Genomic DNA, 576,716 nt, shown 5'->3' on the forward strand with positions numbered 1-576,716 from the left:
TGTTAAAATACGTTTTAATTTAATTTGTTTATATATTTTCTTAATACTATACGTATGTCTCACGTTCCAATTAAAAAAAGTTAAATTTCCAAAGATTTGAAGACATTGTTAGCTTAAATAATATGTAACGTTAGCAGTGATTTTTTATTTAAAATAAAATTGTTCCTTTCCGTTCTCTTACACAGGAGAGGAAAGCTCAGCAAAATAAAAAATATAAAGAAAACCTGAAGAACTTGCCTCAATATGGGGACTACAAAAAAAAAGCAAGCGGCATTAATGAAGACATATAGGGAAAAAAAGAGAGCAGATGTGAAAAAATTACCACTGAAAGCCATGAATGAAATTCAAAAAGCAAATCGAGAAGCTGTTCGTGAGAGGGTAAGAAAGTGTCGGGCAAGAATGAGATTGGCTAAAGTCAATCATGAAAATGTAGCTGTTAGCGACGATGATAATAGAGTGAACGGCACACGGCCTACAAATCTGTCCAGTCGCTGGGAAAGGCTGTCTCTAAAGCAGTTCAAGCTCTTCCACGTTCCCCAACGAAAAAAACAGAAGTTCTTTCGAGAATAATTTAAAGTTTGGAAAACTGGGAAAAAATAAATTGTCGAGTGAGCTGATTCCTCAAAGAAAACCTATTCTCCAAACGTGGAAATCATATAGAAGCCGTTACAACTTTATGTAAAAAAGTTCAAAACATACCTAATTATAACAATGATTTTGTTTACCACTTTCTGTGCAAAGAGTCCTCGATAGCGTGCTGGTATGGTAATTGTGAAAAATGCTCTGGAAAATTCGTATCTAAGATGGAGGAATTTGTACTAAAAACTCCGTCTACTTCAACGCTTAAATGGTCGGCATGGGAAAAAGATGTTTCAACGAAGCGTGAGAAGAGTGGAACTATGGATGAGTTAATTAATTATGTAAATAAGTTATGGCCACAGTTTTTAAAACATAGCTTTAACAAATGTGAGCAGGCGTTAACATTCAATGAATTTGATCGGCCGAGAGCTTTAAGCACGGCGTTAGTTGGCGAAGGTCTTTTTCAAATAGATTTCGCCGAAAATTATATTTGTGAAGCACAGGACGAAGTACAAAACGCTCATTGGAATCAGCGTCAACTTACTTTATTTACAAGTGGTTTTTACTATAACAACGCCTTTCAGGCAAAATTTTACGTTTCTGATAACCTAAGTCGTACCAAAGATACTATAATTACTTATCTAGGGAAATTATTTTCAAGTCTACCACCATCGCTTAAAATTTTAAAAATTTGGAATGATGGCCCCTCTTCTCAGTTCAAAAACAAGTTCATTCCGTACTTGGAAATAAAATTTGGAATAAAAATATTTTGGAATTATTTTGCTACCTCGCATGGCAAAGGCTGTGTGGATGGAATAGGGGCTACAGTAAAAACCATTGTAAGAAAACATGTCATAGCCCGAAATATAATCGTTAACTGTGCAATAGATTTTAAAAACGTTTTTTACTTGACGACATCCAAAATCGTGGTTGAAGCAGTAAAGAACGGCGAATTTGTTAGTTAATATAAATAATGATATCGAAGAAGCTCAGTTGTTTTCAAAAGCCAAAAATGTACAAAATATTTCAAACGCCCACCAAATTCAAGCAATAAATCGCAAAGTTCGTACTTTTCCTACATCCAAACAAGGGTATATATAAAAAGAATTATAACTATTTCATACACTTTTATTTATATTCAAATAATATATATAATCAGCAATAAAATTAAATTTCCAAAAGCTATAAAATTATTTCTTTATTTTTTTTTTACTCAATTTTCGTAACTGTAAGGTTCCATGCTTTGTGTAAAGTAAAATTAGGATGGAGGTCTCAATGAATCTTCCAAACATTATCCATTTCCCTCTAGTATTTAAAGAGATATCTCCGAAACCATTCGAGATATTGAATTTAATAGAATTACTTATTGCAGCACTCTTCAGCACCTTTTATTTAATACCGATATTGTACTACACATTTTGGATCACCCTTGGTCCACATATTGGTCGATAACTCCAAAACTGTCTATCGAAATAAGGGATATCTTAAATCTTAAAGTAGACATCTAGTAATGCAATGGTGGAACTTTCATTAAATTCCATCATTCCAATTTGTAGTGACCCGCGCACAAACATAAGGACAAACAGACAGTCAGACCGACAGAAATTTTAAAAACTGTTCATTTGGATCCCACTGGGTTTTTTTTTATTTTCTGTATATCTGCAATGTACAGAGATCAACGGTTACAATTTTATTATGTGTAGAGATACTCAGTTTTCGCACGTGTAACGTTAGCAGTGCTTTGTGTAACGTAGGCAGTGCCTTATTTTATGCTAAATTACGTTAAAAAATCCTAAAGATTTTTATAAAGCGGTATGCCATGACCTTGTGGCATCCTTGCTATATAACATTAAATAAAATTGGGATGATTGTCTCAGCAAGTTCGCAGAAATTAAACCAAACATGATCTGTATCTTGATCTCACTTCCAAATGATGTAACGTTAGCAGTGCGTTTCACGCGCTTATAACTTTTACGGTAAGGTAGCCATCAAACTAATTTTACTCTTAAAATGAAGGTTTAGGTCTACCTGATAGCATAAGTAGCAGAACCTTGGACGTTTCTAACATTTGTGTTATTATTTAGTATAAACTAAATAAAAACTTCATGCGAATGTAACGTTAGCAGCCGGAAAATTGGCCATATGATTAACATTGTAATGTAATATGTGATTAGACGTAATTTCATACGATGTGATTTCGAATGCAGTCTTGCGAAGTTACTTTCTGAGATATGATGTTATATGATCATTTGTTGTGACATTCTGAAATGTTATGTGGTATAATCTCTTACAAAATGATGTGTTATTTTACGAAATTTTGTTATATGATTGAACTGCACGTTCTAAATTATGATGTGAAGTGCTATTTAAAATGTTTGTGTGATATGATCTGTTGTTATAAGGTGTATCGATCTAAGATATTATGCGATATGACCTAATAACAAATGATACGGCCTTCTAAAATATAACGTGGTTTTCTCCGCTGTCATATGATGTACATTTCGAGATGTGATGTTATATGATCCGGTGTCGTTCGATGTGACGTTCTGTTACGTGCTATGATCTGTCACCATATGATGTGTCATTTTAAGATATTATGCCATATATTCTAATTTAATATGATGTGACGTTATAACATATGATGTGATTTGCTCTACTGTCACATGATGTACGATTGTTAAAGGCAAAGTTATATGACATGATGTGATGTGATCTGCTGTCAAATGAAGTTTTACTATGAGATGCAGTTTGGTGTGCTTTTATATGAAGTTAGTTATATGAAGTGGGACGTCGTTTGTTAACATATAGTGTATCGTTTAACGATATCATGCGATATGATTTAATTTTATATAATGTGGTGGTGTAAAATATGATTTGTCTGTTGGTATACGATGTTCCACTCTGAGCTGTCTTGCTGACTAAATGGTGCTTAACTGCTTAATGGTTAGGCCGTGCAAAAAGGCGCTAAAGTCGCTTTTTCACTCTGCCAACAGGCGTCAATTGGTCAAACCAACGGAATTCAAATCGTTTTCCAACTGGTCCTTCCAAGGGAATGGAGCCTCCTCTGCCTCCATAGCTGGGTTCCGATAAAAATAGTGTCTTAGCTGGGGAATCATCTTTCATTCGCATAACATGGCCTAGACAGCGTAGCCGCTGTGTTTTAATTCGATGAACTATGTTGCTGTCCCAAAGCCTCCTCATTTGATGTTGTCACGGTTCATGCTTCTGACCCAAAATTAAGGTTGGGTACGATAAGTGACTTGTAGAGCATGATTTTCGTTGGCGGGAGAGGACTTTACTTTGAATTGTCTACATCGTCCGAAGCCCATATCGAAATTATGGCTGCCAACAGTGGCGAGGTTATCAGTTATTCACCACCAAACTCATCTTTTCTGGCCTGTGATGCAGCGATACAAGATTTCGTATGTTCTGACGTTCTTATGATCAATTCCGATGTGATGTTGTAATGTGATGAAGTGAGATTTGGTGTAAACATGGATGGTGAAACACTTTTTTTTGTCCATCAGGTGAAACTAACGCTATATGATGTCACTTCAAAAATTTTCTTTTTCATATATCTGCTACACCCTGTATAAATTGATTGAAAAGTCATTCACATTCGTTCACTTATTATGTCAGTTCACATCATATATTTTGTATTGAGCAGAATTCATTAATGTATGTTGGAATGATTTGCGTTTGCTCTGTCTATGTTTTTTTTTTTATCTGTAAAGAAACGTCATTATGTTGCATCAGCTTTGCCGTTAGCATAAAAACATCAAATGCACAGAAACACTATATATGTATTTCCTACATACAAATACGAGGAGCGTTTTATATATCACTGATTTTGAACCCTTTTTTTTACATCATAACAGATCATAAGTAGATCAGATCAGATACTAAAAAGTATAGATAAAATTTTTATTAAATATAGTATGAGTTTTTAATACAAATATATATATAATATGAAAATAATCGTTATCTGGTTTCCTTAATAAATGGATTCATAAAGCTCTATGTTATTTTTTCATCAAAAATTACTTTTGTCGGCAGAATACAGTCTTTTTTCTTATTTGGTAGATGCTTTCCTCTTCAATTTGTTCGATCCGGCGAAATCTGAAATAAGAAAACTTGTCTTATTCAAGACAATGAAAAAATCGATACTTTTTTAAATTTTCAAACGGAATCGACGCTCCTTTTTAAAAATAAAACTGGCTTGCATTGCAGAAGATTGTGTTAATATAGAATCAGTATATACAGTTCGATACGCATCACAACGGCCTCAACAGAGCAGTAAAGTCACAGCTGATTCTACTTTCTCCCAACCACCAATGTTGCCACCCGCCCATATTCTTAATGCCAAAATCCCTGCTATATAAGTTTCCAGATTTCCTCTGTGCGCTCTGTCACCGCTCGGCTTCAAATTGGAATAAATCTTGGAATAAGTACAGGTTTGGAACTGTTGAGTAACTCTAAGTTTTCTGAGAGGGCTACCTTTACTTTTTCACCCCTTTCACTTATTTGAAGCATGTTCTTTACGTCATCAAAAGTAACTCAATGTATCCCAATATGATGTCTGTAAAGTGTCAAAGTACTTTTTACTTCCTTTCTTTGCACTTAAAGTACAGAATCTTGGCGTATGAAGGATGCTTAAGAGAGATCGAAATTCTGTCTCGACTATTTATCTAGCTAAGCTAGAAAAGGCGGCCACCGTGGTGTGATGGGTAGCGTGCTCCGCCTATCACACCGTATGCCCTGGGTTCAACTCCCGGGCAAAGCAACATCAAAATTTTAGAAATAAGATTTTTCAATTAGAGGAAAATTTTTCTAAGCGGGGTCGCCCCTCGGCAGTGTTTGGCAAGCACTCCGGGTGTATTTCTGCCATGAAAAGCTCTCAGTGAAAACTCATCTGCTTTGCAGATGCCGTTCGGAGTCGGCATAAAACATGTAGGTCCCGTCCGGCCAATTTGTAGGGAAAATCAAGAGGAGCACGACGCAAATTGGAAGAGAAGCTCGGCCTTAGATCTCTTCGGAGGTTATCGCGCCTTACATTTATTTATTTTATTTTTTTAAGCTAGAAAAGGTACATAATAACCACTACTTTCGAAAAATTTCCAAATATCTAAAGCTCCTACCTACAAACCAGCTTGCCAAAGACAAAATGAATATACCGATTTTTTCAAAGGGCGAGCAAATCGGCAGCGCTAACGGCAACGCCTTCTACATAGATATTTTCCATCAGTAGCATACAAAAAAACAAAGCAGCTTTGGCACTGATGAAGGCCATGCTGTTGACTGACTGACAGTAGTCGAGCTGAGCTGTCTGTCTGCTAACATGAATTGTTGAATTGTTGAAGATGAGGGCATGCGACGTGGCAGGTTCATGCAACATAATGAAAATGCAATTAATTTTTCCAGCAATTTCTTTTACATCCTTCGCCATTACCATTGCCTTTACCGTTATGTTTCTGATTCAGACTTATATAGCAATTGTGCTCTTTGCCACTGTTTTACTTTTTTTCAGCTAGCCAAATGCTGGTGTTGCTGATGTTGCTGTTAATGTTACGGCCACACTATACTTTTTTCCGAATCATAGCCGCAGCTGTTTTTGTTGGAAAACAGCTGGTTTTATTGCTGTTGTTGTTGCTTTAACTATGTAACGCTCTTAATTTTCATGGGCTGCAATATTATGACTGCCTGTCGCAATATTTTTTCACCAGCATCACTTTTTTCGTTGTTGCTGCAATACGCAGACAAAGCTTCTTTGTATATTTTTTGGCTGGGTGCTCTCGTATATATTCACTGCTGTACCCCTCTTCATCCTCCTACTATTTATTTATGTCAAGTAGCATGATCGGTGTGAAGCTCAGCGTCGTGGCAGTGGTGGTGAGTTTTAGCGCTAGCAGCAGTCATCGCAAGCGAAAGAACACTCACATTAAATGAGGAAACCAATTATTCGCGCTTATAAAGATTTGTAGTAGCAAAAATAATAGCATCAAGCACATGCTATGCCTTTTGCAATAACAACAACACTTAGAAAATATATATTACACGTTAGCAAATAAATATGTTTGTATTAAAGTATTTATTTAATTTTTTCGCTTTGTCTGTGATTTCATTTCTCCCCATCGTCTTTTGGTATCCTTTGCTACTATTGCTCTTTGCTGATTAATGCCAGTGATTCGCGTATCTTTGCGGAATAACCAAAAATAAAAGCAGCAGTAAGAGCTGAAATAGGCGGTGAAACTAGCAAAGCGATGAAATAGAAAACACAAACAGAAAAACAAATGCGAATAAAACCATCGTCTGAAAATCAGTTGCTATTTTAGTTATATGTAATGCAAAATCCTTTTTTATCTCCAACTCTCACTGAAATTACCACCAAGCACGGCAAGCTCGTCCATCGTTAGATTTGTGATACATCGCTGTTGTTCGGTCAGCACCACCACCCACTTTGTGGTTGTCTGTCAATACCCCAGTGACAGGGCCATCATTTATTTTGCTTTGACTTTGCTGTTACTCTTTTGTGTCTTTTCACTTGTTTTATGCAATCACTTGTACATGAATTAAATTGCCGGAAAATTTAAGTGCAACAAAAATCACTTGTCGATAGGTTTTTTATGGCATTTTCTACTTTAAATTTACGATAGACTGCTGCGGCGAATCGAACTAGAGAATCACCACAGTTTAATACCTTTAGATGGCCTTTTAACTCTTAAAAGTAGTTCACAAATTTTTATTATGCGGATAATTATGCTCTGTTTTCAATTACTTTAAAGCTTTGTCTCTCAAAAAAGTTATAAAAGTAGTCAGTAGAAGTGGGCTAATGGGTTTCTTAAGTAGTCACTTAAATAAAGTTCCAATTTTCCTAGTACAAAACCAGCACCTACTCTGTTGCTACCTAATTGAATACAAGGTCATCCTAGATATATTTTGCTTCGGTTTTTTCTAGTTCTAAGAACAATAGACTTTTATGTAGTTTTAATTGCTGCAAATGAAAGAAAGCAATAACATCAAATTATGAGCATGATACACCTGGGCCCACATCGTGTGTTGAGAATGGTATCGGAATCCATTCTTCATTCGATTTATAAATATGAAACTGGTTTATACAAATTATGATAAATTATAAATGCAACTAGTACGCGAAGTTATTCGGACTCACGATTTCAGAGCTATTTTGATTTAATGTTTGAGTGAAAACTTGATTTCAATACGAAGAGTGACACACAATATGGGCCCTGATCAATTAATATCACATCACACAAATTTGCATCACCTTTAGTGAAATAATTACTCAGTTGCTTTTATCACATGACATCACTTTCGTCTTTGTATGTTTCTGAGATCATGTGACTACATGTGATTACATGTGACAAATGGAAATTCAACATAGCAGATCGCATATCAAATCTCTTACCTGACATCTCATCACATAGTGACTTTCGTTTCACCTACAGGCTATTAAGTGAGTGAAATCAGCCAATGACTTATCATCAAATTATCATCACGGTCAATTTCAGCAAAACACATATTTGTGAAACAATAAATCACCCTCTTCCATCACATGATCTTTTATGGACAGTTTGTTGCCATTTTCGTAAGCATCTGATTTCTTTATGAGAAATGTCACGTGACATCATATTAAACAATATCATACTGCTTTAAATTATGTTGCTGTCCGATATCAGAAAAGCTAATAACTGATTTATATCGCATAATCACATGACATAAAATTTTATAATTAGCAACAATTTTTTTTTTTTTCAAAATTTTTAGATAGACTGAGCGAGACTGTCTCTATGACATAAAAGCACGAAAGTACTTTTTGAAAGGTGAATCATCTTGATCGGAAGTTTTCGCAAGCGTTTCAGCTTCTTCGGGGAAGAATTAAATCTTCATAAGTTTAAACCGACTACTCAAGCACAATGTATGCCATAAAACTATCTTGTCAAATTTCAATTCGATGGCCATACTAAAATAAGTATGTCAGGATAAAAAACAACAACAATACCGCACTCATAATGGCAGGCCATATTAAAGCACTTTCATTTACATATACTACTTAATAACATCACATCGTATAATACACCGCATTAGAAGCAGCATTCCATCGAATCACGTCACGTAATATTATATCTGTCTTCATTTGCATTTTCCCCATTGTATAGGCTGATCAGGCTAGGATTAGGAATGACGACAAGATTAATTTCGACAGCGAAAGAAGAAAAAAGTGCACTATAAACAAGATTAAGATTAAAAAATCCTTAAAATTCATTTCATCAAAGGTGCATCGTGAAAACGTGAAAATTATCCTCTTCAGGCGACCTGAAGTCTAGTAGGATAAAATATTATGAGTGCTTAAAACAGTGTATTGATTTATGATACCCGTCCGAGACGGATGTCCCCAAAACTTTGAAATAAACTACATCCCATCATATTCAAAATATATTTATGACTCCGACAACGTCTGCTAATATGGGTCTCACTCGATGGATCTGTATGAAGTATTTGACAATCAACAAATAACGTGCTCTTGGCCATACCCAGTACATTGAGGGGAAAAAGAGTGGGGCTAACTAAACGAATAGTGGGTATGTTAGTATCAATCACGTAGCGATCCTGTATCTATATATCTGGAAAAGAACTATCAACATACATTACGCTTCCTTAAGGTTAAAGGTGATTTATTTATCGTAACGGCTGTAACCTGTTGTAGTGATAAAGACACTCCCGAAGGTGTTTGAGAGTGGTATCGATGTTCGTGGTCTTTGGCGGATATAGATCCGGTACATTCCGGTAACGAGCACCATTAAGAGAACGATTTAATATCGCAACATAGAATTTCGAGGCCATCCTGGTCCCACCACCTTGTTCCATGGAAATTAGGGTTGGTTAGAGCCTCGGCTGCCAAAGAAACAGGATTCGCTTCGGGTAGGTGAGGTTGACATATGGGTTGTAGAAGCTAGAAATTGCGCTGGCAACCCTTTGAAAGGGTTGCGCTACACAACCCTAGAATAGTTTGGGTGTTTAAGTGCCTCCTTCGACAGGCATACAAGCAACGGGTATATTCTAATACATTGGGAGTATAACAACAACCTCCCTTTTGTTAGTTTTAATTTTTCTCGTTGTATACAGACTTTCACAAAGCTATGGTACTCTACATTAAATTGCCTAATTCACTTCTAACATCCTTCTAATAAAAATTACATTAAAATTAAGCACAGCATTGCATTACTATATCACATCACAGCCCTCACATCACATGATCATATCACTCGCACTTGGCGCTTCCCAAGGCAGCCGGTTCAATGTACCGGAGCTACTCGGTATTTTTCCCGACCAAGTGCTGTTGTTTCTGTGTAATCCCATTTAATTTATTGCGTCCCTCCCACTCGCACATGGCAGATCCGATGCGTCACGGGCGATATCAATTCAAATCAAATGAACAATATCATGCTAGAGCTCCCATATCACATCATTATATTTCACGAACTCATATAGCAAGTCTATATATATTTTTTTTTTGTTTTTTCAATTTTCGTATATACATCACAGACACAATATCATATGATTTTAAGTCACTTGAAAATGTGAAAATATTCAAAAAATCCCAACCTTAACTGCTTGTGGTGCATAGAATTCCAAAAAATTTAAGTCTAATAAAAATAATATTAAAAATAAGAAACTCAAACGGAAATTGTAAATCTCAGCTGCGGCTTGAGAGTAATAGGAGCGGAAATTATTATTTCATTGTATAGAATAAACGAGCAAATTTTAAAAAATAAGCAAACAAATATGGAATTTTCTTTTTAACTGCAGTTTGTAGAAGTGCACGAAAGTAAACAAGAAAAAGGCAGAACAATACGTCTGCATTTAACCGCATTTACTACTGTATGGATATGTATCGTCGTACGTATGTGTATGTGAAGCCATGTGTGTTAAAGTTCACACTAGAAGCAGTGGCATGGATTGACAGCTAACATCCGTTTCCGTTTTTAAAGCAATACACAATACATATGCAAAGACACACCAACATACACACACGAACTAACATATTTGGCTTAGCATCTTCGTGTGTGTGCGTGCGTGAACAAATATAGCCTGCATTGTTGTGAATATCACACAATAGCGCAAATTATAAATGCAGAGCAATTACAACAAGCACAAAAACTTCGATTATAACAAGGGAAACCACAATAGCAAAGAAAATGCCATGCTTCAGCCATCCAAAAAAATAACGTCTCAGCTGTGCAGACATACAAAGATTGTTTTCTGTTTTTTTTTTTTTTTTTGGAGGCGTTTATTAAGTAGAGGCTGGCTTGACACTTCGGCATCTCTACAATTGCTTTTCTCATCCTTTTGGTCATTTCTTCGCTCACATTCAACTCTGCCACACTTCAGGTGATTATAAAATCAAAACACGTCGTTTAATCAACGCTACGTGCAACATCTTCGCTTAGCTTTGATTGGCCAAAATGCGATTTTAAGCATTGTACAGAAGCACGCTTGTATTTGTGGGTAGGTGCGTATGTGTATACGAAATTAAATACACATGTAGCTACGTTTGGTGTGACACGTCAGCCCACAACAGTAAGCGATTTGGGTGTGGCAAGCCATTTTGTTACGTGCTTTGCTATGTTGTTGTTGTAGTTGCTATTGCTAACCATTGTTAGGTCTGCACAGCTATGCACTGACCTGTCCACATTGATCATAGCATTGATTCTCTATCGCATCTATGCACACAATCAACAAAATGTAAAAACACTTGTATGTATGTAAACAAGTATATTCTTGCAGTCAATACCAAACTATGCATAGCAATGGATAGTTAGATACTAGTACGAAAAAGAAAGAATTTGCATCATCTGCAATTTTAAGGCTTTGGGAAATGATGCAGTGTATAGAGTTGGGAAAAACTGAGTGGTAAATTTTGATGCCTAGACCTCTTTGCTCAATGTATGGTGGAACAGCCCGAGTTTCAGGTGACTTGCGTTAGGAGTTGGGAAAATTACGATAGTGAAATGGTTGAGTTAATACGAACGCATTTACATATCAAAATAAGACTCAGATAATGTCAACTAAATCAAATACAGTAAGGGAAAAGGAAAGGAAGTCCAAAAATAAAAGAAGAAAAAAGGTAGGGAAAGGGATACGGAAAGGCGATATGAAGAGATGATAAGCAATAGGGAGGGGAGAAGGAAAGTTTAAGGGTCCATCCCTACTTCCTTGATGATGCCATTTTTTGGAACGTACTGGACCAATATCCATCAAGAAATTAACAACATCGATAAAACTCCACAAGGCAAATGGCAAGGTTATGAGGAAAGGGAAAGTTATAAGGAAAGGGAAAAGAGAAAGTTAAGGAGAAATGCAAGACATGTACCCATCAGAAATGCAACTAAAATTCCGCCTGCCTTATTCGAATTCCGGTCGAATACTCAACTAGCAGGATATTTCGTATTTTTACTGTACTTCTTGTTGAGCATTTTTAATTGACCTGTCCCTCCTTCGATTCAACTTCAAATACCCTTCAAAGCGTGAGCAGAATTACACGAATTTTCTTTGCTTTTAAGATACGAATAACTGAATTTTTTTACGTCCATCCTCCCTCCTACATTTATTTGTTAGTCGAGTTGGTCAAACAAAAAAATTCAAAGTAGGGAAGAGAAAGGCAAAGGTAAAGGGAAAAAGTATTGGAAAGAGAAATAAAAAAGGAAAGGTACAACATGACAGTCGTAAATACGACAAAAATTCCGACTATCTGGTCTGGAAGCCTCCTCATAATTTTCTGTGGAACTTTCCTTATTTGATTGGACTACGCACGAGTCGTATGCGTGTTATCTGCATTGAAGTGCGTATCCTGGCCTAAGAAGGATTACACGAATTTGCTTTGCTTTTACGACAGACACGTTAAGAGACGAATACCTGAACTTTTTGAACCCCATGTATCCACTTTCATTCACTCGTGATTTTGGTAGTATTTTTAATCAGTTACAACTAAAAAAACCTCTGTGATTATGTAATAATGAGAATGGGAGGAAGTTGAACTGAAAGATGAAGGTCAATCTAAAAGGCGAGAGTGAAGACTTATTCAAAAATGAAGAAGTTTACGGTTAAGATTCCTTAAGGTTGTCATCACGGTTACATTTACTGTTTCGAAAATGGTACTGTTATGACTACGAGATCCACGAAATAGGATCACGGGCGCGCTCAAGCACACGTTTACAGTTATGGCTGTGCTATTTATGGCTTATGCTTTGGTTAAGCTTACGTTTCGGCTCCATTAAACCAGCAGTAGCCTGTATGACTACGAATATGTTAACAGTTATATTTCTATTATAAAGACAAAGAATATAATTATGGTTGCGGCTACGCTTGGGTTACGGTCAAAAGAATAACTACTATGATGATTACGCTGTCAGTTTGAGTTCCGAAAACTGTATGAGTTAAAGTCACGGCTATTGTTACATTTTCGACCTCCGCTGCAGTTGTGATCATGGGTACGATACTTCAGCGAGTTGAGGGGCTTAATAGGTTCATTAAGAAGTGCCAGTCAAAATATGCTATTAAAATCAACACGTAGATAGTACCGAAAAGGACAGCCCATATCCGCGGCATTCCACTTATCTTTCGTAGACTAGTCTTACTTGCAATAACGACAACATAACGGTGTTGCCTAGTATCATAGTAAGGAAATAAGTTATTCTAAAGGTATCGTTCCTCGCAAATATTATACGGAGTCGACATGATAGGCCTGAGTGCCACAATTCGGAGGAGAGCCTTTGGGGTTAACTTATTTCTACATGAAATCTGAGATATCATAGAACATTGCACTGTTAAGAATATCAACTGCTTCTATTACACAAAAGTTGACCTTGGTATCCATACTAGTTTTGACGTCGCTGGGTACTTGTTGATTTGCCTGCAGCGTTCTTTCTGTACATACATGAATGTATGTGTCTACATTTTGTGGTAAAATTAATTAATTCTTCATATACGAACACGTCAGTTGGTGTGTTGCAGACCAAATGGTCAGCCATCACTGCTTACCTTTATTACATACAGACACTAACATAGTTTAGATAAATTTGTTTGTATTGCATGTACGCTCTCAGCACGTTTACTCATTTCAATTGGCCATTTGAATAAAATTATTAATTCCATAACAACAAATTGACAGTTGAAAGAAAATCTGTGCATACATATTTACTTTGCTATATATGCTGACAGCTGCTCTGGGTATTAGATCTAAGAGATTTGCTTAAATAATTCCTAAAATTTTTAAAATTCGATTTAACTAAAAGAAGAAAATGTATTGAATATTTTATTTGAAAATTATTACTTCGGTAAAATATGTTAAATGGGAATGACAATAACAAATTTATCGATGAATTTGTAAGAAAATTTAATCGCATAGGGTATTGTTAACTTTAGCAGGCATGCGTTTGCCAAGGCGTATGAGTAATTTATTCATAGTAATTAGTGATAGAACTTTTAGAAAAAGTCGATACCGCTACTCATATAAAATACGCAGATCTTGTTTATTCAGTTTTCATTCGAATTTTTTTATACTCAGTTGAGCAGAGCTCACAGAGTATATTAACTTTGATTGGATAACGGTTGGTTGTACAGGTATAAAGGAATCGAGATAGATATAGACTTCCATATATCAAAATCATCAGTATCGAAAAAAAATTCGATTGAGCCATGTCCGTCCGTCCGTCTGTCCGTTAACATGATAACTTGAGTAAATTTTGAGGTATATTGATGAAATTTGGTATGTAGGTTCCTGGGCACTCATCACACTATTTAAAATGAACGATATCGGACTATAACCATGCCCACTTTTTCGATATCGAAAATTTCGAAAAACCGAAAAAATACGATAATTCATTGCCAAAGACGGATTAAGCGATGAAACTTGGTAGGCGGATTGACCTTATGACGCAGAATAGAAAATTAGTAAAATTATGGACAACGGGCGTGGCACCGCCCACTTTTAAAAGAAGGTAATTTAAAAGTTTTGCAAGCTGTAATTTGGCAGCCATTGAAGATATCATGATGAAATTTGGCAGGAGCGTTACTACTGTTACTATATATGTGCTAAATAAAAATTAGAAAAATCTGATGAAGAACACGCCCACTTTAAACAAAAACTTTTTTTAAGTCAAATTTAAACAAAAAATTTAATATTTTTACTGTATATAAGTAAATGATGCCAACATTCAACTCCAGTAATGATATGGTGCAACAAAATACAAAAACAAAATAAAATTTCAAAATGGGCGTGGTGCCGCCCTTTTTCATTTAGTTTGTCTAGAATACTTTTAATGCCATAAGTAGAACAAACATTTACAATTCCTTCTGAAATTTGGTAGGGGCATAGATTCTTTGACGGTAACTGTTTTCTGTGAAAATGGGCGAAATCGGTTGAAGCCACGCCCAGTTTTTATACACAGTCGTCCGTCTGTCCTTCCCCATGGCCGTTAACACGATAACTTGAGCAAAAACTGATATATCTTTACTAAACTCAGTTCGCGTACTTATCTGAACTCACCTTATCTTGGTACAAAAATGGCTGAAATCCGACTATAACCGCGCCCACTTTTTCGAAATCGAAAATTACGAAAAATGAAAAAAATGCCATAATTCTATACCAAATATGAAAAAAGGGATGAAACATGGTAATTTGATTGGTTATTGACGCAGAAAATAACTTTCGAAAAAACTTTGTAAAATGGGTGTGAGACCCACCATATTAAGTAGAAAAAAATGAAAAAGTTCTGCAGGGCGCAATCAAAAGCACTTGGAATCTTGGCAAGTATTACATATATAAATAAATTAGCGGTATCCAACAGATGATGTTCTGGGTCACCCTGGTCCACATTTTGGTCGATATCTCGAAAACGCCTTCACATATACAACTAAGGGCCACTTCCTTTTAAAACCCTCATTAATACCTTTAATTTGATACCCATATTGTACAAACACATTATAGAGTCACCCCCGGTCCACCTATATGGCGATATCTGGAAAAAGTGTCCACATATAGAACTAAGGCCCACTCCCTTTTAAAATACCCTTTAATACCTTCCATTTGATACCCATGTCATACAAACACATTCCAGGGTAACCCTAGGTTCATTTTCCTACATGGTGATTTTCCTTTATTTTGTCTCCAAAGCTCTCAGCTGAGTATGTTATGTTCGGTTACACCCGAACTTAGCCTTCGTTACTTGTTTTTTTATTTATAAAAATCTTTTCCATTTGCACTTCTTTATAGCACCTCTGTGAACCTTTGGTTTCTTTAATTTTAGCCACACCATCAACAAGCGCCACGACCATCATCAAGCAAACAACAAATTGCGTTTTTCAATTCATGAATAAATAATGAGATAATACACAGAACATAAGAACTGTCAATAGAGTGACGTATGCCCAACAACAATAACTAAAAATCATTTGCAAAGCTATGTAAACTTATAAAGTGAACCCAGGCAATTTAAACGCCCCATATACCATGAGATCAAACGCATTAGGGAAGCAGCTTCTAAAGAGAGGAGCAAAATAGGTTAAAGTGTAATTAGAATTAACTTGCTTACTGTCACGCAAGCAAATTTGTTAAAGCAGCCAAATGAGAGCGCGGAAGTAAGCAGAACAAATAAATGTGTGGGCAGTCGGACCTCCATTTGACCTCCGAACTTCATTTATCCTGCAGCTACTGCTGTTGATGTCACTTCTTAACGATGCTACTTTGCGCTGACGTTTGGTTGGCGTTGCAACAAAATTTACGTGCTTGCATGTCACACAGGTATACGGGCATCTGTATGTGAGTGTATGTTAATGTATTGCAATGAAATTTTGTGTCAATTTGCATATTTAATCAAAATTAACATGGCCGATAAAATCAATTACACCAATAAAGCACGTATGCATTCAACAAAACGCTAGGGAATCGACTGGTATGTACGTTTAAATGTAGCAACTAATGTGTGCAGAGCTGTTCAAAAACCGATTTACATATATCATTGCCATTATGTAAACATACATACCCTCACTAAATGTCACACATTCAAATATATCAATTTATCGTGTACATACGAGCAACACTTGACGCCCGATAATATGGGCCTTGTTCAATTTACGCTTCTATTGATTAAGTCCACGCGGAATTCATAGATGGCTAAGGAACATAGTCGAAGGTAGTTTTTGTTGTATTGCCTCACATTATCTAAACAGGGATTACTATTTACAAGCCTTAAATCACAGACGACATCGCTGGTTTAGAGTTCATTGAACATTATCACTGGTGATTCAATTATGAAATGAGTACTTTTTGATTCATTTTTTTTTTTTCTTGGGTGTCTAGTTAAATTTTATAATTGTGCCAAATATATTGGCTTCTGAATATTGACATCATTTCATGCTCAAATCGGGCATGCTAACTTATCAGATCAGTTTAATAATAGTGGCTCATAGCAGCATCACTGTGGCTCTCAATGGTTCGTTACTCCTTAAAACTGTGTTACTCTTGGTATTTATTCAGCATTCGGTCGTAGTTTCTATGATCAAGTGAGGTCCACAAAATGAATTTAAGAGCACAAATAATGATTTCACTAGATATTTAAATGCCTCCATCCAAGTATTTTAGAGAGGTGTTGAATGAATATGACGCACCCTGTGTTGGCTTTTCGGAATGCCACGCATTTACTACTCAAGGGTTCAATTCAATAAATACCTGAGAAACTCATTGCAAGTGCTTGTTCGGAATTTGGGTAGTAGTTAGCTCTTCCCCTTGCTCTTGGGAGAGGTGGGCAATCGCTACTTAGTCAAGTGAGCGTTGATCGGATGTTTTAAAGGGTACGATGTACTATCTCATTATCTGATGATGATACTTGCTTTCAATTAAGTAAGCGAAAAGCTGCGTGACGAAGTGAAAAGCGAGCATCGAACTTGGACCTTTTGCTAAATATTTTATATGGAAATGGTAAACAGTATCGAGACCTATTTGTCCAGAAACAAGGAAGAAGTGGCCATCACAATACAAAAGCCTGTACAAAAAACCCCGTCTAGTTCGTTAGAGCCCGCTCGTGCCAAGAATTCGGCATGGTGTTTGCCAGGGATATCCTTAATCTCTGGAACACAGGTCGTTTTTATCGTAAAGTAGTTTGGTATCACTTCGTATGAGGTCAACCAATACTTAATTACCTCCAACCTCACAGTGAGCTTATCGCTCTGATAGCTGCATGAAAATTTGAATAAAGCAAGTAGCATCCCGAGATCTTTAGTTGCATGCAGCATCCTGCAAAATCCAAATTTTTGGCCGACACCGAGCTTCTGTCAAAACATGTATCCCACCCACCCCATTTCCTCACTATATGCTCCACGAAAAACCGGATCAAGTCCTCCATGTAAATTTCCTTCCTCATCACCCCCACCACCCCCCCCCCCCCCCCCCCTTGAGAAAATATGAGTGGTGAATCTAGCAACATAGGCAAAAGTCATCGTTCTCTTCATTTCTTAATTTAACAGAAAATTTACGTTCGGCTGTTTTGTTGGTTAATATGGCAGGACTCCCCGAGCTATTTATCCCTCTATAAGTACAAATTTAACAACAAAATATATGAAGACTGAAAAGCATACTTTTATTTTCGGAAGCATTATTTTTCAGAAACATTCCAGACTTAAAGAATTCATAGATCCCTTTGCAGGTGGATTTTTCTAAGGGAATTCCTTTTACTTCTTCGGCAGTGCTCTTGTCAGTTGCACTTTTTTCTTCAATGTTTCACTCGCCAATCCCTCCCACCCCATATGCTAATTGGGTACGGATAAATTACTAATAGTGGAAGAGAATGCCGAGAATGAACGTTACTTAAATTGATCTACTTAGGCTTTCGTTCCCCTTTTGAGCCGAGAGCCCTACATTAAATTGCTTTATAGGGCTAATACATCCCATAAGTGTGAGTTAGTGTGCATGCAGGAGATCCCAGTCGCTGTTAACTTTGGCAAAAAGAGGAAGGTCTTAAATTGTACACTGCAGCTTCTAGCGCAGAGGTCCTAGGTCAGTTGTTTTTTTTTTACGAAATCTAACGAAAACAACACAATAAAAAATTAACAGAGTTGCTGCATTATACATATATGTAATCAATTTTTACATATTATTCGCTATAGTCCATATGTTATCATGGCAATCCAGCCTCTGAGCTTCTCCACTCCACTAGCTCAAGTGTAAGTTAACTGTAAACGTATAAATATCGACAAAAGGATTTACCGGCTAAATGTTGCATCAGCGATGCGCTGAAAATTATATGCGGAAAAAAATCAATTCAGCGCTAAAATTTATGGGAGTTTGCTTGAGCGGAAAAGGGATAGCCTTGCACTTAAGCTACTTAATGCCACGCATTTTATGGGCTGCACTAAACAAAATGAATTGTTTTCAAAAGGAATTTATAGATATAATTTATTTCGTATAAAATGTGTAGCATTTAATATGTTTGGATATCACGATATATTTCGCTAAACGGAGCGGGGGCCCAGTTTAATAATATATGTATGTAGTATACACGGGCAGCAACAATGCTGTTTTTAAGTTCAAGATCTCTTGAATATTTGGTTAAAGTCCGCGGACTATTTTGCTTCGATCGCTAGATAAACCTAGTCTAACACACAGAGCTGGAAGAAATGAGCCCAAATCTTACAATGGGGACTAAGTATTAGCTTAGTTGGATTGTTGTACAATAAATACATCATTCAATCACAACAACGAGCCAGAACTTTCACGGTTACCGGAAGATTGCGGCAGAAAACGATTTCTAAGCACCTTTGATGGCATTTAAAAAACTTCGATCTCGCCACTTTCGCGAGAAGTTTTTAGCAAATACTCATTTTGGTTAATGGCGTGACAGCAACATTGTTACGTCGGTGATATTGAAGCGATCAGAGCGTCGGCGATATCGGTGTGTAAGTGACTTTGGCCCGACAGCGACACCGCACCTCTCTCGGTGTAGCAAGAGAACAATATCGGCGCATCATCGGCACAGCAACTTGGGGACAATATATATTTGTACGTTCTTTCGCGGTGCCTCCAGATACGAACCTTATTTAGGGGCTTCCGGGATATAGAAAATAATAATTTTCTATATAACTTTTAATAATTTATTTAAACTTTATTTACTTTAAAAGATACATATATTTGATGACTCAGATATTTCAATTTTTTGATAATAAAAAAATAACTAATGTAATAAGTATATTTGTTATAAGTAGATAACTCTACATATACTCCCCCTCCAGTGAAATGAAAAAATTTTTTTTAATGTTAATAATTTTGTGTAGATTGCGTAAAAAGTTTATGTTGGTATTGATGTAAGTACTCAATCTTTTGATGATTCGATGTACTTGATAGCTTATTTTAGTTGTTATGTTTAGTTATTGTATTAATATTTTATGTATATTAATATTTGGTTGTGTTATTGTTATGTTGTTGAGGTTAAAAATAACTTAATAGCTGTTTGTTAAATATTGTCAATTATAATTATATTTTTCATGAACCTAGAATGAGGTAGAATTATAGTAGATGGCTACTTTGTGTGCACAATTACTCAAAAATTAAAAACTTGTATTATGCATAATGTATGTCCAAGTTGTTGATAAGGAATGAAAAGTTGATTCCTTAATTCGTTTGAGGGTGATATGACATTGTCATATGATTTTAATTTCAATATGAAAGAATTGATATATGTCAATAAAAATTATTTTAAGTAATCTTTTGAGATTTTTTAAAATTGATTTTAAAAATTTGAAGTTGTTTCTTTTTTAATTTTTTGTGTTGTTTTCGAATTGAAAATGAGGTATTTTGGGTTTGAACATTTGTTGTTAAAGTTCTTGTATACATAACTGATAATTGTATTTACTTATATACTGAAGAAGAAGCTAAGAAATCAAAATATATGTAAAACATATAGAAGATATTCACTAATAAGAGTAATTAATTTAAAAAAATATATATTTGTTTAGGTAAAAATTGTTTGAATAAAAGTAAAAGTATGTTTTAATAATAATAACGTTGGAATAGTGAATTTAAAATTATTCACACACATAAATATGTATGTAAGTATAGAATTAATCTATTATAATTGTTAGTTAATATATATAGAGTTAGAGTTGTTGTTGTTGTTTTAGATTTTGAGACTACATATGTCTGTATGAGTATGTTGGTGATCAATTAAATGATCAATAATACAAAATTTTTACATTAGAAATTTGTTTGTTTGATTTTTACTATTTTAAGTATTCGTTGTTGAACCTTTTGTTTTGTTTGTTTCTCTTCTGTTTTTAATTGATTTGATTTTTCGTCTGTTACTTTTGTATCAGTTTCTTATTCGAACTTTTTTTGATGATCTGTCTCTTTAAGACTGGTACTGGTTGATTGATTATTCACTGTTTTGTTTTATTTATTCTTAATCGTATTGCAGTTGATTCGATTTTAATGCAACATAAAGAGTTATAGCTTAGATGTTGAATTTGGAGAAAGTGACACGTAAATGATTCGATTCTGAAAGTTGATGATTGTGTATTTTGATAAGCGCAAAAAGGCTTCTTCCACCGATGAAAGTTGAAGTAGCGTCATTTTACGGTCTTTTGGGGAAAAATTTGAATGCTTTAACTTCGAAGTTATTAGAGGTGAACGTTTTTTAATGTTTTCATCAGTATACGATGATGGAATCTTACTTAAATGCAAAATATCTGATGATGGATAAATGTTCGTTGGAATTTGTTCAGTAATTGTTTTTGTTCTCGTGTACTTATTTCTTCACACACTAAATTTTTTTACAATTTGGATTCTTTTTGCTGATGCCGCTATTACATATGCATTGCAATGCACTTGTAGTATTTTATGGATTAGTGAAAACATTTTGTTAAATTTGAGTTAAATCTATGTAAGGACATCTGTATGTAAGTAGAAATGTGTGAGCTAATCTTCAATGATGGTGTAATATTTATATTGCTTGTAGATCGTTCGATTTGTTGAAATGAAAATTCGACTTTTCTTTTACATTTAGCTATCACTTTCAAAATTATGCACTCTTTAAATAATTGTTATCTATATGCACAAAAACAGCGAAATTTCATCAGGGATTTTCGTAATTTTGTTATCGCGTAAATCGAGAATAGGTCAGAAGGTCAGAAGGATCGCCAGATATAGAAAATGATAATTTTCTATATAACTTTTAATAATTTATTTAAACTTTATTTACTTTAAAAGATATATTTGATGACTCAGATATTTCAATTTTTTGATAATAAAAAAATAACTAATGTAATAAGTATATTTGTTATAAGTAGATAACTTTACACGGGATTACATTTTACAATCCTTCTCGTACTTTTGTTATATCCTCCTTATTCACCCTGCAAATCGATAACTTTTCGATACAAAAATTTACGATAACAAATTAATAACTCGTCTATACCTTGCCCATATCCCGTCGACAACAAACCGATTACTCATCGATAACAAACCGTTAGCACTTGGATAATGAATTAACTAGTTTAGTTTCCTAACCGAAGCAGGAAACCTTTGATTTGCCCTCCCATCCTTATATTTTTATTTTTTTGAGTATGCAGTTTTGCAGCCACATCTATTTAACAAACTACAAGTCCTAAGTTAATCGAAATTTGTTCTAATTTTTGACAATATTTTTCTGCAAGGTATTTTAAAGTTTCCTCCATTTAAAGTGTAAAATGAAAAAAAATTTTCAAAAAACAATGCGAATTTCGAAAGCCTATAACTTGCAGATTGTTAAACAAAAATTGATTGGGCAAAAAAACCACATAATTAAACAGATTCAGAGAACTCCTAAAAACAAATTTCAAAATTAATAAAATTTTCTCGAATTTTCTAACTTTTTCGAAAACGTGTTTGAGACTGGTTGAGTAACAAAATTTTTATTAGCTTTTTCTCAAATATCAAAAATTAAAAAAAGAAGATCTTCATTGACGACATTTTGAAAAAAAAAAATTGCCACTGCTATTTTTCTGTGTGCATGTACATTAGCTGGGTCGATTTATTAACCTATATCGCGCCATCGATTTATCGATAGGTTTTGGGCTCAGGAAAAAAAAGTTCCACTAAGCATACCCAAAAAAATAATTTTCGTGCATGCAAAATTTGAGTTTTTTGACTTTTTTCTTTTATTTTTAAGGGTTTTTTCAAGACCTACTTAAAAAATTTTCGTTTGATTTTAAAATGTCCATGTATACCCTGTCTAACTCAAAATTGTCCGCTAAAAACCTTGGTGATAACAGTTTTTTGAAAAGAAAAATATATTTTGGGTTTTGAGTAGTGTTTTTTTGGAAAAATTTATTTTTTCGCCATTTTTTTTTAAGGGTTTCTTCAGAAACGCGCAAAAGTGTTGCCGATGAAAACGAATTTGTCTCATACATAGTTCCTATCCCACTTAAAATTATGCGATAAAACCGTTGGCATTAACAGTTTTTTAAACAAAAAAATTTTTTTTTTTTTGTTTTTGGGACTTGTTTTGGCTAAATCGATTTTTTTTCATTTTCAAGGCTCCAAATCATTTTTTATGTATATGTTTCCGTAAGACCTACCAATAAGTATACCAAAATGATCAGGGTATGAGCTAAGTTGATTTAGCCATGTCCGTCTGTCCGTCCGTCCGTCTGTCCGTTTGTTTGAACGCAAACTAGTCCCTCAATTTTTGAGATATCTTGATGAAATTTGGTAACCAGGCATATTTTGATGGGGGACTTGACATTTGTCGGAATCGACCGGATCGGACCACTATAGCCTATACCTCACATACAATCGATTGTTCAATAAGAGGGTGTTCGCCATTTCTGCCCCATTTCTGCCTCATTTTAATAGCTAGCAATATCAAATTTTACCACAAGCTTTCGTATTGGGCATGGCTGGTTGTTTGAAAAAATCGGCAAATCAGCCCAGCTTAATGTACATGCATATCTCTTAATTATTTTTCTGTAAATTTCCTACAAAATTTTGAAGTTGTCGTAATAAATTTTCCAGTCATAAATTCGTTTAACCACAACAACTGTCACACAATTACATGCCAAACAAGAGCAATGAAAAATAGCAACATAACCAAAATATATTCCGCAATAACTGTAAATAAGTAACATAAAATTTAACTGAAAATTATTATAAAATATTTATATTCAAGCAAAATTCTGCATTTTTCTTGTTTCATTTCACTACAAATATTGCCAGATTAAATAAATTCAATAAAAAGCCCTTAGGCAGTGGCAATCAGTTGCTAGTCCCGCCCCATACCAACACTATACCATTCTTACCTCTGTCCGTACATTTGAGTATTCATCTTTCGTTTGAATTTGCTGAGCGTGTGAAAATTAATTAAAATATTCCACTTCATTCCCTTACTGTATAGCAATCCTTTACGCTGCCATTAGACTTTCAATAAACGAAAGGAAGCATGCAAGCGAAAAGAGTTCGCATCGAATAGCAGCAGGCGTGCAGTCTGTCAGCTAACCAATTGGAACAAATATTTTTTTTTTTTTTTGTTTTATATAATTTCATAAAACGGCAATAGTTCTGCAACATAACTGAATTTTAATTGAACGCAATCAATTCGTTTTATTTCATTGCATTACATTTTTTTTATTACAGTGAGGTTACAAAAATAAAAGAATGAAAATGAAAAAGTTTTTGGCGCACGAAGAGAAGCCTTTGAGCAGCTTTCATAAAGATATCTAAGCATAACTTCCAGGCATTATCTACAGATGAACTACAATTTTCTCAAATTTTCATACTTAGTTTCTGATAATCAATGACCGTCTTCCAAATGCAAGTCGTCACTAAGGAATTTTATAAATTTCGCTATTCGCATTGTGCGCGCAAACAAAAAGATCAATGAATGCGAAATTCCAAAATAATTTAAGTTATTACAAAAAGTGATTAAGACTTAAGTTCTTAAACAGAGATATTTATATTTCACTTCATTCAGCTAAGCCCTCACTATTTAGTTCAGATGTAAAGTATGTGTGTATTTAAGTTTGAAAAGCTATAACGTTGAAATGTAATAACTGCTTTTGAAATGTAAATGGAACTCTTTCAAAGTATCTTAGCTGATCACAAAGTATCCAGTGAACAATTCCATGCATAATGAACCCTTTAGGACTACAAAGCGTTGGTCCACCATAAAAGCTTTGTCTTACTCGGCAAAACGAAGGTATAGGTAAGGGTGAGTAGTAGCCACACCGACACGAAATGCACACTTGAACAACAAAAAGGTCCATTTCGATGCCACATAAGATAACGGTGATGTAAGTTATATATATGTGTATATAATGTACATGCATACATTACTATTGATGATTGTGTAGAATTGGATGCTCTTTCAGCCTAGTTTACTTCTGCATCCCATTTTTTAGCAGTCTAAATGCCGTCTGAACCGCCATTTACGCATCAAAAAACCTTTATTTCGCTAAACATTGTTTCGAATTGGGTTTGTTTTGCCATAAACCGATTTTTATACTCAGTTGAGCAGAGCTCACAGAGTATATTAACTTTGATTGGATAACGGTTGGTTGTACAGGTATAAAGGAATCGAGATAGATATAGACTTCCATATATCAAAACCATCAGTATCGAAAAAAAATGTGATTGAGCCATGTCCGTCCGTCCGTCCGTCTGTCCGTTAACACGATAACTTGAGTAAATTTTGAGGTATCTTGATGAAATTTGGTATGTAGATTCCTGGGCACTCATCTCAGATCGCAATTTAAAATGAATGATATCGGACTATAACCACGCCCACTTTTTCGATATCGAAAATTTCGAAAAACCGAAAAAATGCGATAATTCATTGCAAAAGGCGGATAAAGCGATGAAACTTGGTAGTTGGGTTGACGTTATGACGCAGAATAGAAAATTAGTAAGATTTTGGACAATGGGCGTGGCACCGTCCACTTTTACAAGAAGGTAATTTAAAAGTTTTGCAAGCTGTAATTTGGCATTGGTTGAAGATATCATGATGAAATTTGGCAGGAACGTTACTACTAATACTATATATGTGCTAAATAAAAATTAGCAAAATTGGATGAAGAACACGCCCCCTTTTAAAAAAAAAAATTTTTTAAATTAAAATTTTAACAAAAAATTTAATATCTGTACTGTATATAAGTAAATTAAGTCAAAATTCAACTCCAGTAATGATATGATGCAACAAAATACAAAAATAAAAGAAAATTTCAAAATGGGCGTGGCTCCGCCCATTTTCATTTAGTTTGTCTAGAATACTTTTAATGCCATAAGTCGAACAAAAATTTACCAAACCTTCTCAAATTTGGTAGGGGCATAGACTCTATGACGGTAACTGTTCTCTGTGAAAATGGGCAAAATCGGTGGAATCCACGCCCAGTTTTTATACACAGTCCACCAGTCCACCGTCTGTCCTTCCGCTCGGCCGTTAACACGATAACTTGAGCAAAAACCGATATATCTGAACTAAACTTAGTCCAAGTACTTATCTGGACTTACTTTATCTTGGTATAAAATGGCCGAAATCCGACCATAACCACGCCCACTTTATCGATATCGAAAATTACGAAAAATGAAACAAATGCCATAATTCTATACCAAATACGAAAAAACGGAAAATGAAAAAGTTCTACAAAGTGAAATCAACAACCCTTAGAATCTTGGCAGGAATACTGTTAGTGGTATTGCATATATAAATAAATTAACAGTACCCGACAGATGATTTTCTGGATCACCTGGTCCACATTTTGGTCGATATCGCGAGAACGCCTTCACATATACATCTAAGGGCCAATCGCTTTTAAAACCCTCATTAATACCTTTAATTTGATATCCATATCGTACAAACACATTCTAGAGTCACCCCTGGCCCACCCTAATGGCGATATCTCGAAAAGGCGTCCACCTATAGACCTAATGCCCACTCCCTCTTAAAATGCTCAGTAACACCTTTCGTTTGATACCCATATCGTACAAACATTCTAGAGTCACCCCTGGCCCACCCTAATGGCGATATCTCGAAAATGCGTCCACCTATAGACCTAATGTCCACTCCCTCTTAAAATGCTCAGTAACACCTTTCGTTTGATACCCATATCGTACAAACATTCTAGAGTCACCCCTGGCCCACCCTAATGGCGATATCTCAAAAAGGCGCCCACTTATAGACCTAATGCCCACTCCCTCTTAAAATGCTCAGTAACACCTTTCGTTTGATACCCATATCGTACAAACATTCTAGAGTCACCCCTGGCCCACCCTAATGCCGATATCTCGAAAAGGCGTCCACCTATAGACCTAATGCCCACTCCCTCTTAAAATGCTCAGTAACACCTTTCGTTTGATACCCATATCGTACAAACATTCTAGAGTCACCCTTGGTCCACCTTTATGGCGATATCACGAAAAGGCGTCCACCTATAGAACTAAGGATTACTCCCTTTTAAAATAATCATTACCACCTTTTATTTGATACCCATATCGTACAAACACATTCTAGAGTCACCCTGGCCCACCCTAATGGCGATATCTCGAAAAGGGGTCCACCTATAGACCTAATGCCCACTCCCTCTTAAAATTCTCAGTAACACCTTTCGTTTGATACCCATATCGTACAAACATTCTAGAGTCACCCCTGGCCCACACTAATGGCGATATCTCGAAAAGGCGTCCACCTATAGACCTAATGTCCACTCCCTCTTAAAATTCTAAGTAACGCCTTTCGTTTGATACCCATATCTTACAAACACATTCTAGAGTCACCCCTGGCCCACCCTAATGACGATATCTCGAAAAGGCGTCCACCTATAGACCTCATGCCCACTCCCTCTTAAAATGCTCAGTAACACCTTTCGTTTGATACCCATATCGTACAAACATTCTAGAGTCACCCTGGGTCCACCTTTATGGCGATATCTCGAAAAGGCGTCCACCTATAGACCTAATGCCCACTCCCTCTTAAAATGCTCAGTAACACCTTTCGTTTGATACCCATATCGTACAAACATTCTAGAGTCACCCTTGGTCCACCTTTATGGCGATATCACGAAAAGGCGTCCACCTATAGAACTAAGGATTACTCCCTTTTAAAATAATCATTACCACCTTTTATTTGATACCCATATCGTACAAGCACATGCTAGAGTCACCATGGCCCACCCTAATGGCGATATCTCGAAAAGGCGTCCACCTATACACCTAATGCCCACTCCCTCTTAAAATTCTCAGTAACACCTTTCGTTTGATACCCATATCGTACAAACATTCTAGAGTCACCCCTGGCCAACCCTAATGGCGATATCTCGAAAAGGCGTCCACCTATAGACCTAATGCCCACTCCCTCTTAAAATGCTCAGTAACACCTTTCGTTTGATACCCATATCGTACAAACACATTCTAGAGTCACCCCTGGCCCACCCTAATGGCGACATTTCGAAAAGGCGTCCACCTATAGACCTCATGCCCACTCCCTCTTAAAATGCTCAGTAACACCTTTCGTTTGATACCCATATCGTACAAACATTCTAGAGTCACCCTTGGTCCACCTTTATGGCGATATCTCGAAAAGGCGTCCACCTATAGAACTAAGGATTACTCCCTTTTAAAATACTCATTACCATCTTTCATTTGATACCCATATCATACAAACACATTCTAGAGTCACCCCTGGCCCACCCTAATGGCGACATTTCGAAAAGGCGTCCACCTATAGACCTAATACCCACTCCCTCTTAAAATGCTCAGTAACACTTTTCGTTTGATACCCATATCGTACAAACATTCTAGAGTCACCCCTGGCCCACCCTAATGGCGATATCTCGAAAAGGCGTCCACCTATAGACCTAATGCCCACTCCCTCTTAAAATGCTCAGTAACACCTTTCATTTGATTCCCATATCGTACAAACACATTCTAGAGACACCCCTGGTCCACCTTTATGGCGATATCTCGAAACGGCGTTCACCTATGGAACTAAGGACCACTCCTTTTCAAAATACTCATTAACAGCTTTCATTTGATACCCATATCGTACAAACATATTCTAGAGTCACCCCTGGTCCACCTTAATGGCGATATCTCGAAAAGGCGTCCACCGATAGACCTAAGGCCCACTTCCTCTTAAAATGCTCAGTAACACCTTTCATTTGATTCTCATATCGTAAAACACATTCCAGAGACACCCCTGGTCCACCTTTATGGCGATATCTCGAAACGGCGTCCACCTATGGAACTAAGGATCACTCCTTTTCAAAATACTCATTAACAGCTTTCATTTGATACCCATATCGTACAAACAAAATCTAGAGTCAGCCCTGGTCCACCTTTATGGCGATATCCCTAAATGGCGTCCATCCATAGAACTATAGCCTACTCTCTCTTAAAATACTCTTTAATACCTTCCATTTGATACACATGTCATACAACCACATTCCAGGGTTACCCTAGGTTCATTTTCCTACATGGTGATTTTCCTTATTTTGTCTCCATAGCTCTCAACTGTTTTTTTTTTTTTTGCTAAATACTTATATAAAATAACACAAGATCTGACTGATATAGCGGAGGTTAATACACGACGCTTAGTTAACTTCACAAACTTAAAGAAGTGGTTTGATTAGGAAAGTAGGAAAAAATCCGATTGGTTTCACAATGGGCCTATAAAGGCCTAGGTGTGCCACTACGACGCGGACGGCAGCCACATTAACTTAACCTAACCTAAGCTAACCTATATATAATAAGACTTCATTTTCTTTAGCCATAAATATTGGCAAACAAAATTGCTTAGTAGCAGGTTGAGATTTTTCGGCATATAGTCCAAAAATGATCCCGCGGCGGGGTTAAGGATCATCGCTAGATTATAACAAAAACGAAATCGTTTCCTATTATTTGGGGGATAGTAGTTTCGAAAGTAATCTAGAAATTATAACTAAAACAACATTAGTCCTGAAAGCTTCAAAAGCGATCCCAAAAAACCGTCACGAAATGATTCCGTAATTATCCGCAGTGATAATGAATAGAATCTCAAAATCAGCCGCATACATTCAGAAGATGTTCTAAGGATAGTCCCAAAATTGTCCAAATATGGTAAAGAAAGGAAATCGAAATAGGCCCAAATGATCTCAAAAACAATTTCCAACTATGTGGAAAGACACTGCTTAAATAATATGGACATACTCCCCATAAAGTCCCGAGAACTTGATACGAAATATTCCCGTAATTATCGAAGAGAATTCGGAAATTATCGTAGAATGGGTTTTTGGGGAAAGTGTCACTGCTCAGTTTTCCAAAATTGTTGAGACCTCGATCTTGGCCTATATAACAAATATTATCGTCCTTGGTCAATTAGGCTCAGAGTTATAACGACTTGAAAAAATGTTCTCCAGGAAGAGGGAAGAGAGTCAAAAATTTTAATTTTACAAAACTACTTACACTTCGATTTATATAACCCATATACCAAAACTCATTGCTCTAAGTCAAATAGGTTGCACCGAAAGAGAAGGAGTGGAGGAACGTCGGCACTGCCCCACTAACCTAGATATCAAATGTCCAAAAAAAAAAAGTTCCAAACAGGAAAGGGTGGTACTTTCATCTTTTTCGAGACTGCTTAGACCCCAACCCATGTGATCTTCATGAATGATTTATAACTATTTAAAAATATTCAAAATGTTGCCATTCCGAAAGTGGATGGAACCCCTCTTTCAAAAAAAACAAGTCAGTATATCCTTCCTGATCTGATGGCTACCTTGGTAAAAAATCTCGCCCAAATCTGTAGAGCCCCTCTGGCGCGGCTTGGGAGTGTTTTGGGGAGTTGTATCTATATTGATGCTACTTTGCGCTACACAACCCATTGAATTATTTCGGTATTTTAGTCACCTTTTACGACAGGCATACCTGCCGCGGGTATGTTCTAAACCCCCTAACACTCTGAGGTATGTTTGATCGACTGAAAAGAGTGATCAATTTTGCTTATGAATTCACTTGATATCATATGACGACTTTAAATTTGTTGGACAGTCGGGAAAAGTGCATCCGGTTCCGTAGTATCAAGTCAGTAAATTAACAGTATATTACTTTCAAGCCGGAACGTGACGGTGCTCTAGTCAGAACTCGGCCAGAGTTCCGCCTTCAGGTCTCCATTAAGCTTTTTGAGCAAAAACTCTATATATAAAAAAAGAACGCAAACAAGGGTTTTTAGTCACTCAATTCTCCAAAATCTGCTAACATTTCACTGAAAAACCATAAAGTTTTCCGCCTCTAACAAGAAAATCCAATTTATTGCCTGCTAGCAACTTGAAACCAGTCAAATTAAACACTCAACTCAGTTGAGCTGACAAATGGAAGATCAATGTTTTCTACAGCCGCTGCTCAAGTCATACACACAACACTTTAAAATAATCTTTAAGCTGTACTTGAAAAAGCTTTGCAACTTAACACTCACAAACTTAAAATACTTAAAAACACAATTCAGTTCAGATAAAGCAGCGAAGGGAAGTTCAGGGTTTGTTGAGGCAGTACACTGAAAGAAAGGGACTGGTAAAATCAACCGAAATACGGGTCAATTCAACCCAAATATCTGTCAATTTTTATCCATCGCAACAAGATGTTGAATCAACTGTGCACAAATCGTTGATTCGTAATTGACCGTTTTAGTAGTCAAATGAACAAAAAAAGTTGTTGTGACAGTTTTGTACGAAAGCACCTATATTGCGGCAACGCAGATGATTTTTCACTGAGATATTTTCATGGCAGAAATACACTCGGAGTGCTTGCCGAACAGTGCCGAGGGGCGACCCCCGCTTCTTCTAATTGAAAAACCTTATTTCTAAAATTTTTATGTTGCTTTTCCCGGGGTGTGAACCAAGGGTCTTCGGTGTGGTAGGCGGAGCATGCTACCGTCACACCACGGCGGCCGCCATATACATACATACGTAAATATGTGCATACATATAGTACGCAGCATACATAAGTACAAATTAGAGAGCGGAGAGAGCGTAAAATTCTCTTTGAAATTTGTTCATGTATTGACTGTTGATCGCTGTTGGAATGACCAGTGAGATCAGTTGCGTTAACAAAAAAATCAGTTAGATTGATTAGGAATCTGTCAATTTTACAGAATTTCGTTAACTTAAGAGCGTCAATGTCTCTTCTGTTGAAATGACTAAACTTGTTCGCTTGACAAAGAACTCGGTCGAATTAACCATAATTCGATCAATTTCACCGAATCTCCGTTGTTGATTTTCTAACACCATTTCTTTCAGTGTAGATAAATAACGCATGGTCTCGGTGCTGTCTATTGCAGTGAGTGTGAGTGATTTCCTCATACGAATGGATGAGTATATTCATTTGTGTTTACTTTACTTTGCCGCCACAATAATATTTTGTATCGTTGTGTTGTGCTGCTGCTGTAAATCGTCTATTTCAAGGCAAATACCGCAATAACAACAAATAATCCGAATATCGCATAAAAAACAACAAAATTCACTACAAGGATGGTTAAGTGTAAATGCTCTGTGACGGATTTTATGTAGATACAATCAAGCGTACATAGCGCCTTGACTTTGTCGAGTCTCATTCAGCAATTCAATTGGTAAACACTTTTGATGTGAAGATGCAAGCGGCCTTGGCAGCACTGGAGAGAAAGGTGCACATAAATGATGTGTGTATATGTGCAAGCGTAGGTGTCAAGTTATTGAAAAAAGAAATTTGGTAGCAAATATCAATAACAACACAATTTCAAATCGTCATCATCATCACCGCCTTTAGAGCAACACATCATCATTTTAAAACCTTTACACTTACGCACAGTAACGGTGCGAAATAAAAACGAAGTCGTTTGATACAACAGGCACGGCACGTAAGTATAAAAACTAAATTTTTTGCATGAAAATCCTCAACCTTTCTTATTTGAACTAAAGAATTTTTTTGGTTCTTTCCAGTTTTGCCTTGGTGAATACTGAGCGATACGTTTACACATCGAACTTCCTCAAGAAAACAATTATTTGTGTGTCATGTACATAGAGAAGAGGAAACAAAGGTAACATTACCAGAAACAATTAGTTTTGGTCTTTTATGGAAGACCTTCGCCGATTTCTTATCGCTAAAAACCGATACCGACAAGTTATTGTTCTTTTATGGGATGGTTATCGACAGTAAGTTATTTTTCTAGTTATCGGTTTGTTATCGATTTAATATTGAAGTTTTGTCGGTATCTGTTTCATAACTAACCGATGAGTCGTTGCTAGCAAATCGGTAAAGCGCCGATAGCAAACTGGTAACATCCCGATGAGAAATCGATAACAAATCAATATCTGTTTGATAAAAAATCAATCAAAAACGCGCCAATAGAAATTAACTACGAGTGTTACCAAAACTGCGTTAACAAATCGATATCCAATCGTTAGTAAATCGATAACTTTTTGATAAAGTAATGATAACTTTCTTTATATAATATATCGATAAGAAATTGATAACACACCAATAAAAAATTGACAACACTCCAATAACGACAACATGCCGATAACCAAAATTGTAACTCTCCAATAAAAAATTCATAACTGTATGACAAGTTATAGACACATTTTCGAAATATAACACATAACATATTAACAAAAAATGTGTTAATGTATAAGATGGCTTCGGTATTTCTTTTGCACTAAATACTCGTCCCCAAAATACCAGATGGAATTTTTGAAAGATTTTAAAAGAAAGAAAATAAAAGACAGTTGCTTGGAAAAATATTAGAATCAAAAATGAACTACTCATTTGAATAAATAAATCCACCTCCTCTTGAATTCATGCCTCCCACGTTTGTAATTTTGCTAAAAATCAAGCTTCATTTTTTCTAACAATTTTATTTATTTTATAACCACTTCACTTACATTCTTGCATACATATATATTTTTCAATCGCTATCTCGATTAAAGTGACTGCACACATTTTCTTATAAAGAAGCAGCTTTAACAACCTTTTTTCTAAATTTGTACATTTATTTACACTTTTTTTTACTGCACTTAAACACTTTCATATATACACAGGTATGTATGTAGGCATTGAATAGAAAAAAAAAATAAAATAAATGTAAGGCGCAATAACCTCCGAAGAGATCTAAGGCCGAGCTTCTCTTCCAATTTGCGTTGTGCTCCTCTTGATTTTCCCTACAAATCGGCCGGACGGGACCTACATGTTTTATGCCGACTCCGAACGGCATCTGCAAGGCAGATGAGTTTTCACTGAGAGCTTTTCATGGCAGAAATACACCCGGAGTGCTTGCCAAACACTGCCGAGGGGCGACCCCGCTTAGAAAAATTTTCTTCTAATTGAGAAATCTTATTTCTAAAATTTTGGTGTTGCTTTGCCCGGGAGTTGAACCCAGGGCATACGGTGTGATAGGCGGAGCACGCTACCATCACACCACGGTGGCCGCCGATTGCCGGTCCGGCATTGAATAGAGGCATACAATTTTTTTTTTTTTTTTTTTTTTTTTTAAGACAACCTTACCAACAGATTCCCATTGATGCAAAATTTGATTTGATTTGCCAAGCTATTCACCTTGCGATATTTTAAAAAATTACGACCAAGAAGAAAAATAATAGAATTTACCAACACCCCAATGTAAATACATACCTACATACATATATACATATATGTATGTATACTTGCCCACACGCGCTTATTTTTTCAACACTTTATTCAGCGAGCATTTGTTGCACTATCACGGATTTAACTCTAAAGTTTTCTTACAGAACTAACATACACACACACTTTTTACATACTGAAATACATTTATTCATCTTAATTTACATTTTATTATGATTATTTCATATTATTTCACACACTTTTCACTTTTAACTTTTTTTATTTAATTTTAGTAATCACTCGCGTTTGACCGGACGTGTTTAAGCTTTCGCGGCGGAAAGGTAACTAACTAGCAACCAGCGGATATCAGCATCACGAATCCTGCTCGGACTTGTTGTTGTGCCTTGGTCGCTGGATAAAGAGCCCTATAATCTCTATGGATCCTATAAAATATGTTTATAACCTAAATAGTTTTCTTTCACGTGTAGTTTTAAATTGCATACTTTTAGGCTAAAAGCAGTATTGTCGCATTGTTCGGCATCTCACCACGATAGTGGTTTATCGGTTATTTTTCCAACCTCTACCATGCATACAAATCTACAACCTCTCCTTAGAAATGTTTGAAGTAATGGAAGGTAAAAGTTACGACGCCGCCGCGTCGATAAATGTGACATTCGACGATGCTGCAGACCTCTACTTCAGAAAACTTCTACAAAAAGTTGTATAAATATCCCAAATATCGTTGCCGCGCGGTCGTGCAAGGGATTTAGTATGCAACCGTGACAGACCTGCCGGTGTTAAAAGGCGGACCAAAATCTCGGGTATCAAATATGGAGTAAGTTGCATGGCTTAAAGTTGACAAGCTGTGACACGCTTACCTCTTGCGATCTGCCCAAAAATTTTGTTAATTAGAAAAGGTCGAGAGAAAGCTAATATATGCAGTTTATTTTTCAACCAAACATTATAAGACATTTGTGATAAAGTCCTTTGTGTATACGTTGCTGTCGTCTTAGGGCAAAGGAACATCAAAATTTAAGCCACACGTTTTTTTTTTTTCAATTAGAAGAAAATTTGTTTAAGCGGGGTTGCCCCTCGGCATTGTTTGGTAAGCACTCCAGCTTTCTACCATGAACAGCTTCCATCTGCCTGCATAAAACAGGTAGGTCCCGTCCCGCCAATTTTTAGGAAACACTAAAAGGAGCATGACCCAAATTGGAAGAGATGCTTGGCCTAAAATCTCTTCGGATGCTATAGCGCGTTACATTTTTTTTTTTATGTAAGAATAATACCAAAAATATTTCAATTTCAATTTGGTCCCATTCGCATAGTTTAGCGATTTTGTGAAGATATTCGAACGCAGATGAAATACTGCGTGAGGCAATAAGAACTTTTCTAAATATTTTGTCGAATTTTTAATAAATAAATCAGGTTATACAAGAACTGAGAATCTACAGAATGTTGAAATATCACCACAAAATCCAATATGTAGTTGCCAAATTTTTACAAATTGAAATACTTTTGAAATAGCTTTTAAAGATGGTTTCGTTACCTGTTTAGAAATAAAATACTTATCACATAAAAATATGGTGCACCAAATGAATTTGAGTAGCATTTTTTTTTTTTCAAGAAAATAAAAGATAGTTGCTTGGAAAACTATTTAAATCAAAAATGAACTACTCACTTGAATAAATAAATTCACCTTCTCTTGAATTCATGGCTCCCATGTTTATAATTTTTCTAAAAATCAAGCTTCACCCTTTCTAACGATTTTAGTTATTTTATAACCACCTCACTTACATTCTTGCATTAACATACATTTTTCACTCGATATCTCGATTAAAGTGACTGCACTATTGCTTCATATTTTCTTATAAAGAAGCATCTTTAACAACCTTTTTTTCTAACTTTGCACTTAATTTCACTTTTTTACTGCACTTAAACAAGTTGATATATACACAAGTATATATGTAGGCATGTGCATTAAATCGAGACATACAATTTTATTTTAAACTTAAAACATCCTTAACAGATTCCCAATGATGCAAAATTGGACTGATATGAAAAAGTTATTTGCAAAGCTATCCACCTTGTGGTATTATAAAAATTTACTACCAAGAAGGAAAGTCATAGAATTGACCACAGCCTAATGTACATACCTACATATATGCATACTTGCCCACACGCGTATATTTTTTCAACACTTTATTCAACGAACACTTGTTGCACTATCGCGGATTTAACTCTAAAGTTTTCTTACAGAACTAACATACAAGCATATTTTTTACATACTGAAATACATTTATTCATCTTAATTTACATTTTATTATGATTATTTTATATTATTTCACACACTTTTAACTTTTTTTATTTAATTTTAGTAATCACTCGCGTTTGATCGGACGTGTTTAAGCTTTCGCGGCGGAAAGGTAACTAACTAGCAACCAGCGGATACCAACATCACGAATACTGAGTGGACTTGTTGTTGTGCCTTGGTCGCTGGATAAAGAGCCCTATAATCTCTATGTATCCTATAAAATATGTTTGTAACTTAAGTATTAAGTTTTCGATTGCATACTTTTAGGCAAAAAGCAGTAGGCATTGTTCGGTCTCTCAAACGATAGTGGCTTTTCGTTTTTTTTTTCAACCTCTACCATGCATACTAAACTACAATCTTTCTTTAGAAATTTTTAAAGTAATGGCAGTTACGCCGCCGCCGGGCCGATAAATGTAACATTCGACGGCGCTGCAGACCTCTACTTCAGGAAACTTCTACAAAAATTTTATAAAATCCCAATATCCCGGTCGTGCAAGGGATTTAGGACCAAAATCTCGGGTACCCAATGCAAAGTAAGTGACGCGTTTACCTCTTGCGCTTTGTTCAAAAATTTTGTTATTTTTAAATCAACCAAATATTATAAGGGATTTGTGATGAGGTCGTTTGTATATACATATGTTGCTGTTGTCTTAATAACAGTACCTGGCTTCAGTGAATACGCACCCAAACCCAAAATTGTCATCGGAATAATCTTCCCAAGGAAACTAGTAGTTTAAAATTGGGTTTGAAAGTTAATTTGTGTCACATAAGAACGCACCACATGTAGGACATGAAAGCTCCAGCCCAATACGTTCAGAAGTGTTCGAGTTGGCACATTCAAAATTTAAGACTTTGATTTACAATATGTATAGAAGATATACATAGATGCGATTTGTCTTCTTCTCGAAGCAACTGTATTTATACGCACAAATGAATTTTCTTGAACGTCGATAAGATGAGCAGCAATAAAAACACCAAAGTACTTCTTACACACTTGCAACAAAGAGCGCTCTTTTTTTCGAAAATAGCAAAGTGTATTTAAAACTGACTTTCATCAAAAGATATCGAACAAACACCATTACATCATTCCCCGCCACCATAATCACAGCTTTCATCGAATCAATTTGTATCACCACAGTGTCGCATTTAACCCCAATTGAAATCCGAAAGCAAACTCAGTTTCAGTGTCAGACTGATTTACACAACAACAATAAAGTGCGTTTAAGCTGCAACTGAATCCACAAAAACCAACAATTGACAGACATTTTACAAGGCATATTGACAAACGAGTTACGGTGCAGACAAAGATGATTGTAGAAGTGTAAAGTGATTGGAGCGGATGAAAGTGAGATGAGCAAGGTAGACCTTTGATTGAGCTAAACTATCTGATGCACTGATGTGTTGGGCCAGGATATTTCCCGCTAAACGATCACTTGCTTTTTCACATTCACATTCTTGCTGACACAAATATTTGTTTTTCAAATTATTTACTATCTAATGTTTGCGAGTGCTGATGATGATGACAACAACAAGGTAAGCAACAACATTTAAGTACAAATAATATGTAGGTATTAAATAGAAAATTCATGTTTGTATAAATTTTTGGTGTCGATGACGTTGATGATGATGTTGTTGCTTTATGTTAAATGGTATTCGTGCATGATGTTGTTCCTTGAATGTAAAATCTGTTCGAGTTGCTCCAACGGATTTGGCAGATATTCGCCTTGCTTTTTGTGGGCCTGTATGGAATGGCGATGATGTGTTTAAGAGGCGATTACTTGATTTGCGGCGGTGTTGAAATGCATTTGGGATTTAGAGGTTGACTTTGTTTGATCAAAAAAATATTTTGAATAGAATTTTGAAAAAAGTATTTATTAGAAGTATGTTGGCTAATCTATAAGAACGCCAAAAAACGGGCTGGTTCTATCTAGTTAGACCGTAAAATTATTTTTAATTTAGTCAGAAACTGTCGTTGGAATAATCTCGCCCAAGGAATCGGTGGCTTCCATATTGGGTTTGAAAGATGATTAGTATCAAGTAAGAACGCATCGATAACATGACATAAGAGGTTAACTCTGGCGACGTAGTTGTTACGGGCGACATATTTATCAGAGACAACGAGCTTTTCTTATTCAACTAAAATAAAATAAATGTAAGGTGCGATAACCTCCTAGAAGATTTTAGGACGAGCTTCTCTTCCAATTTGCATCGTGCTCCTTTTAATTTTTCCCAAAAATTGGCGGGACAGGACCCACTTGTTTTATGCAGGCAAATGAAAGCTTTTCATGGCAGAAATACACTCGGAGCGCTTTCCAAACACTGCCGAGGGGCGGCTCCCTCCCCTATTTCAAAATTTTTTATGTTGCTTTGTTCGGGGTGTGAACCCCGGACATACGGTGTGGTAGGCGGAGCACGTTGCCATCACACAACTAAGCAAACTATTATTCAGCTTACGTTCTGGCATTTGTAGTAGGCTCGCTGTAGCTAATTCAATGTACAAAAGTGATTGAGAACTTTCTCCTGGCATTTCAGTTTAACGCGGATAAAGAAAATTGGGAGCAATTGTGAAAGGGAGTGTGGCAACTGCCATACAAGTTTGATTTCATATCGCACCTGCACCGATTAATTCACATTTCTGAAACTTGTTAATGTCAAAGTTTTAACGGAAGTAGAGGTGGATATTGGAAAGAGGCAAATAGCAACTCATATGTCCTTAACCAATGAATCTACATCACCGGTATTTGCTAGTTATTGCAAATATGGGAAGTTATGCCAAAGAAAATTTGAACAAATAGAATTCGTTTATCATATTTATTAGTGCGTAAGTAGTGCGGCCACCGTGGTGTGATGGTAGCGTGCTCTGCCTACCACACCGAAGATACTGTGTTCACGCCCCGGCAAAGGAACATCAAAAGTTATGACACACGTTTTTTTCAATTAGAAGAAATTTTTTCTAATCGGGTCCCCCCTCGCCAGTGTTTGGCAAGCACTCCGAGTGTGTTTCTGTCATGAAAAGCTTTCATCTGCCTGCATAAAACAAGTAGGTCCTGTCCCGCCAATTTTTGGGAAAAATTAAAAGAAGCACGAAGCAAATTGGAAGAGATGCTCGGCCTAAAACCTCTTCGGAGGTTACCGCGCTTTACATTTTTTTATTTATGAGTATTACCAAAAATATTTCAACTTCAATTTGGTCCCATTAGCATGATGTAGCGATTTTATGAAAGATGAAATTCTACGTGATGCAATAAGAATTTCGCTAAATATTTTTTTGAATTTTCAATAAATAAATCAGGTTATCCAAGAGCTGTGAATCTACGGAAAGTCGAAATAACACCACAAAATCCAATACTTGCCAAATTTTTATAAATTGAAATATTTTGAGGTTTCTATTTAAGAAGCTTTCGGTACTTGTTTAGTACTAAATGCTTATCACATAAAAATATGGTGCCCCAAATGAATTCGAGTTGCATTTGTTTAAAGAAAATAAAAGATAGTTGCTCGGAAAACTATTAGAATCAAAAATGAACTACTCGCTTGAAAAAAGAAATCCACCTTCTCTTGAATTCGTGGCTCCCAAACTTATAATTTTTCTAAAAATCAAGCTTCATTCTTTTTAACGACTTTAATTATTTTATAACCACTTTACTTACATTCTTGCATACATATACATTTTTCACTCGATATCTCGATTAAAGCGACTGCACTATTGCTTCATATTTTCTTATAAAGAAGCATCTTTAACAACCTTTTTTTCTAACTTTGCACTTAATTACACTTTTTAACTGCATTTAAACGCTTTCATATATATACAAGTATGTACGTAGTTATGTGCATTGAATCGAGATGTACAATTTTATTTTAAACTTAAGAGAGCCTCTACAGATTGCCATTCATCTAAAATTGGACTAAAATGAAAAAGCGATTTGCAAAGCTATCCACCTCGTGGTATTATAAAAAATTACTACCAAGAAGGAAAGTCATAGAATTTACCAACAGCCTAATGTACATACCTACATATATGTATACTTGCCCACACGCGTATATTTTTTCAACACTTTATTCAGCGAGCACTTGTTGCACTATCGCGGATTTAAGTTTAAAGTTTTCTTCCAGAAATAACATATACACACATTTTTTACATACTGAAATACATTTATTCATCTTAATTCATATTTTATTATGATTATTTCATATTATTTCACACACTTTTCACTTTTAGCTTTTTTTATTTAATTTTAATCACTCGCGTTTGACCGGACGTGTGGAAGCGTTCGCGGCCTAAAGCTAACTAACTCCAACCAGCGGAAACAGCATCACGAGGAATTGTTGTTGTGCCTTGGTCGCTGGATAAAGAGCCCTATAATGTCTATGGATCCTATAAAATAGGTTTGTAACTTAAATAGTTTTCTTTCACGTTTCACGTGTATATATGTATTGAGTTTTAAATTGCATACTTTCAGGCAAAAAACAGTATTGTCGCATTGTTTGCCTCTCACCACGATAGTGGTTTACCTTTTTTTTCTTCAACCTCTACAATCTTTCTTTAGAAATTTCTAAAGTAATGGCAGGTAAAGGTTACGCCGCCGCCGCGCCGATAAATGTGACATTCCCAAATAGGGAAGGGAAAAAGGTTTTCTTTGCATAATGTATTCATTCTAATACTGATTTCACACAGACGGCTTATTGAATAATAAAGGCAGTTTTCTACATTAAGACGCTTAGTGAGCTCAATCTTCCCTACAAAATTCGAATCTACAATTATTTCATTATTAGCTAATCGAATGCCAAATGAAGTCAAAAGCACAATGCAACTCTGTTGGCAGCGTTCCACTTCTTAGTTTTTGGTGTGTTCAGTGCTTAAAAATATCATTTGTCAAAGTAAATGTCATTGTCTGCATGGCGGAACGATACAAGGTGGCCTATCGAACAGCTGATTATAACCTTTCTTATTTGATTTGATACATCAACTACCGGCGCAGTACGATTTTGACATTTGTCCATCGAATTTACAAGTACATGGAATTTTTTTTTATGTTTGTAGGTATGTCACCATGCTGCCACCTTGTATCGTTCCGCCATGATTGTCTGTCATATAGCATTGTCATTTATTTTGACATTTCATCCTTCATACTAATCGAGCACTTACTTCTGTGTGAAAGCAAAAAATTTACGATTTCATTAGAAGGTGAAATGAGATCATTAAGTTTCTGTGTGAAAACAGTATAATACCATTATTAAGCCATAACCACAAACCCTACCCACCGCATTAAAGGCAATCAATTTAGAGCCAATTAAACTAAATACAAATTTGTTAAACAACTAAGCTACGTAGATTCTTAAACGAACCCAAAAAGTGCATCATAAGTGAGTTGCTTAGAGCAACAGACAAATAGACTCACACCTTCACGCACGCATATTTGCTAGTGATTCATTGAAACTTTAAACGTGTTGATGAGGAAGTTATAAGCAATTTAATAAACTATTTTCAAAGTATTTGTTTGCAAATTCTTTGCGAAACCAAATAGTTAACAATTTGGCGGTAAAATGGTAAATTTCCATACAAAACGACAAGAAAATGTCACAGACGTACCATCTCGTCTAAACTAATATTTGCGTCTGTAGACGAGTTCGTTGAAGTGGTAAAAGCAGCTACAAATATTTTGTTTATAACTAAATCAGCTTAGTTATTGACTGACGGCAATAGTTTGTTGTTTTTAGTAGAGTTTGTAAGCAAACTCATTAGCAGCGCCCATATGGAACTTTGAAAAGGCTGAAAAAAAATTTGAAAATCCAGCAAGCATCCTCTTATACGTTAGTTTATAGAGAACGAAAAAATAAAGTAAATAAATTATTTATTGGGTAATTAATAAGCTGTGCACTAATTCCACTTAATGTATTTGCACTTACACTTGATTGCCAGCCCAATCAGTGGGTTCAATTACTTAATTGGCTACCAAAAAAAGATCCAAAATTGGCTAAGTGCAGCGCACAATTAACAAATAAAATATTTTCAAGATAAAAGAATACACCAAACATCTTTAGAAATTTTGTTTGAAAAGGAGTAATATTTTCTTGAAAATTAGACAAAAAATGCCAAAGAAAATACTTCTTGCCATACAAGTAAGGCTTCCATTGAAAAGTTTGTAACATGCCTTACAACAAGCTCACAGCAAAAAGGACTCGTACTTATGCACTTTCGAGTATCAGTTTATTACATAAAAAGCTAAACTTACACATGTGTATGTATGAGAGAGTGTGGAATAACTGTTGTTAGAGGCATTCAATAAAAAGCCACAAACTTAACTAATACAACAAACATTTTGCGACCGCCGACGTCTAATGTAGCGAGAAAAAAGCACACAGCCGCTGAAGTGTAGCTTTGGGCGTAAAATTGTGCAGCCCTTTAAAGATCCCTCTACACTTAGTCAAAGTCGACTGCCAGAATGGATTTCCGATACAAAATTTTTAGTGTGAAAAGGTTTCTGGTAGAGGAAAACTGCATAAGTACCAAATTTTTCTTAATTTTTTATGACAAAAATTTCTAAAGCAATTTTAAATATGAGCAAAAATTCGGGAGCTCCTCTTTGGGGTGGAAGTGAAAAGGCAAGATGCGAGTAATGTTGGCGTAGACGACTCTAGAAATATTAAGGGTCAAACTAAAGCGGCATCAAAGCGAATAAATTGTATCCAAAATGGAGATGATTTTTAGCCACAGACATTATTTCCCAAGTCGATGACGTAACGATTTTCAAATAAATACTTGGCACAATTTAACTCTGAAGAAATGCAGGCCGAGCTTTTCTTCAATTTGCGTGGTGCACTTAGCATAGTTTTTCCCTACAAATTGGCAGATACAGCTTATCATAACATACACGCACTCGAAGTGTTTGTCAAACCACTGTCGAGGGCAACCCCGCTTAGGAAAACTTTTTTTCTAACTGAAAAAAACTTTTTGCTAAGCGTTTGAAGGTAGCTTATCCTGGAACTTGACCCCGGCACGCCGATGTGGTGGGCGGAGGACGCTACAATCACACCACGACAGCTACTTCAAATTTATAGTTCAAAGTAAACTCTGTCCTACATAAATGAGAAATCTTCTGATGCACTGCAGAACCTAGTAAACAAATAAGACGCTTCACCAAATTTCGTAACCTTTACAAAGAAAGTGGTATTGTTGGTATTAATTATTTCTGTCGCCAAAAAAGAAAATTTCTCATTTATGTCAAAAGTAATGCTCTTAGAATATTGTTAGAAAACGGTTGATATTTTACAGTTTCCCTTATTTTCCTGTTTTGACAGCCTAGGGTGGTCACTAAAAAACCGCCAGAAGGAATTGAGCCTACAACCCCTTTTTACAATGATAAGAGGACGCCCAGTACTTGCACCCAAAATCTCTCAGCAAGAGATATCTTTTTTTAAGGGAGGAACTCTTTCTTTAAAGCCCAATTCCCAAAAAAATTTATAAAATTACTAGAAGACCCGGCAGACGTTGTCCTGCCCTAAATTTGGCCTATCTGCATACATTTTAATAAGCTTTTTCCGTCTGACTCTGCCCTCCCCCCCCCCTCTTCACTTTTTCCCAATCCTTTTATTCACTCCTCCCTCCGTCTTTTTCGCTTCATCTATCTCCATCTTCGTCTCATTCTATCTATTTTCTCTTCTCTCAATTCCTTCTCGTTCTTCTGCATCCCTTATTGCCTGTCCCAAAGGGAGGTATGTATTTTATTCCAGTCCCAGTCCCACTCCGAGTCTCAGTCCCAGTTCTGATCCTAATCCCAGTCCCAATCCGTATCTGGATAATATATTACTCTGTACCAAAGCACTCATCAATAGCTTTCATTTGATATCCATATTGTATAAACACTGTCTAGGCATTCAGTGGCCCACGTTTTGGCCTATATCTCGAGACCTTGTACCTGTAGTAACCACCGCGTGAGGTTTACGCAACTTGTGTGAAAGTTTGAACAAAATGGACCGACGCATCTCTTCAAACACCGGCGATCAACTAACACACATTTTAGCCTATCTTTTTATATATATAGATTTTTATTTTTCACACTTCACTATAATATTAAAACGAAATGCAGATTTTCGTTGCTTTTGAAATACGGCTTAAAAATTGCACATGGAACAACTAAAGACTCTGCTGTATTAAAAAAAATTTCATAGTACCGCTAAATCGCGGGCCCCCTCAGAAACACCCCCTCCCCCCCCCCCCCCCGGTCTCGGAGGGCCTGGTGATGTGCTATACTTGATATCATTCGCTATAATATTTTTTATTGATAAGCAGGTTGTTTAATTAAAAACCAAGCAATTACACGGAAGTATATCCGCACCACCTGAAAATATGAGTGCCAGTGCGTACACAAACAAATAAAAAAAATTGCAATAAAATAATATTGCGACTATAAACTGAGATATAACCTATCCTATATTTCAAGATAGACCAAACTACACACGGGGTGCAAAACAAATTCAAAGTCGGTGCAGTAGTTTGGGAGTCCATTAGCCTCAAGCCTGTGACACGTGTTTTTTATATATTAAGATTTCCCTCATATGAGCGAACATTTCTACTCTGAAAAGCTCCTCAACAAACTAAAGCGATGTTAAAGCCTACTTCACGCACAATTGACGGTCACCTTCTGGCTAGTTTTTGAAATCCTCAGATCCGACACCGAGGGAAAGAAGTTTCCATCCTTCTGCCTTTACCAGCTAAGTTCAGATATCCACATTCTTATGAAGACAAATACGGATTTTGGTAAATCTATGAGGAAACAAGCACCCGCCTGAAGCCAAGTATGGGGTTTGGCAGACTATGAGACAAAACAAGTCACTTTCTTTATTTGATAAAACAAAAACAAAGTGATACGAAACTTATTGCCTAAGCCACAATTGTAAGGTCTGTGAAATATTTAGTATTGCAGCTACTATGATACTCGTTATTTTGAACTCGCTGATTTCGCCGCCAAGGAAGCGTATTATGGTAATTTTTTCGCTCGTGACACCCGATTTAATTCCAGCGTCTACCCCCTTTACATAATAATTTTAATAGAGTTTGATAAATTTTCCACCTTGTCTACCAGCTTGCCTATATGCAAACTCATGGTCAGCTGAAGATTAATCTTGCATTGCATAGTCCTGCAAAGCAAAGTCGCAACCACCAAAAATACGTAACGGGGGGCTCCAGAACGCACTCGAAGACCTAACGCATATCCAGAGCATAAGCTCAGTGAGAGCCTAACCTTGGTCATGATTGCTGCCTAACTATCTCATTAAAAGCAAGTGAGGGACTGCTGTGCCGAAGGCCTCTTACCTCTCATGAATGGATAATAATCTGAACCAATTTCGGTTGTATGGAAGATATATGATATAATTATTCGATCCGGACGGTCCCGGTAAATAACTAATCGGGCAACAAAGTATATTTGACCACCTGTTTTCCTCAAGTTATCTCAAAAATATAGGGCATGCAAACAGATAGATGGACATGGCCAAATTAAGTGGTGTCAGGCACCCAGGCAGCTTGAGTTCTAAGCTTTTGAGAAATATCTTTTCAGTGATTATTGTGTTTGGCTAGTTAATTAAAAATTCTTACAAACAAGGTTTCACAAAAAATGTGCATAACTAATACAGCCAGTCAAATTCTTTGTAGCGTCCCCAATAAGAGTCACTTTACTGTCAGTTGCCTAATGAAACGGACAAGTTTTTAAGAAAAGCAAAAGTATTACATTGAAGCAAAAATATACTTACGTTTGTCTGAAGACGGCAGCCACCCACACTAAAGAACTAACGCAAATACGCTTTATGTAGAGATACGAAATAAAACAACAACAACTTAAGCAAGTTCAAAAAACGCTATCGCAATGAAGTAACTGACCCACTCATACTAAGCAACTGCTAACTAAAATAAAATCATAGCCAATTCCTTTGACTTTTAAATCCTCTGCACGCCCTCAGTTTCTTGTTGGCGTCGGCTGTTTGTCGTTGCGGCGATATTCAATTTGCTCAGTCTGCTGCGTTTTGCAATCAGTGTTGCAGTGGCATTAGGTATTCACACAAGGACATACATAGGTATACAGTGACAAATATCCTGATATATGACTGGACATGCATGACAATCCTCAAATGCTACGTGACCAGTTGCCCACACTAACGGCTGCATTTGAGCTTCTTTGTTTTTGCTTTTTTTTCAATGTGGTCAACTTGGGCTGGGAATATCGTACTTTGGAAACTTTTTTTAGAAGAAAAGTCGGCTTTTTTGTTTCGTTACTTAACTGATTTTTACTTTGGTCGCATAAAAATTCTTAAGTCGCCAGTTGAAGGACATTAAGTCTTGACCACTCGACCAATAAGATGTGCGTTTTTTTTTTTCTTTGCAGCGTTAGCGTTGATGTGCAAGGCCTGAGGTCTGAGTATGTGAAATTTTATCTGCTGCTGCATGCATTTCCTTGATTACAAAAGTAAAAAGAAAAAAACTATTTTTTTCTTTGGAAGAAGAACAACTAGGAATCGCATCAGTCGGATAAAAGTTTCACTGTTCACATTTATGTAGGTTTTCAGCAGAGACGCCTATTCAGCAATTTCTCAGGTTAAGATAATTTTGTTGCCATAAATATTTGTGCATTCAAGCGTCGTGGAATTTAATCAAAAAGTTTGGCATGCATTTTTATGAGACAAAATTTTTATTAATATAGATGCAAAAAAATATGAAGCAAATATTTTTGAAACTCATTTATGCGTATCAAATATAAAATTTTCTTTATTTAGTTAGAATTTCATCAAGAGTGTTGCTTAAGTGATTACTCGGAATTTCCTTAACTAAATTTATGGAAAAAGTTAATAATACCAGCAAAACTAATATAAATATATAATAAGTGAAATAAAGCTCCACAAAATTTTCCTTCCAAAAAAATCTTTCTCCTTTCGTTCACATGCATTTAATTTAAACTTAAATCAATTCATTAAGATACTGTTAAAATTAGCTAATTTTTTTCACCATCTCAATTCCACGTTCTTGACTTTGTTTTTATTTTATTTTGTCCACAACTGCTCCTCACTTATAAACTTTATTGCATGGGAATAAGTCATAACTCCTCTTAAGCAGCCGCTTTACTTGTAATTTAATATTGCCCTGAAGAGGCAGCCGGCAGTCAGCGAAACCCACGTTGTTATAATTAAAAGCATCATCCTCAAAGTATGCAACATTTATCGTACTTAATTATGTTTAATATAATGAAGTGCGGTCGACTTGGCATTAGTGACTTAGATAGGGCGCTACATTTTTTAGACGAGAGGAATAAATATGCAAAGTATAAAAATATGCTTAGAAGAAAAATGTTTTAAAAAGAAGTGAGGAAGTTTTAAGATATTGAATACTGGAAATTTATTAAATTATTTCTGACAAGGAAATAAGACCAACAGCCGAAGTCCAGTATAAGCTAACGCTTTAAATAATAAATAAGCTGCAACTCTAAAGCAACGGCTACTACTTCTGTCTGAAAAATTCTACAGTCATCTGTAGGATCTGTTTATTTTCGGATCAGCACAGTTACAGTTACACCTTACTCCTTCCGCTACTTTGGAACCATCTGCGTGTATCGCCTTTTCCGCCATTTGGTCTCCTTTGTTCCGACTCTCCACCTCTATTGTGGCTCTAAGAGCCCCTTCGAAGCACTAATACGGTATCATGTAGTCTGTTCGTCGCGAAATTGACGACGCTATACTACTATGGCCGGGCTGTGCCCCGAGGCACTTAGCCACGTTGCAGTTGTTAACGCTATGTTTTTTGCCATCCTCAAATTTTATGAGGTAGCTTCTTTTTTGTGTGGCTGTCCACCAAACAATGACTCCATAGTATAGGATAGGCTTCACATCGCTATAAATACCCAAAGAGAGAGAGATAGAGCAAGAAACCCCTACTCAATCCCAGGATTCTTGTACATGTATAAATGCCTACAAATCTCCTACACGTTAAGCTTTACCGAAAACTTAATGACCAATGATTCCTAGATATTTTGTGCAAGGTTTCTCCTGCAGGGTCACCCCTCCTGGTGACCAAGAGGTCCAGTTTGGGACCTTGAACATCTTAGTAAACAAGACCATCTTCTCCACGTTGGCTGTCAACCCTACATTTGATGCTCAAGTATGTATTTCCAAAGCGATTGATCCATGAAAGAGCTAATAGTTGGAAGGCTTTTTCCACTTGTGACAATTGCAACGTCATCTGCGTAAGCCGTAAGTTTGAAGGGTCTCTCGTCGAACAGTCTGAGCAGTTGATTTGTGACCAGCGTCTACAAAAGAGGTGATAACACGTCGCCCTGCGTCATGGCCCTGTCCACTGCTTTCGTGGCCTCATACAATCGCTATTTAGCAGTGATCTTCTGCAATTTAACATGAAGGCGATCCATCTGGTTATGGCTGGATGTACTTCAATGTAGTTAAGACTATCGTGAAAGAACTCTGTACAGTATGTTTTCTAAAGAAGAATATTTCTAATAAAAGTGGGTAGAATGATTTTATCAGCCTTGCATTGGAATATACTTAGGGTCAAAAAACTTAAACTAAATGAGATGTACGGTAGAAGCTTTCAGCTAAATGGAAGCCCAAACCGGTATTTTTTAGTTTATAAAACAAGCGGCGAAAGCGCAAACAAAATTTGTTGCATAATGCCAAGATGCTGCGTCCGAATCAACGGATCGTTAAGGTCGAACATTGGGGAACAGTCTTTAAAGCTCAAGGGAGGTGGTTCGGGGGTAATTTAAAAATCACTTGTATTAGTTAAAAACTTGTTTTAAATTTTTCTGCCTCTGGTTCACAGGGGAAGACAGAGCCTCATTTATAACCATTTTAATCACAGTTTAAATTCAAACAAAAGTATTGCAAATTAATTTAGCTTAAAAAGTAAGCTTTGGGAAAAACTAAACGGAAGCTAATGAAAATGTAAATAAATTGGCTGCGAACTTTTATTTGCCATGCAAAACTAGAAGTAGTTTTGCGATTTAATTTAACTTTTCTTTTTGTTTTTAAACCAATACCAATTAAAGTGTAACATGCCCGTATATACTTCAATGCAACTTATTCACACAAAATTTTCAAATGCAATTAAATATAAAAAAAGTTAAGTCGCTGCATTAGGTGTGATAGCCTCTTCGATTTTTGAGAATATTTTTTAAAAATTTGTTCTGCCTGCCATAGTTTGTAAAGTGGTATAGTGACAATGGAAACAGTGTCAATTGACATAATTGACTTTTGAAAGAGAATTAATGTCAATCACTTTAATTCCAAACTAGAAAGAGAAATCATTTCACAATCATGTTGGATTCAACGTCATTGACATTTATTCTCTTTACAAAAGCGAATTAATGTCAAAAACAATTTTTCTCGCCATTGATATTAATTCTAAAATATTTTGGTTTGCGAAGCTTTTAACGAAGATTGGAGCGAATAAAAATATAAATTTGACCGACTCAACGCCAGATTTGGACGGTTCACAACCGCAATGCAATTCACAGTCCACTCTTTGCCAGCTAATTTTTGTGTGGGCGGCGGTAAATAGCCCCAAAGCGAATTTAAGTCATGACATTAGTTCTCTTTCGGATTTGGGACTAACGTCATTGACATTGACGAAAACTAACTAATGCCAATTGACGTTAGTTTCATTGACACTATTACAGTCACCCCATTGTTTAGTTCATAGTGAGGATTCTCAGAATAGAGAGCGATAGCCATTCATTTATTACTTATCACATATACAGATTGAACAGACTAGACGTGCATTGTATTTAAAAATATTCAGAATACATATTCGTACATATGAAAATACAGAGAAGTCTAGAGAACTTGTAGATTACGTTTTAAGACACAACGCAGTTCAAACAGTTTTAGAATTGTATTATAAATAATGTCGAGATGGACCTACTCCAAGCACCACAGTGGAAGATTTTGATAGCTTCGAAACCATTCGCTTTCAAAATATCATCTCTTTTTAGTAGTTAAAAAGCAAGAATTGCATTATTGATGATGTCGGGATAGACGGGATTTCATGCACCACAGTCAGACATTGTTAATAGGTTCAAAGTAATTAGTTTTCAATCTATCAAAGCGAAGATCATGTTTTGAAAAACAAGAATCATCGTATCATACTTTTCTGGTAGTTCAAAATTCTCAGTATGGAGGCAATAACAACACCCAATTGATTCATAGTGCGGTCGAAATGGACGTAATTTTAAATTTTAATTTTTAGGGTTGCATATCGTGGGAGGTTTGAAAGGGCCCATATCCAAGCCAACATCCCGAGTTATTAATTAATTATTCCATTATCTTTTAATTATCTCTAATTATTTAGGGTAACAACTGTACGCATTTTAATTATGAAAAGCGACTCAGAGCTATCAAAATGAATACTATTATTGTCGAAATAATGACACAAATAGCAAAAAGGCTCATGCATTGCAAAATATTATATACAATGGTCAAATTTGCGAGGCAGGTCGAGCTTTTCTTTCGACTTTATGCTACTTTCATTATTTCCTTTTTTCCTGGACCTTAATGCTTTATATCGATTTCCCAAGCAAACGAGCACAGTTACTCTACATCCACAGTGTCAAGAAAATTGTGTTGCACCAAAAATACAGCTACCTTAGAGGTTCTCGTTCACACTCGACCCAAAAACTACTCTTCTAAGAAATATATCCATCCAACGCTCCTCCGAGTTAAATAAAATATTAATATCTGTGTTTTTTTTTTTTTTCTCATCTATATACGTTTACGCTTAAACTTTATATGGACTGCTAAGCGACAAACTTTAAATACACATCTGAAATTGCTACGCATAAAATTAGTACTACTAACTTTAAATACGCATTATACTCAGATGTAACTGAAATATGTGTCCATGTTTCACCCTCTGCACTAATTCCATGCATTTTATGCGCGTACATTATTTATCACAACTGATTCAGCTATATGTTATACACAGAAATACAACAGAGAGTTGTGTCTCCGCTTTTCGGCACACCCTGTTGCTGTAGCTAGTTGTTTAACTACTGCCGATGGATGGGTCTCCTAAGCATTATATAAGCGAGGACAGGCGTTTTTTTTTTTCACGCGCAAACGAAACGTATACGCGTTTAAAAAAAACACGGCTAATATTATCATCAGTTTCGTTGTACAATAGCCGTGTTTTTTTACACGCGTATACGTTTCGTTTGCGCGTGAAAAAAAAAAACGCCTGTCCTCGCTTATATAATGCTTAGGAGACCCATCCATCGGCAGTGGTTAAACAACTAGCTACAGCAACAGGGTGTGCCGAAAAGCGGAGACACAACTCTCTGTTGTATTTCTGTGTATAACATATAGCTGAATCAGTTGTGATAAATAATGTACGCGCATAGAATGCATGGAATTAGTGCAGAGGGTGAAACATGGACACATATTTCAGTTACATCTGAGTATAATGCGTATTTAAATTTAATAGTACTAATTTTATGCGTAGCAATTTCAGGGGTGTATTTAAAGTTTGTCGCTTAGCAGTCCATATAAAGTTTAAGCGTAAACGTATATAGACGTGAAAAAAACACAGCTATTATTTCATCAATTTCAACCGTACATACCCCAATGTGTATTTAGATAAAACAAATTTATAAATTCATTCGTATGAACTCTCAAACTGCACTTTTTCGGCTTGAAGTTCATTCATAATTTGCACAGTACAAATGTTGGCCAACAGTTTTTTTTTTTTTCTTAGCATTTTTTGTGGTTTATTCCTTTTCTTTGCTTTTTTTTGTTACTTTTCACTTCATTTTTTTGCTGTTAGCGGTTATCAACGATTTTATGCGGTTTCATTAAATCGGCTTAGACACTTTTGCTTATGCCAACTGTACAGCTGCTAACCAGGAGTATGGCAAACGCATATTCTCACACATTCAAACACAGAAATATGAGCACACACACACAAAGTACTACGAGGCAATAAAGGTTCATCCTATGAGCTTTTTTGTGCTCTACAGTTTTTTGCTTAGCTTGGCAAATATTCATAATTTTCGTAGGCAAACGCGTGGCATACTACCAACAAATTAAAGTCACACAAAATTTGCATATTTGTTGAAAAAAAAAGTATGCAGAAAGCTTCGCACACAAAAACTCACCCACTACCACATTGAAATGATATATCGTTTGCGGACAATATTTAGCGGTTGGAGAAAACGACAAATTAATTATAATGCGACCGCAGATTTGCTGCTCACTTCACACACACAAATTTTGCAGCAATTGCACTTGTTAATAGAGTCAGATAAACACCCACAATAACAAAACAACAAGTAAAGCAATGTGGTGGCAAGCAATAAAACAATGTATATGAATGAAAGAGTAGTTAGTAACCGTCCCCGACCGCATCAGCCTTACAATTTTTACGCCACACTGGATGGTGGTCAAAAAGTAATTTAATTTGTACTAATAACAACTAGTGGAGAGAGGGTGGATACACAAAGTGCAGGAACAAGCGGTTACCTTGTGATTGCGTATGTGTGTGTGCATTTGTGTATGTGACTAAGGCAATCACATATACACAAAAACTCATTTCATGGGTCAAAAAGCACAATCTTTCAGTTTTATACGAATGACTTTTTTTATTCAGCAGCTACTATCATCTGCTCATCTGCTTTAGCCACCCAAGCTTTAGGTGGTAGCATACAAATTCCAATACTCGTATGTTCTTTTTATAGTTCTGTATAGTTAGGGTGGTATACAGCTAGTCAACAAGACAGGTGTTCTATGCTAACCATTTACTCCTCAAACTTCATGCCCGAAAGCAAGCTTTAAATCCTATTAGTGGCGATTTCAACTCGATTTTGGCTACATATTTGTAGTTTCTTTTTGTTTTGTTGGTTTTCTTGTCATGTTCGTTTATTTGTGTGTCTTTTTTGTAAGCACATTTATTTGCCAAATTAATACTCAAAAAGGTAAATCAAATCCGATTTAAAACAATAAGCGCAATAAGCAACAGTGGTTATAAGGCTTTGGGTATGTGATAAAGATAGCTTGCAGGGTAAAAGGGTGAATTGACAAGCCGAAATGAAAGAAGAAAATTATTTTCTATTTGAAGTATATTGACAAATTACACTGAACAAAAGCATGGTATAAATATTACAAGGTAAAATCGGTGAGAGCCGAGAAGACGTTTAAAAAAATTTTAAAATTAAAAAAAATTAACAAACTGTAATATGTTTGGTAATTCCATACGACAGCATGACACTCTTAATACACGTCCAAAAATATCAAGAGGGGTATCAAAAGACGCGTTTTGCAGGACCGCGAATCCGAAAGCGGGGGTAAACAATTTTGGGTCTGTCAAGAGATATTTGCAAAAGAAATTTTGAAAATTTTCATGTGGTTGTTGTAATTTTGATGATTTTGTAGTACCCACAAAAAAAATTGTGAACATAAGTGTTTTCCTCGAATATAGTTTTGGTCTCCAAACCGGTGTTGGGCCCACCCAAGGTAATTTTTTATAAGCGCGGCAACAGGCCGCCAATGCGGAAAGGTGTTCTGCGCAAAAGTACTATGGATCCCACCCTCGATTTCTGAGCACTTCGGGGTCATTTTTTGGGTTTTCGTTAATATCTTTTGAACGATCTAAAAACCGTATTTTTTGTTGGTGGAAATAACCAGAAAATAAGAAATCTCAGCGGTCAATCACATTCCAGAATTTTCAATTCAAGAATTGTATTGTGGTTTTCCGCAAAAGGAATCATCAGGCCACGATCCTCTTCTGAGGAATTTTCTTCAAAAAATGAAATGTATCAGCGTCTGCGCGACGAGAAGAAAACTCCGACTTACCGCCAAGGTGTAAGGAAGAGATACATATCTACTAATAATAACAATTTGGTGTATATATCTGAGGAGATTAAGGTCTAGCCCACCATCCAATTCGAAGACTACTTATCGTGTATTCGTTTTATTACGAACTGGCTCACCAAATACATGTTTTGTGCCGACCCAAAAATTTATCTGCTAATTCGGACGAACTTTTGGTGCCAAGGTAATGCCGAGGGACAATCAATACCATTTATACAAATTTGTTTAAATAGACCAACACACTAGCTCTACACCATGGCTGCAGACTTTGACCATTCAGCCGGTAAATTCAGCCTCCACGAACTATCATACTCCAACTCGACGATGATGTTTAGCTAAGCGGCGAAGAGCTACAGCGTTTTTGCTGGCGTGGGCAAGTTATGGAAAGATCTCCACTTGGTGTTCCCTGTTTGCATCAGTTATCGCGAAACAGGGTTAGCTGGAGTGACTTGTTACGCAACGACCAGCATCTCCTAAACGGTTAAGCGCCAATTAAAAAATGCATGTTCCAACCGCGAGGAAAAGGACCAAAACAAACCAAAGAATATCTCCAAGATCATATTTTCCGCAGTAGCGAGGACACTTGAAACTGGTGATCTCTTATAAAGTGAAGTTTCAGCATATTTAAGGGTTAAAGACATATTGACCAAGTGAAGAAGGATTAATGAAAAATCAATAGGGGTGGTCTCCAACATTCGCTTCTTAATAAGAAGAGTTTAAGAAGTAAGGCCTTTTCTTTTGTCACTTTGCAAAAATAGCACGTGTTGAGGCATCTATTATATTAGTAACTAATTTTTTTGCCATATACATAAACACCGATTTCAAATCTTTTCGAAATATTTGTTCGCTTATTTCATAAGCATTTTATTTTTTTGGCATTAAAAAAATGAAAATGTCAAACCAATAATTTTTTGTGTTTACTTTGGTATTTTCACAAAGTATAAGAGAGTGATTTTAAAATTATTTTAATAATCAGATAACCATTATGGCCGCCAAGAAGAGTAAATGGTTTTACCTGGTAATATTTATACCATGGATCAAAAGTAAGCCATACGAATCACAACCACTGACAAGCAGTGACTTAAGAAGGGGCTGTTTTTGGGAAGCTCGAAAAGGCTTCAAACTGCTTTCAGTAAATTTTGGGAATAAAATTTTTAATTGTGTTTTTTAGATGAAGAAACATCGAAAACTGCAAAGACAGTATGGAACTCTAACTGTACTTAGCCTCCTACTATTCTAATACCGATTCCTCGACACTAACGTCAGAGATTCTATTGGAATCGGTGGCTTCATAAAGTCTATTCCACGTTGCTATACTTTCAAAGAGGGACAGCGTTGGACTCGGTATGTTGAGCTTTCCCCTAATAACATTACAAATAATGTTATAGAAAGTGACCACCCCAAATATCATAGCAAAGATTGTCGTCCGTTATAGCTAAAATGTGGCATTAGATTCCAATATGTGAATGTATGACCGTCCACCAGCACTCCCCTAAGAGCCTCAATAAAAAATATGCCAAAAGTTATCCATGGGCTGTCTGTTAACCTCAGATTGAAAAAGTGGTAAAAGTTAGTTCGGGTAAAGAGTGGCACTTGATATCGTTCATACTTCCACTTGAAGCAAAGTCTGACACGGAACTCTAACTGTAATTCTGGAAATCGACAAAGTAAGTGGTACATCAATTGATTGTGAAGCATGGCGAAGAGGGAACGCTGAGCACGAGTCGTCTTAACCCATTTAAACTGCGTTTCTTAATCTAAGTTTAAGTTAGATTAGGGTGCTCAACACTGGGGAGAGCAGAAAGACACAATAACCTCCGAAGAGATTTCAGGCCGACCTTTTCTTCCAATTTCCGTCTTGCTCCTTTTATTTTTTCCTACTTGTTTCATGCCGATTCCGAACGGCATCTGCAAGACAGATGAGTTTTCACTGAGAGGTTTTCATGGCGGAAATATACTCCAAGTACTTGTCAAACTTAAAAATTTTTATGTTGCGTTTCCCGGGGCGTGAATCCATTATCTCCGGTATGGATGGCGGAGCACGCTTCCATCACACCACGGCGGCCGCCAAAATGCCGGGAGAAAATGCTTTGAAGGGATTTGCAAGTTAAAAGGAAACACCTGTAGCCTTGTGCGTCCTGATGTCGCGTTGTTTAAACTTTTCTCACATCCGACACAAATATTTGGGTGTATAATTGTTGTGATTTTGAATAACTGCAACCAAGAAAAACAATATTACTTGCATAATTTGTTGTTGTCGCTGCGCTAACTTTTTTCGGTTCTAATCTAAGGTTACTACAGGTCGTTTTTAGGCTTTCCTATAAGACATCTGCACTAAACAAATTTCCTAAAAACTAGGAAAATAGTTGTTGAAATATCAAAGATATGCACGTATTGTCTGCAAGGTGCTTACATTTGAAAGCTGGGGTCCAACACAGGCAATCGCATAAGCCAGAGTCTAAAAGCCCATTACAACCTGCGGTGAAAAGTTTGTAGGCAATTGTGTTGATGGGGAGATAAGCAGCAACTAACAGGGGTTGTTGGTAGGGGAAAGCGACGAAAAATCGGCGGACAGTCTACGAACTGCCGGTGGAATCGGTGGACGAGCCGATAATAAAGGAAAACAATGACTTCGTTGACGGTTACCCAAATATTCCCGGTAAATGGTGACACGAAGAGTGGTTTACTGGCGTAGAACCAATTGGTAGTTTTTATGACGGTGGAACTGGTAATCGGTGGATGCCAATAGAAGTCCAATACACAACTGGAATTGGTGAACGAAAGGGTAGTAAGCAAGCTGTGATGACAAAAAATATGGGCACTAGGTATGGCACTAATTATCATTGTTAACACCATGGACTCTTCAGACTATATAAGGTCTTCACGGACCAGCCAGTTCAACCCCAGTATGGTAGTTCAAAAATAGCTGGTATGTTTCCTCGCACCCTTAATTAGCTTGTATGGTTCATTAAATGATTTGCCGTGTTTGTGATCACTGACTCAAGTTCTTGCTATTCTCTGTTCCTTGCAGCTCTTCTACTAAAGGGTTACAGCTACGATATGACAAAGGGCTGAGTGTTTGATATAACCAACACAAGTTTCCCAATCATCAGAATTACATAACATTAGAAGCAAACGAATTTTGCGGCTAGGCAGTTTTAATCTATGCTAGTGCTGCTCTCAAAAGCTTCGCAGAGCTTCGGAGAACTATTCGACGTTCACCTAAATATCGTATGAGCGCAGCGACGGAAATTAAGCAAAGTAAGCAGTCAGTCAGTAAACGCGTGCACTTGAAGCACTTAACATCTCATACGTGAATTCTATGCTCAAACATTATTTTGTACACATATACTTCTACAAAAAAAGTTGCATTTGGATTCGAATCTCCGCCGACGTTGTGCACCTCTGGTCTAATCCCCTATCTACGATTAAATAAGTTTAAACATGTTTTTTTTTTCGTAATAAAGCAATCGGGCCTGTTCTGGATTTCGATTCCGACCAATTTATTCGGAATCGAAATGGATTGGTGTTCTGAATACCGATTCCGATCAGACTTGGTCGATTTGAAAAGTTTTGCCTCTGAGCAGTCGGAATCGAAAGTAATTAGCCTATTAAGCACAGATAATTTCATTATTTTTTCCACAAATAAGTTTTATTAAATTATTCATTTTATTATGGACTATTTGTTTATTTAGTATAACAAATCTTAGTCTGAAAATTCCTATCAAAAATTTTCCAAGCTAAACAAGGCGATTCTGGTCGAAAGGAAACCGACGTGTTCTCAATTTCGATCCATCGATTTTTGCGATTTGTATGCACAATTGCACGTCTTCTTGCCTCTGCATTTCCGAAAACCATTGGTGCTGGCATTTTGTTCAAATTTTTGCACAATTTTAATTTAACTAAAACCAAAATAAAAAAAAACAGCTGTTTCGTTTGATTATCGACTCGAAATAAAAACGATTCGAAATCGACTTCGAATCAATTTGTTTCAATCGGAATTGAGAACACCAAAAAGAAATCGACTCGGAATCAGCCGCGTTTTACTTTTCAAAACGAGTCAGAATTCAAAACAGGCCTGAATATAAAACTTATTTTACCTTAAGCAATTTTTTTAATAAGTTTGCCAAAATCTTCCATTTGCTCAAAAATCCCATGACCGAAGTTAAATAAATTTTTGTATTCTTACCACACCAGCTAAAGGTCAACAACTTCCACAAATTTATGACAAAATTTAGCTTAAAATTTTGCAATCTAAAAAACTGTCAAAATATCTATTACAATTCATGAATTCAATATATTTGTAAATATTAATTTATGCACGTTTACAATTTGGGGCACAAATAAGATATCCTACTACATACAAACTTGCTGTCATACTGCAACCATATCAAAACATCGGACAACAAACCACCAACCGTAAGTGTGTGTGTGTGTATGCAACTGGTCGTGAAATCAAACAAATATTGCATTAGACACTCAAACCGATCGGCAATCGAGCGTAGAATAAGTGAATAGAGAGAAAAAAAAAATCGAAAGTAGACGCTCATAAATCAAATTAAAAAACTTACAAAGCACCAGCACAAGAACGGGTTGTTTGTAATCGCTCACAATAGCACGTTACGCTACAGCAACAACTTCAAAATACAAATTGGGCACACATGCACCAAGAGCAAGATCAATACTTTGGCTATGGCGAGCGGCAATGCCAAGATTGCGACAGCACAACTGAAAAAAAAAACTACCAACTGCAATATTACACCAGCAATAATTGCACGCACGCTTACTATTTACTAGATTTTGTTGCAATTGCCGCAAGAGCAGCGAAAAACTTGTTGCAAGTGACGAAAGTAAGCGCGCCAGATCATTGCATTGTGCTTCGCTTGATCAAATAGCTTAGCTGTGACATATAAACAATTGAAACGTTGATAGCTCAGCATATTGAACCAGCAATAAACACAGACTCAAATCACTCCCATCACGTCTCGGTTTATCTACCCGTCTTGGCACTGTCTACATCTGAAAAAAGTCATTCTGGTTAAAACGTGCGTCTAGCTTTTGCTTTGCGCTTTGGCACACTTCTTGTCTAGCAGCAATTACTTCCTTTATTTTGATTTCCTTTGCGATTGCTTTTATTAGTGATCGCAGACGCGAACGGCATTGCTTGCGCACCGTATTTACGTCGCTGCCTATATCGATCTAGCGCTAACGCTAGCAGCGCACAGTGGGGTGTTTATGAAAAAACTGGACCCAAATTAGAGAATGAAATAGAGGATGAACTAGCAAGCATCAGTGCTGTGTAAGAGATCACTGAAACAATATAATGAGACACTTGTAAGATCACTAAAAACGACACCTTGGCCTGAATTTAAGCAGAAAAGAAAGGGGAATTTACAAAATAGCTCGTCGAATAAAATATAATTAGAATCGCAGCCTCAATTACAGGATACTGGTTCTTTGTCTACCTGCGAAAATAGTTAGAGTCGTGCTCCGACTACCACATAGAAAGTTCCCGGGCTGAAGTGGCGAGCAAAGAAGCACACGACCGAAGTATGTGCTGTACAAAGAATAAAATTTACAAAAGGGACAATTGGGATAAGTTTACAACAACTAAGACATGACGGAGCTTCAACCATCCTAGGAGTGCGGCTTCGAACCCCACTCCTGGGATAAAAAGCTTTGAAGAGATTTTCAAGGTATAATCGAAACAGCTGTCACCTTGTCCGTCCTGATGTAACGTTGTTTAAATGTTTCCCAAATTGTTAAAAATAAATAAAAAAAAGTTTTTTTCAATTGGAAAGAAGTTTTTCAAAGCGGGTCCTGGCAGAGTGTGTGTTTTGCCAATGAAAAGATTATCAGTGAGTTGCCATAAAGTATGTTGGACTCATCTCACCAGATTGTGGGAATAACTTAAAGCGAACACGACGCCAATTGGAAGGGAAACTCGACCTGGATCGTTTAAAATGTTTAATTGGTCCCAAAACTGTAATGATCAGAAAGACAGACCCAACTCGAAATTATCTTGAAATCATTCTGAAAACAACCAAACAAAAGTCCAGAATTGAAGAGTCCTGCATTGATTACAAATCAGTATTGAATTGAATAGAAATAGATCCCGAAATCATCACGAATGCAATAAAGTCAAAATTCCCGAAATAGTGTTGGAATTATTTTGAATATAATTTCAAAATGATACCGCAGTAGTCTCGAAATGAACACGAAACAATTGGAGTAAGATCCTAACTCAATGCGGAAACTGCAACGAAATATGACGATTAAAACTATTGTGGAAATCCCATACTTTTCCCGAAAAAAAATCTCCAAAAGGTTCCGCAATCAGCCCGAAATACTCTTGAAATTATCGAGACAATTCATCATATCATAGAACCAGCCTTTTCATTTGCTGCTGTGTTATATATTTATATTTAAGCAAAATTGTTGCAGTGCAACCCACTGTAGGCCGCTATAGTCAGCGCCGCTGCCATCGGCTTTATCGCTGTCGTTTGCAGCTGTGTAAATTTCGATTGCGAAATCGTTTTTCGTCAACATACCAACCAATCGCGTCAAACGGACTTTGTGCATCGACTATGCAATCGACTAAACCAACAACTCGTGCGTAGGTTTGTTGGTTGGCAATGTTTATCAACAGGTGTAACAATAACAACAATAGCCAGTTATGACTGCAGTTGGAAAAACTTTTGAACATAAATGGCAAATAAAAAGCAATTTCATTTAATTTTTGAAAAACTGCATTTCTGCGCTCACAACTGCAATGTGAATTTTGATCCATTAGCATAACATAACGATCAGTCGGTGTTGAGCAGCACATTGTAACGGTTTGAAAAGTTCTAAAGAGCCGGAAAACATTGAGAAAAGGGATTCACGAATAAGTAACACTCTAAGTATCAGAGAGTGATAAAAGGCATACTGTAACCAAAAATGAAAAAAATTAATCAGTGATACGTTTTTGCGAAAAAGTGTTAATCCAAACAAGTATATAAAATAAAACAGTTAAATCGAGAAAATTGAATAAGTTTAAAATAAACAAATATTTCAAGCAACCATTAAAAATGTCGCAAGCTCTAAGCTTCTATTTTCTTATGCTTTCCTGCATCAGTTCGGTTTTGACAGAAGAGGACAAGTTTCTCACAGACCCGCGTAAGTTATTACAGACAAAATGCTTCGAAAGCATATTTCAACAAGTAAGGAAGGCTAAGTTCGGGTGTCACCGAACATTACATACTCAGCTGCCAAATTGCAGCTTGCAAAACTTATAAATTACCTTCTTTTAAAAGTGGGCGGTGCCACGCCCATTGTCCAAAATTTTACTCATTTTCTATTCTGCGTTATAAGGCCAAGTTTTATCGCTTTATCCGTCTTTGGTAATGAATTACCGCACTTTTTTTGGATTTCGAATTCGTCATTTTAATTAGCCATCTGAGATGAGCGCCCAGGAACTTAAATACCAAATTTCATTAAGATACCTTAAAATTTACTCAAGTTATCGTTTTTACGGACAGACGGACGGGCGGCTAAAGGAATTTCTTTTTCGCCCAGATCATTTTGATATATAGAAGTCTATATCTATCTCAATTAGTTTATGCCGTTACGGGGTACCGTTATGCCAACAAAATTAATATAATCTGTTGTGAGCTCTGCTCCGCTGAGTATAAAAGCAATGAAAATGAAAACCAAAAAAAATCACTGGTGCCAAGACATTCAAAAAACAATACAAACTAAATATTTTAAAGTGCATCGCTACGAGCTAAAAAATTTAAGAAATGTCGCAACTAATTTGGAAGTCGCATAGAGATTTCCTATTTCAAAATATTAATCAGATACTTGCATTGAGATATCTTTTAAGTAATAAGTTTTTATTAGATTTATATTGAAAACATTAAAAGAAGAAAAACAAAGCTCACTTAGATTCGATGGACTGGATGTGTTCACAGTATAATAAGGAGTTTTTACTGCGAAACAAAAGCGGACTACCCCCAATCCTTAAGGTCAAAGCGGCTTGGTAACCGCTGCCGTGATCGGGCAGCCTAAATTGCCTCGCACTGAGCTCCTTCAAGGGGAAAATTATGAATTATGATTACATTGAATCTCGCAGCAGAGGTAGAAGCCGGCACACAGTAGTATGTTTTCCAGGTTTGAATGCGGATCTGTGCAGAATGCTGGAGTAACCGTGACTTAGAAGTTTATATCACGCATCTCGATACATTAATGCCACCCGAGCTACAGTCATTTTTCGCACCAACCGGACACAAACTCAGTGATGCCTTTAGTCCCAGTAAAGGTGTGGTTCTCAGAGCCCATATGTTTCTGTCAGCCTAAATCGCAGCACTACTGTCATACTCTGGAGCGTGTCAGAAGTGCTGTCATCGATATGAAATCTTCATAAAAGAGAATCTGTTTGACCTCCATTTGAAACAGCCAATATACCGCACTTAATGAAAAAAATCAGCATTTGCCAGTTGCCGGTCGACAGCAGTACAAGGCAACCGAAGCCTTCTGGCCCTGTCCTTCACATTAACCAAATAAACACCGAAGTTATATAAAGATTAGAAAATTACTCGAATTCTCGAACTTCTAATGTTGTGGAAGGAAGACTTGAAAACCACTGGAGAACATAGTACTCTCAAGCAAAGTGGGCTCTAGTTAACAAATTTAAGAATAAAAGATGGTTCTCTAATTCAAGCCAAATGTGATGATAGTTTTTCATCATTCTGAACTCGATTACTAGTTTTTCTTACAAAGTTTTTCAAATCTAGATAAGATGAAATATCTTAAGTTCCTACAAAAAGATTATCTAACGTTAGATACTGTGTTTTCTAGGAGGCTTTTATGGCAGCTTGGGCTGTGCTCTCGATAAGATCAAGCTTCTGTGCGAACTAGAGTATGTTATCGCTCTCTGCCAGCTAGCAGCTTATTATTGCACCGTGCTGAAATTAGGCCCAAATATCATCGGTTCCACTTCCTTTCTCAGTTGCATAGATTTCATATTCGAACGGCAGCCAAAAAACGATGGTTCAAGTGCGGTCCTCCAGCCACCATTTTGGAGCAGTCTGTGTTGATTGTAATACCCCTGCCACTGTCCAGGCCTTCTTCCCATTCCTCCCTCGAAGAATATCTTTTTTTCTGCACCGAAAAGTGAATAACAGCCATTATACGGTCGATTTCGGAGGTATTTTCTTTTGCAACTAAACCCTGCTTGACCACAAAAATGAGATTTAACTCTTCGTGATGTGCCCCTCTCACACCTAATCTTCCCATGTATGCTACCCTTTGCACCTCGCACACCTTCTTTTGATTGCTCTTTTTGCCTAGCGGCTTTAACCAGGATGAGCTCTCTACACTAGTATCGGTAGTTCATGTCATGTATTATATGCAATGAGAGTCTTCGGTTTAATATGCTGCCTAAGCGTTCTTTCATTTCATCGCATCGTTCCATTTCCATCTTAATTTGAAGTCGTGAACCATGCAAAGAGATATTTGGCTTCAAACCAGTGATTATTGTTGGAATATCGGTTTTTATTGAGAGCATGGCAAGTTCAATTTTTTTTTTTTTTTGGATTTACCCGAAGCCGACTTTTCCCTGCCCATCGCGAAATGCCGCAAAGTGTCGCTTCCATGAGCTCGCTAATCGTTGACTGAATCCAAACTGTCATACGAATCACTAAGGCGTCAGCGTATGCGAGTCCCTCAGCCCTTCTGCCCTGAAGATTTAGAGAATTTCGTTAACTATCAGTATCGTGAGTTATCGGTATGTAGGAGTAATGGGCAGCCCTACTTTATGCCATAATAAACTTATCCAATTTGTCTCTGCTAGCAGTAGAAGAAACTTTAAATCAAATCTTGCCAGTTTGTTAAGGCTCTCATCGAAAGAGCTTGGCTATTTCTTTTTACAAGCCGAATTTAAAAAAATTTTAACTTTTCCGCTTTCAGATTTCGTCTGCAACTTAAAAATATTCTAGGTCATTAAGAATGGAGAAATTCCTCAATCATAAGAGAAATTACTAAATGGCTTTAGTGCTTACCTAAATCAATTTATAAAACGCCATTTAATTGTGAAATTACCCAAACTAACTTCAATAACCTACAGAATTTTCTCAAAACTACCCAAATTCAATTATTTAAGAGTTCGCCAAATTAACCCAGATCTTTCAATCTTCCACAGCTGATTACATCAAAGAATGTCAAATGGCTGACAAAAATTTTATTAACTGCTCCACGGAAAGTATACAACAATTATTCGATAAATTAAATGACGGTAAGTTGAATCAAAATTGACGTAATGCATGCAACATGCAACTGTATTATGTGCATATGTATGTGTGTATAAATATCAATAGCTTGAGTTGTTTGATTTATTGATTAATCTTTTGGTCTTACAACATATTTACCTACATATTACAGGCATACCTGGCTTAAATAGTATTAAGAGCTTCGATCCATTCTACCTAAACCGGATACGCATTACGCAAGGCAACAGCAATGCGATCAACTTGAAAGTCGAGTTGGCTAATGTGAAAATCAACGGATTTGGGCATACAAATGTAATAGAGAGCGTGTAAGTGTGATGATAAATTAACCAAAAACAAACTTGTTATCATTTTTAAATGTATAAATTAATTTTTTTTAATTTTATCTGTCGCAGTGTTTATCCTAAGGACTACAGTTGGAAGACTACTTTTATGCTGCCCGTAATGAAGTTACAGGGTGACTATAAATTGGTTGGACGTATTTTATTGATACCATTAAATGGACATGGTGAGGTATTTCTGGAAGCGGGTGAGTCGGAATGATGGCGAAGTAGATTATAGATAAAAATTGTGTAGAAGATAAAAATGAAACTGAAGATGGCTCCACTCTGAAACCGGTTTATCTCCACAGTAAACTTAACAGGGTGACGGAAAATCGTTCCAATGTACATCAAAAAAAACTGTCCTTATTAAATTTGTGTTTGGGCCATTCCACCGACCACAGTCTTTTTGGATCTAATATTTTGCATTATACTAAGAAGTTAAGCGCTTTTTGTGAATTTATTCATCATTTTTTAATACTGTTCTTTCTGGCTTTCCTTCTAAGTATCTTACTTACTTACTTAATTGGCGCTTAACCGTCTAAACGGTTATGGCCGTCCAACAAGGCGCGGCAGTCGCTCGTTCGCTCCGCCAACCGGCGCCAATTGGTCACAACAAGGGAGTTTAAATCGTTTTCCACCTGGTCCTTCCAACGGAGTGGGGGCCGCCCTCTACCTCTGCTTCCATAGGCGGGTTCCGATAGAAACACTTTCTTGGCCGGAGCATCATATTTCATTCGCATAACATGGCCTAGCCAGCACAGCCGCTGCGTTTAAATTCGCTGGACTATGTGGATGTCTGCGTATAGCTCGTACAGCTCATCATTATATCTTCTTCGGTACTCGCCATCGCCAACGCGTACAGGTCCATAAATTTTCCGAAGAACTTTTCTCTCGAACACTCCCAAAGCCTCTTCATCTGCTATTGTCATGGTCCATGCTTCTGCCCCACATAGCAGGACGGATACGATAAGTGACTTGTAGAGTGTGATTTTCGTTCGCCGAGAGAGGACTTTACTTTTCAATTGCCTACCTAGTCCAAAGTAGCATTTATTGGCAAGACTGATTCTTTGCTGGATTTCAGTGCTGATTTTGTTGCTAGTGTTGATGCTGGTTCCCAAATAAACGAAGTCTTTTACTATTTCGAAATTATGGCTATCAACAGTAGCGCGGTTGCCAAGGCGCATATGCGCTGACTCTTTGCTCGATGACAGCAGGTACTTCATTTTGTCCTCATTCACCATCAAACCCATCTTTACCGCTTCTTTTTCCAGTTTAGAGTAAGCAGAACTAACAGCGCGGGTGTTTAGGCCGATGATATCAATGTCATTAGCATATGCCAGTAATTGCACGCTTTTATAGTATATTGTTCCAGTGCGGTTAAGTTCTGCAGCTAGTATAATTTTCTCCAGCATCAAATTAAAGAAATCGCACGATAGGGGGTCACCCTGTCTGAAACCTCGTTTAGTTTCGAACGGCTCGGAGAAGTCCTTCCCAATTCTGACTGAGCTGATGGTGTTGCTCAACGTCATTTTGCACAGCCGTATAAGTTTTGCGGGGAAACCAAATTCAGACATAGCGGCATATAGGCAGCTCCTTTTCGTGCTGTCGAAGGCGGCTTTAAAGTCGACGAAGAGGTGATGTGTGTCGATTCTCCATATTCTCCGATACCTAGGTCTGAAGCCGCACTGATAAGGTCAAATCAGCCGGTTCACGGTGGGCTTCAATCTTTCGCACAATACAATTGAAAGGACCTTATATTCGATATTAAGAAGGCTGATTCCACGATAGTTGGTGCATTTTGCAGTATCCCCCTTCTATTGGACTGGGCGAAGAACACTTAGATTCCAATCGTCGGGCATGCACTCGTCCGCCCATGTTTTGCTAAGAAGCTGCTGCATGCGCCTTACCAACTCCTCGCCGCCGTACTTGAATAGCTCCGCTGGTAATCCATTAGCGCCCACGGCCTTGTTGTTTTTCAATCTAGTTATTGCTATTCTAACTTCATCATAATCGTGCGGAGGGACATATATTGCGTCATCATCGATTACGGTATCGGGCTCGTCACCCCTGCGCGGTGAATCGGTGTCTCCATTTAGGAGAGCAGAGAAGTGTTCCCTCCATAATCTAAGCACTCTCTGGACATCACTTACAAGGTCGCCGTTTTCGTTCCTACAGGAGTTTATCCCGGTCTTAAAATTTTCCGTCTGTCGCCGTATTTTTGGTAAAATTTTCTGGCGTTATTCCTGGTGGCTAGCAGCTCAAGCTCCTCGCACTCACGCCTTTCTGCTTCTGTTTTTTTCTTCCTGAAAAGGCGTCTCGCTTCCCTTTTCACGACAGGCTTCGTGTTTATCCCTGAGCGAGCTAACCGGTTAATCGTTTATAAAAAAAAAAAATAATTGTAAGGCGTGATAGCCTCCCAAGAGATTTTAGGCAGAGGTTTTCTTCCAATTTGCGTCATGCTCCTTTTAATTTTCCCTACAAATTAGCAGGACGGGACCTACTTGTATTATTCCGACTACGAAAGACATATGCAAGGCAGATGAGTTTTCACTGAGAGCTTTTCATGGCAGAAATACACTCGGACTCCTTTCCAAACACTTCCGGGGGGCGATGCCGTCTAGAAAAATTTTCTTCTCACTGAAAAACTTTGTTTATAAAATTTTGATGTTGTTTTGCCCGGGGCGTGAACCCAGTATCTTCAGTGTGGTAGGCGGAGCATGTTTCCATCACACCACGGCGGCCGTCCGGTTATAGTTTCTAAATGCACATAGTGATAATTGTCTGTTGGATTCAATAAGATTGCTCTCTTTGAAAGAATGGGTCTTATCTTCGAAACATTTTATCCTTTTGAGCCCATGCCTCTTTTGGAGTAGTAATAGCCTTATAATATTGAGCTTCAAATTAAGTTCCAGCTCTTTTCAACGCCGAAGTATCTTATCTTCGTGGATTGAGAGCAGGTAGCCGGAGATATTGAATTCGTTATTGAAAAGAAGCACTGCTGTTTGGCTCGATTCTTTTCTGCGAAACATTCGTACCAACTTTTTCATCATTGGTTACCATTTTTTCTAAACATTTTTATGACATAATAAAAAATCTTAATTTTCCAATTTTTATAGAAAATATGACTGTTATTATGCACTCCAAAACACGTCTGTATGAAAAGGGAGGATTCACATTCTATAACGTGACAAATTGTCGAGTGGATTTCAAAATTGACGGACTGAGATCGTATTTCTCAAACCTCTTCAACGGAAATAAACAATTGGGTAAGTAATAGTATTCGTTCTGAAATCTCAGCCTGTCCAGAACCTTTCATTCTCTGTCTGATGGAAAATCGTTTCCATATTTCTTAGCTAAAATTAGAAAAAAAAAGCTGGCATAGCCACTAACCTCTGTTATAAATTAAATTTTTGTTTTTAAAAATTGATTTCTAGTTCTGCATTTCTGAAACTTCAAGCTAAGCTTATTTTTTCTCATAAAAACCAATTAAAACAAAACAAAAAATTATAACACTTTGGTGCAACAATTTTTTAACAATTTTTTATTATAACAAAAACAATTGTATAAAGCAATATGAACATGTCTCGCTAATTAAATACAGATAAATTAAATTTATTTTTTTTTTTGTTTTTGCAGAGGACAGCACAAACAAATTCTTCAATGACAACTGGCGTATGCTGGCCGATGCACTTTATGGTGTTATTACACAAACAATTGAAGACATCTTATTGGATGTTTTGAAGAAAATTTTCCATTACATACCAGCAAACTTTTTCATTGGTGACATACCAACACCAAAGCAATTGTACGGTAGTAAAGCAGCAGCCGCTGAAACAAAACGACCAAAGTAATAAAACAAGTTAAATTCGATTTAGTTATTAAACAATAAAAATAAATAGTAAAATATTTGTAAATATACTAAATAAGTTATTTTGGTTAATTTTATGGATATTATAATATATTTTAGCATGACTTTCTTTTATTAGTGTCTAGCATATGGCCTAGGCTAACTACATAGGTGGCTGGAGTTTTTATAGATTACAGTGTTAAAATCTGTATTTGTGTTCTTCAATTAATATAAGGGTAGAGCTAAGGCCCTAATTATTTAAAAAACCATACAAAGTGTCACTTTTTTGACAGTTCATGTCACTACCGCACTTGGAGAGTGGAACAGAAGACATATCACGCATTTACGCACCAACTAAAAGACCTTACAAACTGCTAAATGACTGCTACTACAGCAACAACGACAAAGTAGGCACAAGATAACGAAAGCTGCATTCGCATCTCCATGCTTGAACTAAGTCGACAGATTCAATGAATACAAGGTAGAGAAAAGAATAACCTAGACTGTTGTAAAAGCCAACAAATAAATAAAATAACAAAACAACAAGTATATGGCGAAGTTAGGTTTATTGAAGATCCTGTAGCTTAGAACGAAGTTAGGGTAAAGTGAATTAAATACAACCGACAATAAAAATGAACCTCAAACAAGACTACGAGAGGTTATGGAAGCGGAGATATTAACGTGGAACCGTATGTGCTTTATCCTGACGAATAGATGGTTCAGCTGCTTTTCCAAAGTTTGCGTTCACTAAATTTCTACGACAAAGTTGAAGTTGATTGGCCAACTGCCCAGTATGTTCCCAGTGATAGTTCATTGTATCTGACACAGGTCATCCTTATCATATGATTGATAGATATTTCTTTCTGCGATTCTTTTATACATTTTCCCCTTCCAGTTTGGAACTTCTACAAGCAGTAAATGAGATAAGATCTGTTACACTACCAGTAAATGAGATAAGATCTGTTTTGGCGGTCAAACCGACGTCATTATCCCTGGCTTGTATATACATCCTGGTGGGCCCGCTTCATCAGAGAGCTAATTATTTGCGTGTTTGACTATCGCTTGTCGTATCGATTGAGAAGTGACTTGACAGCCAGCATCCACAGCAGAGGCCCCTATCTACTAATTTTGTGTCCTCATTTAAACCATATAGCAAAGTAATTGTCCTGTATTTAAATCCAATCCAATTTTCTGGATTTACGCTTTATTACCTGTTTTGATACATTTTTGATAGCCCGAAAATGTCCAGGAAAACACGTAGGCCATATACATGTGATTTCAGGACTCTCTCTACGCTCACGACCACTCTATCCTGTAAGATGCATATAAACTTACGTTCGGTGTAAGCATAATGTTTTGATGATTGTAATTTTTTATTCACATCTTTTAACCTATTTTTAGTAAAAACTTATTAGGATTGCAGTCATCTGATCGCAAATAAGTGATTCCTCCCGCCTTTGATATGAATACGACCCGATCCGTTGTTGTTGTTGTTGTATTAACAGTGCTTCGCCTCATTCAATGGACATAACCACTCACAAATTGTCATCAAAGTCCTCTAACGGGAGTGCAAGGAAACTGGCTGTTTCAACAGGGGCGGACCATAGGGAGATAAGTGTTAGAGGCGTAGGTTCCACATTACAATTGAATAGATGTTTGATGCCATCTAGAGGCACATCGCATGCAGGATATACATTACGTATGTCGGGGTTGATTCTGGACAAGTAAGAGTTTAACCTGTTGCAGTATCCAGAACGAAGTTGGGATTTTCGTGTCGCCCTTGGTAATGTGCTTTCTTCTTCTGCAAGGGTGGGATATTGCGTATTAATAATGGGGTTCACCGGGCGCGTCCTGACAAAGGCGTTTACCGATTCTGTGTGGATTTGGCTAAGGGTATGCTTATGCTTGCCTGGATCAAACGGCTGTGTTGGCAGGTGCCGCATCTCGTCCAGTTGTTCACTGCTTGTTCAGTATTTCGTTGTGCTCTTTAATATTGAGCTCTTTGGCCTCACTATGTAGGTGTGTTCGGGGGTTATAAGGAGACATCCGGTGGCAGTTCGGATTACAGCATTTTGACAGGTCTGTAGCATTTTCCAGTATGTATTTTTAAGACTAGGCGGCCAAACTGATGACGCGTAGCTCATGAGTGACCGGCCAATTGATGTGTACGTGGTTAGCAAAGTTTCTTTATATTTTTCCCGTGTGCTGCCACCAAACGACTTGAGGATTTTGTTGCGACTTTGTACTTTAGAAACAATCTCGGTGGCATGAGCCTTGAAGGTTAGAGTATTATCGAACGTTACCCCTAAGATCTTTAGGTGACTGACAGTCGGTAGTGTGATACCATCGCTGCGTTCTTCAGGCTATCGGAGCTTGGGTCAATTGTGTGCAGTACTCAAATCTCACAAAATTTTTGAACCATTATACAATCGTTTCACATACCATTTATGACGTAGGCGGGAATATTCCAGCAGGGATCGGCGATTTAAACTAGCTGAAAGTTCGCCCATTCAATTTTCACCAATTCTTCTACTTTCGCTCCGTATTTGGAGTGCAGATGTTGTTTCTTAGCCCTATCGCACAAGTTTCAAATGGAAAATATATGTCGAGAAGTGATTGAAGGAACTATTCACTCACTATTCCTATATTAATACATTTTTTTTATTTCACTAAACAGGACCATTTATAAAATGTTCACCATTTATACATTCAACTACTTAACAATTTTCAACATCATAAAACTAACACTAAAGTTTATGAGAACACTCATTGAAATGGCATAAATGCTGCACAAATTAAGCCTAAAAGTATGCTAAGTAGCTCTACATAAAAATGATCCACTTTACTTATCTATTGAGTCTACAGTAGTGAGCAATAAAATTCAATTACAGCTAACTAACTACTTGCTATACTCCCACTCCACCCGCATACATACACAGCCTTATCAAATTTACATATAAATGTACGCTATTTATGCATATTAACATCTAAAATTGTCGAATTCCCATTTTGTTCAACATTCAGATAATCCGCTATGCATAACAATTTTCTATATATTTGCACCAACAACGCTCAACCGCATACACAATTAATTTGTATTTATCTCACACATTTAACAATGTGATAATAATAAATTTTTACAACCAACACGATGTAATAAAAATAAAATGCCTGTAGCACATACACATAGACACAAATAAATAAATACAGAAGCAACAACAAAAGCGTGGCAAGCAAAGCCGCAACACAAATTTGTTTATATTTGTATGTACAAGCAATGGAGCCTACACCAATACATTGGAAAAGTTGTTGGTGTTATAGCAAAAATTTACTTCGTACACCTGCAATTTGGTTCTTCCGCTGTTATATAAAGTTGTAGAGTGCATTGCCTCCAAACAACAACAATAGAGCAATTTATTTATATAAAATCCATTCAACTTGTATTACGCCTATGTATTTGTGTATATTTACAATTTTTTGTAAAACCCATGTCAGTAGTGATTACCAACAACGACAAACAAATAACAAGTAAGGACGGCACTGCCTTCGGCTGTGCCGAAGACTTCATACCTTTCATGAATCGGAGTGAACAATAATCTTATCCCGTTCGTAATCTCCAAATAATCGGATGTATAAGATAAGAAATATATAGTGAACAGATGTATATACCTAAACGATTTTTAAGATAAATATAAAATAAAAAATGGCGAAAAACCCCCTTATCTGAACGATCGGTTGTATGGGATATATATTATATATAGCTCCGATCAAAATGATTTTCTTATGAAATCTTCTATGATATATTAGAATATATATCACCAAGTTTAACATTTTTATATTGGAAACTAAGGGATAAATTGTCAAAAATCTTTCTATCTGAACGATCGGTGTTATGGAATATATATTAAATATAGCTCCGATCGAAATGATTTTTTCAGAAAATTTTCTATGATATATTAGAATATATATCACCAAGTTTCACGTTTTTATATTGGAAACTAAGGGAGAATTGGCCAAAAATCTTTCTATCTGAACAATCGGTTGTATGGGATAGGTGTATACTATATACATATAGCTCCAAACAAAGTGATTTTTTCAGGAAATCTTCTATGATATATTAAAATATATATAACCGAGTTTCACGTTTATACTTTCTAAATTAAGAGAGAAATGGCCAAAAATCGTTCTATCTGAACGATCGGTTGTATGGGATATAACTATATATAGCTCCGATCAAAGTTATTTTTCAGGATATCTTCTATGATATATTAGAATATATATCACCGAGTTCCACGTTTATACTTTCTAAATTGCGGCAGAAATGACCAAAATCTTCTTATCTGAACGATCGGTTGTATGGGAGATATATGTTATAGTGGTCCGATCCTACCGGATCCAGCAAATGTTTAATATAATACAAAAATACATCCTTGTGTCAAATTTCATTGAGATATCTCAAAATTTGAGGACTAGTTTGCGTTAAAACAGACAGACGGACGGACATAGCTATTCAACTGAGTTCGTCGCCCTGATCAATACGGTATACTTAATGGTGAGTCTATCTTCTATATTTCTCAACGGTACAAACATCGGACCAAAGTTAATATACCATTTCATGTTCATGAAAGATATAAAAATAATTGCATTTAACCCCTTAGTGACCCGTTCACCTGCCACTGTTATTGCCGCTACGCTATATCAGTGAATTTAAATGTCTGGATTACCTGCCTGGCGTAGCTATGCACAGCTATTACAACAATTACAAGGTCTTCAAATATACAAAAGATTGTACACATTTACTCACATACACATTTTGCACTGATAGTGTCAATACACGAGTGTATAGTAGCGTAGCGATTAAACAGACTGTCAATGATGCAAAAACCACATACCGCAAAAAAAAATATTCTACATTCAGGTTTTAATGTTTACAACGCGGTTTTATCGTAAAATAAATGAAATTCAAATACATCGTCGAAAAAGTGAAGGAACGATGCAATGAGTGTTTGCAATTCTTTAGGAAAGCCTAATATATCGATGTGAGATTATCTTGCGAAGCACTTTTAATAGCTTTCCACTTAGGCGGCGTTTAGAAGTTGCACAAAAACGTGAACTAATGGCATATTCTTTGCTGAAAATAATGTCGTACTGTTGTTTCTCCCCAGCTCTCCTGTGAGTTTGTAAGCACTTTTCACAAAATATTTTCCACAAAATGAGAAAAGAGGCCCATTTTCGTATAAATAGCACCACTTTGCATAGCTCCAGGTTGTCTAGTTAAAAAATTAGAAATTAAGAATGCAACCCTACAAAATGTTACCCTCATTTTTTTAGAAAAGGAAACGGCATAGAACATATAAAAAAGCAATGATTACCAAGTACTCATGAAGTCAAGTTAGAGTCATCATCGTCTCGTTGGTTTCCTGTTACCAGTTATGTCATAGATTCAATGTTGAAGTTTTCTCGGCATCTGTTTGATATTGATGGTAATAATCCGATAACAAATCGTTTGCTTCGCGATAACAAATCGACATAAAATGGCGAACACTTTTCTGTAACACGCCGATAATAAATTGATAAAACTGCGATAACAAATCGATAATTTATCAATTAAAATCGTTATGAAACTGATAACACGACGATAACAAATTGGTAACACCCCGATTGCAAATCGATCATCTTTTTAAAACATACCGATTACTTTTTTATAGATAATCTGTAATTTTTTGATAGTAAATCGATAATTTTTCGATTACAAACCACTAACTACTCGCTAAAAAAATTTACAACTGATCGGCAACCTTTGCTACTGACAGTTAGTTTAAATTACTTCGATAACACACCGATAACAAAACAATAACTCGTCCTTAATTCGAATCTTAATTGTTTTCATATCCCCGCATCAAAACTGTATCCTCTATTTAAAATATTACTTATCGAAATCCATATCTACGGTACCGAAAATATAGGAAGTATGATAATATAAGTAGTCAGCGGAATTATTCCTCGGAAAATTTTACAATTTTTTTCCTTTATTAACAACTTTGACCTACAATTGTACGTGTGAAAATCAAAAAATTCACTCAAACATAAGGCACTCTTTCAATTTAGAATTAATCGGAGAAAAGTTCAGCACCATATTAAATAAAAAATATAGTTTAATTATTTATTTATTAAATTTATAGATTTACTTAATCTTTTAGAACAGGCATAAGCATATTCAAACTTAAACATACATTATATCGGTAATGATGATGGAAAGACAGTGTTTCTGAGCACCAATAGGAAATTTCATTGGGAAATGGTTGTGTTTTCTATCCCCTAGACCAACCAATGCTGAGCAGTTCGGCTGTACCTCTCTCAGTTGATGCTGGAGAATAAGGCGTTTCAAAAACACCCCCGTATTCAACAATTGACTAATGAAAATAGGAAGCAAATAAGTTTTCTATAAGTAAAAAGGCTAAAAAGAGTATCAAACTTTCTTCTCTTGAGATCAAAAAGTTTTTAAAAATATGCTGCAAATGTTTTGAGTGCCCAATAGGGATATTCAACACAATATCGCTGAGCAAATGAAGCAGTTATATTACAAGTCTATAAAGAAAAAAAACATTACCTCATGAGGATATCCTCAAAACTGCTAACTAGCAATAATGTATTCTCACTTCTTCACATCTATTGGCTTAGCGAGAGCTTACCAAAACATTTTTTTAATCAAATTTTATTCATGTCGTCTATTGCAACTAAAAATAGTGCAGTATAAGTCCGCGCGATCCTATTCCTTCATTTTTTTCTATCTATGAAAGTGTTTTAGATTATTATTAACCTTGAATGTGTTTGCGGAAAGCCAATGCAAACATGATAAACCAATAAAAAGCGATTACATAGTTTTTGGTTAATGGTTTTACTTACTACACAGAAGAATTTTATATGAGGCATACGTATTTACCCTGAATCGCAGATTTAGGCGTTTATTATGTATAACGTAACGAGTCACATTTTCTCGTGTGAACCAGAACTTGTATCATATAAGAGCATTCATACACCTAAGTAAGTGACAATAAACCTGATTTTCTTTGTGAAATTTGTGGTATTATATAGTGGTGAATGTGAATGCTAATGACTGCGACGCAAAGTGTCACGGCGTCATACATCATCTGGCCCTTAATATCATAAGCATTCACCAATCAGAGTCTTGCGAAAATACTTTTCATTATCCGCAAACTATCAATAACAATCGAAGGCTTGACTACGAAGAAATCGGCATTGGCTCTACGTAAATTATAAATTTTTGGAAAGGCATTTAATTTTCGATTATTTCCTTATTGTCTTTTTTCATTTTATTCGTTATGGCAACCCTCCCATCAGCGATCTTTTTCACTAAGGTGGCTTTAAAGTTTTAATACCTTTTCAGTAACTTAATCATGTCTGTTTTATTACCAACAATGCCAAATTGGCTAAATTCAAATTACAAATTGATTGCATTAAATATAACAATAATTTGCTTTAGAAAAAACATCAACAACTACGCAAAATGCCATCATTAATGGCAGTGGTAACCATTCATTAATAATGGCAACACATTTTAATTTGCCAATTATCCTGCTTGCCATAGATTTTCATGTCGACGGTAACAAATTGAGGCTGCAAGTATTTATTTAGCGTTAAAACTGCATATATTTTTCGGGGTGTGTATGTTTGTATGTACATGGCAAACGTACCCTGCTGGGAAAATAATTATTAAATAACATAATAACTGGAACAGACTTAAGCTGCAGCGACGAAGAATATAATCGATTATATATACTACTTCAGCTAGATCTAAATATAGAATTTTAAACAAATAAGGAGCAATTGAAAATATAATGCATCGTGGTATAATATCCACTCTCTAGGATATGCTACCTTTCTAAAATCTCTTGTGAAATAGAAACATGAGAGTACAGGCTCTTAATGCACTAAAAGCGGGCTAGCTCAATACTTGAAATTTTCCCTACAGGGTCTTATTATGTTTAAAACATTGCAGCAGTGTGTATGCTTGTTATGGTTAAATGTAATTTCAAGTATTTTACCGTTAAACAATTTAGTTGTTGTTTTGCTTTTTTGTGCATTTTTTTCACGTTTCCGTTGCATATTTTTTGGCGTCTAACGTAATTTAACGCATTTACCAGCTTTCGTTGAGCCACTACTCGTTGGTTATCCTCAAACAAAATAGCAAACGATCAATTAAGGTTGATCCACCGCCAAACCAAATGAAATACCGTTACAAAAACAATACCGAATAATGAAAGTATACGAACACCCACACACTCTCATACACAAACAGCCTAAAATCAGGCTAACGATTGTTTTAACAATTTGAACACATTATACGCTGAAATGCACACAATAAAGTTGTAAAGGAGTGTGAGCCAATAGGGGCAAAGGGAAGGCACTAAGAGTGTATATGTTAGAGGGTCGTCGCTGCTAAAATGGTTGAATCCAAATGGAAAATCTGTTACTGTTATTGCATGTTGGTGGTATTGCAGCGGTTTGATTGTGCGCTAAATTAATTGCACGCGTTTTACATTTTAGGTTTTTCGGTCCGGTGATGCAATGATGTGGAGGCGTTATATTGCTAGAGCTGTGTGAGACAGAGGAAAGGCATCAAATTAATGTTATCGACCGAGTTGTGGCCGCTTCTATCATTTATATACACATGCTTTGTATATCACAGCAACTAAATTTCCGCTAGCTAGGATAAATTAGCGGTAGATATTAAATTTATTGGTAACTGCAATAGAAAATTGGTGAGTGTGACAACAGTTTACCACAATGCATGGGGTGGCTGTTTAGTATAAGTTTAGCTGCGAGCATTTAAATATAAAAACTGATAATGTTTGAAATTCAAAGGATTTTGTATTAAAATATTAAAAAAAGAAGTTCCTCCCTACGCAATGGCAGCATAAATTTTATTTTTCTTTGCTACTACATCCGTCCTTAAACGCTTCCAAAATTCCAATCACCAATTGCTTGCTAGTTGCGTGTAAAGAGCCCACATATGCAAATTTTCATCGATGAAAATAAAAAATGCATTGCTGAATAGATGACATGGGCTTGCTAGAAGCTGTTTCCCGTATTTTCAATATGCACATAGGAGGAGTCTCATCGCATTACCATTCAGCAGTATGATTTGACAAGGTTTGCAGAGTGCAACCACACATCACAAAATTGTTGCTTAGAGTGGGTAATGGCGCAATATTTTATTTTATTTTATTTTTTGTAGCGCAAATGCGTTTAGAAAGTGCGCACAGCGCATGCGTATTTCTGGGATGTTGATGAGATGATGGCCAGTATTATCATGCAGGCCCCTTGGATAGCCTATACTTCGAATGGGCGTGATCCGGAGTTTTGAACTCTATCCAGAGACCACTTTTAATACGTATGTTGCAATGTTTAGTCTCGATGTCTTTTTGAACATTACTTAGCATCTTTCTAATGTAGCTGACACTACAAGCTTTTAGCCACATCCTCGATCCGTAGTTTAAAGTGGTCAAATCATGAAACCCATAACTACTTACTGGTATCAGAAACAACGTTTTTCTCAAGACTGTTTTGCTGATAAACTGACTTCCACATATTACGCAAATGACTTTGTCCTAGACCATTAAGAAAGATCACGTTGAAGTTTGGGATTGTAGTGAGTTGACGTAATATTGATACCGCAAAAAGATAACATTACTCACCATCTTTGTGGTATTCACGCGGTAGAATTTTAGTGCAGGCTAAAGTCCCACACTGGCTTTCAATGCTTTCGTATCTGCAGAAAACGTCTCATCTGCAAATTATTTCATGGGTTAGCATGAAAGGGAGCTCCCAGGGAGTGCTGTCTGATACCATTTAACTCCGAGCAGTGGCACATGACGTGATCCACCTCTTCCTTCTCTTCGTCATTTTTACAACTTCTACAGCATCTACGATAGGGCACTTCAAGCCTCTCTACATTCATACCAAAAGGCAGTACCCATTTAGTATTTCTAGAAGTACTCTTTAGGGTGTAAACGTGACGGAATCTCCTAAAATTCCAATTTGGCCAAGTTTGTTTAGATGGCCGGCAACCTGGGGTTTTAGCCATCTATGGTTGAATTGACGGTAAATAAACTCTTAGTATTAGGAATAGAAATAAGAATAGGAATAATAACAGCAATAGGAATAGCAATAAGAATACGAATATTAATAGGAATAAGAATAGGAATAGGAATATGAATAGGAATAGGAATAGGGATAGGAATAGGGATAGGAATAGGAATAGGAATAGGAATAGGAATCGGAATAGGAATATGAATAAGAATAGGGATAGGAATAGGAATGAGAAAAGGAATAGGAATATGAATACGAATAGGAATGGGAATAGGAGAAGTAATGGGACTAGATATAGGTACAGGAATAACAATAGGCAAAGGAAAGAGAAGAGGAATCAGAATAGAAATAGGAATACGAATAGAAAAAGGAAGATACATAGGTAGAGAACGATGAATAAGTGAAGGAAGAAAAACTTTTTTCTAATTGAAATAAACTTGTTTCTACCTTTGGACATTCGGTGTGATAGACGAAGCACGCCACCCCACGCCGTTTTTTTTTTCAATTTTCCACATAAATTTACAGCCAAAATTTATAAAAGATTACAAACAAAAATTATTAGCAAAAATAAATAAAAACAAAAAAATTTTGTATTTTTAATAAAATGTATTTTATTGCACTTTCAACTTACAACACCTAAGAATGTATTTATTGTTAATTAAAAAATATTACAATAATATTATGCATAACAATATTTTCTATTATTTATAAAAGTAAAAAAATATATATTTATTATTAATAACATTTTTTTCTAAAATGGAATGCATCGACAACAATCGTTTGTTTTTTCTTAAATATATTTAATTTTTTATTTTTTTTTGCTTTTTTTATTTACATTTTAATAAAAACAGTTTTTTGTTTCAGTGACAGCTGTACAAAAACATAAAATATTTCAAGTATATGTTTTACCTATTTTTTTTAAGTTTAAGTTTATATAGAATCTAAAGAACACATTTTTATTGCACCTATAATATTTTTGCTATAAAATGGAATATTTACCCAAGTTTTGTAGTTAGTATATTAAAATATAACAATTTTGCACTTAAATTATTAAAAATGTATATTTTAATCAAAATAATTTCTTTTTTCTTTTCAGAAGTTTAATTCAGTAATAACAAGAATTTTACTTTTAAATGTTCCGTACACATTTTGAATTATCCTTACACTACTGAACAATTCAATAAGAACATGTTGAACAATATTTAGTATTTTATACTCAATATATTTTCTATATTATTCTTAACTTAAACTATTTCAGGTCGATATCATATATTCATATAGTAACAATTTATTATTAAAAAAAATGTTATTCGCTGATATTAAAATAGTAATATCATGCGACCAACTGCACTTTTCAACAAATCATTAGGCAGTTGGCTTTACGAAACGTAAAAGGAATGTTTATACACATGTTCTAACATGTCTATTTTGTAGGTAGATACAAAGGAATGTAATGTTAGCTAATTATTGCACAGCTCCCAATTATGGTGAGCATACACACGGAATGCAAAAAATTATAGATATACTTTTACTATACTATATCAAATCCCTAACACGTTGTTAAAAACAAGGCCACACATTTTTTGAGTTGTTCGTTAAAGATATAAGGCCGGTTCTTTATGATATGTGAAACTTTATGCGAATACTAATTATTTAGTAGATAAAAAATGGTGCTTTAGGCTTCAGATATAGATATTAAACGTGTTCATTATAATATTATGTTTATGAAAGTGCATTTTCACACAAGGAACATTTTGAATATATATTATACGTACTACGTGTCGAAGACTGAAGAAACTTAGCAAATATTCACTTTGCTTCTTTAGTCTGCTACATTTCTTTTTTAGAAAACATAGATGAGAAATACTCACATTGTGTACGACTCGTGATTTAAGAATTACTGATCCCAACTGTGTGGAGTAATAGAATATAACTCATACGTGTACAAAAGATTGTGGTACAGATTTAGGGTATGTATGTCTAGAATAACTTAAGCGTGAACTAAGATCGAACAAAACTTGAAAGGCGCATATGCGAAATAGATCCTAAACGTTTACTTAAAACGTGGTGCTCAAGTTTTCCAAAAAGTAGAGACAATTCATTGTTGAATAAACATATCATAAAACGCAGATTGGTTCAATATAAATATTATATATATATATATATATATATATATATATATATTTTTTTTTTTTTTTTTTTGATAAAGATGGCCTGAAGTACAAGCATAATGTTGTAGTACTACAGTATACGATCATATTCAGGCAATTATTAGAACTTCAAACTCAAACGTGTACCACAGAACAAAAATTATATAACAAGAAAAAAAAAACAGAAGCATAAATTAGGAATCAGGCAAAAGGAGACAGTAGATTTGAGAAAATAAATTATAGCCAACATATAATTAATATATGTTTGTTAAAACGAAATAAAATAAATGAAAACAAAACAAGATCAATAGAAAATACAGGCCGACAAATTTTAGACCCAGAAATAACTCTACTTTAGTTCATAAAATTTGAGCGTTCTTCGCGCGCTTAATATAAATTTAGCTTCAGCTTTTGTAAATTTGTTTCTTAGTTATCGAGATATCCAAGCTACATTCTTCGTTTTCTTTTTTTTTTTTTGTGTTTTCCACAAAAATCCTTTATAGATCAATCATTTAAGCACAAATATCTCGAGTGTTAAAAAGTCTGACTAATTTGGTTCCAAATAAGTGTTAAAAAACATATAGCTTGATCTCTGGGTGTAATTTTTTCCATATTTTGTCGGCCTGTATTACTTCGCAATAAATTCCAAAATTTGATACTGCTGCTGCAGGCTACACAACAGCAGATAGGCTCAAGTTACTTCTGAATTTGTTGTCAGTCTTAATATTGTCCATATATTTCTTTATGAACTCTATAATCAGGTTTAAATTTTCAAGCAAACGTGTACGGTATATAATACACTATTAAATTGAGTTCAAAGTTGTAAGCTGTTAGGAACAGTAGGAATAGTGTACTTTTTTATTAAAAATTTATTCATTTAAATCATATAAGATCATAAATGTATAAAAATATTTTTTAAAGCAAGTTAAAACCTATGGTCGCAACTTATCGCTATGCCTATGTAATTTATTATAGCATATATTACATTTAGTAATAATACAGCATACCATTGCTGCGCCAACAAAAATAATTATATGCTCTTTTTTCAATACTTTATTTAATACATGTACCATTAAAACAATTTATTACCCGCATATTTTGTCAACTTTTTTGGTTTCTAATCAAAGCTTGCTTGCTGTATGCCACAACTACTGTGGGCGTTCTGAAACAAAGTTTTGCTCTCTTAAAAGTGTACTAAAAAATGTACTCAAGGTGATTTATTTGTTAGGAGATTAACTACTTTAAAAAAATATAAAACTATTATTTTATTAAACGTGTCTTACTAGATTCATATAAATTGATCTCATACTGAGCGGAAAATTTTTAAAAGCATTAATATAGGATAAAAGTAGTAGGGCAACACAAATTAAGCGTCTTAGCGCTTAAAATATTCCATGAAATTCCATATATATATTTTCACAAATAATGCTCCAATAAACGTTTTAACATAACATAAAATAATAATTAATATTAAGAAGTGTATGACTTTTCAAATCGTGTCTTAGACAACTGGTCCCTAATTCTTGAAGCATTATTTTAAGTCCTTATATGTATCAAGAATTACATAAAATCTTATTACCATATTTTGTGTTGCCCTGAAAATAAGTTCATTTGAATGAATCATTTACAAAAAAAAAACGTTATGTTACCCGATTCAAGAACATATAGTATGATTAATGAAAACTAATCCAAATTTTTTTTGGGCGATTATTAATAATAGTTGATAACAATGCAGAAAATATACGTGTAAAAAATTGAGAAAACTTTTAAAACAAGATTACACAGAAACATATAACATAAAATAGTTTTGGGCTAATTAGAGCATCACGTGGTATACGTCGCTTGGTAGTATTTACAAAACAGTATTAAGCATAAAACCCCAGTCGATAATTAATGAAACGTCGAGTTAAGTCAAAGTTTATATGATTTAATCAAAAGTTTACAAAGTATCTGATAACATCAAGCGTTAAAGAAAGATTAAGTTGCTAAGCATATAGATATGAAACACTATTTTCAAAACGTCTACCTATAGTCGCGTTTTATTATGCGTGTTCTATGCTCACAGAAAAGTTAAACAAATTGTACCTACACGCTTGAAATTTCAGCAAAAACTTAAATTAACTAATACTACATACTTTAAGGTATCTATCATTCAAAGGAAAATATGCATCGGCTCAAGAAATAGTCTACAAAAGCCTTAAACAACATATTGTTACATGCTGTATAACAAAAATAAATAATAAAATTATAACAACCATTAAACATATCAAAATTGTTAACACGTGCTCTAATGTATGTATTAACGCTCACCTTAGGTTTGAGACATGACCTTAATCGTGCTCTACTTTTCGAATAACACAAAACAAAAAGAACATTACTCCAAGTATTTGAGCGTGTTCTTTTAGGAAGCTCATGGCAACTTGCTTCTCAACGATAAACACTAAATCGAACATTACAGGAACGACCGTTTTTAGTACAAACTCGGTTGTAACATCAACGGTTGAAATGGTTAGTAAAGTTTAACTAACAAAAAAAATCGCATATATTATAATATTTGTCTATATTGTTTAACTAAAACAACTGTAATTTAAAAGAAAATATTGCGGTTACTAAACACACTAAATTTAATTTTTTTTCTAGTTCCTAAAGGAGGTAACTTAAACAGTTGGCTGATCAACAGGAAGCGTGTCAAAATATGAAACCGTAGCTAGTCTCAATTAGGCTTGAGTGTTTGAAATGTTATGGCATAACTTCGTATAGCTGTAAATTAAACTGAAGACTTGGTTTTATAAAAGAGAAAAAATATTTATTTTTCCTTTTACTTAAGTAAAGTAGTTGTGAAAAATAGGAAATTCAACAGATTTATCGATCATCGCTAAACAATCAATAAAACCATGCTACAGAATCATTCATATGCCTTTAGACATAATTGATCCCATATTGGAACAGTGCAAAAGTAAAAGTGTCATATAGGATCCGATATTAGCAGGGTGTACTTATAATACTTTATAGTGAAAAAAACAACAAATATGAACGCCAAATTAAAAAAAAAACTGTGTTAGGATAGATTTGTGTTATGCAACAAATATCATAGCACGTGCTTAGACAATAAACACACCAACCAGCATTAGCTATGAAATTTATGTTGTTGTTGTTTTGAAATGTATGTGTCCTTATCGCTACAAAAACAACAACAGCTATGAAATTTATCATAGTTATCAATGGTTTAAAATTCAATAATCCCAATATACAGGCTATGCACGGGTCATGTAATCAAACGGGTTCTCAACTCTTAAGGGGGTTCATAAACGTCGGGAAAAAAGTCATTATATAAATTCTATATAACAAGTTAATTATTATTATTAAATGAGATAAAATAAAATAATATGCATTAGCTGTGCACTATGGTGCTGGGCTTAGTTCTTAAGCGCGTACTTGAGTTAATTTCGGTAGTATTCATAAAGACACCATTGAAAAAGTAGCTTTTTGTTCAATCGATGAAAAGTATAATTCTTTCTCGGGTGTAAATTTTGATTTGATACGGGTCTTCCATATGAACTATATTTCTACAAAGAAAATTAGTCAAATAAAAATTGTACTTAGCACATTTGTGGTGAGGCTTAAGACGAAATATTGATGGCTAAAAGCAGTGAGCTGGACACAGTTCTTAAGCGTGTGCTACTTTATATGCAATTGCGTTTGAAGCGACTTCCAACGAATTTTAATAACAAATAAATGATATCAAAAGTTAAGTACAAAATATTAATATTTAATGATGTTATAGCGGTGGTAAATTAATTGTTGTTTCGCATGTGATATTAAACGTGTACTATTACACATTAAAAAAAAGAAAAAAACAGGCAATATATGATACGTGTTAAAATATTTGAAAGTACTTGCATTTCGAGCGTGTTTAGATAACCAAAACTTTTGAGCTGCAATATTTAAAGCAAAGCATCTTAAATATAGTACTTTGTTGATTTTATTTGGATTAGACAAGGTAGAAATATTTAACAAAATTAGGCATTAAAAAGTCTAAATCAGAAATAAACAACTTAATAATCAAGTATAAAAAGGTCTTAAACGGTTATGTCCGCTTATGGTTTGAAAAAACATTCTGGAACAAAGTTATTATAACTTTAGTAATAGTGAAGGAGCATTGATAACAAAATGCAATGGTTTAAGAAATGACTTGACTTAATACAAATGAATATTCAATTGTCAAGATCTTGGATGCAATATTTGCGAGGTTCTGTTATTAAACGGGTTCAAAACATTATGTATGTTTTCTTAAGCCGCTTATTATATAATAATCTGTGTTGGATCTTAAAAAATGTATTTACATATGTATATTTAAAAGTTTAAAATAACATATAATGTTGGTCGGGCATTTAAGCGTGCTCTGTAGTTAAGGAGAATAAAAGTCTAGACCATGCCTGAAGTATCAACCGGAGACGAAAAGTAATATCTTTGGAAAGCCATTTTTATTCGATGGACTATAGAAATCGTATCCTCCAACGAAATTTAAAATTTGACATAAGAACTAAAAGTTAATTCAGGCATAGATAAACAACGATGTATTGATCTCTTAGATAAATATGAATCCTCTTTAAAACAATTTGTTATAGAAAATGTGTTCTCCAGAAAAATTTATAGTTCAAAAATAATAATATATATATATAGTTATATAAAGTTTGTTAATTTTGACATAGATACAAACAAGATGTTAAACTTCCCGCTAAATATAAATCCGCTATTAAATGATTGGTTATGGAAAACGTGTTCTCCATAAAATTTACAATTCAGGCATAGACAAACAACGATGTATTGATCTCTTCGATAAATATTAAGTGTGCGATCAGGAATGAAGGCTTTTATACGTGTCTTCCATATAAAAAAAGTTTCTTATTTGAACTTTTGCCTTTAAAAAGTAAGCATTGATTAGGGATTTCGAGGTGTTTGTGAAATACTTTACAAAGTGATGAAGCATCAAACGTGTTCTCAAACCTAAGAGTAGGTGTTTTAAGAAAAAAACTAAGGTTTGCAAAAACTGTTTAAAAAATAAGAAATTAGTTAGAGTCATTTTTAAGGAAAAAATATTCAAATATTCTTAAAGAACAATGTATGAATATAAAGGGTTTACAAAAATTGCCGAATTTTATACGGGTTCTTCATTTAAAGGCATGTCTTTTAGTGTCAAAAAAAATAAATAATAATTAAAAAAAAAATATTCAAATATTCTTAAGGAACGATGCATGAATATAAAAGGTTTAAAAAAATTCCGAATTTTATACGTGTTCCTCGTTTGCAGCCATATCTTTTAAAGTAAAAATTAATAAATAAAATTAAAAAACAAAAACTATCATCTCTTTGTAGATAAAGTTTGGAAAAAGCATTTTAAAACAAACTTTTAATAAAAAAAAGTTTGGGAATAATAACAATTTAATGTCATAATTACAATTGAAAAGATTCTTCATATTGGTCTTTATAATAAAAGGGTTCTCCGCTATAAAAAATTCCGCAAAATGTTTGCGTGATTAACATTTTCAAAAATACCAAAGCAGTCCAGAAAGAATAGATGAAATAAATTTTATATAAAAAAAATTACAGATATATAGTATATAGCTATAATTAAAGTTGTATAGTATATATTAGGCTTTCTAATAAAAGGATTCTCTTTCAAAAGTACTAAATTAGTTCAGAATACATAAATACCTTGGTAATTTTTAAAACTTTACAAAAAAACAAATAGGTCTTATAAGTCTGGTACTGAAACGTGTACGACCTTTATATGGCTGAATGTTTCTATGTCTCTATAAAATTTTTACAAACAAAAAAAACTTTAAAAATTTACGAAACATAGTTTATATGTGACTTATCTAACCGTGACTTAGCATAACATATATTAGTGTTATCAGAAAAAAAAAAACGGAAGTTTTTTTTCGCAATGGGGAATGTATTCGTAAAGTAAAGGAAGAGTCACAAAAGTCTCCTTGGTATAAAGTGGGATTTATGTCTTTAGTGATGATAGACGAGAACGCACGTTAATGAAAAAACTATAACTCGTGACATTACTGCAGTTAAAGTAAAATTTTTAGATTCTTAGATAGATACAAAAAATGTTTAAACTTAGGTAAAAAAGCTATTATATAAGAATATACTTAATATTACAAGCATAGATATAGGTAGCAAGTGGAAAAGTTTTCCTCAAGGTAGTGAAATCTTTAAGGTAAGATAATATCTGGATAACTCAAAAATTGGAATAAGCCGCATAAGCGCTGCAAAATTATTTAAAAGTTTTAAAGTTGCGCGTTTGATGAATTTAGATTAATTATATAAATGTCTTTTTTGCTATGTACATATGTATATACATATATAAATTGTTATAACAAATATATTTAACTTATATTTTAAGCAATTTGCGCTTTATCTTATACTCCATTTCAAATCTTTTTAATAAGAGAAAATAGGTATTAAATATTGCTATCTTTTAAGATCCATTCTTAAAACATATAGTATTTGTTTCAAAAAAAACCTTTGAAAAGTATTGCGCCCGGCAGCGAACAATTTCGATGTATAAAAAAACCATATACCATGGCCCGTAGTTGCCGAAATGTTCATAAGCGCTGTTCTTTGATTGTTGCAGTTGTATTATTCAGTGTTTAGAACATTTTTTGAAAATTGAAGGATATTACCACAAACTGCATAGTTTCCTTTGTTGTGAAACAGGGGCCTCGATTACAATAACCCCAGGTTTTAGTTATAATTCCTCAGTACAATATTTTGCTGTCAGATCTTTTTAGCGGCACTTCCAGAACTTTGTATAGATAACATGTTTTTGTATTTATTTATATTGTCTTTTAAAAATGTAGTTGTTTTGTTGGAACTCAAAAACTCTTTTTTTGCAGTGTTATCATTGTTATAGTTCTCCTCCGGTAATAAATTTAGATCACGCCATCCATTTCTTTAATTCAAAGTTTATGAGAACGCCTTTCGAGATCTTACTTTTAGGCATATTGAATCATCAGAATCACTGAAACAAAAAAAAAAGTATAAGTAAATACAAATTTATTTACACGAAATTTTATAATTATAAAATTTTATAGTTAAGCAAATAAACAAAGTCGCTTTGAATCCCGAAAAAATGTTTATTTCATTCCAAGTGATATATGATAAATAAAACAGCTAAAAAATAAAATCCGGTTATTTTTGTACCTAATTTCCTAGACGAATTAAGGCAGCTATTGAACGAAATTGGTCTCTTAATTAATAATATCGCGAAAGTGCTTTTAGTGTATTAATCACATGAAAAATCCCGATGGCCTAATCCCACAACCACTACCTTTCCCTACTTATCTCACAAAATTTCCAACACTTTATTGAAAAGTCAAATTGTGCACATATGATTCCTATTGCTTATTAAGGTGAGAAGAGGTCGTTGTCCTTTTGGCTGCAAGGCCCCTACTCCTATTCTCATGCTCCGACTTAAGATCGGTATGTGAGCATTAGGAACTACCACTGTATTTATTTATGGACTCGCTTAGCCCATGGATCAATCTAGGCAGACCCAGCTGGTACAATCATATCTTTCATTAGCGGGAGTGTCCAGAGTTCGATTCACACATGTCGCTTTAGATAATCACCCTTCCAAATGCACCATCTAACTACGACTTCCATGGAAGATCAGTCGTTGCAAAAAGGTAGTACAGCAACCTCCATTCATTGGTCACCCCACTCCCCAACTAGTTCTGTCCGCTATAAATTCGGTTTTTTTCTTTTAACAATAAAGGCGCTCCTTGAAGGTTTTGAGGAGCGCTATGGGTATTGCTGGTCTTTTACCGTATATAGATCCGATAAGTTTCGGTAACTAATAATATTAAGGTGCTAGCCCGACCATTTCGTAAACGATCTTATACGACCGCATTGCCACCATCTAGGTCATCACATCCTCACCGCTAGTACAGTCATGAGCTTGATATCACTATTGCCTCGCCTGCTAAATATGTGTAGGATACATTTAAATTTGATGTTGACGTCGCAATACTCGCCGTTACTATCACAATCCTTGGCCGCCCACAATCATACCATCTCGCACATACTCAGATGCCACGTACAGTTGCCATGCTGATCCTCCCAGCCACATATTGACTACTCCCGCGCTCTTTTCCGCAATTGTCGGCGACTATCTCAGGGCGTGTGTGCGTATGCGATCTTAATGTTGTGTTGTTATTCAGTAGAGTTTTGTGGGATCTGTACTTATCTCTGGCTCGACTGACTGCTATCTTAGCCGTCCTACTACATACGCTTTTCGTTTTAATATCTCTCACTTCTGTTCCCTTTATTTTTTATTTTAACTCTCCGTTCCCTTTTCCGTTCCCTTTTCCGTTTTTTTTCTCTTCCCTTTTGCTTTCCTCTTCCCTTTCACCTTTCTTATCTTTTTCTCATTATTTTTTTTTTTCCTGTCTTTTCCTTTCCTCTCCGCTCCGAATTGCTCTTTCCTATATTTTTTTTGCTTTTCTCTTTTTTCTCTGCTCTCGTTAGTTTTATCTCTCTCTCTCTTTCTCCCCTATAGCACTAACTAACTTATATCTAAAAGGTAATGCAAACAAGTTGCCCACTTCTGCAATACATTATCTTGCTAGACAATGGTCGGACGTACCATAAAGCTGAGGTCAAATACTGAAAGATTTGTAGGTCGTTATCGCCATGGAAAAGAGATTAAGCTTCTTTCATTTAACAACTGATTGCTTCGGAAGAAGTTTTCGCCATGTGAATACCGAGTCCTATTTCAACTTCCTTCTCACATAACCACGCCGAATAAAAATGCGATAGAGTTTTTCTGGTCAGTCATCACTTTTGAAAGCAAACACAGTAACACAGGCCTAGCCAACCTTATCTTGCTTCATTATCTCGTAAAGCTCTATCCTCAAATGTACTAAGAAAAATCTCCTACCCAAACCATTAAGCTACAAAAAATAACATGCCTTCAAGCTTTAAAGTTTAGCAAACTTACTAAGCTTAATTTAAGGCAATCACAAACATTTTCAAACTGCCTGCAGTAAAACACATCCACAACTGAATTCATCACACTCATCACAACATGCAAATAAACGCAACGACACGTACAATCACCAAAAAAACTAAAAAAATTTTAAAAACGCCCATTGCAGATTTTGCTGTACGTGCGCTTCTCGCAGCATCAACACCAAAATAAGAAATAATTGAAATTATTGACCAAAAAATGGGCGTAGAATAACTAACGCTTATGCAAATCTGTTGCTTATAAAATATTTAAAAGCAACAACAAATAAAAAATCATGCCTAGAGCGGTTATAGAGCGAGTTGTTCGGAACACGAACTTAAAACGTAAAGTGAGAAAATTTCAAAATATTTGGAAAAGAAAAATTCTGCAAAAAAAGATTTACGTTTTGTTGCAAGATATTGTTGCATAAATTTAGTTGCAACTCAGAATAATTTTGTGCCAACAATAATTTTATTAGGAAAGTTTTCCAGCAGCTACTTTACACTAACAAACACACTAACAACAATTATCGGCCATAAAGTTGCACCAGAACAAAATACCAGCCATCAACGGAAGTCAAATGGTCTAATGACTCAAGAGGAAGCATGAAGTGGTATGAAAAAAACAACAAATAGTTAGTAGCGTAAGTTGTACGTATTACTTGTATTGTCTTGTGACCACAGCACTCATCAGTTAACGCCCTTCTTGGTAACACAGTAGCTCAGCACAATGAAAACCAAAATAAAATTGTACTAAGAGTAAAACTTCCTCTAATACAAATGGTTATATTTGTCTTTGTTTTGGTGGCATGTACGTATATCATAAAAGGTGAGAAACAAAGGTAGCAAACAAAAAACTCTTAATAGATTTAACCTACTGAGATCTCGTTAGATCACGGCTGAGTTGTTGGTTAACGACTTGTGATGCTGTGACCTTTCTGTGTGTTATTGTTATTATAGCTATCAACATGAGTGTTTTTGACCCTCATAAAATTAAAAAATAACAAGTAAGGAAGGCTAAGTTCGGGTGTAACCGAACCTTACATACTCAGCTGAGAGCTTTGGAGACAAAATAAGGGAAAATCACCATTTAGCAAAATGAACCTAAGGTAACCCTGGAATGTGTTTATATGACATGTGTATCAAATGAAAGGTGTTAATGATTATTTAAAACGTATTGGGCCTTAGTTCTATAGGTGGATGCCTTTTCGAGATATCGCAATAAGGGTGGACCAGGGTGACTCTAGAATGTGGTTGTACGATATGGGTATCAAATTAAAAGTATTAATGAGGGTTTTAAAAGGGAGTAGCCCTTATTTGTATATGTGAAGGCGTTTTCGAGATATCGACCAAAATGTGGACCAGGGTGACCCAGACCATCTTCTGTCGGGTACCGCTAATTTATTTATATATTTCATACCACGAACAGAATTCCTGCCAAGATTCCAAGGGCTTTTGATTTCGCCCTGCAGAACTTTTTCATTTTCTTCTATTTAATATGGTACGTGTCACACCCATTTTACAAAGTTTTTTCTAAAGTTATATTTTGCGTCAATAAACCAATCCAGTTACCATGTTTCATCTCTTTTTTCATATTTGGTACAGAATTATGGCATTTTTTCATTTTTGGTAATTCTCGATATCGGAAAAGTGGACGTGGTCATAGTCGGATTTCGGTCATATTTTATACCAAGAGAAAGTGACCTCAGATTAGTACGTGAACTAAGTTTAGTTAACATATATCGTTTTTTGCGCAAGTTATCGTGTTAATGGCCGAGCAGTAGGACAGACGGTCGACTGTAAATAAAACTGGGCGTGCCTTCAACCGATTTCGCCCATTTTCACAGAAAACAGTTATCGTCATAGAATCTATGTCCCTACCAAAAAAAGGATTGGTAAATTTTTGTTCGACTTATGGCATTAAAAGTACTCTAGACAAATTAAATGAAAGAGGGCAGAGCTACGCCGCGTATTTTGTTGCACCATATCATTACTGGAGTCGAATGTTGACATAAGTTACTTTTATACTGTAAAGATATTAAATTTTTTGTTAAACACTGACTCTAAAAAAAAATTTTTTTTTAAGTGGGCGTGTTCGTCATTCGCTAATTTTTATTTAGCACACATATAGTAATAGGAGTAACGTCCCTACCAAATTTCATCATGATATCTTCAACGACTGCCAAATTACAGCTTGCAAAACTTTTAAATTACCTTCTTTTAAAAGTGGGCGGTGCCACGTTTGTCTAAAATTTTTCTAGTTTTCTATTTTGCGTCATAAGGTCAAAGGTAATGAATTATCGAACTTTTTCAGTTTTTCGAAATTTTCGATATCGAAAAAATGGGCGTGGTTGTAGTCCGATTTCGTTCATTTTAAATAGCGATCTGAGATGAGCGCCCAGGAACCTACATACCAAATTTCATCAAGATACCTCAAAATTTACTCAAGTTATCGTGTTTACAGACGGACGGACATGGCTAAATGAATTTCTTTTTCCACCCAGATCATTTTGATATATAGAAGTCTATATCTATCTCGATTAGTTTATGCCGTTACGGATTACCGTTATGCGAACAAAGTTAATATACTCTGTGAGCTCTGCTCAGCTGAGTATAAAAAGGAGTAAAAAAAATTATGAGAGGCATGCAGTGCAATGTTTTAACGGCGTTGGGCTTTGTTTGCTTAATTGTTTTTCGTTGAATTTTTTAAAATAAGTAGCAGCTAATTAAAAAATTAAAAATATCGTACTTAAATTTTTTCCACAAAGCGGAAGTTGAAAGAAGATGGGTTTACATAAAATTCATTCAAAACTGAGGTATGTTTCTATTGAATTATACTTAACTTCAGGTTCAGGTCATTAGATGGCGCTGCCAGAAGGAATTGGCCTAATTTTTTTTTTTTTTTTTTTTTTTTTTTTGAAAAATCTTCAATGGGAGATTGGGAAAATCAAAATAATCACTTAAAAATCGCGCCCAACGTGGTGTATACTCATTGAGGCTTTCATCATCAACTGCGCTTTCTAACAGAAAACGTATTAAATAAATATTTATTCATCATAAAAGATAGCCCAAAACATGTTCGATATTCTAAAGGAGTAATAATAATATAACGTTTCGTAGAATTGTAACTGATTGACGAGAATCAAACTTCATGAGGTGTTCTTTCGACGAATTTTTGTGTTGGATATTACACTGTATTAACGACATATTCCTTTAGATAGTAAAAGTTTGGTTGTTTTAATGAAAACTTTGAAAAAAAATAATAAACCTGCACAAATGGCAACGCTGGGGAGCACCACTGGCACTGTCGTAGGAGTGGAAGCTGTCAAAAAGCATAGGTGCTATGAATGCCTCCGTTGCTTTGCCTAAGCGGGAAGTTTGGGCTCAGCAATCGACTGACAGCAGCCACTGACAGCATGGCTTGCGCAAAGGCCTTTTCACAACAGACGCCATAGCTGAGGTTACAAATGCTGTCAGAAAAGCTAAAATTGCATGCTACCAAGCTAGGTCGATTGTGTTGTTGGTCGTGCTGAACGTGAAAAATTGAGTCAACTCTGTCAGGTGGAACGGCATGTTCGACACGATTAACACTCTTTCAAGGTACTACAAGATCTACTTGCCATATTAAAAGTCTACTTAAAAGACCGCACGCTCGCGTAAGTAACAAATCAAGGCCAAAGAAAGGTGGAGATAAGTTGCTACAGCAAGAAACTGTGAGCTGTCTCAACTTTAATTAAATCAAGTTTTGTATATAGATGGATGAATCACCATGAACTTCAGCTCACGACAGCAAAAATTTAAGAAGGATCGTCAGAAAGAGACGAGCTCGCACCATAATCAATATGATGGTTGCGGAGCAGCAAGTAGAAACACGCAACTCCACGAAATACATTAGGGTGAGATTAGTTAGCCTTCTCAGTGCACTTTCAAGAGGCTTGAGAAACGACTATGGCAGGTTATAGGGTACCTCTGTAGATTAGTGGTACACACAGGCGGGCAAAGGACATGTATTAGAATATTGCTTAGATTCTGTACTTTCATACGGTGCAGGAATTGGTGCAAATGCAACTAAACTCCGATAAAACCAAACATCTTATACCTCGGTCCAGCACAAAGAGGTGCCACGCCTCAGCTTGCCGCACACTACCCGCAGATGCAGTTCTTTTTGTTGCGGAAACCATAACTTCTCCCTAAGAAAGGGAAATTATCACTTCCTTAAAATAAAGCATCCGACACTGGTAACATCAAAAGAGCTGCATTGCAGTGCAGGGAGCTGATCCCTGTGCTAAAGGCATAACTGGAGCGGCTTTCCAAACAATAGACAAGTTTGAAAATGTGGATGGGCTTATAGACGATGCACGCCACACCCTTTTTAATACGATTATTTCGCGCAGCAACGAAGAAGGGGGAATTGTGCTAATCCAGCTATCCCTGGGCAGTTTGATCCATGACCTGCGGGAGTGACAGATGGGATATGGAGTTACGTGAGGAAATTCATATTGCGACACGGGAAAATGGTTACTTAGGCCAATAGCATGAGAGTAGCCAATAAGCTCAAGTAGCATACTTCTCTAACTAAAGTGATGCAAAACACGGTTCCTAGCGCGGAATATGAGCTGGCCGTGGAAGGTTAGGTATTAGCGAATAGCCCATCAGTAGAGAAAGATAGTCCTACAGTACGAAGCCTTAATTCCGTAATTCACTCATTCATTTATTATTCGAAAATTTTTGCCCAACTCTGGTTTAGTGGTATTTTTAAAATAATGATTTTCTGTTAAATAATATATCAGCTTTTTTTAATGCATTTTTCGTAATCCTTACAAATTTCTTAAAAGCAAACTACATTTAAGCCAACGATGCATTCTAAGTAATCTCCATACATACATACATATGTATGCCCATCCGTTTTCGAAAGCAATCGTTTGCATAAAAAAACATCATCAAATAAATTTATATAAACGCTAATTGAGTATTCCCATTATATGTATGCATGTATGTAGAAATGCGAAATTGCAACAAAACAGCAAAAAAAAAAGAGAACAGCTGCAACTCCATAAGTTGAAATTAATACCATCAACATTGCAATGCACTTCAAAAGGATATGCGAAAGGACAATAGCACAGAAAAGTACCAAAAAAAAACCAAACCAACAACAACAACGTACAATGACATTAACATTAACGCAAATGCAACAAGGATGCGCTGCTGTCCCAACTGCTGCTCTCTATCTCTCTCTCCTGATACTCCTGCTCCTGCATATGTGTGCGGTTTCTGTTTAATTGCGATTGTCCAATGCATCCGTTTGTCTGTTTGACCTACGACCCGCAATTAACCCATGAATGCTTGAATGTAATGCAATTAAAGGCTGTTGGAGGCATAAACTGAGGTCACATACACATACACAGTCATACAAATGCAAAAGTTCATGCGTGTCACGCACACTTCGCTGCTACGGTGCGCTATCGCATTTGGCGTCGCATTTTCACGCTCAATTATTATTAAATATTTTAAATTTTACATTTACATAATGAGCACGATTTCACACGCTCACACACTAGTGCATCATCATCACCACGAATGAAGCACGTGTGCGGTATGTGTTTGTGTGTGTGTGTGTGTGCATGTGACATCGTATAAAAAATAAACTTAATTGGCGCATTGCTACAGCAGCTTTTCGTTCTGCCCTAATGGGATTGCAATTATTTGCCAATAAAATAAAATTATATCACATTTTTGCAATATTTGCCATTTAAACTTAATATTCTCATACTCCGCTTTTTGCATTGCTTGCAAATTTAATTTTTTTTTTTTTTGCCTATTGTTTGGTTAAATGAATGCCGATAAAAGAATACATTTAATTTTTTAATTATTCGGCATTAAAAATGTATTAATACTGTTTGCTTTAATGATTATATATTGTTTTATGTTTCATTTATTTGATTATGAGTTAATGACTAAATTTGAACGGTTGATATGGAAAACTATCAAATACCGTGTAGGAATTTTGTTTAATGTCTGATTGGTATTGCACTTCGATGTGCTGACGCCAATGTGAGTAGATGCAGATATCGGTAACCGATCAAACGACTAAATCTTATTTTCAATACTTTTCTTTGAAATCTGAAAATGATTTCGCCTCTTCTTCACTTTCGGCCGCTTCCCGCCAAATATCTATCACCGGACATTTCTTAACTACACTCTTTAATGTTACCCAGTGAGTACTTGTAAACACAAGTATTATAACTTTAATTGGATAACGTTTGTTCGTTAGCGTTGGCGGTCACCGTGGTGTGATGGTAGCGTGCTCCGCCTACCACACCGTATGCCCTGGGTTCACACCCCGGGCAAAGCAACATCAAAATTTTAAAAATAAGGTTTTTCAATTAGAAGAAAATTTTTCTAAGCGGGGTCGCCCCTCGGCAGTGTTTGGCAAGCGCTCCGGGTGTATTTCTGCCATGAAAAGCTCTCAGTGAAAACTCATCTGCCTTGCAGATGCCGTTCGGAGCCGGCATAATACATGTAGATCCCGTCCGACCGATTTGTAGGGAAAATCAATAGGAGCACGACGCAAATTGGAAGAGAAGCTCGGCCTTAGATCTCTTCGGAGGTTATCACGCCTTACATTTATTTTTTTTTTTTTTTTTGTTTTTATGATAGATATAGACTTTCTTATATCCAAATGATCAGCATCGAAAAAAGTTTTGCTTAGGCCATGTTAGTCCACTAACACGATAAAACTGCGATATATTTACGCAATTTACTGGCTCATCCGAATCCAGACTAGAATAGTGTTGAAAATGTTCAAAGTCAAACAATAACCACGCCCACTTTTTCGATATCGAATGTTGCGAATAATGAAAAAATGTGATAACTCACTATCAAACACCAACTTAGTGATGGAACTTACTCTGTTGTTTGACTTTAGGACGGGAAATAGAAAATTTGAAATAGAAATTTGATAAAACCTTGAAAAAATGGGCATGCCAGCGCCCATTGTATTTAAGTGCATCTCAGCCTTTTTACTCCATATTACGTGGGAATTAAGAGTCACGCCTTCTAGATGGAACAGTCTCTGCCTTGCCAAAGCAGCGTATTCTCAGAGAATCTGCAATAGATTTCTCTATCGCAGACTACAGTATAGTACCCAATGAGAGTTTATGGGTTCTTTGATGAAAGTATGAACAATTTGGCGGGTATTTGCCCTGGGTATTCAATCCAGTGTTATCAGAACTGCTTGCAGTCCCAGTTTCTTATGGTTTCCCTAGGTCGAGCCTTTATGAGTCCACAGAAGACCTCTTGACCATAGAAAGCTGCCATAACATCCTGCTTGGCTAGGTAGTCTGCCTGTTCCTTACCCTCATGTCCCTGATGCCAGGGAAAACATCCTTACAAAATCTATTTTTTGACTCCTAGATCATGTATGACGCCCATACATGTTTCAACTAGCTTAGAAGTAGTTTTTTAAGAATGCAAAGCACGCAAGGCTGTTTGATATAATGAGGATACCCCTCGAGGATAAGCTTCTATTGCATGGATTTCTGCCTCATAAGTAATAGGGTACCATCCCAATGGTATCGATTTCTTGAGGTGGGCCATAGATATCAGCTCCCGCTTCCCGTCATCAAGTTTTGATGTATACGTGAATCCGACCTCTGAGCTAGGGTTAGTATATGAATTATCTGTTTCCCACAATGGAAACCTTACAATTTCGTACGATTCTGCGCGTAGGGACTTTAAAGTATTTTCAATTTTCCTGCGAAGCTATGAATATCTGGCTCCGTGGCTTTTCCTGACTGATAGGCAAATTTATTCCTACATAGAGGGAGTTTGTTTATGTTGACCTCACTAATGTGCTGATCCAAAATTTTCTCCATATCGTTTAGTAGAATCGAACTAGGCCGAATAGGTCGATACCACTATTGCAGTTGCTCGGAACAGCCTGACTTTGGTATACTACTTTGGTGGTACGTAACATTACCATATATCATTAATATCGTAGAGCAAAGTACGAAAATGTAAAAAAAAACATTAAATGTGATGGTCTTGCACCTTTCCGTTTTTAATGCAATAGATCGAACAAAAATCTACCTATTTTAATAAAATTTAGTTGTTTAAAATTTCATGACATCAGATATAACTATGGTGAAGTACATGGTATATCATTACTAATCTAACCTTAAATTCTACCGAATCTCTATAACTTGAATGCACAAACTATACACAGAAATTTAAGATATTTTATTTTTCAAAACGGGAGACAGAAAACAATTAGAAATCTTTTTTTATTTGAATTGGCGCTTCAAACAAAGAAGACCTTCATTGTTAGCTTTAGCATAGCGCGCAGTCTGCCGCTTGCTTAAAAAAAAAGCCAAACAAGAACTCTTCAAATTTCATTTAAAGGCAAGCTACCCCTTGCGCTCTTCAGCAGCTTTCGTTGCTTTATGTTTTCATTATTTAACATCAACCAATAATGTTGAAAAGGATAACAAAAGCACTCCTTTTTTTGAAAGTAATAAAATTCGGCGAACCTCAGCTTCGTTTTATGAGCTTGCACATAACTCGACAAATTCTCGCTCTCTCCCTTTTTATTAAGCATTGAAGTGTTTATTCTTGAGCATTAATAAAATTTAATTTGTTTACAAATGCTAAGAATAGAGAATGAGTTATAAAAAGTGTAGGAAAAAAGAAAATGAACCGAAGAAACCAAAGCCATAAAAGCTAAGCCAAAAAAGCCACCCTAAAAGATATGATGCCAAATAAACAAAAAAAGTAGAATGCAAGGATGTTAAGAATAAAAGAAATTATACAAACAAAACAAATAAATATAAAATGAATTGAAGCAAAAGAATGCGAATAAAGAAAAAAAATTGACAACAACTTCATTTGAGAAATTGAAACATTTACACCGCAGTGAAGTCTCTGAAGGAAAAAGACCAGCAAAAACTTAAGAGATACCAAACCATCATCGACGCGTTAGTACAACAGCGCAATCTACAAGATTTTATTTACACCTTTTGTGAAAATATTTACACTTCAGAAAGCTGTAGGCGGCATTGAAGCAGCGCATAGAAAAATGAGCAACACCTACCTAGGTGATTGGGGTGAGAAAGCATGAAGGGGTGTGGTTGCCACCAAAGGTACACATTGCCTGCAAGCTTTAAGGAGCAAATCGGCAGCGTGCTTAAGCAAACAATTGAAAGTAGATTTCCGGCTAAAAATTGAAAAATTCCCAAAGGGAAGCTAAAAACTCATAATAAGCCTGGGGCGGTCGTTCCGATAAAAGAAAAATGCAAAAATAGCAACAAAATTAAAGGAATGGGTATGCAAATGTTGTAGGAAATATAAATGTTATAGTTTAGTTACACAGTACTGCTTAATCTCAATTAAGTAATATGACACGGCGCTTATCGTTCATGATTCAGTTTCCCATTCGTTGTTCAGTGCTCAATCACTTGTTGAATTAACTCAAATACCGTAAGTAATTTCGAGATTGAACAATCACATTCGCCTGTAATCCACTATGAATCGATTTGAGAAAAATAAGTAATATAGCTATGATACACAGCACTTTTTAATCCCAATTAAGGAAAACGTCACCGTTTTTCCTTCATTCACCCTCTCACTCGATATTCAGTATTTCACTTCACATTCGCAGGTAATTCGCTTTGAGTTTTGTCGTGAAATACGCTAAAATCGGTTTGAATAAAATAAGTACTATAGCTGTGATACACAGCACTATTTAATCTCAATTAATTAATACAGCACCGCGATATTTAGCGCTCATTTCACTTTCCGAACTAAATCATAAAAATAAGTGTATTAGCTGTGATAACCCGCATTGCTTAACCTCAATAAACTAATATGATGTCCACACGGTACATATCATTCATGATTCACACTGCCATCCGTTGTTCAGCGCTCAATCACTTGCTGAGCTAAATCAAATTTCGTAAGCAATTTCGATAGTGAACAGCGAAATTAATGGCTAACGAATTGCGATTGCGGTCTCTGGCCAGGGCCATTCGGGAACTATGCCCTCTGATCGATTTGGTCCAGCTAGCGACGGTAAATTAACAGCTTTCCAACTAAATTGGAAATTATTATTGTATTTTTTTAGACCAAGGGAATTGTTGAATTTATTTATTTGTAAGAGCTTTTTGGTCGTTCAATTTAAAGCAAAAACATTAGTTTTTCTCTTTGGAAATTTTCAAACATTTGTTTGACATTCATTAAAGTCTTAAAATCTAATTATTATTTTTTTCTATTTTCTTAATTGAAATCTTTTTTTTTCATTGAAGTTTTTTATTTAGTTTTTTCCAAAAATAAATTTAGTATATAAATTCATTTGAACTGTATACAAAAAATAAATATCGACATCTCCTTATACAGGAGTCGTAACTTAAAAATTATACTCAAAAAGTTGCTTCCTCAAAATTTTGTTAAAAAGTCGAATCTCAGTAAAATCAGTAAATTGGTTGTTCAGGGGGTTAAAATTGCTCACAAGGCCTTTACAATATTTGTTGTTATATCGGCCTAGTGATTTGTAAGATCGCGGGTTCGAATCGAGCTCAATGCCTAACAATAATTTTTTATCAAATTATCAAAAATTGCTAATACATCCCAGAGCACGGGAAATAAGTGTCAATAAAATATGACACTATGGCAGCATTGCCATCAAACAAGTCCAATTTTCACATCCATTCTGCAACAGATGTCGCAGTGTTGTGAATATCAATTGGCACGAACCAGAATAGAAGTAGGATTAATGAAGACAAACAAAAAACCGCTGTGATGGCTGAATGGTTATAGCAGCGGCGCCTAAACGTTGCCGATGAAGGAATTTAGCAGTTCCTGCAATGGATCTATACAACGAGCTTTGGCAGTTGTCTAAATTTTTTCTTTCTTCTATTCTAATTTAAAAAGTTTTTCAATTAAAAAAAAATGTATCATAACAATAATAATGATAAAAAATTTTTGTTAGGCCTTGAGCTCGATTCGAACCCGCGGCCTTTAAAATATTTTTTTTTGTCGTTAATATTGTTACAATATTTTTTCTTAATTGAAGATTTGTTAAATTAAAATAAAAGAAAAATCCTTAATTCGTTTCTCAGACTGCCAGCTAAAACTATTATAGCTCGAACCCTATAATGTGTGGTGGATTACTTCGAACCTGAATTGGATACGGTGAGGACACCATGTAAGAGAAAGGAGAAAACAATCCTAAAATAACTTAAAAATGATGTTAATCTGAAGTTTACCGCATTAAGTAACTAAATTAGAAAATAAAATAATGAGCAGGAGATTTTATCAAAATCTCCCAGAATCCACTTAAATCTAGCAAAATATTCATGCAGATTATCTACCCTGAATTAACGCGTTTATTCCTCATAAGCGAGATAAATCCGTATAAGGGTGTAGTGTGCCAACCCCATAAGGCATGTACATGTGAGGTACATGTGCTTTAGATTTAGGCGTTGCATGCTGCACAGAGTCTTGGAGAGGCTGAGGAATAACATTTGAATTACCGGTGTGCTGCTGCTAGTTGTTACCTTCGGCTCAATTCTTTGCTCGATTCTTAACTGCAGCCGAACCGCTTTGGCACAACGCCGCATAGGCAAATTTATATGAAAAGAATCATTTTTCTTTCAAGTGCAGCAAAAAAACATTATCCCTTTATACATCAAATACGCAAAAGGTATGGCAAAATGCCAACCGACAAACCAATACACCCACTCAACTGTGTAATGATTCAGCTACAAGCACTGGGCAGGCAGGCAGCCTCCAATACGCTCAAACTCATTTCATACAATTTGAAGGATATCTGCAAGTGAGTTAGCTCTTGGTAATTTGCATGCGTGCACACCTTTGGATGTGTGTTTGTGTGTGTGGCGCAAATAAATTTTTGTGCATTTCTACGCCAATTGCGACTTTTTTTCTGCCTCGTTGCTTGCTTGAGCATCTCATTATCTACCTTAGCTATATTTATTTAAATTTATTTTCTAGTTGAAGATGTATTGAAAAAAAGTGAAATTGCCAGACATATTTAGTGAGTAAAAGAATTTGCATTTCATATTATTTTTTTTTTTAGAAAATTTATTTCAATATCGCATTCAAAGCTTAGACACATTTTGAAAGCGTTGCTGCGCATTTGCCCATCATGTGGTATAATTAATTGTAGGCTGCCGTTGGAAAATAGTAATTTATTATTCTGAGCTATAACAAACTCATAATTTGTTGCAATAAAAATGTCTACAATGTAGCGCTTAAGTACTGAGAAATATTTATAGTGTTATAAAATGAATAAAAGAATATTGAAGAAATAAATAAAAGTGATATCACTACCCCAATTAAGGCGGCTTCAGAGTCCGTTATCAATAATACTTAGTAATTTCTTTCAAACACCTGCTGCTGATCAGTCAGGCAGCGGGCGCCGCACCAGGAAAATGACGTTTGTTTTTATTAAGCCGACTTTAGAATAGAATAGCAATATATAGAATAGAATAGCAATATATCTAAAACAACGTAAATAATGAAATAAACAAACAAGTAAGGAAGGCTAAGTTCGGGTGTAACCGAACATTACATACTGAGCTGCCAAATTACAGCTTGCAAAACTTTTAAATTATATATTTAAAGTATAAGGTCAAACCACCATCGCTTTATCCGCCTTTGGAAATGAATTATCGCACTTTTTCGGCTTTTCAAAATTTTCGATATCGAAAAAGTGGGCGTGGTTTTAGTCCGATTTCGTTCTTTTTAAATGGCGACCTGAGATGTGTGCCCAGGAACTGAAAGGTATCATTAAGATACCTCAATATTTACTCAAGTTATTGTGTTATGGAGAGACGGACGGACGGACGGACGAACATGGCAAAATGAATTTCTTTTTTCGCCCAGATCATTTTGATATATAGAAGTCTATACCTATCTCGATTAGTTTATGCCGTTACGGGGTACCGTTACGCGAACAAAATTAATATAATCTGTGAGTTCTGCTGAGCTGAGTATAAAAATTATTCATCGCGACAAGAAGCTGTCGTATTTTTAAAAAGTGATTGCTTATGTAATAAATGACAAACAAGTGAAATATTTTTATGTAATCTATGTATGTATGTTGAGTTATTTTTAACCAAGAAAGATTGCGGTCACCCGAAAATACATCTGGAAAAGTAATATGAAAACTAATCTCACGTGCTACATTTGCATGTGCACAAATCAATGCTGTGGAAGTCTGCGCCGCATTGAGTCATTGCTTTGATACGGCGGGTAGCGCCATTGGCGCTAATGCACCATTTCACTATGGTGAGGCACAAGGACACCAGTCACAACAGACTAGTACTTAACTTCGACCAACACTTAAACTCTATTTCGCACAGATTTCACTTACAACTGGTAAGGTAATTACGAAGAGAGTGCCATCTGTTGACAGATAGATTCGGCTTCAAAAATCTACTTCGCAATAGCTGTATATACCAGGAAATTAATATTTTGTAACTTCTTTATGTCTTGCAGTCTTAACATTAAAGGTCCTGAAACAATATCTTAACAACCATGAAAAAAATGTAATCGAGGGCATGCCTTCTTCCCATCAAACCACGTATATTCACTTCTACAAAGTGAGCAGCGTTCCGTCTACCTAGTAAAAAAAGGTGTCCTAGTATGCACCGTGTGAGGATGTTTACAGATTACTATGTGCCTAATATATATTGTAAAACAATGAAAAGGAGAGTTCTTATTGATATTCTGAGAAAGAGTTTGGAGCCCATTTGGAACCTGCTTAGCAAGGTGATTGTTTCGAGCAGGGAATTCTAATGAACCTTCTTGGGTACACCTCTGGTTGGATATATTGTAAAGTACCGTCTTAGTCCATCTTTCTTCAGACCACTCCTCCTACCCACGCCGCAGGGCATTTTAATCTATCACAAGTATGGGCATAAACACAACCAAGGTCGACCTCTTTTAGAATGAATGAAATTTCTTATTTTATATTGTGCCTTTGCACCTGTTTATCCTTTTTAATCTTCACAAATAAGCTGGCTGAACCGACGAATAGTTCGCACATGCTAGTACCCGATCGTAGCGGATTCACATACAGCAAAGGACTTTCACACTCACTGTACTCCCTGAAAACATTTGGCTATGTTTTAGCTTTTATTGCAATAAACGAAGGCAGATTTTTGGGTGGCGAAGATCTCAGGTGCTCGTCTCTTAACACATCCATTAGAAACACCTTATGCTAGTGAAGGCGGGTACCCAGAAAATACTCAGCGGTTTCATTCTCAAGCATTCAAGCAAGAAAGGCAGGTTAAATTTTCGTGTATCACAATTCCAGTCATGTATTTATATGAGATAATGGACACCTAGGCATACCCTCTGAGATTGATTTCAGCGAAAATGAAAAACTGTGGTTTAATATCCAACAATCATTGCAGTACGAATATGAAGAGTGGAATATAACGCGGTACTGATTATAAAAAAAAAATTTTAAATTGCTTATAACTTATTCTCTTTTTATTAAATTTAAAATGTTTTATACAGCTCTAAAATAAAGCACTTCCAAATCTTAAAAACTCCTTCAAGTACATCTCATTTTCATGAGCTCCTTGCATTAACTACACTTTGCCCAAAAACTCTTCATAATTATTTAACTCACTTAAATGCAACTTCTTAATGTTAAACTCTTAGTCGTCGAGTAAAATTACATTAAAACGAATTACATTAAGAACTTAAAGTATTTGCGCTACACTTGACTTCAGCAACTCAGTTGGGTTGAAATTGAGTACAGGATATAAAGCACGTGAGCGCGAGGAATGCTAACGAATTAGTGAGTACTCAAACCAAATAGTACAGTTAAGAAAATGTTAAAACTTAAAATGTTGGAAAAACACTCAACCATTGCCCTTCAAAAATGGTAAACACCTCAATGAAGAGTGGTTGCTGCTCAAAGCTTCGCAAAACTAAAATTATAGGCAAAATATTTCTTAATATTTACTACAAGATTGAAATCAAGAAGTAAGTGTGCGGAAGTGGAGTTTAGGCTGACAACACACTGTATAGGAAATATTAGAGAATTTTTTTTGTCGAAAAATATAAATGTGTTGGTTTTTCAATTAAGGTTTTCTCGCAAAAGTTTCCACCAAAGAGAGTATTACTTTTTTTTTACCGTCTTATTTGAAAGCCCGATCCATAGGTTTTGTTTTTCAACTAAATACAAGTTAAAACCAGGACTGATCCTATTCAGAAAATAATTATAATATATCAATATCCCCTTAAAACGGCATCACACTTTCTTTAAAATATTTTCCTCAAACGCATGTGTGCAGACAGCCTAATACCAAATAAGAAAATCTGCGCTTTAGTTGTAGCTGCCAAGTTGTCTAGTGGGAAATATGCATAATCATATCATCTACAATACGAATTTCTTAACTTTGAAAACTGCACTCTTTCTACCTCCCTCTCTCTCCCTCTTTCCCTCCTTCCCTTCCTCCCCATCTTAATACATTTTGTTGATTTGTAAAATTTAAAATTTGCATTGTTTGTCGATTGTCTGTGATTGCTTTAGCGCGCGTGGCAGGCTCAAGCGCCAAGTTGTATGCTATAATTTTTTAATATTTAAATATAATTTCATTAAGCAAATGCCTTTTTAGATCCTTTAGCCTGTCCTTTTTACAACTACATACATAATTGTACTTGTCGTTTTCTTCAATTCGTTTGTTCGCCGTCTCAGTCGCCTTAGTCAAATTAACATAATTTATAAGCTGATTTTGTAGTTGAGTTATTTTTGATTATGATTCCTTAGACTTTTTGTTGAGTTTATTGTCTTAAGTGTAGATATCTTTCTCCAAACTATTGTCGATGTATTTATTTTTTGAATATTTTGTTGTTTATTTGCATATAATTTATATTTTGCTTGTAATTGAATCAGCAAAGAATTTCAGAAATTAAATGAAATTTAAGTCTGAATGTTTGACACACTTTACAAAAATTGCGGATTGCTGGTATCAGTCAAAGTGTTGATTCTTTGTGGACTAAGCTAATATCGTTCGTTTAGGAGAACTGTCTTCTTAAGATTTCAGTGCAGTAAAATACGTAACTCTGCCTAAGCGTACCAAAAAGTTAACTCAGCCACCAAACCTTAGCCTTCAGAGAGATCAGTAATTTCATACCTGTCACACTTTTGGTCTTTATCTCTATGCTAACTTTTCTTTAGCCAGACGTTCCAACAATAATTCGTGGAAATCCCCACAACTTTTTAGGAAGCACATGATTTGTGACTGTACTTTCTCAGTCGCAGCATTTTTTACGTAGCAGTGATTTGCTGTAATATTTTAGTCACTGTGACAAAAGTTTCAATATGTTGCCTTAAGATTACCTATAAGTCAGTTTTTACGTCCAGAAAGGGCCCAAAAAGATCGTACAAAGACTGAATGTGTCTAATTTTATTTATAGTGAGTGCTAACGAGAGCAACAATTTGTGCAAAGTTGATTCATCAGCTATTTGCGTTGAATTAAAATTGAAAGAATTTTTGATTGAATAGACCCGTAATTCGGTTGATTTTACCAGCTTATTTCTTCCTTTGTATACCAAATTTTGAGATTTGGTATGCTGTTCGCTACCTGTAAGCTCATTATGAAAGGGATTTTCCTTGAGGATGCGGATGTGAAATGGAGGAAACTTGAATTCTGCTATCACTCTAAGCTCGTGTGACCTGAATGATCTGGCTAATTTGGAACCTAAGAAATTCCTGAGATTTTCTAAATAGACCTGTTGGTTTGAGTAGGGGATCCACGTGGTATCACAACGGGAGCTTTATGGACCTAAGTGCATTGGTGCTGACACTGGTGGCCACTCTAGCCTAACATAACCATACCATATTTCATTCAAACACGTAGTAATATTTGGCCGAAGTGCTTGGGCAAATGAACTTTGTCTATCACTTGTTGAGAGATAACGAACGACATCTAACAAAACCGCCGTTCAGCATTGAATGAAGTTTTAGTAGGTTCTCGCAGTGGGACCCCGATTTGTCGGCAGCTATTATTTTACTAATCTGGACCAATCGGTGATATTTGTTAAAATATTTTCAAAAAAATTGAATTCGTACTTAGCTCCATTTTCATTTAGCTATTATGAATTCACTGCTAGGATAAAAACAAAAACAATAAGAGTTTTTGGAAATTTCGATATGGGTTAACCACATAGTTTACGTGATCAAAATTTTTTATATAATTCTGGGTGTAACCGGACTTGACATGACTCACACAAACAAAGTCCAAAAGACTGCTTTCAAATTGTTAAATTTTCGTTGGAAAAAAATAGACTATGTTTAGTTATTCCAGTCTTAAAAAGACTTTTTACCTTAATATAATAAAAGCTTTAGCTGGAATTGCAAAATAAGCGAAAAAAAAATTTATAAAAAATAATAATTAAAAATCAGGAAGCGTATTCAGAGTGAAAACTAGAATTTGTTAAAAAAAAAAAAATCAAAGGTAAATAAAGAAGCCCAAAAGAGGCCACCATATGAATTTCAAACGAAACTACGCCAGAATTTTAATTACATATACACAAAGAAAGAGCATAAATTTCATAAGCAATAAAAATAAAAAAAAAGAGGAAATGATAAGAAAAACAAAACCATAAGATCGTTAAAAAAATATGAAGCGTATGTGAAAAGCAAAAATAACAAAAACATATTTCAACAAGCGCATGCGCTGCTATCGGTTTTTCATACAACCACATGCAGCACACGCTTGAAATTATCAGCGCTATCAGTTTGCCCGGACGTAATGATAACCCCATGAGACCCTCACTTAAAAATGCTCTATGTCCATGTTTCTGTGCGCATTAAAGGAAAGTGCATATAAAAAACTTACAAAAATTTCACAAGCAAGGTTCAACGGAAGCGTGATTTGAGTTTTTTCACAAACCACTCAAAAAAACACACAAAAAATACCGAAAAAATTAAAACCTTTAAACAAAACCTTAAATTATGTGCATAAAATTCTCTATGCGCTTACATTTTATGTCTGTCACGTAATTGCTTAAGATCAGTAGATATGTATGTATGTCTGTTTTTAGAAAATTTTGATTAGTGTAGCTTAAAAAATATGTTGAGCAACAACCACTTTCAACTCTATGATCTCTTGCTGATATGTACATAAGTCGACAATAAAAAAAGAAAAAATAAACAACAAATGCCCACACCGGATGACTGTCACTTTTTTCGGTTAACTATCTAACGATCTACCGAATGAATCTATGTACCGTACCCACTTACAATGAATACCACTGTATATACATACATAACACTATATATGGAAATATATGCACTTGTGTGTATGTCTGTTCGTTTATTTGTACATATCTATATATAAGTTCAGCAAAAAAAATTGACTGTCACTTATTGCCTGTCAATGACCTCTTCTTACACAGCAGTAGTTCTATACCATTTCACTGTGAAACAACTCAATTTTAAATTACATCAATCATTTCGTTTCATTTCAGTTCTTTTCATCATTTGTCCTACCATAACGCATTAAATATTTATTTTTCACACTGTAACGGCACGCACCCCTGTAGGAATGTCATAAGCTATTAGCATAATCACTAATAATGAGCTTATAACTGTGGGTAATTTTGCCACCTGTTAATGTCATATGCGCAACAGGTGGTTTTAGACATTTGTTTGGAAAATGTTATATTAACTTTTTCCACATATCGCTCATTTGCTGCAACGTCGTCATAACTCAAAAAATACAATTTTCCAGGAGAGCCATTCAAAGATTTTAACGGCCTTATGTTGCGCATATAAACGTATATTTTCATTTTTATACCACGTGCTAAATTTTTAACTGATCACGAAGATTTTTTTATACAACATAGATCATGATATTGGGTACGTTTATATATTATTAACTCAAAAGTCATGTTTTTTGAATTATGACGACGTTGCAGCAAATGAGCGATATATTGTACTGTTACAAAAAAAAAGAGTTTTTATTATATCAAATTAATATCGGAATTCGTTTATAATTGTTGCCGGATGTCCGTATCTGATTTGCATTTTTATAATGGCAAATTGGTTTTGTGCATCCAACGATGAATTTCAGAATGCAGGACACAATTATCTGCTTATTTGTCAATTCCGACCACATAATTTTAAATGATATTTTTAATTTGAAATGTCTACTATTATTATAATTTTAATATAATATTATATTTATTTATTATTATATTATTTATTATCATTTATTTATATTTATATATAATATTATTAATAATATTTGAAATTTGCTTAAGAGCGAAGTGGTATATTAAATTTCTCAGCTGTAGTTATAAGTTAACCCGGCATGGAAATTACCTCCAAAAATAGCCGCATAAGTAAGCATTTTACAGTATTTGCCATTTTCAACATCGTTTATAAAGTTAGCATTTAACTGGACAATGGCAATCCTTCAGATAGCTTCATTCGACATTTTCGTTTTCACCAACACAGGGTGACTTACCCCCTGAATCGATTAGTGTGAATATTTTGCAGAAAAAATTACAAGAATCTACAGCGAATACACAAAAAGCCACACACCAGCTAACTTTTGTTTACACTTTCTTTACATCTTGTACTTAGCTGACAGCCGATACTTCTATTAATATGGAGAAGACGAGAATTTCGATAACTTATACATTAGTGGCTAATTTAATATCGCGAAAACATCCCTAAATCGTTTGCGCTCAATCTAAATTTTATAAGCATTTGAATTCTCGAATTTTTAAACAAACAAGCATAGAAAACAATATTTCACCAATCTTAGAGAAATTTATAGTTCTCAGATTGACATTCAATAACATTCCCCAAACATAGTCCAAACTTTGAGAAAGTTTGTGAAATGTATAGTCCTCTTCCAAGATAATTTTCTAATTATTCTCCAAGTTTTGATAAATTTTGAGAAACTTATAGTTCCCGTGTTAATGGAATTTTGAGAAATGAGCTCGAATCAAACCTTTAATCATTGAAAAATCTATAGTTCTCGAATCTATATCCAGCATATTCCTCCAGATGAGATTCTCACATTAAACATCGAGTTAAGGTGAAGTTAAAAGTAACATTATTGTGATTGAAATTAACAAGTGGTTGGAAAAATTGATGAAGCGTTATAAATTAAGCCATTTATACATTTGTATTTTATTTTCATGAAAATACTGCAGTATTGAAATTTTAACTTTGAGTCCAATTATAGAATCGCACTTGAGTACAACTTGTAAACTACCTTCTACTCAACTTGAGAAACAGCATTTTGTTGAGAACATTTTGATTCGCAAGGTGAGAAACAACCCTTGAGATTTGAGAAAGATATGAGAAAGATAGTTTTGAACTTGCGCTGAAAGAGTTACCTATTGTATTGGTTGCTATTCCGAATGCTTTAGGGAGCATTCTTTGGAAGCTTAAACATTAAAGGTCGAGCAATTAAAAGACTTTTTGCATTAAAGTTGCTCATTCTGTGGGCTCAAGCTAAGACTGATCAAACGGTATACGAATGGAGAACGAATAAGCAGGGTGATTAGCATTGGAAGAAAAGGCGTTTTCTGTTAATTGCCTGTAGTAATATCTAAAAGCTAAAATTACTTTGAAATTTAGTAACAAAAACTAAGAATGAATTATGAACTCAAGACAAGCAAAGTTTAAAAGGATACTGAAACAAAGAAGAGCACAGAGAGAAAGTTCAATACAGCATATCACTTTAAATTTTTGAAAACCCGGGTTATAAGTACTGATGAGACCCCAAGTCTGCTTAACTATGTAGTTAAAGGCTACCACACTACGACCGATAAGAAAACAGCTAAACAAATGAAAAACACAGAGATTCTGAAAACATTTCTTTTTTCTACAGGGTCTCTTAGCCGTATCGCTTTCACATGCATACATTATTAAAGAACATTTTCGACACCAGCATATTAAGAATTCAACAATATGCACTAAATTAATATCAATTGAAACTTTGGTTTATTCAAGTGTTAATTTCAATTGAGGAAAGAAATTGTATTTTTATGTGATGCCACTTTAATTGATTTGAATACGAAATTTATGCGAACTTTTGTAGCTGCATAAATTAGACTTTGATGTATTCGACGCAAACATGAAGGGGGACCTTTTTCTGCTTTTCAGCGATTTCCTGTTGCTAAAAGTTCACTAAGTAGAGACCTTTAGAGTTTGACAATTTAAATAGATCGTGACTTCTACGATGAAGTTGATGCAAATAATACTGTCCCCAAATTTAAATATTTGACCCTTATGTTTCATATTCAATAGCGTGAGGGAAAAATTTAATGATTTACATAAGTACATATCTGAATACGACCCTATTGCCTACCACTCCAATAAATCTCAGATCAACTTTTTTTTCAAAATTGCTATGTATGCTATCTTTGGCCAAATTTACTGTTGTATAATGAAATGTTATTGTAATGCATATGAACAAAACGTCCAACTTTGAAGCGAACCGAGTTGAATCAACGGCCTCAACAAAATGTATGATTAACAATTTCCTTAGTTATTGTTGTCAAACCCAGAGGAAGTAAAAATCGTTAAGCAGTTTATGGAATTTCAAACATTCTCGAATTGCTGAGAATGATCAATTTTCACATTTGTGAGTAAACAAAAACTTTTGCAATTTAGAAGTTAGCTGGACAACAAATACCCGAGCTATGGAAAAAAATTAACTATCTCTCACACACCGAAAGATAACAAAGGCTTTAAATTTCATGAATTAAGCGCAAATTATTTCACAGTCGCACGAAAATTTTTAATAGCATGTGAGTTAAAGAAATACAATACATAGGTATATGATAAGTATTCTTATATTTACAAAAGCTTACATATATACACTTTTGATCATACAGTCGCACATACACAAAAAGGAACCGTCAATTTGAGGTCTTTGGTGAAAAAAAATTTTATTGAAATGAAGCTCCAACTAAAAACTAGCCCTACCATGGAAGCCTAACACAAATCACTATTCACGTGGAAGACTAGCACACTTCGTTTGTTTGCGTTGAAGACTAGCGCATTTCAGATGGGTGAGTTCTCGATGCAAACAAGCGAAATGTGTCGCTCTTCGACGCGAATTATGAAACGAGGTAGCCATTTATGAGGCCAAAAAAAGAATGTAAAATTTGCTCTTTAAAGTAATCGGAAAATGCGAATCTAAAATGTATTTTCAATGTTTAATTTATCAGTTTTCTTTGAATATATAAAAAAAATTCTTTCGGAATCTATGGCATATGGAAGAAATAAAATAAAATTGGCTAGTTTTAATGAGATAGGAGTAGTAAAATGTCATTGAAATATTGTTTAGTTGAAAAATCCCAAAATTTCAATAATATTCAAAATTCTGCTCTTTTTCCTACTCTTATCTTTTCGATTGAAATCCAAACCAACAATATAGTGAAATCTGTCCGTTTTTTCATCGTTCAAATTTTTTATTTATTATTTTATTTAATTTTTTTCAATTGAAATTTTTACGAGCATAGAATGTTCCTCACATCTACGTATTAGCAGTGACTCCACGCCTCACTGTACGGTTAAAACTATGCTGCGGCGGCTGTGGAACCTATCTCATTAAGTATTAACAGCGTTTGGGAATTTACGATCAAAATTACATATTTAAGGTAAAGCAAATAAACTCCGGGAACACTAACAAAATATTTGATTTTCGAAATTGTATATTCGAATTTTCTAAACTTTATGTTCGAATACTCATTTTGGCGGCTTTGTAACTGTAGTTTTTTTTGTAGTATTTTTGCAAAAACATTCAATATCAACACATTTACTTAAAGCTTTCCACATCGCTAGAATTGAAAAATTCAATACAAAAAGAAACCTCAAGAAATGTTCAATGCGTTTGTCAAGTAGTATCCACCTTTCAAAAAAACTCACACACCCTCTGCTACCTCTTTTCAAAGATTTTTTACCGAACGTGCACAGGGGAGGGAGCCCTGGTTTCGCCAAGAAATATAAGTGCCTCTCATTACTTCATGTGCAATGGTCCTTTAAGAATACAATCGGTTAGTTACCAGGTGACTGTATTTATGAGGTTTGTGAATGGAATTTGCAATTCTGTTTTGGCACAAATGTCCTTTTTCTGAAAATTAGATTTTCGATATTGTATATTCGAATTTTCTAAACTTTATGTTCGAATACTGATTTTGGCGGCTTTGTAACTGTAACTTTTTTGTAGTATTTTTGCAAAAACACTAGAATTGAAAAATTCAATACAAAAAAAAACAACTCAAGAAATGTTCAATGCGTTTGTCAAGTAGTATCCACTTTTCAAGAAAACTCAAAGCAATCGAATCTATTTTCTTTTCAAAAGGTGTTAATATCTAGCAAAACCGTATCTTGGTAGAGAAAACTAAAAAAATTTCTAATTTCAAATTCTTATCAAATGGAGCGCCATGTATATTTCCGCGGAAGTATAAATACGTTACAATCATTTATGTATACTACATACAAATAGTGCTGAAAAGACTTTGGCAAACCGTCATTAAAAAAGTAATGACCTAATCTACCCAGTAGGAAAAATTATCATATTTTGCAAACTATGAATAAAAATTCCTTAAATTTTGAATATGGAATGTGTTCTCTGAGTTCTGTGACTAACGATCTAAACTGTAAAAAATAGTCATCTTTTCCACCAAGTAAACGGAATCTTGCTGTGAATCAAAGGTGCGATATTTTGTTTTTTGTTTTTTTAAAACACTAATAAACAAAGCTAAAGCAAAGAACTAAACTGGCAACTCGACTGTTGAAATTGCAGTAACAAAAAATTTTATTTCGAAATTGCATGTTCGAATTTTCGAGGTTTAATGCTCGAATTTCCGAGGTTTAATATTGGAATACGGAGCTAGATGTCTTTATAACTCGTATATTAGTGATTTTCCAAAAATTGTGAAAATTATTTTTTTTGGAGTAATGAAAACCTTTAATTTGTCCCACCCTGTTTATGGGCGACTGTATGTATGAGCTGATCTATGACTACGTACGTATTTGCTTTAACACACGAGGTAAGAAAATGTACATCGTAAGCTTGATAAGCGCAAAGTCAGGTTAGAAACCAGATTTCTAAAAATAAGTGCATTTCTTACAACAACAAAACTAGGAGACGAATCTGCAACTGATGCCACTGAACTTTTGCATGCACATGCAATGTAGATGGCTAGGTTTTGTGGTTAGATGTAGAACATACACATACATATTTGACTGGGTCGATTTATTAACCTATATCGCATTTCGATAGGATTTGGGCTCAGGAAAAAAAATGCCGAAAAATGCAATTTTTCGACCGAAACACTCCCCAAAACCCAAAAAATAGTTTGTTTTTTTTTTTTCAAAAAACCGTTGTAAAAACGTTGGCGATAACAGTTTTTTGGAAAAAAAAAAAATATTGTTTGGGCTTTGGGGAGTGTTTTCGTCGAAAAATTGCATTTTTTTGGCAGGCTCGTAGTGGAACTTTTTTCCCTGAGCCCAAATCCTATCGAAAAATCGATGGCGCGATATAGGTTAACTTTCGTCCATACAAATCTACCCAGGTTAATACATATGTATGTATGTTTTTAATGTAGCAAAATATCATATAACTGCAAATTATTGCACAATTGGACTTTTTCAGAGTTTCTATCACACAAATATTTTGAAATTGGGTATAACAAAAAAAAATTGTTAAATGATATAATTATTTTGGATTTTATCACGTTTACACTCATATGCTGGCACTGACTTGCAATTGTTATAATAATATTTCAACTAGGTCTCTCAATTGTCAGTAGTCACACTCCAGTCCTTTTCAGTTTTTCGTTTTCTTGCTCAATTCCCTTAATTTCATAAACCACTTAGCCGCTAAAGCAAACACTTTCGAGCTAATCCAAAAAAACACTTTCTTCCATTTGCTAAACTAAAAATAAATTTAAGAAAAACACGCACTAATCAATCATGACATAGTGTCACGTCTTGATGGAGAAAATGTACAAAGAAAAAAAAACAAAAAAAAATTTTTTTTTTCATTTTTTTGGTATATACAATTGTTGAAAAATCTTTAAAAAAAATCACTTTTGTATTTTCAACACGAAAAAAGCAAAAACACTTACCCAATTCCTGTTGTCTTTTGTATGTACGTGCGCTGTATGTTTATTTAAACAAATCTTCTCCAAGCCTTGCCACATCACAGCCTTGCACACCACATGACGAACGTCTATCGCCTCAGCCTTTGCCCCTTGTTGCGGCGCGCCTTGGGCAGTGTGGCAAATGCTTCTACCCATTGAAATGATCGCGCCTAGCTTGCCGGGCATATAAGAACATAAATAGTACATACTTGTTTGTATATATGTAAGTAAGATTGTCGTTTTTACAATTTCAACGGCTGAATGAATGCAAAAGTGGTGTTTTTGCTTTTTCGCTGTATGTTGTTGTTGGCGTAAATATACATACATACATACATCTGACGCGATCATTGTGGGTTTCTTGATTTGTTGGCTCTGCTATTACGTGCTTGTTGATGTTGTTGCTTTTACAACTTGTTGTTGTTTCACGTCGGGTTAATTTTTTTTTCAGTATTCACGACTTATCAGCACCTGACCTTTCAACACTGCATAGCAACAAAAACAACAACACTGCGGTGTTTGCTTTTTGCTGTTCCTTTTTTTGCTTGATCATTCTCCTTTTTTATGCCACATGATGAGGCAAATTGTTGGTTAGGTTTTCTGCTGTTTTTCTTCTTGGATTTTAATAAATATTTACATTACTTGAACGAATAGCTAGTGCCATGCAGCGGCATTGGGCTTGGTTGGAGGAGCGCAAGTGATCCGACTGGGCTGAAGTTTCAACAGCAACTGGCGTTTCGAGGCGGTAAAAGTCTGCATAAAAATTGTTTTGTACATGCTTGTAGAAATGTACATCATATATAAAATGACATACATATACATTGCCTTTATATGTGCATACATACACCGTTATATATTAAATGAGGAATTCTTATCGGTAGGCTGACAAAGCATATGAAAATGATCGTACATTGTGTACGGCCGTATTTGCGGTTAACAAATTTATTCATATGCTACATATTTAATCTACTTCGACGTCCATACATTCATACATTCATGCATATATGTATAAGCACATATAAATATATTTATTTAAGAAAACTACATAAAAACATTAGACCGTACCGATGAGTTCTGCGTGAACTCGCCCATATGAAGCATTTATGCATGGCAGTTCGAAAGACAAAAAGTTACTTCTTCTCGCTTTCCTGCATCACTATGTCTCCCTTTCCTGGCGCAATTTATAGCTTCTCCAATCTCATCTACTCGTGATATATTCTGTTTTTAGCAGCCGAGGATCGCGCGACCGTAAAATCTCTACGGATGGATGAGGTATGCTAACCTCAAAGGTTTACGTGGTCATATCAAATAGTTCCCGAAATAGTCGGGCTAATATCTGATGCTATGTGGTGCTATTTCCGGAAAGTACATGATCAATAAATATCAAAAGGTCATCAACATCGATGAAGCTCGCAAAAACTTCGAGGATTGTCTTCATCGCTGCAGAAAAAAATAAGATACACCTTTTTCCCACTTCCGGGCTGTCAAACAAATTCTGATAACACTTTGGACACACTCAGTGTCTTTGTGAGGTCTTTATTGACAGATCAGTTCAACCTAACCTAACCTCTCGGCTAAAAGTATCATCCTTAATGGTCATATAAACCAGGCATGCTTAACGAACGAAACGATATCATTTCGTTACGATAATCAACGCTAATAAACGAAACGAAGTCGCTTTGTTTCGTTTATTAACGTTAAGATCGTCAAATTAACGTTAATTTGACGTTCTTAACGTTAATAAACGAAACGAAGTGACTTCGTTTCGTTTATTAGCGTTGATTATCGTAACGAAATGATATCGTTTCGTTCGTTAAGCATGCCTGATATAAACAAAGGAATACTCAAGTACCAAATTTTTCAAGCAGCTTGAATTATAACTATTGGCATTAGAAAACTGTCGTTATTCGTACTGTCAATTGTTTTCGATACTTGAGAAAAGCCTATCAATATTATCGATTATATTTTCGAATTCTTATTATAAACGAACACATTAAATAAATTTATTGTTCGCTTTGGGATTATAATACCAATTTCACACAGAAACATGATGGAAAATAATTTCGTTTAATAAACTAATTAATTTTTCCTTTTCACACAGGCTCACTTCATTAACGCACATATGTAAGCGGTCCCAAAACATAGTATGCTATTTTCTGGGGGAAAAAATTGAGGCTATAAGAATCGACTTCAAGTCATCTTATTTCCATAAACATTTTGTGTAGATTTGAAAGTTAACATTGGGTTAACCGCTAAACTTTCCAGCAATGCTTTTTCTCAGGAAAGCATTAGTTCGCGTTGAGCACGTTCGAGTATAACGTAGGAGCTTTGCGGTTACACAATTATATCGATGCGTAATGATGAATATCTCACCAAGAAGTAAGGAGTCAAAACCTATATGGAATATAAAATGGGTTCTGGGGTACTCGAAAGATTCCTTTTTATCGAATAAATTGACTTTGAGAACTTTTTGCGTACATTCATTGATCTCACAATACCAAATTACGACACTACATACTTATACGTACGGATCGTATAACACGATACGGGCCCAGATTATTTTTTAAAAAACCTCCGCTTATGAGCTGAAAGCCCAAGATATTTAGTTCTGTGTAAAAAGACTGCAGACGTTTCGCTCTGAGCAATATGTCGTGCTCTGACACATCGTTTAATCATGAAGCAAATTGTAGCGATAAGTGTTTCACAATTGAAAGGGTTGATACTTTCCAATATCTGGGTGTTTCTGTGGACCAATCCTTAAGTTGGTCAACACATATGTCCCGCTTGAAGGCATACATGCGATCTACTGTGCGCTATTTTTTATAGTCTAAGAATATATGTTCAAACACAACGCTTAAGACGCTTTATTACGCTTTGGTTCACTCTAAGCTTCAATGTGGCATATGCTGCTGGGGTGGTGCGTCTTACAGTAAAATCCAGCAATTTCTTACTATTCAAAAATGTGTCATAAGGAAAATATGTAATGTAAATCGTTTCCACCAGTTGAAAATTCTTCCAGTAAAAAACATGTACTATTACAAAACTTTAAAAATATTTTTTATTCGTTTTGGGTACTTACACAGCCTAGTTACGGATAATTATAATTTGAGGCAAAACTCACTCGGACTTGTTGTTGTTCCTACATCTCGTACTACACATTATAATAACTTTTTTGCTATCGTATCTTGTAAAGCTTTCAATACGCCACCTGTGTCTATACGTGTCATTAGAAATATGCGTGAATTTTTAAAAAATATCAAATCATTTTTATTACAGCGGTCACACGACGACATCAAAACTTTGCTGAAACCTGCCACTTAGTAATTTAAAATCAACATTGTTATTTTCTATTGTTTATACATTTTATTTTGCATTTGGTACTTTAACTTCCACTTAGGTTATAAATTATTAACTATTTTCACCCTACACACATTTGTATATATTCATTAATTTATTTTGAAATGGCATTCAAAACTAAAGTTTTAGATAACTTTGCAGAATGCCTTACTTTTCTTTCAGTTTCAATGTATTAATTTATGTGTCAATTTTATATATGTAAACATGTATAAAATATTGTGATTTGAAAGAAAATGAATAAATCTAATCTAATCTAATCTAATCTAATAAAGTAAATATTTCAAACTTTGTGCCGTCTCTGAACCGCGTATCTTAACTAAAATATTTTTTCTTAGAACTACCACAGGTGCGTGAAATTTTTTCCTACCATTTTTCAATTTGTTTACTTTCAAATATCGAACTCGCATGCTAACACTGGCACGTTACAGTTTAAATAAAGAGCGCCAGCTGAAATATATTTTTATACATATAGTTCAAATATGTACAGAGATAATTTTGGAACAAGTGCAATACTTCTAAAATACTTTATATACCCAGCAGTTATTGCAATAAAATTCTTAAGATATTAATACTTCGAGAAATATATTCAGTATTGAGTTGAGGCATCATTCTTGCAACTCGCACGTAACGTTATACGTGATTCATATTTGAAATAAATGTTTGCGGGTCTGTCGGAACTTCAGACTATTGACCCCTACCCCGACCAAATAATTGACCTATAACTTTTGGGAGAAACTTTTCATTGTTACAACGACAGAAACAAATGAGTTTTTTCCGAACAGCTTAATCTTGGACAAATAACTGTAACTAAGTAGTAATAATTCTGTTTCATTGGAGCCTTCTTTTTAAAAGCAAAATATCAATATCATAGCTTACATGCGTTTTTAAACATAAACGAAGTGAATACTTGAAAAATCACTTCTGGTAATCTACTTCAATACAACGGTGTTGATTGATCTTTGATCCTTACAATCTAAGAATATTTCTTTGCAATATCTCCCCTATTACTAGCTAAGCGTTGATAAAGAGGGACTTATCGATAAGAAAGAGACCTTTTCACTTGACGCCAATTATTAGTACAGCATCAAAAACTATGACAAGTGTTTGATTCCACAGATCGAGATATTTATTATGACTAAGTACATATTAGAGATATGTTTATAATTGATGGCATTTCTTATCTGTCGAGTAACCAAGACAAAGGAAATTGGAGTCATGTTTCGTTTTATTAATGCAACGTTTTTATACTCAGCGTGCTTTGTACACAGAGTATATTAACTTTGATTGGATAACGGTTGGTTGTACAGGTATAAAGGAATCGAGATAGATATAGACTTCCACATATCAAAATCATCAGTGTCGAAATAAAATTGGATTGAGCCATGTCCGTCCGTCCGTCCGTTAACACGATAACTTGAGTAAATATTGAGATATCTTCACCAAATTTGGTACACGAGCTTACCTAGACCCAGAATAGATTGTTATAGAAAATGAGCGAGATCGGATGATAACCACACCCACTTTTTATATGTATAACATTTTGGAAAACACAAAAAACCTGATTATCTAGTAAATAATACACCTAGAATGTTGAAATTTGACGTGTGGACTGATATTGAGGCTCTTGATCAAAATTTGAAAAAAAAAAATTTAAAATGGGCGTGGCACCTCCCACTTGTGATAAAATCAATTTTACAAATATTATTAATCATAAATCAAAAATGGTTAAACCTATCGTAACAAAATTCGGCCGAGAGGTTACCTTTACTCTAAGGAATGCTTTGAAGACAAATTAACGAAATCGGTTAAGGACCACGCCCACTTTTATATAAAAGATTTTTAAAAGGGTCGTGGACGAATAAAATAAGATATATCTTTGCAAAAAAGAGTTTTATATCAATGGTATTTCATTTCCCAAGTTGATTTATAACAACAAATATGGAAAACACTAAAATTTTGGAAAATGGGAGTGGCACCGCCCGTTTTATGACTAAGCAATTATCTATGTTTCGCGAGCCATAACTCGAAGAAAAATTAACGTTTCGTAATAAAATTGTGTACACATATTTTCCTTATAGCAGAAAATATTTCTAGAAAAAATGGACGGGATCGGTTAAAGACAACGGCAACTTAGATATAAAACAAGTTTAAAAGGGTAGTAGATTAGAATAATAAGCTATAACTTAGCAAAAAATAGTTTTGAATCAATGATATTTCACTTATCAAGTTTTATTGTAAGAGGAAATGGGGAGAAATTTTTCTTAAACGGGAGGTGCCAGGTGTTATGTAAAATAAAAAAATAAATGTAAGGCGCGATAACCTCCGAAGAGATCTAAGGCCGAGCTTCTCTTCCAATTTGCGTCGTGCTCCTCTTGATTTTCCCTACAAATTAGCCGGACGGGACCTACATATTTTATGCAGACTCCGAACGGCATCTGCAAGGCAGATCAGTTTTCACTGAGAGCTTTTCATGACAGAAATACACCCGGAGCGCTTGCCAAACACAGCCGAGGGGCGACCCCGCTTAGAAAAATTTTCTTCTAATTTTAAAACCTTACTTCTAAAATTTTTGATGTTGCTTTGCCCGGGGTGCGAACCCAGGGCATACGGTGTGGTAGGCGGAGCACGCTATCATCACACCACGGTGGCCGCCACGTGTTATGTAGAAAAGTAATTTATCTGAAATGAAATATACAATTGCAGCTCACGTTGAGTATATAATGTTCGGTTACACCCGCACTTAGATACCTTTACTTGTTTTGATACTGTTATCGTTGGAAGCTGAGATTCTGTGTTTCTGGAATTTTACAGAGTATGGCTTGACAAATGCAATGTGATATAAGGAAAATCAAAGTCTATATCTCAAAAATTATTTACATTTTGAATGGAAAAGTTTCTATAATTCTGAAAATTTACTTTAGGCGACCCAGGACTGCGCTGATTAAAATTGGTTCCTCGACCTTAAGTCTCCAAGAAAAAAAAACAAACAGATCCTTGTCTTAAGTTTCACTTAACTTCATACCTTTAAATATCAGTAAAAAAAATTGGTAAAAGCGAAAATCGAATATTAAGTTCTTGTATAAGTTTTTCAAAATTGTAACGAAATCAAAAAAGGTATATACAGCTGGTCGAAGATCCTTTTGGAAAAACGGGCAAAAACCTTTTCAAGGTTGTCGGTGTAATATGGTCAAAAAACTTCTTCTGAGAGAATAATTGTTACTTGTCACGGATTTCTACATCTTTCCCAACTGCAATTGAGAAGCGGACAAGTTTGTTTCAGAAAATTTGTATAAAATGAACAAGCAAATTATGCCGAAGTGAAATATAAGTGTACAATTTTATACGACGCACCCTTATAAACTCTACCGCTTAGGCGATTTTAATGCTTTCGTAGCAAAGTACGCCAATCACTTCTTCGTCAAGTTAGCTTGAGGCAATTGGGAGATGACAAAGGATATCAAGTCTTACTTTCCCTTTCTTCAAAACCAGTACATATACCTTCTTTCTTTCTTAACTTACAAATTGTGGTACCGACAGGAATGCTTTCTTGGTTTCTGACCAAAAATTTTATTTTATCTGGGTCAAGACAAATCGATTTGATATTGAGGTGGGGTGACAGTAGGTCAACGGACAAAAGATGTATTGACGTTATGATCACTTCAAATGGCCATAGGATCAAATGGTTATAAGCACAATTAATTGTATGACTTTTCTTATCAGAAAATTTCCGTTTGACCTTATGACGATTTTGGGTAAAAGAGCTGAACCATGTATAGCAATTTAAAATTAGCAAAAAGCAGAAGACTTTTTCAGTATAGGTTAGACGTGTAGACTGAATCAGATTTTTCACTTAAATGAGACCGGAATATAGAATAATTGCTGAACCTTTCGTTGAAAAGGTTCTTCTTATCTCAGAGAGGGTCACAATGAGCCAGCTTCGATTTTTTACTAGAATGGGACCAAAACATGGGTATACAAAAATTTGAAAAAAAAATCTCTCTTCATTTTACTGATAAAGCGTATAGCGAAAACAATAAAACGTAGCTGTAATACAACATTTTAATATGTGGAGGTGCGAAACAAAATAATTGGCCCTATGGCCACTTTATAAAATGAGTTGACTTTATGACCGTTTCGGAAAGACAGGATGGTCGTAATGTCAATGTCATTGATATGTTAACCCTTTGAAATTTGACGTTATTTGTTTATGTGGTCATACATAACTTGAAGTGACAGTGTGGCTATTTGAAATGGTCATATAATCAATTGACTTAAGGCCGTTGAACTTATGTAAGTATATCTGCTTTTCAAAATAAACAGATTTTTTTGATACTTGATCACTAAAAATATTGTTAGTTTTGTAAATAATGATATCGATTGATAAAAGTATGCATCAACTCGATTTAAAATAGTTTGGTCCAGTGAGGTTAACTCAATTAGGTATTGTTGTTTTACAAACACTTCAATATTCTACCAAGTAATCTTTTTTAACTCAATTGCAAAAAGGACTAGTCTAAAATTGTCAGGATTCAGGCTATTCAAAAATAAATATTTCGCTTATTATGCGCTGGGTACATTATAAAGACCATCAGCAAATAAAAAATATTTAAGTTTAAATTTCGATATATCTTGTTGTAGAAAAGCTAATCTTTGTACGCTTGGACAGAGTGTGAAAATATGAGAATCGGTATATATTTAAATCGAAAAAAAGTATATTTGTTCAATATATTTACTGCGTCTGTCTGTACATAAGCACTTACAAACATATGCGCATACATTCACATGCCGCAAATTATTAAAAACAATTGACATACTTCAAACTTGATTCACGGGTTCGAAGCTGATTAAATAGATACAAGTACCAACTATGTAAACATGCGATCGTACTGAACCACTTGCATTAGGGTTGTTCTTCCCTGGAATACAATGCGATTACGGAATATATTCAGATATTAAACTTTTCAGTATCAGCACAAAATATTCAATTCAATTAGTACCCCTAATGCTTCGATAATTTTTTAATGTCAAAAAAAACTCTAAACGTAAATATTTATACAAAGTTATGTAATTCTTGGTACAACATACAATATAATAGAATTCTATGAATGAGATTAACTGGCAGTATGGTTGAGCCATTAGAAACTATACGTAGATGGTATATGTATGTATGCATATACATGTATACACAAATGGTCACGCTAATAGGCGTAAGTAAAATGGGGCCGTCCATGTGTGACTTTAGTATCTACGTACATTTGTATATACACTAACCCTCCAGGGAAAACATACAATATATGCAAAAGCTCACAATTTTAACCAAGTATATATGTACCTACATCGTTCTATTGGCAGATCACAGCCAGTCCGTCACATATGTATGTTATTGATCGAACACAGTGTTTTCACTGAAACAGCTGTGAAATGATGAATCGCATTCTTGCCATATGTGAACTATTTATTGCAGCTCAAAAATTGTCGATCTTTTTTGAATTGCTGTGTTACCAATAGCCATCATCCAGTGAGTTGTCTAGCTCTGTAACACGTTCAATTCTCACGGTAATGCTCTGGATCATTGGGAGACTTAAGAAGCAGATTTCGTGATATTTTTGTACACATAAGTTGTGATAGGCAGATGTCCCTGTTGTGTTTCATGTAACAAACATATAATGCTAAAGGCCAAGCAGCGACATCTTTTTTTGAAAAAGTAGGTTTATTTAAGGCAGTATGGCCAAACTTACTTACTTAGTTAATTGGCGCTTAACCGTTTAAACGGTTATGGCCGTCCAACAAGGCGCGCTCTATCTCTCTGCCAACCGGCGCTTTCGTTCTCTTCTTCGCTCGTTTTCCACCTGGCCGTTCCAGCGGAGGGGAGGCCGCCCTCTACCACTGCTTCCATAGGCGGGTTCCGATAGAAACACTTTCTTGGCCGGAGCGTCAAGTAGCACAAATTGAATCAGACTTCTATCTGGATTTATCTGGCTCAAATCGTTTTTGTTGCACTTACCTGCAAAATTGTTTATCTGGCTCCAGATCATTATGACGGGATGATGGCTAATCTCTAAAAAATTGCGTACCTTTTTGTAGTGATATGGATAATGCTTCAAGATCAGTTAGGATATCTTGTGAGTCATCTGGTCTCTATTTCGGGAACTTTTCGGGATAATTTTGGAATTAATTTGGGGCTACTTAGGGACCATTTCGGGATATTTTAGGAATCATACCAGGAACATTTCGGAATTACTATGGGATGGTTTTGCTTTATTTCGAGACCATTTGGAATTATTACGCATTCATTTAGTTTTATTTTAGAAGCATTTCGGAGCAACATTGGAACTTAGGGAATATTCTATGGCCATATAGGTTCTGCGCTATTTAAAAAAGTATCATCGTTTCTTTATACTGACGAGTTATTTGTTGAAAACGCAGTGTTCATTCCAAAACTTCTCAAATTAAAACTTCAAAATTTCGATGGGCAGAAAGCATAATCTTCAGATTTTTGAATGAAAAAAATACAAAACAAGTTTTATTAAATAGGAACAAGTAAGGAAAGCTAAGTTCGGGTGTAACCGAACATTACATACTCAGTTGAGAGCTATAGAGACAAAGTAAGGGAAAATCACCATGTAGGAAAATGAATCTAGGGTAACCCTGGAATGTGTTTGTATGACATGTGTATCAAATGGATGGTATTAAAGAGTATTTTAAGAGGGCCATGGTTCTATAAGTGGACACCATTTAAGGATATCGCCATAAAGGTGGACCAGTGCTGACTCTAGAATTTGTTTGTACGATATGGGTATCAAATGAAAGATGTTAATGAGCATTTTAAAAGGGAGTGGGCCTTAGTTTTATAGGTGGACGCCTTTTCGAGATATCGCCATTAAGGTGGACCAGGGATGACTCTAGAATTTGTTTGTACGATATGGGTATCAAATAAAAGGTGTTTATGAGTATTTTAAAAGGGAGTGGGCCTTAGTTCTATAGGTGGACGCCTTTTCGAGATATCGCCATAAAGGTGGACCAGGGGTGACTCTAGAATGCGTTTGTACAATATGGGTATCAAACGAAAGGCGTTAATGAGTATCTTAAAAGGGAGCGGGCCTTAGTTCTATGGGTGGGCGCCTTTTCGAGATATCGCCATAAAGGTGGACCAGGGGTGACTCTAGAATGCGTTTGTACAATATGGGTATCAAACGAAAGGCGTTAATGCGTATTTTAAAAGGGAGCGGGCCTTGGTGTCATGGGTGGACGCCTTTTCGAGATATCGCCATTAAGGTGGAACAGGGGTGACTCTAGAATTTGTTTGTACGATATGGGTATAAAATGAAAGGTGTTGATGAGTGTTTTAAAAGGGAGTGGGCCCTAGTTCTATAGGTGGACGCCTTTTCGAGATATCGCCATAAAGGTGGACCAGGGGTGATTCTAGAATGCGTTTGTACAATATGGGTATCAAATGAAAGGTGTTAATGAGAATTTTAAAAGGGAGTGAGGCTTAGTTCTATAGGTGGACGCCTTTTCGAGATATCGCCATAAAGGTGGACCAGGGGTGACTCTAGAATGCGTTTGTCCAATATGGGTATCAAACGAAAGGCGTTAATGAGTATCTTAAAAGGGAGCGGGCCTTAGTTCTATGGGTGGGCGCCTTTTCGAGATATCGCCATAAAGGTGGACCAGGGCTGACTCTAGAATGCGTTTGTATAATATGGGTATCAAATGAAAGGTGTTGATGAGTGTTTTAAAAGGGAGTGGGCCTTAGTTCTATAGGTGGACGCCTTTTCGAGATATCGCCATAAAGGTGGACCAGGGGTGATTCTAGAATGCGTTTGTACAATATGGTTATCAAATGAAAGGTGTTAATGAGAATTTTAAAAGGGAGTGGGCCTTTGTTCTATAGGTGGATGCCTTTTCGGGTTATCGTTATAAAGGTGGACCAGGGTTGACTCTAGAATGCGTTGGTACAATATGGGTATCAAACGAAAGGTGATAATGAGTATTTTAAAAGGGAGTGGGCCTTAGTTCTATAGGTGGACGCTTTTTCGAGATATCGCCATAAATGTGGGCCAAGGGTGACTCTATAATGTGTTTGTACGATATGGGTATCAAATTAAAGGTATTAATGATGGTTTTAAAAGGGAGTGGTGGTAGTTGTATATGTGAAGGCGTTTTCGAGATATCGATCAAAATGTGACCCAGGGTACCGCTAATTTATTTATATATGTAATACCACGAACAGTATTCCTGCCAATATTCCAAGGGCTTTTGATCTCGCCCTGCAGAACTTTTTCATTTTATTTTACTTAATATGGAAGGTACCACACCCATTTTACAGTTTTTTTCTAAAGTTATATTTTGCGTCAATAAACCAATCCAATTTCCAAGTTTCATCCCTTTTTTCGTATTTGGTATAGAATTATGGCATTTTTTTCATTTTTCGTAATTTTCGATATCGCAAAAGTGGGCGTGGTCATAGGCATATTTCGTCCATTTTTTATACCAATACAAAGTGTGTTTAAATAATTACGTGAACTGAGTTTAGTAAAGATATATCGATTTTTGCTCAAGTTATCGTGTTAACGGCCGAACGGAAGGACAGACGGTCGACTGTGTATAAAAACTTGGCGTGGTCGATTTCGCCCTTTTTCATCCTAGAATCTAACCTCCTACCAAATTTCACAAGGATTGGTAAATTTTTGTTCGACTTATGGCACTAAAAGTATCCTAGACAAATTAAATGAAAAAGGGCGGAGCCACGCCCATTTTGAAAATTTCTTTTATTTTTGTATTTTATTGCACCATATCATTACTGGAGTTGAATGTTGACATAATTTACTTATATACTGTAAAGATATTAACTTTTTTTTTTAATTTGACTTTAAAAATGGTTTTTTTTTAAGTGGGTGTGGTCGTTCTCTGATTTTGCTATTTTTTATTAATCATACTTACAGAAATAGCAGTAACGTTCCTACCAAATTTCATCATGATACCTTCAACGACTGGCAAATTACAGCTTGCAAAACTTCTAAATTACCTTCTTTTAAAAGTGGGCGGTGCCACGCCCATTGTCCAAAATTTTACTAGTTTTCTATTCTGCGTCATAAGTTTAACTCACCTACCAAGTTTCATCGCTTTATCCGTCTTTCGTAATGAATTATCGCTTTTTTTCGATTTTTCGAAATATTCGATAACGAAAAAGTGGGCGTGGTTATAGTCCGATATCGTTCATTTTAAATAGCGATCTGAGATGAGTGCCCAGGAACCTACATACCAAATTTCATCAAGATACCTCAAAATTTACTCAAGTTATCGTGTTAACGGACGGACGGACTGACATGGTTTAATCAAATTTTTTTTCGATACTGATGATTTTGATATATGGAAGTCTACATATATCTATCTCGATTCCTTTATACCTGTACAACCAACCGTTATCCAATCAAAGTTAATATACTCTGTGAGCTCTGCTCAACTGAGTATAAAAAACTGTTATCTTCGGCTGAAATTATGTTTGACTTGAAGAAGCTACTTTTGATTCTGAATCAACGACCACGAAGTCTACAACATACTAAATTTCAATTTAACTGCAGTTTTGAATTTAGAAAAAAAAGTTTTCGAATTCGTAAGTTTCGAAAGTACGTTTACTACACGCCTAAACCTTTGAACACTTTACCTACAGGGAATGTATCGCATGCACACATACATACAATAGAAATTACTGAATATGCTGATATAGCATTATATATGTGCATACATTGATTTTATGTCTTTTTAAAAGTAAAGTTCACTTTTTAATTAAGAGCATTTATTCAGTAATCATGTTTCGTGATTACATTTTTTCATTCTAATCAAATTTCAATATAAACTATGTAGAAATGTTTGTTATATCTTTAAATAATTTATAGAACTGCAATAGCACAAATGACTGCATTTATCGCCCTCTAATGCATGAACTTTACCAATGCTTCGTGTTAAAGTTTAGGCATGGCATTTTGGTCTTAAGTACCCGGCAGTCCTTCTTACGATGCGTATCGCAGGAGTGTTCTAAGCCCCTCGACTCATCTTCTAAATTGACAACCATAGGGTAAACTTTTGGTTTTCAATAATATTTGCTATAAGCGGAAAAAGTTTGTTCGGACCTCCTGGGTCTATGGCAAGCCCTTAAAATTTCTGCCATCAACCCAGTTGGCTATATGCGTAAAGCTGTAAACCAGGCAAATTCCAAGATCTCGCTCACCTAACACTTCTCAGTATATGGTGATTATGTCAGATAAACAAATTTAATGTATGTCGGCCACCCTGTTGTGGTGGTAGCGTGCTCCGCCTACCACACCGAGGGACCGTGTTCAACTCCCTTGCAAAGTAACATCAAACATTTAGAAACAATATTTTTCAATCAAGTGATTTTGGCAAACACTCCGAGTGTATTTCTTCCATAAAAAGTTTCTCAGTGAAAATTCATCTGACTTGCAAATACCTATGGATGTCGCCATAAAACATGTACATCCCGCCCCGCCAATTCGTTATCCTTGCACGGCGGAAATCGACCGAAATTTTCTCTTTATTTGCTTTTTTAATACGTTTAGACTTGCTAACAATATCCTGCGAGCGCATCCAGCTAGACTTTCATGCGGGAATTGTAGATAGAACTGTGTGCTAACTCCCTCCAAGTCACCCACTGCACGTTTCAATAATTATACCTTCCTATCTAGTATTAACCAACTATACTAAACTCAGAATTCAAAAAGGCCTAGTCGGAGCGGAGCCTTCCAGCCGATGTGTCGTGGATCAATATTTCAGAAAATAAATTCATAGACATAATTTGATTCGTGTTCAAAACTAAAGCCCTGAAGCTTCAGAACTGTGTTCATCTAAAACTGGGAGATCCTATCGGAGAGGTCCATGAAGCTGTAGTATATAGAGATTCCTCTCATCTTGAATAGTTTATTTTTCTATATAAAAAATATTGCCAATTTCCTAATACGTATTTTCTAAGAATCCTTACAAAAGCATGTAGTATTGTTAAATTCGAACAATCAATTGGCAATTGCTTTCCAATTAATTTTTGAAAAGTATTCGAGAATTAACAAAAAAAAAATATGAATGCAAATAAAAGTATATATTTGAATGGCATTGTAAATAATCGAAAAAGGACAACGATTTATTTATTGGCAACTATTCATTCAAAAGCAAGCCAAAAAGGGAATCTAGATTTAAAATGGTAACATTTTACATTTTTTCAGAACGAAGAAGTAACGAAAGAATCAAAGCAAGGGTTTGAAAGGATCTAGGACGAGAAAAGGTATTACAATCATTTTGACTTTTTTCTAATTGACACAAGACAAGCGAACAACACAATGAGGCGACCAATGTCGATATTATTGGTAAAATGAAAACTTGGTGTATATGTATACATATACAGGGTGCTTTGGATAGTGATTTCGTTTTATAATTATAGGCTTTTGACAGCTTCACAGAAAAATATAAAATACTTTCTTTGCACTTAACCAAGGTAGTGTCTTGCATTCAAAACAGGCATGAGCTAGTGATATGGGTGTATTATTTTTCTCATGAGAACTTAACTACGAATAACAGGAACATTCCTTCCTTTATTTTTATCGAGATATGCCTATAGAAGCAGGGGAAGCGAGAGGCCGCCACTCTGTTGGCAGGCAAAGTCAAAAACGACTTAATAACAATAATAATACCCAACGGATTAATACCATCCTAAGCCCGCTGAGGGCGCATCCGCATGATGCACAGATTTGTTTTTGCCGAGTTGTTGATAGGCGGAAGTTTGTTGTGCGTCGGGATCTAAAATTACTCAGCTACAGAATAAAAATCACCAGCTGAGTACTATATATAACAGTTAAAAATTATACATATACAAATACATTAGACTGGATCGATTTATTAACCGATATCGCTAATGTTCGAGCCTGTGGCATTACATTTTTTTGACTTTTTTCGACTTTGATTTTTAAGGTTTTTTTCGTGACTTACTAAAAAAATTTTCATTTGATTGTAAAATTTTCATTCCTACCCTGTCCTAACCAAAAATGTCCGCAAAAACGTTTTCGATAACAGTTTTTTGGAAAAAAAACAGGGTATTAATATTCAAATTTTTTTAGTAAGTCATGAAAAAAACCTAAAAAATCTAAGTCGAAAAAAGTCAAAAAAATTAAATTTCGCAGGCTCGAAAATTATTTTTTTGGGTATGCGTAGTGGAACTTTTTTTCCTGAGCCCAAATGCTATCGAAATCTCGATGGCGCGATATCGGTTAACTTTCGTCCATACAAATCGACCCACCCTAATGCACATTATTAAATAAGTGAACATTTTTAATTTATTTGATTTTTGTTTTTTTTTTTTTTTTTGTTAAGAGTTCAGATAGGATAAGACAGTTTCTTTATGGTAAAAAGTGAATCCGTTATATCAAATGAATTAAAATGAGTATTAATATCATGACACAAACACCGAAAAGGTTCATTTAACTCGAAATTAGTTCTACACTGCTTCAAAAGAAGAGGTTTGTAATGTCTTGACACCCGTGATGGGACGTTAAAGTTTACTTCGTTCAAAAGAATTGGACTAGAAATCAATTCATTGAGGAGTTTAGCCATAAATATAACGCCTAGCATTTCTCTACGACTTGCAAGAGTTGGAAGATTGATAAGCTTCGAACGAGTACTATTAGGGGGAAGATTATACGCAGAGTCCCATTGAAAATTCCTTAAAGAGAAAAGTAGAAATTGCTTTTGTATTGTTTCAAGTCTATCTGCATGAGCTCGATATTGTGGATTCGAGACTATTGATCTGTATTCTAGTATCGGTCTAACTAAAGTATGAAAAGAGCTTTAGTTACATTGATTTCTTTCTTGGTGTTTCGATTGGTGCCAGGTAGTACAGCGAATAAGCGTCTGGTAACATTTTATCAGCGGTAGATACTATTGATACGGCTAAGCACCAATTAAAGCAACCAAGATCACTGAAGTGAACTACAGTAAACCTGAGCTGCCTCCGTGAACTATTTTGTATTGTAAAATGATGGAAAGTCTCATGCCATCATATAAAATCGGGCCCGGTTCTGTGTGTTTAAAGGGGCGTGACTGGACTCCCAGCCTGCAGAGCAGACAATCTCAATCCCGACTCTTATATCGTTGTTCGTGCATTTTGGACAACACTAGTCTCCCATGATTGCGGCATCAGTTACCCTTAAAATACGTCTGAAAGCGTGCGTCTTCTTGATCAAGCTGATTGCCACATAAATGTTTAGCCCTTCAGACTGAAATAAATGTAAGAGTGTCTTTCCTTATATAAAAGATCCAGAAAATCGCTCCAACTACCGCGAAATCCGCCTGCTTAATATCGCGTTTAAGTGTCTATCCAGCGTACCGTGTGAAAGATTGAAGTCTGAAGTGAGCAAACCGATTAGGCATTATCGGTTGGTTTCGGACATGGTAATTCTATTTTTTTTTATTTTCAGTATATGCCAAGTTTTAAGGAAGTCCCACAAAACGCTGAAGCAGTTTGTTAAGCTAAGATGCCGCATTAACAGGAAAATCCATGTATGTCTATGAATACAACAGAGAACCATTCTTGGTTTAAGTGCTTTTTTGGACAAGGTACTAGGAAAGTAAGAGTAAAGTCCTCTCTCTGCCAACAAAAATCATGCTCAATAAATCGCTCATCACCCCAGTTCTGATAAAGGAACGAAAGCGAAAAAAATGGAATTGAAAAACGCTAAATGGATCGCCCTTTAAACTCGAAATACAAAAATGAATAGATCAGCAAACATGCTTTTTCGAACAATGCCAATTCAAAGTCCAACACAAGTAGTCGAAATTTTTGTGGACAAAGTGCATAGAGAACAATTTAAGAATGAATAGGAAAAAAATAGAATAATAAATTTAAATTTACAAATGGCTGTATGTATGTGTGTGTGTGTAGCGGAGTGGGCATTTAACGAAATACTCTGCCATATTGGGTGTTATATTTATTTATTATCCTCAAGATACAATTTAAGATAAAATAGTTGAATTCAATTGTGTGTACGCTGTAAGCCACAAAACAAAACAAAAACAAAATCACAGCAAGACAAGTATTAAGTTGAGAGAATGAAATGAAAATAAAAATGTTTTATTGATTTTGAAATCGCAAGAAAATTGTTTGTAAATCCCGCATACCAAAGTGAAATCATAGCTCATGCATTGGGGTTTGAAAAGTTCATAAAAGCGAAAAAATAGAAAATTGGCAGTGCTTGCCAAAAATTAAAAAAAAAAAATCTACTTGCCCTGCTGCCCGCAGCGTTACCGACCCATATGCAACATTTTATTTTCACTTTGCTAACTTTTGGCCTCTGCAATTGTAGGGAAACAATTTTTTCAGATATTTTTTTTTTAAGTTGAATTTGGCAACTTTCATTCAACATTTCTTTTCAGTTAGTTTTGCTTATAAATACACTTGCGCGCTTGCTCTTACATATGAAGGTAGCCAACTGCTTTGGCTCGTGCACCGGTGTGTAGTGCTGCTGCTCGTTCAACACACAAAAGGCCAACGGCCATTTCAGCCCATTACACTCGCTATCTCGACAAATTCATTGTTCTGATGGCGTATGCCATGCCACATGTCCTTTTGCTATTTTTTATACTCAGCTGAGCAGAGCTCACAGAGTATATTAATTTTGTTCGCATACTGGTCGCAGAGAGCCGAGCCGGGCCCCTGGAACAGTTCGCGTTAACGGGCCCCCCTAAAAAATAAACTCAACCCAATAAAAAAATAACATATCATAGATTATTAGATTTCATTGTTTTACTTGCTTACATTAACTTTATCTAAATATGTACATTTTAAGAGCTTGAACCAGCCAAGGAAAACCTTCCGTGCTTTTTTGCAAATATGGAAATTACCGATTCAAAACTAATGCTGGGAGCAAGGCTGGACTTCAACGCCAATGTTCCAAGGCTTGTCAAGCGATTTTGGCTCATAGTAGAACGTAAACAATTTTTCACTCGAGACAATAGACTAAAAGAACGCTCCCCTTCATCCACACTGACTGTAAGTGTGCAAAATATTTAAAGTTTATCTAAATTAAAATCACATTTTATTTCGACTATGACTATGCCCCATAGTATTTGATTGAATGCTTATGATTTTAGTTTAGTGATTTTCAATTTTAAAACAACTTTTTGTGGCAACAAAATATGTATGTATCTATGAAATCCTAGTTAGAGTACTGTCAATACTGCTTTGCCTTGCCGGGCCCCCAAAAACCTTCTTGGCCCCAGGCAATTGCCCTGGCGCCCCCCTCTCCACGGCCCTGTTCGCATAACGGTAATCCGTAACGGCATAAAGTAATCGAGATAGATATATAGACTTCTATATATCAAAATGATCTGGGCGAAAAAAGAAATTCATTTAGCCATGTCCGTCCGTCTGTCCGTCCGTCCGTAAACAAGATAACTTGAGTAAATTTTGAGGTATCTTAATGAAATTTGGTATGTAAGTTTAAAATGAACGAAATCGGACTATAACCACGCCCACTTTTTCGATATCGAAAATTTCGAAAAACAGAAAAAGTGCGATAATTCATTACCAAAGATGGATAAAGCGATGAAACTTGGTAGGTGCGTTGACCTTATGACGCAGAATAGAAAATTTGTAAAATTTTGGACAATGGGCATGGCACCGCCCACTTTTAAAAGAAGGTAATTTAAAAGTTTTGCAAGCTGTAATTTGGCAGTCGTTGAAGATATCATGATGAAATTTGGCAGGAACGTTACTCCTATTACTATATATGTGCTAAATAAAAATTAGCAAAATCGGATGAAGAACAACTTTAAAAAAAAAAAATTTAAGTCAAATTTAAAAAAAATTTAATATCTTTACAGTATATAAATTAAAATGTAAATTATGTCAACATTCAACTCCAGTAATGATATGGAGCAACAAAATACAAAAATATAGGAAAATTTCAAAATGAGCATGGCTCCGCCCTTTTTCATTTAAGTTGTCTAGAATACTTTTAATGTCATAAGTCGAACAAAAATTTACCAATCTTTGTGAAATTTGGTATAGTCATAGATTCTATGACGATAACTGTTATACTTACCTTTAATTTGATCATATCGTACAAACACATTACAAAGTCACCCCTGGTCCACCTTTATGGGGATATCTCGAAAAGGCGTCCACCATTCTAAAATACCCTTTAATACCTTCCATTTGATACCCATGTCATACAAACACATTCCAGGGTTACCCTAGGTTCATTTCCCTACATTGTTATTTTCCCTTATTTTGCCTCCAAAGCTCTCAGCTGAGTATGTAATGTTCGGTTACACCCGAACTTAGCCTTCCTTACTTGTTTTATATTTATTTGTAACTCATAGACGAAGATTGTATGTGCTCGGCACTCATATGAAGTTTTTAATGTGTTCATAGTGGCATCCGATTTTCTATTTTTTTTTCAATTTTATTATTTTTTTTTCTCCTATTCCTTACTACATTTAGTTTTTTCTGAATAAGTTCAAGCTACACATTTGCGTTGGGTTAAGTTGTAAATCTTGAAAAATTGCTATTCAATGCAAACATTCAAACATTCATCAATTGGTCGTCCATGCGGCTTTTGCAGCAAAGTACACTGTGAAAAAACATGTTTTTTGTATGGCTTTCAGGTTACAAAATATGCACCCGGCTTCTTGACCTCACACATAGCCAACTTTTGTAAATCTATAAAATCTTACCAGTTGCGCCTTAAAGTATGCAGCCTTTACTACCAACACTGCCACATGGTAGCTATACTGACAGAATCTGCGACTTAATTCTCGCTAACCGATAGATTGCTATCAATTAAAATGCCGGCCAATGCTAACCGGAGATGGTGAAAACGACCTTAACATGCTAATGTAATTTCATTCCGCATACTTTTGGGAGCACGTTATTTTCTTTTACAGTTCGTTTAGCGGTAGTTTTATTGACAGCGACTTCAAGAATATCACGGGTAATCTTCCTGATGGTACCAGATGTCACAGCTCGTCGACTAAAGGAATAGTGTAGGGAATTGGGACACGAGTTGCAGCTGCGATCTAGACAATGTTTACGTGCCAAACCTGAACTGATTCTGTTTTCAGCAGCCTCACAAGTTATCACACTCCTAGTCGCTAGACTGCTTCATTAGCGGAACAAACACTCATACCACTACGCACGCCCTCAATATGAAGCGATCAACAAGAAAATTAAACATGTAAGTAGATCGCTTAATCGGGATATAGTACTTACTTACTTAATTGGCGCTTTACCGTCTAACGGTTATGGCCGTCCAACAAGGCGCGCCAGTCGCTCCTTCGCTCCGCCAACCGGCATCAATTTATAACACCAATTTATCCGAGGCTTGTTCGTATATTTCATTGGAGTATGGTTTTACGTGGCGGGTGCCAAGACCAGCGCATAACCCGCTCAGCGGTGGTGACAATATTACTTGCACGTTTATATAGAGAGCCGCTTGCTGCAAGACAGACGCCCGCTTGCAGCCGCACCTAGAGGTACACAGGCGCTGCCGATGAGATCTCACCGGCTAGCCCTTAAACCGATTATGTCAGAGTGGCCTAGCCAGGGTGTTTAGCGGCTACCCAGAGGATACTTGGCAGCATGCGACCGGCAGTAGTGAGCTGCTTGAACCGCATGCAGAAGAATCTCTCTGGCCATTCCCAGGTGAATGACGGTCAGAAGCTTTCCCCACTTTCGTGGACTTCTACACACGGATCCACCCTCCAATAGATAAATTCTTAAAGTGTAACTTTCTGGGACTTTCCCCTCTTCATCTTGTTATTTTAAAATTATAACCTCCAGTTTTTATGCACTTCTCAGTTTTCGCATCTAGCCCTATACGACTTTAATTGCCGCTCGTTGTTAAACTAACGGAAGTTTTAAGTATGCCAAACGTGATGGCTTCCAGAGCTTGGAAAACCTTCTGCTGGATTTTTAGTAGCCCAAGCTTTACACCAACTAATCTCTCGGAAGAAAAAAATGCCCAAATAGTGGACTCAACAAAAAGTACTTAAGCAGTTAAAGATCTACTGCCTTACACCGCAAAAGGTCAGTTTAATTTACTTCTAAAAAATTTTACCGATTTTTGAAAAGTTTACTTTACTCAAATCGCTTTGGGAAATTGTTTCTCCTTTGAACATGAAATTTTGCTCACTGCATGAATGCATTATTATCGTAAAAATAGTTTGCCCAATGCATTGTCATACGACATATTGCCAGCATTCTCAGGGATAACATACATAGTCAAATCTGTCCATTTAGCCAATAAATCCTTGAAGCAGCTTATTTTAGTCGTCTGCGCATAAATATTATACCAACACTGCCCGGGGTATGGTAGGTAGGCTGACAGAGTAGAATGAACTGATTTCACACGAGCAGCCAAACGGAGACAATTGGCTTTAGTAGTCATTGATGTTGGAGCGAAGTGCAATGAAGAGGGGACGCATTAGCTGTGATACGTAAGAGTAATGGGCTTTAAAGCGGTGTTCGGTATGTATATAGCTCTGATTTGCTATTCTGCATATCTTACAAGTTTGGCTATTATTTTACGCTAACATTCGTTTTGGATTACTTAAAACATTCGTTTTTCACTTTTCTTCAACTGATTTAGTGTGTATTTTTTAGTTCAATATTTTTGTGTGCTTTTCCTGGAGATACATATATATTCCGTAAGCGAATGCCACCAAGATTACCTACAGGGTCGAAGCATCTTCTTTTTTTAGCATAATTTGGTCCGGCCAACAGTTTGCTTGTCGCTGTAGATGAAGTGGTATGCTCCTAAAAGGCTGTGCACATAGCTTCGAACTCGGATTTTAGCGCGATACAGTGTCTGATCTCAAAAAGTTAACATAAGTCAAACCATTTCTATTCCCTTTAGTGTAGATTTACAAGAATCGATGGGTCCAGTGGTCGTATGCTTAAGGCAGGAGGAACGAAGTACACAGTATCTACCACTGCCATTGGTTGTTGATTCAAATGCAAAAAATCTCAGCCCGTGGGAGTGCTGCTGAAGCTGTAGAAAACCCGAATGGTTTCTTTTTCATCCCCCTTTAAAAATTTTGGAAATTTGGATCCAAAATTTAGTTTGTTGAGTCCCCTAAGAAATATTTTGCTTAATCATATTTTCCATAATGGGAGACGGCCCAGGGTAATCCTCTTTCCAAAGATCAACAAAAGGGGCTATGAAAATCCCAAGGACTTCAGATCCAATAGCCTTTCGTCGTTTGCTTTAAATACTTTCGAAAGACTACATGACGTCCAAACTCACAGTCAACGGTTGCATATGCCTACTTAAATTACCGCTCAATAGAGACTGTCCCTCAAAAAGTTGTCCACAGTTGGTATTGACGTTCCTGGGCAGTGTCGATTCCACCGTCTAGAATGATCCCAACAGACATCTGATTGATGAGTCAACACCGCCCAAGGGCTTAAGGAGTCACCTCCGTAAGCATTATGAGGAAATACGGCACCTGAGAACACATCCGTATGAAGCCAAAAACACAAGCAGGTACTCAGTGAACTCCACAAACAGGCGTATTGATGACAATTTCTGATCGGTCACACCTATTGGATGGGGCGAAGCACTGCTACAACAACAACAACAACATTAGCTCTAAACTGGAAGCTGTGAAGTCACAGCACACCCGTGGAGATGGACTCCTCAGGACGGTGTCCTGTCGCCACTCCTTTGTCCTTTCGTCATATGTAATATACTACGTCAACAGAAACAGGGTTAATGTGGTAGCCTACGAGGATGACGTAGTAATACTTGTATCGAGCTACAAAAAAATGCAAAGTCAAACCAATCGATCTCTTTATCAAGAAAACAGCACCTTAAGGCTACTTCAAACTTCGAGAGCTGGACAACTGCAAAAAAGCATACATAAGTGGACGGCCGTATCCTGCTTAATGTAAGTTACTCCAATATCAGAACAAAACCGGAATACGTGTGTCCCATGACCATCTTCAATACAAACAATACAATCTTATTTCTTAAGTGGGGGCGACACGACCTAAAATGTTCACCATAGACACATCAAGCCATTTCCGACATGGTCAGGCTAGTGCCTTTATGGTGCTAGAAAACGCTCATCAAAACCTTCAAGGAGTATATTTATCGCTACAAAGAAAATAAGAAGGGGCCGAACATATCTTTTCAACGAAAGTCAGGCTATTAACGCGCCTTGGCCTGCTCATATGGTTGGTAAAACGGACAACTTCGGTAAAGATACTGGAAAATTTTAATGGACGATTTTTTTTTTGTTTATACGACAACAAAACGGGTTTCCTTAGATGAAAGGTTTCTTTTATAGATTCAAACAGTGCTGTCCAAAATCTTTTACTTTTCTTGCTTTTTTCCTTAATTTCATATTCTAAGCTTGCTACATATTTTCGATGTGTCAACTAAGACATTCCAGGACATATCAGCAATAAAGCCTGGGTGCGTGTGTCTGTTGTTAAGTCGTATGCAAAACAATGACCATAAGTACGACGAATCTGGTGCGTGCTTCTAACAAGGCATTCCAACAACATACCATCCTTTCAATGGCATGACTTGACTTTGTCCTCCAAACTTTATATCTCTATCATCCAAAGTTTACATACATATATCTCTTATCCTGCTTGTGTCAATTGCTAGCGTGACGCTACTTATGTTCGCTTGTCATTGTTTGCTGTTAAATACACATCGATAACTTGTGCAAATTCTTAAGCTGACATTGGATTTGGTTTCAGCTGCCCATTCAGTCTGAAGTGTTGTTCTATGTTTGTTGGTATTGTTACTGAGAATATTGCTTGCATAATATTTACTACTCGAGTATTGTTATTGAAGCTATTGGTGCAATTTGAGTGTGTGTGTTGTTGACATTTTTCCTTTTACCAACGATGGCCTAACATTTACCGCTTTCTCTGAGCCTCGTAGACTTTTTTTTATTTTTCTTTATTGTGAGTTTTTCTCATTCTAAGCTTCTTTGTTGGGTCACACTTTGCCGCGCCACCAGAGAGCATATGCAAATTGTTTGAATTTCGTCTGACCAACATGTTTGTATGTACTCTCTCCCAATGCTCCACGTACATCCTATTGAGAGCAGTAACGGAAATGTACGACAAGTATGTTTGGTTGTTGATTTTCGTTGAGCTTCGCGGAGTGCTGCACTGTGCAGCAAGATCTTATACGTTTGGGATAAAATGGTAAGCAGGTGAGCAAGGCCTCAGAGTTTCGTTTGTGAAGTTTTTTGCCAACCTAAATATGATTTTTAGTATGGATATCAAATAAGATGTATTTCAGCTATTTCTCTTTTAAAGGGTTGCCACCCTACTTTAATTATATAAAAATATAGATGTATATAATCTAGCTAAGGGTTTCTGATGGCACTGCAATTAGAAAATGAAAAAATAGGACCTCATCGGATATGTTTACCAAACTAGATACAATAAAAGTCGTCGTTAGGTAGCTCTAAAGTTTATAGCGTCACTAGAGCAAAATATAACTAGGCTAATTTTTCGTCATATGCTACTACTGAAATCGATTTGCTTGTTGTTGATAGGCAAACGGAGCCAAAGTTATGTTGTTGTGAGCCCTAAAGAGCTACAAGAACCATTGGGTGACGATTGATGCAAGCTTTATTTATTTGGCATTTGACCACTAGGCAGTACGTGGCAAGCCCTACGTACTAGTTAATTTCTGCTTCGGAGAACTTTTAAGCCAAAGAAAATATATCCTTGGTAGGAGGAACGCGCAGGCGGCATACAACTTAGTTATTGAATACTGAATTTTTTGCCAATTTTCATCAAAACATCCCACTGTGCGCCACCAGAGAATACGAGGGATTTTGCCTTTGTAACTTTTTCAAAATATTTTTTTTTTTTTTTGTATTTTCTACATTCTTCTACCATAATTTTTTTTTTTTTTTGTTGTTGCTTTTGCTGTTATTTTAAACTTGAATTGCCAGCAAGGATAACATGTCCCCTGAGGGCTTACGAAAAGTGTTAGTAAACGCGACAGATTTCCATATGTTTACTGGTTTTCTCGGTACACCAAAACAACAACAACAAAAAATACAAAAAACAACAAAAAAAAACATTTAATAGCCATTTTACTTGTTGGTTGTAAATAGAAAAATAAATTTACTATCCGCTTGTTGGACTATCAGCCTATCTGCGGCGCATAAATCACTGAACGAGACATAATCAAGAATTTGCGTTATTGCTTAGCACAACAACAAGGATATGGCGATTTAGTACTCGTATGCTTTTATTTAGTGGGTCCTACATACGAACATACAAATGTACATACATATAAACACGATACAATTTCAAAATTTTGAGTTGGGGAACTTTCATGTTGTCCTTGTATTGTCTCTGTTTAGTAAATTAAATTAGTTTATTAAGGCAGACGAATTGCTTTAGTGCACCGATATAAATCTTGATTATAATTTAAAACAGTTCAGCAAAAGCTTTGTAATTGTAACATATGAAAAGCTTGTTTATCATAAGAAAAAAAATAAATAAATATATTTTATCCTTTATTTTTACGAAATTTTCCGTGTACAACTCAATTTACATGGATTCTCTTCAAAATATGTAGTTACCTATAATCGCATGCTTCTGTTCTACTTGTATGGACAGGGTGCCACTAACGATACATTATGTTTTTTCTAAGATGCAGAACCCTTACGGGAAGCAACTGGACGATGATTTAAAGAAGAATACTAACATATCTCGAGCTACGGGGCATGATATGATCTTTCTTGGCATACGCTTACAAAAATGGTCCTCGGGCCATGAAAAATATTATTAATATTATTTTAAAATTTTTTTTTTTTATTTACCATAGAAAGTTTGTTCAACTCAAATCGAAATTTTTTCAATTCAAACTTCCTCAATAGCAACAATCTCAGTTAGAATGCTTAGAATATAGCATATAAGCTTTATACTAATTTCCTCCTGGTTGTTTCAACCGTTTTCGAGGTAGCAGCGCATATACGTCATAAATTGAGGAGTTAGACAGAGATGGCAACCCTATTTGGGAAGTGTTTTGTTGTTATACTAACTAAAATATCTTTCGTTTCGTTTAATGCTCTATTGACATATTTCAAAATGTTTGTATATCAAAAAGGTTATTGTTGTTGTTGTTGTTGTTGTTGTTGTTGTAGCGATAAGGACACTCCCCGAAGGTTTTGAGAAGTGCTATCGATGCCGATGTTCCTTTGCCGGATGCAGATCCGGGACATTTGGGTAACAAGCACTATTAAGGTACTAGCCCGACCATCTCGGGAACGATTTTGCATGACCACATGAAACCTTCTACGCCATACCGCCCCCCACCTCTAGATTCATGCAGAAATTGGGATTCGCAAAGGGGTAGGTGAGAATGACAATTGGGTTGGGGAAGCTATAAATTGCGCTGAACGGGTTGCGCTACACAACCTCTTGAATCAATTCGGTATTTAAGCCGCCTCTTACGACAGGCATACCTGCCGCGGGCATTTTCTAAGCCCCCTAACCCGCTGGTGGCAACCTTGTGTAAACATCATCAACGCCTTGATCCAAATCATTCGAGCTTCTTTTGATATAGTAGAGCATCCGGGAGCGGTAGACAACAGATTACTACTCAGTAAAAGCTTCTACGAGAGTTATCCTCAAAGCCGATTTTCTTTGTGTCAGAAAATATAACTACGCAGCATTTCGAGTTAATTATGAATCTGGGCAATTGACTAGTTATCCACTCGACACCATAATTAGCTCTTAATTAGCCTGATATACTTCGGCGTTGTAATCATGGATTTTATGCTCCAACCATCGTTCGGCCGAGACATAACAATAGCATGGGGCATCTTCGTCGACGGGCGCGTTGTAAGCGGTTTTACAATCGATACACTGCACCATATTAAATTCGGGCCATGAGTAATGCGGAGTGGACAGATGAACTCCTAGGTTGCACGCCTATCCCCTAGAACAGGAATAGGTCTAACTCAGTCAACGCACTGTTTATAATTTGTTCCGCTTCCACCTATCCATGTTCAATATTTCTGTAGTCAGGATCCCAGCTGAGCGTGGAAAATGGCACACTGCTCCTACACCGCAGTCAATTTTGGATTAATCAGTGTAGAGTAAGATTAACTCCTTCACATGTACTCTGTTAAGCTTTCATTGCTCTCTTGAGGAGATACTACTATTGCAAAACAATGATGAGGACGAGTTGGCCCCACCACTGGTCCAGCTCGGTTAGCTTCTATTTATGCTAATTCTCTAATTGCATTTACACACAACGAGCTTTATAATCGACATTCGTTAGACTCTATTTCATTCAAAAGAACCTAGATTGATTGCACAGCATCTAGCTTTCTTTGTAAAACACAATATTCGAGATGTTTACTAGTCACAAGGGTTATTGATTAATTCATTAAGTATAATTTTGATTAACTCAATTAATTAATTTATTCTTTTTATCGATTAGTCAAATAAGAATTTACCTCGATAAATAAATTTTCCGACAAATAAGTAGCAAACTAAATTTGTTATCTTAGGTAAAATAAATTTTGTAATCACATTTCTACTACCTTCCGTATTTTACCCGTTTGCGATCGGCCTTCATTTTGATTAATGAAAATCTTACGCCTAATAGTATAATTGATTATTCAACTAACGCGATTAATCCAATAAAGTTACCAAGTTTCATTGCCTTCAAATGGGCGAGTATTATTTGTTTCACCTTGTAGATTTAGCTTATACTTGTATGCACTCACCTATGCTCACCTCATTTTGGGGCTTAACTCTTGCACTCTTTTCCCGTGAATACACTCCCTCTCCTTACGCTCAAGCACCATACTCCCTTGCTCGTTGTACATATCCTTACATTTGCAATTTCGTGTAGTAATTTCATGTTCCTCTATCGCATCAGTTGGCCGCTTATAAGGGGACTCGTTTGTCATTCTCGCTGCTGCTGCAGCTGCTGGTGCTGTTACTGAACTGTTGCAACTGCTTGTTTTCATTTTCATGTTTTCTTTGAGTTTTGTCGCATGTTGTGTTTATTTTCAATTAGGGATTAAAATATTTTCTATGCTCTCCGAATACTCGTTACATTTTAGTTTAGATTTTGCATGTAGCCTCTCATGTTTGCCCAAAATGAATCTCAATCCTTTTATCTGACAAACTGATTGTGTTAAATGTGTGCAACCAACTACTCTCTCATGTCGATGTTCAGAGGCATAACTTTAAAAATTCAGTATTTTTCCACCAAAACTACCAAGTTCTGCGGTATTGCAAAATAAATTCAAATTTCATATAGCCGACACATGTCCTTGTTAAAATTCATTTGAATTGACAATCATAAAATTTGATTTATTCAGTGGCAATAACATTTCACCTCAGGCTAAACGTGCTTAGTTTTGAATGCGAATTTTATGCGAAAAAAATTATTAATTCAAGAATAATTTGGCAAAATTTTATGATAGTGGAATTTGTTGTTGCAAACTGAATTTTAGTTAGCGCAAGTATTACCAATGAAAAATACTTTAACAGCACACACATAGCTATCCGCTTAAATTCTCAACTAAATGTATCAAAGGAGAGTGGGTTGTAAAGTAGACGAGGGTGATTGAGAATAAGGAATTGTATGGTCTGTCATAAAGGTCTTGAATATATAGATATGATCTAGTTAAAAACATGCATCTCATACATTTTTGCGCAAATATCCAGCGGCCAAAAGTCATGTTCTAATGTCATTAACTTTTTTACCGGTTGGTTGAACTGGCCGGTCATTAAAAACCTCATATAGACTGAATGTGTCCATAGTGCTACTATAATTTCTTTGACAGCCAACCGAGAAACCCCATAAACTTCGTCCTCTTTGCAAATAATAGAAATTTTTGGGACCTAGCTTAATTGTTGCTTCAAGACCTGGCAACTCTGCAGTTCCTATTATCTGAAGCCTTGAACCCGCGACTGCAGGATACTAATACAAAACATGATAAACCGCTTCTTCCTGTAACTCGCATTATCTACATCTGCTGTTACTGATGAGGTCTAACTTATAACCACGTGGTTGCTATACTAAAAAAATTAAATCAAACATGGACCACTTATTTTTACAAAAATGCCCAAATACTCTTAGGAAAAGTACAAAATATTTTTGTAAATCGGTAATTCAAAATTTGTTTCGAAATATTGCCAAGTATTTTTTGAAATATTGCCAAATATTTAATTTATAGCCACGTGGTTGCTATACCAAAAAAAAAATTAATAAAATCAAACATGGATCATCTATTTTTAAAAAACCACCCAAATACTTTGAGGAAAAGTACAAAATATTTTTGTAAAAAATTCTAAATATTTTTCGAAATATTTCCAAGTATTTTTGGAAATATTGCCAATATAGGACAAAGAAAATTAAAGATAGCTTAATATTATTAAAAAAAGGATCAAACAATTTTGGTTCAAGTACCAACAATATTTAAATAAATCTTAAAAACTATTTAGAAAAAGGGCCAAAAACTTTGGGACAGTAGACAAAATATTTTTAGAAGAATATTCAACAATTTGTAGAAAAAATGCCAAACCTGTTTACAAAAACGACCCAATATTTTTAGAAAAAAATATATATATTTAAAGAAATTTTTTTTCGAAGAATTGCAAAAATATTTTAAAAAATTATCAAAGATTTTTAGAAAAAGATCAAGAATTTTAGAAAAAAATTTAACAACGATTAGATAAAGGATCAAAAATATAAAAAAAAAACCATTTTTAGAAGCAATGAACAATCGACAACAATTTTAAAAAGAAGCCCGAAAAACAGTTAGATATTGGACGAAAATTTTTAGAAAAAGACAACAATTTAAAAAAAACATGACCTTTTTTAAAAAATGTTCCAAACAATTTCAAAAAACTAATCAAAACTTTTTAGAAAAAATACCAACCACGCTTAAATAAAGGACCAAACATTTTAATAAACAAAATGTCTTAAAGTGAAAACTATTGAGAAATTTTTGATTTTTGAAGGTACAAAGTAAGTCGTTTCCTCTAAATAATCAAAATAGAATATATGATAGAAAGAGACAACTTTCCTATTCGATGCTCTAACTTAGCGGTTTTAGTAAGTAATTATTTATTCCCAACTATAATCAAATATTAAACTTAATCCATTTAGAATCCAATATCTACTTGCAATTATCATTTAACATAAAGTGTGACTGCTGTCATTGACACGCTGTCAACGAGTGCATTCACTAAGCTGTTCTTCACTGTCACTTTATGACAGCTGACTTTATCAAAGTCATTTCAAATTAATTTCGCATCGCTTGAACAGACTGAGTTTCCTTGCGAATTGGAATAGAGAAATTGCAAACATGGAAAAGTGATAAGTATTGCAAATTTGCACACAATAATATATCTTAAAAACGCAACTTACTACATTTTCGTCAGATTTAGGCATAGTCTTGAATTTTTTTTAAAGTTTTTTTGTCAAACGCAATCCCAATATGGCGGCCACCGTGGTGTGATGGTAGCGTGCTCCGCCTATCACACCGTATGCCCTGGGTTCAACTCCCGGACAAAGCAACATCAAAAATTTTAGAAGTAAGGTTTTTCAATTAGAAGAAAATTTTTCTAAGCGGGGTCGCCCCTCGGCAGTGTTTGGCAAGCGCTCCGGGTGTATTTTCTGCCATGAAAAGCTCTCAGTGAAAACTCATCTGCCTTGCAGATGCCGTTCGGAGTCGGCATAAAACATGTAGGTCCCGTCCGGCCAATTTGTAGGGAAAATCAAGAGGAGCACGACGCAAATTGGAAGAGAAGCTCGGCCTTAGATCTCTTCGGAGGTTATCGCGCCTTACATTTATTTTAATCCCAATTTATTTTATTTTTTTTTTTTTTTTAATGTATGTATATAGGCTTGTGCCTGAATTAATATTCAATTGACACTTTAACAAATTACAACTTGCAAATTTTGATATTTTCAGCCCGTCATTTGAATTGTTAATGCCTCTTTCTTCAATACATCAAATGGTAAACGTCAAATTTTGTTTTGTCTTTTTTTTTATGTCGTAGAACTTGATTTATTATGACTCGCGTTTGAAGTAACTGTTGCGCTACTTGTCAATGTGAACTGCCATAAAAGTATTGAAGCATATTGAGATCCGCTAGTCCATACCAATTAATCCAATGCAACTTAATTCGTTTTGTATTATCATTATCCACACCCTGAGCGTTAAAATTCAATCAACATGCCGATACTTAAATATACTTATGTATGTAAATATTTTTTAAATCAGTAATTCGTTTAATTTGAATTACAATTTTCAACAAAACAGACAAATCATCAATTTTCTAAAAAAAATAAAAAATAAAATATGTATTTACATGCAAATTTTATTAAATCAAGTTTTTTGCAAAAAGTTCATATGCTTAAATCTTGTAAGAAAATGTTAATTAGTAATTCAATTTTAATGACGATGTTACAAATCGTTTTATTATTCTTTTCTGTTCTTTCGTCATTGAACTTATCGTGTTTTCGGTAGCATTGCCAAAATTCCAGGCCTCGTATTGCTTACATCTTTTACCACTGTTTCGCCTTTTATATGATCTTCCAAGATCTTCTCACGTTTCATGCTTGCATCTAAATGATAGCCGATGATATGAACTTCGAAATCAATTTCAGGTGAGTTGGCAAAAGTTAGGTCTTCGGGATACCAGAATTTATGTACAAAATATTCACCCTAGAAATAATTATAGAGGTTCTTATTAGAGGAAATGTTTTGATCAAGGACTGAAATTAGCTGCTATTGTTCAAAATTTAAATCAAAAAACCATACTGAAAGAATAAAATCACCTAAACTAGATGTACACAAATATATTACTTACTACACAGACTATCGACACCGCCGTGCTTGACAGATGGCACTCGCGGAAGATATCCCCCTAAAGTACTAAAATCTAAGTGCAAATACGGGAAATCCCATGCACGTCCTCTAAAATTAAATAGTCTTTCGTACGACTGCAAAACCCGTTAATAGAATCAAAACAACGTTACTGGCGTTGACGGATAACGCCACGCCTACACGACTAACTTGATGACTGACTGGAGTGATCTGATCAGCCCTAAAATTAGCGGATCAGCTTGCAAGTACAGCGCTAGATGCCCCTCCACCGTGAGTGTGACAAATACTTCTGTGGCCATCTCATTTTGGCCCTAAAATAACATTGTAATAATTCAGCCATAACTGGTGTACGTACAGAAACTACGAGTCATCTTAATAATATCAGCTCGCAGCCGATCGCTCGAAAAAACCTTAAGCGCAAGTAAGGGCGAAACCGTTGCTACTTGATTTCTCGATCACTGTAGATGCTCCTTTGGAAGTATGGTGAGTCAAGTGTTTTCTAAAGTCAGGATAGTCATGAAAAGTAGAATTGAGCTGAAGTCAATTAAAATAAACACTTAAGAATGATTGAAGCCAACTCTAATAGAGTAAGTGGATTAATTTGTCGTCAGCCTTCCCGAACAATTATTTAGTTTTTTGTATGATACTGGCTGGTTCCGGAGTCGCCTAAACCTTATTTTGCTCAATACCGTCTTACATTTCCTGAAATATAATACGCATTTAGGATACTTGACTCCAAATAAGATATCATTGGCCCATGAAACTTAGACAAACAACTCTAAGGTATCTAGATTGGGAGCTACTATTTATCACTGCATCGTGATTCAATACGCAGACAAAGTAAGAGTCTGTATTGTGCCTAGATTTGAATTTATCATTGTTACAAATTCCTTCTATTATTTGCTGGACTTGTGAGATTCTGCTTTGAACAGCTTTAGGTGCAAGAAAATCTTACGAGGCTCCCCATATTCAAAACAAAATGCTCCAACACCCCAGTGGTTGAATGTGTTGCAAATAGACTAGATCCGTATTCACTCATCAGTGGTATGCAGCTAGATATTGAACGGCTTAACCGTACCTTAACTAGTTTTAACGATAATGCATACCTTTACAATTGGGCACTTCCCAATCAACTTTCCATAACTCTTTAAATAATTAAATAGCAGAGTGCCAATTGGTGAATTATGACTCCAACTAATAAAGCGACAAAAATTTATTGTGGAATTTGTTGTTGTTATGTAAGTGGGATCATTTTTTTGCACGAACTTGGTTTCAATATGTAGGTCGAGGTCATGTAGATCCTGGTAGAAAAAGTGACAAAAAATTATTAGAATAAAAAGTGTTTTGTGATAGAAAGCTATGAAACCGATAATACCTTTAGCACATTAAAGGTAATGTTTATATGTGGATCATTCGCATCGTAGGTAACCTCATGGGAAATAAATTCATCGTCACTCCAAAATTTTGATTCTCCGAACGTTGGGCGCATTAATTTCTGTGAAAGAATTTAAGTATTAATATCATACAAAAATACTAATAAATAATATAGTATTTTGTTTTTGGTTCATCGATTTGAATCTACTCTTTACTTTGATGGAGCTTTACGTCCTAGAATTGAGAAGCAAAGTTAAATTTTCCTTTTGCTTCCTACGCGTTTCAACGCTTTTACGTCTTCTTCAGGGAGACTGATAATTTTGTCTCAACATTTCATTGTATTTATGTTTCTTGTTAATAATTGTTTTTTTTTTTTATTAAATTATCAAACTCCTTGAGCAAGACGTGAAAGCGTCGAAACGCGTAGGAGGGTAAATGAAAATTGTACCTTGCCTTCACATTTCCGGTCGTAAAGCTTCACCAAAGCAAAAAATACTAAACAATATTTAGCATCAAGAAAAACAAACCTCTGCGGCTGCCCAACCACAACATATAACGAATATAAAATTCAAACAAATTAACTTCGTTGGATACTCCATTTTACTTTAATGGATTAGATACGGGCTTTGAAATGAAACAAATTCCAGTTTATGAAACGAAAACACTACCAAGAGATGGACAAACTCTATTTAAATATGCAATGAAAGTTGCAAATAATTTTAAAGCATGCAGAAAAAAAAAATGTCGATTTGCCAACAAATTAAAAAGTCATTTAAAATCGTTAAAAGCTTTTAACTGCCAACAAACAATACAAACTAACGAAGTAACAATTTAATAGAGTCGCGTTATCGCCAAACTGTTATCGCTAGCTTTGACGCGTAACGCCCAAATTTAGAGTATTCCTCCAACTCTTTTAACGGAGGCGCAAATGACTTTATCGCTCTAGCGTTTGTTTCTATTTGCATTAGGCCGTTCGCACCAACGAAACATCTAAGAAGCCGTCATATTTTAAATACTTGGCTCTCGGATTTATTTCGAATTTTTGGGAATATTTTTGTGTAAATGATTTGAGTGAGTTTGGGACGATATATAATAAAAAATATACAAGGCGCGATATCTTATGAAGAGCTTTTAGACCGAGCTTGTCTTCCAATTTGCATCGTGCGCCTTTTAATTTTTCCTACAAACTAGCAGTACGGAACCTTAAAAGCTCATGGCAGAAAAACACTCGGATTTCTTGCAAAATAGCTGCCGAGAGGCGACCCTGTTTAGACATTTTTTGTATTGAAAAAACTTGTTTCTAAATTTGGATGTTGCTTTGTCCGTGACTTGAAGCCAAGATCCTCACGGCAGCCGAGATATAGTTTAGTAAAAGAAAGCGTGGGCACCAAGCTCTCCTGAAGTTCGATGTGTAAAAATACAAATTATATTTGTAAACTAGCTAGAACAGAGGAAACGGAAGTAACTCTAGGAGAAAGAAATAATTTCGAGCTTTTGAGAAGGCCTTCGTCAACTTCTTATTGCTAACAACCGATATCGACGATTGGGATTCAGAGGGTTGATAAGCGCAATAAAAAGCTGTATATATTTGGATCTTCCGCAACCCAATTGTTAACCTCACCTAATTGTGAGGAATCCTGTTCACGAACAGATCGCGAACTTTTTGATAACAAATCGATATCACCATGATTCAAAATTAGTAGCACTTCAAAAATAAATAGATACCTTTTCAGTGGCATATATGTATTTTTTTATATACATAGTCAATGCGTTATCGATATGAAACAATTCGATACTATTTTTATAAAAATCGATAACTTTTTGATAACAAATCGATAACTATTTTACAACACATCGACAACAAACAAACTTGACGATAAAAAGTCGTTAACTCATCTACAAACTTTGTTATCGATATCAAATTTATTACAAGTCTATAACTCGTATATACACCAATAACAAACGCTTCATTTCCTTTCCTTTCCTTTCTTTCCTTTCCATTCCACGTACATTGTTCCCACATTATGCTAAGGTGTAGTGATTACACTTACGCTTCCATTTTGTATTCCCCCATATCCCATATAGCATACCACTCCCACTTGCCCTATACAACGAGGAAAGATGTTTACAAATCAAAAATGTAAAGGTCTCCTCGTTTTTTCTTAGTCGGTCTAGTGTGCATATAAAATTTCATAGTCATTTCATAATCAAATTGCAGTTTGAATGATTTTTGATTGTTTTTTAGATTTTCTGCTTCAATGAAGCTTGAAAATTGCAATAAATAATTTTTGTTTTCGGTGCTTTCCAAAAGCTGTGCGACATGTGGGGTTATAATGTACGTAAAATGATCACCATCGAAAGAGAAATAAAAAAAAAGTATAACAAAAAACAATTTTTTTAATAACAATAACACTGGTTGACAAATTCCAGTTTTTTCTGCACCAGAGACGCCATTATGAAATTCCTGTGTAAAATCACCCTCTCATTTCGAAAATGAAGGTTATTTTTAATTCTATGGTAACATTTTTGAGATATTTACGAATTACCGTTTTTCAAAAAAAAAAAAAAATTGGGTCCACTTAATCATATATATCTCAAGAAAAAAATTCAGCAATTCCAAAACGGTTTGAAGCTTTTAAAAGGTAGTAAAATTTGCTATAAACTGTGCATACAACACTTTTGTTAGGCCCTGCAGATTCACAGATAACGAACAATCATTACGGATTTTTTCAATTTTTTTTGTAAACATATAAAAAAAATTGTACTTTGCGAGGAAGGATCTCGAAAACATTTTATTTTTGTGCAGATTTTTTTTCTCTCTAAGCTCTGTTTTATTACAAAAAAATAAGCTTTCACTCAAAAAAAATCGATGGACTAATACAAAAGTTATAAGCATTCAAGTAAATATATCCATTCAATACTTAAGTACCCTACTGGTATATATCTGTTAGTATTCGCTAACTAACTGATATACGAATACTAACACATATGTACCAGTAGGGTACTTAAGTATTAAATGGATATATTTACTTGAATGCTTATAACTTTTGTATAAGCTAACTAACTGATATACGAATACTAACACATATGTACCAGTAGGGTACTTAAGTATTAAATGGATATATTTACTTGAATGCTTATAACTTTTGTATTAGTCCATCGAATTTGTTGAATGAAAGCTTATTTTTTTGTAATAAAACAGAGCTTAGAGATAAAAAAAACTGCAAAAACTAACTAACTGATATACGAATACTAACACATATGTACCAGTAGGGTTCTTAAATATTAAATGGATATATTTACTTGAATGCTTATAACTTTTGTATTAGTCCATCGATTTTGTTGAATGAAAGCTTTTTTTTTTTTTTTGTAATAAAACAGAGCTTAGAGAGAAAAAAAAGCTGCACAAAAATAAAAATGTTTTCGAGATCCTTCCTCGCAAAGTGCAAATTTTTTTTATATTTTTACAAAATAAATTGAAAAAATCCGTAATGATTGTTCGTTATCTTTGAATTTGCAGGGCCTAGCAAAACGTGTTGTATGCACAGTTTTTAGCAAATTTTACTACCTTTTAAAGGCTTCAAACCGTTTTGGAATTACTCAATTCGTGCTTGAGATATATATGATTAAGTGGACCCAATTTTTTTTTTTTTTTTTTTATTATGTTATTCGTAAATATCTCAAAAACGTTACCATAGATTAAAAATAACCTTGATTTTCGGAATCAGGGGGTGATTTTACATGGGAATTTCATAATGGCGTCTCTGGTGCACTTTGGCTGTAAACCAGTGTAATTTAAGCCAAATTATACATAATCAAATATCTTCTTTTACATTTTATATTTGAATTTTAAGCAATAAAAACGAAATTTTTTCATTCCTGCAATATTCGCAAAAATTTTTTATTTCGGATACATTTTATTAAAATTTTTTTCTTAATTTTTTTCGCGCTTCCTCTTGTTTGCTTTGTGGCCGCCAGTAAAATTATAGTTTTTCGCCAAAAGTTGTTTCAGTTAAAATTTGTATACTTAGCTATGAAGTTGCAAGCTAAAACGTCGCAATTTTCACTATTCTCATTTAGCCCCTTTTTTGTTGTTGTGGCTTTAGTTGCATTCGCCCCAATAGCCAGCGGCTGGGTAAGTTTTTGTGGGTAAAATTTTTAGTGGAAATTTGTGAAATTTGCATTTCCCTGAGCTTTTTAGCTTTTATTAATTTGCTGGTTGTTTAAATTTAATTATTTTAATTGTTAGAAAGTTTTTACATAATTTACTAAATAGTTCGAAACAAAATGATAACTATCAAAAAAAAAGATAAAAAATTAAAGGGTTTTTAATTAAGTTTTGCTAATTAAACAAATATAAAGTAGGAGGAAAATGAGATATAGTATAGAGGACAAAAAAAATAAATTATTTTAAAAATATATATGTAATTATTTTTCCTGGACGGAGCAGTTTTTGAAATAATAAAGGGAGCCGAATGCATTAGCATCAGAATAGAGGATGAACACTCTACACACTGAATTTGGAACCACAAATTTAAGACTTTAGTTATACGCAGTGGCGATCCGTGCATCTAACAGACTTCTGGAAACTCGCTGACCTTCAGAGCCCATGTATGACTAGGGTGCCTAGCTTGGTAAGGCAGTGGTTTACGCATCACTCTTCAGTTATATGGATAGATCAACAAAAGTTGTTAAGCCCTGCAAGCTATGAACATACAAACAAAAAATTTGGAGATTAGACAATTTTGTCAGAGATTGGGAAGCTCCACAATCTCCTCGTTTTGCAGAAGTGCCCTATAGTCCAAGAAAAAATAGTACTGGTAATGAGTCACTACCATAGAAAGTATGCCTTGCCCACATGAAGACTAAGTATTACGGGTTTTTAGGGCACCAAAATAAATTCACGGCTCAAATTAAGTAGTCTTTAATAAAGCCCAACTGGCCGACCACCTTTCTAGGTGTCTTCCTACAATACACATTTTTATTATTACGTAATAAGGCTCTAAGAGCGATTTTTCAGTCTCGTAACGAAACGGCATAACCTTTATCAATATATCCTGTAGGCAGATATTTCAACTTAAACCGCACTGAACTAAAAATACGAACAGATGCAGCTTTATGGCAGAATGTGCAAGATAATTGTCTAAATATGCAGTCTTAACTACAAACAAACAGCTCTAAAGCCATTACCGTAACCATGACCAATATTTTCATTATAACACGTAGTCACCGTTTATGCCGCAACTAACTGTGCCAAGATCACACTTAGATGGATGCCTGGTCACAGCAACGTCAGACGAACTTACAAAGGCAGAGACACTTCTGGATGGTGCGGAAGCATCTTACACTTACATCAATCGAAAAAAACATAAATATCACATTCAAGTAGTTAGCGGTGTCCAACTGGTACTCCTCGGACACCTACAATATTAGCACGCGAACCTGGCCGAATTACGATAGTAGGAGAATAGAGGAGGGATTCAAGAAAGTGATAAGCGCATTACAAAGCTGTATAGCTTCAAAGCTTCCGCAAACCAAGTGACAACCTCACCTACGCGAGAGGAGATTTGATATTGTAACGAATTTACTTGCAATTTCCCTTATTTGCAAACTTCTACTAAGGTTCGAATCACTAAACTTTTGAATAAATAACTCCAATATTGAATAATGGAAAAATGGCCTTTATTAAGGTACTTCACAATAACACTTACAGCTTGCTTAATTAAATCAAACTGATGAATAGCTTAAATGAAACTGATCCTCGCCTCTACTGTTGTCACCTTTTTATACTGTCTGATTTCCTCGTTGCATATTTCTAGACTTTTCTAATTCCAGAACTTACTAGTTGGTTATAAATTTCTCAGCTACAACTACAGATGTATAATTTTTATAGCTTCTCTCATACCCCATGCACTTATATGTGTGAGCGACACTTCCCCAATTATAATTGCATACCTTTAGGAGCATCTCAGATAAGATATCTGCATGTGTTTGTGCATCTCTTCTCCGCTGCGTGTACGTACATAGGTGTAGACAAAATGATTAAATTATTGATGTGCATTCACGTCACTGCTTAGCATCGGCATAGAGATGGCATTATCCCTTAGTGTTGCTAACATTCGTAACAATATGAATATGTTGAACCTTCTAACCCCCATACTCCTAATTAGTTCCTCAGCGTCTCCAGAGCCTCGCCTATGCGCATTATGGATTCTCATTTGTGGGGTGAGAAGAGATTGACAATTGAGTTTGGAGAAGCTGTGAAGCAATCAAGATTTGCCTTGCACTTAACAGCCCCTTGAATAACTCGACAATATCTTTTTCAAATAACTCAAAAGATAATTATTAAAAAAAAGAGATAAAAACTTATAACTATACTGATCAAAAATGTTTTTAAAAATTCAATAGCTTTTTTATAACTTTTACTTTTTTTTTTTAAATATGCTAAACTTTTTTATACTTTCTCATTTTTTTACTTACAGCGCTCCTTTAAAATCATCTTCACCTCATTTCCCTATCAAAAAAGCCCAGAATTGATGGACATCACCGTTCAAATTGTAAACAACACTGTTGGTGGCACATATTTGACCATTGTGACGCAAGTTAACGAAGATTTGGATGATGTGCATTTCACATATGCCGTTGCTTTGGAAACAAATGTGGGCAACTATACGACTTTAGTTAATAGAACTGTAAATTGGTGCAAATTCCTTAAACAACGTTCAATTGATCCGGTACTACGCGTCATTTATGAAGATATACAGAAACATGGAAATTTATTCAAAAACTGCCCTATGAAGAAGGGCATCTACATGGTGCGGGAATATCAAGTGGATGAGGAGATGCTACCGAATCATTTGCCTGAAGCAAACTTTTTTGTATATATAAATTTTGCCAAGACCAAAGAACAAATGATCTTCGATGGGAAACTGTATGGTAAAATTGATAAATCCAAGGGATTTAATAATTTGAAAATGTTCAGCTTGGGCTGATGTGATTTTAATAAAATATCTGGTACTTGAGTTATACTTAAATTAAAGGAGGCCACACAGTCTCACATCTTTGATAGTCATATTCACTCATATTATTTTCTTATTGTATACTACTGAATCATAGTGGACTGCATGGCTGCCAAAACCCGACCATCTCAACATCATTCATTACATCGCGTTAATATGCAAAGCAGCCTGCACTCGTGCAATACCAAGTTTCCTTGTTCTACTCTGTTCGGCGCATCGTTGTTCGCTTGTCACGTGACGACATTGTTCGTCATCTGTGAAATTGTTTGAAATGCGTGCACTGTCGGCCTGACGATGCGGCTTTCCGCGTTCCGCATACATTTTACAACTATTTGCTTTTCTTACAGAAGTTTTAGAACTTTTTTCTTGTCCTCTTTTTTTGTTATTGTTTGTAGAAAACGCGGCACTGGTGTCACGCTGTCTGCCGTTTACGATTAATTATGACAATTGTACAAAGCTGATAATGATGATAGGTTTAAGGAATTCTGTATACCTAATTTAAAAAATGAATGCAGCCTAACTTATGTGTGACAAGAATGCTAGAATGCGTTTATTGTAAATTAATGCACGCGTTGGAATCTGGAAGGTAAAAAAATAAGTCTAAAATTTGTAGGATATCTTATCATTGGAGAGAAGGGGACTCCTAACAATTGTTTCGGTTGATTTGATGGATTCCGAGCTTGCCTTCTCTGCCTTTGCACTGGCGTTAGATTCGCCCTGGTTTTTTCTGCTGTGTGGGGCCTAGGCTGTCCAGAATCTGGATTTTACTTGTTGCTATTTAAAGACTGATCCTAAAGAGGTTCATGCCACAACCAATTCTGCTTCCTAATATTTTAGTTTATCAATATTTTATTGTAATGTAACAGCTTCTTTTCGGCGTTCTGAGGCTATCGATCAATGGAGAAGAGTACGGATAGATGACCAAATTAGGACCATATAAAATGTTAATATCAGGCGTGAAGAACCTAGCCGACAACAGACTTTCTGTAGCAGCTTCAACGTATTCATTCTTCTACATCAGAATAAATGGAGGGACTGAGCTGGAGCAGTGGACTTTCGAACTGTTACGCAGATAGTTTTCTGCCAGGAACTCGATTTAAGCCGCAAGCTCAAGCAGTTAAATTTGGGATATAGACTGGTGAACTGGTTGAAAAAATATTGGTCGCCGTTTTAGGAAAAATGGGTGAGGATTTTCTGTAAGGAAATCAATGTAAGCCGAAGTTCAAGCGGCCCGATTACTGCAATGTCATTCGAGCAAAATTCAGCGCAGTTAAGGATTTGCTTTGTGCTACCCAGCCATTACGGTTCGAGATTTTAACTTATTGTTATTTTTGTAATAGCAAAATCTCATTCTGAAGAATAGAGAAGTGCAGCGTATGTTGGAAGTCCTTTGCCCGATTTGAATCCAGTACGATCAGACATGTCTTTCGTGGAAATATTCCAAGCCGCTTCGCTGCGGTTCTTAAAACCATATTACGCCCTTCCAACCCCTAGTTTCATGAGGAACTTGGGGATGCCAGAGCCACACCTGCTAGATATTTATATGATATGTATATTTAATTTTATAACAAAACTTCACTCAGGTAGGTGAGATTGACAATTGGGATGCGGAAGCTTTGAAGCTATAAAGCTTTGTATTGCACTTATCAACCCCTTGAATACCCATAACATCTAAATGGACAGCCAAGCGGCAAATAAGGCCCTGTACTCAATGGCGATGCGGGCTAGGATGGCCCGGTTGTGTACAATTGAATCAGATGAGGTGACGTGTATGCTATTTGGTTTTCCGCTGGTCACCTGTTGTCTGCACTGCTATAAATGAGCCTCGAGTCAGCAAACGCTAGGCAGATACCTCCTCTTGAACGATAGCTACATCTTTTTGGCAGGAAGTGGATGGCAGGCTGACCGCTGATGTCGCTGAGCTCACTAATTGTCGTTTAGTTTTGGTGTCTGGCATTATGGTGGGTCTCCAATCAGGCTCGATATACTGGAAAATCATTTCGGTTGTAGCTATAGAGGGGTTGACGAGATGGAATCATAGAGTGCCTTCTCTTACTAACCTCATACTTGCTTTAATGGGGTATGACAATGGGCCAGGCAACTGACCTTTTTATGTCTGATGCTTCACTTTATGCCTGATTTACTTGCTCAGTTACTTATTAAACAATTTCGGCCATCCAACGCTGATTTGACAAATAACAAATTTATGGTTTGGTATATCGCAATGTGGCCGCCGTGGTGTGATGGTAGCGTGCTCCGCCTACCACACCGAGGATCCTGGGTTCACGCCCCGGGAAAAGCAATAGCAAAAGTTTAGACATACGGTTTTTTAATTCGAATAAAATTTTTATTGTATTTCTGCCATGAAAAGCTCTCAGTGAAAACATATTGGAAGAGAAGCTCGGCCTAAAATATTTTCGGAGGTTATCGCGCCTTACCTCTATTGCAATATACTTCTTCGTATTTCGTCTAACCTAAATAAAGGGGACCGTTTAAGGTTCCAAGAAATAGATTCTCTTCCGTTCCTTTAATTTCTTCAACCACAGTCCCTTTAATTTCTTCTACGCTTAAAAGCTTTCAACACTTCCGATTTAAAAATTTCCCAGGACAAAATATAATTTGCACCTTAAAAATTTAAGCAACTGGGGTTAGAGGTTTTAATAAAATAAACTAATTGTTATTGTTTAAAAATGCAATTACCATAGCGCAAGCCAATTTACGTTACGATTGCAATTAATGGCATAATTTAAAAGTTAATTGGTAAATATATGTGTAATCGAGCAAGCATACTATTAACGCCTAAAGAGTTCATTTATGTGCCAAATCGTCACAATCAATAGCAATTTGTTAGAACAAAAACAAAATGAACCAGAACGTTGGCAGTCATGCATTCCACCGTAAGGCATTTGCAAAAAGTAGGCTGGTCACTTACGTAAAATGCCGCGTATATTTGCCGTGGGTTATAAATTCATATGCCAGTGATTGGGTGGGTGGTGCATTGTCCTAGGAGCATTCGCCCTCACTCAATTGTTGGACATTGCATGTCGCTTTCGTCAAATGTGGCATAATTTATGACACTTTCATTAAGGTTGACGACAAGAGCTGGCGACAAATGTCAGGCAAACAAAAAGCAGCATGAAAAGCGGTAGGATTGAACTGTACATGGGGCTGGTATGTTCTCGTATTCGCATAGGAAAAACACAAAGGGGTTAAAATGTTTAAATTGGTGTACAATGTGGGCATAACAGTAAATGGACTTGATTTGACACGTGTTACTACAAAATGATTACCCGCCCACACATGCTCTCATAGTTAAAGTGTAAAAAATCGCATACGCGAAATAACACGACAAGCATAACGGTAAAATGTACCTTTCCGATGGTGTGAGAATTATTCATTTGAATTGCCCTGTGTTGTGTTACAAAACGTTTTTCGAATGTGTGCTTTAGAAATTTATTTGCCAATATTTTGTATTTGATGGTGAGCTGGTGTGCCTTCTAGGAAAATCTTAGAGTGGAAACAAATTTTTGTAAGAGGTCACCTTATTGGAAGTTCTCAAGAGTTAAGAGTAAGAGAACCCTTTCTGCCTTGTCTAAAAGACTTGCTGGGTCTTCTTTTACTCCAAGGTGTGCTCAAAAGCTTTTGAATTCCCCGGAGAGGACGAGGTCTATATAAGTGTAAACAAAACTCCGCACATAGCTTTTCACTCTTCGTTACAGGGCTTCTGCTGGCCGAGCTTTGATAAGGCTTCGTGACATGGGCTATCGAATTTCAGCCACTCCTGCATTCGTACCAATTTTTACATTATCCGTTATAGAACAGACTATGCCAACTGGTGCCCCCAGTACAGGATGAGCATCCCAACAGTAACAGTTGACCAGTTAATTGACTCACGAATTGGCCGAAGTTAAATAGAAATTTGGTGGCGCGTTTTTTTAGTGTTAACCGAAAACTCAAGCTCTCCGATAACTGTAGTGTCTTATGAAAGGAAAGTACACTTCTATTTAGTGTATCCATATCCCACTGGATGGAAGAGGATGGCAGGCGGTATGCCCAAATGATTGGGTTTAGTAATACTTATTTATCTTTGATGCTTGGGGTTCTGACGGGTCACTGTCTAGTGGATGTCCATGCAATACGTACTGCCGCAGTTGCATGGCGAAAGATGTGGAGTCACCGAGTTACATCTTGCTATACTGTTAAGCTTTTGCAGAACTAGGCGAAATTAGATCAGACTTGGTTTACTCAGATATCCGGAGAATTTATTTGGGCACAAGATCAAAAAATTAGAACCAACGGCAACTAAGGCTTATGTAGTATCACAATGAACCTCGATGTTATCTAAATAAACTTTTAAGCTTACGCGTATACTTGGTTAGATTTTTTTTATTTTCATGTTACTATTTCCTACAGGCCATTACAATATTCGCACATTTGTATTTGTCTACCTGCATTTACGTTTGACCAAATGTCGCGTTGACATTTTTACCCTAACGGTGTCAATTTTTTAATGTCAATCGCAACAGGACTTTGAGGAGTATTGGAGTTTGAGTTAAAGGGAAGTACATTGAGAGAGAGTGATTAGTAAGCAGGTGGAGATGTGAATGTTGTTGCACAAAAGCTGACCAAGTAAGCAATATGCTCGCGAGCTCAGTTTATATAACTCGTAAAACTTTTATAAAGATTCAATTGACTTGCAGGTAAAAAAGTTACCAAAATCTTCGAACATTTTTCTGATGATGTAACGTAACGCAAGTAACAATCTTGGCAATGAATTAAACTCAATCAATAATGGTCACCATTTTTGCTATTCCGATTCTGCAGAAAATAGCGCAACTTAGGTACTACCCCGACGATCTGGGAAGCAATTTGATATTAACTCATTAAACTTTCTATGTCATGTAACTTTCTCCTTCCATTAGGAACTTGGATCCTGTCAATTAAAAATGATTCGCCGTGCGTAGATGAGGTCGACGGTTGTTTTTGAGAAGCTAAGTATGTATTAATTATGTGGACAACCATTTGCGGGAGTTGAGCTACATACGCCCTTGAATCTTTAAGCGTCAGTGACTACGTCCAGTAAAATTTCTTGGGACATAGTTAGCTCCATCCATGCTCTCATTGCTAGATTCGTTTCAAAAATTGGGTGGTTATGGTCATCGCCACCTGAAGGAGATTAGTCCTAAAGACTATCATGCAAAAGGAAACGTGTTCAAGAGTATTAAAAAGAACTAAAGCCACTGTCTGAAGTGAACTGAATTACGCTAGTTTTTAGCTTCCATTATGAAGAGGGAATAGAGGGTGGTACAAACATTATGTTCAAACATACGGACTGCTTGGAAATGTCAAAAGATACTAAGGCTGGGCTAGAGTAAAAACTATCAATTTCTTAGCTGATGCAATGTCTTCAGGCTTATGAGAATTTCAGGAGAAAAGCAGCTTTATTGATTCAGAATAATACAGTCCAAGGCGAATTCAGTACCAGGAGTTGTTATCCCAACTGTTGATTGCTTCTTCTTGATTATTTTTCATACAACGCAGTTAATCGAAATCAATCAAAGTTTTCTTTTGACTTGACATTTTTCTGCACAGCGAATTGGTTGAGTTCGCCTTTTTCATCACCTTGTATGGATTCGCCTTGGTACAGTCCCAGCAACCAATATGATGATATCTGTAACCGATAAAATTGAAAGCGTCGAGCTCCGATGGCTTTAATTCGGAATGTTAGTGCCTCCCTTCGTTGGCTCTCCTTGCATAAAGGCTGGCATAATGAGGAGAAGCGGTATTTTCGAATACTATCTGCCGAAATTCAAGACTGCACACAAGACTACTCAAATTTCTTAGCGTATACTTTCTCGATAGTCTGATGGAGGTAAGTAAGGAAGGCTTTACACTCCCACTTTCATATGGGTTACGAATATTGCCAATTCTTTGCCGAATTAAATCCGGTACGTTTCTGAGCTGTCACCTTTTGGGAATAGCCGACCACCTCGGGCACGATATTTTTGAATCCTCGAACCACTAAACCGTGGGTCTATAGAATTTAGTCGTCTCTTACAACGGGCGTACTGACTGCAAGAATATTCTATATCCCTATATAACACGGGGGGTGGACGAATGTACATCTACTGATAGCATTTAAAACGAGCAAAAGTATAAACGAACGGAAGTGTGGAAAAATACCATTTTTGCTTTCTCAACGTGATCTTACCTTCTCAGTCCTACCAATATTCCAAAAGGCAGTTGATGTCAGCTAGGGCTTTTTGAAACCTGCTGATATATTCGGGGAGGTCGGGTATATTCTTAACTTCCGTAGAACGAGTAGCAATGCTTAGCTCATCAATCGTATTTAACACGAAGTTTTTAGAATTATTTGCGTAAGATTTCTAAAAGATTATATTGTGATCGTACGGCCGGTCGAAATTCTCTTTCTAATATAATGTTTTATTGCTTACTGAACTTAACAGCCAAAGTCGTGCCAAGCAGGATACCACATTGCTGTTGTTTTTTTGCTTTTTTTCTCATACTGTATGGAATTTTTTTTTTTTTTGGATGTGTTTGCGACAATTTTTTGTGCAACCATTTGACATAATTAAAGACCATTAATCACGCTCTTGATTCAATGCGTTAAATGTCCGACTAAAACGGCTGTCCAGGACGACGACCTCCTGCCACTGCGCCATTTGTAGGCGTATCGTTGGTTTGTATGGCTTTGCTTTATAAGGTTAATAATAATAATAATAAAGGTGTAAAAAAATGTGCACAACTTCAAACATGCAAATACGAACGTATCTATAAGGGCGCTGTAGTATAAACTTCAAATTATGGTTGTAGCTTTAAATTTTTAAATGATTTTATGTAGCTATTTTTGAGCACAGCTCCATAACTTTCTTTCATACTCCACGCTCATATCTATTCAATACAAACCTCTAGGAGACACTTCATATCACTCTCCTGGGTATTTTACCGTAATAAAATGCTTCAATGATATCAAAGGCAGGTCGACATTCGAAAGCTATGACTGTCGCTGGTGATTCGGTGCATGAAAAAAATTTGTTCGTAGATGTATATACAATTTGGGTCATTCCAGCTTTAATTGACTAATATTTGAAAAAAATAATATTTGAAAGTTCAATATAGTTTAAAAGATCCTACTCGCTGTAACATATTCTCTCTGATTGACCTTGTTAGATGGTTATCATTACCAGAAACTGAGCCCATTAGGCGCCTTTAAATGTGGAGTGCGATGCTACAAGGTTGTACATCGCACCTTGATAAATCCCAACTCTTGATGCCTTGACAACTTTAAAAACAGAGCGACATTCAATTAGTCCGCTCCGGCAAACAGAGGTTATTGCTTCAGTGAAGTAGCAATATCGGTTCACCACAAATTTGGGATTCAAGCGAAAGTCTGACTTTTCATATTTATAAGTGTGCAAATACATTTTCCAATCCAGTGACCTGGAATTTGCTCTGTGCTTTGGACTTGCCGCGTGAGAATAACGTTTGAAATTGATGCCTCAGTCAATAAAAACACTGAAATAAAGCATGTGTCAAGGCGTGAAAAGAGTAGAACAACTGCAAATGGTGAAGATCTTTGTAATGGAAAAGCTATGCAGCATGAGGAATATTCGGTCCGAAAGTCGGAAGATCAATAACGGCAAGTAACATGCCCTAAATAAAACAAGCTGTTGTACTTCGCCACTCACGAAATATATAGTCATCTGAAGTAACATGTTATTTCAAATACAATATATAAACTATACGCTTTTATGAAGATGAGTATATTCAAGGTGAAATTAGCCGATATAAAATATAAAAATAAATTTGAAAATAATCCCGCACTTGTTCCAAAATAACATCGCAGTGATTCCAAAAGCAGTCACGATTATCTCAAAAATGATCCAAAGTGATCTGCACAGAGTCCTGTAATGGCTTAAAAACATTCACGAAAAGTTCCCGAAAAGGTTCCGGCAATGGTCTCTTTATGATCCTGAACCTACACGATCTTTACGCAAAATAAACTTGGCAGTGTCTTAAACGATTCTATGTAGAACCGAGAGCTTCAACCACGTTTTTCAATTTGCTAAGACCGTAATTTATATCACTCTCTATATCATCGCATAGACGCCTGCTTCATTATTTTGTCTACTATTTCGCCTGCTTATTTCTCTCGTTTCCTTATTACCTGCATCTCTATTCCCTTCTCATTCTTCTTCTCGCGCCCACTCCCACTCTCATTACGACTCCCCATCCCACTTCGACTTCCTCTACCTATCCCATCTAAATTACAACATTTGGGGATATCTATATGTGAAATATTCCCACCTCCGATTCCACTCTCACTCCCATACCCACTCCCACTTCACCTCTTTTCCACTTCTACTCGCCCTCCCTCAATCACATAAATTAACTCATATATGGAAGATATATTCCTAATATTAGATACCCTTTCAAATGATTGCGGAAATATTGCGAGCTAAGGGACGAATTATGTGTAACGCAGGGAGTCATTTTTTATCGTTTGAAACAAAATTTGTATAATATAAGAGCATTAATTAACTTCAGTGAGTGACAGTAAACCTTAGTGCCTTTGAGAAATTTTTAGCATTATGTAGTGCTGAATGGGAATGTGAGTGACATCGACGCAAAGTGCGACGGCGTCATACAAAATCTGGTCATAAGTCTTGTTTCTCTCCCACTCCCTCTAACTCTCCCACCTAAGTAAATGTTGCAGCCAGAAAAATACTGCGTGATCGCGGGGATTTTGTCAATATCGGTTGAGTACTTTGGATGCACTTTAGACCGCCTTGTGAATATTTTGTGAAGATCGATTGAGCACTTCGAAATCCCTATAGAATACACATACACATTAATTTTTATTTATAAGATATGCCAAACAACTTTGGTCTTGGTCAAAGCGATGCAAGAACATTCTATAGGGGAAGGAGGGTTTGAGAAGGAGGTCCACTTTTTCTTGTTTTAACACAATTAGCTAAGATGCTCCTTAAACTAAGTAAGTAGTTTGTAGAACTATAAGTAATAAATCAACTTTTGCTTAAGCGGTTTAGGTTTAGCAGGAAAACTCTGCAGGTTTTACCTTATTTATGCAAAATTTACATTAAATTGATGCTCAATTCGCATGAAAAATAAAGCTAATTTTACATTTTTTGTCGACGTAAGTTCAATACTTAAATGCTTTGAATTAAAAATTAAATTTATTTTGGAAATTTTTTGAAATATAAATTTCACACTATGGTTTTTGCTGTGTATATATGTATGTAGTTTGTTTTCGCATGCGTATTTAGAAACCCGTTAAATTCTGCAATTCCAATTAAAAATATGCCCAATTTAACATGAAATTACCCATACATACAAACTAACTGTTTCATTTGCATATTCGGGTTTTTTAATTTTTCTATTGTTTTTTTTGCTTTGGTTGAATAAAACTTTTTCTGTGCAAAAGTCTGCCGTTTATATCCCCATGCCCCCCGACACATGTTCGCCTGTCTAGCTATGTCGTTAGGTAAGCGTATGTGTGTCTCTTTTGCGGCGCGTCAATTAACGTTACTTTGTTGTGGCGTTTATGTTGGACACTTTACACCATACCCCACATATTCATGGCATTGGTATAGCTCACTGTCAGCTAACAGTTCCGTACAGCCTTCCCCAGCTCTCATGTATGAATATATACCCTAACTACTGGTGTTTGATATTTAACAATTTTTTTGTTCTCCAATTTTTTGTTCATGCCTGATATACCTCCACTCCATTGCGCAGCAATTTATACACCAACTATATGACAAAATATGTCCAACAACAATTCATGTCATGCCATGCCATGCAATGTTGCTATTCGTGATATGCTGATATGAATATGCGCGTTTTGTTGCATTATGCCTGACTAAATTTCGGTACACTCATTGACTTTCATGTTTTCTCATTGGTGGTTTCGTTGGTTGGTTACCATCGTTTGATTTTTTAGTAATCATTTGTTGTAATTTTTTAGTTTTTTTGCTGGCAAATATTAAAATGAATTGCTGAAATATCAAAAAATATTGCTTCTCAATGAGCTTTGCCATTTATTTTTTTTAAACTTGAAAATTAATGAAAAACTAGATTTTCTTAATCTTTTCGATGGTAGGTGCCCTTACAGGCTTATAAGAATTACTCGCATTTATTTTTATTCTCTTATGTATGTATGTACGAATTACATCTTCATATCAAAACTAAAGTAGCTGAATTATATTGTTTGTTTTTGTTTGAATCAGCTGATAATGGGGCTTATAATCTGCCTACGATAAGAGGTGGCAGTCACCGTGGTACGGTGAATGCAAGCTCGCCTGACATACCGAAGGTCCTGTGTTCAAGGCCCGGGAAAAGCAACATAAAAGTCTTTAAAAAAGAAAGTTTCTAGGCAGGGTCGCAGCTGGGAAGTGGTTTGCAAATACTCCGAGCGTATTTCTGCCATTGAAATCGTATCAGCGAAAACTAGTCGCTTGCAGATGCCGTTCGGAGTAGGCATAAAATATGTAGATATCCAATTTGTAGGAAAATTTTAAAAGTAATACGATGGAAGTTGAAGGATAAGCACGGTCTAAATATACTCAGTGGTCTATCGCGTCCTTTTATAAATTTTTTAAACACATGCCTGTCGTAAGAGGCTTCTAAAATCCTAGTGCTGTGCTTGGAATCCACGACATTGATGGTTCATATTCTCAAAAGAGCAAAGGCTGATACAGGAACCTCTAACGGGTCAAGACAGGAGGGCAATAAAACTTTCCGACATCTGCTACAATGGTCACAAGCAGAGAGGAGCAACATGGGAGCGCCGATGTTAATTTTGTTTCGGAGAACAGACTTCGCCGCCACGTTATCACTGTCAACGATCTTTCCTCCGGGATCTACATCAAGGCTAGTGGTTTCAATAAAGCATGTGTAGGATATGCGCAACTCCGACTGATAATCCAACATGTAGGCCAACATGTAGAAGTGCTCTTTTTATGGGAAAGGGGAAAGACATACCATCACTTTCTACACCATCACATCGAAATCATATTTGGTAACATTAACATCAGAGTTTTAAAGTGACAAACTTAGCATCTAACAACAGGCTAGGGGTGATTTACTTCGTAGAGTTTTGTCTTGCACAGTACTAGGTTAAGGGGGCATAGCACTAGTGGCCTGGATGTGCTCATTCTACGAGGTCCAAATATCGATTAGGACCATTATATTGTGGTAGGCAAGGTACGAAATAAAGTACACAAATTAGCCTAAGGAAAGTTTTGTCATCGAGAAGCTGCTTCCGAAACAAACAGCTAGTGAACCTGCACTCGGCTTTCACAACTATTTGCTGAGAGCACTCCTCGGTCTGATTATGTAACTGAGCGTTGAGAGCACATTTCTCACTCACTACGTACTTCCCCGAAGTGATATCATGACGCGAGTGTGATACAGATACTGATTCAGATACTGATTGATGAGATTCGTGTTAAAATTTTCTTCCACCAAATGATTGAGGGTTTCAAAAATGGGTTAGATTCATTCAGGAATAATAATAGTGACCTAGTGGCAAACCTATAGGGCTTTGTTAAGCTATTTGTGAACAACACACTTGATTGCTATATAAAGATGGAGAGTTCATACGTGATGAAAGATGATGCTCCGGCCAAGAAAGTGTTTCTATCGGAACCCGCCTATGGAAGCAGAGGTAGAGGGCGGCCCCCACTCCGTTGGAAGGACCAGGTGGAAAACGATTTAAACTCCCTTGGTGTGACCAATTGGCGCCGGTTGGCGGAGCGAAGGAGCGACTGGCGCGCCTTGTTGGACGGCCATAACCGTTTAGACGGTTAAGCGCCAATTAAGTAAGTAAGTTCATACGTGAACCCAAATTCTGAACAACGCTCGAGATAAGAAAATCGACGCTCACCATCATTTCGTCGACTTCAAAGCAGCGATTGACAGCGCATCTTCGAGTCATCTAAACACAAATCAGAAAAACGATCTTCTATTGTGTAATTGAGCTAACACGAAGCAGAAATGACTGGCATTACTTGACACATAACGGTTAAAGTCACTTAGGCGGCAAAGCGACAAGTAATTAACAAGTAAAAACTCTAAAGATATTTTATAACACTTTTTCAAAGTCAGGGTTTGAAAGTAATAAACTCCCAAAGACACGATACTCGACTATACTTAAAAAATGTTGCTATGAAATAAGAGAGGACTACTACGCCTCGGAACAAAATGGCCTGTGATCCAATAAAATCGGATAATCTTTTTTTAATTTTTGTTCCTTTATGGACACTTCCACACCATTTTTTTTTTTTTTTTTTTAATTTATTTCCATCATCGAGGCCCGAATGGAGTTATTGAATTATGCGAAATCGAAAAGCCAGTTTGCCGCTTAATTGACACACGATCACATGAATATCTACATACATCTCTATTCTAATTTTTTATTTAGCAACAAACTACGATATTTATTTTTTTGCACTGTTAATTGAATCCCTTTTAAAAATATTGATGAAATGAAAAAAAAATATAGGCTTTTTATTAAATTCAATTAAAAAAAAAAATAAATGTAAGGCGCGATAACCTCCGAAGAGATCTAAGGCCGAGCTTCTCTTCCAATTTGCGTCGTGCTCCTCTTGATTTTCCCTACAAATTGGCCGGACGGGACCTACATGTTTTATGCCGACTCCGAACGGCATCTGCAAAGCAGATGAGTTTTCACTGAGAGCTTTTCATGGCAGAAATACACCCGGAGTGCTTGCCAAACACTGCCGAGGGGCGACCCCGCTTAGAAAAATTTTCTTCTAATTGAAAAATCTTATTTCTAAAATTTTGATGTTGCTTTGCCCGGGAGTTGAACCCAGCGCATACGGTGTGATAGGCGGAGCACGCTACCCATCACACCACGGTGGCCACCAATTGGTGTACAAAAATAGCTGCAACTCACCCAATCACCTCAAAAAAATCGTTATGAACAGTATTGAATTATTGGTGTCACACTTTGGGGACAACTTTTCAATGCTAAATAGAGGGTTAAACCAATAAATAGACAAAACAAATATACAAATAATATGTTTTCATATGGGGCTGCAGCTATCACCCTCTCAGCAGTGTACAACACCCTGAAGGAATTCGAGCCGAAGGTGCATCAACAGACTGCCCAGTTGCGGCTTTTGGTAGAGGGCGTCTCTCAAAGATTAGATGAAGTGGAGAAACAAATAAATAAACGTATCGAAGAGGAGATCTCGTTACTTACCAACACTCTGTCTGCCTCATCCACGCAGATTTCTTTGTTGACGGAGAGATTAGAAAAGTCTGAGTCCGAAATAGAAAATCTCAAAAAAGAGTTGGCAAAAGGACTTCAGCAAAAACTGACTGCTGATGTCGCTGCTGATGCTGTCGCTTTTGGTGTCCCGTATAAGGAGGGCGAAAACCTAAAAAGTATTTTTAACGTGGTGTGCATGTCCATTGATTTTCAGTCACCGCAAATAAGGGATATTTTCCGCACGAGACCCTCACGTGCAGGCAACAACGGTGCGATTGTGATCAAGTTCCATTCGCCGCTGGATCGCAATAGTACAATCCGTGCGTTTGGGGAGCACCGTAGGCGTATAAAGCGCTATTTCTCTGGAACCCCTTGGTATCCAGGGAAACTTCCACCTATACGAGAGCCTTACCAAGGAAAATAGGCTTTTGCTACAAGCGTACAGTGTTTGGAGATAGTAGAAATGCGAATGGCATTGCGAATAATAGCCTAGCTTTGCTTAATGTCCTATGCAGGCACCATAAAGGTTTCAACGTTGTGCACTTTAATGCTCGTAGTTTAAATGGTGAAAAGATGGATGTAGTCAGAGCGATATTTGAACAATCTAGTGTTGATATCATTTGTGTTTCCGAGACTTGGTTTAAAGCTGAAATACTTGATGACCATTTTGGCATAAAGGGATACGTACTCTATAGGATGGATAGAAAGGTAAAGAAAGGTGGTGGTGTTGCTATGTATTGTAAAAAACATCTCAAGTCGAGAATCATATCAAGTATAGCTGTTGGCGTCACTGAGAACTTGCTAGTTGAAGTGTCTAGTTCAATGTCCAAAGTCCTTTTTTCGTGCGTCTATAACCCTAATAAATTGTGCAACGTGAAGGAATATTTTACAATGTTGTCCTCGGTCGCAGTTGATTACACTGATATAATTATCTGCGGAGATTTTAATGTTAATCTCTTATGTAGTGACCCGTATACCTGCCGTTTGTTAGACGATATTTCAAGTTTTGGTCTTGAAGTGGTTAATGTGTGCGTACCAACAAGGTATGGACAGAACTGCTGCCCCAGCCTTCTTGACTATTTCATTGTGTCCGATACGTCTAAAGTCTTAAAGTTTGATCAATTATCCTTTATCTCAGACCATGATCTAATTTTCTGTTCATTTTATGTAGGGCTCGATAACCACAGTGCAGTAGCTAGACCATTTCACCAGATTATCGACGACTGGACGTAAATAACCTTCTTGGAGACATCTCCAGCATAAATTGGTCTACTTGTTGGAGTTTGAGTTCGGTGCATGAAAAGCTGAGATTTTTAAATGAAATTATTTTATACCTCTATACAACTCACGTTCCATCTCGTGTATATAGCAACAGATCTTCCTCTTGCCCTTGGTTTAATAGATCCGTCCGTGCTATGATTATCAAGCGCAATAAGCTTTATTCCCTTTGGAAGAAAAACCGAAGCGACGCAAATTGGCGTGCATACAAACTTACACGAAATGAGACCACAGCCTATATTAGGAGAGAAAAATGCAGATACTACAGTAAAATGTTGAATATATCGTTGCCTAATCATGTTTTGTGGCGTAATCTGAAAAAACTTCGTGTACATGTGAGTGAGAGTTCTGACTGTTCCTTAAACCTGAAGATCTTAATGCAGCTTTTGGGAGCCAAGCTAACCCGTCTTGTCTTAATACCAGTTTCTCAACCCCTCCCTTATATGTGGTTCCTGTTTGTCAAGTATTTGAGTTTACAGCTGTTTCGGAACTTGATGTGGCGAGATGCATAAATAAAATAAGGTCCAACGCAATCGGTCAGGACAATATACCGCTCAAATTTGTTAAAATAATTGCCCCGTACATTCTTCCTACATTGACGCATATTATCAACCACAGTATTACTACCTCCTGCTTCCCTGATATGTGGAAGATTGCCACGGTTATACCTATTGCAAAAACTAAGTTTGCAGATTGTCCTAGTGACTTTCGGCCTAACAGCATTTTGCCAGCACTCTCGAAAGTCTTTGAGATATTGTTGTCGGAACAAATTCAAGACCATGTTTGCAAACATAGTCTACTATCACCATTCCAGTCAGGCTTCCGATCAAAGCACAGTTGCTCCACGGCTATCATAAAAATTTTAGACGACGTCAGGGCACCCTTTGACAAAAACCAGTTGACTTTATTATGCCTGCTTGACTTCTCAAAAGCCTTCGACTCTGTGAACCATGACCTGCTGTGCTCAAAATTAAAAAACTATTTTGGTTTTGATGACACGGCAGTGCGGCTCATGCGAAGTTATCTGACGGGTAGATCCCAGCTTGTCAAAGTCGGCTCCGAAACTTCAGGTCTAAAACCACTATTGGCAGGGGTACCCCAAGGCTCTATCTTGGGTCCACTACTTTTTAGTATTTTTATTAATGACATATTTAATGCATGCCAGCATACTCATATGCATGCATATGCTGATGATGTCCAACTATATTTGTCGGGAAATCATGAGGGGACAAACGATTTATGCACAAGATTGAATAATGACAGCAATATTTGGGCTAGGAAAAATGACTTTTGCATGAACAGTGAGAAATCATACGTGTTGCCTATATCTAAAAAACGAATAAGTTTCTCAAGTATTCCGCCTTTGCGCGTTGCCAGTAAATGTCTCAAACTCGTTTCAAAAGTGACTAATCTTGGTTTTGTTATTAACACGACGTTGTCCTGTGATGATCATATAAATTCGGTGGTTAAAAAAGTATACTATATCTTAAGAAACTTACGAATGTCTGCTATTTATACTCCGGTCAATGTTAGAAGAAAACTTGCAATTCAATTGATTATGCCGATCATTTCCTACCCTGAGCTAGTTTACAGTAAACTGAGCTCCCAGTCTGCTCATTAAATTGATGTAGCATTTAATCATGTTACTCGTTATGTATTCGGCTTAGCCAGATTTGATCATATATCCAGCTGGAGAGCGCGTCTACTGGGTTGCGAAATCTTCGAATATCTGAAAGCTAGGAACAGCATTTTCCTTTGTCAACTTATCATGTATAAGGAGCCTAGTTACCTATATGATAAGCTAATATTCCCCAGGTCTGCTCGAATCAACGACCTAATAGTACCAACTTATAACTATCTAACATCAGGACGACTATTCTTTGTCAATGCCATTCGCCTATGGAACTCTATTCCAGTATCCGTACGTAGTAGTCTAAATAAAAGCAACTTTAAAAATGTTCTTTATGCTCATTTCAGTTGAAACCATTATACTTCTTGAGTTTTCGCCATCAATATGTATGAGTGTATACAATGTTTTGTTATTGAATTTAATTATTTGTTTATTTTAGATACTAGTAAATTACGATAATTCTCTATGTTTGATGTGATTATTTAACCTACATAACCTTCTGTTATGACTTTTGTTCTTTTTTACATTGCGATTTATTTTTTTGTTGTACTATAAAAGATCCTAGATCTTATTGTACTAATACTATTTTTGCAATAAATGATGATAAATGAAATGATACATGCATAGAGACTATCAGGAAATTTATTAAATTCTTATCACCAAAATTGCATATCTCATTCTTTTTAATAAGGAAATTAATTAAATAAACGCTAAGTCGATTATGAATAACCCTAAGTACAGCCGATAAAGCCTTGACAAGTGACTGGTGAAAACCACGTCTTCAATACATGAAACTTACCTTAATCTGAGTAGCATTCAACATGTTGCTCAGAAAACGTGGACGCCAAACTGCCTCTTCCATATGCGCTCAAGAACCAAGTTAAGGAAATGAAAGTAAATAAGTTATCGGTTTGTGATCGAATTATTTATATATATGTGAATTTATTTGTTTAATTTAGAAATATTTTTGAGTATTCATAGATAATTTTTCGATTTGTTATCAAAAGTTATCGACTCGTTATCGTCGTGCTATCGAAAAGCTATCGGATTGTCATCAAAAACGTATCGATTGGCTACTAAAAATTTATCAATTTGTTTCACATAGATTACCGATTTATTCTGGCAGGTTATCTATATTATTTATCGAAAAGTTACCAATGTGTAATCAAAAGTTATCGGTTATCGATTTTTTATAGAAAATTTATCAGTTTGGTTATCGAAAAGTTTTCCATTTCTTATAAATTTTCAATCGAATTCTTATCGAGTGTAAGCAATTTATTGTCGATGTTTTATCGATTTTTTATCTTCTATTCATAGGTTTAACATGAAACAGACACCGATAAGATTTCAATTTAAAATCGATGACCCGTCGACAACAAGGTGATAAGAAACCAATAAGAACCCATTTATTCGGCAAAAACGCCGATTACAAACTGATAACTTGACGATAATAGTTGGCTATCGATAATAAGGAGATAAAAAAGCTTGTAGGTGTATGTTGTTGCCAGTAAGGCACCGACAAAGCTCTTCTGAAAAAGCCAAAAACTATTTATAAATGGTAAAGTTATGTAACTCTGTTCTGGTTTAACTTCAAAGCCTAGGCGAGCTGTAGTTAATTTTCAAATATGACTTTCCCAAACGTACACTTATATATTTTCATATCGAACTTCACGAGTATTTGGTACTCACGCCATATTTTTATACTCAGCGTGCTTTACACACAGAGTATATTAATTTTGATTGGATAACGGTTGGTTGTGCAGGTATAAAGGAATCGAGATAGATATAGACTTCCTTCCATATATCAAAATCATCAGTATCCAAAAAAAAATTGATTGAGACATGTCCGTCTGCCCGTTAACACGATAACTTGAGTAAGTATTGAGATATCTTCACCAAATTTGGTACACGAGCTTATCTGGACCCAGAATAGATTGGTATTGAAAATGAGCGAAATCGGATGATAACCACTCCCACTTTTTATATATATAACATTTTGGAAAACACAAAAAACCTGATTATTTAGTAAATAATACACCTAGGATGTTGAAATGTGACGTGTGGACTGTTATTGGACTTTTGATAAATATTAAAAAAAAAAGATTTTTAAATGGGCGTGGTACCGCCCACTTGTGATAAAATCAATTTTACAAATATTATTAATCAGAAATCAAAAATCGTTAAACTTATCGTAACAAAATTCGGCAGAGAGGTTGCCTTTACTATAAGGAATACTTTGAAGAAGAATTAACGAAACCGGATAAGGACCACGCCCACTTTTATATAAAAGATTTTTAAAAGGGTCGTGGACAAATAAAATAAGTTATATCTTTGCAAAAAAAGAGCTTATATCAATGGTATTTCATTTCCCAAGTGGATTTATAACAATAAATATGGAAAACTTCAAATTTTAAAAAATGGGCGTGTCACCGCCCGTTTTATGACTAAGCAATTATCTATGTTTCGTGAGCGATAACTGGAAGAAAAATTAACGGATCGTAATAAAATTGGGTACACAAATTTTCCCTATAGGAGGAAATATTCGTAGAAAAAATGGACGAGATAAAAATAGTTTTGAATCAATGATATTTCACTTATCAAGTTACTGTAAGAGGAAATGGGGAGGCGGGCGGTACCACGCGTTATGTAGAAAAGTAATCAACATGGAATGAAATGTACAATTAAAGCTCACACTGAGTATATAATGCGCGGTTACACCCGAGCTTAGATACCTTTACTTGTTAGTTTTATTTTTCCCTCAGAAAATAATCCTTATGTTAGTTCTGCTTACTCCAAACTGGAAAAAGTAGCGGTAAAGATGGGTTTGATGGTGAATGAGGACAAAACGAAGTATGTCATCGAGCAAAGATTCAGCGCATACGCGCCTTGGCAACCACGCTACTGTTGGAAGCCATAATTTCAAAATAGTAAAAGTCTTCGTTTATTTGGGAACCAGCATCAACACTAGCAACAACATCAGCACTGAAATCCAGCGAAGAATCAATCTTGCCAATAAATGCTACTTTGGACTAGGTAGGCAATTGAAAAGTAAAGTCCTCACTCGGCGAACGAAAATCATACTCTACAAGTCACTTATCGTACCCGTCCTGATATATGGGGCAGAAGCATGGACCATGACAACAGCAGATGAAGCGGCTTTGGGAGTGTTCGAGAGAAAAGTTCTTCGAAAGATTTATGGACCTCTACGCATTGGCGATGGCGAGTATCGAAGAAGATTTAATGATGAACTGTACGAGCTATACGCAGACATCGACATAGTCCAGCGAATTAAAACGCAGCGGCTGCGCTGGCTAGGCCATGTTATGCGAATGAAAGATGATGCTCCGGTCAAGAAAGTGTTTCTATCGGAACCCGCTTATCGAAGCAGAGGTAGAGGGCGGCCCCCACTCCGTTGCAAGGATCAGGTGGAAAACGATTTAAACTCCCTTGGTGTGACCAATTGGCGCCGGTTGGCGGAGCGAAGGAGCGACTGGCGCGCCTTGTTGGACGGCCATAACCGTTTAGACAGTTAAGCGCCAATTAAGTAAGTAAGGAATATCTTTATTCTAGAAATGGTCTGACAATAATTAACTTCGCTTATATCAAAGCGATCTTACACGTTTCAGTTCAACCTATTTCGTACCACGTCCGCACTCGCATTAACATATCAAAGGCAGTCGGCCGATGAGCCACGCACCTTTTACTGTTCTTTTTATTACTCTAAACAATTTTTTTTAGTTTTGGTAGTCACAGCAAGTTTTTTATTTTGACCAACTTTTCCGCATTAATGCTGCGATTTTGTTTTATATTTTGCTCACCAGTTGCGTAAATAAATTTCACCGCCTTTGAAGCCTTAATGCTTGAGATATTTTTAATTTTTATTTTCTTTGCGTGAATAATTTTTGCGTTAACTTTCCAGTCATTCTCACTGTGTCAATTCAATCGTTATTCAAAGCGATCACGAAATGTGTGTTGCATCTTTAATCGAGGCAATTGAATATGCGACAATTCCCGGTCTGTGCTGTGAGAAAGTTTTGGCGAATGAAAGGAGACAATGAATTAATTTTTGAAATGTTTTATTGTTATTTAATTTCGCTTGATGTTAATAGGCAAAAATGGGAACAAAAGTACTTTATAGCGGTGTTGATCTTTTTAGTTGAACCAAGGAGATGTGAATTGAATTTATGAATTTAATTTGTCGTGATTCCTTTTTTCTTGGATTCAAAGTATTTTGATGTACAAAATTTCGAGGTTAGGAAGACAAGCAAGTACGTCAGTTATTATTAACACTTTTTAAATAATTTTGGACGTTCTGAAGTTTTGATCTTTTAACTACAAAAACCGCTGTTTAGTATAAAAAAAAGAGAAAAACAAATTTACTAAAATTATTGCTTTATTTTAAATAAGAAATATTAAGTAATTCAAAAATTCTCGAAGCAAATTTCACTTGCCACATTAAATATATTTGAATAGCAAAGAAGTAGTGAAAGGCACTCAAATAAATTCTTGTGAATACGTATAACTCATCAGATCATCGCTGCTTGACAACCACAGCTGCAAAAAATTAATCGCTGCTGAGTACACCGAATGTAGTCACATCTTTATCACTACATTATTGGCAAGTTTATATTACTAAAACGCATAAACCACCGAATACCCCGTAGGAAGAGGAGGCGTATAATGACAGTCTAGACTGGTCATGCTTTCGGGAGCAATAACGGGTGCTGCGATGCTCATGTTGTTCCTTTTTTACCGCAAAGAACACTTACCGAAAGTTTAGGAGAGTATTTCGGATGTGAGCTGGATGTGAGTTCGTGACATCTCGGTATTAACACTTTCTGGTACTAACCACACTACCTCGAAAATTAAGCTTTTAAAATTTCAACCCTCCAGTCTAGCACGCTTACCGAGGGATTGTTCTAATATCCTTAACCCCTCAACCCCTATCTGCCTTAACTCTGCGACTCTCATCTAGAGATCGCGTGTAACATGCTATTGTTTGAAAATCCGTTTTTCTTGCAGGTATCAAACGTGCGTATTTTTTCAAAAGAGCTATAACTGTCTATGTTGGAACACAGGTCAACGATGGAATGGATCGGAAGTTACCGTGTATAAGAATCTAGAATGACTCATTCCGGTGGAGAAAGGAGTTATGTGGAAAATTATTTTATAAGAACAATTAGGACTGTGATATAAACTGAAAGATTTAATAATTTAGGTGTAAAGTTTTAATGTTAAAAATATATAATTATGTACAATATGGAATTTTTTTGTCGCAGACGAAAAAGCCTAATTATCGTTAAAGGTTACAATGAACTTACAAAGTGTTATATTTCTTTACAGTAAATTTATTTGTTACTTTTTAGTTAATTTTATTAACCAATAATAAAAGCTTATTTTTAAAAAAGTTTTTTTTTCTTTAATTTTATTTTGTACTTTTTAGTTCGTTTTATTAACAAGTAATAGAAGCTTGTTCTTAAAAAAGCTTTTTTGTTAAATTTAAATTAAATAATTTTTTTTTAATTTTTAGTAGGGTAAAATATTTTTTGAATTAGTTATGTAATCTTTACTTAGTTATTTGTATTGTTTCTCTCCCTATCCATTTCTTTTAATGCATCAACATTACAAGGTTTCTTCGAAGTCAACTTTGAACACTCAAGTTCTTCTCTTCGAGTGATAACTAACTTAAAATCATATTTTATTGTGACTTTGCCTATGTCGCGTTCACTTTACAATTACTCATCGCAGATCTCTGCTCTGTTTCATCGCCAAAAATCTGTAAAGCAAAATCAAGTGCGCAGAAAAGTATGCAACTTCCTCCTATATATATATCTATTTGATTACTTCCCCAGCAACCGGTTCCAAAATGACTGAGGGTTTTTCTCTAACACTCTGTGGAAGGCAGCCACTTCAATCTATTCCCGTTTTATTTGCTCCAGCAACCAGTTCTTCGACGGGAAAATTGGCTATATCTTTATTTTCGCATCCAAATACGAAACTTTGTAATATACTGGTTTTAACGGTCAATAGCGAATTTATAGTACAACTATGGCCTCGCAAAAAAATTAATTTAGCTAATCACCCGCAAATTTCAATAGAATTGTACCCGCCCCTTGCTTCGAACATCAACCAGTCCGCGTAAGCATGTACATTAGACTGGGTCGATTTATTAACCGATATCGCGCCATCGATTTTTCGATAGGATTTGGGCTCAGTAAAAAAAGTTCCACTACGCATACCCAAAAAAAAAATTTTCGAGCCTGCGAAAGGGTAAATTTTTTGACCAAAACACTCCCCAAAACTCAAAAAATATTTTTTTTTTTCAAAAAACTGTTATAAGAACGTTGACGATAACAGTTTTCTGAAAAAAAAATATTTTTTGGTTTTTGGGGATTGATTTGGTCGAAAAATTTACCCTTTCGCAGTTTTTTTCGCAGGCTCGAAAATTATTTTTTTGGGTATGCGTAGTGGAACTTTTTTTCCTGAGCCCAAATGCTATCGAAAAATCGATGGCGCGATATCGGTTAACTTTTGTCCATACAAATCGATCCGACCCAATGTACATACCTTCCTTGGCCGGCTAGGAAGTAGTGGGGTGGTATCCGTTTTCTTCTATTTTCTTTTTCAATGTAAGATCTTTTACTAAGTTATTAAAAAGGTTTGCCTTGTCATGGTGAATTTCAGAAGCGAGTCTAATTCGAGCATCTTTGTTAATCTTCATTGGAGTTTTTTTCTTTTTGATATAAATTTCCATTAAAAACAGTCGGAATGGTTACCGCTCTGAACTAAAAATTTATTAAGTTTCCTTATATCTTCGCCGTGCCATCTCAGTCATATTTCTTACAGTGAGCAACGAGCAACCAATAACTCAGAAGCACAACCAGATCCTATTATATATACTACCTATTCACATAAGTATCGCCGGCGCAATAACTAAGCCCAAAGGGAGCTAATTTCCAAATCCCCAATTTGTGCGGCACCATGTAATTATTTGTATTTCTTACAGGGATTCGGTTCACTCACTCGTACACTACGAGGTGTGCACGTGCATCACCAAAGAAATAAATCAAAAATCTCTAAGGACATACGATTATCCTTACAATTTCATTGCTAAAATACTTTTCTTGTAAAATCAAATAAAATATTCATTTTGATCTTTGATCTATGCATAAATACACATTTCCGTCAACCATCACATCACCACCATGTCTCACAACGAAACCAGCCAAGCAAGCAGCCACCCAAGCAGGCAGCCAAGGAGACAGTTAGCCTCCGGTACTCGTTACAGACGTTGATAAGTGAAGGTGAAGTAAGAGGTTGGAGAGGAGCAACGTCTTCCCGCAAGCTTCGCCTTTCTCTGCAAGCGCTCACTTCTTCGACTATTTGCGCACATCCATACAAATATATTTTCTGAAGATTGAGTCTTTACTTTTGACTATAATCACGCCCGCAAAGAGTGAGGCGCTGTTGTTAGCCTTATGGTATTTTTTCATTATATCCAATTTTTTTGCTTTCAATAGTTTCGAATGATATTGGGAGGGAAAAATTCAGAAATTGTTTCCTTTTTGCCATTCGAACAATTGAAAAATTGATATGGATGGGTTTTCAATGACAATCTAACAACAACAACAACAAATATTTCATACCTACAGGATATGCAATAAAAATTAAAGAAATAAGAATATAAGTAAAGAAACAACAACAATATTGTTAAGAAAAAGTGAATAAAAATCTTTGGCTCTTCATTTTGTTCATTGCAGAGTAAATTTTGTGACAAACGAGGGAAAAGAATGCAAACTACTTACATACAATGCATTCATATATGTATAAATGGCATGAGTAGATAAGCGGGAATGGATGAAAGCGCCAGAAAGCGCCGCCAGCCACTGGCACCGCATTTATTTGCACAATTTTGTAAAATCGCGAAAAAATAAAGAAATGTGATAAATTCAGAAAAATATGTTCATATTGTGGTTATCCTTTTGGGAGGATATTACTTGCCGTTTGCGTTCCTTTCTTTTTTAAATTTACCGTTATGTATTGACAATGTCTTACAGGATTTATTAAGTGCTAAAAATGTGCAACAACAGATAAATGATTGCGCCAAATTTGTGCAATTTATGCAACATTGTCTGAATATAAATAAAAGAGGGCTTATACAATAAAGAGGCGCGAAACTACAATGTGAAGCAATAGGGTAGGAGAATTTAAAAAGGAGCGATAGCGTTTTAAAAAATTTAAAAGGCACATGGGGCTCGGAACCGTATTCAGAAGCGAGAGAAGGGGAGAGGGTTAGGGAACGGGAGCGGGCGGGAGTGAGGAAGAAGGAGTGGGAGTGGGAGAGTGAGAGAGAGAGTAAGAAGTATCAGCAATACTTATTTGCATTCCAAGAAACTTCTTTATGAAGTACTGTGTGTGATTTTTGCCTTAATGGCCTATCGATATAAATATTGATGCGACTGCAGCTGAAGCACGCTTCCTCCAGAATTTCTGCTGCTTTCTGCACGCTCACAATTTCCACCTGAAAGACACAACAGTAGCTGCTGCTGTGCTTGTAGCGATAAAGACACGCCCCGAAGGTTTTGGAGAGTATTGCCAGTGTTGCTGGTCCTTTGTCGGTTATAGATCCAGTACGTTCCGGTAACAAGCACCATTAAAGTACAAGCACGACCAATTCGGTAAAGATTTAGCATGAACCCTCTAGGCCAACTCGCGCTCACCCCTTGAGTCTATGAGGAACTTGTGGTCGGCCAAGCATCGCTTGCTTAAGACACAAGATTCACCACGGATAGGTGAAGATGAAACTTGTGTGTGGAGAAGAAATATTGCGCTGCCAGCCCCTTAAAAGGGTTGCGTTACACAGCCCCTTTAATAATTTGGGTATTTTAGTTGCTTCTTACGTCCGGCACACCTGACGCGGGTGTACTCTAAACACGCAACCCGCTGGGGAAACACACTTCAGTGATCTGGCAGCTTGCAGAATCTACTTATTTATGGTACGATATAGTAAAGAGCATACCCAACCTTTTCGTTAATTTGGAAACATCGTTTGTAGTATGTTCTGCCATTTCCGCACCCTTGAGGCAAATCTTGTTGTCTGTTCGCACTATGTTTAAGTGACTCTCTCTCTCTAAAATAACACACAGTCCACTTAAATAACAAATAATATAATTATAACAAAAAAACTATTCGCCTGCCGAATCACCAAAGCTTAGACACCCTATATTATGTGGTGTTATATTCAATGGCCATACCTCTTGTACTCTTGAATGAAGTAATACTACATTCATTGGAGGCTAACAGCAATAAGCTAGGATGCACTAAATACATTAAGGAGAGATTCAGACAGCCAATAACTGCCATACAACTCTAATAAAAGCATGGCTTTCAAAAGCGCTCGAAAGAAGAAGCACTGTTTGCCATAAGCTCCACCCATTAAACGGTCAACCGCAACGCCTTCAAGAAGGAAATTGCCCTTTCAACTCACAGTCATCCCAAATGAAATCATTGCTTGGGGCGTCATCAGAACTGCCTTTTTTCTTAAGCCCATACCTGGCATCACTTCAATCTATACAAATAGTTATTCATAAGAAATTGAGCGTGGAGGGAATGAAAGAGCGCTATGGAGCAGCGGCCTGTAGTCAAATTTCTTGGGTCTGATGTCACTGAGAAATCGTATACCAGATGGGCGATATAACCTACTGATTGGGTGATTATCAAACCTTTCTTGCATCGGTCAGGGCTTGCATATCAAAATAAAAGAAGAGCTCTAGCTCAAATTAATGGTAAATGCTCGCTCTTTACTATGCTAAAAAGTGACTGCTTTACACTAACGTCATCCCAAACGATTCATGAAGAGAATGTTTGGTTGCTAGACACATTTGTTAAATGAATTAAATTTTGTCTGATCTTTAATCTTGAATGCGAAATACAGGTTTTCAGCTCAAAATTTTCTGGCATAACATTTTCTTTAAATTTTCCTCATATATTTAAACTTGCATTCCTTCATATATGTTCTCATTTAATCCACATACATGCTTATAAAAAAAATTTACCAAATTTTTTTTTGCTTTCATAGATGAATTGTCAGGCTTTCAAAGGATTTCTTCACATCAAATTCAAATAATTGCAAAACTTCTGCTGCAAAATACAAACGACGCCGGAGAAAAGGCAAAATGCGGTAAACTTTTAAAGGGTGTGGGAAAACTTGCCGTTCAAAAGAAAGTTCCAAAGCGACGCGACGCATCGAACAGACATAGAGGACCTCGGCTTATAAGAAAAAAAGGTAATAGCAAGTATGAGTTGGAAAAGTTTTGTGCAAACTTACAAATTCATTTAAGCATTTAACAGTAGTTAGCAGGCTATGAAAGCATAAGCATAGGCGCGTAGCCAATACAAACGCAGATGAACACATATGCACATGTGCGAGCATAATAAGGAAAAGGATGTATATGTATAAACGTGAATCCCACATATTGCAGCCTTGCATAACGCCTAGGTATATGCACCAAATTTAATATACAAATTGATATTGCTTATGCGCCTAAAAGTGCACTAAACAAAAATGAAACTTGAAAATGAAACTTGTATTAGATCGGTGAGATTTAAAAAAATTGCACCAACTCAAATTTCGCTAAAAATACTTTAAAACAACAACAACAACAATAACACTTTAAGCAACAATCGGAAAACTTTCTTCTTAATAGGAAAACTTAAGCAAGTAGCGATAATAGTTTTGCGTGATTCCAATAAAATTATTTTTAGAAAAATTATTTCCAACCACTTTAGCGCAAAGTTCACAACAAAAAAGAAACACAAAAATAAAAAACAATGTTGCACCTATAACGGCAACTTATCAAATTCCAACCACTTTAACTATTGCATGTTGCAATTGTTGTTCGAAAAAACTGATTTGCTCAAAAACTTTTAAAATGCTCAACTTATAAAATAAAAAAAAAAAATGCTCAACTTAACATCTGAAATTTTAGACAAATTTGTGCTGCATCAGCGGCGTGAAAGTTTTCGTCTCCGGCGTCAACTGCGTTACTAATAAAAAAAAATTTAAACGCGCTAGTGCGCTATAGCCAACGGCAAGGCGCCGCAAAATGTAAATAATCACACAAACAAAAAGCATAACACCAACAATAGAGCTTGAACGCCACGCCACCATTCATATGCTTAACCGCGCATTACTTTCCCTCTACGCGGATTACTTCCCCCTTATTTTGACTAAACTTTCTTCTGCTTTGCTCTCCCATCTGCCGACACTTGAGCAATGCTTGCGCCTTTAGGCTTCACTGCTTGAGCTTCCCTTGCTAGCATAACATTTCCGCTTAGCCCCTTTTCGGCTACTGTGCTTCTCTGACTTTACATTCGTTAGTACGCCTACTAGCTAGGCGTAGGAAGCTCATTGCATTCACTGTCGAATGAAGTTTAAAACTCAAGCGGAGCGTGTAAAATATGCTTTTCGCTTTGACTAACATAAAAATATGCATCCATGGCTCTTTTGTTGCTTTGTCTTGTAGCGCCTTAGATAATTTTTCTTTTCATGGCTTTTGCCATTGGTTTTGGCCTCATTTTTTTATATTATTTCAGTTTATATTTCAATATTATTTAAGGTGTTTATGAATTTTATACGACATCTCATATGAAAGTAATGTTTCCAAATTTAAGCACTTGTTATGGAAAACGCGGCCCAACACTATCAGTAAATTTTTTGGTGTAAAGCAAGACTTACACTCAATACAGTGACGGACAATAAATGTGGGTACCAATGTTGATCTTTTTAATGGGTTGTTGTTGTTGTTGTTATAATAAGGATACTCGCCGAAGGCCTTGGGGAGTGTTATCGATATTGATGGTCCTTTGCTGTATGCAGATCCGGTACGTTCCGGTAACAAGCACCATAAACGTACTAGCCCGATCATCTCGGGAACGATTTGGTATTATGGTGTGGTGAATATGAATGTGACATACATCGAAGCAAAAAGACCCGGCCTTTTACATAACTAGAGCCTTAATATTTCAATTCTTTTGTTTGCCAACCAGCAGCAATTTGTAAAATTTTCTCCACATTTCTCGAATATTATTGATTCCAAATAGTCAGCTCTGAGCACTGAATTGAAGCGAATTTATATTCATCAATGTATCTAAATAAAGGTCGCAGTGCATCAAGGCCTAACAAATAATATTCGACAAGGACTGTCATTCCAATAGCCCTCTTGAATGGTGAAATGATACGATAACTACACATCGTCATGTTCTAAGTAACTAGCACAGCTGGTATTGCACAGAATACTGAGGCGCATCACATGAACTCCCATCGGACAATGCCCAGACTGAATTCACCATTGAGAGGTAGGCTTTACTCAAGCGTAGTAGTCCTGCTGAGCGACAACTGGCCGTAGGCATATGAACACATGGCAAGAGCTGCTGTCAGCACTGCAAAGCCTAGTTTACCCGATGCCCATCTATCGAGAGCGGACTGAAAATTGTTTTCCAGGGTTGGTATCGTACGGGGTGCCTCGATGATTACAGTCAGGTTGTTTAGTGCATTCCTCCAGACAAACACTAAATAGACAAGGATCGGCCTTACCAAATAATGCCATGGTATCTAATGCTGCCCGATAGTATTAGCGATACTCCGCCAATGGAGTAAATACAGAGATGTCTATCTTCACGTGAATAGAACGCGTTGAATTTTTTTTGCTTTTTTTTTTGGTGGACCACCTACCAACTGTAACCAGGCATCCCTACAAAATAGTTCCAGATGATATCTGGGAACACCTCCGTGACAAAGATAAACACTTATTTAGTATATGTATGAACTGCCTTCGGGGTCTTAGAACGCGACCCAGAAGCGGGAATCAGAATGCCTTCCTGCAGCGTACCTCTTCCACCACTAAGTAGAACACATTTTACTAACAAACCTTAGATCAAAGCAATAGCTTAACTAATTGATTACAAAAAATATTGTTTTCAACGTTGTCTGATATAAGAAAGAAATGGAAACGGTATCTGGAACTAAGACGGGCCACTTTTCGCCTAGAATGCGAGCTCATAAATAATTGAGATGAGTGATGTATGTAAATTGAAACGATTTTTGAGAAGGGTTTTTATAATATATAGAAATCCTTGTCATCCATTTGAGCTCAGTTTGGACTCTCAAGTTAATTGTATATTTAAATAATTACAAGCTTTTGGGTTTCAAATACAGAAGTTAACAGGAACGTAATTTCAGGCTGAGAACTATTGCCGCCAAAAGAACTATGTCAGTGACAACTAAGCACTTTAAGGCAGAGCACTGTGCCCTAAAAATATTTTTCAGGCCCCAGCCAAATAATGAAACATTTCCGGGAAAGCAACTGTGCCATAAAGTTTTTCCAATTTTTCACACAAAAAATTATTCCAACTAACAAAAACTTCTCAACTTTCAATTCACTTTCTGTTCCGTTCTACTTTAAATACTTAATAGGGAGAGATGCTTGTTTTATGCTCGACACGTAAGATGCCCACAATCATAAGCCACTCATTGACCGCAATATTCGCACTCCCATGAAAATTCTATGAACTTTCTATTTTACTGCTAAAACTCGAGTGTTTTTATTATTTTAGTTTTTGTTGTTTTTTTTTTAATTTTATTAGACATATTTTATAGACTTTGCATTTGTTGCATACAAATTGTGGAAAATTCACAGGATGCAAAAAGCAAAAAATTAAAGGAAAAACGAATGAGAATTCAAAAACTCCAGCAGCTTATGAAAATGACATCAAAATGAACAATAAGAAAAGTTAAACAAATGCAATGAAGGAAAACAGCAAATAACAGTAAAAGTCAACATTTGAAATTCCCGCGCGTGCTACAGAAACTAAAAATACAAGAAACAAAACTAACAAACGAATGCAACACTGAACAAACCAAAAAAGCGTGTACGATGATTGAATGTGACGGTGCTGGTGGTGATGATGATGAAGGCTCGCTAAATACAATAATAAATCGGAGATGTGTAGAAGGTAGAGTTGCACTGAAAGCAGGCTCATAAAAGTTTTGGGTGCGAGAACAAAAGCTATAAATTCCAAAGTGTTACGGATTAGCAAAAGTCAAACCACAAAATGACTAGTAAGAGGAGCTAAACAAACGAATGCAATTGGCACTCGACGAGTGTGCAGAAGAGTCCGATTGCTGATTTTCAAGTATTTGAATAGACAAACAGATATACCAAATACGAGAACGAATACGAGGCACATACAAACATACCCTAACTGACCCAACAATTTGTGGGCGCGCGCTTAACACGCTGTGGTTGAATTTTCGGTGTGAATACCGGTACATTTTTACATGTTTAAGGAATGAAGAAAAAACACAAAAAAAGAATTGAAAAAGTAAAATTCTTACAAGCAGGAAATGGTCTAACACTTACGTACATAAAATGTTGGGTTAAGCGTCAATGAAATGCGCATTTACAAGCCATAATGAATCGCATGAACATAAAAGGATGGCATAGATCGGGTTCATAGCCATACAAGAAAAACAGAAATTTTCACAAAAATCTATAGCACAACGAATACAATGCGCCAGGAGACGGAAGTAGCTGCTGATTCTGTTGTTGAAGCTGATGCAGATGCAACTTGTACTGTGCTTGATTGACAATGGATGATGAGTATGAAGCTACGATATGATTGTGTCTATATGCCAATAAAGTTTGACTGGTATTTGTGTAGGTATATATGTATGTACATATGCATCGCCATGTGGTCTAAGCGTTGGTGCAAAGATGAACAAATAGTGATGGTGATGATGACGATGTTGAAATAGTGATAAAATAAATTTGCATATGAATTGAGGAATTAAGCACACGTTAACGTATGTGATTGATGGTTGTAGACGGGTTAAAGGAATATGCGGGAGATACTTGCGTTAAAACTTCGAGCTGATTTAGCTGGATCTAACAAGCAGAAAGGTGGTGGATTAAAATGTTGAGGAGAATTTTAGTGGCAAAAGAAAGTGAAGCGAGTGCTTGCAATCAAATGGCTACAAATATTTTTAATATTTAGGTGGATCATGTGCAATATTAGAATTTCATAAATAATTCAAAGGTCAAGTGAAACTGATGGTTTTGTGATAAATTAGTTTTAAAGTTTGGATGACTTAGGCTTTAATTTTAAAGTTTTCAAATTTAGTCGTTTAAAGGAGTACGAAGTAATAGTAAGACCAATTAATATGTACGGAGTAATGATCTACTCACCCAAAAAAAAAAATTGTTTTTGGGTTTTCCCTTGTACCAAATTATAAAGAAAATTATATTTGAACTTTTTTGACAGCTTGATATATGCATTATATAACTAAGAATTTCTATAGATTTTTACTCAAAACATTGTGAAATAAAAGGTTAGGTTAAGTTGTCTTAAAAGAACTGGGACGAGTAGTTGCATCCCAGCCCGATACTTAGGCCACAAATCGGCCTTAAACGGTGAGTAACCTTTACTGCCTTACCCTACCTTACAGCTGCAGATTGAAAACCTCCACGATATCATTTAAAAACGGTTTACCGAGAGCAGGGAGGCTCCTTCTACTACTTAGTGCCGGACAACGGTACAGAAGATGCTTCCTGCTCCTCAATAAATCTGCAGCTGTGTCAGTAATCGTATGAACCGATGCCCATCCTTGCATACCTATCAAACAGTTTTCAGTAAGAACCCTTACAAGGAACAAAAGCCCTGACTTATTCAGGGTCAAAGGGTTTGTTATTGCGTTCTTTATCATGGCAGGGTCTAACCAATCTTGATGACCCACAAGTTGGAAGCGCTGACCAGAGTATATTTGCTTATTATATGCGCACACGGTATTTAATGGAGGTCATAGGTATACATGTCGAATCATTATGAGGAAGGATGTAAGCGGTCGGGCCCCGTCCTGGCCAGCCTATTAGCTATAGAGTTTCCTGCAATATCCCCATGTCCAGATGCCCATATAAGACCAAGAATAAAGTGCGGGGCCATCTCATTGAGAGATCTGCGACATTCAGCAATCGACTTTATGTTGGCGACACAAGACAACAAGGCCTTTAGAGAGGCACTACAGTTCCAATGTATGAGTTGGCAGAAAAACACTAAGAGACGAAAATTGCTCTTCTACAGGAGAGCAAAACAGTCTTTGTTTTTTTTACCCGATCTCCTCTATTGACTTTATCGCCTTCAAACTTTGGTGGCATAAGATTCGGCGTTTTGTACCTTCTTGTGAAGAGGACAAGCTTATTTTTTTTTCGAGTGGACCCTGAGCTATCAGCTTCTTGCTCATTTAAATACTATTAATAATGCAGCCTCGTTTACACTGCAGAGATTTTGAGGGAATTTCGATCTCATAATAACACAAATGTCGCCCGCGTAGGTAATCACTTTATGACGCCCCACCTCCATAAGTCTCCATAAGTTGTAGTATTCGGTTGCCGGAACCAACATATCAGCAGTTAAATTCTGAGTTATTTATTTCTCCCTGAGGAAAACATTCATTTTTTTGACATTTTTGAATTCAGTCGGAACATGACGATTATTTTTCGAGTTTTTTATTTCGTTTGGAACAGTTTCTTCAGGAATTCATAATTACAGTCATAAAATATTAGTTTTCTTTTGAGTTATTTAGCGCTCGAACAATAAAACCCCCCAAAAATAACCGTTAAAGAACAATTTTAATGATAATATATGTATATACAGCCATCGTCAGAGCTTTAGCCCACTTTCTCACAGTGAAGAAGAATAATCAGAGAAAGAGAAAACTTCACTCAACTCACCCAGCTCAGTGAACGCCTCCCACTTTCTCTGCCTCTAAATAAAGGTGCCCATAGGAACATTTTTAGGCAGAGTTTCTTTCACTTAGCATGAACGTACCAACAAAGCCTTGTGGCTTTCATTCCTTGCACTGGGCTTATAGCTTGCGTAAAGCTCATATAGCTCATCTTCTAACCTCTTTCGATACACACCATTTTCCTCGCGAGCAGAACCATAAGTCTTTGGTCAAACTTTTCTCTCGAAAACTCCAACAGCCATCCCATCTTCTCTCGACATCATTCATGATTCCAAGCCAAATTTAAAGAGGGTGATTTTACCTCTTCGAGTGAGTAGTCTCCATTAAATTTGTACGAACATAGTCGCTTCTACTTTAATAATGTATGATCTTATGCAAAAAAATTCTCATATGCCCTCAAAACTTGTTTTATTTTTGTTTGTGTATTTGTTGTTAACCCTTTAATTGCTCTATTTGACTCCACATAAATGTAGTGTAAAAAACACCTCAAGGCATTCATTGTTGTGTGCATGACTCGTTTGAAACAACAAATTGTCGCTTAACTCATTTAAATGTTTTGCGAGTTCATTTGTTGGACCGATTTTTTTTTTTTTTTTTTGTCGTTTTCATACATGAAGTTTTTCTTGCACACCAAATTTATTTGCATAAATATATATATTTTTACTGTGTTTTTATACTACAGATATGTACATATTTGTTTGTGCAAATTTTTGCAAAACAAAATCATCAAAAAATTCAAAGTTAAGCACCGATTGGAAGCGAGCGTACAGAGAAAGCAATAACTAGCAACAATGAAAATAATTCAATTAAAAATACTTTCGCATGCTAACTCGCAATTATACGAAAACCATTTAACATTCAACGTTATAAACATACTCAGAACAAAATTAAAAAAACACTGTCATACATATGCGTATAGTGTGGATCAAGTAATGTAACCCTCTAGGAATATTTTGTATATATGACAGTTGGCAAATAGAAGAGAAGCTGTGACTCCGTAAACGGTAGAAACAGATTGTTCTCAGTAGTCTTACACACTATATTACAGAACTTACAATATAGCATATGTCTGTGGCTCTTAAGGGTACAGGATTAGTGTATAATGAGTATATCCCACACTGGCGGTGTATAATGCGGCAGTTACTCACGAACGTACGAACCAAAAACGTGTCAGCTGACACGACCTATCTTATGAGTGTGCAATGTAAACGAAAACTCACCGACGTGCAACGCCCGTACGTACGTAGCCCGGAACGTAGAAATCAAAACAATTTCGATTTTTTCCGTAAGAACGTGTCAGCTGATCGCTCTCTCACTAGACAGAGGTGCCTAGTAAACTTTTGTGCGCTAATTTTTGACCGTTTGCAGTTTCATGCAAAAACACCTAATTAAAGTTTGAAAAATTGTGAAAATAATTCGAAATAATTATGTAAAAGTGCAGATTATAAATATGTAATCTATTTATATTTATTTAATATTAATTCCAGCCTTTTACAACATCAAAAATTAAATTGGAAAAAGTTGATGTTTGCATAAGCATGCATGTAAAATGGTCTATGGCAACAGTGCTTATCTGTAAACAATACACACACAAATATGTTATGTACATGTACACAGATGCACACATTGATTCCTACGGGCTTGAGGGTTCGGTCAAACGTGTTTCGTACTACAAACGTCCTTACGTACGGCACACGTCGGTGGGTAACTACCGCATAACTCTTCTGGAAATATACTCGCAAAAACGTCTTAGGTGTAAATATGCTACAACATACCGCATTCTTAGGCCTACCGGCATTTCGACCATCACCATTTTTATTAACTGGCGCTTAACCTCCTACGCGACTTTGCCCATTACGTTATACATAAGTCGTGCCAGCTATCCCTATTCTGCGGTCTATTGTGAGCATTACGATAGTCCGAGTCTACCTCTACCTGTTCTCCCAACTCAATGGAGATCTTGCTCTTACCCTGCTCCCAAATACGGATACCGAGCAGTATTGTATATTTTTACTCTCATAATATGAGCCAACCATCGAAGCTCAATATTAATCTTACGACACATTTGTTAGGGTCAATAATATCAATAACATCCGGCGCCAGTAATTGAATTATCTCACAATAAATTGTACTCTTTCCGTTTAAATCTGCTGCTAAATCTATCTTCTTCTATCATTAAGTTTGGGAAATCCTACGATAGGGAAGCGACTTGTCTCAATTCTTGACACACTGGGAGAGTGGGTGTTTGTCTCTCAGCCTCTCCGAAATCATGTGACCCTCTGACTTCCCTAAGCTTTCCTTGCCAATTTTTGACAAGACACCCTTAGCAGTTCTGTTGTCATGTATGGTAAATATTGGAAACATTTTTCGTTATAGTTCGTAAAGTTGCTATAACGTCGAAACCGTGAATAATAGTTTGTAGTCGAAGCTAATCCAACATCCATCTAGGGTTATGGGTATATACATATCCGCTGTGGTTACTCCTTCTTAAAGAGAGACAAGATGTATGATTCTTAGACCAGCACTCGCACAACACTCGTTCGTCCGCAGTAAGTCTTCAGTATATAAAAAGGACAAATTTTATTCAAAGCTTTAACTGCGAGTACTGAAAGGCTCTGGTCTTAATAAAAGCTAATGGAGCTATCAATAACCTATCTAAGGCAACCGTAAATTTATTTAAGTTTAAGGGCCAAACTTTATATCAAGCCTTGATACTTCGAGTCGCAGTAGCACTTTCAACATTCTTTACAAAGAAATTAATTAGATGTAGAATATTTGGAAAATGCTACTTTTCGTAGGGCTCGGCATTATGATTCCGAATAATTCGCAAGGGCACTCATATGCTCTCCCTCACTGAAGTAAATTGTATAATAGGAATCATAAATAATTGATCCTTAAATATATTCAATACCAGTTGCGTACTCTTAAATGAAGGACTCAGGATGCCACATTCTATGAATTCCATATCTAAATCACTATGATCCCACTAAAATCTTTGCTGAAATGTGCGTCTGAAAATCAAAAACAATCGAATGTTGTAAAGTGAAGTTCTTATGGACTGGGATATGTTATCTCCAAGGTAAAAACTTTTATATAATCCGTTTTTACTTTAAGTTGAGTATAAAGTCTAGATATCAGCTAGATGTGGAGAAAAGAACAGCAAGATAAGGTGACCTATAAGATGATTAGATGGAATGTCTATGTAGCCAGAACATGTGGGTTCATGAAATTTAGCTACAAATTTCAGAGCTAATTCATAGTACAATTACGTGAAACTATCAGTAGCTAGTTGTATTTGTTTCCAATATTTTCCAATACGAAGGCGCAGGCTTTCTATAACTAGGCTTTGACTGCAAGCTACTTTGTTGTAGTACTACAAAAACTATTTAAGAAAATTTTCCTCTCGAATCGAAAAAATTAAAATAGGTTTCATTTTTCCTGCAGGGTGCTTAATAGTATGCCTTCGGCGCTCTTCGTGAAACACTCACTTTAACGCTTTCACACATGAAGTTCGCTGTCTGCCAGCAGCATATAGCAAATTTTGTAAAGTTTTGCCGCACAACCACACACATGCACACACACATACACAAATGCATTTCAAAATTTTTACTCCTTTCAAATTATCAGCCAATACTTTAAAACATGCATACACGTATTTAACTCGCACACAAAGTGTCGCATTGCCAACTGGACTTGTGTATGCATTGTATATATTGTTGCTTTTGCTCACGTTGACTAAAAACCACAAAGTCGCCCTACGGCTAACTACTCAACTTCTCAACAACAACCATAACACCCTCACACTGCTCATTTTACTTGATTTTCATTTAGTTTGTTGTTGCTGCTGTTTAGCTACCTTTTGGTTGATAATGCAAAAACCCGCCAATGGTCATGTTTATATTAACAAAACTTTGTGGAATGGGTATGTATGTGTGTGTATGTGTTGGTGTGAATTTGTGTATGTGAGGATATGCAATTGCATATTTACATGCTGATTGGCTTTGTTGTCTTAAGTGATTAGCATAAAATCAGCTTCGTACACGCCTGGACACCTTTATTGTTTGTACAAACATATATATTCTTGATAATGTCCTTTTGAAAGTGATTAAATTCAAAAGTGAAATAATGCTTAGGGTGCATACTTAATGTGTGCTGTATAGATAAATGATAAGCTTAAGAAAAGTGGTAATTAATTTAAGAATTTTGCTGGGATGCGAAAGGAAACATGGTCAAATCATTGAAATGGAGAGAATATTAGTTCGCTACGATATCCAGATATTTAAGCTGCTTAGGTTTCTCAGATGTGTTAAGTAAATAAATTATCTGATGATAAAATCAATGTGTAGAAAACACTAAAATCTGAAGTAAGAAAAAAGGTATTTTACACACGCTTACGCGATTTGGGCCGTTTCCTAACATGACAGGCAGCTATCCCTTTTTCGCTATAACTTACGCCAATTGGAAGCACCAAGCGGGATAAGGTATTAGAATATACCCAAGGTAGGTATGCCTGTCATAAGAGGTGACTAAAATACCAAGTAGATTCAAGGGGTTGTGCCAACGCAATATTTACCTTCTCCAAACCCTATAGTTAACCTCACCTATCCGTGACGAATGCTGGTTCATTAACAGCCGAGGATCTGGCGATCCCGAACTCCTCATGGATCTAGGGGGTGGGAGGGCGGTATGGCCTAGAAGGTCGCATGTGGCCATAAAAAATCGTTCCCGGGATGGTCGGACTTGGTACCGGAACCTACCGGATCTGCATACGGCAAAGGACCATCAACATCGATAATACTCCCCAAGGCCTTCGGGCAGTGTCATTATCGCTACAACAACAACCAAGAGAGATCAAGTGTTCCTCCTCCTGCCTCCCCCATTTCAGAGGAAGGATCCCCCACCCTCTGTCTCCGAACTGTTGTGTTGACTAAAATACTTTTTTGGCCGGGGCATCTTCGTCCATTCACATGGCATGACCTAGCCACCGTAGCCTTTGAGCTTTTATTCGCTGCACTATCATCGTATAAAAAATCAAAATCAAAACCTTCGGGGAGTGTCTTTATCGCTACAACAACAACAACGAGCTCGTACACACTGCTCCCGGCCGGTATGCAAAGAACCGTCCATATCAGTAACACATCGCGGAGGTTTTTAAATTATGAACAAGTAATACTCGTGCGCACTTACAGCACATTCACGTAGAAGGACATAACAAAGTCGCTCTATTCTCACCATTTCTTAGACGTTGTGATACAAACAGCATACTTCGTCAACTCCAAGGCATTCTGGCATCTAATCAATGCCTCAACGTGATCCCAAAGTCAGAACTAGATATATTCACTTCTGTATTGCTTTTAAATTTAGTTCCACTGGGGCTAAATAAAGAGAAAGGTTTAGAATTTGCTAGGAATTTTAGCACATCGGTATGCGAGTATGGGACCAAATCGGTCTATGGAGTAGGAGGGTTCGTTTTTGGAAGACTTTTCGGTCAGTTCCATATATGTATACACGACTTCCGGATTCAATGAACTGATTCCATTCAGTAGCTTGTACCACCCAGGAGAATAATGCTGAGTCGGATTTGCCGGCCGAGGGTTGTTATTGCTTTAAAACCATGTTTAATCTGTGGAGTAGTCCTATTACATGAATGAATCTATAGCCCAAACAGGCGACGACACACTCATTGTTACAACAACAACACAATTTGGCCTAGAAATGTCTGTAACAAGATAGCCATCTTTTCAGGTAACCAAGTGACTTTTCAGTCTCTAGGGTGCAACAGTTCTTAATAGAGTATATGGATACTCGACAATTACGTTTGAAATTACGGGGAACATATAAGCAATTATAGCATACTTTTTGGAGCACCTGATCTTGTGATTCTAAGGAATCACTGCTGGGCTTATGTAAACATTTTCATACCCTGCTCATGCACGTTTGCGATTTTATTTACATTGAAAGTTATTTTATTACAAACTCTTACGTAATAATTACTGCATTGCGTTTGAAATTTAATATGCGCTACGCCAAGCGAGTAAATATGAAAATCCACTAAGCATAGTAGCATAAACCTAGGCGCAAATTACACATTTTCTACTTATTGCCGGCTGATGAAGTGCACAGTACAACAAAAAACTAAATAATTACTATGGACAGAAGCTATGTAGTGGCTAATAGCAGGGTTACCATTGCAAGTTACAAAGTGGCAATTAGCCAGAAAAATGCCTTTACAACAGACACAGATTTTTTTCTATAAAAACAAAAACGAGCAAAAAACCGTAATTTTTCTGAGCAAAATAACTAAAATGCTTGCTTACCACTAAATACATACATACATACGCACAAATCCTAATACAAAAGCTTACATTTAAAAATGCTAACAACTTCCCGTAATTTTCAGCAAAACACAAATTGTCAAGAATTTCGCCCAAACAAAGCGGAAAGAATGAGAAGTGAAACATAAAAGGCAACATTTCACAAAGAAAGAAAAAAATAAAGCAATCGAGCACTTAAATGCATGAATTCTTGTGTGTGATGTACGAGGAGTTCCTATCTATATATGTATGCACGAATGGCGCCTTTTCTTGATTGTCATACAAAGGACACATTTCCTGTAAGTGCTCAGTAGTAAATAGTTAAAGAAATAGACGACGTACAACAACAAATTGATAAAAAGAAATTGTCCTCTTAACTGCATCATTGAATTTAAAATATCATCATTTGCAGCATTCAGGAGTGTTGGCAAGCTAAGGCAGACCAAGCCAAATTCAACCGAACCCAACTAAGTGACATACGAGAACCGGGAGTGAGTGAGTGGCATCAGGACGTTTATTGAAATAAAATAGACATTTCCATTGGTCGGGAGTTGAATGAGTGAACGAACGAAATGACCACTTCAATTAAAAGACTTTCACCCAAAAACACTTCCGGTTCAGTTTGTTCGCTCCGCTTCGTGTGAACTTTTTATTTTCTTGTCATTTTATTTGTTGGCAAAATACTTACAAAGTTTTTTTTAAATTGCTACGAAATGTCAAATTGGGCTAAGGAAATGCGCTGCCAAAATGAAGCCCATCAAGAAAATGTTTATTGAGTGACCTGCGGAGAGTTACATCCACAAATAGTTTATATCTCTTGACCTCAGTAGCCAGAATCCCTACAGCGTGACCACTAGTTGCGTAATCAACCCTCCACCACGAGCTCTGAAGGACAAATGCAAAAAGATAACTAAACGAAGGCTGAATACGAAGCGAGTGCGAGTTAAGATTTCCTAATACAAATTTCCGAAATATTGAGCTTGATTCGCTTCTCTTAGCCAAAAAAACGTGACGAAAGTCTTTATTGGTTTCATTGCAAAAGATTAAATGGACTTAATATACAAACTGCCGTCTGTGAAAAGCCTCAGTCTCAATCTTTTACTTTGCCTCCTTTAGATTGCCTCTCTTCCTAAGGTGTGTATCCAGTTCAACCCTATTCCTCCAAAGAAAAACCGCCGCTGTCCAAGATACAAAGGTCCTTTGTTGTTTATTTCATCCTGATCTCTTATGCTCACGGACCTTAAGGCGATGATCCGGCACAAACCTACACGTTCGATTTTGATAATTTTGATTTATCATAAGAAATTTTTGAGCATTATTCCCGGAAATGTTACGAAATAGCCATGAAATTATCTCGAAGTAGTCCCAATATAACCAGGGTAATCTTAAAATCATCCCGAAATAGTCCCGAAATGATCCCTGAAGTAATCCTAACATGGTCCCTAAGTAATTCCAAAAACAATCTGGAAATTAACCCGAAATAGTCCGAAAAGGAACCCGAAGAAATCCAAAGTTAGTTCTAAAATAATCGTGATCATAGATACCGCCGAGCTAGAACTGAAAACAGTCCCGAAATGATCCTGTAATGGAGAGAAATAGTCCCGAAATAGTCCTGATAAGGTTTAAAAATTTGATTTGCAGTCTATTTCATCCTAATCCCTTAAGCTCACGAACCTTATGGCGATAATCCGGCACAACACGTTCGATTTTGATTATTTTGATCTGTCACAAGGAAATTGGAGAGCATTAATCCCGGAAATGTCCCGAAATAGCCCTAAAATTATCTCGAAAGTAGTCCCAGTATAGTCAGAGTAATCTTGAAATCATCCCGAAATAGTCCCAAAATGATCCCTGAAGTAATCCTAACATTGTCCCTAAGTTATTCAAAAAACAATCCGGGAATTACCCCGAAATAGTCCTAAAAGGATCTCCAAGAGATCCAAAGTTAGTTTTAAAATAATCCCGATCCATAGATACCACCGGGCTAGAACTGAAAACAGTCCCGAAATTATCCTGTAATGGATAGAAATAGTCCCGAAATAATCCGGAGAAGCTTTCAAAATTATCCGTAGGCAGCCCCAAACTGATTCGGAAAATAGTCCTTTAATTATGAGGAGATAGTTCCAAACTGACCTTTTTTTTGATCCGAAGTAGTCTCAAAATGATCTATACAGTAATATAGGCTGGAAGAGGGAAGGGAAAGGCACGAACTGTATGACACAGAACCAAATAGACGTAGAATTATGACGATTTAAAGATACTGTTACGATGAAGGAGAACAGTGGCACACAACATCTTGCGAAAACTATTTGACTTCGATTTATATGGCCTATACCCATAATACCACTGGTCAAGGGCAATATATGTAATTAAAAATGAAAAAGTTGAAATTATTAAAATTAAACTCTTCAGACGGATCATTGGACATCCCCCCACCACCTTTCCAAAAAAAATTTACCCAGAATGTAGAATAAGGTCACCCCTAAATTCTTAATTTCTAGCCATCTTCAGCTAAGATTTCTCTTTGGGTCTTTGGCAAAAAATACAAAATCAATTCATTGCCATCCAAACTTTTTCCGCAATTACTCTGCTGTCAAGTGCGAACTTACTATGCATCTGAATCAAAAAGCAAGACGGTGTCAAAATGGATAGCAGAAAAAAACAGAAATTTGCAAGAAAAGTTGCAATGGCCACAGGGCGTTGTAACATTTAACGCCTACCCAAAAAATTCAATAAGCGTCGTAAAGGTAAGTACATAAAAAATATACGGAAATGTAGACGGTGAATATAATCAAAGGCATTCGGTGCACACAAATGTTGGCTTGGAAAAGGCAATGTACTTGGTTTTTTTCTTCACCTTTGATAGCACCAAATGTCGCCTGTGTATCACCACAGACAAATGATGGCTGCTGTCTAGCCGTAGCACAGCTGATCGATAGTCGTTACTTATACGCCGTGGTAGACGGTTCTTAGGTGCGTCTGTATGAGTGTGAATATATTAAATATAGTTTTAGGCATTTTTCTAACACTCAACTTTTTTTTTTTGCTCATGGTTTAGTAAATTTTTTCTGCTTTTTTCTCTCTTTTTGTTTATCTCATTTGTTGCCACACTTGCTTTGAAGGTCTTTTTTACAGCTGTTGCTTTTGTCCAATATATTCACTTGAGCGACTTTCTATTTCCTACTAATTATTTCATAGCTTGCTTTTGAAAAGATTTAAAGTGTTTTATGCTCACAGCAGGCATTTTAATGAGCTTTCATTGTCTGCTTGGCGCCCACCGTGATGTGATGGTAGCGTGCTCCGCCTACCACACCGAAGATCCTGGGTTCGCGCCCCGGGCAAAGCAACATCAAAATTTTAGAAATAAGGTATTTCAATTAGAAGAAGATTTTTCTAAGCGAAGTCGCCCCGCGGCAGAGTTTGGAAAGCACTCCGAGTGTATTTCTGCCAGGAAAAGTTCTGAGTGAAAACTCATCTGCCTTGCAGATGTCGTTCGTAGTCGGCATAAAACAAGTAGGTCCCGTCCCGCCAATTTGTAGGATAAATTAAAAAGGAGCACGACGCAAATTGGAATAGAAGCTCGGCCTAAAATCTCTTCGGAGGTTATCGCGCCTTACATTTATTTATTATTTTTATCATTGCCTGCTTTAAACAGCTTTAGTTCGCCAGAAATGGGTTGAAAAGAAATTTGTTAAAATTTAAAATTTTCACGCCATTTTAAACAAGAAGTAATTGGGAGAGAATTTTCAAATTAAGTATGTATGTAGAAGTAAAGGCATATTGGGATTCGCTCAGTTTGGCTTTTCCTAAAAGTATGCAATGTTTTCACCTGCAGGAAGTCGGCTTGGATAAGAAAAATTTGTTTGTGTGTTCTACTTCCTAGGGTATATTAAATACCTTATAAAGCATCTCGATAGTGAATTCTGAGGGGACATTTAAATTTCTTATTTCTCGACGTTTCATTTAACCAGGAATCTTTTCATTCACTAGCGGTGGATGTTGGATCTGATTATATCAGACATCTGCTTTGAAGAAGCTCCCTTGTGCTTCCTATTAGCTCATTTATGCCCTATAAGAATAGGTCACCGAGTTGGCTTGTGTTTTTAATGACAATTGCCTGGACAAAACTTGTATTCTTAAGTCATGAAATCTGCTCAAGCTTATCTTAATTTCTAAAGCAGTAAAATCGCTCACGCTTCTCCAAAGACCAAGCCACAGCAGTTTCGAGGATTTCGTTCCTGATTCCTATCTCTTAACGTGAGCGATACTTATAGCACAGTTTAGGTCTAGTCTCAGAGCTACTGTTCGAAAAAAACCTATCACAGTGGGGGTTCAAAGAGTCACAGGCTTTATGACGGTGAGACATTCGTAGTTGCTCTACCTGAGATTATCACGTGTAAATGTCTTTAATTCATGTGATAAGTTTCACGAACAGAAGTTGAATATGAGTCGAGACACCGTTCCAAATGGTAGATGGCACTAACGGTGCATACAAAATGAATTTATGTTTTCACTGCCTTGGTTCCTCATTCATTACTTTACGCTCAACAACTTAGGTGATTTGAGATGTTTCGTAGCAAAGTACCGCAGCAGTCATTCCTGATTCGCAATAACTGACGCAAATAGGAAGCAACAAGGGAGAATCAGGCTTCTGCAGCTCAATGGAGTTGTATCGCTTCCGCTGCTCTCAATTTTGGGTACAAACTTTTTTTTCTGACAGAAAGTACTTCATCATGTCCTCACCGCACAGCCCACATTTATTGCCCCTTTATCCAAGCCATAGCATAGAATGCAGTACTTACGACGCGCTCGCTAAGATCAATGATATCAATATTTTCAACATACACCAGTAATTTTTACACGACTGCCGCTTAGATCTGCCTTTCCTTCCTTACAGAGCCGGGAGCTCTTTTTGTTCATCAAGTTTAACGCGCTGGACTGCGTCGAATTCTGCGTGAAGCTCAGAATTCTCTTTTGGCACTTGTCGTCGCCAACGTATGGAAATTTATACATTTCCGCAAAAGCGAATACTTCCACAGGCAGTACGTTAATCTTTCATTCTCGGAATTACTTGGACAACCTTCTTTCATTTCACCGAATCTTAAGTGCAGAGGATCAAAAAGCATGATGCTTTGGCGATAGAATTTTTATGACCACTTGGCGCACTTAAGTTAGTTAACAACGTACACCCTCAGTTAAAACATACTGCCTACCTTGTCTTATTTATCGAAGATCCTCTAGTCTCCACTCCCATCCATTAACCTTTGTAGTTTATCTGTCAGCTACCATTTGACAATGCAATTTGGTTGAACGACCTATGCACTTTGTTTCAGCTGACCTGCGTTCGATATTGCTGTTGGTTGCATGACATTTCGAAATTTCATTGTGTTCTTGTGTGGTTGCACATTAGTGGCTTAAATGCGGTTTCCAAAACTTACTTGCTCACAATGTCATTGTTCTTGGAATTTTTATTGGTTTTCTAAAATAGTTGCAGTTGTTTGTTTGTTATTAGTTTTTAGCCCACACAACTTTATTGTTATTCATTGCTTGAGTTTGCTTTAATGTGTACAGCCCATGTCCAATTCAAATTATAGCCGGAAAATTGCCACACAACAAAAAAGGAGGGCAGCTAACAAGTAAAGTGAAGCAAATCACCGCAACAAAAAGGACAATAACACAACACAAAATATTTATGTGTTTATGCAAACAAATATAGGGAAGAGGGCACTCACTTGCATACCCATATTACAAGAAAACCCCTGTTTACCCACAATTGGCGTTCCAACTTCTCGATGCCCAATTACTTTGTTTGTCTACTCAGCGACCTCTACCTTTGTTGGTCAGGTGAGGTTTGAAATTTATTTGATTGGCTTTTCGCTTTGTTTTTTGAACTTTGAAACTTTTGTCTTTTTCTACTCATAGAGCATAATGAGCTCTTTGATGTTAAGACTTTTGATGGTTAGAAGAGTTGGACGGTGTTAAGTGATTGTTCTTGTTGTCGTGTACCTGGAAATCGTACATTGATTGGCATTTAGCATATTCTAACAGTCAATTTGACTTTGAAGCCAATTTATTTGTTATTTTGGTGATTGTGGCTGGATTATAAAAAGAGAAAATAAATTAGGTATGAAACTCTGTGTGTAATTTTCTACTCGATCTGTTTTGTGGTCATCAACTTCATGTGTGACATTTTATTGTGCAGTGTTTAATAGCGCCCAAAAAACTATATCTGTATCTGTTAAGTAGTACCAGCTGATCCAGTAGAATTTACCGAACATTAGTTCGTCCATTATTAGCAGCTCTACAAGGGATTAAAGATTTCGCGGAAAATTAGCAACGCTTTAGCTTCTGCTTAGCCTTATAGTAAAAAGCCGGTGTTAGCAGTTTACAAAACGAGAACATACTTTTAGGCTGCCCTTAATTTGATATATTGCACAGCGGAACACTTTTAATATATTTTCAATGTAATACTGTTTTCACACAGAAACTTAATGATCTCATTTCACCTGCTAATGAAATCGTAAATTTTTTGCTTTCACACAGAAGTAACTGCTCGATTAGTATGAAGGATGAGACAGACAATCATGGCGGAACGATACAAGGTGGGAGCATGGTAACATACCTACAAACAAAATACTTGTAAATTCGATGGACAAATGTCAAAATCGTACTGCGCGGGTAGTTGATGTATCAAATCAAATAAAAAAGGTTATAATCAGCTGTTCGATGCGGCCACCTTATATCGTTCCGCCATGCAGACAATGACATTTGCTTTGAAAACTAAGAAGCGGAAACGGAAGCGGAAAGCTGCCAACAGCGTTGCATTGTGCTTTTGACTTCATTAGGCATTCGATTAGCTACTAATGAAATAATAATAGATTCGAATTTTGTAGGGAAGATTGAGCTCAATAAGCGTTTTAATGTAGAAAACTGCCTTTATTATTCAATAAGCCGTCTGTGTGAAAACAGTATAAGCGAATGCATGATTATAATAGAAAAATCAGAATATATCTGCATAGGAGATATCACTACTCTAATCCATGAGTACGCTGCCTTCAGGAGTACTCCGAAACTTATGGGGAATATGGTAAATCGTATATATTCAGAAGATTTTTCACTGCCTTTAAGTAAATGACTGCCGGGCGATTGCAACATGTTTCTGGCAGAACTGTAACTGGTATTTAAGAGCCGTCGTCATATGGTTCTCTCTTTATGTCAATTGACTGAAATATTAACGGGACAATATCTGATGGGTAAAGATAGCGGACTAAATGGAATTCTTACGAATGATTTATGTCGGGGCTGTATGATGATAGAAAAATATCTAAGTATCAAACGAAAGTATCGATCCGTTCCAGATGCTTTAATTTGCTTAGCGAAGCTTGATTTTTCCCAATCGAGAACTTTCTGCGATATATTATAATCGAAAACTGTATAATATTAAGATAAGGAATATAAAAATGGGCCTGACGACTTAAGTGAGCCTCTCTTCTGTGCTTTGGGTTAGCCACTATCGCCTAACCTAACCTACTTATATAATATCTTTTGGGGAATTTTGCAAACTTGGGCTGTGTTTCTTCAAACTCCGTAATAAAACTTAAATCTCCTAGCTTTCACTCGAAGTGTTTTCCATTTATTCGTTTAGATAAATTGTGAAACACTTCGAGTTGGACGGAATGGCCTAGAAGGATTGATGTGGTCATATTTGTCGTTCGCGAGATGATCGAACTAATTATATTGGATTCTAATAATTGCAATCATGCGCGCCAAAAAATATGCAACATATACCAACAAATCCCTCCCAAAGCTGATAATGGACTCAGCTGGCGATGCAAAGAATGTTGCATACTTTCAGGCGCAACTGATGCTAATCTTAGAGATTTTGGTGTTAAGTTCAGCTCGCTCAATTAACTTTATTATATTTTTTAAAGCATTTTTGTGTTTTTAAATTCCATCCGTTTTGCTGCTTCCATTACTCACTTTGGCACTAAATTAACATCATCCACTTTTAATGATATTAAATTCTCGCAATGAGTACTCCAACAATTGAAGTGCAAAGCAAACAATTTCTAATCAATTTTCATATTGATTTCTCTTACGACTAGCGAAACCTATAAGCAAAGCAACACTTTTTAACCCCTTCAATGCCACTTGCTCACACACGCACACACATACATACTGCCCGGGTGTAGAAGAGTGACGAACACATAAGTGAAGAAGAATTCAATTTAAGATTGAAGTATGCGAATGAACCCAGTCATAGTGCAAAGGCAGCATAAAAGCTGCCAATGCATTTTGTAAATGTAAAATGCAAATCTATGGTTAAATGGCTGGGACGGAAACAATTAGGGATGGCGAAGTAAAGTGTGTATGTGTGAGAGTGAGCAGTGTTTGTTGGGTAAGGGCAACTGCAGTAATTAGCAAATGAATGTGCAGTTCGCCGCAACGCCATTAGGTCCCTGTACGATGCGCTGTGGGGGCTGTGCATTTGGCGGTACGACGAGTCGTATACGCAACTTGACTCTGAAGTATCATATATTGGTGTTGCAATCGTCATTATTATCATATAAGGACACACCATTATTGGGCTACTTTGCTGCATTAAAGCGTCAGTGTGTCGATCATTCAGACGTTTAGTCAGTTCGTCTGCTATTCATTGATTCACTTCAAACGCCTTGTTGTTGGAAAGGTTAACTGTGCATTCCTCTGCAACGAAAGCGCCACTTCTTATGTTCAAAATATGCAAATGCATTTGCGCCGGCGTAAAAGATGTACAAATTGTTTGGCCTTTTTAATATGCCATTATCATTAAAGGGCTTTCGATGAAAATTTTTTAAAGATATAAAGCTATTTTGTATAAAACCAAATTACTGTTTTCAAAGAAAATTACGAAATGAACTTTAATTTACCTAAAAATAAATATAATTTTTTCATATACACCTATTATAGTGATATGCATTTCTGTTAGTAATTACATACTTTTAAGTAACTTAGTACACACATAAACAAAAACCAAAGAAACCTCTAAATTCTTTAACTTTTAATAAACTCAAGTGCATGTAAACTTACTTTGGTTTGCCTTGCTTTGGTTTGCTTGAGTTGACAAAGTTTTCATACAAGTTGTTCCTTATGAGTCTAAGTAGTGTAGCTTGGCTCCCCTCGGAGATTTATGCGAACCAAAATTGTAGCCAAAATTACATTTTAATGGAGTTAGTAAATGTAATGGGCATACAGTGACGCGGAAGACAAATGAAATGTTTATCTTCACCTTCAACTAATTAAATTACAAGAAATTAAAGGAAATAGGAGGGAAGTAAAGGAAATACAGAAATGGAACGAAATCACAACTGAAACCAAGCTTAAACTTAAACCGAAGAGAAACCGCAACCAAAACCGAACCGAGACCGGAACCGAATTCGGAATCACAACCAAAATCGGGCATGAACTAGAAGCGATGAGAAAGCGCAACCAAAATCGAAGCGAAACCGGAGCAGACACCGGAACCAAATTCAAAATCGTACTGAAAGCAGAGAGAATCCAGCACCACACTGAATCGAAACCGGAACTGGAACTGGAACCAGAACCAAAACCATAACCGAAATTGCAATTGGGTCGAAGCCGAATCCAAAACTCCGTCGGATAGGCAACTTAAATCTTGATCGAAACTGTTTATAAATAAATATTTGTAAGAACATTCGCCTCGAGTGAGTGAAAACCAAAATAGTGTTAGAAAAAGCTCTCCATTGCGCTGAGCAACCCTTTGAACCCATGGATAACAGGTTGATTAGCCATTTTGATGCCACAACACATAACGAAACCAATGAAAGTATTCCTATGGACACACAACTTTGTCATTAAGGTAAGGCTACTTCATAAAATGACAAACACGTGCTTTGCTGCCCTTAATGATGATGGAGAAGGCTGGGTTAGAAACCCGTAATGCATTTTAACTCAACGCAATGGATGTAGAGGAATACAAGTCATCAAAACCTGTGCGAAGGAAACAGAGGGCGTTACAGAGTGGTGGCCTATTCCTACGTCTGTTTAATCTCTATATAACAAAGCTCCCTTCTCCACTATAAAGAGTGAGTATTCTTTCCTAAACCGAAGACTGCCCAATAATGGCTACAGGCTCTTAATAGCTGAATCGATTTTCATAATAAACTATCGCCTCGCACAATCTGGCATTTTCAACGGCCAACTCCTTACGCTGGCGACTGTTAATCACCCAAAAATTTTACAAGTAACATTCGACTGCAGTCTCATCTTTAAGAGACATGTCACAGATCTAAATTTCAAAGCCGCAATACAATTCTCAAGTTGCTTGCAACTTAGAAAGCACTTGGCACACACACACACACATACACTGCAACCTGAACTGTCATGGAATGTCTCTTCATGGCCCCTAAACATCACCTACATAGTGGGCCGGAAAAGTTCAATATAAAGGAGCATAATTAAATAATGAACGACAGCCTTTGCTTAATCGTCAGAAACCGAGACATCCCAGCAAACATCTGCTTGATCTAGTCCTCCCTTCCAGGTGGATAGGAAAACATGATAAGATCAGCTAATCTGAAAATGAAAGGGCTGTCGACAGGGAGAGAAAACTATGGCAAAAGTGTTTTAGAACTATCTCCTACATTCATAAAGCATGTGACTAAGAAATATGAAACTTTACGCATTTCGAGTCAAATGATTATTAGCAGAAAAAACTGGGAGCACTTTTAATTTCAAAACAAAATAATGCACTTTTATTTTACAGTACTGTAGCATGCTGCAATCGCAACGGGATTGCAACTTACACTTTAAACTAAAATTTTAAACACAAACACGCATTTTGTGTGCTTTGAAAACAAAGGCTAACCAGCATAAGTATACTAAACATTGAGAGCAGGAAGGAGAAGAGAACTAAAGCACAATGACAAGGACAAGCACCAGCAAAGGAAAATAATGAACTTACTAATTTCAAACGAAATATGAACCCATAAAAGTGCAGTCCAAGGCGAAAACTATGTATGTGGTACGTGTGTATAAGCTAGATGCTCCTAACCACTCATGAATTCAATGCTCATTAGAGCAGTGCAGGGACTTAAGACCAAAAATTATTTAAGGTACGAGATGCAGAAATGTGGAAAATGTGACTTTCTGCTGATGCTTGAAGAAATTAAAATAGTGTAGCGGTTGAAAGGCAGGAGAGGTGCTGCAAGAATAGTTGTATTGTGTGAGGTGTTGTTATTTTTATTTTTGTTTAAGTTTTTCACACAGCTTTCTTTTGTCCAACACTGGTGTGAAAATAAATTTTGTGTAGCGCGAAAACGCAAACAGCTGGTTGGCATGTTGTACAGAAAAAAGTTAAGTGTAACGGAACAGTTTAGATGTGTACGGCGGTGGGGAAACATGTTAGCAAGATAAATGCCGGAAATGTATGCAGTGAATGAAGAAACCGTAAAGTGAGTAAAGAAAAAAAAACAGAATGGCCAACTGTCGCTTGTACTTTTGGAAAATATAAAACTATATAAAGACGAAGTTTTTCTGTAAGAAAAAAAAATAGATATATAAATAAAATAGACAATTACTTGCGCAAACACAACACATAAACGAAATAAAACAATTTGTTTGCAACATTTAAACAATATGCAACAAAATGGAAAACCAACTAACAACTGTTGCCACCAAAAACATAGAAAAGTTGCAACAAACGGAAGGCTGCTGGAAAAAATAAATCTTAGAACAAAAAACGTTTAGAAAAATTTTTGGAAATGAATACCCTCATGTCGGGCCTAAAGCGATAGAGTATACCCAGCTGCGGTTTTTTATTAAATAACAATTTTTGTGATCAACATTTCTCCTAAAAGTTGTCAGTGGAACTTCTCAAATTCACTGTTGGATAGATATAATGTTTTAAGTGAGCTATCAGCAAAATATAGCCAGAGTGTGCATCCAAACAAAACGAAACATTTCATTATGTACTGTTCAGTGCATTCCAGTGCACAAAATTTAAAGCATTATACTAAATATATGTATATTGCTTTATACATTGTACGGAATCGTACAAGAAGGAACAACACCTAATACGGAAAACAGTACAATAACACACCGAAAATGCAAGGTATTAAAGAGTATTTTAAAAGGAAGCGATCCTTAGTTCTATAGGTAAACGCCTTTTCGAGATATCGCCATAAAGGTGGACAAGAGGTGACCCAGAGGCTTCAACCGATTTCGCCCATTTTCACACAAAGCAGTTATCGCCATAGAGTCTATGCCCCTACCAAATTTCACAAGGATTTTTGTTCGACTTATGGCGTTAAAAGTATTCTAGACAAATTAAATAAAAAAGGGCGGAGCCACGCCCATTTTGAAATTTTCTTTTATTTTTGTATTTTCTTGCACCATATCATTACTGGAGTTGAATGCTGACATAATTTACTTATATACTGTAAAGATATTCAATTTTTTGTTAAAATTTGACTTTAAGAAAATTTTTTTTTTAAAAGTCGGCGTGTTCTTCATACGATTTTGCTAATTTTTATTTAGCACACATATAGTAATATGGGTAACGTTCCTGCCAAATTTCATCATGATATCTTCAACGACTGCCAAATTTCAGCTTGCAAAACTTTTAAATTACCTTATTTTAAAAGTGGGTGGTGCCACACCCATTGTCCAAACTGTTACTAATTTTCTATTTTGCGTCATAAGGTCAACCCACCTACCAAGTTTCATCGCTTTGTCCGGCTTTGGTAATGAATTATCGCACTTTTTCGGTTTATCGAAATTTTCATATCAAAAAAGTGGGCGTGGTTTTAGTCCGATTTCGTTCGTTTTAAATAGCGATCTGAGATGAGCACCAAGGAATCTACATACCGAATTTCATCAAGATACCTCAAAATTTACTCAAGTTATCGTGTTTACGGACGGGCGGATGGACGGGCATGGCCAAATGATTTTCTTTTTTCGCCCACATCATTTTGATATATAGAAGTCTATATCTATCTCGATTAGTTTATGCCGTTACGAATTACCGTTGTGCGGTGAGCTCTGCTCACCTGAGCATAAAAATATAACAAACCTATAACAATCTGGTAACTCGGCGATAACAAACCAAAAAATTGTCAAAAGGAAGCGTTTATCGGTTTTTATCGGCAACTATCCGTGAATAAGTCAGTAAAAAAACCAATCACCCAGTATATCGATTGTTATCGATGATCAAACTATAATACAACGATAACAAACAGATAGCAGGTAAATATCGGTTGTTATCAAAAACTAGCCGATAACAAGCCGATGATTATTTTCTCAAATTATCGAAAAATTGTCTTCAAATAATTCCAGCATCGGTATCGAAAAAGTCCCAAATTTCTTCTGAAATGTTTTTGAAATAGTTCTGAAATGGTCCCGAAACCACACCCGATAAAGTTCCAAAATAGTTCCGAAACAATACCGGAATGATCCTAAAATGGCTCCTACATAGTTTCCCGAATGTCTTAACCCAGGTGTGCCAATTTTATTAAAAAATTCAATAATAGTCCGAAAATTGGACCTTAAAAACGTTATTATCAAAATTATTTTTTAGTGTTTCTGACGTGGTTCCGGAAAAGTCCTAAAGTAGTTCCGAAATGGCGCGGTGATAATTCCTAAATATCTACGAAACATACACGAAATAGTCCCCAAACCTATTCCAAAATATTATCGAAAAGTTGTTTAACTATTTTTTTTTTATTTTTCTATTTTTTCGGAACGTTATAAGAAGGCAATTGGGATAATATTTACAACAACTAAGGCATGACGTGGCTGAATGCGTTTGTAACACTTCAACCATCGTAGGAGTGCGGGTTCAAATCCCACTCCCGGAAGAAAAGGCCTTGAAGAGATTTACAAGGTATAATCGAAACAGATGTCGCCGTGTCCGTCCTGATGTCACGTTGTTTAAATTTTTCCCAAACTATTAAATACAAAAAAAAATACAAAAACGATTATGTTCCACCAAACTCTTGGGAGGGACTAAAGGCGGGCTGCTATCAGAGTATATCTATTTTTTCCTTTTGTTGCAGCAATCTACTTTTTGATGAACAAAGTTGTGATATTCTACCATAAGAATATGTAAAAGGCCAGCTTGGTATATGAATAAATATAAAAAAAACAAAAAGAAATCAAAAAATTTTGTAACTGCAACTCAAAACTTCACAACAAAGTGACCAACACTACTCGCCCCTGCATACAAATGCTCATGAACTCAGAAGCGAACGTTTACATGCAGTCACATTTAGTAGCATCAAGTGTAGGTGTCACATGTCCTTGCTGGCGAACTCGACACGAACGTACACTTAATCATTGCCGCTTGATGCGGTCCCGCACAGCCATTTGAGGCTGCCAAGTGCACTTGTGTTATATGTGGCACCCACTTTATGCTCCCCTCTGCTTATGCACTCTCTATAGACCTTAGTTTGAATGCAGCATTCTCTAGCAGCAGCTCACCACTGTCCACGCTTTGCAATTATGAAAGTCAAGCAAACGGACAAGAAGAGCTATAGCTATGGTGGCTAACTGTAACTGGCAAAAGCAGCTGGCTGCATGATTTACGCGCCTTGAAATATGCAACACATGTTTTAAATATTGTTACTAATACCAAAAAAATATTTTGTTTTTACAATTGAAATATTAAATTTAATATATAAACGCGTTGATGAAAAGGGGAAAATATAGAAAAAAATTTTAACATACTAAGTAATGTTTCAAAAAATTTAGTTTACCTTTTAACATGGAAAAAATTTATAAATTTAAATAAGCAAATGTTGGCAAAAGCTTTTACGTTTTGAAATTGCTCAGCCAAATTTTTGTCATTTACACACTAATGAACTGTTTGCCATATTTGGATACATATGGGGTATTCCATCCCATTTCGACCAATTTTGAACCCGACCCCTTTAGAATTGGCTGAAAGTTTTTCTTCTTTTTCTAGCTTACAAAAGACGTTTTTCAGAATGTTTTCAAATTTTTTCATCCAACTCAAAAAAAGTTATGAATTTTTAAAAAACATCGTTTTTGTTTTCAAAATGCTATAACTTTTTCAAAAATTGACCGTTTGGGATTTTTTTTTTAATTTGTTTTTAAATGTACTTTTCGGAAAAAATACAAAAAAATTTTAAAGTTTTTTTTTTTGTAATTTTTCAGTTTTTCGAGATTTTTCGAATTTCGCCATTTTTTTTTTTTCTCATAATAAACTTCAATCAATTCTGCAATCATCCCCACTAATCCCGGAGTGGGGCGATAATTTTTTTTTTTTTTTTGTTTTTAATTAAAAAAAATTTTTTTTTAATTTTTTTGTATTTTTTCCCAAAAGTACATTTAAAAACAAATTAAAAAAAAAAAGATCCTAAACGGTCAATTTTTGAAAAAGTTATAGCATTTTGAAAAAACGCCGTTTTTTTTTTAATTCATAACTTATTTTGAGTTGGACACCGTTTTTGTTTTCAAAATGCTATAACTTTTTCAAAAATTTACCGTTTGGGATCTTTTTTCTTTAATTTGTTTTTAAATGTACTTTTCGGAAAAAATACAAAAAAATGTTTAAAGCTTTTTTTTCAATTAAATAAAAAAAAAATTATCGGCTTACTCCGGGATTAGTGGGGATGATTGCAGAATTGATTGAAGTTTTTTATGAGAAAAAAAAATGGCGAAATTCGAAAAATCTCGAAAACTGAAAAATTACAAAAAAAAAACTTCAAAATTTTTTTGTATTTTTTCCGAAAAGTACATTTAAAAACAAATTTAAAAAAAAAACAAGATCCCAAACGGCAAATTTTTGAAAAAGTTATAGCATTTTGAAAACAAAAACGGTGTTTTTTTTAAATTCATAACATTTTTTGAGTTGGATGAAAAAATTTGAAAAAATTCTGAAAAACGTCTTTCGTAAGCTAGAAAAAGAATAAAAACTTTCAGCCAATTCTAAAGGGGTCGGGTTCAAAATTGGTCGAAATGGGATGGAATACCCCATATGCATTCACTTACGCACATATTCATAGTATGTACATAGATACATACATATATTCGCAGATCCTTGTGGTAATTTTTCACTGCAACAGTTGCGCTACAATTAATGCGGTTAACCATTCTCCTACCATTGGCTTGTTACATTTATTTAAATTTTTCAATTAAATTTATTGTTTCATGTAACTTATGGTGGCCGTGGGTGTGATATCGCTCATGCAAAGAGTATGTTTTGGTATTTTGAAAATGACTGTTATCACATCATTTTAAATTTTGCTGTCACAGCAACAACGAACCATGTCGATAGAGTTGAAATGACATTTTAAAAATTGAATTTGAGCATAAAAGAAAATATTCGATATCTCATTTTAACAAAGGAGTAGTAAAAATAAGAACTCAGGTGGGTTGTTGGAAAAATGGACAAAAACTTTTTAAAGAGCTACCAGTCAAGAAGTCAAATAATTGTTTGTTTACCAAAAAAATGTGAAGTTATTTTGGAAAAAGCTGTGCCAGGTTTCCATTTCCCAGTTAAAAATAAAACATTTTAGAATTGTTAAACGTCTATTTTCCTAGTTGGCAACCCTACTTTTAATTTATTGCTCAACAGCAGTCTTTGAAAATTGTCTTTCTTTCATAAGAGTAATAATATTTCCTCTCATTCGTAGCACACTCTTCCTTCTCCCCTCTATCTGCCATTTCTCTTTCCAATTTCTGTCCTTCTCCCTTTACCTCTATCTCCCTCTCCATCTTAATCTCGTTGTACCTTAGCACATCACTGCCCTACTTACACTCCTACTCCCATTCCATTTCTAACTCCCAAACCCACTCAAACTCTCACTCCCAGTCTAACCCTATACCCACTGCAACTCGCACTCCAACTTTCACTCCCATCCCTACTCCCACTCCTACTCCCAATCTCAGCCCCATTTCCGTTCCCGAAAGAGGTAGATTTCACTTCCACGTTCATTTACTCTTCAAATCGCTTTCCGAGTCCCATTTCCTCTTCCAGTCTCACTACCTCTTCCATCCTAACTTTTTTATATAAGACTTTTGCAATTTTTATGCTGCGAATGGTTATCGGCCCACTCTAGTTTACATACTCATATACATATATATGCATGTAAGTACCATTTTAATTAACGAAAATTAAGTTAATTTCGTTGATTAATTGCAATGTCAACGTGGAAGAAAGTTAACACACAACATAAAAGCGTCACTTCGCTAAACCGCAACAACATTTGTATGTAGATATACCACCACGCGTTTGACTTCAGTGTAAATTATTTTAGGTCCGTCTTTATCAATAAGCCAATGTTCACGAAACTTCATTAAGGTAATTTTCGAATGATAATTTTCATTTCTTTATTTTGCATGCACTTATGCAGAAACACAAGCGTACAGTAGCGAGGGGTGAAATAGCATTGAGAATTTTTATAACATTTTAAAATGTTAACACCCTTAGGACAAAAAAGTGTTATTAGTCAATGCGAATTTAGAGAAACCTATAACGTATACTTTGTTAGACCAAAATTGATTGGACTACAAAACTGCATACTCAAAAATATTCAAGAACTCCAAAAAAAACTTTCGAAATTTTCATAAAACTTTCTCCAATTTTTGAGAACCTTTTCGTGATTGGTTTCACAGTTACGATATTTATTGAAATTAATCGAAAATAAAAAAGATAAAAAGTTAATTGACCAAATTCGTCAAAAGTTGTCACTGCTATTTTTCTGCTCGCAGCTGTATGTATGTGTTTCAGGTCCTGATGAGCATGAGGTATGCGGCTTTGGGTATACAAGGTAAGTTCTAGCTATACTGCCCTTTCTATGATAGTTTCGCTAAGACCAATTATGTGACTTTGAGAACATCTCCTCTAGAAAACAAACACCTCAGAGTTTAGATATCGAAAAATCTACTTTCACTTAGTAACAAACTGTGTAAATTGAAAACAGACTAAAAAGAAAACGAAAATAATCCAACGGACAGTAAGTTTTCATAGAGCTGTTGTATGAACCTTTGTTGTGTAGTCTCTACAAAAATTAAACAAAACAAGTAAAGGTGTCTAAGTTCGGGTTTAACCGAATATTATATACTCAGCGTGAGCTTCAATTGTACATTTCAATTCATGTTCTCCCCATTCCTCTTACAATAAAACTTGATAAGTGAAACATCATTGATTCAAAACTATTTTTTGCTAAGTTTAAGCTTATTATTCTAGTCTACGGCCCTTTTAAATTTATTTTATATCTAAGTTGACGTGGTCTTAAACCGATTCCGTCCATTTTTACTAGAAATATTTTCTGCTATAAGGAAAATATGTGTACACAATTTCATTACGATATGTTAATTCTACTTCGAGTTATGGCTCCCGAAACATAGAAAATTGCTTAGTCATAAAAGGGCGGTGCCACACCCATTTGCGAAAATTTTAGAGTTTTCCAATTTAGTGTTATAATTAAATTTAGAAAGTAAAATTCTATTGATAAAAAGCTCTTTTTCCCTAAGATATAGCCTATTATTTTCGTCTACGACCCTTTAAAGATCTTTTATATGAAAGTGGGCGCGGTCTTTAACCGATCTCGTCCATTTTTTCTAGAAATATTTCCTGCTATAGGGAAAATTTGTGTACCCAATTTTATTACGATCCGTTAATTTTTCTTCGAGTTATGGCTCCCGAAACATAGAAAATTGCTTAGTCATAAAAGAGGCGGTGCCATGCCCATTTTTTAATGCTTATAGCTCCTTATAGTAAAGATAACCAATGTGCCGAATTTTGTTACGATAGGTTTAACGACTTTTGATTTATGATTAATAATATTTGTAAAATTGATTTTATCGCAAGTGGGCGGTGCCACGCCCATTTTAAAAAATTTTTCAAATTTTTATCAGTAGTCTCAATATCAGTCTACATGTGAAATTTCAACATCCTAGGTGTATTATTTACTAAATAATCATGTTTTTTGTGTTTTCCAAAATGTTATATATATAAAAGGTGGGTGTGGTTATCATCCGATTTCGCTCATTTTCAATACCAATCTATTCTGGGTCCAGATAAGCTCATGTGCCACATTTGGTGAAGATATCTCAATATTTACTCAAGTTATCGTGTTAACGGACAGACGGACGGACGGACATGGCTCAATCAAATTTTTTTTCGACACTGATGATTTTGATATATGGAAGTCAATATCTATCTCGATTCCTTTATACCTGTACAGCCAACCGTTATCCAATCAAAGTTGGTATACTCTGTGTGCAAAGCACGCTGAGTATAAAAAGTAGAGGTTTAAAACTTATGAGAGCATTCAACTTATTTGGAATAAGACTGCTGTTCTTTTGCATACTTATTTCTCTAACTTTATTTCATTAGCAACAAAACTTAAGCAAAACCTGAAGTAGCTTACAACCCTACCGCCGAAAGAGGCTATCCCAGTTGTTGTAAACAAATAATTGTAATTCAGCTCAAATAATAAAGTCGATCATAGAGTTATCATAGTATGAATAGAACAAACAGCGTTTATTGAAGTCGAGCACTCAACAACGCAGTATTGAAATAGTAAATGAAAAAAAATTAAAGCTGGCATGTGAAAATATTTTAACAACAAATTTTAGTATTCTAGTCATATCAAAGATTTTCGGTGTCGAACTTGCAAACAGACAAAGTAATGATAAAGCAAAACCTATAAATATATCATCCGGGTATAGAAATATTGACACTTGAATGCTTACTAAAATAGAAAGAAATATACATATGTACTAGGGTGAGCCAAACAAAAATATTTGCATGCCAACAACAAGGCTTTTCAAATGTTGACTTTTCATAGTGAATACCCTCAACGCACTTGCAATAAAGAGCAATATAAAGAAGTTTTTTTTTTATTACTTGTATGTATGTATCTGTATCTATGTATTCGGACAATTTTATAGTTTAGGAAACTGTGTCATAACTTTTGATTGGATTACTTAATCCATACGAAATTTTGACAGTACCCTAATTCTGAACAGAGTGTCATTAAAAGTCGTAAAATCGCATATATTGCAAAATTTTTGTTGAGAGTTGAATCTATCCAGCATTTTTAATACGATAGTAAAAGATAATTTTGAAACTATCGAAAATATATAGTGACGTCATCACTCTATTAGAGAGCCCACCAGGCTTTGTTGTAGCTTGGTACCAAATTACCGGAAGGGGTCGGCTGATTACTGTGGTGATCCAAAAATAAGCAGATGCCACAGGCTGCGAGATCACAGCAATGTCTTTCAGGCTAAAATTATAGCCGTGAAGAAAGCAGTAGAAATTCTGGAGAAAGCGTTCTTAAGCTGCAGTCGAGTCAATATATAAATTGATAGTCAGGCGGCAATCAAGGCAAGAACTTCAAATAGTACTGCATCAAGAAGTGTGCTGTAATGCAAAGGAGCATCGGAGAGACTTCGCTCAGGCTGGGGTTTGCAGTTATAGGGGGATAGAAGGTAGCTAGAAGTCAAAGGATGGTGCGGCACTTGATGAATCGATGGTAGACCTCCCAACCCGTTTGGGAGAAATGCAAAGGAGACAGGAGTTGCATATGATCCAATAAGCAGGAAAGGCGTGGACAAAAGCGCGGGGCTGTAAAATTTCTAAGATCATGTGCAAATCCGACGACGCTAGACTCACAAAGTTGCTCAAATCTCTAAAGAGACAAGACTTAAGAATTACGGTTAGGATACTAACTGGGCACTACCTTGTGGCGTCACATTTTTATAAGTAAGGATTCGTCAATTCTGTAACAGCAGCTGTAGGAAGTGCGAGCTGTATGAAGAAACGGTTGAGTACGCTCTGTGTTCGTGTACTGGGCTAGCAAGGTCAAGGCTCCACCTAAAATAAGTTCCAGAAAACTTCTAGTTTATGCCAAGAGGACGGAGTTATTCTATGACATAAATCCCGGTGCCTAATTTGGGTTTTTTCGTTTGGTCGCCAAACAAATTCTGGTAACACTATGCACATATTCAGTCTATGCTACGTCTTTATTAACCGACCAGTTCAACCAAACCTAACCTGGGTAATAAACTGCCGAAGTTCTTATTAGAATTTGCAGAAATGAAAAAGCAAGTGACAGTTTATAGCGTCAGATAGCGTAATTTTGGGTTGGTCAAACATGTTCGCCAGAAAAAAAATTAATAGATAACAATTTTGGCTTATAATTTTATGATTCGGTTGTAGTATAGCCAAAAGTACTTTTTATAAAAATGTTTGCAATTAAGCTATAAAAAATTTGCATAAATAGTGCGAAAAAATTTATTATTCATATCCGTATATTGCTTTTGATAAAAAAAATTATATTTGCAGAAGTTCGGATGTATGAATGTTCCCCGTTATGACCCAAAAATAAATTTTGTATAAAGCGCTGTCAATTAAGTAATGAATGGGCTCCTAGAAATACCTGAAAAATATTTAATAAACAGAAGCGAACACGAAAATAGCAGTTGCAATATTTATCAAATACCATCAATAAAATTTTTCTCTTTTTTTTATTTTTGACAATTTAAGAAAAAACTTCTCAAATATCAGTGCGAATTTGTAGAGACCTTTACTTGTTGATTGAAAGACTTAAATTGATTGGGTTACAAAAGTGCATACTCAAATAAAGTTCAGAAAACTCTGAATAAAAAAAAAGTTCAAAATGTTGGTAATATTTTCACGAATTTTCGAATTTTTCAAAAACTTTTTTGAGTTTGTATATTTTCAGTTACGAAAATTATAGAAATATTTTCTGAAATTATCGAATTATTATAGAAAAAGCAAGAGTTTAATTGCCGAAATTTGATCAAAATTTCTACGGCTATTTTTGTGTTCGCTACTGTACCCGTTTTATACCAAAAAATATTAACAGAATTATGCGTACAAAATAGAAAGATTATGAGCATATTTTGCATGCAAAAATCATAACCACAAAGTTTATTACCTCGAAAGGTCGTATGGAATAACAAATAGGCGGCACCCGTGAGAAAGAAAACTATTAAGTTTCTTCAGTGGACACACATACATATGCACTGCTAATATACAGAGATATGTACATAGATTATAATAGCTAAGAAGTATGAGATCTTAAAATTCTCGATTATGGTATATTACCCTCTCTGCACACCGAAGTCAAGCTTGGGCAAGTTGCAATAAAAATTCAGGGCGCATACCATTTCATTCAGATTATACCAGGGACGAAGGAAGTATTCGAAACTCTCTATCGCAACCTCATACCTGCAGATCTTGAAAGTCCCAAAAGCTCTTCATATATCCCCCAGTTCAACCAGCCAACTGAGAAATATTCGACCTGACCAATTTAAAGACGCATTGATTTTAATGACTTTAATCACTAGACTTTGAATGTCCGTGGACTAGCTTCGATTGATCTTTCTCTTAAAGAAATTCTCTACCTCCCAACGAAATACTTTCTGGCATGGAACTAAGCTTCAGCACCGTTGATTTTTGGCAGCTACCGCACGATTGCTGAACAAATTTACATAGTTTACCGAACAAAAATTCAATGGCTGCCCCTCTAGCTAAAACTTTCAACAGAACAAGATTTTGGCAGCCAGCGAAAATTGACGCCCTAACAGATCTCGAACAATCTGGAGAAAATTTCTTCGCGAGGAAGAAGTGACTGTCTCGCCTTTTTGAGCTGTATCAATATTGTAACGAATTTACTTGCAAATCCTCTTATTTGCAACCTTCTGCTAAGTTCGAATCACTAAACTGTTGAATAAATAACTCCAATATTGAATAATGGAAAAATGGCCTTTATTAAAGTACTTCACAATAAATAATACTGCTATTGCTCGCCAGATAGCGTCTTAATCAAAACTGCTTCTAGCGCCTCTATCTGTCGCTGCCTTTTATATTCTTTGATTTCCTCGTTCGCATCTTCTAGGCGGTTCCATTTCCAGAATCTACTAGGTGGCCATCAATTATCAAATTTCTCAGTTGTAACTACAATTGCACGATTTTATAGCTTCTCTCATTGCATACTTTCGGGAGTATCTCAGATATATGCATGTCGTTGTGCTTTGCTTCTCAGCTGCGTATACGTAAATATGTGTAGACATAACGATTGATTCGTTTATGTAGATACAAGTGACTGTCTGCTTTATTGTTGTTGTGGCTTCATTTATTTTAGCGCCAAATACACGGCACGAACATTTCCGCGAACATTCCGCAATCTTGTTCGCAGCTTTGGCCATACACCATACGAACTTTTGGCCGAACATTAGTTCTCTTTCAGACAGCGATTAATACGGACAACAATTGTGCTGCGATTAAGGTCGCATAATCATTATTCTTTTTAATTCTATTACAATAATCTTTGCTTTTTACTTGCCACAATGATGGCAAAGATTTATACATTTCAATAAATTCACTCAGAAATTTTTTATTGTCCATTTTACTTTTCCGCGCACGTCTGTTCCGTTCAGAAATTACTATGATTATGAGCTATTTCGCCATACACGTACGAACAGTTCGCGCAAATGTTCGCCAAAAATAAAAATATTTTGATTTTTGGCGAACATTTGCGCGAACTGGCAAACACTACCATACACGACAGAAAAGGTCGCAGAAACATGACATAACGGGAATGTTCGCGGAAATGTTCGTGTCGTGTATTTGGTCACTCATATTCGTCACAATATCATTTTTAAGCCGCTATTGCTTAGACGTGCAGATGATTCGGTCACAAAAACCATACGTAGCTCTTGCTTGCAATGCAAAAGGCAAAAAATTGAGAGTCCGTGGGAGAACTGACACACATGATCCATAAGACAAAGATAACGCTATCTGTGGGCACTCATTTTTAGGATCTATGTCACATTATCAAGCTATCTTGAAAACTCAAAATTATTCTCGGTAGCTGTAAAAAAAATTAAAGAATATATATATCTCCGTAGCACAGAGAATCAAATGCACGCTCTGTATTGTGCTGTGTGTTTTGATAATGTGACGTCACACGCAGAGTATGCAGCAATCCAAATATTAACGGCCCTGCACAAAGCTTGCTCAGCCCGCTAGGAAAGAATCTCGGATTCAAGAAGGAAGTCTTGCAGTAGTGAGATCAAGCATTTTTGGTACTCTTTCTTCCTTGTGACACTAGAATGGTAAATTCTTAGGGAGCCCGCAATCAGAGCTCAGTTCAACTTCTGTGTCACAGCTGCTTAAAAACTAAACGCCAGTTGAGAAAAACAAGAGATAATAATAATAATTAAAAAACCATCGACAGCATATCGCAGATCAGACAAGTGATTATGCATTTTTTTCTTTTAACAAATTGAGACATTTAAAACCCAACGCAGACTTCCGTCTGACACTGACCGGCACAATAACCACCCATTGCCATCAAAAATATGAAATGCAAAGCGCCATCGCTGACTATTAAAATGCAGTAAATGCTACAAGGCACGTCTATATTGTCATTCGAAGATGCAAATTGTGTAGTTACATTTGTAAAACGATCGCGATCAGCACTCACAGCTGACATTTAAAGACACTGGTGGACACCAACAACAATTGCATGTATAGTACATGACTTTGTCGCACGATTAAAGAGATGCATTGCTGCAACTGCCCGCAATAATTCAACCAACCAACAATTAATCACTTTCGGTTGGATTTGTTGTTGTCATTCACGATCAGCTGCAAGCAAAGGGGAAATATTTAATACAAAAATGCAATTGGATTAAAATTAATAAACGGCAAGCGCAATAAAACGTAGTTTTGATGACAATGCATCGGAATTATTAAAGCGCATGATTGGGTGACAACAACTCAATAAAAATTATCTTTGAATGCGTCGTTCTTAATTAGCATGCTGCGCACGCGCGCACGCACAAATAATTTTTGGTTGTTGTTAAGTTTAGCAATAATGCGAGAGCAACAAGTGTCATGACGGATCCCATGATGATTATGATAGTGATCTTTATCAAAATAATAAAGATCATTATAACAATGATGGTCATTATTATCTCTATAGCTATTCATCCAAGTCACGCATTGCGTAAGACGCAGACGCTTTTATTAATTGATTTTTAAAATCCATCGGTAACAACCAACCATTCACAGGAGGCCTATCAAACTGCGAACCGTATAAGGAAGATATCAACAGCACGTTTAGTGTTTGCTAAAGATGACGCATACAAGACGCAGTCGTAGTGACATATGCACACGATTTTAGAAAATTTGTTTGACTGGGTATTCTAAAAATAGCATATCGCGCAGGTGAAGCGATCCAAAATTCCTTTTTAGTGACGCACTATTATCGATCGTATACGGATACTGAGTATAAGGAATAGAAAAAGTCACACAAAAGAAAAGTCAAGGCAATACTTATGAGCTATGGTCTATGGGAAAAGTTGCTTGGCAATTGACGCAATTGTATTACTCAATGGTAGATCCTTTTTTGTATGCATAATTTATGAAAGTGAGATCATCAATCGTGCACTGAAGCTAGCATTTATTTAAAGATATGACTAATAGTATGGTTTTGTGACGTACATTCATATAAAGATAGGTAAAATTGGTTGTATGACAGCAAGGCAGAGAGGCACACTTGCCGGTGGCCCATTTTGATACCACTGGATGAGCCCTTCACAGATTGAATAATAGAAAATTGTATTTCTGATTAGGGCAGGATATCTTTGAAGAAGCAGACCCAAGCTACGCTAAACAATGGATAAAGTGCCTGTTCAATCATTCCATACGTGTTCTGACCAAAGTGCTCAACATATTCAATTTCCTTTTCTTCCTAACCTCTCCACCGGTAGCCATTCGTCGAGTACTCATATCAGAAAACAGGACGTTAATATCTCTATTAACCGTCGTAAAGACATACGATTGAGATTAAAAATGCACCTTGTTCGCTTTCCATTTATGTTGGTTTTAGGGCATATCTTGCATTCGTTTTCTTGGTTTCACGCAGCTTCTTTAACTCGGCCTTTTCAGCAGCCTTCCTCGCTATTTCGGCGGCAGCATAGTTCGAAAATGCAACACTGTGATCTAACAAACCGAGTGGCGAGTTTTTTTGCGACTGTCTATAGTCTATTTGTTCGCTGCTGGACTGCCAAAGTAAATTGCTACTAATGTTGGACTCTTAAAGAGTAGCCGCTGAGCTACCTTTATGACTGCTAACTCCGCCACAGATTAGCGACCGCCTCACTTATTATTAATGTTTGTGGACCCATCTGTCATGACGGCCGTGGAGTCATAGTCTAAAGTAGAAATATCCTCCGACTCGTGACTCTCTGGGATGCTCATGGAGAACTTGTTGTTGAGAGAGAAGAGCAGTGTAATATTTTCTAGTTGCGAATGGCTACCCAGAATACAGGCATGGTCAGATCTGATGCCGCTCCATAGCAAGACTGCATACAGTCCAACTGCATTACAACTTGTCTGAAAGTTACCATACAGGTATCCCCTGGAGAGAGCATAACTAACATAGCCTTTGAGACAAATTCCCCTTTAAGGCTGGTAAAAAAGGAAGGGTATTACAAGCACTGTATACAGTCATGGCATTATGCTTTGCCACGGCGGCTTATTTTGGCCACGGTTGCTTAGGAGCGAAGAGTGTACTTCCTGCCTTCTGGTTCTGTCCTCGCAAACGTTCTTGAATATGGAATTCCTTTTCGAGTTCCTACGATATCAAAGAAGCAAAGCTCAAAATATGAAAACAACAGATAACTTTGTACAACAACTCCACAATAACTTTACGAATCGTAGAGCTTAGTAAGAATTACAAAAAAAAAAAACTATTCAAAACGTTGATTAATAGAATGCAAACTACAAGACGATAAGTGACAGAGTTGTTAAGAAATGCATTCCAATTCGAATAATAATTCCTTTGCTTGCAGCCCCAGAGGATAGCAATACTTCTTTTTTAATCCTGAATAATGAATAAAAAATTTTAGTTATTATTCCTTTTTTGCATTCCGGACTAATCATTCCTTTTTTATTCCATGAAATACATTCATTGAATTGCAGTACTCGGAGCACGGCAAACCCTTATCCTTTGCATTCCTTTTTGGTTTTCAATTTTATTATTGATCTGCGGAATCTTTTTGAAATGTGTTATTCCATAAAAGGAATGCTTTTCAAATTTTTTATTCCACATGAGGAATGCAAAAAGGAAAAATTAGCCCGGACTAAATAAAAAAAGGAATAATGACTAAAAAAGTTTGTTCATTATTTCAAAAAAAGGAATAAAAGCTGAAATCCAAAACCGTTAGTCCAGGAATAGTAATGCATGGTTTGTATTCCAGACTGATTGCATTCCTTAACAACTCTGATAAGTGGAAATCGATTATGTTGCTAAATAACTTTTGCTAATCGATCAATCGATCGATGGCTACAAATTCACTGAACTCAGATTTTTACGGAATCCTAATCCTCCTAACGACTCCTATACAAGTCTTTTTGGCTCCTCTGGTTACGTGGGATCCATTGATTTACATAAGGTTGGTTTTATGACCTGTTTTACATGGATATGGATTTTTCAGGATTTAAGATGACATATGCATATTTAAGGAAACATATAAAGCAATCATTCTCCTCTACATCCGCCGCCCATAGCTTAAGGTTACCGTTTTGTAGATCTAATTTATAGATTTTTCGAAATAAAATATTTGGGAGACCACACATCTAAGCTTGAACTACAAAAATATCGCTATTTTATTAAAAATTGATTTTAATATGAAACTCACTACGCAAACTAGAAAATCCAACGATAACAACAGTGTAAAGTTCCGAACGCAACCCTTAAAAAAACAAACAATTTTTCACAAGTTCTCACCCGCACAATTTGTTTTCTAAAGCGTAAAAAAATTTTCTCCGCATAATATTAAACTCACTCAAAAAACCAATAGCCACAAATTCATGCACAGAATGTTTTAAATATATCTGTTTATGTTGCGAAAAAATAAGATTTATTTATTATTCAAATTCGAAATTAGTTGTAGCTGAGTAAAGACGATTAGAATTTGAATTAAAATTGGCAAGAAACAAGACTGGCGGTAGTCAAAATTTTGAGTATTCATAGTAAGAACAAAGTGATGAAAAGGCGTGAAACAATCAGTTGGTTTTTCCATTGTCATGTATTTTGAGATCTTAAGCAATGACATTATTACCTATATATATATTTTTTTTTAATTTCAAAAAAACTATTTGCGTTGTTTAATAATGCATTTGGCGTGTGGCGTTTAAATAAAAAAGCTTAGATTCCTCAAAAAGTAGCATTCACACTCACGCTGAGAAGTTTCAAGCAACAAAAAGAAAAAACCCTCTATGCTCAAAAAATTAACAGGTTTTCTTCAATATTTATCGTTTTCAAATTGTATTTATTAATCACTTTTTTTCTAATATAAAAATGTAAGTCCTTAAACTGGAACTTCTTTCTCAGCGCTGTCCCATTTTAATTTTCAGGGACAATGCATCTTTTGATCCTTTGAAATCGTTCCTCCTTGAGTTACTCATCAAAGTGTATTTTATTTTTTATTTTTTTTTCCAATTTCATGAGGCCATATCCGAATTCCCAAATACATTTATTTTATTAGTGGAAAAAAGTTTAGGGTGAACTGGGTTCATTGCGCAAATATTTGTCATTCTATGTCTGTTTCAAATAAACAACTGTCAACAAATGTCAGTTTCATTGTCAATCAAATAAATTTTATCAGTTGAATTATCTATATAATTTTTTTTGGTCGTTTTATTTATGTATTTTACTTCACTTTTATTCCCTTAAAGCTAATGCCTTCTAAAAAGGTTAAACATAACAAATATTTCATACAAGTAGGGTAAGCTTGGGTACATTTGGGTACATTTGGAAACATAATTAAAGTATGCATCATAAAAATAAAAAGCAGTGTTGCTTTTCTTAAGGCGATTTGTGACATTTTCTTGAACTGTTTAATAAAACACTATTTGAGAAATTCAATTCGGTCAAATCAACCCCCACTAGAAAAAACCGATCCCCATATGGAATAAAAATATTACAAAAAGGACACCAAGACAAAGTACTTTTTATGGAATGAGGCGAACTAATTAATTTAAGGTCATCTAAAATATAGCCAAATTTGAATTGGCCCATTTGAAGCTAATTCCAGAGAGTCGCGAAAAAAACATTTTACTTTGATCCTTTCAAATACCACTGGCACACGGCTTGAGTAGTTAAGAGTACAGCAGCTTTCAGTACTAATATAGTGGGGAGCGTTGGTACCTCAGTATGCGACAGATGTAGTAGTTGGGGACTTCTAAGGTAGAATGACTGCTCATCGGCAGCATATGGGTCGCAGGCGTAGCGGAGCCACTAAGGTCGGCCAGGGAGTATTGCGATTACAACGGTTTAGTCTCAGCCAAACGGACGTATGATAGTGGGCGGCACTAGTTAAGTACCAAAGCCACCAATAGAGGCAAATAAGCGATGGAGCGCGTACCAGTAGCGGAGCCGAAGGGACGGAAATTTCTAGGAAGATTGGGCAGAACTGAACCGTCGACTGGGGTTGATCATCCAGAACGAGCACTGCTCGGACTCAAATTAGTGCAGGCTCATTTGCAGTACGCCGGAGCCAGATATGTGGTTTGGGATATTATCCCATGGTCATAAAATCTGCGGACTCTTGCATACAGCGGGCAAAAGGGATAATAGATGGCGAAAAAATTCATTAGCACGTCATCCTTTCCTAATGAAAGAGTTACCAGCGCCATATAGCAGCTTTTTCGTGTAGCAAAACTAATTTAATATGTAAAAGTGCAACCATTTCTACTGGCTTACCAAAGACACTGTCTTCCTTCGTAGATATTAGTAGTAGGAGTGGCATAAATATCTGATATGGAAGCAGTCATCATATCGGGTCCCAGAAGGCTTCTTACTTATATTTGATAAGAGGAGAGAGGTATCCTTTGACATAAGATGTAGTTCTTTAGTCGATTTTTTGCTTGAAACATGTTCACATGCGAAAGAAAATCCTCCCCAATAAGCGAAATTTCTGTATGTGACGATCATTAAAGTTGAACGGTTAGCTGGGCTCTGCCTTGCAGAAAAAATAAAGGGCAGCCGCGCAAAGCAACTGCTTCGCATTACAGGTTTAATGAATACTTTCGAACTATCAGCAGGACATTTGGCAGCCACACTTGTACCAATGGCGCGCAAGTCTGAGCTATAAGTATTTAAATTAATCAGTCAAAGACAGCAACTGTCTCAGAACTACATATGGAGTTGAAAGCACTGCAAGGGGACAGAAAAATAACTAAAAACGTCGACAGTTCAGCGCTATTTTGGGAGTAGTGCGACTCGCTGCAGAGCTACTATTAATCGCGATACGACAAAGCTTCCTTCGTATATGAAAAAAGAAGTTATTTCAATAACCTGGACGGAATTCACAATTTTCAGCACTCAAAACTCTCACGATTTTTCAGTCTTGTAGCAATAAATACAGATAATTTGACACTGAAAAAGTTATTGGCTACGTTATTTAGAATCTAAAGCTATCGAGCCGTTCGATAAAATTATCAGCGAAAAAACTCCAGATTGCTTGCGTTTAGCTGCCACGGGGGTTCTTCGGTGATATTCCTCATTTCATTTTTCTTCTTTCGCATAAGATGCTACTTTTTTCTTAAACCACTATTTCTTCGATACATTACGGGCCTTTACGTACAAGGTAAGCTGTAATTGTTGTTCCAACATAAATGTTTCAAGAATTCCACAAGCACTGATTTTTAGCACCGTCAAACCAAGATTTTGCGAATATACCTATCGGAGCCGCATTACGTAGCTTAAATAGTGAACACGAGCCGCCAAACTTAAATTTATTCGATTTGAATTCATTAATTATTCAAATGGTGGCACTAATTTACTTAGAAGTTCTACATTTGTAAACAAGAACGAAATGCGTTGAATATTTACTATGTACTTAGTTTGGCGGCCGCCGTGGTGTGATGGTAGCGTGCTCCACCTACCACACCGAAGATCCTGGGTTCAAGCTCATCCAAAATTAAGAAAAAGTTTTTAAATTTAAAAAAAGTTTTTCTGAGCGGTGTTGCAGTGATTTGGCAAACATTTCGAGTGCATTTCTGCCATTAAAAGCTTCTCAGTGAAAACTCATCTGCCTTGCAGATGCCGTGCGGAGTCGGCGTAAATCATGTAGGTCCCGTCTCGCCAATTTTTAGGAAAAATTAAAAAGAGTACGACGCAAATTGGAGCAAAAGCTCGGCCTAAATCTCTTCAGAGGTATATCTATCGGGCCTTAGATTTATTTTTTATTTTTTATTCTTAGTTTTGGCAATTAAGAAATATTTGGAAATTTCAACAAATTTATTTTATAAGTCTTTAAAGTATAGAACAAAAATTTTACAAAACTGAAAGCGCTTATGTAGTTGTTTTGGCGAAAAAATCTGATTATGAGTACGTTATAAATTAGGATTATAGCTTCAAGGAAAATTTGTAAGTATTTTCGATACAAACAATAATTAATTTTAACACTTAATTAAATCAACAAATAACAATCATATCAGTTTATAATAATGAAATTATTTGCAACATTTTTTTATGTAGAAAATTTCAGCACGTTTTTCTGCGCAGGTGCGCAGCTCTAAACGAAAAAAGGCAACTTACAACAAACTGGGATACTTGCGCTGCCGATCATGCTCTCACCACTGTTCGTTGACTTGTTCGGCAGAAAGCCGGTTATTAGAGTGCTCTTAGCAGCATTGATGGGTGCCGAGCGGATCTTGTAGACGCTGCGAGTATAAGCGTGAACATCGCATGAATGCTAAATAGTCCTCGAATGCGTTGAAGTAGCGTAACTATACCGATGTTCAAAAAAAAAACAAAAATTATACAAATTTACAATTTTTTTTTGTTATTGAAAAAAAGCTGAAGCATCAACATCAAGTGAATCGCGCGCGATTTTGTCTATAAATTGTTTTTTGCTATTTCTGATTCATCACCCGATGACCATTCGTCGCTGCGTGGTTTTGTCCCTCTGCTCATTTGTCCACTGTTCTCGCTGCTGCGGCTGCTGCCACTCACTCCTATTCATTGCCTATTTCGTATTATTTTTATTTTTTTTTATTTTTTGCATTTTGCCCATTTTTGTATATAAATCTAACGCGAAACGTTCGAATAACATCACTTCTTTGGTGGAAACTTAAGCGCAAAGTTTAGCTCCAGTCAACTCATATTCGATTGTTAAGAGTGAAGTGAACATAAAATCGAAATTATTATTATTTTTTTGCAAAATTATCAACTCTCGTATTTTTGTAAGATTTTTAGACATAGTTTTTAAAAACGCGTGTGCTTAATTTATAAAAAAAAAAACAGCAATAAAGATAAAAAAAACTCTACAAAATGAAATTCAACGCTTGTCTGGCTTTAATTGTGATTTGTGGTTTGGTGGCTTGCAGCCAGGCGTTACCTGCGCAGAGTACGTTTTGAAAAAAAATTTTTTAAATAAATTGTGAAATTTGGAAAAAAAATGTTTGTTTTCGGAAAAAGTTTTTCTAATTAAGAAAAGACAATGGGGAAGAAATTTTCAAACTTTCGGGACAAGATTGTACTGTGCCAGAAAGTTCTTTTTTTTTATTGTTTGAAAGTTTCTCAAGTTTTACGAATGTTGAAGAAATATGTATTATCTTGGTAGAAAAAGGAACTTTAAAAATATATGGAATACAATTTCTAAATTCTTCTTCTTTTTTGTAAGAAAAAAAGAAAACAATATTAAATTGAATATACCGAAATTTAAATTATTGGCCTACAAATGTAAATTATGAACAAATAAAATTCTTCACAAAAACAAATTGGTAAATTTTGTTCTCTCGAAAATATTTGCTTTAAAAATATTGAACAAATATTTTCTGAAAATCTTTCTGTATTGGTAGAAAAAAACCACTCAAACATTTATAAAACAAAATATTTGGATTTTTTAAATATTTTTGTAAAAAAATTCTTAAAATTAAAACATTTTCAAAAATGTTTAAACAAAAGTATTAAACTAGTATGTGCAGATAAAATTCTTCACAAAAACTGTGGAAAAAATGCATATATTTTGATTTCTCGGAAATATTTGCTTGTTTGCAAAAAAGTTGAAAAAAAATATTTAAAAATACTCCAATGTTTTGCAAAAAACAATTTAAACGAGATGTGTTAAGATAATTTCGAAACAATTTTTTATTTTTTCACAATTAACAAACAACTGTTAAATGCTTTGTAAATATCGAAGTTTGAAAACTTTTCAACATAATCATATTTATTTAAAAAATTTTACAATTTTTAGAAAAAGTATTTCCAACATTTTTTATGAATAAATTTCATGTTAAATCTTTTTCGAAACAAATAAATGTATTTCAAAAACTTTTAATTTCACAAAAAAAATATTTTGAAAAATTTTTTTCACCAAATCAATATGAAAAACCTAGCTTTTTGTATGCTTTACTTTTTAATTGCAAAATTTCAAACTTAACATAAAATCAGAAGTTTTATTAAATGCATTTGCCGAATTTTAAAAAATGTATTTTTTGTAAATGGAATGTAAAAAATATAATGCAAATACATACGGCGGCCACCGTGGTGTGATGGTAGCGTGCTCCGCCTAACCGGGTTCGCACCCCGGGCAAAGCAACATCAAAATTTTAGAAATAAGGTTTTTCAATTAGAAGAAAATTTTTCTAAGCGGGGTCGCCCCTCGGCAGTGTTTGGCAAGCGCTCCGGGTGTATTTCTGCCATGAAAAGCTCTCAGTGAAAACTCATCTGCCTTGCAGATGCCGTTCGGAGTCGGCATAAAACATGTAGGTCCCGTCCGGCCAATTTATAGGGAAGATCAAGAGGAGCACGACGCAAATTGGAAGAGAAGCTCGGCCTTAGATCTCTTCGGAGGGTATCGTGCCTTACATTTATTTTATTTAAATACATAATCGAAAAAAGTTTTAAATTTTTTTTTTTTTTTTTGAATAAAGGAAAGAATAAAAACCCCTCACGATTAATTTCATAAAACTGAAACCAAATTATAAATTTTGTTTTTAATATCTTTTCTTAAGCCAATTTTAACTATTATTCTAAATATTTCAAAGAAACTACCAAGACATAAAAAAAGTATACCAAAAATTGTGAATTTTACTAAAATAAAATTTTTACATGAAGTTTTCATATGATATGGTTGGAGTTTTTTTATTTAAATAAAACATTGAATAAAAATGTAGAAGATTAAACAAAAACAAAAAAGTTTCCTTTGACTAGCGAGAAAAATTGCAGTTTAAAAAAAAATTATTTAATAACTATTTTTTATTATATTTTCTCCCTGCTTTTTTACAGGATTAACTTACTACCAACAACCCGCCGCTGCTCCTTACTATGCCGCACCGCAGCATATGATGTTCATGCGTTACGTCCAACCCTCATACGGTCATGCGGGTTCACAACAAGCTGCCACTACGCTCGTTGCTGGGGATTCTGTCGCCACCGGCACATATGTACAAGGTAACGAAAGCACACTGCTGTTCAAACAATAACCCCACAAACTCATAATCACTTGCTCATTCACCATCACATTCTTGTTTTCTATTTTTACTCCGCCCAAAATAAAGATTGTGTTCACACAGGAGCCGATGGTGATGTGTCTGCTGCTACTGGTGAAGTACAAGATGATAGCGTCGCTTCCGCTACTAGTCATGTCGCTCATTCTGTTGCCGAAGCGTATCCCGCTGCTGTTCCTTCAGCTGAAGAGGAACAAAAAGTCCCTGTACAACTCGATTTGGAACCAGCAAGTAGCGCTGAGGCCAGTGATAACAATGCTAAAGAAGGCCGCGACTACAATTACGATACACCCGCTGATGTAGCTGAAGTTGCTGGTGCTACTGGTGATGCTGCTGCTACTGATGTTGAAATTCCAGAACCCGTAGGAGCTGAAACTGGTTCAGCTACTGTCGCCGTTGGCCTTTCTGGCACTGCTGAATTAGAAGAACCTGCCCCTGCGCCGACACCAATTGCTCCCATCACACCAGCTAAGCGTAATTTGCCTGCCACGAAGAAGAAGGTCATAGTTGAATTGGAGCAAGCTGCTGCAGAAGATACCGAGAATGTTATTTCCACACAAGATGATGATGAAGATGTTCTAGATGAGAATGATGATGCTTATGCTCCAGTGCCAATAGCTCCAAAAGTACCTGCCGCTCGTCGTCCTGCTGCCAAAAAGCCCAGTAAGGCTGGGTCGAACCAACAAAAACCACAACCCGTAGGCACCTACTTCCCCGTTGACTTTGGCGGCGCTACTGGTGGTGCCATTGCTATTGCGAACTCCTTCAGCACTGGTGAGAGTGGTTCTGCCACCAGTCACGCTATTGCGTATGGTAATCCCGATCAAGCTCGTGCTCATGTACGCCCCAGCAGACGTCACTAGGAATAGAATTTTCAAAGTTTGCAAACCCCGATGCTGCTAGCCCAACCTTAATGACTTGGAAATGTTATTATGTAAAGTTCTTTAGCGATTGTTTTTTTTTTTTATTTAATTATAAATTTTTGTTTTAAACTGCCTAGCCGAATTGTACACGACGACCCCGTAAAAAACAAAAAGACAACTAAAAATCTTTACCCTTAAAATATCTCTTTTTTTCTCATATATTTGAATGATAGTATGGTACAGGGGTTTACATAGCTCCATACAAACTTTTAAAAAGGTACGACGAGAGACTCATAGAGCTTTTTTCCGTAGGGTTTCTAGGGTGGTATGCAGATTCCCAGATATGCGCAGTTTAGTTAAGTGTGGTTGTATCGCTTGTCAAACAGTCCGAGTTGCGCAATCTTGCGACATCCCGACTCTTTCGTCTTCGTACGTACACTCTGTGTGGCCGTTGTGTGTATATGTTGTGCAGGCCAAAGTAATCAATAGTCCCTAAATCATGTGACGGGACAAATACCATAAAAATGCTGTATAAAAATTTTCTAAAATGGTTTCGCTCCTAGGCAGTGCACTCTGGGCGACATGACATATCTAGGTGCTATCGCGGCAGAATGAAACGTATAAATAACTGTTCCGCTTTCATTGGCATGCAAATTGAGGTACTGTTGGAAGGTGAGGACAAATTTGCTTTGCTCCTTCGGCAACAGTATAATCCAGAAGTCATAATTCTGCCGTCCCGAGAAGATTGCCGCTGAAAGGGATAATGAAAGGGTGTAAAAAACTCCGTCGACTAGGGTAGCGATAGCGGACCCCAGCGGGTTAGGGGATTAGAATATACTAGCAGTAGGTATGCCTGTCGTAAGAGGCGACTAATATGTTAATAGATTTTTGTTGTTCTTGTTGTTGTTGTAGCAGTGCTTCGCCCCACCTAATAGGTGCGACCGATCACAAATTATCAAATAATATCCTCTAACGGGAGTCCAAGGAAACTTGCAGTTTCAACAGGGATGGACCATAATGAAAGGGGTGTTAGAGGCATTGGTTCCACATTACAATTAAAGAGATGGTTGGGGTCATGTTGGGAAACATTGCAAGCAGGGCATACATTTTGTATGTCGGGGTTGATTCTGGATAGGTAAGAGTTTAACCTGTTACAGTATCCAGAACGAAGTTGAGCTAGAATGACTCGCGTTTCCCTGGGGAGTATGCGTTCCTCTTCCGCAAGCTTTGGGTACTGTTCTTTGAATACTGGATTCACCGGACCATTCCTGGCATAAAGGTCCGACGCCTGTTTGTGGAGTTCACTGAGGACCTGCTTATGTTTTTTTTGCTTCATACGGCTGAGTTCTCAGGTGCCGTATTTCCCCATAATGCTTACGGAGATGACTCCTTAAGCCCCTAGGCGGTGTTGGCTCATCAATCAGATGTCTGTTGGGATGCCCAGGTTTCTGGGTATTCAACAGGAACTGTTTGGTTAGCATCTCATTTCTCTCCCTGATGGGGAGTATTCTCGTCGCATTATGTAAATGGTATTCTGGGGACATAAGAAGACAGCCCTTGGCGGTTCTGAGAGCAGTATTTTGGCAGGCCTGTAGCTTCTTCCAGTGCGGAGTTTTTAGGCTTGGCGACCTTATAGGGGACGCGTAGCATGCAATCGACTGGCCAATTTCTTTGTATGTGGTAATGAGCGTTTCTTTGTCCAAGTACTGCCAGCAAGGGATTTGAGGATTTTATTACGGCTCTGGATTTTCGGCACGATTGCGACTACATGCTCACCAAAATGTAGATCCTGATCTAACGTCACACCCAAGATTTTGAGGTGTAGGACAGTCGGTAGCGTAGTGCCATCAACGTGGTAGTCGGTGATGATGCCAGGTTTCGCGAGGCGAAAAAACTGGAGAGATCAGGGAGGTAGCCGTTTATTCTGTTTCAAAGCTAATCGATCTGTGGGCCTGGGCCTGTGGCCATTATTGTGCAGTCATAGGCGTAGGAAACGATAGTAACTCCTTCTGATGGCGAAGGTAGCTTGGATATGTAGAAATTAAACAAAAATGGGGATAGGACACCACCCTGTGGCACCCTTGTTTAATTCTTCTTTTGATGTTTCGTTTCTAAATTGCACCGATGCCTGCCGACCGCCCAGATAATTTGCGGTTCACCTTTTAAGACATGGGGGAAGGGTAGACCATTCCAGGTCTTGCAGCAACGTGCCATGGTTGACCGTATCAAAAACTTTTGATAGGTCTAGCGCAACGAGTACTGTTCTATGGTGGGGCTTTGATTTAAACCGCAATTTATCTGGGTGCTAGTGGCATTTAGCGCGGTGCTGGTGCTATGGAGTTTTCTGAAGCCATGCTGATGACAGGCTAGATGAAAATTTGCTTTGAAGTAGGGGAGCAAAATGGCTTCAAGCGTCTTGGCTACTGGCGATAGGAGAGATATCGGCCGATATGACTCTCCTGGTTTCCCAGGCTTTAGTAGCGGGACCACCTTGGCCATTTTCCATTTTTCGGGAATGACAAAGGTGGAAAGAGACAGGTTGAAGACATGTGCTAAATATTTGAAACCCTCTCTCCCTAGGCTTTTAAGCATCGACATGGCTATGCCGTCTGGCCCACTGCTTTGGATGGTTTAGCATGACCGATGGCATCCTCAACCTCTTAGGTGGTGATGGTAATTGGTGACGCGCTGAATTTATGTTTATGTGCGTGTCTGTTGGCCCTCCGTATATCTCCTGGTTAAACCCCATTTACCAAATAGATTCAAGGGGTTGTGTAGCGCAACCGTTTTAGGTTGCTAGCGCGATATATAGCTTCTTCAAACCCAATTGTCAACCTCACCTATCCGTGGCGAATCCTGTTTCATTAACAGCCGAGGCTTTGCGGTTGGGAGGAGGGGATGTCCTAGAAGGTCGCATGTGGTCATAACAAATCATTCCCGAGATGGTCGGGCTTGGTACCGGAACGTACCTTATCTGCATCCGGCACCTTATCTGCATCGATAACACTCCCCAAGGCCTTCAGAAGGTGTCCTTATCGCTACAACAACAATAACTAAGGTAGCGGCAGAGTTAAAGGGTGAATCAACTCCTTCTTACTTTGCCTGAGGGCCCAACGTGGTTTGTGGCATCTGTTCACTATCTACAACGGATAAATGGCTGTTTCGGTTTCATTATCATGCAAATTTGAGCAAACGCTGCAAGGTGGGGACAAATTGGCTTCGTTCGTTCGGCTGGAAAGAAGCGAAGTCTACCAGAAGTGCTAGTCCTTCCGTCCCGAGAAAACTACAGCTGCGAAGTGATACATATTGACTGTTGTCTACTCACATTATTCAATTCAGTCCTTCAGAAAGTGTCGGTCAACAGAAAATGAAAACAAATTATTTCGCATAGAGTTAAAAAGCATTTTATTTGAACATATATGTATGAGTATGTGTATTATTTAATAAAACTTTAAATACTTTACAAAAAAATTTACGTTACTCGAATAACATTAAGCACTCCTGAACTTTCCAAAAAATATCGCTTTTAAAAATGATTAAAGCTTTTTCTGATTTAAAAATGTGCTGAATAAAAGAAATAAGTTGAAACAAAAAATTTTGTAGATTTCGGCCGAGTAAGGGCATCCGAGTCCCAGCTGCCGGTCCTTAAAAGTACTATCTCAGCATATTTTTGATTATATCGGAAATTGAGATAGAGCATTTGCATACTAGCAGATAGAGCACATTTCACCAAGTTAATATTTGAACATTAAAAGTGCAATGACAATATTTATATTGTCAGCGCGATATATAGCTTCTTCAAACCCAATTGTCAACCTCACCTATCCGTGGCGAATCCTGTTTCATTAACAGCCGAGGCTTTGCGGTTGGGAGGAGGGGATGTCCTAGAAGGTCGCATGTGGTCATAACAAATCATTCCCGAGATGGTCGGGCTTGGTACCGGAACGTACCTTATCTGCATCCGGCACCTTATCTGCATCGATAACACTCCCCAAGGCCTTCAGAAGGTGTCCTTATCGCTACAACAACAATAACTAAGGTAGCGGCAGAGTTAAAGGGTGAATCAACTCCTTCTTACTTTGCCTGAGGGCCCAACGTGGTTTGTGGCATCTGTTCACTATCTACAACGGATAAATGGCTGTTTCGGTTTCATTATCATGCAAATTTGAGCAAACGCTGCAAGGTGGGGACAAATTGGCTTCGTTCGTTCGGCTGGAAAGAAGCGAAGTCTACCAGAAGTGCTAGTCCTTCCGTCCCGAGAAAATTACAGCTGCGAAGTGATACATATTGACTGTTGTCTACTCACATTATTCAATTCAGTCCTTCAGAAAGTGTCGGTCAACAGAAAATGAAAACAAATTATTTCGCTTAGAGTTAAAAAGCATTTTATTTGAACAAATATGTATGAGTATGTGTATTATTTAATAAAACTTTAAATACTTTACAAAAAAATTTACGTTACTCGAATAACATTAAGCACTCCTGAACTTTCCAAAAAATATCGCTTTTAAAAATGATTAAAGCTTTTTCTGATTTAAAAATGTGCTGAATAAAAGAAATAAGTTGAAACAAAAAATTTTGTAGATTTCGGCCGAGTAAGGGCATCCGAGTCCCAGCTGCCGGTCCTTAAAAGTACTATCTCAGCATATTTTTGATTATATCGGAAATTGAGATAGAGCATTTGCATACTAGCAGATAGAGCACATTTCACTAAGTTAATATTTGAACATTAAAAGTGCAATGACAATATTTAAAAAACTTAAAAAACAAATTCCCTCTTTGAACCTTTGTTTAAATAATATTTCGTCTTATCTGCTATATAATGGTGTTTTATACAATGTGTGAATTTTTAAAGCAAATTATTTCTATATGCATACATTTTACATTTTTTTTATAGACTGTAAATTAGAAAACGATTGAAAATTTTGTTGGGGCAGGGTGTGAATATATTTTACAACAAGTCAGCAAGTAATTAATCCTCGGGTAAGGAGTTTCAAACTCCTGAAAGAACGCATCAGAAGTGTTGCAAATGTAATATTGTTTAAATGGCATTCTAAATGTACGTCTTTGTGGAATAAATTTTTCCTGTTGTAGTAAATAGAGTTTGTATAACTTTTTTAGAAAATAATCACATTGCTTTTGTATATATTTTTTGTAATTATTTTCAAGTTAAATTTTTTTCGCAATTTTGATAAGCTTAATATATTGATTATTATTTTGTTCCCGATTTAACTATATTTAAATGAGTTGTATTACATTTTCTAAGTTCGCAGCAAAACATTTATTAATAAGTATGCATTAGAATTGGAATACGCGTTGTATGAAACATAAACGCATCTTAAAATTTCCTATCAGTAGCCATATTTATCTTGAATTGATGACATTACATCATTTGCGATTGAACTCAGACGGCCAGCAACTTTATGTACACCTTGTCGTACACTCTCCTTAACATCATCTAAATCTGGGGTTTGAAAGTTAACGCCAGTGTTATAGCCTAATAGTATAGAATATTAGTTAATTATGTAATTAACAACGAAATTTTTGTTTCAACACACCTTGTGAACCACGATTATCTTGCTCGCTGTTACCAAAATATTCTGATGATGATATACTATCTGAATTTTGAAAACGCGTCAAGTTTGCCTTTCTTCTATCTACTTGCCCAGATTCATTGCCAAAGTATTGATCTGAACCAAAGCCTTTAGCACCACCAAATTTCTGTTGTGCCGAAGTATCATCGAAGCTACTATTTGATTTGGACGATGTTGCTGAATTTTTTCGTGCAAAATTATTGCTGTAATCTGTTGTTTTTCCTTTTGATGCCGTGTTTGTAGTGGTTGTTTTAGTTGATTTCGCATCACCATCAGAACCACCAGAGAACATTGACGTTATATTAGAATGACCACCGGTAATTGGTTCAATCGCCTCAAATCCCATCATTTCTAATTCGCGTTTATCTAATTTTGAGGCTTTGTTACCACTAGCACTGCTGCCAACCCCACCACGGCCAACACCCATACCAATATTGTCAATATATAAATTGCATGTGTATTCGCCTAAAACGCTATCAATATAAGCCATATCATCACATGTGGTAATGCTTGAACTTTTATTTGTATGCGATTGTGTTTGCCTGGGACCAGACGATTGCTGAATTGTTTGCATATCGCTTATAGCTGAATGTGAAACATCCGAACTGCACGAAAAAGAGTAATTTAGGAGAAATATGTATTATAATAAATTAAATTGGTAATTTACCCGCGTAAACTAAAACCCATGCCGAGACGTTCCATTTGTTTTGCTTTAGCTGGATCAATGGATTTTAATTTCGCTTCTTCGCGTGTCTTTTGCATCGATAGGTCTTGGTAGGCCAAACGCATGCTGGCTACTGATTCTAGCTCCTCTTCAGCGGTTAACGGCTTATCAGGCATCGACGGCACCTCCTTAAATTGGTTGGCCAAATGGGCACGTTGCTCAATTTCAGCAAAATTCGTTTTTACTTTCGTAGCGCCGAGACCGCCTTTGCGTGCGCCCAACTGTAATAAATGGGGAAATGTTTGATGAATTAATTAAATAAATTTAACAAAAATTATAACTTTGTCGTTCAATTTAGCAACACTTACACCAGACTTCTTTGGCTGTATCTTGCGCACTCCAATCGACGGAGCAACAGCCGGTGGTGGTACTACAGAATTTAAAAAATTTACGGTAGGCTCACCTACAGTGGGGCCATCAATTGTTGGTTTTTCGTTAGATGATTGTAAAATAGGAGTTGGTGGTAAGATCCCAAGCTGGAAGAAATAAAAAAAATAAACATATTGGATGTTAAAAGAATCAAATAGGTCAAATGTATACTAAATTTAACATAACTCTAGTTGAAACACGTTCAAGCAAAACGATATCAATTTGACTCAAATGGCAGTTCCGGATGGTTTGAGTATCCGTTGGGTATTGCTTTAGCACAAAATATGGATCATGCCAAGGCTAATCGCGGAAATTTGTATACAAGCCCATTCCACACGAATTTGGAACTGTTGCCGAGATCATATCTGTTTCCGTTCATACATCAACACTTTAAGACACATGTATATGTAGATGGATCCATAGGGATGAAAGCCACTTAAACCTAGATGATGGCTTTCGAAGTTGGACCCATTCTACTGTATATAGAATATATTATGTTGTTGTTGTTGTTGTTGTAGCGATAAGGTTGCTCCCCGAAGGCTTTGGGGAGTGTTATCGATGTGATGGTTCTTTGCCGGATACAGATCCGGTACGCTCCGGTCACACAGCACCATTTAGGTGCTACCCCGACCATCTCGGGACTGATTTACGTGGCCACATTAAACCTTCAGGCCATCCCTCCCTCCCCACCCCCAAGTTCCATGATGAGCAAAAAAATTGTAAAATTTTTCTTTTCAAGCTTCTTATGTTATGCGGGATCAGGTTCGGTACAGGAATCTGTCTAGCGAGTTCTTGTGCTGGGTATAACATCGAACAACAAATGCCGATTTTGTGATCGATCAGCGGAGACGGCGGACCATATCCTCCTGGAGTGTGACGCAATCTCAAGATATAGGGCTAAGTTTATGGGCTCACCATGGCCAGAGCATTCTCACATCAAATCCATCAGCCCGGTGAACTGCTATGGTTCATCAAAGATGTCGGCTTGGATGAGGTGCTGTGAAGCAGCGGAAGGCACAATAGACCAATGGTTGTAGTGCGATCCTCAATTAGCTATCTATCTATCCTGTTCTTCCTTTACCTCAAAAACTTTTCAATCGCCAGTGACTTTTGGGGGCCAGGTCCGAAACGCGACTAGCTAGGCAAATTCTGATGGTGGGTTCGGATTCAGTGCATTAAAATTCGTACGAATGCATGTTGCTATTTCTACTCGACATAAGCAAGTTGCTATAAAAGTATAATTCGGGTTTCAATCATTTCGCTTGTGCTTTTCGTCATACGACTAATTATTCTTTCATTCACATACTTTCATTAAATAAATATAAATTAAAATGGGTTTTGCTAATAAACTTAAAAACAAAACATGCTAATGAACAACGTAAAAATAAATTAAACAATAAATGTGTCTATGCTATATAAGGCTCTTTGCTTTGTCATTTACCTTAGCTTCCGGCTCGCTATTATTATTTTCGAAAAGTGCTTGTTTATCATTGCCATTGGTGCATTCAGCAAAGAAATCGTCTTCATCATCGCCCAACGTTTGCTCATTTCCTACGGACTTGTCTTCAGTGTTTTCTAAAAGTAGCTACATGTTTTTTTTTACAATGTGAGGTAAGTAGTAAACAAACAGCAAACAAGCATACAAATGTTAATGAATAAATAAATAGGTAGTCAGAATCAAAGTTAGAATGTTTAAAGAAAGTAACAATGCAAAAACATATTATAACATTTTTTGGTATTCATGCGGAACTTTTGATTTTAAACTATACGCCAATAAAAATATGTTTATATAATAATCACAATAAAAATTAAATTAAAACAAAAATTCCAGACATTATTGATGCCCAAAATTCTACTGCAATAATAATTCCGCATGAATAGCCAAAAACAGTTCGAATCAACAAAACTGCATTCAAAAACAATTTTTGTATCAAAAAATATTATAATTTAACAAACAAAAAATTACAAAAAGACAAAACTAACATTTACATAGTTTTTAAATTGTGTACTTCTGTGGAGGCTCGTACCTAAGCTAAGCAGGTTTATATGAAAATAATATAAAAATATTTCGCTTTGGTATGGACCTCCATATTTATTAATTTATTAATCACCTTTGTGCCATGCACCTTCATTGCCTGCTGTGCCATAGCTCCCAATTTGTCACGATATAATTGTGCGGCACGTGAATTATACTTTTGTTGGGCATCAGTGGTGACACAGTTGTGTTGACGAAAGAACTGTGCTGCATTGGCATTACCGCCCAACTGCATTTGACGTAGCTGCAGCCATGTCCAATTTGTATCGAGATTGGTTGAGCGCACAAAAGTCAAATGAACGCCCAAATTGCGATGCACGGCGGAGCAATCAATGCATATAAATATGCCGTAAGTAACTGAGGACCAAGTTGGTAACTTTGCTGAACAATCGAAGCAAGCCTATAAAGAGAATTTATTGGTATTTATTAACATGTATTAACTGTTGTATTGAGCTAGCGATTTTCATATCTGGCCAGAGAAGTCGTATAAGGAATATATTTTGCTACTGATTTTGTTTCCATTTTATGTGCACAACCAAATCAATACAAAAACCAAGCTTCATTGCACATTAATAAATTGTTAACGAAGCATGCTCATCGTAGCCACATACCAACGTTCGTTGTTTTTGTTCAATATATGTATAATATATATATAAATATGTACTAGAGCAAGGTAATTATCATCGGTTGTAGCATTTACTTACCTTATTGGCTGGTTTTGCACGCAAGCGATGGAAAAGTGCCTCAATATCTTGTTTAGTTGGTCCTGCAGCTACTGAATTGGCCATTGTTACTTGTAGATTGGATAATTCTAGTCTAAGCCTTTTCGACCACTACCTATTAAACTTGACAGCGTGCACTTCAGGAAATTCTAAGAAATGTGGTAAATTCTATATCGTGTCGTTTGAAGCAAGGCCTTTTTTGCAAAAACTACTTTCTTAACTATTAAGTTTTTAAATTATGCCTCTTTTGTCGTGGCATTTGCTTAGCTATATTTTTCACACTTTTCTAAGAAATTTTGACGTGTTTTTTCTGATTAGAAAATGTCAAGAATTTCCAGAATTCCACGTTTGGACGTTTCTGACATTTTACTGGAAGTGCAAATTCTACCATTTCAATCGCGCTATAAGGGCTATACTGTGGTGAAAAACTCAGCTGTCCAGAAGCTGGTAAAAATGATGACAGCAACACTTTTAAATAACGCAGAAACTCTTGAAATGGACATGCATTGATCCGTTAATCTTTCTCTTCACGAGCGAGGAAATTTCATAAAAAAGATAAGAAACTGGAAAAACCCAGCCATATTACTTCTTTTTGTGGCGATATAGATACTTCTCGAAGGGTTTGGAGAGTATAATCGATCAAACTGGTCGTTTTGCCAGATATTGATCCACTACGTGCCAGAAACTAGTACCGTTAAGGTACTTGACCTATCATCTCTGGAGTGATGTGACCACTCTACCTCCAAGGTGTGTAGATTTATCTGTGTTTTACGACAGACGTTTCTACCAAGTAAATATTCTAAATCGCTGGGGCGTTTCTACCTTCCCTTGATTAAATATAAGATATTAATTAAATAATTGCGAGCAGATCATACTATCCGCTAAGTTGTCCTTTATTGTCAAGCTTTTTAAAACCATACCACCATATACCGCCTGCTATAGGAAACTCGTCAGGGTCCCATCTGCAAAAGAACTTACATTCAAATTCATAGGTATTTGTTTTTTTTTTTTTTCAGAGAAACTATAAATGTGTTGAAACCCATCTGACTGTGGTTGTTGTTGTAGCGATAAGGTTTCTCCTCGAAGGTTCTGGGGAGTGTTATCGATGTGATGGTCTTTTGCCGGATACAGATCCCGTCCGCTCCGGTGACACAGCACCTTTAAAGTGCTAGCCCGACCATCTCGGGAATGATTTATATGGTCACATTAAACATTCAGGCAATCCCTCCCTCCCCTCCCCCAAATTCCATGAGGAGCTTTGGGTCGCCAGAGCCTCGTCTGTTAGTGAAACAGGATTCGTCGCGGATAGGTGAGGTTGACAATTGGGTTTGGAGAAGCTATATATTGCGCTGGCAACCTGGAAGGGTTGCGCTACACAGCTCCTTGAATCTGGTATTTTAGTCGCCTCTTGCGACATGCATACCTACCGCAGGTATATTCTGACCCCCTAACCACTGGGGTTGTTATTGTTGTTGTAGCGATACGGTTGCTCTCCGAAGGCTTTGGGGAGTGTTATCGATGTGATGGTCCTTTGCCGGATACTGATCCGGTACGCTCCGGTAACACAGCACCATTAAGGTGCTAGCCCGACCATCTCGGGAACGATATATGTGGCCAAATTAAGCCTTCAGGCCATCCCTCCCTCCCCACCACCAAGTTCCATGAGAAGCTTGGGGTCCCCAGAGCCTCGTCTGTTAGTGAAACAGGATTCGCCCCGGATAGGTGAGGTTGACAATTGGGTTTGGGGAAGCTATATATTGCGCTAGCAACCTGAAGCGTTGCGCTACACAGCCCCTTGAATCTGGTATTTTAGTCGCCTCTTACCACAGGCATACATACCGCGGGTATATTCTGACCCCCTAACCCGCTGGGGGAAAACCTGGGGGTGATCTTTGCCGCTGGGGGCCATCTGGGGTCGTTGTTGTTGTTGTTGTTGTTGTTGTAGCAGTGTAACCCCATTTAATTCATCTGGGGTGATTGGTTGTTGTTCTGTTGAGACTATCTGCTTGCCCCCTAGGGGCCCCCTACTCATATATTTTTTATTAGCTTAGACCCAGAATAATTGGATAGTGTTTCGAAAAAGCAATTTACGTTATATGGTATGGAAGAAGAGGGCGGACGTGAGAAATACAGTGAAGGTGCGAAGGAGCCCGTATGTGTGTTGCAAAAGCAACATACTTCTACAAGATACTAGACCATTTTATTAAAATAATAGTAATCATTAAAATATACATATATCTGTGGGGAAGCAAAAAATTTAAGTTGTTTTTTTTTTACATTATGGCCCTTATATGTAATGACGTCCTCATTGTAGATTCGTTCTAACTGCCCATTGCAACTTTTTTTGGCTGACGTGTTACAGCCGCTATGCTACGTTCATCTTGGAGCAGAATCAAACGCACAAAAGCCAAATTTAGTAAGAGCGATTGTCCTAAAAATTCCCGGTGATATCGCTCCGCACGGGAGAACATTACACGTTGCTCTTGTGAGAACTGAACATTGCCACGATATGATAACTGCTGGTCGTTTACTGATTCGACTTTTTCTCCATTCTCATTTTCAAAAAACTCTTCGACATTATAATGTGTATGCATGAGTTGAAGTATAGTATCTTCAGATGAAACACGTTCTGTGGCCACCAATTTATTAAAAAGTCGCGCTGGCAGGAAACGGCGTAAATAGAACACATTAGGACGTTTACATGTCAATTTTTTGCCATCTTCATTTGTAGTTGAGTTTTCAAATGCTACTTCGCGGGCAAACGAGCTGCGTTTACTTAAGGCAAACGCTAAAACGGCAATTATTTGACACTTTTGCATATTCACATTTTGCTGACTGGCGGTACCGGGATTGTTATTAATTTGTGCCGTTGGTGGTTCTTCGAAAAGGTAAACATCTGAATTTGGTATGAGATAATCAACATACAATAGTCTTTTGATTAAGTCATCCAAATGTAGCTTTTTATCCGTAATTTCATGATGATGCCAATGTGTCAAAAAGCCAGGCATATTTTCATTTGTTGCTGCTAATTCTAAACGTGCCCAAGTTACACTAGATACACCGACGCGCAGTGAACAACAGGTACGTATCCGTTTCTGCTGATCAACATCTATTACAGGTGTTATGAATCCTGCGGTGCGTTGACGTGGTGTGCGCTTATCTGCTGTTGTAGGAAAAATTATTAGCTGACGAGCTATACAATTGTGCACAATTGTTTACCTTTGCTACCCTCGTTTTTTTCTTCAAACATACTTTTGTAGAACTTCTCCGCCGTCTTTGCACTAAATCCTTCTATTAACAGTATATCCTCTATGCTTTTTAGTGATCCATTACGTTTTTTCCAAGCCAATAACTTGACAGCACGTGTTTTGGCAATATCATAGCTGAAGGATGAAACAATAAGTAATACAAGTGTTAACATTTACAAACATAACCACCTTAAAATCTGTTCTGTATTATCCTGATTCACAATGGCCAATATTTTCTCCTTTTGGTCAGCTGTGAAGCCTTGAAGGATATGGTTGAGACCTGCCGTTTTTCGTTGCAGCGTATCCAGTGTAGCTATATCGATTTCGTTGGAGCGGCAGCATGTCGTTGATATTTTTGTCAAATTACTTGGGGGCGTGACAATATTTCTCATTGAAGACCCAATGAAACGAAGTAAGTTGTGTTTCAACATTTGGGAAATTGTAAAATAAATAAATTTAGAATGCGAATGGGAAATAAACAAAAACGAAAATGTCCAACTGATTACGTTAGCAACCAGGGCTGCCGTTTCGGAGTTCATTAAATCTAAGAGACCATTCACATCATCATTCGATATAGATCTCAACTTTGTCATAAATTGGCTTTGTTAAAAAATTTAACTTTTAACAGACCAAAGGAAAATTTCAACACTTAAAATTTGGGTAATTGTTTACTTTAGCTCACAACTGCTAAAACTCGTCCACAAATATCAGGAGAGGTGTCAAAAGACGGGCTTTGCACCCAGGATCACGAATCCGAAGGCGGAAAATCAAAATTTTATTTCGTTTCGGAGATATTTGCATACAAAATTGAAAATTTTCATGTAGTTGTTGTTGTTTTGATGATTTGTAGTACCCACAAGAAAAACTATGGGTAAAAGTGTTTTGCGCGAATAGAGTTTTGGTCTCCAAACCGGTGTTGGAGCCACCCAGGGTAATTTTTTATTAGCGCGGTCGAAGGCCGCCAATGCAGAATGGTGTTCTGGGCAAAAATACAATGGATCCCACCCCCGTGTCGGAGCGCTACGTGGCCATTTTTCGGTTTTTTGGAAATAGCTTTTGACAAATAAAATTTTGAATATCTGCTCTCGGATTCGTGGTACTGGGATCAAAACGCCTCTTGACGCCTCTCCCGATATTTTTGGTCGGGTTTTAGCAGTTGTGAGTTAAAGTAAACAATTACCAAAATTTGGTTGACATTACCAAATTTAATAACGAATTTCCGCTGCATGAGAAAAATTTCGGTAATTCTATAAGACAGCATGACACTGCTAAAACGCGTCCAAAAATGTCGAGAAAGGTGTCAAACGACGCGCCTTGGCATCAGTATCAATAATCCGAAACCGGAAAATAAAAATTTTAACTCGTTCAAAAGATATTAACGAAAACCCGAAAAAAGACCCGCGGGTCCCTCCGAAATCCATAGTATTTTTGCACAAAACACCTTTGTGCGTTGGCGGCCTTCGGCCGCGCTTATACAAAAAAACCCTGGGCTACGCCATGCCAAGTCCGGGTTTGTGGTATAACCGTGGCTGCCGCCACGGTAATGTCCTTCTGCGTTCACAATTTTTTTTGTGGGTACAATTACAACAACCACATGAAAAGCGCCAACTTCAACTGCAAATATCTCCGGACAGAGATAAAATTTTTATTTTCCGGTTTCGGATTTTTGGACGCGAATTAGCAGTGTCATGCTGTCGTATAGAATTACTAAAATATCCTGCCTCAACTCCTTGGCTATAAACGCAGATAGATATTTTTGAAATTGAGATTTTTTTTGAGATGCCACTAAAAATACAAGAAAAAAACTTAATTTTAAGTAAAAGAAAAATCCATACACCAATTTCTCCAACTATAGTAAATTTTAAATTATTTTACAGTTCTTAAAGGTTGATTCGTGTCGTTGACGAATAACGTAAAGCTAGACGATAAACGACAACATAAGCTTCAGAGTACCATTAGCAAACTATATCACCAACGCAGATATCTTTTGTTAAGGCCCTCGTTCCCCAAACAGATTGAGACTGTATACCTACCAACTTTGTTGCAAGCAATTTATACAAAGGAATTCAACGGGTCGGCAGTTACCCGATTACCAAATTTGCGATCTACAACGTCATTCTTGTGATCAATTTGATATCAACCATTTCAAGCCGGAGTCATTGGTGCCGTATGTCGTATCGCTGTATCCGCATCCCTAACGTAATCAGCTGTTTATCGTTACGACGGAAACCAAAACCCAATTGGTTGGCTACGATACGGTTACGACCTTAGCGGCACCAATAATCGATTGCATTGATTCTCATAAGGTTGGTCGAATCAGCTGTTAAAAGGTTACCGATAAAGCACCAATGTCTCCAGCTTCAATCTGTGCTATCTACCAAAACTACAGTACCACAAAACAGGAACCCTGTTTACATAGTCAGCTGTTTAATTATTTATGTCCATCCACCCACTTTTGCAACAGCGAAAAAGAGCAATAATAAATTTTAATAATTGTAATCAGTTGCCAAAATAAATCGACTGAATATTATTGTAGAAATCGCGAGTATTCTGAGAAAGTGGAAAACAAAAGTGATAACGTTTCGGAAGCGACGCTTGAATTGCAAAGCAAAAAACCGCAACAAAACAATTAGCATTGTGTACGAAACATATCTATAATGACAATTAGAGTGCGTGGAAATATAAAATAAATGTAAAATAGCATAAATTTTGTTTATTAATTATTAAGGCCGCGCGCACACAATGCACATACATATGTTCATTACAAAACACAGCGTCGACTCATATCGTCAAATATAATTGATTTTGCGTAACTTTGAGGGAAGAGCGTCCAAGTTGCTCCTATAGAAATTCATTCAAATCACGTAAAAGTGCAAAAATTAATTGGAATTTATGGAAAAATCTGAAATTAGTGCAATAAGTTTAAATTTGAAATGTTATTTTGACGCAACCATTGAATTGCAAAATCTCCTACATGTCTAGTTTAAAGTGATAGTTGCTTTTTTTAAAGTCACAAACATATACACACATGCGTGGATGTATATGGAATTCGTCTTAGTTGCTGCACTCCGAAATGAAAGTGAATATTGTTATTTTAGTGCTTTCCAGCTGCTCGAAAATTGTTGCGAAAGAAAAGTCAAAGCACGAAAAGAAAAACATACACAAAAAGACAAACATCAGGAACGTCTCGGTCCGTACACAAAGTATTTGCCAACAAGGGCGCCTCAGTAGTATAGGGTAAATACGCAAGTGTACAGGCAGTTTTCTCTTTCAAAGAAATAAGTCTTAGGTACTAATTAGGTAGCAGAAGCCGAACGCAATATCATAATTAACATCATTAATTGGCGCTTAAGCGATTTGGCCGTTTCGTAACAAGTCACTCCATCTATCCCTGTTTCGCGATAACTGACGCCAATTGGGAGAGCTAGTTTTCCACCACCTGCCTCTCCCCAACTTAGAGGAGATCTCATCCTTCCTCTGCTTCCAAACAGCGGTGGCGATTCAAATACGTTCTTGGCCGGCGCGTCTTGTTGTTGTAGCGATAAGATTACTCCCCGAAGGCTTTGGGGAGCGTTATCGATGTGATGGTCCTTTGCCGGATACCGATCCGGTACGCTCCGGTAACACCGCAACATTAAGGTGCTAGCCCGACCATCTCGGGAACGATTTATATGGCCACATTAAACCTTCAGGCAAATCCCCCCACTCGCAAGTTCCATGAGGAGCTTGGGGTCGCCAGAGCCTCGTCTGTTAGTGAAACGGGATTCGCCGCTCGAAGGTGAGGTTGGCAATTGGATTTGGAGAAGCTATATATTGCGCTGGCAACCTGAAAAGGTTATGCTACACAACCCCTTGAATCTGGCATTTTAGGCGCCTCTTACGACAGGCATACCTACCTCGGGTATATTCTAACCCCCTACCTCGCTGGGGGAGCCGGCGTGTCTTCGTTCATTCGCATAACACGACCTAGCCAGCGAAGCCTTTGGGCCTTTTTCGCTGTAGCTATGACGGACAGGAACATAAATCTTAAAAAAAAAATCCACTGTATCGAAAAACATCTGAAACAGATTTCGGAAAAAAATTTCGAGCTTTGAGAGAGCTATAGTATGCACTTAGTCATACTAAAAGGTTTGGCTACAAAACTGCATATCTTCTCAAAAATTTTTTAGAGAACCCTAAATAATAATTCGAAATTTTCGAAGTTTTCTCGAATTTTTTAATTTTTTCAAAAAAGGGTTTGACTTTGGTTTGATTAGTTTCAATTACAAAATTTATAGAGTTTTTCCCTCAATATATCGAGAGAAAAATTATATTTAACTGACGAAATATGATAAAAATTTCCACTGCTATTTTTTGCTCCATGCTGCGCTTTTAACATCGATAACACTCCCTAAAACCATCAGGAAGTATCTTTCGTGGTTGTTGCATTAACGATATAGACACTCCCGAAGGATTTGGGGAGTCTTATCGATGTTGGTGGTCCTTTGCCGGATATAGATCCGGCACGTTACGGTAGCAAACCACCATTAAGGTACTAACCCGACCATCTTGGGAACGATACCGTCCTCCCCACCCCCTAAATCCAAGAGGAACTTGGTGTCGCCAGAGCCTCGCCTGCTAAATATGTGTATGATGCATTCATATTTGTAACAGGATTCCCCTCGTGTCGGTGAGGTTGACAATTGGGTTGCGAAAGCTTTGTATTTCCCTTATCAACCCCTTGAATCCCTATCTTACGTGGTCTTATACGACAACCGAGCTGCAACAGAACCAAACTAATTTGCGGTTAAAACAATTCAAAACCTTCCGATCAGTGACATACATACTTACCCTATAATCACATATATGCCTGTAAGCGGTTGTGCGTGTCTTCCATATCCAAGGCCGCTAAATTTATCACTTTGAACGATATTACACAGCATTATACTAAAAAAAAATTATGCAAAACGTGATATACCTTTATATTAGACTAACAATTAAATTGGATCTCGGCGATTTAATAAAACGCATTTGCTATTTTGAAGAACCCACATGTGCAACAACAAACTTTCTCAAATTCCTCTAACTTCTGGGCCTCAAAACAAAAAATGTCAACAAATGCATAATTCACTTCTCAATTCAAACAAATTTTCCCATAAAATAAATCAACGCAAAAGTAAATTAATAAAATGAATGCAACCTTGAACCATGGCGCGGTGATGTCGAGTCATCGGCTACAATGGCCATTCTATCAAAACAAAAATAATAACAAAGCTACATACTACTACTTTCCACAACCTGCCACAAATATGTCTGCAGCCCCGTCGTTCACAACACGTGATGTCACAAGGATGAGGAGGAAGGAGCAGGTCTTAAAGGACTCAACGATTCATATACGTCTAACAGTACACCTATCCGCGCACCCACGCTTCTCGAAGATAGCGTCCATCTAATATTGGGCAGTGCTTCCGAATTGAGCGCTAATTTCACCACACTGCCGCCAAATACTTTACATAAGAGTAACAGTTATTGCGGCTACATACGTCCAAAATCGACCATATTAAAACAAAATGGTCTTAACGGTCGAATCGCTGCCAGCCTAACAGATGACGAGATTTCCGCTAATAGTTATAGAAGTACGCGTTATGCGACATCATCCAACAGCGATCTAATGTCAAACATACCCAACGCAAACTATGACAATGATGCTATGGTTGATCTTAGTGATGAAAACGATCTATTAATGCCACCGACGGATAACGTTAATGGTGGTGGTGAAGCTTTCGGTGTTAATAGCGGCTCATCTAATGCTCGTCGCAATACACGTGGTACGATAAAACCACGTGCGCCACTTTTAAGTCGAATTATTATCCACCGCAAGTATCTACTTGGATTTACGGTCTTGTTGCTGGTCTTTATGGCTTTTCTATTATTTGCATATTTGACACGCGGATATACGGAACGATTTTTATTTTGGATTCAAATGCAAAATCCATGGATTATTGTTGGTGTACTAATACCGTTGCTCGTGGCTGTCAGCTTTCCTATAGTAGTGGGCTATTTCGTACTCATGCTTACTTCCGGTTATTTGTTTGGCGCCTTTAAAGGAGTACTTATAATTCTTGTGGGCGCAAATCTGGGTGTGGCTGTTGCGCATTGGACTATTAGAAGTTTCCGACATCGCATACCAGTGCACAAGTAAGTATATCGTAAAATTTTAAACTAACATAAGGCTGTAGTTAAAGTTGAGCTAAGTCTAACCTTGCCATTTTGGCCGTTTCCATACAATTTTCCTACTCATCCCAGCTCAAGCGCCGTATACAGATATTATTTAAATGTGTTGGACAGACTAGCTTTTATACCTTTTCGTATACTAACCTCTTACTATGTAGATCTGTGTTGCTGGGCTTTCACTATATACAACTCTTTTAGTTTAATCAAACACATCGGATAATTATTTATTTTTACTTTAGCTTGAACAACTTAAAAGGGGATTGACAAAATACCTATACTCTATCTATTATCTTAAAATCTTGACCCTATAATGCCATCTATTGAAGTCAGGGTATTGGCATTTTCTTCATAATGGGCTTAGAGTTGGTCAACGAAAAAACTCCAAGTATTTGATTTTTATGACGGCTACACCCTTGCGCACAATTGTGTAAATGGCTTTTTAAATAATCGCGCTTTTTAGTTGATTTTTGTACATCCAAACTATCGTTTTTTGAAAGAAATCCATGAAAAAAATCATATATAAACGTTCTTAAGATTTTTAAGAACTATTGAGCTTTACACCGATAAATGATAATTGTTATTCAATTATTATTTTTGGTTTTATTGGGAAAAACTGAAAAGAAGGAAAGATTTACTGGCATATTGCGATGGTGCCATTTCGAAAACCGCCACGTCATCATCGTCAGGCAATTTCGTAATGTTTTATCTATTTCAACAGATTTTACCGGGGATCGAAACTCGATCGGTGTTAAGCTGTTTAATTCTTAAAAATCTTAAGTAAAATTGAACACACCATTAAACATACAAACAAAAAAACGTTCTTACTATAGTAAACTATAGTTTATTGTGCAATATGCCACGGGTAAACCACCTTGGTTCTCAAGGCAACTACTTAGAATTGATAATATTAAGTCTAGATTGTATAAGCGTTTCATGAGATCTGGAAAATCTGTCGATTTTTCTAAATATTTAGTAGCGCGCTCCAACTTTCATCGTCTTAACCAGCAATGTTGTAAAGGTTACTTATTGTGCTGCAAATTTCAATTTATTAACAACCCGAAACGTTTCTACAGTTTTGTTAATTCGAAAAGTAAAACCTCTGGTTTTCTATCTACTTTTATTTATGGATGCAAAAACGCTAATTCCGATAATGAAATCGCAGATTTATTTGTTGAATTCTTTAAATCAACCTATTCATCCCAATGTGTCCAGTCTGATGTTTATCCATATAGCTTGGAAAGTTCTAATAGTATTTTAAACCCATTTATTGATAAAGATACTGTTCTTCAGAGTCTACTTGCATTGAAACGGATATCTTCACCGGGTCCAGACGGTGTTCCTGGTTGCGTTCTTAAGTACTGTGCTGTCAGCCTATCTGAACCTATCTTAAAATTGTTTAAACTGTCTCTGGAAACCGCATCATTCCCATCTATTTGGAAACAATCGTTCATCATACCCTTGCATAAAAAAGGTAGTACGTCTAATATTGAGAACTACAGAGGAACAACAACAACAGAGGCATAGCTAAGCTCTCAGCTATCCCTAAAACTTTTGAGTAGATAATGACATGCCAGCTTCAATATCTGTGTAGCTCTTTAATATCACCTTGCCAACATGGCTTTGTGGGTCGAAGATTAACAACTACCAACTTGCTTGAATATACATCTTTCGTTATAAATGGTTTTTTAGATTGCAAACAAACAGATGTCATTTACACTGACTTTAATAAAGCGTTTGACTCTGTTAATCACGAGCTCTTAGTTCACAAACTTAATCTACTGGGCTTTCCAAAGCCTTTGTTAAATTGGATTTCAAGTTATCTTGAAAATAGGACAAACAAAGTTTTCTTGAAAAACAAACTTTCAGGGATTGATGTAACTTCTGGCGTGCCCCAGGGTAGCCATTTGGGTCCATTGCTTTTTACCCTGTTCATCAATGACTGACCACAGGTTATCTTGCATTCTAGAGTTTTTATGTACGCAGAAAGATGTAAAACTTTGTTACACATATCTGCCTTCAAACTGGTCCTGTTTTAATGAGCTTCAGGCTGATCTCGCCTCTTTTCAATGCTGGTGTCCCAATGGAAGATTGGTTAAGGTATAAATCACCACAATGAGACATTTTCGTCTCCTTTTGACAACTAAAAACTGTTTAATCAATTCTGCGATCAAAAGAAGACTCGAAATCGACTCCCTCTTATGAGTGAAATATGATTTATTGGAAAAGCAACAACAAAATGTAAAGCGATCACAAAAAATTATTAAAATAAGATTCCAAATAGACTTAAATGTCTCGAGAAAGAATCGCAAAAGCTTTAAAACACACTTAAACATTATTCCCATAAGACTCATAAATGATGGTAAATATGACTCGAAAAAGACTAAATACTGATTAGAAATATAGGTTAAAAGAGGCTCACCAAGTGTAGTCGCGCGTAGGGTACCACTGGTACCACTTTCTCCCGACGAGGGAATCAGAAAATGAGCGCATATATGCTTATTTTGATCATGCTGGAGACTCGAAAAAGACTCTAATATGATTAATAATCTCAAAAAATGCTGGGTGGGGTACTGCAAATTTACTTTTTTTGAATTTCCCTAAATGCAAGCAAATGACATTTCACCGGGTAAGGCCGGTCCTGACATCGTATATACTTAACGGCAATCCTTTGGAGCGGATATCTGTTGTAACTGATCTAGGTGTAATTTTTGATCCGAAAGTAAGTTTTAACAGGTCTCTTAAGCTAGCCCAACCTTTTCAGCCCAATCAAAAAATGAGACCGTACTAAATTGCACAACATTTATTACTAATTTAGTACCGGTTAATTAAATTTATTACCCTTGTATTTTAAAAAATATCGAGGGTTGGGCTAGCTTAAGTTTAAGCCAATATGCACAATCAAAAAACGAGACCGTACTAAACTGCTCAACATTTATTACTAATTTAGTACCGGTTAATTAAATTTATTACCCTTGTATTTTAAAAAATATCGAGGGTTGGGCTAGCTTAAGTTTAAGCCAATATGCACAATCAAAAAACGAGACCGTACTAAACTGCAAAACATTTATTACTAATTTAGTACCGGTTAATTAAATTTATTACCCTTGTATTTTAAAAAATATCGAGGGTTGGGCTAGCTTAAGTTTAAGCCAGCCCAACCCATATGCACAATCAAAAAACGAGACCGTACTAAACTGCAAAACATTTATTACTAATTTAGTACCGGTTAATTAAATTTATTACCCTTGTATTTTAAAAAATATCGAGGGTTGGGCTAGCTTAAGTTTAAGCCAGCCCAACCCATATGCACAATCAAAAAACGAGACCGTACTAAACTGCAAAACATTTATTACTAATTTAGTACCGGTTAATTAAATTTATTACCCTTGTATTTTAAAAAATATCGAGGGGGGCTAGCTTAAATTTAAGCCAACCCAACCCATATGCACAATCAAAAAACGAGACCGTACTAAATTGCAAAACATTTATTACTAATTTAGTACCGGTTAATTAAATTGATTACCCTTGTATTTTAAAAAATATCGAGGGTTGGGCTAGCTTAAGTTTAAGCCAGCCCAACCCATATGCACAATCAAAAAACGAGACCGTACTAAACTGCTCAACATTTATTACTAATTTAGTACCGGTTAATTAAATTTATTACCCTTGTATTTTAAAAAATATCGAGGGTTGAGCTAGCTTAAGTTTAAGCCAACCCAACCCATATGCACAATCAAAAAATGAGACCGTAGTAAACTGCAAAACATTTATTACTAATTTAGTACCGGTTAATTAAATTTATTACCCTTGTATTTTAAAAAATATCGAGGGGGGCTAGCTTAAATTTAAGCCAACCCAACCCATATGCACAATCAAAAAACGAGACCGTACTAAACTGCAAAACATTTATTACTAATTTAGTACCGGTTAATTAAATTTATTACCCTTGTATTTTAAAAAATATCGAGGGTTGGGCTAGCTTAAGTTTAAGCCAACCCAACCCATATGCACAATCAAAAAACGAGACCGTACTAAACTGCAAAACATTTATTACTAATTTAGTACCGGTTAATGAAATTTATTACTCTTTTATTTTAAAAAATATCGTTTTTTGATTGTGCATATGGGTTGGGTTGGCTTAAATTTAAGCTAGCCCAACCCTCGAAATTTTTTAAAATACAAGGGTAATAAATTTAATTAACCGGTACTAAATTAGTAATAAATGTTTTGCAGTTTAGTACGGTCTCGTTTTTTGATTGTGCATATGGGTTGGGTTGGCTTAAATTTAAGCTAGCCCAACCCTCGATATTTTTTAAAATACAAGGGTAATAAATTTAATTAACCGGTACTAAATTAGTAATAAATGTTTTGCAGTTTAGTACGGTCTCGTTTTTTGATTGTGCATATTGGCTTAAACTTAAGCTAGCCCAACCCTCGATATTTTTTAAAATCCAAGGGTAATAAATTTAATTAACCGGTACTAAATTAGTAATAAATGTTTTGCAGTCTAGTACGGTCTCGTTTTTTGATCGTGCATATGGGTTGCGTTGGCTTAAATTTAAGCTAGCCCAACCCTCGATATTTTTTAAAATACAAGGGTAATCAATTTAATTAATCGGTACTAAATTAGTAATAAATGTTGTGCAATTTAGTACGGTCTCGTTTTTTGATTGTGCATATGGGTTGGGTTGGCTTAAACTTAAGCTAGCCCAACCCTCGATATTTTTTAAAATAAAAGAGTAATAAATTTCATTAACCGGTACTAAATTAGTAATAAATGTTTTGCAGTTTAGTACGGTCTCGTTTTTTGATTGTGCATATTGGCTTAAACTTAAGCTAGCCCAACTCTCGATATTTTTTAAAATCCAAGGGTAATAAATTTAATTAACCGGTACTAAATTAGTAATAAATGTTTTGCAGTTTAGTACGGTCTCGTTTTTTGATTGTGCATATGGGTTGGGTTGGCTTAAACTTAAGCTAGCCCAACCCTCGATATTTTTTAAAATACAAGGGTAATAAATTTAATTAACCGGTACTAAATTAGTAATAAATGTTTTGCAGTTTAGTACGGTCTCGTTTTTTGATTGTGCATATGGGTTGGGCTGGCTTGAACTTAAGCTAACCCAACCCTCGATATTTTTTAAAATACAAGGGTAATAAATTTAATTAATCGGTACTAAATTAGTAATAAATGTTGTGCAATTTAGTACGGTCTCGTTTTTTGATTGTGCATATGGGTTGGACTGGCTTAAACTTAAGCTAGCCCAACCCTCGATATTTTTTAAAATGCAAGGGTAATAAATTTAATTAATCGGTACTAAATTAGTAATAAATGTTGTGCAATTTAGTACGGTCTCGTTTTTTGATTGTGCATATGGGTTGGACTGGCTTAAACTTAAGCTAGCCCAACCCTCGATATTTTTTAAAATAAAAGAGTAATAAATTTCATTCACCGGTACTAAATTAGTAATAAATGTTTTGCAGTTTAGTACGGTCTCGTTTTTTGATTGTGCATATGGGTTGGGTTGGCTCAAATTTAAGCTAGCCCAACCCTCGATATTTTTTAAAATACAAGGGTAATAAATTTAATTAACCGGTACTAAATTAGTAATAAATGTTTTGCAATTTAGTACGGTCTCGTTTTTTGATTGGGCTGAAAAGGTTGGGCTAGCTTAAGAGACCTAGTTTTAACATACATATCTCTACCACTATTAACAAAGCAACTGGTGTACTAGGATTTATCAAACGTTGGGCTAAAGAGTTTGATGATCTTTATTTCACCAAGGTCCTTTATATCTTGCTGGCACGTCCCATTCTAGAGTATTGTTCATGTGTTTGGTCTCCAACCTATCAAAGCCATACAAATCGGATTGAGTCGGTCCAGAGACAGTTTTTAATTTTGCAATACAATTAGTTGGCTGATGCCTAGCTGATTTTCGCGCTTCCTGATAACTCACACCTACTGCGACTAAGTCCAAGTCTTCTTCCAACTGTCAATCCTATCTCAGCAGAGTTCTCACTCGCCTTCCAAATTCGGATTCCGGTAGCAATACTATCTAACTCGAAGAGGCCTGGGTGATTTTCGCGCTTCGTAATAACTGACGTTAATTGGGAGCGTCAATCGAGACAAAGTCTTCCTCCAACTCCAATCCAATCCAATCTTAGTAGAGGGCTGCATTTTCTCTGCTTCCAAATACGGGAGCTGTGCCGAAGCATCTTTTATTCTTCTAACATGAGCTAGCTAGCGAAGCCGTTGGGATTTTATTTCGTGTACTTTGTTCATTTCCGTTAAGCGCATATAGCTCATGATTAAACTTCTTTGTATACATACAGTGGAAATAATTACACAGCTCAGGGTAGCAAGAGTTACCAAGAATGATTCACCTTTTTTTTAAGTTTTAGCGCGATGAATATAACAGAATAAACTTTCCCAAAGCTCTTTAATTTTGTATAAGCTTCATAGGTCTTTGGTATGGAAGACCAGCCTAACACCCAATATACCACAAGGTACAGTTTACCTTACATTTAAAAGAGGGAGTTGCTTGTTGTCAAGCTACCGTTTTTTATAAACTTGTTTTCGAAAGTATAAACCCTCTTAAAATATTTTTCCGCATGCGCCACTGAAATTGACGTCATATTTATATACATTTTTCATTTATCGGGCCCTTTTTGCATACTAAGCGAATAAATATTATATTATAAATCAACCGATTTACTCTTGCAACTCTCCACATGTCAACCACTTGTATTTCTTGTTGCCCTAGTTGATATCTAATTGAGTGGGTAGTCTTCTTAATAAGTACTGCTTTTATCCAGTTTAAAGTTAATTTCTGTTGCTAAAAAGTGGATAAAAATAAATTAAAAATCCACATTGGAAAGTTTTTGTCGGAAAGTAGTTTCAGCTTTGGCGCTCACAGTTTTTAAATACTTTTTCTAAAATTTCGTTGCCATATTTTCAGTTACGCTGGTGTTGGAACAGTTCCTAGTCAAAAGGAAAGGAAGAAATTTTCGTGGAAATTGGGGTATTGAAACCTGTCCTGTCATCTGCTTACTCATACATATTTGCTTATAACAAATTGCACATGTTTCTAAATTGTACATAAAACAACTTTGCTAACTTTCATAACTCGGCAATCTTTGTTGGATACGTTACAGTTTAGTACTCCTTTTAGCACCTTTTCATTATCTGACTGTTTATGAAGGTGTTAAATTTCACAATAAGAGTCATAGCACTGTATTATAATTTACTGTCATTATTTAGTTAAAGCTTATCTATTCAGCTTTGGACTATAATAACATTTATTATTTGGTTTCATTTATGAAATCACATGTACATACACTGAAAGAAAAAGACTGGTAAAACCAACCGAAATACGGGTCAATTCACCCGAATTTTCTGTCAATTTTTATCCATCGCAACAAGATGTCAAATCAACTGCGCACAAATCGTTGATTCGTAATTGACCGTTTTAGTAGTCAAATGAACAAAAAAAAGTTGTTGCGACAGCTTTGTATGAAAGTACCTGTTTAAGCGACTTAAACTATGAACATTTTTCGTTCGTTTGTTTCAGTAGCCATTGAGTGTGCTTGTAATTCTCAACTGGTTAGTGAAATATTCTAAAGACATAGTTTGAGTTTTTTAATTAAAATGGAGGTTCTTCGGATGGTGTGCTAATACATCAGAGCCCAGTGCTCGCCTCCATATCACACTTTGAAGGGGTTCTTCAAATAGAAGATGAGGTGGCTCATTAGAGCGAAACCTCAGAGTGCCCAACTCTCGCCCCAAATTAAATAAATAGAGGTTCTTCGGATGGTGTGCTAATACATCAGAGCCCAGTGCTCGCCTCCATATCACACTTTGAAGGGGTTCTTCAAATAGAAGATGAGGTGGCTCATTAGAGCGAAACCTCAGAGTGCCCAACTCTCGCCCCAAATTAAATAAATAGAGGTTTTTCTTGTAGAAAATGGGGTGCCAATACCTCAGAGCCGTCCCGTGCTCGCCTCCATATCACATTTTAAAGGGTTCTTCAAATAGAGGATGAGGTGGCTCAGTAGAGCGAAGCCTCAGAGCCCCCCAGTGCTCGCCCCCACATTAAATAAATAAAAGGTATACTGATGCTATGCATCCTTCCATGACTTAAATACACCAATAACCCTAAAACTACCCAACTCAATAAATGGAATACATTGAATCAAAAACCCCATAAACTCAACACAGTCCATTAATAATAATAATTTATAAATTTAAAAAAAGGAATGCTTGGTGGGAGTTGAACCCGCAACCCCGGGCGTTTGGTCGGGTACGTCAGCCACTGTGCCACGACTCATACGCTTACAAGCACATAAAATTACTCATTTATAACTCTTATTAAACTGCTCGCCCTCAATTGCCCAAAGCTTAAGCCCCCATTACTGATACTTAGCATAGACTTGACTTGACTTGGCGTAAACTTGGCAACTTAGCCACGATTATACTCCACTTGGCGCATAAAATCTGGCATCATAATCAGCGTTGAAATTTATTTTTAAATAAATGTCAATTTGTATAACAAAATGTCAAAATGAAATGGAAACAAACAAATGGCATCTCAAAATGTAAACGTCACTTAGAACTTACATAGAAAATCAAAATTCAACAGACTGCTAAGTCAAGTTAAGTTTTGAGTAATCAGTAACATGCAATGTTAATTTAACAGAACTGTAAGTGACAGTTCGCAAGCCAAGTCAAGTCTATGCTAAGTATCAGTAATGGAGCCTTTAGACATGGTCCTTCGAGCCGGATGACTGGCTCGTATGGAAGTTTCATTAGACGACTAAGCCGTCTAAGGGGGGAGTATGTTTAAGCGACTTAAACTATGAACATTTTTCGTTCGTTTGTTTCAGTAGCCATTGAGTGTGCTTGTAATTCTCAACTGGTTAGTGAAATATTCTAAAGACATAGTTTGAGTTTTTTAATTAAAATGGAGGTTCTTCGGATGGTGTGCTAATACATCAGAGCCCAGTGCTCGCCTCCATATCACACTTTGAAGGGGTTCTTCAAATAGAAGATGAGGTGGCTCATTAGAGCGAAACCTCAGAGTGCCCAACTCTCGCCCCAAATTAAATAAATAGAGGTTCTTCGGATGGTGTGCTAATACATCAGAGCCCAGTGCTCGCCTCCATATCACACTTTGAAGGGGTTCTTCAAATAGAAGATGAGGTGGCTCATTAGAGCGAAACCTCAGAGTGCCCAACTCTCGCCCCAAATTAAATAAATAGAGGTTTTTCTTGTAGAAAATGGGGTGCCAATACCTCAGAGCCGTCCCGTGCTCGCCTCCATATCACATTTTAAAGGGTTCTTCAAATAGAGGATGAGGTGGCTCAGTAGAGCGAAGCCTCAGAGCCCCCCAGTGCTCGCCCCCACATTAAATAAATAAAAGGTATACTGATGCTATGCATCCTTCCATGACTTAAATACACCAATAACCCTAAAACTACCCAACTCAATAAATGGAATACATTGAATCAAAAACCCCATAAACTCAACACAGTCCATTAATAATAATAATTTATAAATTTAAAAAAAGGAATGCTTGGTGGGAGTTGAACCCGCAACCCCGGGCGTTTGGTCGGGTACGTCAGCCACTGTGCCACGACTCATACGCTTACAAGCACATAAAATTACTCATTTATAACTCTTATTAAACTGCTCGCCCTCAATTGCCCAAAGCTTAGACAGTACCTATGTTGCCATATAAATAAATAAATGTAAGGCGCGATAACCTCCGAAGAGATTTTAGGCAGAACTTCTCTTCCAATTTGCGTAGTGCTCCTTTTTAATTTTTCTTGCAAATTGGCGGGACGCGACCTACTTGTTTTATGCTGACTCCGAACGGCATCTGCAAGGCATATGAGTTTTCACTGAGAGCATTTCATGGCAGAAATACACTCGGAGTGCTTGCCGAACACTGCCGAGGGGCGACTCCGCTTATAAAATTTTTCTTCTAATTGAAAAAGCTTGTTTCTAAAATTTTGATGTTGCTTTTCCCGGGGTGTGAACCCAGGGTCTTCGGTGTGGTAGGTGGAGCACGCTACCATCACACCACGGCGGCCGCCATATAAATACGTAAATGTGTGAATACATAAATACGCATGCTTGCTACATATACATACATACATACATATGAATATAGAAATGAAAATAGTAGTCACAAAACTGATTCTCAATTCTTTCAGTTGCAGCTCAGCTCATTCTCAATTTCTTCTCTCGCATGTAGTTACCACACTTGATTGTTTTGAGCAAAACTTGTAGTATAAATGTGTGACGTAACATTTTAAAAAGAGAACTTCTAAGTTATAGAAAAGTAAAGAATCAAAACGCTGGAAAGTAATTCACCACTGGAGTAACTTTACATGTAATTCGGCAAGTTTAATTTTCGTAACACTTTAGGTTAAAACGATTCCAAAACAACTCAAACTTTTATTTTGTCGGAAAAATCAACATAAAAAAGGATATTTTTTTTATTATCTTATTAGATTCGTTCGCGTGAGTGAAAATTCATAAAAACTTGAACAAAATGTTACTAACTCTGGAAATATTCTCTTCGTTCAAGCAAAACTTTTGCAACAAGAGGTCGCAATTTTGCTTTTTGCTTGGGCGAGAAGTTGCAAAATTGTACCCGATAAATAGGTGTCCCGGTATCTCATAATTTTTTGCACAGTAAATTCAAAAAAGGGTTTTTTGGTTTTGTATAGATAACCGAAAAACTAGTTTTTTATTGTTTTCCCATTTTGTCTGTTTTTTCGATTTAATGGTTTTCTTATTTTGATGTTTTCTTTTTTAACAACTGGCACCATCGTCATAAGAACAAAGTAGAGAGCGCAGTGAGCGTAAAATTCTCTTTGAAATTTGCTCATGTACTGACAGTTGATCGCCGTTGAAATAACCTGCAAGGTCAGTTGTGTTAAAGCCTTCCGCGATTTACAACCAGATTGACTGAATTTTTGTATGTGTGCGTATCGGGTATTTGACGCTTGCCCCGCGACTATCAAATAAAAAGCCATCAATCAACATTTGCATTGAGAAACCGTAGCGTTCGGACGTGAATATTCCGTCATCGGATGATGAATTTTTTTACTTGCAACTACAGCAGTTTTATTAAATAATAAAAAAATTTATAAAAATTTTATTAAATAATAATAAAAGCTTTACATTCCATAAAGCTGCTAAACATTGATAATTTTCAATAAATTTTAATATGAATTGCTGTTCTTCCGCGCACTTGTTCATTTTGAATGTCGACACAAACTAAATACAACACTGCGGTTTGTCAATAACACCCCGCGACTATCAAATAAGCTGGCGTCAAATGAAAAAATCAAAAATTTTTGATTTTCATCAACGTGTAGCCGACAACAAATACGTGTGTCACGAAGCCACCCGACTGCACTAACACACACAAAATTCAGTCAATCTGGTTGTAAATCGCGGAAGGCTTTTAAGAGAAAAATCAGCTAGATTGAAATTTTGTTAACTTGAGAACGACAATTTCTCTTTTGTTGAATTGACTAAACTAATTTGTTCGCTTGACAAAGAACTCGGTCAAATTAACCATAATTCATTTCATTTCAATTCGATAAATTTTACCGAATCTCCGCTAAGTCAAGAACATAACCGATTTGTTGATTTTACTATCACCATTTCTTTCAGTGTATGTGAACATTTATCGCTTAACTTGAATGGACTTTGGGTAATAATTTGTTGCAAAGCACGCGATCAATCATTTATGAACCTAACACTTGGTATATGTAGCAATTTAATCACTGTAATAATGTAGTACGCTAAATTGTTACTTCGAACTACATACTAAGTAATTAAGGTGCACGTACCTTTTGCATGTGTTGGGTTATTAGTTAGACTAATAAATATTTGGTAGCTAGGGCAGTTCCCGCCAACATTCGAATTATTTTTAAAGGAGATTTGTATAAATGAATAGATCTATGAATCCTATGTTCTGCTGGTGATTGAATATTTACTGAATGATATGAAATAGGGGAGATGGAGTAGGCCCTAAGTGACCACGCCTCGGTGGGAGCATTGTCTACGTAATGTAAAGAAGGACTTTTACTTAGCAAAACAGCGAACGGGGTAAACTTCATTACATTCTTATTTAGGTAAGTTCGTTGAGCTCTTTGTGAGAGTTACTCTTCGTATTGCAACCGCGTGCTGGACCAAAAGAAGGGACTTCAATCTTAACGAAAAATATATATACATATATAAACATAGAGACCATGATGAGACAAACCGGTATGAAGTTCCTTGATCGAATTAAAGTACCCTTTAATTGGCGCTTAATACCTCCAGTTATCACTTCTTATTCACCATTCATCTGTTCTTTTCAACTCTGTGTGGGCATCAAAACTTCATATGCTACCAAAGTTCGGTTTCCCTAGGAATATATTCTAGGTAGGATCGTGTTCGTCATTTCTAATAACATGTGGCAGCCAGCAAAGCCTTTGAGCTTACTAGCTAAAAACCGTTTAAAAACAGATCTGCATAAAACTCGTACACATCATGAAGAGAACTTTTTCTTCGAATTCTTTACCACCTGCCTTTAATAGGGTCCGTGATTCAGATCGAAAAAATCTCGTTTTCGGGACCCGTTTTACAAAACAAGTGTAATACGAAATAAATTATTGTAAAGAGAAAAATTTATCAGAAAAAATTCACTTGTATTTTTGTAAAACGATCGCCTAGGCACCCAATCAGGGTGAGATGCCTGATACTAATACATGTATGCTAAATTATTGCCAATAAATAATAGAACGTAATTATTTGCATAAACATTTTTAATATCCTCTTCGTTCCGTTTCTCATAATTAAACTAATTTCGAAAGTAAATATTTATATATTTAGAACAGCCCGCAATTGGTAGAAAATTATCAAGGCCTATAACGTCAGAGACTTTAAGGAACAAAGAATAGAAATAAATAAATAAACATATATGTAGCTTAAAAAATAAACAAAATCCAACCAGCATTTGCGTAAACGGAGGGGTGTATGCTTTAAAACAACATGCAATTTTTATACCCAGCAGTACCCATACACTTAGCGTTGTTCACCTACCAAAATATGCTGCCGACATTAGAGATAGAAAGACATGTGTCAAAACTATTAGCAATATCCTTTTATACGATAAGTTGCGTAAAATTGCGAATCTCAAAAACGCTTTTCCATTTCGAAAATTTCTAAAAGACAAAAATAGAATAATTTAGTATATATTGTAACGAGCTTAGAGAAGTTCCGCTTATTCCAAACTTTCTGCTAACGTTCGAATCGCTAAACTGTTGAATAAATAACTGCAATATTCAATAATGCAAAATGGTCTTTATTAGGCTACTTTGAGATTACTTCACAATAACTCTTATACTTCACAACTAATTGCATGTTTAAATCAAACTGCTTAGTCAAGCCTCAGCTTGCGCTGCTTTTATACTGTCGGTTTCCTCGTTCACCCATTTCTCCTAAGGTCTAGTAATTTCGCCGACTTCATGCTTGGTTACCAGCCATATACATGTATATTTGTAGTTTGTAGCCATATGCGTGTGTATATGTGAGTACTACTTCGGCTGATGATTACATGTGTTTGGGAGTATCTCTCCGTTGCCTTGTATGTGCATAAATGATGATGAATGTGTTTATGTAGCTTGCTTTAATGTTTTTGTTGTTGTGCATTTAATTAAAAAACCTTAGTGATGTTAAAATTCGCCACAATATTGTTCGGTTTCACTCGAACTTACGCTCCCTTGTGTTATATTCTCATTTATACTTTTTTGTATGTTTGCGATATTCTGAAAATTTTCACTTTCTTGAATTTTTCTTTGCAGGTTAATTAAAAATGAGACTGGCCGTGCTATACTGCGCGTAATTTCTGGACCAAAAGCGTTCAAAGTAGTTTTATTCACACGTTTAACGCCCATTCCGTTTGGTTTGCAAAATACAATTTTTGCGGTGAGTAGTATTAAAAAAAAAAAAGTATATTTGTATATTTATGTATGTACATTAGACTGCCTCCTTATGCAAATTGTTTTCTTTGTTCTACATGATAATCAATAACCAACTTGTTTGTGCAACTATTTGACTTTTCAATTCAATTTCTTCCAATCAGTTTTCTTTTACTTACTTAAAGTTTCAATTTCAATCTTTGATCAAATATTCGTTAGTTCAAATAAAATTTAAATTAACTATAAAGCCCAAGAAAGATTTTATATTTAAAAGTTTCAGGGAGTTGTCAAGAGTAGACCGGCAACGTAAAGCTAGTTGCAGAACACAAGCAACTCTCCACACGTTAGCCTTCCCCGCCACCTCCTCTTCCTCACACCTTCAAGCATTTTAGTTTATTTCCTACACCTGGCAAAGTTTACTCCTGATTTTAAGCTATTTTATACTTCTTTTAAAAACAATAAATAGTTTAAGCCATTTCAAAGATATTCTGGATTTAATTTTAGTAGAGACACTTGAAAAATATAATTTTCGATAATAATGGTAAAACCAAAACCACAAATTTTTACCCGTAACGCGTTTTTAAACTTTTTTGGTCTATATTATAAACTATAAGAGGATAAAACCAATTTTTAATATATTTAGGTTAAAATTTTTGGTAATTTTTATAGCCTTATGCGTTTACGTTATGTTAATAATAATGAGCTTAAAGGCCGTGGTTAAATAAAACATAATGTTTAAAATTTCGTTGGTTTTTTTAATTTGTCAATATTTCGGCTTCAGTCTGAAGCCATCTTCAGGACTGTAAGTAAGCACAAATATATAAAAAGGGGGGGGGGGGGGGGGGGGACATTCATTTCAGATACATGGTCATTAAAATTTACGTTATGCAACTAGGTTATACATATAAACGAGACACAACTTACACTTGTGGTTATTCTTTATCGACTGATCATATGTTCGGAAACAAAAATTTTATCCAGAAATTTGAAAAAGGGAAATTTTCTGGACTAAAATTTAAACCAAAACATTTCAATTCAAAACCAGTCATATGAACTCGATTCGTTTTTAACTTTGCAAAAACAAAAAAAAAGTTTGGTCATATATGTAGACCAAAATGTTTAAGATTTAAACCAAAATTCTCAACCGTGCAAGTAACGAGTTCCCGCAACAAAACTTGCCGCGTAGAAAGTCTTTTGGCGCGATATTTGAAAAAAAAAAAATTGGTTAGCTCAAATACCCAGCCAGGTGCTATAAAGTATTGTGAAACTAAAAACAGATCTACAGTAGCTCCCTCAAAAACTTTCTCTTTCATATAAATTACTTTTGGAAAAGTTGAATTGTGTTTCACGGCATTAATTTATAATAATAAATATGTAATTCTGAGTGTTTTCAGTAATAAATAAAGATTATTGTGTTTTTTTTGTTTTTTGCTTTTGTCTTATTGAAAATCAACAATTTTAAGTGTTTACTTTCAGATACCAGATAACTTGTTTTTTATCAACTTTTCTGCGGCTAGCCACATTACAACAGCTGCTTGGTATAAAATTTTTAAATAATTATATTTATTTTGTACAAACATACAAATATGCATATCCACGTTTTTCCGTTTTTTGTTTTATAAGCACATTCATTCTTAAATGTTTTATTTTATAGGTGCATATATGTATGCATGTAGTGTGTGAGATTAAACAATGACCAGAGAATAAGCAATGGGACTTTTGTATAAAAAGCGAGCAATTGCTCAGACTCGAGTTTCTAACTAATAGGTGACTTGTTTGTTTTTGCTTCAGAAACAAATGACACAACCTTTACTCGCAAACTGGGGTCGGAGCAAATACTGTTTTTGTGCATGCGGCTAAATGGTTCCACTCCACTAGAAACGGATCTCTAGACTAGTTGACACTAGCTATATATTCATGGAATGCAAATTTTCTTTGTTTCGAGATACCATGTTTAGAAATAATGAGCTCGATTGTTCTTTTTTTAAATTACCATGTGCTTTAGAAATACGTCGTTAAAATCAAATATTAAAGTACAATACCTTTGTTCTCCATTATTCGCCTTCTTTTACAGCCGGTTCCATAAGGCATTTAAATGAAAAATTATTTTTTTACTAGCAAAAGCAGTTGCCGTTGTAGTTATTTTAATAACAAAAACCGTCAAGAAAATTGTTAATCTAAGATGAGAACTAACTTTAGTTTCGAGTATGCGTGGAAGTAAATTCTAAACAAACGCTAAAGCACACTGCCAGAACTTCAAGTTTTAATGCGTTTCCATATCGATGACTGAGTGGAAGATCGATCTACCTCGGTTGCCGGCTTCAAGACACTCTATCTCAGAAATAGCTAAAGGGAGCGTTCTCTATGCAAATTTATTTACAGATATAATTAACATAAAGTAAACATGTGTACTTTTAAACTTAAAAAAAAAAATAGAAATTAGGTAATCTAAATTTAAATTCTAAATTGAAATCCATTATAAATTGAAGTCGAGCAATTTAACAAACTCTTATCTATAATACTAATTAAATTGTTAATGATGAGTATTTACTGCATAAATATTTAAGTATTTCAAATTGCATTGACTACAATATTGGCTAATAGTGAAATAAAAATAATGACTCGATTTAATTGGTTGAAATTCGCTTTGCTTGAATGAAACTTGAATTTTCGTTATTACTAAAATTATTCGTAATATTTAAACCTGTAATTATACGAAAGCTAACAAAAGTAGAATAAACAAGTAAGGAAGGTTAAGTTCGGGTGTAACCGAACATTACATACTCAGTTGAGAGCTATGGTGACAACAAAAGGGAAAATAACCATGTAGGAACCGAGGGAAACCCTGGAATGTGTTTGTATGACATGTGTATCAAATGGAAGGTATTAAAGAGTATTTTATGAGGGAGTGGGCCATAGTTCTACAGGTGGACGCTATTTAGGGACATAGCCATAAAGGTGGATCAGGGTTGACTCTAGAATGCGTTTGTACGATATGGGTATCAAATGAAAGGTGTTAATGATTATTTTAAAAGGGAGTGATGCTTAGTTCCAGAGGTGGACACCGTTTCGAGATATCGTCATAAAGGTGGACCAGGGGTGACCCTAGAATTTGTTTGTACAATATGGGCATCAAACGAATGGTGTTAATGAGTATTTTAAAAGGGAGTGGGCCTTAGTTCTATAGGTGGATACCGTTTCGAAATATCGGCATAAAGGTGGACCAGGGTTGACTCTAGAATGTGTTTGTACGATATGGGTATCAAATTAAAGGTATTAATGAGGGTTTTAAAAGGGGAGTGGTGGTTGTTGTATAGGTGGTCGCCTTTTCGAGATATCGCCATAAAGGTGGACAGGGGTGACTCTAGAATGCGTTTGTACGATATGGGTATCAAATGAAAGGTGTTAATGATTATTTTAAAAGGGAGTAATCCTTAGTTCAATAGGTGGACGTCGTTTCGAGATATCGCCATAAAGGTGGACCAGGGGTGACCCTAGAATTTGTTTGTACAATATGGGCATCAAACGAAAGGTGTTAATGAGTATTTTAAAAGGGAGTGGGCCTTAGTTCTATATGTGGAAGCCGTTTCGAAATATCGCCATAAAGGTGGACCAGGGGTGACTCTAGAATGTGTTTGTACGATATGGGTATCAAATTAAAGGTATTAATGAGGGTTTTAAAAGGGAGTGGTGGTTGTTGTATAGGTGGTCGCCTTTTCGAGATATCGCCATAAAGGTGGACCAGGGGTGACTCTAGAATGCGTTTGTACGATATGGGTATCAAATGAAAGGTGTTAATGAGTATTTTAAAAGGGAGTAATCCTTAGTTCCATAGGTGGACGCCGTTTCGAGATATCGCCATAAAGGTGGACCAGGGGTGACCCTAGAATTTGTTTGTACAATATGGGCATCAAACGAAAGGAGTTAATGAGTATTTTAAAAGGGAGTGGGCCTTAGTTCTATAGGTGGACGCCTTTTCGAGGTATCGCAATAAAGGTGGACCAGGGGTGACTCTAGACTTTGTTAGTACGATATGGGTATCAAATGAAAGGTGTTAATGAGTATTTTTAAAAGGGAGTGGGCCTTCGTTCTATAGGTGTTCGCCTTTTCGAGATATCACCATAAAGGTGGACCAGGGGTTACTTTAGAATATGTTTGTACGATATGGGTATCAAACGAAAGGAGTTAATGAGTATTTTAAGAGGGAGTGGGCCTTAGTTCTATAGGTGGACGCCGTTTCGAGGTATCGCAATAAAGGTGGACCAGGGATGACTCTAGACTTTGTTAGTACGATATGGGTATCAAATGAAAGGTGTTAATGAGTATTTTTAAAAGGGAGTGGGCCTTCGTTCTATAGGTGTTCGTCTTTTCGAGATATCGCCACAAAGGTGGACCAGGTGTGACCCTAGAATGCGTTTGTACAATATGGGTATCAAACGAAAGATGTTAATGAGTATTTTAAAAGGGAGTAATCCTTAGTTCCATAGGTGGACGCCGTTTCGAGATATCGCCATAAAGGTGGACCAGGGGTGACCCTAGAATTTGTTTGTACAATATGGGTATCAAAGGAAAGGTGTTAATGATTATTTTAAAAGGGAGTGATGCTTAGTTCCAGAGGTGGACACCGTTTCGAGATATCGCCATAAAGGTGGACCAGGTGTGACCCTAGAATTTGTTTGTACGATATGGGTATCAAATTAAAGGTATTAATGAGGGTTTTAAAAGGGAGAGGTGGTAGTTGTATAGGTGGTTGCCTTTTCGAGATATCGCCATAAAGGTGGACCAAGGGTGACTCTAGAATGCGTTTGTACGATATGGGTATCAAATGAAAGGTGTTAATGAGTATTTTAAAAGGGAGTTATCCTTAGTTCCATAGGTGGACGCAGTTTCGAGATATCGCCATAAAGGTGGACCAGGGGTGACCCTTGAATTTGTTTGTACAATATGGGTATCAAAAGAAAGGTGTTAATGAGTATTTTAAAAGGGAGTTATCCTTAGTAAGATACCGCCATAAAGGTGGACCAGGGGTGACCCTAGAATTTGTTTGTACAATATGGGTATCAAAAGAAAGGTATTAATGAGTATTTTAAAAGGGAGTAATCCTTAGTTCCATAGGTGGACGCCGTTTCGAGATATCGCCATAAAGGTGGACCAGGGGTGACCCTAGAATTTGTTTGTACAATATGGGTATCAAAAGAAAGGTGTTAATGAGTATTTTAAAAGGGAGTGGGCCTTAGTTCTATAAGTGGACGCCGTTTCGAAATATCGCCATAAAGGTGGACCAGGGTGACTCTAGAATGTGTTTGTACGATATGGGTATCAAATTAAAGGTATTAATGAGAGTTTTAAAAGGGAGTGGTGGTAGTTGTATCTGTGAAGGCGTTTTCCAGATCGCGACCAAAATGTGGACCAGGGTGACACAGAACATCATCTGTTGGATACCGCTAATTTATTTATATATGTAATACCTGCCAAGATTTTAAGGGTTTTTTATTTCGCCCTGCGGAATTTTTTCATTTTCTTCTACTTAATATGGTAGGTGTCACAACCATTTTATAAAGTTTTTTCTAAAGTTGTATTTCGTGTCAATAAACCAATCCAATTACCTCACCATGTTTCATCCCTTTTTTCGTATTTGGTATAGAATTATGGCATTTTTTTCATTTTTAGTAATTTTCGATATCGAAAAAGTGGGCGTGGTCATTATCGGATTTCGTTCATTTTTCATACCAAAATAAAGTGAGTTCAATTAAGTACGTGAACTAAGTTCATTAAAGATATGTCGATTTTTGCTCAAGTTATCGTGTTAACGGCCATGCGGAAGGACAGACGAACGACTGTGTATAAAAACTGGGCGTGGCATAAACCGATTTCGCCCGTTTTCACAGAAAATAGTTAGCATCATAAAATCTATGCCGGAGCCACGCCCATTTTGAAATTTTCTTTTATTTTTGTATTTTGTTGCACCGTGTCATTACTGGAGTTGAATTTTGACATAATTTACTTATATACTGTAAAGATATTAAATTTTTTGTTAAAATTTTACTTTAAAAAAATTTTTTTTTTTTAGTGGGCGTGGTCCTTCTCCGATTTTGCTAATTTTTATTAGGCGTACATATAGTAATTGCAAAAATTATAAATTACCTTCTTTTAAAAGTGGGCGGTGCCACGCCCATTGTCCAAAATTTTACTAATTTTCTATTCTGCGTCATAAATTCAACTCATCTACCAAGTTTCGTCGCTTTATCTGTCTTTGGTAATGAATTATCGCACTTTTTCGGTTTTACGAAATTTTCGATATCGAAAAGTGGGCGTGGTTATAGTCCGATATCGTTCATTTTAAATAGCGATCTGAGATGAGTGCTCAGGAACCTACGTACCAAATTTCATCAAGTTATCTCAAAATTTACTCAAGTTATCGTGTTAACGGACGGACGGACGGACGGACGGACGGACGGACATGGCTCAATCAAATTTTTTTTCGATCCTGATTATTTTGATATATGGAAGTCTATATCTATCTCGATTCCTTTATATATGTACAACCAACCGTTATCCAATCAAACTTAATATACTCTGTGAGCTCTGCTCAACTGAGTATAAAAATATTTGATAGAACAGAAAAGGCTGATCAATTTATGTATGTAAATGCTAGAGATGGCAATGGGAGCCAGGTACTAGTTCTAAAATTAACAAAATGAAACAGGATTAGAAGTAATACGATGGTCTCTACAATTTGGAGAGCCAGCCGGCACAAAACTGCTTTCTTGTGCTTTTGAATAATAATAACTTCTCGAATTGTGGGTGTATTACATACTATTCGCAATATGGGTGAACCTACATACAATAAATATATCAAACAGAGCTGCTCAACCCCTATACTCTTATAGCACTTTTGTTTTTGTTTTGCCCTGAAGAATAGACACAGATACAAATTCACACTTCGAATAGAAAAAAAATGCATATCACTCATATATGCCTGCATATATAAATTCGATTCGATTGAAAGTGCCTGAATTTCATATGAAAGTGCAAAGAAAAAGCACTTCCATATGAAGCCAAGGCACTTCGGTATGATATTCAAATTTTTTTATTTATTTATTTAGTTAATTAATTACAGTATATGGTGTTTCAGGCCTTACAGACTATTTAACAGAGATTTAGCTTTGCTAATGATAAACTAAGATAATTACACACCACTTGTACTACAATAAAATAACAGATTACACAGAAGAAATATCACTGAGTATTGATTTAAAAGTGTGCTTAGGCAAAGAAAAATCGATGGTTAAATAATTTGAGAATAGATTAAATTCGGTCATGGCTCTAAACAAAGGTGCATTAGAGGCATAGAGCGTCCTGGCATTGTCCGTATATAAATTTTCACTAACAAATCGACAACAAAAATTTTTTCAAAAATATTGTAGCACTGAGAAAAATTCTAATTCAAAATTTATTCATTAAGAGTACTATTCAAATTTAATATTTTTTCCAATTTAAAAATGTTTCAGTGTATATATAATCTTGCATATATATATTGTGATTTGCACTTCGTTATAAAAATTTTTGAACAGCCGTGATATCAAACAATAAATTTGTTGAAAAAGCTAAATTTTTTGAAATTTTACCTACCAAAATATATTGGTACCTATTGGTGATTTCGCACGGGTTGTGCGTTATCTGAGTCTAAAAATATTAGGTCGGGAGAAGCAGATTCGGGACTAGCTATTTAGTCCCACGCCCATCTCCAGTACATTCGCACAATCGCAGAGTAACTCAACTTGTTTTCACGATAAAATTATTGCCTAATTGATTTTTGTGCACAACTTACGGTTGCGTGATTTGCTTTAAATTGCTTTTTATGTAAGAAACATTAAAACAGTTGTAAGTACATATGTGTAAAAAAGTTAAACCTGCATGTTGCACTCCTAAATTCTAACTTTTGAACTAGGCCACCTGGTGCTATGTAAAATGGTAATTTTCGTAGGTAATGAGACTCCTTTCCTTATTCAGTGAAAAGCATTTTGTGGAAGGAACTTACAAACTCACGAGAAAGATGTGAGAAACAAAAGGGCGACATTATTTTCAGAAAAGAAAACGGTAACTTAGTTCATTTGAACGATACTTTCAAGTACTACTTTCTTATCTTTTTCTTGGCTTCTTACAAAAAATTGGTATTGATTTTTGTAGAAAAAATTGCATTTTTGTTATCATGAAACATTTGTGCATATGTATGCAGGCAGAGTTGGCCAAAATGTATTTAATAAAATGAAAAAATTACAAGTAACGGTGTCTAAGTTCGGGTGTAACCAAACATTATATACTCAGCGTGAGCTTCAATTGTTCATTTCATTTCAGATAAATTACATTTCTACATGACACCTGGCACCTCCCGTGTAAAAAAAATGTCTCCCCATTTCATCTTACAATAAAACTGGATAAGTGAAAATATCATTGATTCAAAACTATTTTTTGCTAGTTATAGCTTATTATTCTAGTCTACGACCCTTTTAAACTTGTTTTCTATCTAAGTTGCCGTGGTCTTTAACCGATCCCGTCCATATTTTCTACTATAAGGAAAATATGTGTACACAATTTCATTACGATATGTTAATTTTTCTTCGAGTTATGGCTCCCCAAACAGAAAATTGCCTAGTCATAAAAGGGGCGGTGCCACATCCATTTTCAAAAATTTTAGTGGTTTCCAATTTAATGTTATAACTCAATTAATTATATTGATACAAAGCTCTTTTTCGCTAAGATATAGCTTATTTTCGTCTACGACCCTTTTAAAAATCTTTTATATAAAAGTGGGCGTAGTCTTTGAACGATCTCGGCCATTTTTTCTAGAAACATTTCCTGCTATAGGAAACATTTGTGTACCCAATTTTATTACGATCCGTTAATTTGTCTTGGAGTTATGGCTCCCGAAACATAGAAAATTGCTTAGTCATAAAAGGGGCGGTGCCACGCCCATTTTTTTAAACTTGAAGTTTTTCCTATTTATGGTTATAAATACACTTGGGAAATGAAATACCATTGATATAAAGCTCTTTTTTGCAAAGATATAGCTTATTTTGTTCGTCCACGATCCTTTTAAAAATCTGTTATATAAAAGTGGGCGTGGTCCTTAACCGATTTCATTAGTTTTTCTTCAAAACATTCCTTATAGTAAAGGAAACCCCTCTGCCGAATTTTGTTATGATAGGTTTAACCATTTTTGATTTATGATTAATAATATTTGTAAAATTTATTTTATCACAAGCGGGCGATGCCACGCCCATTTTCAAAAATGTAAAAAAATTTTTCTCAAGAGTCTCAATATCAGTCCACACGTCAAATTTCAACATTCTAGGCGTATTATTTACTAAATAATCAGGTTTTTAGAGTTTTCCGAAATGTTATATATATGAAAAGTGGGCGTGGTTATCATCCGATTTCGCTCATTTTCAATACCAATCTATTCTGGGTCCAGGTAAGCTCGTGTACAAAATTTGGTGAAGATATCTCAATTTTACTCAAGTTATCGTGTTAACGGACAGGCGGACGGACGGACGGACATGGCTCAATCAAATTTTTTTTCGGACCTGATGATTTTGATATATGGAAGTCTATCGTAGTTCCGTTTTTCTAAGTTGCAAATTAGTTGGCGGAAAAATATTTTCTTTTTATTTTTTTTATTAATTTATAACAGAATTTTAACAAAAATGTAAGTAAAACTTGTTAAGAAACGTAGAAGGCTTGATGATGATTGTTTTTTATATGTTTCCATGTCAAAAACAACATGTCGATGTCGAAGTCCTTGGACGTATTTGCCCCGTAAAAGTATTTAACACATACTTGAAAGCATCCTTGTTAAGTCGAAAGTTTTCTTTGAACCTAAATAAGAAAATAAGTCATTAAACTTTACCACTTTTAAGTTCAATTTCTTACAATTCGTCACTCATCTCAAATGGATTACATAAATCTCGCAATATTTGCCTTTCCATTCTCGCCTGGCAATTTTCGTATGCGTTGCTTTCCAACTCCATAAATAATGCCGCGGCTATTGATTCTATTATAATAGACAGCTATAATTTGTGTCTGTTCGTTGGGTCCAATTATATGCCAAAGCAAGCTGCCGGCGTAGAGGAAGGTGAAGCGAAAACGTAAACAATCCTTGCGGAAAGAATAAATAAACCTTTGTAAAGTATTTTAGGCCAGTGCAATGAGATTAGCATCCTTAAAATTCAGAAAATGTCAACTATATTCGTGCAGGAATCCGGTTTGAACAAAACTTGGTGGCCACGGCAGGGAATTGGCCAAAAGAACGACAAAAACACACTTACAATTATAATAGCACTTCACTCAAAAAAATATAACACTGCGGCAATATATTCTATTGCTTTTTTTTGTACAAAATGGCGTGGATCATAAAATATAAACGTTTTTCAGTGTTTTTTACAAATTTTCTTTAATTTATTTTGTTCCAATATTCACACATTCCATACCAACAGCTGATTTCGAAAAATCATTTGCTCTTCCTCTTCTCTTTACGATTCCGTCGTAATGCAGAATACCAAACTTCGTTTGAAGCGGAGCGTAGAACGGGAACGTAATCGAAATGCAGAATAGGGGTGATTAGTTGAAATGCAAAATATAAGTGAAGTATGTATTTTCTGTTTCATAACTCTTTCAGAGAAAACACTTCAACGACTTTCTAAGAAACGAGCGTTATTTCAATAAACCCGGAACAACCCTTTAAACCCGTTGAAACACACCTATAAAGGCACTTTCATTTGATGTATGTACATATATCGGAACGAATTTCTGTCATTCCTTGTCAAATTTGGTTAAGAGACAACCCGTTTTCGGCAGTGTGCCATCTTCGGTGTAATTTTTTGAAAAATTAACAAAACAAAATGAAGCACTTTGATTAATGTAGATACTACGTATATTTTAAATACAAGCCGAGCTTGGAAAAAAATTAGTCCAAATTATTTTTTAATTTAAATTTTGATGAAACATAGAAAAACAAAAGCGCTTATAATTCTTAACCGCAATCTCACATACCTTTGTTGATAACAACATTTTTGTCGTTCTGTTGTTTGCCTGATCACCAATGCACAACATCCGAATATCAAATTTGCGAATAGTAATATGTAAATGTCTTTTACTGTAATTTTGTGTGGGTGATTGATGGATGATTGTTCTTTTTATTTTCATACGTTTTGAGGTTTTTGCCGGTAAAATATATAAGTGGCATAAGTCCATTTTTTGTGTATCCAGATATTTAACAGCTTGAGTTCAGATAGACTATGCCTTCAAAAATCGGTACTTATTTTCTCGGTTTATTATTTTCTATTATTACTGAAAATGGTACAAGTCTATTTGGTGCAAAGAAAACAGTTTATTTAAAATATTTATTAAACTTATTGCATAGTGAAATCTAACAACCTATTAGAGATGTTAAATTTTACATCCTTATTAAACAATTGAATCAGTTAACTCATATCTAAACAAAAAAGAAAACTACTAAATTTTGTATCTCTTCATTTTCTTTCAGGTCAGTGCCATTAATCCCCGAATTTATCACCAAGCCACATTTTTGGGTCTACTGCCCGCACAAATTATCAATGCATATTTGGGTTCAACGCTCCGATCAATGCAGGAAGTGCTTAGTAACCATGGAACAGCGGTGACAGGTTATATAACATTTGGATTGGAGGTAATATATGTACATAGATGTAGGTTTGGCATAACCAGAAATGCAATGAATTGCGTAGTCGGTGTCAATTTACTTACACACATAGGCAGACAAAAAGCCATGATTCCCAAATTGGACCTGGTGGTATTCGAGATACGCGGGCTTAAAATTATAATTTTGTTTTTTGTTTTTGAAAAAATTTAAACACTTATATTTCAAAAACCAGAATCAATTTATAAAATCTAGCGCCAAATTCATTCCGTACACCAGGGATTGTAAAAATACTAGAGCTGTTTTACGCAAAAGGGAACCTTTGACACCTTGTTGCTCTTAACTCCTCAATTGTCTGCCTACCCTAGAGCTATTATCTTTTATTAAATACATCCCTTTTTTTCGCTTAGCACAAACTATTAAAACCAAATTGGAAAATGTTTTCTAATTTCTTTAATGATTTCAGAAACCTTTTTGATTATGCTGTTTCGTGCTCTTTATATTAATTTTTCTTCCATTCAAAAAGTGAGGAATATTAAAATTAAAAAAAGAAAACAAATTTTCGAGCTCCTGAAAATTTCAGATTTTTTGAAATTGGTTTACATAGTTTCGGTAATGCATTACATTGTACTCTTTTTTTTTTTAAATAGGCGAAAATAAAAAAATATACAGCCCGATTCTAAACAAAAATTCCGTGCGAGTTTTTTTCCTTCTCCCATTTCTCGTATTCTAAATAAAAATTCCTTGTGAGTTTTTTCACTTCTCCCTTTCCTCCTATTCTGAACAAAGTTCGAAAAAGCGGAAACCGGTTATAGGAGAAAAGTAGGTATTATGAATGTGAGGGAGAGGGAGATTTCTCTGCCATTTCATAGGAGTTTTTTCACTAGTTAAATTAAAGGGAATGCATCAAAATAGTTAAAGGAAATTGGTTCTTTTAAGAAAAAACATTTATTTGTACAAATTTGTGCTAAAGTATGTATTTACATTCTACCACAATATTCTCACTGGTAATGCAACAACAACAACAACCACAATATTCATTATTTTAAGTCGAAAAGTATATCATAAGCAACGGAAGAGCTCTTCGTATATTTGATGCAGCCATCCAGAAATTGTGTAAAGATTTTTTAAGAAGGCTTAAATAGATTTTGGCATATGGCGAAAGGCGAACTCAACTCGACTTGGCCGCCAGAAAATTGCTTTGCAGAATGAATGCATGCAACTCCGGCGGATTTGTGTTATCCCGCCGTCTTCTTCTTCTTATGCTTCTCTGTTGATGTTGCTGTGGAACCAATTCATTACTTATTCCAGTGAATACCACATGAAATGCAATAATGTGCATTGTTTATACCTTATTTCTTAATTTCAAACAAATTCGCAACAATAATTGAACTTTTCTATTTTTTAAACAAAATAAGAAATGCGCAACGAAATTTCATGTGACAAAACAGCTGACTTCGAAAATTCGAAATTCCTATTCCCCAATTATTCTTCTCCCTAGGAGAAAAGAATTGGAGGAATTTTTCCGCGGGAATAAAAAATCCGCGAGAATATTTAGAATGGGTCTGATAATTTATAAAATTTGCAAATATTTTTGCCGCTATTTTTTTACTCGCAGGTGTGTGTAAGCACTTTACACTAATAATAATTCGAAATTACTCGTTTTTTTTCATAATTTTCACCTTGGCGAAAATTGCAGACTGCACATACCAATAAAAGCTGTATATTGGAAAACTTCTTGTCAAGTATAGTATAAAAATTCGAGAAATTAAAAAAAAAATTACTTTACGTACTACATTTTACACTTAACGTAGCATACATTTTTCGAAAATCTAAGTTCGAGTTATTAAATTCTGGTTTAAATTCAAAGATTCTAATTTAGCTGTCCACTACCTCTCAAACTTGTTGATTAGCTTTGCCTTCTGTGCCTAAAGGTATACTAAGAAAAGTGCTTGGTACTATCGTATATACAAACTGATGAGTAACTTGACTTTGGCTGTTATTGCTTGTTGCCACCGATATTAAATATGGCTTATGTGCAAACCATGGGCATAACAGTAGTAAAATCAGAAGTTACAAAGCTATTATCAGCTGCCCTCACAGTTTCGAATATCCAAAAATGAAATAATTTTATAACCCACAGGCCCAACAACTTTTTGGTACTAGTACATAAAAAGAATCATAAGTTTTGTATATGGGAACGATTTTCCGTCATCCCTTGTCAAATTTGATTTCGAGACAAACCGGTTTCGGCGTTGTTCGGCGTTCTCAGAACGAAAATCTACACTGATGATGGCACAACGCTGAACCCGGTTTGTCTCGAAACCAAATCATAAGTTTAAAATTCAAGCTTTTTCTTTTTAATCTTTCTCCTTCAGCTTATCTGCGGTATTGGGCTTATGGTGTGGGTTGTACAAAAAGCGCGTAAAGAATTGGCTGAAACACTACTCACCGATATCAGTAACGAAGGCAAATTAAAAGAAATTGATGTATGATGAAATGGATGCCAATATGAAAAGCGAAAAAGGGGATATTGTACCTTACCCCATAATCGCCGAAATTATTTTTAAAGCAAAGCTCAAAACATTAAGGCTCGAAAATTAGTTTGGCTATTGCCAATTTAAGAATATATGTACATACAAACATACACACTTCCTGAAACGTTTTGAAAAAAAAAAACATTAAACGCTCACTATATATGTACATAAAAACATACACGAAAGACTTATTTATAAAAATAAACGTATGATTGCTCTCTTTTTGTTTTGATATACAAAATACAAGTTCTGGCATACAAATTGTTGTTCGAGAGCGTGACCCTGCTAAGTTCTTTTAATAAAATTTAATTTTTACTGCCTTTTGATAGAGAAGCAGACCTAACATTTTTGCCACTGAGTATTACTTTGACATGATTAACTTTGTACTCAAAATTTCGATAGTTTTTTGTCTGTCCTATATGAAGTATAGGTGTTTTTTTTTTGTTTGAAGTAATCTAGTAGGTTTGCGCCCTCGTTCAGTTGCAGATACATATGTATTTAGAAAAAGAATTATTAAAATTTTTTGTTAAAAAGTATGTTTCAAAAATTATATGTTTAAATTACATATATTTTAAGCCAAATTAATGTAGTGTATTTTATAGAAATATATAGTCAATAAGATTTTTTTTATATAAACATAGCAGCATGATAGTTTATTTATATAAAAAAATTGCTTTTAGAAAACCAAGTATTAACAATTTAAATCTGAAATTTTTGTTTGCTTTTACTGACGTTTTTGTTTTTAATGAAATTGAAGATATTTAATAAAGAAAATAAATTCTATATACATTTTTTTCTCAAATTAATAATTTTTTCTTATTAATAATAGTAAACTATTATTAAATTTAAATATACATACATTTCGAACATATTGTGTTCGAAATGCTCTTTTTATTTGAGTATCAAATATTTAAAAAAAAAGCAGCTGGGGTCCAATTTGGTAGCTATATTCTAAATTAAATTCGCTTTAATTGGCATTTTTTGTTTTCGCCACGCTATTTTCGAACTTGAGATCATATTATTGAAAATTGAATTAACCCTTTACTCCAATAAGATGACGATGCTTGTAAGGTTTTTTCAATCAAGTTTTTTAGCTTCATTTTGTCTTCTACTGAAGATTTATGGGCCCACACTATACGATCTTTTGGTGTAAAAATTTTTTATTAATAAAAATATAGCTAAAAATTACGATTGAAAAAACAGGAGCCAAGTACTGCTACAGCAACAACAGCATTGAAAAAACGTTACAAGTGTTGTCAGCTCGTTAGAATAGGGCAATAAGGTAAAATCAATAGCTTTTGGAAATTCGAATACAATTAATCATTTATGAACTCTGTTGCATATCGACAAAAATATACATTAGACTGTACATTATATCCCAAGGCGGGCTTTTGCTCACTGTCGCCCCGAGGTATATGTCGTTGACCTAAACTCGTTCCAATATACATCACTAAACTTAAGTATTCAAGTTAAATGGTACAGCTGGAAAACTATAGATATTCGCTTCTGTTTGATTTCGATATTTTAGGAAAATATGAGCCCTTCAATGCCTAAAACGATTAACTCCATAAAACAGAAAGTAGAGAAATGCGATGAAATAATGTGCATTATTTTCTAAAATTCCCTTTATAATATAAATGAAATAAATATTGTATAATGCATAAATAAAGATGTAACTTTCACCTAAAAGTATTTAAAATTAATAAGAAAGACTAGCCAAAAAACTATCGTCAGAAATCTTACAATTTTTATGTGACTGTTGGAGTTAATCGAATTGGCAAGTGAAAAAGTAATAAATTTAAATTCAATGTTTAAATTTTTAAGTTTCTTCTCACAGAAAAAGTTAAGTATTAGATATTTTTATTAGAATTTTTTCCTGAAATCTAATATTAACAGTTCTGTTATAATATATTATTATTAGTGATTAATTCGTTAGTAGTATAAATGATGTCTTCTTCATCAGGTGTATGTAAGGACTCGTCATTTCGATTTGTTCGCAAGTTTTTAAAGTAAACATGTTTAACAGGAGGCATAAATTTCAGCAGATCCATCATGTCTCTCCTTTTTCCCCTTGCTACAGATCTACCTTTAGGATATAATAAAGGATAACCTACATTTTTCAAACTTTGTGGTCTACCTGCCACAGATTTCCTTATTTTGATGGCATAAAATTCTGAATTTAATTTATAGTCATTTTTGAATTGTATAAGGTGTGGTTTGATCTTTCGAACTTTATCCAGCGTATTTTAAGCCAATTAACGGTTACTTGTTTTGATTTCGAATTCAAAACTCATAGCGAACATTTTGTATTAGCAATATAGGAGAATTGCATATATGCCGTTATCATTTAGCGTTTGCTAGTGAATTTAAGTCGCATTATTGAAACGATTTCCATTACAGTACGGAGTTAATCAAAGTGGCCTCTGAGATAAATTATTTATTATTCAGTGGCCAAAATTTTTTTTTCGTTTTGTGGTGCTAACATTGATTGGGAAGTGTGGGTTGCTCCCCGAAGGCTTTGGGGAGTGTTATCGATGTGATGGTCCTTTGCCGGATACAAATCCGGTACGCTGCGGTACCATAGCACCATTAAGGTGCTAGCCCGACCATCTCGGGAACGATTTATGTGGCCACGTTAAACCTTCAGGCCATTCCCTCCCTCCCTACCCCCAAGTTCCATGAGGAGCTTGGGGTCGCCAGAGCCTCGTCTGTTAGTGAAACAGGATTCGCCGCGGATAGGTGAGGTTGACAATTGGGTTTGGAGAAGCTATATATTGCGCTGGCAACCTGAAAGGTTGCGCTACGCAGCACCTTGAATCTGGTATTTTAGTCGCCTCTTACGTCAGGCATACCTACCGCGGGTATATTCTGATCCCCTAACCCGCTGGGGTAAGTGGAGTTAGTCGATTTGTGCAGTGAACGGCTCATATATCGATAGTACTACCGAATTTTAGTACTAAACGTTCATATCTATTGGTCCTTAAAGTTTTTCCTAATACCTGTGCCAATAAGATATAATATTGTTTTCATAAATTTTTTCAACCCCTAGAGGGGCTGATTGTGTGTCAGATTTAAAAAAAAAAATAACCGATTAAAGGGAAAATGTGAACTGAAACTTATCAATTAATGGACCCCTTATGCGCATATCTATTGCATACATACTATATTTGTTAAAATAATGTATAACTTAATAGTCTTGCTCTAAGCTGTTATTAGATCTATAAAACATTTTTATAATACATATGTGGTCTATTCTATAATTTAATTCATATCGTCGGCTTAGAGTGCAAACCTGCTAACGGATATAAAAAAGTGTACATGGCAGGCAAAAAAATATTTGAAATTTTCATTGAAAGCATAGTCCTGCTCTATCAAACTGTATTAGTACTTAGCAGGTCTGCACTTTAAGACGACGATATGATACCCTAATTAGTTTCCGTTGTAGAGTTGATCAAAAAAATAAATGTGAAATCTTGTCAGCCAAATTTATATTGTTTCGTCTTTCTGGTATGTATTGTGATTGGATTTCAAGTACTAAGTGGAGTTTATGAAATGTATAAAAGATGTACTAGTACCTCGGACTAAGTAGGCAATTGAAAGGTAAAGACCTCTCTGGGAAAAACAAAAATCAACTCCACAAGTCAGTCATTGTATGCGAACAGCAAAAGAGTGCAGAAACTTGTGCGCTTACAACCTCCGATGAGAATGCTGTGGGAAAACATAAAAAGGCGATTGAGTATTTTTCGAGGTTAGCGCCGAACCGAGATCCGCTATATTTAGTGGATTCTGATTTAGCGTATCAAAGTGCATATTAATATATGTGCCGCCAACTTTGTTTTACGTGGCTATGAAATACATCTGCTTTTTAACCCCTAATAATAATCGTTATATAATCTTCAGAGAAAAGTATGCAATTCAAATTCAAATAACCTCGATTACGCAGAAATTGCTCTATTGCTTATTGATCTTCAAAATTACTGATTTTGTCTAAAGCTCAGTCTAGTGATGTACAGTTATTTCTTACCATCCTACTAGCTAGCCAATAAAGATTTTGCATTCATCGCGAAACTGAACTTGCACACAATTTAGCTGTAAGGCCAATAAGAAGAATTAAATAAATAAAGAATAAAGAAATATTTTTTGTTTTCAAAATTTATTTTTTTTTTTAATTTAATTTATTTATAAACATGGTTTTTTTTAAATATATTTTATTTGACATACAATGAGAATAAAAAATAAAAATTTTAACTAAATAATAAACATTCACTCAAATTATGTATTGTGATGCACAAATTTAAATAAAATTATTCGAAAATTTAAATATACATATGCATATATGTATGTATATAAATACTATTATATAACTTCATAAATAGTATGAAATATTTATATTTTTTTTTTATTCGACAGTTGTATTACTTAAACTTAATTTTATCAGTTTATTTTTTATTACATAATAATTGTAACTATTTTGTTCATATTTATATTTGATCTAAAATACTTAAGTTTTCCAATCTTCGTAGTATATAAGTATTCATGTAAGCCTGTATGCTAGTTTAATACACAACCGACATAAATGCCCTCGTACGGAATTTAATATAAATTGGAAAATATACGTACAATGAGAAATGTAGCCTTTGGAGAAATTCTTATCTATGTATGTACATAGATATACATATAAAAAGCGAGTAAAAATGCTTAGCAATTGCAAAATACCAAAGTTGAAACCTAGCAAATATGAATTAGAGATAATTTTGCCACATTTTTGCTCTCCAAACTAATATATAGGACTACATTGTATATTATGCAGACATGCAGTGGTGTTACTTTATTTAGAAACGATTGATTGTGGCTTTGGCCAAACAAATTTTGACAGTTTGAATCTTCCCTTAGGTCAGACTACACATCCGCTTTTTAGTTATTAGTAATATATTTTTGAGCAGGAACCCTAGACAACTGCAATGGTTGCATAATTTTCTGCTCATTCTAGCATCTTCCAACACAAGCTGACGACCTAAGAGTCTGAAACCGGGAAGTATATTCATAGCTCCCGACAATGCCATCTATTTTCGACCCATCCGTACCTATAAAGCAATTACCCACTCTTAGCAAGCCTTCTCGCTTCACTAATCTCTAACCGCGGCGAAAAGTACCTCCCATAAAACCTAAAGGAATGCAAGAGGTGGCTGATGTTTTGTGGTCACATGGAAGCTTGCTCAGGATACCGCTGTGGCCATACTCCTGATCAGCCTGTTGTATCTTGATATTGTATGGATCGTACGCTAGTATGGATCTTACAGGGTTTATGTCACATTCCAGTGGAAAATGTTGTCTACATACCTAAACTGACTTAAACTACATATGCCCACCAAAAAGAGTGGCAAAAATGCTCAGTAGCCATTTTAAGAAGAGACTATCCTACAACATAGTAGGTTCAATGAGTTAGCAGTCTTCAACTGGTATTATTGGACACCTGCAAGATAAGCAAGCAAACCTGGTCGAATTACGACAGTAGGAAAAGAGAGGACCTATTTAATAGGTCAAGGAAAGAAATCTTTATGATCGCTGCCACAATAACCGGACACAGCCGCTTGGCCTGCATGCCGAGAGAATGGGAATCGCTTTTAAAAGCACTTGCGGGAGCTGCGGCGAGTAGGAAACAGTCGCGCAATACCTGTGTGAATGCCCAGCTCTAGCACACACTAGGTTTATGGGCAGTTATATACTGCCAAAATTTAAGGAAGTAGCTAAATGCTCTGCAGAAGATATCACCAGCTTCATTGTCGACACCAAATAGTTCGAACGGAGTATCGACTAGGCATCCCAAAAAAGCAGCAATTTGTTCCAGCAGAAATGTGCGCCCTAATGACGCCCTGTGTGCTACTAGAGCTCGGGCGGCAAGGCGAGGCCTTGTGTTAAACATATGAACTACCCGAATTGAAGATCAAGAAATCGTGTTAAATGAATAAGTGCTTTAAATGCAGTATCAGCCTGTCAAAAATATTGTTTTCTTGAACTATCGATAATCATACTTATGTACATTTCTACATATTCTGTATGTATTAAGTCTAAGAATTTATATGATTTTTATTTTATACATATGTATATACGTACATTAGACTGGGTCAAAAAAAAAAGTTGCTAATGTCCGCCCCTTAATTTGAAGATTATGTTGAGGGTTTCGGAAAATTTTTTTTTTAATTTTTTTTGATCCTTCAAAATACAGCCAAAAAGGTTTTTTCGTTGTAACTTGGTTATTTAACGTCCGATTTTTAAAATTGATTTGTCATTTTTTTGGCCTTGAGAAGCTTCACATTTACGTTTAATGTCCTTTTAAGCTATGAAGTCGTTTTCACATGATTGGTCAGCAAACAAAATTTTACCCCCCCCCCCCCCCCTAATGTATGTTTTTTTCCTTATCAAACGAATGTACTTAAAAATTCAAGAAAATGTTGCTTTGAAACCATATTACTAAAATAATAAACAAAGAAGTTATAGCACTTTCAATATTTATTGCAACTGTTTTTACCTGATTCTTATTATACTTAGACCTGAAACTCATATTTTTGGAGGAAAAATTGCAGGGTTTGCATTGAAAAGTTAATAAAGATAAATTCTACATTTCGAGTTTCAAACTTCGTAAGCCGATATCTATTTTTTGTAGGCTAAGTTAGAAAAACGGAGATAGTACTTTGTTTACTTAAGCCTCAATCTCTACGAAGAAGTGGGTTTGTCCAATACTCAGAAAAAAAGTTGATTTTGTCGCATAGTGTTATTATTATAAATACGAAACAACAGGTTTGACTCACTTATTTGCTTTGACTTCCCCTATTCATGATATATTGTGTTAGCTGACCTAATCATGTGAAAACGACTTCATAGCTTAAAAGGACATTAAATGGAAATGTGAAGCTTCTCAAGGCCAAAATAATGACATATCAATTTTATCAATCGTACGTCAAATAACCAAGTTACAACGAAAAAACCTTTTTGGCTGTATTTCGAAGGATCAAAAAAAATTTAAAAAAATGTTTCCGAAACCCTCTCAACATAATCTTCAAATTTAGGGGCGGACATTATCAACTTTTTTTTTTGTATGGGGACCAACCCAGTCTAATGTACATACAAGGATTTTTTTCAACACAATCGGTTTACACTTAAAAGTTCTAAGTATAAATATAATATGCAGACATAATTAGCACTTTTTGTTTGAAACAATAATTTAGAATATTTTTTTTATATATGTAGGTATTATAAATACTTCTAACATTAATATAACTTAATACGTGTTATTTAAATATTTCACTATTTTCATTATAAATAGTTATAGATTGAATTAATTTAATGAAAAGCGCAATAAATGACAAGAAAAGCTTTCATAGAATATATTCATAAAATTGCGCTTTAATAGTTTCGAACTACTACAAGAAGTACCACTGTACCGTTAAGTCGAATTGTTTTATTAATATCTCTGTTGTAGCATTAAATGCATGAATGCTTGGTAATTTGACGTAAAATCCAAACCGTTAGTAGGTCAGATATACTTACCGACGCGTTCAAAATGTGAGCACTCAACGATTGATCAACAGCTGCGTGTGCTGAAAGCGCCCATTGCGAACATTTTCGCTGTAAAATGCTGTAAAATTCGCACACTTGGTCCCTTTCTTTTAATTTTAGCTATAGAAATTTTTCTTCGAAGCAAGGAAGCTCTAATAAATCGGCCTGAGGTAAAAATTTATATGGGAATAAATTTCCCCTAAAGCGGGACTACACAACATACATTTTAGGTGCTACTTTCAACTCGTGTGTCAGCTATTTCATTGTCCTAGCTTAAAAAGGAAATGAAAGTCATGTAACGCGCAAAAGGCGAACTATGAAATTGCGACTTAAATTCACTGGTTTGGGAACATTTTTTTTTTTTGCTTATGATCTCTTTGAAATACATTACCACTTCACATGTCTATATAAGAAGCTTAGCATACATTATTACTTCTGTGTATTCAACTTTTCTTAATTTCTTATTTTCATACACGTGGTGCTTTAAAAGTCATCGTCGAAATACCTTTTGTCGCATCATTCATTTGATTTTGCATTGAACTTTTTTGATTTTGTCCCACTGTCGATATGCCAGCGAAACTTGCAAAATTTCGCGCCCCCAACATAGATGATGTTGACACATTATTGATTGTACCCGTTGTATATATGGACTCTACATTATCATAGATTCTTACTGTTTCAGTAGTATCCATTGGTATGTTATCGGCGAGACCACTGGTGCTAGAGCCACTTACCATTCCACTACCATCCATATTATCCTCAATTACACCAACACCACTACTACCACCTTTTAATCGATTTAATGGAAACGTTGGTGTCAATATATGTTGATGACTATCGTGCAACAATGATGATGTACCAATGCTACCACAACATTCTGCAATTGAATTACGCACAGATGATGGCGCTGTAGCAATTGGTAGCATGCCACCACTACCGGCGCTGTTATCAACGATGCTATTACCACTGCCATTAACTGTACTACTACCGCTGCCCACTTGTTTTTCACGATTACGACGCAATGATGAACGTAACGGATATTGACGTGGCACATTGACGCCAATTAAACGTCGGCTGGATGGACGTCGTGGGGTTGTGGCAGGATACTGAATGGATTCGGCGCTATTACTCAAACGGATGTTGCCAACTAATGATTCGCAGTTTAAAATCGAAAATTTTCACGGTTTTATATTATTCGCAGTTTAAAATCGAAAATTTTCACGGTTTTGTATGATATATATGGTCAGTTGATTCGTTGGTGTGCATTGTAATCGTTGCGTATATTTTAGAGGTTACAATATTTTGTGTTGGAGCCATCACGTCACGGGAGGTAAGCAAGTTAGACAAAAATGGTAAGATAGAAGGTACATTTTATAAATAAAAATATTTATTTTTGCAGGAATTCTTTTATCAGATTGTACGACGAAGGGAAATATATAAAAAAATACAAGAATGTGTTATGGAAATTATGAAGGATAAAGCGTTATAGAACATGGAACCACCCACAGCACAGTGGGCAATTTCGAAAAAATGTGTTTCAAAATGTGTTTAAAATGCTGTGACAACGAGTTAAGCGAGAGTAGCGGAGCTAAATCTATAATTAACTAAAATATCAAAAAAAGAATACCCCTTTTGCAAATTACATTTTGTCTGTTTTAAAAGGGTTTTATTCAAAAAATTAAATACTAAAGGATTTTGAAATATTAAATTGGAATAAGTTTGTGCAGAAATATACGGTACAGGACCTACATATATGTTTTGCGTCGACTTCGAACAGCATCTGCAAGACAGATGAGTTTTCACTGAGAAGCTTTTCATGACAGAAAGACACTCGGAGTATTTGGCAAATCACTGCCGAGGGGCGACACCGCTTGGAAACACTTTTTTTAATTTAAAAATTTGTTTATAAATTTTTGATGTTGGTTTGCCGGAAATTGAACCCAGGATATTCCGATGTGGTAGGTGGAACACGCTACCACCACACCACGGTCCTGCCAATTTGTAGGAAAAATTTAAGGAGCACGGCTCAAATTGGAAGAGAAGCTCGGCCTAATATGTATTTATTTTATTTTTTGTGAAAAAAATATTGAGTCTACGAAATTTTCTCAAACCTAATGAGTTAAAAAAAAAATTATTTTCAAAACTTTCCAAAAATTCTAAAAAAAAATGCACTCACAGAAAAACGTATTGATAGAAGAACTTTTTTGCTGTTTTCACCGTGTTTTGCTTAAGATAAATATTTTTAGCTGTTTTTTATAAAAACACGTACAAAATGTAAAAAATAAAAACAACATAAAGTTCAAGATCTTAAAATTTTTCAAAACTTTAAATCTAATAGTTTTTAGAATTTTTCTGAGTATGCAGCTTTGTAGCTTAGTATAATAAAATGAGTTTAACCTTATAAAAAAATTATCTTCAAAATTTTTATGTAAGAAAATGCTCAATTCGGGAATTTTTTTACGGATTTAGATTAACACTTTATTATACAAAAATTCTGTGACCTATAAAACTGCATACTTAGAGAAATTCTAGAAGTTCTTAGTGAAAATTTTATTTAATTTTTTTAATTTTTCTTAAGTTACTTTACTTAAACTGCAATAATCAGTGATCTAGAGTTTGATAAAGTTTTCCAAGTCGAATTGTTTCGTACAATTACGGGTGCTTCCCTTTCTATACTTAGGCTTTGCCTTCAAAGTAGAAGATTGGAGTTTAACCCACAGAACCCGGCACAGCACATTTAGAATTGATCTCATCTAACTCGATATGACACTAGTGCTGAAATACTCGGTTCCTGAAAACATCGCTGAAACTACCGAGTAGTATATATTGATACCGATTGACCAACGTTAAAGAGCTCTTTCATTTTTATAAAGACCACACATTCTTATCTTTTTCAACTGTCGCACAGTTTTGTTTATTTAATATTAATTTTGTGTAAAGTTAGCCAATATTTATGAGTGTGGGAACGTGTATTTTTATGACGTGTGAAATACAACTTTGAGGATAATGGGCATTAAATAATTTGATTGTCTGATTGTTTGTATGATTCCTTAATGAAAGGGAAGATTAAAAATAAATTAAAATATTCCGCAAGATCGAAGTTTATTGAAGCCAGCGAAACACATTCAAAGCAAAACACAAAACAAACATTACTTGTTGAAAAACAAAAAAAAGTAAAAAATGTCAAATCAATTAAAGCAAAAAAAAATGTTAAATTCAATTCATTAAAAATAAGCCAGGTTTATGAAGATTATTAAAAAGACATTTGCACAAAAAATGTTTAATTGAGATTGAGGGAAAAAAGGACCCTTTTTTGAGATATTCGTGTTTAAAACTTGTGTAATGTCTTTTCGTTATATTGCATAAAAGGAATTTTATATTAAGTATGTATATCGCATACATACATATATTATTTTTCGAATTTTCATATTTACCAAAAAAGCTTAGCTCTGAAGCATTAGGTCTGTTTAGCAAGCACGTCTGCGTAAAGCAGCTGCCAAAAACAAAGCAAGTTGATTTAACTCAGAACAAACATCTCATTAAAATTGTTTGAGGAATCACAAAATAACCGATTTTTGGCTAATTGCAAAGTTAGATTTGCCTAAAATATGAGCTAAATCCCGAAAAGTCCCTAAGTAAAATTTATTTACTTTTAAAATGTTCTATGTGAATTCGTTTTATATGAGTTTTGAATGCATAAATTACAATTTTCTTTTTGACAACTGATAATTTCTTGTTTGCTCTGATAAAAAAAAGCTGGTGCAGAAATTTTGTTATCTAGATTGCTCTTATTTCAATTTTAGCATTGTCATGAAACAGTTTTGGGAAATATTTCAACCTGACGTAAACTTGAACAGTGATATGGCTCAAATACATGGTGGGTCATCTCATCAGCTGATTTTATTTTTTCATTTCACTGGTGTAGTAGTTGGCAAAAGGAGATGGAAAACGCAAATTGTAACCAATACGTTGACAATAGTTTTGTCGCGTATTTTTCCAACAGAAACTTACAAACAGTCAAAATCCTCTCAACTATCAGCTGTTTCCTCTCATAGAGAAAAATATGTAAAAAAGTACGCGAAATGAAATCCATCAAAAACTATCACAATTTGCGAACAGCTGATGAATTATTTGGCGGCAATTTTGGCAATGTTGTGTCATAGCTGGTGGATGTCCGTAAAGCTTGTCCATCTTGTTCCGTGAGAGTCACCAATTCATCCAGATAATCGCCCTCGTTATTTTCATTAACACATATCCATGCTTTGTTTTCCGGCTGCAATACTTGAATTAAATCTCACAATTTGCGTAAATTATAACCAGCAGTTCTTCGATCAGCTGTTTTTCTGTTTGTAAATTACTATTGGCAACAATTTTCAGGTCGACGCTGTGTATACTGACTTTTCCAAGGCATTCGATCGGGTCCCCCATGTTATTTTGATAAAAAAGTTAGCCTGTTTGGGCTTTCACTCAGTATTTTTGAGTTGGATTGAATCCTACTTATTTAATCGTCGTTGCATGGTTGTAGTTGATGGTGTTAGGTCTCGTCCATTCGTTACTTCCTCCGGTGTTCCACAAGGTAGTACCCTGGGTCCACTGTTTTTTGTCATGTTTATTAATGATATTCGCTCTTGCTTCTCTAAAGTAAGATTCTTGCTGTATGCAGATTGCCTTAAGATATACTTGCCTATTCATAGCCTTCATGATGCGGTAACGTTGCAAGAAGCTTTGGATAAACTTAGTAACTGGTGTAATAATAATCGGTTATCGCTTAGCCTAAAAAAGTGCTTTCAAATAACTTTTTCGAAGCGTGTCAACTTGATTGATACCGGGTATCAAATATCAAACTCGCCCCTGTTGCGGGTTAGTGAAATTAAGGACTTGGGAGTAATATTTGACTCGAAGTTTTCCAGGACAGGAGGACAATTTTATCGCTGTCGTTCGTTTTCGATTTGTTACGTGGGGTTGTTGATTGCCCTGTGCTCTTGGAGAGGATTTTCATTAATATACCGGCTAGAGCTCTTCGTGCTTCTGAGTTTTTTCATATTGGTGTTCTCAGGGCTCTTTATGCGCGGAATGCTCCAATTACTAGAGCCTTAATTGAGTTCAATAGAATTTCTAAATTTTGTGAGATAGATTTTTCTTGTTCGAAAGATGTCTTTCTGAGTATTTTAAATACTTTTTATAAGTACCGCCGGGTACGCGAATTATTTTCCTAAAACACACAAGAATTGCAAAATTTTATGTTTTCTCTCCTTTCCATTCGCCTTACACCAACACGCAGATTTTGACAATCTGAACAAAGGAATGTTGTTGCTGTAGAGATGAGCCAACCATATATGTGACCCGGTGTATGAAAAGGTGGCTTATGACTAAAAAAAAACAGCTGTTGATAGCTGTTTCTCGCAATTTCTTTTTTGAGTCATAAGCCACCTTTTCATAGACCGGGTCACATATGTAGTTGAACCATGAAGAGTTCAATAAACAGAACTTATAATGCTACGCCAAGAAATTGTTAAAAGAACATATTTTTGTATAGCTTATATGATATTATTGATTTGTTATTTATTTTATTTATTTTTACCATTTTCGGTCAAAATTTCAAATATCAAGGCATTGGGCTTTATACATAAAATCAAGCATTTGCTCAGACACGAGTTTGTGAGTAAAGAGGAAAGGTATTTTGTTTGTGTAGCAAAAACAAACAAGCAAATGCTCGCTTTTTGTGCATTAGGCCCATGGTTATAAGAGCCAACCAAAAAGACATGTAATAAAAAAGCAACGAAGAGGCTCGATCCTATAGTTTCTAACTTCCCCACATGGTCAACATCGATACAGATCTACATACATTAGGTCATACAGTAAGGCAGCGTTGCAGGAAGTTATATAGAAACATGCTGATACATTGCATTACTTATAGCACGTTTGGACTGCACATAACCTTAATTTGTTGTGAACCTAACCTCAATATGCCAGTCAAACTTTGTAGTTACAAGTTAATATGAGAAAAACAAATATCTACATAATCATAAAAATATAAATTAAACACTTGTAATACATCGATATAAATGTACATATATTGAATAATACAAACATAAATACCGTTAATGACAACAAACATACATACACATGTACGTGGATGACAGAAATTTTTAAAATTGTATACAAACACAAGAAAAAGCGCTACTTAAAAATTAAGATAAATTATAATTAATTATAAATAAAAAATTAAAATAAAAAATCTAAAACATTAAAAATGATTGTAACAAAATTATTGCCGCCACTTTCAGTACGCAAGGTGTTCCCCACGCCATTGCCACCACTACCACCACCACCGCCCGCCGCTGCCGTACCTCCAACATTACTAACTGACGTCGAATTGAGTGACTGATACTGTGTCGAATTGGAAGATGATGAAGTTAAACGTTGACGCCGACGTACCAATTGATGTTGACGACGATGAATGCGTGGCGTACTTTGCCTATAACGTGATGTTTGTATGAAATCAACTTCTTCGGCAGCAGCCAATGGCATGCTAAGTGGTGCAGCTGTTTTAATGCTGGCAGTAGGAGCTGCGGAAGAAGATGCTGCCGAACTATCAATTAGTGTGCTTGATTTCAAAAAACTTACTGAATCATCATTGAAGGCTTCACAAAGCATAGATGAGGTATGCGGTGGTGGAGAAGTGGCATCAAAGTCGCTGAAATTCAAGTACTCGCTGCTGGGTAATGGCGTACAGCATGTAAAATAATTATGCTCGAAATCACTATTGTGAGCTTGATGCTTATCATTGACATCTTGATGCTCTTTGTACTCAGCATCAAAGTCATCATCATCATGATCAAACGTCGATTTATAAAGATCGAGCGTGGACTTATAACGCCTTTTGTTGGTGGTTGCGACAATTTGCTTACGTGGACTGAAGTATAAGCGTGCTGGAGATAGCGATGGCAGGGATGATGGTGTCTGCACGTCATCCTCAACAATATCCACAACCAAATCGACATCACAATAAGGCACAGAATCGGTTGAATGGTAATGATTGGGTAGCAGCATGGAGGAATAGCGACGTTCTTGTGTTGCTGTCTGATTTGCTGTGCAACGGCGTTGCGGATGATGATGATGTTGATGTGGCTGTGACCGTTGTATTGGATATGAAGAAGAGGAATCAGCAATACTGTTTCTAGGGCATGGAGGATAATGACAATGATGGTGTTCATGATCGTGGTGATGATGATAATGATTATCACTACGATGGTGTAGTAGTAGATCATAATGTGCGGTTATTGGTTTTGTTGTTGTTGTTGTTGCTGAATGTGAACATTTATTGTTAGATAAATTATTTAGTTGATGTAATTGTCATTTTTGTTGTTGTTTTGGTTTTGTTCATTAGGATGGGGCGAGAAAAAATTTGCTTGCTTGGGGTTGAACTCGTTGCGTAGAAAAGAGAATCGAGTTATTGTTAAAGTTTTTCGGCTTCGACAAAGAATTCAGAAGCTGTAGTAAATACTTTTTTATGCCAACGAACATATATATATTCCAACTCGAAAATAGCAGTCAAAATTACCAAATCTAATAAACTATTTTTATCTTTATTTATATTCGTTACTTTTGGAAAAAATTCAAAGAGTTCTTTAAGTCGCTGTTTACACACAAAAAGCTTTGTTGCTTATTATCGGCAACTTATGTTTTGGAGTTGCGTATCTTATTTACACACGGCGACTCTTTCCATGCAACAATCTGACATTTTGTTTAAATTTCTAAAGACTTTTTTCCAGTTTTGAAAATTTAAAAACTAATAGTGAAATATTGGAAATTTCAAATAAAATTATAAATATCAGTGATCAAAATCGATAAAAAGTTCATTCTAATAAAATAATATTCAAATAAAAAGAGCTTTAAAACGAAAGAAAAACAGCACAAATCAAGTTGCCGAACACAAGAAACTCGGTGTCCGTCCGCTTGCCACGGCACTTCTTCACAAGGGTACGAGTTTCAGCAACAAACATATTCGTGTGTATACAGCGACTAACCAATTTCAAACACGACTTCTAAAAAATTCTAAACTTCGAACAAAATTTTAAAAATATTCTAAATTTTCATACAGATTCTTAGAAACTTCGAATTTTTTTAAAAACGCTTGGTATGTATAGTTTTAGTTACACAATTAATTCAATTTATAAAGCAGCTGACAATTTTGTAAATTTCGCTCCATCCTAATGTTCATTAGTTTGTTGGCTATTTGCTAGCAATATATAGTTGGTGTTATTAATTTTTAGTTTATTTTGGCTGATAAAATTCTCTACAAAATAATCTTTTTTAATAATATTATTTATATTATTGTTATTATTATTACTATTAAGTTTGTAGTTGTACTTGTGACTACTAATATCAAAAGAAAATTTACTAATAATTGAAATTGAATTTCAGCAGAAAAAATAGTAGTAGAAAAAGGTGTAGAAAAGGTAGTAGTAGTGATAATCGTACTAGTACTACTTGTTTTAAAATCATTCGCTTTATAATTATAATAGTTTAAACATTTTGGATCATTATTATTTTTACAAGTAGTAGTAGTAGAAAAATTAGTAGTAGAACAAGTAGTAGTAGAAGTACAGGTAACATAGCTACCGATCTTTGTTGTTGTTGGTGCTGCTGCTGCTGCTGTATTCACATCCAAATAGATGCGCCGACCCTCACTGCCATTTTGAGCAGCCGTCACAGCATGCAACGCTGGCATTCTTCGACCTAAATGCAAATTGGCTGTATCAACTTGTAGAAATTGTTGTTGTTGTCGTTGCTTTTTCCTTGTTGCACCATAATCGCAATACGTATTATCGCCGCCTATATCATCTGTATCCATCATTTGCTCAGCCTGCAAAAGCTGACGTGCACCATTTCTTTGTTGTTGTTGCAGTCGTTTTTTATAATACGTATAAACTGCACCACCACTACCGCCTCCTCCACCACTGCCTCCAATCACTAAACTGTTCTCATCATCATCATCGACGTCAGCCGTACGATGTGTGCGCATATCGCGCGTACTGCCACCGCCCAGATAACTGTGCTGTGGAAATTGCAAATATTGTTGTTGCTGTTGGTAATCGTATTGTTGCTGCTGTTGTTGTACAGCAGCCAAACAACAATTACTGCATGTGTTGGGCAAATTTAGTGTCAATTCACTATCCCTAGGACCCAAAAACCATTCGGAACGTGTGCGCATGCGTGCAGTTTGACGTTCATGGACCTTGAATTTTCAAACAATTAACATTTTTTTTTTGTTTTTCACCCAAGTGGTATATTTTTTGGTGCAATTTTTGTTGTTGTATACATTTTTAACAAAATCGGGCGCATGACATTATATAATTCATTTCCGAAGATACATGGACAGTGAGATCACAGTTGTTGTTATTATATTGGTGTTGTAGTTGTTGTAATTTTCGTTGTAGTACATACAAAGGTATTTTTTCCGGGGGAGGGAGAAAAAAGGAGGAATTGGCAGAAGAAAAATTACGAGCTTAGTTTGTTTTTGTAGTTGTATTCTATAACTTTTTCTTGTAAAAATTTGTTTTTCCTTAAGTAATAAGTGCTTGAAAAGAAAAAGTGTTGCCATTGCATCCAGAAAAAACTTCGCAAAGAAAAACAAATGAAGCAAAATTTTATGCACAGCAATAAAAATTAATTAAATACGGGACAAATAATGGAATGAGCATAAAATGAAGTTATGTGATAAGTGAAAAGGTAGTTTTGTTATGTTTTGATGTTTGACAAAGAAATTAAAAAAAAAAAAACATTATAAACCTTTTATTTATACTGTTCCACTTTTCGGCTTTTTTCTTGCCAATTATTTTTTATGCGTTAGACACGTTTAGGAAATGCTTGTGCGTTCATGTGTGAGTGCTAGTGCTGTGTTATTAGAAATTAAATTATTAAAAAAAATGAAAAATAATATGCAGCAGTGCTTCCTTGTTTTAGTTTATCTAAAAAGTAGTATATTCAAAACAATTTATTAAAAAAGTAGTATTTTTCCCTTGTACCTCTTGTTTTTCAACACAATAAAGTAAGATAAGATTTTCGCACAAATAAAAAAGTTAAAAGGATTACTTTGCTTCATGTAAATCAAGCAGCAGAAATACAATGCTTTGCAATTGTTCAGTTTGTACAAAAGAGTATTTGCAAAAAGTACTATTATTCAAAAGTAGTATTTTCTAAAAGTACTTTTTTGATTATATTTGCTTTGATACAAAATAAAAAAAATATTACTTTAACCATACATTTTGAAAAATTAGGAATTTCGATACAGAAGTATGTATATAAAAGTAGTTAAATAAAAAAAAGAAATGTATGATAAAATATTATATATACAAAATATTATTATTATGGTATTTTTTTGTATATTGTTTTTTTTTTTTTAAACAATCTTGTGTTTAAATTTCGAAAATTAATCAAATTTAACACATCCATCAAAATGTGTGCTTGTTTTTTGTACATTCCTTTACAAAATAGCATTTTAAATAGCATGATATATTTAAAACACGTAACTTTTTAAAAAAGGAGTTCTGGCTTGAATGTGTGTAGTATTTAAAAGAAATGATTATAGATTTAAGGAACAATTTTTATATTGAAAATTGTTATATTCTTCAAATTCATGTTGGCAGGCGGCTAGTCTATGTAGAAATTGAAATTATAAGCTGATTGGTAACGATGATTTCAAATAATTTCAGAATGGTGGAAAGTTTTGGCATGCCACGATAGTTTTCTATAGATAAACTATTTCCTTTCTTATGTACTTCAAAATCTTTTTGCATCTTTAAATCAATTTTTGTCTTAATAATTCAAGAATAAGTAGAAAACTTGCTCAACAAAATTCATTCGTGAAAGCCTACAAATCGTTGATGCATTTATTATGAGACTAATTCGATATTGATTTACATTTTGTAATACAACGCTCTTTCAAAAAACACAACACAAAGTTAATTTTTTTTCCGCCAGTCCGGGGCCACTTCGAAAGCGAAATTCTATTCAGTGATGCTCAGCGAATAATACGATTTCGAGCTTCGCTTCGCAATGGTATTTTTTGCTTGGCAACGAGTATATAGTGTTTTGCTTGAGTGTATGGTTAGGTTAGGTTAGAGTGGCCACCGGTGCGAGCACCTGTGCACTTAGGCCCAAAAAGGTCCCATTGTGATACCACGTGGATCTCTCCCCTACTCAAACCAACAGGTCAATACAGCAAACGTCAGGAGTTTCTTAGGTTCCAACTTAGCCAGATCACAAACATCGTCAAAGAAGGGAGATCCCAGAGGTTTCTTCTTGAGTTTATACTAAATTCCGTTATGCCTAATATATTCATGGAGACACTATTCACGTTCAGTAAATATCCTCTCACAACTGTCTTTGGCCTTATAGCCAATATTTGATCAAAACAGTATATATGTACATAGATATACTACGTATTTTGTAGCAGTACTAATATAACTACTTAGTTAAAAAATAAAAATTTTAAACCAAAACAAATTTTCTATAAGATTAAAATTATAATTAATGGCTAAAGTAATAAGCTAAGAGCTGAAAGACAGTTAATTGTAAATTAAATAAAAAAATCGTACAAGGTAGAGCACATCTTAAAAACATGGACAACAATTAACACTACACCAGATTCCCGAACAGGCACCGTCATCGCACTTTAAAGGTTCAAAGCACGGTCAATAAAGAAGTTACATAGACTGAATGTGTCCATAGTGTTACCAGAATGTGTTTAACGACCAAACGGAAAAGCCCAAATTAGGAACCCAGATTTATGTTATAGAATAACTCCGTGCTCTTTGCAAATACTGCAAGTTTTCTAGGACCTAACTTAACTGCTGCCTCCAAATTTGGGAGCTCTGTCGCTCCTAGTCACTGGAACCTGACCCACTGGAACCTTGACCTTGACTTTGTTCCGAGTCGGTCGTACTTTTTAATTTATGAAAGGCACCATGCGATTACAGGACTTGAAACAATATAAAAAAAATTACATAATATCAAAAATGTGACTTTTATAACATGGTTGCATTGAATATACGCTCAGCTCTTAGCAAATAAAGAAAATTACTTAAAGAAATATGTATATACAAAAGTTATAAAAAAAATGTATAATAAAAAAGTTTTTATTGTACGAAAACTTTTGTTTTATATTTAGGTGTACACATAAATTTACTAACGAATTAAAATCGGGGGCAATAAATATATATTTTAAATATTCAATTACAACTTTACAATAAAGTACACAATAACTTTTGCGTTTTTAGCATAACAAACATAGAAATAAAAATAAACGTGTATTTACAGAACTATTAATTTTAAGATTTAAAACTAAAAGGGAAAATTTTTAAAACTTGCAAGAAAATATTATAAACCAAATAAATACAAATAATAATAATAAATAATTGTTGACAAGTTAAGGTCTTATAAAACTAAAATACATATTGTGACGAATATTAGCAACACTAAGAGATACTATCATCTCTAAGCCGATACTAAGCAGAAACTTGTATGCACATAAACAAATTATTATGTCTACACATATGTACATACAAGCAGCGGAGAGAAACACACAAACACATGCATATATCTGAGATAGTCCCAAAAGTAGGCAATCATCGGTGGAAGTATCACTCACATATACACGCGCATATGGCTATGCGAGAAGCTATAATCGTGCATCTGTAGTTATAGCTGAGAAATTTATAGCTGGTAAACAAGTAGTAAATTCTAGAAATAGAAGCGCCTAGAAATATGCCAACGAGTAAACAAAACCAGCACCAGCTGAGGCACGACTAATAAGTTTGATTTAAGCAAGCAATTGATTGTGAAGTATCAGTGTTATTGCGAAGTACTTTAATAAAGGCCATTTTGCATTATTGAATATTAGAGCTATTTATTCAACAGTTTAGCGATACGAACGGTAGTAGAAGGTTGGAAATAAGCGGAATTGCACTAAATTCGTTACAATATGTAATATTTGGTATATGTAGAAGCAAGTCAAGTTTTTAAAAAATAATTATTATAAACTTAATGGGGAAACAAGCCTTCGAAATAATTATTTCTTCCTTTTTTACTTTTCATTAGATTTAGCCTTTCATTTAGATTAGCGAACTTTGAGGCTCAGCACGCCGAAACACATATCTAGATTTCTGTGGTATTCGAGCTAAACGAACACTGTAATCGTGTATATCTAAAAGATAAATACACGACGCGATATACCTCCAAAGAGATTCAGGCCGCGCTTCTGTTTGAATTTGCGTAGTGCTCCGTTTTAATTTTCCTACAAATTAGCGATATGGGACCTACATGTTTTAGGCTGACTCCGAACGACATCTGCAAAATTTAGTTTTTTCCCATTCCAGTTCTACATCATTTTTTGTGCATTTTGTTTACAATTAAGAGTAGAAGGAGATAGTATGCTGTATGCATACAGACAAAAATCCTATTTTTGACATCCGAGTTTTACTTATTTGTAATGTGGCTATACAATAAAAAATTATATAAAAGTATGATTTTTTTTTTTTTATTATAAAATGTTCATGAAATATTTGTGCACAAAATTCAATAAATAAGTAATTGACATTTAATTTAATTAATATTTGTACATACATACATTCAGAGGAATGAACAGTGGTGGTCAATTAAAATTTTTTAATATAAATCTCAACTAATTCGCACATTTTTATTTTTTTTGGAACATAATTTTTTATTAAAAAAATTTTCAAATAAAAAAAATGTGTGCCCATTAGATTGTTGTTTATTGAAGTGCTGCTATTAAAACGCTAATTATTACTGTACAGTTTTTTTTTTAATTTAAAAAGTTTTTCTTTTTTAATTTTGATGATAATTGTTTTAATTTTGTGCGAGACTTAAAACTTTTAATTATTTGTTACTGAATGAAAAGATAGTTTTTTAATAAAAATAACGGAATTAGATTAAGTGTAAAAAACCGGGCGCTTAATGTGACCACTACTGTATATACATGGTCGATTGCGTATGATAAATATTTATAACTGAATAAAATCCCATTTAAAAACTGAATTTGTCGACGTTGGTATGTATGCATAGATGTACTGACACTAACTTATTTAATAAAATAATATTTATAAAATAATACATAAATGTAATGTAATTAAAGTTATTTAGAAACAAAATAAAAATTACCTAAATTCAAAGAGTGTCTTTTTTTTTATAATTCACACGTCTAACTTATGAAAACAAAACTCTAGGACGAGCAGGTAAATGTGAAAAAAAAATATTTTTTTCTGACAAAACTACATGGAGAAATTATTTTTAATCCATAAAACGTGGAAAATTTTCGTTTTCTAAATTTTTTTGTATTTGAATGCTCTTTACTACACTTCTGCTCATATTAATTCGTACAATATTAAAAACGGATTAATTAAAAAAAAAAAATTAAATTTTAAGAATCCATGAGCTTATCACCGGCTTATAATAATTGAATTTCAATTATTATGTTTTCTAAGAGAAACTGAAAAGAAAGAAACATTTACTGGCATATCATCATCAGGCAATTTTGTAATGTTATCAAAGGTTTCACCGGTATTCGAACCGTGAATCACATGGTGAAACTGCAGTAGCCTTTAACCACTAGGCCATCCTGCTGGTATTTGTTTTCATGCTTAATTCAGTTTTTCTCATTTCTACACTAACAACACAATTGAGACATTTTGTCTCTATATTATAAGCCGGTGTTAAGCTCATGAATTCTTAAAATATAAGTATAAACTGAACACACCATTAAACAAATATACGAAAAAAATTAAATATACATTTTTTTTTCGTGAGGCAAAATATCAATTACATTTTGATAGATAGCAGAAAAGAGATGGCAAAGTTAAAATTTTATTTTTCCCAACTACGCGTTTCGGGATTTTCAGGTCTTTTTCAGGAAGTTTGATAACTTTATTTCACAAAACTGCATATTCAAAATTTAACTAGAATCTCCGTCGAAAATTTTTCAAATGATAATTTTTTGCAAAGCTTGCTTAATTTTTTTAAACTTTGCGTAAATTTTGTAGATGTTAAATTTTTTTCCATATATTGCGCTTATTTTTAAATAAACCTTTAAAAAAAAAGCTCACTAAAGGAGGATTCATCGTTCAACTGCGGAAACATTTTTTTGTTTACATTTTATTCTTTCTTTTCCCAATTTCCTCAGACAGAATGAGTAAAAAAATGCATAAAAGTAAATCATCTTTAATTGTATACCTATTAATATGAGCATGAGTTTATATTGTTTTAAAAGCATGCTTTAGTTTAAAAACATACCGACAGTATCTCAGCTATGTTAGAAAAGTGCAACGTGATTGTAGTGATATAGAAGAATAAATGGAAATGTCTAGACTTATATTTTTTAAAACAAAAAAAATAAGAAGACTTGATACAAATTAAAGTTAAATTCGAATTAATTTCTCAGAGCATCCTTTAGAGATAGTAGCGGGATGTTGGTGGTGTACATGGTACTAACTTAAAAATAGCCTTGATGGGATGTGTCAAGAGACCTTTAAGCAATTCTCTAGCGGGATAATTCGAACTATCTCTATCGATGGCAAAGGTCCATTTTTGTTCAGTACCCAAATTCAGTGTAATATTTCAAGCCTTAGCGCATTTCCGATAAGAACTATATTTTCTCGTCTTATTTAAAAAGTTTGTAATGGCGAACTATCAATGGCTCTCGACTCTGATGACTATCGATATAAATGATTATCCATTAACCTGGGTCGATGTGTATGGACGAAAGTTAACCGATATCGCGCCATCGATTTTTCGATAAGATTTGGGCTCAGGAAAAAAAGTTCCACTACGCATACCCAGAAAAATAATTTTCGAGCCTGCGACCAAAACACTCCCCAAAAAAAAATTTGTTTTCAAAAAACTGTTGTAAAAACGTTGGCGGTAGCAGTTTTATGAAAAAAAAAATATTTTTTGGGTTTTGGGGAGTGTTTGGGTCAACAAATTTACCCTTTCGCCATTTTTTCTTTTCGCAGGCTCGAAATTTATTTTTTTTTGGTTTGCGTAGGGGAACATTTTTTTCCTAAGCCCAAACCCAATCGGAAAATCGATGGCGCGATATCGGTTAATATATCGACCCAGTCTATTATCCATAATATAAACGATATTTCTTACCTGCATATTTAAACATTTTTAAGGTATGATGTACAAATTACTTTACGATAGAGATAAGTTAAAACTATTGACGTTAATATCGAGACACTATCGTCATTATCGATAACCTGTTAGAACTAAAAGTAACAGGGCAGCACAATCTATAACTGATAGCTTGAAAGCATGGCGAACGTGCCTATCTTTTTTGATAAATCCATTCCAATGTTATTTTAAGCTTTACTTTTTTTAGTTAATACTATTCTGTATGCTGTTAAGCTAAATAATAAGCGCTAAACGATAGCATCGCCTTTCTTTTTCCACGCTACACACGAACCTAACCTATAATTTAAGCACATACATAACCTATTTTTCGATTAACAACGCAGGCCTATGTTGGTACACAAACAAAAAAACTACTTAAAAATACTTCGGTATAAGCTTTTTGAATTTTCTTAAGTTAAGTATTAAATATTCGATTAGTTTTAAACCTTTGAGCTTCCTTAGCAAATTCTAACCTATAAATGTGTAAATAAGCTAAACAAATTTTGAATTAATTTATTTAAATAGTTTACTGTATGGAATATTTTTGTGTAAAGCAGAAAATGAAGTGAAGGGGAGAGGAATAAAGTTAAAACTAAAAAAACAATGCAAAATATTAATTAATTCGTATTTTAATAATACAAATGCATGTGAGTTTACAACAAATATTGAAATTAGAAATTTTGAAAAAAAAACTAAATAAATACATCTAAATAAAAAAAATGTGGATTAACTCATTATTTGTTCGTACATATGCATGTAGTAGCAGTACAATATACATATAAATGTATGTAGGTATTATTTATACCGAAATCCGTGAAGCAAGCAAGAAATCGTCCCTCACCTGTGGCAAATAGGAAAGACTCTTTGTACTCTCAGCATAACGATTGACGGCGCGCAACTCTTCCATAGTCATGCCACTACCACTTCCCAAGCCGCCGCCGCCGCCAGCACCAGCACCACCACCCGAAGCTGAGGAACATGATGATGAATGGCGTATACCACGATTGCAGCGACTACAAGTGCGCGTTGTCATTTTACTAGAGCCAATAAAGCCACCAGCACGTGCGCCATCTGTAGTCATTTGTTGTACTTCTTTTTGTGTGGTGGTGCTATTTTGTTTTTTATTATTTTTCATTTCATTCATAGTCGTCGTCTGCTGGGTTAGGCGTTGTTCGTGATCACCACAACCACCACCGGCACCAGCGCCACCATCAAGGCTTTTGGTCCCTGCACGCAAACGTCGTTGATGTTGTTGCATGCGTGTTTGTGTAAGTATTTTCTTTTTCGTATTTTGACGATAGCGACGTCTAACAACGGTCACTTCATCATCATCGTTCGAGTCGACCGCTGCCACCACACCAACACCGCAGTTGCTTCCATCAACATTATCTACACCAATTGTGTAAGTGGTATTTAAAACTGCACTTCTATCAGTTGGTTGATTGCTTGCAGCAACAGTTGTAGCTGTAGACTTTGCTGTTTTTGTAATTCTTGCTATTCGTTGGTGGTGTGCAGCAGGTGCAACAAATGTGCGTGGCAAGCTAATTTTTTTCGGATTATTTTCAAAATCTTCGTCATCGTTACTTAATTCGAACTCAGCGGCAAAATCTAATGCATCGTTATCATCGTCGTCATCGTTAGCAACATCATCATAATCGAAATTTTCCTCATCTACATCAGCATCATTGTCGGTGTCACGTTGGTGTTGTTGTTGTAAATCCTGTAAATTACGTTTTGGTATCGGTGATGATGTCATCGCAAATAGACCTGGTCCTTCTAGGGAAACAGATAGTCGTGCACATGATTCAATAAATGAATGTTCTGGTGTTACGCCCAATGAAAGCACACTGTTGTCTAAAGCTGAGCTAGAGCTGGTTAGCAAGGCAGGAGTGGAGCGGGATTCTTCCTGGGCAACTGTGTTTTAGTTTTTGAGATGATTCATTTCATTCATTCATCATTCGTTATTCATTAATTCACATATGTTTGTTTGTTTATATGAATGTCAGTCAGACAATTGAAATTTTGCAGTGTCAATGTAGTATTGTACATAAATGACAACACACACAGGCAGAGTATGAGAGAGAGAAAGTGAAAGAAAAGAGATTTTTGGTTTTTACAAATGTTTGAGTGTTATTTTTTTTTTTAAGAAAAAATGTAAAGTTTTATTTCATTGCAATATAAAATAAGAAAATGCAAACTATTTTTTCGTGCTTTACTCGATACAAAAATAATTATAAACTGGTTTGAATCAATATTAAGCTTTCTATTAGCCCATAAGGGAATTTCATTTAAATAGAATGGAACTGGAAACTGGTATAAAGCTAGATATTTTGTGACATTCCAAATAGTTTTGCAAACTTTTCATATAAAATTGTTCTCTACCTATTAAAATGTTCAATTTCATAGGTTCCAAAACATTTCCTAGGATTTGTCCCGACAATGGAGGACTTTCTAAAGCTACTTCGAAGAACATTTATTCACTCCTACCGTTCACATGATAGGCCATTCAGAGACATAAAATAGAGAGGTTTTATTCTGTAAAGAAAGCTAAACTGGAACAAGCATGTCGAGGTCAGGTCCAAAAACGCTGTCAATTCTTTGTACGAGGTATACTTTAAATAAAATAAATGTATGGCGCGATAACCTCCTAAGAGATCTAAGGCCGAGCTTCTCTTCGAATTTGCGTCGTGCTCCTCTTGATTTTCCCTACAAATCGGCCGGGCGGGACCTACATGTTTTATGCCGACTCCGAACGGCATCTGCAAGGCAGATGAGTTTTCACTGAGAGCTTTTCATGGCAGAAACACTCGGAGCGCTTGTTTGGCCGAGGGGCGACCCCGCTTAGAAAAATTTTCTTCTAATTGAAAAACCTTCTTTCTAAAATTTTGATGTTGCTTTGCCCGGGGTGTGAACCCAGGGCATATGGTGTGGTAGGCGGAGCACGCTACCATCACATCACGGTGACCACGAGGTACACTTTATCGCATGAAAATATCGACGTGGGCCACCGTCGAAGCTTACATCTAAAATTATTTATTTGCCAATGTATCAATCTCTTAAAGAAATTGGATTAGTCCATTGCCCACATTTTGCCGGAAAGTGTAATGAGCCCTATTTGTCTCTACCTACGTCTACGGGTTAAAATATCCGAGGTGTTGTTCGTAGGCAGTATACTGCGAACATACTAATGACTTTACATTAGTTACGGAAACGAGGAGAATAGAAAGTGACTGTGCAACGACGTATAGGAAATTAAAAACAGATCCGTATTAACGGTTTCAACAGGATTATATTGAAATCATAGCCATTGGTCATGTATAAGTCATTCCAATATCGTGGGTATGCCCACACTAAATCGTTGAAACGAGATTTCATATCAAATTTCACACAACTTTTGGAATGTCAAAATATTTAGCTTGCAAAGTATTATTTGTCATTCGCAGAATGACCCAATTTTCTTCGATTTAAAAGCTACTCTAAATATAACTATTAATAAAGCAGCTAATTTGTGAAAAGTAAAAAACCAAAACCAAATATGAAAATGTTTGATGAATATGATCCATTCATTTGAATGTCGGTTTTAAGGCAAGAGCTGTTTTAGTGACTCGCATTTAATTTGAAAAACGAAGAACAAAATGGTGTTTAATTAAAATGAAAAACTTCATATCATATGTATGGTTTCACAAATTTATGAACGTTTAATTAGTGTTGACAAATAGACAAATGAAATTGTAAGTATATGTAGTAGAAGAAGAATAAGAAGAGCTAGTCACATTTTTGTCACAACTACTATTTGTTAGCTTTTGTTTGTTATATAATATTCTTTAAGAGTATTAGTTGCAAACTACACTGATGTTAGAAAGCAAACACAAATGATGTTAAGTCTCAAATTGGTTTTGTTAAATAATTAAATTTTAAAATTTTAGCTATAACATAAAAATACTTACGCAAACCCCATCGCTCACACTGACACTGCAGCCATGTCTTCTCAGCCTCCAGAGAGTGTTGAACTGCAAGGTAAGAGCAACAATTTTATTAAAATAGATATTAAGAAAATAAAATCAAAATAAAGTTCAGGGATTCAGAATTCAGATTCGCCATCGTAGTGTCCGAACGGCCATAACCTTGAAAAATGCTCAGTCGCAAGAGATTACTTTTCGTTTCTGAGGTTAGGGACGCACCCGCTAGGCCAATTCAACCAAACTACTTTGCGATAAAAATTATCGGCGTCCATATAACAGAAGCTCGTATTTATTTAATTTCAAATAATATTAACTTACGTGCATATTTTTGTTGCGCTAGTTTGCCACGTGGTGGGGGTGGATATTGAAAACTGCATATCCAATCGTCTTGTACTTTGAGTATACGTCCAGTAACTCTTGCATAGTATTCATAATTTTCGCGTCCAAATAAATCATGTGTAGCAAATTTATCGATTATCTGCTTCATAATTTTTGTGGCCACCTTAAATTTAAATAAATAATAAAATAAAATAATTATTAACAATTGCAATGTATAAACATACTGAGAACAGCATAGTTATCACTTATCTATAATCTAAACCAACCTTAAATTTAAGCACATCCTCCATACGCGCCGTTTTGCCATCACTAACGCATGACTGAAAGAAACTCGGCGCAACCGAAACGCCCAGCGCCTCGCTGGTCATGCCCGTACTGGCTTGTGTTGCATTGCTGGCAATAACACGGAATGTACCAAAGAGTAAAACTAATAAACGTTGAGTGTATTTCGGCAGTGATGTAAATAATCTGAAAGCAAAAAAAAAAAAAAAACAAGAATGAAGTTTATAAATATCATTATCATACTTTAGTCTTTTACCCGGAAAAAAATCCGATTTTCAATGGAAGCAAAATACCTAGGGGTTATACTGGACAGAACCCTTTTCGCCTGTACTCGACTTTATGGCAAAACATGGGTGTTATCTCGCGAAATGTTATATTGGACACGTAATATTTTTGTGACGCCAGTGCTGTTGCTGCGATAAGGACACTCCCCACAGGCCCTCGATGTTGATGGTCCTTTGCCGAATACAGATCCGGTAAGTTCTGGTAAAAAGCACCATTAAAGGACTAGCCCTCTCGGCAACGATTCGGTATGACCACATGAAACCTTCTAGGCCATCCCGCCCTCCCACTTCCTGGATACATGAGGAACTTGAGGTCGCTAGAGCCTCGGCTGTTAAATAAACAGGATTCGCCACGGATAGGTGAGGTTGACAATTGGGTTGGAGAAGCTATATATTGCGCTGGCAACCCCTTGAATCAATTTGGTATTTTAGTCGCATACCTGTCGCGGGTACATCTTAAGCCCCATAACCCGCAAGGGAGCCAGTAGTCACCTACGATTCCTTAATTTGGTGGCCGAAGACCACGCAAAGAACAGCAATAACAAAACTAAGCAAATTGCATCGACTAGTTTGTTTTGGCAAAACGGGTGCAATGAGACCGTCCCCTGCTTATGCACTTAGTGCCTATTCTAATAGAGAGAGATACAACACTTGCTGCAGTACACCTTCAAAGTATTTTTGAAGTAAAGAGTGTAAAGATCGTAAACTGAAGGTAATAAGAAAATTCATAGGTAATCCTGTATTGCAAACTGGAAACCAAAACCACGATTTTGTTATAATGGGCTCTCCGGCATCAGGAACATGAAGGTAATGAACAGGCAGACTACCTAGCCAAGCAGGGTTCTTTAGCAACATTCCATGGTTCAGAGCCCTTCTGTGTACTCACAAAGGCACGCAAGAGAAACCATAACTAACTGGGTACAGAGCAGTTCCGACGACACTGGATTGAATGCCCAGGGCAAAGGCAGGCCAAATTGTTTATACTTCCAGCAAAGATAGTATCAGCCACTCTTAATCTAAGCAGAGAGGACCTACGCACTCTCACTGAGTACTATGCGGGGCACAGTTGTTCACGATATAACGTAAGTAAGTTAAATCTTTCGATACACAAATCTGTCGCTTTTGTGAGCTGAAGGATAAAACGCCGGTTCACATACTCTCTGCCATCTAGGAGGCGTGACTTTTAGTCCCTGCGTGATATTGAGTAAAAGGGCTCCACATGCAGTAAGGCTCCACAACAATAAAGGTCAAGCACAATAGATCTAAATAAAGCCCTATAATAATAATTTTAAATATTAGCGCGCTGTTCCCATTGATATTCGAATAATGAGAAAAGTGTATTAAAGAAAATAAACAAATGATACATAAATATTACGTGCTAACACGGCTTAAGCCCTTGGTACAATAGACCCTATTTGCAGTAGAGCATAAAACAAAAAAAGTATGTCTTTTTTCTCCTAATTTTGAGTTTTTTGCAACAAACTTCTCATCGTCGCCTTCATATTAGGGTCACTTTTAACCGGCTTTGAAGAATATGTACCAATACATTGGTAAGATATGTTAATAAGATAATGTATGGTCCTCTAGGCTCTTCTAAGACGCTCTATCTAAGAACTTTTTTTTAAAGGCCCTATCTCAGAGCATTTATGCGAAAAATTCTAGGATATGAATTTGTCTTCAGAAAATTCTTTTTTCAAAGGTTCGCTGAGATACGCTCTTGTCGAAACAGCATCCGATGCAATGGGGTGTAAGGCAAACTTTTGCTTTTTCGATACGCTCTAATTTAAAGTATAGTAGATTATACACAAATTTGAATGACGACAGCTAACCCTTACGAAGGTTAAGATGATTAAGATGGTAATAAAATACTGACACAAATCAGTTCTAGGAAGTATCACATTGTAAATATACATATATGAATGTGTGCATGTATGCTCTAAACGTAAATTGAGCGGTTAAGCACAGGTAGTGATCGTGATCTTACTAAATAGACCATCTTTACCGCATGGTTAAACAAAATTTAGTGAGTCATAGACAATTGTGTTCATAAAAATAGAATGCATTTTAAATGATAATCGTTTTTTAGAGTTTTTTTTGTATCTCACCTAGTTCTGACACAAGCTGTAAAACTGAAGCTGAAGCAACTCGATGATGAAAACTATCATCCCGCCTGCAACTGCAGCAGGAACGGAGTTACAGTATATTAAAACGTACCGCTTGGACTCCCATTGGCAGTGGCCCACCGGAACGACAATCACAATTAATAGCAAAGTCTTCATGCACTTCCGGCCAGAAAAATCTCGGTACCCTCCTGCAAGAGGTAGTATCTACCCAGCCATGGTGACCAGCGGAGCTCCAAATTACCTAATTCCCTATAACATTCGACTTTCAGAATCAATTAACACGAGACTGTAAACAGCCCAATTATGCTCAAAATAAGGTATCTCATCAATACCTTAGTATTTTAAATCTTTACACGACTTAAGTTCGGATATTCTGAGTTCGAGTTTAAAAACTTGGTTTTTTCTCTGAGTGTATTGCAACAGTTTACTCGTATTTACAAAAGTAACGCCATTACATATCATAACAGTCAAAACTAAAGCAGGAAACAGAAGCAAACAAACCATAAAATATTACCAACACACACATTTCTCAAAACATAAAACTGCATTCTGACAAAAATACGCAGCAACAAATTACCCCAATTGAAAGCGCTCTCATGACAAAAGCTTACTTAGATCACACTTGAAGCCTGTGCGTAATACATATAGTACACACAGGCATGTGTAATGTCAGAATTTAAAAATTTGTTAAGCGTTAATTATACATGCATTTGTACATATATCCATGATATTGCTCCGATCTGCTGATTGAATCGTGTCATATCTTACAACACAAAAAACAAAAACGTATCTCAACGCTAATTGAAAATGTCAAGCTCTATTAAAACCATTGAACTCAGTACGCTACGAGGGAGAACATAATTTCGTACTCGCACTTGACTGGTGCGGTACGTTGCGAGAATTTGCTTTCAATAACGCTGAAGCCTTTTTAGACTTAATTATGTTTAGGAGGATTCTACTTTGGTAGAGTTAATAAAAGTAATCAATAACCAGAGAACTGCTTTAATACTTCTATCTTCGCAGTAAGATAATTCACAGTTTTTTCGATCGAGTTAGGTACAAGGAAAAATAAACTTACTAGTCTAAGCATTTGGGGCTGGTATGATATGCCATTGCAACTTAAGAAATAAAAAAATATACTTAGAGATAAGCGCATACACATATCGCAGTCAAATACAAAACAAGTCTTAAGCTATGCTGGGATAATTCCACACTATAACTAAAGTTGTTTTATTCGGTTAAAAGCATTTAACTGTATATCTCAAAACTTGGAAACCCTGAAGCTGTCATGGTTTAGTGAATAGATAGGGTCAGAAATTCAAGCCGCGGCACGCATAAGGACAAAAATGTTGGAAACAAGTAAGGAAGATTAAGTTCGGGTGTAACCGAACATTACAAATTACAGCTTGCAAAACTTTTAAATTATCTTCTTTTAAAAGTATGCGGTGCCACGCCCATTGTCCAAAATTTTACTAATTTTCTATTCTGCGTCATAAGGTCAACCCACCTACAAAGTTTCATCGCTTTGTCCGTCTTTGGTTATGAATTATCGCACTTTTTCGGTTTTTCGAAATTTTCGATATCGAAAAAGTGGGCGTGGTTATAGTCCGATTTTGTTCATTTTAAATAGCGATCTGAGATGAGTGCCCAGGAACTTACATACCAAATTTCAGTAAGATACCTCAAAATTTACTCAATTTATCGTGTTTACGGACAGACGGACGGACGGACATGGCTAAATGAATTTCCTTTTTCGCCCAGATCATTTTGATATATAGAAGTCTATATCTATCTCGATTAGATTATGCCGTTACTGTGAGCTCTGCCCAGCTGAGTATAAAAATGTTTTTCAAACTTTCAGAGGGCAATTCTGTAATTGCCTGAGCACGTGCCGTTAGGAGTCACTTCAATGTGTAGTCAACATTTCAAGCCACGATATCATTCGCCCGGAAAATTTAGTACGAAGACTTGCAATTTTTATTTTTTATTGCTGTTTCTCTTCATTTTAATTCATTTCGGACAATAAAAAAAATTTCCAGACAAATAGCCACTTTTAATCATTTCTCGACTACTAACCGATTATGCCGGCCGCCGTGTTGTTGTTGTTGTGTTAGCAGTGCTTCGCCCCATTCAATGGGTGCGACCAGTCACAAATTGTCATCAAAGTCCTTTTAACGAGAGTCCAAGGAAATTAGCAGTTTCAACAGGGATTTACCATAGGGAAGTCGGTTTTAGTGATGTATATTGGATTTTCCGTCATCCCTTGTCAAATTTGGTTTTGAGACAAACCGATTTCGGCGTTGTGCCATCATCAGTGTCGATTTTCGTTCTGATCTGTTGTTGTCGTTTGTCCTGTATTTATAGTTCGTAGGTACATGAGCAGGTATTGTCAAAATTGATGCTTGTGTATATTTAGTTATGTGTACCGAGGGTGGTTTTTACTGATCGATTTGTGTGGCTGACTGGGCAGGTAAAAATCCGTAATTTTATTCGTTTGACATTTTTTGTGGGTTTGTTGTTTTGGTGCGTTAACTGTTTTGTGTTTATTTGTTGTTGTTGTGTTTGTCTGTTATACCTCTGTGATTACTTTGTTTCTTGTAAACAAGCTTTAAAGGCTCGAATATTGTGTCAGAAATTGTGTTTATCTGTTCGTTTATTATTCTACCGTCGAATGTTTTCTGTTTGTAGATTTCCATGTTTTCGAGTACGTTGAGACGTCGGCCTTTTGCTTGTATGTGAAGAACTCTAACTGTTTTATTGATATTTGCTGGGGAACATTCATTATCGAACATGTGATTCGCGAAGTTAGACTCGAGAATAATGTTTGGATTCCGTATTTTTTGTTGTAATCTCTAATATGTTCTCTGAACCTCGTTCTTATTTGCCGTCCTGTTTGTCCTATGTAACTATGTTGGCATCCGCAGGTAAGCTTGTATACGCCGTGGCTGCTAAACGGATCTTCTGAGTTAGTGTTAGTTCTTAGTTTTCGCCCTAGATTGTTCGATGTTTTGAATGCTGTGTTAATGTTGTATTTTTCAAAGAAGTTTGTCAATTTATATGTTGCATTTCCAGTATATGTCATAGTCGTCCAGCTATTATTTTCCTTTTCATAATTTCTTTTTGGTTCTCCATTTGTCCTTCTAAGCTTATTTACCAGTGCTTTTTTATATCCGTTGTTTGCAGCGATGTTATATATGACCTCAAGTTCTCTCTTATATGTCTCTCGTGTAAGAGGTGTTCTTTCAAGTCTATGTACCAAGTGCCGTTTTAGTGTGTAAGTTCCTCATTACACTTAAAAAGATGGTTGGGGACACATCACATTACGTATGTCGGGGTTTATTCTGGACAAGTAATAATTTAACCTGTTACAGTATCCAGAACGAAGTGGGACAGGGTGACCGTGTCTCCCTTGGTTGTGTACTTTCTTCTTCTGCGCGGCCTGGCAAAGGCGTTTACCGATTCCGTGTGGATTTTGCTTAGGCCTCCGTATGCTTGTCTGGATCAAACGTCTGTGTTGGCATTTGTTGGCCCATTTAATTTGGTGCCAGTCGCCGTTGTGTGGTGGTAGCGTGTTCCTGGGTTCAAGTCCCGGGAAAAGCAATATCAAAAAATTTGAGAAAAGTTTTTTTAATTAGAAAAACGTTTTTCCAAGCGGGGTCGCTTTCGGCTATGGTATGTCTGCCGTGAAAAGGGTTTCAATGAAAATTCATCTGCCTTGCAGCTGCCGTTCGGAGTCGGCATTAAACATGTAGCACCCGCCAGTTATCACATCGTAGAAGCGACTGGTGCGCTTGTTGGATGGCAATAACCGTTTGAACGGTTAAGCGCCAATTGAGTGAGTAAGTAGCTAAGTAAGTAATGACCCGCCAAGCCATTTTGTATGAAAAATTAAAAAGAAGCACGATCTTTTTGGAGGTAAATTGCGCAAAGTATACATTTTCTTCGATATACGATGTTGGCTTCATGTGCAGGATCGTAAATCTTACTGGGAAATTTTCTCCTTTTTCAACACCGTCCATGATTCTGAGCTAAATGTCAGAACAGGTATTATTAACCGAGAAAGGGCTTTTCAGTTGCCCTCTCAGTCCAAAGTAGTTGGTCTTCTAGGCTCGCACTTAGGCAATTCACAAGGTCTCCTATTAGTCGTATCTGCTATATTTCAATCAAATTATATGTATACTGGAAACCATGGAAACAACTAAAAACCTAAGACTTTATAACGAATACGAGACTCTTGTAAATTGCCTTATTTTTTCACCTAACGCCGTTTTCTAAATAAACGAAAACATTCGCAGTTGCATATTTGTTTCTCTAAACTCAGTGGTGGGATTTTCAATCTACGAAGTAAAATTTTTAATATTAATTCTAGTCTGGCAACGCCTGCAATATCAGTGCCATGCAGGGTAACATTTAATTAAATATTTGAAACATTCAAAATGTTTTAACTTTTTTTATGAAAACACCTAACTAAATCACATTATTATCATTGCACTTTTATACTTAACAAAAATCAGCTTCAACGACTTAAAACACCTTAGAATTTTCCAAGGCAGACAAGCGGTCGGTCGAGTCGATCGATTGCAGCCATAAAGTGTGTCAGTAAAGACGTCAATGACATTTGGGAAATAAGAAAATCGAAAAAAATTACAAAGCCGGTTCAAATACATTCAATTTCTGTGCAAAATCTTTAATTTTTATTTACATATGTCTGTGCGTATGAATGTGTATGTATGTGTGTAACTGATTCATATTTCGTACGCAAGCTATAATCATTTTCAAGAATGTTACATAAAAAACAAAAAAAAAAAATAAACTTAGCAATGCACTCGTAAAAAGGCGACTTAACTTGCGAATAATTAAATTTGCATGTCCCACTTTGTAAGGCGGACAACGAGGGAAAGGGTAGAATTTTAAATGAAGACTTTGCCACATTCAAGGTGTTAAATATGTTTTTGTGGGAGATATGCATTTTCTATTTGTTTTTTAGATTTTAGCATGTTGACGCTTATAAATATGTAATATGCATTGCATAGAATGATTAATTCGTAAAGTAGTTTGGAATAACTAAAGGAATATCATTATCTGAAAACATATTTTTACCTAGGCTTAACTTAGATTTATAGTCAATTATTTTATGATATTATTGTCAGTCAACTCGATATGAATTAAAAACAAGTAAGGAAGGCTAAGTTCGGGTATAACAGAACATTACATACTCAGCTGAGAGCTTTGGAGACAAAATAAGGGAAAATCACCATGTAGGAAAATGAACCAAGGCTAACCCTTGAATACGTTCATATGACATGGGTATCAAATGGAAGATATTAAAGAGTATTTTAGAATGGAGTGGGCCATAGTTCTATAGGTGGACGCCTCTTCGAGATATCGCCATAAAGGTGGACCAGGGGTGACTATAAAATGTGTTTGTACGATATGGGTATAAAATTAAAGGTACTAATGCGAGTTTTAAAAGGGAGTGGCCCTTAGTTGTATATGTGAAGGCGTTTTCGATATATCGACCAAAATGTGGACCAGGGTGACCCAGTACATCATCTGTTGGGTACCGCTAAATTATTTATATATGTAATACCACGAACAGTATCCCTGCCATGATTCCAATGGCTTTTGATTTCGCCCTGTAGAACTTTTCCATTTTCTTCTACTTAATATGGTAGGTGCCACACCCATTTTACAAATTTTTTTCTAAAGTTATATTTTGCATCAAAAAACTAATCGAAACACCATATTTCATCCCTTTTTAAACGGTTTTATTTAGCTTGAGTTGACAGGCTGCACGGCCGCATGACGGCCGTTGTGAACGAATCTTGTAATTGAAATTTAAGTAACTTCCCGATAAGCTACAAGCTTGAAACTTGGAATAGAACCCGATGACAATGCAATAATAAGAAAAAAATCGCCGCTAGGTGGCGCAAGGATCGAGATATTCGCAAAATTCGCATTTGTGGTCCGATTTGGCTCAAATTTGGAACACATAATACATGTAAGAATAGAAATCGACCTGTGAAAAAAATCACCGCTAGGTGGCGCATGGATCGAGATATTCGCAAAATTCGCATTTGTGGTCCGATTTGGCTCATATTTGGAACACATAATACATGCAAGAATAGAAATCGACCAGTGAAAACAAATCGCCGCTAGGTGGCGCATGGATCGATATATTCACAAAAATCGTATTTGTGGTCCGATTTGGGTCATATTTGGAACACATAATACATGCAAGAATAGAAATCGACATGTGAAAAAATATCGCCGCTAGGTGGCGCATGGATCGAGATATTCACAAAAATCGTATTTGTGGTCCGATTTGGCTCATATTTGGAACACATAATACGTGCAAGAATAAAAAGCGACTTATAAAAAAAAAAATCGCCGCTAGGTGGCGCAAGGATCGAGATATTTCCAAAAATAGTATTTGTGGTCCGATTTGGCGCATGCTTGGAACACATAATACATACAAGAATAGAAAGCGACCTATCACAAAAAATCGCCGCTAGGTGGCGCAAGGATCGAGATATTCACAAAAATCGTATTTGTGGTCCGATTTGATTTGGTCCATATTTGGAACACATAATACATATATGAATAGAAATCGACCTATGATGCCCGATTTGGCTCATATTTGGAACAAATATTGCATACAGTTCAGTAGAAGCGACATCAAAATATTTTGGAGTTGGAGGAGGGACAAGCATACGTGGCGCAGAGTCGAGTAAAGTCTTTGGAAGGATTATGTATTGAGGACTTAGGTTGTAACAAATTGTCAGGAAAGAGTCCTTGTAATAATGAGTCACTAAATGAACTAAATAGAATGAGAAATAATAGGCAAGTAAATAAAGACTAAAAACTTGAAAATAAAAAAATTAAAAAAAAATTTTTAAGTTAAACGGTTTTATTGAAAACAATACTTACATGAAATAATAATAATACGGAAAGCTAGAAAATAATTAAGTAGGTCCTAGGTACTAGTCATCACACTCCTTATCAATCTAGGGCGTTGATCAGACAATTAAATAAAAGCGTTGGACGCGTCATATTTCTATTGATAGTCATATATAAGACCAACTGAACCTTAATCAGGTTATGCTACGCCTCACATTTTTAGAAATTTCACGCGCCCGACGCTTTTATTTAATTGTCTGATCAACGCCCTAGATTGATAAGGAGTGTGATGACTAGTACCTAGGACCTACTTAATTATTTTCTAGCTTTCCGTATTATTATTATTTCATGTAAGTATTGTTTTCAATAAAACCGTTTAACTTAAAAATTTTTTTAAATTATTTTATTTCGTATTTGGTATAGAATTATGGCATTTTTTTCATTTTTCGAAATTTTCGATATCGAAGTGGGTGTGGTCATAGTCGGATTTCGCCCATTTTAATACCAAGATAAAGTGAGTTCCGATAAGTACGTGAACTAAGTTTAGTAAAGATATATCGATTTTTGCTCAAGTTATCGTGTTAACGGCCAAGAGGAAGGACAGGCGGTCGACTGTGTATACAAACTGGGCGTGGGTTCAACCGATTTCGTACATTTTCACAGAAAACAGTTACCGGCATAGAAGCTATGCCTTACACAATTTCACAAGGATTGGTAAATTTTTGTTCGACTTATGGCATTAAAATTATTTTAGACAAATTAAATGCAAAAGGGCGGAGCCACGCCCATTTTGGAAATTTCTTTTATTTTTGTATTTTGTTGCACCATATCATTACTGGAGTTGAATGTTGACATAGTTTACTTATATACTGTAAAGATATTAAATTTTTTGTAAAAATTTTACTTTTAAAATTTTTTTTTTAAGTGGGCGTGTTCGTCATCCGATTTTGCTAATTTTTATTTAGCACACATATAATAATAGGAGTAAAGTTCCTGCCAAATTTCATCATATCTTCAACGACTGCCAAATTACAGCTTGCTAAACTTTTAAATTACCTTCTTTTAAAAGTGGGCGGTGCCACACCCATTGTCCAAAATTTTACTAATTTTCTATTCTGCGTCATAAGGTCAACTCACCTACAAAGTTTCTTCGCTTTATCCGTCTTTGGTAATGAATTATCGCACTTTTTCGGTTTTTCGAAATTTCGATATCGAAAAGTGGGCGTGGTTACAGTCCGATTTCGTTCATTTTAAATAGCGATCTGAGATGAGTGCCCAGGAACTTACATACCAAATTTCATTAAGATACCTCAAAATTTACTCAAAATATCGTGTTTGCAGACGGACGGACGGACATGGCTAAACGAATTTCTTTTTTCGCCCAGATCATTTTGATATATATAAGTCTATATCTATCTCGATTAGTATATGCCGTTACGGATTACCGTTATGCGAACAAAATAAATATACTCTGTGAGCTCTGCTCAGCTGAGTATAACAACGTTATCTGTCCATTGATCGTTGAATAGAGTTTTATACCCAAATTCGTATATGTATGTATGTATATAATATAATAATATAAATTATTAATTTCAGTGGTGCACAGGGGGCTAAGATACTTGGCTTGGATATCATAAGTGGTTCCAGGCTCTGGATCAGGGACTGTTATCAGTCTTAGACCGGCCATAGTGACGAATGTCACGCATGATTAGTTATCACGTCCTGCACGAGGTGCCCCTGCTTATACTGATAACGCCGGATGTAAAGAGGACAACTCGATAAAACCCGCACCCCTGAGTCATTGTGCCGAGCTCAGGGGAGGGAGGACCCTGTTAAGGGTCAAGATCGGTACACAACGGTGACGAACTGGATTGTTAGGGACTTTGATTTTGACTATGTTTAAGAATTGATGACTTTGGGCTGGTAGGTGCGGTATAGCGCCTTTCAGCTGTCCTGTCATTGAAAATTTACAGGGGGAAGGGCAAGCCGCCATGGTGGTCGGATTCTCTTGACGACCTAAGAGCGTCCAGTCGGCGGCTCGTCAACAGAGCCAGGAGGAGTAAATTACCCTCGGACTGGGAGCTCTATAAGGTGAGTCTGGAGATTTATAAATATGAAATAAGGATAGCCAAGCGAGATGCATGGCGAAGCTTCTGCGAAAACGTAGAAGGCTGCAATGAATCCGCGAGGCTTAGAAAAATACTCTCTAGGAATCCCGCTCCTCTGGGGTATCTGCGAGACGATGGTGGGGACTGGTCGATGAGTAGTGAGGAGTCCCTAAAGCTTTTACTGGACAATCATTTTCCCGATGTCCCAGTTGCGTAGGGATATTCGCCTGTATGGTCGGTGGTCGTTGGCCACGCAGAAGTGTCTGCCATTCCAATACGGGAAAGTCAAAATCCCTGGGCTATAGGGTCGTTCAAGCCCTATAAGTCTCCGGGCCTGGATGGAATCATTCCTGCGCAACTTCAAAAGTCTTTGTGGATTTCCTGCCGCTGGTTGGCCATCATCTATACTAACTGCCTCAGGCTTAACTATATCCCAAAGTCTTGGCACACGGTTAGGGTTATTTTAATTCCGAAGGCCGGCAGAAGCTCTCATGTATCACCTAAGGATTTCAGGCCACTCAGTCTCTCGTCGTTTCTTCTGAAGACGTTTGAGCGGTTGATTGAACTGAACCTACGGGAAAGGATACCTCGGGGGTTACTGTCGGCTTCACAGCATGCGTACTGCAAAGGCAGATCGACGGAAACGGCTCTCCATTCGATTGTAAAGCAAATAGAGGGGTCCCTAGAACACAAAGAGTATGCTCTGGGTGCCTTTCGAGCGGGCTTTTAACAATGTCTTACCGGGGGCAACCGAAAGAGCTCTGGTGGGTTTAGGAGTCGAGGCGGCTCTGGTTGAATTTATTAGCAAACTTCTATGCGGCAGAATTGTCGCAGCGGAGTGGGGAGGGGCCATAATTAAGAGGAAGGTGTGCAGGGATACGCCACAGGGGGGTGTCCTATCTCCTCTCCTCTGGGTTGTGGTAGTCAACGAGTTTCTTGTGGAGCTGGAAGCCAATGGTTGTCGGGTGGTTGCCTATGCAGATGACCTCGCTATCCTATTCAGAGGCAAATTTCTGGGCACCTGGATACTGTGGCTAGGTGGGCTGTGGATTGGCGGTCAACCCGGGAAAAATGTAATTGATTCTTTTCACAAGGAGATATAAGTTGCCCGATTTCAGAACTCCCTCGGTTGGAGGTTACCGTTGGTACTTTCTGATAGGGTTAAATATTTGGAGATTTTTTTGGACAAGAAACTGTCCTGGAGACCCAATGTGGAAGATCGGGCCAGGAAGGCCGCCATTGCCTTGTACTGCTGCAGAGGGGCTATCGGAAAGAGATGGGGACTCCTGCCAAGTGTAGTACACTGGCTTTATGAGATGGTGGTCAAACCGATTCTGCTATATGGGCTGCTGGTCTGAAGGAAAGCCCTGGACACGGCGATCACCTCCAAAATGTTAGTGTCAGTGCAACGGACGGCGCTGATCGGTATCAGTGGCGCTCTCAGAACAACACCTACCTTGGCACTGAACGTCATGCTGAACATATACCCAGTAGATATTGCGGGAAAGGCGGCCGCGGCAAGGTCGTTGGTCAGGGTTCGTGATATGGGATCTTTCTTAAAAAAAAAGAAAATAAATGTAAGACGCGATAACCTCCGAAAAGATCTAAGGCCGAGCTTCTCTTCCAATTTGCGTCGTGCTCCTCTGGATTTTCCCTACAAATTGGCCGGACGGGACCTACATGTTTTATGCCGACTCCGAACGGCATCTGCAAGGCAGATGAGTTTTCACTGAGAGCTTTTCATTGCAGAAATACACCCGGAGCGCTTGCCAAACACTGCCGAGGGGCGACCCCGCTTAGAAAAATTTTTTCTATTTGAAAAACCTTTTTTCTAAAATTTTGATGTTGCTTGCCCGGGGTATGAACCCAGGGGATACGGTGTGGTAGGCGGAGCACGCTACCATCACACCACGGTGGCCGGTCTTTTGGCAAGAGCTAAATTTAAGCCGCAAGTTGCTGCGATTAAGGATGCGGTGGATGGAATGCTATCCAGTGCTACTACGGTTAGGGAATTTAACATCTACTCTGATAGCCAAGCGGATATCAAGGCCTTGAGCTCAACTACAGTGCGATCGAGGGTGGTCTGGGAGTGCCTGACCTCGTTTGCGATTGCATCGAATTATTTTACAATTAAGATTATCTGGGTCCCGGGCCATAGTGATATCCCAGGTAACTGTCAAGCGGATCTCTTAGCCCGCATCGGTACAACTGAACCGGATGAAGAAGGCTGCAGGGATTTCGGCATCCCGCTGACCACCTGTGGATTGCTCCTCCATAGCTGGGCTTCGAGTCAGCTCAGCAAACGTTGGGCGGACACCACGTCTTGCAGGGTAGCAAGATCTTTCTGGTCGAAAGTGGATGGCAGGTCTGCTGAAATAATTGGGTTCACTAAGGCTCACCTATCAATGGTCATTGGGGTTTTGACAGGGTACTGTCCCATGGATATCCATGCGGTACGTCTCAATATACGGGAAACTCCATCCTGCTGCAGCTGTATGGAGGATGATGAGGTGGAATCACCAAATCACTTTATGCTTGATTGCCCAGATTTTGCCAGAACTAGGCGAAAGTACTTCAGTCGCGACTCACTTGGATCACCCGAGGATTTATCCAAAGTTGAGATCGGTATCATTCGGAGCTTTATCGTTGCTACCCGACGATTCTCTAAGTAGCTACATCTAAGTCACCGTTATTTTTGGTGTATGTGGTATCACAACGGACCTTCGTGTTGTTCAAGTGAGCTATCCTTATCAGGGAAGCTACCACCTAACCTATCCTATCCTATCCTATCAGTGGTGCACAACGCCCGCAGATCTTCGAATACATGCGCACTTTTTTTGTAGTAGTATGTGTTTACATGGAGATTGTTTGAGCGCAGAACTCTGGCATACGATTTTTATTTACTGCTTGAAGCACAAGTTAAAATCTGTTTGACTGCTTGCTTTACTGAATATCTGTCGCAGCACTCATTCGACATGTAGGTAAATCCCAAATAGTTTTTCGAAGCTCTCACGTGCACCACTGATTCATTTTAAAATTTTGTCCATAATAATCCAGTGTCAAAGAAACATAAATCTAAGTACCAAACATTCGAGAACAAAATTTGATTTAAACCAGTTTTTAGTTTTTTTTTTATTTAAAATTTAGAACAAAAAAATAAAACCGTTTAGAAAAAATATAACTTTCGAAACTTTTCCACGTTTTTGGAAGTGATGCTCCAAGTTTCGAAAGTAGATGTATGATGCTTCGAATTTGCATTTTTATGATGAAAAGATTGATATTAAAACAAAATTACAAAAATGGTGAAAATATGCCGATTTTTATAGAAACTTACAAGCAAATCACGTCAGCTTGGCTGATCTAACTAGCGCCAATTGGCGACACTAAGGAAACATAAATTGCTTTCCACCTGGTTCTTCCAGAGAAATGGGGACCGCCTTTTTATCTCTGCTTTCGTAAGCAGGTTCTGACAAGAATAGCTTCTGAGCCAGAGCATCCTTTTTAGTTCGCTTAGCAAGGCCTAGCCGGCAATAAGAAGTAGATTTATATTAAGTGTTAATTAAAGAGAAACTTATTAACATAGGGTGGGAAAGGAATATAAAAAAAGATCAATAAAGATGAGGAAACTCCTATGAAAGTTATATTGGGTGTTCTATTTTTACTTACCTCTTTTTTATATCCCCTTTTAACAGATATGTTTATAAGCTTTGCTTTTACTCAATCTTAAAATAAATCCAATTTCTCAGTCCCTCTTTTTGTCTCCTAAACTTTCCTTTTCCTCTCACCCTTTTTGCTCAGACTTTCTTTCTCTTAATCTTCTTGGTCTCCGTCTTTCCCTTCCCCAGTCTCTCCAATATGCCTCTTCCTTATTGTTCTCCCTGTTCCTAATAGTATTCCCCTTCTCTCTGCCTTTTCTTTTCCCTATTGTACCATCCTTTTTCCATAGCCCTCTCCCTCCTTATAAATGGAATTACTTACCAAGTAAACTTTTAAACTTTATTTCATCTAAGCTTAATACACTCGGATTTATAATGAATTAAAGCGACTTTGGCCGTTTCGTAAACAATCACGCCTGTTATCTCTGTTTCTCAATAACTGCGCCAATTGGGAGCGCCAAGGGAGGTCAAGTATTCCTCCACCTACCTCTCTCAAGAAAAAAAACACAGTTAAAATAATAAAATATATTAATTTTAATTTTAAGTGTTCTATTGAAATTGTGCCATTTCTGTGAGCCTCACTGTAAATTTATTGGCATGCATGCATGTACGCATTTTATTATGACAAATCAACTTCATTTCTTTATCTTAATATTTATGCATTTGTCATCGCTTATTTTTTTTTAATCCATTTGATTGTTTTAAAAAATATTTACGCCCATGTATGAATGTATGTATGTATCTATGGTTATGGACGGTAGCAGTCTGCTTTATCGGTAATTTTATCGTTGTAAAAACAAAATTAAATATTCTGTTTTCATTTGTATTCTTTACTGACTGCATCTGCTATTTATCTTTTAGTTGCTACTGTATAAATGAAATAATATCTCTGCACAAAGGCAGAAACAAAGTCAATAAATAAATTTTACAATAAGCAAAAGACAATGCCATAATGATGGAATATTTGTATGTACGTACATACATATGTATGTATGTATAGGCAACAATTAGTGCATACTAAAATTTTTCTGTGTGTATTAGGGTGGGTTAGATTCATAAATGAAATAAAAACATAAAACTCAGTTAAAATTAGTTCTTCAATTATTCGCAACCAAAACAAGTAAAGGTGTCTAAGTTCGGTTGTAACCGAACATTATATACTCAGCGTGAGCTTCAATTGCACATTTCATTTCAGATAAATTACTTTTCTACATAACACGTGGCAGCGCCCGTTTAAAAAAAATGTCTCCCCATTTCCTCTTACAATAAAACTTGATAAGTGAAATATCATTGATTCAAAACTATTTTTTGCTAACTTATAGCTTATTATTCTAGCCTACGACCCTTTTAAACTTGTTTTATATCTAAGTTAAATAAATAAAATAAAAATAAAAAAATAAAAGTTGCCGTCGTCTTCAACCGATCCCGTCCATATTTACTAGAAATATTTTCTGCTATAGGGAAAATTTGTGTACCCAATTTTATTACCATCCGTTAATTTTTCTTCGTGTATGGCTCCCGAAACATAGAAAATTGCTTAAACATAAAAGCGCCCCCTTCCCCCGTGCTCTGGGATGTATTAACAATTTTTGTTGTTATACATCCCAGAGCACGGGGAAAAAGTGTCAATAAAATATGACAATATGGCAGCATTGCCATCAAACAAGTCCAATTTTCACATTCATTCTGCAACAGATGTCGCAGTGTTGTGAATATCAATTGGCAAGAACCAGAATAGAAGTAGGATTAATGAAGACATACAAAAAATCGCTGTGATGGCTGAATGGTTATAGCAGCGGCGCCTAAACGTTGCCGATGAAGGAATTTAGCAGTTCCCGAAATGGATCTATACAACGAGCTTTGGCAGTTGTCTAAATTTTTTTTCTTCTATTCTAATTTAAAAATTTTTCAATTAAGAAAAATATATTATAACAATAATATTGATAAAATAATTATTGTTAGGCCTTGAGCTCGATTCAAACTCACGATATTACAAATCAGTAGGCCGATATAACAACAAAAATTGTTAATACATCCCAGAGCACGGGGAAAAAGTGTCAATAAAATATGACACTATGGCAGCATTGCCATCAAACAAGTCCAATTTTCACATTCATTCTGCAACAGATGTCGCAGTGTTGTGAATATCAATTGGCAAGGACCAGAATAGAAGTAGGATTAATGAAGACAAACAAAAAATCGCTGTGATGGCTGAATGGTTATAGCAGCGGCGCCTAAACGTTGCCGATGAAGGAATTTAGCAGTTCCCGAAATGGATCTATACAACGAGCTTTGGCAGTTGTCTAAATTTGTTCTTTCTTCTATTCTAATTTAATAATTTTTTCAATTAAGGAAAAAAAATTTATCATAACAATAATAATGATAAAATAATTATTGTTAGGCCTTGAGCTCGATTCGAACCCGCGATCTTATTAATAATATTTGTAAAATTGACTTTATCACAAGTGGGAGGTGGCACGCGCATTTTAAAATTTTTTTTCAAATTTTTATCGAGTCTCAATATCAGTCCACATGTTAAATTTCAACATTCTATGTGTATTATCTTTATATATAAAAAACACGTGTCAACATTTTCGGCCGCAATGGACTCCTAAACTACTGAACCGATTTCGAATTTGTTTTGCACCCCGAGTGTAGTTTGATCTAACTTGAGACATAGGATAGTTTATATCTCAGTTCATAGTCGCAATATTATTTTATTGCAAATTTTTTTATTTCTACGTAATAATAAAATGTTACGTATACGCAGTGGTGTACCTCTTTTCAGTTGGTATTGATATGTTAACCATTTTTTTTAATTCAGGAGTCTTTAGTTGTTGAATGTGCAATTTTTAAGCCGAATTTCAAAAGTAACGAATATCTGCGTTACGTTTTAATATTATTGTGAAGTGTGAAAAATAAAAATCTATATATATTAAAAGAAAGGCTAAAATGTGTGTTAGTTGGTCGCCGGTGGTTGAAGAGATGCGTCGGTCGATTTTGTTCAAACATACCTATTTACATACGTCCTATTCGATTTGCCTGAAATTTGGTATATAAATTTGCCTATATTAGTAATATTAGTATTTACGATTCTTTTTTCCGGGAAGTAGACCAGAGACGGACTGGGACTGAGACTAGGAGTGGGACTGGGACTGGAACAAAAACACATACCACCCTCTGGGACTGGCAATAAAGGATGAAGAAGAATGAGAAGAACTTGAGAGAAGAGAAAAGAGAGAAGGAGAAGAAGACTGAGAAAGAAATAGAATGAGACGAAGATGGAGAGAGATGAAGCGAAAAAGACGGAGGGGGAGTGAATAAAACGATTAGGAAAAAGTGAAGAGGGCGGGAGGGCAGAGTTAGACGGAAAAAGCTCATTAAAATGTATGCAGATAAGCCAAATTTAGGGTAGAACAACGTCTGCAGGGTCTTCTAGTTTACTAAATAATCAGGTTATTTGTGTTTTCCAAAATGTTATATATATATAAAAAGTGGGCGTGGTTATCATCCGATTTCGCTCATTTTCAATACGAATCTATTCTGAATTCCTTTATAGCTGTACAACCAACCGTTATCCAATCAAAGTTATAATACCCTGTGTGCAAGTACAGCTGGGTATAAAAAAACACGCTAATATGGTGCCGTTTTAGCATCTAAAATCCACTTAGATATTTGATGTTGATAGCACCGTAGCACAGAGGTTCGTGTCTCGCTATTAAGCACAACTCGTTTTTAGCGAGTTATTTAACCACTTCAATAATTGCCGCTAGATGGGTCTAACTCTCCTTTGCGCGCCTAGCCTAGAGAGTTACAAACAAGCATACATACAAGTGAAGCTAATTAAGCGTGTTAATATCAAATTAATCGCGTCGTAATAGACTGCATACATAGTTGTAGGGACCCGCAACGACTAACAAAATATGTAGATCACCAGAGGATTTGCACATGCATCCTTTTTATTTTTCGAACTTTTTCCATAAAAGCCCACATACATATAAAAGTAAAATCTGTGTTTTTATTTTTTGAGTCCTATAGAACTAGTTAAACTGGGCCTTTTAAAAATAAAAGTACGGAAATAAAAGTTAAATCCGCACTGTTATTTTTTAAGGCCAAAATAAAAGCCCGGCTTGATAACAAAGAAACGGCGAAAACGAAACGAAAAAAAAAATTTTAGTTCGGATAAGCCGTTTCTTTGTTATCAAGTCGGGCTTTTATTTTGGCCTTAAAAAATAAAAGTCCGGATTTAACTTTTATTTCCGGACTTTTATTTTTAAAAGCCCCAGTTTAACTAGTTCTATCGGAATCAGGTAATAAAAATCCGAAAATAATTTGTATCTTGATCCAAATATATTAAAAGTCCAAAATTAATAGTTTTGCAAGGAATTATATTATAAAAGGAATAACAGTTTCCGCCCCTGGTCAGGACAGTAATTTCGCAATCAGCGTATTAATCTGATTTTAACCACGGTAAGGTTGGGTTAGAATGGCTACCCTGTACAGAGATATACTAACGCCAGAAGTCCGTAACTAGCCTTTGTCTTTTGAGATCTTCTAGAATTTCACCCATTCTTGGCCTTAATTTAGCTACATACAGATATGTATTGTAATACTTCAATAATTTTAAACAAAAAAATTTAAAAATTTCATTCATCGCCGAAGCTAAAAAGGGCACTTTTTTTAAATGTTTAATCCAATTTCAAGCAATATTTCTGATTCGATAACTTGTTGCGTCTGCATAATTCGCAAACAGTCAACCAAAATGTGCACCAGTTTTGCGTTTTTGTTTATGTCCAAGTTATCTGTATTTATTTATTTATGTGGTACTATTTTCGTTTTCCCTTGAAAGAGTCACATTTCATTCATAAATATTGCAATCTCCGATTTTATATTTGGTTATCTCGTGGTGTTGGTCTTTTTGTTTTTTTACTTTTATTCAACGTGTGTTGTGGTTTTCTATTTCTTGCTTTCTTTTTGTATTTGCATTTTCATAAACATCTCTTACCCATTTATGACACTGCCAGCTAAGTTTTTGGATCTGGTTTAATTTTTGTTTTTTATTTGCCAAGCAAATGTTAATTGATTTTGGCATAAGTTATTTGGTTTTCGTAGTAAAATACATTACGTTTATTCATAATTAAAATGAAAAATTTTAATTAAATTTTTCTTTTTTAACCTGCTGGAAACGATTTTTTTTTTTCTAAATTACTTTTTTTCGGTTTTCTAGCGGTATACATCTACAAGTGGTTAATCTATTTTTATTTTGGTATATATGTAGATACTAGGGGACTAACTAAAGTTCGTTTAGTTGGCGAATCTACACAATAATATTTTCTTCAATCACCTAAAATGTTCTACGAGATTTTCGAAGTTTAAAAACAACTGGTTAAAATGAAGAATGAGAAAATGCAAACGATCTGACAATATATCAGACGAACTTCCACCATCAAAGCCCACAGAAACTTGCAAGGTATGTGATTCTCTTCGTTCGTTGAAATAAAAGCCGTTTTGTTTACATGCATATTCATCTACATTTGCAACTAAAAAAACATCATCGATATTTACACATAGTAGCCGTGTTTTTTTTTTTGCATGTATATTAGGGTGGCCACAAGAAATCTATTTTAGATTTTCCGCTAGGGCACCCCCATAAAATATGCCAATAGATTAGAAAATGATACATAAAAAGTTTCAGGGAAATCCGATAATGTTAACACGTGCCTCATTGAGGTCAAAGTTAGGAAAAACGGCGATTTTTCAGAAAAAATTGTTTGTGTTTCGTCAGTAAAAGTGAAACCATTTATGCCAGGAGCTTGACTCGTACACCATTCGATAGGTAATTTTATTTGTATTGATTTTGATTTTAATAATATTTTTATAAAACGGTTATTTTTAGCAGTATTTAGCATTTATCAGATCAGGCCACAGTGGATATCCCTAATTTTTAATTTCCATGCAAATGGATATTACAATATTCAATGGTATACGAGTCAAGTTCCTGGCATAAATGGTGTCACTTTTACTGACGAAGCACTAAAATTTGTTCTGAAAAATTGCTGTTTTTCCTAACTTTGACCTCAATGAGGCACCTTCTAACATTATCGGATTGGCCTGAAACTTTTCAATAATCATTTTCTGATCTATTAGCATATTTTAGGTGGGTGCCCCGAAAGATAGAACAAAAAATAAAATTCACCATATACCTTGTGACCACCCTAATGTATATACATCTACATTTGCGCTTGCCATCGCTTAGATAATGTTAAGGAGACTCATCTAGCGGCAGTGGTTAAATAACTAGCTACAGAACGGGCTGTACCGAATATCGGAGACACGCACCTCTGTTGGCCATAGTGTATAACCTATAGCTGAATCGGCTGCGGTGAATAGTGGACACACACAATTTGTAGAGCTAAAACATAGACACACATTTCAGTTGCATCTGAGTATAATGCGTATTGAAAGTTAGGAGTACTAATTTTCTGCGCAGCAATTTCAGAAGTGTAGATAAAGTTATGTACTTGGCACTCCATATGAGATAGTTATTAAAACTTTTTAAAGGTTGTCAAACGTTGTTTCTCGTTTTATATCCTTTAATTCTAGAGTTACGTATTGTTTAACCCATTCGTTTCGGTTACTAGACCGCTCCGTCCTCAAGTAGGCTACATGTTGCGCTTTTCTAAATAAATTTACCGGCCTAAAGTTTAGGCATGGTTAAAATACTTTAGTCGTTTCGTTCAACAAATTTGAGTAGATCACTCAGCAGTTGTATGCTTCAGAGCGACAATTTTTGGTATAGTTATTAAAAGTTTTTAAAGGTTATCAAACGTTGTTTCTCGTTTTATATCCTATAATTCTAGAGTTAAATATGATAAAATCTGCGTACGAATTTTTTTAACCCTTTCGTTTTGTTTACTCGACCGTTCCGTCGTTTCGTTCAACAAATTTGAGTAGATCACTCAGCAGTTGTATGCTTCAGAGCGACAATTTTTGATATAGTTACTAAAAGTTTTTAAAGGTTGTCAAACGTTGTTTCTCATTTTATATCCAATAATTCTAGAGTTAAATCTGATAAATACCGCGTACGAATTTTTTTAACCAATTCGTTTTGGTTACTCGACCGCTCCGTCCTCGTGTAGCCTACATATTGTGTTTTTCTGAAAAACTTACCGGGCTAAAGGTTAAGCATGGTTAAAATACTTAAGTCGCTTCGTTTAACAAATTTGAGTAGATCACTCAGCAGTTGTTGGCTTCAGAACAATAATTTTTGATATAGTTATTAAAAGTTTTTAAAGGGTGTCAAATATTGTTTCTCGTTTTATATCCTTTAATTCTAGAGTTAAATCTGATAAATACGGCGTACGAATTTTTTTTAACCAATTCGTTTTGGTTACTCGACCGCTCCGTCCTCGTGTAGCCTACATATTGTGTTTTTCTGAAAAACTTACCGGCCTAAAGGTTAAGCATGGTTAATATTCTTAAGTCCTTTTGTTCAACAAATTTGAGTAGATCACTCAGCAGTTGTTGGCTTCAGAACAATAATTTTTGATATAGTTATTAAAACTTTTTAAAGGTTGTCAAACCTTGTTTCTTGTTTTATATCCTTTAATATTAGAGTTAAATATGATAAAAACTGCGTACGAATTTTTTCAACCCTTTCGTTTTGGTTACTCGACCGCTCCATCCTCGTGTAGCCTACATATTGCGTTTTTCTGAAAAACTTACCAGGCTAAAGGTTAAGCATGGTTAATATTCTTAAGTCGTTTCGTTCAACAAATTTGAGTAGATCACTCAGCAGTTGTATGCTTCAGAGCGACAATTTTTGGTATAGTTATTAAAAGTTTTTAAAGGTTATCAAACGTTGTTTCTCGTTTTATATCCTATAATTCTAGAGTTAAATCTGATAAATATCGCGTACGAATTTTTTTAACCAATTTATTTTGGTTACTCGACGGCTCCTTCTTCGTTAGATTACATATATCGTTTTTTTTTTTAATTTGCTACCCGATCTAAAGGTTAAGCATGCTTAAAATACGTAAGTCGATTTGTTCAACAAATTTGAGTAGATCACTCAGCAGTTGTTTGCTTCAGAGCGAAAATTTTTGGGATAGTTATTAAAATTTTTAAATGTTGTCAAACGTTGTTTCTCGTTTTATATCCTTTAATTCTGGAGTTACGTATTGTTTAAACCATTTGTTTTGGTTACTCGACCGCTCCGTCCTCGTGTAGCCTACATATTGCGTTTTTCTAAATAAACTTACCGGCCTAAAGGTTAAGCATGGTTAAAATATGTAAGTCGTTTTTTTCAACAAGTTTGAGTAGATCACTCAGCAGTTTTTTGCTTCAGAGCGGCAATTTTTGAGATAGTTATAAAATTTTAAAGGTTGTCAAACGTTGTTTTTCGATTTATATTCTTTAATTCTGTATATAGATGTAAAAAAAACACAGATAGTATTAGTGTATGAAAAAATAGTAGAGACACAAACGTTCTTGGTAAGTGTATAACGCATACCAAAATTGAAAAAGGAGAATAGTGGTGACGCAGGCTTTTTAGTAATTTTATCGCGACAATTTCATAAGTGTATATAAATTTATGCACTTAGCAGTCCATATAAAGTTTAGGTGCAAATGTGTATATATATAAAAAAAACACAGCTAAACAGGCACTACAAAGTAAACTGCATAAGGCATGTTTTTTTTTTAATGTACGTTGTGGCAGCGCGCTTCCCTCAAGTGGCCCAATGAAACCAGGCTAATCCTGTTCATGCGATCGATTTATATATATATTTACAATACCTTTTAATAACTTTTTTTTTTTTTGTCAAGTCTTTGATAGGCAGCGGTTTGTCAAGCGCGAATTGAGACTGCTCAGCTACAGAAGAGATTTCATCAGCCAAGCGAAATACTTAAAGAGAACAGAAGCAAACGTATTATACATTAATTATTAAGAGAGGTGAGAACAATCTTTTTTATAGAAAAAAGGGATTCCGAGCTATCAAATGTGTTTGAGTGAGAGTTATAATCTTGGCATAAACGCCGAAAAGGTTCATTTTGTTCGAAATTCGTTCTACATTGTTACAGCAGAAGAGGTTCGAAGTTTCTATATTTTGGTTTCCAAAGGTTCAGAAGATTCTAAACGGGACATTTTTGAAGCCTGGAGAATTGCATTTTTGTATAAAAGATGAGTTTAATTAATAACTTTGCCTAGTTCCAGGCCATAGGTTTGTACCATTAAAAGGTCCATGCTACTATACTTTTAAGAAAAATAACAGGGTTATTCTCTTGCAAAATTCCGGTGAGATAGTGTTTTGCTTGGTTTTCATTAGGTCACAATGACTGACATCAAAACCTGCCTCAAGCTACTTCGTTAATTTAAGCGAACTTTTATTAGTTCCTAATACATGATTAGCTTTCACTTTCAGTTTCTTTTATTACGCTCGTATACTTTATTATCCTAACTATTTATGTCATAAGTTCACACTTTTATTGTGTATATAATTTTTATTGTTATATCTTCAATATAATTCATTTATCGTAATTTTTTCATTTAAATTCAATTCCCATACAATGGTTGTATAAGCGAAGGTAGCTTAGTGATATTTTGCGTTTATTTAATACAATTCCGTTTCCTGAGTGCGTCAGTTATCTTAAGCGTAATGTTCATATTGTCACGGAACAATGCATTCATATGAAATTCGTTTTGAGCTGTTACTGATCTTCATTTTCGTTTGATAAATGGTTGGTTTCTTCGAAAGCATTATAAAGCAAAAGTTATGTATAAACTAAATATTTTAATTAAAAACCTTAAGCACACACATGCTTAGTAGCGTCTTTCTTTAATACGAGTTCTTAAGAAATCATAAATTAAGATATGTACGTTGTACATATCATACAATTTTTATATTTTTGAACGTTGGGTCATGTATCGTAACGATCTAAATGCAATTCTCGGGGGTATTTTATAGCTGGGCCAATACAAAAGCATTTAATATCTGGGTCATATAGATCGAGATTGTGAAAATCGGTGCAGTGCCAGACTCCATATCCTTCCGAGGATTATTTTCGGTACTTTTTGGGATCAATGCTTGTTTGTATGGAAAAAATTTACTAAGCTTATTATGTATTTCCGACCAGTTCTTATTGAATCTGAAGGTATATTATTAGGCTTTTCCGGTCTAAGTTTTTGTTTTTAAGTGAGAAATATAATTAAATTATTCCACTTTTCTAACCCAACGTTTCGCTAATAACTTTTTAGCATCATCAGGGGTATGTGTTTATTTGTTAAATCTGTTACAAACAACAAAATACAAAAATGTTAAATTACATACAAAATCTATTCAGTTTGATAAATCCGTATGAAAAATCAACTAAAAACAGATAATAATACATGAAAAACCAACTTACAATATTGCACTTTGCCGAGGGGTTTCCTCTTTTGAAATTATTTAAAACTATTGTCTTTGAACATACAACACTTTCGAAAAATATAAAAACATTGAACATTTATGGACAATAAATCAATACCAACTTAACGCTATGGTAATCTCGTCAATACTAAAAACTATTTTCCTAAACACGTACTGTAAGCAGATGCTATATTGTCTGTATCTTCTTTCTTGTTAATCGTCTTTTCTCTTCTTTCCATGATTCTCAGGCTTTCTAAAGTGTATCTTGTTGTTTCTTTCCGTTCCCTGTCAATAATCTTCAATTTCACCTACAATCGCTGACATTGTTATGGATGACTTACTTGACAATGCTATTTTGGAACTTAAGAAACGATTTGATATAGACATAAAATTTATATGTAAATATGTAGACGATCTCTTGGCGATAATTAAACGTAACGACGCGAACATTATTCTAGATACTCTGAATAAATATCACAAAAAACTGCAATTTACAATGGAAATAGAAGCCAATTCCAAAATACCTTTTCTTGACCTTAAGCCACAAAACTTTTCATAATGCCAATATACAAAAAATTTATAATATTTTACACAGCAACAATTATCCTAATAATTTAATACGAGAGCTAATAAACCAAGAAATCATGAAATCCAGCAACCAACCTAACAAAAGAACAAATTTAGAAACGAAATCAGCGAAAAAGTTTTACAGCGTCACATACATACCCAAGCTTACCGAAAATATTGATCACAGCATAATAAAAACAACTAACACAACACTTGCCTATAAGTCAAACCGCACTTTGTCAACGATATTTACAAGAACAAAGTGTCCTTTAGATCTCCATCAACAAAACAACGTCATTTACGAAATAACTTGCAAAGGAAAACCAAACGAAGAATGCGGCAAAATATATATTGGCACAACAAAGCGTCCCTTAGGTGTTAGACTGGGCGAACATGAAGCGGATATAAGAAAATAAAAGAACAGTACAGCGTTATCACAACACATAATATCAAGTGGACACTCAGCTGACTTTACTAATGCGAAGATTATTGACAGGGAACAGAAAGAAACAACAAGATACACTCTAGAAAGCCTGAGAATCATGGAAAGAAGAGAAAAGACGATTAACAAGAAAGAAGATACAGACAATATAGCATCTGCTTACATTACGTGTTTAGGAAAATAGTTTTTAGTATTGACGAGATTACCATAGCGTTAAGTTGGTATTGATTTATTGTCCATAAATGTTCAATGTTTTTATGCTTTTCAAAAGTGTTGTATGTTCAAAGACAATAGTTTTAAATAATTTCAAAAGAGGAAAACCCCTCGGCAAAGTGCATTATTGTAAGTTGGTTTTTCATGTATTATTATCTGTTTTTAGTTGATTTTTCATACGGATTTATCAAACTCAATAGATTTTGTATGTAATTTAACATTTTTGTATTTTGTTGTTTGTAACAGATTTAACAAATAAACACATACCCCTGATGATGCTAAAAAGTTATTAGCGAAACGTTGGGTTAGAAAAGTGGAATAATTTTATTTTATTTCGTACTTAAAAACAAACCTTAGACCGGAAAAGCCAAATAATATACCTTCAGATTTACTAAGCTTCTTTGAAATCATATTCTCTCTGGATTGTTTTGGAATCAATTCGTTTCTATCTATTTTTTTCGATGCGTCTATTGTTTCTGCAGCATCCAAGTCATGCGAATAAATCAACAGCCTCTGCCGAAAGAAAATTGAGGGTAAGCAATGCTTATTCATCTATATATCCAGCAGTATAAAAAAAGTGGGCGTGGTTATTAACCGTTTCCTGCGAAGGACAAATATATAAACATGTAGGTATTTTAAGTCGTTCTTACGAGATTGTACCTCTTAAATATTAGCATTATGTCTTTATTAATTAGATTAGTTGAGCTGAAAGGCCGCCTAATTAACTGCAACATTCAAGGCTACTAAATTTTATCAAAATTATGTCTTTATAAGTTACAGAGATATGGCGTAAAATCGTATTTTTTGTATTTTTAAATACAAAGTGGGCGTGGTTATCAGCCAAATTAGTTTCTTCTCCCGGAGCAAGTCCTCTTTGAAGAAGATGCGTGTCAAATTTCGCCAATTAACCTCTAACCGTTCTGTGGCTCTCCTACCGAAAGCTGACAAAAACTCTTTGAATAAGTAATGGTTGCCAGGGCCATTTTAATTAATTTTTTTTTTATATTTTTCCAGATCTACGTAGACACTCTTCGTGCGAAGATAATAGCTCAACTAGGTAGTAAAATATCGAAGAACTTTATTTATAGGGAATATTTTATATACAAGAAGGCGAGGTTATATACCGATTCCGCCTTGCTAGTGCTAGAAAGAAGAGGTATGTCAAATTTCATTTCAATACCGTTGTACATGTGAGGATGAGCCTTCAGAGGGAGAGGTCGACGGGTAGACGAACAGATGGATGAGCAATGGTAACTTATATATATATTTTTTTTTTTTGTTTCAGGCTGCCGAATTTTTCGGTCGAGCATACCGTTTCTTTGCGGTAGTCGCTACCGCTTTCTTCGGCAACATCTACCTGTCTTTTAGCCCGTGCAGGATCTTTTGTACTTTAGTCGGAAGCGTTATGACATCCATGTCGTACCAAATAAGGTGAGGCGAAAAACTTGGGAGACAAGGGATATAACTGTTTATTTTGAAGCACAACTTATCTATGGAACAGTCCAAGTCTGTTACTCTTATTGTGCAGTTGTCTGCGTAGGACGCTATGGTGGATCCCTCAAAAAGGAGTGTGGATATGTAGAAATTAAACTCACACTGTGCTGCTTACTTTCCAATAATGCAGTGAACGTTTCACTTTTACATCATTTGAAAATTCCGAGCGGTAAATGATAAATCAATAAAAATAGTTTTCAATGCTTCTGAGCTTTTAAAACGATAAGTATTTTCTGAAATAAAAAAAATAAAAATAAATAAATGTAAGGCGCGATAACCTCCGAAGAAATTTTAGGCCGAGCTTCTCTTCCCTCGTGTTCCTTTTTAATTTTTCTTTCAAATTGGCGGGGCGGGACCTACTTGTTTCATGCCGACTCCTAACGGTATCTGCGAGGCAGATGAGTTTTCACTGAGAGCTTTTCATGGGAGAAATACACTCGGAGTGCTTGCAAACACTGCCGAGGGGCGACCCCGCTTAGAAAAGTTTTATTCTAATTGAAAAACCTTATTTCTAAAATTTTGATGTTGCTTTGCCCGGGGTGTAACCCCAGGGCATTCGGTGTGGTAGGCGGAGCACGGTACCATGACACCGCGGTGGCCCATAATGCTCATACTTATTGGAGCAAGATCGTGTTTTGATGGTTTTCTGAACCCAGCTTTTACGTCTAAGTTTGTTCCTTAAAAATAATGTCTGCGTTTGCAGAAAAAAGTAAAGTGAAAAAAATACAGCTTAATCACTTGTTAATAAATAAAATTAAAGTGCTAAATTTAAAATAATAAAAAAAATTAGCAGCTAAGCCAAAGCATAGTTTATTTTTATGTGGAAGTTCGGTCACTCCAAAAATATACCCGCTGTATGTACTTATGTGCGTACGCTTATAAACATGTGTTCATATCTATGTTAAGGCACGAATTGGCACCTTGAATTACGTTATTTATTAGGATATTCTCCCTACCTAAAATAGCATATACAAATTGTATGTATTGATATGAATTAGGGATGTTCTAAATTGATTTGGGAACGAACATAAAAATTTCTTCCACAATTTTTTATAAAATAAATAAAAATTCGCTATACAACAGTAAATCATAAAAAATTGATTTAATTGAGTATAAAAAATTATAAACTAAACAATTTGTTTACTTTAGGTATACATAACTTTATTTTGAAAACATTTTGTTTCACAAAGGCTTCAACCGACACACCAGCCTAACAAAGCGAAATTAAGCTATCTATTCTGGTTTAAAGGAACCAGAAAATGGCATAGTTGATTAAAGCTTGTCGGCATGAAAGAACTGATAGGCCTATACCTGAGCCGTAGTATCATGTTCCTTCAAATAACACATTGTTCTACACGATCTAAACAGGTATCAAAACTGGAGACTGGAACATAGGCTTAAAGAGCACAATGGTTACACCAGCCTTTAAAAAATCAATCGATAAATACGAGTAAGCTTTAAAAAATCAAGAACTATACCGCAATACTTATACTCTGCTTCTAGAAAGATCCCAAATGTAGAAAAATTTTGAAGTTTCGTTAAATTCGGACTCTATAATATTTCAATACCCAAAGGAGCTTTAACCATTAAAGGACTGCTAGTTTTCAAAGTTTTTATTAATTTAAAACCTGGTTAGGCACCGATTCATAATTCGTTTTTTAATACGGTCTATTTGACATGCACATATGGCAGATATAGCACGAATAAATGTCCGCACTAAATATGTAGGTAAAATTATATGAAGAGCTCATAATACGGCACATATTTGCAGTAAAATTTTAGCAAATAACCTATCAAACTTTTTATTATCAATTTACAAATACAACTTTACAACTAAAATAGAATCAATAAAAGTATATTGATAAAAGTAAACAATTTCAAGTCTAGTCGAGCAAAACGAAAAGCTGTTAATAGGTTCAATGATAAATATAGTGCATGTATATGTATTTATATTTGAAATTTGTACAACAAATTTAGCATGATAAAATGATTTAAAATATGCTTACAGTCATGTGCATTAAATTAGCGACAGCACAGAGTTATTCAACACAGTCAACGATCTGGTCTCTGGAAGATAACACAGGCCGACAAAATGGGACCGATTTTTTTGACCATAAACCAGACCATACTTTCCTAAAGGTTTTCGATGCTAAGATAGAGCAATTTAAAGTTTATAAATTTGCTAATTTTCCTATAGCTGAAAAACCACTGAATTAACGTAGGTATGATGCAGTAGAACACATACCTCTTACGATAAGTCTACAAATTTCAAGCTTACACATCTTAAGTCCAAATAACTCGATCCCACAAACCCCAAGCTCACAGACGCCAATCCCACATACCCCAAACCCAAAAACCTCTAACCGGCAATTTTAAATCTATAAACCTAATGCTTAAACACCGCAAGCCCACAAGACACAATCCCACAAACTATTAACACATAAACCCCAAGCCCGCAAACCGCAATGCCAAAACCCCAAGCCCAAAAACCGTAATACCCGAAACCCCAAGCTTATATACCCGTAGCCCACAAAGCCAAGCCTTCATCCCAAGTTCACAAACCTCGAAGAATTTTTGCCCCTCTCAGCCGAGCCCAGAGTCACGAAACGTAGACGTGGCGGTGATGAATCCATGTTTTTTTTGGTTTTTTATGTTTTTTTATTTTCTTTGTCTTTTATATTTTTGATTGTGTTTGAACTTTTTGCGGTTTATTGATGATTTTAGGTGATGACTCCATGTTTTTTTTTTTTTTTTTTTTGTTTTTTTTTTTGTTTTTTGTTTTTTTTTTTTTTTTTTTTTGTTTTTTTTTTGTTTTTTTGTTTTTTTTTTTTGTGTCTACTGCATCATACCTACGTTAATTCAGTGGTTTTTCAGCATACCTTTAGGAAAGTATGGTCAAATTTCTTCTCGGCCTGTGTAATTACTCGAGGCTAGAAGGTACAAAATATCGCTTCCTTTGGTTCAACCGCATTTTGTGATTCGTAAAAAAGTTGCATACTCTCTGTAAGTATGAAATATGTTTTCATGTGGTCAATTATTGGAAGTTGGGACGAGAAAAAGGCAAGCTGTAAAGTAAACCTTGTATCATTCCAGATCATAGATATATAACGCATACGCGCTAATATTTTGTATTTGAACGAAAACTAGAATAAAAAGGGAAATTTTAATCATTCAGAAACAGGATGTCCACAATCCGTACAGAAATTTCCGAAATTTTTTTTTTCTTGTTTTTTATTTTTTTAATTTCTTATTTTGCTGTTTTTCTTTATTTAACTTTATTCTTGTCGATGAAAGAAAAACTTTTTCTCCACGAATAACTACTTCCTTAGAAAAATGGGCGCATCACCGGTTCTTGCATGCTGAGTATTTTCAAAGACGGAGCTTGAGTATCAATACACGTGTCGTTAGAAAGAGGGGTTTACCTCCGTTCCAACTCGCAAATAATTTTTGTGCTGGCCAAAGCAAGTTTTGAAAATAGGACGACAGTATGCCCACTTCAAATTATCACAAATAAGCAAAAGCATTAAGATAAGTTCTTGAAGGTCAAATGAAAACCAATCAGCTATAACTTTAAAAATAATGCCACCTCTTTTAAAAATTCGGATTTTTCCGAAAACGGGGTTGTAAGTGGATTGTATAGTTGGTAATTCTTTACTTTAGCTCACAACTGCTAAAACTCGTCCAAAAATATCGGTAAAGGGTGTCCACAGACGCGCTTTGAACCCAGGATCACGAATCCGAAAGCGGAAATTTAAAATTTTATTTCCTTCCAGAGACATTTGCAAACAAAATTGAAAATTTGCATGTGGTTGTTGTAATTTTGATGATTTTGTTGTAACCACAAAAAAAGTGTTCTGCGCGGATATAGTTTTGGTCTCCAAACCGGTGTTGGACCCACCCAGGGTAATTTTTTATAATCGCGGCCGAAAGCCGCCAATGCAGAAAGGAGTTCGGCGCAAAAATAATATGGATCACACCCCCGGTTTCGGAGCTCTCCGAGGTCATTTTTCGGTTTTTTGGAAATATCTTTTGACAGAAATAAAATTCGTGGTCCTGGGTCCAAAACGCGTCTCCTGATACCCCTCCCGAAATTTTTATACGAGTTTTAGCAATTGTGAGCTAAAGTAAAGAATTACCTTATGGTTTTCGCTCTACATATATGTTGCTGCTATTTTCGTGTTCACAACTGTATGTGTAGCAACACTTCAAGCATATACTGGAATATAAGACGAGTGTACGTTAGTTAATTTGGGTTGTATTTTTTTATACGCCAATGTATATTTAAATATATGAAAAATCTTAACACGAAGATTAATGATTTCACTAACGTACGCGCATTACCTCAACACACCTTTCAGAGTAAGATGAGAGCAATGCGCCCGAATTGGGTGCTAAAATCAATAATGCCACATGATGCAAATTGAAAAACCACCAAATAAGTTTGCAAAAGACCAAAATATTTATTGAACCATTTGACCTCGTGTACTTAATATATGGTTGAAAATAAACTTTTTCGTATGCTCCAGTTTAAAAGAATAATTTTAGATAGAAAAAAGGTCAAACTTAAAAAATGGGTCTGAGTTTATTAACCCTTAAAATCGAAAGACCAAATTGAGCTAGACAAATTCTGATTTTTAATTTATAAGCATAATAAATAACAAGTAAAGGTGTCGAAGTTCGGGTGTGACGGAACATTATATACTCAGCGTAAGCTTCAATTGTACATTTCATTTCAGATAAATTACTTTGTTACAAAACACGTGGCACCGCCCGTTTAAAAAAAAATGTCTCCCCATTTCCTCTTACAGTAAAACTTGACAAGTGAAATATCATTGATTCAAAACAATTTTTTGCTAAGTTATAGCTATTATTCTAGTCTACGACCCTTTTAAACATGTTTTCTTTCTAATTTGCCGTGGTCTTTAACCGATCCCGTCCATTTTTAATAGAAATATTTTCTGCTATAAAAAAAATATGTGTACACAATTTCATTACGATCCTTTAATTTTTCTTCGAGTTATGGCTCCCGAAGCATAGAAAATTGCCTAGTCATAAAAGGGGCGGTGCCACACCCATTTTTTTAAATTTGAAGTTTTTCCTATTTATTGTTATAAATCCACTTTGGAAATGAAATACCATTGATATAAAGAAAGCTCTTTTTTACAAAGATATAGCTTATTTTATTCATCCATGACTCTTTTAAAAATCTTTTATATAAAAGTGGGCGTGGTCCTGAACCGATTTCGTACTTTTTCTTCAAGGCATTCCTTATAGTAAAGGAAACCTGTCTGCCGAATTTTGTTACGCTAGATTTAACCATTTCTGATTTATGATTAATAATATTTGTAAAATTGATTTTATTACAAGTGGGCGGTGCCACGTCCATTTAAAAAATTTTTTTTTAATTTTTATCAAGAGTTTCAATATCAGTCCACATGTCAAATTTCAACATTCTAGGTGTATTATTTACTAAATAATAAGGGTTTTTGTGTTTTCCAAAATGTTATTTATATAGAAAGTGGGCGTGGTTATCATCCGATTTCGCTCATTTTCAATACTAATCTATTCTAGGTCCAGATAAGTTCGTGTACCAAATTTGGTGAAGATATCTCAATATTTACTCAAGTTATAGCGTTAACGGACTGACGGCCATGGCTGAATCAAATTTTTTTCGATACTGATGATTTTGATATATGGAAGTCTATATCTATCTCGATTCCTTTATACCGTTTCCAATTAAAGTTAATATACTCTGTGTGCAAAGCACGCTGAGTATAAAAATACAGCGTAACCACTTGTTAATAAATAATAAACCATTTGCGTTATGCTAAATTTAAAATAATAAAAAATGTTAACAGCTAAGCCAAAACATAGTTTATTTTTATGAGGAAGTTCGGTCACTCCAAAAATATACCCGTTGTATGTACTTATGTGTGTACGCTTATAAACATGTGTTCATATCTATGTTAAGACACGAATTCGCACCTTGAATTGCGTTATTTATTGGGATATTCTCCCTACCTAAAATAGCATATACAAATTGTAAGTATTAATATGAATTAGGGATGTTCTAAAATAATTTGGGAACGAAGATAAAAATGTGTTCCACAATTTTTTTATAAATTAAATAAAAATTCGCTATACAACAGTAAATCATAAAAAATTGATTTAATTGAGTATAAAAAATTATAAACTAAACAATTTGTTTACTTTAGGTATACATAACTTTATTTTGAAAACATTTTGTTTCACAAAGGCTTCAACCGACACACCAGCATAACAAAGCGAAATTAAGCTATCTATTCTGGTTTAAAGGAAACAGAAAATGGCATAGTTGATTAAAGCTTGTCGACAAGAAAGAACTGATAGGCCTATACCTGAGCCGTAGTATCATGTTCCTTCAAATAACACATTGTTCTACACGATCTAAACAGGTATCAAAACTGGAGACTGGAACATAGGCTTCAAGAGCACGGAGCAATGGTTACACCAGCCTTTAAAAAATCAATTAATAAATAAGAGTAAGCTTTGAAATATCAGGAACTATACCTAAATTATTATACTCTGCTTCCAAAAAGATCCGAAATGTAGAAAAAATTTGAAGTTTCATTAAATTCGGAGTCTGTAATATTTCAATACCCAAAAGAGCTTTAGCCATTAAAGGTCTGCTAGTTTTCAAAGTTTTTATTGATTTAAAACCTGGTGGTACCGATTCATAATTCGTTTTTCAATACGGTCTAATGTACATGCACATATGGCAGATATAGCACGAATGAAAGTCCGTATCAAATAGATAAAATTATATTAAGAGGACATAGTACGTCACACATTGGCAGTAAAATTTTAGAAAATAAACTAACAAACTTTTTATTATCAATTTACAAATATAACTTTACAACTAAAATAGAATCAATAAAAGTATATTGATAAAAGTAAACAATTTCAAGTCTAGTCGAGCAAAAGGAAAAGCTGTTGAAAGGTTCAATGATAAATATAGTGCATGTATATATTTATATTTGAAATTTGTACAACAAATTTAGCATGATAAAATGATTTAAAATACGCTTACAGTCATGTGCATTAAATTAGCGACAGCACAGAGTTATTCAACACAGAGTCAACGATCTGGTCTCTGGAAGAATATTACTCGAGGCTAGAAGGTACAAAATATCGCTTCCTTTGGTTCAACCGCATTTTGTGATTCGTACAAAAGTTGTTTACTCTCTGTAAGTATGAAATATGTTTTCATGCGATCAATTATTTGAAGTTAGGGCTATTATTTTGTATTTGAACGAAAATTAGAATAAAGAGAAATTTAAAAACGGATGTCCATTTCTTCATTTAACTTTATTCTTGTCGATAAAAAAAACTTTTCCCGCACTAATAACCACTTCCTTAGAGAAATGGGCGCGTCGCACAGTGTCGCGAAGCGGCCAAAAGTCAAAAAAGTTCATCGATAGATATTTTTATAAAACTTTGACAAACGATGGGGAATACCTCCACTAAATCATTTCGAACAGAATTTTTAATAATAGAATTACGCGCTTTTATCGGGACTTCCTTAAACCTGGAATTTTGTTAATTGATAATTTTGCCCACGGTTTTTTATGAAAAACATCACTGAAACAAACTTAAATTCAGAGTTTCTTAGTAAATGTAAATATCTCAAATGAGTTTTTCATTATATTTGGAAGTTTTCCATAAATGGCAACCCTACTTTTTTATTTATTCATCGTTCAGGTGATGAGTACCGTTACTTTTTATAAGTGGGAAAAATTAAGTGAAAGAATAAAAAAACTCATCCTAACTCCAACACAATTTTTGGATATATTGTCACAAATAATGTTAGCTCAAAATTAAGACTAGTGAGAATGTGCGCTAAGTTGCGATATTTACACTTTCTTACTTTATAGTGATATCTGCTATTGCGGTTGGCGATGTTTCTGACGTGTGGTTTTTCTTTTGCAAAGGAATGACGTTTACAAATTCTGTTACACATATTACAAATTTCATAAATTTTAAAGCAGACCAAAAATTTAATTTTTCCAATGTAAAAGTAAATAAACGTTAGTAGCATGCATATTGAAGCTGCAGTTTTAATTTTACCACCCACTAGTGTAGGGGGCGTGGCAGTAGTCCAATTTTGTTTATATTTAAAAAATTTTTATCTACAGTAAGTGTAGGCTCCATGATGAACTACAGCGAAATTGTAGCACAAGTATTTTTGGCCGCGCTTATATGGGATCGCGACACTGTGCGTCGCCGTGTCTTGCAGGCTGAGTATTTCGAAAGACGGAGCTTGAGTATCAATATACGTATCGTTAGAAAAAGGGGTTTACCTCCGTTCCAACTCGTACAATGTATATATGTATATCAACAAAAATGTGCTTGACAAAGCAAGTTTTGAAAATAGGGAGACAGTATGACCACTTCAAATTATTTCAAAAATGAGCAAAAGCATTTACATAAGTTCTTGAAGGTCAAATGACAACAAATCAGTTATAACTTTAAAAATAATGCCACTTCTTTAAAAAATTCGGATTTTTCTAAATATATGTTGCTGTCTTGTTCACAACTGTATGTGTAGCAACACCTTCAAACGTATACTGGACGAGTGTACGTTAGTTAATTTGGGTTGTATTTTTTATACGCCAATATATATTTAAATATATGAAAACTCTTAACAAGAAAATTAATGATTTCACTAACGTGCGCGTATTACCTCAACACACCTTTGAGAGTAAGATGAGAGCAATGCGCCCGAATTGGCTGCTAAAATCAATGATGCCACACCGCAAATTGAAAAACCAGAAAATCAGTTTGCAGAATACCAAAATATTTATTGAACCCTTTGATCTCGTATACTTAATAAACGGTCGATAATAAACTTTTTCGTATGCTCTAGTTTAAAAGAGTAAATTTCGATAGCAAAAAAGGTGAAACTAAAAAAATGGGGCTGAGTTTATTAAACCTTAAAATCGAAAAACAAAATTGAGCTAAGCCAATTCTGATTTTAAATTTTTTAGCATAATAAAAAAAAAATGTAAATTTGGATGGGTACAATTTTTAACTTCGAAATATTCATACATATATTTACATTGTGGCGAATTTTAGCATCACTATGTTGTTGGTAAATAAAGGCACAACAACAATCAGCCCTATTCTGCATTTCGATTACGTCCCCGTTCTCCGTTACGTTCAAGTCGAAGATAGGTATTCTACACTACGGCGTAATCGAAAGAACAAGAGGAAGAGTGATCAAATTTTCGAAATCAGCTGTTTTGCGTGGAATGTGTGAAACAAGAACACAAAAATAGAAAAATATTTATCAAAAATTGTGAAAAATTGCTAAAAATTGTGAAAAAATAGTATAAATATTGTGAAAAAATTATAAAAAAAAGAGCCAATGGAGTCGATCGCAGCAGCTTTATTGATGGAAGAGGAGGACAATGCGACACAAATGGCTGAGGCTAAGGCTGAGAGACGGAGAATGCGCGATATCTGTAATCCATTTCCGATGAGTGAAGAATTGTGAGAATCTTGTTTACCAGTGTTCAATGTTTTTATATTTGCTTTATTTTTTAGATTCAGGAAGAACTTTAGGCTAAATAAAGATGCCTTTAAATATATTTTGGATATTTTTACCCCAGAAGCACAATCAAATAAGAAGTATTGATGCCAGATATCCTGGATGCAACCATGACTCACACTTATGGGGTTTAAGCAAAATTAATGAGTACATGAAACGGCGATATGAGGAAGGTGAAAGAAATACGTGGCTCTTAGGTATTGCTTTACTATATATATAAATAATTGTACATTTAATTAAAAATAATACAAAATTAAAAAAAATTTATTTAAATCAATAATTTTATTGACAGGTGATGCTGGATATCCATTGCTACCTTGGGTAATGACTCCTTATCGCTCTGTTCATGAAGGAAGTCCACAAAGCAATTACAACATGCGGCACTCCAAAACCAGGAATATTGTTGAACGAACGATTGGAGTGTTGAAGAACCGTTTCCGTTGCTTATTGGGTGCTAGACAGCTGCATTACTCACCTTTAAAAGTTAGCAAGATTATAAATGTTGCTTGTGCCCTCCACAACATTTGTATTTATTATAGAGTGGAAGCTTTAGATAGCAGTGAATTGAACTTTCTTTTTCTTATGAAGATCATGACACTAACGACGAGGATTATTCATCCATAGCGAATGGTATACGTAATAACATACTTGCTTCTTTTCAAAACAGATAAAGATACAAATTTATTTTCATAAAATTTCTTTTTTAACGCTGGAGTCTCCGCCAAACTTTCGAGCGATTGATTCATTCGCCGCAAATATGTACACATTTTGTCCATTTTATTCAAAGAATTTTCATGGAACTTCGTGGCATTTGTATAAAATTCACTCTGAATGTATAATTGTTCTTGCAGCAAGGAAGAAATGGTCTCCTTTACTGCTCTTCTTTCCCTGGGCTGGCTACTAGCTCTGCTAGTGGAAGGTAGATTATCATCAAAGGAACGGTTGGAAATGTCCATTTCAGACAGCTGACCATTTTCAACCCCTACCCTTCCACCGAAATCTTGCGCACCTCGAACACAGCTTGTGCATGTTTCCAGCCCAGTTAGCCCTATCACTTTCTCCTCAAGTGGACTTATGCGTTGGATTTTACACTGACCGCCACCTGTGCCCATCATTTCCTTTTTGTTGCTAGAAAGCTTGCGTTTTATGTAGCACTTCCAATCGATCCACACCTGCAATAAATCATTGCATTTATTTTCAAACAATTAAATTCTCGGTAATCTCTTACCTTTTTCCAGGCAGTAGAATCCTTCCTTGGCGGACCAAGTGCATTTAGTGTACGCGCGACCTCCTCCCAAAACGCTTGTACCTCTTCTTTTGGGCGCTTTTGAAATCCTTGGGCGATGTCCCTCTTACTTTCCAACATTTCGGCAAGTTTCTCATATTGCCCGGGTGTTGTTGTTTTTGACCTACAAACAATCAAAAAAAAAACCACCAGATTATCAAACCAATTGAATATTTTTATTTTAAATTTATTTTACAGTGATTAACAAACATTTAACTTACATTTTTTATAAATTTTTATCTTTTAAAAGCGCGCAAAACACAAATTGAAATTTTCTACGTCAACAAATTTGCAACGGAGAAAAACGGAACTACGATCGAAATGCAGAATACACAAAATCGAACGATTCGAAGTTGGATCGAAAGAGATTGGAACACAGAATACCAAAATTGCCAAATCGAAAAAATTCCAATCCAAGTCGAAATGCAGAATAGGGCTGAATAAAGCAAGCTGCCACTCTTGTGCACATGAATAAATCAATCATCATTTACACACATACATACAAGGCAACGAAGAGATATCTCACAAACATATGTAATCATCAGCTGAAGTAGTTACTCACACATAAACCTGCATATGGCTATAAGAAAAACATAAACTACAAATATACATGTAATTTAAGAGATACAAGCTAATTTAATTTGCCGGCATTTTATTTCTTCCATACAAAACATGTATCATTAAGAAGGAACAAGACAGTACTGTGTTGATTGGAATCTGGTGCATTCCAACAAAGTAAAAATATGCTTTTTCATGAATCACTGACCGGAATCGTATGCATTCCGGCAGTATAATCTTATGGGTCAGGCATCGAGCTGATTGGAATCCGGTGCATTCCAACAACACAGGTCATGTTACTTTTTTATGCCGTGTGATGGCGTATTGCACTACTCTTAGCACTGCCGGATTCCCATGACATGCTGATTGGAATCTTGTTGCATTCCAACAGGAAGATTGGAATCCACTGCATTCCGAAATCATGCTGAGCGGAATCTGATGCATTCCGCCAGTATACGATCTCGGTATAAGATCTTATTTCTGCTCATATTTCTTATTATTATTATATTCCGAAATTAAAGAGTAATGTTCATTAATATATATTTATTTGTAATATAACATTGTTGAAATCTCGATATATCTTAAATTTTGTCTTTTGAGTTGTATATTTATATATCTTTTATATTATGCAGTCGACCCTAGTTTGTCGTCGACTTTAAATAATAAATAAATAAATATATGTATGTGTAGATGGCACCCAAGCAGGAGATACAAAAGTTCAGAAGGTGAAACGTCTAGACCTTCAGAGAAATATACGAACGAAGCAACGGAGAGTATAAAAACAGCGCAAGCTGAGTAATCAGTTATGTTTTGATTTACGCACGCTATTGGTTGTGAAGTATAATTGTCAAGTACTACTCCCAATGTTATCTAAATAAAGACCAGTTCGCAATACTGAATATTGGAATGATTTATTCGACAGTTTAGCAATTCGAACGTTAGCAGAAGGTTTCAGATAAGCGGAATTTCCCAAAATTCGTTACAATATGTTTTTGAGGATTACTTTGGAAAAGTGAATATAACGTTTTAGCTTTTTAATGACTTTTCTAAATAAAGTTTGCTTGGTCCACTTCCATTGTGTGTTACTGTTCGAACTCAAAATTTTAATAGAGGAAATCATTTCGTAGCAACAATTCTTAAAAGAAAGATAGGTATTAATGGTTTAAAATATGTTTGCCTACCAAATGCTACAGCTTACCAAACAACCTATAAATCTACTACGATCGAAACAACCGTACCACAACGGCAACGCTGACCCAAAGTGACACCTTTTATGTAGATAAGAATATTTGGTTACGGATACGTATGTGTGTAAATATGTTGTGCATTACAATTTTCTACTGAAGATGGGTTAGGTATGTGAAGAAGCACTGTTGTAATTGGAAAATGCGCGGGACGCGAGGCATTTCAGGTAGCGGGCATGACGGAGTGATAGCTATTTAATAATAAAATTTGAATACCGGCACAAGCTAGTTTGTACGCCCGCATGGCCCGCAACAGCCAAATTTGTGCGCAACATAGAGCGGATTTAATGCGCCGAAAAGAGTGTGATTCACTTACACATCAGCTAAATAGAATAGTATGGTATACCGATGGCTCGAAGACGCCAGAGGGGATTGGACCCAGAGCCAAGATATCAACGCCTCTGGGAGCACACCCGAGCATTTTTCAAGCGGAAGTATTCGCTATAAGCCAGTGTGCTGACCTGAACCTTCAGCGCGAATGCTCCAATGAAACAATTGCCATACTCAGTGACAGTCAGGTCGCCCTCAAGGCGATCTCGGCGTCTGAAATAAAATCAGCACTAGCCCTTGAGTGCGTTGAAAAGCTAAATCCAATAGTAGCACACAACAAACTGTTGTTAACCTGGGTTCCTGGCCACAGGGCAGTGAGGGCAATGAGCAAGCGGACAGCCTGGCAAGAGGAGCAGCAACGACACGGCCTATTGGTCCTGAGCCGTTCCTGCCAGTAGGCACGCAGGAAATAAGAGGGCATCTACTAGTAGAAGAAAGGGAAAAGAGGGAAGAACACTGGCGCAATATGCCAGGCCTGATGCAATCTAAGTTACTGCTAGGGGGCTACAACACAACTCGATATAGGGCATTAATGGGCCTGTCGAAAGATAACCTGAGGATCCTAACAGCTATTCTTACAGGACATTGCAGACTGAACAGCCACATGCAGAAGCTGGGCATACTATCGACCAACACATGCCGATTTTGTGATCGATCAGCGGAGACGGCGGAACATGTGGTCCTGGAATGTGACGCAATCTCAAGACGTAGGGCTAAGTTTTTGGGCTATCCATGGCCAGAGCATTCTCACATCAAATCCCTCAAGCCAGGTGAACTGCTAGGGTTCATCAGAGAAGTCGGCTTGGATGAGGTGCTGTGAAGCAATTGAGGGCACAATAGACCAAAGGTCGCAGTGCGATCCTCAATTAATTATCTATCTATCTACACATATGTGTGTAGGTATGTAAGTTTTTGACCACTTGAAAAATTTTTGCTTGCAACAAGTTGGTGTAAAATATTAAATTCAAATTTACATATATGACCCGGCCTATGAAAAGGTGGCTTATGACTCAAAAAGGAAATTGCGAGAAACAGCTGTTAAAGATAAAAAATGCATTTCTTCAGTTTCTTAGTAGCAGTAATTTTTTTTTGAGTCATAAGCCATCTTTTCATAGGCCGGGTCACATATATGCTTGTATACCTTATTTGTCAACCAATTATATGTATCTAATATAATGTTATTTCCAGCAAAATTCGTATTGTCGAATTTATCGGAAACGGAATTTGAACTTAATAGTCGGTTAAATATACAAATAGAAAATTTGTTTTTAACATATAGGAATATGTAAATTGAGTGGCAACTTATTGTCGAAATAGTAAAGAAAATATTTACATCAGAAACTGCAAAATCTACATACTATTACTGTAAGTATTACATCATTTAATGTGAATTTTACATAAGGAAACTATAAATATATTGCTTTTATGTAACGTAAAGCACACTCTTCACTTTTTGTATTCAAATTTGTATAGAACCGGAACAGCCCCACTAAAGCTTCCTCTTTTTTACCGTTAGCAGAGGTACCATATGCAAAGCTATACAAATTTGTGGGCAGAATTTCTAGAAAATATATTTTCATTAAAACCAGAACTCTGGGCAAATGTACACTTTAATATCCCATAATACGAAGAGCTTGTGACAACATAGACCCTCTCAGATCGGCTTAGAACTTTTCGGTGTATAATATATGTACATATGTATGTAGGTCATGTATCCATACAACTCACATACAAACCCAAAAAGATGAAAATATCTTCACCAAACCGGATATTTTTTTTGGGTCATATGAAAGGTGATAATGAAGCTTAAACATACATATGTGCATACATACATACATACTATTTACTATTACTAGAACTAACACCGAAAAATACGATAACGAGTTTTTCGTCTAACTGATAATATCAAAGCCACTGACAGTAATTACATATATACACTCCATCATTTATTACATTAAGGTGCGCCTTAATTGCAGAAGTTTAATTTTTGATAAGCTGTAAAGCAGCTTCGGTATAACTGAGTGCTTTCAACTTCAGGTTGTCGATTGTCTGCTTTGCAAACTATTTGAATTGAAGGGGATGGATAGAAGGAGGTTAAAGGCGTAGGTATACCAGTAGGTCAGCCATAGAGTTGCACGTTAGTACGCTGTAATTTCTTCCGATAAAGTATCATGAGTTCGAGGTGAAGGTATGATATTTTTGTTATGAACAGAAGAAGTATTCCGAGCTGAAGTATTTGATTCTGCCGTGTGATATCGCAGTGTTAATCGGAAAGCACCTTTTTTTGAGTAATCGTAAACGCTTTACGAAGAATTCCTTTAATACTCCTAAAAAGTACTGGGATACTTAAATACTTCAACATATCCTCACTCACACACATATACATATATATATACATAACATAATTTTTTTATGGAACGTATTTTTTGAAATGTTCCAGAATGGCTAAATCTTCTAATTAAGACTATTACATAGATTTTAGAAAGTGGTGTTAAATCCCATCAACATCTTCAAAAAAATTTAATGAGCGCGTAGTGGTTTTGTTTGGAACTCCTCATATGTGGTACTTAGTATCTATAATTCTCTCTCATTGCTGTGGTTCTTCAAACATTATGTAATATGTACATACCTAATTCGCCAATAGTTTAACCATTTTCTCCATAAATAGAGAGCTGGTGGGATTTTGGTACTTAGTACTTTTTATCAGCTAAAAGCTCGGTTAAAATATTTTTGTAGCAACCATTTTTTTTTTTTTTTTGATTATCCGATTTAAACAAAATTTTCGCAGAGCGTGGTTTTAATCCAAAGACATCCTAATGTTCAGAGATAAGTACATTACAATTGATGTTTTCACCAGTTAAAAAAATATAATTAAAATGGTTCATAGTGCGTAACGTTCTCTTTATTTTTTGAAAATCGAATGTGCAATCATAAATATGTATGTAAGTAGAGTGCTGATCGTATAATTGGACACAGTATTGAACGACTAATATATTGAGTTTATTGTGGTGTCTTTTAATTTGGTCAATCAGGCATTCAAAATTGCTGAGAGGATAGCGACATCTGCCATAACACCAGTTTGAATGCAGTCGAACTCGAGTTCAAATATCAGCACCCGAAAAGCTAAATGATGAAATGTTCATAATTTTATTTTGGAAAACTAATTTTAAGAAATAACAAGTAAGGACGGGACTGTCTTCGGCTGTGCCGAAGACTTCATACCTTTCATGAATGGGGCTGAACAATAATCTTATCCCATTCGTAATCTCCAAATAATCGGCTGTATAGCATAAAAAATATATAGTGAACATATGTTCATACCTAAGCGATTTTTAAGATAAATATAAAATAAAAAAATAGGTACGTACTTTGTGTGAGGATCAAAGTTTCACGTTTTTTGTGGTCTGCATGTAAAAACTATGAATATGAATCACGTATATATGACGTAAACGTAAGTATTTGTGAAATTTGAAGCTTCTAGCCGTAAAAAAGGAGCAAAAATCACAGTTTATATGGGATATATAATATATACACCACCGATCCCTATGATTTTTTCAGACAACAATATATGCTATATACATACGTAAGCATTTGGTGAAATTTGAAGCTTCTATGTAGCTGTTAAAATGGGGCAGAAATTGCGAAAAGTTTCTTATCTGAACAATCGGTTGTGTGAGATATATACTATATATACCACCGATCTCTATGATTTTTTCAAACAACAATATATGCTATACAATATATATATACTATATATACCACCATATACATATATACTATACATAGCACCATATACATACTATATATACCACCATATACATATATACTATACATAGCACCATATACATATATATTATATATACCACCAATCTCTATGATTTTTTCAGACAACAATATATGATATATACGTAAGCATTCGTTGAAATTTGAAGCCTCTGGCTCTTAAATTGGGGAAGTAATTACGAAAAGTTTCTTATCTGAACAATCGGTTGTGGGAGATATATGCTATATGGGCAAGTCCTAAATAGAAGTATTTTTGTCGCATCCGAACCGCATTATATTTGGTCATAAATAAGTATTTACAAGTTTGAGGTACACAAAATTTTTATGGAATGAAGCATTATATTAGTGCTGTTCAAACATTTTAATATCCGCTCAGTCCACTTCCCACATTTCTTTTTATGCACGTTTTAAATACGTGCGAATGCCGTGTTCGTTACACAGGACTTGCCCATATATACGACCGATCTCATCTATTTTTTCAGACAACAATATGTGCAATATACGTAAGTATATGGTGAAGTTTGAAGCTTCAATCTGATAAATTGAGGAAGTTATGACAAAAATCCTCTTTTTCTGAAAAATCGATTGTATGGAGGATATATGATATAGAGGTCCGATCCAGCCAGTTCCGACAAATGTCTAATCGGACACATAAAAACACGATATCACGATATCGCAAAAATTGAGGGACTAGTTTGCATACAAACAGACAGACAGACAGACGGACAGACGGACATGGCTAAATCAACTCGGTATACTTAATGGTGGGTCTATCTATTTTCCTTTAAGGACTTACCATTTTGAGATTCGTGACGAAATTAATATACCATTTCATTTTCATCAAAGGTATAAAAATGCACTTGTGTTTTGTATTTAAGTTTAAATCATTCAGCACTTTCAGCGAACACAATTTTTATTGATGCGTTGCAAACATGTTTGCTCCATTGACTTATTGAAATTTGGTTTTATGAGCTCAGTAATTTGATATTAAATCCAAACCGTTGAGTAAGTATATGAAAAATAAACAGTTGAATGCGCTTTTGCTATCAAAGCCCTGGAAACATGACATTGCAGAATTGTTATTAGAAAACGTCAGATATTTATTTTGATTCGAACATTGGTAACCCTAAATATGTGACCACCACTGTACTTATGTAGTTTCATATATGATATATGTATGCTTTACTTAGAACTCTCGTTTAATCGGTGAGGAAGCGAGTTTCCACATACATACATATTTATGCATTTACCAACAATGCAGCTGGCATGTAATTGTGCCCAATAAACATTGCATTTGCTGTAGATGTTGTTGTTGTTATAAATGTCAGTTATTGTGCATTGCGCCATTACGAATTTCAACAAAATTTTCGATTTTTTGTTGTTGCGTGTATTTACGAGTATGTGGTAGCAAACAAAAAAAAAATAATGAAACACAGTGTGATAACAGTTGTACATGATATCGTGTTCAGGAGGGGTTTGGGCTATGCATTTAAAAAGAAAATTGTAGGGTAAGTGTGTTAGTTATCGGACACCACGTACACGAAAAGGGAGTATATCTACTTCATATGAATGCCTTTCTCCATTTTAAAATATTTAAAAAGTTTTAAGCTCAGATTTGAACAGTGAAAAGAATAATAATAATAAATAGGTACCACCCTGCTAGACTGAGCTGACGAAAACTCCAACACATTAACAAAATTTTCGAAATCACTAATACACTCGCATAAATGTTTCCTTTTATTCCTATGGAAAACCATGGTATGTATGTGTATGCATCCACTTATACAAAATGTTTACATCAGGTTTGTCATGTCGCTTCTAACAACTTGATAGAAACTTTGCTTTACGCTGTGATGTAAATTTCCATCAGCCATATCTGTCAATTGATACCTCAAATAACTTGTTATGGAAACGCAGTCAGTAGGACGTTCAGAATCAGCCCAATTCTAAACAAAAATTCCGTGCGAGTTTTTTCCCTTCTACCATTCCTCGTATTCTAAATAAAAATTCCTTGTGAGTTTTTTTCACTTCTCCCTTTCCACCTATTCTGAACAATGTTCGAAAAAGCAAAAACCGGCTATGGGAGAAAAGTAGGTATTATGAATGTGAGTGAGAGGGAGATTTCTATGTCCTTTCTTAGGAGTTTTTTCACTTGTTAAATTAAAGGGAATGCATCAAAATAGTTAAAGGAAATTGGTTATTTTAAGAAAGAACACTTATTTGTACAAATTTGTGCTAAAATATGTACATTCAACCACAATATTCTTTATTTTAAGTCGAAAAGTATATCATAAGCAAGAGCTCTTGGTATATTTGATGCAGCCATGCAGAAATTGCGCAAGGATTTTTAAAGAAGGCTTAAATAGATTTTGGCATATGACGAAAGACGAATTCAACTCGACTTGGCCACCACAAAATTGCTTTGCTAAATGGAAGCAGGCAACTCCGGCGGATTTGTGTTATCCCGCCGTCTTCTTCTTCTTATGCTCCTCTGTTGATATTGCTGTGACACCATATCATTACTCATTTCAGTGAATACCACATGAAATGTAATACTGTGCATTATTTATATCTTATTTCTTAATTTCAATCAAATTTGCAACAATAATTAAACTTTTAAATTTTTTAAACAAAATAGGAAATGCGCAACGAAATTGCAATTGACAAAACAGCTGACTTCGAAAATTCGAAATTCCTATTCCCCAATTATTGTTCTCCATAAGAGAAAAGAATTGGAGGAATTTTTCCGCGGGAATAAAAAAAATCCGCGAGAACAAAATTCCGAGAGAATATTTAGAATTGTGCTGAATGTGAATCTCACAAGTGGACAATAACAAACTGGTAGCTGTCTAGCAGGCCAGAGCTTGTTTACAATCGATTATTCGGCTAATCGGCTAGTCGATTGTTAGAGCAGCAGCTTTTTTCGATTTCAACATAGCCTGCAATCGAGTATTTGTCATTATTCGGTTAACAAAAGCTGTGGGTACCTACCACAAAAGAGCAACATTAATTATTTACACTGCAATTTTCTATTAGAGCTTTTTTTTAAGAAACTTCGTTCCTTTTTACAAAAAAGTTAGATCTAAATGATCGGCTTGTTGCATATTAATACCAAAAAAACTTAGTGCCCGGTCACTGGCACATCTACCCTACGCTTCATTCTTCTGTTACAAATGTGCAGTACTCGTGCATTCTCATTTTGGTTACACTACACAGAGAGAGTTACAATACAATGTTACACCAACTTATCTACATTTCCGCCCATTACGGTTATGCTCACCAATTTTATTAAGCGTGCTTCCAGTAGAAAACCGAAAATGCCTTTTAGGAGTGTATAAAGGTAATGTCAAGTATTTTTTTTCTTTTTTGTCGTTTTTTTTTTTACTAATTTGTATTGACTAACGTAGTAATTTTTCATTTGTTAATCTGATAAATTAATGAACTGTTTATTGCTTAAAACTTCTTACGATCGCCAATAAAATTGACAGTATTTAATTAAATTCTTGATTTTTTTATTGCAAAGCAGTTATGCTAATATTATTTGAATGTGGTCTTTTTGATACATTTTTTTTTTCAAAACTGGTAGGTATACGAGTAACTTAAATTAATAAGAAAAATGTTTTTAAAAAAGGCCAAAGATTTAAAGACAACCAGAAATCTGCGGAAAAACTTGTCTCAGAATTTTTATCATAAACGCGCTACATCAGAATATGATCGAAGAACGCTCTATCTCACAATCTTTTAAAAAAAGTCAAATTACAAATTTCATTTAAGACCATCCTAAATCAATGTTTTTTCATAAACGCCGTATCTCAGCCCGAAATGTATTGATTTTGTACTGGCGCTCCGTGTTTTTGAACCAAATTATGGTATATGGTGTTCCACGGCCCAATTATGATACATGTAGGTCTTTTTTCAAAACCCCCTAAAAGATTTTAGGCCAAGCTTCTCTTCCAATTTGAGTCATGCTATTTTTTAATTTTTTCCACAAACTGGCGGGACAGGCAAGGCAGATAAGTTTTCTCTGAGAAGCTTTTCATGCCAGAAATACTTTCTACGTATTTGCCAAACAATGCCGAGGTGCGACTCCGCTTAGAAAAACTTTCTTCTAATTGAAAAAACGTGTTTCTAAAATTTTGATGTTGCTTTTCCAGGGGCGTGAACCGTGGATCTTCGGTGTGGTAGGCGGAGCACGCTACCACCACTCCTCGGCGGCGTTGAGACCGCTTTTTATAGGTTCTCAACAATTTCCCGAAACTTCTGACTTTGTGAAACACTCTTATTATTATCTACCTAATTGTTTGTTTGTTTATATACAGCATTGTTTAAAGAAGGTTTATCGGCTAGAGAATCCTGCAGCATAGGGCAGTTTAGGATATACAGTCTGTTTAGCAACTTTTGTCTTTTATTTTCTTCGTCATAAATCAATGCCAGTTCTGAAAGAAATATAACTTGCACTTTGTTAAACCACCTTTAAAAGTAGGCAGATCCTTCGGACCACGTATATATTAGTGACAACCACAATATTTATCTTTGGTATTGCACTAAGGGTCTACATGGAGCGCTACTTGAAAGTTTTGGGAATTGTGCTCCATGGGAGCCGTATGAACTATAACGGGCGAACGGAATTTTGAAAGGAAATCTGAAACATTCAGAGATGAGGCAATCGTAAAACTTTTTCTAAATTGGAAATTTTCAAACAAACAGCCGTCGATTCGTATTTTATACCGTGTTTAAGGTTTGAAGTCTCATCATTATCAAAAATTTAAAGCCGTTTTTAGAGCAGGGATAAAAAGCTTGTAAACATACCAAGTTCGATGGAATCGTCGACCCCCAGCGGGTTAGGGAGTCAGAATATGCACGCGGTAGGTATGCCTGTCGTAAGAGGCGACTATAATACCAGATTCAAGTGGCTGTGTAGCGCAACCCTTCAGGTTGCCAGCGCAATATATAGCTTCTCCAAACTCAATTGTCAACCTCACCTAACCGCGGCTAATCCTGTTTCACTAACAGACGAGGCGACCCTAAGCTCCTCATGGAACTTGTGGGTGGGGAGGGAGGGATGGCCTGAAGGTTTAATGTGGCCACATCAATATATTCGAAAGTTTGTTTATAGTTGCGTAACATTTGCTTGCAAAGTGTTTTATTTTACAGACGCTAGACGTTTGAGCGATTACTGCAACAACTTAAGCAGACATTAAGTATTTGTTTTTTTTTTTCCTTTCACGTTTTTCCGTAATTAATGCAATATCAAAATAATTACGAAAATAGAATAATTATTCTTCATATTTTTGTAGAAGCTTCCGCTGTTGTAATTTGTTGCTGCTCTAGTTACTTATTTGTAATTCAGTGGATTAGGGGGCTTAGAATATACCGGCGGGAGGTATGTCTGTCGTAAGAGGCGACTAAAAACCCAAATGATTCTAGGGTTTTTTAGCGCAACCCTTTCAAGGAATAGCTTCTCCAACCCAATTATCAACCTCACATATGCTTGGCGAATCCTGTTTCGTTAGAAACATGAAAACATGAAAAGGACACGCTTGGGAGTAGCGTGCGAATAATGCGAAAAATTTGCGATATGAGATACTCTGCGGATATGAACATCGATGAACATATCATGGAGATGAAAATCTTATTTGAGAAGCTTGAAGCATTGGGTGCAACATTTTCTGAACGCTGGTTAGTGGCTATGCTGCTTAGGAGCTTGCCATCTTCGTTTGATACCCTGGTAATTGCTTTAGAAGCTAGAAAATTGGAGGAACTAACACTGAAAGTTGTTGAAACGAGTATATTGGAAGCATGTTTGCGGCAAAATGGAGGCAATTCTGTGAAAGGAGACTCAGTGATGAAAATAACTAAGGCGAACGGAAATTCGGAGAAAAGGTGTCATTTTTGTAAGGCAAAGGGGCATATTAAAAAGAATTACTGGAAACTTAAAAAGGCAAAGACTACCAACAGCGTCAATGAAGTTAAGAGCGGCAGTCAGGGTAACTATTGTTTTTCTGTAGAGAGTGATAAAAATTCATGGGTCATTGATTCTGGAGCTACGTGCCACATCAGTGCAAGGAAAGATGTTTTCAAAGCGTTGGACATTACAGTGCATGAAAAGGTAACTGTGGCGAATGGGCAGACGGTTTACGCTAGCGGTAAAGGTACGTGTGAAATGACTTTGTATAACAGTAGCGGAGAAAAGCATTTGGTCAAAGTGGAGGGAAATGATATCTGTAAACAAATTACTACAAAAAGGGCTCAAAGTTATATTCAATAAGTCATCATGTAACATTAGTGCTCAAGATGGAAAAGAAATCGGGATTGCTGTTCTTGAAGATGGTTTGTTTCGATTAAAGCATCAAGTTGAGGAAGTTTTAGTGGTCTCTCAGTACAAGTTACAAGATTGTCAACACTACTGGCACAAGGTATTTGGCCATCGTGATATTGATGCATTGGAATTCATGCAGAAAGAATGTCTGGTAAGTGATCTAAAATTAAATAATTGCGGTGTTAAGAAAATTTGCATCGTTTGTATGGAAAGCAAAATGGCGAGAAATCCATTCTCAAACTCTTGTATTAAATCAAGTTCAGTTATGGACTTAGTACATACAGATGTATGTGGACCAATTGAAACTATTATCCCAGGGAAAAAGAGGTATTTCCTTACATTCATTGACGATTACAGTCGTTATACTGTCGTTTATTTGATCCAAAATAAAGCAGAGGTTTTTGATAAATTAAAATTATACTTGGAACTAGTAATGAACAAATTTTCAAATTTTCCTAAGATTATCAGATCAGATAATGGAGGAGAGTTTCGCGCAAAAGTTGTGGAGAATTTTTTAGATGTAAAAGGTATTCAACGTCAGTACACGGTGCCTTACTCTCCACAACAGAATGGTGTTGCTGAGAGGAAAAACAGGACATTGGTGAAAATTTGTTTTGGGGTGAATCCATTAACACAGTGAACTATTTGCAAAATCGCTTGGTAACAAGTACTAAGAAATACACGCCTTATGAAAGATGGGAAGGTAGAGTCGCTAGTATAAAGCATTTGAAAGTTTTTGGCACGCAGGCATATGTTTTAATCCCGGAAGAAAAACGTAAGAAATGGGATAGTAAGTCAGATTTACTTACTTTCGTAGGATATGATGACTATGCTAAGGACTACAGGTTCGTGGATATAAATACAGAGAGAATAACATTGAGCAGGGATGCTAAATTTGTAGAGAATTCGAATAAGTTGAGGCCCACTTTGAAAGATTTTGAAGAAGTAGCTGTTGATATTTTAAGTCCTCCAAATCGTAAAATTGAAGAATTCAGAAAAGGTAAACATCAAGATAATCAAGCACCAAGTAGTCATTCTGAAGATGAAAGTTCATTTCGAAGTTTAGATGAACGAACCGATTTTGGAAGTGATGTGGAAGATGCAGGTGATATAGCGAATTCGAAAGATGTTAGTATAGAGAAAGACAATACAGAGGATAACCCGTTATGTCAATTAGACAATTTACCTAGTGCGGAAGAAAATTCAGTACGCAGGTCGACACGATCAACAAAAGGAAAAATCTCAGCGCGTTTTACTTACAATGTTTGCGATTTTATTGTAGAACCTAAAACATATAAAGATGCAATAGAGCCCTCGCAGCGAGAAGAGTGGGTTAGAGCAATGAAAGAAGAATATTTATCCCTCACATCATCAAATACATGGGAATTGGTAGTACCACCTCCAAAGGCAAATATAGTTAGTTGCAAATGGACGTACAAAATTAAACCAGATGAAAACGGCAAAATTAGCCGATATAAAGCACGTCTTGTAGCAAGGAGGTTTAATCAAAAATACGGCTTTGATTACGATGAAGTTTTTGTACCAGTTGTAAGGCAGGCAACATTTAGGATTTTATTGAGCGTTGCTGGTATAAAACGAATGAATGTGGTTGATATTGATGTGAAGTCGGCATTTTTAAATAGTGCTTTGGAAGAGACAATTTTTATGCACCAAACACAGGGATTTGAGAAAAAGAATGGTAATTTTGTATGTAAATTAAAGAAAAGTGTATATGGTCTTAAACAAGCGGCAAATGTTTGGAATAAAACTTTGCATGAAGTACTTATATCAGGATGATTTATTCAGAGTAAAGCAGACGTATGCTTGTATACACAATGCACCAACGAGGGAGGATTAATATATGTCTTAATATACGTTGATGACATTTTAATTGCAAGTTTCGATAAAACTAATATTGAAAATGTTGAAAAATTACTGAGGAAACATTTTGAAATTAACAGTCTTGGAGACATTATCTAGGCATGGAGGTGTTCAAGAATGAAAATAGTAACTTTTGCATACGCCAAAGGAAATATATAGAAGAGATGTTAAATAAATTTGGTCTCAAAGATGCTAAAAGTTCTCATTATCCTTTAAATCCTGGGTATGGGAAAACGACATCTGAACCCTTATTATCAAATACTGAATATCAGCATTTAATTGGTTCCTTATTATATATAAGTGTAAACACAAGTGTATCTATATTGGCAAGGAAAGTAAGCAATCCTACTCAAAAAGACTGGAACGAAGCAAAACTAATGCTGAAGTATTTAAAGGGTACAATGAATTTTTATTTGCGATTGAGTTGTACGACTGTAAACGTGATACTCTTATTGGCTACGCCGATGCAAACTGGGCTGAGGATAGAAAGGACCGCAAGTCGAATTCAAGATATATTTTTAAATGAAATGGTGGCGCTATAAGTTGGCAAACATGCGTTTCTCTGTCATCTACCGAAGCCGAATTCGTTGCTTTGTCCGAAGCATGTAAAGAAGCTGTGTGGATTCGGAAGCTGCTTGCACATTTTAATATAGAACAAAGTTCACCTACCGTTATTTTTGAAGATAATCAAAGTTGCCTGAATTTAATAAAAGAAGAGAAGCTTAGCAATGGTTCCAAACATATCGATACCAAAATTCATTTCGTAAAGGATCATGTTAATAAAAATAACATAAAATGTATATATTGTCCAACTGAGGAAATGGTAGCTGATATGCTGACAAAACCATTACCAGCAGCAAAATTAAGCACTCTTCGATCAGCCGCAGGAATAGTATTTAATTGAGGAAGGGTGTTAGAGATATCAATTTAATACTGTAAAATACTTTGTTATATTTTCAGTGTAACAAAAATTTATAATAGTAGGCAATCTAACCGAGTTATTTCTGTCATCTACATAAAATATTTTTTCATTCTGTAAAAAGTTTTGTTACAATAAAGTCTTTTATAAAATCCTAGTTTTTCTTACTGCGAATATACGTTTGCAATAACGTCTTCCCGCGATAGTGTACATTGTACCTTGAGGTACTATTACCGCAGAGTACAAAATTTATAACAGATAAAGTTTCTCTTGCTGGGAGCACTCCATTTTACATTCAAGGAGTGTTATTGTCGTTAAACAAACAATTTATAAACCATAGTGGCTGCCAGTATACCGCATGCAATTTGTCAGGTCTCATCCATGAATGGACGCACCGGTTAAGCAGCTCAAAGTACTTAAGGCAACTCAAACATACTAAGCCCTGTAGTTCTGCAGGTGTACCAGGCGGGAGAACCCCCGCCTATACACATCATATGCGCTTTTAACATTGACATGTCATTGGAGGTGGCACCGAAGAAGCAATATAATGGACATGGTAATAGGGCCTTGAGAAACTGCTTTGCGAATAGAGTATCTTGATACTGCTAGAACAGACAGGGTTCTCATATAATAAATTGAATACACATTTTTAAAGGCGTATAAAATAAACGGGCGGCGAGAGTGCACTTTGGTTACAGCTGTTATTGCCTGATTTGTAATTCAATGTTTTCATCGTACAATTGCTTTTGGCTTATTCATTTGTGGTTTCACTTCAATTCAATTCCAATTCAACACTCATGCTGCTTATAAGAAAACAATTTAAAGCACGAAGCAAGCAAAAAAATATTATTGCCCGTGAAATATACAAAGTAAAAGTAAAAGCGATTTGTCGCATGCAATTGTTATATATTCGTAGCATACATAAATATTTATAACTGACAATTATGTATGAACATCCCCAAATATGTATGTATAAATTTATATGGTATGTATTTGAGATAAACACATAACGCTAAAAGTGATTAAAATGGCCACAAAACTAGTTCAGTAAAGTCACTCAAGTTCGCTTAAAAACCAACTTCCACTTATAAAGGCGGTGACACAATGACATTTTCCATATAGATGCGTTTAACACAAGCTTATGCATTCCAATAAGATCGCCACAATCAACCAAGATGTTGCGTTTGTAAATATGAAGGAACTTCAGACTTGGCAATTAAAGTTTATTACACCTTGCCCATTCACATACAAAATTTCGAGAAGCACTGTTGTAAACATTCTCCCTATACAACAAAAATACTTGCTAACATATTTTGTGTCGTATTCGATTGGTGTATTGTAGTTTTTAATTGTGAAAAATGTTAGAAAATTTACCAACCAGTGGGAAAAATAATTTCACTTGCAAAGTGTGCCAACACCCTTGGCCAAAGCATATGTCAAATTCTTCTTCTTATGATTTGCTTAGAACCAAATTGGGGAGTTGGCTACTTTTCAATATCAAATGGCGCTAGTGTCGCTCATTCTACCATTCTCCAGAAAAATACATGCAGGGGCTTATCATTCATTACGACGGTTATGCCGTCGTTACAACGTCGGTAAATTGGCATCATTGATTGCGTCGTTGCCCCGAAATTCTCCCGCAAATTTCGAAATTCGTCAGATATGCATCATTGTTTACGTCGGTAAACAAATTTTGACATATTTTGTGATAAATTTGTACGAAGAAAAATATTGTCGGGAGAAATATTTATTCGTATAATTAATTACAAAAACATTAAAAAATTATATTATTATTTGTGAAATGGCTCGACCGGCAACAAATAGAGCGCAATACGGTAGACTGGTTGAAATGATGCAGGAAAGGTTAGACATTGCGCAAGGATTCCCAAACACATCAAGGGAGATTGTGCAGAGTTTCTGGGAAGAGGTTGGTGTGCAGCTTAACAGCCAATAGAAAAAGGTACACAAATTTGCTAATTGTTTTTATTGTACTTCTTCCTCTATTTAACATACAAAGACGAAAATATTAAGGGGGCGTGGCACCTCCCATACAAGTATGATTTTATAGGCGTAATACCTCCAAAAGGGTTAATGGTATAGATCTTGAAATTGGTATAGAGATATTCGATATCAATACCATACTCACGCTCATAGCTCTGAAAATTGAAAGGGTAATTTAAAAGTTAAGGAAAGGAAAAGTGAAAAGGACGGGGAAAAGGAGAGTGAGAGAGAAAGGGAATTGGTAAGGGAAAGGGAAAGAGGTTATCAATAGTGGTTATAGTTTAAAAATTTTGGGTAGTCGTACAATTATTCCCGCACTTTTAATGAAATTTTAAAAATTTTCCGACGCTCACAAAAAACCTCTTAGCTGATAAAACGCCCTATTCACGATCCACATTATTTAGCGGAACACCGCCGCTTGACGTGGCCATGTCTGCCGCCACGGTCCATTTTATCAACTTCCGACCATGTACTGGAGAGCTTAGAATTTCCACACGGTAACTTATTTGTGATCAGGAAACTCCCCCTTTCGTTGCATACCTAGAATAGTGTTCAATTCGTGTGATTCCGAACTAAATCGCAGCAATTTTTGCTAAATAACTTACGCTTTATCGTCCACGTCAAAAGGATTGCAAGCGTCCCTCAACACTTTTCTTTACACTCTTAAGCACTTGAATTCACTACGCTGATCTTCTCATTTTTTGTTTTATTTATTTATTAATTAATTTTTGTAAATTTGATTCCAACTTCTTTATTTTTATTTCGACAATATTTATTATTTATTTTGATAACAAAAACAGCGGATTTGAAGGGAAACAAGTAAGGAAGGTTAAGTTCGGGTGTAACCGAACATTACATACTCAGTTGAGAGCTATGGTGGCAACATAAGGGAAAATAACCATGTAGGAAAATGAACCGAGGGTAACCCTGGAATGTGTTTGTATGACATGTGTATCAAATGAAAGGCATTAAAGATTATTTTATGAGGGAGTGGGCCATAGTTCTATAGGTGGACGCCATTTAGGGATATAGCCATAAAGGTGGATCAGGGTTGACTCTAGAATGCGTTTGTACGTTATGGCTATCAAATGAAAGGTGCTAATGAGTATTTTAAAAGGGAGTAATCCTTAGTTCCATAGGTGGACGCCGTTTCGAGATATCGCCACAAAGGTGGACCAGGGGTGACACTAGAATTTGTTTGTACAATATGGGCATCAAACGAATGGTGTTAATGAGTATTTTAAAAGGGAGTGGGCCTTAGTTCTATAGGTGGATGCCGTTTCGAAATATCGCCATAAAGGTGGACCAGTGGTGACTCTAGAATGTGTTTGTACGATATGGGTATCAAATTAAAGGTATTAATGAGGGTTTTGAAAGGGAGTGGTGGTTGTTGTGTAGGTGGTCGCCTTTTCGAGATATCGCCATAAAGGTGGGCCAGGGGTGACTCTAGAATGCGTTGTACGATATGGGTATCAAATGAAAGGTGTTAATGAGTATTTTAAAAGGGAGTAATCCTTAGTTCCATAGGCGGACGCCGTTTCGAGATATCGCCATAAAGGTGGACCAGGCGTGACCCTAGAATTTGTTTGTACAATATGGGCATCAAAAGAAAGGTGTTAATGAGTATTTTAAAAGGAAGTGGGCCTTAGTTCTATAGGTGGACGCCGTTTCGAAATATCGCCATAAAGGTGGACCAGGGGTGACTCTAGAATGTGTTTGTACGATATGGGTATCAAATTAAAGGTATTAATGAGAGTTTTAAAAGGGAGTGGTGGTTGAGTATCAAAATAAAGGTGTTAATGAGTATTTTAAAAGGGAGTAATCCTTAGTTCCATATGTGGACGCCGTTTCGAGATATCGCCATAAAGGTGGGCCAGGGGTGACTCTAGAATTCGTTTGTGCAATATGGGTATCAAACGAAAGGAGTTAATGAGTATTTTAAAAGGGAGTGCGCCTTAGTTCTATAGGTGGACGCCTTTTCGAGGTATCGTAATAAAGGTGGACCAGGGGGACTCTAGACTTTGTTTGTACGATATGGGTATTAAATGAAAGGTGCTAATGAGTATTTTTAAAAGGGAGTGAGCCTTCGTTCTATAGGTGTTCGCCTTTTCGAGATATCGCCATAAAGGTGGACCAGGGGTGACTTTAGAATATGTTTGTACGATATGTGTATCAAATGAAAAGTGTTAATGAGTATTTTAAAAGAGCGTGGGGCTTAGTTCTATAGGTGGACGCCTTTTCGAGATATCGCCATAAAGGTGGACCAGGGGTGACTCTAGAATGAGTTTGTACGATATAGGTATTAAATTAAAGGTATTAATGAGAGTTTTAAAAGGGAGTGGTGTGAAGGCGTTTTCCAGATATCGACCAAAATGTAGACCAGGGTGACCCAGAACATCATCTGTTGGATACCGCTAATTTATTTATATATGTAATACCTGCCAAGATTTTAAGGGTTTTTTATTTCGCCCTGCAGAACTTTTTCATTTTCTTCTACTTAATATGGTAGGTGTCACACCCATTTTATAAAGTTTTTTCTTAAGTTATATTTCGCGTCAATAAAACAATCCAATTAATTACCTTACCATGTCATCCCTTTTTTCGTATTTGGTATAGAATTATGGCATTTTTTTCTTTTTTCGTAATTTTCGATATCGAAAAAGTGGGCGTGGTCATAGTCGGATTTCGTTCATTTTTCATACCAAGATAAAGTGAGTTCAAGTAAGCACGTGAACTAAGTTCATTAAAGATATGTCAATTTTTGCTCAAGTTATCGTGTTAACGGCCATGCGGAAGGACAGACGGACGACTGTGTATAAAAACTGGGCGTGGCATCAACCGATTTCGCCCATTTTCACAGAAAACAGTTAACGTCATAAAATCTATGCCCCTACCAAATTTCAAAAGGATCTTAGACAAATTAAATAAAAAAGGGCGGAGCCACGCCCATTTTGAAATTTTCTTTTATTTTTGTATTTTGTTGCACCATTACTGGAGTTGAATGTTGACATAATTTACTTATATACTGTAAAGATATTAAATTTTTTGTAAAAATTTTACTTTAAAAAAAATTTTTTTTTTTTAAGTGGGCGTGATCCTTCTCCGATTTTGCTAATTTTTATTAAGCATACATATAGTAATAGGAGTAACGTTCCTGCCAAATTTCATCATGATATCTTCAACCACTGCCAAATTACAGCTTGCAAAACTTTTAAATTACCTTCTTTTAAAAGTGGGCGGTGCCACGCCCATTGTCCAAAATTTTACTAATTTTCTATTCTGCGTGATAAGTTCAACTCAATATAAATAAAACGAAATTTATGATAATAACAAGGAGGAACGTTAATGAGGATATAATTGGTTTAAAAATAAATGATGAAAGCATACAAAAAGTTGACAGTATAAAATATTTGGGAATTATAATTGATAACAAACTCAAGTTTGAAGAACATATAAACTACACAGTCCAGAAAGTTGCGAAAAAAATTGGGGTTATGCAGAGAACATCCAAATATATTCAAAAAAAGTACAAAATAATTATATATAAGTCCATTATAGAACCGCACTTTGTAAACTGCCCATCTATTCTATTCATTGTGTCAGACAAAGAAATAGATAAACTTCAAAAGATGCAAAACAGATGTATGAGATTTATTCTTAAAAAACCTAGAGATACTCGTACGGCTGATATGCTGAAAAGTTTGAACTGGTTAAGTGTAAAGCAAAAGATTTTTTTTCACGCTATGAAGTTTATATTTAATATTAAAAGTGAAAATGTACCTGAATATCTAAGTAAAAACGTAGTATTAGTTAAGCAAACACATAACATTAATACAAGGAATAAACACAATTTCAAACTGCCTTTATTCAGAACTGAAACAGATCAGCAAAATATTTTTTATAAAGGTCTAAAAAGTTTCAATGAACTGCCTATAGATATAAAAAGTTGTAATGAAATCGGAGCTTTTAAAGCAAAACTTTATGAATTTTGTAAAACCTTAGCAATAAGATAGTAAATTTTAATATAATTTAATTTATGAATTAGGCTTTTTTGCCGTAATAAATAAATGAAATGAAATGAAATGAAATGAAATCTACCAAGTTTCGTCGCTTTAGCTGTCTTTTATAATGAATTATCGCACTTTTTCGGTTTTTCGAAATTTTCGATATCGAAAAAGTGGGCGTGGTTATAGTCCGATATCGTTCATTTTAAATAGCGATCTGAGATGAGTGCTCAGGAACCTACATACCAAATTTCATCAAGATACCTCAAAAGTTACTCAAGTTATCGTGTTAACGGACGGACGGACGGACGGACATGGCTCAATCAAATTTTTTTTCGATCCGGATTATTTTGATATATGGAAGTCTATATCTATCTCGATTCCTTTATATATGTACAACCAACCGTTATCCAATCAAACTTAATATACTCTGTGAGCTCTGCTCAACTGAGTATAAAAAGCTTGAAGCATTGTGAATCATTCACAATGGCTTGAAGCATTAATTCGAAGTTATTATGTTAGTTGGCAGCACTCATTACGAAAACGTCGGAATGGCCAATACCAATTTTCACGCATTCGGTAAATACATTCCCTTTACGACGGGAGCTCATGCGTAATTAATGAGAGACCCCGCAATCTACTCATAATGCATAAGCATGTGTTAAACTTTTCTATATGAAAAACTGCTTACTGCTTACCCAGCAAACACAGTTTCTAAGGTTAGAGAAATATTGTAATTTTACATTAGAATTCTAATGGAGTTCTCTAATGCAATTCGAATCAAAAACTAGGTTAGAGAACTAGGTTAAAATTCGACTGTGAAACGATTCGAATAACACCAGAAATGCGATGTTATGATTATTGTCACAGTTATCGATTATTTGCACGACATGATCACTCATTCTTAGTGTCATACAAACAAAATGAAAATAGTGGAAATATTAAAAGCTGCGAAATAAGTTTTTTTATTTATAATAATAAATACTAGTAAGTGAAAATGAATCAAAAAAGGTTAAAAAAGAGCAGATTATTGAAGGGCTACTTGAATGGCATGAAGAAAACGCTTCCTCATCCGTACCTCAAACCAACGCCGAGCTCAATCTTTAAGTACGTTTTTAATTTATTATAATAGAAAAAGCCTTTGAAATATGTTCATTCTTAATACATAGCATTATAACCAAATAAACGTATTTGAAACAATGAAAATTTCGCTGATTTTAAATAATTGAATTTAATTGCGCATCACTTGAAAATTCTCATTGGAATTTGACGTTAGAATTCGATTAGAATTCTAACCCTTTTCTCGATATCGAGAACGAAGTCCCCTTTTTGTCGAGAATGCTATAATTCGCGACAGTTTCGCACTTTTCTCGATATTTCTAACCCTTTTCTCGATATCGAGAACGAAGTCCCCTTTTTGTCGAGAATGCTATAATTCGCGACAGTTTCGCAAATCGTCCTCTAACCTTCTACCTTAGAGAAATACATTAGAATTCGATTTGTCTTCTAATCGTTTTCTAACCTAAATGTTTGTTGGGTTATGTGTCGGAGCTGTAATACTACATACATATCTACAAATATTTTTGTATATAAACATAGTTATACCACAAACATGATTTATCAGTAGAAAAATAAAACCGTTTAAAAAAATACAGGTATCCCTGACATGTATCTTATAACTTTAAACGAGCCATTCTTGTATATTTGTATATTCGTATATTTGTATGTTTGTATAGCCGAACGATCTCGGGAACGGCTCAACCGATTTAAATGAAATTTGGCACAGAGATAATGTATCACCTTTTAAGAATTTCTACCTAGGTGTTGCCACTCAGAATTTTTCACAACATTAAAAAAAATTGCATGAGATATGCCGATATGGGTATCAAACGAAAGGTATTTCACTCCGCATTACAATAGGGACATTTTTGAGTGGGGTTGCAATTTAGGGTTGCCACCTATTCGAAATTAAAAAAATTGCATGAGTTATGCCGATATGGGTATCAAACGAAAGGCATTTCACTCCGCATTACAACAGGGACATTTTTGAGTAGGGTTGCCATTTAGGGTTACCAAGAATTCGAAATTAAAAAAAATGCATGAGATATGCCGATATGGGTATCAAACGAAAGGTATTTCACTCCGCATTATAATAGGGGTATTTTTGAGTAGGGTTGCTATTTAGGGTTGCCACATATTCGAAATTTGAAAAAAAATTCATGAGATATGCCGATATGGGTATCAAACGAAAGGTATTTAACTCCGCATTACAATAGGGACATTTTTGAGTAGGATTGCCATTTAGGGTTGCAACCTATTCGAAATTAAAAAAAAACATTTCATGAGATATGGCGATATAGGTATCAAACGAAAGGTATTTCACTCCGCATTTTTGAATAGGGTTGCCATTTAGGGTTGGGGTAGTTAGACGAAATAGTACTCTACTTACTCATATTCTATTAAAGTTTTAAAGGAGAATATTAAAGTTAAAAATCTTCGCAAAACAATCTTACACATGATTTGTAAAAACACTAATATCATAAGTAACAATAGTTTAAATAATATTACGCTGAAGGGGAAAAACATGGAAATCCAAAGAGTAGACAAAATTAAGTATTTAGGAGTTTTGATTGATGATAATCTAAATTTTGGAGAGCATGTAACTTATCTGGAAAGGAAAATTGCACAGAAAATAGGCTTCATGTATAGAACATGTAAACATATCAGTCAAAGTCATAAAATATTGGTATATCGTTCAATTATTGAACCACACTTTATTTATTGTCCTACTATTCTGCTATTAAGTAATGATATATATATTAAGAAACTTCAAATACAGCAAAACAAGGCAATGCGATTTATTTTAAAATGTCCTCCAAGAACGCCAAAAATTGTAATGCTCAATAGATTAAACTGGCTTAGTATTAAACAGTCAGTTAGTTATTTCACATTGAAATTTATACACCAACTTAGGTTAGGAATGTTACCGAATTACCTGAGTAGTAAAATACATTATAATCATGAAATCCACAATTATGGAACAAGAAATTGTAATAATATAAGACTGCCTAGAATAAGAACTGAGTTCGCCAAAAGGTCTCTTGAATATTTAGGGTATAAAATGTATAATGAGTTACCTTCTGATTTGAAAGACTGTGAAAATATTAGTAAGTTCAAAGAAAAATTGTTTTTATATTGTACGTCACTAAATGTGACATGAGTATTTATGTTTAATCTCTTATTTTAACCTAAACTAGGTCTTAAGGGCCTATTACGGTAAACAACTCAACTTAGTTGGGTTGTAATTAAAACAAATCAACTTTCAGACAACTCAACTCCTTTTTGGTATTACGAATTACAACTTATTTCAGTTGAAGTTGAATTGGTGCTGCCAAGCTAAGAAAGTGATAATTTGACAGATAAATGAACAGCTGATCAATTTGTGGCTAAAATTTAAGCATTTGCAAGTGATTTTTTATTAATAGTAAAATGGATATTAGCATAGATTTATTTTATGATGATGAAAATAATGGTGAGAAAATTGATATGCAGCGAATAAGAAAACATTTACGCGATCACTCTAATCCCTTGGAATTACCAAGCACCAAGTAAGAAAACGTTCAAGTAATAATTGATAAAATTCTAATGTAGTTATTTTGCAGATTTGTAAGCTATTTTTGGTTAAGTAAGAAAGCATTTTGCCCCTTACTAAACGAAATGAAGGGCCATTTCCGCAAACGCGTTCGAGGGACGGCTGTACCTACTATTTTAAAATTATGCGCTACACTCCGATTCCTTGCTGACGGCAGCTATCAAAAATGCTGTGGAAATGATTTTAGTGTTGGACTGGCACAACCTACAACATCTATAGTTGTCAAAGAGGTTTTAGATATTATTGAGGAGCATATTTGTGCGAAGTGGATTAAAACCCAAACAGCAAAAATTGTATTTTACTCTAAAACAGGATTCCCAGGAGTAGTGATTAGTATCAATGGGACTGACGAATGGAACTGCGGCCAGCCTCGTCCAACTTCGGAATGTCGCTCCATAATGTAAAACAGTTATTCAATGTAATCCTTCGTTTAAACGTTGTTTTTTCTATAAATGTGAACAAAATTGTTGATTATTGTTTGATTAAAAAATGTGCAATTACCGGCTTTAAATTGTTTTTGTATATTTTTTGGTAACGTTTTATGAGCCCGTGCACCATCTAACTCTTATCAAAGATGGTATCAAAAGACGCGTTTCGATCTCCGTTTTTAGGATTCGAAAGCGGAAATTAAAAATTGTATATCTGTCGCAAAATATTAAAAAAAAAAAACACAAAATGGTCCGAGAGGGTCTGAAATAGGAGGCATGATCCACAGTTTTTTTGCACAGAAGATCTTTCTGTGTTGGCGACCTTTGGTCGCGATTTGTAAAAATAACCCTGGGTGGGTCCAACGCCTTTCTGCATTAGTGTGTACAAAAAATCTGGCAAAATACAACAACCACATGACAATTTGAACCGAAATGATATATTTTTCATTTTTGTTTTCGGATCCTAAAATTGGAGGGCGAAACATGTCTTTTGATACTAACTTTGAAAATTTTTGTTAAAAATTAGGTGGTGAACCGTCTTCTAAAACGTTACATTTTTTCAAAACAACTGTGAAAATTGTATGAGACAACTGCTAGTAACCAGTTGTAAGATTTTGACGTCTATGACAACTACACCAACATAAGGTTGTAAACTGTAATGCCACAAAAAGTTGTTAGACAAGACAACTCTACCGGCATTTTTTTTGACAGGTTGAGTTGTAATCTGTAATACCAAATTGCGAAATTTCAACCCAACCAGAGTTGAGTTGTAAACGATAATAGGGGCATTAAAGACCGTAATAATAAATAAATAAATAAATAAATAAATTCGACTTAATTTTCTTAATTTCACACACGCTAATAAAATTGAAATTTCTCACAGATTACTATTGGCTCATTCCATTTCAAGACACCCGGTCCGCGCAGGACATGATTTTTGATTTCGATGAAATTTTAATAGGTTGTTCTTTGGTCAAAATAATGATAATTGAATTCCATAAAATACAGTCGGTATTTTATTCACCTATTTTTTCAACTGTCAATAACTTTGTCAAAAATTAACCGATTCTCTTGATTTTTTCTTTGAAATGTTCGCTATTATATTTACTTTTATATAAATTTATAAACAATAGCATATAGTTTAAACAAAAATGTTTGTTTAGTATTCAGTAAAAATATATGACTTTTTTCAATATTAATTTCTCAAAAAACGTTCTTCTTTTTTGCTTAAACTTTTTCTATATTGAGTGAACTGTTCATATTTCAACTTGGCCAAATGCCTATTAGCCGAAACTTGTTGTTTTCGGGATATGAATTTTTGAATATTAAACATTTTTTTCCCCCATTTATTGATGCAATGCATTACAGCAAAAATTGTCAAAAATTGTCAAAAATTAACCGATTCTCATGATTTTTTCTTTGAAATGTTCGTTATTACTTTAAATTTTATATAAATTTATAAACAATTGCATATAGTTAAAAAAAATTATTTTTTTAGTATTTAGTAAAAATTTATGACTTTTTTTTTTTAATTAATATTTCAAAAAACGGTTATTGTTTTTTGTTTAAACTTTTTCTATATCGAGTTAGCAGTTTATATTTCAACTTGGGTAAATATTCATTAGCCAAAGCTAGTTCTTTTCGAAATATGAATTTTTGAATATTAAACTTTTTCTCGACATATATTGATGCAATACATATCAGCATACAAGGCGATCAATGCCAAATGCTTAAAATGAATTAAAATATCACATTTATTTTCGAAAACATTCATTTGTTGTTATTTTTCAGATTTACAGTGATTTTGTAGTAAATTGGCGGCATATTTGCACATCACTTGCCGCCGTGTTCTACAAAATCACTATAATTCTGAAAAATAACAACATATGAATGTTTTCAATAGTAAGTGTGATATTTTTTATTAATTTTAAGCATTTGGAATTTTTTTGAGGCAAAAAAAAAGTGTTTCATTATTTTGACCAAAGAACAACATATTAAAATTTCATCGAAATCAAAAGATACTCTACCTAAATAACTTAGTTATCGATTTCACTAATTATCATAACAATCCCTTATACTATAGGCTGGAATTACCCACTTCTAATTTTTCTTTCCAGTTCATTTTGCGGTTAGTGTTTGTATGTTTTTGAAATCGAAGAAATGCCTACTGCATCCGAACTAAACGTTGATCGCTCGATCGCAATAGAACCATTTCTTTTCACTGACATTGTGTTAGATGATATAACGAATATCACAAAAGCTTTTAAAAATAAATATGGCGGAGAAAAGCTTTTATCTGAGGGTGTTTTCAAGGATTCCATGATGTACATTGGTAACTTTTACAAAGACATAATAAATGAGTCCCTAAATAATGGCATTGTTCCAAACTGCTGGAAAGTTTCAACAATAGTACCTGTGGAAAAAGTAAAAAATAAAGTGAAACCGGAGGAGCTACGGCCAATCAATACGTTACCCTCAGATGAGAAAATTATGGAAATGGTGGTGAATAATCAATTGGTGGCATATCTAGAAAAGCACAAAGTTATTATACCAGAACCGTCTGGATTCAGGAAGAGTCATTCTTGTGAAACAGCACTTAACATGGTTATTGCAGAATGGAAGGAAGATATATCAGATAAAAAAGTTGTGGTGTCTGTCTTCTTAGATTTGAAACGGGCCTTTGAAACAGTTGATAGACGGGATTTGTTTATGTTTTGTGCAAAACTGGTGTCAGAGGAAAGACTTTGGAATGGGTCCGAAGTTATTATTATTATTATTATCTCAGTGACAGAACGGTAATTGGAAACGCAGTCTCATCGGTTGTGGATGTAGATATCGGATTGCCACAAGGTTCAGTACTTGCACCGATACTATTTACATTGTACATAAATGATATAAAAAAATGCTTAAAGTATTGCAATATACGTCTATTTGCGGATGATGCACTGCTCATCATCAGTGAGAAATATGCCGACTGTGCAATGCAGAAAGCACAAGAAGATCTTGACTCTCTATACAACTGGTTGTGCCTTAAAAAATTGAAGTTAATTATAGATAAGACTAAGTTCATGGAATTTTGCAAAAACCAGAACAATATAACCCTGACGATAAAAAACAATTTAATTCAAACAGTAAATGAAATGAAGTACTTAGGAGTTTTAATTGATGAAAACCTGAATTTTGGAGAACATATAAATTATCTTGAAAGAAAAATTGCGCAGAAAATAGGATTCATGTACAGAACATGCAAACATGTTAGTCAACGTCATAAAATAATGGTGTATCGTTCAATTATTGAGCCGCACATTATATACTGTCCTACAATTCTCCTGATAGCGAGTGATATGCAAATTAAAAGACTAAAAATACAATAAACCAAGGCAGTGCGATTTATATTAAAATGTCCCCCAAGAACATCAAAAACTATAATGCTGAATCGGTTAAACTGGCTTAGTATAAAACAGTCAATAAGTTACTTCACTTTGAAATGTATACATCATGTAAGATTAGGAATGCTACCGAGTTACCTGAGCAATAAAATATTATATAATCACGAGATCCATAGTTATGGAACTAGATACTGCAATAATATAAGACTGCCTAGAGTAAGAACAGAGTTCGCAAAGAAGACTTTAGAATACACAGGGTACAAAATGTACAATGAACTACCTACTGAGATAAAAGATTGTGAAAATATTAATAAGTTATAGAAAAATTATTTGTATATTGTAAAATACTTAATATTTAATGAAACAAATGTTTACTTAACATCAACTAGGCCTTAAAGACCGTAATAAATAAATATAATAATAATAATAATAAAAAATCTATTTTTAAGGAAATCAAATATTGGTAAGTAAAAATATATATATAATATATGTATGTACATATAAAAAAAGTAGAGTTTGATTAATGATGAAATGTAGAATAAAGTATGTTATGCGCCATACTCGAAGATTGCCGAGCAAAGCTCGATCGCCGAGGTACTTATTTTTAACCAAATAATTAAAAATACTTTATTGTAGTAAATTAATAAAAAAATATATGTTTAAAAAATTTCAATGACTAAGTTCATTCCAAGCATGTAAGGAAGTCTAAGTTCGGGTGTTGTTGTTGTTGTTGTTGTTGTTGTAGCGATAAGGTTGCTCCCCGAAGGCTTTGGGGAGTGTTATCGATGTGATGGTCCTTTGCCGGATACAAAACCGGTACGCTCCGGTACCATAGCATCATTAAGGTGCTAGCCCGACCATCTCGGGAACGATTTATGTGGCCACATTAAACCTTCAGGCCATTCCCTCCCTCCCTACCCCCAAGTTCCATGAGGAGCTTGGGGTCGCCAGAGCCTCGTCTGTTAGTGAAACAGGATTCGCCGCGGATAGGTGAGGTTGACAATTGGGTTTGGAGAAGCTATATATTGCGCTGGCAACCTGAAAGGTTGCGCTACACAGCCCTTGAAACTGGTATTTTAGTCGGCTCTTACGACAGGCATACCTACCGCGGGTATATTCTGATCCCCTAACCCGCTGGGGGACCGAACATTACATACTCAGCTGCCAAATTACAGCTTGCAAAACTTTTAAATTACCTTCTTTTAAAAGTGGGCGGTGCCACGCCCATTGTCCAAAATTTTACTAATTTTCTATTATGTGTCATAAGGTCAACGCACCTAACAATTTTCATCCGTCTTTGGTAATGAATTATCGCACTTTTTCGGGTTTACGAAATTTTCGATATCGGAAAAGTGGGCGTGGTTATAGTCCGATTTCGTTCATTTTAAATAGCGATCTGAGATGAGTGCCCAGGAGCTTACATACGATAATTTCATCAAGATACCTCAAAGTTTACTCAAGATATCGTGTTAACGATCAAACGGACGGACGGACATGGCTAAATGAATTTCTTTTTCGCCCAGATCATTTTGATATATAGAAGTCTATATCTATCTCGATTAATATACTCTGTGAGCTCTGTCCAGCTGAGATAAAAATGCGTTTATGTAGCAAAGTCAAGATCATGTTATGTTTGTTGTTGTAAACGCAAAAATACTCCCTGAAGGACTTAATACCGTATAACAAGACAGGAAATCCGTTGCCCGATATGAATCTAGTACGATCCAGTACTAGAACCTTCTTTTCTGATATTTTTGCGGTTGGGATTTCTCTGGTTTTTAAATTCTTAGGCATATTATTGATTATGCTTTCCTCGAAACAGCTTTGACTATGTTCACTTGCCTTCATATACGCATGTACTAAGTTCTCTTTAGTCTCGCCCCAATTAATTTTTTTTCTATCTCTTATTACGTTACAATTAACCAGTACATTTAGGATTCGATGGAAATGAAATATTAAAAATTATGTGTTGTAACGATATTAAAATTTGTTAAAGAGTCGCTCAATTTCGATGTTGTTACTTCGAGCATGAGTTAAGTAGACTTCAATCAATTCAAATAAAACGAATCAAATAAAACGATCAGCTGCAGATCGTAAGACAACAAAGCTTAAGATAAATTGAATAACTTAATAAATATTGCAGAGTTAAATATGTCTTCAAAGTTCATACACATTATGTGGATATGTACGTTTAAATATGTTTGTATATACTTATATAAAAAGAACAAATACTCACCTATGCAAACGTTCCATTTGTTCTAATTCATTATCCAAGTCAATGATGTCAAATAATTCGTTCTCACCAGAGCGACCAAAAATTCCATTAGGTATTTTACGTAGAAACTTTTTGAGTACACTTGCAATTGTATAAACGGAGTAGTTGTCCACATTGACTAACCGGCCAGCTTGCAGAAAATGTATTAACTTCTTCATAGCACCCTGATGACCAGGTGCACGAAAAACGTCACGCCTATTTGGTGATTCTTTATTAAGTTTAAGTATAAGAACCAGCAAGGGTCCAGGAATGTTATCATTATTTTTGCAAACCTCCTCCAATGGTACACCGAATTTAACCTTTTCCAGCCTATAAATATAATCTGGCGCCGATGTGCCGGGGTGGCCGCATGAGGTGACAACACTGCTAATGTCTGCTGCACGTCGCGCCCAGCTGGACATTTTTCGGATGGATGTTTTCGGTTAAGGATTTTTTAATTGTGATGGTATCAATTGGAGTTACTGGTTTTTGAAATGGTAGTTTTATTCAATAATACTGACTAGATGTGTTTGATTAACGTACAATTGAATTTTTGTGGCAGCTGTTATGATGCCGCCCAGTAAAACCCGGCCCCGCCCAAGCCCTTCGAAAACGTTTCGCTTAATAGCTTTTGAAACAATTGGAAGCAGCTGCGCGTTCCAAGTTCCAAACGTTTTAAGACCTGTTTTTTTTTTCAATTTTTAATAAAGCAATTTAACAGATTTCCCTTTTATTGGCTTTCACTTTGATTTAATTTGCTCGTTTCGGTGCATGGATTTTTTTTATCATTTTGTAAAAAAAATTTCACATTTCATTGCTCAGCATTACGCTTATCCAAATTATTTTTGTATTCGCCATTTCTGGAAATAATTGCTAAGGGTTTATTTATTTCTACTTCTAGCACACGTTCAAATCAAGAAAATCGCATAAAGAATTTTTTAATTATCTTATTTAATTTTCGCTGTTACAACGCTTCATATTGCCACTCCTGTGAAAAAATTCGGAATTTTTTCACTCATCATTTTCAGTGTCCTCAACCACGTGCACATACACTGGATATTAGTAAATTTATTACTTCGACCACTACGCAAATATGTGCAGCATTTTTTTAGTTACCCAAAACGATAAACACAATTTTCACTTCATTTAAATTAATTTAATTAATCTCCATAATTTTTTGGTTTATCGTTGTTGTAGCTCCGCCGCTGTGTACACGAGAAATGAAATGAAATGAAAGATGTCAGAGTTGTATTTTGCCGTTCTGTCTTAGTGCTACCATTTCAGGTCAAAATAATAGGAGTAAATGTATTACGGTCGTAACGTTAACTAAAGCCGTGTTTTTTTTTATAAGTGAAGACGTTAACATTTGCGCGTGTAAAATTTAATTTTACGGATCTAATTTTAGTGCTTACGGAGGTGTTTCCTTATTTCTCTTGGATGCGAGGCTAGATCAAGCAGTTATTTGCTAGGGTCTTTGTCTTATTCACTATGTAGATGATGTTCAGTGGTCATAAAAACACATCCTCTGTAGTTCTGAGCGCAGCATTTTGGCAAGCCTCCAGCCTTTTCAAGTGTGTGTATTTTTGGACCAGGTCACCAAACTGGTCACACGTGGCACATGAGCGGCGGGCCAATTTCTTTGCAAGTGGTTAGCAGCGTCTCTTTGTCTTTTGTCCAAGTGCTGCCGGGAAGTCACTTGAGGATTTTGATGCGAATTTTACTTTAGATACAATTTCTGAGGCACTCCCCTAAATATGAGTGTTATAGAACTTATCTCTAAAATCGTAACACGATCGACGTGAACAACTAATATTTGCGTTATCTGTCCCTTCAAGCCGTAAACAGAGTGGGTGTGGATTTGGACGGTGATAGTAACATATCGCTCAAGGTGAAGAAACCAGAAAGACTGTAGTAAATTAGGGGCTGATAAAGTTATCCAAGTACATGAAAACACATCGGATTGAGCAACCTTATAAAATCATTATATAACAGCGCAATTAACTTAGTTGGAAGTTGACATAATTCGAAGTTGAAACCGAATGAGCAGTCATATATGTTGGACACACGCGTATCCTGTGTCCAGGGGTGTTTTTCCGTAATTCGATAGTCGACACTCGTTGATTCGATACTTCATGTCGATATCGAACGCTCGATGATGCCATTTTAGTTCCCGTATCTTGGTATGATCTCTTTCGTTTGCAGATTTCAAAGGGTGTTGAGAAAGCTTTTTGGAGCTACCAAAATATTTTTATTTTATAAATAGATTGCAACCAATACCTATAATGAGCATTTTTCGGCTACGGAAAATAGACAACAGCGTGACAGATCCGGCCGTAATAATCAAATTTCAGTCGCCGACAGACAGAAACAAATTGCTAAAAAGTATAGGCACCTTTAGGCGCCAAAACAATCCAAACATCAAGGGTCTGCAATTAGTTCATGTGGGCATAAATTCAAATGCTCCGATTTATGTAAATGCTTCGCTGTCTAGGCAAAATTATGCGATCTTCAAGGCAGCGATCCGTCTAAAGAAGAAAAGGAAGGTAGTGGCGGTTTTTTCTAAGAAGGGTCTGGTACATATCAGACGAACAGCCAACGCCAGCCCTGAAGCAATACATAGCTTGGATTTTCTAGAGCGTCTTGAGAATACCGGCGAAGAAAGCGCGAGTTCCTTTCGAGTTGATGCTGCGCCAACGAATAATGATCAATAAATTAATTTCTATGTATGGTATATTACTTAAGTTCTTGAGTCTCTTCGTTTCTGTCTTTATATCTCCCTATCATACTTGGAAACAATCACTTATGTTGTCTTTATTGTTGCGCATCGCAGAGCATTCTTTATATCCCATATATAGTGATGGTCCTAGACTATAGGTTGTCTAGTTCCAAAGACTGCTTACATACACTGTTGCGCGTATTAAACAAACGTACTAAAGGGCTCAAAGTCATCCATCTTAATGCGCAAAGCCTATATAAAAAGCTGGATGAATTGAGATTCATATCTGAGGGTTCTGATATAGATGTTATATGTATTTCCGAAACCTGGTTTTCTTCATGTCACAAAAATGATTTGGTGCAACTAAATGGATTTCAACTTTTCAGGGCTGATAGACGTGGTCATGGTGGTGGTGTTGCTATATATGTTAAAAGTAGTTTATCCTGTAAACTTTGCTGCAGTGCTAGTCCAAGTGATTTTGTCGAATATGTGTTCGTAGACGTGTTCTCTGTAAATAATGAAAGGCTTCTTATCGGCTGTGCATACAGACCTAATCGTGGAGTTGACTTCTCTGGCTTTATTGAATTTCTCGAGCCTCTACTTATAAGCTATGATAATATAATCATCGCTGGGGATTTCAACTCCAACCTTCTCGTCGACTCAACTCTAAAGCTAAGTATGGAGTCTCTTGGACTTTTTCCCACCAATTTAACTTCACCTACACACTTTACTGACTCAAATTCTTCTTTGCTGGATTTATTTTTTGTGAATGATCCCCTGAAATTGCTCCACTACGATCAATTGTCGGCATCTTGCTTTTCAAAACACGATCTGATATTTCTTAGTTACAACTTTCAAACGTCACACATACAATGTTCCTTTACATATCGTGATTTTAGAAGCATAGATTACAGTTCCCTTAATGCAGCGGTGCAGTCGGTTGAGTGGAGCTTGATTCGTACACTGACATCGGTCGATGATCAGGCATCATTCCTACAGAACCATATTATTAGGCTTTTCGACAACTATGTGCCAGTGAAACTCAAAGCTGCTACACACAATAATACCCCTTGGTTTAGTGCCAATCTAAAACACTTAATTCACCAGCGTAACCTTGCTTACTCACGATGGAAAAGATACAAAACCCTGGAGGCTCACAACTGCTTCAAAACGCCTAAGATCGCTGCAAACAAAGCCATTAGGTCAGCTAAGCAGAGATTTTATAATAACAAGTTTAGTGCTGCTTTGAGTTCGAAGGAAACCTGGAAGTCGATTAAACATATTGGTATCGGAAAATACAAATGTGATATTTCTGTCCTCCCTGATGTAGACATTAATGAGATAAATATAAATTTTGTAAATCTGCCAATCTCAACTGACAATATATGTGCTGATAATTATTGTATTCGCGCTAATGTTGATTTTGGTCCTCTTGAGTTTGCTAGTGTCGATGATTGTGATGTCGTTCAAGCCATTCTTTCAGTAAAGTCTAATGCTATGGGGTTCGATGGTATATGTCCGAAATTTTGAAAAGTAATTCTTCCTAAAATCCTTCCTCACTTAACCTACTTGGTTAACTCTGTGCTGACGTCCTGTGTATTTCCCAAATGTTGGAAAGTTGCTAAGGTAATCCCAATCCCCAAGCAAAACAAGGAGTATAGGCCTATAGCTATTCTGCCTTTCCTTTCCAAGGTCGTCGAACGAATTTTGCACTGCCAGATAAATACTTATGTGCAGAATAATAACCTTCTCACAGATTCCCAGTCTGGATTCAGGTCAAATCGTAGCTGTAAAACGGCGCTCCTATCGGTGATAGAGGATATTCGAGAACAAGTTGACAAAAATTTTACTGCTTTCCTGACTCTTCTCGACCATTCAAAAGCGTTTGACTCGGTCGACCACACCGTTCTCTGCAAGAAGCTGGACAACCTATTTAATTTCTCCAACTGTGCAACAGCCCTAATCAGATCGTATTTGGCCGACCGAACTCAGGCAGTAAGTGTTGGTAGCAGAAAGTCTGACTTCGTCAGTGTTTTAAGAGGAGTCCCACAAGGCTCAATCCTTGGTCCCCTGTTATTTGTTTTGTATATAAACGATTTGCCTGGTGTTCTCAAGTATTGTAATATTCACATTTATGCTGACGACGTACAATTGTATATGTGCTGTCCTAGTGATCGTACCAGTTCATGTATTAATAACTTAAATTACGATTTGTGTCAAATTGGTACGTGGGCTTCTATGAACGGCTTATGTCTTAACCCTAAGAAGTCGAAATGTATAGTCATTCATAGAAGGTCACTAGATAAAAGTGGAATGGAAAATTTAATTTTAGACAACACTATTATAGAATACGTTGACACGGCAAAAAATCTAGGTATAGTTTTTAACAAAACCCTGACATGGAAAGATCACATCTTCCGCACAGTGGGAAAAGTGTATGGGATGCTTCGTACACTCTGGCTTACACAATATTTTACTCCGTTACATATTCGTCTACTAATAGCAAAAGCGTACTTAATACCTACGCTCCTTTATGGTTGTGAGGTTTACTCCAATTGTGACTATGTATGTAATAGGAAACTTAATGTTGTGTATAACAACATTGCTAGATACGTCTATGGGTTGAAAAGACTTGACCACGTCTCTCAACATGCTTACAGGTTGCTAAACATTTCTTTCGATAACCTTATTAAACTTAAAACGCTCACTACGCTACATAAATTAATATATATAAAGGAACCTGACTATCTGTATCGGAGGCTAAATTTTCTCCAGTCGTCTAGATCTGTTCTCCTTACCCACTTCAGACATCGTATGCTAATATCTGATCGCCAGTTCTTCATTAATTCCATACGTCTTTGGAACTCGCTCCCTTCTAGACTTAGGCTTATAAGCAATGCTCTGCTCTTCAATAAAGAATTAGCAAGTTTCTATAATAACCTAGACAATTAAAATACTGATTCCTTCTAAGCAAATGTACTCTATCATTCCTTTATTTATCTATTTACTATTTATTAAATATATTATTTGTTGTAACCTTTTCTTAGCCATAGTCATTAGCTTTAAGTTTCAAGATTAGATTGTTCCTATTTTATGCCTTTTACCGACTAGCACTGTAAAATAATTTTTGTCGAATTGTTGTGCTGGGATGAATTGCCTAATAAATACAAATACAAATACAAAATAGAGTTTGTTTCTTAATCTCTGATGAAAAAACCATTCCCTAAATAATCACCAAAGCATAAAATTATAACTTTCAAAAAGGCAATTCGACACCTAATTTGGTATCGAACAGTTTGTATCGAATGTTCTCTACGACGCATCGACAATAGGGCCATTCCATTGGTTTATCGAGCTCTGGCTCAAATCTCATTGGAACGATCTGGATCAACTTTATGAGAGCTGGCAGCACTAATAAAAAACATCTGTTTTGTTGAAAATAAGTAGAAACGTACACAAAATTTTAAGATACTGATAGAATTATTAACATTTAAATAGTTTTACACGTAAGCAAACTATTTATTTTCCTTACATCATCTTCAAGTTGTTTACTCTGTCATTGTTTTTGCTTTTAAATATGGCGAAATCTTGTATGTATACACAAATGTACTCATATTTAGTTCAGGCTACAATGGCTCAACTATATGGTTCGCTCATCTCACCAGCTGATTTTATTTTTTTCATTTCACTGGAGCAGGGATTGTCAGAAGGAGATGGCAAACTTAAAATGAAACCAACGAATTTACAACATTTTCTTACTACATACAAATGCTGCTAAGTTTTATGTTTTCACTCCATTCCATTCGTCTAACACCTACATGCTGATTTTGGCAATGTGAACAAAGGTGTGTTGTTGCTGTAGAGATGAGCCAACCATATAGTTGAGCCATGAGTACTACCAACTCAAAAGTGGTTAGCTGTCAAAAAATCTACTACAGAAAACGAAACGAACAGAACTGCTATACGGATCAGAAATTGAACCAGATAAATATGAGGATCACAACGTTGTTGCTGAATTTGCATGTTAAATTTCTATCCGTATCTCGCTCAAGTCTCAATGGAACGTAACTAATGTGTGTTACTGCACATGTTACATTTCTGAGTCCAGAACTGTGCGTATGAATGTGCGAATTTTCACCGATCAGCTGTTAGTTGCGTTACTTGGTAATATTTACAATGCTACGATGGATTGCGTGATTGGGCTGTTTAGCTGTGTTTATTTTGTACATCTACTATTATATGGCGGCCACCGTGGTGTGATGGTAACGTGCTCCGCCTACCACACCGAATGCCGTGGGTTCGCACCCCGGGCAAAGCAACATCAAAAAATTTTAGAAATAAGCTTTTTAAATTTGAAGAAAATTTTTCTAAGCGGGGTCGCCCCTCGGCAGTGTTTGGCAAGCGCTCCGGGTGTATTTCTGCCATGAAAAGCTCTGAGTGAAAACTCATCTGCCTTGCAGATGCCGTTCGGAGTCGGCATAAAACATGTAGGTCCCATCCGGCCAATTTGTAGGGAAAATCAAGAGGAGCACGACGCAAATTGGAAGAGAAGCTCGGCCTTAGATCTCTTCGGAGGTTATCGCCTTACATTTATTTTATTTATCTACGTTTACGCTTAAAGCCGTGACAATGACATTTTTCATAAAGCTGCGTTTAACACAAGCTTATGCATTTCAATAACATCGCCACAATCAACTAAGATGTTTTCGCCTTGGGCATATTGTTGTACAAGGCGCTGTATCAAGGCGAATCTATACCAGGTGGTGGCAAAGCGAATTCAATCAATTCGCCGTACAGATGAATGTCAAGTCAAAAGAAAATTTTCACAGATTTCGATTAACTGACATTTTGTTGTACAAGGCTTTGTATGGAAAGTTATCAAGAAGAAGCAATCAGCTGATGGCATAACACCACCTGTAATGAATTCGCCTTGCGCTGTATAGAAAATAATCAAGATGCAATCACCCAAGACGAATTCATTACAGGTTGTGTTATCCTATCAGCTGAATGCTTTTTCTTGATAATTTTCCATACCAAGCCTTGTACAACAAAATGTCAGTCATGGTTCAATTATGTACAGATTTCCCTTTTATTGGCTTTCACTTTGATTTAATTTGCTCGTTTCGGTGCATGGATTTTTTTATCATTTTGAAAAAAAAATTTCACATTTCATTGCTCAGCATTACGCTTATCCAAATTTTTTTTGTATTCGCCATTTCTGTAAATAATTGCTAAGGGTTTATTTATTTCTACTTCTAGCACACGTTCAAATCAAGAAAATCGCATAAAGAATTTTTTTAATTATCTCATTTAATTTTCGCTGTTACAACGTTTCATATCATCTCATCAGCTGATTTTATTTATGGTCGAAGGGATTGTCAAAAGGAGATGGCAAACTCAAAATGAAACCAACACATTGGCAACATTTTACTTACACATACAAAAACTGCTAAATTTTATGTTTCCATTCCATACCATTCGCACCAACACCAATACACAGATTTTGACAATTTGAACAGACATATTTTGCATGTGTGCAAACGTCAAATCTAAATGTCACGCAGAACAAAAATTGGAAATCGAGTTAGGTTTTCACGCAGCAAATTCAATTTGAGTTGCTCTCATACAAGTTGTATGTGCATGAGATATTTTTGACAGAAAATGACTTGCGTGCGTTTATATTATGTTGACTTGTAAGGGCGGTAGCAGTGAGTAGACCATAGATCCAGAATATCGCCTTTATGGTTTCTTATCAAAATCGTCGAATGTCTTATCTATTTTGTGGAATTTCCAGTTTTTGTTACAATTTATTATACTTTTAAAACGTATTTTTTTGCATATAAAGAGCATGTGTATGTATGGATGTATATATGTGTTTCACCATTATTTATATATTTTCTTTGTTTTAATTATTTTTCAATTAAATTTAATCAATATTTATAGAAATTACATTAAAAAAAAATAAAGATAGGAAATACTAAAATTATACTTAGAAGTGGATGCCATTATTTGTAGTCCTTGTTTGATGTTTCTCCTTCACTTTTCTTTCACAACTCACCCTTTTCTTTCGATATATATAAATTTCATGTTTTTTACGATTTGTTGTTGTCATTTAACATACATATACAAACATAGTATATATAAAAAATTATTATGGAAATCAATTTTTTTTTTGTAACACCGGTTTTACACATGCATTTTTTACTATTCTTCGGGCTTTTATGATATTCTCCTTTTACTGTCACATCATTATCTTCATTAGTTTCACACAACCGCTAGCAAAAGCAATCATAACTGTAATGTGCTGTTCGATTTTATTGCAGTTCGGATAAGAGAAGATGAAGGATCAGTAGGATGTCGTATTAATTGATTTTCTTGCTTTCATATTCGCTTTTTGTTTTATTTTTTATTTTTATTCAAATATTTATTAACTTTATGTTTAAACCAAAAAGTGTGTTTTTTTAAAATAATTTTATGTGTAATGTGTTTTATTTAGCGATTAGCATTCTTAAGTTGATTGGACAACCAATCAAGACCCTCATAGAGACCATCGCCACTAGTTGCACACGTCGCCTGTATATACCAATTACGATTTCTCAGTGAGTGCAAACCAAGCTTGTCGGTAATTTCAGCTGCATTCATTGCGTTTGGCAGATCCTAAAATAAGAGATTCCGGTTAGTTGTTGTATATAATACTTTATATATTCTAAATAATATTATAATAGAACTATACTAAACGTTGTTTCTATACCACGATACTTAAAACGATTTCGAGTAATTAGGCATGGGAATTCGAAACTGTAGGAAATATATAATATATTTAATAAATAGTAAATAAATAAAATAAACGAATGATAGAGTACATTTGCTTAGAAGAAATCAGTTTTTTAATTGTCTAGTTTATTATAGAAACTTGTTAATTCTTTATTGAAGAGCAGAGCATTGCTTATAAGCCTCCCCCCAGCGGGTTAGGGGATCAGAATATATCCGCGGTAGGTATGCCTGTCGTAAGAGGCGACTAAAATACCAGATTCAAGGGGCTGTGTAGCGCAACCCTTCAGGTTGCCAGCGCAATATATAGCTTCTCCAAACCCATTTGTCAACCTCACCTATCCGCGGCGAATCCTGTTTCACTAACAGACGAGGCTCTGGCGACCCCAAGCTCCTCATGGAACTTGGGGGTAGGGAGGGAGGGAATGGCCTGAAGGTTTAATGTGGCCACATAAATCGTTCCCGAGATGGTCGGGCTAGTACCTTAATGGTGCTATGGTACCGGAGCGTACCGGATTTGTATCCGGCAAAGGACCATCACATCGATGACACTCCCCAAAGCCTTCGGGGAGCAACTTTATCGCTACAACAACAACAACAACAACAACAACAACAGCTTATAAGCCTAAGTCTAGAAGGGAGCGAGTTCCAAAGAGTAATGAAGAACTGGCGATCAGATATTAGCATACGATGTCTGAAGTGGGTAAGGAGAACAGATCTAGACGACTGGAGAAAATTTAGCCTCCGATACAAATAGTCAGGTTCCTTCATATATATTAATTTATGTAGCGTAGTGAGCGTTTTAAGTTTAATAAGGTTATCGAAAGAAATGTTTAGCAACCTGTAAGCATGATGAGAGACGTGTTCAAGTCTTTTCAACCCATAGACGTATCTAGCAATGTTGTTAAAAACAACATTAAGTTTCCTATTACATACATAGTCACAATTAGAGTAAACCTCACAACCATAAAGCAGCGTAGGTATTAAGTACGCTTTTGCTATTAGTAGACGAATATGTAACGGAGTAAAATATTGTGTAAGCCAGAGTGTACGAAGCATGCCATACACTTTTCCCACTGTGCGGAAGATGTGATCTTTCCATGTCAAGGTTTTGTTAAAAACTACACCCAGATTTTTTGCCGTGTCAACGTATTCTATAATAGTGTTGTCTAAAATTAAATTTTCCATTCCACTTTTATCTAGTGACCTTCTATGAATGACTATACATTTCGACTTCTTAGGGTTAAGAAATAAGCCGTTCATAAAAGCCCACGTACCAATTTGACATACATCGTAATTTAAGTTATTAATACATGAACTGGTACGATCACTAGGACAGCACATATACAATTGTACGTCGTCAGCATAAATGTGAATATTACAATACTTGAGAACACCAGGCAAATCGTTTATATACAAAACAAATAACAGGGGACCAAGGATTGAGCCTTGTGGGACTCCTCTTAAAACACTGACGAAGTAGACTTTCTGCTACCAACACTTACTGCCTGAGTTCGGTCGGCCAAATACGATCTGATGAGGGCTGTTGCACAGTTGGAGAAATTAAATAGGTTGTCCAGCTTCTTGCAGAGAACGGTGTGGTCGACCGAGTCAAACGCTTTTGAATGGTCGAGAAGAGTCAGGAAAGCAGTAAAATTTTTGTCAACTTGTTCTCGAATATCCAAAACAATCCAAACAGGATTGAGCCTTGTGGGACTCCTCTTAAAACACTGACGAAGTCAGACTTTCTGCTACCAACACTTACTGCCTGAGTTCGGTCGGCCAAATACGATCTGATGAGGGCTGTTGCACAGTTGGAGAAATTAAATAGGTTGTCCATCTTCTTGCAGAGAACGGTGTGGTCGACCGAGTCAAACGCTTTTGAATGGTCGAGAAAAGTCAAGAAAGCAGTAAAATTTTTATCAACTTGTTCTCGAATATCCAAAACAATCCAAACAGGATTGAGCCTTGTGGGACTCCTCTTAAAACACTGACGAAGTCAGACTTTCTGCTACCAACACTTACTGCCTGAGTTCGGTCGGCCAAATACGATCTGATGAGGGCTGTTGCACAGTTGGAGAAATTAAATAGGTTGTCCAGCTTCTTGCAGAGAACGGTGTGTTCGACCGAGTCAAACGCTTTTGAATGGTCGAGAAGAGTCAGGAAAGCAGTAAAATTTTTGTCAACTTGTTCTCGAATATCCTCTATCACCGATAGGAGCGGCGTTTTACAGCTACGATTTGACCTGAATCCAGACTGGGAATCTGTGAGAAGGTTATTATCCTGCACATAAGTATTTATCTGGCAGTGCAAAATTCGTTCGACGACCTTGGAAAGGAAAGGCAGAATAGCTATAGGTCTATACTCCTTATTTTGCTTGGGGATTAGGATTACCTTAGCAACTTTCCAACATTTGGGAAATACACAGGACGTCAGCACAGAGTTAACCAAGTAGGTTAAGTGAGGAAGGATTTTAGGAAGAATTATTTTTAAAAATTTCGGACATATACCATCGAACCCCATAGCATTAGACTTTACTGAAAGAAAGGCTTGAACGACATCACAATCATCGACACTAGCGAACTCAAGAGGACCACAATCAACATTAGCGCGAATACAATAATTGTCAGCACATATATTGTCAGTTGAGATTGGCAGATTTACAAAATTTATATTTATCTCGTTAATGTCTACATCAGGGAGGACAGAAATATCGCATTTGGATTTTCCGATACCAATATGTTTAATCGACTTCCAGGTTTCCTTCGAACTCAAAGCAGCACTAAACTTGTTATTATAAAATTTCTGCTTTGCTGACCTAATGGCTTTGTTTGCAGCGATCCTAGCTGCTTTGAAGCAGTTGTGAGCCTCCAGAGTTTTGTATCTTTTCCATCGTGAGTAAGCAAGGTTACGCTGGTGAATTAAGTGTTTTAGATTGGCACTAGACCAAGGGGTATTATTGTGTGCAGCAGCCTTGAGTTTCACTGGCACATGGTTGTCGAAAAGCCTAATAATATGGTTCTGTAGGAATGATGCCTGATCATCGACCGATGTCAGCGTACGAATCAAGCTCCATTCGACCGACTCCACCGCTGCATTAAGGGAACTGTAATCTATGCTTCTAAAATCACGATACGTAAAGGAACATTGGATGTGTGACGTTTGAAAGTTGTAACTAAGAAATATCAGATCATGTTTTGAAAAGCAAGATGCCGACAATTGATCGTAGTGGAGCAATTCAGGGGATCATTCACAAAAAATAAATCCAGCAAAGAAGAATTTGAGTCAGTAAAGTGTGTAGGTGAAGTTAAATTGGTGGGAAAAAGTCCAAGAGACTCCATACTTAGCTTTAGAGTTGAGTCGACAAGAAGGTTGGAGTTGAAATCCCCAGCAATGATTATATTATCATAGCTTATAAGTAGAGGCTCGAAAAATTCAATAAAGCCAGAAAAGTCAACTCCACGATTAGGTCTGTATGCACAGCCGATAAGAAGCCTTTCATTATTTACAGAGAACACGTCTACGAACACATATTCGACAGAATCACTTGGACTAGCACTGCAGCAAAGTTTACAGGATAAACTACTTTTGACATATATGGCAACACCACCACCATGACCACGTCTATCAGCCCTGAAAAGTTGATATCCATTTAGTTGCACCAAATCATTTTTGTGACATGAAGAAAACCAGGTTTCGGAAATACATATAACATCTATATCAGAACCCTCAGATATGAATCTCAATTCATCCAGCTTTTTATATAGGCTTTGCGCATTGAGATGGATGACTTTGAGCCCTTTAGTACGTTTGCTGAATACGCGCAACAGTGTATGTAAGCAGTCTTTGGAACTAGACAACCTATAGTCTAGGACCATCACTATCTATGGGATATAAAGAATGCTCTGCGATGCGTAACAATAAAGACAGCATAAATGATTGTTTACAATTATGATAGGGAGAGATAAAGACGGAAACGAAGAGACTCAAGAACTTAAGTAATATACCATACATAGAAATTAATTTATTGATCATTATTCGTTGGCGCATCTTCATCTCGAAAGGAACTCGCGCTTTCTTCGCCGGTATTCTCAAGACGCTCTAGAAAATCCAAGCTATGTATTGCTTCAGGGCTGGCGTTGGCTGTTCGTTTGATATGTACCAGACCCTTCTTAGAAAAAACCGCTACTACCTTCCTACTACTTTCCATGTTTGATATTAAATATGAATTTCATGGAGTGGAAAACAATTTTTTGTTTCACACTTAACCAGTTTAAAGTCTTCAACATGTCGGACGTTCGTGTATCTCTAGGTTTCTGAAGAATAAATCTCATGCATCTATTTTGAAGCTTTTGGAGCTTATCTACTTATTTATCCGATATTATGAATATAATGGACGGGCAGTACACGAAGTGCGGTTCTATAACTGTTTTATATAAGATTATTTTGTACTTTTTGAATGAATTTAGTTGTTCTCTGCATCACTCCTATTTTATTAGCAACTTTTTTAATTGTATAATTTATATGATCTTCAAATTTGAGTTTATTATCAATTATTATTCCTAAGTATTTTATACTGTTAACTCTTTGTATGATTTCATCATTTATTTTTAGCTCGGCTATATCCTCCCCATTGATATTCCTCCTTGTTATTATCATATATTTAGTTTTATTTATGTTTAGTTTCAGTCTATTACCAGACAACCATTTATACAAGTTATTTAGTTCATGTTGCATTTTGGCGAGTGCAGTATTAATATTATTTTCACTTATCATAATTAATGCATCATCCGCAAAAAGTCTAATTTCACATCCTTCGATAGCATTGACTATGTCATTTATGTATATAAGAAATAATATAGGTGCCAATACTGAGCGTTGAGGTAACCCTATGGGTACCTCTAATTCATCGGACGTCACAGAATTTATAACTGTTTTCTGCTTTCTCTGCTTCAAATAGTTGCGGAACCATTTAAGTTCAATATCAGTTATGCCAATCCGCTGCATTTTTTTTATTAATATCTCTCTATCCACCGTTTCAAAAGCTCTTTTGAGGTCAAGGAAAACTGAAACCACTTGTTGTTATTGTTGTTGTAGCAATGCTCGCCCCACCTAATAGCCGCGACCGATCACAAATTGTCATCAATATCCTCTAACGGGAGTCCAAGGAAACTTGCCGTTTCAACAGGGGTGGACTATAAGGAAAGGGGTGTTAGAGGCGTTGGTTCCACATTACAATTGAAGAGATGGTTGGTGTCATGTGGGGACACATTGCAAGCGGGGCATACATTTTGTATGTCAGGGTTGATTCTGGATAGGTAAGAGTTTAACCTGTTACAGTATCCAGAACGAAGTTGAGCAAGAGTGACACGCGTTTCCCTGGGGAGTATGCGTTCCTCTTCCGCGAGTTCTGAATATTTTTCTTCAAGTACTGGATTCACCGGGCAATTCCCGACATAAAGGTCCGACCCCTGTCTATGGAGTTCACCAAGGACCTGCTTGTGTTTTTTCGCTTCATACGGCTGGGTTCTCAGGTGCCGTATTTCCTCAAAATGCTTACGGAGATGACTCCTTAGGCCCCTAGGCGGTGCTGGTTCGTCAATCAGATGTCTGTTGGGATGCCCAGGTTTCTGGGTATTCAATAGAAACTGTTTGGTCAGCATCTCATTTCTCTCCCTGATGGGGAGTATTCTCGCCTCATTATGCAGATGGTGTTCTGGGGACATAAGAAGACAGCCCGAGGCGATTCTGAGAGCAGTATTTTGGCAGGCCTGTAGTTTTTTCCAGTGGGTAGTTTTTAGGCTTGGCGACCATATGGGTGACGCGTGGCACGTAATCGGCTGGCTAATTGCTTTGTATGTGGTCATGAGCGTTTCTTTATCTTTTCCCCAGGTACTGCCAGCAAGGGATTTGAGGATTTTATTACGGCTCTGAATTCTCGGAACAATTGCGGTTGCGTTCGCACCAAAATGTAGATCCTGATCAAACGTCACACCCAAGATTTTGGGGTGTAGGACAGTCGGTAGCGTAGTGCCATCGAGGTGGATGTTCAATATGGTCGACATTTGGGGCGTCCATGTTGTAAATAAGGTCGCGGAAGATTTATTCGGTGATAATGCCAGGTTTCGCGAGGCGAAAAAACTGGAGAGATCAGGGAGATAGCCGTTTATTTTATTGCATAGCTCATCGATCTCTGGGCCTGGGCCTGTGGCCATTATTGTGCAGTCATCGGCGTAGGAAACGATTGTGACTCCTTCCGTTGGTGAAGGTAGCTTAGATATGTAGAAATTAAACAAAAGTGGGGATAGGACACCACCCTGTGGCACCCCTTGTTTAATTCTCCTTGGTTTTGATGTTTCGTTTCTGAATTGCACCGATGCCTGCCGACCACCCAGATAATTTGCGGTCCACCTTTTAAGACATGGGGGAAGGGTAGACCCTTCCAGGTCTTGCAGTAATGAGCCATGGTTGACCGTATCAAAGGCTTTTGATAGGTCTAGCGCTACGAGTACTGTTCTATGGTGGGGGTATTGATTCAAACCGCAATTTATCTGGGTGCTAATGACATTTAGCGCGGAGGTACTTTTTTGTTGTTTAGCTCTTCTTTCCAATCAGATATCACCAAGTTAAGCGCTGTCTCACAGGAGTGTTTTTTCCTAAATGCTGACTGTTGTCCAAAATCAACCCCGACATACAAAATGTATGTCCTGCTTGCAATGTGTCCCCACATGACACCAACCATATCTTCAATTGAAATGTGGAACCAACATCTCTAACACCTCTCTCCTTATGGTCCACCGCTGTTGAAACACCATGTTTCCTTGCCTCCTTGAAGCAGTGCTACAACAACACCAACAACTTCGGTTCTACATAAATGCTTCTGGTGAAATTACAAATCTCGCATATTTTGCTTCCTGATCAACAAAAATACGCGTATACCAAAATCCAAATAAGACACAATCAAATTAACAGATTTCTATGGGTAAATATTGAAAATATGGTTTTAATAATGTTCATATTTTGGTCGGGATGAGGTCGTGTGTGGATTATATATTTCGCTAATATATTATACACCCCCCGAATGAGTTCTGTAGTGCACTTCAATTAAAAAATAAACAACTGTAAATATATTTTCATACCTGTTTGTTTGCGAAGATTAGTAAAACAGCATCTCTGAGCTCATCTTCAGCTAACATACGCATCAGTTCCTCTCTCGCTTCACCGATACGTTCTCTGTCATTGCTATCAACGACGAATATAAGACCCTATAAGTGATGAGAGGGTTGTAAATTTCTCATGCCGCGTTTAATTAAAATGAATGCTTTGTATATATTAACTCACTTGTGTATTTTGGAAGTAATGCCTCCACAATGGACGAATTTTATCTTGACCGCCCACATCCCACACTGTAAAGCTAATATTCTTGTATTCTACAGTCTCGACGTTGAAACCTAAAATAAAATAATATAATTAATTTTCTTATTAATTTCCAAATCACATTTTAACGTTATCTTACCAATGGTAGGTATCGTTGTAACAATTTCGCCTAATTTGAGTTTGTACAAAATTGTGGTTTTACCAGCGGCATCTAATCCGACCATCAATATCCTCATTTCCTTTTTACCGAATAATCCTTTAAATAGATTTGCAAAAACGTTCCCCATTTCGATAAAGTTTTTCAATTGTTGTTATTATTGTACTCCGTTTCTTCTTTTGTGATTAGAGCGGACGTTAAACTTCCGAGTTATACTAGATTATTGGAATTGTTCGTTCAGCAATAGTCGATCCGAGCTTCTGCACGTCTTAACTGCAGGCGGATTTTATGAATATCAAAGAAATTGGCTGTAAAAAAAAAGTTTTGAAAAAAGTAAACACATTTATTATTTGCACGAAGGGAGAATTTCAATTGTTTAATATCAAAGATGATGAGAATTGTTAAACTTTTAAAGTGGCTAGGCGGTTGGAAATCGTAGTTACTAGAAAAACATGTGGATACAACTTTTCGGGATATAAACCAGTACGCCACATACTAGATTTCTTGCACTGCTACCGCAAGCCATTAAGCCGATCCTCTCACTCAGAAGCTGTCGGTTTTTTGGACGGTAAGCTGTATGAGAAGATTTGAGAGTATTAAAAACGCATATGGACCAAGATATGGGAAATCCTATATGAATCTGGATTGGACCGTTGTTTGAATGCTATCTGTGAACGGCGGGTATGAGATATGCGCAGCAGCTCATGCTCTCTAATTAGATTGTATCTTCAACCGTATTAAACTGCAAGTCTTGGGCGGAATTATACAGAAGATGAAGTGTGGAGGTTTGTTTTTCGGAAAATACCCATTTTTAAATTATTTTATTTTTTAATTCTCAACTTCCAACATGAAAACTAATTTTTTCTTCATAGCGTTTACTCTCACGCATAATAATCTTACACGTAGCAAGACTAAATCTATGCTTACAAATTATTTATGCAAATTGTTGATATCAAATATGACAAGATGCAGAGACACGAAAAGCAATTTGTGAGTCAGCGGCGCAACTTAGAAACCGCAATGGTCATTTTTTGTTCACTTTTGTTTAATGGAATGCTTTTTATTGAAGACTGCGTTGCATTGAAAATAAAAAAATTTAAGAAACTAACAGATAATCAGACTAACAACACAACACAAATTAAATTGCATGCATTATATGAGAATTAAAAGTAGATTTCCAACAAGGAACTGCCATGTCATGGCTTCAAGTGAGTATTGTTGTTGTGTAAAATATAGTCAAATATTCTTTCAGAGACACGTTATAGTAAAAGCATATTAGATATTTACTATCTATCATTTGGTATTATTTCATAAGCACTTAATATTCACTAAACAACTTTTTTACTGGAAGAAAAAAATTTTTTTTCGTCATTGCCCGATTTTCACCTTTTTCTTGCGGAACGGCCAAAGCACCACCCTACGTCAAATACACGACGAAATTGAAAAGAGTGAAAGAAAATAGAGTTGGGTCATTTCGTTCTGAACTTGTTCAATTGACCGGGTCTCTCAACTGAACAAGTGAACTAGATCTTCGATTTCTGTTCTTTTTGTTCTTTTAGTTCATTTGTTCTTTTAGTTCGTTTTATCTAATGTTATTCTTTCTCTCTTCTCGTTCGCGAACATTGTAAATTCATACATACATACGCAGAAATTCACAGTAAGCACGAATGTCGATGATGACACTTACACTAAAGATATGTGTGGTCATCTTTGTGTGACACTGCTACAAAAATATATGTATGGACTATTTATGAAAAACATGTTTTATAAGAAACTAATCATTACATTTATTAAACATCAATACATACATATATTACCTTATTTATTCATTACTCATTTAAATATACCTACACAAAGCATTGCTGCATACACACCCCCATCTATACTTGTTGGCTTTTTTCGCGGGTGCGAGCAGCATTGATCAAATTTGCTTGAAAAAAAAGAACAGATGAACAAAAAGAACAACTTGTTCGTTCATCAGAAAAAGAACGAAAGATTCGAATCTCTGAAATGAACGAAAAAGCACAACTCTAAAAGAAAATGTGTAGCAAAAACGTAAGAGCGTAATTCTAAATTGAAGTAGAAACGTTAAACGTAAACATAGAAGTTAACAAAACGCAAAAGCCAGTAACTTCGGCAATGGGAAATAGCGCGACAAAAATGTCGCTAATACACCATACCAATAATAAGTGAAAAGAGATAACGGATCCCAACAAACATAACCAGCCCAATTCTAAACGAAAATTCCGTGCGAGTTTTTTCCCTTCTCCCATTCCTCGTATTCTAAATAAAAATTCCTTGTGAGTTTTTTCACTTCTCCCTTTCCTCCTATTCTGAATAATGTTCGAAAAAGCGGAAACCGGCTATGGGAGAAAAGTAGGTATTATGAATGTGAGGGAGAGGGAGATTTCTCTGCCATTTCATAGGAGTTTTTTCACTTGTTAAATTAAAGGGAATGCATCAAAATAGTTAAAGGAAATTGGTTCTTTTAAGAAAGAACAATTATTTGTACAAATTTGTGCTAAAATATGTATATACATTCTACCACAATATTCTCACTGTTAATACAACAACTACAACCACAATATTCTTTATTTTAAGTCGAAAAGTATATCATAAGCAACGGTAGAGCTCTTGGTATACATATTTGATGCAGCCATCCAGAAATTGCGCAAGGATTTTTTAATAAGGCTTAAATAGATTTTGGCATATGACGAAGGACGAATTCAACTCAACTTGGCCGCCAGAAAATTGCTTTGCTGAATGAAAGCAGGCAACTCCGGCAGATTTGTGTTATGCGGCCGTCTTCTTCTTATATTCCGCTGTTGATGTTGCTGTGGCACCAATTCATTACTCATTTCAGTGAATACCACATGAAATGCAATAAATATTGTGCATTGTTTATATTTCATTTCTTAATTTCCAACAAATTTGCAACAATAAACTTTTAAATTTTTTAAACAAAAGAAGAAATTGGCAACGAAATTTCAATTGACAAAACAGCTGACTTCGAAAATTCGAAATTCCTATTCCCCAATTATTGTTTTCCCTAGGAGAACAGAATTGGAGGAATTTTTCCGCGGGAATAAAAAATCCGCGAGAACAAAATTCCACGAGAATATTTAGAATTGGTCTGAACATAAACAATCTCAAATGTAAGGGGAAATCGTTAACAGAGAAAGTTGAACATAGTCATCATTGTGAATGATGACTAAGTGTGATATCTTATCTGTCAACTGCCTGACAGGATGTTCAATATGGCTACTTTTTAGCGTTTTGACAGGGTGTTCAATATGGCGGCGCCTATCTTCAGCGGGTGATAGAAACAGATACAGAATGAGACAGAGATAGTCAATTACAAATCAGGTGATCCATTCACTTTGGAATTTTGACGTCCATGCAGAAGATATCACACTTAGTTATCATTCACAATGATAGTCATGTGCTAATTAAAGCTGGAGACATTGGTGCTTTAGCTGGAGACATTGGTGCTTTATCGGTAACCGTATCGGTAACCTTTTAACAGCTGATTCGACCAACCTTATGAGAATCAATGCAATCGATTATTGGTGCCGCTAAGGTCGTAACCGAATCGTAGCCAACCAAATGGGTTTTGGTTTACCGTCGTAACGATAAACAGCTGATTACGTTAGGGATACGGATACAGCGATACGACATACGGCACAAATGACTCCGGCTTAAAGCAGATGAAAGGCGTGTTTCGCACGAAAATACTATCAGGCAAATTCTTAACAAAAATTATTAGCGATTTCCTTATATACAAAAAAAAAATATATATATATATATATCCTTGGGTGTTTTTTCACATCTCCCCTTCCTTTTATTCTGAACAATGATCGAAAAAAGAAATCAGGTCCATGGAGAAAAGTAGTTATTATGAATGTGCTTGAAAAGGAGATTTTTCTGCAATTTTTTAAGTTTTTTCATTTGCTAATTTGAAGGGAATGCACCAAAATAGTTAAAGTTAATTCTTTCTTTAACGAAAAAACAATAGTATGTACAAATTTGTGCTAAAATTCATAAATATTCTACCACAATACTCTTTATTTTAAGTTGGAAAGTTTATAAATAAGCATGGAAGATCTCTAGGTGAATTTGATGCAGCCATCGAGAAACTACGCAGGGATGTGACGAAAGAGAGATTTAAATCGGATTGGCCATCAGAAAATTGCTTAGCTGAATGTAAGCAGGCAACTGCAGCGGATTTGTGTTATCCTGCAGTATTATGCTCCTCTGTTGATGCTCTTGAATTTTATACTCATTTCATCCAATGCCATATGAAATGAAATACTGAGCTATATTTATATTTTATTTCCAAATTTTACACAAATACGCAACCATAAATAAACTTCAATTTCAAGATAGAAATGCGCAAGGCGAATTCAGTACCAGGTGTTGTTATCCCAACAGCTGATTGTTTCTCGTGGTTGCTGTAATTTTGATGATTTTGTCGTTACAATAACTTTTGACATAAATAAATTTTGAATTTCCGCTTTCAGATTCGTGGTCCTGGTGGCCAAAACGCGTCTTTTGACACCTCTCTAGATATTTTGGTCGAGATTTAGTTGTACCCTAAAGTAAACAATTACCTTTGTTTTTGTCAAAAGATATTCCCAATAAAATTGAACAATGGCTCCAGAGCGCTCTCCATACAAGTTGCAAATCATACAGCCCTATTGTAAATATTCCTTTTCTCCTAGGGAGAACAATAATTTGGGAAAAGAAATTTAAAATTTCGTGCGCATTTCCAAGGCGAATGCATAGTTTTCATCAAAACGCGTCTTTTGACACCCTCTCGATATTTTTGGTCGAGATTTAGCAGCTGTTCTCTAAAGTAAACAATTACCAAAGCAAAGATTTCAGCACTAGCTTTTGAATTCACGAGTCGGGAGCCAAAATGTGTCTTTAGTATTTGGAACTGCCCATAATTTTGAACTTTGTTCGAGAAAGCCGTCAATTGTTATTTTAGCACATCCATTTGATACTGAAAGAAAATGTTCATTGGGAGTTTTGACCATATCGGTTTCAATTCACCATGCCATAAGTGGTGATCAATACATAAGCGGCGATTGGTTTTTGGGAAACCCACCTTTAACCCAAATCTAAATGGCGAGCCATCCATCTTTATTCCGTATTCAGAAAAAAAAAAAACCAAGGAAAAAATAAATGCATTAGCAATTCAAAGATAATCCTTTTTAACCATAGTAGCCTTGATGCGATTTTAAACGACGTTAAAAGGCAAAGAACCAACATTTTACAATACGTATACATATATGCAGGCATAAATTTAACGAAACCGGCTAACTACAATTTGCAATTGCATTCAATTTACACTGCACCTATTAAATATGCTTTAATTGCATTGCCTTATTATGAATTGGAAAAGCTTTCTCATTTCTTTCGAAAATCTTTTAAAAGTCAAAACACTGTCCTTCCTCCATAAATTGATACACACGAAGGAACCTGACTATCTATATCGTAAGCTTATTTTTCTGCAATCATAAAGATCGGTGTTTCTTCTTAAGCACATTAGATACCGCACGCTACCCTCTGAGCGCCAATTCTTTGTTACTGCAATACGTCTTTGGAACTCCGTACCTACAAGTCTTCTACTCTTTAAGTAATGCTCTGCACTTCAAAAAAGAGCTATCATCATTTTTTAACTCTTAAACTGGATCTCAAATTGTTGCTGTTAAAATGTTCATTTCTAAGTCCTTTTCATTCTCTGTGTCTTCTTTCTTTATTTGTTAAGTACTATTCGATCTATAACCAGCCAAAAGTTATGATCACTATTGCTGTATTTGGTAATAGTCTAGTTGAGGGGTCGACTGCTAATACGTGTCAAAAAATATCGAGAAGTGGCATAAGACGCGTATTAATCTCGAGAACAATAATCCGAAGGCGGAAAAGAAAAATTTTGTCTCTGTCCGGATATATTTGGAGTTGAAGTTGGCGATTTTCATGTGGTTGTTGTTGTGTTAGTACCCCCAAAAAAATTTGTGCATCACCGTGGCGGTAGCCATGGTTATACCACACACCCGGACTTGGCATGGCGTAGCCCAGGGTTATTTTTTACAAGCGTGGCCGAAGGCCGCCAACGCAGAAAGGTGTTCTGCGCAAAAATAATATGGATCCCACCCCCGGTTTCGGAGGTACCCGCGGGTCTTTTTCCGGTTTTTCGTTAATATCTTTTGAACGAGTTAAAATTTTTATTCTCCGCCTCCGGATTATTAATACTGATGTCAAGACGCGTCGTTTGACACATCTCTCGATATTTTTGGTAGCGTATTAGCAGTCGACCCCTCAACTAGACCATTACCCTGTATTTTAATATTTATTAATTACTTTTCTTTAGTTTAGTTAGCAATTCAAAGAAAATCCTTTTTAACCATAGTAGCCTTGATGCGATTTTAAACGACGTTAAAAGGCAAAGAACCAACATTTTACAATACGTATACATATATGCAGGCATAAATTTAACGAAACCGGCTAACTACAATTTGCAATTGCATTCAATTTACACTGCACCTATTAAATATGCTTTAATTGCATTGCCTTATTATGAATTGGAAAAGCTTTCTCATTTCTTTCGAAAATCTTTTAAAAGTCAAAACACTGTCCTTCCTCCATAAATTGATACACACGAAGGAACCTGACTATCTATATCGTAAGCTTATTTTTCTGCAATCATAAAGATCGGTGTTTCTTCTTAAGCACATTAGATACCGCACGCTACCCTCTGAGCGCCAATTCTTTGTTACTGCAATACGTCTTTGGAACTCCGTACCTACAAGTCTTCTACTCTTTAAGTAATGCTCTGCACTTCAAAAAAGAGCTATCATCATTTTTTAACTCTTAAACTGGATCTCAAATTGTTGCTGTTAAAATGTTCATTTCTAAGTCCTTTTCATTCTCTGTGTCTTCTTTCTTTATTTGTTAAGTACTATTCGATCTATAACCAGCCAAAAGTTATGATCACTATTGCTGTATTTGGTAATAGTCTAGTTGAGGGGTCGACTGCTAATACGTGTCAAAAAATATCGAGAAGTGGCATAAGACGCGTATTAACCTCGAGAACAATAATCTGAAGGCGGAAAAGAAAAATTTTATCTCTGTCCGGAGATATTTGCAGTTGAAGTTGGCGATTTCCATGTGGTTGTTGTTGTGTTTGTACCCACCAAAAAAATTGTGCATCACCGTGGCGGTAGCCACGGTTAAACCACACACCCGGACGTGGCATGGCGTAGCCCAGGGTTATTTTTTAAAGCGCGGCCGAAGGCCGCCAACGCCGAAAGGTGTTCTGCGCAAAAATACTATGGATCCGACCCCCGGTTTCGGAGGTACCCGCGGGTCTTTTTTCGGTTTTTCGTTAATATCTTTTGAACGCGTTAATATTTTTATTTTCCGCCTTCGGATTATTAATACTGATGTCAAGACGCGTCTTTTGACACCTCTCTCGATATTTTTGGTAGCGTATTAGCAGTCGACCCCTCAACTAGACTATTACCCACCATTATCCGTTATATTTAATTTGATTAATCTAATTTATTATTATTACAAATGTTCAATTTTTATAGCTCATGCTATTCATGACTAGCACTGTTAAATAATTTGTCAAAATTGTTGTGCTAGGAACAAATTTTCAAATAAATACATACATACACTTTTCCCTTTGTAACAATTTGAGCAGAAAACAAATTCAACACGAAGAGGATAGCATGATGTCGCTTTTCAGAAAGAAAAACATGAGGAAACTTGCAATCACCGACTGCAGAAAATTATACCAAATTTACAATTACGCTTTACCGTCCTATAATAACAATTTTTATATATTTGAAATAAATTATTATACGCACCAAATAACAGTGTCTAATTCACGCACTTAAATTTCTCAAATTTTATTTAATTCAACTTGGAAATGTCAGCGAAAATCACAGAGCAAGAAACACACGAACACACCAATTCAAAGTACGCTATTTGACATACGTATTAATTTATTAGCTCACCACGAAACATTTCTCACCTCGCCATACAAGAAAAATTTAAAAAGAATAAACTATAGTGACAAAAAAAATTGCGTTCGAAATTTGAAGGCATTCTACCATTTAAACGAAGAGTACCACCACACGCTTCAGTAATTAGCTTGAATGAGCTAAAAACAACGAAAAGTTGCCACGTCGTGTTTAGCTCGTGTGGTGTTTAGATGAGTGAATGCGTCAACACGAAATATTTGCAAAAGTTGAAACGATGTTAGATAAAAAGTTGTTCTGTATTAAATAGCATAGTTAGCTTCAAAACAGTAATTCAGATTAAATAAACGCTATCGGCTTTAAATTCGGCGTTCCTGAAACTTCATTTTTGGCCAAAACTTTCACATATACATTTATGTTTTTCGTGAACCTTTGGGCAGCACTCAATATTTTTCAACATTTGCAATTCCATTCTTCATCGTCCTCCTCTTTTTTCTCCATCTTTCATGGAATTTTGCTGCAGCAGTTAAAAAGTATCACAATTAATGTTTCCAAAATCACCTTTTTTACGTAATCCACTTGTGGAGTCACAAATTCTCAGGAGGAATGTAAGTTTGATTAAACTGCAATTAGTTTGGAATTTATTAAAAAACACTTTATGCAAAATTGTGTGGAGAACACGCCGGAAATTAACGCAGTCTACTCGCGAAAGCAAAAGTGATAGGGAGATATTTCATTGGTGAAACTGATTCCAGAGTTGCCGTTGATTTATGTAAGGAGCGGTCAACGGTATAAAGCCGAAAAATTTTCGGTTTGGCACAAAAACGTTTTCACCACATCCAACTTGTCATTCATAATATCCATCTGAGGAATTTGAAGTGGCCCGTTTATTAAAATTTTCGGAATTGGGTTTGCAACGAAGTAAGAGCTCGGCTATCCTTCTGTTGAGCTGTGCTCTAAAATAAACCGTTAATTACAGATATCACTACCAGAACTACGGCCACTTTTTTGTCAACGTGGACTAAAGGCTCTGCAATTGCCTCCAATGTTTATAGTCGCAACAAAATCCCCCAGCCGCTTACTGACAGTATATGTAGATAACACAAAGATAGGTTTTTGTTGTTGTTGTTTTAACGATAAAGACGCTCCTGAAGGCTTTGGGGAGTGTTATCGATGCAGATGGTCCTTTGCGGGATATAAATCTGGTAAGAAAGCACCATTAAGATACTAGCCCGACCATCTCGGGAACGATTAGTATGACCACAATAAACCTTCTAGGGCCATCCCGCCCTCCCATCCCCTAGTTACATGAGGAACTTGGGGTTGCCAGAGCCTCGGCTGCTAAATATGTGTATGATACACTCATATTTGTAACAGGATTCTCCTCGCGTCGGTGAGTTTGACAATTGGGTTGCGGAAGCTTTGAAGCTATAAAGCTTTTTTTGCGTCAGTTAAAGCGATTGGACAACGGATACTGTGTTACGCGCCGCCTATATAGGCTCCCGACTTACAAAATGCCCATTGAAGAAACTAACGGGACTGCTAAAACTCCACACTCAGAATTGCAGCGGCTTGCCGGGGTTAGAATATACATACCCGTGGTAGGTATGCCTGTCGTAAGAGGCGACTAAAATACCCAATAGATTCAAGGGGTTGTGTAGCGCAAATCTTTTAGGGGGCTACCAGCGCAATATACAGCTTCTCCAACCCAATTGTCAACCCCACCTATTCCTGGCAAATCCTGTTTCATTAACAGCCGAAGCTCTGGCGACACCGAACTCCTCATGTATCTAGAGGGTGGGAGGGCGGTATGGCTTAGAAGGTCGCATGTGGTCATAACAAATCGTTGCCGAGATGGTCGGGCTTTGTACTGAAACGTACCGGATCTGCATCCGGCAAGGGACCATCAACATCGACAACACTCCCAAGGCCTTCGGGGAGTGTCCTTATCGCCACAACAACAACAACAACATGTCTTTAGTTTTTCGGTGCAGAAAGCAGCCATTTGATCAAAATAGGACAGTGCTTGGGTGTCTTCCTTATTCTCGTCTAAACAAGTTCATTGTACACCTTCCAGTGGAGACCAAACCATAATTTTTGTATTAATGACGAATTGTAGTGAGGGACTTAATTGCTAGACATCTTTCCTAGCGTCAATAATCAGTTCGTCACTTAGACGGTGCTTGAATGCAAATACTTCTCATAGTGGCGCTCCAGATTAAACTCCAGAAACTAATTATTTTTGCCTGTTCCAGCCAAATCAAATAGATGAGGTAATGGGTTGGTTATGCCGACCACCAACAGTCACAAGTTATCGCATCAACACACTTCAAACTACCGTTTCAGCATTTAAACAGAAATTACAACAGATCTTACATGAAAGGTATACACAGACCCCGATGGTCTATGAAATACCGTTTATTCCCGAGGTACTATGTATATCGCCTTTGCCCGTTAACATCCCAGATTTCAAACAAAAACAGACGGAAATACAGCGTGAAGTCATCGTAGATAGTTCCTGTGGCGCTGCACTACTACGGGGCGCTCATCTTTATGCGCCTGGGGTTCTTGCAATGGAAGCGGGAACTAAGATCGATGAGAAAGTTTTGGTCTATGCTGATTTGGCCGGAAAGTGTAAACAAGGCACTAATACACGATATGAGTCGCTGCACAAGCTTTACTTAGGTATTGGAATCGTTCGAATGCAAAGACATCAGATATTTGGACCTCCAGCTAGTAACGCGCTTGAGCCCTTAAAAGGTACTGCGGTAGAAATGATTGAAACGATATCGGGTGTGCCTGCCATTGGAGATCTCAGCTGTAAGGAGGCATTGCTACAAAATCTACCGTCTATACTATGTGTGCGTGTATTGCAACCCCGTCCCGGAGAACGAGTTTTAGATATGTGCGCTGCTCCGGGCAACAAGACGACACATATTGCAGAGTTAATGGGTGATGTAGGCGAAATAATAGCAATCGATAAGGTGGCCAAAAAAATTAGAGCTATGCAAGAGAAAATAGAGAACCAAGGACTGCATAGTATAAAAGCCTATCATTTCGATGCTTCTAAAGCTTTTGACGAAACGAAAGATATGGAAGAGACCGAAAAGTTGGGTAAACCACCCTTTGGTGCTTGTACATTTGACAAAATACTACTTGATGCACCTTGTAGCGCGTTAGGCAATAGACCTTTGCTGGCGGGGCCGCGCAATATGTGCTCGCAAATGCTCGATTCGTATCCGAAAGTGCAGCGAAAGTTATTTTCGGCTGCAGTGCCATTGCTTAAACGAGACGGCGTATTGGTATACTCGACTTGCACTGTGACGGAACAAGAGAATGAGTGCATGGTAGCTTGGGTGCTTGGAAAATTTCCGCAAATACAGTTAACTTCGGCTACTCCGCGTGTAGGCGGTTGCGGACTAGAACATACAGGACTTAATGAGTTGGAGAGGTAATGAAATTTGATTCACGATGTATTTGTTACAAGCATTTCCAAGGGTTCTTGTTTTCTTTTGTCATTTCAGAGGTTATGTGCAACGATTCGGCCATGATATGACAGAGTTTGCAGGACGCTACATTGATACGGTCGGATTTTTCATTGCGAAATTCACAAAGATATGACTTTTAATTATATCCTAATTAGTCCTTAATATGTATATTCGATTTGTTTTGTTGATTTTCGGACAGGATGAGTAATTGATGTATGCTGTGACGATTTTCTGCCATCCCTTGTCAAATTTGCGTTGCGCCATTATCAGTGTAACTTTTCGAAGAACGAAAATGGCGCAACGCCAAAACCGGTTTGTCCCCAAACCAAATTTGGAAAGGGATGACGGAAAATCGTTCTAAAATGTGTTCATCACCTTAATGTCTTTTAACATCAATCGTACGTGTTATTTGTTACCGATATAGACATGTAAAGGATTCAAATTCAACTGTCTTTAAGTTAATGGTGGATATCCCAATTTGCGTTCATGGTAAAATTTGCTGAATAGGGACAATGAAGATCTTTTTGATGAGCGTTTTGTTACAACGCTTTACTTTCAAAATTTATGTCTCCAGATCCAAGTCATGCCAGGCTGGTGAATGTATCTTTATGGCGTTGTAGGTGTCGATCACGTATATTAAAGAAAAATGAGGCTCTAATTACGCACCATAACAAAATTCATCGCAATTTATCAGATTAATTCTTTATTCTAGTAATTTGCATGGGGGTTCGCCTTTTCTCTATACGATCGTGTGTATTATATAACGCAGTGGTTATGCATATACACTTTAAGCAAACAATGAAAAGTTTGATGGTTATACGTAGCATACGGAGCTGAACGCTGTGCATAGAACACAACAAAAGGCAAAAAACATACCCATATATCATAATTTATATAATTAATACATTTTATAAGCAGACATATGACCTTTGATGAATTAAATCCATAAAAATTATAATAAAATAAAAATATTAATAATGTAATAAAACTTATTGAGTCATATTATACAATACAAGCGGGTTAGAAAAAAATTAATATAAACTTTTTTAAGTAAAATGCGGCTGTGTGCTGTCATCAAACTGTCTCATATGTTGATTTCTATTTATCAGTAATCTTTAATCTACATATTTTTTTGTTATACGCTACATCTGCGCGTAGGACTGAAACAGCCATGTTTTCATGACAATATGCAGTTCTAATTTTTTTAATAACTAAAATGTGAGATAATGATGAATAAAAACGTACTGCTTGTAGTTTTTTTTTATAACTGCCGTTTACAACACATTTTCCGATTAATGTAAAGTACTGCTCAACTCGAATAGGTCTGCCTAGCTGTCTTATATTTAGTTTTGTGAAGTGTGTATGCTTTACGTGGCAATATTCAGTGCTTTAAACTCATCGTCGTGCATTTCAGTCATCATATAAGTACCATCTTGCAGTAATAAAACCACACGACGTGTGCCACCTGAAAAATCAAAGGAAACAAATTACATCAAGTATAACTCAAATGTGTACACATGATCGACGTGTTTCTACCTGGTGATGGCATGCCTGCTTGTATCACTTCAGCAGGAATATTTGCTTCCTGTCCATCACCGCCATCCGATGTTTGTATGCAAAGTTGCCCGCTTGATGTGCCACCTGTAGCAGTGACCCCACTCCCATCATCTACCTGTTGTTGCTGTGCTGCTGCTAAAGCTTGATGTTGTTGCAATTCCGCTTCACTCATTGTCACTACATGAGTCGTACCATCTTCCTTAGTGGTTTTAACAATATACTGTGCCTCTTGCATTGCTTCATTCTGCTGGTGTAACTCGTTTGGATGTTGGGATACTGCTTCCGCAACAGCATTGTCAAGAGTCAGCACTTGATTATCATCACCTTCAGCAGCAGCAACGTACGCGAATTGTTGTTCACCATCTGGTCCTTGCGTTACAAGTATGGTTTGACCCTCGGCATTTTTACCTGCAACCTGATATACTGTACCATCTTCACCTGTGACCAACAATGGTGTGCCATCTTCGTTAGTTAGCATTTGTTGGTCATTAGTTAGGAGTAATGTGGGATCGATATCATGTAATTGTTGTTGTTGATGATCTTGTTGAAGAGATAAATGCTGCTCACCGCCAGCATTTGCCAACAATTGTGTATGCATTACACCGCTCTGCACGTGATGTTGCTGTTGTGACATGGTATGATCATCTTGTCCTAATATTTTACCTGGAATACAAATTCGATTTAAACAAGTTGTGCAATAATTTGAGTGACAAACATGCATACCTGTTATGGGGCACAATTGTGCATGGTGTTGTTGCTCCTCATGTGCATACGTACCATCAGCTTGTTTGCGTACACTCACAGAACTTACTTGACTGGTGCGTCCACCTCCGGTTGGTGGAGTAATCTGTTGTACTTTTTGTATTTGAATTTGTGATTGTGATTGCTGTCTTACATGCATACGCTGTGCCATAGCATCCTCACGGGTCATAACCTTTTTAGTTACTTTCAAATCGCCTGATTTCGATAGTTGTAATATTTTTTGTTCTGGTGTTACAGTTTTAGTGCTGCCTGTGTTACTTGGTCGTGTTACATGCGAAGTATTGCCTTGACGTGGTATTATCATACGTCCGGATGTAGGCGAAGCATGTTGGGCTGAAGATCCAGTGCTTACACCGCCTGTACGCACTTGCATTGATGAAATGCCACGTTGCTGTGTGATGCCGCCAGCAGTAATAATTTTGCGCTGCACACTAGTAACTGCTGGCGTGCGTTGTACATGTTGGCGTGATATTGAATTTATTTGTGTATTACCCACCGAAGTTGATATTCCACTACCACCTACACGAATTTGAGTTCGTGTGGTTGTAACAGAAGATGCTGATTTTGATTCGCTACCACTGTCACTAGCTGCGCCTGCGCCAACCCTTACAATACCAGTGCTAGATACAGCTGATTCTCCCCGTGATAATATGCGAATTTGTGCTTCATTCTTGAGAGTAGTCTAGAAGAAAGAAAATTAAAAACGGACTAATCGAATGAACTTGGGCTAGGAGAGCTTTGCTGTTTTATATAATATTTTAAATAAATAATTAAAACACTACGCGTTAAAAAGCATAGCCCAAAGTAGATTAAGGCTGAAGATACCTTAAATAAATATAAATAACTATGATATTGAGATCTAACTGCCAAAAGGAGTTAAGCGACAAAAAGTAAAAGGTTTAGTTTATAGGTGTAGTGAGTCTTTGAAATTCTGGCAGCAATTGGTTGGACATTTTGTCGCTCAAGTTCCTGTGGCAGCAAGGAAATTTGTTTTGCCATTTGCCAGACTTTGAACTTACATTGCTTCGGCTATTGCTATTGAAACCAGGCTTCTTCATCACACCGGAAGCATTTGTATCTTTTGTTATAATAACCTCCGCTGAATTCGGTCCAACTGGCAATGACTCTCCGCTAACTGAGGTGGAAGCGGGTGTACGCGCAGCACTGCTGGTTCCATTCACCTTAACCACTTTGGACTATGAATAATAAAAAAAAAAAAAAATTTTTTTCAACTAATACTCTAATCAATATAAGTTCCAAGTTATGCAAGTAATTTACCTCAACTGTAATAGCATTACCATTCTTTATACGTTTTACGGTATGTGAGGGTATAAGATCTTCCTCTAAATCTTCCATTGTGGCTGTAGTGCTAGGTAAATCGCTACCATTAGAATCAGAATCTTCTAATTTCCGTTTTAAGCCGCCACCACCGGCACCTAATGAACTATTACTAGTATTCATTGACCAATCACGCTGTCCATCTTGTGAGTTATTATCACTCCCAGCTGCATCACTGCCTGTAGGTGAAGTTGCACGTGAATTCGTTTGATTACTACCCGAAACCCATTGTTTCACTTGATCCATAGCTTTAGTTTTAGATGTGCGCGAAGGCCGTGTAGAAACATCCGAGCCTCCTGATTTGTTAAGCTCTCCATTGTCATTACTGCTGCTAACTGTAGGTAGTTTTCCCGAGCTAGCCCCGCTAGGTTTAGTAGGCGAGTTTGTTTCGACTTTTTTTGTAATATCGTTTGCTTTGCTTTCAGCTGCTTTATTTGCGGCAGCTACTTGTGCGGCTTGTTTGGCTTGTAAAGCTGCACGTGTTTCTTTTTGGCGTGCCAATTGCGTTTCAAACGTCTCTAAAAGTTGTGGAACATTTTCTAAATGTGTCGCTGGTTCCCATGTATTTTGTTCATGTGTACGTGCTTCCCATTTGACTAAATATTCATGCATTTTACGACGTGGATTGAAACGTTTTGCAACTATTTTTTCAACATTTTCTTCTATAACCTCATCAGAGTTGGGAATTGTGCGTTTAGCACGTCTACTTAAAAAAAAATAAAAAATTATGTACTATAATATATGTACATATAAAAAAAATATATATATTTATTTAATTACCTTAATGGCTTGGTGATGTTTGCCGCAGGCAGTTTATTTTGATTCACTCCACCAACAGGATCACTACGCACTGAAAGTGGGTTTTTTAAAATCTTTTGCCCAGGTATAACTGATTTAAGTGAATTATCGCTTTCCATATCTTTATTATCGGCTACTATTTTGGATGGAGGCTTCAAGTTTGCTACTTGTGGTTTACTTTGTGTTAAAGGCTCTAAATATGTAAATTATTATATCGATTAAAATTAATATTATATTTTTTTAATTGTACTTACTGCGCCCAGGAGATAAGTTTTCGCTTGTGTTATTCACAACAGTTTTAGTTATCTTTACAGGCATCTCTTGCAGACCGCCTTGGCCCACTTTTGCAAACGATTGAATAGTTTTGCCAGCTACAATCCAAGTTTCACGTAAACTTTCATCCATTTTAACCCATGTTTGATAAAGTGCCCACGATCCAGTATTTGACTCTTTGTTATTATGCAGTTGTGTGGCTTTCCACAATAAGAACGCCCAAATTTTTGGTTTAGTATCATTACATTCACGTACATTGTTATTTTCTTTAAAGCACGGTTTCTGTTTATGCTCTTCAAAATCTTCGATGAAGTGAAATACGTTGAGACAGCGACCACATACAAGAACGTCCATTGTGGACATATCCTCTTGCGCCGCTGAAGGTAGAAGGGTAACATTTTAAAACTGCATAATATAAACATTTATTTAGTAAATCTTACACTTAATTAATTTGGAATGTTTGCCAATTTCCGTTGGAGTTATGTCTCGGCCGACCATTGCAATATATGTACTTCACTGCTGTCTATTGTTACTTCCTGTAATAGAAAATTGGGAAGGTGTCTATATGTATGTTAGAAGCAAAGTTGTTTGCGCCAAATAAAGAAAAATTGACATTTTCCAATTAGGGGATTAAGCGACTTTGTGAAAAACTTTACGGTTGAGTTTTTATCAAATAACAAAGTAAATTGAACTTTATTTTAAAAGCTACTTGTATCTATTAATTAAACTACTTTGTCCTGTACAAATGTTTGTGCGTTCGAATTCCTGCGCTCACGATTTTTTCTACCATCGCAAAAATAATTTTGTAGACAAATCCACTTTGCACAAGCACATTATACTAAGTCAAACACCATTTGTTGCTTTAAAAATGCTTATTTTATTTAAAAAAAATTTCCATAAACAATTAAATCATACCAAAATTTTCTTATATTGCTGCTACTGCGTCCAAAAGATATATTAAAAAGCAAATGCAATAATTTTCCGTTCGTTTGCAAAACGTAGCACTTGCTGGGAAAGCGATTGACCAATCAAAATGGCGCTGGCAGCAATGCATTGAAAAGTGACACGACAATTATTCAAGTGGTTGGCAACGTATGGTGATGTCAAGATTAGCCGTGGTGAAAACGTTTTTCCGCGCCGCGGACTGGACATTAAAACAATCAGCTGTTCAAGAAATAAAAAAATTTGGTAAACATTTTTTGATAACATGATATAATTATTTGTGATTTCTTGTTTTGGTAGTAGTGCAGTTTACGGTACCCACCCCAAAGTTGGGCTAAGATTTTCGAGTGAGGTATCAGAAGACGCGTATTAATCTCGAGAACAATAGTCCGAAGGCGGAAAAGAAAAATGTTATCTCCGTCCGGAGATATTTGCAGTTGAAATTGGCGATTTTCATGTGGTTTTTGTTGTGTTTTACCCACAAAAAAAATTGGGCATCACCGTGGCGGTAGCCACGGTTATACCGCACACCCGGACTTGGTATGGCGTAGCCCAGGGTTATTTTTTATAAGCGCGGCCGAAGGCCGCCAACGCAGAAAGGTATTCTGCGCAAAAACCCTATGGATCCCACCCCTGGTTTCGGAGGGACCGCAGGTCTTTTTTCGGTTTTTCGTTAATATCTTTTGAACGGGTAACTTGGAAAGTTAACTTCCGCTTTCGGATTCTTGATCTAGACGTGAATACGCGTCTTTTGATACCTCACACGAAAAATTTTGGCCCAAATTTCGGTGGGTACCGTAAACTGCACTATTACCCTTGTTTTTGTAAAAGTGTAGGACAGCGGTCTACTGCTACTACCCGTTCAAGTATTTTACCTTTGTTTTTTCTACTGCCGAACAAGAATACGTTGAAAATGGCTGATATAGATGGGGAAGATCCAAAGGAGTATCGCTGGGAAACTGGCTACGAAAAAACTTGGTGAGTTTATTAAAGCAGCACCCATTTCTAAAATGATGAAATTTTTGATATTCCAGGGAAGCCATCAAGGAGGATGATGACGGACTTTTGGATGGCGCGATTGCTGAAATTATACAAAAGGCCAAAAGAAAGAGGCAAGCGCAAAAGACACAACAAAATCGTTTAGGAATGATGCGGCACCTATACATTATATTAGATTGCTCTGAGTCAATGACTGTGCCGGATTTGAAGCCCACGCGAATGTTGTGCACCATTAAGGTAATTAAGGATTTTGGGATATGCATAATTTTCAGTATCAATTTTTTGTAGCTTTTAGAAATATTCATTGAAGAATTTTTTGATCAAAATCCTATCAGTCAATTGGGATTAATTGTGCTAAAAGGTAAACGCGCTGAAAAGCTTACTGAACTAACGGGCACATCAAAGTTGCATCTTAAAGCGGTGGAGAGGTAATAATAGTATTTTGAATATGTTAATAAGAAATGCATTTTATTAATATGTGTTCGATTATTTTAGCGTCAACAAAATTCCACTCAACAGCGAACCCTCACTTCAGAATGGTCTCGATTTGGCTATGAAAGCGCTAAAAGTAGTACCCGGGCATGCATCACGTGAAGTATTAATTATAATGGGCTCCTTAACTACATGTGATCCCGTCGATATAAATGGCACGATCGATTCACTCAAAGCCGACAATATACGTTGCTCTGTCATTTCATTATCTGCTGAAATACATGTTTGTCGTCATTTAACACAACAAACTGGTGGCACCTATGGTGCTGTTCTTGATGATGCACATTTTCGTGATCAATTGTTGGCTCATGTCGATCCGCCCCCAGCAGCACAAACACAAGAAAACTCTTTGATAAAAATGGGATTTCCACATGCCAAAACGGATGGTGGCAAAGATCCGCCTCTATCGATGTGTATGTGTCATATTGAGAATACAGATGAACCCAGTAAACTTACCTCTGGTGGTTATCATTGTCCGCAGTGTTTTAGTAAATATTGCGAATTACCGGTTGAATGTCAAACGTGTGGTCTGACTTTGGTATCAGCTCCGCATTTAGCACGATCATATCATCATCTCTTTCCGGTTCAACATTTTACAGAATTGGATTTCAATGCGCAAGCAACTAACTGTTACGCTTGCCAAAAACCACTAACAGAGTCAACAGACAAAAATGTGTATCGTTGTGAGAAATGTACGCAAATTTATTGTATTGATTGCGATATTTTCATTCATGAGACATTACATACTTGTGTTGGTTGTAATACAGCAAATGCACAGAGAAAATAGGTACATTTATATAATAAAACAACATAATAATAAAACAAATAAACAAATAACCTATTAGTACACAATGTAGTCTGTAATTTGTAGCTTATTAGGAAAGAAAACATGCAAACCTCTGTGAAATGATCATCAAATCGGGGGCGCCGGGAATATAGATTATATACATAGTTGCCAAAATTTGCAAGAAAATTGGTTTTTGGATCATATCCACTCATGCGACCCCATCTTCCTCATTGAACTAGGGGTGGGGCGTCATGGTTTAGAGGGTTTAGTTGCTCATATTAATCGTTCCCGGGATGGTCGGGGCTAGCACCTCAATGGCGCTTATTATCGTAACGAACCGGATCTATATCTGGTAAAGGACCATCAATCATCATCAATCTTTATCGTTAATACAACAACTACACAACGTCAGAGCATTTTCGCAAATTCACTCCATAACTTTGTAGATTTGGTATTCAACTAGGTAATCCTACGAAGACGTATTAATGCGAGGAAGTGTTATTTTGGACCGAGTAGCCCATTGAAAATATCTCTCTTAAAAGTTACTTTATGGTATGATACCTCTGCGGTAAAGGCATCAGTCAAGAAGACCCTCGGAGTATTGGAGAATAAAGTACCTACATATATGACGTTTACGCGTTTGGATTTTAAAAACCATCAACTGAATTATAGAAAACGTTAAAAAACCAAATTTACCCTATCTGAAATCCACTTGACCCTTTCTAAAATTCAATTTGCGTTTTTCAAAATCAGTTGGGCAATTCACAAGAGTGTCATATTCATGTAAAATTTTAAGACTTGAGTTCTTTCTTTGGTTTCCAATATACAATTTGATTAAATCATAGCACATACGGCAAATAGGAGACGTTCCCGAGATGATCGGGCCGGTGCCTTAATGGTGCATGTTATCGGAACGTATCGGATCTGCATTCGGCAAAGGACCATCAACATCGATAACCTCAAGGCATTCGGGGAGTGTCCTTATCGCTACAACAAGAACAACAAGGAGACCTCGTGAATTACCAAGTCTGGAATAGTACGTAAATTGGTTTTTAGACAGCGTGAACACCAATTTCTCTAACATATTCTAAAATCTAATTGAAGCTTTCTAAATTTGTTCTTTTTTTAAACCCAATTGATGTTTTCCAAAAACGAATTGACGACTGAATAATTGCATATTAACGTTTTCTAAACTCCAATTCACTATTCTAAAATCCAACTGACTTTTTCTAATACCCAGTTGACCCTTTCTAACATAAAGCTGGTAATAGTGTAGATGCCTTATGAAGAGGACCACTTGGATTTTTCAGGCTGTGTATGCGATTGTTAAAATTAATCCCTATAACAAAACATCGTTATTGTTGTGACCTTATCACGCGTTTATTATTTATAGTCAGAATACTTTTGGTGACTTCGTCAACATCGAATTGCATATACGCATCATTAAAATCAAAACGTGTAAAATACTTTCAAACCTTTGAGGTTTATGAAGATGACTTCTGGTAATGGTAATGGAAGAAAGTGTGGTTCTACACATGCGTTGAGATCGGTTGAGTCAGCACAAATTCTATTTTACCATTTGGACTTTTGACTATTACAATTGGTGCTGCCCAATCTGAATAGTTTGTTGGTTTAATGACGCCTGCATCCTGAAGTCGGTTTAACTCTGATTCCTCCACTATTGTTACTGAATACGGAAATGGACTTTTTGGACAGAATTTCGGAATAATATTTTTTTTTAATGGTAGATGAATTTAAATTTTCGCGCAGTGTTCAGGCTCTTTACGGAAAACTGTTGGAAATTCTGACTTGAATTTTCCTATTTGCGCTACTTCATTCACTGAGAGTTGTACCTTCAAACAAAATGAATTTATAGGTATATCCCAAAGACCAAATTCTTTGAAGAAATCTGTGCCTGCGATATTGAGACCACCGACCAAAGTGACTAATACCTTATCCCCCAGCGGGTTAGGGGATCAGAATATATCCGCGGTAGGTATGCCTGTCGTAAGAGGCGACTAAAATACCAGATTCAAGGGGCTGTGTAGCGCAACCCTTCAGGTTGCCAGCGCAATATATAGCTTCTCCAAACCCAATTGTCAACCTCACCTATCCGCGGCGAATCCTGTTTCACTAACAGACGAGGCTCTGGCGACCCCAAGCTCCTCATGGAACTTGGGGGTAGGGAGGGAGGGAATGGCCTGAAGGTTTAATGTGGCCACATAAATCGTTCCCGAGATGGTCGGGCTAGTACCTTAATGGTGCTATGGTACCGGAGCGTACCGGATTTGTATCCGGCAAAGGACCATCACATCGATGACACTCCCCAAAGCCTTCGGGGAGCAACTTTATCGCTACAACAACAACAACAACACTAATACCTTAATTTTTTTTTGTTTCACCTTTAGCAAAAAATCCACCCTTGAACTCAATTTTGTTACAGTTAGCCTCACATGCTGTATGCTTGGTTGCACCCAACGTTGGCATGTTTATATTATTCCATAAACTTTCAGAAATCATGGTGCAATCTGAAGCTGTGTCCAACTGAAGTTGTGTTTTAACGCCATTAATGCAAACTTCTATGTGCCTTCTTAGTTGTGAGAAATCGGTTATAATTCTCGTTTGCGCAGCTGACTCAGTTGATTTCGACGATTTGTTTGTATGTTGTATTTTCACAATCTGTTTTTGTTGTTGCTGCTGTTGCGAACTGTCTTTTTGCTGCTTGTTACGTTTGAAAGTATTGTTTTTCTTTGCAGTGCAATATCCCTCTTTATGGCCCGTAACTCCACATTGTGTACACTTGTGACTTGCATAAGAACAAAATCGAGCATAGTGCATTCCTCCACAAAACCAACATGAAGACGGTGGCGGTTTTGTAACATCTTTTTTTGACTGATTGCGGTTCTGATTTACCTGCGTGCGAACTGTGTGTGTAATTGATGAAGTATTCCCAACCATCTTGTTATCTTTGTGACGATGGAGTATTCGTTGAATTTCAGCATTAGTGAAATCCAAAATAACTGGTTTACTGGATTTTTCTTCATACAGCATCTTAAGAATTATGAAAAACTGCATATTTTGTAGCTTGTAGACCGCTAATAAATATTAACCATTTTAGATTATCGCTGCTGAATGTAGTAAGCTTGAATTTCTCACACTGTTTATTTACTCATGCTATGTACGATGTGTAGTCTTCCTAATCGGTTTTAACTATTTCGAAACATTTGTAACGAGTGCCAAACAGCGATTGTTTTTCTCCAAACATGGGCGTTAGCTTATTTACAGTAACTTTGAAAACAATTTCGTTTAGTTTAGACGGCAAAATTATATGTGTATATTGCTGGTAAACTGCGGAACTGACTTTACGCAGCAAAAGCCTTGTTTTATCTGCATCGCTAATTTGTTCAGCGTCATGTTCGAATATCTCTTGGTACCTCGTATACCAACTCTCAAATGTGTGGTCTTCTTCAGGTGCATATACAAATTCTTGAGTTTGCTTTGATAGAATGTCCATCAACTGCTCCCTGGTGAAGATATTTGATGCTGGTGCTACGTTTATTGAACGATTATTGGTAATTTTATTTTAATAATTTGGGAAAAATTTAAACAACGTGCCATCAGGACGGACAAGGCGACAGCTGTTTCGATTATACCTTGCAAATTTCTTCAAAGCCTTTTCTCCCAGGAGTGGGAGTCGAACCCGCAATCCTACGATAGTTGAAATCGTTACAAACGCATTCAGCTACATCATGCCTTAGTTGTTGTAAAGTTTTTCCCAATTGCCTTCTTTTGCATATTTTAATCTTTTACACATTGCATACTTCGTATTGAATTATGTGCTAAAGCTATCTTGTTGGTACGGCGGTTTTCAAAGAAACTTTGGTATTTGGTTATTGGTAATTTCTGCCATTACATTTTTAAGAAGCTCTTGTTTAGCTTTTGCGTTTCCCTTTGCTGTGTTAACAGACGCGTTAAAACTCGTTCAATTGTCTCCGACATAATCACCCCAATTTATAGTTGTCGTATATATTCACTCTCGTCGCCAATTTTTGTCCTCGTCGCCAATTTTTGTTGTGACCTGTGAATTAGGTTTATTCCATTGGAATTATCAAATACATTAATAAAAATTACAAGTTATAAGATATGTGTTAATTAAAAGCGTCTGCTTCGGATGCTCCTCATCTTCTTACTCAACGTTATTACAAATTGCTGTCAAACTCCTTCGAGTTACATTTAGTATTGCCAGTTGATTACTTTTTGGATAGGGTATCCAGCAGTTATGAAGAGAGTTAAAAAGTTATTCTTCAAATTTAGGGAGTGCTGTTTTTTTTAATTTTCTACAAATTGGCGGACCTGCATGTTTTATTTGGATTCAGAACGGCCTCTGGCGTCGGGATGCCTAGTAAAAACAGTGCAATATTTCAATACTACGGCGTACGGGCATCATAGGGTTACAGTTTTAAGCGTTTTTGCAGTGTGAAGATATGACAATTTTTTAATCAGAAAAATTTTTTTTTTTCAAAATGTTAAGCCGCTCTACTCTAATGTACGCGCAGCTATAATTGCCATGAAAAAATCGTACGGGAATTTGTAACAAATGATGCGGAACTATTAGCCAACAATAGAAAATTTGCTTTAATAATGTCGGACTTTAACTAGAAAGTTCAAAAGTACTATCTTTTTCTTTCTTTCCCAATGACAAAATCGCAAAAATTTAATAGTGTGTCGTTTAGAATTTAATTATAAACTTTCCACGTAGATAATTACCAAATAAATAAGCCCATCAAGTGGTACATTGATTTAGGCGAGATTTTATCGCACACCTAGAATTAATCGACGATCAACTATAAAAAATCGTTTACAAAACGAAAAATTCAGGCTGCGTTTGTCATACAAGCTAAACAAAATTTTCAGTTCTTACAAACCAGGGATGCACCTTAACGTTAAGCTAATCGTTTATCAAAAAATTTCCACCGTTTCCGTTGAAACACTTCGAAATATTATCGATAAAGAAATTATCAAGATAAATTGTATCTCGTTTTTAACCGAAACGAAAAGCTTTCGTTAACGTTAAAAACGTTAAAGAAAACGTGATACTTTATGTTTGAATTGTGCTGGCAATGCTATAGCCATGGTGAAGCCGTAAGGTGGCAACAACGAGCGCACATACACACACAAACTCTATGTAATTTGTTTGTGTAATTCGTTGGTGGTAATGTCAAAAATGCTCTGAGAAATGTTCGTACTGTCAAAATTCATGAGAAAAGTTGCAATCAGCTTGGATAATGCTTTCACCTTTAATGACTCCGCCATCAATCAGCTTTGCCAGCATAGTTTGAAATTAATAATCAACATAAACGATTTGATTTCGTTTTGATATGGCAGAAAACGAAACGAAATCATTTCGTTAATTTGACGATCTTAACGTTAATAAACGAAACGAAATGACTTCGTTTCGTTTATTAACGTTGATTATCGTAACGAAATGATATCGTTTCGTTGGTTAAGCATGCCTGTTACAAACCCTTCTCTGGACAAGGGGCTGATCACATTTCAAACGGCGTCTACAACCAATAATAATAAAATAAATACTAGGCGCGATTTGCCTCCGCGAAGATTTAGGTCGAGCTGCTCTTGCAATTTGCTTGGTGCTCCTTTTTAGTTTTTCCTACAAATTTGCGGGGTGGGCCCTAAATGTTGTATGCCGTCTCTGACCAGCAGTTCAGTTTTGAGTGGAAAGTTTTTCATGGCAGAAATACATTTGGTGTGTTTGCCATACTACCGCCGAGGGATTACCCCGCTAAGAAAAACTTTTTTTAAATTTAAATAAATAAAAAAATTGATGATGACTCTAATCTAATGACTGTAATCGCTTCATCGCCTGAAGTAAACATGAATTTAGTCTACTGTGTTGCCCTCCCTCCCGATGGCGCTCAGCCCCAGCAGCCTTCAGTATAGTCAGACCTTTGCTCGGTAAGTGAAATCGACCGGTATTAAGCTCAGGAACCCAGTATTTCCTTCTATTCCATAACTTGCACCAGTTAGAACCACTTAAGGACTTATTTTGTTTTGTTGACTTTCCGACAGGGTGGTTAAATGATGTATATTGGAACGATTTTCCATCATCCCTTGTCAAATTTGGGTTTGAGGCAAGCCGGTTTCGGCGTTGTCGAAAATCGACACTGATGATGGCACAACGCCGAAACCGGTTTGTCTCAAAACCAAATTTGACAAGGGATGACGGAAAATCGTTCCAATATACATCAATAATTTAAGGATTTGCAGCTTTACTTCGCTTGATTTTCCCCAACACCGTAGTGACATCCGACTCTTCTCTGCTGACATCAACGGGGCTTGACAGGAGTAGCCGTAGAATTTTAATTTATTCGCATATTATGAACAAACCAGCGCAGGCACTGAACAACTTTTCTCCCGCATACTCTAAAAGTGTCTGAATAATCTTCATCATAAATCAGCGATAAATAACGTCGATTGGGAGCACCAAAGAAGTTCAAATCTTCCCCCATCTGTCTCTCCCCCACTCAATGGAGGTCTTCGCTTCCTCTGCTTCCAACTACGGGTGGAATACTGTAGCGTGTGAACTCTAATTTGTTGCGCTGAGCTCCTGTCTGCGTAAAGCTTATACAGCTCATAAAACTCCTTACTTACTTACTTAATCGGCGCTTCAACGTTTAAACGGTTATGGCCGTCCAACAAATTGTGCTAGTTGCTTCTTCTCTGGGTTAACTGGCGCCAATTGGGCACACCAAGGGTATTTAAATCGTTTTCCACCTGATCCTTCCAGCGGAGTAGGGCCCGCCATATATATGTATATTTTCCATAGGTGGGTTCCGATAAAGGTACTTTTTTTAGCCGGAGCATCATCCTTCATTCGCCGAACAGGCCAGCGTAGCCATCAAACCCATCATTTCCGTTTCTTCCAATTAGGAATAAGCAGAACTTACAGCGCGTGTGTTCAGGCCGATGATATCAATGTCATCAGCATACGCCAGTAATTGCTCGCCTTTATAGAATATTGGTTAATAGCGGTTAAGTTTTGCAGGTAGTATAATTTTCTGCAGCATCAAATTAAAGGAATCGCACGATGGGTTAGTTTCGAACAGCTACGAGATGTTGTTTCCAATTTTGACTGATCTGATCAACGTCATTTTGCACAGCCAGCTTATTTTCGTGCTGCCGAAGGCGGCTTTAAAATCGACGAAGAGTGATGGGTGTCAATTCTTTTTTCGTGTTTTTTTCAAGATTTGGAGCATTGTTTCGCTCGATGGTAGATTTACCAGGTCTGAAAACGCGCTGATAAGGTCCAATCAGCCGGTTCACGTTGGGCTTCAATCTTCCGGTGGGCTTCAATCTTCCTATATGCGATATTAAGAAGTCTGATTCCGCGATAGTTGGCGCAGTTTGCAGTATCCCCTTTCTTGTAGATTGGGCAAAGAACACTTAGACTCCAATCGTTGGGCACGCACTCATCCGACAATATTTTGCAAAGAATCTGATGCATGCGGCTTACTAATTCCTCGCCTTCGTATTTCAATAGCTCCGCAGACAATCCATTAGCCCTGCGGCCTTATTGTTTTTTAATCTAGTTATTGCTATTCTGACTTCGCCATAATCGGGTAGGGTGACATTAATTCTGTTATCATCGACTGCGTGATCGGATGTATCATCCCTATGCGGTACATCGCCATCTTTATTTATGAGGGCAAAGAAGTGTTCCCTTCCCGTGGCAAAATTTTCTACCGTTGTCATTATACTCCAATCTTTCGTTGACGTCCATGAGTTGGAGCTTAGGACAAGTATGATGGTTCCAAAGAAGACAATTTTAGAATGACGAATAAAGGAGGATTGCAAGTCATCGAGCGGGCAAAACAACACTCAGTTTTTTCAGGCGATTCGATCTCCATTAATGTAGATAAAAAGCTCATTAACTTATTTTTATACAAATTAGTTATATTTTGCAACTGATTTTCTGTTTTAACTTTTTATATGCACATATGTAATTGCTTCAATTAATACATACATACATAAATGCATTGAGCTTAGTTTTACAGCACAGCCACCTCCACGGTATACCTTTCGTTTACACTTTGTTGATCTTGAAACTTTTTTCGTGCATTCTATAAACAGTTAAATTGTTCTAGTCGTTTTGTTCACACGTTAGTAATAAGACTTAAATTCTTCGATTTTTTTGTTTGTTTAATATTTTAGTTATTTGTGTTATTTGTTGTTTTGAAACGAAGTTGCAAATAAAGTGTTTTTTTTTACCAAAACAACGTTTTAAGAAATTGATTTTACAATGAAATGTGAAGAGAACTAAACAATTTTTTTTTGTTATAAAGTTATTGTTGGTGTAAAAAATGCATGAAAATTTGTTAATTTAAGAAAAAAAAAACTACGTTTAAAAACCTATTAAAGGCGCTGCAAATTATAAATTAAAGGAAACAAAACTGTGTACAGTAGAAGGTAAGGATAAGTTAATAATAAGTGCAGTTAATATACATAAGCGCATACGGACATATGGGGACAAACAGAAGTTCGATTAGTTGATTTGAAAAAAAAAAAAAAATTGCTTCGTATATTTTTACCTTCTCTACATACATACATACATACATATGTATACCTAACTAATTTCAAATAATTTCTTAAGATTATTAATTACCTTCGCAAAGTCATGTCAAGTTTCATATTAACCGCCTTAATCAGCTGTGTTCGGCCAGCTTAAACTTTCTACCAATTGTTACTGAGCCTTATTCGGTGTTACAAAATATTTGTATAAATTGAGAGTGCAATTTTGACGTTTCATTTGGATGAGAAGGTGCAAATTCGGAGAAAGTTCTTCTAACAGGTAAATACCTTCCCTCAAAGTTCGTTTCACTTGCTAGCATGGCGGAACCAGTAACAGGTGACTGCTGGAAATCAGCTGATTAGCACTTTTTAACCCTAATGAGATAACGTACATCTGTGAGACGTACGTCGTTTTAATTTTGCTCTCAGTCTCCCCAATCGTAAAAAGAGAACATTTTCATTCTCAGTTTTCTCAGCTACCATTACCAGCTTGTCAGTGGGGGGTGTTTTTCAGTAGTAACTTTTTTGTTTGCTGAAATATATATGATTGTTTTTTAAAAATATGTGTAAGAGACGTATCGTCATCTTTTACGTGACTACAAATTTTATATGTAATTTTTGCCTAAAATGGTAATTTTAGCTAATAGTTTTTTAAGTATAGTTTAAAACAGTTAATTCATTCAATTGAAGTACAAAAAATTTTATTTTATTTTAATTTTTTTGCTATAAACTGAGGTCCTTCGAAAAAGACTGATTTTTGTAAGAACAAGTCCAAGACAAGTCAAACTTAATTTTTAATATATTAAAAAAACAATATTTTTATTTAAAAAACATTTAAACCAAGTGAATATATATAAAATAAATGATTAAAAAAAAATGTAAGTTTTTTTTTATATCTTTAGGGTCCTTAAAATTAACACGTCTCTCAGACGTACGTTATCTTTCTAGAACTATATATCTGTGGTTACCAACAATAACAGCCCATAAATTTACTTAGACGTTTATGTTTTATTGGTATATATATTGATATATGTATTCTTTAAGTGATGAGGATACACCTAAAACCCTACAAAAGTGAAAAGTGAAATGTAAAAATAAAACCTAAATCGATATAAGATTTCTTAGGTGAACTTCCAAAACGGCACGTATTTTTTTTTAGCTCAGAGTTAATTTAAAAAAATTGTCAACAATGTATGAGTTTAACTTCTCATGTCAGTTTAACTCTAAGCTAAACAAGTAAGGAAGGCAAAGTTCGGGTGTAACCGCACATTACATACTCAGTTGAGAGCTTTGGAGACAAAATAAGGGAAAATCACCATGTAGGAAAATGAACCTAGGGTAACCCTGGAATGTGTTTGTATGACATGTGTATCAAATGGAAGGTATTAAAGAGTATTTAAAGAGGGAGTAGGCCATAGTTCTATAGGTGGACGCCATTTAGGGATATCGCCATAAAGGTTGACCAGGGCTGCCTCTAGAATTTTTTTGTACGATATGAGTATCAAATGAAAGGGGTGTTAATGAGTATTTTAAAATGGAGTGGGCCTTAGCTCTATAGGTGGGCGCCTTTTCAAGATATCGTCATAAAGGTGGACGAGGGGTGACTCTAGAATTTTTTTGTACGATATGGGTATCAAATGAAAGGGTGTTAATGAGTATTTTAAAAAGGAGTGGGCCTTAGTTCTACAGGTGAAAGCCTTTTCGAGATATCGCCATAAAGGTGGACCAGGGGTGACTCTAGAATGCAATTGTACAATATGGGTATCAAACGAAAGGTGTTAATGAGTATTTTAAAAGGGAGTGGGCCTTAGTTCTATAGTTGGACCAGGGGTGACTCTAGAATGTGTTTGTACGATATGGGTATCAAATTAAAGGATAAAGGGTTTTAAAAGAGAGTGGTGGTAGTTGTATATGTGAAGGCGTTTTCGAGATATCGACCAAAATGTGGACCAGGGTGACCCAGAACATCATCGGTCGGGTACCGCTAATTTATTTATATATATAATACCACGAATAGTATTCCTGCCAAGATTCCAAGGGCTTTTGATTTCCCCATGCAGAATTTTTCATTTTCTTCTACTTAATATGGTAGGTGTCACAACCATTTTACAAAGTTTTTTTCTAAAGTTATATTTTACGTCAATAAACCAATCCAATTACCATGTTTCATCCCTTTTTTCGTATTTCGTATAGAATTATGGCATTTTTTTTTAATTTTTCGTAATTTTAGATATCGAAAAAGTGGGCGTGGTCACAGTCGAATTTCGGCCATTTTTTATACAATACAAAGTGAGTTCAGATAAGTAAGGGAATTGAGTTTAGTAAAGATATATCGATTTTTGCTCAAGTTATCGTGTTAACGGCCGAGCGTAAGGACAGACGGTCGACTGTGTATAAAAACTGGGCGTGGATTCGACCGATTTCGCCCTTTTTCACAGAAAACCGTTATGGTCCTAGAATCTAAGCCCCTACCAAATTTCACAAGGATTGGTAAATTTTTGTTCGACTTATGGCATTAAAAGTATTCTAGACAAATTAAATGAAAAAGGGCGGAGGCACGCCCATTTTGAAATTTTCTTTTATTTTTGTATTTTGTTGCACCATATCATTACTGGAGTTGAATGTTGACATAAGTTACCTATATACTGTAAAGATATTAAATTTTTTGTTAAAATTTTACTTAAAAATTTTTTTTTTTAAAAGTGGGCGTGGTCGTTCTCCGATTTTGCTAATTTTCATTAAGCATACATATAGTAATAGTAGTAACGTTCCTGCCAAATTTAATCATGATATCTTCAACGACTGCCAAATTACAGCTTGAAAATTTTTTAAATTACCTTCTTTTAAAAGTGGGCGGTGCCACGCCCCTTGTCCAAAATTTTCTATTCTGCGTCACAAGTTCAACCCATCTACCAAGTTTCATCGCTTTATCCATCTTTGGTAATGAATTATCGCACTTTTTCGGTTTTTCGAAATTTTCGATATCGAAAAAGTGGGCGTGGTTACAGTCCGATATTGTTCATTTTAAAGAGCGATCTGAGATGAGTGCCAAATTTCACCAACATACCTCAAAATTTACTCAAGTTATCGTGTTAACGGACGGACGGACGGACATTGCTCAATCAAATTTTTTTTCGATAGTGATGATTTTGATACATGGAAGTCTATATCTATCTCGATTCCTTTATACCTATACAACCAACCGTTATCCAATCAAAGTTAATATACTCTGTGAGCTCTGCTCAACTGAGTATAAAAATTAACTTGCCGTTCTGCAAGTGAGGTTTAGGCATCATACTTAACTGCCCAGGAAAGCGAACACAAATTTGGGGCACCCTAATTTTTACTTAAGCAAATGTGGCTTAATGATACGACACTTTTAAATTAATACGGAAGAGTATTTTAAGCAGTTTTTAATTAAAGCTGAAACTGGTTTCGAATGTGCAAGCAATGCTGAGCGAAAATTATGAGACTGACAGTATAAAAATTTTGTGGATATTAAAAATCATTCATTTGCATAGACAGTTGCCTTTCGTTTTTTCAACTATTTATTAGATAGATTAGATAGTCGGTGCATTTATCGACCTTGATTATACACTGATAAAGTGCAATCATGTCGTTGGCGGTGAGCTACCACAAATCACCTACCTTACCACAAATCACCTACTAATCTTGTGTGATTTGTGGTGAGCTACAGTCTTTAGCAAATTCGCTAGATAGAATATTATATTCGATATTAAGGATTATGATTTCGTAAATAGTTTAGTCTTGTTGTGAGCCAACATTTCAGCCAGAACTGAAAACCAAGCACTTTTACCGTTTAAAAATTCCATTAGAGTACTTCAAACCGCAATGGAATGCTGTAGAGCACTTGTTACCCCCGCCACCACTCTAATACGAGGATAGGTTAAAAAAAGTCGTAAGATCATACTTTTCTTCGCCCTTACAGTATGGTGGCCAGAAGGTGAATGAGGACAGCGCAATGTTTATAACATCTTCTCTGTATGGTAAAGGCCATGAAAGTTGTAATGTTGTTAGACTGAATGCAATACCGTCTTGAAATTACATCTGATTTGGATATGGTAGTATTCCAGATATGATAGTAAAAAATATACACTATGTGGACCACAATATTCAGACACTGCCTCTGGAATACAAGTTCCCCATAAAAATCGCAAGAGCTACAAATTAAAGAACGTATTTACACTAGATCCATAGTCCACGGCCGCTTTAAGGGATGGCCAAATTGAAATAAACGAGGCCCCCTCATATCTGTTTTTACAGTCAAGCGGAGATCAAAATCCTTCAAATTAAAAATTCAAAGTCGAATACATCCAGTTACTAAATGAACTACCCTCGCTCTAAGCATGGATCCCAGGTTACTAGAGTAAGGCGTAACCGACGACCTAGGTCAGAAAAGTACTGCAAGTTCTGACTGCGGCCTGACTTCACCAAGAAAGCTAATGCCAAATGCGCACTGAAACCCATAGGTAAGGTGCTCTCGCCAACTTGGTTCTATTTCCATTTAAATCGGTGGTCTGCATTCCATAGCACAACTGTACTCTCATTCCGTATGGGAAAGAGCAATCACTTAAAATTTTTGGTGACCCATGTTCGAAATCGACTTTCACTATGTCCCGTGTGGAATTAAAATGGCATTGAATGATATGCATATATGGTAAGCGCATGCTCTTGAAGCTGCAGGAAATATTAGGAAATCGAAAATGTTGCACAGATAACCTGCTTTGGCCAAGATACTTATGAATTGTTTATACAAGGTGTCGGAAATAGTTCTTCCCCATACACAGAGGGCCTAAGGACTGTAACTTATAGCAGTGCTATCATAATAAGTCAATTGGCCAAAACGACTAATAGAAAGGCTAACTTAGCCTCCGTCGGTGTTTCCTATTGGTGCCAAAATTCCTGTGTAGTAAGTAACACTACTTCCATATAACCTTTTGAAATGAAATTTCAATTAACTGTCATTTTTGGTCCCTGTTTGACGGTGACATGCTATGCATGAGTGAGATTCTTTGACCGACTGAGTTTATTTTCGTATCAAATTTTTAAATTTTTATCTTAACAAAAGATACAGTGTGTCAATAATAAAAGTTGTATTTGATCCTCCGTATGTGCGCATGCACGTGGGTGGGTTAAGGTGTTCCTTAAAAATAACATTCACCTAATTACGGTAAAAGATGAAAAATTTAAAATTTTGTTCCGATTGCAAACGGTTCCGCGATGTCGAAAAGGGGTTAAGGATTTTTGGTATTAGATGAACAAAATGTAAGCTAAATATTTTGTACCCCATATCGAAATCTGAACTTTGACTCCTGTGCCGCACGACTTCACCGCCTTTAATTGGAACCAAAATGTATACGTTACAACTTTGGACAAGGTCCTACCGTTAGAAGAGATGAGTCTAAAAAAATCGTTCATTTAATTTTAGTGACCGCCCTAATGCATACATTTAGTATACAATTTCTTTAGCTCAAGCTACCTGCAATTAGGCGAGCAATTGAAACCATATTTACCAATATAAACTACAGGTGAAATATTTACAATTGAGTACAGTTAAAACCAGACTGTAAAAAAAATAAAAAAAATATACAAAAAAGAACAAATATTAATAAATAACAATTGCAAAAATACAAGTGTCAATGTTCAGCATTCTTATGGCGGAGAGCGACTAATTAAAAATTTTTAACAGACAATTGAATACCTATTAATAAGTGTTTATATTGATAAGTATAAGGGCTGGGTAACACTGCAATCCGTTCATATCCAAAAAGTCTGGGTAATTTGCGTTAAGTTGCGTTATAACGCTTGATGTTAGTCACTAACAGATATCACTGAAATATCCGCTATATTTGCAAGTAACTAGATTGGTAAATGACTTACGCAAGCAGTATCAGTTAAAAACAGCACTACCGAAAACACTTTGTTTACGGTGGATACACTAAGTAGTGTCTACTGAAGTCCTTTATGACTTCAGTACAATTTATGTGGAAGTAGCTATTATTAACTTGGACCTCAACCGCGTTGGCAAGTAGCTAGGCCATGTTATGCGAATGAAAGCCAAGAAAGTATTTTTAACGGAAGTCGCCTATGGAATCAGAGGAAGAGGGCGGCCCCCATTCGTAAAAATAATTAGGCAATTCACAAGGTCTCTTCTTGTTTTATGGAGCACTTTTTTAAACACGACCATTGTAAACACTACAATGAGTGCTAATTGTATTCAAATACATCCGTAAGCAGAGCTATCGGTAAAACGCATTAAAAAAATCTAAACTCATGCAACCGTTAATCTTTTTATTGTTACTGACCATTTTTTTGTTGTTCTTTTGTATTCTGGTTCGTATTTTTAACAAACCTGACATTCATTGCGCTATTAACGCATTTGCGCTGAACGCACTGGCGCGCAACGTAATACCTGAAATATTGGGCAATTTTTCAAAAGTATTAAATTGTTATATATACATGTGTACATATATATACAATGTATAGGTTCATTCACTCTAGATATACTTTTGCATTAATAATGTTATGTATGTCTAGCTTAGAAAATGAAAATATTATAAAATCGATTACAATATCTAAGCTAAAAAATATAGTCCAGATAATATTTGCAGCACCTGGGTTTGATTATAAGGGTGTTCAAAGTAGATTTTTGAAAGTTATATTTTCAGAAATGGTATATTCGTTTTGCCGGCTTGAGGTCAACTAAAATATAATAAACACAAGTTTTTTTTAAAAATCTGATATATTTCGGTTACTCCGTGGTAACCGTCCTCAGGGATATAAACTGCAAAATCTATACAAACAAATAATATTATATAAACAAAATATTGATGAAAAGTAACAACGAATGACATACATTAATTTACACGTCCTTTTGCTTAGGCGTGGAGTTTGGTACTAATTTATTTGTAATTAAATGTCTTTAAATATGCGCGACGTTGTCCGTATCAGTCTTGTAATTCAGTCGTATATTTGGCGGAGTGTTTATAATGTGTAACATTTCAAGTGAGAAACGTTTGGAATAATTTGCTTCTTGCTGTAAGATGGATACTTAAGCGAAATTGGGAAAGTGTCCGCTCGATGCACAGTGTGCCATCAGCGCAGTTTTATGTGTAAAAGAATTTTGGCATTGTTTGGTGTCTGATTTATGCTGTGCCAATCGCGTTTTTAATTCTGATTTGGTTGTACCAACGTATACCTTGTTGCACAGCTCTTTCTGGTTCCCATTACATGGGATTTTATAAATACCATTACCTTTGTCCATGTCCGGTATTATTGACTTAGTTCTGTTAAATATGTTTTTAAGGGTACTTTTAGGCTTGTGAGATATTTTTATTTTCTCTTTATCGTAGCAATCTGACATCATTAAACGTTGAGATAAATGGGGTACGTAAGTTACCGATTTGAATATTTTGGGTTTGTCTTGAATTTGACTGAATATTGTATTTTGATCTCTTAATTAGGGAGTTTATAATGTTGTCTGGGAAGTCATTTCGTTTTAATAAATATTTTATTTCGTCCGTAATCTCCTTGTGGTAAGTTTTGTCAGCTATATTTAGCATGCGTCGTATACAGCCCATTGCTGTATTCATAATCATCGTTTTAGGATGTTTAGAATTAAAATTGATGATTCGTCCAGTCACTGTTTGTTTCTTATACCACCGTAATTTTAGCTGGTTACCTTTTTTGATTATAAAGCTGGAGTCATTGGTGCCGTTTGTCGTATCGCTGTAGTCGTATCCCTAACGTAATCAGCTGTTTATCGTTACGACGGTAAACCAAAACCCAATTACGATACGGTTACGACCTTAGCGGCACCAATAATCGATTGCATTGATTCTCATAAGGTTGGTCGAATTAGCTGTTATAAGGTTACCGATACGGTTACCGATAAAGCACCAATGTCTCCAGCTTAATGTAGTCCAGGGGGTCAATTCCGTAACTGTGAAAAACTGAAAAATGTACACTCATTGAAAACTCATTTGCACACACAATTTACACTTTAAATTTCATGCGATTCTGTAAATTATTGTGTACATTGTTTTACTGAATGAGCGCTGAATGTAAAAGTCTTATGTCAGTGAGAAAATATTCATCAAACGCCATGAAAACAAAAAAGTCATTCTGCAACAGTGCGTATGAGTTTTGAATGTCAGAATAGTGTACACTGGCTGCCTAGAAAACTCACGAAGTTTTTATCAGTGAGTTTTTTTGTTCACAGTTTTGCTTTACTGAATCAGAATTTCAAAGTTTACACCATTTCTTGTGTACATTTTAAAACTCACAGTTAGCGAATAGGGCCCCAGATAAGGTAATAAGGAGTAACCGAAATATATCGGATTTTTAAAGAAAACTTGTGTTTATTATTTTTTAATTGACCTCGAGCCGGCAAAACGAATATAAAAATATATTAAATATGAAAGGTCGCCAAACAATTTACTCTTAAATATATGTATATACTAGACTGGGTCGATTTATTAACCGATATTGCGCCATCGATTTTTCGATAGGATTTGGGCTCAGGAAAAAACTTTCATTTGATTGTAAACTTTTCATATATACCCTGTTTTTTTTCAAAAAACTGTTATCGACAACGTTAAATATCAAAGTCGAAAAAAGTTAAAAAAATGAAATTTCACAGGACCGAAATTTTTATTTTTTGGGTATGCGTATTAGAACTTTTTCCTGAGCCCAAATCCTATCGAAAACTCGATGGCGCGATATCGGTTAATTTTCGTCCATACAAATCAACCCACCCTAGTATATACTTCATTGCCAGACCTATAAATACTAGCCATCATCCGATGGCAAAGAGCCTGAGCCAAATAAATAATTTTGCATGTAAATGCAACAATAACGATTTGAGCCAGATAAATCCAGATAGAAGTCTGGTTCAATTTGTGAGCCAGATAATTTGTTAATTACTTGTCTTTAGTTTGGCAACGCTGCCTTTAATAAACATATTTTTTCAAAAAAAGATGTCGCTGCTTAGCCTTTCGCCGTATGAATTAAATGAAAAACAGCTGCGACATCTATCTATCACATTTCACGTGTGCGAAAATATCAGGACATCTGTTTCTCAAGTCTCTCAATGATCCAGAGCATTCCCGTGAGAATTGAGCGTGAGCCGGAGCTGTAAAACTCACTGGATGACGGCAACTATATACTCACGACTAGAATCATATAAGTACAATTACAATTACTTACAAAATAAGTATCTAAGGATTTATAAAAATACTTTAACAAATACGCGTGCTTCAGTTATAAAAGAACAATTACTCATAAAAAGCACCTGTTTACTTTTGACAGAAAAATCTCTAGTAATTGTTACTGTGCTGCATACTAGTGGACACTCTTCCTCTTATCGATGATTATCTTTTTAATAGCAAACAAGGCTTAAAAATATCAAAAAATGAATTAAAATTTCTGTTGCTTGTAGTTCAAAACACTTGCTTTTACAAAAGTTTATGAAAACCACGGTTACTGGACGAAGTATTTTAAAAATAGTTGTAAACATGGCACTTATGGTTAAAAGCATTACATCAAATAAAAGTTATAATTTTGTTACTCGTACCAAATATCGCAAGGAACACGTGAGGTTCATAGCACAAGGACCCAGTTCGAGTGCAGAAAAAAGATTCGGCCCGAATCTCCGCGTAGGTATGTAGCGCCAAGTAATTATTATTATAATTATTTTTCGTGTGGTTGTTGCATCATTTACCATAGTTCATCTCAGACATCTATTCATAAGCCTACCTCCGTAGTAATATCTAAGTGAAGCTTCTAAAGCAGTATAAAAAGAGCGCTGTTAGCAAAATAGTGCATGAATAAATCTTAAATCTTAAATTCAATACAATATAACATTAGACGGGGCGTTTATGAAAAAATTCTGATAAGGAATTTTTGAAACAAATTCTGAAACAGAGAGTTTTTGAAAATATTATTCTCAGATAGGGCGCTTTCGAACTGGTAGTTGAAATTGGGTGATATTCCACTCAGCCGTCGATATGAAGACCATTTAAAGAATCTCGTTTAGAAAGTAGAAACTAGTTCAACTCCTTATGGCACGAGAGTTCTTGAAATCAATTACTTAAAAACCACCGATCATAAAGTATTGACATCGAATGTCAAAAGTATCGATATGGTATAATATAATATGTAAAGTAGTGTAGCGCTTGTGAATGCCTTTACGGCGTGATCACCTTTAAATTTAGTGATGAATACCAGAAAAGCTATTAGAGAAAGAATTTTAAAAATAACAAAAAATATTTTTAAATAATTTAATTCATATTATCGACAGTTTCATGTGAAATAGTAGCTTGGCTAAATAAATGCACGTACAACAAATATTAACTAACAAATATTTGCGTGTTCGTTTGCATATACCCAACGAACATTTTGAAGAATAAATGAATTGAAAACGTTTTTTTCATGCTCTCATCAAAACGTCGGTGAAGAACGGCGTGGCTTTAGTATTGAGCTTACAATTCGTATACTCGTATGTTAAAGTTAAATTAAGTTTTACTTTGAGGAAGACACATCTAACGGAAAGCTTTTGTCCTCGACTACTTTGTATGATACCTAGCCATACATCAGAACAGAAATGAAGAGGCTTATAAGAAGTGATCTTTGTTCACCGTGGAAATACTACAATGTAGCATTGATTCTCTGTGCGCATTCTAGGCTGACTTTCATTTAATTGCTTTTAATAATACGGAAATGGTTTCAACCAAACAAGGCGAGTGGAAAACAAAACGATGTTGTAAAATGGTGTACAAGGACGTTTCTTGCTTCTGGTAAGGCTACCATACGATTTCTTTGTAGTACTTAAATTGGGAAATTGTATACTACTGCCATGGACTTTACCCAACAAAGGACTCTGGCATTCCAACGTAGCGATGTTTACTTATAAAAGCTCAGTCTTCTGTTCCACTTGTGGTGTTTTACTTAAAATTGTTTCCACAAATTGATCACACATACAGTTTCTATCTGCTAAGGCTGATGTAATTTTGTCGAGAAGCCGATCTCTGTCTTCCAAATCGTTTTTAATAAAACTTATGAAACATGTTGTCTGCCCTTCGACTTATACCTAGGACTAAGGCCTAGTCGCATCTTTATCGTGTGAAAGAAAACTCTTCAACGTTTGAACATGCCCCAGTCGCATATCAATTCTTAAAATGTTTGCTGGGTATTATATGTATGCCCATTAACCTGGGTCGATTTGTATGGACGAAAGTTAACCGATATCGCGCCATTGATTTTTCGATAGGATTTGGGCTTAGGAAAAAAAAGTTCCACTACGCATACCCAAAAAATAATTTTCGAGCCTGCGAAAAAAAATGGCGAAAGGGAAAATTTTTCGACGCACTCCTTAAACGCCTTAAACCACCCCTTTGCTTCACTTCAAGGGAAGACTTGGTCATCCGGTGCCATTATTTACTGAAAATTACCCGATCCTCAATGAGCCTATTGGCCCGTCTAGCGTTTTCTGTACCCCACAGAACGTTCCTGGCCCATTCCAGCATTCGGGTGTAATTTCTGCACCTTTACTGATGTTATTTTGATTGAATTGGGTGAATAGAGAATATGTTCGTAAAAACTAAATTTTCCGAGACAGACGATCTTTACATGTGGATACACTGCCTAGAAGATTTCGGAAACAAAAATATTTATTATCAAATATTCTTTCAAAAACAAATTCACGTGATTCCGAAATGGTAATCTGACGGTCTGTAGAGATAGACAAACTATGTGCACTCGGAACGCGATAGACAGGTCGATATCGAAGAAAAATATATCTCTTATTATAATGTTTACTCCACTGACAACACTTCAAGGTAAGTAAAAAAAAAAATAAATAAATGTAAGGCGCGATAACCCCCGAAGAGATCTAAGGCCGAGCTTCTCTTACAATTTGCGTCGTGCTCCTATTTTTTCCTGCAAATTGGCGGGATGGGACCTACCTGTTATATGCCGACTCCGAACAGCATCTGCAAGGCAGATGAGTTTTCACTGAGAGCTTTTCATGCCAGAAATACACTCGGAGTGCTTGCCAAACACTGCCGAGGGGCGACCCCGCTTAGACAAATTTCCTTCTAATTGAAAAAACCTGTTTCTAAAGTTTTTGATGTTGCTTTTTCCGGGGCGTGAACCCACGATCTTCGGTGTGATAGGCGGAGCACGCTACCATCACACCACGGCGGCCGCCGGCGGTAAGTGCTTATGAGAAATGTAAGAATATTAAAGTTTAAAATAAAGATAATTAGCACAAATGTGTATATGCAACTATGTATAAACCGTTAATACTTTTAACAATACACATATTTGAGCTTTAGTTATGGATACATGGAACGCTTTATGGAGTTTTCAGATAAGACGAATATGTGCAAATATTTGCCTAGACTTTAGCGGACGATTAATACCGAGCGATACGCATTCTCATCAGACATTCTGTATGCGACTAAGCAAATAAACAGACAAATATATCTTACACCTAAAACTAAACAGCAGCAGTCAACTAAAAGAATCACAATTTTCAGAAAACCCGATAAAACGCTTGCCACTCCCATATACGCCATTGGAATTTAAATTTTTTTAACAGCCTACGCTCGGTAATTGAATGAGATATATAGTCCAGTATACAGTTCTTAAGGTTTTGAAATGCCAAGCCCGGTGGCATGCAAAATGCCATAATTTCTGATTTTTGACTTAGCTCTTTTTACATCAAGGTGTGCGATGTGTTTAAATAAATCTCGATTTAATTAGCATTATTTAAACTTTCAATAATCGTTAATGCAAATGCATATATTTAATTTTGTTTGTGTTTAAAACTATTCAGTTGGAAACACCAAGAGAACGCAAGTTTTTCTACTTCCATTTATTAGTGATAATGTCATATTATGTCATATGGCGGTCACCGTTGTGTGATGGTAGCGTGCTCCGCCTACCACACCGTATGCCCTGGGTTCGCACACCGGGCAAAGCAACATCAAAATTTTAGAAATAATTTTTTTCAATTAGAAGAAAATTTTTTTAAGCGGGGTCGTCCCTCGGCAGTGGCTTGCAAGCGCACCGAGTGTATTTCTGCCATGAAAAGCTCTCAGTGAAAACTCATCTGCCCATCCGGCCAATTTTTAGGGAAAATCAAGAGGAGCACGACGCAAATTGAAAGAGAAGCTCGGCCTTAGATCTCTTCGAAGGTTATCGCGCCTTACATTTATTTATTTAATGTCATATTACGCCAAGGAAATGCGGAAACGGAATCATAAAAAAATAAATACTTGGCGCGATTAACCGCCCAAGAGGTTTTAGACGGAGCTTCTCTTACAATTTGCGTCATGATCCTTTTTATTTTTCCTACAAACTGGCGAGACAGGACCCATGTATGTACATGTTTTATGCCAACTACGAACAGCATCTGCAAGGCAGATAAATTTCTACTGAGAAGAGTGTCATAGCAGAAATACACTCGGAGTGTTTGCCACATCACTGCCGAGAGGCGACCCCGCCTAGAAAAAAGATTAAGTATGACGCCGTGGCACTTTGCGTCGCAGTCACTCACATTTACAGTCATCACTATACAATACCAAACATTTCACAAGGATATTCAGGTTTACTCGCAACTACTGATGTAAATGAATGCTCTTATATGTTAGGAACTTTGGCTTACACGAGAAAAAATGACATAATTTTACCCTTAATAATAATAATGCAAGACGTTGGTTATCCCCAAGGATGGCGTACTGGAAAAAGATTCAGGTTTGGATCTGAGCTTCAAGTAAATTATTTCGATTAGAAAATCATCACACCACACCTCATCCGCCTTGCTAATTAATTTTGAATTAAGGAACAGCTAAAGAGGCTAATCCCCTGACTAGTTTAAAACATTTGGCCCAAGACGAGTCTAGAATGGACTACGGTGTTGTTAGCTGGGATGTGAACCGGAGTACCGTCTTCTTTCTGTTAAATAACTGAATCATTAACCGTACTGAAATCGTTCACAAATATCTGATACGAGCCTAAAACCAAACCCTTATTCGGAGTGGTTTAATAGTTTATTCAATAAATTTCCGATAGATAAATTTAAAATAAAGTTTGTTTGTTTATTTACCATTTGGCATTAGCAAATTTTTTACTATTTGGCACTATTAATATTATAAGAATTTAGCACAGATGAGGAATTTCATGAAACTTTAAAAATATTAGAGAAGGATGAGGATGTGTGCATGTATGTACATGTTTTTACACATATAGTTTTTGGATTATTACTCAATTGAAGTAAATAACATAAGGGCAATTCACAAGGTCTCCTATTTGTCGTATGTGCTATGCTTCAATAAAATTTTATATAGGAAACCATGGAAACGACTTAAATCCTATAATTTTACAGGAATACGATACTTTTTTGAATTGCCCAATAGTATGTATACATAGGCACATTTTCTTTTCTTTACCGAAAAACAGTAGGTTGTATTGGATATATACTATATATATAACCAATCTATACCTCATTTTAAGCAACAATATATGCCATAATCCATCTGATAAAATTTGAAGCTTATATCTGATAAGTTGGGGACGAAAGCGCAAAATAACACGTTTTCGGAAAAATAGGTCGACATATGCTATAGTAATCCGATCCGGTCGACTCCGACAAAGAGATAATCGCACACTAAACCATACAAAATATCATCAAGATATCTTAAAAATTGAGGCAGTGGTTTGAGTTTAAACAGACAGACGGACATGGCTAAATCTTACCTCTTCGGTATACTTATTGGTGTGTATTTCTCTTCTCCTATAAGGACTTACATATTTGAGATTCGGGCCAAACTTAACATGACATTTCCTTTTCATGAAGTTATAAAAAGATAATATTTCAAGCGATATAAAGACAGCATGGAGATCATCTTCAACAATTGTCCTCTCAATGGGACGCACGGAAATTTAAGATTGCTGATTTTTACATAGTTAACAACTATATTTTGTGACGAATGTTATAAAGTATAGCACATCACTTTACAATTCTAACTCCCGCCACAAGTAAATGGACGTTTCTGCAACAACAAAGAAAACCGAATCATAAGATATCGAGTTGTGCACCGTGTATCATTGTATTATACATATGTAGGTAAAGAGCGGACGCTGATAAATCAAAGCAGTTTCAAAAATACCTCGATAATATGATTCGCGAATGATCGCGGCGAGTGTGGAAGCCGACAGGTAAGAAAATAAAAGCACAACGGTAGCTGTAAAGGAAACGAGAAAGCGCCGACAGCTGATCAGTTTGATTTAAACTCGTTGTAAGTAAAGCACGACGGCTTTACGTTAAATAAAGCTAACTTACGTATTTTATTTTACAAACCAGAGAAATCATTGAATTAGTCCCAGAAGAACGGAAGTTACAAAGCACATGCATTTTCATCGTGAAGCTTTTCATGGCAGAAATACACTTGTTGTGTTTGCCAAACCACTGTCGAGGGGCGACCACGTCTAGAAAATCTTTTTTCTAAATGAGAAATTTTTAATGCAGTTTTGCTCGGGACTTGAACCCAGTAACTTCGGCGTTGTAAGCGGAGCGCGCTATCACCACATCACGGAGGATTTTGAAAAGGCATTGCAAAGTACTTATCGGTATGTATCACTTCCTGCGGTTCAAGGATTCCCCCTCCCCTACAGAGATGTTTTTTCAGATCTCTCCGTGAAAAGTGCTACTCCTAATTTCTCTGCTAACTCCGCATTACTCTTTGACGTAAATAGCGAAATGAACATTTTACGCACGTCAAATTTCAATTGATTTATGTTACCGATCTTATCATAAACTTATTTATACTACGTCGAAATCTTCTGTTTTAAATCTTTAAGTAGATTGTATATACACATAAATTTAGAATAGACCAAAAACATTGCGTAAAATTTCAGTTAAAAGCAATCAGTTAAAGTCAATCACGAAAGTGTATACGACGAAGAATAAATTGACAGAAATATTTTTCGATCTTATCGTCCTCCTCATTCGCCGGCGTCTATGGTCCACGCGATAAGATGGTGAAAGCATTTGTCCGACATCAACCTTCCTTATTGTGGGATAGGGCAGTTGCAGGATCTTAAAACACATTCGCTGCAAATCGTTATTAAGTCGGATGGACTCATTATCCAAGGCTTTGTTGCATTTTTCATTTGGAAAAACAGTCCATACCGTGAGTCACTGCAAGAATTTTGCTCGTTTGGCACGCTTCTTTCTCCAAAAGCCCCCAATAAGTAAAATATTTGTGTGACTTGCAGGATATCTTTCATCATACCTATGCTGATTATTGGCTCGAAATCATGAACGATGCCAAGAGAAGAAGCAGGCTTGTTCTCATTTCGTACTCTAAACTTGCTTTAGTTGTTATACAACTGCCAAATTTATTTAGGCGGTTAAACGATAATTAATGATAATAAAGAATTGACGATGACACCCCCTTTTTAGCTCAGCACGACTGCAAGGTAATTGAACTGCCTGCATAATAATTGCTCTAGTTATTCCCTGGTAAATGGCGCTCAAAAACTGTATCCAATTGCATGGATCTATGCACACGGCTCTATCCTTGTCTGGCAGGTCCGACAGCAAGCAAATAACGAAATAAATTTTTTACATACATAAATCAATAATAAATAAATTGGGTAAAAACAAGGGAACCGGCTTATGCGAAATTCTACACAGGTAAAAAGTAGTTGGCTCATCCAATCGATGACAATCGGCAAGGTACACTATTTCTCTCGGTAGCGTTTTGCAGGTTTTTATACTCAGTTCAGCAGAGCTCACAGAGAATAATAATCTTGTTCGCATAACGGTACCCCGTAATGGCATAAACTAATTGAGATAGATATAGACTTCTAGAAATTTGTTTTAACGACCAAACTGAAAAAACCTATCAAAACCAGGATCTTTGTTATAAAATAACTCCGTCCTCTTGGCAAATACTAGAAGCTTCCTGGACTTAAACCACTTGCTGCTTCTAGGTCGGACAGCTGTATCACTCCTAATACCTGGAGTTTTATCCTGGCAAGCCCAGGGCACGAGCGCAAAACGTGCTCGATCGTTTCCTCCTACAACCCGCACTTCCTACATCTGCTATCAATACTTTTAAAAGAAGGTAATTCAAAAGTTTTGCAAGCTGTAATTTGGCAGCTGAGTATGTTATGTTCGGTTACACCCGAACTTAGCCCTCCTTACTTGTTTCTTAAAAATTAGTAGCCTCAATCGGTTGCTACTTGAATCTCGGCGGCCTGTCCGTCCCTAGATCTCCAGATTTTGTTTCCGTAGCGTACCTACACGTTAAAAACCTAAGACATCACACAATTTTTCGTTAATTGTACTTCAATCAATAGATATTTAAGTGATGCCAATCCGATTTTTTGAGATATACATTTTTCTAATATTTTTATTGCCACAGAGATCTCCACGAAATTTATTTGTCATATATGTATATATTTCTTTCCATGTACCCAAATTGTTTGTTTAATAAGTTGCATTTTTGTATATTTAAATAATTTTAAGGTTGCAAATATTTAATTTTGTTTCGATAAGATATTATTAATCTGTTGACAGGATTTACAAACAAACGAATTAGATATGAATTTAACTTGATTTATTATTTTTGTTTTTATGTATGAATCCATATGCATGTTTGTTAAAAACTGCATTACTAAACTATAAAACTTTACACTAACAAAAATATATTTGAAATGTCACTTTAACCATATTTCACATGCCCACTAGCTAGAGTTCGTCTTATTGCTACCAAATCACTTCCACCGTCTAAATCAGCGGTGGGCAATATTTCTAAATCACAAAATATTGCATGCCTCAGAGCACATTGTCGCGATTTAATATAAACCTCACCCAAAAATGTTCGAAGGCATACTTATCAGCTTTTAATAATGTCTTGTGTATGTGGAATCCTTACATATGAATACAATTCGGAAAATATACCGAAATAGTTCCGAATTTACTAGGTAAACAATGCCTAAATGAACATATAAAGCAACCGTAAGTACCGCGCAAACAATGACCACTCAACGGCTTCTAAATGTAGTTCCGAAATTTTGAATTTGTTCCGAAATGATCACAAAACGATTCCGAAAGCAACCCTGAAATGATCCCAAATAATGTCAAAAAGTCTCTTAACCCAACTCCGAAACGCTATCTGAAGTATGTCGAAATAGTCCCGAAAGCAATTCTAAAATTATCCCGAATTTGTCCTGAAGAGATTACGATATAATTCTTAAAAGTTAAATGATATTAAAATGTTGAAATAGTGCTGAATTATTCCGAGATAGTGCCTAAATGCTTTTGAAATAGTCCTGGTGTAATATCAAATTAACCCTAAAAATAATTTCGAACTAGTTTTCAATGATAGAATAACCTTTATTTTATACAATTACACGCTGGGTATAAATTTGGGACAGACGTATGACTTAGGAAAATCGACCCAGTATATCGTCTGTTTACTTTTAGGAGTTCAGACACGCTTTAATTTTATATAATAAATATGAGAGAGTAGTACTTACGGCATGTACATATATAAGTCGTGGGTGGTGAAGTTTTGGACATTTTCGACTTTTAAAATCAGCCCAATTCTCAACAAAAAATCTTTGCGACTTTTTTCCCATTCTCCCATTCCTCGTGTTCTAAATATAATTTCCTTGTGAGTTTTTTCACATTTCCCTTTCCTCTTATTCTGTACAATGTTCGAAAAATCGGAAAGCGGTTATAGGAGAAAAGTAGGTATTATGAATGTGAGTGAGAGGGAGATTTCTCTGGCATTTCTTGGGAGTTTTTTCACTTGTTAACTTAAAGGGAATAAATTTGTTCTTTTAAGAAAGAATACTTATTTGTACAAATTTGTTCTAAAATATGTACATTCTACCTCAATATTCTTTTAAGTCGAAAAGTATGTCATAAGCAATGGAAGAGCCCTTGGTATATTTGATGCAGCGATCCAGAAACTGCAAAAGGATTTTTAAGAAGGCTTAAATAGATTTATGAAAGACGAATTCAAATCGACTTGACCGCCAGAAAATTGCTTTGCTGAATGGAAGCAGGCAACTCTAGCGGATTTGTGTTATCCCGCCCTCTTCTTCTTCTTATGCTTCTCCTTTGATGTTGCTGTGGCACCAATTCATTACTCATTTCAGTGAATACCATATGAAATGCAGTACTGTGCATTGTTTATACTTTATTTCTTAATTTCAAACAAATTCGCAACAATAATTAAACTATTAAATTTTTTAAACAAAATAAGAAATGCGCAACGAAATTTCAACTGACAAAACAGCTGACTTCGAAAATTCGAAATTAATATTCCTCAATTATTGTTCTCCCGAGGAGAAAAGAATTTGGGGAATTTTTCCGCAGGAATATAAAAATTAGCGAGAACAAAATTCCGAGGGAATGTTTAGAATTGGACTGAACAAGTTTCAGCGTAATCGCTGATGCGCAATCCGTGAATGGGACTGACTGGCGTTGCAGCCTCATATCCATATTAATATTTATAAAATATCACGAGTTTGCCCAACTCTGCGCTTAGCTAAAATGACACAATTTGGCAACTTTTTTTTCAATCCTTCAGCTAACACTAACTATGTCAGTATAAGATGGTATACATAACAAATAAACGTACATATTTACATGTTTCATACATATTTACAAAAGTAAACTTTGATCGCACGCCTATTAAATGTACAAATATGGTAATTGAGACACGCACGGGTTTTATATATAAGTACATCCAAGATTTTATACATATATAAGTTTTTATGTACATATTACTTGGCTTCTGTTTTCAAAGGCTAAAGTCAAGTCAATGTTCTTATTGGAGGTTGCGAATTTACTTTGTTGTATTTATTTCCATTTTCAATAGTTGTAATTTTGTTTTTTTTTTTGTAACCAATTAATTTGAAAATAATATATAATTACCTTACTAGGTACTTTATGCGGTCAATCTAACTCTCAAACTCTAAGTTGGCTTGAGGAGAAGTCTTATGCTTGTAATTATAACAATATTATTGTAGGAAAGAGGAGATAATAAAGGGGGGGGGGGGGGGAGGGTGGCGGATTCGTTGTGACACCTTATAAACTAGTGGTGTTTATCAACTAGTGGTGTTTAAAAACAATTTTGACGGCTATTTCGCTAACCAAAGCTTAAACATAAATTTGCTCAAGTTTTGACCAGCTTTGCTAAAAACGTAGACTGTTTTGGACAAGCCTAATACATTAGATACATTTGGATATGCCTAGTCATTGAATTCTCTTTCAGTTTGTCAAAAAATCCGCAAACATGTTTAATTGATTAAAATAATAATCTTTGATTCATGTAAATTGTCAAAGATAGTCAATTAAGCCTTGTAAATTGTATTGTTGTAGGTAAATAAAACAAATTTATAACTAAGTCAAGAGAAAATGAACTTTTTTGACCTACTTATCAGAAAATATTTCTTTAATATCCATAACATAATTGCAAATGTAATAGTTATGAATTTGTGTAATCTGGTAACGGGATTATAGATTAAAAAGTGATTTTGTATTATAGAAAATAAGGAATACTCCAATGACAGCACAATGATATGCAAATAACGGTATCTAACAGCTGTTGGACAGCTTAGGCTAACCGCAAAGTGAATATATATATAGACAAGGCTTAAGCAGATACAATGCGTCACTTACTTGGCGGATAAGGAAGAAACTGACAGCAGAGTTGGCTGCGTTTATGTAAATTGTAATCGCCAGATATGCGACGAATCAGTCGTTACATACGTCATAGTTTGCCAATTTTCTATTTTGACACACGCCAGCCACGTCACAAGTGTTGTACTTAATTTTTATTCCATTTTTAGTACGCGTATGTTAAAAATAAACAATACTCTTAGCTGACTAATGAGCTCAGTAGATACAATCCGTCACCATCATGACGTACGCCATTTTCTACGGGTATCACGTACGTGGCGTAAAGTGAGACACATAACGGCTGACGTAAATAATTTTATTTAGAAATAAAATTGTCGATTCCACTATCAGTCCACTCAGAGTTTATAGCAGTGCTGGGAGGTTTCGGCAGGGCATTTTTACTGTGTACCACTGAGTGGGGGAGAATCAGTTGTTCCCATGACGATGCAGTCGTCGCTTTCTTTTCGTGCATTCTTCCATTCGCTACATAATGGTCCTTTAACGTTAAATTAGCCCCAGCGGGTTGGGGGGTTAGAATGTACCCGCGGTAGGTATGTCTGTCGTAAGAGGCAACTAAAATAGCAAATAGATTCAAGGGGTTGGGTATCGTAACGCTTTCAGGTTGCCAGCGCAATATATAGCTTCTCCAAACCCAATTGTCAACCTCACCTATCCTTGGCGAATCCTGTTTCATTAACAGCCGAGGCTCTGGCGACAGCGAATTCGTTATGGATCTAGGGGTTGGGAGGGCGGGATGGCCTAGAAGGTCGCATGTGGTAATAACAAATCGTTCCCGAGATGGTCGGGCTTGATACCGGAACGTACCGGATCTGCATCCGGCAAAGGACCATCAACATCGATAACACTTCCAAAGGCTTTCGGCGAGTGTCCTTATCGCTACAACGACAACAACAACAACGTGAAATTAATCAAACATTAATTGTAAATTATTGTCCCTCCTATAGCACACGATTAAAGGATAAAGAGAAAACAACAAAAATTTTTATACAGCGAAATCTGAACTTTGCGTTTGGGCGACACGTTTTAACCGCCTGTAATCGTTACCAAAATGAGTATCTTATATAACTGATCATTTCATTTGCTCATTCGAATTTTAAAGGATTACCATAATGTATAAGACTTTATTTAAAAATGAGTTTTATATATTGCTTCAATGTATATAATGTAAGTTCATAGCAATATGAAATATGAAAATGCTTAAGAAAGTCCCCGATTTTTAACAAGTAGCTGCGCTTCGGCAGAGGCAAGGAAAATTTTTCTAAAGGCGCCAAATGTCAATTCAGTTTTGACATTTGTGAATTATATAAAGAATACAAATCGACAGGCTATGAATTAGCTTTCTTCTCAAGGCCGCAGAATAATTTAGAGATGTTTGGGCAAAGCTAGCACCTTTGGATGGCAGCGGCTGCGCTGGATAGGCCATGTAATGCGAATGACAGATGATGGTCCAGCCTAGAAAGTGTTTCTATCGGAACCCGCCTATGGTAGCAGAGGTAGAGGGCGGCCCCCACTCCGTTGGAAGGACCAGGTGGAAAACGATTTAAACTCCCTTGGCGTGACCAATTGGCACCGGTTGGCGGAGTGAAGGAGCGACTGGCGCGCCTTGTTGGACGGCCATAACCGTTTAGACGGTTAAGCGCCAATTAAGTAGGAAAGTAAGAATCTTTTGTTTAGGTGATTTGCATAGGCAGGCCATATCAGCCAATTTAATCATTCTAGACATCTTTTTATGCGTTATATTTGAAGTTACATCAATTAGCCCAGACGCTTGAAGACCGGTGTTCTGGCAATAGAGATGAGAAATGTTGTAAAACGGGTCATTAAATATGACAGCGACTACTTGGCCGATGTTATTTTGTCGTCCTAATCCAATTCATTCTAATGGATTAAATAAGCATATTGCATAATTAGATTGGCTTAGACTTAATTTACATATAACGAGATGATCTTCTACATATCACATATACATTTTTTTCCATCGATAATCGGTAATTATTAACTAATGTTAGAGGTGCCGTTTGTTTTGCCTAGAACTACAGCCGTATCTAGGTATCTAGGGTGTCATGTCTATAATGGAAGCTTCGAATACAAGATAAACGTGAAAATTTGAGAGCTAATAATCCAGTTGCAAATTTATCGTAGATTAAAGCATGTGTAAACGTGGCCCTAGTGATTATTTTTTTTTTTAATCTATAACAGTAAATAACTTTTATTGCGCTTCGAGTGATGTTTAGACAGCTGCCTAAGATATTAATTTACACAGAACGTCACGTACCTAAACTCGAAAGTAACTCTTATAGCCGATCAAAATGACATGTTGAGTACAAAAGCTGTCATGTCCTATTGTATCATTGCGTTCCCTTGAACTCCAATATGTATTATGCCACGGAACATTTCTTTTTACTTTCAGGTTGAGTCAGTATACCTTCCGAGCCATGTGGACGCAAATTACAGAGGGACATTTATTTAAACATTTGTTTTTAATGAACTTGACTTAGTTATATAACTAACTGTAGTATATTAAAGCTGTTTACATGAAAATTTCAAAAATTTTATTGACACATGTGCACAGGTTGATGCACTTAAGATAGCTTTTAATTTCTTTCGCTAAAATTAATTTATTTTGTTCACGAAGGCTTACGAGGTTGTATGTACCTAAAAGTGTACATTTGTATGAAAGCTCAATGAGGACTCGCAGCCCTCACAGCTGGGAGTTATGGCATCGATTGTTTTACAAAGCAAGATAGTTCTATAAGAATTCAATGTGGGCTTGGCGCCCAAACCCTAGGCTACAACCGACATTTGCTATCAATTTCAATGCCAAAAATTCTTTATTTCAGATGAGTTATTACACTATTTGACTGCCTCAATCTAATAAGTAATTATACATTACATACCTGTCAAGATTTTAGCGGATGTATAAATTGATATCTCTAAAAAATACTTCAAAAAATCGAGGTAATGGTCAACTAAAGTGTGCATACAAAAAAAAAAAAAACGATGGGGGGGGGGGGGGGCGTCAATGCACGAATTAGTGAGAATTGTGTCCTAAGGAGTGGCTGAGATACCTAATTGATTCGAGGGGTTGTGTGGAGCGCAACCCGTTCAAGGGGATGCCAGCGCAATTTATAGCTCCTTCAACCCAATTGTCAACCCCACCTACCCGTGGTGAATCCTTTTTCTTTATCAGCCGGGGCTTTAGCGACAACAAGTTCCTCAATATGGTCATCTTCAATCGTTACAGAGATGGTCGGGCTTATACCTTAATTAATATCGATAGCACTCCCCAAATCCTGTGTCCGTATCGCAACAACAACAAAGCACTACAACATTTGGCATACGATAACATTATTATAGAAGTCAAGTAGTAGTAGAAAAATGAGGTGGAATGGCAGTATAAGAGGGGCAGTGTTAAGAATTTATTAAATTAGCAAATTGCACTCCGCACTATTGTTTAGCAACAAATACATTCTTTCTATTAAATGCATATATACTTAGTATTTTATTATTGGCATAATCGACGATAAGCCATGAGAAATCGGTGAGAAAAAACCTTTGGTATTGAATTGATTAAAAATAGCTGTGGTTAAGACAAGTGTGAAATATTCAGCAGGGACGTCAAAATAACAAATAACTAGAACCGATCAACTGATTGTTAAAGTGACTATCGTGGTCTCATCCTGTATCTCTTTCTATCGATGAGGACAGTCGCCAGTATGCATATTGAACATTATATCAAAATGCTGCCAAAACACTAAAAAGTAGCCATCTTGAACATCTTTCAGACAGTTGGTTTGAAAGTAAATGTTACTTATCATATGCTGACTTAAAAAAAGGTCGCTATAGAATAAGTATGGGTAGTAGCGCATTAACACCAGTGCCATTTGTGGTGTTAGCGGCAAGTTCCAACGCAATAGCGCCTTGTAGCGCCGTTTGCCGATATTCATATAGGTGCTTTCCTGTCATGACCCTCATATATTATTATGTGTCCGGGGAAAGTTTCTCATCGGCGTCAATGTTAAGTTAATTGTCAATATCCTTGCTATAAGTTTTGTTTGGAAGGAAACTAGTATTAATATATTTACTGTTTTGTTTTTCCTTAACAATACTTCCGCTCTAGCAAAAGCACAAAAAATTTTGTTTTGACCACCCTAATGTGCGTAGATTTCATATTAGAGCGGTCATTAAAAAACTACTGATTTCCTTCGAATCCTCACGACCCGATCAAAGAGTTCGCAAATAAATTGTTGTCCCGATTGGAGACGTTTAAGGGGTGTAAAAGGTGCCAACGTCAAAGTTCAGAATAAAATAAAAGTTAAGCTGTAGTCATTGGTGCCGTTTGTCGTATCGCTGTAGTCGTATCCCTAACGTAATCAGCTGTTTATCGTTACGACGGTAAACCAAAAACCAATTGGTTGGCTACGATACGGTTACGACCTTAGCGGCACCAATAATCGATTGCATTGATTCTCATAAGGTTGGTCGAATCAGCTGTTATAAGGTTACCGATACGGTTACCGATAAATCACCAATGTCTGCAGCTTTAGGGGTATCGGACCAATGTTTAAGGTCAGATCTTTCTTTAAACGCTAGGTTTCTATGGCTACAGGACACTTACTAGTTTGAGTGAGTTATCTTATTAATTTAAACTTTTTGAGTCAATATAAGTAAATTTGAACCCTAACCTCGGTGCCAACACCTTAACCTTTTGCATTCGGAACCAAAATGTAAATGTAAAATATTTGTCCTCAGTATTAGCGTTTGAAGAGGTCAGAATGAAGGAAATAGTTCTATGATTTTGAAGGACCACCCTAATATATAAACCGATCATTGATCGATGAAAGCGCATTTCCAGTATTCACTGGATTGCCGATGGTCAAGCGTTAAGATCTAAACAATATCAAGCTATATCAACCTAACCACTACCAATATGGATATAAGTATACATACATATGTATATACAGCTTAATGTACTTATTACAGTTAAGAGCGTTATGGTGGTACTAAATACGTCAACAGCTGTCAGAAGAAATAACAAAAAAAAATATTTTTATATATTAAGCAGCACCAACAACTTATTAAACGTAAAGTACGACGGCACGTTGTTATATTGACTTATTGACGTTTTTGATTGTATTTGTGTGATATTGCCAATGTTAACAGCACACAGCAGATTGCAGCTAAAGCTTTATGTTGGCTTACTCCAGACACGGTCCGTTCAGAACGAGTTTGGAGCGTAACGTGTGTGGAGGTGTAAAAAATGTTATTATAATTATTTGCTTGAATTGATGGTGAATGTGATCGGAAGCGAATTAAATTGGCTGCAAAGACGAAAGGAAAAAAATAAAAAACGGCACAAACTAATTTGGCTTTAAGTGCCGACAGTGCGGATGAGTTACGTGCGATTGTTAACACGGATATAAGTGGAACTTTATACACGAATACACACACATACGCTTACATTTGTAAAAAAGGATACAAGAATAAAATGTAGATTTTTATGCGAAAATCTTAAATTTGTTTAAAAAAAAATTAATGTACGCAAATTTAATTGCTTTGAGTTGCATGGAATCAATTAAACAAGTGTTTCAATTTAATTTCGCAATTGTTGTAAAATTTTGCCGTTGCTGTATTTATTGTTGTGTAGTATGTGAAAAGCCTTACTATCAGCCGTTAATGACAGTTGAGCCGAAGAAAGTTTTTACGGGACGGACGAATTGAAAAGAAAAAAAAAACAACAACTGAAAAAATAAAGTTGTATGGTTAAATTGAAAATAAAAAAGGAAAAAACTTGTGAATAAAAAATATTTTTTATTAAAACAACTTTTTCTGCAATACAAGTGAAAAAATTTTTTATTGCGCGTAAATTATACATTTTATGTGCGCTTGTTGAAACCAGATAAAGCTGTTCCTTACATTTTTGGTGAAATGTAAGTTGAAAAAAAAAAAAAAAAAATGTTGCATGCACATTATAATAATTCAGGATACTTAACTAAATAAGTATGAACAGTCAAAAAAGAAATATTAAGGAAAGTTTAGAGATTTGTGATTTTGTTATTGGAACCGTTGCAGCTACGAATAGTGAAAAAATTTTTTAATTTGTAATTTTTTCTTTGCACATTTTGTTTTGCTTTTACAATTGCTGATTTGCTATTCTATGTTAAAAAAATATACTACTGTTTTTGATTTTTTCCAATGACGTAGCGAATGCTTAGCCGAATATTTTGTTGATGCTTTGTATAAATATACTACACTAGTTTGCAAATGCAATGATGCTAGATCATTTGCACAAAATCTTGAACTCCCCTAGTAATTTAACAAAGAAAAAAATTATTGCAAAAGCCGTCTAAACACCATTAAATTTTACGAATATGTGACAGAGCAATTGATGATTAAAGAAAAGCCTCATTTGATTTCTATTTGTGAAAAAGTGTGAATTAAAAAAAAAATTATGTTTTTATCGATTTTCGTAAAAAAATTATTTAAAAAAATTATAATCAAAAACTGGTAAAAAAAGTATTGTTTTTGATTAGATAAAAAATAAAATTGGTTAAATTAATTCATTAAAAGTTTTGATGAAATAAAAAAAATTAAATAAAACTCTAAGAACCAAGAACTACACTGAAAGAAATGGTGCTAGTAAAATCAAAAAATCGGTTCTGTTGTTCTTGACTTAACGGAGATTCTGTGAAATTGATCGAATTATGTTTAATTCGACCGAGTTATTTGTCTAGCGAACAAATTAGTTTAGTAATTTCAACAGAAGAGAAATTGTCGCTCTAAGTTAACAAATTTCTGTAAAATTGACAGATTCCTAATCAATCTAACTGATTTTTTGTTAAGACAACTGATCTCACTGGTCATTTCAACAGCGATCAACAGTCAATACATGAGCAAATTTCAAAGAGAATTTTGCGCTCACTGCGCTCTCGACTTTGTACTTATATATGTTGTGTTCTATATGTATGCACATATTTACGTATGTATATGGCGGCCGCCATGGTGTGATGGTAGCGTGCTCCGCCTACCACACCGAAGACCCTGGGTTCACACCCCGGGCAAAGCAATATAAAAATTTTAGAAATAAGGTTTTTCAATTAGACAAAAAATTTTCCTAAGCGGGGTCGCCCCTCGACACTGTTCGTCAAGCACTCCGAGTGTATTTCTGCCATGAAAAGATCTCAGTGAAAACTCATCTGCCTTGCAAATGCCGCAACATAAGTACTTTCGTACAAAGCTGTCGCAACAACTTTTTTTGTTCATTTGATACTAAAACAGTCAATTACGAATCAACGATTTGTGCGCAGTTGATTCAACATCTTGTTGCGATGGATAAGAATTGACAGAAATTTCGGTTGATTTTACCAGTCTTTTTCTTTTAGTGTAGGCGAAGACTAAAGGTGCTTGTTTTTTTAAATATCCGAAATTATTAAATTGAACCAACCTACCAGTTTTAGCGTCTTTAAGCACCCACTTCTTAGTACATATCAAATTCCACCAATAAGCGGTCTATCTAAAGCTTAAAACACGCGTTATCAACTCAGACGTTTTATGCATTCCATATATTTCTCATTGTACAATTTTATAACTTAATTACTCAGCAACAAAGCATAATAAAAATATTTTTACGAACGTAGTAAATCTGAAACAATGTCATAACTTTCGACGAAGAAAGTTGTAAAAAAGTATGACGTATGTCTGTCAATAAAAGCTAGGGAGGAATTAAAGAAAAGTGCGAGAACGGCAAGAGTTACGGTGACATTAATTATCGTTACCGATAATTGTGGTACTTGGCCACATGAACTGCGTGGAGTTTCCATCACATCTAAGAATAATGTTTCTGAATCTGCAATTCATTATAAAGGGCCGTATATCCACTGACCAGTGTCACGGCACTTTAAACAATCTGGCACTAAGTATCCATGGTGTCAGTGCTCATCTCCAGCTGGAATTAAACCGGGCTACTGGTTTTGAACCGTTCTAAAAATAAATTTTTTTTTCAACTTTAAATAAATTTTTTCGATGTTTATTATTTATGTGCTTAAGCTATATTTGAACATGTTTGGCGAACGTAGTAGCTTGTTATGCTAATTTGACGTAGCCATAAAAACCCGTATATACATAAATAGTAAGTCAATATAGCGAATGCATAATAACTAGTCGGACATATAGCTGTACCAATATAAATGCACATATCAACATTCTTAAGTGTATATAAATTAGTTTTAATGAAGCTCAATTTCAAATTAGTTATAATAATAAAAATTTAGAGCGATGTTCTTTCTAAGAGGTTTAGGCCGAGCCGCCCACTAATTTGTATTGGTACTTTTGAATTTTTTGCTTTAAAATCTCTTGTGCCGACTACGAACGGCTGAGATTCATATGGCAGAAATGCAATCGCAGTGTTTAAAAAAAGACTTCTCTAAAGTATTTTGATATGACCTTTCCTGGATCTTGAACCTCAGACCTTTCGTATCGGTAGGTGAACACACTACACCTAAGCCATAGCGGTCTCCAATTCAATGTGCTTATAATTATAATTATACACTCCCTTTGTGTAAAAATCACAACAAATTCCAAGTCATGCACCTGTGCTTTAGTTCTAATTTAATTTGTAATGAAGTAGGAAGTATGTATATTCACACGAAAACTTATTTAAATGTACCCAGCTATAAAACTAACTATACCATTGCCAGATGGATTTCAGAACAATTCGATTCGAAAGCCCTGATTTATTTTATTTTTGTTAGAGATTACTGGATTTTTATTTAGATTAAAAAAAAAAAACAATAAAAGGATCGCGAAAAAAAATTAAAAGAGCTTATAGTATCCAGAACGAAGTTTAGCTATAGTGACGCGCGTCTCCCTAGAATGATTGCTTTCTATTTGTGCGAGTTCAGGGTATTTATCGTTAAGAACGGGGTTCGCCTGGCAACTCCTAGATTGAGGTGTGACATCTTTTTGTGAATATCACTGAAGATCTGTTTGGGTTGTTCTTGTACATACGGCTCTATTCTCAGGTGCCGTTTTCCACATAATGCTTGCGGTTGAACACTTTCATTCAGTAGACTGGGGCATGCGCGTTCTTATATTCAGTAATAAGAAGCTATGTCCCATCATTGTACAGGATGGACGGAGTTAGAACACACATTTTGAACGGAATATATCGGAATAATAGTATTATATGGTACGAGCCGAACCCGTGCCCACCAGCGGGTTAGGGGATCAGAATATACCCGCGGTAGGTATGCCTGTCGTAAGAGGCGACTAAAATACCAGATTCAAGGGGCTGTGTAGCGCAACCCTTCAGGTTTCCAGCGCAATATATATCTTCTCCAAACCCAATTGTCAACCTCACCTATCCGCGGCGAATCCTGTTTCACTAAGAGACGAGGCTCTGGCGACCCCAAGCTCCTCATGGAATTTGGGGGTAGGGAGGGAGGGAATGGCCTGAAGGTTTAATGTGGCCACATAAATCGTTCCCGAGATGGTCGGGCTAGCATCTTAATAGTGCTATGGTACCGGAGCGTACCGGATTTGTATCCGGCAAAGGACCATCACATCGATGACACTCCCCATAACCTTCGGGGAGCAACCTTATCGCTACAACAACAACAACAACCACAGCCGAACCCGTGCGCATCTTGCGCAACCAATATAAACGTCTCTTATCAAACATCAACAAAAATCAGCTGTTCTTTCAATCAATTACGCTGCCATCTAGCGTATGATAGCAACTGCCAGTAATGCAGTGCAAATATTCAAAATAGTGCCATAGTACTAATAGATTTCTTTGTGTGCTTAAAATCGTTTATTTTTAACAAATTATTTTAATAAAATATAGCTAAATAAAAGCTCTATGACCAAAAATTTACCAAAGCTCGCTAATAGCCCGAAGCTCCATCTTTACAACCAAAACTTTATTTATAGATTTGGATCAAATAAGAGCGAAGAAGGGACCCGTACATAAAAACAGCAATTATAAATAATATATATGATTGTTGGACAAGTTTGGGACTGTTTCTTGAACGTTTCGGGATGACTTCAAGAACACCTCAGGATTAATTCGAAAAATCTTCTGTGTAATTTTGGGGCAATTTCAGGATCACTTCTAGATTATTCTCGAAATCATTTTGAGACGAATTCAACTTCAGGATAACTTCTTGACTATTTTAGGTAACATTTTGAAACTGGAACAATTTGAAAATCATCAAATGAAATCAATTCGAAACCATTTTTGGACTCACTTTAGGTATCATTTCGAGAAAATTTCAGAGTAATTACGGGACAGTTTTTGCATCAATTCTGGTTCACATCGGGACAATTTTGGAAATATTTCTGGGCTGTTCTTATAGATCTTTCACCACTTTTCAAAGCTTTGTGATGGAAATATTTGCTTTGAGTCGCATCTCCTGTACGGGCGCATAGGAGCGTAGAGATCTTCCTGTGATTTTCTCAGACCGAAATGATTTCCTTTGGCTTTTGGATTTTTCGATATTACATTTTGAACTAGTTTCATTTAAGTTGTATAACTAGTATTGTTTGCGACTAGTTTGGTATTTAAATATTTATGCACGGGTGTCTTTACAACTTCGACTATGCGAGTACATTAAACAACACTCAAATCAGCTTATATTTGAACAATTGAATAAACGTCAATCAATTGCAAAGTTAGTGAAAGGGTTATATATAAATTTGATTTTTTTTAAAGATTACATTTTTAACGCATACTTAAGATAAGTATGACCTTGAGCAATGCTATAAACATTTAAATTATACTTTTCAAAAGCATAAGCGTATGAAAAGATTATGTTATTAAAAACAATTTACTTAACTTTTCAGTTATGTATTTATAAACTACAATTTTTTCGCAGATATTTCACGCATATGCTTAAATATTAGAGCGTGTTGTCTTTTACATAGACGCATCTTGCAATTTTTTTTGGCAGCACGTTGACTCAATTACAAGAACGTGCCATTGGTGAGGTATGCTGATGACTTTGGTATCATATGTGGTGGCTGCATAAAGAGGCGGAAAAATTGTGCCTCGCCATGAAAGAGAACAAAGGGAAGTTCATGCTGGCATCCAAGAAAGAATCGCCACTATTGACATAGACAAATTTGAAAAGGATCAGAGGTACGAAGTAGCTCCTATAGATGTGAATGAAAACAGATAAAATTATGTCAGCCTAGAAATCAAAAGGAGAATCACTCTTCCCAACAAATGGACTTAGTTTTAGTAAGCTATTCAAATGTCTTATCAATGATCAATTTATAGGGCATGAGGTTGCGCCATTACAATTTATGTACCCCAACAGTTATTCGTTCGTTTTAAATAATTAAGTTGGCATTTGCACATGTTAATAGATGTGGTTAAAATAAAATTTCAGAGAATTGAGTAAATCACCACTGGTACTTATTAAATTAATATATAATGCATAAGTAATGCAATTGTTTTTAAATTATTAACTTGTATAGCGCAATTTAAACACGTTTTGAATAAAGACCGATGTAAACTTAATTTTTGAACGAATTCCTGAAGCAAGTATTCGAAATGTTGCTGTTTTGTCTGTTACAGCTTCAAATCTGAATCTTTAAGTATAGAGAATGATTGAAGTGGCTAACTCATCTGAAGAAAAAAGGAAAATGATGAAAAATGAAAAAATAACAAATAAGAGCATCATTCTGGGCCTGTATCGTATTATACGATCACGTATCGAAAACCAGTTTCATTAAAACGGCGAATGTGAATCTGTTCAGCTATTCGTAAAATGCATCGAAGAAGTACTCATGAATCTAATAAGTTCTTGTAGTCACTATTTCACTTATTATTTATTTCTATTGCGGTTTAAATAATCTAATTCGATCGCCGATTGTGTAATACCATAATGGTCCGTATTGCAACCTATAGCTCAGATAAACGAATCGTCTATTGGCGATTTCTTCTACCAATGGGAATACCAGGAGGGCGCAAACAATAATTAATTATTGTCAAATGATATGTTGATATCGTTTAACATAATGCAAATGCGCGAACCAATCGCCTATGAGGCGTTATGAACGTTGGTTTTCGGACGAATAAAGTCGGCTAAATAATAATAAAAAACTTAAAAAATTCAGGAACTCGTTTTCCTATAAATAAAACCATTGTATGTATTTAATTAGCGAGCTTTTTACAATTTTTCTCCAATATCAATTACTAAAACCATTGTATTTGGTACTGCTTTTTCATATCTCGCGATAAGTTTAGTTCCTTAGTAGAAAGTGACAATAGCAGGTAAAAGTTTTATGCAAACATTAGAACAGATGTATTCGATAACACAAGCCGAAACTTAACATTCGATCAGTCATTACTTTTAAGCGTTAAGATACTAACAGAAATGCATACGTCAATGTACTACACGTTTTGTACTTAAGTAATCGTTATTGTTAACTACAATTAAAGCAAGTGCATGTCTTCTCTAATTTTAGCTTCATAAATCAATCAAAGAATTTAATTTATGCATATTTTTTATTTATCTTGTATGCATTAACTGAGCTGATTTGTTAGTTTGTAATATTAGTTACAAACACTTGTTTTTTTTTTTTTAATAATCGTGCGCCCTAATAAAATCGGTGACCAATACGTATTTAAAATAAACTTGGTTGCGGAGAGGTTGCATTTGATTTGCAATGAAGTAAACTACAACAAAAACTAACTAAGACCTTTGAGGACACGAATTTCAAAAACTCATGGTGCAACAGTTGACTGATAATTTAAAATGCTTGTGGTGGGGATGCTGCTGTTAGAGGCATTCGTTCCCTATTACAATTGAAAATATGGTTAGTGTCATCACAGATCGCAATGCAAAAAAACATCGAAAAAGCTTTCGAAGAAGTATATAGTTATCAAGGTTATATCCAACATCATCCTCTGATACCCAATATTATTATCCAATCATTATCCAAACTTTGAGAAATTTTGGGAATTTTATAGTCCCCGAGATGAACCTAACATTATACTCTAACGTTAGAGAAAATTTGAGACATCTATTGTTCTCAAATCTATATCCAGCATGTTTCTCCAGTTGATATCCCACATTGGATATCGAGTTGAGATGAAGTTGAAAACAATAATGGCTTCAAAGCTGGCAACACCAAAGCCACCATCAAGTGTTTTTGTTCAGAAATAAAGAAGTGGTTGGTAGCATTAATTAAACATTGTGAGTTAAAAATAATTTATACTTGTTTTTTTTTTCATGCAGCAACTTCTGTATTGTCATCTTACATTTGAGCCTCATTAGAGAGTCACATTTGAGTAAAGGTGAGAGCTATCTTCTTCTCAATTTGAAAAAAGAGCATTTTTATTTTTCTTTTATTTATTATTAAGAAACAACGCTTGAGATTTGAGAAGTATGGTATTTATCAACTTGGGCTCTAATGTGACTCAATACCAAAAGTTTATTGGGATGTAAGACATAGGAGTTCTTCACACTTCTACAATATCTACAACGAAGTCAAGCTTGAGTGACATTTGTCTCCTTGGATAATATGCTTTTCTTTGCCGAAATAGTTGGGTAACGTAAAAAACCGCTTTATCTGAACAGTCTTTTTTATGAGAGCTATATGCTAGAGGGATCTCACCTTATTGGTTCAGTCAAAGATAAACCCGCCTACAAAATTCTGTGAAAATATTTTGAAAACTTCGGAGCTTGTTTTCCTGAAATGGAAAATTTGTCAAAAGCGCTCAGCCTGCTGTTCTCGGCTAGATAAGCAAAACTATTGATAGAGCCAGCATCGCACAAAATTGATAGCACATATCGTCGTCTCAGAGCAATACTGAAATATTTAAAAGAAAATGATTCTAAACGAATATTCGGTATCACTAATAGTACCGTTACTTGATGTAACTCTAAGTTACTTCCCATGAAGAGATATTTTTGTGTTACGGTAATCTCAGAATCGGGTTTTTTGTAATGGGTTTCCCTGGTGTTGTTCTGAGTCGACGACGTCACTATCTATATATTTTGATAGTTAGGCGTATCGATGGCATACAAAAAAATTGACTATCGTTACTATCGAGAGCTTTGAAATTCTATTCTCAGCTGAGATTTCCGTAGTTCGATTTCAAACAAAAATATTTATAGGATCATCGACGTTGCTATTCACAATATCAGCCCGTTATATCAAATATTCGCTAGAACTTGTTCCATAGAATCTCACTGCGCTTTTATGTAAGTTACAAATTATAACAATTTTTTGTGGCTCTGTGAATAGCAATTTTTATTAATTAATATGTATCATTAATTCTTATAAATTACAAAAAAATATTAATTATTTCGATTTTGTTTTAGTGATAAAAATAGCTAAACAAATAAAAACATTTTAATTACTAAAGCGTGTCACAAGTAGTTATTGCAATATTTGCCCTATAAATACAAAACATTTTGCATTGCTTTTTAAATTTAACGTTTTTGTGTTTATATAATAATTTAATTAACATTCTTAATGACATGCCATACATCAGAATGCCCTACAATGTCAACAACCTTGAGCAAATCAAGTGCTTTACAGCTGTTATTTTTTTTATTATTGTTTTATTTACATACATTTTCAGATAGCTTTTTCTTTTTTGTTTCACAGTTAATTCTGTGTACGTGCTTGTTATGTTAAATAAAATGTTACAAAGTAATCAAAACAAAACGGTACGATCGGCGAATTTTCTATTAACATGTCAAATATCATAAATGTAGCACATAATCGTAAATATGTAGGTATCTATTAACAATTCTTTACATACATATTTACTTAACACCTTTTTTTTTAATTAATTTGAGTTTGTTGACGTTTTTTTGGTTAACATAAGTGTTTAGTTGTTTTGTTAATTTATTACTTTGTGCAGGTAAAATTTTTTTTATTTTATTTTTGTTTTATAGTATCGCTACAACTAGCTGATTGCCTTTTTATGTAAGATAATTGTAGTGTATCAATTGAAAAGTGTTTATTTTATACTCAAAAAACTTGATTACATTACTAAATATATAGGGTGAAGCAATTGCACTGCTTATGCCTCAAACTGTTCTGATTTCATGTTATCGACATATGAAAGCCATCACAATTTAAAACGAACAAAAACAAGTAAGGAAGGTTAAGTTCGGGTGTAACCGAACATTACATACTCAGTTGAGAGCTATGGTGGCAACATAAGGGAAAATAACCATGTAGGAAAATGAACCGAGGGTAACCCTGAAATGTGTTTGTATGACATGTGTATCAAACGAAAGGTATTAAAGAGTATTTTAAGAGGGAGTGGGCCATAGTTCTATAGGTCGACGCCATTTAGGGATATCGCCATAAAGGGGACCAGGGGTGACTCTAGAAGGCGTTTGTACAATATGGGTGTCAAACGAAAGGTATTAATGAGTATTTTAAGAGGGCGTGGGCCTTAGTTCTATATTTTTGTATTTTGTTGCACCATATCATTACTGGAGTTGAATGTTGGCATAATTTACTTAAATACTGTAAAGATATTAACTTTTCTTTTAAAATTTGAATTAAAAAATTTTTTTTTAAAAGTGGGCGTGGTCGTTCTCCGATTTTGCTAGTTTTTAGTAAGCAGACATATAGTAATAAGGGTAACATTCCTGCCAAATTTCATCATGATATCTTCAACGACTGCTAAATAACAGCTTGCAAAACTTCTAAATTACCTTCTTTTAAAAGTGGGCGGTGCCACGCCCATTGTCCAAAATTTTACTCTTTTTCTATTCTGCGTAATAAGTTCAACCAACTTACCAAGTTTCATCGCTTAATCCGTATTTGGTAATGAATTATAGCACTTTTTCGATTTTTCGAAATTTTCGATATCGAAAAGTGGGCGTGGTTATTGTCCGATATCGTTCATTTTAAATAGCGATCTGAGATGAGTGCCCAGGAACATACATACCAAATTTCATCAATATACTCAAAATTTACTCAAGTTATCGTGTTAACGGACAGACGGACGGACGGACATGGCTCAATCGAATTTTTTTTCGATACTGATGATTTTGATATATGGAAGTCTATCTCGATTCCTTTATACCTGTACAACCAACCGTTATCCAATCAAAGTTAATATACTCTGTGAGCTCTGCTCAACTGAGTATAAAAATGAAAGGCTTATACCTCCAACAAATCCACCAACGAAATTATTTTTACACTGAATGCCGGTGGCTTATTGAGTTTTTTTTTTAAGTTTTATTTTTAAAATTGAAAATAATTATTTGTTTTTTCTGAGTAATTTATTTCGAGTTATTCGTTGGGTTTTTTATTTTTGCTCTTAAACTTTTATTTGTATAAGCAAATATGTTTGTTGTAGAAAATTTGGTAAGAAGTTAACAGACTTACCTTGTTTATGAGCGTAGCCGTAAGAAAGTATATACATTAGGGTGGCCCTAATTAATCATATAATGATTACTTCCAGTCTCACCCCTTCGAACGGTAACACCAATGTCAAAAATACCACTAACTAATTTTTATTCCGATTGGGGACGGTTGAACGGTTTTGCACAGAGGTCAAAGTAAAGATTTCTCTATGGAGACTCGAAAAATCTAAATTAAATTTTCGGTTTTCTAATACGTAAAATCGCTTGTACTATAGTAGACGATAGCACTTACAAATTTTGTTGTTGTTGTTGTGCTAATAGTGCTGCACCCCATTTCATAGGTGCGATCACTCAGATACTGTCATCAAAGTCCCTTAAATTTTGGTTCCGATTGGAAACGGTTAAGGCCTGCTTCATATGAATTCCAGTTCAGATTACGCTAACTAAAAAATTTACCTTAGTCACTTAGCCGTTTCATATCAGGACCAACATTTATTTTTAATACCGCCTGTTTTAATTACATCGATTTCAAGTATTTGAAAAGAAAACAAATAATTTTAAATTTTCGAGTCTCCATTAAAAATCCTTACGTAGTCGCCTCTAATCGAGGCCAAAATTTATTTGTGATATTTTTATCTTTGGAATTACCATTAAAGAGGGTGAAATTGAAAAAAACAATAATTTGATTTATATGTACGTTAGGCTGTGCCGAAAATAACCTTGTTCGGCAGAATTAATTTCAAAACTTTTGTTCAGATACAAAAACTGGTTCCTAAGACTATGAACCCCGTAAAACTGTTATTCAGATTGTTTGCTTGATGCTTTTCTGTTTCCCATACAAATTATATAGTAATATTTGGTTTCACATTTTATGATTTTTATATTAATCAACTGGTTTGGTATAAAAAATGTGAGAATATTTTTACACGTCCGCCAATAGTAAAAAATGCGCTACTAATTAGTTAAAAAGAATAATATTTAAGTATATATGACTTTTATATATTTAAATTTGTATAGAGTTTTGGAAAGTGTGCGGCGCTACGCCCTTTTTCAACATAGTACCGGAGTGGTTAGAAGCGCTTGAATTTAGCAACGACTCTCATGCTAGTACATGGGATCGATTTTTAGTATCCTAAAGGGATATAATGAAGGATCGACCTAAAACATGTAATCCACGCATCGTCGTGTTTGAAAATATTTGTGACTGTATAATTTTTCAATAAAAAATCAACTTTGTATAAAGTTTGGGGATCACCCTGCAATAATCCCATAATAAAAAATGCATTTTTTATTTCTTGGTAAAAACGAGAAGTCCATTAAGCTCCATAGTGAAATACAAAAAAAAAAATATTGAATGAAGAATTGCTAAGCGCGTTTCAGACCACCTTAATAATATTTAAAAAGCTGTTTTGAGCTATCCAAGTACATCTTTGTAGAAAAAAACTATTTTTTTTTAAACACCATAATGTACATACCGACACATATGTAAACGTAAAAACTCAATGCGAAAGATGCATATTGCGGCAAACATACATGAATACATCCATGTGAAGTTAGAATATTAATTATTTTAATGCGATTTATCTCATAAAGCTCACACTTAAGTATAAGCGCATTAATGTCATTTTGAACGATCGCTAAGGTTTTAAATGCCGGAAAAGTTTTGAATAACTTAAGATCATAAAAACTAAGAGAATAATAAAAAAAAATTGTAAATTAAATATCAATTAGTGGAATTTTTTTCGGCATACATTTTTTCCAGTGGATTTTGGTTTTTCCTCTATGTTGTTGTGAAAAGTGTTACCGGTGGCCGACATCATAGATCTTCTAATAGATAAACAGTTAATCTGTATGTCATTTAAAAATTAAAGTTCCGCTACGCGGGTTGCTGACGATCGTTTTGTAAGTAAAAGTTTATAGAAGCGATGCAGTTAGAAGTATTTTCAGACTGCCTATTAAAGAGCCGAAATATAACTGTTCATTTTGCGTTGCTGCCAAAAAAGCAAGTCAAACTCTGGTGAGGTTAGGCTCTTCGACAAGAGTGAAAGATGTTCGCAACCAGACTAGAGCGTCTAGTCTACTACCTTCAAAATATTTCAATTGAAAAACCTTAGCTGAAATATTTGCTTGAGAAGCCTTGAATGTCTGACTTTCTTGGTTGGTGTCTTCGTGCTGAAATTATTCCATCTATGAAAAAAGGAATATAAGTTTTGGGAGTATTTCTGTCACGTGGGAACGTACAGCCAGCTTCTTACACAATTAATGGCCAAACTCTGGAAAGCGTTGATGTTTTTGTCGACTTGGGAGTTACAAATGAATTGCAGACTTAGTTTCAACCCTCATATTAATGCCACAGTCAATAAAGCGAGACGAGTTTTAGCATTTGTGAAATGATGGACAAAAGAGTTTATTGATCCTTATGTTACAAACACCCTTTTTACATCATTGGTGAGGCCGATATTAGAATATGGATCGATTACTTGGAATCCGCGTTATCAAGTCCATTTGGATAGACTAGAATCAATTCAAAAACAGTTTTTACTTTTCGCCTTGAGACATCTTCAATGGGACTCTCCGTATAATCAAGTCGTGGAGAAATGCTAGGTGTACTATTTATGGCTAGACTTTTAAATGGATCGATTTCAAGCCCATTTCTTTTGAACGAAGTAAACTTGAATATTCTATGCGGAGTTTCAAGGCATTATAAACCTATAACTCTTAAACAATGCAGAAGCAATTTCCAACTAAACGAACCTTTTCTATGTTTGTGTGAAGATTATAACTTCACTAGAGAATAATTGATGTTTCGGACTCGCTCTTTGCTATAAAAAAACGGGTTTATCCGCCCTTAATAATTAAAAAAAATTATATTTATACTTTTAATCTATTGTATTTTGTGAATCTATGTTTCTCAGCTGATGAGTTTCAATGTAGCTGAGCGGTTTTAGATCTCGGCGCTTAAGAAGCCACTGCCTCTCAAAGACTCGGACATAAATAAGAAATAGGATAAAAAAGAAACTATGTATGCATAAAAAAAACAAAAAGAACAAAAAAAAAAAAATAACAGGATTAGCCTGGTTGTAACTACCTAGAATTGCGTTTGAGAGTTCTGCGAATTTGGATATGGCGAGTACTGTTACTAAGGTAGGTAGGTTGAACTGGCCGGTCCATGAGGACCTCACATAGACTGATTGAGTCCGTAGTGTTACCAGAAGTTTGTTTTAACAACCAAACTGAAAAACCCTATCAAAAACCAGGACTTTTGTTATAAAATAACTCCGTCCTCTTGGCAAATACTAGAAGCTTCCTAGGACTTAAGCCACTTGCTGCTTCTAGATCTGACAGCTGTATCACTCCTAATAGCTGGAGTCTTAGCCTGGCAAGTGCAGGGCACGAGCACAGAACGTGCTCGATCGTTTCCTCCTCCAACCCGCACTTCCTACATCTGCTATCACTGACCAAGCCTAGTTTAAAGGCATGTAACGCGAGCAGGCAGTGTCCAGTCAGAATACCCGTCATGAGTCTACAGTCCTATCTTTTTAATGATAGGAGCAACTGTGTTAGTCTAAGGTTGTAAGACCTACACATAATCTTCGACACTTTACAGTCCCGCGCTTGAACCCACGCCTTTCCCGCTTGGTCGATCATGTGCACCTCTCGACTTCGCTTAATCTCGCCCAATCTAATTGGGACATATACGGAGCAAGCTTCAAGGGATGCGCCCTTTTTAGCTAGTTCGTCCGCTTTTTCATTCCCATCTATGCCCATATGCCCTGGGACCCAATATAGATGTATGCTTCTCCCTGTCCCGATTCTCTCCAGAGACTGCTTACACCCTAACACGCATTTAGATGCTGTGCTATGCGAGATTATTGCCTTAATTGCTGCTTGACTGTCAATATAAAAGTTAACACGGTTGCAGCTTAAGCTATTCTCTTCCAGGGTTTCTACTGCTTTGGTTACGGCTAATATTTCCGCTTGGAAAACGCTACAGTAATCCGGCAGCCTGTAGGATCTGCTTATTTCCGGATCAGCGCAGTATACCGCAGACCCTACTCCTTCCACTACTTTGGAACCATCTGTGTTGTATCGCCTCGTCCGCCATTTGCGCACCCTTGCGCCAACCGTCCACCTCTATTGTGGCCTTAAGATCTCCCTCGAAGCGCATATAGGGAATCATGTAGTCTGTTCGTCTTGTGATTGATGACGCTATACTACTATGGCCATATGGTCGGCGCTCAAGCTGCCCCGAAGCACCGAGCCTGGTTGCGGTCGTTAACGCTTTGTTCTTTTCCAACAGGTGAGATGTGCAAAATGGCATACAGTGTAGCCGTCGGGGTTGTTTTTTTTGTTTAATGCCAAGCATCGATAGTCTGCATACCCCTCTAATTTTTTGAGGTATGTTGTTTTTTGTGTGGCTTTCCACCAAACAAGAACTCCATAGTATAGAATAGGGCTTACAATCGCTGTAAAAACCCAATGAGAAAGAGAGGGCGATAGGTCCCACGTACACCCCAGCATTCTTTTACATGCATAGAGTGCCGTTGAGGCCTTCTTGACCCTCTCCTCCACGTTGAGCTTCCATGACAGCTTACTGTCTAGGATGATTCCTAAATATTTTGTGCAAGGTTTCTCCTGTAAGGTCACCCCTCCTAACTTAGGCCTGGTCCAATTTGGGACCTTGTCCCTCTTTGTAAAAAAGACCATATCCGTCTTCTCCGCATTGACTTTCAATCCGACATTAGATGCCCAGGTATGAATATCGCGAAGTGCCCGATCCATCAAAGAACGTCATCTGCGTAAGCCGTAAGTTTTACGGATCCCTCATCGAATTGCCTGAGCAGTTGGTTGATGACCAGCGTCCACAGCAGAGGTGATACTGTTACTAAAACAAAAATAATAACAACACGTGTAACAGGACGAGCCTTTGGGAATATGCCACAGCAGTATCAGATATATGTAGCTGATTTGAAGTATTCTTGTTAAGTTTTTAAATGCGAAGGGCCTGATGAGAGAATAACTCGATTCTCGATTTTGTTATCATAAGTTGATCCCCGTGACCTTGCTAAGAAACAACAATGCTTCTTCACACGCTTTGCTGAATTATTGGCAACATATTAATTTTTTTTGAGAAAAGGCGAATGATTTCTATTATTTAAGATTATAATATTCAATTTATGGACTAAGTTATACCATACCGACACATCTAAGCGGTTACTTAAAGTTGCTTCCCTTTTTCATTTCAGAAGAGCTCCTGATTCACCAACAATAAAACCAAAACTTGTTCGCCAACGCTAAATACTACACACTCTCTAAAAATGCATAACATTTGGAGCGCTCTAACGCGACGAAAAACCGATGATGTTGTGGAGAGCGATTCAAAATTGGCACGTGTTCTAACGCTCGTCGATCTCACAGCGCTCGGTGTAGGCAGTACACTCGGACTGGGTGTTTATGTGTTGGCTGGTTCCGTTGCCTATAGTATCGCTGGTCCTGCAGTGACAGTATCATTTCTTATAGCTGCTATTGCATCGGCTTTTGCTGGTATTTGTTATGCTGAATTTGCGGCGCGTGTACCCAAGGCTGGGTCAGCCTACGTTTACAGTTATGTAACAATTGGCGAATTTGTCGCGTTCACAATTGGATGGAATTTGATATTAGAATATGTAATTGGTACTGCGAGTGTTGCACGTGGCCTGAGCGGTTACTTCGATGCGCTAATCAATAATTCTATGTCGCGCACATTGGAAGAAACGTTGCCAATTCATATCGATTTCTTGGCTAAATATCCAGATTTTATGGCCGCTGGTATGGTATTGATGCTGGCAGCAATACTTGCTTTTGGTGTTAAGGAGTCCAGTTTGTTGAATAATATTTTTACGGGTGTGAATTTGGTAACAATTTGTATAGTTTTAGTTGCCGGTGCTATAAATTGTAAGTGAATGTGTAGTTCAGAGCGCGTTCTTAATTTTTAAATTTAAAATTTGTTTCATTTTAATTCCTTCTTTGTAGCTGATCCTGCCAATTGGACCATATCAAAAGATCAGTTACCGGATGGTAAATATGGTCAAGGTGGATTTATGCCTTTTGGTATTGCTGGCGTTATGGCTGGTGCGGCGAAATGTTTCTTTGGTTTTGTGGGCTTTGATTGCATTGCTACTACTGGTGAGGAAGCAATAAATCCAAAACGCAATATTCCGCTGGCGATTGTTATTTCCCTGATTATTATATTCTTTGCGTATTTTGGAATTTCTTCTGTTCTCACGATGATGGTGCCTTATTACTTATTGGTAAGTTTAGAATCTCGACGCTTAGCTTTCTTTCATTCGGTGCTAGAATTGTTACCTGAAAAAAGGGGAATAACTTCGTGGTTTTGATGACTTTTGGACTTTAATAGACACGCAAGCATTTCATTAAGTTATATTTGTTCAAAGAGCTTTTTTAAACCGAGATGTCCTAATTATTTACAAAACTAATTTAATCATTCTCTTCGCATTTTTTCTAGGATGAAAACGCTCCATTTCCACAAGCTTTCGACGATATTGGTTGGCATTCGATTAAATGGGTAGTAACAATAGGTGCAGTTTTTGCTTTAACCACAAGCTTGTTGGGTGCTATGTTCCCCATGCCGCGTATCTTATATGCTATGGGAAATGATGGAATTTTATTTAAATCCTTTGCTAAAGTTGATGCACGTTCACAAACACCATTATTGGCAACATATATTACTGGATTATTTGCAGGTAAATAGTACATTCATTTGAATAAAGTATATTTCGATGGAATCACGTCTACGAGATCACATCATATCATTTAATTAATATTATGTGGTATCACAGCATTTTAAACAATACAAGTTTACATTAGTATAATGTTATACATACATATAAAACATATATCACTCTTAAGCAAATATATTCATCGGAAAATATGTCATACCATATCACAATATAAAGTTTAAATAAACATTACTTAACCATTGTACATTATATCTTATCATATCGCCTCGAATTACCCATACCATCATATCACACCACCTCTTAAAGTTGATAATAGGAACGATTTATGACACATTGTAAGTATCGCACATGTCACATGGCCTCCTTATATTTGATATCGTGTCACACATAGTTATGGTAGCGTGCTCCGCATACCACACCGAAGATCCTGGATTCACGCCCGGGCAAAGCAACACCAAAAATTTTAGAAGCAAGTTTCTTCAATTAGAAGAAAATTATTCTAAGCGAGGTCGTCACTCGGCAGTGTTCGACAGGCACTCCTAGTGTATTTCTGCCAAGGAGAGCTCTCAGTGAGAACTCAACTGTCTTGGTTCGGCATAAAACAATTTGTAAGAAAAAATAAAAAGAGCCCGACGCAAATTGGAAGAGAAGCTCGGCCTTAAATCTCCTCTGACGTTATCGCGCCTTACATTAATTAATTAATTAAAGCATATGAAGCCCCTTAATACTACGCCATATCACATCAGATAAAATCTCTAAGTTTATATAAAAACCCAAGCCAACAAACTTAGTCTTCACATTACCTATAATACAAATCACTCTGTATGAATATAATAATGTCACGTCTTCTGACATCACTCACTTGTCCCATAGCATCGCGCCCCACTTCAAACGATTTAAATTTACTTCATATAGAGTATTATATAAAAGTTTATCATATATAGCTTATCATCCCTTATGTTATCATACATCGTATCCGGACATCATCTTATAACAAGTATTTAATGATAGTACTATCACATAATATAAGGTAAAGATGAATCATATCACATAAAATCGTATTATAACACATCACATGATATGTTATCACTCTAACTTTCATTAGATCATATCATATTCTGAACTGTCACATAATATCGCGAAGAATCACATCATACTAGATCACCAATCCATTTAAAAGTAATTTATATTACAGAACACTAAACACTACAAAATCCCCTAATACTACAGTTACACATATCGTTATATAACTTCAGCACATTAAATTCTATGAAATACCTACATCATCTTCCTTGTTATCATACACTGTCTCTTGACATCGCACTAAATCACTTATTTAATGTATAGTACTGTCACATAAGTTAATTGTGAATCATAGCACATCACATCACATGATATGATACCACAATACCATTTATGATATCATATCATACCCTGAACTGTAACATCACATCATTCTACATCAGTCTCTATCAATTAAATTTAAATGATCGATTTTCTGACGTTTAACCTTCAAGTAAATAATTGAAATTTTGATTCAAGGCCTTTGGGGGTTTCCGCAGTAAGCTAATATACATACATATACGAGTATAATATTAAAGAGAAACCAACGGCTTGTCCGATACCCATCAGATTTCTACAAATGCCGAACATTTCGTCCGATAAAAACGTGGGTATTTTTCCCCCAATTTCTAAACCCTACTGAGCTTAAGAATATGTAGGTATCCTTGGTACCCCTGTTATATATAGTAGTGTAGTAATGTAGTAATGAGAGGTAGTGAAAAAGTGAGTCAGCTACATTGCTTTAAAAAATGCAACCCCAGATTGCGTGTCTAAAATTCTTTGAATGTGTGTTATATTAGAGATATATCTTCTTCGTGATTTCACATAAATTCGAGTCACATCATATCAAATCATATCACGTGATATGCTATTGCATGATTTCTCTTCATATCAAATGTATCATACAAATGCCACAAGATATGTTATCACATCACACCATGCTAGACTGAAAAATATTACATTACTTGAAAATCATATCACCCAAAATATTGGAACAGCACATTATGTCGCAGCAACTCAATCGATTTCATATCAATAACATCACATCTTCACATATAAGTAATCCATTTTCTTCCTCTCCATCATCTCTTTTTCAGCTATCATGGCGCTTATTTTCGATTTGAATCAACTAATAGATATGATGTCCATTGGCACACTGCTCGCCTATACAATTGTTGCCATTTGTGTGCTCGTATTACGTTATCAGGATGAAGATATGGATACGAAAATAATATCATTACGTTGTCCGGATGTTATACGTCAACTTTTCAATGGAAATTCATACAGAGCACCCAATTTATTAACATCACGCATTGCAAAAATATTGGTTGTTTTGTTTTCTGTAATATGTATGGTTTGGGATATAGTTGAGAAAATCTGTGGTATAGATTCTATGACTGGCATAATAACTTTGAGTATACTTTTTGGAGTATTGCTTGTGATTATGGTCATCATAAATATGCAACCCGTATCTACAATTGAGTTGACTTTTAAAGTACCACTCGTACCATTTGTGCCTGGCTTTAGTGTTTTTGTAAATATTTATTTAATGTTCCAATTGGATTTGGGTACTTGGGTACGTTTCCTAGTTTGGGTATTTATTGGTTATGTGATATATTTCACTTATGGTTTGAGAAATTCTACACAAGTATCTAGAAATCGTAATCATGCAGAGGCAGCGATGAGAATGCAGCATACCAATCAAGCATTTGAACCTGACTGGAAGGTTGAAAACGGCATTAATGGTAAAAACGGTTTTAATGGCGTTAATGTTAAAAACGGAAAAAATGGTGTGATACAGAAACAGTAGTTAAAGCGATAGTACATCTTTTCTTTGTATCCGTCTTTTAGAAAATTGTATTGAAAACCAAGTAAAAAGCATTATTTTAAGCATAATTAGGATTGCCATCGTTTTAAGTGTAAGTTGCTAATGCTTGCATTTGTGGGCGTATTTGTGAAGTATTTTTTAGTATTTTTGTTGGCATTTTATAATTTTTATTTTTAAATAGATTTAAACTTCTTAACATAAATTTTTAGAGTTAAATATTAATGACAAAAATGTATACTATTTTTATTATGGCTTAATTAAAACACTAAATTTTACTAAGTATTTATGAGTAAAATCAAAGTTTTTAGTTAAAGAGATCTTTAAGTTTTTTCTTTATATTTTTTAAATTTATATCCGCTTTTTTCTAGAGAACCTAAAGAGAAATTTTTCGGCTGTCAATGACACCAATAAAGTTACGATTTGGTTTGATATTTTAAATTTTTTCTATATAATAATCGGGTTGAATACCGAGGGAGCTCCAATGAAATTATATCCCGAAAATAAGAGCTATAGCTCATATTGGTATACTTCAAACTTAAATATCAGCTATATGTTTTTAAAAAATATATGTTTTTGTTTTCTTGTAATAATCGATTTTATACGTTGTTTTTATTTTAATATTTTTATTTTTTTATTTTTATTAGAGATAAGTTTGCGAAAACTTTATTACTTAATGCTAATACCCTTGAATCGAGAAGCTATATAAGTGCGAGAGAGATGAATAGATTGCGCATAAAAACTAAACGTCAAAAATTGCAATGAAATAATAAAAAAATATAGCGGCAGGGGTCATAAGATTACAAAAGTGTAAAACAAAATTTAAAAAATTTTTACAAAGTTTAAAACAAACGTTTTTTTGTTAAAAAGTAAAAAAATTGTAAATTTTGTAACTATAAAAAAAAGGTTTTTTACAATCAAAAAGAAATATTATAAAATATCCTTCAAATATTAAAAAAAAAATACAAAATAAATTTTGCGAATAATTTTTGTTTATGATTTTTTTATGTAAATATTTTTTTTGTTATACTCTTATTTACAATTTTACTTAAGAAATATATTAGTATTTCTTTGTATTTTTTTCTTGTTTTTTCATAAAACTAGTTTTTTGCAAATAAATTTGTTGTTCAAATTAAAAAAAAAAAATTTTTTAAATTTGTTTTATATTATTTTGCTAAAATTATGCTTTTTGTTATATTTTTATCCGTAAATTAGCCTCATAAATATATATTTTGATGTTTTCCGATTTTTGCTTCAGTTATTTTGTTTAATAGAGTTATCACAGTCATTTGGGTGTACTAGAGATTTTGTAATTTTTTCTAAAAAACTAAAATTTTTTGCATACATTTATTTACTTTAAAAATCTTACTTTTCAATTAAAAATGTTTTTTTTTATTGGAAATAACTGCCAACGGCAATCACGTTGTTTATATGCGCCAAGTAGATAGTGCTACCATTTTTTCAATTTTTTATTTTGTTTTTAATTTTTAACACTACTGCATCATTTTAAATGCAATAATCAATTATACGTTCTTTTGTGATATTGTATATATATATATATGTATGTGTTTTAGGTAAATATAATATTTTAAAAAAATAGTAAAGTAAATAAGTTAATTCGTTAAGATATATATATATATATAATTCTAAAATATTAAAAAATTGCAAATTTTAATTTATTTTCTAAAAGATTTTTAAATTTATAAATAATATTTTAAATAAAAAACGATTTTTAAAACAAATGCTGCTTTTAAACTAAGATGTGTGTAAACCTGTAGGTTAAGCCACTTCGATTAAGCTTAATTATGGATTCAAAGGGTTGTGAGGCCCTTCCCAAGTGTTAACATGGCCCACGTGAAGGAGGGTTAAGATGTTACTTAATATTGCTAGTTTCAGGTACGTACTGAGAAAATATTCAGTAATGTACTATGAACATACGTAACACTCCTTTAAACCTTCAGGGAGTGTTTTCATTCCTCAAGGAAGAACAAGATATAAGAGAATGGTCGAAAAATGTGAGCATACATTTATGCGTGCGATGTTAACTGCTTGAAGTACAAGCGAGAACTGACTTATTGCTTGCCTTGCTGAATCTCAGTTAGGTAAACACCGATTTCGACCCTCTACGATGCTTTTGAGGGCACTTCTGAACTAGAGTATATCGGGTTGTTTTCAAGATACAATGATTATACCATCTGCCTGGGCCGTAGAGAGAAAATCCGGGCCCGGGACTAAACAATTTACGGGCCCCTATAAAAAATCCACCAATACATTTGATTAATTTGAATTAATGACGTCTCATTCATGAATCATTACCCAACAGGCATTTCTGTATTTTTTTTGAAAAGTAATTTAAAATAAACTTGCTGTGTTAAACGTTATATAAACGATTTCAGTACTAAATATATTTAAATTTTTTTCAGAAAATATTTTATAAGCTTTAGGGCATATGTTAATAACTAATTTGGCTTTGCAAAATTTCATATTATGTTCATAAAAGTTTATTCATGAAAGGCTGCATTTAAACCGTTTCCCGGATTCTCATTCAACCCATTAGAATTGCAGCCATTCTTCATTTAATGTATGCATGCAATTCAGAATTAGTACATATGTATATTTAGGTACGTACACATACGTATTTGTTAATATTATTGAAATAAAAATTATCATTTATAAAAAGTTTTGAAAAACATTTATAACAAGCTTTCGTTTAGAAAAGTTTTATAAGTTTACATTTATAAGCTTCAAAGCAACGAGCCGTTTCGATTATTTCACGCTTATTTCTAAACAATTTGTAAACAAAAAATCAACGTTTTGTAAGCTTAGTGTTTGTTTGAGAAAACTTTTTATAAATTTACATTACGTTTAGTTTTTTCCCACATCAACTGAATGATTTTTGGACTAAGAGCTGAAAATAAAATTAAAACAGAATATTCACTATTTATACTTTTTTATTGGCTGTTTTAACAGCCACATATTGTTTCAAATAACCTTTTCTAGTTATTTGGTAACATTTTAGTACATTTCTGATAAATATAATGATGATTATAAATATTAATTATTCAATATAGAAGGTTCGGATATCAAAGAGTGGCTTTTCTTGCTTTTTTCGCTGCAAATTTTTTTATAATAATATCAAAATTTAACTGTCTTGCTAAAACGGATTCAACACAAAGCGTGACAAGTCCAGAAACTCGCTCTTGAGATGAACACGATCTATGGCAGTTTTTGATTCTTGCAAGGATGCTGAAAGAACGTTCTGCACTAGCTACAGTGACAGGTATAGTGCAAAAGATAACTGTATACAGATGTTGAACATAGATGGCATTTAGCAGTTCCAATGGTGATAGACCTTTATCAAAATTTGCTTTGTAAATTTGTTACAAGTGAATTACTTCGCATTCTAAGCTTTGAGAAACGTCCGACTTGTATTTTTTGGCAAATTTTGCTGCGCTCGACCGAACCGTAAATTAAAATTGTTTCCCATTGGGTCCTGATCAACTACAAATCAACTAGTAAGGCATCTAGATGTCGGACCTCAACATCTATGGTGGCGTCTTTAGCTTGGAGTACGACGTTTCTTTCATTAATGGTAGTCAGTATTTTGAACCAAATTGAGGACAGCAAGATACATTCGAACTTGTTGATGTACTTGAGAATGCCGGTAACATCTCCGTACTCTTGTGTATGTATGAGCCATTATCCACTATTTTTCAATAAATTGCATATTTTAGTGTATTCTCAATCGATATGTATGTACATAAATCGTGCTAAAGCATATTATTATTGTCTCAGTTGATAATTGCGTTTTCATCCTGAACGCATAATTTCGGCTGAAACAGTAACGGTATGGCAACGCTTCTAGCAAAACAACAAAGATTATGAAACTTCAAAAATCCCCAAATTTGAGTGGAACTACCTTCTTTTTAAACGGTTTTATTTAGCTTGACTTGACAGGCTGGTTGGTTGGCTGGCTGGCACGAATTTTGTAATGGAAATTTTGGTAACTTCCCGATAAGCTACAAGTTTGAAACTTGGAATATAATTCAGAACCCGATGACAGTGCAATAATAAGAAAAATATCGCCGCTAGGTGGCGCAAGGATCGAGATATTCACAAAAATCGTATTTGTGGTCCGATTTGGCGCGAGAAGTCGAGTTCCCGATTTCTCGGGTCTCGAAAATCTCGCTTGTGTTCTAGTTACAATCCACGAACGCCAAAAACCGTTCTTGAATTTTTAAATTTGTTGCTTTCGAATTGAAATGGAAAAAGAACGTGGTCTTTTTAACGTGACTAGCATCAGGCGTAGCATTAACGATAACAGCAAACTACTCGGCTTTCTTGCGTTGATCTAATATAGTTTCCCTCACGTTTTTTGCACAAATTTATAAACAGCGTTTTGAGCCAACTGCCAAATGAAATATTTATTCTTAAATTTTAAGGAAAAGGACCTTTCAAAATGTTTTTCACACTTCACTATAATATTAAAATGAAATGCAGATATTCGTTGCTTTCGAAATTCGGCTAAAAAATTGCACATGGAACAACTAAAGACTCTCCTGAATTAAAAAAATATCTTAGTACCTCTAAATCGCGGGCCCCCTCAGAAACCCCGGGCCCGTGGGAGTCCCCCCATTCCCCATCCCCTCTCGTCGGGCCTGCCATCTGCTCCATCCAAATAATAATAAAACACCACTTCAAAACTGCATATGAATTGGAACAGAGGTAAAAATTGCGCTAACTTGCGGTGACTTAAATATCCACAAACCAATATGAAACCCACAAAGCCATTGAAGCTAAAAGTGACAATGAAAGAGATATACCAGCGCTCAAATTTGATTATTTGCAAAAAAAAATAAAAATAACCACATCAAAATGCAACAATAAAATAGTGATGGAAAAGCGGCCACAATTTTATAATGAAAACCAACGTAAGGTTAAAAGCACTCAAACAAACATGCAAATAGCAAACAAATAAACACCAGAAGACGAACAATAAACAAAATTTTTTACATTTATATGGGACTAAGTAGAATTTGGTCTGTTTGACTGGCATCGGCTTATAATGTGGCAGACAATTTTAGATGCCAATGAATAAATTAAAAAAAAAAAAAAAAATTTGCTAATTTACGCTAATATTTGTTTATTTGCTCATTGAACACATACATATTTCCCATTGAATATTGCCCATTTCCGGTGCAATATTAATTGCAACAACAGCAACCACCACAAATTCATACTAATACACAAACTGCATTTGTATGCATTTAATTAGAAGTGCAAAATGTCAAACCACAAAATCAAGTCAAATCCCATTTAACATTTTTATACTCAGTTGAGCAGAGCTCACAGAGTATATTAAGTTTGATTGGATAACGGTTGGTTGTACATATATAAAGGAATCGAGATAGATATAGACTTCCATATATCAAAATAATCAGGATCGAAAAAAAATTTGATTGAGCCATGTCCGTCCGTCCGTCCGTCCGTCCGTCCGTTAACACGATAACTTGAGTAAATTTTGAGGTATCTTGATGAAATTTGGTATGTAGATTCCTGAGCACTCATCTCAGATCGCTATTTAAAATGAACGATATCGGACTATAACCACGCCCACTTTTTCGATATCGAAAATTTCGAAAAACCGAAAAAGTGCGATAACTCATTACAAAAGACAGATAAAGCGACGAAACTTGGTAGATGGGTTGTCGTTATGACGCAGAATAGAAAGTTAGTAAGATTTTGGACAATGGGCGTGGCACCGCCCACTTTTACAAGAAGGTAATTTAAAAGTTTTGCAAGCTGTAATTTGGCAGTCGTTGAAGATATCATGATGAAATTTGGCAGGAACGTTACTACTATTACTCTATATGTGCTAAATAAAAATTAGCAAAATTGGATGAAGAACACGCCCACTTTTTAATAAAAAATTATTTAAATTCAAATTTTAACATAAAATTTAATATCTTTACTGTATATAAGTAAATTAAGTCAAAATTCAACTCCAGTAATGATATGATGCAACAAAATACAAAAATAAAAGAAAATTTCAAAATGGGCGTGGCTCCGCCCATTTTCATTTAGTTTGTCTAGAATACTTTTATTGCCATAAGTCGAACAAAAATTTACCAATCCTTCTCAAATTTGGTAGGAGCACAGATTCTATGACGGTAACTGTTCTCTGTGAAAATGGGCGAAATCGGTAGAAGCCACGCCCAGTTTTTATACACAGTCCACCGTCTGTCCTTCCGCTCGGCCATTAACACAATAACTTGAGCAAAATCCGATATATCTTTACTAAACTTAGCCCACGTACTTACCTGAGCTCACTTTTTCTTGGTATAAAAAATGGGCGAAATCTGACCATAACCACGCCCACTTTATCGATATCGAAAATTACGAAAAATGAAAAAAATGCCATAATTCTATACCAAATACGAAAAAAGTGATGAAACATGGTAACTGGATTGGTTTATTGACGCAAAATATAACTTTGGAAAAAACTTTGTAAAATGGGTGTGACACCTACCATATTAAGTAGAAGAAAATGAAAAAGTTCTACAAGGCGAAATCAACAGCCCTTGGAATCTTGGCAGGAATACTGTTAGTGGTATTGCATATATAAATAAATTAGCAGTACCCGACAGATGATTTTCTGGATCACCTGGTCCACATTTTGGTCGATATCGCGAGAACGCCTTCACATATACATCTAAGGGCCACTCGCTTTTAAAACCCTCATTAATACCTTTAATTTGATATCCATATCGTACAAAAACATACCAGAGTCACCCCTGTCCCACCCTAATGGCGATATCTCGAAAAGGCGTCGACCTATAGACCTAATGCCCCCTCCCTCTTAAAATGCTCAGTAACACCTTTCGTTTGATACCCATATCGTACAAACATTCTAGAGTCACCCCTGGCCCACCCTAATGGCGATATCTCGAAAAGGCGTCCACCTATAGACCTAGTGTCCACTCCCTCTTAAAATGCTCAGTAACACCTTTCGTTTGATACCCATATCGTACAAACATTCTAGAGTCACCCCTGGCCCACCCTAATGGCGATATCTCGAAAAGGCGTCCACCTATAGACCTAATGCCCACTCCCTCTTAAAATGCTCAGTAACAACTTTTGTTTGATACCCATATCGTACAAACATTCTAGAGTCACACCTGGCCCACCCTAATGGCGATATTTCGAAAAGGCGTCCACCTATAGAACTAAGGATTACTCCCTTTTAAAATACTCATTACCACCTTTCATTTGATACCCATATCGTACAAACACATTCTAGAGTCACCCTGGCCCACCCTAATGGCGATATCTCGAAAAGGCGTCCACCTATAGACCTAATGCCCACTCCCTCTTAAAATGCTCAGTAACACCTTTCGTTTGATACCCATATCGTACAAAGATTCTAGAGTCACCCTTGGTCCACCTTTATGGCGATATCTCGAAAAGGCGTCCACCTATAGAACTAAGGATTACTCCCTTTTAAAATACTCATTACCACCTTTCATTTGATACCCATATCGTACAAACACATTCTAGAGTCACCCTGGCCCACCCTAATGGCGATATCTCGAAAAGGCGTCCACCTATAGACCTAATGCCCACTCCCTCTTAAAATGCTCAGTAACACCTTTCGTTTGATACCCATATCGTACAAACATTCTAGAGTCACCCCTGGCCCACCCTAATGGCGATATCTCGAAAGGGCGTCCACCTATAGACCTAATGCCCACTCCCTCTTAAAATGCTCAGTAACACCTTTCGTTTGATGCACATATCGTACAAACACATTCTAGAGTCACCCCTGGCCCACCCTAATGACGATATCTCGAAAAGGCGTCCACCTATAGACATCATGCCCACTCCCTCTTAAAATGCTCAGTAACACCTTTCGTTTGATACCCATACCGTACAAACATTCTGGAGTCACCCCTGGCCCACCCTAATGACGATATCTCGAAAAGGCGTCCACCTATAGACCTAATGCCCACTCCCTCTTAAAATGCTCAGTAACACCTTTCATTTGATTCCCATATCGTACAAACACATTCTAGAGACACCCCTGGTCCACCTTTATGGCGATATCTCGAAACGGCGTCCACCTATGGAACTAAGGATCACTCCTTTTCAAAATACTCATTAACAGCTTTCATTTGATACCCATATCGTACAAACACATTATAGAATCACCCCTGGTCCACCTTAATGGGGACATCTCGAAAAGGCGTCCACCGATAGACCTAAGGCCCACTCCCTCTTAAAATGCTCAGTAACACCTTTCATTTGATACCCATATCGTACAAACAAATTCTAGAGTCAGCCCTGGTCTACCTTTATGGCGATATCCCTAAATGGCGTTCATCCATAGAACTATGGCCTACTCTCTCTTAAAATACTCTTTAATACCTTTCATTTGATACACATGTTATACAACCACATTCCAGGGTTACCCCAGATTGATTTTCCTTATTTTGTCTCCATAGCTCTCAACTGAGTATGTTATGTTCGGTTACACCCGAACTTAGCCTTCCTTACTTGTTACATTTGCTGTTACGGTTGGCATATACTTAGCATACCTTTAGGCGTTTGTTAGGAAAGACAACCCGCTGAACTTGTTAGTGATGCAAAGAGCCGGGTATGCAGCCGGTTCTTGCGAGTCTAGTTGCAAACGGAATCGCACATTTAAAGACGGTACGAGTTCGACAGATGACTAACTTTTAAACCTTTTGTAGCCCTCAAGCTTGGACTTGACTTTTTTCATTCCTTCAAACTTAACACAGAACACTTTTGTCTACCGCGATATCAAAAAGGCGATGATCGACACACATTCTGGGAGCTAGTTTTCTGGTTGACAAAGGTTAGGTGTATAGCTTTAAAACAGGGATGCACCTTAACGTTAAGCTAATCGTTTATCAAAAAATTTCCACCGTTTCCGATGAAACACTTGGAAATATTATCGATAAAGGAATTATCAAGATAAATTTTATCTCGTTTTCAACCGAAACGAAAAGCTTTCGTTAACGTTAAAAACGTTAAAAAAAAAAGTGATAATTTATGTTTGAATTGCGCTGGCAATGCTATAGCCATGGTGAAGCCGTAAGGTGGTGACAGCGAGCGGACATACACACAAACTCCATGTAATTTGTTTGTGTAATTCGTTGGTGGTAATGTCAAAAATACTCTGAGAAATGTTCGTACTGTCAAAATTCATGAGAAAAGTTGCAATCAGCTTGGCTAATGCTTTCACCTTTAACGACTCCGCCATCAATCAGCTTTGCCAGCATAGTTTGAAATTAATAATCAACACAAACGATTTGATTTCGTTTTGATATGGCATAAAACGAAACAAAATTATTTCGTTTCGTTTATTAACATTAATTATCATAACGAAATGATATCGGTTCGTTGGTTAAGCATGCCTGCTTTAAAATAAGGTCAGAACCATGTCTTCTGTACAAACTTAGTATTTAATCTCAAACATATTTTGAAACTAGCTATACAATTTATTTAAAATGTCCTACGCGGATTATAACCTTGGTTTTTTTTTTTTTGAAATTAAACTGTTCCGCCAAGTGTACCAGGTATTGATCTAAGCCAAAAAATCACATTTACTCACGAAGTGGAGGAAAAGTACTGTGAAAAGAAAAAAACAAACATGACGGAAGAGAAGAGAGAAGGAGTGAGTTGCAGCAACCTTATAAAATATCTTTAAAATGATGCAGGTAAATCAAAGTTAATGCAATAAAATGCGTGCCATGGATTGCTAGTTTTGAAGAAATCTTGCCCCCCTATTGCGAGTGTCGATTGGAGTAGAATCGACTATTTGCCGATTCCATCTTTTTCATTTAATTTTGTTATTATGCAAGTTAATCGCCAAATCTTTGAACTATTAAAACAGTTATCTTGTACGAAACAGATTTTGATATTTTTTTTAATATTTCGATTCATATAAGATACTTTTTATCCATTATAAAGATAATCGATTAACGCTCAACGAACGACTGTCGACTGCGATCGACACTCGCAATAGGGGGGTTGATTAAAATATTTAATGGAACTCGAATATATGAGGAAAAGATCTCAAATAGTTGAAATTTATAGCAGGAAAAAGTTTAACATTGTTTAGAAGTTTGGAATATGGCAAGTTTTATTACAAGTTTTTTTTTTTGATAACGCAATTTTTGCAGTTGGTTGTTCAGTTCTTGAAGAATTTGCAAACTGTCGGTCCATAAAGACAACCGGCACTTCGTATTCGGTTTTTTAGTTCTGTTTAGCTACTAAATGCTATGCACTCAAAGCAACGAAAGCTTGTGTTGGCTAACGTGAAGTGTTAAAGCATACTTTTAGGCGAAATTTATTTGAGTTTTATCATTGTTTTTGTTTTCGTCTGAGAGAATATCAAAGGGTTTTATTTACTTTAGTGTAACGTTTTTTTAATTCCTCTGATCTTATGAAGTTTGCTTGCGAAATCTTTTGAGAATTTCCGCATATGTGCACATATCCATTGCTAATGGTCCAATCATGGACTCTTTGCTATCGTAAGGACATAAATACACAGATATATTCTGCTAGAAAAGTGCTCACAACGTTGTGTAGTATTTTAATGAAAATTAGAAAAAAGAAAGTTGACGATTCTCGTGGATGATAGAGAAGACGTTTCAATTTTCAGTGACAATGGCTAAAAAATTTAACTTCAAAGTAGCCTAATATTTTGTTATATTTCGGGCACTTTAGAGATGTGAAGGCAATACAACAATGGTTGTTATTACGAGGCATCGAACCCGAGTTAAAGTCTTCGGTCTTGATATTTTGTGTTTCACACCCGTTAGAGAGAATGGTTAAATATTCAAAGTTCTCTATTGGGAGGTCTCTAGAAGACTCTCGATGCTTTCTAAGAAATCACTAAAAAATTCGCATAAACCTTTTGTTGTTGTTAGAGCGGTTTTTTCCGCTTAGCATTTAAAAGAGAATGTAACTGGATTGTGTCGTGCGGAGTTGCTCTCTAAATCATATATTACCAATGTATGTGGGAATTTAGTCTGAGTAGGAGTGCATTAACATGTTTCCCATTTAGGTAGTTATTTGTTACATGAGATACACCCATCTACGCCATATCCCATCTCCAAGATCCTTCCATAAAGCCTGCAAAGCTGTCTCTGATTGTAAATAAGTTCCCATATTCTGTGGGTTCCAAACTCGTTAGCCTTGGAGAGAGACTTTCTATCGTCAATTCTGAATCACTGCGATAGATCGCCATATTGCAAATACGTTTTAGTAGCCGCCGCATGAGGCGATTCATACAACTGAGTAATGTTTTCATGAGAGATGGCGCGAATTCTGCCATAGCCCTATTGCTCTGTGCTCAACCTTCAGTTTTTGTTAGATATAAAGATCCGGACAATAAGATAGGCATAAGAGAAGGTAAACTAAAACTTGATATTGTTGTTTTTGTTTTAATCAAAATGCTTGTGGAGTGTTACGGATATGAGCAATCTTTACCGGATGAAAATCTGGTACGCTTCAATGCTAGCGTCCTATGGTACCAGCCCTGCTGCTTTGGAAATGGGTTTTTGACCCCTAGAGCCTTACAGTCTGCACGTTGGTAACCTATGTTGTACAGTAGATATATTCTAAGCTTCGCGCTTCGATACGATATTCTCTTCAGCAATTTGTGCCTTCATTCTTCAAAAGATCTTTGCAACTGAAGAAACGAAAGTCTTTCACTTTTCGAAAATACATCTTCCCATTTTAGGGAAGAAGGCTTCTTTACCAGACGTTTTAAGAAAATTGCTTGTTCGAGTCGATTCGTATCGCAATTTTTAAGATAGGTTCAGTAGCCACATTCACTTTTCGCTGAAGCTTTAGGAACCTTAGTCTTGATTTCTTCTGACAGTTTATTTTCAGATCGACTTCCCGTTACTTTTCTAACACAGTATATCTGACCATCCTTTCCCTTGTTTCTCCTGCATTCTCCTCATGGTTTTGTTATTTCACCTCTTTATATTCACACGAGCTTATCCTTCACATTGTCACTCTTCTATTTTGATATGGTAAAAAAGCTGGCGTATCCGTGATGCCGAAGTAAATATTAGCGGCCCTTTTAACTGGCTTTGGCATACAAGTTGGAGTGTGAACAGAAAAAAAAGCAGGAAAAAAGTTTTCATTGCATTTGCCCAAGTTGGGGTGCAATCTAAATACCACATTCGCTCTTCTCTTTGCTCTACAATTAGTCATCCGCTTTGTGTATTTGCAGTTAGTGAGAGATTAAACCAAATAAGCGCGAATATCCAAATGTTAGATAAACATAGACACGTCTGGATAAGCTAAAATAATTAAATTAACCACTTACTGAATGCAGTTGCAGTGTTAAAGTCACAAGCATATATTTAAATTGCAATATTTAGCATAAATTCAAGTGCAAGGTGTGAAACATCGACATTATTTTCAAAAGTAATATGCAGGAAAGAACAGATTGCGACAGGAACTAAATATGGCATAGAGAAAACAGAAATGTTAAAACTTTTTCCGAAGCGATCTCCAAACGACCCCGAAGTAGTCCCCAAATCATCCCAAACAACCCCCAAACAACACAGAATGACCCTGTGAACCCGAAGTTATCCCCAAATGACCACGTTAGGACCGAAATTACTCCAGGAGGATCCTAATGTGGATGAAAAAGTCCCCAAAATCCTCCCGAAATAACAATCAAATGACCCTGGCAGTAACATAGAGAGTTCCCTAAATCATCCCGAGTTTTCTAAATCATCCCCAAATGACCGCGGGAAGATACCGAGGTAGTTTCCAAAATCATCCCGAAATTATCTCCAAATTACACCGGGAGGACTCCAAGGAAATAACCAAAATCATTATGAAATGATCACCAAATAACACTCGGAGGACCCTTGGCTGAATGCATTGGCCGCCTAAATTATCATCTGGGGGTCAAAAAATAAGATTTTGTTAGGATGGGTATTTTAAATACTACCAACAAATGAACTCGGGAGGACCCCTAGATAGCCTCCGAAATGATTTCCAAACGACCTCAAAGTAATCCCCAAATGTCTACGGTAGGACCGAAATTACTCCAGGAGGATCCTGATGTGGATGAAAAAGTCCCCAAAATCCTCCAGAAAAAATGGTCAAATAACCCTGGCATTAACATAGAGAGTTCCCTAAATCCTCCCGAGTTCTCTAAATCATCCCCAAATGACGGCGGGAAGATACCGAGGTAGTTCCAAAAATCATGCCGAAATTATCTAGAAAGTACACCGTGTGGACTCCAAGGAAGTCACCAAAATCATTCTGAAATGATCACCAAATAACACTCGGAGGACCCTTGGATGAATGCATTGGGCGCCTAAATGATCTGGGAGCCAAAAATAAGGTTTTGTTAGGATGGGTTCTCGTTCATAAGGTACACGAAGTTAATAAAAAAGGAGACTACGTAGCCAAGCAGGTAGCTTTAGCAGCATTTTATGGTCCAGATCAATTGTGTAGACTCATTGACGCACACACTAGAGAAACCATAAGTCAATGGGAAAGAAAGCAGTTCAGACAACCTTGGACTCCCTGGATAGAGCAAAGACAGCAAAATTGGTTCATATTCCCGGCAACGATACAAGTTCACTAATTTAAGCAGAGATGACCTACGCGCTTACACTATTTGCTATATTGGACGTTATAGTCTGCGATATCATATATGTGAGTTAGTTTAAACTAACCGATACACAAATCTGTCGCTTTTCTTATCTGAACGATTAAACGCCAGTTCACATTCCCTGCGAATGTGTTGTTCTTACAAAAATTTTCGGTCGAAAGATTCTTGTGATAGATTTGACGATCTGTAAACTAAATTAAAAATTTGGAAAAAAACTAAAACCAAAATTTGTCTCAAAATGAATATGAAATGCAATGCATCATATAACCAGGTTTTGAATGATGAACTATCTGTGATTTGGGAGAACTTTTACATATATGGTTTCCTAATCACTTCGATATTTACTGCTATTTCGGCTACGATTAATTAACCATAGAAGCCAAATACAAAAAATGAGCATGAAATACTGCAAAGCAGTTACCCATAATGTTTAATTCTGCCCACAAAATGTTTAACTAAAACCTTTGACAATTTTCATTAAATCATTCAGAGCTTTTACCGCTGATCACGTTTTTTTTTTAAAACACGCACACATATTCATAAGATTTATTTTAATGATCTGCATAGGTGAGTAGCCTCCATTGGATTTTTCGTTAATTCATTATGGCGTTAAAAATGCTTCCGTTGCGTTTATTTAACACTCGACAACGTTAATGCGCCTTAAAATATGCTACCCATACCACAAATGTGCTTAACAAATATGTATGGTTAGTTGGCATAAAGTATGCATGCATGCATGTGTGTATGTGTGTGTGTAGGTGTGTATGTGTAGTTGCTCTCAACTTTGGTTAGGGATTTTGAATTCAATTTTCATTATATTTAACAATGTAATAATGATTGTTTTGTGGTGGCGCTTTTAAGCAGCTCTTATGCGATTTTTATCTACACATACACACACATATGCATGAAAGTCTATATGTTTGTACAACTGCATATATGTATGTTAACCGTGTTGGGCGCTGATTTGATTTAGACTGTTAAAAGTATATACATACACACACACATACAAAATTTGAGTATTTGCAGTAGTGAACATTGAAAACTGTAAGTTTTTGTTAAATTTTTAATGCAACACGATTACCACTTAGTTCAGTCAATGCTTTCGTTAAATGGATAAGCATGTTTCCCATATTCCATTAAATTCGAATACCACTGGAATTTTTGTGTAGGCTCTTGTGTTATAAAATGTTACATGTCTCATATGCGGTTGAATAACAGAAAGATTTGCTGGTATTTCAAATACCAAATTTAAGCGGCTTTTGAACAAAGTACATAGCTTTAGAGCTACTCACCTTATCCAGCCCGATTGCAAGCCTCAATTATACGAGGTGAATGCTGCTACAAATATGAATGCATATGTATAAATTTTTTGGTGGTGGGACTACTGTGATCATAAGTTTCATACGGAAGGAGAGTGATGGAGGTTAGATAAGCTAGAAGGTTCAACGTGGTCATTTATGATATCATTACAGAGATAGTTGAACCACTTCCAGAAATGATTCGAATTATAAGAAAAAATCCCGGAATTATTCTATTAAGGAGACTGCAACAAAATTATTACCAATTGGTGCCAAAGAAGGTCCGAAAACAGTCTTGAAATTATTCCGGAATAATGTGCTAGAGTAAATTATACCGAAAATTTCGTAAATGGTCCTACGTCATTCCTAAAGAGCTACGTTAGGAACTGGACATAGTCATAAAATCTGCTCTAAAAGTTCCAAAAATAGTTTCAGCATGTTTCCAAAACTACACGATCTGAAACAGAAATAAAAATTGACGCTGCCTCTGTGGAAGGCAAGTGGTACTAACCGCCCTTTCCTCAATTTTGTACACCGTGATCCGTATAATCCATATACCTAATACATATATTATCCATAGCATTCCGTAAAAATATACAGTAAAGGACTGTCTACACCGATATACTTACGTACTTAATTGGAGCTTAACCGTTTAAACGGTTATAGCCGTCCAATAAGGCGTGCCAGTTGGCGCCAATTGGTGATACCGAGGGAGCTTAAATCGTTTTCCACCTTGTTCTTCCAGCGGAGTGAGGGCCGCGTTTTTCCTCTGCTTCCATAGGCGGGTTTCGATAAAATAACTTTCTTGGCCAGAGCGTTTTCTTTGATTCGCCCAACATGGCCTAGCCAGCATAGTCGTTGCGTCTTAATTCGCTGGACTATGTTTATGTCTGCGTATAAGTCATAGAGCTCTACACCGATATAGCTTCCTAAACCATTATCAAGTGCATTTATCATTACAAGAATCCTAAAAGAAATAACAACAATGGCAATTGTCCGCTGCCACCACTCCCATACATCATTTGCACGGTAATTTCGCGACAAATCTGTCCAAGTATGCTAACATTAAGTTGTTGCAGACTCTCATTATATCCTTCCTCATATGTGAATGAAATGAATGGACGATAACTGTATCATAGCCTGTGTAATCTTCAAAAAATGCTGCGTAATTCAGGGAATTACACCTCAGAATCTGTCTGGGAGGTATTAGGGAAAGACAAATTGCTTCCATCCACCTATTAGCGAAGAATGGAAGGTCCCGATGCGTAAGAAGGCGGGAAAGTATTGACTTTTCTTTAATGTTTCTGGCTCGAGTCAGTTATGACGAGACAGGGAAGATTGGCTTCTACTAACAAAGGACAGCGCGATATCTCCGTGCTCTCTAAATATATATTCATAGGTGCAGCAATAAGGTATCCGAAACGCACGGTCATCCATAAGATCTAAAATGTCTTTTCCCCATGAAAAACTACTTGGATGCATCTATAAAGCGAAGTGCCCGTTCATTGTGAACATATCTATCTGGATTCCGTCCCAACCCCAGACAGTCATATTAACAATCACTTAACCACTCGCATGACACATCATCTTCATTAATCATGGTTACTAAGCCATTTAAACTTAGGATACATCTCATTAGCCATAGTTACTAATGCGGTTACTCAGCGCATTCTCTGTGAAGACCTACCGATGCCATCTATAAGCCAGAATGTCTTTCTCCAAATGAATGACTACTATAATTCATCAAACATAGGTACTTGCAAACTGCACTGAACACGCATCTCATTAATCACAAGTACTACGAGCGTATGCCTGATCATATGCTTAGATCCAACGAAGTTTCCAAAAATTTCAAATTTTCCACAACGAGGGACCGTGTTGCAATTGAACTACCAGCCAACCGTTCATAGTTCAGTTTTATATGCAACATCCGAACTTATTCTCAACATTATTTGCTACATTTATACAACTTTAATAAACTCTCATGGTATATCATCAGAATATCCGCCGTTTTTCTTCCTGTTATGCATACCCATTACAAGCTTCCTTTATATGCTACCTTTTTTTAATCAACTTTGCACAATTCTGGGATGTAACCAACTATTCCTTTGACCTTCCGCAGAAGCGTCTTTGAATTACTTTTGCAGAGATTAGCACGTATTCGGGCAGCTTTCTCCATATGAAAAGTACTATGAGTAAACTTTTTTTTTGCCCACCTCCCACCGAAGAAGATCGCATTCCTCCGAAGAGAATACTTTATTGTCAACTCCAACGAAGAAGCGACTGCAAAACTTCATTAAGCATGCTTAATTGTCAATTTCCACAGAGGTAATCCTACGCATTCTGGGTCACCCTCCCAGAATTACGATATGAAACCACAGCCACCACGATAGTCCCACAAGGGGGCCATCCCAGGAAAGGAAGGTGAGACCTGAATAATTCAGCCCAAATCTGTCTTTTTTCCTGTTCCCGCGGTGGCAGTTTTTATAAGGACCATGCTTAAGGTTCCACAGAGTGATACCAGCGTCCACCCTGCTCCCTTTCGAGTAAGGCCACTCAGGATTGGTTAGACTTATCGTCACTAATAAGATGGCATACATTTGTTACTGTTTTTAGGGTGCACTGAGAGGTTTGGAGTGTGAAGATCCAAACATCAACTACAAACCAATTAAATCAACAGTACAATCCCTTTTCGCCACTAATACGATGACGGCAATTTTGTCAGGGAGGTATATCCACCCTTTTCGTCACTAATACGATGACGGCAATTTGTTAAAGAGGTGCATTGTTGGCTTGGAGTATGAAGATCCGAAGATCAACATAAACCAATTTAATACACCCCTTTGTGGATTATAGTCGCCTCTTACGACTGGCATGCCTGCCGTGGGCATATTCTACTACCCCTAACCCACAAGGGGTAGAAGATGGAAGAGGAAGATGGAGAGTTAGAGGTGAGCAATAAGAACAAGAAGAGGACAAAAGAGAGGTAGAGAGGGAGAGAGATAAGAAGGGAGACGCCAGAGAGAAACAAATATTTAGTAGAATATATAGATTTATGAGGGCAAAATAAGGGGGTAAAATAGAGGGCGTGATAGGAAACTGAAAGAGGAAGGAGGAGGTTGTAGGTATTATCGATTCCTTTTCAATCTATTTGGTACGTTAAGTTGAATTTTCTTTAGATCTCTAGAATTTGTGCAAAGAAGAAGTTTTAATTTGTATTGATAAAATATGGTATTTTATAAGAAATCAATGCATTCTTTTATTGTTAGGGAATAACTAACCCTACAGGGTTAGTAGGGAAGACAGAGGGAGCAGAAGAGTACAACCTCACTTGGTGGTGTAAGTGTGAAGCACTGTTCTTGTCATAGCCAGGTCAGTGCGCCATGTTGTGCCATCTACTTTAGAGATACTGGATATAGTACCTATCTCTGCGTTGCGATTACTCTGTTGAATGAGCGATTGCATTTCAACTTATTTATATTGTAACGAATGTTAGCAGCACTGAGCGATTCTATCGTCTCTAAGCCGATGCTAAGCAGTGACGTGAATTCACATCTATAGATCAATCATTATGTATCTACATAAACGAAAAAATAATTGCGTCTACACATATGTACCGTGTACGTATACGAGCAGCGGAGAGTCAATGCACAAACACATGCATATATCTGAGATACTCCTGAAAGTATGCAATGAGAAAAACTATAAAATCATGCAATTGTAGTTACAGCTGAGAAGTTTGAGAGCTGCTGGACTAGTAGATTCTGGAAGCGCTTAGAAGATGCGAACGTTGAAATCCGAGAATATAAAAGGCGGCAATTGTAGAGGCGATGGAATCCAGTTTGATTTGAGAGTTTGATTAAGATGCTATCTAGCGAGCAAGAGCAGTATTATTTTGAATAGTAGAGGTAGAGTTTCATTTGAGCTATCAATCAGTTTGGTTATTAAGCAAGCTATTCGTTGCACAGTTTGAGCGTTATTGTGAAATACTTTAATAAACGCCATTTTGCATATTGGAGTTATTTATTCAACAGTTTAGTGATTCGAACTTAGCAGAAGGGCAAATAAGAGAATTTGCAGTAAATTTGTAACAATATTTTTACCTTTTAATAAAAAATCTAATTTTTTTATGAAAGTTTAAGTAAATTCGCTTCGATGACAGCAATTTTATTTTTTTTGATTTTGTTACTTTAACTTTTTTTAGAAAAAAAGTTATTTTCGATTAATATAATTAAAAATGATTTCTCAGAAAAACGCAATTATTTTTGGCCTTTTAGAAAAGTAATTAAATTTTTTTCTAAAAATCAATACAAAAAAGTATGAATATATCTCCTGGCTATAAAGACTCGTTAAAGTTATCCAATTCCATTATTTTAAATACTCAAAAAATAGTTTGATTGACTTTAAATTAATGTGAGCGTATGTTTTTCATTACAAAAAAAAAAAAAAAACAAAAAGACTCCACTTACTTGATTACGAAACTCTTACTTACAGAGTGTTAAGTGAAAAGCAACATTTACAGGATAATAATACCAATTTAAAGGGTATTCATACACCAATTTTTTACGCCTCATCAAAGCGACAATTTGTATTTATTTATTTGCTTGTATACAATTACATATATTTGTTTGTTTGTATGTGTGTAAATATAGTATGATTTTCAACAATTTTCGCAGCAATATTTAAGTGAATTGAGCTTTACAAAATTGTCATCATCAAATAATACAAATAGTACATACATATGTATATACGCGCATATTTAAGTAGCCAAACAAGTGAGTGAGGTCGGTAGGAAATTAACGCGCAAGGTACTATAAAGATATCTCTCTTCAAGCAAGCCGCACATCTAAAAGTACTTTTTTTTAGTTCAAATTTCTATCAACGGACTTATTAAGTTGTAATAAAGTATTCTACATTTTTGGTCTCTTAAAGTATAGCCAAGAATAAAGGAACGTCACATTATCAAAGAGAAAAGAAAATGTAGCACGTGCATTTGATTATCTTGATCTGTTCTCTTTATCGCTATTGTGATTGGTTTATAGTTTTTAACTGTATTTGTTGATGTGACGTAGATGAGCAGGGCATAAAAATTCGAGTTCTAACTTAGCCTGAACTTTTGGTCCTATTTTTGCCAGGTTTGGTAAGATGTTTATTAGGGCGGGTCGATTTAAAAATCGCTCATTGCTCTGTGAAAATCGTATTCTAGGAATCAGAATAAGAAACTTTGCCGAAGGAACTATACCTCTAAAACGAATTCTGATGTCCCCCTCTTTGGGTCGAACTTTTGGGTAGGGGCAATTTCAATTCTACCTGCTGTGTCTTGTGGTGGCTTAAAAAAAACAACACAAGCAATTTTACGATCTGCAATTGTGTCACAGTGATACCTTCCTTTTTTAAAACGGTTGAATAAAAACCCACACAACTATGTTTGCGACATGCAAATGCATCACAGTGATGCCTTGGTTTTAAAAGGGGGTTGTAAAAACGCTAATTTCTAATAATTTTTTTAAATTTCTTTTCTATTACTAAGTTAAATTCGTTTTTTCATTTACATATGTTCCGACTAAATAAATTTCTAAAGAGAAAAATAAGCTCCAAAAAGAAAAAAATCATAGGCATTTCAAAGTGGGATTTTTCAAAATTTGCCCCTACAACCCAAAGGCGGGACATCAGAATTCGTTTTAGAGGTATGGTTCCTTCGGCAAAGTTTCTTATTTTGATCCCTAGAATATGATTTTCACAGAGCAATGGGCGATTTTTTTTGCCTCCCCATAAATCGACCCGGCCTAATGTTTATATATGATGCTTATATACTTTATATACTTAGCATTATTATTAATATTAGCATTATGTACTTAGCATTAGCTTACATGTGGCAAAGGGTATACCTAGGGAGTTTTTGGGAGAAAGAACCTGCTTTTACTTTCCATTCCTAGCAATTTCGTCTGCAATAAGTTCTCCCTCAATGTCCTGGTGTCACGTTACCCATGCGAGGTGTGGACGGTTCTGTCAGCTTAGTGTTAGTTCGGAGTTCAAGGTGTTTGATAGCGGCTTGGCACTTGTGTATTTTTCTGTCTGATTCGCGACTTCCATAACAGCTGATACTTCTGGCTGGAAGGCACTACAATAACCAGATAGTGTGAAAACGAGTTGGAGGTCTGTTTTTTTTTTGTTTTTGGGGAGGCTGAAAAATGCCTAATGCACCATAATTGCTGCCATCGCAGCAACCGTGTGTCCGTAGACTAAAAAACAGCCTCGTTTTGGAACCGTCGCCCACCCCGGTGCCACTTTCGCATTACTTCAGGGTGGCGTTCCATATTTCTAATTTTTTAAGAGCCTACTGTTGTTCCTGCGTCCAGGTTCCCGCTATTTGCTCTGAGTGTCGATTTAATCGGCATTTCTTCGCATGGGAATTTCTCTGCGCTCCCTCTCAGCATCCATCAGGCTCAGACAGGTCATTACTATAAATACCAATTTCCTCACTGCAGTCCAGCACTCTTTCCTGTTGCACATATGTGATACTAAATTTCTCGTGGTAGGTTCCTCCCCAAAGACTCCATGCAAGGCGAGTCTTTCCTCGTGGAAATGGGGTTAGTGGAACATGACGTGTTCTGCGTTTTCTAACTCCGTGGTACACATTGGGCAATGAGGATTTTCCTCTATCCTTGCTCTTTTCTTGTCTTCTTCAGATGGTCGCTCGATATTAGTGTTATACAGATCGGCCATTTCGCTTGCCAGTAAGTCCACTGGGGTTTTCCGGGTTAGAACCAGGATCGCGTTGTCGGACACCGTTCGATAAGCACTTGCTATTCTTAAAGCAGCAAGTCGGTACGCTGCTAATATATATTTTTGATGAGTCCGTTTAGATCCATACCACACTGGTGCTGCGAATAGTATTATTGAGCTGGTTACTGTGGACAATATCTGACGTGTAGCTTCGCTCGGACCACCAATGTTAGGCATTATTCGCATAAGTGCTCCATTAACTTTGGTAATTTTATCCCCCATCGCTCTGAAGTGCTCTTTGAAAGTTAACTTAGAGTCAATGTGCACTACTAAGTATTTTAAAGAATCCTTTGAGGTGATTTGATGATCCCCGACAGTTAAGACTAACTCGTTCGCCGATCGTTTGGAGCTTACTAATACCACTTCCGTCCTTTGGCTAGCCAACTCCAGTCCCGTATTGGTCAGCCATTCCTTTATTCTTGCTACGGCGTCATTTCATAATGCTTGAAGCAGGTCCAGTTTCTTGGCCACTACTACCACTGCAATATCATCCATCCTTATTAACAATTTGCGTGTTTTCTGGTAGATCGATCTTTAGCACCCCGTCTTACATTACATTCCAAAGGCTTGGACCGAGAACAGATCCCTGTGGGACGCCTCCAGTGATTTTGCACTCTTTCGCTCCTTGATCCGTGTCAAAAAGAAGTACTCTGTCTTTAAGATAGCTACCTATTATTTGCGTAAGTAAGATGGTGTGCCGAAGCTTTGCAGCGCTGCCATTATCTGCATCCAGTTCGCAGTGTTAAAAGCATTCTTGATGTCCAACATAATCAGTGCACAGAACTTCCTTTTATTTTGGCCTCCAGAGATAGCTTCTCTAGTTATATTGACAACTGTTTGTATTGCATCTGCGGTGGATCTTGATTTGCGAAATCCATATTGATTCGATAAGCCACCTGGTCTTTCTAGAGTCAGCTGTAGGCGCTCACTAATTTTAACAAACGATGTTCGTGAGACTTTTGTTGCTGCTAACAATTCTGCAGAAAAAATATCGTTCGAAGCCAGAAGTGAAACCAACGATGTAGCGAAAATCTCTGTCGATAATTCTAATGACGCAAGCAGTGGTTTGAATAATTTTTCTGATATTGCTAATTCGGCGCCTGTTGCAGCTGACGTCGATGCTGACGCTTCCACGGCACAAGGCGAATCTGAGTGGAAAACAACGAATAAGCGCAAGAATAGGAGAAAAAAGAAAAATATACAAATGTTGACAAATGTGAACAAAGAAACGAAAGTAAGCAACCAAGATAAACCAATGCAAGTTGTTGTTGGTACAAGTTCAAACGTTGATTTGGCTGTAGTACGACGTAATGTTGTGAGGCGCATTATATGGTTGCATATCTCTTCGTTTTTGAATTCTGTCACTGAAGAAAATATTCTGAACTACCTTGCCGAACATATTTCTATCGATAAAAGCCAACTGCTTTGTTTTAAATTAATAAAGAAAGGTGTGGATCCGCATACTTTAAAATGGGTAAATTTTAAACTTGGCGTGCCTGAAGAGATATCTGGCACTATTTTAAAATCAGAAACCTGGCCTGCGAATGTCAAAGTGCAGCCTTTTCGTTCCGTTCGTGCAAAACGGGATTCCTGATGATGTTGCAGATATTCCCAATGTTAAGTCTAATTTTAATTGCCTAAAAATATACTTTCAAAATGTATCTGGTCTTCGTACTAAATGTTCGGAAGTTTTTATGTATAGTTCTGCATTAGATTATGATATTTTCGTTTTTGTTGAATCTTGGCTGAACGAGAAATTTTTTAGTAGTGAAATCTTTGATCCTCATCTCTATGATGTTTTCCGTAAGGATCGTGATCTTGTTAAAACAGGTTGCTCGAGAGGAGGGGGTGTTCTCATTGCTGTTCGGAGGAAATTCCAGGCGGCCGTGGTAACACTCGCTAACTCTGATACACTCATTGATCAGCTCTGCGTACGTGTTCATGGTTCTTCTGGAATCTTGTATTTGTGCGCTTCGTATATTCCACCGAACAGTGCAGATGCCTTATATATTGCACACGCTGACAACGTTCTATCACTGGTATCAAATGTGGGTGTCAATCATCTTTGTGTACTTGGAGATTTTAATTTATGTAATTTGAATTGGTCTCATATTGAGGACACGGCTTCTTTTACGGCCTCTAACGTTAACTCTTCAGCCGAAATTCATCTTATTGATAGTTTCTTAAGTATTGATTTGGTACAAGTTAATGGGCTCTATAATAGGCTCAATAGAATTTTAGATTTAGTGTTCATCTCAAACAATGTTAACTACACATTGTCTGAATGCTTCACACCAATCCTGCAGACCGACAAACATCACGTTTCTATTTCCCTAGAATTGGAGTTTTATGAATTTGCTGAAATTACAGATAAGCCTGAAATTAATTTCAACTTTAGTGCTTGCGATATGTCGTATCTTAATGAAATATTATTAAGCATTGATTGGTGTGATTCATTCCGCGATAATGATGTCACATCTTGTTTTCATATTTTCAAAAATAAGGTTCATGAGTTGTGCTTGAAGCATATCCCAATATATAGGAAAAAAACATATAAGACGCCCTGGCATACTAAGAGGCTAAAACATCTGAGGAATGTTAAGTGCAAATCTTTAAAACAGTATAAAAGAACTGGAGATTCGGCGCACTACTCAAAATTTCAAAACGATTTAAAGGCATTCAAGTGCTTGAATAGGTTTTTGTACAGAAATTATGTTCTGAGCTTTGAGAGTAATATAATGTCGAACTCAAAGTCGTTTTGGCGTTTCATAAAGTCAAAAAAGGCCTGCTCATCTGTCCCTAGTAATGTGTTTTTCAACGACAAATCTGCAATCAATGCAGTTGATGCTGCGAATCTATTTGCCAATTTTTTTTGTTCTAATTTCGAACCAGACACTCGCGTCCACTCGAGTTTGCCTTCCATGAGCAACTCAGCGCTCAATTTTGGATCTTTGCGTGTTTCCGTTACGGATGTGGTTAATGGTATTGGGAAGCTTAAGCTGTCTACTAAGACGGACTCAGATGGTCTTTCTGTCATATTGTTGAAAAACTGCTTGTGTTTGGCTGATCCTCTTTCAATTATCTTCAACAACTCTCTGGCCACTGGGACATTTGTGGATGACTGGAAGCTAACTTCAATTTCTCCGATATTCAAGAGTGGTAACAAAAATGATGTTCGTAATTACAGACCTATTTCGAAGCTCTCATGTGTTTCCAAACTTTTTGAGATTATAGTAAATGATAAATTATACTTTGCAGTTAAGGGCCTAATTTCGAATAATCAGCACGGATTTGTTTCAAAACGGTCCACTGTTTCTAACTTATCTATTTTTTCTGAATACTGCTTTTCCGCTTTTCGTAATAGATTGCAAGTTGATACAATATACACTGACTTTTCAAAGGCTTTCGACAAGGTTTCGCACCAGATACTCTTGGCTAAGCTTATGGCTTTGGGTTTTCATTCCACATTTTTGAAGTGGATTGCGTCGTATCTTTCAAATAGACAATGCGTTGTTGAAATAGACAACGCCACGTCCCAGCCCTTCATTGCTTCCTCTGGGGTCCCTCAAGGAAGTATTCTAGGGCCTATATTTTTTATATTATTTATAAATGATATCGGCTCATGCTTCGCTTTTGCGGAATACTTGTTGTATGCAGACGATTTGAAAATTTTCGCCACCATAACGAGTTCTCGTGACTCTGAAAGGCTGCAATCGGACATCCTCAATGTTGAAAACTGGTGTTGTTTAAATCGCCTTACTCTTAACATCAAAAAGTGTTTTCACGTGACTTTTTCTAAATCGGCTAATGTTCTACGGACTTCATATAGTATTGCGGGCTGTGCCCTGGAATCCGTTGAGGAAATTAAAGACCTGGGTGTATTTTTTGACGCGAAATTTGGTTTCGCTAACCAAGTTAACTACGTTATTACTCGGTCTTATGCCATGCTAGCGTTCATTCGTAGAAATTGTTCAGCTTTCACCAACCCTCACACCCTCAAGTCTCTTTATTGTTCTTTTGTCAGATCGAGACTGGAGTATGCTGCTATAATTTGGAGACCATACCATACTAGTCCCTCTAACCGTATCGAGAGAGTTCAAAAAGTTTTTTTACGTTTTGCTCTCCGTTCTTTGAATTTTTCTGATCCTTTGCCGTCATATGAATCGAGATGTCTTTTAATTGAACTCAGTACGCTTGTAAATAGACGAACCATCTTATCGTGCTCGTTTATCATTGGCTTAATTTCTGGAGCTGTTGATTGTCCATCGCTCCTCGAAAAAATTCAGTTCAATGTTCCCTGCAGAAACTTGCGGCACTTTGAGACCTTTAAAATTAGTTTTGCAAGGACCAACTATGCGGTAAACGCGCCTTTTGCGAGGGCTTGTGCGGATCTCAATTTGTTTTTCAGTTCTTCAGGTGTTGACTGCACTTCTTCGTATGTAACCCTAATTAGTCATTTAAGATCTTTCTACTCTTAATATTATGCTAGTCTGTAAAAATTTGTAAATTTAAAGACTCAAATAAATAAATAAATAAATAAATAAATAATTATACGCTCGAAAATCTTCCCTAGGGAATCCAGCATACAAAGTGGCCTATATGAGGATGGCTGGTCCGGCTGTTTACCACGTTTCAGCAATAGGACAAGTCTTTGTCGTTTCCACGGGCGAGGGAACACGCCTTCTTGCATACAGACATTAAAAAGATCAGTAAATAATGTAGCCCTAGTTGTGATCGCGGCTTTAAGGGCTATGTTTGGTACTCCGTCGGGTCCTGGGGATTTGTTATAAGCAACTATTTTTGCAGCGTCCAGCACCTCTTGATCTGTAATTTGCGGAATTTGCGTACTTTCTAGATCCTCGCCTGGATAAGTCAAGCGATCTTGCGCCGGGAAAAGTGTTTCAACAATAGTATTCATCAGTATCGGGCACGTAGGTTGCTGTGATATCGGTCCATTAAATTTGGTCATCACAGTTCTGTAGGCTGATCCCCAAGGATCTGGGTCGACATTATCCAGCAGTTCCCTAAAGCATAACTTCTTGCTCTTTTTTATTGCATTTTTAAGTGCCTTTCTTTGTGCGACATAGGTGTTGTGTAACTCCGCATATCGTGATGATGAGCGTGCCCTCTGCGCTATTCTTCGTGCTTTGTGACATTTTCTACGCTCTTCCGCAAATTCGTCATTCCACCAATATACCGGAGTGCCCTGTGCTTTTCCGCGACTTCTGGGCATGGCAGCATCACATGCCATACGTAGCGACTTAGTGATTTCAATCGACTGGTCTTCCGCATGCGAGCCTCGTACTATGGCGTCCTTCCAGATAATATCAAATATTTGTGGGTCGAAAAGGTGGTGTTTCCATTTCCTACTTTGTCGATGTGTTGCTGCTACCGTTCATGGAGTTTCGAGCAGCTCTACGCTAATAGCTTTATGGTCGCTGTGTGTGTAGACGTTGCTTATGTACAATTTTGCTCGACTTGCTATTTCGCAGCTAGCGAAGGTGAGATCTATAATGGATCATCTGGTACCTGTATCGAAGGTATATATGTATCCCTGGTTCATTTAGGAGTTCTAGCCTCAAAGAAGTAAGGCTTTCGAGAAGAACTCTCCCTCTTTCGTTGGTTCGTCTACTTCCCCACACAGATGACCATGCACTGAAGTCTCTACACACTAAAAGCGGGTGATCCCATATATCATGTCTTCGAACTCGGCGATGGTCATGCTCGGAGGGGCATAGCAACTGAAGATGTATATACCGTTGATTTTTGCCCACGTGAATCCTGCTAATGTTGGCGTCATATTTTCCTGTGGGAGAAATTTCCCTGGTGCCCAAATTGAGGCTTTCCCTGCCGAATCTGAGTGCCAACCCTGCTCCTGGCGATTTTTGTATTGTTCAGAAAGTACCAACATGTCATATCCTCCTTCATAGACTGTTTGGGATAATAGCTCTTAGGCTGCCTCGCAATGGTTTAAATTGAGCTGTAATACCCTCATGAGACAGTCATTTTGCTGCCATCTCGTTGTGGGCATTTAAAACTGCCTGCTGAATGTTGTCCACCACAAGGTCGCATTTCGGTGCGTTTTCGCAACTTGCAGCCTTATGACCTTCCTGGCCGCATTTCCTGCATAGGCTAGACCTATCTACAGTCTCCTTACATATCTGAGCTATATGCCCGTAGCCCCAGCACTTATAGCCGCGTTTCTCTTGCTTGAGCTCTCTAATTCGGCAGGAAACCCATCCTACCCGGATTATTTGCGTATTAAGGACAGCCTTGGCATCATCCACTGTAAGGCTTATAAGTGCCGACTTCGTGCCACTGTACCCTGTGCGTATGCTTTTTATGGCAGTCACATCTGGAAGTTTGATGTTGCATTGATGGTGGAGACCGTTGCAAATTTCCTCGGGCGTAGTAATCTCATCGAGATCTCTGCACTGTAGTGTTACCATTTGGGACTTTGTTATAACTGTAGCCGAGTCCTTTAGTACCGCTTCAATTTCTGCTTGGTACGCGCTTGTTTTCCCATCTTGCGATTTTTTCAGCTCTAGTAACAGCTCTCCTTTCGCCGTTCTTCTAATCGTTTTGACGTCCTCACCCAGGGATTTAATTCGTAGCATCTTCTCACTTTACGCAATATGTCGGCGTACGTCGCATCCCCCGCCTTGGAAGTGATTATTGCATCCGGCCTAGTCTTAAGTGCTTTTTTCTTGCTCTTCTTTTTAGCTAACTGCCACTCTCCCGTCTTTTGGGCTGCAGTTTCCTCTTTCCGCTCCGTCTTCTCTTGAGTTTATTGCCGTCATTTGTGACCACCCACGTGCTTTGGCAAGACGTCTTTTAGTGTAGTAGTGGGTTTTACCACGTTTTTCTCCTTGGTCGAGTACGAATTATTCCTCGGTCGTTTTCCTGGGGGTGATGGACTTCTATCCTTGGAGGTCTAGATCCTTTGAAAAGACCCCTCCTCCAGCTCTTATATTTAATTTAGATCCATCGGTGTATATAGAAAAACTGCCGTTAGCAGCCAAGCACTGATCCCACTCCACCCAATCAGCCCTCCCGGAAATGTTGTTGCTGTATACACAAATATTGTGGCCATGAAGGGGTCTGTGCATCTAAAGGATCCTATGGTTTTAGTACAATGTTTTAGTACTCAAGCTGCTTAATCGCATGGCAAACGTTGCCGTTGCCCGGTAGTCTGCTAGATCCAATCTGATATCTGATCTGAAGAGATTCACTCGGCGTTGTCCATAGAGCACCACTTATGCTGATCATACTAGATGTGCCCTTTTTCCCAGCAAATTTAGGTTTGACTACTCGCATATAATATGACTTAGTCTCCACGCATTCCTATGGCGCTGAATGACGTTTTCCTTCCTATAAAGCTGTTTGGCCTCATAGGCCAGACTACCACGCACACTATTAAGTTCAGTCAGTTTAACGATGATATTTGTTTGGTGTATAATACAAGTTCCACTTTATCGGACCCAGAAATGGGAAAGAAATCGGGCGATAACCACGTCTACTGTTTCGTTATCGAAAGATGGAAGAAATGCGATAAGTTATTGCCAAAGGCTGATAAAGTGATATTATATAGTGATGAAGGTGAATGAGAGTGTCTGCGCCGCAAAGTATCACAGCATCTTAGAAAATCTGACCCATAGTAAAATTTTGAAAATAGGGCGTGGCACGAAATACATTTAAAAGAAGAAAATTTAAAAAAATTGTAGCGTTCAAGATACTACATTTGATGAAATTTGGAAACAACGTTGTCATTTCAACCATATATAGATACAGTGTGTGAAAACGAACAAAATCGGTTGACGACCACGCCCATTTTTAACTTAAGCGGAGGCCTAGCAATATCTGTTTGTAACTACATTATGCTGATGATGCACTATAGTTGCGACATGGTGAAACAAAGTACAAGAAGTTTTAAATATATGGGTCCCAAATCTTTTTAGTTGATCTCTACGCAATAATATTAATGCCATAAATCGAATAAGAGCTGGCCACTCCGAATAAAACAATGCTTCTAGTTTTTATGATGATGTTTCGCTTAAGCCTTTTATTTTTGCCCATTTTTCCTGCAGCGCATCTTTGTCTATGGAGATATGATCTTTAAATGCATTTTCATAGGCTTTTCATTACACATTTATGTATGCATGTGATAGTTCTATATGTGAGGGTGAGGGAGTGTGAGAATGTTGTAAGTGAATGTAACCATTAACAAAGTCTGAAATTGGTCACTAACGTTAATCAGAGAGCGGCTATGAAATTTATTGTTATTGTAATTGTTAATGGCATTGTTGCTGACACTTTGGCATTGTTTACAATTTTTATTTTAACGCCTTTCAGCCTGGAGGATATTTACTTTTTTAAATTTGCGTACTCAAACAAAAATAAATGACAATTGCAAAATTAATGAGATAAAACATGAAATGAAAAATGAGTGAAGAAGAAGAGATAGCAGCAAAAAAGCACAGAGACTAAAGCACAGCACAAAAATACACAGGACATATACACAAAAACCAGGGATGCACCTTAACGTTAAGCTAATCGTTTATCAAAAAATTTCCACCGTTTCCGTTGAAACACTTCGAAATATTATCGATAAAGAAATTATCAAGATAAATTGTATCTCGTTTTTAACCGAAACGAAAAGCTTTCGTTAACGTTAAAAACGTTAACGAAAACGTGATACTTTATGTTTGAATTGTGCTGGCAATGCTATAGCCATGGTGAAGCCGTAAGGTGGCAACAACGAGCGCACATACACACACAAACTCTATGTAATTTGTTTGTGTAATTCGTTGGTGGTAATGTCAAAAATACTCTGAGAAATGTTCGTACTGTCAAAATTCATGAGAAAAGTTGCAATCAGCTTGGATAATGCTTTCACCTTTAATGACTCCGCCATCAATCAGCTTTGCCAGCATAGTTTGAAATTAATAATCAACATAAACGATTTGATTTCGTTTTGATATGGCAGAAAACGAAACGAAATCATTTCGTTAATTTGACGATCTTAACGTTAATAAACGAAACGAAATGACTTCGTTTCGTTTATTAACGTTGATTATCGTAACGAAATGATATCGTTTCGTTGGTTAAGCATGCCTGACAAAAACAAATACATGCTAGCAAGTATATGAGTGTGTGAATTTTTGTAAAGCTTTTGGGAATATTGTAAACAGTTAAAAATGTCAACAACAAAAAGCCAAACAAACAGCTGCAAACTACCTACTCTTATTTAACTTGAAACAAGCGTAATCAGACATTGGTTTTAGTGAGCGGCGAGAAAAAACTGTTGACACAAAAAAATGGCAAATGTGTCCAATTGGGAGTTGATTGTTGGAAGGGGCGTATCAACGAAGTTTGTTGTTCAGTGACAGTTTGCCGTAAATACGTTAACGAATATGAGCAAATAAAAAAATGTAAATAAAAACTTTAACAAATGACATATTCTGCACTAACAAAAAAACTACTTCTGTTATAAGTGCATAAGCATGCACATTTGTGGTGTGTGGTTTGAGTATTTGAAGAACCGAAGCTTTGGGGTTTAGTTTCAAAATAATGCGGTTTTTTGGACCGCCCTGCCAGCTCCGTGGTCAGTAAGCTTTTCTTCTCAATAGTGGCATATTACATAAAATTTGTTTCTACAAATAGATGAGTTAAGGCTCTAGGCCTAATTTCGCTCATAGAGAGGACAACTCGGAAAAATATGCAACCTTGAGCAATGAAGCCCTAATTTTGCATATGAGGGCATTGCATTAGTCAACGGCATCAACGGTGACTGCCTGCTATTTTTGGATTTCTCTAGGGACATGAAGGGAAAAATAACTACTTTACGATTGGGACAAATCACGAACGGTATAGAGTTAAATACCCAGCGTCTATAGAATAAGACTGGACGGGTTTGGGGACTAAACTCAACTCAAACAGGCCGCTAAGTTACCGAAAAGGTGGGCAGAGCGGTCAGATATAAAAAATGTATTAGCGGGTAGAGTTCGGTGAAATTGAGAGTGGTGCTGTTTTAAAAGATGCATCGGCAGAAGGGAATTGTTATAAGGTACTTCTAATGTATCTTACTCCTGGTTCGTTCTGGCTGTTTTTATCACATTTTCAAACTCACGAAGCCAGTTTCGCGAGATAGAATACTTGATAAGACCCGTAGTCACCTCCGCCTCCGCTCTGGCGACATCAAAAACCGATATATAGAGCTAGCACTTCGGCATCTCATTTCCCAGTATAGCACGATGACCAGGAGTCCATATTTCATTTCATTTCATTTCTTAATTGAGTCAATGGTAACATACCTTACTCACTAGATTACAGGTTTACTTAGAACTAAATTATTAATTTAGGCATGACTTAATGTGATAAATAGTAAGACTCAATGCATGCCTTGAAGGCAGACCTAGACATGGCAAAGTCAATATCTAGACTCCTAGATAGGTGATAGAAATCTGCAACTCCTCTTAGAAGAGGAGCAAAGCTGAAGTAATTAGAATGCAAGACTTCAATACTGAATGTATTGTGAAAGCGGAGGGACATTGAAAGTTACCTGACCAAGAAGTTCAGTAAAGTCCATAGCACCAGGTATTATAACAAAATTAAACATTAAGCCTTGAACAGAATGCCTAACATCAAGTGGCAAGACGTTGATAAGCATGCATCTCGCATTGTAGGGTGGCATGGAATTATCAAAGTGTAGAGGTTGAAGAGCAAACCGTATGAATTTGCGCTGAACTCTTTCAATTCTTAAAGAGTGTGAAGAATATATCGCATTCCAAATGACTGAGGCATATTCTAACTTTGAACGTACTAAGGAATTATACAAAATTTTTCTGGTATACGGGTCCTTGAAATCCTTCGCATATCGTCGTAAGGAAGCTAAGTTGGTATACGCTTCAAGTTCACTAAGTAAAAAATAATCGTTTGGTCTTCAATTGTGCAGCTGTTTTTTTTTTCCCTTGCTATCTAAGGCCTTCCAGCAGACAAGAGCAAGAGTGCAAGAGTATTGATAACGAGGTACATGGATTTTTGATTTGGAAAGATATCATAGGGGGTTGAGCTTTATTATTTACTTACCCCGGTCATGCCTTCGGTTCCCTCGCAACAATATTTTGGGTTTTATAAGACCAGTTACTTTAGCTTTTGCATACATAAATACATATATAACTACAAACAAATAAACCCCTTGAGCATATGGCTGTTGCTTTATTGTTGTTCCTATTTGAATTTTTATACCGCATTTGTGGTTTTTAATTGTAAGCCGACTTCAGGTCAGGTGGAATGGTTGGTCGGTTCGTTAGTTGTCCGCTTGTTGTTTGACCTATGCTTCGGGATTGCTAGTCGACCCTGCAGGAAATTAGGCACACCATTTAAATTCCTGACGAGGTAAACTGAAGTTAACAAATAATTAAGAGTTTTATTATGTGCTTTATATTATTACTTCCGATTTAAAAAAAATTCCGACCCTTGGGGCTACGTACAGCCAAAACTATTTAGCTGATGGATTTTTGGAGTAGATAAGGAGATTTGTTTTCAGCTGGACCAAAACATCGCCCTGTACTAAGTTCCGAAGTCAAAAACAAATTTCGAAAAAGTAAAAGAATAGACGAAAGAAAATATTAATAACGGAAAAATAGCACAAAATGATAAAATATTTAAACAAAAATGAAAAAATAAGTGGAAGGAAACTTAAATTAAGTGAAATTAATCACAAAATTGATGGAAAATAAATAAAATAAAATAAATAGAAATAGTTATATAAAAAATTTAGCATGAAACGAAATAAATTAAAAAAGGTAAAATAAAATAAAACTAATAAAATAAAATAAAATAATATAAAATAAAATTAAAAAAAATTTAAAAAATAAAATAATATAAAAAATAAAAAATAGAAAGAAACAAAATAAAATAAAAGAATATAGAATAGAAAAAAAATTATATATTTAAGCTAAAATTAGTAAAAGGAAATCAAGTTAAATAAAATAAGATAAAATAGGGGAAAAATATATTAGTTAAATAAAATAAAAATGATATAAAATTATATTATATAAAATTTAATAATCTAAAAAATTAAAATAATAAATTAAGGTAAAACTAAAATGAATAAAATAAAGTTAAATAAAATATTATAAGGAAAATAACCATCAGTCATAATGTAGTTTATGTGCGTGTGGCTTTAGCTATGTTTAACATGCGCGTTGCCAACTGCCCGCGCCTGTCAAATAGAGCTACAGCCCACGTCACGCAATAAGAAACGATATATATAGAGACATTTTTGACGAGCGGCACAAAACACACAAAAATTTGAGATTGAACAAAAAGCACACACGCCGAACGTGAATGTGATTCAGTTTTTATAATTTAATAAAAAGTAATTGTGAAAAACTGAAATATTAAAACTTCTTTTTTAAATGGGAGTTTGGCGAATAAGACCGCGTCATTAAAAAATCCTAAGTAAGACATGGCCACCATATGGAGGAGGCGACCTCCAAGGTATAGCAGCACGTGGGGTAACAAGATGGCGTACCACATCGGTAAGTCGGACTTAACATGGCGACCGTGAGGCTGGAGCCCGGTCTTTTACTTGCATTTTATTTTAACATCGGAACGAGCCGGACGTCTAGGAAGTGGTGAGTGAGAATTTTTTTTCAAGTGGACAGAAGGCAAAAGTGTGTGTGTGGTGCGATAAACGTGCAAAATTAAAAATTCAATTTCTAATAAATTCCAATACTTAAATTGCTAATTAAAATTCTAACCTACGGCTTAATTTTCTAAACAAATTCAACTAAATGTCTTCTAAATACATTTTCAATAAACTACAACACAATTTTCTAATTACAATTCAACCTAAAAATTTCTAAAATAAAATTTCACTAATCTACGATATATTTTTCTAAACGGAATTCAACTAATTTTTAACAAATAATTTTCTAAATGCATTTTTAATAAACTACCGTGCAATTTCCTAATTAAAACTCAATAAAACCTCAATATGCAATTTTCTATTATAAAATTCTACTAAAGTACGATATAATTTCCTACATAATTTTCTATCTAAAATCTACAAAACTACGATATAATTCCTTAAAATAAAATTTAACAAACCTAAAATATACTCTTCTAATACAAATTCAAACAATTCTACGATTCAATTTTACATATTAAATGTACAAACGACAATACAAATTTTCTACATTGAGTCTAATAAACCACAAAGACAATTCTACTAATCAAATTCAACAAAACTAAAATACAATTTAATAAATAAAATCTAACGGAAAACTTTATAAATTCCATAAATTTCCATAACGGCACTCGCACCACGCCACGCATAACGGCGAAATTAACGGCACTCAAAATTCTCCACCACCAACTTTAAGCATAAAACAACAACATCGAAGACACATACATCGAAGACAACACCAGCAGCAACAACACCAGCAGCGATTCAGGTCGGCCAGCGCAGCAGCCGCAGTGACAAAAATAAGTATACATATATGTATTAAACATTCTTTTGCCTAATGGTACTTTTCTTTAAAATTATATATGTATGTATATTAAAAATTAAAATTTCATATTAAATATCTCCGTATTCCAACCAAATTAACTTCTCATTCAATATAAATTTTGGATTTTTTTTGACAATACATAAGTGGTTTTCGGAAAAACCAATCAATTTTTCGGTGCATGCGGTGGTTCCGTTAAAAACCAAATTTTTTTATTACATGCGGTGGTTCCGAGACAAACCAAATTGAGATTTTTTTTGAATAAAGCGGTGCGTCCGTGAGTACATTTTAAGATTTTTACCTATTCATATACATAATTTTGAGCCATTTTAAAATCAATTACTTTCATAGATCTTTCATAAAAATTCACTGCAGTTTCAATTAATTCCTCTACTAATTTGTTAAATATTTCCTTAATTTTTTTTTTCTCTCCGCGCTTTTTCCTCAACAATTTAACTTAGAATATAAATTCAACATTCAAGCAAGTGCTTTAGTAATTTCATATGTACAACCTTAGAAGTGGTAGACAAGTGAAAAAAACTTCAGATTCAGAATCCGATTCAGACAAATCAGGCTCAAGCTACGAAAGTTTAGCCTCATCTTCGACCGAAAAAGTCACAAACCAGGAAAATAGATTATCTTTATCAACAGATTTTCCAGGCTTCGAAAATTCTTCCATTAAAAATTCAACTTCTAATTTAGCTCCAAATCTTAACGATTCAAATAGTGAAATTTTAACTTCTTCTACTTTAAAACAAAATTCTAACGACCCAAATAGTGCAAACTTAGTTAATCCTTCTTCCAACGAAAACCCAGATCTTAACGATCCAATTAGGACAAACGTGGCCTCATCTTCTGCTAATTCAGCTCCAGATCTTAACGATCAAATCATGGCAACTCCAGAGGAAAAGAGAATTTTTATTAACACATGTGCTAATTCTATTAGAGAAAACTACAGTGGTGATCCACTAGCACTTGATTCTTTTATAGACAAAATTGAATTACTCGAACAATTCGCTACTGCAGATTTAACCAATACTTTTATAGCGTTCTTGAAATCAAAATTAGAGGGTAAAGCTCGTGAAGCAATACCAACACAAGTAGCTTCAGTCAACGAAATTAAAACAGCTCTACGTAATAGGATCAAACCAGACAACTCGAAAGTTGTAGCAGGGAGAATTGCAGCGTTGCACGTTAGCGATAATAACTATACAGACTTTGCCAAAAAAGTAGAAGATTTAGCTGACTCACTTGAGCGGTCTCTTATTATTGAAGGGATCACTCAAACGAAAGCTCATGAAATGGCAGTCGAACAAACTGTTAACGTGTGTCGTCTAAATGCAAAATCCAATTTAGTAAAAACCATTTTAGCCTCAACGGCATTTACTGATCCGAAAGACGTAGTAGCAAAATTAATTGTAGAACAAAACAACGAAGTAACTGAGCGTCAGGTTTTAGCTTTTCGATCACGTGGTAACAGTACATTTAGAAATTCACGTGGTAGTTATCGAGGTTTTTACCCAAACCGCGGCTATACTGGTTATAGAAATAATAACAGTTCATTTTCACACAACAGTAATTATAACGGTAATAATAATCAAAGATACAGGAATTATCACGGAAATAGATATCAAAATAATAATGCGCGTCCAAATACCAACCCTAATCCAAACAATAGTAACAATAGAAACAGCAATTCGAGATCAGCCAATGGTAGAGGTCGAAACGCAAACGTTTGCGCTTTAAACGCCAGTGCCCCTCAGGAGCGAACACTGAGGGAGGACGAATTAAGCGAGTAAGCGAACTTCCCTCACCAATAGCCATCTATTGTTTAAATTTAAATTACTCTGATTTTATAGAATTACAACTAAACGAGTCACAAAAATTTTGTTCTTTCCTAGCAGACACTCAAGCCGACATTTCCTTAATAAAAATATCATGTCTAGACAGAAATATTCCCTTAAATACGAACGACATTATTAACATTACCGGTGTCACTTCTAATTCAGTTTCTACTTTAGGTAAAATTACCGCAAATTTAAATTTTTCAAACTTTTCCATTAAACATACTTTACACGTAGTAAATGAAGATTTTAATATTCCATCCGACGGCATACTGGGTAAAGATTTTCTGAAAATTAACAAATGCATTATTAATTATGAAAGAAATAGTATTTCCTTTTGGGTAGGTAATGAAAAAGTCGCGATACCAATCCTACACGGAACAGAAAGCGACAGTTGTATCATTCCACCAAGATGCGAAATATTCAGACTTTTTGATTTAGGAAATTCACCCGAGCCACTTTTCGTGGACTCGCAGGAAATCGAAAAAGGTGTTTTCACAGCTAGGTGCATTGTTAATTGCAGTAACCCAATTATTAAAGTTATAAATACCACGGATGATATAAAGTGTGTCAAAAGAAAAAGTATTCGGACAGAAAAACTTTCAAACTATAATGTTTATACAATTAACAAGACAGAAACAGAAGACAAACGTACGAAAAAACTAACTTCGATTTTAAAAAATCAAATACCTCAACATGCTCATAGTAAACTAATTGACCTTTGCATAGATTATGCCGACATTTTCGCTCTTGACACGGACAAGATGACTTTAAATAACTTTTACGAGCAAAAACTAAGATTGACAGACAACGATCCGGTATATGTTAAAAACTATAGATTGCCATATTCTCAACGCGAAGAAATAAATCGCCAAGTAAATAAATTATTAGACAACGATTTGATTGAACCTAGTTATTCGAATTACAATAGTCCTTTGATTGTAGTCCCAAAGAAAGATACAAATGGTCAAAAAGCATATCGTATGTGCGTAGATTTTCGCGCAGTAAACAAAAAACTCATTGCTGATAAATTTCCACTAGCTAGAGTTGACGATATTTTAGACAATCTCGGTAGAGCAAAATATTTTTCCACATTAGATCTTTTTTCAGGATTTCATCAAATCCCCTTGCATCCTGACTCTCGTGACATTACGTCATTCAGCACTGATCGTGGCGCATTTAGATGGAAAGTGCTTCCATTCGGCTTAAATATAGCACCAAACTCATTTTCGCGAATGATGACCATAGCTTTTTCGGGTATACCACCCAATGTCGCATTCTTATACGTCGACGATATTATCGTCATAGGGTGTAGCGAAGCACACCACATTAAAAATCTTTCAAAAGTTTTCAATACTTGTAGATCTTTCAATCTCAAACTTAACCCAAATAAATGCAACTTTTTACGACCAGAAGTTACATTTTTAGGTCATAAATGCTCAGCCAAAGGTTTGTTGCCAGACGACTTTAAGATAAACGCAATTAAAAAATATACAAAACCGACTGACAAAGACGCGGTACGACGATTCGTCGCGTTTGCAAACTATTACAGACGGTTTATACCTAATTTTGCGTCTCTGGCAGCGCCTTTAAATCGATTAAGCAGAAAAAGAGTTGAATTTGTATGGGATGTAGAGTGCGAAAGAGCATTTTTATCTTTGAAAGCAGCGTTACTTTCATCAAAATTACTTCAATATCCAGATTTTACTAAACAATTCATTATTACAGTTGATGCTTCCACAACTGGATGTGGCGCTATTTTAAGTCAAGAACAGCAAGGTAGTGATTTACCAATTTGTTTCGCTTCTAAAGCATTTAATAAAGCAGAACAGAAAAAACCTATTATAGAATTAGAGCTTTTAGCTATTTACTTTGCAATCAAGCAATTTCGACCATATGTGTATGGTACCCATTTCATTGTAAAATCAGATCATAGACCTCTAGTATACTTATTCAACATGAAAGACCCATCTTCAAAACTTTCAAGAATAAGACTGGAACTATTTGAATATAACTTTACTATTGTATATATAAAAGGTAAATCAAACGTTTGTGCTGATGCACTATCGCGTATAACAATCGATGAGATTAAAGAAGCTAATAAACAAATTTTGGCAGTACAGACAAGAGCCATGACAAAAAAGGCAAACGACAAAAATTTACATAGGAAAACAGACAAAAACGACGAAAAACAACTTACTTTACATGTCTACGACAAATTTTCATTTAATTTTTCGAAAAAAGTCCCACGAATAAGATCTGCAATTACGTACGATAAAAATAATAAAACAACAAATTTAAGAATTTTTGCGCATATTAAACATAAGAAACTCGAGTTACTTAGTTTTGAGCTTGTTAACGAAATAATGACTTTAGAGAAATTATTTTCGAGGCTTGAATCAGAAGCCGGCATACACAAAATTAAGCAGATTGAATGGCCTAAAAACGATATTATGTTCGAACATTATACAATTACGAATTTCAAAAATATTGGAAATAAAATTTTAAAATCATTAGAGATTATACTGACAGATCCAGTGGAGACAGTAACAGACGAAGATACAAAATTAAAACTTATGAAAATTTACCATAATGATCCCATTTCCGGTGGACATTGCGGAATGAAAAGACTTTACGCAAAATTGCGAACAAAATTTTATTGGAAGAACATGACTCGCGATATATCGAAATATATCAAAAATTGTAAGGATTGTCTCTTAAACAAGGTTAAACCTAAAACAAAAGAAAAACTTGTTTTAACACCAACTCCTTGTAAACCATTTGATATACTAGTAATTGACACAATAGGACCCCTACCTGAGTCCAAATATGGTAACAAGTTCGCACTTACCATGATTTGCGACATGACTAAATATCTGGTAACAGTCGCTGTACCAGACAAATCAGCAAAAACAATCGCTTCAGCTATTTTTGAAGGATTCATTTTAACTTACGGCACAATGAATGCCATAAAATCAGATTTAGGTACTGAATTTAAAAACGAATTATTTGAAGAATTAACTAAACTTTTAAATATCCAACATAATTTTTCAACTGCATACCATCATGAAACTGTTGGCACGATTGAACGTAATCATAGAGTTTTTAATGAATACTTACGTGCATATTTAAAGGATACTTTTTCTGATTGGGATGTTTATTTAAAATATTTTACCTTCCTACACAACACTACGAGTAGCACAGTTTTCGACAATCAATTTTCGCCTTACGAGTTAGTTTTTGGAAAAAAGGCAACTTTGCCTAATGAATTAACAAAAGAAAAAATTGACCCGATCTATAACGTCGAAAACTATGCCAAAGAAGTTAAGTTTAGGATGCAGAAAACGCACAAAATGGCACAAAACCTAATTAACAAAAATAAATTACAAAGTAAAAATTTGTACGATAAAACGGCACGACCTTTAATTGTAAAAATCGGAGATAGAGTGCTTTTACAAAAAGAACCACATCATAAACACGAAAATATTTATCAAGGTCCGTTCATCATAACCAAAATTAACGAACCCAACGTAACTATTTTCGATGAAGTCAAAAACAAAGAAAAAGTGGTACATAAAAATCGCCTAAGTAAAGTAAACTAACATTACTTCAATATTTTTACTTTAAATTTGATTAAAAAGCAAATCCAAAATTTATTTACTAGCACTTAAGCAGCCATGAAGGCTTAAAAACTGTTAAACCAAAAAAAACAAAAAGAGAAAATACGAATTTTGTATATTCAAAAAAATATTTCAAAACAGCAAAGACTAAAAATGTAAAACTTTAACAAATCTAATATACATTACAATGTAACTATTTATAAAAGAAACATTCAACATATTTTGCCGTAAATTAAAACATTATTATTATTTATACCCTTTATTTAATTTACAATGAACTATAAAATTTAACTAAAATTTAAATATTCAATGTACAAAATTTTTTTTTTTTTTTCAATTATTAATAAAAATGGTTCCGAACCAACGAATTATAAAGGGGAGGTACACCCTAATATAAATATATTCGTTTGTTCGCAACAGTTTTTATATGTTATGGCAAAAGAAGAATGTGACAAAATTGATCACTTTGTCAATTCTTCTTTTCCCCAAAAAGGGTGATATAAGGAAAATAACCATCAGTCATAATGTAGTTTATGTGCGTGTGGCTTTAGCTATGTTTAACATGCGCGTTGCCAACTGCCCGCGCCTGTCAAATAGAGCTACAGCCCACGTCACGCAATAAGAAACGATATATATAGAGACATTTTTGACGAGCGGCACAAAACACACAAAAATTTGAGATTGAACAAAAAGCACACACGCCGAACGTGAATGTGATTCAGTTTTTATAATTTAATAAAAAGTAATTGTGAAAAACTGAAATATTAAAACTTCTTTTTAAATGGGAGTTTGGCGAATAAGACCGCGTCATTAAAAAATCCTAAGTAAGACATGGCCACCATATGGACGAGGCGACCTCCAAGGTATAGCAGCACGTGGGGTAACAAGATGGCGTACCACATCGGTAAGTCGGACTTAACAATATAATAAAATAAGGTAAAATAAAATAAAATAAATTGAAATAAAATAAAATATTAAATGAAATTATAATAAATAAAACTAAATAAAATTTAATAATATAAAAAATTAAAAGAATTAGTGTTTTACCTTAACTCAAAAATAAAATAAAATAAAATAAAGTAAAACAAAATAAAGCTAATTAAATAAAATAAAATAAAACAGAGTAAAATAAAAAGAAGAAAATAAAAAATTTTTAAATTTAAATAATTAAAAAGAATAAAAATAAAAAAATATAATAAAGTGAAACGAAATAAAGCTAATAAAATAAAATGAAGTAAAATAATATAAAATTAATTAAAGTAATAAAAACAAAAAAGTAAAATGGGAAAATAGGAAAAGTTAATATAAATAAGATAAAATAAAAATGAAATAAAATTAAATTAATTAAAACTATAAAAAATTTTATAATTTAAAAAAGGAATAGAATAAACTAAGGTAAAACTAAATTAATATAATAAAATAAAATAAAACCAGTAAACTCATTTCTAAAAGCTAAACATAAAAATTAAGATAATGAAAAGATGAGTGAAATATGGAAACAGAAAAACGATTTTAATAAAGAAGTTGAATGAAGCTTATAAAGTAATATATCCTTCTAGAGAAAAAGAGGCTTTTGGAATCAGCGATTTCGGGCACATACATATATGTACAAATCAGACCTATAAAGTACTGAGTACATACTTGTACTAGTACCAAATAAGTACAAGTACTCAAGTACATCAAATCTAAGTACAAAGTATAAGTACTACAGTACTTGTACTTCGAATCCGAAAGTACATGTAGATATACTTACGAAATTCTTGCAAGTACACGAAAGTACTTTTTCTGATAAAATATGTCAGTTTGATTCATAAATAGAAAATCAAAATATGAGTGAAATTCATATTAGAAAGCAACAAGAAGTAAAACAACATATTAAATAAATATAAATTGTACACCAGCTAACAATATTAAAGTAGTTTTGTATTTGCCTTCATTAGTACTAGCTTTTCAAACGAAAAGCCCGTCATAGATTGCTTTCTAGGACTATAAACTATGCCTGCTAAGGAAAATAAACGCTCTACTGTGGTCGGAGGAAGCTGAGGACGTATTCATTTTGAGTGATAGGTCCTTCATAAGAGGATAACTCTGAAGCATATTGAAATCTGCTGATGTATCATTAAAACACCGTAAGACTCTTCTTCAGCCATTTTGTCAAAGTTAGGTGATCGTAAGGGTGCTGGTTGATCCGCTTCAAAACCGTTCAATACTTATTAAAGTACTTACAAGTAATTTACTTGTACTTCAACAATTCAAGTACAAGTACCTCGATACTTATACTTGTACTAATTTTTCGAAGTACTGAGGTACTGATATTTGTACTTGTACTGGTACTTTTGCTTTACAGGTCTGGTACAAATACATATAAGTATTAGTAGATACTAATGTGTGCATATCGATATAATATATCGCTATTATCTACACCATGACAATACAGGGTGCACATTTGCTTCTAAATGTGTAATGAGTAATCGCTTTTTAAAGTTGAAAATTGCTGATTACAGCTATATTATAACAAAGTATGTGAATGCAAATTGCGCACTGATATGCTGAACTGTTAACTGCTCCCGTGTGTAGCAACTACCTATTAGCAAATCATTTACATACATACAAACATATGAACATGCAGCACTCATCAATTACCAAGTACGTAGGAACAAAAAGTATGGTCGGTCATCAGTAAGCTCGCCTTTGGCCCATGCCGATCAGCTCTAGGCAATGTTTTGAACCACGACATGGTTGGCGGTGCTGGCGAAGTAAAATTAATCTGTGTGAAAATATTCACAGTTTATTAATTATGAATCATGTGCGCATTTCCAATCAATTGAACGTTTAAGCATTTGCTGGACTTGCATTTCATTTTTGTTGAACTTGCGAATAAAAAGCTTGTGGACGCGTTGGTAGATATTTGTGATATTTAATTTAACACAGGTGTGGGTTCATGAAAATAGTGCTTATACTGATTTTTGGATTGTTTTGTGTTACTTTTTTCGAATTGATTATTGTAATAACGCAGTACATAAAAATCGCATTTATGGCATCGGTAATGCACATTTTTGATGGTTTTTGGTTGGATTTGCTTTGGTGGGCATTATAAAAGTTTGTTGCCATGGATAATTTATGGGTGTTCAGATTATCCCTATGTCCAGCAGTAATTGAAGCACATGAATACTTAAAGGACAGTCGAATAAAGTTTTTGTTTTCATATTTTGAGAATACAAATGCCTGCTGCAAGCAACGCATGCCCAGGTTTTTCTACTTCTTATCAAAAGTGGAGTTTTAAACGAGCGCAACAAATCCGAACATTCCTGCTTAGAGATTTGAATCCTTTAGAGGATCTTTGACTAACTATTATCTCTCAAAACGGATTTCGGTAAGTTTTTGTTATTATTTTCAGGGACGGAAAATAATAAATATTTTTTTTTTTCGGAGTCGAAAAAGTCCGGGTCAAAAAATTGTCCTAGGTGAAAATGTTTGAGTTCTCAGATATCCCTATAACAATATCATATCCCTATAGCAAGATCATGCATCCTTTTTATTTTTCGATCTTTTTCCAGAAAAGTCCACATATAAAAGCAAAATCTGTGTTTTTATTTTTTGAGTCCGATAGAACTAGTTAAGCTCGGACTTTTAAAAATAAAAGTCCGGTAATAAAAGTTAAATCCGTACTTTTGTTTTGGCCTTAAAAAATAAAATTCCGGATTTAACTATTATTTTCGGACTTTTATTTTTAAAAGTCCGAGTTTGACTAGTTCTATCGGACTCAGGTAATAAAAATCCGAAAATAATTTTTATCTTGATCCAAATATATTAAAAGTCCAAAATTAATAGTTTTGCAAGGAATTATATTATAAAAGTAATAACAGTTTCCGCCCCTGATTATTTTCGTTTCCTAAACAATCCTTGTAACCATCTATTTTCCTAAAATCATTCTAAGTCCGCGAATACATCGGAAACATATCCTTTTTGAGCACCCTTTCAGCTTGAACCTTTTTAGTGCTATTCGTCTAGTATTTGGTGAGGCTATACTACGATGGCCGTATGTCCTGCAATCAAGCTTCCACGAGGAATTAAATCTCGATGCTGTTGTTAACGCTATATTCTCCGCCACCAAGTCTACAGGTGGAATATGCCGAATGGCACATAGTGCAGTCATCGGCGTAGTTTTCAGGGCTCCCATTGTTCTTTGCATTGATAGTCTGCACACTCCACTAAATTTTGTGCGGTCTTACACTAAACACATACTCCACAGTATAAAATAGGCTTTGCAATAGCTAGTACAATGATTATGTTATTTGTTTACGTAAATAACCGTTTGCTCTAAGGTAGACACCCGCTTACAGTCGTACCATGTTGTCAAACACCCTCAACTGATAAAATTTGAATGGTCCTGCCTGGCTTTTCCGTTTCCTCTTCAAAAGCGTTTTAAGCTTATATGAAAAATTAAACTGGTGCAACTGCACCTTAGGAGCTAGAAATTTTCCACATAGGAGCTATCACTCCAGTAGATGATTGGCTTACTCTGTGCTCACCTATCAAAGGGTGCACTGCAAGCAAAGTTCCAATGTTCCTACTTCCAGCTTTGTCCCACTCACAAGTACTCATTTTGACCTCAAGATTCGCGTGAAATTTAAAAGAGATGCTCTAATGCTCTAGGACTCAGCTAATTTTAGTCATGTAGCAGTGAGAGAGGTCACACATTCCCCAAACACGCTCTTAGCGCCTAAAGCCGCTTAGCTCATCAGCAAAACTGTTCGCAACTGTTAAATAATGTTCATAACGGGATTTACCTTCGACTGGAATATGCTAATATTTTCTGTTCACTCGGGGCTCTAAATCCGTAACCGCGCTGTCTACTCTACTTTCGCGGGTATACAAGTAGTAGTAGGTGCACAGTAATCCGTTTACGTAGTGACAAAGTCACCGCTGCCGAAAATACAGCAGCGAACATTGTTTGGAAGCTATTTCCCACTTCTTTAATGCTAATTAAGTACGCCAATTCCAGATTGGCTGCTGCACGCTTTCAGTGATTTCAAACAGAATGAAACATTCAAAAGTTTTGGCAGTGAATGCAGTGTCTAGTATGCCTCACCCAACCTATACACTATAGAAGAATATAGGTTCGACCATAACAAGTAAAGAAAGAACTCTTTCCTGTAACGTATCCCTTCTTACCGCTCTCTGCTAATAAAGGTCTGACATTCAGAAGTCTGTTACAGTTGCTAACAATATTACGACTCCAAACACTTGTGTAAATTACGTAATACATCGCCACTTAAGAACTTGAAGACGATGATCTAATTTTTGTTAATTTATTTTTATATTAATGCCGCAGCTTCCGGTAAGTAATTTCCAAAAGTGAATTTATACTTTATACATACAGCAGCGAACAAGTAAATAGCAGTGACAGTTTTTTTTTTAAATTGCGCTAATTAAACACTTCTTTTTCATTTTCGATATTTTATGAAAAACTTCCATGAGTTCTTTAACTGAAACTATGCGAACCAATTTCGGAAAAAATCGAGAACTCGAGAAAATTTTGCGAAATATTCGAATCTTTTATTTCGAGTATGCAGTTTGGCAGCCTCCCAAAGTACAAGTTATAGAACTTTCAAAGTTGGTTTTCGACAATTGTCTTCGGAAGGGTGTTTCAGACTTTCTTGCATATAAAAAAATGTTCGCTTTTTGCCTGAAGGACAATCGGAAACACCCTTCACATACTTTGTTGTACTAAAATTGATTGGGCAAAATACAAAACTGCACACTCAAAAAAATTCTGTGATTTCCTTGGACTTTAGAGTGTCTTCGAAAAGCTCTTTAATTTTGGTTTGCGTAGTTTCAGTTACAAAATTTATAGAATTTTTTTCTTGCAATATTCGAAAAAAAGACGAGTTTAACTGACAAAATTTGATAAAATTGCCGCTGCTATTTTTTTGTTCGCTGTTGTACATAACTATAAATACATACTCGTACACACGCACTTGTGTTTACCAGCCATGTAAAACACAGAATAAGAAACAGACGAGAACAAAGAAAAGGTGTTGATGAGATGATTAGGCGTTTTTACGATTTTTTCTTTTAATCTTGCCCACCTATTAAGGTACTCACAAGGTGGTCATCAAGAGCTCTTAAGTTTCATAATTGTTTTTATAGCTTGTCTTAAGTACTTAAGTACTTAAGTAAATCATGAATGAAAGCAAAATTTATATCGTTCAATCAGCTTAGCTTGAAGAGAAATCTGATAAACAGTAGCCAATTTAAGCAGACAGCGGGCAGTCGAATTCAGTTGAGGAAAAAAATGTAATAATAGAACACTACTCAACACAAATTTTCAGCAGTGTAGCCAATTATATTATTACCGAAACTTGCAAATTTGGTTGAATAAACTTATAGGACTGGTGTGGGTGCTAATATCTTTTATCTCTTTACATGTGCCTGTAACTTCTTTGGCACCAAAGCTGTAGCTGCTCAAGATTATGGTCGTGAGGTGCAAAGACTCACTGTTATCTATTTAGCAAAGGTACATATGGGATATTCCATCGAATTTCGACCAATTTTGAACCCGACCCCTTTAGAATTGGCTGAAAGTTTTTCTTCTTTTTCTAGCTTACGAAAGACGTTTTTCAGAATATTTTAATCCAACTCAAAAAAAGTTATGAATTTAAAAAAAAACACCGTTTTTGTTTTCAAAATGCTATAACTTTTTCAAAAATTGACCGTTTGTGATCTTTTTTTTTTTTTAAATTTGTTTTTAAATGTACTCTTCGGAAAAAATACAAAAAAATTGTTAAAGTTTTTTTTTTGTAATTTTGCAGTTTTTCAAGATTTTTCGAATTTCGCCATTTTTTTTTTCTCATAAAAAACTTCAATCAATTCTCCAATCATCCCCACTAATCACGGAGTGGGCTGATTTGTTTTTTTATTTAATTGAAAAAAAAAGTGTAACAATTTTTTTGTATTTTTTCCGAAAAGTACATTTAAAAACAAATTAAAAAAAAAACAAGTAAGGAAGGCTAAGTTCGGGTGTAACCGAACATTACATACTCAGTTGAGAGCTGTGGAGACAAAGTAAGGGAAATCACCATGTTGTAAAAGGAACCTAGGGTAACCCTGGAATGTGTTTGTATGGCATGTGTATCAAATGGAAGGTATTAAAGAGTATTTTAAGAGGAAGTGGGCCTAAGTTCTATAGGTGGACGTATTTTCGAGATATCGCCATAAAGGTGGACCGTCACCCCTGGTCTAGAATTTATTTTGTACGATGTGGGTATCAAATGAAAGGTGTTAATGAGTATTTTAAGAGGGCGTGGGCCTTAGTTCTATATGTGGACGCCTTTTCGAGATATCGCCATAAAGATGGGCCAGGGGTGACTCTATTATTTGTTTGTACGATATGAGTATCAAATGAAAGGTGTTAATGAGTATTTTAAGAGGGTGTGGGCCTTAGTTCTATAGGTGGACGCCTTTTCGGAATATCGTTATAAAAGTGGACCTGGGTTGACTCTAGAATGCGTTTGTACAATATGGGTGTCAAACGAACAGTGTAATAAATGTTTTAAAAGGGAGTGGGCCTTTGTTCTATGGTTGAACGCCTTTTCGGGATATCGCCATAAAAGTGGACCAGGGGTGACTCTAGAATGCGTTTGTACAATATGGGTATCAAATGAAAGGTGCTAATGAGTATTTTAAAAGGCTGTGGGCCTTAGTTCTATAGGTGGACGTCTTTTCGAGATATCGCCATAAAGGTGGACCAGGGGTGGCTCTAGAATTTGTTTGTACGATATGGGTATCAAATGAAAGGTGTTAATGAGTATTTTAAAAGGGTGTGGGCCTTAGTTCTATAGGTGGACGCCTTTTCGAGATATCTCCATAAAGGTAGACCAGGGGTGACTCTAGAATTTGTTTGTCCGATATGGGTATCAAATGAAAGGTGTTAATGAGTATTTTAAAAGGGAGTGGGCCTTAGTTCTATAGGTGGATGCCTTTTCGAGATATTGCCATAAAAGTGGACCAGGGGTGAATCTAAAATTTGTTTGTACGATATGGGTATCAAATGAAAGGTGTTAATGAGTATTTTAAAAGGGTGTGGGCCTTAGTTCTATAGGTGGACGCCTTTTCGAGATATCTCCATAAAGGTAGACCAGGGGTGACTCTAGAATTTGTTTGTCCGATATGGGTATCAAATGAAAGGTGTTAATGAGTATTTTAAAAGGGAGTGGGCCTTAGTTCTATAGGTGGATGCCTTTTCGTGATATCGCCATAAAGACGGGCCAGGGGTGACTCTAGAATTTTTGTGTACGATATGGGTATCAAATGAAAGGTGTTAATGAGTATTTTAAAAGGGAGTGGGCCTTAGTTCTATAGGTGGATGCCTTTTCGAGACATCGCCATAAAGATGGGCCAGGGGTGACTCTAGAATTTTTGTGTACGATATGGGTATCAAATGAAAGGTGTTAATGAGTATTTTAAAAGGGTGTGGGCCTTAGTTCTATAGGTGGACGCCTTTTCGAGATATCGCCATAAAAGTGGACCAGGGGTGAATCTAAAATTTGTTTGTACGATATGGGTATCAAAAGAAAGGTGTTAATGAGTATTTTAAAAGGGTGTGGGCCTTAGTTCTATAGGTGGACGCCTTTTCGAGATATCTCCATAAAGGTAGACCAGGGGTGACTCTAGAATTTGTTTGTCCGATATGGGTATCAAATGAAAGGTGTTAATGAGTATTTTAAAAGGGAATGGGCCTTAGTTCTATAGGTGGATGCCTTTTCGAGATATCGCCATAAAGATGGGCCAGGGGTGACTCTAGAATTTTTGTGTACGATATGGGTATCAAATGAAAGGTGTTAATGAGTATTTTAAAAGGGTGTGGGCCTTAGTTCTATAGGTGGACGCCTTTTCGAGATATCGCCATAAAAGTGGACCAGGGGTGAATCTAAAATTTGTTTGTACGATATGGGTATCAAATGAAAGGTGTTAATGAGCATTTTAAAAGGGTGTGGGCCTTAGTTCTATAGGTGGAAGCCTTTTCGAGATATCTCCATAAAGGTAGACCAGGGGTGACTCTAGAATTTGTTTGTCCGATATGGGTACCAAATGAAAGGTGTTAATGAGTATTTTAAAAGGGAGTGGGCCTTAGTTCTATAGGTGGATGCCTTTTCGAGATATCGCCATAAAGATGGGCCAGGGGTGACTCTAGAATTTTTGTGTACGATATGGGTATCAAATGAAAGGTGTTAATGAGTATTTTAAAAGGGCGTGGGCCTTAGTTCTATAGGTGGACGCCTTTTCGAGATATCGACATAAAGGTGGGCCAGGGGTGACTCTAGAATTTGTTTATACGATATGGGTATCAAATTAAAGATATTAATGAGGGTTTTAAAAGGGAGTGGCCCTTAGTTGTATATGTGAAGGCGTTTTCGAGATATCTACCAAAATGTGGACCAGGGTGATCCAGAACATCATCTGTCGGGTACCGCTAATTTATTTATATATGTAATATCACGTACAGTATTCCTTCCAAGATTCCAAGGGCTTTTGATTTCGCCCTGCAAAACTTTTTCATTTTCTTCTACTTAATATGGTAGGTGTTACACCCATTTTACCAAGTTTTTTTCTAAAGTTATATTTTGCGTCAATAGACCAACACAATTACCATGTTTCATCCCTTTTTTCGTATTTGGTATATAATTATGCCATTTTTTTTATTTTTCGTAGTTTTCGATATCGAAAAAGTGGGCGTGGTCATAGTCGGATTTCGGCCATATTTTACACCAATACAAAGTGAGTTCAGATAAGTACGTGAACTGAGTTTAGTAAAGATATATCGATTTTTGCTCAAGTTATCGTGTTAACGGCCGAGCGGAAGGACAGACGGTCGACTGTGTATAAAAACTGGGCGTGGCTTCAACCGATTTCGCCCCTTTTCACAGAAAACAGTTATCGTCCTAGAAGCTAAGCCTCTACCAAATTTCACAAGGATTTGTTAATTTTTGTTCAACTTATGGCATTAAACGCATCCTAGACAAATTAAGTGAAAAAGGGCGGAGCCACCCCCATTTTGAAATTTTCTTTTATTTTTGTATTTTGTTGCACCATATCATTACTGGAGTTGAATGTTGGCATAATTTACTTATATGCTGTAAAGATATTAACTTTTTTTTAAAATTTGAATTAAAAAAAATTTTTAAAAAGTGGGCGTGGTCGTTCTCCCATTTTGCTAATTTTTATTAAGCAGACATAAAGTAATAAGAGTAACGTTCCTGCCAAATTTCATCATGATATCTTCAACAACTGCCAAATTACAGCTTGCAAAACTTCTAAATTACCTTCATTTAAAAGTGGGCGGTGCCACGCCCATTGTACAAAATTTTACTAGTTTTCTATTCTGCGTCATAAGCTCAACGCCCCTACCAAGTTTCATCGCTTAAAGCGTATTTGGAAATGAATTATCGCACTTTTTCGATTTTTCGAAATTTTCGATATCGAAAAAGTGGGCGTGGTTATTGTCCGATATCGTTCATTTTAAATAGCGATCTGAGATGAGTGCCCAGGAACCTACACACCAAATTTCATCAAGATACCTCAAAATTTACTCAAGTTATCGTGTTAACGGGCGGACGGACGGACGGACGGACATGGCTCAATCGAATTTTTTTTCGATACTGATGATTTTGATATATGGAAGTCTACATCTATCTCGATTCCTTTATACCTGTACAACCAACCGTTATGCAATCAAAGTTAATATACTCTGTGAGCTCTGCTCAACTGAGTATAAACAAGTAAGGAAGGTTAAGTTCGGGTGTAACCGAACATTACATACTCAGTTGAGAGCTATGGTGACAACATAAGGGAAAATAACCATGTAGGAAAATGAACCGAGGGAAACCCTGGAATGTGTTTATATGACATGTGTATCAAATGAAAGGCACTAATGAGTATTTTATGAGGGAGTGGGCCATAGTTCTATAGGTGGACGCCATTTAGGGATATAGCCATAAAGGTGTACAATATGGGTATCAAATGAAAGGTGCTAATGAGTATTTTATTTATTTATTTATTTATTTATTTATTTAAGCCAATTAAAAAAGAATCTTATAGGCTAATTATAAAAGTGTAAAGTAGTTAATAATGTATAATAATATAAATTACCTTACTTATAAAAAGTATTTAAAATACTCAGAAAACCATCTTTCGAACAAGAAAAATCTATCTCACAAAATTTAGAAATTCTATTGAACTCAATTAAGGCTCTAGTAATTGGAGCATTCCGCGCATAAAGAGCCCTGAGAACACCAATATGAAAAAACTCAGATGCACGAAGAGCTCTAGCCGGTATATTAATGAAAATCCTCTCCAAGAGCACAGGGCAATCAACAACCCCACGTAACAAATCGAAAACGAACGACAACGATAAAATTGTCCTCCTGTCCTGCAATGATTTTAAGTTGATCAATAAGCAACGAGCTTTATAAGTCGGGACAGGATCCGAGAAGCGCAGACTGCGTAATGCATTTTAAAAGGCTGTGGGCCTTAGTTCTATAGGTGGACGTCTTTTCGAGATATCGCCATAAAGGTGGACCAGGGGTGGCTCTAGAATTTGTTTGTACGATATGGGTATCAAATGAAAGGTGTTAATGAGTATTTTAAAAGGGAATGGGCCTTAGTTCTATAGGTGGATGCCTTTTCGAGATATCGCCATAAAGATGGGCCAGGGGTGACTCTAGAATTTTTGTGTACGATATGGGTATCAAATGAAAGGTGTTAATGAGTATTTTAAAAGGGTGTGGGCCTTAGTTCTATAGGTGGACGCCTTTTCGAGATATCGCCATAAAAGTGGACCAGGGGTGAATCTAAAATTTGTTTGTACGATATGGGTATCAAATGAAAGGTGTTAATGAGTATTTTAAAAGGGCGTGGGCCTTAGTTCTATAGGTGGACGCCTTTTCGAGATATCGACATAAAGGTGGGCCAGGGGTGACTCTAGAATTTGTTTATACGATATGGGTATCAAATGAAAGGTGTTAATGAGTATTTTAAAAAGGCGTGTGCCTTAGTTCTATATGTGGACGCCTTTTCGAGATATCGCTATTACCGTGGACCAGGGGTGACTCTAGAATGTGTTTGTACGATATGGGTATCAAATTAAAGATATTAATGAGGGTTTTAAAAGGGAGTGGCCCTTAGTTGTATATGTGAAGGCGTTTTCGAGATATCTACCAAAATGTGGACCAGGGTGATCCAGAACATCATCTGTCGGGTACCGCTAATTTATTTATATATGTAATATCACGTACAGTATTCCTTCCAAGATTCCAAGGGCTTTTGATTTCGCCCTGCAAAACTTTTTCATTTTCTTCTACTTAATATGGTAGGTGTTACACCCATTTTACCAAGTTTTTTTCTAAAGTTATATTTTGCGTCAATAGACCAACACAATTACCATGTTTCATCCCTTTTTTCGTATTTGGTATATAATTATGCCATTTTTTTTATTTTTCGTAGTTTTCGATATCGAAAAAGTGGGCGTGGTCATAGTCGGATTTCGGCCATATTTTACACCAATACAAAGTGAGTTCAGATAAGTACGTGAACTGAGTTTAGTAAAGATATATCGATTTTTGCTCAAGTTATCGTGTTAGCGGCCGAGCGGAAGGACAGACGGTGGACTGTGTATAAAAACTGGGCGTGGCTTCAACCGATTTCGCCCCTTTTCACAGAAAACAGTTATCGTCCTAGAAGCTAAGCCTCTACCAAATTTCACAAGGATTGGTTAATTTTTGTTCAACTTATGGCATTAAACGCATCCTAGACAAATTAAATGAAAAAGGGCGGAGCCACCCCCATTTTGAAATTTTCTTTTATTTTTGTATTTTGTTGCACCATATCATTACTGGAGTTGAATGTTGGCATAATTTACTTATATGCTGTAAAGATATTAACCTTTTTTTTTAAATTTGAATTAAAAAAAAATTTTTTAAAAAGTGGGCGTGGTCGTTCTCCGATTTTGCTAATTTTTATTAAGCAGACATAAAGTAATAAGAGTAACGTTCCTGCCAAATTTCATCATGATATCTTCAACAACTGCCAAATTACAACTTGCAAAACTTCTAAATTACCTTCATTTAAAAGTGGGCGGTGCCACGCCCATTGTACAAAATTTTACTAGTTTTCTATTCTGCGTCATAAGCTCAACGCCCCTACCAAGTTTCATCGCTTAAAGCGTATTTGGTAATGAATTATCGCACTTTTTCGATTTTTCGAAATTTTCGATATCGAAAAAGTGGGCGTGGTTATTGTCCGATATCGTTCATTTTAAATAGCGATCTGAGATGAGTGCCCAGGAACCTACATACCAAATTTCATCAAGATACCTCAAAATTTACTCAAGTTATCGTGTTAACGGGCGGACGGACGGACGGACGGACAAGGCTCAATCGAATTTTTTTTCGATACTGATGATTTTGATATATGGAAGTCTACATCTATCTCGATTCCTTTATACCTGTACAACCAACCGTTATGCAATCAAAGTTAATATACTCTGTGAGCTCTGCTCAACTGAGTATAAACAAGTAAGGAAAGTTAAGTTCGGGTGTAACCGAACATTACATACTCAGTTGAGAGCTATGGTGACAACATAAGGGAAAATAACCATGTAGGAAAATGAACCGAGGGAAACCCTGGAATGTGTTTATATGACATGTGTATCAAATGAAAGGCACTAATGAGTATTTTATGAGGGAGTGGGCCATAGTTCTATAGGTGGACGCCATTTAGGGATATAGCCATAAAGGTGGATCAGGGTTGACTCTAGAATGCGTTTGTACGATATGGGTATCAAATGAAAGGTGTTAATGAGTATTTTAAAAGGGAGTTATCTTTAGTTCCATAGGTGGACACCGTTTCGAGATATTGCCACAAAGGTGGACCAGGGGTGACCCTAGAATTTGTTTGTACAATATGGGCATCAAACGAATGGTGTTAATGAGTATTTTAAAAGGGAGTGGGCCTTAGTTCTATAGGTGGATGCCGTTTCGAAATATCGCCATAAAGGTGGACCAGGGGTGACTCTAGAATGTGTTTGTACGATATGGGTATCAAATTAAAGGTATTAATGAGGGTTTTAAAAGGGAGTGGTGGTTGTTGTATAGGTGGTCGCCTTTTCGAGATATCGCCATAAAGGTGGACCAGGGGTGACTCTAGAATGCGTTTGTACGATATGGGTATCAAATGAAAGGTGTTAATGAGTATTCTAAAAGGGAGTAATCATTAGTTCCATAGGTGGACGCCGTTTCGAGATATCGCCATAAAGGTGGACCAGGGGTGACCCTAGAATTTGTTTGTACCATATGGGTATCAAAAGAAAGGTGTTAATGAGTATTTTAAAAGGGAGTAATCCTTAGTTCCATAGGTGGACGCCGTTTCGCGATATCGCCATAAAGGTGGGCTAGGGGTGATTCTAGAATTCGTTTGTGCAATATGGGTATCAAACGAAAGGAGTTATGAGTATTTTAAAAGGGAGTGGGCCTTAGTTCTATATGTGGACGCCTTTTCGAGGTATCGCAATAAAGGTGGACCAGGGGTGACTCTAGACTTTGTTTGTACGATATGGGTATCAAATGAAAGGTGTTAATGAGTATTTTAAAAGGGCGTAGGGCTTAGTTCTATAGGTGGACGCCTTTTAGAGATATCGCCATAAAGGTGGACCAGGGGTGACTCTAGAATGAGTTTGTACGATATGGGTATCAAATTAAAGGTATTAATGAGAGTTTTAAAATGTAGTGGTGGTAGTTGTATATGTGAAGGGGTTTTCCAGATATCGACCAAAATGTGGACCAGGGTGACCCAGAACATCATCTGTTGGATACAGCTAATTTATTTATATATGTAATACCTGCCAAGATTTTAAGGGTTTTTTATTTCGCCCTGTAGAACTTTTTCATTTTCTTCTACTTAATATGGTAGGTGTCACAACCATTTTATAAAGTTTTTTCTAAAGTTATATTTCGCGTCAATAAAACAGTCCAATTACCTTACCATGTTTCATGTTTTTTTTCGTATTTGGTATAGAATTATGGCATTTTTTCATTTTTCGTAATTTTCGATATCGAAAAAGTGGGCGTGGTCATAGTCGGATTTCTCTCATATTTCATACCAAGATAAAGTGAATTCAAGTAAGCACGTGAACTAAGTTCATTAAAGATATGTCGATTTTTGCTCAAGTTATCGTGTTAACGGCCATGCGGAAGGACAGACGAATGACTGTGTATAAAAACTGGGCGTGGCATCAACCGATTTCGCCCATAAAATCTATGCCCCCACCAAATTTCAAAAGGATTGGTTAATTTTTGTTCGACTTATGGCGTTGAAAGTATCCTAGACAAATTAAATGAAAAAGGGCGGAGCCACGCCCATTTTGAAATTTTCTTTTATTTTTGTATTTTGTTGCACTATATCATTACTGGAGTTGAATGTTGACATAATTTACTTATATACTGTATAGGTATTAAATTTTTTGTTAAAATTTTACTTTAAAAAAATTTTTTTTTAAAAGTGGGCGTGGTCCTTCTCCGATTTTGCTAATTTTGATTAAGCGTACATATAGTGATAGGAGTGACGTTCCTGCCAAATTTCATCATGATATCTTCAACGACTGCCAAATTACAGCTTGCAAAAGTTTTAAATTACCTTCTTTTAAAAGTGGGCGGTTCCACGCCCATTGTCCAAAATTTTACTAATTTTCTATTCTGCGTCATAAGTTCAACCCATCTACCAAGTTTCGTCGCTTTATCTGTCTTTTGTAATGAATTATCGCACTTTTTCGGTTTTTCGAAATTTTCGATATCGAAAAAATGGGCGTGGTTATAGTCCGATATCGTTCATTTTAAATAGCGATCTGAGATGAGTGCTCAGGAACCTACATACCAAATTTCATCAAGATACCTCAAAATTTACTCAAGTTATCGTGTTAACGGACGGACGGACAGACGGACGGACATGGCTCAATCAAATTTTTTTTCGATCCTGATTATTTTGATATATGGAAGTCTATATCTATCTCGATTCCTTTATATATGTACAACCAACCGTTATCCAGTCAAACTTAATATACTCTGTGAGCTCTGCTCAACTGAGTATAAAAAGATCCCAAACGGTCAATTTTTGAAAAAGTTATAGCATTTTGAAAACAAACACGGATATTTTTTTTTAAATTCATAACTTTTTTTGAGTTGGATGAAAAAATTTGAAAAAATTCTGAAAAACGACTTTCGTAAGCTAGAAAAAGAAGAAAAACTTTCAGCCAATTCTAAAAGGGTCGGGTTCAAAATTGGTCGAAATGGGATGGAATACCCCATATGTATATATGTATGGAAAATGACTGTGGACCAGGCCATTGAAGCTCGTCTTAACCCACAGAAGGTGGAAACAAATGTATACTACAACCAGCCAAAGTGGTTGATGAAGTTAAGTATAGTTTTGTTCCAGATTTTTTGGACTAAAATTTTGCTTTACCATCAGAGAATTATATAGTATATTTGAATATTTTCTTATAATTCTACGCGTTTTTATGCTTCAGTGTCTTCTTCAGGGAGTCTAGGTTTTTTTGAAATATTTGTGAATATTTAAAATAAGCTAAACTAATCATTAAGGAGTCAAGGTTCGATTCGGGCTCAAGGCCAGAATAGGCCGATAAAAGCAAATTAATAATTAAGTTTAAATAGAAAGGGCATATACGGATTGGAATCTAAATGTGTTGAGCAAAAACTATCTGAGTACAGTGCGATTTCTAAAAAAAATATCACTGTTACTTTTTTAAATACTAAAATTTAATGTAAAAAATCCAAATTTGTTGTACTGTGTAATCAAATATTCGTAAAGGTGGCTAGTAGTTTTTAGTTAGTTTTTTTGCCTTAATTTCTTGAACTTAGGTACTTGATATTCAAGCCATTTTTTTCCAATATTTTTTCTTTTTTTGAGGGGAGCAAACATTTTAAACTATTTTGCAAAGTTTTTTGTTGTGAATTATTTTGCTTATTTTCTCAGCTGAAGTGCGTAATAAATTTGTTAAGCTTTGCTCGAGTATTCTTCTTTAAATCTATGAACTATAAATACTCTAAGCCGCCGAGTAAATGGCATCATTAGCTTCATAATAAGCGAAGTGTTAAGTTCACGTTTTAATTAAGAATATATTTAATAAAAGTTCTAGTACTTAAAGTGAAAAGATCTTGATCATATACTTGCTTTAAAAATAAAAAGATAATGGTGAGCGTGAAGTGATATAAAATAAAATATACTATTGATTTCAGTACAAAAAAACTCGTTTCATGCGTAAAAACAACTCGATAATCTCAAGAGTTATCGCTTTTGAGAGAAGACCACTTCTTCACAATAAAGAAAATATGCAAGAAATCGATTTGACTGGCTGTTCTACACCATTTCCAGTTGTAAATGAGAAAGCGTCAGATATAAATGCGAAACCGTCATATGGAAATGAGAATAGTCAATTGTAAATGCGAAAGCGTCACTTCGATATGAGAATAGTCACTTGTAAATGAGAAAACTGTAAATGAAATTTCTAAAGCGTCAATTGTAATTGAGAATAGTCAGTTGTAAATGAGAATAGTAAATTGTAAACGCGAAAGCGTCATTTGGAAATTAGAATAATATAGTCACTTGTTAATGAGAATAATCAGTTGTAAATGAGAATAGTGAATTGTAAATGCGAAACCGTAATTTGGAAATGAGATTAGTCAATTTTAAATGCGACAGTGTCACATGGAAATGAGAACAGTTACTTCTAAATGAGAATGCGTCATTTTAAAATTAGAAAGCGTCAGTTATAATAAGAGTAGTCACTTATAAATGAGAATAGTCAACTGTAAATGCAAAAGCGTCATATTTAAATGGGAATAGTCACTTGTAAATGAGAAAACATTAAATGAAAATGCGAAAGCGCTGGGGCAAGAAGTCCAAGTTCTTGTACAGTGGTGGGAAATGGGTAATGAGAGGGAACCATTAGATTATACCATTACATAAAATTGACAAATTTTATTCTTAATAAAAAAATAAGTCTTTCGATTTTTCATTTAATGCTTACACACTCAAAATTGACTTACTTTTCTCAGTTCTATATAACGCTTTCGCATTTACAATTGACTATTCTCATTTCCATATGACGCTTTCGTCTTTTTAAGTGATACTTTCTTATTTATAATTAACTACGTATTCTCAATTACAAATGAAGCTTTCGCATTTTCATTTAATGCTTTCTCATTTACATGTGACTATTCCCATTTAAATATGACGCTTTTGCATTTACAATTGACTTTTCTTATTTACAAGTGACTATTCTCATATCGAAGTGATGCTTTCGCATTTACAATTGACTATTCTCAATTCCATATAACGCTTTTGCATTTACATTTGACGCTTTCTAATTTACAACTGATTAACCTCATTTACAATTTACAAATCTTATTTTCAAATTACGCTTTCTCATTTTCAAATTACGCTTTCTCATTTTAAAGTAACTATTCTCATTTCCAAATGACGCATTCTCATTTGCAACTGGAAATGGTGTAGAACTAGATTCAGACTAACAAGAAATGTCCTCAGGGGGTGAAAGTTCCAAATTTTTAAATTTTTTAGGACTAGGATCTATATCATTCCGCTAACGAGTATCATCTGTCTGGGCCACCATTCTAAAACTGTTTGAGTCTCGATCTATATGATACATCATCCACATAATATTGATTAAGGGTAAATAAATTTATTTATAAGTGGTTCCTGAGGGTCGTTGAAGTGAAAAAGCTCTATCTATCGAAATTGCTCAGATCCTGCTTTATACGACCCATGGCGTAAATATTTTTGTTCTTGGTCAAATAGTGTCAAGGTTATGTTGATTTTAAAACTATGCTCAGAAACTGCACTGCCATCATCCACTTAATAACTTTATTAAGACAAGTTCCCAGAAGAAAGAGTAGGAAAAGCCCTATCTATCGATGGGAACTTTGTCTATATGACCCATAACTTTACAATTTATGTCCTTGGTCAAATAGGCTATGAGTTATACCGATTTCAAAACTGTTCCCAGGAAGTTTTCTCAATTTCTATTACCCATATCCCAAATATTATTTACCAATCTATCGAAATTACTCAAGTTTTAATCTCATATTTCAAACGGTTAACCTAGGGTCAAATAAACTCAGAGTTATAATGACTTGAATAAAAAAACTGTATCTGTATGGGGGAGGGGGCTGATACGGTCTACTTTTCCGAAATTGCCAATACCTTGACCAGTTTGAGCTATGCACCAAAAAGTGCTGCTCTAGGACAAACATACAAAGGTGAGAAAATTTAAAAATAACTTATAAATAACTGTTCTCAGAGACTTAAAACCTCCAACTTCCCCTAGATATTTCCACATCATGGGCTATATGTATACCAAATTTCATCCACTCTCGTTCAAACGGTTCAGATGGGAGTTACTATACTGACCAGCCCAAGAAGATCCCAAAAACTAACAATTTCCACTCTGAAACTAATGTTTTAGGAAAGAGAAATTTTCTCCCAAGTAGCTCTGCTCGGAAAGTCTTCCCACCACTGTTGAAGTGCGCCCAAAAAAAGAGAAAGTGCATGTCCTACGGAATCAATATTGATCGCGAAACATAACACGCCATTCCGGCTAAGTAAAACTGTAAAATTTAGAGCGTTAACGAATTTAAACAAGTTTCGTTGTATTCAAAAAAATGAGGCGAACTTTTAGACTGCAGTGTTTTTAGCTAATGGATTTAAGTCTAGCGCCTTATGGACATCGCTCCGACATTAGTACCCAAATTTTTGAATATCAAACTAGTGCACACTTGCCTCAACTTTTAAAAGTATGAAAGGGTTTTGTTTTGAGCGTCTTCAAACATTTTATTCTACGTTTATGCATAATATATAGTAGATCCGCGAATCCAGTAGTAGATCCTCGAATCCAGTATCAAATATTCCTAAAAATAAAGTCTCAAATCTTAAATAATTTCACCTGTTTTTTTCTTGCAGAGACTTCTCATAATCGCGTTCGCTGTGTCCTTTATTGCGATAGCTTGTGCTGAATCCGCTTCTGATGGCGCCGCTGCTGCACCCACCGCCGAATATCTACCACCAATTGTTGCTGAGACAGCACCTTTAACTAAAGATGGTTATCAATATAGAACTGTGCGTCATCTGAAGTATCGCCAGCGACGCGAAGCGCCTTCAACGGAATACCTGCCACCCGTTGCTAAACCCTCTACCGATTACATACCGCCTGTAGCTACTGAAACACATGCAGCGAACGATGGCTATAGATATAAAACTGTGCGCCGTTTAAAAGTACGTCGTCATCGTCGTGAAGCTCCATCGAATGAATATTTACCACCAGTTGCTGCACCTACGCAGGAGTACTTACCACCAGGCGGTGCCCCAACACAAGTGGCTAATGATGGTTATCGTTACAAGACTATACGTCGTTTACGATTCCGTGCGCGTCATCGTCGTGATGTTTCAGAATTGCCTTCTTTGCCGTCTGCTGAGTATTTTCCACCAGTTAATGTTGAATTGGCTCCAGATTTGAAAACGGTTTTGGGTAATGATGGTTATCGTTATAAAACTGTGCGTCGTTTACGATACCGTCGTCGTCGTCGTGAAATCGAAGGTGCTGATGTTGTGGATGGCACAAATGGTGTGGCTGCTGTCGTTGGTACTTCTCGTCTTACTGATGATGGCACTGTTAAGATAGTTGATCTACCTAATGGTGAATATTTGCCACCAAGTAATGATCTCACTGAAGTGCCCGCCGTAAAAAGTGCAGAGCTAGCTCCAGATGGCTACCGTTATAAGATTGTGCGGCGTGTTAGATACCGTTATCGTCATTAAGTGCAACTGGAAATGGAAGATATTTTGAAATTAAAGAGTCTGCGATAGAAGAAGTTATGTAAATAATACTAATTATATGAGTTACATATATGAACACACTAAGTCTAATAATACTAGAATAACTCGGGGGATGAATTTAATTGCATATATTTACTAATGAACTACAAGAATAATACAATTTATTCAAAAGAAACTTATTGCTTTGGAATATGAATGGAAAAGCGTAAGTATAGTGGATTTTTTTTAAAGATAGCTTGTCGCTTAGAGCGCAATCTCATTGGGGCTTCTAAAAAGATATCAAAGGCCATTTAGGATATACAGTACTTCTTCTTGGAAGATGCTAGCCGAGTCAGAGATTCGAATTGAGAATGAGACATTAAGTTGGCAACCCCGCATTCTATTTGGGCCCATCTCCTTTCAGTTCTTTTCCACCTTACATTTCTCTGCAAAGTTGATGAAGAAACCATTACGAGTAGTCTGCTTAGAAACCCATATTATCTAGAGTTTCAACAGTCTAAGTTACAAAGTCATGTTGCCTAATGAGTTGAAACTTCCAAAGTCAACTAGTTGAGGATTATGTTAAGTCGCCTCGACTAGCATTATTTAGGGTACTGATACGCTCTACATGAGCTCTCTGGCTACCTGCAAGCTGATTGACTATACAACCATCTTCTCGTTTGTACCTCGCGCACATGCGGTCTGTATGACACCCCCTACTATCGCAGGTCATTCGAATAAGGTGTGGCGTACGACTTGTATAACTACAAATAATAAGCATTTGGGATTTTCAGGCCAACCACTCTGTGGAGCTATTTAAGGAAGCAATCCTGACCTGTTAGAAATCGGTACAGGTAGAAATTAACACATCCAGTTGGTCGCTTCAACTATGTTTCAGTTCGTAAACTAATTTCCTGGTCTACTTTCATACTGTCCTGCTGCTGCTGTTGTACGCGTTGGGTTGATTCTTCTCGTACTTGTATATATCTTGAGTACTGTTCAGTGGTGAGGGTGATTTAGTTCTTACGGCTTTTCTGTCTGAATCTGATGCGAGCAACAAGGAAGCTTTCTTTAGGACTCAGATATACTATAGCCTGAGCACCTATTTCGCAGACTCCTCGAATGTGTTGCGAGAAGGCGAGCTTATTAACCTCCAAATATGTTGCTTCGAGTCGCTTCTTAAACTGCATATATCCCTTTACTATTGCTACATGATTTTAATGAACATTCTTTAATTATAGGTTCCGCTAAGCAGAGTGATTGGTTGCTACAAAAACAGGTTTGTGCTCTCTATAACTTATTACCGATCTCCCTCAGTTAAGTTGACTTAAAAGTCGCAAATAACGGCACCACTTTTAGTGAGCTCAAAAAAAATTCAACTTCCTGCCCGTGCTCTTCTTACCATTCTAAGAAGGCTAAAAAAGGCTTCCATTGGAGCGGATTCCACGAGAATTTATAAGCTAATTTTGAACGTCTTAAAAGGGCTTTCCGTAAGTCTTGAAACTTTCCAATTGCTAAGTCGTCTAGATTCCGGTTGGACTCCGCTTTTCACCTTTTCTCAAAGAGTAAAAATAAAGCTCCAAAAACATTCCGTAAACTGGGGTTTTTGGGACTATAAGAAAAAAATTTTTGAGACAAAGTACTACGCAAACACTCACACGCGCTGCTTTTAGGACTCGTTTTTGATGCGCATTCGGAACTCTCCTTCAAGGAAGTTTGGAGAAGTACCCTTTCGCTCTTATCTCGCAGTGCTCCGTACTTGTTTGGATGGATTTTAATGTGCTTAAGTGAAAATGAGGACCAAAATAGCGTCTGTTGTATCAAGACTTCCGCTTCCGCTACATTCAAACATACTGTTCTCATGAAAACAAATCAGCTGCAACTGAAATACTCTACTGCAAAGGCAATTAATAAAGTTATTAAGGCAAAAAAGCAAAAGAAACATTTAGTTTGACGGAATCCATTGCAAATTAAATTCCTTCAAAAATCCGAATTTTGCGCGTAATTACGTCTAAAAAGTCAGAAATTCTGGATGATTACCTAATTTGCTTCAATGATTCTTGAACAATGTGAAACGTTTATTAAGTTTATTTACATTACAACAACAACAGTCAGTTGAAAATATGATAAAGTTTTTCAGTATTGTAAGTACTGAATCAATAAAAAATAAAATTTGATCCATCGCATCAAGATGACAAAAAAAAAAATTTACCAAAAGTTTAATAACAACAAAATTTATGATTGGTGGAAAAATATGTTCTATTTGGGATTAAGGTGGTGTTGCCAGATATAACAAACGATGGGATAGAGGAAAAAAGCTTCTTGAAGCAGTTTACTAAATATGCGCCTGAAATGGTTGAAGCCATAATAGGGAAATCTATTCTGTTCATCGTGTTGATGTCGAGGGCCAATGAAGAAAGGAAAAGGAGCTTTTGGACCATGTGTCTACGTAGTAACTTGTGTCTTCTTTGGAATAAGTGGCTCCCTTTGGAAGTGAAGCTCCTTTGGGACTCGTGAATTCCTTGCAACTTGCAATTCCCTTGAGGCATTTATCTCCCTTGGGAATTGTATATCCCTCGGTACTTGTTTCTACGTAGAGACTTGCGTCTTCCTTGTTATTTATGTCTACCTTCGGACTTGGGCCTCTCTGAGAACTGTGTATTTTTTGGGGCTTGTGTCTCCATTGAGAACTTGTGTCTCCTATGAGACTTGTATTTCCCTTGGGACTTGTGTCTCCATTGAGACTTGTGTGTCCCGTGAGACTTGTTCCTCCCTTAACTATTGTGTCTCCCTTCAGACTTGTGACTCCCGTCAAGCTTGTGGCTCCCTTGAAACTTGTATCTCCCTTGGGACTTCTGTCCCCATTGAGGCTTGTGTGTCCCGTGAGACTTGTTCCTCCCTTAACTTTTGTGTCTTCCTTAAGATTTGTAACTCCCATTTGACTGTTGTCTCCTTTGGGACTTGCATCTTCCTTGGGACATTTTTCTCCCTGGGGACTTGTGCTTATTTTGGGACTTGTGCCTTCTTCCATACTTGTGCATCCTTTTATGACCTTTGTCTCCCTTGGAAATTGTGTATCACTCTAGATTTGTGTCTCCTATGGGACTTGCGTCTTTCTTGGGATATGTTATTCTTTTGGGATTTTTGTCTCTTTTGGAACTTGTGCCTCCCTACTGACTTGTGTCCTTTTCTGACTTGTGTTTCCTCTTGGACTTGTGTCCTTTTCTGACTTTTATGTCCTTTGATAGTTGAGTTTCCCTCGAGACTTGGGTAATTCTGACGTAGGTCTATTAATAAAATTGGTGAGCTTATAGATTTGCTCGTGCATTTAAACATAGACTCGACACCTACCCGCTGCTTGTGCTTTAAAAAACAAAAAGTTCATTCGGAAATATTTCCAATCAATTTGGCAATGCTGACGTCTGCATTGGTTCATCAGATGATTCAAGAAGAATTCCCAGAAAAAGCTAAGTTGATGAAATTTTTCTTCCTTAAAACCTCATTAATATACCAAAAACTTATTGGCTGTAATTTTGTTTGTATTTTTGTAAAAAGAAAAGAAAGCATACGAACCGTTATTATTTGTGGTATCACTGTGATTGGCGTTTGCTTTGTAAGAGAACGCCAAATCAAATTTACGAAGTTGCCTACGAAAATAAATGTAAACAAAAGCAAACCACAATGAAGGCCAGGCGAAATATAAAAATTGCTAAGTAACGGCGCAGAGTCAACAAGAATTATTTGAAATTTTTTTGCTGGGTTCCCTTAACATATTGAAGATAGCGCACAACGTATGTTTGTTGCTCGGTTGTTCGCTGCTACGGTCACCAAAATGCAAGCAAGTTTGTGCGGGTGAACGAAAATGCAAATTTTCAATCGAATTTCTTGTAAATTTTCACTAAATCGTGAAATCCAATTTCTTCCCTTTTGTTGCTGCCCGCCAAACAGCCAGTGCACCGTACAATTTGCGCTGCGAAGCGAAAGTTTACGCTGCATAGGCACATTGGTCGAAAAGTTTTGGCTAATGCACATTCACACACACACCCACACACACACATCTATAAATAATCTTGCAGTTGCAGCGTCATAATACTCTTATTGCCTTCGTAGGCTACTACGACGGCTACTACATCTCATCTCGTGCCACATCTAACGCTCGCAAAACTTTTGCAATATTATTCACAATTTATTTGCACATACTTTGAAAATCGTACCGCCGTATGCGGCTAGAGAAGCGGTTAGAGTTTGCTTAGCACAAGCAGCGGTCTGACGGTGTATAACAAGACCTTCATAGGCAGCAACAATGGCACTATAGTTAAATTATAATATAATATTAGCCAATTGCGCCCAAAGTAAATAGAAGAAGAAAATATAGTCAAACAAAACGAAATATAAATAAGACGAAAAATTTGCAAAAAGAAAACAAAACGAAAGACGATAAACACTGTAAGCGCCTAAAAATATGGTGCGCTCTTCTTTGTTCAGTAATACATAAAGTTTATGAGAATCAGTTAGTCATTTTTTAAAAAGCATACAACTCAACAATGCACTTTAGTAGGACGTTTTGAGAAAGGGGAGTATATTGAAAGGAGGTTGTCAGACTAGTAGCAATGTAAATAAAAAATAGGTTAATGCATTATCCTAATTATTTATGCAGTAGTAATAAACCCAGAGTTATATCTAGTGGGCGGTCCTAAGGCCACAATAGGGGTGGACGGTTGGCGCAAGGGTGCTCAAATGGCGGACGAGGCGATACATGTGTACACAGATGGTTCCAAAGTAGTGGAAGGAGTAGGGTCTGCGGTATACTGTGCTGATCCAGAAATAAACAGATCCTACAGGCTGCTGGATTACTGTAGCGTTTTCCAAGCGAAAATAGTAGCCGTAACCAAAGGAGTAGAAACCCTGGAAGGAAATTAGCCCAAGCTGCAATCGTTTTAACTTTTATATTGACAGTCAAGCAGCAACTAAAGCAATAATCTCGCATAACACAGCATCTAATTGCGTGTTAGAGTGTAAGCAGTCCCTGGAGAGAATCGGGACAGGGAGAAGCATACATCTATATTGGGTCCCAGGGCATATGGGTATAGATGGGAATGAAAAAGCGGATGAATTACTGGGCGAAGTTAAGCGAAGGCGAGAGGTGCACATGATCGACCAAGCAGGAAAGGCGTGAGTTCAAGCGCGGGGTGTAAAGTGTCGAAGATTATGTGCAGCTCTTACAACCTTAGACTAACAAAGTTGCTTCTATCATTAAAAAGAGAGGACTGCAGACTCATGACGGATATTCTGACTGGACACTGCCTTCTGGCGTCACATGCCTTTAAATTAGGCTTGGTCAGTGATAGCAGATGTAGGAAGTGCGGGCTGGAGGAGGAAACGATCGAGCACGTTCCGTGCTCTTGCTCTGCGCTTGCCAGGCTAAAACTCCAGCTATTATGAGTGATATAGCTGTCAGATCTAGAAGCAGAAAGTGGCTTAAATCTTAGGAAGCTTCTAGTATTTGCCAAGAGAACGGAGTTATTTTATAAAATAGGTCCTGGGTTTTAATAGGGTTTTTCAGTTTGGTCGTTAAAACAAACTTCTGGTAACACTACGGAATTATTCAGTCTATGTGAGATCCCCATGGACCGGCCAGTTCAACCTAACCTAATCTATATCTAGTGGATTTGAAGTAGAATGTGAAGCAGTTAACTGAGAGACTGGAGATCCGCTAACTAATAGAAGGAGGAGACCATCCAAAGACTGTATTGATCAAGAGGAGCAGAAAGGTCCGGACGGCGATACTAGAAAATAACAGCGGACCAAAGGACAAGCAAAAAAATTAAGCCCATTTAAACTAGAAACTAAGGACCAGAGATACCAAAGCTTTTGGGAGAAAACAAAAAAGACCAGGCTATTACATGATGAAAAATGATTACGTTTGGAGATTTGACTCTAGGGACCCATAAAGTATGGCGGTATTAAAGAGATCACCAGGCGATTAAGAAATAATTCGTAAGAATAATCCGATTCTCACTGACATCGGGGCCTTAATACTCTGTAGATAGCAGAAGACCTGGGAGCTTGTAGAGGTAGTATGCTTGCTAGAATACAATAACTCTCAGGTTCAAATCTACATGCAGGTAGGCGTTTGCGCAAAAATTCATCTGCCTTAATAGACAACGCCCGGAAAGGGCAGGTCCCATCAAGTTATGGAAAAAATTAGAAACTTTTAGTGAAAATTCTGCCGAATAACCTCGCGGTATATTGTAATAAATTGTAGTTATTATAAGATCATAGATCAGATACGGGACAGCTCCGGAAAACGGAAGAGGACTTTGAGAACGTGCGAGATCAGACGTCTAGGAAGCTTTAAAATACATTCAGAAGAGGATAAAAAGACTTTTTTATCAATAAATGGCACGAAAAATTAGATGATATGAAGAGTAGTGGTAACAGATAAACTAGGGTGAAAGATAGAGACGATAATTGACAAAGATTGGGACGTTTTACTAATATCCTGCAATACAGCGTACTACATTTTTGATGCAGCAGAGCGAAAGCTTAAGGAAAAGTTGTAATCTACACCCAGGTGATAAAGAGCTTTAAATATCTTTACAAGAATTTAACATAAGTTGCTGTAGGCCGGAGGCGGAGGTATGTATAGGTAGAGGTATGTGTAGATATAGGTACTGTGACGAATATTAGCAACACTAAGGGATACTATCATCTCAAAGCCGATACTGAGCAGTGACTTTTATGCACATAACCAAATTAATCATTATGCTTACACATATAGCCATACAAGCAGCGGTGAGCAACGCACAAACACATGCATATATTTGAGAAACTCTCAAAAGTAGGCAATTATTTGGGCAAGTATCACTCACATATACACGCGCATATGAGAAGCTATACACGTGCATCGGTAGTTATGTTATAGCTGGTAATTTTATAGCTGGTAACTAAGTAAATTCTGGAAACGCCTAGAAGTATGGAAGGAGGAAATCGAAGAGTTTAAAAGAGCGCAATCTGAGAAATCAGTTGGAGTATGATTTAAGCACTCTATTTGTCGAGAAGTAGTAGTGTTATTGTGAAGTACTTGAATAAAGGCCATTTTTCATTATTTAATAGCGGAGTTATTTATTCAAGAGTTTCGTAAATCGAACGTTAGTAGAAGGTTGCAAATAAGCGGAATTGCAATAAATTCGTTACAGTATGTTTGAGTAGAGGTAGAGGTGAGATAGAAGCAAAGTTCGGGGTACTGGTAGAAAGCGGAAATAAAGTAATTTAATCGCCATTGCTTCAAATGAGCGTTTCTCTGCGCTTCCTTTCAGCATACTTCAATCATGTCATACCTATAAACTTAATTTTACTTCCGAATACACCGTTTCCATATTTTCGAGGTCCAAGGTTTGTTTGATTCGGTAGTCCTGTACCGGAAAAGAGTTTTCAAAGGTTCTTCTCCTTATTATGAGGCATGTAGGCCGCTTTGATTTCTGTCCTTTAATTTTAGCCATTACTAGCCAGTAGAGGTAGATATAGCGATAGAGTTCGTGGTAGGGGTAGAGTTAGTTAGTTAGTTAGAGGAAGTTATCACTGCCAAAAAATTTAATTGTAATGTGGAACCAGCGCCTCTAACACCCCTTTCATTATGGTCCACCCCCGTTGAAACAGCAAGTTTCCTTGGACTCCCGTTAGAGGATATTGATGACAATTTGTGATCGGTCGCGGCTGTTAGGTGGGGCGAAGCACTGCTACAACAACAACAACAAAAATCAGCACTTTTTCCAAGTCTATGCAGTTCGTATGGCGATTAAGCCGCTTTTGCAAAAAGTAATTACGAAAAGTCTGTTTCAACTTAACAGATCCATCAATCTAGAGTTCAACACTCTGCAATTCAAATCATCTAGTGAAATATTTAATGCGATTATAGCAAAATTCAATTTTACTTTCAATTATAGATAATAACTCAAGGGGAAAGAAAAGCAAAACATAACTGATAGTTTGAGGATAAGAGGAAAACAACAAACACAATGAAAAAGCAATAACAACGTTACTGTAAATAAATATGACCGAATGAAGACTTACGATTTATTTACATATGGCTTTGTTTTTTTAGTTGGATGCATTTATAAAATAAAAAAAATAAATACTTGCTGGAATTAACCTCCGAAGGGATTTTAGATCGAGCTTCTCTCCCAATTTTCGTCGTGTTCTTTTATTTTCCCACAAATTGGCGGGACGGGACCTACATGTTTTTTACGCCGACTCCGAACTTCATCTGTGCGGCAGCTGGATTTTCACTGAGAAGCTTTTCATGGCAGAAATACACTCGGAGTATTTGCCAAATCACTTCCGATTGGGGACGCCGCTTAGAAAACCTTTTTACAAATAGAAGATGTTTTTTTCTAAATTTTCGATGCTGTTTTGCCCGGGACTTGAACCTAGGCCCTTGAGTGTAGTAGGCGGAGCACAATACCACCACATCATGGCGGCCGTCATGTTAAAGTTTCCTAAAAACTGACGGGATATGCAGCTTAACCTTCGATTCAGTAAGAATTTTTGTAATTTTTTGTGGTGGTATTTGCATGGGAATCGAACTTCGGTTTTCTTTGAGTTACCTGCTATCCACTATACAATAACGGCCGCAGTTACTGGAGACACATATTCAGTCATTATTAATGGTAAATATATACAGTATTTAAACATAACAGTTACAGTTTTCACACTCTTTTTGGAATCAACAATCATTTTAGCTGTGCGCTGTTCGAATGCTGGGACTTTTATTTACCCAAATGATATGCTGCAATAAATAACAACGATTATAGCATTTAACCTCCCTGCAATAAAATCAAGCAAAGTGCCAAGCCAACTAGTCAATCAACTGTATTTTTCGATATCACAACTGGGGATGTTTGCATTTTAATATACCCGTCTATAACTAGTTCAAATGTAACCAAAAAAGATGCTAGTTCATTTCTGGAAAATGATAGTTATATAAATGTCGCAAGATATGGTAGACAGCTCAACTGGGGGGTACATGGGAGATTTCTTTGGTTCGAGCCCCGCTGCTGCCAAAACCAAGATTTGAAAAAAGATATTTCCAAATCGCTACTATTCCATACATTATACTAGCTGTAAACTTTACTTTTTTCTGTCTAGTTTGGTAATACTGTTTGTATATAAAAAATAGAAGATACAAGACGCGATACATCTCCGAAGAGATTAAGGTCGAGCTTCCCTTCCAATTTTCATCGTGTTTCTTATAATTTTAACTACATTGCCGGGATGGGGCCTACATATTTTACGCCAACTCCGAACGGCAGATGCAAGGCAGATGAGTTTTCACTGAGAACCTTTCCATGGAAGAAATACAGTCGGACTGTTTGCCAATTTCAATTTTCTTTTATAATGAAAAAACTTCTTTCTAAATGTTTGATGTTGCTTTGTCCGGGAGTTACCACCACACCACGGTGGACGCCTCTCTCAATCACAAACCTGCATATTAAATAACAAAACAACAATTAATTATGATAGTTAATAATCGTCTGATTCATGTGAGCAGTGGCATATCAGCATATTTATTTATTTTGAGTTTTGCTTTGTTCTTTACAAACCATTGTTTATCAACATATTTTACTTAAGCAAGCAACATGCGATTGAAACAATAGAAATGCAACCAATACATAGTTGGGCATAGTGCACTACGAATTTCACTATGGCACTTTTTCTCGTAAAAAAGATTTTCACTGAGAAAAATATTGTTTACGTTACTGTTGACGTAGCTATATGTATGAGACCGAACTCAGCCTTGCATAAATCATACGGAAATCCAAGTGAGTCGCGACCAAAAACCTTTCCCCTAGTTTTGGCAAAAGCTGGGCAATCAAGCATAAAGTGACTCAATGACTTTACCTCATCATCATCCATACAGCTGCAGCAGGATTGAATTTCCAGTACATTGAGACGTACTTCATGGATTCACATTGGATAGTGTCCTGTAAAAACCCCAATGGCCATTAATATATGAGCCTTAGTGAACCAAATAATTTCCGCAGGTGTCCTGTTTTCCACTACCAGCCAGGTAGCACGATCCTTGCATGAGGTAGTGTCCGTCCAACGCTTTCTGAGCTAACTCGAGGCCCATCTATGCAGGAACAGACCGCTGGTGGCCCGTGGAATAACGAAAACCCTACAACCATTTACAGTTGTACCAATGCCGGCTAAGAGATCCGCTTTTAAGTTGCCCGGGATATCACTACTACCCCGGACGCAGATAATCTTAATTATAAAATAGTTCGATGCAATCGCAAGCGAGGTCAAGCACTCCCACACCACCCTCTATCGCATTACAGTTGAACTTAAGGCCTTGATGTAATTACTACTACTAAATAATAATTTTAGCTTAATACTTTAATTTAATGCGCTCTGCCCAACTATGAACCAAGAGCGTTTACAAATTCACTTCGCTGATGAGTCTTACTGTAATTGTTTAACAACAACAGTGTCAAAGTCCAAGTTAAATGTAATCAAAATATGTAAACATAAACACAATCATTTTCGACCACTTCGAGTACAAATAACAATGAATTTATAACCACAAATACAATAACAAAAAAGTTTATCGAAATCAACGCGTTAACCAAAACAATAGCCTAAGTATGCAGTTTGAAATTTCGAACCATTCATTGGTTTAAACAATTTTTGAAACTTCTTGTACTAAATGGAAACCCCTCTATTTATTACTGGGTTTTTAATTATATTTAGTTTCAATTTAAAACTTATTTGGACAGTAATTGTGTATGTAAAAATGGTTAAAATTAAAACCAAACAATTTTCATAAGTCTAAAATTAGAAACTTGTGTACACTTCTGGTTTTATAGTAAACAGTAGGAGTTTAAATTTGGTGCTGAAAAGTGCTGCATGTCAAAGATTTTTTTTCGAAACATTTTTGTTCTACATATTGATCATTTACTTCAATAGTGTCATAAGTCAAAAAACATGAATTTTCAGTTAATACCATATAAACGTACCCAATATCATGATTTATGTTGTATAAAAAAATGTTTGTGATCAGTTAAAAATTTACCACTTGCTATAAAAATGAAAATATACTTTTATATGCGCAACATATGGCAATTGAAATTTTTGAATGGCTCTGCTGGAAAATTGTGTTTTTTGAATTATGACACTATTGAAGTAAATGAGCGATATGAGGTATTATGATTTCGTTTCTTACTCAAGCTTTGAGCATAAATATATACATACTTGAAACTGTATTCAGATGTGTATGCATTAACGTGGATCGATTTGTATGGACGAAAGTTAACCGATATCGCGGGTTTTGGGGTTTCGAGCCTGGGTTTTGGGGAGTGTTTTGGTCGAAAAATGACCCTTTCGCCATTTATTTTCGCAGGCTCGAAAATTAGTTTTTTGGGTATGCGTTGTGGAACTTTTTTTCCTAAGCCCAAATCCTATCGAAAAATCGATGGCGCGATATCGGTTAATAAATCGACCCAGTCTAGTATGTATACATAGATATACCTAAAGTTTAAACTTAAAAATAGTTCATCAAATAAACTTTGTTTACTTTAAATTTTCCCAACCTCATATTTCATTGCTTTAACAACCAACCAGAGCTAGAACTATGTAGCAAATGCCAGTATAGTAGGAAAAGGTTTAGTAAATGGTAGTGAAACTCAAAATCCGTAGCAGATTTTTTAAACATCTTTATATAGATATTTGTAATAAACGGATGTTTATGACTGAATTCGTTGTAAAAGACTGGACCGATTTTGATGAAATTATGCGTGTGTGTTCAAGGGGATTCGAATGCTTTAGATTTGCAATTTAGTGCGTTTTATTTCCGGGAATTCGACCAAAGAATGACTTATTCTTAAAAAAAAAAAATACTTGATGGTGCGAATTCCTTCAAATTTGGTAGAGTTGTACCTCTTTGACTGGGAGTGGAAGTGGAAGGGTGATAAGTGGAATGAGGAAATAACAAGATTAAGAGAAAAAATGGAAGATAACGTTAAAGAGTATGGGATAGAAAGCGAAGAGGGAAGGGAAGGCTAATTTTTTAAATGTGGGCAAACCAAATTTAGGGCAAAACAAAGTCTGCCGAGTACTCATTATTTACATAAAGAAAATTTATCTAATTATTTGTATAAAAACTAAAACTAATTGTACAATATAAAGTAAAATTTGCTGATTTCCTGCGCACGAGCAGTTGATAATCCTGTTCATAATTTTTTCAAGATAAAGTAAGATAACTAAAAAATTGGTTTAAAAAAAAGTAGCAGAAAATGCTGCGACTTTCTCTAAGCTTTGCACTGCATGAAAGATTTCGCGTTTGACTATTTTCTAGATCGCTTAGTGCGCGTATTGAGATGCCCTTTATTTAGAATCGGGTATATCAAAGCCAGTATCGTACTGTAATATAGAAGCATCGCTGCATAGGGAAGTAAATAAAGCTGCGGTCTTCTTCTTATTCTTCTTCTTGTAGCGATAAAGACACGAAAACCTTCGGGGAGTTTTATCGATGTTGATGATTCGGTACGTTCCGGAACCAAGCACCATATAGGTACCATCCCGACCATCTCAGAAAATACCACGTTGAATTTTCTTATCTTTTGAAATTGGTATCGGTATTTTCAGCCTCGAATCTCTTTGTTTCAATATTATTGGAAACCACATAGTTGGAATGAGTAAAAAATCGACACTTTTCGTTCGATATTGATTCTCTAGTTTTGTACCATATTTTAATAAAGGGAGAAATACAACTTATTTTGTTTTGTTGATTTTCCGACAGGGTGGATAAATGATGTATATTGGAACGATTTTCCGTCATCCCTTGTCAAATTTGGTTTCGAGAAGAACCGGTTTCGGCGTTGTGCCATCATCAGTGTCGATTTGCGTTCAAATAGAAATACAATTTGAAAGGCGAAATGCAACGTCGAAAGGACGGTGTTATGAGTGGAAAAGCAAAAGAATGTGATATTATAATTAGTTAAATAATCAATGTAAGTAATAATTGTCAAGATTGAATTTTCATTTTTATTGTTGGAAAAAATGGTTAACTTTTATATATTTGATATATTTTCAAATAAAACGACTTTCTGAAGATGACGTAGTAAGCGCTGAAACGCGTAAAAGTAACACAAAAACCACAAAGTGCACTTATTTAAAACGATCATAAAAGCTCTACCCAGGAAACCAAATAGTTTCAAATTGGTCTAAATAAAAATCGCAAAGGAATTGACGTTTATCAGTCATCATCACATGCGTTTATCATGAGGTATTTAGACGTCGAAATTAAAGGATCATTAGTAAAAAGTAGTAGATTCAGAATTTGGAAAACCTACTACGATCGTAGTGAAGTTCTTGACCTACAACCATCCCAGCAACCAACTAAGTAATTTAATAATTTACAATTTGTTGTTGTTAGTATTTTAATTCTCTGAAATGAATGCCTACTACCACAGCAATACCTCCACCCACTACTTACATATATGTATTCATACATATATATGTACATGAATCGGTTCTCTTTATATCTTTTTTAGTATGCTCCCATAATATTAATAACAAGAGAATGAAATTAACGCTGCAACCGCATGCTTTTATAGCCTCTGCTTTCTATGAATCGGCATAACTTTTGCTGCCTTTTTTTGTTTTTTGGTAAATTGTGTATTCAGCAGTTTTTTACTTGAAGTGTGCAACAGCTCATACATAGCTTCGTAGTTTTAGTTTGGTTGGTTTAAAACTTTATATAGACTTGCTTTAGAAACGTCGGTTTTATACCAAATATATCGCATACCTAGATCAAAAGGGAGCTAACTCAAAAATCTCAAATTTTGAAGTTATGCGTACCTCAAGGCTTACAATTTATTAACTACCGAACTGTATACTCCATTTACTAATATCTCCACTAATCGGCGAGACACGGCTTTATAGAGAATAAAAATTGCATTGGCGCTTATGGGAGAGGCGGTCAGTGTTTCGCGTTTCCTGCATATTGCAATTTTTTGACTTGATCTTTATTGTGATCTAGGTGTGCGACATGTAGTTGATACTATGGGCAAATCCACAAAACCTTTAACATTTCTGTTCCTTAGATGCAAAATTTGGGCAGAAGAACTTAAAGCATAAAGGGATACATATTTAATTTGTGCTGTAGACTCTAGGACCTAATGATACATTTTTTGACGAATTCAGTTGACAAAAAGTTTTCAGAGAACGTTGAAAGGTGAAAACGTGATTTTTTAACTTTTTCAAGCGTTGGTTTTAACTTCTTTATGTGCCATTTCTTCCATAAAATCTTGAGGCACTGAGATGTCCTTGTGAAATTTGAATAGAGTGTTGCAATTACAACAAAAATTCTATATGTATATGTAAATTTGATGTGCCTACCTACTATTCAAAATTATCATCGAAGTACTTGCTGTCATCGAGCAAAGCGTCAGCGCATTTGCACCTTGGGAATCATGCTACTGTTGGCAGCCATTATTTCGAAATAGTACCAAACTTCGTTTATTTGGGAACCCGCATTAACACAAAAAACAACATCAGCTCTGAAATCCAGCGAAGGACCACTCTTGCCATTAAATGATACTTTGGACTAGGTAGGTAAAAAGTAAAGTCCTCTCTCGGCAAACGAAAATTAGACTCTACAAGTCACTTATCGTACCCGTTCTGCTATATGGTGCAGAAGCATGGACCATGACAACATCAGATGAAGCTGCTCCGGGAGTTGTCGAGAAAATGTTTTTGAAAGATTTACGAACCTCTACGCATTGGGAATGGAGAGTACCGAAGAAGATCTAATGATGGGCTGTACGAGCTTTACGCAGAAATCAATATATTCCGACACAGCGGCTATGCTGGCTAGGTCATGTTATGCGAATGAAAGACGACGCTCCGGTAAAGGAAGCAGAGGAAGAGCGCAGCCCACTCCGCAGGAAGGACCAGGTGGATTTAAACTCCCTTCTTGAGACTAAATGGCGTCAGTTGGCAGAGCGATGAAGCGACTGGCACGCCTTGATGGATGGCCATGACCGTTTAAACGCTTAAGTGCCAATTAGATAAGTAAGTAAGTGATACTAGTTCGCATAGTTAAAGTTACAGATTTCATTGGAGAAAAAAAAATTCATTTAAAATAAATTTAAATGCAGAAAATTGACAAAAAGTGTCAAAATTTTTTTTTACTGCTATTTTCATATTTACAACCATGATAAAAAAAATGGAGGTAGTTCCATTTAGTGTGACGTTAGCCACTTGATTTTGCGGGGACAATGACAATTTCACTAAAAACAAGCTACCAGATTGAAAAATGTTACGCATTTTTGTAATTTTGATGGATTTCATATAAACGTAGACGACTAAATTACTTGCATAGGTATTTTAAATAAAAAAGAAAAAAAATGAGCCCCATGCCTTGGAAATATTTTAACACGAAATATCAGCATAAAAAAGGTGTTTAATAAGTTTTTCGAGCTCCCGAAAATTGTTTTGGTGGAAAAAACATGGATCGAAGTATGCAAAGCAAGGGAATATAGCCTTCTTAAGTGTCCGTACGTTTGCTCAGAACGTTTTGACAAAACATACACGTTTGTCAATTGCTTGCTCAAGGGAGGTCCTTATAAACCGACACCGCAATTTCTTAATAAATTGCCTACAAGTCCTCATTTTTTATTTTTTTATTTATTTTATAATTCAAGCGTTGCGCTTTAGGAGGGAATTGTTAAACAATTTTTTAGGAAGAACATTACCCTGTAGCTCTGCAGGTTAGCCACTAGTTATGAGAATGTTTTTGCCCGTTGGCGGCCACCGTGGTGTGATGGTAGCGTGCTCCGCCTACCACACCGGATGCCCTGGGTTCAAACCCCGGGCAAAGCAACATCAAAAATTTTAGAAATAAGGTTTTTCAATTAGAAGGAAATTTTTCTAAGCGGGGTCGTCCCTCGGCAGTGTTTGGCAAGCCCTCCGGGTGTATTTCTGCCATGAAAAGCTCTCAGTGAAAACTCATCTGCCTTGCAGATGCCGTTCGGAGTCGGCATAAAATCATGTAGGTCCCGTCCGGCCAATTTGTAGGGAAAATCAAGAGGAGCACGACGCAAATTGGAAGAGAAGCTCGGCCTTAGATCTCTTCGGAGGTTATCGCGCCTTACATTTATTTATTTTTATTTATGTAGCAGGAGTCACCTTGGGACAGCCCCGCCTATACATATTCTGTGCCCTTTTAGAATTGACATAGATGTGCAGACTTTGGAGGTATACTTTTTCTCAATATACCTTGAGAAATTTCCACTGTAGGTGCATGATAATAGGGCCATGCTAGAACAACAGGATTTTTCGTGTATTTTTTTTCTGTCTAGGGGTCAAGCTGCCATAAAGATGTGAGTCATTAACCAATGTATGAGTCATTATCCAATATTTTTCAATAAAATTGCATGTTTTACTGTATTCTCAATCAATATATATGCACATAAACCGTGCTAAAGCATATTGTTATTGTCTCAGATGGCCGTTGCGTTTTCAGCCTAAAGGAAATTCCCATCTCGAAAACCCACAATTTCGCCTTAAACAGTAACGGTATGGCAACGCTTCTGGCAAAGCAACAAACATTATGAAACTTCAAAAATCCCCAAATACGTCAAACAATTTTGAGTGGAACTACCTTCTTTTTTGTATCATGTTTACAACTATACATGTCTATGCCATGGCGGAACGATACAAGGTGGCATCATTTTGAAATACCTGCAAACATAAATACAATTTCCATTTACTTTGTTTTTGTAAATTCGATGGGCAAATGTCAAAATCGTACTGCGCCGGAAGTGGATGTATCAAATCAAATAAAAAAAGTTTATAATCAGCTGTCCTATGCTGCCACCTTGTATCGTTCCGCCATGGTCTATGCTTTTCTAATTTCCGTTTTTATTTTCCGAGTTTCATTATTCATTTTGTTTTTTCTCTTATTCGTTTTTGAGCACTAGACAGATTTATCTTGTAAGCTTTCTTATTGGGTGTAAAATTTCATTCGTTCTGCGAAAAAAGTTCGATGTCGAAAAAAATTAAGGTTCATCAAACTTGGTATAAAAAGTACAGTTTCTTCTGAATTATCTTACCAAAACTGCGCGCAAAGCTCTTTTCCCAACACTAGCAGTGATAAGAGGCACACAGACAAATAAACATTTCAAGAGTCTCAGCAACTAATCTCAACTCAACGACGCGATGCCCACTCAGTTTATTTACCAAAATTGCAATCAAACCAAATAAACATAAATTGGTTTGCGATTTCAAAACAACAAAGAAAGAGCAACAAATAAATATACAACAAACACACATATTTGTATAATATTGCTCTTTCACTCGCATATTAAATTAACGCTCTCTTCATTCTTAGTAGGGAGAGAGCGCATAAAGCACAGCATCCATCCATTGAAGAATGCCGTATCAAATGCCGTTGATTAACTGTAAAAGTAGTAAAACTACGAAATTTCATACGAAAACGCATGAATGCTGTGAGAATGAGACATACGAAATTGTTGCTATTGTTGTTGCATATATACTTAAGTTTGTTTTTTCTTGTATTATTTATATTAGTACTTTAGCTGATTTTGTGTATTTTATTTTATTTCACTATTATTGTTGCTATTGTTATTGTAGTCTATATCTGCAACTCTCAGAGGGCACATCTGAGCGTGTGTATGTGCGTTTGTGAGTGTGTTCTTTTTCGTTGATTATGTATGTATAGGCGTTTTGTTGGTTGAATGTTTTTGTTTTTCAATTGTCGTTTTTGTGATGTTGTTGGCATTTGATACGAAATCGAGTGCATGCAATACATTTGTAATTGTGTATGTTCTGTTTGTTTGTATGTATGCATGTATGTATGTTGATATGCGAATTGTGGTGGCAAATTGTAGTGGTCCCGACGGATAATAGTTGTTGTAGGGCGTTTGCTGTGAACGAAAGTGTTGGCAGTAGAGAATTTTCTTAACAAATTTTAGAGATTTGGCTTCAGATACATATTTTTTGTGAATTAGAGTAAATAATAAAAAATATATTTGGATTAAAATCTTGCATGTGAATAAAAAAAGTACTCAGTGGATTTTTCGGTACAAAAAAAACAAAAAACTGTTTGAAAAGGGTGAGTATTTTTCTGGTATACGATTTTGTTACAAATAATCTAAAGGCAAATACTGCATTGCGTTTTTAATTAAGTTTTTTCTTTTTGGTGTTTTTGTTTTTACTGCCGTTTTACTGATTCATCTTTGTATTCACATTTGTAGTTGCTTTGTTAGTAGTTGGATGGTCATGTTAAGTAAAAATTTCTCAGCTCACATTTGTTGTTAATTGAAATAAATTGAGTTTTATTGTTGTTAATAAAACAAAAATGTTGGTTTGTATTTTTCCATTTGAGTGCCTAATACCTAAAAGCGCTGATACTAAGTACATACATACATATACATATACTTAAGTGTGGAAGTATGTGTGCGCGTGGGCTATTTAATCAGACAAAACAAAAGTGATGGTGAGATTTTATACCCAGTGATGGTTAGAGCACAAACCCCAGCATTGGTAAATTGTGAAGTAGAAGCTGAAGCAAGGAAAACCAAGTACGTACGAATGCGAATACATATGTACATATATGCACTTAGTTGTGGTTTCATATCAGTGACCGCATGATTTATAAGTTGTTTTTTATAACAATTGAGCTTGAATTATTATTGTTTGAGTATTTAATACCGCTTAGAAAATTATATCTAAACGAAAGTGTATCGATGAGGTATCGAGTTTTTATCGACAAGTTATATGTACGTTATCGAAAACGTATCGATATATTAATTAAATATTATCGATAAGCTATCAAACAAATCTCGCTTTGTTATCGAAAAGTTTACTATTTGTTATGGGCGCGTTATCGGATTGTTTGCGAACAGTTATCGATTTATTTTCGAGAAGTTATCGACTATTTATTGAAAAGTTATCGACAAAATATCAAAAAGTTATTGATTTCTTATCAGCGTTACAAATTTCTTACAACAAAGTTATTGACTTGCTATCGAAAAGTTATTCTAATTGTTATCGAAGTGCTAAAAATTAATTAGCGGCGCCTTATCGGCTTGTTATCAAAAAGTTGTTGATTTCTTACCACGGTGTTACCACTTTGTTATCAGAAAGTTATGGATATGTTATGGATTCGTTTTCGGACAGCTATCGAAGCTATCGAAACGTTTTCGATTTAATATCGAGAAGCTATGGATAAAATATGGAGAAATTATGGATTTGTTATCAAAGAGTTTTTATCTAGAAGTTATCGATAATTGTCGAAAGGGTTATGGAATAAAGCTTTTTCAGCGTGCTAGGGACTTAATATCGAGGACTTATTGGTTGTTATGAAAAATAGCCGATACAGCTTCAATATAAAATCAATGATACATTTGTAACTAGTCGATAAGGAACCAATAAGAAGCCCTTGACTCAAGGATAACATGCCGATAACAAACAGATAGCTCTACGCTAATTTCGCTTTCAATAACAGTAAAACTATAACTTGTCGGCATCGATAAGAAGCCAACCAAATATTTTCATCATGAAATATTATTTGTCTCTGTTAAAATGACCTCTGTAGTGGTTCAACTTCAGCCTCTGGGCGAGCTCCTTTTAATTTAAAAACATTTGTTTTGAACACGTCAAATGTTTTTAAAACTAATGATTTGGGGGAATACAATTGGAGTATCCGAACCCTTTCAGGGGAAGATACCAATGCCGGGCTGCTTTATGTTCTCGGAAGGGCTAAGGCTGACCTCAATGCAATACTGGAAACGCGAAAAACGGTGCAAGACAGACTACTCTGCAACTACCAGCCAAATAGTGTCATTTACAGCCGAGAACAACGGCCTTTCCGTCAGATACACGATGACTGCCCCGCCTTGATATTAAAATCATGTTTGGCGACTTAAAGGCCAGGGGCCAGAAACAGGTCTTTGTTTTTTCGCACAGAAAAAAAGCCTCTACTATAAAACATCTTTCAATAATATAGTTTGATTAATTTTGCTGGAGTTCGCAATAAGGTCGTCTGCAGTACCATATTTCAGGAAAAGCAAACATAAGCCAAGCTTCGCGGCTTCTTGCTAATCACCGGCAGCATAGAACCGTGCACTCTACGGGTCCCAAATATTGACTCAGACCATTTGTTTGTGCTATTTACAAGACGTTTACGAACCATCCAGCTGATGATCACTCTACTCAGCCATGACGTACGCTCACTGAAGGAAAATTTCGACCTGAAAAATAATCAATGAGTGGGATCACATTTTTTCTTTCTTTCTTTGGGATTCACAGGGGTTAATAAGCGTAATACAAAGCTTCCGCAACCCAATTGTCAACCTCACCTACCATGGGCGGGATGGCCTAGAAGGTTCAATGTGGTCATATTGAATTATTCTCGAGATAGTCGGGTAGTACCTTAATATTGCTTGTTACCGCAACATTCCTAATCTATATCCGGTAAAGCACCTTGACAACAAAGCGCGGTATAGGGGAGCATAAACGTGACGTGAAAAATGATGAAAGAAACGTTAGGCTGAAGGAGCGCGCTTGTGGAGGGAACACCTGTCATCAATGCTATAGATGTTCAAAAATTGCCAAAAATCAATACAAATTTATTTGTATTTTGCTTGTATAAATTAGGCTTGTTCAGTGATAGCAGATGTGGATACGATCGAGCATGTTCTGTGCTCGTTCACTGAGCTTGCCAGGCAAAAACTTCAGTTGTTAGGAGGACACAGCTGTCAGATCTAGAAGCAGCAAGTGTCATAGTTCCTAGACAACTTCTAGTATTTTCCAAGAGGCCTGAATTATTTTATATGACTTTTGATAGGGGTTGTCAGTTTGATCGTTAAACAAACTTCTGGCAACAATACGGACCGATTCAGTCTATGTGAGGTCCTCACAGACCGGTATGTTCTACCTAAACTATCTTCAAAAGAATCGGAATCAGAGTTTGAAGAAATTGCGAAGGTGTCGAAAGACTTGATCTCTTTTAGTACTCCGAATTAGCAACAATTAACGGGCGGAAGGGATGGCGGATGTAATCACTTTCGAATTGATTTCGTGCAAGGTCAATAACCTTGAGTAATAAATGCTTTTCCTTAAGCAATTCTTTCTCTTTTATTGCCGCATATCTCCCCTCCCAGCACACTCGCCATACATATGGGCATGCTTATACTATGTCAGCAGTACTGAATTACTTAATTTAAATTAATCAAAGCTTGCTTTATTTGCCTATTAAGAAGTTAACTTTAAATAAGTTGCAAATATTTGTTTTACATATTTTTCATCTTCCCACTTTTAATTGCAGCATCCACCATTTGGTAGCGCCTGCGCATTAAAATTATTGGTAGCGTTATTGCCACACTACTACTACCACCTACAAGCACCAATTTGTGCAACAACCACAAACCTGCTACAAAAGTTAATGAAACTCATACCAAAAACGTTAAGTTCGTCAGAGAGGGAGAGCAGTTAAGAGAGAGCGTCGGCCGTTTTCTCGCCACTGCGCAAATCGAGCACGTGGGCATTCGCAAAAGAGAGTGTATAAATAAGAGCGTATGAAAATAACAATAAAGTTTATATAACTGTTTATAAAAGAGAATTGAAATTTTGGTAAAGAAATTGCTTAACTGTTTGCTGCGTTTCAGCCGAAGCCTTTTTGGAGTGACCAGATTTTGTTTCAAGTAGAACAAAAAAAAAAAAAACAATCAAAATAACCACGCCAGAGAGTGATCAACCAGTTGGAGATGCGGGTGAGATGGCATTCTCACGTCTTAATATCGAAAAGCGACGCCTCATCGAGTTGGTACGCTTGAACCCAATACTTTGGGATTGTCGGCTGCCGCATTACAAGCGTTCAGACAAGAAGAAGGCGCTTAAGTGGAATGAATTGGGGCGCGTTTTCGGCGTAAGTGGAGAGCGCGTCCAGCGCACATTTACATCATTGCGCGAAATATTTCGACGTGAATTGAATCATGAGAAGATGTTGGGCGAACGCTTCAAGTCCAAATGGGAATACTATGATACGATGGCGTTTTTAAAGGAAGTAATTAGGGAACGCAAGTGAGTGGCTTTTTTTTGTTTATTTTAAAATTGGTTTTAGTGAAAATAGTGAGTTGATATAGATGCTTTTCTTCCTAAATTAAAAAAATTTAGGTATAAAAATTAAAGTTTTAAATATCGAATTGTTAATCTTGAATTTTAAGTTTGATATTTATTTAAAAAATTTGAAATTACTTAATCTGAAATCTTAGAATTTTAAATTTCGAACTTATAACTTATTAATTGCTTCAAGATGAATTAAATTTTGAGTTCACATTTTACGTTTTGCGTTTTAAGTTTGAAATTTCGTTTTTAAATTCTTCAAAATTTGGATTGAAGACTTAAAATAATGTTTTGAGTTTCTATTACAAATCTTTAAGTGTTATGTTTATATGCTGCCTTTTGAGTTTTCAATTTTGATTTAAATTTTGACTTGTATATTTGATTTTGGGATTTTGGATTTATGAATTTCGGTATGAAATTGATATTTTTTTAAATTTTAAAATTACGCCTTTTAAATTATATGTTCTGAATTTTTAAAATCATTTTTCGAGATTTGAATCTAAAAGTTGAAATTTATAGTGCGATTTTTCTTAGTGGAAATCCTAAAGTTATAGTTTTGTGAACTTAATTTTTAGTTCTGAATTTTGATTTAGATTTTGGAATAAAATCTGATTTTTGAATTTTGATTATGAAGTTGAGTTCTGAATTCGATTTTGCATTTCGCATTTTTAGTTTTAATTCTTTTAGTTCTAAAATTTTGGGTTTGAACTATCTATTTTGAATCTTGAAAATTGAGTTTCGGGATTCGAATTTAAAAGTTGAACTTTAAAGTTTGGTTTCTTTCGATAAGAAATTTTGAAGTAAAATTTTTGTACACTTTCTTTTGAGTTTTGAATTTTAACTAAGATTTTGAATAGAAAATTTTGTGTGTTTGAATACTGAATTTGAAAAATAAAATTGAAAATTTAATTTTTAATTTGCTAGTAATTTAATGAATTAAAAATTTTTATTTTTTAATTTTAAGTCTTAATCTTTTAATTTTAGTTTTTGAATTTTGTTATGCTCGTTTTAAAATTTACAATTTGCAAATTTTTTTTTGGGTATTAATTTTCAATAAAAAATATTAAATTATATAATTGGAGTTTTGTAATACCTTTTTAATTTTTTTATCAACACGTTTCACTTATTGATTATGAATTTTTTAGATTTTAATTTTAAACTTAAAATTTTATTAAAAAAAAACAAAAAGATTGCGTTTTCAATTTTCCATAACGAGTTTGGAATTTGAAAATCAAATACTAAGATTTTAAACTTTGATTTGTGTATTTTGACTATTGAAAATAAAATTTTTTATAGAATTTAATTTAGTATTTTAAATTTTATCTGCATTTTGATCTTTTGATTTTGAATTTTTGATTCTTGACTTGAATTATTAGTTTTTAATTTTTTTTAATTTTATTGTTTGTGTTATAATTTTTTAGTTGCTTTAATTTTTATGTTTTTGAATTATAACTTTTTATAAGTTTTAAATATTGTTTTTAGTTTTGTAATTATATAAATGTAATTCGATTTTTGAGCTTGAAGTCGTAAATTTTGTTCTCTGAGTTTCAAATTATTAATTTTATATGTTTGATTCCAAGTGATTTACAATATCTTCTCTTCTAGATCTCGCGAGCGCAACAAAAACTCCACTGATGCGCAACAACAACAGCAACAACAACAACCGCAGCATAGCAATAACAATAGCAGCGCAATCGATGAATATCAATATTTTGCGCCTAATGATCCAAATAATCCGAATAATCAAAAACCACCGACACCGGAGCATATGAATGAAAAACAAAAACAGCAACAAAATAATCAGCAACAACTACATATGGTTAGCTTTCCCTTACCGTTGCCGCAGCTAAACGAGCAACAACAACAAACACATACACCCATACCAAATGCAATGGCCACACAGCCACAACAACAAGAGCTGCAACAACAGCACCAACAGCACAACATGCCACCAGATGTGGTGCTTAGCTTAAATACTAGCGCTATCACACCTCTGAGTGCTGTTAACGCCAGACCACCATCTCAATCGCAACAGCAACAACAAGCGAGCTTGCAACCACTACACTTACAACAACAACAATTCGCAGCAACACAATCCCAACAGCATCCACCGCCAACACCAGACACTCAAGCACCTATCGCTATTTCAAGTTCACGCTCATCATCCAGCTCGCCATCTATTTACATTAAAGATGAGCCCGATACGCCGGATACGCTCTCACTAAACACAATCACCATTAACGATCATAATTCAACATATTCAACACGCGATCGTAGAGAATTGAGAGTAAAAGATAAACGTGTAAGCGAATTAATCAAACCAAAGGCTGTGAATAACAACAATCACAATAATAACAATAACAACAACCACAACAAAAACAACACTGATGTAATTTATAAATCAAAAGCATACAACATACCACATTCATCGGGTAGTTTAATCATAGATGAGCAATTAGCTGAGCCCGATGTTGATTTGGATGATCTTGATGATCCCGATATTGATATGTTGGATGATGATGCACGTCTTTCGCCCGCGAGTACCTATACATTGGGCACCGGTGCGGCGGGTGTTAAAGAGAGTCATCCGACAGCACGTGAAGTGCTCTATACAAAATTTGGTGATTTTTTGGCAGCTCGCTTGAATACATTGAATGAGACTGTGGCTAATGATCTAATGAATCGTATACTCATGCTGATAGCTGAAAAGTAGATAATGGATTTGCGAGTTGTGATCAAGTTTTCTGCTGTGCGCAATTTTATGCACTGGGCCTTTTTATGTTAAGTGAATTTGATTTTCGAAACTATTCGTGTTGAATCATCTAGGTTATAAAAAAATGTTTGCCCTTATTGAGTCTGACTAAAACTAGAACTAGTAACCATATCAAAATGCCATATATTATAAGTTAGTTAGCATATCTTTGTATGTTGTGTTGTTTGAAATAAAATTTTTTGTTTGTTTTTAAAGTTATGCTATGTAAAAGTTTAAAACTAAATTTCATAAGATTGAGACTGCATTAATCCTATAAAAATCTCAAATTGTTTCACTATTTTTATTCAAATATATGTTCTAGACAACGCAGATGCTTCAAAGAAAGCAAAATGAAAAAAAATATTCCAGCACAGATGCGCCACATATAGCGACTAACTGAATACCCAAATTTCAAATTTTGATCTGTAAAAAAAAAACTCAACTAATCGATTATTTCAATTTGCTTATTAGTCAAATAGGTAGCTTCCTCGATTTTTTTTCTGATTAATCAAAAATCAAGTTAATTGAGTAATAGCATATTTTATTAATCTCACCTGGAATAGAGTGCATAATCACATCTTTAAAAAAATACTACAGTTATATTCGATTTTGACTAATTAAAATTCTAATTCGAAAGATGTTCTGGATAACGCCGCACTCAAATCGAAAAATGAAGTTCTGCACAGATGCCCACAAATTATGGCTATGCGATTATTTAATTACCCAAATTTGAATAATCACTTTTCAAAATGCGAATTAGATTATTTATGTTTCCTGATTAATCTCAGAGACAATTTCCTCAATTAGTTGTTTTTTTTATAAATCCCAGCTTTAATAGAGTAATTAATAACATTAATTTAAAAATTACTTAAATAATATTCAATTTTAAATCAATGAAAATTTTAATAAATATAAAAATCTATTAATTGAAGTATTGATTATTCAATCCTACTAATCGAATAAATGCTCAGCCCTACTCTAATTCATTTGCACCTGTAGATGAGCGAACCTTCTTCCGCATGTCTTTTTCGAGTTACGTAAAGGAGGTTTATAGCTCAAAAGCTATAGCTACACTTAGTCAGTTGTAAGGTGTAGGTTGAATACACCTGTTATTTAAATGTTCTAATGACTAAGAGCCCATATTAACGTGATGTTTGCGAAGTTAGCTGCCGCAGCCTATTTTGGACCCATCGGTTTAACGTGAAAACGCTTCCTCCCATTGCACTCCTACGACTGTAGAGTCCTCTCTTGAAGAGAACTAGAAATACAACTGCCAAAAATTAGCGCTGGCGTGTTATAATCTAATGAAGCAGCCACATTAGGAAGCTTACTAAGAATACCACTGTGACCATACTGCCTCGATTTCCTTGTCCATGGCCAGCCACCATACTATATGTTGGTGTAACGACGCACGCATCTAGGCGCATCACAACTTTGGGTGTTAGACTCCGATGTCTGCTGAAAGAATCGTCAGCAAGAGGTTATGAAGGATTTTGTTCGGTTAGAAAATATAAAATAATATAGGGATGAAAAGGAACAGAGAGAGAGAGAGAGAGAAGTAGATGGGTCCGTTAGGTGGGAAGTGTTTCATTATATTAACCCTTATCATTGAATAGGGAAACAATTAAGCTCATGGTAGCTATTCTTACAGGACATTTCCTTTTGGCGTGAAATCCTATCCTCGTGTATTATGCTCACGAAACTAAGACTACACCTAGAAGCGGTCGTATAGATACCAGATCTAGAAGCGATAATACGACAGATCTGTTCAGTTACTTGACAAGGATTTCAAGTTTACAAGTCGCCTATTATGGACGTATTTAATTCGTGTGTGTTCCTTACGAGCCAGACTGTTCAAAATAATCCAACTTAGGACTAAAGAAATGGTAACTAAACGCTGGGTTATGTTTACTGCAACGTTTATAGCTATGAACTCGTTGACTATTGTGTTTAAGGTTCTGATAGCAGCAGGTTTCTGCTTACGCTCCTATGTATACTTGACTTTTCAAAGGCTTTCGACTCAGTGAATCATTCGCTGTTATGCCAAAAGTTACAAAGACACTTTGGTTTCTGTAGTAGTGCTCGTAAGTTGATGGAAAGTTATTTATCTGCTAGACCTCAGTTTGTCTGCAACGGCGCTGATTTATAAGAGCCAAAAGAAATAATGTCTGGCGTTCGTCAGGGGTCAATATTTGGTCCTTTGTTATTTAGCCTTTTTGTAAATCAAGTTTTTAACATATGCAAATTTGTAAATTTGGTGGTGTGTGGTAGCGTGCTCCGCCTACCACACCGTATGCCCTGTGTTCACATCCCGGGCAAAGCAACATCAAAATTTTAGAAATAAGGTTTTTAAATTAGAAGAACATTTTTCTAAGCGGGGTCGCCCCTCGGCAGTGTTTGGCAAGCACTCCGAGTGTATTTCTGCCATGAAAAGCTCTCAGTGAAAACTCGTCTGCCTCGCAGATGCCGTTCGGAGTCGGCATAAAACAAGTAGATCCCGTCCCGCCAAATTGTTGGAAAAATTAAAAAGGAGCACGATGCAAATTAGAAGAAAAGCTCGGCCTAAAATCTTTTCGAAGGTTATCTCGCCTTACATTTATTTATTAAATTTGTAAATAAGCACGCATTTGCTGATGATATTCTGTTGTATCTATCTAACGGGTTTAGTGATGTTCGTGAATTATGTCGGCAAATAAATACTGACTTGTCGTCTATATCATGTTGGTCGAAGGATAATGGTCTATGTCTTAACGACTCAAAATCGTACTTGTTGCCTATTGCAAAGAAAGATATTTCGAGGCTTGTATTACGTGGTATATTCATAGGTAAGTCTAACGTGCAGTTAGTAAATAAAGTAAAAAACTTTGGTGTTGTAATAAATTCTAGTCTGATCTGCATTGATCACGTTAATGCTGTTGTGGGTAAGGTCTATGGCACTTTGCGTAATTTGATACAGTCAGCACTCTACACTCCCCTTGATACTCGTAGAAAACTCGCCTTACAACTTATTATGCCAATCATAATATACTCGGAGTTGGTATACATTATTCTAGATTCAGTATCCGCTCATAAAATGGTGGTTGCATTCAATTACATTACTCTTTATGTATATGGCTTGCGCAAATTCGACCACATATCTCTCTGGAGGTCACGACTGTTAGGTTGTAACCTTCTTGAGTATCAAAGGGCTGGGAGTTGCATGTTTCGCTTTCGCCTACTCTCTTCAAAGTCGCCTCCGTGTTTGTATGAAAAACTTCTATTCAATAGGTCAACTCGTTCATGCACTCTAATGCTGCCCGCTTTAATCATATGGCCTCTACTCGGCTGTTTTTCGTCAACATCATACGTCTCTGGAATTCAATTCCCACTTCAGTAAGAAACTCTCTAAACCAAAACAACTATATGCAAATTCTTAAAACCTTTTTTTACAGTCATAATATTTAAACCTACCACCAAATGTTCTGACACCTTAACTCACTATTTGCTGTATAACCCTAACCCTTCTTCTTTCCATTTTCTTTTCTATTTTTCTGTTTAAGTTATTTGTTCCGTTAAAATGTCTAGCTTAGTCATAAACTCGGTTTGTTGTACGATAAAAGACTCGTTGTCTTAATGTACTAATAAAAAATAAATAAATGTAAGGCGCGATAACCTCCGAAGAGATCTAAGGCCGATCTTCTCTTCCAATTTGCGTCGTGCTCCTCTTGATTTTCCCTACAAATTGGCCGGACGGGACCTACATGTTTTATGCCGATTCCGAACGGCATCTGCAAGGCAGATGAGTTTTCACTGAGAGCTTTTCATGGCAGAGATACACCCGGAGCGCTTGCCAAACACTGCCGAGGGGCGACCCCGCTTAGAAAAATCTTCTTCTAATTTAAAAACCTTATTTCTAAAAGTTTGATGTTGCTTTGCCCGGGGTGCGAACCCAGGGCATACGGTGTGGTAGGCGGAGCACGCTACGATCACACCACGGTGGTCGCCAATGACTAATAATGATTGTTAAATAAATGAGTAAAAAATTTTGAGTTTGATTACGGTTGAAGAACGGGAAGGAGTAGGAGTGGGAGTGAGGGAGAGAGATTGGGAGTGGGATTGGCTATGAGAGTTAGATTGGGAGTGGAAGTGGGCGAATGGTAAAGAGAAAGAGAGATGAAGAGAGAGAGATGTGAGAGTTGGCAGAAGGACAGCAATAGGAAAGGTAGAGGGAAGGTAGAGGGAGGGTAAGAACATGATAAGGAAGGGAACAAGGTCTAATTTAATAAAATGAGATGAAGGCTAATAGTATCAATGAATATAATATCTGCTCGTCATCCACGTAACACCACCGAAATGCTTTAATTCCCATTTGAACTATAGTCTCGCACATAGACCACCTCGAATTTAAGGACAGTTGAATGAATTTCGGATTTAAACTTTAGTTAGTAACTACGCCATTCACCATTACATTCTAGACACATACTTGCCTTGCCCCCTTCATTATTGCCTACAAGTAATAATTAGTAGACTGTTTTGCTACGACTTTTTCACATAAACAAATCCAACACAATCAACGGTATCTATGGCATCAACAATTGATGGCGATGAAGTGCAAAACGCTTTGAGTTTAGTTCGCAAATGAATTGAAGAAATATGGACATTAGGGCGGGTCGATTTAAAAATCGCTCATTGCTCTGTGAAAATCGTATTCTAGGGATAAAAATAAGAAACTTTGCCGAAGGAACCATACCTCTAAAACAAATTCTGATGTCCCCCCCTTTGGGTCGAATTTTTGGGTAGGGGAAATTTCAATTCTACCTGCTGTGTCTTGTGGTGGCTTAAAAAAACAACACAAGCAATTTTACGATCTGCAATTGTGTCACACCTTCATTTTTTAAAACGGTTGAAAAAAAACCCACACAACTATGTTTACGACATGCAAATGCATCACAGTGATGCCTTGGTTTTAAAAGGGGGTTGTAAAAATGTTGATTTCTAATAATTTTTTTTTATTTCTTTTCTATTACTAAGTTAAATTCATTTTTCATTTACATAAATTTCTAAAGAGAAAAATAAACTCCAAAAAGAAAAAAACATAGACATTTCAAAGTGGATTTTTCAAAATTTGCCCCTACGACCCAAAGCGGGGGCATCAGAATTCGTTTTAGAGGTATAGTTCCTTCGGCAAAGTTTCTTATTTTGATCCCTAGAATATGATTTTCACAGAGCAATGGGCGATTTTTTTGCCTCCCAACAAACAGACCCGGCCTAATGGACATAGATTGGTATCTGCAAATAAGCCATAATCAGTGCTTTGAAATCAAAAAACTTTAAAACACCATTGACTGCGAGAAACTTCATACAACTAGCAGTGATTACGCTTTGGCCACTACGGGCGTGTTGTGCGCCGCAATTGCAATCCAACGAAGTTGTTGGAATTGTTGAAGTGTTGTAGGTAGTGAAGGTTTTGTGGTCTGTCTGCGAATTAATAACACACAAGAATACATACAGCTATTGAATAGTGAACTTCTTTTTAATAAGCTCTGCAATGATACGCGAAATACTACGCGGCTTTGAATATTTTAAATCAGCTAAAGGACTTCAGCCGGTTTCAGGTAATAGGTTGCGTAGAGCACATTGCTTTATATATGTGCATACCTATACACCATCAAAGCAACGGTGTGTGCGTGTGCGATGTGTGTGTCCAAGTTGCATTATATACCGCAGTCTATTCGAAATATTTTCCATCACAAAAGGTTAGAAAGAATGCAAATGGACGTTGTTTGAAATGAAGTCATGAATCTATAGCAATGTAATTGGTGACGTAGCTGGTGCTGATGATGGGGGCGATGGTGTTGTCATGAAAGTCGACAGCTTTGTATAGACCATTGATTACAGATTTATGTTATGGCGTGGATTCTACATTTCTTTTCTTTGTTTGTTGTTGTTCGTCCCATATTCGTCACATCGCACAGTGTTTCAGTTTAGTTTCATACGACTAAAATTACGCAAATCATATCTTTCCTAAATCTGCTTATTTGAGATGTACCCAGCGTCTCTATTTAGCCTTCATTTTCCTGGAGGTAGCTTATGATCTTAATAGGATCTTGGTCAGATGAAGTGACAGCAGCTTTTTGTACACTCCCTACAAATTATCGTCTTACCAGTCCCCAAAGAGAGTGTAGCGCGTATGATCACTTTCGTCTGCAATTTGCTATAATTGATCTCCACTAGCCTTTAATGGGTATAGTTGTGATTACTTAGTCTTAAAAATGATAAAGTAGTCCTGTATGCACGCAACCGTACTCGTTTGCGAAAAAGATCTGTACTAAAATGCACGTAGGGGTTCAAGGAAGATCTATCCGACAATACCAGTTAAGGAATAAAAGGGTACTATTATTCTTTCATAGGACTTCCTCCAACAAAAGGGTACCAAAAGGATTTGTTCGGCAGGCCCCATAGAGATACAAAGAAGGTCTGTTCGACTAGGTCCCCAAGGGTACAAAAAGGAGTAGAAAGAAAATTTCTCCCATATAAAGAGATTAAAACTGGAATAAAGTTGCATTCTCTTTTGCGATTCCCCTGGGCTTAAGGTCCAATCAGTTCACAGTATTCTATACTTTAAAGGCATGATTAAAATATTTGCTCAGTCGTTTTTTTACTTGCGATGAATTCGAAGCTCTTATAAAAGATGGAGCTGAATATTAATAGTTTATTGATAAACATATTCGCAGAAGGTAGAATATGTCGAGGCTATCATTACCAGAACATGCTTAACGAATAGTCTGCTCAATTAAGATTCTGCCTCACGAAAAGGTCCATAAGATTTATGGACGCCAAAGGCCGAAAGAATACTTCGTAATGCTGTTCTTGTTGTAACAGCAAAAACTTCTCGGATATGAATCCAGCAAACTCCGGTAGTAGCTAAGAGACGAACTGCCTCGGGAACGACTTTCGAACACTCGAGCTAAAATGCGGGAATTTTCTAAGCTCCTAAACCACACTGTGAGAAGAAGCTTCAGCACTTAGCATTGGTTATCTTATTGAAATTCTGGGAGCTGCTTTATTAACAGCACATTCGCGGGGGGGGGGGGGGGGGGGGAGATTTCAGGTTATGGCACCATTACTCTAGTGTTTGGCTTAGCGTAATCAGCGGATATCACTAAGGAGGGCTGCTTATTCTAAATAATGTCTAAAGGTGCAAAGAACCTACGACCACTTTTGATATCTAAAACTCTTTGGGCCTAAAGTAGTAGTATTATCGATATCCATCTTCGTAGAAAGCAAGGTGATGCCAATGGGGCACCTCACCTAGTCCCTAGAGAGAAGTATGAGGAGAGGAACTGATCTGAGGAAGTAAAATAGTTAACTGGCTCATAGATAAGTATGGTAAGTAAGATGCTTTCCAGTGCTCCTACGTTTAGAGGACTTAACATCTATTCGGACAGCCAGTAGATTTTAAAGCGCTGACTTCACTATTTTAAGATTTAAGAACATCTAAGTCCCTGGCCACAGCACTACGTTGATTTCTTAACCCTCATGGGTGAACTGAACCGTGTGTAGGGGCTGTAGGGATCTCTGAGTTGTCACGCTACCTTCCACGAGTTCCTTTCTTTCATGAATTCCGTTACGCAAAGGTCCGTGTCTCAGTTAAGTAAAAGCTGGGAGAACACTTCCTATAGCAGGGAAGAGGGAGCCTTCCAGATGGACGTGGATGGCAGGCGATATGCTAAAGCTCTTGGGTTCATGAAAACTCATATGTCACTGCTAATTGGGGTTCTGACTGGTCACGGAAAGCGGTGAGTTTTAATATACTGCAAAGCCTTTCCTGATGTGCAGCTGAAGGATATTGAGGTGGAAGTACAGAGTCATGAATTACTCACGAGAGTTTCTCAGTACTAAGTGATGGCATTTCGGTTTCGGCTTACTTGCATCTCTGACTAATTTATCCATGTTCGGGATTAAATTTTAATCGAAACTATTTATGTCGTTTCTACGCATTGATTCTACGCTACATAATTTTAGCTCGTATGACCTTTATCTTATATTCTATGACAAAAACACCTCCATGTAGTCTAAGTGAGTTTCTCTTTTCGGGGTACCTATCAGTAATCCTAACTTAGCCTTTCTTTTCTTTGGCTGCTGGTACAATGTCACATATAGAAAAAGAGATGGCGCATGGATCGACTTCACAGCCAGGTTGTCAAGAATTTTTAATATACATCAACAATGAGGCGCAGTAGCTTCTCGCGCAAGACTGAAGCTGAGGTGTGAGATATTGTGTTCTTCTTTCATCCGTGCTGCATGTACCCCAATTTCACAGTACTCTAAGCTTACCGCAATTAATCTGAAAATACTTTTCATTATTATCTTAATGATGGTTGCCGATAGCATCTTGTTGCACGAAGGCCACATTCTCCTAGTAACCTTATAGGACTCCAATCGTTTACACTTTTCTAGCCTTCTTTAACTAGTTATTAGAGCTATGACCCTTTGTGATTTACACGGATGCAAGAATCATTTTCGCTCCGATGCATCAAGAACGGCTTTTCATAATGTTATTGGCTCCCATTTAATGCTCATTAGACTGTCGGCCAGTACACACTTAGCTACCTAACCAAAGTAGCTCTGGGAAATTGAAACTTCTTTTGAAGAAAAAAGTGTATCTGCGTTATCAGATACTGCCCGTCTTCGACAAAGATTACGACTTCAGGTACTCAGCCATTCAAATTTTTCCCAGTCACTTTAACAAGAACTTTTTGTGCGAAGCCATTCGTCACTCCACCAACTGTTATGTTGTCAGATCAAATAATGTTTCAAGCAAAGGCTGCAAGCAAGATTCAATGACTGTTGGTTTAGTTGTTTTTCTTAGCAACGCTTAGATAATTGGCGTACGTTGATGTATTGGGGCAGGTCTCTTAATAGATGTGAAATCACCACAAATACCACACAATAAAACACATTTTCGTACACTCACACGCACATACATACAGACATAAGGTACTTGGAATAACCATAAAACTAGAGATGAATCATCACCTTCTACAAACCAATGCAACAATGCAAATGACGCACCCGAAGAATGACAGCGCGCCTAATGAACACATCCACAGAGAGAGAGATATAGAGAAAGCGCGTTGTAACGGCAAACAAATAACGGGGCATAAAAGACATTTGAAAATGATTGGCATCGCTGAAAACGAACACACGCACACACATTACATGCACCCTTTGGTATGCTGCGGCGTATGAGTGACGCTGATTGGCGTTGACGGTGCATGCAGCTGGATTTTATGAAATTGGTAACAAATGCCACTTGTGCGTCTGCGGTCGGGTTTGATGTGCGTATGGATGTAAAATGAGCTTAATCAAGCGCCAAACAGCTACGAATGTGTGGGTTAAGGGCGATATGAAATGTAGTGACAAAGTGGTTACTTGGTGCGCGACGTGAGTAGTTTTTAGGAACAGATTTAGTAAAGAATACCGTGGCTTTGTGGTGCTTACTCATTAGAGGAAAAAGTAAAGGAATTACAAATCTGATCCTGAGATGCTTATTAAAGGGCAATATTTTGCGCTGAGTGTGACTCATAAAATTGGTCTTAACCGACTTCAAAAAATTCCCCACCTGATCAAAGCAGTGATCGTACAATATTCAATCCGGTTTTAGGACTAAAAGAAGAGATTCTCTCTATAAGCCGTTTAATTACCTGGCTGAAAGGTAGCACAAAAGGGAGTAGCGATGTTAAGGTTAGGTAAAATGGAACTGGACGGTTTTTAGGGACCTAACAGTGCTCTCGGCTAATAAAAGAAGCTTTCTGAGAGCTGCTATAATTGGCACTTCTATGTATATCTGATATCTGTGTCAATAGCTGGAGACCTAGTTTGACGAGCGTATGAGGTGTATACAAAATATTTGGGGCAGAAGGCGGTGCCCAGTAAGTATGCCCATGATGAATCTGCTTGACTTGTACATGAATTCGCCATATTGCAGGTTCTAGCTTGATTCGCCGTATTTATACTTAGTTAATTATGGACAATTCTTCCCGTTATTGGACAGAACAGCACAGTATGGCGCAGACTCTACCCCTTCCAATTGTTAAGAACCATCGATCTACACCTGTGTCGTCAAGAGCGCCATTTACGCACCCTTTCGCTAACTGTCAACCACTGTTTTAGCTTTAATGTTCGCATGAATGCACTAGTGGATCAGCTAGTATGTCTGCCCCGTATTTGATGACGTTATACCAATGTGATCCAGGTTTATGGGTGGAATGTGGATATTGGCATGCATTACAGGTTCTATTTTGTGGGGATGCCACCCAAATGAGGCATGTATAGTACAGAGTAGGCTTCGCCAGCGCTGTAAATACCCAAAGAGTGAGTGATTCATAGATGTTTTATTCAAGGTTTGTTCAACTTTTAACCTTTCGTATCTTAGTAAACATGACCAAAATCAATTTTCTCCGATAGTGGTCAACTTGGCACCAGAATTTGCTCGAAAATAGAGAAAGAATAACATTTCCGGTACATAGATTTGGATATAAATTACAGTAGAGTTACCTACTGGGCGGACTACTCTTTTTGTTGTAAATCGAGCAGAATGTCCCACAATTTTTAGATCCCTCCCTCTAAGTTCTTGCTCATATCCAATCTTGCACAAGAAAGCCACGTTGGCTTCCTTCTTCAATTCATATTCGGCATAGTAAGCTGCAGAGCAGGAAGCAAATCCGTCTTGGATTAGTTGCTTCTTGCAGTAGTCAACTTCTGAAGGACTCATCTCGCAATGCGCTAAAACTCTCCACTTTGGTAATGAGTCGTGAAAATTTTCGGGCCCCACCCTAAATGAGCCAAGTTCGCAGTCCATGCCGGCAAGTTTGATTTGGATTTATTTACCTTCCGACCATCGCAGAGTTGTGATCTCTTTGATCATATTTCAATGATAGCCTGAAAAACTCTGCTGCTTCGCTGTATATGCCTACCAAAGTTACCGTAGCAGCGCGTTGGCAATGGCTCACCTGCACATCAAATAGACACAATAGTTGGGTTTATTCCTATAATGATAATTGTGGGCCTTCCTTTCCCTTTTACACTTTAAGCCGGTTTTTTTTGGGCTCACTGCATCCAGGGCTGAATCGAAAGCCTCCGCGAAGAGTAATTTCTATCGATCTTAGCTTTTGTGATATACAAGAGAGATGATTTGACTGATTTTCATCTGCCCTCTCCCATCAGTGAGCACCAGCTTTCGATGTCCTTTCTAGATTGATGACAGCAAGCTGCTTCCCAACTTTTTAGCTCCGCCAGTAAAAAGTCGACTAAATACCCGAAGTAGAGTAAAGAGCAAAAGTTAACCTTCCTCGTCTAAAAAATGTGTCCTTGCATAAATTCTGGAAATAAAAGTGATAGCTGGGGGATCTTTACTTCGTATATCTACAGCGAAAACAGTTAAACTAAATCTCTTGTAAAATATTGTTCAATTCAATTTATTTATTCAATTCAATATATTTATGAGGCTCGTTGGTTTAGCGTAAGACTAATGTCTTTTAAGCCCAATCATATTTTTTTGGTCCAGCTCTAACCCTACTAAGTGAGGAAAGATTTCAGTTGATATAATTCTCTCTGTTTGTACTTCTTAAGACATAATAAGAGCTTATCAGGAAGACAAGCCATGAGTTATTTTAGAGACTATCCTCCTAGCATTCTAAATCTAGTACCTGGTAAAGCCTAGTCCCGTCCAACAATGGACATACCACCATCCACTTTTACCACCATCTGCTCCATTCATTTCGTATATGAAATGGAGATGGGCTTCACGTGTGCACTTGGATGATGTGGATGGCCAGTCGATATTTGATTCCTTTATTATTACTTAAACCTTGTTTGAGGAATCATTAAATCGTTCGTCTATTACGTGGAAATTAATGCAGCATGAATAAGCTGAAGTAAAATCTTTTTGTCCTTGCAATAATTTGGAGTGTTAAAAAACACAAGTAATAAATCACTTCACAAAGCAAATGTTAACAACCGAAGCGCATTAAAACTTTAAAAACACAAGACTCCCATAAATTGTTCAACAGTGCGTATGAGCAACATTTAATTACGAGCCACACTGAGCAGCTTTTCTGTAACGAATTTACCTTCAACGTTCGACACTAAATTTAGCATTTCGCTAATGAAATAAAAATATTTGATTCCTTAACAACTTTCTTTTCAATTTATCAACAGCTTGTTAACGCGCTGAAAAACTTCTTTTCGGACTCAATACCTGCACCTCACTTAAGGCGTGTCGCATAGCTGTAACTGTAGCGTCTGAACTGTCCTAACTTCATTTTGCAATTTCAAATTTAACACTATGCCAAAGATGAAATGCTATCTCACCTTAACGCCATCCAATATTCTACATAAGACAAGAAGGAACCCGGAAAAAAAAAATAAAATAAAAATAAGGCATAGTAAAAATTACTTTAGTTCAACTTCCATCTGCTGCTCTGCTGCATTTGTGTACCAACTTGCACATCAAACGACGTCTTGGATTTCTTCGTTTACTCAAGCGTTTTGAATGCGGAAGTGATGCATGAAATTTGAGTTCAACGCTACATTTGCACACAAATATTTATACATAAAGACATACACACAAACATAGCTACTAGCTTACAGCACTCATACAAACCGAAGTCGTCGAAGTTAGCTGATGAGCTACGGAGTTGTGGCGTTAACTTCAAGTGCAACTTGATTGCTAAGGCATCATTTACTCAGCATTACCGTTTGTTGATATTCTGGCGTACCAGATTTGTAGGTCTATTTGTTGTTGTATTGTAATTTTTGCTTACAACACGAATTGAATTTCTGAAATGCAACGCCAGCCAACTCGACTATGGATTTCCTCATTAAGTTACTTACAAATTTCTTATTATACCCAGTTGCTGTGCGGAAATACCCTCTTTGTATATAAGTGGGGTAATCCATAATATAAGCGTCTTTAGAAGTGGTATGCTATATGGGGGGAAAAATGCACGTGGAGTTGATATGAGGGGAATCAGCCACCAAATCAAGGCCAGAGAAGTAAAGTAAAGGAAAGAGAAAAAAGGGAAGGAAATAAAAGGAAAGGAAAAAAGAAAGGAAAGGTAAAGAACGGAAAGGTAAGGAAAGGAAAGGAAAGGAAAGGAAAGGGAAGGGAAGGAAAGGGAAGGGAAGGGAAGGAAAAGAAAGAAAAAAGGAAAGGAGAGGAAAGCAAAGGAACGAAAAGGAAGGAAAGGAAAGGAATGGAAAAGATAGAAAAGGAAAGGTTTGTTATAAGTGTGTTATAAGATAAACAGTAGTCGTAGGTTTTTTTCGAAGCTTTATAAATTTCCTAATCGATATATTATCACCTTTTTATCGGTGCCCTATCGATTATTCATCGAAAAATTATCGATATGTTATAAAAAGTAATCGATTTGTTATAGGAGTGCTACCGGCTCATTATCGGGTTAGTATCGATTTGTTATAGAACATTTATCGATTTTTAATAATAAAGTTATCGATTTACTGACGATTGAATAACAAAAAGTGGTCGATTTCTTATTGGGGTGTTCGCAATTTGTCATAAGCGTGTTATCGATTTGCTAGCATTTTTAATTGCTTTGAGTGGGCGAAGCATTGTGTTTGCCGCAGTTAGTTAGTCCGCACTCTAGTAGCCATCAACATTACTATAACAAAACCCCATACACATATCTAATTTATACGGAATTTGCTGCTGACGACCTCAGATGATGTGTGACTCATGCTTCGGAGTTTCCTTCTTTCGGAATTTTCTACCAGGATAGCATAGGCCCTCTTTACATCAAATACTTCTGGTAGGAAAATGCTAGCTGAGTTTGAAAGAGCAATAAACATCGTGACCTGAAATCTCTGTTATAAAACTCCTGCCTCTACATCTTATTCCATTTGGTATTCTTCTGAGTATAGTGAGATTACCCCCTTTTTGAAAACCCTGCCGTCTGACCGGTCTCACAGAAAAAGCGCACCTCAAAAATCTCGTTAAATTACAGTCAGCGCGAGATATAGCTAGATGTGATTTCTTCACAAGTGACCACTTCATAATACCTTTAGTGCACTGACATTAATTTGAAGATCCAGCGGATCGGTTGGATATATCCTGAGAGCTGCTGTTGCTACATTTTATCCCTGATCTACTCTTATATCCTCATTTCGTAGATTGGTCCCTTTATCTCTGCGAGTTCCTGCAAATCTCATCTTCCGAGCTAGGATTACCACAATCTGTGCTTAATATTTGGAAAGATTTAAAAGATGCAACGGGGTGTACAATTTTCGGTCATCCTACACTCTTTTTGCAATACTTATCGTATTCCTATTTGTCAAGTCTTGTTTTTCATCCTACCAACCATCTGTCTCTGCACTAAATGCAGTACGTCTGTTGTCCAGTTGTAAGTGTGACCGTCGCTGTGTGTTGTCATTCGTTTGCTTGTTGATACAAAAAATTTAATTGCAAAACATTCGCAAATAAGTCCTGCAATCCTGTACTCGCATCTAGTTCTTGTTAACAAATCTCATTGGTCTTAGTTGTACAAATATTTTGAGTAAAATTTCTCAACTAATACTTCTCTATTAATATTTTGCGTACTGCTGCCACTTATCGTAGTTGTTGCTGTCTTTTGATTTTGTTGTTGTTTATGTATTTTAATTTACCAAACATCTCAGTTTATTTACATTTATTACACTTCGCAGATTTTATTTAAGCTTTGTATTTGTTCAAGAATAAATTCTCCATTTTCCATTTGTTACAGGGCTTTAAAATATCTGAAGTAGTCTTGAGAGCTGCATTGTAGAGCGAATGAAATTTTAATTTGCTGCCATTTGAATAACAAATTTGTAAGTTTTCTGATAACTTACTTTCCGACAACAACAAAAATGGCGATGATTTTGAATAACTTGAATATTATTTCATGGTCCTCTTCGTCTACTTTGTCTTCCCTTTTAACAACCCAAAGTTTATTGTGTGGGGGTCCCATTTCTTTTACACATGAGCATACGTAAATTGGCGCTGTAAAAATTGTCGGCAGAATTGGAGAAAGGATATCATATACAACCAAAAAATCCAAATTTAATGGTGATCTGGTCGCGTAGGTACGGTGGAAAAAGATGCACCAAATCTTGAAGATATCAGAGTAAGATTATTAACGAAATTTCTCAATCTAAACATATCTGCATAATAGGGCGGGTCAAATTTATTGTTGAAAAGATACATCCAGTTTCTGAATCTATGGGTCGCACTGAGTAATATTGCCCATGGGACCATAGGTCTGAAATGAATTTCGAGCCTCCCAAATTTTGTTAGAAATATTTTTTTTAGAAATGTTTATTATTATTTTTGTTAGAAAAATATTGGGCTATTTAAAAATTGAATTTACAATATGGAAAAGTAAAATATTCCTATAATGTGCGGTATAGTAAGGTATACCGTACATTTTAGGCAACCATCAGCTCAGCTTCCATAACATGAATAGTACTCACACATCACTAAAGGACACTCGAACTCCGCAACGATTAAAAGGTGGACCAATAATTATTTGGAGCATTGACAAGAATCTGTTGAATTGGGCAGGGGAATCATTCAATCTAAGGTATGAATTTTAGTTCTTTATCTACCTAACACCGCTCTCAGAGTTTACACGGCATCTCTTTTTGCGACGCCACTTCCCTAATGAGGTATCTATTCTCAATGATAAAGTTACCATGTAAATTTTTAATAGGCTGTAGCTATGAAAAATTCAACTTATGGCGAGCTTAACAAAATGCTTTTCACTGAATCGCTTATCAAACGGTATCCTGGCAGGCCTTAAAACGTATCCACAAAATGTATCCACAAAAAACCAGGCGCTTACTTTAGACGAATGATGCAGTCTTTCCAGGAGGACACATACCTTCTGGTACGCTTTCCTTTCCCATGATCAGGGAAATAGCTAATGCAGGGTTATATACGAGTGCGATTACGGATCAGATGGTATCCAGCGAGTGAGCCAATACCACCGTCTAATGAGTTTGCGGGAGCTGACGTCTCGAATGAATAATTCTTCTTCCACTAGCTGGCTGGCCAAGAAACTACCGCTCTGCCTTTAGGGTGTACCTTCGCTCAATTAATGGATTGGTGCATACAGTCCAACCTGTCATCTTTCATAAAATATGCAGCTATGGGGCCGGTGATAACTGTGAACGATACAACACTAACATAACCGCTGGCCCTATCCCAACCTCTGCTTATAGATCATACCACCGAACGAAACATCTAACGTCGAGGATTACTTTTGGAAGAGTACAGTTACTGCTAACAGGAAAACAGCGATCTCCGAAGTTCCTAAGTTATAAGCGACGCTGTAATCCGTACTAATGCCACGAGCATTTGGCGCCCGCTATCATGCAGCCGCCCAACTGTTGCCGTCCCTGTCTTGCATGATTCTAGGCCGCTTCAATTCCGAGTTTCAAGATTTTTCTATAGTTTTTTTTATTGGCATTTCAATGCGCTTGTGCTTCGCAACTGGGCCATGGCAAAAAAGGTACTTGACGTAATTTAACTCCTTTTTATACTCAGCTGAGCAGAGCTCACAGAGTATATTAACTTTGTTCGCATAACGGTAATCCGTAACGGCATAAACTAATCGAGATAGATATAGACTTCTATATATCAAAATGATCTGGGCGAAAAAAGAAATTTATTTAGCCATGTCCGTCCGTCCGTCCGCTGCAAACACGATAACTTTAGTAAATTTTGAGGTATCTTGATGAAATTTGGTATGTAGGTTCCTGGGCACTCATCTCAGATCGCTATTTAAAATGAACGAAATCGGACTATAACCACGCCCCCTTTTTCGATATCGAAAATTTCGAAAAACTCAAAAAGTGTATTAATTCATTACCAAAGATGGATAAAGCGATGAAACTTGGTAGGTGGTTTGAACTTATAACGTACAATAGAAAATTAGTAAAATTTTGGACAATGGGCGTGGCACCGCCCACTTTTGAAAGAAGTTAATTTGAAAGTTTTGCAAGCCGTAATTTGGCAGTCGTTGAAGATATCATGATGAACTTTGGCAGGAACGTTACTCCTTTTTCTATATGTATGCTTAATAAGAATTAGCAAAATCAGTTTTTTAAAAGTCAAATTATAACAAAAAATTTAATATCTTTACAGTATATAACTAATTTATGTCAACTTTCAACTCCAGTAATGATGTGGTGCAACAAAATATAAAAATTAAAGAAAATTTCAAAATGGGAGTGGCTACGCCCTTTTTAGTTTAATTTATCTAGAATACTTTTAATGCCATAAGTCGAACAAAAATTAACCAATCCTTGTGAAATTTGGTAGGGGCATAGATTCTATAACCATAACAGTTTTCTGCGAAAATGAGCGAAATCTGTTAAAGCCATGACCAGTTTTTATACACGGTCGTCCGTCTGTTCTTCCGCTCGGCCTTTAACACGATAACTTGAGCAAAAATCGGCATATCTTTGCTAAACTTAGTTCACGCACTTATCTGAACTCACTTTATCTTGGTAGAATGGTCGAAACCCGAATATGACCACGCCTACTTTTTCGATATCGAAAATTACGAAAAATGCCATAATTCTATACCAAATACGAAAAAAGGATGAAACATTGTAATTGGATTGGTTTATTGACGCAAAATATAACTTTAGAAAAAACTGTGTAATATGGGTGTGACACCTTCGATATTAAGTAAAATAAAATGAAAAAGTTCTGCTGGGCGAAATCAAAAGTCCTTGGAATCTTGGCAGACATACTGTTCGTGGTATTTCATATCTACACAAATTAGAGGTACCCGACAGATAATGTTCTGGGTCACCCTGGTCCACATTTTGGTCGATATCTCGAAAACGCTTCACACATACAACTAAGGGCCACTTCCTTTTAAAACCCTCATTAATACCTATAATTTGATACCCATATCGTACAAACACATTCTAGAGTCACCCTGGTCCACCTTTATGGCGATATCCCGAAATGGCGTCCAGCTATAGAATTATGGCCAACTCCCTTTTAAAATGCTCTTTAATACTTTCCATTTGATACCCATGTTATACAAACACATTCCAGGGTTACCCTAGGTTCATATTCCTACGTGGTGATTTTTCCTTATTTTGTCTCCAAAGCTCTCAGCTGAGTATGTAATGTTCGGTTACACCCGAACTAAGCCTTCCTTACTTGTTCCTTTTTTAATTGGTGGGACCACACAGCAGTTGCAAGGCATATGAATATTTAGTTATTAGCTTTTCCTGGCAGAAATAAATTCGGAGTGTTTGCGAAGCCATTGCCTAGAGACGAAAACGCTTAGAAAAACTGTTTTCTAATTGGAGTTACTTTTTTCTAAATTATTGCTATTGCTTTATCCTAAACTTAAACTCAGAACCTTTGGTGTGGAAGGCGGAGCATGCTCCCACCGCAGTATGGCGACCACCGATTAAGTTTATTATCCCGATTGGGGGTTTAGCATGGGAAAATTTGGTAGCTCAACCCATAGCCAATACCATGGAGCCACGATTGATTGCTCGTCCTTTACTGAATATGTTGCAAGGTTTAAGAGGCGCTCCGCAAGCCCCGGTGTACTCTTTAAACAAACAATAAAATTTACTCAAAAAACTACTCGATCTTCAAAATATTGTAACGAATTTGCTGCAAATCCTCTTATTTGCAATCCTCTGCTAAGTTCGAATCACTAAACTGTTGAATAAATAACTCCAATATTGAATAATGGAAAAATGGCCTTTATTAAAGTACTTCATAATAACACTTATACTTTGCTACTCGCTGGCTTAATAACCAAACTGATTGATAACTCAAATTAAACTTTACTATTGGCCGCCAGATCGCGTGCTTAATCAATAACTCATTGATTGCTCAACTCAAACGGAATTGCAGCGCCTCTACATCTGTTGCCTTTTATACCTTTTGGTTTCCTCGTTCGCATTTTTCCAGAATCTACTAGCATTGTCCATGAGCTCTCAAACTTCTCAGCTATAACTAAAATTGCACAATTTTATACATCTTTTAGGCGCTTCCAGAATCTACTACTCCAGTAGCTCTCAAACTTCTCAGATATATGCATGTGTTTGCGCATTGACTCTCCGCTGCTCGTATTCGTACATGGTACATATGTGTAGACGCAATTATTTATTCGTTTATGTAGATATGTACATACAGATTGAATTATTGATGTGAATGTTTGTAGTTTACAGTCTCTCGCGCGCACATAGGCGTATAAGTAAATGCATCTGTGTGTGACATCTCTCTGGGCTGCCTTATATATGTGTATACTTGATTTGATTATTAACGTAAATACTGCTTGGTATGGCCTTAGCATCGCCTTAGTGATGGTATAGCTTAGTGATGCTAATATCCGTGACAATATACTTACCGATATAGACTGTTTACTTATAAGAATCCATTTTAAATTTTCCAGAGCGCCAAAATATCCATTTCCATATGAGGTCATTCCGTGAATCTCGTAAAGGATACTTACAAAAGTAAATAAAAAAAAAACATGTAAACACGCGCACACACACCACTCTATATAAACAGTTACTTTTATGTGAAAAAAAAAATTAATAATAAATTGTATATTTGCTCGAACTTCCTCAAATGCTTGTACAGCAATTCACTCTTTTATAACCACAAAACTTTCAGCAATGATTTATGGTGTTGACGCGTGAGGATATTCACCAAAAGGGCAAAAATAAAAATAAAAGCAAATACGAATGTGAATACAGGTAAATTAATATATAAATATACTTTCATCACAATTTTTTATAGTTGTCACTTGCTTAATACAACATACTAACATATATTTGTATGCATATAACATAAGGATGAAATCTGCATATGTGTGTGTCTGTGTGAGTGTGTGTGCATTTAGTTTGTCTTACGGTAAACAAGAAAAATGAATTTTTAATAGAAGCTTTTAACTGTTGCCGCAATGATGGACGAGCTTCAAAAGGAAGGCTGCTTACATACAAAAACTGACAGCTGCTGAATGAAAATATACCTACACATGCACATTCCTACAAATATATAAATGGCTTAGTAAATATATGTATACATAGCTATTCGTATAGGCATTCATGTTGACTCCATTATGAGATTTATTATATAGATATATACATACATTCTCTGAATGCAGCATTCTACATGCATATTTGTGTGTATTTGTGGTGGCACCGATAAAAGTTCTAAATATTTATAATATTTTTCAAATGACACCCTCACGTAGACGGAAGTGGAAGATATATTGAGAGAATTTTACATTTTCCTAAAAAGGTCTAAACAACTATAGGTAGAGTTCGGTCAGATAACCTGTGTTTTAGCCAGTGATTGTAATGAACGTTCTTGTAACGAGTGCTAGCTTGCAACACATTCGCCGAAACAAGGACTATTTTCCTTTCTTATTTCTTGCTGCTGATGTTAAAGCGATAAAGACACTATCCGAAGGTTCTGGCAAGTGTTATCGATTTAATATGACCACGTATAAAATTTACTCAACTAGACTATTCCGCCCCTCACCCTCTAGTTTCATGATGAACTTGAGCTCGCCAGAACCTGCCAAAGGAACAGGATTAGCCACGGGTAGGCCAGGTTGCCGATTAGGTTGGAGAAGCTATGAATTGGACTGGAACCCCTTGAAAGGGTTGCGCTACATAATTCCTCTAATCAATTGTGTACTTTAGTCTACTCCTACGTTAGGCATACCTCCCGAAGGTATATTCTAAACCCTCTAACTCTTCTCCAACGAGGCCTTTGCGCAATTTAATTCCAGCATGGAGATCATGCACACGCAAATAACAAAAAAAATGTGGTTTTGAGCCGCAACTCCGTATCAGAGCCTAATGCTCTACCCACCGGCGTATAATAATATGTTTTGAAAAATATTGAAAACAGTTTCAGCTTAGTGCCATCTTCAGTGCCTTTTTTAGTTTTTTTTTTGTAATTTTTAAATTATGTTTCTGTAACTTAATAGAAAATTTCTTGACACTTGATCACAAGATTCCTCCGTTTGGTGAGAAATTTCTAAATATCTCGTCACGAGCACCACCTTTCGGAATTTTTTCCGTTATCTAATGCATTGTAAACGGGTTCTCAACTAGGAGTTAGGCGTTTGGTTTTTAGTTCTGTGGGGAGTATCCCAAAGATCACAAGATTACATCTAATCCGTAAAATTTTCCTACATATTTAGATCTGTGCGCCATCTACCGGAATTTTATTCTCCTTTTGCTGCATTGCTGCGGTGCTCTGATCAAAAGTGTAAGGACTAAAGTTTCCAGCTCAATGACAAGACACTTAAAAATCCATCGCAAATTTCCATATGCTCTGAAGAGATTTTCAGCAGATCTTCAAATTTCTCGATCCTTTGCCTCATCTAGCGGATTTAATTTGTTTTTTTAGTATGACATTTTATGATCTTAGCTATTTTCAAAATTTCAGTTCAGCATTAAGTTACTTAAAAGCCATCTCAAGATTCCTAGGCTCTATAATTCATATATATATAACGACGAATGCGCCACCTTGTGAAATATTTTTAACACGGTGTCCGGATCAGAATGCAAGATTTCAAGTATCTAGCCTAATGGGAAGTTATTTGAAAATCGATCACAAGATTCCACATGCTCTGGAAATGTTTTACAAGGATCTTTAAATATCTCCAACCCTCCATATAGACGAACTTTCTATACTAACAATTTAATTTAAATAGATTTCTAAGCTATAATAAATGGTTAAAGTACCTAGCTCACCGGGACGTTACATAAAAGTCGTACGCAAAAACCCATCCGTTTTATAATGTAACGATCCCTGCGCCATCTACCGACAGATTTTTCCTAACATTGCGTTTTCAGCGGATTCTGAAGTTTGTTTTAAGACTCTTGGTCCACGGGAAGTTCATAGAAAGGTCCTGCTGAGAGCCCTTTATAACTATCACTTGATGCTTTCTCCAAATTTCCTCCTTACAGATCTAAACTAAATATAATCCATCTTAGCCTAATTTTTTAGCTCAATAATATTAAATTTTTTTAAACCCCACTAGTTGTGTTGGCTTTAAAGAGTATTACTGATTTATCGAACTCAAGCGAAACAGTTAGGCATTATAACCAGAATTTTAACTACAAATTTTCTTTAGCTTTGTTTATTCAAGTTGTTGGCACAAACGCTTTGCGGCTAAATATACACATATATACATACGTTCAAAAATTCATACATCAAAGACGTCAAGCCATCAAAAACCGTAACTAAGCAAACCAACTAGTTTTAAAATTTACATGTTTTACTGGTCAAAACTTATAAAATAGACTATAAGTTCGTTTCGTTCAGACATTTTGTGGTCAATTAGAATTGCATACCCTGCGGGAAATAGCTCTGGTTCTGAGCAAGTAAGCTTTTTAAGGCCTTGGAACTCCTACTACATTTTGTCACAAACATCATTTGAACCACATCTGGGCTGCTTTGAACCGCTTGAGCCGCTAATATGAGCTCTCAAGGAGCTGACGTTGATGCTGTTGTTCTTGTAACACAAAAC

The 576,716-nt window shown here is 36.0% G+C and overlaps 15 protein-coding genes and 3 long non-coding RNA genes across 54 annotated transcripts; 9 read left to right on the forward strand and 9 right to left on the reverse strand.

The window, feature by feature from the left end:
* Nucleotides 1–61,052: 61,052 nt before the first annotated feature.
* On the forward strand, nucleotides 61,053–68,878 carry Jhbp6 (Juvenile hormone binding protein 6). Its single transcript, XM_067787924.1, has 6 exons — nucleotides 61,053–61,526; nucleotides 64,549–64,641; nucleotides 64,788–64,941; nucleotides 65,029–65,162; nucleotides 68,073–68,222; nucleotides 68,593–68,878. Exons 1-6 carry the CDS (start codon nucleotides 61,439–61,441, stop codon nucleotides 68,805–68,807), a joined length of 834 nt encoding a protein of 277 aa, XP_067644025.1. The 5' UTR covers nucleotides 61,053–61,438; the 3' UTR covers nucleotides 68,808–68,878.
* A 10,624-nt stretch (nucleotides 68,879–79,502) lies between these two features.
* LOC137252910 (uncharacterized) lies at nucleotides 79,503–116,013 on the reverse strand. The gene is made up of 2 exons (XR_010953683.1): nucleotides 115,226–116,013; nucleotides 79,503–88,099 (listed from the first exon to the last, which is right to left on the reverse strand). It is a non-coding gene; the product is annotated as an uncharacterized lncRNA (long non-coding RNA).
* A 16,409-nt stretch (nucleotides 116,014–132,422) lies between these two features.
* On the forward strand, nucleotides 132,423–155,923 carry LOC137252908 (uncharacterized). Of its 3 annotated transcripts, none has more exons than XM_067789042.1 (2): nucleotides 132,423–132,531; nucleotides 155,365–155,923. In XM_067789042.1, exons 1-2 carry the CDS (start codon nucleotides 132,520–132,522, stop codon nucleotides 155,872–155,874), a joined length of 522 nt encoding a protein of 173 aa, XP_067645143.1. In that variant the 5' UTR covers nucleotides 132,423–132,519; the 3' UTR covers nucleotides 155,875–155,923. The 3 variants fall into 3 exon arrangements, with proteins under 3 accessions (XP_067645143.1, XP_067645144.1, XP_067645142.1); XM_067789043.1 differs by having other exon boundaries at nucleotides 132,458–132,517; XM_067789041.1 differs by lacking the exon at nucleotides 132,423–132,531 and adding an exon at nucleotides 152,915–153,017.
* On the reverse strand, nucleotides 146,982–225,901 carry LOC137252909 (uncharacterized). 3 transcript variants are annotated; one of them, XM_067789046.1, is made up of 5 exons: nucleotides 225,864–225,901; nucleotides 219,662–219,855; nucleotides 148,884–149,003; nucleotides 148,615–148,809; nucleotides 146,982–147,346 (listed from the first exon to the last, which is right to left on the reverse strand). In XM_067789046.1, the coding sequence occupies exons 2-5, from the start codon at nucleotides 219,698–219,700 to the stop codon at nucleotides 147,131–147,133; spliced, it is 570 nt and encodes a 189-aa protein (XP_067645147.1). In that variant the 5' UTR covers nucleotides 219,701–219,855; nucleotides 225,864–225,901; the 3' UTR covers nucleotides 146,982–147,130. The 3 variants fall into 3 exon arrangements, with proteins under 3 accessions (XP_067645147.1, XP_067645148.1, XP_067645146.1); XM_067789047.1 differs by lacking the exons at nucleotides 219,662–219,855; nucleotides 225,864–225,901 and adding an exon at nucleotides 175,907–176,096; XM_067789045.1 differs by lacking the exons at nucleotides 219,662–219,855; nucleotides 225,864–225,901 and adding an exon at nucleotides 149,410–149,542.
* Nucleotides 225,902–227,352: 1,451 nt separating this feature from the next.
* Nucleotides 227,353–230,797, forward strand: LOC137251622 (uncharacterized). Of its 2 annotated transcripts, none has more exons than XM_067786314.1 (3): nucleotides 227,353–227,630; nucleotides 229,514–229,678; nucleotides 229,786–230,797. In XM_067786314.1, exons 1-3 carry the CDS (start codon nucleotides 227,555–227,557, stop codon nucleotides 230,595–230,597), a joined length of 1,053 nt encoding a protein of 350 aa, XP_067642415.1. In that variant the 5' UTR covers nucleotides 227,353–227,554; the 3' UTR covers nucleotides 230,598–230,797. The 2 variants fall into 2 exon arrangements, with proteins under 2 accessions (XP_067642415.1, XP_067642416.1); XM_067786315.1 differs by having other exon boundaries at nucleotides 229,801–230,797.
* Nucleotides 230,798–234,956: 4,159 nt separating this feature from the next.
* Nucleotides 234,957–240,386, reverse strand: ArfGAP3 (ADP-ribosylation factor GTPase activating protein 3). Of its 2 annotated transcripts, XM_067791806.1 has the most exons (7): nucleotides 240,024–240,383; nucleotides 239,396–239,719; nucleotides 238,726–238,869; nucleotides 237,224–237,391; nucleotides 236,859–237,136; nucleotides 236,156–236,796; nucleotides 234,957–236,094 (listed from the first exon to the last, which is right to left on the reverse strand). In XM_067791806.1, the coding sequence occupies exons 1-7, from the start codon at nucleotides 240,105–240,107 to the stop codon at nucleotides 235,949–235,951; spliced, it is 1,785 nt and encodes a 594-aa protein (XP_067647907.1). In that variant the 5' UTR covers nucleotides 240,108–240,383; the 3' UTR covers nucleotides 234,957–235,948. The 2 variants fall into 2 exon arrangements, with proteins under 2 accessions (XP_067647907.1, XP_067647909.1); XM_067791808.1 differs by lacking the exon at nucleotides 238,726–238,869 and having other exon boundaries at nucleotides 240,024–240,386.
* A 1,833-nt stretch (nucleotides 240,387–242,219) lies between these two features.
* LOC137233828 (uncharacterized) lies at nucleotides 242,220–243,779 on the reverse strand. 2 transcript variants are annotated; one of them, XM_067757288.1, is made up of 3 exons: nucleotides 243,479–243,779; nucleotides 243,261–243,424; nucleotides 242,220–243,201 (listed from the first exon to the last, which is right to left on the reverse strand). In XM_067757288.1, exons 1-3 carry the CDS (start codon nucleotides 243,718–243,720, stop codon nucleotides 242,363–242,365), a joined length of 1,245 nt encoding a protein of 414 aa, XP_067613389.1. In that variant the 5' UTR covers nucleotides 243,721–243,779; the 3' UTR covers nucleotides 242,220–242,362. The 2 variants fall into 2 exon arrangements, with proteins under 2 accessions (XP_067613389.1, XP_067613388.1); XM_067757287.1 differs by having other exon boundaries at nucleotides 242,220–243,204.
* Nucleotides 243,780–245,694: 1,915 nt separating this feature from the next.
* On the forward strand, nucleotides 245,695–281,959 carry LOC137252029 (uncharacterized). The gene is given in 6 exon segments (XM_067787176.1): nucleotides 245,695–246,153; nucleotides 248,209–248,593; nucleotides 248,596–249,466; nucleotides 263,369–263,492; nucleotides 275,031–275,192; nucleotides 277,541–281,959. Coding segments are annotated over 5 exon segments (1,410 nt in total). The 5' UTR covers nucleotides 245,695–246,153; nucleotides 248,209–248,457; the 3' UTR covers nucleotides 277,658–281,959.
* Nucleotides 247,813–248,589, reverse strand: LOC137252030 (uncharacterized). Its single transcript, XR_010953430.1, has 3 exons — nucleotides 248,247–248,589; nucleotides 248,120–248,188; nucleotides 247,813–248,064 (listed from the first exon to the last, which is right to left on the reverse strand). It is a non-coding gene; the product is annotated as an uncharacterized lncRNA (long non-coding RNA).
* A 2,141-nt stretch (nucleotides 281,960–284,100) lies between the features above and the next one.
* RhoGAP71E (Rho GTPase activating protein at 71E) lies at nucleotides 284,101–377,075 on the reverse strand. 12 transcript variants are annotated; one of them, XM_067787165.1, is made up of 8 exons: nucleotides 376,935–377,075; nucleotides 375,842–376,341; nucleotides 306,015–306,216; nucleotides 305,728–305,911; nucleotides 305,395–305,457; nucleotides 302,289–303,361; nucleotides 293,882–294,497; nucleotides 291,309–292,563 (listed from the first exon to the last, which is right to left on the reverse strand). In XM_067787165.1, the coding sequence occupies exons 2-8, from the start codon at nucleotides 376,279–376,281 to the stop codon at nucleotides 291,482–291,484; spliced, it is 3,660 nt and encodes a 1,219-aa protein (XP_067643266.1). In that variant the 5' UTR covers nucleotides 376,282–376,341; nucleotides 376,935–377,075; the 3' UTR covers nucleotides 291,309–291,481. The 12 variants fall into 12 exon arrangements, with proteins under 12 accessions (XP_067643268.1, XP_067643273.1, XP_067643270.1 ...); XM_067787164.1 differs by having other exon boundaries at nucleotides 376,403–377,075; XM_067787167.1 differs by lacking the exon at nucleotides 291,309–292,563 and adding an exon at nucleotides 284,101–286,403 and having other exon boundaries at nucleotides 375,842–377,075.
* LOC137252498 (uncharacterized) lies at nucleotides 343,933–345,842 on the reverse strand. Its single transcript, XR_010953571.1, has 3 exons — nucleotides 345,319–345,842; nucleotides 345,041–345,221; nucleotides 343,933–344,984 (listed from the first exon to the last, which is right to left on the reverse strand). It is a non-coding gene; the product is annotated as an uncharacterized lncRNA (long non-coding RNA).
* Nucleotides 377,076–382,066: 4,991 nt separating the features above from the next.
* Nucleotides 382,067–405,414, forward strand: LOC137252049 (tRNA (cytosine(72)-C(5))-methyltransferase NSUN6). 6 transcript variants are annotated; one of them, XM_067787209.1, is made up of 3 exons: nucleotides 382,067–382,081; nucleotides 403,127–404,322; nucleotides 404,396–405,412. In XM_067787209.1, exons 2-3 carry the CDS (start codon nucleotides 403,148–403,150, stop codon nucleotides 404,490–404,492), a joined length of 1,272 nt encoding a protein of 423 aa, XP_067643310.1. In that variant the 5' UTR covers nucleotides 382,067–382,081; nucleotides 403,127–403,147; the 3' UTR covers nucleotides 404,493–405,412. The 6 variants fall into 6 exon arrangements, with proteins under 6 accessions (XP_067643310.1, XP_067643312.1, XP_067643309.1 ...); XM_067787211.1 differs by lacking the exon at nucleotides 382,067–382,081 and adding an exon at nucleotides 401,089–401,479 and having other exon boundaries at nucleotides 404,396–405,414; XM_067787208.1 differs by lacking the exon at nucleotides 382,067–382,081 and adding an exon at nucleotides 401,518–401,643.
* On the reverse strand, nucleotides 384,429–401,591 carry Arf1 (ADP-ribosylation factor 1). Its single transcript, XM_067787212.1, has 5 exons — nucleotides 401,433–401,591; nucleotides 392,863–393,188; nucleotides 392,688–392,797; nucleotides 392,486–392,611; nucleotides 384,429–385,232 (listed from the first exon to the last, which is right to left on the reverse strand). Exons 2-5 carry the CDS (start codon nucleotides 393,008–393,010, stop codon nucleotides 385,068–385,070), a joined length of 549 nt encoding a protein of 182 aa, XP_067643313.1. The 5' UTR covers nucleotides 393,011–393,188; nucleotides 401,433–401,591; the 3' UTR covers nucleotides 384,429–385,067.
* On the reverse strand, nucleotides 405,013–410,136 carry Chro (chromator). Of its 4 annotated transcripts, none has more exons than XM_067787192.1 (9): nucleotides 410,003–410,136; nucleotides 409,528–409,623; nucleotides 409,069–409,464; nucleotides 408,797–409,007; nucleotides 407,957–408,719; nucleotides 407,698–407,874; nucleotides 406,640–407,360; nucleotides 405,896–406,579; nucleotides 405,013–405,824 (listed from the first exon to the last, which is right to left on the reverse strand). In XM_067787192.1, exons 2-9 carry the CDS (start codon nucleotides 409,583–409,585, stop codon nucleotides 405,727–405,729), a joined length of 3,108 nt encoding a protein of 1,035 aa, XP_067643293.1. In that variant the 5' UTR covers nucleotides 409,586–409,623; nucleotides 410,003–410,136; the 3' UTR covers nucleotides 405,013–405,726. The 4 variants fall into 4 exon arrangements, with proteins under 4 accessions (XP_067643293.1, XP_067643294.1, XP_067643295.1 ...); XM_067787193.1 differs by lacking the exon at nucleotides 410,003–410,136 and adding an exon at nucleotides 409,831–409,967; XM_067787194.1 differs by lacking the exon at nucleotides 410,003–410,136 and adding an exon at nucleotides 409,819–409,962.
* A 7-nt stretch (nucleotides 410,137–410,143) lies between these two features.
* Nucleotides 410,144–412,359, forward strand: Ssl1 (general transcription factor IIH subunit 2 Ssl1). 8 transcript variants are annotated; one of them, XM_067787203.1, is made up of 5 exons: nucleotides 410,144–410,275; nucleotides 410,861–411,007; nucleotides 411,064–411,265; nucleotides 411,317–411,456; nucleotides 411,524–412,358. In XM_067787203.1, the coding sequence occupies exons 2-5, from the start codon at nucleotides 410,943–410,945 to the stop codon at nucleotides 412,305–412,307; spliced, it is 1,191 nt and encodes a 396-aa protein (XP_067643304.1). In that variant the 5' UTR covers nucleotides 410,144–410,275; nucleotides 410,861–410,942; the 3' UTR covers nucleotides 412,308–412,358. The 8 variants fall into 8 exon arrangements, with proteins under 8 accessions (XP_067643304.1, XP_067643298.1, XP_067643305.1 ...); XM_067787197.1 differs by having other exon boundaries at nucleotides 410,169–410,275; nucleotides 410,866–411,007; XM_067787204.1 differs by having other exon boundaries at nucleotides 410,199–410,275; nucleotides 410,931–411,007; nucleotides 411,524–412,359.
* A 7,248-nt stretch (nucleotides 412,360–419,607) lies between these two features.
* Nucleotides 419,608–469,357, forward strand: slif (slimfast). 3 transcript variants are annotated; one of them, XM_067791048.1, is made up of 6 exons: nucleotides 446,843–447,572; nucleotides 452,517–452,779; nucleotides 463,235–463,922; nucleotides 464,001–464,278; nucleotides 464,494–464,731; nucleotides 466,888–469,357. In XM_067791048.1, the coding sequence occupies exons 3-6, from the start codon at nucleotides 463,307–463,309 to the stop codon at nucleotides 467,598–467,600; spliced, it is 1,845 nt and encodes a 614-aa protein (XP_067647149.1). In that variant the 5' UTR covers nucleotides 446,843–447,572; nucleotides 452,517–452,779; nucleotides 463,235–463,306; the 3' UTR covers nucleotides 467,601–469,357. The 3 variants fall into 3 exon arrangements, with proteins under 3 accessions (XP_067647147.1, XP_067647149.1, XP_067647148.1); XM_067791046.1 differs by lacking the exons at nucleotides 446,843–447,572; nucleotides 452,517–452,779 and adding an exon at nucleotides 419,608–420,791; XM_067791047.1 differs by lacking the exon at nucleotides 452,517–452,779.
* Nucleotides 469,358–525,483: 56,126 nt separating this feature from the next.
* Nucleotides 525,484–529,441, forward strand: LOC137252325 (uncharacterized). Its single transcript, XM_067787859.1, has 2 exons — nucleotides 525,484–525,620; nucleotides 528,405–529,441. The coding sequence occupies exons 1-2, from the start codon at nucleotides 525,618–525,620 to the stop codon at nucleotides 529,257–529,259; spliced, it is 858 nt and encodes a 285-aa protein (XP_067643960.1). The 5' UTR covers nucleotides 525,484–525,617; the 3' UTR covers nucleotides 529,260–529,441.
* A 17,767-nt stretch (nucleotides 529,442–547,208) lies between these two features.
* LOC137254512 (nuclear transcription factor Y subunit beta) lies at nucleotides 547,209–554,986 on the forward strand. Of its 2 annotated transcripts, XM_067792226.1 has the most exons (4): nucleotides 547,209–547,395; nucleotides 547,669–547,864; nucleotides 550,612–551,366; nucleotides 553,014–554,986. In XM_067792226.1, exons 3-4 carry the CDS (start codon nucleotides 551,062–551,064, stop codon nucleotides 554,119–554,121), a joined length of 1,413 nt encoding a protein of 470 aa, XP_067648327.1. In that variant the 5' UTR covers nucleotides 547,209–547,395; nucleotides 547,669–547,864; nucleotides 550,612–551,061; the 3' UTR covers nucleotides 554,122–554,986. The 2 variants fall into 2 exon arrangements, with proteins under 2 accessions (XP_067648327.1, XP_067648326.1); XM_067792225.1 differs by lacking the exon at nucleotides 547,669–547,864.
* The last annotated feature ends 21,730 nt before the right edge of the window (nucleotides 554,987–576,716 follow it).

This window comes from Eurosta solidaginis, chromosome 5, assembly GCF_040869045.1.
Source record: "Eurosta solidaginis isolate ZX-2024a chromosome 5, ASM4086904v1, whole genome shotgun sequence".
Taxonomy (NCBI): Eukaryota; Metazoa; Arthropoda; class Insecta; order Diptera; family Tephritidae; genus Eurosta; species Eurosta solidaginis.

What these genes read in the sequence shown, in the direction of transcription:
- LOC137233828 (XM_067757287.1), bottom strand. Translation starts at nt 243,720, where the DNA reads ATGTTGAAACACAACTTACTTCGTTTCATTGGGTCTTCAATGAGAAAT. An exon ending in AATACAGAACAGATTTTAAG is followed by an intron (nt 243,425 to 243,478) that starts GTGGTTATGTTT and finishes TTCATCCTTCAG; the next exon opens with CTATGATATTGCCAAAACAC. An exon ending in AAAAAACGAGGGTAGCAAAG is followed by an intron (nt 243,205 to 243,260) that starts GTAAACAATTGT and finishes TTCCTACAACAG; the next exon opens with CAGATAAGCGCACACCACGT.
- LOC137252908 (XM_067789041.1), top strand. Translation starts at nt 152,916, where the DNA reads ATGAAGTTGCAAGCTAAAACGTCGCAATTTTCACTATTCTCATTTAGC. An exon ending in CCCCAATAGCCAGCGGCTGG is followed by an intron (nt 153,018 to 155,364) that starts GTAAGTTTTTGT and finishes TTTTACTTACAG; the next exon opens with CGCTCCTTTAAAATCATCTT.
- LOC137252049 (XM_067787211.1), top strand. Translation starts at nt 401,417, where the DNA reads ATGTTTCCAAAATCACCTTTTTTACGTAATCCACTTGTGGAGTCACAA. An exon ending in CACAAATTCTCAGGAGGAAT is followed by an intron (nt 401,480 to 403,126) that starts GTAAGTTTGATT and finishes TGCCTGTTCCAG; the next exon opens with CCAAATCAAATAGATGAGGT. An exon ending in GGACTTAATGAGTTGGAGAG is followed by an intron (nt 404,323 to 404,395) that starts GTAATGAAATTT and finishes TTGTCATTTCAG; the next exon opens with AGGTTATGTGCAACGATTCG.
- LOC137251622 (XM_067786314.1), top strand. Translation starts at nt 227,555, where the DNA reads ATGAAATTCAACGCTTGTCTGGCTTTAATTGTGATTTGTGGTTTGGTG. An exon ending in CCAGGCGTTACCTGCGCAGA is followed by an intron (nt 227,631 to 229,513) that starts GTACGTTTTGAA and finishes GCTTTTTTACAG; the next exon opens with GATTAACTTACTACCAACAA. An exon ending in CACCGGCACATATGTACAAG is followed by an intron (nt 229,679 to 229,785) that starts GTAACGAAAGCA and finishes CCCAAAATAAAG; the next exon opens with ATTGTGTTCACACAGGAGCC.
- Ssl1 (XM_067787197.1), top strand. Translation starts at nt 410,182, where the DNA reads ATGGTGATGTCAAGATTAGCCGTGGTGAAAACGTTTTTCCGCGCCGCG. An exon ending in GAATGTTGTGCACCATTAAG is followed by an intron (nt 411,266 to 411,316) that starts GTAATTAAGGAT and finishes AATTTTTTGTAG; the next exon opens with CTTTTAGAAATATTCATTGA. An exon ending in CATCTTAAAGCGGTGGAGAG is followed by an intron (nt 411,457 to 411,523) that starts GTAATAATAGTA and finishes CGATTATTTTAG; the next exon opens with CGTCAACAAAATTCCACTCA.
- Arf1 (XM_067787212.1), bottom strand. Translation starts at nt 393,010, where the DNA reads ATGGGGAACGTTTTTGCAAATCTATTTAAAGGATTATTCGGTAAAAAG. An exon ending in ATTACTTCCAAAATACACAA is followed by an intron (nt 392,612 to 392,687) that starts GTGAGTTAATAT and finishes CATCACTTATAG; the next exon opens with GGTCTTATATTCGTCGTTGA. An exon ending in TAATCTTCGCAAACAAACAG is followed by an intron (nt 385,233 to 392,485) that starts GTATGAAAATAT and finishes CTCTTATTTTAG; the next exon opens with GATCTGCCAAACGCAATGAA.
- slif (XM_067791046.1), top strand. Translation starts at nt 463,307, where the DNA reads ATGCATAACATTTGGAGCGCTCTAACGCGACGAAAAACCGATGATGTT. An exon ending in AGTTGCCGGTGCTATAAATT is followed by an intron (nt 463,923 to 464,000) that starts GTAAGTGAATGT and finishes CCTTCTTTGTAG; the next exon opens with CTGATCCTGCCAATTGGACC. An exon ending in TGGTGCCTTATTACTTATTG is followed by an intron (nt 464,279 to 464,493) that starts GTAAGTTTAGAA and finishes CATTTTTTCTAG; the next exon opens with GATGAAAACGCTCCATTTCC.
- ArfGAP3 (XM_067791806.1), bottom strand. Translation starts at nt 240,107, where the DNA reads ATGGCCAATTCAGTAGCTGCAGGACCAACTAAACAAGATATTGAGGCA. An exon ending in TGAAGGTGCATGGCACAAAG is followed by an intron (nt 238,870 to 239,395) that starts GTGATTAATAAA and finishes AAAAACATGTAG; the next exon opens with CTACTTTTAGAAAACACTGA. An exon ending in AGATAATCGTGGTTCACAAG is followed by an intron (nt 236,095 to 236,155) that starts GTGTGTTGAAAC and finishes CTATACTATTAG; the next exon opens with GCTATAACACTGGCGTTAAC.
- RhoGAP71E (XM_067787165.1), bottom strand. Translation starts at nt 376,281, where the DNA reads ATGTCCAGCTGGGCGCGACGTGCAGCAGACATTAGCAGTGTTGTCACC. An exon ending in CAAATGGAACGTTTGCATAG is followed by an intron (nt 306,217 to 375,841) that starts GTGAGTATTTGT and finishes TTTTGCTTTCAG; the next exon opens with ATTATTTACATCACTGCCGA. An exon ending in GTGTGAGCGATGGGGTTTGC is followed by an intron (nt 303,362 to 305,394) that starts GTAAGTATTTTT and finishes ACTAAAACACAG; the next exon opens with TTGCCCAGGAAGAATCCCGC.
- Chro (XM_067787192.1), bottom strand. Translation starts at nt 409,585, where the DNA reads ATGGTCGGCCGAGACATAACTCCAACGGAAATTGGCAAACATTCCAAA. An exon ending in ACATTCCAAATTAATTAAGT is followed by an intron (nt 409,465 to 409,527) that starts GTAAGATTTACT and finishes TTCTACCTTCAG; the next exon opens with CGGCGCAAGAGGATATGTCC. An exon ending in AGCAGGCATGCCATCACCAG is followed by an intron (nt 405,825 to 405,895) that starts GTAGAAACACGT and finishes TTGATTTTTCAG; the next exon opens with GTGGCACACGTCGTGTGGTT.
- LOC137252909 (XM_067789045.1), bottom strand. Translation starts at nt 149,481, where the DNA reads ATGGAGTATCCAACGAAGTTAATTTGTTTGAATTTTATATTCGTTATA. An exon ending in TTACCTTTAATGTGCTAAAG is followed by an intron (nt 148,810 to 148,883) that starts GTATTATCGGTT and finishes TTTTTCTACCAG; the next exon opens with GATCTACATGACCTCGACCT. An exon ending in GGAAGTGCCCAATTGTAAAG is followed by an intron (nt 147,347 to 148,614) that starts GTATGCATTATC and finishes AATTATTTCTAG; the next exon opens with GGTGAATATTTTGTACATAA.
- Jhbp6 (XM_067787924.1), top strand. Translation starts at nt 61,439, where the DNA reads ATGTCGCAAGCTCTAAGCTTCTATTTTCTTATGCTTTCCTGCATCAGT. An exon ending in ATTCGATAAATTAAATGACG is followed by an intron (nt 64,642 to 64,787) that starts GTAAGTTGAATC and finishes TACATATTACAG; the next exon opens with GCATACCTGGCTTAAATAGT. An exon ending in ACAAATGTAATAGAGAGCGT is followed by an intron (nt 64,942 to 65,028) that starts GTAAGTGTGATG and finishes TATCTGTCGCAG; the next exon opens with TGTTTATCCTAAGGACTACA.
- LOC137254512 (XM_067792226.1), top strand. Translation starts at nt 551,062, where the DNA reads ATGGCATTCTCACGTCTTAATATCGAAAAGCGACGCCTCATCGAGTTG. An exon ending in GAAGTAATTAGGGAACGCAA is followed by an intron (nt 551,367 to 553,013) that starts GTGAGTGGCTTT and finishes CTTCTCTTCTAG; the next exon opens with ATCTCGCGAGCGCAACAAAA.